The sequence below is a fragment of the Manacus vitellinus genome, unplaced genomic scaffold (genome assembly GCF_001715985.3).
Source record: "Manacus vitellinus isolate BGI_N305 unplaced genomic scaffold, ASM171598v3 scaffold_44_pilon, whole genome shotgun sequence".
NCBI lineage: Eukaryota > Metazoa > Chordata > Aves > Passeriformes > Pipridae > Manacus > Manacus vitellinus.
The window spans coordinates 5400688-5809052 of record NW_021940565.1 but is presented as its reverse complement, the minus strand read 5'-3'; the positions used below and the strand labels follow the sequence as shown (position 1 = coordinate 5809052).

Below are 408365 nucleotides of genomic sequence, written 5' to 3'. Positions count from 1 at the left end.
CGGGCACTGCGGGAACAGCGGGTACGGGAAGCGCCGCTCGCCCCTGGATAAACCGGGAGCGGGAGAAACACCCGCTCCGGCCTCTGAAGCCATGGACTGTTCCTTCTGCAGTGCGGCGGACAGCACTGGTTTCAGGCTTTGGCCCAGCCAGATTTGGAAACACAGCGTGTCAAACAACGTACTTGCTCATTTTGTACGTAAATTGAGATAATCTACAAGACATTCGGTATTAACTGACTGTACCGGCTGGAAGTGGCTCAAACTCCTTGCTATACTTGGAGAAATAAATGTTATGGGGGAAAAAAAGGCCAGACTCTTGATGAATCCTGTTCCACCATCTTCTACTTTTCACTGATGTTAGGTAGATCAAAAAATACTGATTTCGGGAATATTGCTGGTTTTCAGGTTCCTTGAATTTTAGCCTGCTGCAGGGCAAGGATAGGCAATTAACTTAACAAAGGAGAAGCTTTAAGAATCAGCCATAGGGAAAAAGTATGAAAGCTGGCCAGAATTTCCCCAGTAAGGTTAGGGATCATTGTGATCAAATGACTTCTTCCTCAGGTGTGAAAACCTTCTGAAATAGGCACTCCAATAATTTAAAACTCTCTTGAATCAGATGTACTTTCCAAACTTCAATTCGTATAAGGGTTTGGAGGTTTTGTTGGTTTTCTTTTCTTGTAACAGGTAAAGTAATACTTGATTTAAGTCTTGCAAAATAAATAGGAAATGGGACACTGTGTCTGGAAAAGGTCTATTCAGCTCCCTCTGTATAACATTATACTGTCTGCTTTTGAGGCAAACTTTTCAGCTTTGAGACATCTCCACTGTATTCAGTGATATAAAGTCTAAGGAAGTTTGAAAGGAAATTACTTTTATTGGCTCTCATTTCCCTGATGTTAACACATTTATTAATCTTTCTGCACATTTCCTCTTTATTAACATTGAGGCATTTGATGTCTCTGGCCAAATACAGTGACAAGGTGACCACTCAGTCTGTGGAATCAGACATACACTATAATCTTCCCCTTTGATGTGCATTTTGTATTTCTTTAAAGACAGTCCAAAAGAATGAATTGGAATGACGATTAAGAAAATAATTATTTTTTTAATGCATAAACTCTCTTGCAAATCCAGTTTCTTGAACAAGAATTCTCTGCATTGTTTTCTTGTAAAAAGTGCAATATGTCAGGTTTCCCCACATATCAAAGACTGAAAACTTGATAGGTCTGCCATATAATGTTAAGGAATTACTCATAAGAATTACAATCAGCGATTCCACTGACTGTTTTCCACCTCTAAAATTCTCTGTAGTCTCAACCAGAAACTGAGTTGTGCGAGACAGTCACCTATTTGCAAAACCTCTGATGGAAAAAGGAGAGATTGTTATTTGTTGTATAGCTGACCACAAAATACCAAGTCTTAATAGGTATCATTTTTTTTACAGGTAAATGCAGTTAGTACTATAATACCCAGACTCTCTTCTAGACTCTCCCAGATGGAAAATGAGCAGTTCACAACCTAAACCGAGGTGGCATTTGAAGCTTTTTCTACATTCATGCATTAAAAGAGAATAATCTGACTGTATTGGGCTTTTTTGTACTATTTTTATACTCACTGATTTTACTTTCATTCTTTTTCCTTGATTTTCTCCATGCTGTTATTTCACTGTACATTTCCATAATATTTTGACTTCTCTGTTTATTCACCTGAATCCAATGGCTACTTTAGCCTGACATTACCAATTTCTGCAGCATCTTCTCTTTCCTGTATTCCACCCTTACCCTTCTTAGAAGATGGTTGTTTTCATTTTCTTCTTGGAGATTGAGACTCAGAGAGCCTAAAATTGAAGAGGCTGCTTTAGGTAATTATTTCATCATCACAACCAGGCAAAACCCCTTTCATATAAATGTAGCTACACTGTGTCTATTAATTTTAAATTTGCAACATGACGAATCTTCCACATACCACAGAAGATTGTCTTCAGACCTGTGCTGTACAAACGTTTATTTGTAGAAGGATGTTTCCTTTTATTTTTGAATGCACATTTACAGTTAAATAAATTCATCTAGTATTCCCTGTAATGGAGATTTTATATTAGACAGAATCAGAAAGGCAGAAGAAGCTCCAGAAAATTCAGTAGCCTTAGGGATTGTTGAGGAGCAGGCTTATCTCTGGCAAATGCTTCTCTCAGAGGCCGGAGGGGACACTGCCTAACCAGCTAGCAAAGGATTAGAGAAAATGGACAAAGACATGCTGGAATTAGGGATCTGGGAGGTTCTAGGGATCTGTCTTGTTCCTTAAGTCTTGCCAACTCCTGAAGGTGTTGCCACAAATGTTTTACACCTGGAATCAAAGAGGTCAGAGACAGAAGGAACAAGGACCTCGCTGTTTGTCAGTCAGTGCTCCATTTCACTAGCCTTGCTATTATAAATCTATTTACATATCAACATCAATTTAAGAAAGCTCCACCGGTCTTTTTCTGATCATTGAAATCTGTATAATTGAAGTCTGTGAACATACATAAGCTATAAATATGGTCAGGGTTCAAGGATATCAAAAATATCAAAATATGGTGAAGGATATTATTTGGAATGGCAATGTTACACTTGGATTTTCACTGAAAACAGTGTCCTTTCTCAGGACTAAGCTGCTAGACTTAAAAGCATCTAGAGACTTAGGTAACAACATAAAAGTCAACTGGGAACTCAAACATTCAGCCCTACTCCCCAGATGATTCCTAGCTTGCTTACACTATTGTCCAGGGCTCTGTACAGCTTGACTCTTGAGATGTTCATTAACAGAATAAACTTAGGACTCAGGAAACATATAGATTTGAAAACCTTAAAACTTTGAGGCAGAAGAGCTCACTAGGACAGTGGAGGATGGGAATAGATGTCTTCAGGGTCACAGAGATAGGAATATAACGTAACAGCTCACTGGTTAACAATTCTTCAGGTTCTCCAAATCAATAAACTACAGGAAATTAATCAAAAGGAGCAACTGCTCTGCTGTAAGTCCTTGAAGCCTGAAAATTCAGGCTTCAAGTCTCCCTCTCTCCTGGTTCTTTGTTACTAACAGTAAAAAGGCTGGGATAGCTGCCTGTGACATGGATGGGGAAATGAGAATGGCTGTGAAGGCAGCAGTAAAGAGGCATCCATTATATCTGCCCTGGATAAATATTATGATAGGGCCTTATGCAGAACTTAAGCTTTTAGACAACATAAATCATTAAATGGAGCAATCCAATGGAGCTTGGAGAACTCCTGATTTAGACCAAGCAGGGTGCCAGACCTTCTTCAGAACTTCTGTATCAAAGAACCATTTCAAAATTTTGATCATAATATATTCAAATTCAAAACCCTTGTAGAAGTGAGAAGGCCAAATAAATTTACCATAGCAACAGGGAATGTTGAAAAGAGGCCTACACAAAAACAAGGAAGTCTGTTAAAAGTAAATTAGAAGGAAATTACTTATATTAGAGTTTTTGAGTATCTATCATCTATCAAAGCCAGCTAGAGGATCTCCAAAAGACTAGCAGAGCTCTACATGAAAATAAAGGATAATATTAAAAGGAACTTTTAAAAAAATTGTGTTAAGATGAGAAAAACAGAAAATAGCAAAACCTCTGGCAAGCTAAATGTAAAACTTTGAAAGGCAGGCCAAAAGCATTTGAAGGAAAATGTTGGTAATGATATAAAACTTTATTGTAAAACCTCTTCCAAACACATCAGAAGCAGGAAGCCTGCAGGATAGAAAAATTGTTTGCTTATGTGGATATTATGAGAGGTTCCTACAGGGAACCCCTTTATACCACAGAAAGCTATGAGAGTTTTTGGAAACGTACGTGGAAACAGTGAGCTTGGATGATATGAGATTCCTGTGTTTCAGTAAAACTTCTTGAAAAATCTTAACTAAAATTTCTTCAAGAAATTAAGCTGCATTAGAATAAAAGGAAAGGGTTAGTGCTGAGCTAATAACTGATGTCAGATAGGAAAAAGGTACAAATAAATAATCCACTTGCTCAATGGAGGGAGGTCTCTACTAGAATCTCATAGGGATGTGTGCTGGGCCCATTGCTGTTTACATACTCTTTTTAAATAATAAAGAAAGGAGATAATAAGATGAACAAGTTTTCCAGTGGTACAAAATTATGGAGGACAATAATTTTAAAAGAAACAAAAACTAGAAGACAGGAGGAATAAAAAGGAAAATTTAAGATAAGCAAAAACTTCTATAAGAGGAAAGATCAGCTTAAACGTAAATGACTAAATGAGTTGACTGAAGGGAGACAGAACATGGATATGTCAATTTCTGAAAGGCATAAAGAAGATAATTGTGATTGTTATTGTTTTATTGCTTAATACTGATAAAAGTATAGTTATTCCTTATCTCCCGTAGTGAAAGAATTAGGTTCCATAAAATTAAATTAGCAGGTAGACCAGGCCTGGCAGGAAGCCTAAAAGGTGCTGTTTGGACAGAAATTACTACAGTAAATAATTACGACTTAGAACTTTTGCGATTTGTGGATCTGCATTCAGGATTTGGCACAAGGGGAAGGGAAGTAGCACCTCGGAGCATTTGGTGGTTTCTGTTACAAATACACAGGCAGGTGAGTGCTCCACCACAGGGAAGGAGGTTTGTGTTCCTGCACACTGCCCTTCCAGTGGAACTTGCTGGCCTTGGATGGTCTCTTGCTGTGAGCCTGGGTGCTTCCCAAGGAGTCAAGGCTGGTCCTGCTTTATGGATTAGCTGGCACTGTTGCTGCAGCAGCAGCATGGGCAGTACACACTCCTGCCACAGTGCACATCGTGTAACTTGTGTGATGTGATTAGCAGCCTGAAAACACAGACCTGTTTCTAACCCTTAATGTTTTGGTTGGCAAGGCAATACTTAATACTACAACTAGCCTCTTAATTTTGTTCTTAAAAACTGTGATTGAAAAAAGCCCTCCGTGCAATACCTTTTCCTAAAATTTGATGCTATCTACAGAATCACAGCAAAATGCAGTTCTTTTTTCCAAAGTTTTTCTTTGCTCTAGCACACTGCTATTTCCATGTATTATCATAATACGTGTATTATTGCTTAACTGAAGGAAGAAAACATTTGTGTCTTTCCTATAGTTATCACAGTAAGCCAAACGTAGCTTGCTACTGGTAATAAAGAAAACTACATTTTGGTGCAGTTTAATTGACCACCTGCTGATCTCAGTGCAGGACAGGGTGTTCTGTCCATCCAGACTCCCACTCCACTGCAGCTAGATGAGCAGGCTTCAGGTTTTTTACACCCCAGTCCATCCACATCTTCCCTCAGCATGTCCTGTCATTCCCCATGTTCCTTGAGGGCATTCCCTCATTTTAGCAACTTCAGTAATAGACTACTCAGACAGCAAGTTTAAATGCAGTTTAGGGATAGTTCTGCCATCACACATGATGGCAATGACTGTTCAAGAACCAGAAAGAGACATACCTGTTTGTATTATATCTTACCTCAGTTGTTCCTATTTAACAAATATTTATCATAAACCCAAAACTGTTCCTCTCAAGATTTATTTTTTTTGACTAGAACATCTTTTCCATCTATCTAAAAGTCCAACCCATTTTGAATGTTACAAACTTAATGGTCTCAGTAACTATGTGACAATGACCTTCTAATTAGTCATTGGAAAGTATATCTTTTATATATTTATCTAATTTTCCACCTTGCAAGTTAATTGATTACCCTGCTCTGAATGCCAGATTCTGACTACTAGTACATTTTTCTCATGGTAGAAACTGTCTAACTTCTATCTGTCGATAGTCATTCATGCATGAGGTTCTTTCAAAGAAGAACAGGAACATATTCATATAAAAGAAACTCTTACAGAGTGGTAAGCCCTTCAGCTTCCAAATAATTGTTCTGTCTGTTTGTCCAAGGCGGTAGTGTTTACGATATGACACAGGATTAGAAACTGCCTTCAAGTCTATAAACATGTACTTGCCAATAAAACCTACAAACTGTATATCTGGTGTCACTGAAGTCCAGATTCTTACCTAGTGTGAGTTGGTGTAGCTGCTCTGACTTCAGTGGAGTCATGCTGATTTACACAGCTGAAGACCTGGGCCTTAGCTATTGGATCTGGGAATTTTAACAAAGCGAAAAAAAAAAAAAGGAGATAAAATGTAGTCAAGTTCATCCATAGCTGCCAGAAATTGTATTATGCTTGAGTCATTATTATTATTATAAAACTACAAAACAAAACTTCAGTAAATTATTAACAAAAATTCAAGGATGTTACATTTTAAGTCAAATAAAATAAATATGTTTATGGATCCATATGCTGAATCCCACTGGCTTCAGTGGTGCCCAGGAAATGAGCAAATGTTTAAAAAAATTGCTGAAACCTTCACCATAACTTTAATTTTGCTCTCCTACCTGACCTAATCCTTAGGTATCTCACACATCTGTGCCAATTGTACTGGCAAGTGTTGAATCCCTGGGGAATCTGTAGAAGCAACTTATTTTTACATAGTAGCATGGGTAAAATTTGGAAGTTTGTAAAGTATATTGGGATTTTTCAATGGAAAGTGATAGGTAAGATAAGCGCATGTCTTGTCTATTTAGCACACAAGTCAATAAAGCCACAGACCTCATAGAGGTGCGTATTCGAATGTATTATGGTATCCACTGTACCATTCCAGGTTATACAGCTGGACAGCTATTCTAAATGCACAATAAACTCTATAAAATGTACACTTTTTACAAAGGCAACCCAAGGTTCATGATTAATTAAACACCATTTAGTGTTTCTATTTAGTCCTGACACAAGACAAAAAGGTATATATACATTGCATGGAGGCACTTTGCCCAGAAACCTATATGTCTTTGACTAATATGTTCTCAATTTCAGTGTTAGTTGAAAAATTTAACTTAAATAGCTTTATTCAGTCATATAAGCTTGACCAAATTTCTTAACCTCTTGTTCCAGCCTTTCAGATAGAAACAAAACCAAGATAAACCAGCATTTGTTCTGCTGGCATCCTTTCTTTTAACCTGTGTCACAACTGGTTAGAGTGCAGTTCTTCCAAACAAGAATTGTCTCTCACCATGTCTTTGCACTTTGCCTGGTAGAAGGGAGCCTATGCCTCTGCTGCAGTGCAAATGAAAAAGAATTTATGATGATATTGGAAGGGTGCTGACAGAAATAGAACTAACAGCATTAGCAGGGAATAACTGCATTTATACTAAAAATAACTATTGTCAGTCAAAAAAGCAAACTTAATTTTCAGTGTTTAATCTTTATTAGCTGACACTCGCAGTAGAAAGAACATGACTTTTAGTTGCAATTTTGCTAGGATAAGGACTACAGGATTTTTCTACTGACTTCAGCAGACTTCAGAGCCAGCTTGAGAGAAGAAAAATCCACAGAACAAGTGAAATAAATATTGTTGGCATTTTACAATAAAATGGGGGTGCATTTTATAGGTGGCTAGCAGCTTGTAATTACCCTTAGTAAAACTAATCCTTTCCCTGTGCTTATTAAAATGTTTCATGTATCAGCAAGCCGTGAAAAGGACTCACTACCAATCTCTTAACTTGCACTAAACCCGAGAAATGTCCACTTGAGTCATAGTTCCCAGTGCCAGTCCTGTTTCTCTGCCTGCTATTAGAATTCAAAGCCTCTGAGGGAATTAAAACTAACACATTAGTTCCTAATTAAATCCAAAAGGGATGTTAAATGTAACCAAATAACTTTATAGTATTTCTTGGGAATATGATCTCAGGAGGATAAGGAAGGAGCAGTGGCTTTCAATTAATGATTTTCCCTCTTCTAACACACAGAAAATATCTGTAATGTTCTTTTGACCCCTTTTAATTTCTTCAAGGGGAGCATTTGACTCTTCAAGCTTCCTCCTGCAAATATATTTTTTAAAGTTGCTGCAGGTTTGTAATAATTTAGTAGGATAAAGAAGTACAGTCATTACTATTGCAGTCCTTTTTTCTTCAATTAGTATTTCTAATCACATTAGACATGTTTTCAGTATCCAGAGAGGATGCCTGATCCCTACAGCTATCGTGAACCATTAACTTTAATTAAAATTTACAAGTCTAATGTTGTTACATCTGCTAAAAGCATTAACTGCCATGTTAATTACCAAAATGTTAATGTTGCGTTAAAATATGAATGTTCCCTTTTGACAGTTCATCTGTGGTTTAATTATTTATTTTTGGTAGAATATCTCCTCAAAAAAGAAAAAGGCATAAAAGTATAAATGCTGACTGAAATAATGAGACATAATGAGAAAACTTTATCTAAGAAGAAAACTTAATACTTTAGAATAGCAGTTGTTAGCAGTAATTTGTTTGTATTATTTGCTGCATCTAAAATAAAACCATGGCACTTGTGTCATGTCTAAGATGTTATTTATAATTGCAGTACATTCTTTTGCTATTACTTTGTAGGGATATCGAATGTGCAGAACAAGTTCTTAAATCCCCATAGCTGAGCATTGTCCTTGTGTTGGCATTACAATAGAAACTTCCCAAAAAAAGATTTCAAGACTTCACAACAAAAACTTTGTTGAATTTCTGAAGGTTTCCCCTATGTAACTCATTTCAAAATAGATTTACCAAAGGAGATGTCTAGAACTCAATCCTGAAGTTACTGTACTCCCTATCCCAAGAGTACAAGATCAAAGTGTGAGATTTTTAAATCACTGCAATTAATAACAAGCATAGCATACAATTTGCAAGTAGCTCATGGAAAGTAAACAGAAATCTCTGGTTAAAGTAAAGCTGTCACTTGCTATATTTCATGGTAAGATACTCCTCTAAGATATTATTCTTAAAGGCATTGTCACTGAAATTAATAAGTGAGAAAGTTCTGACAAACCAATGTTAAATATAATTGTTATATGTTTCTCTCACTTTGAATAATTATCTTAATGGCTGAAGTTAACAGTCTGCCAAGTAATTTCTTAATGCAATTGTAAATAGGTGCTGTTAGATTTTATGCCATACTCTGTTTTTTAATTTTACATTAAGAAACCCTCATTTCACCCATAGATCTTCTATGCTACATGTCAGATGCACATTCCTCATGCTGTACTCTGTTGAATGTTACAAGTAGGCAGATGTTTAGTGGCAAGTGTATAAGTGGGGGGAAAATGTATTTTTAGAGATCAGATGTCAAATTCACAGATTTGGACGGTTTCTTAGGATAATAAAACTTTTTAAATCTACAAGTCAGACCACTGCATGCATAACACCTCTTGCTTCGCCACAGCCTGCCCTTTTCTAATGTCCAGATTTTGTCTCCGCTGTACAGTGGAATAAGGTAGTTCAACTCATAAAACAGGAGTTTTCATATAAGGTATTTAGAACTGCTCTTCTTAGAGGTAGGTATTGTACCACATTTACTGGAGTCTCCTGAAGAAAACTTGCAGTCAGTTGTCTTTTCAAGTTAACACTGTAGGAAAATACTGCAATAAAGCATTGTCTTCCACGGAGTTTGGAGAATTCATCTCCATATCTATTTGCAGGGCCTTTAATAAAAAAGGACCATCAAATGAACTGTCCTGAAGCAGAGAAAAGCTCTGCAGTCTTCCAGACCTTCAGAGCCAAGATTGGTCAGAGTTCACAGAGTCTATCCACACCCCATCCTGCCCCCCTTCCAAAAAACCACGAACAAACAAAAAAGCCTAACAACCTACACTTTCCAGCTCAGTCAGTGTAAAACCCAAGCTATGACTGGTTATGTTCTATGAGCCATATTGCAGTCACATTCAATAGAACTAGTGCTAAGATTTACTCAGTGTGCTCTGATCCCAAAGCTTTTTAAAATACTACTTCAAACAGAAAATATTTCCATTTAAAAATAATAGTTGTTATTATTTTGAAGTATGTAGCAAGTTGCTAAAGAAATGTTTTCTAATAGTCTGCCAGAAGGCAACCTCTCTCCTGGGTTTTGTTTGCTTGTATAGATCTCATTGCCTGCAGCAATACTTCCTAAAGTCAAGTTTACAGAAACTTTTGTCTCTCTGGAGGAGATGAATATATTTCAAAGCTCATTATTTATTTGGGAATATTCAAACACTCTAGAGAAGGCAAGGAAATAACTCAAATGATTCATTTGCAATTAATCTTATGTTAACTTTTGTGTTGCAGTGCTCTACCTTATGTAACTTCCTGAAAAGGTCTGTCTTGGTGCATGGAATTCGCCCCTCTCTTTTGCAGTCTTTTGCAGTCTTCCAGTTCTCCCAGCATGGGGAAACTACTTAACTCCTCCTTTCCCAAGGAAAAATAGAAACATATTTTTCATCTTCTTGCTTGTGGCTGCTTGCTTGACTGCGATTATAAAGCAGAAGGAGAGGGCTGTGCAGCCACTGAGACGCAGTCAAGTCAGAAGCTTCCCTGTCCATTTCAGCAACTATCAGAACTCTTTTTATTTTGTGAACCATAAATAAATAAAGTAACCCCACCGTACCATGCCCACAGAGTAGCTCCAGCAAAAATGTTGCCTTTTCTCAGTCATTCTGGTTAAGGAAATGCCAGATCTTATTCAAAGATGTAGCATTAAGAAAATGGAGTGCCTCTGTTCAACAGGTTCTGATTAGCCACAGAATGTCCATTTTAAAAAAAAATAATAATTTGTGTTTAAGAGCAATGCCTGCCTTAAAATTTGCATATCTTCCTTCTCTGCCTACTTTTTAATCCTTTTTTTCCCATAGTGCACATACTATTAAATGGGAACTTTAAAGTATTTCTCCTCTTCACCAAGCTTTTGGGTGGAGGATGCTCCTCTGAGTATACTGTAATAACTGGCAATCAGCCTAGCACACCATCCACTGAGAATCTGTTATTGAACTCTAAAACACTGCACTCTTATTATTAATAGTTAACTAAATGGCCAATGTATGGGTATTATTTTATGTTCTCTTTCAAGATGTGTTCCCTACAGTTTTTATCAGACAAAGCATCAGAAGGCAAGCTGCACAGTTTTGCTGTGCATAGCTTTTTGATAAGAGTGACAGACTCAGCTTCAGCAGTAAACCTTTTTTTGACCTTTCCTGAGGTCATACGTACATTCTTGAATGAACATAGAGAAAAGCACTGCATTCTCAAAATTACAGTGGAGTTCTGGATCTCTGCTGCAGAATCACTGTTGTTACAAATCCAGATTTACTTTACAGAGAGCAATATTGACCTCACATACCTGATTTTGTCCATAGACAGCTCCCATGTGTAGGCACATATGACCATACCTAGTGTCGAAACCCGATTTATATGGAACTACACTATTCATATGTTTAATCTGGGCACATGATTTCTGTACCTTCCAGAACAATACAGGTTTCTAGTTCATTATATGTACATATATGTGTATATATATACATATATACACATATATATGTATATGTGTACATATATGTGTATATACATGTATGTTTGTGTGTGTCATATACAGGTCTGTATATATATTTGTACAAAATATTATATGTATAATTGAAATTAAAACATCAGAAATAAATAATGTTCCTACATCTGCAGTGTTTTAGATAAACCTGCACATACAAACTTATGAGAAGTTGAATACTTATTTTACAGCATGCATACAAAAATATGAAGATATATACTTATTAAATATGCTAATTAAGTGTCTAGAAATGTACAACTTTTTATTCACCCTGTCAATGGACAAACACCCTTAAGACCCACTCCTAGTGCCTTATGTTTCTTTTTTCTAACAAATCTCCCCCATGTCTCTGATTTGGTTTTTTAATCCTACCTTATTCAATGAAAAATTGAAATCTGTAGTGGTGTTTTCTTTATAAGTGAAAAATGGAATATGTAGTTTTGTTCCAAATACTCAACAAACTACTGCTTCATCTGGCATGAAATTGAATTTGGAGGCTTCCTGGACTGCTTTCCCTAAAAAAAACTATATGTATGAATAGAAACTTTGTTCCAGAATATTCAATTCACTTTAAATCAGAGCAAACAAACAATGATTTTCCTACTCCTGATGTTGCTCGCTTTCCATTTTTTTTCCTCATAAAAGAGGCATTTCAATTACACACAAGCTGCTGAACAAAATCTCTACAGGTACACTGACTATCCCCTGCTGTTCACTAATGTTCAAAGCATGTTGTTGTTCTTTGTCTCTTTAGTCCATCTGATTTCCTAAAGGTTGACCATATCCAAAATATTTAGATCACCAGATGTAATTATTGTAGCCTTTTAAATTATTAAATGTGACTTAAAATCTATGGGCCAATCCTTAATTAAACAAACACCAAAAAACAGAATTCCAAAGAAATCAAACGGGGTACATTAATTTGCTCAGGAAAAGACTTTCCTATTGTCAATATTTCACACAATTGAGAACAAGAAGTCATAAATTCAGGAAAAAAAATTGCACATAAGACACTCAGTTTCCCAGTAGTACATTTTGCAAAAGTTAAGCTATGTAGGTAATGGGATAGCAACATTAAAAGGGTGGAGGAGCCATCCTTATGTTCAGCTTTTAGGTATTCTTCAAGAATAGCATGAAAGACGTGATTTTGGAATGAAAATCTGATCATCTTAAGTAGGTCCTGATTGTAAGTATAAAGGACTGTGTTCAGAGCCTTTAATAAAATAACACAGTTTTATAAAAGTGTGGGATACAGAAAATATTGGTTTTTCCCTCTAATGATCTTCTAGGTTTTCTTTTCATACAGACTTCTGTTGCTTCTTATACTCCTGAAAAGAACATGTGTTATAACTTGTTATTCTGTTGAAATTTTATACATGCTTAATAAAACAGGGAGAAACCTCAGCAGTGTTTAATGGAAGGTGATAAACCTCAGGAATAACAAAGTCTTTTGGTAAGAGCTGGAACTTTGTTCTTGGAAAAACCTGAGGAGGAGAAGGACATCCATCTTCTTTTTGACTACAGAATGACAGTGACCCAAGAAAATGTGATTTAATGTAAAGATATTTAAGGTAGTGATAAGATACATTGGGAGCTGTATATTCAGGGATTGCATTAGCTTTGTAAAATGTTATTGTTACAGTCTCAGGTGGAATATTTCAAGCAACATCTTCTCATTCCTTTTCAAGAAAGGTTCATTCATGTCGAACCAGATTAAGAGACAAGTTACTGACATTATTAGATGAGTATTATTTAATCAGAGTACCATTTTTATCTTAAGTTAAATAATAAAAAAACCCCAAACCACATCAGGGAAAATGGGGAAAAACTTCCCCAGTAACAGGCCAGCAACAGAACTAGAATTAAAAGCTATCTATTTGCACTCTATGCCTTAGAGTCAATGAAAATAGCTCTTCACATATTTGTAGGCTTTCCTTGGAACACAGGGCAGAATTCATAGAATTCACAAAAATACGCTGAATTGAGAGGATGATATGAAAGACAAAAAAATATTGAGAGTGTCTATAGTCAGAAGCAGTTATTAAATCAACTACTTCAACCTATAGGACAAAGCAAAACAGAACAATTTTCTTCCTTTTGGAATGCAGCTTCCAAAATCCCACTCCAATCCTCTTGAACCCTTGCCACTGTAATAAATTCCAGAGACCACTGGGAGCAAGGTTTGGAAACACTTCAGCAGATGAACCACTTTCTGAGAACCAAAACCTTTGTTTCAAAATACATTCAATACAAGTTGACTCACATGAGGCCAGAAGTTAGAGCCTCCTTCTCTTTTCTGGACTCAGTCCAAGGAGAGAAAACTTGGAGAGGGAAGAAGGTTGGTTTAGTGATCAGGATAGGAATAAACAAAACATATATGCAACATTGGTATGCATCTGCACAGATGCAAGAATAAAAAATTAGCATTCATTCAGAGCTGCTTCTGCTTTCTGACAGGTAATAATGATTGTTAATGGGACTGACATTTCCACTGTACAATCAAAACATATTCTTCAAAACCTATTGCATAATTAACATTACTTACACACAATTCACATCAAATAACATCAAATTAGAAAGACTTATGGGGCTAGTGAATAGCATCCTGAAAAACATCTTGTCCAGGTGTTGAGTGAGCCCTGATTACATACACAGGGCCAGGCTCAGTTGCTTCTCTCAGCCACACAAGTCCTCATTTTTTCTCTGCCATTGCTAATAGTAAGAGGTTGCCCACATGAATACAGGACTTGCAGGGATGCATTTCCTTTCTGCACATTTTACCAACAAGAACAGTAATTGATTAATAATACACTGCTGCACCTGGTAATACATATGAAATATATATAGCAGGAGAGGCAGGAGCAAGCTTCATGTCTTTTCTTACCTTATTAATGGGATGAGTTCCCCAAGTAGCCTAAGATTAGGCAAGACAATAAAGGAGTTCAAATTCTTAATTTCCTTTATATCCTTATTAAATCAGATACTTGATGCAAATTATATTCACCCTCTAAATAAATTTCTCACTCATTCTCTAGAACAGAGACTAATCTATTCACAGATGTTTTCAGAAGCACTGCACCTACCACATATCAACATTTCAGCCATGTCCTCATTGTAGACCAGAGGAAAGACTAATGTGGAGTTAATCACGTGGCTCCTTTGCGAAATTAGAGACATGGTGGTCTGTAGTGACCTCTCAGTGAAACAATAACAGGAAAAAGCCTAATTACTTTTAATGTGGTGCTCAATCATTGCAGGAACATCATTAGATGCTCTAGGGCCTGAATGATGACCTGGGAGCTACCTTCCAAATCTAAAGTTTGTATAGGTGGGAGGAACCTTGAAGACAACAACCCAACCCTTTACTGTTCTTTGCAAACTCTTAGAAGAAACTTGACATATGAAAATATGGGTTTGGAGAGGGAGAAAGAGGGGGAAAGGAGGTTGCTATCAAATACTTGTTAAAAACATGCTAAATAACAGGTCCAGATTAAAAAAAAAAAAAAAAAGAAAGAAAAAAAGAACTTTCTTCTGCAGACTTTGATGTTCCCAAACATTGATTCTGAATTGAACAAGAAAAAAAATAAAGCAAGCTGAAAATGTGCTGTCAGGATTTTTATAACACCAAGCTTTTTTATGATTTTTTAATGCTCTGATGACAGATATATGAAAATGAGTGCAAAATGAGTGCAAAATGCACAGAAGAAAGAAAATAAAACCTCACTGTAGAATTTGCATAGACAAAGAAAAAAGTATAATTTCCCAGCGCTGACGACAGCATAAGCACAGAGTAACTTTCAGGAGAATTATTTTTGCAAAACACCGGTATGTTTCACATGCTTCGGTTTCTAATATGTCATTGTTAAATCAAAGACTATTTCTATTTTTTTTTACCAGGCATGTAGAAGAGTCAAGAAATACGAAACAAATTGTAACACTACCAGTACAGCTTTTAAAAGAATAAAGCAACTTTTTTATATTATTCACCTAGGTCAAGCCAACAGCTAAAATAGCCTATGGATTTCCAGGACAGCACATGAGCCCGCACAAAATAAGGTAATTAAATCTTGCACGAAAGTTTATATAAAAGTGTAATTATATCTGACATTTCAGTTTATCACTTTCTGAGGATTTATGCAGGAGATAGGTGGAACACAAGTCATATGTTCCTACTGAATTCAAGCAGGACTAAATTTCACTCCATTTAGTCTTTGTTTCCTCTTTTCATTTTGTATATCAAACATTAAATAGCTCAGTTGCATACTTACGCTTTCATAGAGTTTGGATGTTATTCTAGTCTATTTATACTGTAATAATCCATGTGTGGATCACTCGAGTATAAAGACACATCATTTTGTGTTAGGAAATTATTTAGGATTTTGCTTATTTAAAACATTGCATTCATATCACATAGAAATGATCTGAAGATATGTTTTTATTTGGACTTCAAGAATTCACCTTCCCAAGAAAAAATATCCCATCCATCTCACCTCAAGCTGTCACTGGCAAAAACAAAGTAGGTCAGAAGCATGTTGCTAAACTCCATCTCCTGGATAGCAAGAATGAGAAGAAGGAATAGACAGACTACATCACAAGTATATTGGTCAAACATTTCTAAAATTAGAAGTAATTATATAATATGAATTATAGGAAAAAAATTCACAAGACAGAAACTGAGGGCAATTGAAAGAGCTTCACGTTACCATGAAGAGGAATAAATGAAACCAACTTTCCTCATAGTGGTTCCTAAGTTTTAAAGTGTCAAGGAAAAAAAAATTCCTGGAATCTGTGGCCCAAGCTCACCTTCCTCAAAACCATCATTTAGGATGTTATACCTAAAAGACCTTTCAAGACTTTAAGTAATTTTGATTTTTACTGCCTGTAAAATCCACCCTTAACATGTCTGTCAGCACTCCAGTCTACCTGAAAAACCTTGTTGTAACAGCCCAACCATAACAGTCACCTCATATCAGGACTGGGTATTTCGAAAGTGATTGAGGAGGCTAAAATGTAGCCTAAGCCGAGACTGAAGCTAGCACAATGACACCTCAGTTTTTTCCCACTTTCACTTGTGTTCTCTTGTATTTGCATTTTTAACATGAAAATAACTCCAAGGGGAAAATCCTGTATAATATAGTTGTTGGTTGCCAAGACTGTAATTCTGAGAATTCTGTGATGAAAAGGAAAGGGATATAAATTCCAGAAGCAGCTTCTTATGGCAACTTCCATAGGTTTCAGTGTAGTAAAAAAAAAAAGCTTGGTAGCACTTAAGATCCATTCTTTGATTATGTGCTGTATTGTTTTCTTCCATGATGTTTCTCCTGCTTTGGATTGCCGGGACGGATGGTCTGGTAGAAGTCCGTAATGGATCTCTCGGCCCATAGGAATTCCCTCACAGTAAAGGTTGTGGGGGGAAAAAGCTGTTCCCCAAGATTCCTACAAGTCTTTGTGATCAACAGCACTGTCCACACCCCTCACCACAAATTCAGTGAACAGTCATCTCTTTCTTGTCCTGTTCCATTCTTTGGGAAGGGAACTTTATATCACCCTGGGTCCAGATCAAGCTTTCCTTCCAGAAATCATTTTTCAAAACAGAGGCAACTCCCTACAGATTCCCAGAAGAAAGAATACAGGCAGGCTGGAATATAGTGCAGAGATATTCAAGCAAGGTTTAAGCAAGCTGGATCAGCACTGGCATCAGCAAAGTATTTCATGCAGGCTCATTTACCCGGTTTCTCAAAGGGTGCTGGAAAGATTTAGTAGTTAATTATGTGTCGAGGCAGCACGCCCAGGGCACTGTGTGGTGACAGGAGACAGAAGGACCCGTTCTGTGCTCTGTAGCTGATCTGCTTCATAACCACGAACCACTTTGCCTGTCTCTCCTCCCCTTGTGAATCTGTCTTGCTCATTAGGAGCATAAGGTTTTTTGTGTGGTGGGGAATGTTTTTTGTCAGAGGTGAAATCCTTTATGTGTTGCAGTCAACAGTAAAACTCCAAGCTCTAAGCACTCCAAGTTTTAATTCTATGCATTCATAGGCTGTTTAGCACAGTAAGGGCCCTACTTCAGTTTCTAGATGAAATAATGCAAACAAAGTATAGCTATAAAGTATCTGTTAAATTATGGGTTTAAAGCAAAGCAATGGAATCTTTCATAGCCAGGAGGGTGTGTGTATCTATCTATATATTTGATTAAATCCCAAGCCTTCCACAGAGAGGAAAGTAATTTTTTAACCATAAAAAAAAAAGACATGAAAAATAGGTATAACATTTACCCTTATCCCCTGACTAGGCAGACTTCAGATAGATTAACAGCACATACTGGGACCCAGACAGTGTGAGGTGTTTGGAAGAGGGAGGAGAGAGGTTAGGAAAAAGGAAGAAAGAAAAGCAGATCACAAGTTTGGACAACATTTGAATAGTTTGGAATTTCTTTGAATACACCACTCTGAGCTGTTGAGCTTTGACAAATTTAGCCTTTGTTTTAAACTGGCATAGTCTGCTGTTACTGAGAATGTTTTTAATATTTCAACTTAAAGATATCCTTTAGGGTGACATATTGCAAATGTGTTTTCTGTTTTGTTTTCAATTTTTCTTTGTTGTTGGAGTTGCAATGTAAATATGCACTGTATTTTTCTTTGCATATTCCTCATTATGTTCATTTTAAAGTCTTCTCTATGAAGTACCTCCCAGCACCAGAGCATACAAGAATATATTTTCTCTATTCTGAGTCTGACAATGAAAATATTCTCGGTAGTTTATCTACGCAAGGGCAGAAATTATCATGGTAGGTAATAGCAAATTAAATTCATTGGCAAACATCTCAGATAACTCCCTGAGCAGGCCACAGCAAAGTGGAATGAGCAAACGATCGGGCGGGGGGGGGGGGCAGAGGGGAAGAATTCTCATGTATGAAAAAGGCTAATAAAAAAATGCCATTTGTCAATACAAATCCTTTCTTCACCCTGATTCTGCTTCCTTCCATGCAAGTCTCTCCTTTTCCCCCTTTACTTAACATGAGAATTAAGAAACTCAGGATTCCTTTAACATATTGCTCCTTTTCACTCAGCTCTCGATTTCACCGGGTTCAGTACTATGGCACATGCTTCCAGGAAAGTCTTGCCTTCCTTATTTTTCCTTAATTTGCTCTTAATTCACACAGTCATCACCAACCTGTGCTGTCCTATTTAGAACCCAAGGATGAGCTCATGATTACTACATAGTGGCTGCCAGAAGCAAAAACCAGAAGAGTGCTCCCTAAGAAAAGAAACCTACATTATGTTGTTACGCCATGTTTTCTAAATCATATTTTTTAAACTGCAATATTCTTTGATATCTATTATATCACCATAGCAACTACAAGTACGTGCTGTGGCCCACTGTGCAAGGGTCTGTGCAGAACAGAAATGGTCCTCGCTGTAAATTCAAAAGAGTTCTAAGAGAGTCATACAGATGCTTGGACGAGAAAGGACGGATTTTTGATACACAAGATAGTTTGTGATACCATTGTGTCAGCAGTCTCAAAACTGGCATATTTATTGTAGATACCACGGTAAAGGAGTGGTTTGGGAAGGATGGAGCCTACAGGCACAAGAATGATTGTTTGAATGTTCTAGCTGGTGTCTGAACATGTGTGTCAGCTTCTCAGAAGGCAGCAGTTGCCACTTCTAGCAGTAAATGGGATTGATAGGATTTAATACTTTCTAAAATTGCTGGGTAATACTGAAAAATTTTGTGTTATTCCAGTTAAAATTTATCAACAGTTGAGGGTTTTTCTGTTTTACAAAACTTTGTATCATTATGACCAAAAAGAATATTAAAGAATTATTCTACCATACACCCTATAATTTCTACATTAGACATTACATTGACTTTAGGTGTTGAAATTAGGTGTGTTATTTTTGTACTAGAGCACTTGTCATTGCTTTCCTGAATTTAAATTTGACTGTAAAAAATCTGTCATTAAATTTTTAAACATGCTTAGATTATTAAATTTCAAAACAAAACAAGAAGTGAATTAAGTGCTAGAAAAAAAAAACCAAGCATTAACTCAGTCTGTCAGTTCAGAATTGTCAAATGCATCACTCTAAGCAGCAGTGGTTTTGCCATTTTCGTTTGCCTTTAATACCTTCTTTGAATAATGTTCAACTACATTTTTTGCTTTGTTTTTCTAAGAGAGCTAAACTCATCTTTTATCTTAAATTTATGGGCACAAATCAAACAAATCTCATTGCTCAGGCATGGTGTAGGCAGAGAGGGGTTCTCAGCATCCCACTGCTAAATTCAGCAAATGACAATATATCACTTTTCTCACGCTGAAATACAATTCATATATTTATTTCTGTATTTTCTGGTCCAATTCTACTGCAATGGAGAGAGTAACCACACTTTTAGTTTTCTAAAGGTTTCATTTGAATAACCACTTTAACACTTTGTGAATGCTCTTTTTAGTATCTGAGTTCTCGAAGGTAGATGAGATTTGAACTGGAGATCAGATCTGTTTTCGAATAAGGTTCTTGAGATACTCTTGTGTCTGATGAAGCTGACCGTTTTAATTTTTTTTGTGAAGATTAGGGAAGCTAATCACCCCCTTCTAGCAGGTAATTAATTTTTATTTATAAAGTCATTGGTTACATGCAGAATGTGGTAGCATTTTATGTTGTTGGTGGACTTGTTTGGATTTTTTTTTTTTCAAATATGCACACTTCAAGAATTGAAAGCATAAAGTTTTATCTAGATTTTGATTGTTGTCATATTTGAGCAACTGTTCAGCTGTGCCAGTCAGGCTTTTGGAGGAAAACTGGCCACATTCTCCTACAGTTGTTATGCATTTGTCATACTGACTCCAGCTAGAAAAATCATCAAGTTGAAACCACTCTTTTTGGAGCTGTGACCATCCTTTGTAGCACTGTCATTTGCATCAGAATGTCTGGTATTGTTTTCAGATGTGAATATTAATATTTCGAAAGGAACAAAAAAGGCAAAGCAGCCTTTTGTTGAAAGTTATGCCCGTTCCTGAGTGCAGTGAGGAACACACTGAGTCACAAAGTAGATCAGATGGGATTTTTATACTTCAGCAGCTTCCACATACCTTCCACCAAGTAATTGTGAATAGATACAGTCCTCACAAACTGGCTTACATTCTTTCAAATCACTAGCTAGCAAAAAGGCATAAATAGACATCTGTGATGAGGAATTAGAGTCCAGGACAGTTTCTACAGTCACCAATTCTTTTTTAAAGTAGCAAATACTGCTAAAAGTCTTTCCAATTCCCTTTCAAATTCTCATTCTCCCAATCAATGTCTATAGAAAACAGACAATTCTATAAGCTATTCATTCTTCCAGCACTTAAGGAAGGGTGGTTTTTTTCTAATAAGAAAAAGGATGAATTTTCAAAAGTTGAATAGATGACTTGACACAGGGATAAGATAAAAAGTAATTCTCTCAAACCAGAGGACATTTAAGAACTCTGCAACAAAATCTGCTTCTTGGCAAACTGCTTAAGCATATTTCTATGACAGTGATTTGTCTTTTTTCTTTCCGCTGGCGCTCCAAGACATGGATGGTAGATTTCTAGCATTTTTTAGTGTCTGGTTGTTGTGCTCCTTTATTGTCACAGTACACACACACTAAGAAGTGTGAAATACTGGCTTGTACTATTTTGCTTCCATTTCTTAAACTCAAACAGCTTTCCTCTGCAAGAAATTCTAATGATCTCTTCTCACACCTATTTTTTGATTGTCTCATCTACTCTACACATTATCCTACCCATCCTGTTTGAAGTCCTACAGGGCAGAAAAACACCCAGGTTTCCAAACACATGACTCTGAATAACAATCTACTAAAAATACAAGTATTTATATTTATTTATATGCAATATTAAGCTGTAATTGACAGGCTGGTTATTCATAGAAATTGATTTCAAATATTGACCAGTGATGGAACATGAAAATTATGGAAGTAGGCTGCATATGGTATAAGGAAAAAAAGGAAGTTAGATGAATTTAAAGAACTGAGTCGTGTGAACAATGGAATGAAAACCATTTAACAGCACATTGAGGAGACATAAACAGGCAGAACTGAAAGGGATATTGACACAATTGAGTATTTTAATTATACATTTTAGTTGTGTGAATGAATAGAAAAAGAGAAATCCCGATTAGTTATGAAAAATTATGCAAGATTTGACTACCACCTAAATGTGCAGATCACAAATAAATGATGATTACTGCATAAGTGACCAACAAAATTTAATTTTGTTCACACTTATTAAAAAGGAGGAAAGGAACAGCCTGATGAAAACACTAAAGATTTTAGCCACCTTACATATGAACTGAAATCCAAAGAACTGTAAGATCATGTCAGAATAGCTAAAGCTGTAGTTTGCATGAAGGAAAACAGGTGTGAAGATGAAAGAGTGAGAAGGTGGTTCTGCACGTCATCTGCACAGAAACAAGTCTTGAAAGACAGATTCGCTGGGTTATGGAAAGGGCTTAGAAAGCACAAAATCAAGGAGGCCAGACAAAATAAGATTTAAAGGAAGGACACCTACCACTTTCAGAAGGGTAACACCACCGGTCATGAGATTTCACTTGGATGAAGTAAAGGCTTTGGCAAAGGTTTTTTCAATTATGGTTAAGGCATAAAGCATATGGGAGAAGAACTAGGGTGAAATAGATGAGTTGTCACCATCTTTTCTAAAAAGAACAAACACTTCTTGGTATTCTTCTGCACGAAGTAATCATTCTTGCTGTCTATCTCTCAGTTTCCCTAATCCCACAGCATTATATTGGAAGTTTGAGAACCCAAGACTGATTTTTGTTCAATCATATGATTCTAGACTGCATTTATAATGAACAGTAAAGGCTGACTCTGAACTTGGCATTATTTTCAATGAGGTGTGACAGATCTGACTGTGTACTTATGTGACAAACTGAGCCCTAAACTTTTACTGCAGATTTTAATTTCTAATACCATTCATGTGCTCGTTTGCAGGTCTAGACCTATAATGCTTTGTTAGCTTGAACAGCTGTGTTTTTACGGCTGGAGTAGATTTGAATGAAAGTTTAAAAGCTTGTGTGTACTTATTGTATATGTCCAATTAATCTTCACTCTGCAAAAATGAGGTTTTTCCCTTCTTTTTGCTACATCACAGTTCCTATGCTTGCTTTGGACTGCAAACCTGGCTCACACTTGAAGTTAACAAGGCTGTGGTACTACCCTAATAATCCCTAACATGTTTAAACAGATGTTTATAGCTGCTGGTGTACTAAAGCTCTTGTTTTAATTCGTGAGGTTACTTGTTAAACCTGAGTATGACACAAGGTTTCTGGTGATAAAGTGTTATTTTTGCTATATTTGATTGATGGTGTATGAATGCCAACACCTGAAGCATCTCAAACTGTTCAAAAGAAATGTGGGGTTGAAATCTCATAGCAACACAGCAGAAGATTTTTATCTCAAATTGTAACAAAACATTTAAAGGAATATAATCTGATCAAGATTCACTATGTAACAAACTATTTTGTGAAAAATTTTGAGGGAGACATATTTAAAAATCCAGTTCTGGATTTATAAAATCCATATGAACCAGCTTATTCAAAAAGGGCCAACAGAAGAATTTTGTAACTCATTTAATTCATCAGATTGCTCTGCAGATGGCGTTAAAATTTATTTTCTTTTTAAAGAGCGTCTCGCCTCATCATAATCAAGGAAATATACTTTCCAACTTAACCAAAAACTTGGCAAGGAGAAAATGCTGCACTGGCACCAAGTAATCCCATACAAAAAGCCTGTCTCCCATCTTACTTGTTTTGCTGTGCCAGAAATATTTTTAAAAGACCACAAAGTAGGCCTTTCATATTTTACTGTGAAATATTCACACTCACTTTTAAACACACGTGCTCGCAAGACTCCAGCATATGGCTCAGCCTGGCCTGCACCACATGAAATGGATGTTTCCCTTCCCCACAAACAGGTCTGTGGGAAGTCAGAGCATCTCCAGGCTTTCCAGACTGGGACAGAGAAGCAGAGTTGGCTAATTACCCACTCACACCTTGTGTGGGAAATGTCCTGAGAGGAAACCAACAGAACAAACCCTCAGAACTTTGCAATACACCTGTTGAGTCACTTTTCCACAAAGGAGGGAAAGGGAAGAGCTTTCCTAGGAGACTGGGAAATCAGAGCTATCAGGTTAGGCATCAGAGAATCCAAGGCAAAGGATGGAAAGATTAAAGGGAAGGAAGACTGCATTTAGCTCCAAGACAAGCGCAGAGCCACTAGGACAAAGTACCCTCTTCCCAAAAGCAAGTGGTGGTGGACAGAAAATCTGAGACATTTCCCTGGAGCAGGCTGCAGACAGGAAAAAAGTCTGCATAAATGGCATTATCAGAAAGGTAAATTTTGTATCTTACTGCACTTCCACATTAAAACTTGACTGCCTTTTCCTGGAAGAAGCTCTGGAGAAAAAAACAGCCACAAGGAATATGCAGATGGCACCCAGGCTTTGAGAGTTTGCTTCTTAACTGTGTTATCAGTGCCGAGTTGTTTGCAAAGGTGTACTTTTCCTTCCTTGCACTTACAAGTTGTTCCTGTGACAGTGAATCCAGGACATTTATCATTCAAATATTGGAGTAAAGCTGCAAGTCTACTCAAGGCGTGTCATCATGTGGAGCCAAAGAGAACTACTACCACTCTTCGTGGAGCTCTCACTTTACAAAAGTGATTTATATACAAACATTTTCACAGTAAAAGTTAATGACAACTACACATGCCTTTGTGAGATTGAGAGTTTGCTACTAAGCTAAGAATCAAAACCTTGGAAGACTCTGAAGCATTTCTGATGACTCTCCAAAGGAATATTTAACTGTGTTAATTCATGTGTTCAGCAGTTCAGCTATATATTTTCCTAATCAGGTGGTTTTTTGGTTTTAAGTGGATAAAACCTCCTTCATTAAATGATAGAAAATATTTTAGAAATAATTTATCGAGTCATTCAAAAATACAGCTACAGGTATGATAAATATTTCCTTATCTCCAAAAGCGGTTTAAAGATATATTTATAACTGTAATATATACAGCAGAAAAATCTTTATAGTATAAAGTTTTCTAGCTCCAAACCTGCTGCTTGGAGTGAAACTCGAGATAGAATCAAGGCAGATCTCTGGGGATCTAATGGCAGGAGCATATATTGAACTGCTGGGAGCATGAATATGCATAGCTCAATAAGGGCAAATAACAAACAATGGCCTATTTTATGCAGCCGAAATGTGTGTATATGTTTGTTCTTTCTTCAAGGTGCAAAACAAGTTAACAAATAAATATTTACAGCCCTTTATTAAAGTAGGTTTCATGTTGAATTTTCATATTTAATGTAATTAGATTTGAGGAATCTTGTCAGGTTTCGTTACTGCAGCATGGTAGCATCTTCTATACTAATGGTATTTGGACTAATAGTTACAAAGAGAACATAAAGGTATATTTTAAATTACATTTACTAAGTTTTATTATGCAAGAGAAAGGAAGGAACCTGAGATTAGCACCATAGATCATATGCTACTTTGACATCTAATCGCTAAATAATTTTATAATGCACAAAATCTTAAGTTGAACACCAAGTAATTGTTTACCAGTACCTGGCACTTATTGTCAGGGCTTCTCTTATTCAGTAGCTAAACAAAATGCAAAATGATAACCCTTAAGACAAAACCAGGATTACAGATGAAACTACTCTTTTGTCAAAAGTCTGTATAATTTTAATTTTGCTTGGTTTAAAACATCTTGAGAGATATAGATGCTTATGCCTGAGGCAGCAAAGAATAACAAACCTAAAGACAAGTCCTTCCTGTAAGGGTACTGCTGCAATAAACCAGCCAGGCTTCAGTGGGATTGTTTATCATCAAATATACATGAAAGACCAAGACCCCTACTTGACTAGACATGACAATTTAACTTTGCCTCTTCCATTGCAGCGACATAATCATAAACATATTCTGAAGTCCTACAGTGTGATCAACAACAGATGTAAAATTACGAATTGACAGGTTTTAGCAGGTAGCTGCTACCTACCATATCAACTGACAAATTTAGTTTTTAATTTCCAAAAATCTTTCAGGCAACTCTCTTTTAAAGACTTCAGAAAGTACTCTTATTTTTCTTTTCTACTCTTGCTGTTAGTACCAGTGTTTGGAAAAATTAGAATTCGGGTGCTGTTTCTTTCAGGACAATCTGCCTTTCCTTTTTTTTGTTTGCCTTTATTTTATTTTTTTTTTTCAGAAAATAAATCCAGGAAACAGATTGCCTACATTTTCATTCACAAATCGAATGAAAACACACTGTGTGCTGTTGCAGCAAGGAAAGCCAGCAGGATTCTGGGTTGCATCAACAAGGGCATTGCCAGCAGAGATAAAGAAGGCATTATCCCACTCCACTTGTCAGGCCACAGATGGAATACTGTGTTCGGTTTTGGTCACCCCTATAAAAGAGGATGGGAGCAGGCTGGAGAGTCCTGAGAAGGGCCACAGAGATGATCCAAGGACCAGTAACCTGCCATAAGAGGAAAGGCTGAGGCACCGGGCCTTGTTCAGCCTTGAGAAGAGAAGGTTTAGGGAAGACTTTGTCACCATGTTCAAGTGCTTAAAGGGTGGCTACAAGGAGGTGGAGACTCCCTTTTTACAAGGATTCACATGGAAAAGAGGAGGAGTAATGGGTACAAGTTACTCCTGGGTCGATTCTGACTGGACACAAGAGAAAAATTTTTCACAGTGAGAAGAGTCAGCCATTGCAATGATGTCCCACAGGATGTGGTGAATTCCTGAACACTGGGCACTTTTAGGATTCAGACAGACAGTGTGTTGGGTCATCTTGTCTAGACCAGGCTTTTGCCAAAGAAGTTTGGATCAGACAACCTTCAGGTCTCTTCCACTGGGTCTTCTATGTTTCTATGGTAAGAATTTAACAATAAGCCATGGCAGGTAATGCACTTATTATCTGAGAGTTAACTCCCATGGCTTTGTAAAATATAAAGGACCAATGAATGTGTCTCTTCCCTTTTATGTAATTATATTTCAAAAGCCAGTTCCTGGAGTTGCTGGTGTAGATTCTCTTTGGATAAATGTGTTCTCTGTCTCCCATGAATTACACTGATATTTTTCTGTAACTGTATGCTATGATTGGCAAGTGTTGGTGTGAGGATTTAGTTGTGCTATGTCAAGTTCAAAGTTTAGTGCTCAAGTTGATAAGGTTTAACCATGACAGTATTATATTGAAACATGAACACCAATCTTCTAAAGCAAATTTGAGCCAAATCAGAAAAGTCATCTGCAGCATGGTGAAAATAAAAGAAAAGGGCAAAGAGAAAGGAGAAAGCTTACTCACAAATATTGGGAGTATTTAACTAAAACATTTTTAAGACCTAAAATAGAACAGAAAAGTGAAACGTAAACTATATTCCTGGATCATTTAAGTTAAAATGGATATTTACCTTTACAAATAAAATAAATATCTACTGTGGTTTAATGAAGTCACATTGCCTCTCAATTATACTTAACTTCTACATCATGGGATGGCCAAGGAGCAAGTAACAGAGCCTTGCTGACCACGTCTGGTCATGTGTCAGCCATTTGGACCCATGACAGGGTATGACTTTGGCTTTTAAGCATTTCATGCTTGCTCCTATTGCCCAAGTATCTTTATAGAGTCTTTTTTTTATCTTACTGCTCTAAATTGAAAAATTGTTTAGTGGGTTTTTTTGAATTGGGTTTCTTCATCTAAATGTTCTCTGTCTTTGAAATTTATATTTGCAATCTTCTGTGAGTCACTCCCCCTGTACAAACTTTTATAGATGTAATTTTTAAACATGAAAATATCTTGTGTTTAACTGCAGTTAACTGTGTATTTGTGAGATGGGCCATAAAGAGAGTTTATTGAATGTTTATGCTGTTTAAATTCAAAATTTTCAAATGCTTGAAAACACAATGCAATTTCTTCATAAGGAAAAATAATTATGGTGGTGCTATAAAGTACAGGTAGCGAAGTATTAAAGCAGATCAAAAGGTTATGAAATCAACCCTTATAAAAAGGCAGTGATAACTGTAGCAACTCGGAGAGAATATTGGAATGAAAAGGTGATAATCCAGTTTAAAAAGCTCAGAACAAAAACTGAGAATTGCGATTAATGAATAAAACAGAATTTAGGGGAAGGGGGAAGGGTTAGCCATAAAAATCACATAAAATGAGTTTGTCATTTCCTCTAGTGAGTGATGGGGACTCAGACAAAAAATGTTAGGTTTGATCTGTTTTGCTACACTTTTTCTTCTGAAAAACAAAAACAGAAATCCTGCTGACAGATTCAGGGCACACTTTGCAGCAGTTAAAAGTGGTGATTGCTCTACTACTATTCCTTCCCATTTTGTTCTATTCAGTTATGACTTCTATGACCTCTGTCTACACCTTCCAAAAAAGGATTCCAGGACACCTAACACAGAGGAACAGTCCTAACCAAACTTATATACAATTATTAATTAGCAGAGCCACTAAAACTACCTCAATTTTTTTTCTTGTTTTTCATGCACTGTTATGCTATATCAGTTTGCTCCTTCTTACTTCTTTTCCTTAAATCAACAATTCCTAGCTGCCACTTGTTTGTTACATGTTTCACTCATTTCTAACATCTGGCATGGTACCTCAATCATTCACTCTGGCATCAGTACTCCACAGCAGAAAGCTGCCAGTAAATACTCTACTATTCTGAGGGGTTTCACTTCTTATATTCTAAATTAAATCTTTTGTGCTTCTTCATTAATTTGAAAGATTTGATACAAGGGAAGTCCACCAACATATCCATGATACTTCTCTTTCTCTAACCAGAGCCCTGTAATTCACTTCCCCCCCACCAAATGAAAAAAAAAAAAAATCTAGTCTTCATTACTATGAAACTGATTTGCTCTAAAGAAGAACTTTTTTTTTTTCCACCTTTATTTGCCAGATGTTGACTGCTTCAAAACATTCAGTGTTCCTTAAATGACAAATTTGCCTGAGTTCACATTTCCTCCAAAGCACAGAACTCAGATATGCCCGTATTTGGTAGAAGAGTGTCACCAAATTGAGTGAATCATAGATGCAAATGAAGTCAACCAATTGAGTTACTATTTTATCCTTGATATGTTTACATTTTCCCAATTGTTAGGAGTTATGGAAAAGAATATACTGATCCCAGATCTCATGATCTGCCAACAGTTTTTATTTATAATTCTCGATCTCTATGCAGCATAAAGAAATAGTACATTTTGTAGCTCATCTGCAAATAAGTAGTTCTGTGCACTGAATCAGTGTTTGTGCAGATATCATCTTTCAAGAAGCTTGAATGCATTTACCTGAAAGTTTTTCTAAACTGTAGAAAGGCATTTGTATGATACTTTTACACAGATGAAGTTTTTGTCAAAATTTGCACAGAACAACCCTTCAAAACCTTTTGGAAAAATCTTTTGGAAAAATCTTTCCTTCTCAATACAATGCAATAGACACCTCATTTAAATGGCCAGTGTGGTTACACATTAGGGTATCAAAAAATCCCGCTCTCTTCAGAGTTGCTTTCTGGCATTACCCTGGTACACACTGTCACTTCCTTCTCCAGTGACAGACTTAGCTACCATGCACAGGTTTTGCTCCTTCCCCTGTTTGCCATGCCACAGACAGCAATGTTCTGCGACCCTTCATTCCTTTTCCTTCCCTCCCTCTCGCTCCTTATTACAGGTCTTGCTGCCTTCCTTGCATGAGACATATAAAGGTCAATGCATTTTGTGGAAAAACGGATCGGGCTATCATCATGTAAAGGCAAGAGTTACCCTTAGCTGTTTAGAAACTCCAAAGCTAAATAGAATAAAAAATAGTACCATATAGTACCATCTCTTGCTGTTACATCATCTGCCTGCCCCATCCTAGTAACTTTTGCATTCGTTACCCAGCAAAGAAATAGAGACTTTAGTCTTGTTAACGCTGTATAAACATTGTAAAAATAGTTTACAATGAGCAGTTACCCCTTTGGTAGGAAAGGCAGCCACAGCACATGAGCTGTGATTAGAAAGCTGTGCAATCCACCCAGGAAAAAACCCTCCAGTTTATACTTCATTGCACATCACAGGACAAATTCACATGAAACCAAATTCACTAGTTCTGCTCCTTGTTAAAATAATTGCAAGTTCAAGCTACCTGCTAATGTACCTTTAGAGAGACTAGAGTTTGAAAGTGCTGCACTACTTTTAGCTATTATCACCTTTTTTTATAAGCAATACAGTAAAAATCACACAGTGCAAGTAATATTAACATTTTATATTTCTTTAGGATTATGCCATAATCAATATTAAAACATCTGTAGTTAAATGCATAGAAGAAATAAGCACTGAATGTCTAAAAGAGAAGTTGGTTCCCAGTAACTGGCCTCAATGAGCATCTGTAGGTTGGTTGTTACTTTACCTGCCCCTAGAACTGCCTCTGGATACTGGATTTATGTTTCTCCCATTTATTAGTAAGTGAATTTCATGTGAAGATGAAGGTATTTAGAAGTAAATAGCCAATATTAATAGTTGGCAGTAGAATTCAGTTTTTTCTTTGCAATATCTGAGCCTGATTTCACCTGTAGATGGTGCATATATAGAAAGTTTCACAGAATCATCACAATATATGCACACAAAATGTTGATTTCGCTAATCAACAATGCTTTACCTGTAGATGGGAGTTAATTCTAAGATATGTGCATCACCAGTGTTTCTACTATGCCTGGGTGTCTGGTATTTACAGCCTGCTTATCCATTTTTCTAAATGTTTTCTCTCTTACCTTCATTCATATACAGTGAGAGTATAAGACTTCTCCAAATGCACCAGCAGTGTGTCCTTAGCAAACACCATTTCAGCCACAGTGTCCTAACAAGGCACAATCTGTTTCCAGTAACAACTCAGAAACACTCAGATAGTGTGGTTGTACTTTATAAAATCCATTCAATTCCAAATAACATAATAGGGTATGCAATATTTGATATATAATTTCAATTAGTTGTACCAACATTGCCGTGTTGCATGTGATTATGAACTTCAGTAACCTTGGTGCAGGTACCTTAGTGTTCCATATATTCTGTAATAATGGGCCTCATACACTAACAGACATCATGTGTCTAAGCTAGTATGACTTAGTCTGTACTGTGTAAATACTCTACCTACTTACACTGCAATGTCTTGCAACATATAAGGAATTTTAAGTTTGTTTTTTTCCCATCCAGAGCAAGTAAAAATAAGGCAATAAAACTTGACAGTCTGCAATGGTAACATTTTTCAAGTTTGAGTTCAGCTTGCACACTAGATGGTTCTATAAGTATAAAACCAGCTCATTCCATATATATGGATATTTGAAAAAAATAATTGAGACATTGTTTTGTCTTAGTCTACAATATAAAGGAGGTGCACTTTGAGCATTAAGTGTATTTTTTCTAGAAATTTCAGTCAATAGTTTGATGATTTTTTTTTTTAATTTAAAAATAATGCCTTTCCCACAAAAGCAGATAAATGTACCAGACTCATAGCAGGAAGGTTTCCCTCCAAGCAGCTTTCCTTCTACTAAACTATCTTATTTAAACCTTCCTTCTAGCTGGGAAAAGAAAGAGAGAATAGAACAAGAACAAAAAAAATTGTGTGTTGGGCTTTAATGTCATATGACAAAAAAACAAATGAGTAAAAGTGTATTTTAAACTTCCAGTTCATCATGTACAACCATGGTCAGAATTTGATCCATTGTCTTACCGTCTGTTTCCTTCTGGCACTTCCATAGGACCAAGTCTGACTAAAATTTTCAAATTAAGTTTGTATGACAGGCATGATCTTTGTGATGTTACAACATGATCCAAAAATATAAAGTGAAAACTAAGGTTCTGGAGTTCCTCCCCATCTTGTCTGTTTCTACTGTTTGCATTCTGCTGTCCCAGTCATTATCTTTTGCTTACTGAGATTTCTCTATCTCCTCTGATTCCTTAGACATTTCATAGCTGCTGGTTAGATGCTATTACCATGTGACATGTTCAACCTTTAAAACAAATAATTTACTGTGAAAGTTGAAAACTGTTAGAATGATGAATTTGAGTGTTTATCACAGAGTTCTTCAGGCCTAAAACTACTGTCAAACTCTAAAACAAACAAGTATAATAAAATTACCCTTCTTTTCAAGGTCTCAGAAGGTGGATGGTAGGGGTTTTTCTGGCTTTTTGCTTAGTGCTGTGCAGCCTGTCTAGAGGTGTTGTTCGCAAAATAGCATTTTCAGCTTTTATCTGACAACCACATTTGAAATTAGCAGCAGATAAGCACTGTGCTGCTACCTGCCATTCCCACTCATGTTTCTGTGGGAAAGAATGTCAGATTAGCTAAAGCTGGAGGCCAAGCCACACAGAGAGAAGAGAAGGAGCTCAGACAGGGTAAGCAAAGTTCCCCAAACCCCAGAGCAGTGAAGTGGCACCAAAGCAACAAGCACTTCTGTTGTAGAAGAGACTGAGGAACTACTCTGCACAGTGGAGGACATGGAGCAAAAGAAAATACTGTGCTTAAATGGTTGTTTTCTGTCTTAGCTAGCCAGCAAAAGTGCTACAAGGAAAGATATACACAGCTTTAATTTAGTTTCTAGTCTGAAGGAAGCCGCAAACAACACAGAAGCTTATGGTTTCCATCAACCATAGCAGAGTGAAAAGGTGAGCGTTCATAGTCAGGCCTGGGCTTGGGGAGACCTCCCGTGGTCTTAAAGCCCCTCCATCACCTGCCTGAGATAAGAAGGGTCCTGTCAGAGCAACACAACAGAACTGTTTGGGTAAGAGTCCCAAACGGTGAGCAGGGGGACAGGTAACATGAATACCCAGACTAGATCCTGGGAAGAGAACAAGTCATGCCTAAATTCTCTCTTGCTTGGGTCCTCCAGCTAACATGGACATTTCCTGTAGTTTTACTATTGTTCATCTATTTATCAAGTTAAACAGAACCAACCCTCCCCTAACACCATTTTCAGGTGTCATACAGACATGAGATTTTCAGCCTCTGGCATTTTGCTTTAAGGGAAAGACAGCAGCAATGCCTCAGAAACTGAAACAAGGACCAGGCTTTTTACCTCAAGTTTATTTCTTAAAATCAAACCCTGGCTCAACTGAGTTTCTGGTAACTGTACTTTAAGACTGATAGTGAGTGTGATTGAATTTAATAGGAAGTTTAGCCACTTAATTTGGCACTGGGTCTGGCTTGAAGCCTTAGAAACTAGTAGGTAGCTAACATCTACTGGTGTTTCTGTAATGGAAGGAGATAAAAGTTGGACAGATTTCCAGTTTTCTCAACTATAACAGCTATGTTCTACTGTCCAGAAAAAAATTGTTTGTGATGAATTCTTGCAAAGTGTTTAAATAGCTGCAAATCCTACAGAAATCATCAAGCAGAGAGATGCTAAAGATGATGCAGAATAAGGAACTGTGCTAAATATGTTAGTCTTGTAATAAAAATTTTTATTGTGCTTTCAGCACTTCATACTTTCTACGTGATATTCGGAATAGCAAAACAGTATTCTAGCTGATTGTTCTCTGCATTTTCATTTGTGCCTCCCAGTAAAGCTTTTGGACAAGCTTGAGGGTTATAATTATTTGACAGAGTCCAAAATATCTTCTTCTGAAGTGAAGAAAGCAACCATTGCCTCCAACTGTAAACGCTCTATTACTTCTATGGTATTTAGGACACTAAAAGAAAAGAGCCCATAGAAAAGGGCTAGGGATTTTTAATGTCAGCACAAGGGAATGTCATCATTTGTTTCCTTTCAGTTAAAATCCTCAAAAAAAATAAATAGCAAGTATTCATCGCTCTAATAACACCTCTTTTTTTAAAAAAAGGCAAACTCATTCTACAGCTTATCTTATGTGAATATTATACAAGAATCAAAAGTAAATCAACATAAACATCAGAGTTAATGTTAAATAGAAACTGATATGTTCTTAAACCCTATTTATTCCAACAAGGGTCAGTAAGGACTTGTTCTATGCTTTAAGTCTGCAGATAACAAAATCTGAGCTTGCAGACTGGAAATGAAAAGTTTTCAGGCCAGAAAATGTAAAATCCTACATGTAACTTCAAACACATTGATAAACACAAAAAACTTTCAACAAAATTCTGATCATTCTGTAGCGGAAAACTGTAACTTTCTAAACAAAGATTAATTCTGACCTTTTCTAACTAGACTAGAATCTCAAAATTTCACTTTAATTCTTGCTGCAATTGTCTTTCACATAAGTTGAATAAGTTACTAAAATCTCCCAGGCAACAGTATAGAATTGTTTATGATACTTGATATTTTCTTCTCTTTTGCCTCCTCTTCTACTACTTTTTTCCTTCTGACCCCATACATGCCCTTTGTAGTATTTTTACAAACTCAATATCAAAGTCTTTCTTCAGGAAAAAAGGAAAATTGAATTTGGACCTTCAGATTGCCAAAGCAGGAACAGAGTAACAAGGCAGCAGGCATTGTCAAAACATATTTAATGACAGAAATCTTCAGAGAGCTTTGCAAGATCAAAAAAGAAAGAAATTACTTGATGTTATAGTACCCTGTGGGACTTGATTTTTGTTTTAAATTGGGAAATATTGTTCCTGAAGAAGCAGCATATTGATTTGTTAAATCTCTGATTTAAGAGTAGCTTTTAAAAATTGAAATGTAGATGGCATATTTTCTTTGTGAGTTGGGGAAGCCTTCAGAGAAAATTATCTTCTCTGAGACTCCACAAGCATCAAAACATGACTTATTTGTAAAACGTTTAGTTAAGAAGCACTGAACATGTTAGTAGGAACTAGGGCTTTCTGCCAGGACTAGGTGCAGAAACATTCTAAACTACACAAAACAATTAATTTGCAGTTTTGAAAGATACACCAGGGCAGCTGCATCAGGCTGTCTGGTAGTAAAAAGAAAGAAATACTGGAAAAGTCAAAAAACTACAGGAAAGCAAATAAAATCTTCAGTACAGATATTACAGATCAAAAGCAAGCAGGAAGCTAGACCACTTTTCAGATTTTTTACTAAGAAGAAGGCATTTTAAGCCAGAAGTAGTTCTTTCTTGAAGCAGAACAGTTTGATTCAGTACTTGTATAAAGACTGGAACTTATTTTTGGAACTATGTCTCCCCAAGGCCCAGAAATCTATCATCTAGATAGTGAATTTTCTTCCACTGTTGTTAATTATCACAGACATTTCCCATATTTCTTTGGAGCTCTGGCTTTAAGCGTGTGAGTATGTGCTATGCCCACGACATGCATCTTTCTCTCCTAAATATGAATAACCAAGGTCCTGTCTGCACGTTAACTTGCATTTGCACCTTTATAGGAAAGACTTAAATGTTTGGTTTGTAGTTGTCTCACCCTCTAGTGGCAGAGAGGCCTTAGTTCTCAGGGATGAAAAAATGGGAGATAGAGTTTTTTCTTCTACTCAACTGTGCTGTGTTGCCTATTTACAGCAAGTTGATAAAGGACTGAAATTGTTTTATTTGTTTATGAAGCCGCAGATCGTTGTCTACAATATGCGTCCATCACTTCTAATGGAGCAATGCAAAATATGCTGACCTACAGGCACTGAAATAATTAAAAAGGTGCTAATGAAGGGTAGTAGTATGCTCAGATGTACCCCTTCAGTTATGTGAAATGATTGCTATTAAAGCCTTCCTGAGCCACCACAGCTAGTAGTAGTATGCTACTTCCTGAAGACTGAGATAGAAGCTGTATTTTCCTCAAAATTCAAGTTCCCTATTAAATTGTCATAAAAAAGCAGAAAATAGACACCAGATTATTTTTGTCCCCAAGAAAGACTTAAAATCACTGTGCAAAGTTTTCATAAAATAGAGTAGTGACCAGATATTGGACAATAATTAAAACATTTCCTCTCCTGCTTTTGGGGCAGGGGAGGAGGAAAACAGTATTGAGGAGCTTTGGCTATCTGGTATTTTACAGGATTAGACCTCTGGCAACAGAACTTGGATCATTTAAGTTTTGTTATTGTTATTTGGTATGTACAGTGGCATTGCCATTACTTACTCATAGGTAGCAATTAAGTGAATGGAGAACTCTGGAGATATTAATCAGCTATTAAGAAAGGCCTTTGGCCATATTTCAGAGGAGGATGTATAAAGTACAAAACCATGGGGAGCAATAGCTTATTTGCCAGTGCACCATCACACGTGTTAAAACAATTTTACCATTCTTAAAAAGTTTTTAAAAGCGTAATTCTTACTTGTAAATATGTTGTTGCCGATAATCAGGTACAGTTCTAACATGTCACATGGAGCTGTGATTTTTCGATTAAGAATAGATTATGGTGCATCATTCTAATTGCCTACATTCTCCACTTGCGCGCTGTGAAATATTTTTTACCTTCTGGCCAGACTTCGGGCAGTGGGACTTTTTTTTCACATGCCAGTACAAGATAAATATTTCTCAAAATTAGGGTACAGAAAGCTGCAGTGTTTTTGCTACTTCCAAAAATCCTACCGGCATTGTAAATGAGAATTAGAACTCCCCCTAATACAGCACAGAAAATTTGCATTTTACCATATTTGTAAGACCGTGAAGGATACATAAGAAGCACAAAGTGCTTTTAGCATTGCTCTAAACACCAATGTCACCAAACAGCTACGTAGGAACACGAGCAACACTAAGATTTACTATACCCAGAATGCCCAAATTGTAGAATTAGCATAAAAAATGGGTTTAGCAGTCCAAGCAGCATACCATGCCATCACTACTATTTTAGTACCAAGCATGCAGTTGCATTTTTGCAAAGATATGGCACACATTTGCAGTCATTTTGTAGATTTAGTGATCAACAGTGCCCTCAGAAAGACTTCTGGAGAAAGCAAATATTCAGAGAGAATAGCTGACAGTAACTGGGTGGAAGGTTTAGGCTCCAGAGTGAATCTGTCTTCTTTGGTTTAAAAGTCAAAGTTCAAGCTATTACCACACAGCTGGTTGCAGTCATTGCCAGATAAATCTGAAATTGTACATCCTCACTGTCACACCATAGGACATAGGGTGCAAATGCTTCCTTGGGTACAGCCAGCTCACTTAACCTACTGTCCTACATGTTTGATACTTTCTTCATTTTCTTATGTACTTTAAAAGTGTCTAATAAAGATGTTTTACTTAATGATTCCTTATATATAGATCTCAAAGCATAGATAATGGGAAACAGATGACATGAGCACACACAAGCAAGCTCATTTTATATATATATATATATATAAGAAGTAGCTTTCAGAAAAGAGATTGAATTCTTTTGAGTGGGATTGGTTTAATTACACCACAGACTTTGATCCTGTTCACAATTCCAGTGTGAATTCAGGCAAAACTTCACTGAAATGATACAATTAGAGACAAAAAGTGTTTCAAGACCCAGAGCTGCAGCAGAACATCTCTGAGCAAAGAAGATGCTATTAGACAGGTGGTCAGAGTACGTAGGTCAAACCTGTGTACCAGCCTACCACCCTTATTTAATGCAAAGTCCACACAGTGAGTATTCTGGTCATGCAAATAAATCCATTAGAAAACAATAGTGCAATATCAGTACACAGGGAACAAACCATAAAATAGTATAATTATAATTTTATGCATGCGTCAGATTTTTCATCATACTAAGCATTTTTAAGAAAGTTTGGATTCCTATTTCCTGGTACAGTACACTGGATTTCACTAATACTACATTAATGATAATACGTGTGCTGCAGCAGTGGCACAGAAATACTCACATCCCCCAGCCACCACTCCTTGCTCTTAAGACAATACAAAAACACCTGGTTAATGCCTCCTGCACTCCCTTGGACAGGCTGCTGCAAATTATGTTGATTAATTCTAATCACGTGCTCGATGTCTGTAACGGCAAATATTCACCTATGATCCTATTTCCCTTTCAAACAAGGTGCAGTGCAAAATCAGGATACAAGAATGAGGATCACAGGGACTGCAGTTTGGAGTAGCACTTCCTCCTGGAGAAGGCATAGATATACTTACCTGTTCAGACTACTTCTGCTGTTCTCCATGATGACCTTAAATAATAGGGGGTCAAAGTTCAGCTTGGATTAGGGACAGAGTAAGTCTGCAGAGGATTCGAATCAGGCATTCTGAATTTCATCTGTACACACCACAGAGCAATCAGAACGTTACAAAAGGATACTGTATACACCCGTGCCCATATTCTTTCTGACATTAGTAACTAGTCAGTTCTCCAAACAATGTTGCTCAGGAGGCAGAATAACAGCTTTCCGGAGGATGTGAAGAGACACCTCTCTGAACAGGACTGCCATTAGCACTACAGGTGAAGAACCACCCTAGGACACACTCCCCTATTAGCAGGAGAGGCACTGGCAGGCTCTGTTCTGACACATGTCAGCATCAGCACGGAGCAGGGGAGCAGTGATGCGGATACTGGCGTGTGTTCCCACCGCCGCGGTCGCTCGCACCGCGTTTTACAGCCCGAGTCAATTGACAGTCACCACACAATGGCATTTATGCTCTGAGCAAACTATTATCCTACTGAGGTGACCATGTGGAACTGCGTGCAGAGGATGGCACTGGGTTTTAAACAATTAACATGGTTGTGAAGGCATTGTTAGACTCTGCCCCCCTTTCCTCTTCAGGCTTTGGGTTGCCTGAACGTTTTTACCTAAAATGAGAGAGCAAGAAACCACTTTCACCTGTGAGCAAGGAAATCAGGATCAAAAAATCCCTAGAAATACTGGCTTGAGTTTGAAACACCTTTTTTTCTACAGCTTTCTAAAAGCTGCCCAGGCTGGTTCTTGCTTATCCTCTTTATGGTTCAGGCACGAACTGAAAATCCTAGTTGCTTCATATTTGTACATTGGCAGTAAAAACCAAAATCTGGGCATGCTTTATTGCTATCTCTGTCTCTCATATAGCTACTTTAAAGTTGTGCTGAATATTAAGTATTATAATTTGGAAGCATAAAAGAAATAACATCTGTTGTAACCTGAAATACCAAAAGTAGGCCTTTTCATTCTATGCCAGTGAGGAAACTAATAACATATGTGCAGAATGCATTTATATATGGCAGTGACATATTTGCAAAATATTCAAGTTATAGTTTCATCCTTTGTCCATTTGTACTCTTGACCATTTTTCCAATTTCTTCCATCCATAGTAATGCTAATTCATAAGTAAATGTAAAAAACTGACAGCAAACAAGGTAAAATTCAGAAGCTATCGGGATGTTTCACTAATTTTCTAACATATCTGAAAATCTTTAAAATCTGTTAGAACGAAACAGAGATGGTATAAATTATACACTAAACTCTGATTTTATTAATTTATGCCTCCAGTTAAGTCCAGCACTGCAAGTAACCTCATTTAAATATACCTCAGTGGTATCACACAGGATAAGGAAGTTAAAAACATTCATACATGTTTTCACCAGGATCATAGCACATGGATGCAAGTTGGAAGTAGAAAGAGGAGTTTAAATTAGTTTTTCCTGTCAGGATTCTGCTGCCCGTTACCCTTATAGTGAATTACACAGGATGATTTCATGAAGGCCAGGTTGGAAAGGGCTTTGAGCAACCTCAAAGTGGAAGGTGTCCCTGCCCACAGCAGGGCTGTTGGAAGGAACATTAAAATTCATCCCCTTCCAACCCAAACCATTCCATGATGCAAAAACCAGTCTCCAGTGTGGGAGATCTGGGTGCATCCATGAAGGAATGAGCCTGCAGACTGGGGGGAGCCGCCACCCCTTGCACGGGGGGCCAGGAGCTGGTGCCAGCTTTTATTTTCTAAGCAGCTTTAACAGGTGCCCTTATCTCTGTCCTGGGAGTGGAGGAGCCCCAGCTGCAAAATGGAGCCCTGAAGAAAAACAAAAATTACCAAATCATAAAGTATTCCTTTCTTACAAAAAGCCAGCCATTCCTGAAGATCCATGGGCAGTCTGGGATAGAGTCAGGCCATGCAGCATTCCCACTCGAAGCAGGACCAGAGGCACATGAGGCACGAGGCACAGAACAGCTGAAATGGGTGGGAGGGCTCAGGTGGAGCTGGTCAGGTGATGAGAGTGCCCTCAGCTCAGCAGGGCTCCTGCCACGAAGACCATGTAGGCCCAGGATTAATAAAAGGAATAAAAGTTGCTTGAAAAGAGCAGTCAGGAGTGCTCAGCCCTAGGATTGCTATCCACTGCAGAATCTCATATACAGTTCAGGCAGTGCTGATAAGGCTGCTGGAGTGATGCTGCTTGGACTGGCTTCACATGGGCAAAAATGGGACAGAGGAAACACAGGTGTTCAAAAACAGAGGGGTGGGGGGCAGGGGGGAAGTAAAAGAATTTGGAGGATTTAGCTCGCTCAAAGAAAGAAGTTTTCATAATGAAGTGTTACTTAATTTAATGGCAAAATTCTTCAGAGCTCAAGAGAGAGGCCTTTGAAAATGAGTTATTGGAGAGCCTGATTCCAAAAAATAGGTTTCCCTGTTACTTTTTTAAAGAAAAAAGAAAAAAAGCCCACACATATTAAAACACTTCTGAACTGAGTCTTAGTTATATAAAATGGGTTTTTTTTCACTGGTGTTATACATTACTTCATTTTTTAGTTTTTCTTAAGACCAGGAAGTCTAGTAGGCCATTATAAGATTTAGTTTCTGTTTCAGTAGGTCCAAGTAAGGAATCAAGAATATTTAATCAAAAAGCTCCAGATTTCACCAGAACTCAGCAGTCCATTCTAGAAATGCAATTAATTTAGACAGTTTGAATAGATGCGGAACACAAACATCCTTTTGAGCTCTCCAGTTTTGTTTGTGTTATAATACAAGGGGTTAAAAAAAATCTCAGAACCTGGATGTTATTTATAAAAGGTCTGAGCACTACAAGTCATATAGTCTTTCATGATACTGTTTTAGTGATAAATTGTGATTTAGAGAGCTTCTCGATTTTGATTCTCCTACAACACCAAAAGTGGTTAAAATTAGTGGTTTGAACCACAGATTACTATGTAGTCGCTGTCATGTTAGTGCTCTGTTACAGGCTAAATAGAGAAGAAATTGATTCATTCCAGTCAATTCTAACACTACTGTATGTGTAGAAAAGTTCTGGACAGATGAACTATTTCTAATAGGTCACAATGAACAGCAAAAGCTCTAACTTCTTAATTTACCTCAACCAGATTCACAAAAAACATATCTGTCCAAGGGTTAGATTTTTAAGAAATGGTTTGACAAAATGGGTTAGGAAATTACTTCAGCTGATGTAGTTACAGCTTGTCTATATAACCTCATATATAAGAAGCAAGGCATCTTTAAATAATAAAGCAGAAAGAAAGCTGTAATATCAGTCTGCAAGACTGATATTCAGAGCCTCAATGCAGCAGCATTTTATATCAGATGTGCTAGTGGGTACATAAAAGGCACATAATCTTAATGTACTTTTCAATGCCCATTTAATTTTCTTTTCCATAGCACAGTCTTTCTTATAAAGTAAAAAATATTCTTCTGGACAGCAAGAAAAGAAAATGAGAGGTTTTGTCTGACACTTGTGGCTGCAGCCTGAGCAGTAATAATGCAATTATGTTTGCAGGTAAAAATACTCACCTCCAAGCTGCCAAGTTTTTTACTTTCTAAACTGATCTTAACTGTCCCTACTGGCACTACATGCATGGCTCCCTATTGTGATGGGATATGTATTTGTTTGGGAAAGTTAATTATCCTCTATGAATTAAACAGAAATCATGAGCCTGCATATCTTTATGTCTAAGATATAATAGCAATTGGTGCTTTCAGCTTTCCTGATGTTGCATTTTATTTTACTGATTTTAGGATATTGGGCAACAATATTTTATTTTGCTAGATAATTATTCCTGAAAAATTCTTGTTACAAATTAGACTCTATTACACCTCAGTTCTGGGATCAAAGTGTGTGTAGCAAAGCAATCTACTTGATCATTTACTCTCCGGTAAGTCCAAATTCCTCAAAGGAAATGGTGAAATAAGAATTCATAGGATGTTAAATAAAAAACTACCACATCTCTCCCAGTGACTGCTTATATTTGCAATCTGCTAACCATTTCTTAGCTTGTTCTTTCCATTATTAATTATTTGCTATAAGCAGCAGTCTCAGAGATTCAAAATACTGTATATCTGTTCAGTCTCAAAAAGAGAAGTGTGAAACTGAAGTGCAAAAGGGAAGCATATATAACTTTTATTATCTTGCAGAAAAATAATTATTGACAGTATTTTTATCCTCTGTTAAAACCCAATTTGAAAAGAGAGCAAACTGGGAAATAACACTAATATTTGTGAAGCTAGATCTGGCCTTAAGTCTAGCTCTCTGTTCCTAGCACTAGCAACTACCAGAAATTTCAAAGGATAGTTGTTTGCAACCCCTTTTCCAAAAACAGAAGCATGCTTGAGCCAGAAATCAGTGCAGCTAAAAAAACCCTATAATTTCTAATATCAATCATATTAGATAAAAATAGAATTTTCTGTATTTGATATCATTTGTTATGGCAAAATCAGTCACAGAGGGGAACACCTTATAGTAACATGCAAACCAGGAATTAAATGATTGCAGTAAACTTGTTTTTCTAGATATTACAGGAAAAACTGACAAAATAATCTGTACACTTAAGTATATTAAGCACTACATTTTTTTTGGTCCAGAGCTATGGAAAAAAAAACAACAAAAAACCAACATACAAAAGTACAAACTTATAAAACCTACTCCAGAAAAATGTAAAGGAGTATCAGAACAAAAATTATGACAACTGCCTTTGCTAGAACGTGTAAGCACGGAGAGTTGCTTCCTGTAGGTTTGAATGACTTAAATAAATATGAAAGTACTGGTTATCTGAAGGCAAGACAAGGATATGTATATAGGTATGTGTCGAGATAAGTCTGTGTCAAGTGAGAAGCGCAAAAGAATTGTTCAACATTGCAGAATAACTGAATAAAGTCTCTGACACTGCAGTAGCTTCTGGAAATTCCAGTAGTATAATTTGTGTCCTGTATTTGGCTGAAGGAGGAAGAAATATTTTGAAGTCAATTTAATGCATGTGCCAGGTGCTTGGATTAGCAGCTCTGAAGAATGAAGTCCAAAGCACAGAGCAGCATTTCTGTCCTATATATTCTGTCTCATTCTGAAGGTTATGCTTTCTTTAGAGACAAGAGTGTAATTTCATCTCCATGTTCATTCAGCTCCTGGCTCAAAGCCCACAGAACCAGAGAGAGAATATTTCACCAATTTCAGTGGGCTGCAGTGTCAGCCTCCTGTCATTCGACCTGGTCCTGCAAGCCATTTCTCTGGTGAATCATTCTGAGTGAGATGTTCTAGGACTGCGCAATTTGACTTCTCTTTCAAGTCTAGGGGAGCAAAGAAATGCTGTGTCTAGACATGGATGTGTAACCACTAGAAAGACCCACAACACATTTCTCACTCACGACAACACTGAAAACCTACATTTGTGTTGCATTCTCTCAAGTTTTGCTTGAAATTACTCCTTTCTTTCTTTCTCAGATAATGCTATCTTTTCAACATGTTCACTTTCTTATTGCAGGAGACAGTTCTGCATCCTTGAAAAAATTTGGATTGTCTAATGATACTGGTCAGGTTAACCAGAGCACTGTGTGAAAGACTGTCTCCAAACAGCACGGTGTTGTTAAGAAAAATCAATCCTTTATGCCTCTAATCAGACACAGAGAAATAAATTTATCCTGGTTTTATTTTAATAAGTGATGATTTTGTCAGTATTTCACCAGGATTATTTAATTAATTTATTTTTCTAATTTAAATGAGGTGAAAAATGCAACATAAAGACAAGTATCTAGACTAGAAATATCTCTGTTAAATATTAAACCAAGAGGAGAAGAAATTCAACTTACTGAAGAATAGAGTGACTTATAAAAGAAAAATTATGGCACATAGGTTTTTTTCTTGGTCCTAATCACCACCAAGTTCTTTACTGATTGAAATAATTGAAATCTGTAATATTTTCCTGTGGACAACAGGGGGAAACCACATTGTGGCTGACATGAATAATTGCTTTCTTACATTTACTTACTTTCTACAGCAATAAATATTCATAAGGCTCAGTTTAAGAATTTCACAATATACTTAAATTTCTGATCAAGCTGATTTGAATTAAGTTCACTATGCTAACCTTTTCAATAGAACTTTACAACATACTATAAAACTGTTGTTTAAACAATTCTTCTCATAATTACCACCAATAAATGATACCTTTTTATTGCCATTAGAACACTCTTAGTTACCAGCTTCCAGAGACCGCTGCAGTAATCTGTACATAACTTTGTCTTATGTCGTTAAGAATTGTATGGTTTTCTTTTTAGAATTCTGAAACTGGAAAAGCTTAAGAAAACATGCAAAATGCTGAGGATACACGTAAGTGAAATATTTAATGTCCATCATTCATAAAAGTTACATTGTTTACATAGGGTTCATTAGTATATAATAAAAATGTCATCTTAATGAAAGATTTTCTAGCAAATCTTTTATATGTTAATTTGTTTAACATATGCTTTGGCTATACAGCTAAATAGGAATATATTTTAAAAAATCTTTCTGCAAATAGTTGCTTAACAGTTACAAAACCTCATTACTAAGACGTGGTTATTGTTACACTTGCCTGTTGGCTTGTAAAAATCATCTGTGATTTGGACTGGGAATCTTAGGACCAACTTTCTGTAGCATACTTGCTCATTGCATAGTGACCATGTAAACAGCTCAGGGATCCACAAATTATATCCTTGTACTCTAGACGTCATTGAGGATTTTACATATTGTACTGCTCGTGTTTTCTTATATTGATGAAGAATTTGGGGGTTGTTTTATTGTTGATGCTGATGGGAATTTATTTTTAAAACGTCAATTTTATACAGGAAGTTAAAAAATTAAAAAGTTAACACCAAAGGAAATAATTTTACACTGTGCAACAGTATTGCTACCTCATTCTTTTTGATTTTAGATATATATAGCATATTAGAACTGCACTGTACTGCTTCTTCTCAAAAGAAAAGTTTAAATTAGTTGGAACAATTGACTATGTGTTTACATAAAGTTAACTATGTTTGCATCAAATAAAATGTTTATTAATGAAAGCTATCATACAAGAAACATCAAAGAGAAATTCATTATACAGAAATGTACACTATATGTGACAGATGGAAAAGTGCATGCAGATTTGTCTCATTTAAAGAAAATTAATTCGGAAACAATAGTACTAAAGTTACTGGGTTTTGATTCCTATGATCTTGGATGAGTGAAAAGTTCTCTTTGAATTTACAAAAATCCATTTAACAGATATGACTAGTACACATTAGCAAGCAAGTGGAATGAATGCACTCGGATTTTATTTTACAAGTACTTGTGCTTGACAAATGTGATTTTTTTTTTTTTAAAGAAAAGGTTTCGTCGAATATGGGCTGGGTAGATTGCTGCCAGGTTGCTCTGGTTTTATACATAGTTTCTCTAAATTTGTTTTTGATACCGCACAATTTGTTGAAGCCTTCGGTTCTGTTAATTAGACACCATGAAATAACATATGTTTTGTTAACATTCAGGAAATGACATCAAGTCTTTTATTTTTATTTTTTGGCTCAATAGATTTTTAAATGTATGATTATCGTAACCTAATATTGTCTTTGTCTTCACTGCAGTGGATTTCCGATCAAACTTTTCCCCTTCTTTTAATACTTTAGGGAATTTTCAAACGTCGGGATGTTTGGCTGTAATGCCCCATGATTTGTTCTCCCTGAAAGAAATCATAGTGACAATTTATTAAACTACAGAGCAACCTGGCTTTTCGGGGTCTGCAATTCTATTTTGTGTTCAATATACCTAGCATTAAATCTTGATTCATTTCATCATACTATTTAGGTTATATTTGTCATGCAATTACTTTAGCTGCTAGTTTTCTGGCTCTTTTAGAAGTCTAAGACAGGGTTTCAATATCAAATCAGTGGGGCATTACTTTGCATGTTCAAAAAAGGAGCTTAAATGGCTAAAATCTAAATTGCACCAGCAGTAGCATATACATCGAATATGAAGAAATTGAAAACCTAAGAAGGAACCATATTTTAAAAAATTTAAAAGGCTGTGTTTCTGTGTTTAATACCAATTGTTCATAGGTACCATAAAAGTAAAGAGACGCATTGGTACACGTAGACTTTAAATTTTAAAAAAAAAAAAAAGGAAAAAAAAAAACAACAAAAAATTGATGGGAAATAAAACTCCTTAGATTCAAAATGGTTTATTCACACAAATTTAATAGGATATATCACAATTGTTTGGTCCATAAATATTTAGGGGAAATAGTTTCTATACAATGCATTTATCAATAAACAAAGAAACATGGACAATTTTGCTAGACCACTTACTGTACTATAAACACGAAGCTCAATATATAAGATTATTGGATTTATCAACTATATCTGAAAGAGTGCACAACTGCTTTCTATGACATGTTTGTCCCCTCTAACAGGATACACCATAAAAAGAGTTTCAGAAATAAGAGGTAAAACAGTACAAAACTAGTGAGGTGTCAAAAGGGCTTAAAACAGTTAATTTAACAAACAACACATATATCCTGATTTTTCACAAACTTACTCCCAAGGTATATCATAAGGCACATAGTAGAACTGAGTTTTAATTAGTCTACTTAATAAAGTAGATCTCTAGTACCATATATTGTTCTGTCAAAGAACAAAATTTATAAGTATCAATATTTTTACCTGTAAAAGTGTATTAATAAAGATCTCAGCCTTACCAAGGTCGTTTGGTCTGGTTAGTGGTAAATGCCCATAAGGTAATAGAAATAGGAAAAGTCAAGATTCAATATCCGTAGAAGATGATAACCATACTTGCTAAATATATAATGGCAAACACACCTTTCTTCTATTACAGTGTTAACATCTCTTCCGTCATCTTTTTTTAAAAATAAGCTACTTTTCTGTGCTAATTTTCTAAAAACCCTGAGCAAAAATTACAATAATGCACTTTAATGTGGGCAGTGAACTGTCAATATGTAACCACACATTTATACAGCCAAAAAGGACACCTTTAAAATATATTAAATAGCCACTTTGACCACCAAAAAGAGATTTGATGGTATTTAAAAAGTGGGGTATATGTGCAAAGTTATTCTTAACAATCCACTAAAAGCAAGACATAGATCTTGACTGGGTTTTGTTCGTTTTTGTTTCTGAGACTCTCCACAATCTAATTGGTGTTCAACTACAATAAAAGGATACAAATGAACATTCACCACTGCCCAGACCATTCAGACTTTTAGCTTAAATAAAACTAAAAAAGAAAGATCACTACTGTAAACTAAGAAATGTATTCAGATCAGCATCCACAAGGCTTCTGAGTTTATCGGCTTTAAAGTTATTCACTGCCAATTCCTGGTTTTGTACGATTTTTGCTAACAGTTTTTTCTTTTCTACAAAGTTTAAAAAGTTAAAGTATATGTTAGAGATATTAATAAACTAAAGATTTTTAAGTTCCTGTGTTAAACCAAGTGTCTGATACAATCTCAGGAAACATATAAGTAAATTCAAAATAGTAATGAATAAATTGTACTGAAATAATTTTCCTTAAACATCTTAATAAATTATATTTTGCTTATTTCCATTTTCCCTGGAAAAAAAAAAAGTAGGATTTACCAAAAATTCATTTTAATAGTACATGTGCATGCACCTTCCTGGAAATTATTTCTATGCTTACTAAAGTAGCTGGGCAACCTCTTGTGTGCTTTGATGGTACGGCATCAAAGCCATGTAGCAAACTGCAATTTTTATTCTTTTTAATTCCAAATCAGAGCTGCTTGACAGACAAAAATTAAAACCGCTCCCTATGCAATATTTCAGATCAGTAGGACTCCTCACCTGTATTGTTATTCTGTTATTATTAATTTACTAATATTCTTATAGGAGGGAGCTCATTCTGGAGGGTTTTTCCCAGATCTTGTCTTCTTAATGTACAGGACACAAATTTGGAGACCAGCAGCCTGATCCTGCCATCCTCACCCACATGCACTCTCATCACTGGGTCTCTCCAAGTCCTCCATCCAGGCATGGCTTTCAGTGGTGGCCAAGGACGTCCCAGCTGGGTGAAGAACTGGCAGAGGAGCGTTTAGCTATCCCAGTGAGATCCCCAGTGCTCAGGGAGGATCAGGCTTGTGACTTATGCATTAGAAAAGGGCACTGGCACTTCCAGTCTGACTGTTGCAATGATTAGTTTCGTTAATTTTGTATTTGATATTCAACATTTAAAAAAATAAATCATACAAAACTTTTGGATGCATTATAAAAATGAAATTAAATTTAGGGTTCTTAAATGCTGAAAGCGAACATACAATCCTGAAGCAGCATTCTTTTGATGCTGGCTTTTATCTGGTTATGGAGAAGGGAAAGAAACTTTTTTTGTTTGTTTTTGTGGTAACAATCAATTCTTTTCAAGGTTCTGGAAATAAGTAACATACAATTTTAAGAGGCACTTATGAGAATGATTCAAAACCTTCTCTTAGGTCATTTGATGAATTTAAAAAATTTGAGTACAATTTAACAACAGTAAATGTTCATTTATTATAGCAACATATGACTTCAAACTCATTCGCCAAGTGGCTGCAGATGCTACACATCAAGCTGTTTATTTTCCCAAATATTCTGTGGGTTTGTTTGTTGGTTTGTTGGTTTGTTGTTTTTTTTTAAAAAAAAAGGCTTGAAAATAATAATAATAATTATAATAATTATAATAATTATAATAATAATAATAATGAAGAGTAAGAATTAAAAAAAAAAAAACAAAAAAAAAAACCAAAAAAACTGAAATGTTAGAAAAGGTTTGTTAAGGTAGTTTGTGAGGGGCTCCCGGATTCGTGGCTGTCCAAGTTAGAGGTCACTGATGTCACTACAGTGATAGTGGGATTGGTCAGGTCTGTTAAAGTGGTCGCAGTGCCGGGTGGAGTGAGTGCGCCGCTGTCTGCTGAGGGCGGTGCCGGTAGTGAGGTGCCATCAGCTTTATCGACACCCCCATTCTCCTGCCGCAAAAGGTTCCTTCTGAATTTGGCTCTTGCGTTTTGAAACCAAACCTGCAAACCAATCCCAATTGATTTCTTTACCGATGCTTGTTTTTGTTTTGCTCATTTTTGTCTTTGTTCTTGCTCCTAAGTCATTTTTGATGTTTGTTTTTGTGTGTGGCCCATCACCTAAGTCATTCTACAGCCATTCTTGCTACTGGTGGTACCGCCTTTCTCACAGGCCCAGTGCTACAGATGCTCACTGGAATATCACAGCCCCACGTGCAGCCCTTTCAGAGCAGCCCTAAGAAAAATCTACTCATTCAATCCCCAAATGAAAGCAACTTTCTTGATGACCATGTAGTGTTCCTTGGGTTGGGTAGCTTTGGGGTCAAGACACATGATAAAGATTGAGGCAAAGGGTGAATGAGCAGATTTTTGCCAAGGCTGAAAGTTTGTCTTGATTATTTGAAAAGGCTGAAGAGGAAGGAGGGGTAATTACACCATCTCTATCATACAGACTGTTGATATGGGTCACCTAGTCTTTCTGTTCTGTAAGGTTCACTGAAAATCTTTTAGGTGACATGTAACACGGACAAGGAATTGCTGCTAATAAATTCTCCTACCTCAATCTCTGCCCTTCTTTGGCACTCTGCATATAATACACACCTCACTTTAACTTCACTGAGCTAACACACACCACATAGGGGGGGTTTAACATAATTTGCCAGGCTGTCCTTCATAGGGAAGTGACTTTTGACTATGTAGGCCCTTAATGATAACAGATGCCTAACAAGCATTGAGAGAGGGAGCCAGCTGGTCCTGGAGGATCATGTTGGTCAAAGCTTGTTGGTCATAGTGGGGGATCTCTTAGTGAGGGGCCATATTATCTACTTCTGGGGAGCCCAAAGGCTTCACCCGGTGTGCATAAAATTAGTATATTTGCTACTTCTACCCTTAGTGAGATCACCATGGAGAGACTACCAATCCCAGGATATCTGCTGGGTTGGTAGACTCTGAAGACAGTTTCCTCATGTTGAGGTTGCCACTAATTATAAACCACACTTTCATATTCGGCTGCCTTGGGGCAGTAAGGCATACATCCGACACTCCTGCCACGTAACACCATACCCCTCTGCACACCCACTAGGGACACACCTAGCAAAAGTATTTCTATGTATATTGCTCTTATTACACATAAGGGAAACGCTATTGACTAGCAGGGGTAGGGGGAAATGCTGTCAAGCCTGTGATGTGGCTTCTTACCTGCAGAACTCTCTTGGTCAGGCCTGTTTTCTGGGCAAGCTGCTTGAGGTCCTTGGCATCTGGGTTGTGGTTGATAGCAAAGTAGGACTTCATGGTACGAAGCTGGTGGTGTTTGAAGGAGGTGCGCATGCGCTTTGTCTTCTGGGACGGGGGATAAGGCTGCTGGTCTCTGTCCAGGTGATCTGCCTCATTCTCATTACAACCTGTCCAATAAACAAAGTGGAACAAGGAGTTAGTGGCCATGCATCACGTAGGATAAAGGAACCAAGGCAAAATCTTAAGTCACATGCAGTTTAGAAGGAAGCAAACAAGGGAGAAAGGAAGGAAGAAAGGGCTAAGATGCTACATGGATAAGTACAGATGTGATAATTGAATCAGACCCAAAAAGATCCAGAATATTATAATTTCCTATTCTTAAAACATGCTGTGTCCCCCAGGCCTGTACCTACTAAGGGCAGATTTAGAAAGTTTTCTCTCCTTTAGCATTTAGTCTTTTCCCTGTGGTGATGGTTTTGCTTTGGGCATTCAAAGAGTCATTTGGAATCTCATTCAGATTTTGAAATCTCACTCATTGAAACACTCTTAGTTTGAGAGAAGAATAAAGGTCAAACCAGCATTTTGAACATTCCTGAGCTTTTCCCCAAATCACAAGCAACTATAAAAGGAGATGTGCAGCAGGAAAGTTTCTTATGACAGTTCATCAAGAAAGTGTAAAATCTGGAGTGTTTTTGCTGATAAAATAAATGCTTTTGGACTCTGCATGAGAGTTTATATGAATTGCTCAAACACCTTAATCTGTAAAACATGTCTAGAAAGCAGTTGCATCAAGGCTTGATTCAGTCCCTCAATCCCAATCCCAATCAGCAGTAGCTCTTACTTGATACTGATTTAGGACATTTCTACAAGCAACCAGCTAGGGGCTGAAAACTTGAAGAGAGCTTCCCTGATTTCCCTGATTCCCCTGATTCAGGATTTTCAAAGTGTCTATGAAAGATAAGTTTGTTTCAGATTACACTTTTATGGGTGTGAATTATGTACAGGAGTTGCAGCTCTTTGGGAAAAGTGGCATCATTACTTCATATCGGGGAAAGAAATAACAGTATAGGCAAAAAAAAAAGTAAGAAATATATCTATATTTTTCTTTTCAGCTTAAACAGAAGGGTTAGCAATTTCTAGGATCTCATTTTATAAAGATAGCTTAGTCTCACAGAAGAAAATTAATGTGTCATCATAGCAGGGAATATTAATTAAAGAAGATCTAATTAAAAATGTTTCACAATGTCTGTAAATTAAACCAAGTTTCATTAGTTGTTCATTTGGACTTTTGAACTACCTTCCAATAGTTACTGGATTATTTACAAGGCCTAGCTGATCCCCACTCCTAATTTAAAAAGAGAGAGGGAGAAAGAGAGAGAAAGAGACAAAGCGCACAGTACAGACAGACTGATGTCAGCAGTGCTGAAAACAGAGACAAAGCAACTTGAAACCAGGAGAAAATAAAAAGTTTCTTGAAGATGTTTTCTCTTTTGAATTATAAGACAAGTCAACATGAACAGATGCTGGTAAGACAACACTTTGACAGAAAATCAGGTGAATATTTAATTATAGCTAGCTTTGCTTCTAGTCTTGGTAAGAAGTATATCTTCGCTTTCAAACAAAGTAAGCTGACACTTCTGAAAATATCAGGAGTTGAAAGTTGCCTTAAAAACAATATCAGGCCAGATTTGGATTGTATTTACTACTTGTTTTCACAAGCAATCACACTGCCTTCAGTCGAACTGCGTGGGCTGTAACTTATGAGCTGACATAAATCAGAGTACCAGAATTCAGCCCTCAGATTTTACTTCAGAGTTGCAAGCTGCTTGTTTGTGTTGTTTTTCCTAGGTTTACAGTAGCAACACAAACTTCCTCAGGCTCCTCTGTCCCGCTTACTGCTTTTGCTTCTGTACTCCTCTTTTTTTTTTTCTGTGATTTACTTTATTTCAGCTTTTATTTTCAAGAGAAAATGGGAAGAGAGCTCCAAGCATCCTTAGACAATCCTGCACAATGATTACAACTCACTCTCTGTTTTACATGGGTGAAAGAGTGTTATGTGGTTTGGCCACATCACAGAGCAGAGTTTTGCACTGTCTCCTGGAAAATTAAGGGGAAGAAAAAAATTAAGTAAGACATTATTGCTCATTCCTTTGCAGTGGGATTGGAGGGTTGTTTAATTTTGCTTTCAAAAGAGCTAGAATAGTTTGCCCCTTATTGCCAAGAATTCTTCAAGGGAATTCTTCATAGTTTTTCACACATACATACATATAATGAAACAAAGTAAACAGCTCTGAGTAACAGCTGTGTAAAATATTTTCCTAGGCAAATCTTCTTCACCATCTCATTTCTATATCCTGTGAGCTGTAAGTCAACACAGTTTCCCACAAAATACATATTAATTCCATGATATAAGAGGTAATATAGAGAAAGCCTTGAATGTTTTAAGTACTTTTGAATAGTTTCTTCCATTTTTCACATTAATTCCAGACAGCTCACAGGTATGAATGACTTTTACCTCATAACATTTTGAGTTATTTATTGTTGTGTCTCCACTTTACAACCGAGGAGTTGGGAAACAGAAACTAAGCTACCAAACAAAATACAGAAGAGAAAAATTGTTGTAGATCCGGCAGCAGGGTCGGATTTTCCATTCTGGCCCTGCACTCAGCTCCCCTGAAACATAATGTGGAGGCAAATCTGAGCCAGGGCCTGCAGGATGGCCTGTGAATACACACACTCTTATGCTCAGCTGGGGGAAGTTGTTACAGCTTCGTCGGAGTTTCATTTTTAAAGGTCGGGTTCGTGTCCCATAGTGTCTTGGCACATGAGTACGGACACCCGCGGGGGTGGCTGTTTCGGTAGGACACCGCCTTGGCTTGCCGGGGAAGTTAAAGCCGTGGAGCCCACTGAACACGGAGTGCCAAGAGGAAGCTTTGGCTGTCGGTGAGGAGCTGCCAGCACGGAGCGCTGTGTCTCGGCCCGGGAGCGCTTTAGCGCAGAGCCGAGTCCGGGGCAGGGCTGAGCCCGGGGCCCCTCGGCCCTCCCGTCCCGGGGGAACAGGGGCAGCACCACCGCAGCCATGGCCCGGGACCCGGCCCGCCTGGCCTGCCGGGTGGGCTGCGGGGTCCCGCTCCTGCCTTGGAAGCGCTAATAGTGTGTCCGACATTTAATTTTCTGTGCACCGCTTGCCCTTTGTAAATAATTACGTGCAAGAGCAGTTACCGAGTCACAAGGCAGGGACGAAAAGCGTGTATAGGGAAGTGGCTGCCAGTTAGTTAGAGATTTTTTTTTTTCTCTCAAGAAGAGATTTCATCGGCTGCAACTCATTTCGTAACTGTTACAGATTTGTTTTCCTCCCCCTGGATATGGAGCGCAGTGGCTCAGTGGTCTGGGGTCCTTTGCACCGGGTACACGGTTTGGCTGTAAACTGTACTTTCTCGAGACCATGTGTCAACCCTGGACATTATTAGATAATACTTATAAAAAAAAAATAAAATCACGGCCCTAACAGAACAGATTTCTCAGCTATCTAGCCTGAGTCCAAAGCATCAGATTCGAGCGTTTGTTGATTTGTTCTTGGGGTTTTTTATTCTCTCTGTCCGTTGCCCGGAGGATTCTGTGAGATCTCAATGCAGTGAGATGGATTTTCATAACGGGCAGTGCTTTTTAATCTCATTTGGAGTCAGTGGTACATCTTATATGACCCGTTGTTGTAAAGAAGGGGAGTTTTAAGACTAACACACAAAAGCTATGTCAGCTTTTGCAAATAATGTCTCTCTTGAGTCCTGAACTGAAGTTTAAGGGGTTTATCCTACCCACAACTCTTCATTCTTCTCTAATTTCTGGTCCTAGTTCTAACGCTAAATTATCTCTAGTAATATTTCCCTTTATGAATCTGGGGATTCGGGTGATAGTGTGTGGACCAGGGACAGCACAGAGAGGAGCGCGGGCGCACGGAAAATCCACCATTCGAAGCCTGGGCTGAATGAATCCTGGCTGCGCTACAGGTTCCCTTTTCTTTAGCAGCTTTCAGGATTGATTGGAAGCTGCTCCATAGCCAGGGATTCCAATGTCATCTTCAATTAACAAGGAACAATTAGCGCAGTGATTACCCTGGCTCCAAGGTCTACGCATCAGAGGAGATGAAATCGCCTTGCACAGCTCCCTGGTTCCGAGCTAAAGCCCGTTTCACGAGTGGCCCCAGAGGAGGTGCCGGGGGAGGGATGGGGAGGGCAGGGGGGCGGTGGAGGATTCCTTATGGATCTCAGTGAACTTGGTGGAGGGGAGAGAGCTCCGGGCCGATAGCAGTGCCCTGCTACCGACCGCGATTGTCAGAAGGGGAGCCCTTGACCCCTGTCCCGGTTGGGCCAGCGGTTCGCAGCCCTGAGGAAGGAGCCCCCGGCTCCCTATCCCGGCCGGGACGGCTGCCCGCTTCGTGGTGAAGCACCTTGCACCTCTCCTGCTTCCCACAGCTTTCTCTCCTCGTTACTGACCATCGGGAGCTTGAGTTTTGCTAAAATAATTTTGAAGTTAGGAGTTTGCTAGTTCGTATTTACCCTCACTGCTTTCGTCTTCCATCTAATGAAACTCTGCCTCAACTGCTTGACCTGAAACTCCTTTGCCTCTGGCCACTTGCACTGTCTGTTTATACACGGTTTGGGTACTTCAGCGACTGGAGTCAGGAAAGATATTTAATACAGGATAACACTTTTTTTTCTTTCCTACTGCTGAGAGAATAGAAACCGTTCTCCTTAATTACATTTGTTAGTGTTTAGTTACATGGAACAACATGCATTCATTGACCTCTTGTACAGTTTGATCGTTTATGTGCCAGTAAAACAGAATTATTCAGCCTGAAGAATTAATCACTATAAATTGAATATCTAAATCGAGTTATGTGCATAGTACATTGGCATAGGAGCCATATACTATACCTTTTATTCTATTTCTTCTGATTCATTTGGTTACTTCTAATTTGAGGTTTAAACGGTGAAATGCTTTTAGCTAAGCAAATATAAATAATGATAAACTATCTCTAAGATTCCTATAGAGAAAGAGCTATGTGGGGTTGGGTTGGGGTTTTTCCATTTTCCTTTTTTTTTTCTTTACCCTGGGAAGTGGCTAAGTTTGGGTGTTTGACATTAATAGGCAAAGACAGCCTTTGAGGAGGGCTGCTGTTAGCTTTCCTGCAAACGCTCCAACCCTCAGAGGGCTGTTTGTTTGATTTTCCAATGGTTAAGCAAGATTTGGCCTGGCTGAGTTACTCACGCACTGCCTAGCTGAGAGGAAGCCCAAGAACGCTCTGTTCGGGGGAACGGGAGGCAGGCTCGGCGTGTGTTTCCCACCTGAGTTGTAGCTGACGATGTCCACTCCCAAGGCAGGGCTCTTTCTTTTCCTGGGCCTCCCCTTCTGGACCGTGCCAGTGCCGTTAAAGTAAGGCAGGGCCAGCCCTCCGCTCTTGGCAGCCAGCTCGGTGTAGCTCAGCTGAGGGGGATATTCTCCTTGCAAAAGGGACTCGAAGTGGGCCCTGCAGTAAACCAGGTTGTCCTTCATGCCAAAGTGATCGCCCGTGGTCAGAGTCTTGTTGCAGGTCGTGCAGGTGAAGCAGCTCAGGTGATAAACCGACTCCCTGGCTCTCATGACCATTTCGGAGGCTGAGATCCCAAGGTGGCAGCGGGCACATCTCTGCACGGAGAACCTTCTGAAGGAAACGGAAAAGTGGGCATCAACTAGAACGGCAAAGACAGAGTTTGCCCCCCGTGCCGCTCGCCTTCTCTCCCTGCCACGGGAGGGAGCCTGGCCCTGACCCCGTCCCCAGGACGACCCATGTCACCGGCTGTGGCCCCTGGCCCTCCTGGTGTCGGGACACCCTCCGGGAGCCGGTGCTGGGGTCCCGGGGTAAGCAACTCTTGCCGCCGAGCTGACCTAATCTCTCAGGACTTGGGCGAAAGCCCTCCCGCTGCCCATGCGAACGGACGCGGGCAGGACGGGGTGGGGGAGATCGGTCCCTGCTCTCCTGGCATTCCTGTCAAGACCAGAAGTGCCGCGGGGAGCTGTAAGGCACGGATCAGGATCAGCAGTGCCCGCTCCCGGGGCCCGGGCACCCTCCATGGGGCTGAGCCGGGGCGGTGGGTCTCCGGACCGCGGGAAAACCGGCAAGCTGCGGGCAGAGGGAAATTTGTGTTGGGTCTTAAGCTGGTATTTACGGAGGGAAACCGCCGGGCAGCGGGAGAGCCTTCGCCTGTTTGTGTACCGCCACACATGCTCAGTCAGCGCGTCCCCTGACGGTCCGTCCGGTTTTTAAACGTGCGAGACTTTTCGGAGGGGACGCGTTTTCAGGATTAAGTAATCGCTGACTGCGAAAAGCTACCTTTGAAAGCCCATGTGGAGAAAAGAACGTTTCGGTTCATGATGTCTTTTGAGGGGATGTACTTTTGAACTCATAGGGACTTATTGCTGTACCTGTAGTAATCCTCCTTGCAGTAAATACTGCCGTCCTTGGCAAAGCAGGTGAGTTCTGACTCCAAAGCCAGTTTACATTCACAGCACTTAAGACACCTGAGGTGCCATTGTTTGTCAACAGCCAGCAGGTAATATCTGTCTGAGATCTTCCCTCCACAACCAGCACACAAAGCAGGCTTCTCGGGGCTCATGGGGGGCATATTCTGCAAAACAACCACACCACAAGGGATGAGACAGGGAGAGGAAGACAGGCAGGCAGGCTGGGCTGGGAACGGGTCCTGCGCAGGGCCCGGGGCTCGTACAAAGACGCTGCTCTCTGAGACCAAACTCTGTACCCGGCGGGAAGTTTAAGGGGGATCCGGGACCATCCCCGCTAGTAAAGTGTTACCGCGATTCAGCTTTCGTGTTTATACCAGTAAACCTCTCCTACTGATATAAGGTCATGTCAATATCTGAAGGCAACTGATCAGGCCGTAGTAAGAAAAGCAGAGCTCATTCTTTCCTAAGGTACTGAAGTTAAACTCTGAGGCTTCCCCATTACTTTAGAGTTTTAATCTTAGAGCACTTCACAGGAACAGCATTTTAAAGCAGGAAAATATCGTTTTCCTATTCCGAAAGTTTATGGCAGAGAGTTCAGGCTTGCACTCATTCTACGGTAAATCTTTACCTGTATTTAAACGAGCCGAAACCGCATCTCTAAAGAAAGTCAGGCCATTTAGAACAGGAATAAGAAAAAGAAGACAGGTGGATGGTGTAAAGAGCAGGGAACGTGAACGCTCACCAGCACTGCTAGGGACACGGGTAGAAAGGTGGCACAGGCTGGTTTCAGCTCAAACTAGCATCTTTTTGTCAGTAAACTTCTGCAAGTTCCCATTGATCTGCTCCCCACGAGGAGTGTCGCTCGGGACAAAGGGAGATGGAGGGACGGCGGAGACAAAAGCTCTGCCGTGAAACTTGGGGCAGCATTTGCTGATAAAGTAACAGGAGAAAAAAACCCCAAACATCTTGTTCTAAAGTTGCAACTGTTTTAAAGTGGCAACTCCGCATTCATTTTCCAATCCGAAGTTGTGTTCCTCGCCCCCCTTTTTTTTTTTTTGCAGCAATTGAAAAGGCGATTTAAATTTACATTGCAAATCCTCATATAACAAAGCGTGAGTTTATTTAAGAGGAGGGGGAAAGGACCCTGTGGCCCAAAGCCTTAAAGCAGTTTTTCAGGCCGTTACTTTGTGTGCAGAGCCTTGTGCGCGATCGGCGGAAGCCCTACAAGTTGGAGAAAGGGAGATCTCGCTTTGCACAAAGCCCAGCGTGACACTCGATTTCTCCGCCATCCTTTAGTACGTATCTGAAGACTTTGGTCCTTTTGACTAAGAGATGTTACTTCTAAGCAAAGTAGTCGGCCGGCATAACATTCAGAGAGAGCGGTGCCTCTTTGTATCAATCACACATTTTAGACCAAAAACAGTTACAAAAAGTAAGCATTAGCGGTCTGAGGTTTAATTTAGGAGGCTCCAGGAGTGTAGAAAAAAAGCAAAGCACACCTCGGGAGCTCCAGCCGCAGCCTTACTCGAAGGGGCAGAGCGGCCGCAGCCGGCCGAAGAGGGGCAAAAGGCTGCTCCACCGTAAGGGCTGAAAACCCGTCCCTGGTATGATTTAAAATAGTTTCCCCGTTGCTCCAGAGAGCACACGCAACAACATTGACTAGTCAAAGGTATAACCGAGCCTGGCCAGCATAGTACCCAAGGTTACGGGTGGATTTACAGGGAGCCTCGGAAGGGTTTAGACAAGCAAGGGGTGGCAGGGAAGGGGAAGGGGGAAGCGGCGCCTTTCTCTTCCCAGAGTCAAGGTCTGTCCCGGTGCCGGTCCATGCTTGCGGGGATTCCCTTGCAAAAAGTGCCAGCTCATTTCTTACCGTTTCTCGGCCGTTCATCTGTCCCCCTTTGGCCAGGCGGGACTCGGTTTTGGATCGCCTCTCCATCTCCTCCATGATTCCTTGGATGTGGCCTCCGGAGATCCCGTGGAAAAGCATGGCTGGGGGGCGGAAAGGACAAGTATTTTCTTCTGCTCTGCACCCCACTATTTCCATATACAGACCCCAGAGTCTTTAGATCATCCAAAATGTTTACACCGAGGCGCACAGCGCAGGGAGGGAGGTTGCAATAGGAGCTTCTCTTTGCACAAGCACCGAGGGCTTCCTGAAGATGTGCAGAAAACAAACAAGGGGGAGAAAATGTAATAATAATTAGTTCTAAAAATAAAATAGTAAAAGCGAGCTAAAGGATCTGTTACTGTTCTGGAGAGCTGGGGCTCCTGACTGGAGAAACTTGGACCTGGGGCAGTAGAATCGGTCGGGAAAGGATATAGTTTTGAATACAAAGAAAGCAAAAAGAAGTGCTATTTTCAGCAGTCCCTGGTTGCTTTAAAGTTCCCAGTGCCTGTAGGTTGGATTTGGGACTGCTGCTTTCCGGAGCTCTGTCCAATTTGTTAAGAGACTAAAGCCAGCCCATTTTTGATAATTTAGTAGGAGGAGTTCTCTCCCTTGAGCTGCCGCTGATTTTTATTCAGACAACAAAGACCTGTCATACTCCTCTCAACCCCTAGTGATGGGCAAGCAGTGACAAACATTACGGTCGGAGCTGTGGGTGGGGTGGGGTTTATTACCTCCCCCAAACACGGAGTCCCGGGAGTTGGCGGCGACGGCGCCTGGCGAGGGGCAGGGTGGCCCGGGGGCCTCGCTCCCCTCCCGGGGGCCCCGCTCCCCTCAAGGCGGCTCCGCGGGAACCTCCTCTCCGCGGTCGCCCGGGCCGGCCACCGCCGCTCCTGCCGCCGCCGCGGGAAGGCGAGAGGAAGAGAAGCGCCGTGGCGGGGCAGCCGAGGCGGGATGGAGCGGCCAGACCACTCCCCGGGCCCGGGGGGCCGCGGAGGAGTGCTGGGGGGGAGGGAACTTCGGAAGCAAGAGAGTTCCGGGCAGATGGAGCGCTTACCGGGGCGCTGCCCCGCGGAGCCCCCGCCCGCACCCTCAGCAGGATGCGGCCCCTCCGCGGGCAGCCTGCGGGGACAGCCCCGGCCGACGGGACTGCCTCCCTGCCTCCCCTCTCCCGCTCCCCGGCCGCGCAGTGCGAGTGATCACTGTGTGTAGGGGACTGGGCGATGCATTCCTTCCTGTCTAATCTCTCTGTCTGTTCCCCTTCCCCTTCTTTTCCCGTTTTCCTACTTACTTTTCACACCACTCTTCCTTGCCTTTCCCTGAAACAGCTGCCGGCTGTTTCCTGACACCTCGATCCCTACTGAAGGATCTTCCTGGCGGCAGTCCTGCGCTCCCTGCTCCCTGGGGGACACTCCACACCAAACCCGAGTGCGACTAGTGAAAGAAGTACCCCAGCCCCCACTTCCTTTCCAAAGCATCCCAGAGACATCCTCAGGGGCTCCTCGAGTCACCTCTTCCATGTAACCCAAGATTCCGGCAGCCAGTTTCCTCCCTTCTCTTTCCCCCTTAAGTAGCTAAAATTAATGTTATTTGCAGATTGAATGTTGCTACATTCCTCCGAGTGCCAGAATACAGCTCATAAAACACAATTTCACACAAAGATGAAGTCAATCAAGTGAAATAAGCCTGGATTTTTTTTCTCTGTTGGCACACTAGACCCTGGACAGCAGGGCTGCTATTTACTGTAAGTAATGTAATTAGCCCTTTTGGATGGAAATCAATGTGTTGTATATATGTGTGTGTTTTAATAAGAGAGTAATAGCTATAAAACCAACGAGACTCAAAGGGCTAAGGGAATCTCCCTCAAAAAGGGCAGATCCCTCCATAAGCCGTAGTCTCCTGCAGAGCACTCCCGGTCTGGAAAAAAAAAAAATCTGTGTGTTGGTAATAAGGAGGGAAAGATAGGCTTTCCTTGGAGAAAACAAGTCAATTAGCACAATAAGACATCAGGAAAAAATAAACAAGGTGATTCGATCCGGGATACGGGAGCTGTTCGCTCGGGATCCCCAAATCCATCCCCACCCCCTCCTTTCCGCCGCCCCTCCGCGACGCCCCGGCTGCTCCAGGAGACGGGCGAAGGTGCTTCCCTCTCGACCCCAGTCCCGCCGGGGAGCGGTTGCGGGGCCCGCGGCCTTTGTGGAGCGGCCTGGAGAGGGGGGAGAGAGGGGTGGCCGCGCCACGGGCGGGGGACGAACCCCTGTGCGCTCGGCAGGTACCGCCTGGCTTGGGGGATTGCAGCGATTTCTGTCGACAGAGGTCAAAAAATCTCACTTAGAGATGAGTTTATTTCTAATCGTTCCAATATAGTCTTTCCTCTCTACAGGCACGTTCAGGGTTTGTTTCGGCTTTTTTCCCTTTCGAACTGGATTTTCCTGTATTCCTGTCCAGCTATGCTGTCGGGGTAACTCACCCTGCCTCCGTTTCGTGTTGCGTCTGTTCTCCTGGAATGGTCTGCATTTCCCGTGGCGCCCGGGTTGCCAAAGACACCCCGGCGTGTGCCGGGCTCAGACCTCCGCCGCCTCCCGCCAGCCCGGGCCGCCCCCGCAGACCCTCCCGGAGGCTCCGCCGCCGCCGTCCCGCTGTGACCGTGTCCCTGCCGGGCTGAGCACCGCCAAACTCATCGCGTCCGCCGGCAGCGGGGAAAGAAGGGGGCTGGGGAAGCCCCTGGGCGACCGCGGAGCCCAGTTCCCTCCGAGGGCTAAAGTGGGGACACTGAGCCCCCCGAGCGTGCTGCGCCCCCGCCTCTGGCGCTCCGGGTGCGGGCACCGCTCCTCTCTCCCCTCTCCCCCTGCTTATCTCGCATTTGCTCTCTCGGGTTCACCGAAATGCTCTGCAGGTGCGGTGTCAAAGTATTGGTCCAAGGCAGAGACACCGAAAATATTGTTTGTTAAATTCTCGTCTCTACCTTAGCTCGATGGCGCCGTTAGGAGTAATTGGGCAGACTCATAACAAAACTCAGAAATGACTGAGCCTCCTCCGGTTGGGCACACTTAATTAATTAGAGGGTCCTTTCTTTCTGCTCCATCAGGTACAGTTAAGGATACGCTACTAGCTACTGCTGCTACAGTAAAGGAGGCCAGCGGTTTCCAAGGCGTTTTCTGATTAACATCCTAATGCTGGCAGACCACTTCTTACCTAAAGGGACACCAAAAGTTTGTTGCTAGCATCAAACGTGACTTATCCGTTTCCAAAAGGCCTGTAGGAGATCAAGGTAAATCTATTTCAATGTTCCTGAGATCTCATTCCTCGCTGCGAACTGATGCTCCACTGCTCTGAGGCAGGCTGGTAGCGAGAGGTTGCCATTATAGCACGAGGGGCTCCGTATAGTTTTGCTGGTTTGCTTGGGGAGGGGAGAGAAAAGCTCAAAAAGAACACGACAGGGAATCTAAAATCCAAATCTATGCGCCTGTCCCTCATGAATCCATCGGCATTAGCTGTTCCTCATTGTAGGGCGCTTTCATCTCCTTTCTCTGCAGCATTTGGGGAAGGATATCTGATGTGCAATATTCAGAATATTTTAGTAACATGACAGGCGCTCTCAGTTTTTTCCTTTTTGTAAGGCTCTACCCGGGCTCCCCAAGCTAATGGGGGGGGGGGGTAGGAGGGGGGTGTGTGTGGAACACATCGCTGTGGGGATTTTCACAAGTCCAGCGTTTGTCTGCCCACGCAGGGCTGGAGAGCTCCCACGAACATCCCGCCGCGCCCCGCTTGCAGCCCCTGCCCGCAAGCCCCTGCCCGGCAAGCCCCCTGCCCGGCAGGTCCCCGGGCGCTGCCTGGAGCCGCTTCCACCTTCGCAATTAGCGTGTGCCCTGGGCACATTTCAGCGTGCGGTCACTGGGATCCGCTCTGCCACGGAGCCCGCGTTCTCCCTGGCCACGGGCTACCGTCTAAAGCCTATCACAGCGTGAACGATCTTGTGTTTAGTTCGGAGGATTTAGGGCAAGGTCTACATGCAAATTAATAATTGACCAACAATAATTAGGAGAAAGGGGAGGGTGTCAGGCGGGCGGTTGGGGGGTGGGGAAGGCAGGGGGTGTTCTTTAAGCAGAAATGGTTTGGATTTCGCCTGCCCTATTTGAGGCCGTGGCGTGTCCCGGCTGCAGGCGTAGGGCACTGCCCGGGCCAGCCGCCTCCCGCCCCGTAGGGCACCAGGGCTTCACACCCTCTCCGTCAGCACCTGAACTTTTCAAGACACTTCCAGTTTAATCATTTCCAGAAATTTAAAGCGCGTAGTAAAAACAGCAACAGGATTACGATCCTGTTGCCTGCGAGTCGGGTGGTTAAAGCCAGATCTATTTTTAAATCCTAACACTATTTTCTGCTCTACGAGCTTATGGTGGAGTACAGTGCTATTAATGAACAACCTCATCTCTTTGTGAAGTCCGCGGGTACTACATGCAATCTAGACACAAAGAAGGAAAATCTGAATAGAGTTACATCTCTCGGCGGTGGTATCAAATGTAGCTAATGTCGTTTTCAGCATTCAAATAGGTTGCTTTTGGGAGGTTTGGTCTTGTTGGGTTTTTTGATTTTTTTTTTTTTTTTTTTTTTTTTTTAAGCCCGACATTATTTAAAAATCCGCTTCGGAGTCAGATACAACATATTTTACCACCACCATCATTCTCCTCTCTCGAGTCCTCTCGAGTGTACCGTGGACCAACTTTCGGATCACTGTGTTAGAGACATGTTAAAAGCCAGTGCATCGCAGGTAGATTCGGGCACCAACCCCTCTCCTCCCCAGCCAGGCTGTGAGGGGGCTGGCGGTGCGAGGGACACAAGCGCAGGGTATCTTTAACCATAAACGGCATCGGATTAAAAACCCCCAAAGCTCCAATGTGCTTGTACCTCCCGGTAATCTGAAAACATGTCAATTAAGACACGTATTCATTTGCTTAAGGAGATGATATTTAAATAATAAACAATTAGGTGCTTTGCATGGTAATCCCAAACACATATCTCCGTGGTCAAGCGCTGTGACTGACCACAAACAAGTGATCACACAGCCAGAAGAAAGCAGGAGAGGCAGATTATTGTCTAACATGAAACTGTTCACCGCCCAGGACCTCAGCACTGTCAGCTTCTTAGTTGTCTGATATTAACCGTAATCGGATTTGTACTCCGGTTGCAATTAAACCGCTGGAAATCATCATGTTTTGCTGCTTTTGAAAAGGACTCCCTCACAGACTAGATTCACAGACAGGTGAAAGGAGCCATTCCATTGGAAAAAAAAATAAAAGAAAGGCAAAGAACACGGGCTTTTTATTTTTTTCTTTTTAATTGAGCTGAATGGCTCAGCCTTCCCAGGCTGCTATTTTTCTAGATTAAAATATAGATACATGAAATGTTATTTGTGAATACACCTGGGAACATTACCATTCTGTGTTGTTAAAAAACCCCAAACAAACAAACAACAACACGCCAAAGAAACACCACGCAAATTACATCCGTGAGGTCCAAATAGCTGCAGTACTAGCAAAGACTCATGCAGGAGCTTACCTTGAGACCTTAGAAGCTTCTTCCAAAATTGTACCCTCCTTAATGAGTGATGAGGGATGGGTTTTGGATGGAGAAGAGACGCAATGATCTAGCCAGTAGATGGAGGTTGTTCCTTGTTCCTAGCAGAGGATCCCTATGTTAATTAAAATAAACAAGCTGCTTGGTGGAAAGATTTTTTTTTTCCTCCCTTCTCTCCCTCTCTCTTCCTCCCCCCCCCCCATAGCCTCTGATATAGAATTGACGTGAATTTCTAACCCCTGACCTCCTGCCAACACACAGATACCTGCCTTTTATTTTCTGTTTGTTTCGAGATATTTTCTAAAACTAAATAAATAAATAAATAAATAGGAAGAATGAATGAAGCAAAAAATAAATCCCACCTCTCGATTTTGGCTGGTTTGCTGGATTTTCTTGATTAGCTGTCTCAGCTCCTCAGTAATCAGGTGAGGTGTTAATGGGGAGCTGGTTGTAAATAAAACTAATAAAGCAAAGAACATATTAGGAAATTAAAAAAAGGCGAGGACTGAGAGGCTGTTAAAAATATTGTAGCGAGCTGAGCGTTTCCCCATCACGTCGCTTTTTTCGTTCTGTGCTTATTCACAGCTGAGCAGCAAACCCCGGGTTGTTGCCATCTCTCCACATTTTTTTTTTTCAAATCGCACTGAACCAGCCATGGACTGCATCAACCCTTCCCACTTTCATAAAAAGCCTCTCAAATGGAGTCGCTAAACAGCAAACTTCAGCCTGATCTGATGTGATATGATATACGGATTCATGGAGCAACCTCGCTTTGCCAAACCCGATGAAACTGTGAGTTGTCATGCAATACTACGCAGTCAAACCTGGGATAATTGTAAAAGTGAACCCAATTTAACCCATTAGAATAAAATCAGATGCCAAGATGAATCGGAATCATTGCTTCTTAGGTGACAGTACTGATGACAATTGATCCACCGGCTCAAAACAATAGAAAAATATAGGGTCGAGAGTCATTTCGCGTACTCTCCCTGCTCGGGGGAAGCGGGGAGCCGGCGGGGAGGCAGGAGTCGGCTCCCGGCCGGACTGCGGAGGGGCTGCGGCCGCCCTCCCGCCGGCCCTGGCGGAGCGGCTCTCGCGGGAAGGGGCTCACTGAGAGGACCCTGTGGCCGGGGAGCTGTTTCTGCAGCAGCCACACGAGATGACTTCTCGCTTCGGCTTTGTTTGTTTGCCCGTTTCTCTTAACTCCTGCGACAGTTTCAGTCCTTCTCCCCTGAGCCATGTGACCCTCAGGGCTACGTGGCCAGTTTAGTAATCTATCACAAAAAAAAAAAAAAAAAAAAGGGAAGCAAGGATGACTAATTGATCATTACCTTGGAGTTTGGTCAGCAGGAGGCCCCGGCGGCGTGCGGAGGAGGCAGGGCGGTCTCAGGACTTCACCGCGGGTGCGCAACCGGCGGGGGGTGTTCGGCACCGTGCGCCCGGGGCAGGGCGGCGGGTCTCCCCGAGAGTCTCGGCTCTGGCCGAAGGCGTGGCAGCTCGGCGCAGCACGGCCGGGTGATCACAGCGCGCGTGGCAGCCGGACAGCCTCTCTCTCCGCCGCCCCAGGGCTGCCTCCGGCCGCCGGGCGGGAGGCCCTTTGGCACCAAGCCCTCACTTAGGCCGTCAGGGTGGGTGGGGAGCGCGGGAGCGCCCGGGGCGTAATCGAAACGAGGCAAGGCGGGAGCAGCGGCATCGTGCCTGCTGTCCCCATGGACGCAGGCGGGCAGCAAAGGACACATCCCACCCGACAGCAGCAGCTCACCTGGAGAAACCGGCCAGGGAGGTGTCGGGCGGGTCTGTGTGTGTGTGTTGTGCGTATGTTAGTGTGGGTACTTCTGGAGGAGAAAGTAAAAGCCGGGTATGTCTCTGCAGGAGTAGTGGACTTAGGGCAGGGACCATGAGCTCTCATTACGCAGGGTTTGCTGCGCCGGCGCCGGGGCCATGCAAACCCATTTTGCTCCCAGAGCTCCCAAAGCTTTTTTCGTTAAATCCGCTGGTGACCAGGAAGTTTAAAGCCATCCCGGGCAAAAGTGGGAGCAGCCCCGGTGCAGGGGTAGCTGAACCCGTCGGTTTGTGCGTGCCGGGAAGCGGCTGAGCACGCAGGGAGAGAGGGGCCTTCATGGGACGTGCTGTCTCCTTAACCTCCCTGAGAGAGCAGCCGCCATCTGCGCCAAGGTACAACAATAAGAATTATTAGTATCATAATCACCACGGTGCTGTTGATGCGACTTTGAGGAAGAAGCCCAGCCCCACGGCCCCGCTCCGGCTCTGGCTCCGCTGGACGCCGCAGCCGCGGGCTCTTCCTCGTTCCTCCGCTTACTCTCTAAATCGCCTAAAATATTTTTTCCCCAATTACCGGCGCTCTAATGGGAGCAGGAGGCAGAGGAATATGCAAGGCTTATAATAAGCCACCTGCTGCGTCACGTCTAACTAATGTTATGCTTTATTTCATTACTGCTGCCGCGGCAGCAGCACCGGCTCGTGCGTTACAAATCCCCCACCCAGCATGACAGCCGGGAGAGGATCCCGGCGGGGGCCGGAGGCCGGTCAGCGACAGTGACCGATGCTCGGTTCCTGAGCACGGAACCAGGACCCACGGGCGGTACCTCGGCGCGGGACTGGGTCCCGGCCTCTGCTTTGGGGCGCACAATTCCCTGGGTCCGTTTAGAGCTGTCTTTTCCTGCAATGACCCCTCTCCCCCTCTGTTTGCATGGACACGCGAAGCTATATAAACAGCAGTAATAGCCTCATACATTAAATCAGTATTTGTTAGCAGAGTTATTCCGAGTCATTTCAGATATTTGGAATCAGTCTGTTCAGTGTAGCTCCAACCTATTGACTTGCCAGACGAGATGTTCATGTGGACCCACTTGCTAAAACGGTGAAAACAGACTTTAGCTCTAAACTGTGCTACTCTCCCATCTGACGGATGTTAACACACAAATAAAATCCATTTGGATGTTTTTTGTTACCAGAAGGCTGCGCTGACGTTCAAATGATCTAAATCTTAGCATCTGGAAGCCTGTACCAGCATCTTTTTGGAATAGGTTTCAAGACATTTCGTTCAACCCAAGCTGAGGAAGAATCAAAATGGGACACCAGGAAACTGACAATAGTTTCCCGTCTAAATGAAACTGGCTTTTCATTTGAAACCACTAAAATGAAGAAAGAAAAAAAAAACAACCCAGTAACCAAAAAAAAGCCTTTCTATTTACTACAGCCCCTCTGAAAACCCCAAACCCTCCCAGCCAAAGTCCATGACGGAGGTGCTGCGAGGCATCGGGATGTCCCGAAGGTCACTACCGCCTGCGAGTCCTCCCACTGGCAGAGCGCTCCACGGCGAGAGCAGACTGGCTTCATCTGAGGGACACTGGCTGGGCTCGGAATTCGTTTAGGATTTTCTGGGCGCAGCAATTATCGACACTATGATAAGACATGTTATGTGAGTGCCATTCAGCCTTAATGAAGATCTGTGGGAGAAGTCGAGAGAGACAATAAATACAGCTGTCCGGATGTCGGTGACTTTAGCAGGAAATAAAGGAGGGCTCCGTGTTAATGAAACAAAGATGCGGTAGCTCTTGGCAAGGGCCTCGAACGTCCAGGAGTGCTCAATACCTCCTGGGTGCTCATGAATATCTGTGGTGTGCGTTACACTTCATATTATGTTTGCAAACAGAATTCTTTTGTCTTTCAAAGGCTTTTACAAACTTGGACACCAAACAGACCGATGTTCAGTCAAATACAAAGAATTTAAATTATTCAGGAACCCAAGCCATTCCGTGGAGCCTTTCTTCCTACCATCCCCCATCTCAGTGCCGGGGATTTAATCCGGTAGCAAGTGTGTCAGGGAGCCGCCTCGGCCCTGCCCCAAGGCGGCAGGATCATCTCCTGGGGCTGGGGGGCCGGAGACCCGGCGCTGGCTTCCCCGGTCTCCCCTCGGGAGGGCTCCGGGGCCGGGCGCCGCGCTGGTGCTCAGGCATGGCCAAGCTCACTGTGCAGAGACGTCGGAGCATCCCCCGGAGCAGGCGAAGGGGATGGGCCTATCCCAAAGGGCGGATTTTCCCGGTACGCGGCGGGAGCGCTCCGCCGCCCCGGGCATCCGCCTCTGCCGGTGAGGAGCGACAGCCGGGCTCGGCGGTGCTCACACACACAACACAGCACACAGCACACACCACAGCGACACACAGAACAGCACACAACGCCGTCCCACCCTGCCCCTACCGCCCTCCCAACAGCCGAAACTCAGGGGTATCGACGACTCTTGGTCATCCCATTGCTTTACAAAAGTAACGTTAGATACACCCGTGGGATTTACTGATCGTATATGCTCCCTTTCTTAGTTTCTTTTAAATTGAAAATAATTGTGTTGCGGGATTGTAACCCATTACTCGTAGCGCAAAAGAAAGGGAAAGGAGGATCAATGATGCGCCGTCTAAAACACACGTTCACATATGGTTCAGTTTGTGTTTTATGACAATTAAAATACATTCACTGTGAGCCAGGATAAGGTACAGCAAATGCCAGTATTCCAGCAGTGGCAGCCATAAAGAGATGATGGGCTTCGGTTTCGCAGCCGCTCTCGCAGAATGCAATGTTAATACTCACACATTTTAAAAAAAAAAGAGTTGAAGCGCTTCTTTTTGGACTGGTCTTTCATGTTAACTTGCTCATATGGACACTGCAGAAGAAATAAAACAAGTCCTTATTGCATTACTCAGTAATCAGTATGGAAAAGCCCAACCATGCTTATGGTTAACAAGAATTGTTAATGATATATAAATCATTTGATCTATTGTGCCCTCCAGTCTTAAAGGAAAATAATGGCAACCCCAAGCAAATGGTCCTAATTAGTGTCCAAGAAACCACTTCCTAAAGTATCCTTCCAACTCATTCCAGTTTAACTGTCCAGAACAATCTTTTGTTCTTAAACCCCTGTATTTTGTGTGCAAAAATGCTCTGCATACCTTCGCTTTGAAAATAGCTCATCTCAGGGTACGGCCCAGCACCGGGAGCAGGAGAGAGAACGAGATGATCTCACACTCTGGCTGTTGCCTGTAAATAGGTCCCGATTATTTGAAACTATATTTCCCTAAAGCCTTGCCTTCTGACAAGCCTCCTTAGAGAAGTACCAAAGGGGATTTAATAAAAAAATCGAGTCTCTGCCGCCACTCGGACTGCAACACAAACTTCGAAAAGAAAAAGCTAAAACCGGACCCAGAACCAAGCTGTGCAAATTCGAGCTGTCTGTCACATGCTTTCACCCACTCTTCCCACCATTTTCAAGGGTGATCTGTAAGTTAAATGCATCGCGGGTACACCCACATATACCACACTTGATGTGGTACCCAGGTGATGTGTACCCAGATTCGGGCACACACTGGAGGAGTAACAGAGCTTGGCCAGTGGGTTATTGTGGCCTTGATCTTATCTCCACTGCAAACAACTCAACTCCCGCCGTTTGCTCCCACGGGAGGCCTCTTTCTCGGACGTACATAATACAAACTGCTATTTCTCATTAGCTGGAGTACCAAATCCTGTTGCTTCATGAAAATCGTCCACTCTTCCACTGAGTCCCGCATATTCTGTCACTTCTATACCACTACAAAGCATAATTCCTAAAGTTTTAAACACAGTGCTGAACTACCTTGGACACAAAACCGATCTTGGTCCTTGGTCCTATAATCTTGCTGTGCTTTGGTGTGGTGTTTTTTTGTGGTGGGTTTTGTTTTTTGGTTTTTTTTGGTGTTTTGGGTTTTTTTTTCCTTGTTTTTAATTAAAGCTGGCTGGAAACAGACTTTCTGGCATAGGTTCTCTTCCTAAACGTGACGGACTTGCCAAAGGAAATAGAACTTCTATAAAACGACAGTCAATTAAATAGCTGCTGTGTAGTGCTCTTCATGCTATTTCCAAGAGATAACGCTAACGGGAAATGCTGCAATCTTTTGACTAAGAAAATCCGTCAGCGACCTTCCCTGGACTTAAAACGTCCTTGACTCATTTAAAATCAGGGTAAAACACATAAGATGGGTTGCCAACTCTTACTACTCCAGCATAAATGGCTTTACTAAGTCACGGAGACAACACACAAGCTGATGCCGAAAGGCCAGGTTTCTTACTCACGTGTCTGCGCGCAGAGAGAGCCACAGCAGTTACCTCTCTGCAAGCGGGCAACTTCGGAGAGCACTACAGCCCCAGCAACTGGATCCACTGTGGTCTGCTGGCCAGCCTGAAAGCAAAAGCAACCAACCTCGGCTCTCTGGACCCTTCAGCTCTTTCAGGTTTCATATTGCAAGCGAGTTTGATATTGTCCTCTTGTAACTGCTTAAAATGAAACACGCTTGCTTGGTGATTCATGATTAAATGCGTTTATAAAGAAATTATAGTCCATTATTCACAGGGACTTGGCAAATCAATGGATGGGGACAGGTTATAGAAGCGATTGTGGCGGCTCTACAGCTAACATTTTAGTGCAACCACAGCCTCACCGTTCCCCGCCCGTTCCCTCGGGGCACCGTTGGCAGTGCCCCAGTCAGCTCGGGCCGTCGGTGCAGCGGGACCGTGACGGACCGTGAGCCCGGGGGCCACCCCCGCACCTCCCGGGGGGAGCGTGGCCGGGCGGGCTGGGGCTGCGGGATGTGAGGTGCGGGGCTGCGGGGTGCGGGGCTGGGCACAGCAGCGCCGGCTTCTGCCGGAGATCACGGAACATTCACACTCCTTTCACTTTGACACTATTTCCTCTTCCCTTTCCAAATTTCATCTCCTCGACTTGTAAAACATTTCAGGCAGTTATTAGAAAGAATTCCTCATATTTTATTGCATTTCAGAGCTCCTTGATCAAAAGCAACATTTATCCTTCCAAGCCTCCGAGCTCCAACGTGTCCCGCAGTTGGCACCCGGGGCCACTGAGCCACTGCTGCCCGCGGGGGAGCAGCGAAGGCGCCGGGGAGCGGGAGATGCCACCGGGTAGCGGGACCAGGAGCGGGACCGGAGTCACTTAGCACATCTGCGCGCCGCTGCCGGGCGATTATCAGGTCATTTCTTCCGTAATGCAAACCATGCGCTCACGTATTACATCAAACCGCTAATTGCGAGTGATACGTTGCGGTAACGGAGGTCAGCGGCTGCAGCGAGCTGGGGCTCAGGGGAGCGCTCCGGGCAAAGTTTGCTGTGCAGCCCCTTCCCCGAGCCGCGCCGGCGGCCTCGGGTAGCGGCCGGGAACTCTCGAAGGGAATATCGCCGCCCGGGCACGTGCCGGGGCGGTGGCAGCCCCTGTCTGTCCCGCCGGCGACAACCCCACCGGCGTCATCCCACGGCACCTCCCGCCCGCCGCCGCCGGCCCGGCTGCTGCTCCGGAGGGAAGCGGCGCCCTGAACGAAAGGAACGGAGCCCCAGCCTAGATCCGTCAGTGACTTCTCTGTGAGGGGCTGGTGGCCGTGTTTAGGCATCTGGGTACTTTTTAGGGATGGGGGTGTCTAACGCAGCTGGGCTTCCCTGGAATGCCAAATGCCACACATCTGGAGCCACTACTAGCAAGGACTCCCTAGTCGGGATATGCCTGAAATCAGTGTCAGTGAAACCTTAATTTGTGTTTTGGTATATTTTGATACCACTTTAAATGGCACAGTTGCACAGTTTCTCTTTCCCTATATGTACCTCCTTAACCCATTTCTTCTGTGAGTCCAGTGTTGCTTTTCAGTGCAATCTCAGGTTGCACATGGTGTCTCTCAGGAGACATAGTCTTACCTTTCAAACCTCCTTCTTGAGCCTTCAGCCTCAGTCCCATTCCCAACCATAATGCCTTTGATGAAGCATTTCTATTTTCCTTGTCCCAGACTTCTCGGTCTTGAGTTTCACCACAGTCAATTATCTCCAAAAGCCCAAAGCATGAACCGAGAGGCTCGGGCTCCTCGCTGGAATTGAAGCCTTGCTGCTGGACTGTTTGTCCCCAAACTTTTTGCTCAGACTTTTCTAGTCATCTACATGGATTTTGCCTTTTTCCAGAAGTTGTGGGCTCAAGGTGACTCACCTTCCTTTCTGATTCCTCTCCTGTTGCCTCTTCCAATGTAGTGATCACCTCCTCACTCCTTTATTATTTTGCCTTCGCAAACATGATGGTTCTCAGGGAACACAGCTGCTCATCAGATGTCCCTTTATTCCTCCTCCATGCTGAGTGTCAGTTTGTTGCCTCAGTTGAAGCCGACTCTCTGTTCTCTCCTACTAAAGTTCAACCCTTGCTGGTTCTGTGTGTAAATCAGAGGCTTTTCTCTCCCACAAGTTCTAAGGCCAGCAGGAAGTGCAGACAGCACCAGAGAAAAGGCTTCTTTCACTGATTCCAGACTGAGACAGTCTGGGAAAACCTGAGAAAAGTCCAGAAGAAAAATTGCAGATAAAGTTGCGCTTTACCCCGAATCTGGGCATTTCTACTGAAATGGAGTCATCAGAGAATTTAATTGCATGCATTCAGCAGGTATAGCAGGATATATGGGTACATGCAAGGCATGGTTTGTTACAGTTTATGACTTGGCCAAATTAGGATACATTTTCACTTATTTGGCAAAAGTCACATTCCCAACAGACAGAGCTCCTAGTACACCATCTCCCTGCCAAGTTCTTTGCTGCTCCAGAGCAGGGGACGCAAGCATTGCTAAAAGTCTTTGGAACTACTAAGATGAACACAACAACATACTTTTTTTTCATAGTGTTATATAAACTTATATATATATAAAGGCTAAATCTTTTTTTTGGCAAAATTTTGTAAAATATTTACCCTAAAGCAAATAAGAGTCTGGAAAATAGGAGCTTAATTTATTAAAAATGATAAAGTTCTAAGGAGCTGAAAACAAGTCAGCTTTATAGATAGTGAGATACTGACTGCACTTAAAAATTTATGAAAAGTATATTGTTCAGCAGCAGTGAATAACTCTAAATAATTCTCTTTATGATTGAGTGGCTGCATCAAATTGCTTTCAAGCATTTAAGTTTATTTATAAATTCATGTAGTGTTCTGTGTGGTGCCTTGCAGGATCCAGAAATGTGTACAAACATTGTGCCTAATCTGGAAGCTTATTTTCTTTCCTAGGACTGTCTTTACTTGTTTGATGTATGCATCATCAGTCTACTTAATAATTCATATAAATTATGAACCTTCTACCTGAGGTCACATTCCATAAATTTATTTCCTTAACAATGACCTTTAGAAAAATAATCAAGGAAATCAGCAGTTAACCCAATTATATAATCTTAATTCACCTTACATTAACATCTTGATTTATAACTGACTGTGCAGGTTCCTTTTAAGTACCCAGTGACCTCACTGGTGTAAATCCTGCACTGGAAGAAGTGACCCAACTCTCTGATGCTGCAGGCTCAGGATCCTCTGGAACTCCTGCACCTAACTTCAGTGTATACATCTAGTTCTCAACAGCCACAGAGCTCTCAACTAACTGAAAATCTATACCCTATATACCATATTATGGAATTTATTTGAAAAAAGTGGTATTCGGGATAGGTATTGCAGCTGAGTTTGGATGATGAAGAGAAGATTGAGAAGGCATCTGGTAGAAGGGGTGTTGATGGAGTGTTGAATGACAACTACTTATTTTGTCCTTACAGACTGAGTTGGTGGATTATGTTGTTTAGCAGTTCTGACCATAATAACAAATAATGATTTAAGAGAATCTATATATACTAAGATATCAAGCACTGAAGATACATTAGTTTCCCACCTAAGTAGCCTATTTTATAGGTGTGTGAGTTATATATTTCAGTTAACTGAATGCAATAAAACTAGGCTTGCTTTTGCAGATGTCAGTCCCACTTCCATAATCTTTGCAGGATTCAACTTCAGTAGCAGTTTGACAAATTCTCATTTTTTCAATTTTTAAAAAAATTATAAAAATGAGGACTTAGTTTAATTCATTTATTCCAAGACACCAAACCTCTACTTTTTGAGAGTTGAAAAGCATTAGCTGCTAAGGCCTGTACTGGTCCATTTGGCTATAAGTGTCTGGAGGTGTGAGCAAATTGTTTATTTTCAGAGAATAACTGGTAACTGTTCTTGATATATAGAGCAGGCTTTGACTGAGTGGTGCTGGCTTTTCTCATTGCAGACAGGAGGTCCCAAAGACGTGAAGGCAGAATGTTCTAGCACAGCCTTTATTTGGTCCTCTATAAAAATCAGTGCTTCGATAACAAGGATTTGAAATCAGTTTCAGTGGTGAAATTCAGAAAGAAGTGTCACCATAAAAACTTGAACCCTTTATTTCAGTGGAAAGATGCTGCTGAAATTTATTCTCATGTGGCCATATATTCCATTAAATTAGCATGGCTGCACATGATGAGATATTCTTTAGGGTACTGAAAAGAGGCCCATACAAAAGGTCATATAGCTGCTGTATGTCTGAAGACTACAGGATGGTAAATTTTCTGTTCCAGTCTACTGAGTCCCCTGAGATGATGGGAATTTTTCAGAAGATTGTATGGAATTAAATCTTCAAAAATGTTGAGCTTCATTAGATCTGTTGCAGAACGTGCTACCTTTACAGCACATTTTGGGAGCGGTGGGAATGAGTGTTGCCTGTCAAGAAGGGCACATTCATGGAAATATATCTTGCTTTGGCATTTGATACCTCCATATACAACCCAGAAAACTGGCATTTGTAAGAGCAGTAAGAAGTCCTGGGAAAGGTTTAGTAAATTCTTTGAGCAGGCAGCCCGGGATGCCGTTATTTCTCAGTGCCGATGGTCTGGGCTACTGGGGCACTCAGTGTGCAGTGTTTTGTTGTGGCTAGTGCTTGTTTATGGGCTTTCCATACATGTGACTTCTGAGCCAAAGCATTAAACATTTTTACCTACTTTTCTCATGGTTCAGTTGTTTCCCCCTTGTTTGGCAGCCCATCCAGTGCCCCACTCCCTAAATAAGGACATGTTGACATGTTGCACATCATTCAGCCCTCTTCTCTGGATGTTAGGAGAGATTCAACCCCGAGTAATAGGAACTCTTCCTACAGCTTTGCAATTTACTTAGTAGAGTCTGTTCCTTTCTAGTGGCTGGCAGTAATTTCCTTCTGTATTTTTCCCTGTGTTCCATGGAATATAAATCAGTATTTTTTCAAATCACAGTTACAGACAGAAAGCCATCTGTAACAGACATTTGGAGAACATACAATGTATCTTATTGAGCATCTTTTAATAGACTCTGCTTCTTGGTATGGAGTAACCTTCCTTTGAAAAGAATTCGAATTTTTTTGTGAAATGCTTTTTAGTGAACCTTCTCACATTCTCAGCTGTCTACACGAGATAATACAGTCAGCTATGAGCTTAGCAACTATGGGTATTTCTAAATCCAGAAAGGAAAATAGTCTTTCAATTTCCACATGCTGATATATTAAAAAACACATTATAATACTAAATGGAACATATCTATTTTTGGTAAAGAAGCTGGGTTAGTATGTATACTACTACATGGTGTGGTGCCACTGTGACATCTGAGCACAGTAACAAAAAAGTAATTAATCAGGATACAGTTGATGTGTACTTTAGCTTTGTTTAAGATTGATTATCTCTGCTACTATCTGATTCTGGTTTCTCTCTTGGTGTTCCTCTCATCACTCTTTGCCAGAGAAAAAACAGGCAGTTATGAGAACCTGATGCCTGCTAATGCTGCCTTAGTTTATGATGATGTAAGACAATCTTAGCTAAAATGAGAATTAAATCTTGAGTATCATCTCAGGCCCTCTGACTATATCAATGTAAATCCTCTGCACAGCTCTTCATGAAAGATAGACTGTCCTGTGCCCACAATGCATTTTGAGATCAAGAAAACTGGGAAAGGGGAGCAATCTGAAAAGCTCAGGGATTGTTGTAGTGTCAAATTCTCTTTAGCAGTTACAACCCCCGTGATTTTTACAGTGAGCAAGGAAGAAAAGAGCATAATAGGGAGCCTGCCATTACATACATGATTACTCACTGTGGCTTTTCCTTTGCCTTATTTTTTCTTGTGTTGTGTAAACTTACCTCCTTTCTCATTTAAATTAATGTATATTTATGGTACTTAACTGTTAATAGGAAACCATAATTTTTAGATCAAAGAGTAGCTAGTGAATCAGAAGCACTTGTTCAACAGTTGGTGATTGCAGTAATTTGCTATTATGTATTGCACGTGCGATCACCAACATACAAAATTAGAGTATCAATATTAGCTAATTGAAATGCTGTATATGGTAGCATTTAACGTGAAGGGCCTGCTTTGCTTTAGCCTGTGTTTTCCCCTATGATTCATTGCTTCTTCTCTAGCACATATGGAGAAAGTCCATTGCAAGAACTAACATTAGCATTTCAAGGACTTGGCAATTCTGTTTGTATAAGGCATGTAGGAATGTAAAGGGCTCCACTTGGGAAGAGAGACTCTGCAAGCTGGATGAAGATTATGCTCTCTCACAGAAAAAAAAATAAATCATAATTTTCTAAAACTATTTTTAATGATAATAAGTGAAAACACAAATTAAATATTTGTGAGTGCTTGTAGAAGACTTAGAGTTATCATGTGACTTTAGCTCCAGTAAGGAAAAGATACAACCCTTCCTATGTTTTTCTAGGTCCTTCCTAGAGCAAAAGGAGTTAAGCTAATAATGCAAACTAATAAAAAAGTTAAGCTAAAATAACCTAATTCAGTCTATTTCAAACTAGCATTAAATTTTTTGTATTCTTCATCTGTGACCTGAAGTAGCAGCCATCATAAAATGGGCAAATAAAACACACTTGTTTTTGTGATATAAGAGGATTCTGTCAGGACTGCTTTCTGTCGCTCTGGAAAGACCATTTAGTGGTGCATACAGTAGACACATAATCCATGGGATCTAGAATCTGTTGGTTGAAGCCACCCTATTGCTGCCTACAGAGACTGTATACATATTTGTGCACAGTTTCTTTTCATCCCTGTAGGCAGGAGGTGGGAGTATCCTATCACTCTTTTGGACTGAATGTTTTATTACATGTCTTCTACTGTGCCCTGTGGACATTGAAAAATATATTTTTATCAGTAGCACAGTTCAAGGGGTGGAAGCTCCAGTAAAAAAAAAAAAAAGGATTTCTACCATGTTGTTTCTGTCCCAAATCAATAACACAAACCTCCTCACACTACTATATGGCAGAAACTCCCAGTTATTTGGATGAAGGCACTTACTCAGAAAGATGGTGAAGACTACCGGAGAGAATATGAGTGGATTAAATAATTTCAATGGTAGAAATGAGCTGGAGAAAATGCTAAGGGGGATTATTCTGTGTGTGCATATATGGGACTTATATGCATCTTTCTCCTGCACCTAAATAAAGTAATACAAAATATATGTGGCAGCTAGAAGAAGTAATTGCCTGGTCCCTGAGGGTACCAACAAGCCCTCATGCTCTGAACAGCCTCACCTGGGCACCACCCCCCGCCCATGGGGCCCAGAGCTCTATTTAAGCCCAGCCCAGGCTGTCATTCTCTGTCTTAGCTGTGTGTGGGTGTGGTGGTCTTCGCAATACAACTGCTGTTCTCTTGCTTGGATGTGGATCCTGCCAATCCAAACACTGAGCGGTGTCCTGGCTTGACCTTGGACCTGGTCCATCACCAAGGCCCTGCCTGGCCACTGGCTCCAGCCCACCCTGCTGCTGTGCTGTGGTGCTGGAATGGGCTATGGATGTGTGACCCTGCACCCAGGAGAGGTTTCCTCACTCCCCAGGGGGCTGCTGGTGCTTTGCAGTGCCCTACCAGGTGTTGCCAGAAGGTGAGTCTGTTTTTGCTTCTCAAAGGTGGATCATCTGTTGAATACACCTGATGGAGAATTCTTGTCAGTAGGAAAGCAATGGAATTGATACTATCTGAAAGGAACCGCATCAAGGTTTCTGCTACTAAGGGTGTTGGTGACTATTGGACTTCCTTATTACCGAATTAATTTTTTTTTAAAACTTTGTTTGGAGGAGTGGAGTGTGTGTATTGGTGGCTTTCTTTCAGGAGAGAAGCATTTGGGAATGAAGTATTGTAAAGCAGTATTTTATTTTCATAAATAACTAGTTGAACAGAGAGGTGACTTCTCCTGCAACAGCCTCATAGCTGCTGGGGGACTTAGGCAAAAGAAGCTGGTAAATCCAGACAAAAGTCTTTATGATTGGTATTTAATCTCAGCAAAAACCTAAAACTTTTTCTCAGCTGCTGCCTCCAGAGGTAGGTTTTGATGGTGTAATTTATTTCTTCAACACTGTAAGCAACTTCTTGCATTGAACATGTGGGTACCTGACCAATGGCAAGATACTAGCTCTCTTTTAATGGAGTTTAACTTCCTCACAAGCCTGCTTTCCCCTTACTGCAACTCCAAAGCCTTTATTCAAGCTCTTAATCCCTCCTGACACTAGAAAAGAAAAAAAAGTAGTTTGGATGATGTTTGAAACAGGTTGATTGCTAAGTGTGAGCTGCTGCTGACTGTGGCTGGCGCAACTCTGAACCTGGGGTCTGAGGAGGTTGTGCCTCGCACAGATGAGCTATGGCATGTTGTTCCCATCACAACATTGGGATGCAGCTGCTGGTCCCCATTTAGGGCTGTATTTGCTCTTGAGTAATCGTTCCTCTAATATTTCTGTGTTTTATAATATTAGTAACTAAGAATGGTTGCCTTGAGGTAATTATCAGATATTTCTTCACAACACGGTGATGCTGACTTTTTTGTCTGGGTTTTTTTTTACATATCTCATTTTAGGGGGGACATCAATTTTGAAGCCTTAGAAACCAGGAAAATAAGCACAGAGCCTTTCTTGTAGTTCTCTTCACTCAGCTCTGTGCCAAACACCAGTTAAAATCTGTATGTGTACTTCAGGCTGTTGAATGCAGTTTCTTTTGAGTGCTTCTTTGTTATGACTTAGAAGAGCACTTTAAACAATCATCTTCATATGATCTAAAGTGATTAGTATTAACACTAAGACTTTTATGGCTTGTACCTGGGAATTATCTCATAAAGTGAAGTACTGCTCTTATTTTTTTTTTTAAATTTACTTAAACTGAAAGGAGAAATTGGAAGGTCTGTGTTACTCTGATCTTCAGAGAGCCAGAGCCACTGTTGGGGTGAAGAGCTTTGTTCATGTTCTACAGAGTCCTTTTACAATTTCTGTGGTGTTTCTATTAAAGTTTTTCCATTTGTTCCTGTATGTAGCTTGTGAGGTCTAGGATCTGACATTTGCCTCTTCCCTGAATTCTACCCATATGTGGCAAGAGCTTTAGAGAACTACTAAATAAGTAAATAAAGCTCTTAGCTTGGATAGTCACGTGTACCTTCTTTCTAACCTATTTAGCCTGTGTTCTGGATCCTTGTCTCTAGAGAGCTTTTCTCCCTTTCCTTGTTGCCTACAGGATGATAAGCCACCTGCCTGATTGGATCAGTGAAATTCACTTAGTTCTTGCTCAGAGGAATCAATATTTGCCAGTAGAGTATGGATTTCATGTGCATGCTGCCAGTTTGATACAGAAGCCTGTTTTTCCTTGAGGTAATGCTCCAGGGTAGTATGCATCATGAGCTCTCTTACTGTGTATATGGAAAAAAACCTGAGAAGCACAAGTTTTATCTTCCCCATTGCCTGTGCCTGTTGGTAGCTGTTTAACAGATCTCAGATTGTAGGGTAAGGTTTGATTAGTTATTAAGAAGCACTATCACATTTATAACTAATCTGCAGCCTTCATGTTTTTTCTTATATTATTAGAGAAAAGCAACAAAATCAACAAAATAGGAGTAAGCTACTGTATCTTCTATGCTGCAGCAAAAAACTCCGAACAACAAAACACCACCTCCCTCCCCACCCCATACATTAGGGTTAGGAAGATAAAAGCTCTTTGTTTTCCTAGTCAATTAAAAATAAAGCACTCCTAACCATTGTGAGGTCTGTAAAATTCCCTGTTTCAACCCTTCAAAGACATCACTCTCATTGCCTTTAGTGGGTTGAGTGTAGCCTTATGCGAGGAAGGACAATGCCAGGCACAGCAGCTTGCTAAGGCACTGAGGGTTTCAGAGATTTCATACGAAAACTTCAGATATCTTTTCTGTCTTCTGGACTCTGCCCCTTCAGCTGTATGACAGTGCCACTTTTTGCATGATACAGAGTTGCTAAAGAATCAAGTTTGGCAGTCCTTTAACTTTTCATCTTCAGTTTACTGTTTAGTTGCTAAGTACTGTTGTGAAGTTACATTGCTCATAGCACAATGTATGTCTCTTATTTCTCTATAGAAAATTAATTCATGTCTGATTGTAGTCTGATACACAGCACACCAAAGATGAGTTTGTAGTGACTCTGACTGCAAGTGGCTTAAAATGTGTAAGAGTGTGAACTCATAGAAATCTTGGATTATGCAAGTGTTTGTGTCCTTTGCGTAAGGGCTAAATAACTAACTCCTAAGTGGGAAGTTTGACTTGTGCTGTAGTTACGGTCTCATCTGTGACTAAAACAGATTAGTCCATGAACTGTATCATTGTCTTTCTTGATATTGTGACTGATCCCTGTTTGTGGAATGATGGATTATTTTGTGGTGTCTGTTTTGTGTTTTGCTAACTAAAGATATTTGATTAAAAGAAAAAACTAGTTCTCATTTATGCTGTGGAATGTGTTACTGTACTACACTGTTGAGAATGATGGGAAAAATAATTCAGAGTAGAAAAAAACACCTGATGTGTATGCAGTGCAGGAGAGTGAGGATCTGAGCTTGCTGACCCCCTGTCCTGTGGGGGCTCTGGCACTCTCCACAGCCAGGTGTGTCAGAAATGAGGCAGACTTCACATCTTAGGAGACTTTGGCAGTGAATGAAGCAAAAGCTTAATGGAACACTTCTAAAATCAGCTCCTTGAAGTCTTGAAATACATGAGCATTTTGAGAGCTGGAAGCTCTTAACTAGTTAAATTGCTCTTGTTGAAACCATGGGTCATCTCCAGTGCGGAATTTAGCCTTGTTATCTGGTGGGATGGGACCTGTGTGGGTGAGCAAAGAGCATCAGACTTCAGAGACACAAAAGCAAATCTACAGCAGAGCCAGCCAGCCTGCTGGGAACTAGAGAGAGCAGGGGCTTGACAGGCTTTGGTGCAACAAGATGGGAACACAGTTTAAAGAAGTCATCAGTATAATGCTTAGTCTGTCACAGAAGCAAACCTTTCATTTCAGATCTAAATTTCATACTGGTTTGGTTGAGGACTTGGTGCAACTGCTTATGTATCATAATTTGCCACAGCAATGCGTTCACAGAGGGATTGACTGAGGACTACACACCTCAACCTTGGGGTAGGCCTTCCAATACCTCTCTTAATCATCTTAAATTATTGCTTTTACACGTGGCAGATTGATATATACACAAAAAGATCTTTGCACGTGCTTTCGACCTGCGGCTGTCTCTGTAGTGAAACATGATTGTTTAAGCACCAAAACCACACCAGAATAATTAAAGTAGAATTTGGTCTCAGTTCAACTTGGACTGCATGAGGAGTTGCAAGGAAAAAACCAACTGACTGCTTTTCAGACGTGCTCAGCTCATGCTCTTTAGAATGCAAAAAAGTTTAATTGTCTTAAAATGTGAAGTGAACAAGGACAGGAGATACACAGCAAACCAAACCCAAGAATGGCAGTGATTCAGCTGGAAAGGGGTAACCATCTTAAGCAATCACCTATCTTTCCATGAAAAGGGAACTGTCAGGTAGATGGAGGTACTTGGAACAATGCAGTCAAAGTCTTCTGTCACCAAAGTTTAAGATGGAGTCAGTCATCAAGCTTTCTGACTGGATTTTAAATTTGTACCAGAAAGGTATATTAAAAATATGACAAGCTTTAGTAATCTAAAGGATCCGAACCATTAAACGAGCTTAAAAAAGGTTAAAAGAAGTGGGGACCTTCCTAAATGAAAAGTAATGATTAAAACTTCCTAGACTTTATTCAAAAACTCAGATGTGTGCTTTACATTCACTCAGCTCCAGGAAACAAACTTGGACAAGCTTGGAGTTTCTTTAGGACTGGGATTTAGAATACTTCTGTGTAGATTAACACTGGCAATTACACATGATAGACTGAACCATAAAGAAAGTGTTATTGCTCTCTGATGAAATAATCTAAAAATCCAGTCTTTGTTTTAAAGCTTTCAGAACTGGCAGCAAAACTGCTTCATGGGATAGAAACAGAATTGCTGCATTTTATCTGAGTTACAAGTAAAAATAGAGGTTTTTCTAGAAGACTGACATCTGGAAAAGAAACAGATCTGGTCTTCATGGCCATCTTGAGATGGCCATCCCTAATATTTAGGGACTGTGTTAACGAAGATGATTTTAAGTAAGACTTTGGTCAGGCAACTGGTTATGTTTAATATACATATTGTTCCCCTTGACTATGCTGTGTGGGGATTCCCTATCTAGACATTCCCTATTTAGACACCTCTGCTGTAGGTACCCATACCTCGGCTGCCAGTTACTCTGTAGTCAAGTTAATGTACTCATCTGAAGTACAATTAATCTCTCAAACATCTGTCCTTCAGTGAAGTTATTTATGCTTTTAAAGTGCTTATTTCTCCCCCATGGACTTCCTCCCACTTTGGGTGTGGGTTTTCTGAGATCTGCAGTTCAGGAAGATGTGATTCCACCCATCTTGTCCTTCCTATTGTATGCCAAGTATGCTGACAGCCTACTAATTTTGGTGTGCTGGATGTTTCAAAATACACTCTTCTGCTACTGTAATTACAGCTTACCCTGAAAACAAATGCCCTTGGTCCCTTGTGTTCCTAGGGAACTGTTTTGACAGCAATACTTCAGCTGGACATTGAGCCTTGAAAGGAACATGTATATTATCTCAAAATAAGCAACACCTCTTTAGCCAATGATATTTCCTGCATATAAGGTTCCTTGGTTATTAGGTGTTTATTGGTCTAACTTGATAATTAGTTTTTTTATGTATCTGTAGCAATGGAAGTTTCTGGAACATAGGTACAAAGCAGGAGTGCATGAACTGGATGGATGAGCTCAGGAGTGCCATTCACAAAGCGTGGGACTAGGAGCAATTTGTGGGAGAAACACAGTAATGAACATTCAAGGCTTGCATCCTGTTGCAAGAAGGAAAAAATAGGATAGGAAGGGAAGACTCATAATAGAAAAAGCAATATGCTAACCTGTCAAAGTTAGCTCATAAAGAGTGATTTTAAAATACATTGGCAAATACAACTGCTACAGAAAAGCAGGAGATTTCTCACTGTGTGGGAGGTTTCCATGCCATGTTGAAACACTATTTGAGCTGCATGGAATTATAATCTGGATACTCTGTGTGTGGAAGGGTTTCCCCAGGTTGTGTTGACGAGATTGATATGATATAGAGGATGTATGTACTGATTTAAATGTGTACTCATTTCTGGGAGTTGAAACCCAGCTTGTGAGCTGCATGACTAGACTTCAGAATGCCTTGATAATAATGAAAGAGAAAGATGAGCCATGATTCAGCTTTAATTTATGTTAGTTACACACTAGTAAGTCAATTGACAGCAGTGGAATTAGTCCTGAATTTTTGTGATATAAGATCAGAACTAAGAAGAGTTTGTGTGATTGGAATTTGGGCTTCCATACTCCATCAATTTGTATCACAAAGACTACATTATTCAGGCACGAGTTGTTTCATATTTAATATCATATTACATATGTCCCTTGATGAACAAAGGACTGTAATGTAATTGGGTTCAACCATCAGGTTAAACCCTCAAGAGAACAGAGTTCAAGCTGTTAATAAATTGCTGCAGAATCCTGACATAAAATTGAAGGTTGGGAATTCCATCTGTTGTTTTAATAGAGATAGAGAATGATTACTTAAATATTTTAGAAAGGCTTGGCTGAGTAATAACCTGAGAGATGAGGTAGGACAGTATTTACAAGTCTGAGCTACTGATTCGTTGTGATGGCTTTATAAGACAAACAACAGAAAACTACTAAAAAAACCTTCAATTTTTCTTTTCTCAGTCTCTCAAGCTTCCTCAAAAATTCTTTATCCTGGAATAAGACTTAGCATTAAAAAATTATGAAGTTGACATGGCCTTAACTTAATTTCTGGAGGCATTATTGCAATAATGTTGCAAAGTCTAATCTTAAGTGCTTCTAGTCTGAAACATCTTGCTCTGAAGCTGTCCAATACAGCTTTATTGCATGGTGTTGGAGTTGCTGGTGATGGAATGAAGAAAACAAATGATAACTGACTGATTTGAAGCTGAGTGATAGGAGCTGGATAGAGAAGGGAGGAATAACTGGGTGAGAAAACAGAAGAACTTGTGGTATAAGACGAAAATACTATTCATTAGAGGACATGTAATTTGGACATTTTCTTGTTCTCAGAAAGAGCTGAAGACTATATTTAGCTCTTAAAGAGTGTAGAACTGATTAGATATGCAATATGGAAGCTAGAGATGAAACATATAGAGTTGTAGATTGGGTGAAGGCTTGGAGGCAGATGATCTTTTCCCCAAGAGTTTTCTTTGTAGATGCTGTCACTGAAGTGATCAGAGTGCTCTGCTAAGATGGTGTTGAAGGCTGGCCTCCTTTACTCCTGTTAAGCTCCTCCTTTGGGTGACAGCATCAACTGCTCAGCAGTGTGGCCTGGAGACTGAAGGAATGTTGCTGTGTTGGTGAAAACCAGTTTACCTTTTTGGCTGTAACCAGAGTGCCATTGCTCACTGCTGGCCTGAAACTTGGGTAGGCAGCAATGGATATTGCCCATCAACACTTGGAATGCTTCATAATGAGGTATAGCCCTGTTTCCTAGGTAAGAGGGTGTCAAGATTTCTTTCAATTGAAATCAAGCTCATGTTTCTCTGTCAGAATGTACAACATTTTGCATAACAGAAGGCTTCTTTATTGAAGTATATTCAAAGATTTAACAGTGTGAGGTTTAAAAATACATCATATTGAATTTTTTAAAACCATTACATTTTTGTAACTAGGTCATCTATCCATTAATTCATATCCCTTATTGCTCAGATATTAATATAGATTTTTTTATTGCATTAATCTCCTGTAATATGAATATTTTTGCTTCTAAAATAAAACCCATTAAGCATTTGTTGGTTCATGCAAAAATACAATAATCTGATAGCCTGATTAGATGTTATTTAATTTGGTAATGGTGCACCAGTGACTAGAGGGAAACTGTTAAATAAACATGGAAGAATTGCTCTATTAAATAACAAATAAATTATCCTCTTGAATCTATCCTTAAACAGACCTCCCACTTCCTTGGCAGCATTTTTAGGAACAGATTAATGAAATCTGGGGGATAATTTGCATATGCAAATTATACATGTAGTTACTTTTTGTGGTCACAGCAGATGTAGGTGACAGTGCAACTGCCTTTGAGTTTTTTTGCCAAAATGTAAAGGTTTCCTATTGCATTTGGTGAGTTAATTGACACGTTTCCAGCTCCTCGTGTCCAGAGGGAATGAACAAGGACGGCAAAGGCATTCAGGACAGAGACAGTGTTGTGGAGGACTGGTCCCCACATGCAATCTGCCTGTGCCTTGGCTGGTCAGACTGGGAGCACAGGGCCCCTCTCCCTCCTGGGCATGTGGAGGTGCTGGTATGCCCTGACTCCGCTGGAGTCTCGGGAGGTGAAAACATTGAACAAAAACAAATGGAGAAAAACCTTGCTATCAGCCCTGCCTTTGCACTGGCTTAGGAAGAGGAAGGCTGGGGAAGAGGTAGGAAATGGAGCAGTGGGAGCTGTTGTGGTGCAGGGCTGGCACAGGTGTCACACACTGCAGGGGGATGTCCATCTGAGGCAGCAGCACAGACCATCTCAAGGAGAAGGCTTGCAGCTTTCTTTGTGGTGCTGGAGGAGTGATCCTAAAGCAGCAGCTCTGAGAGGTGTCAGGGCAATTTTTGGTTACTATTGTAACTTGCAGTCCTTGCAGAGAGAAGTTGCTGCTGTGGAGGAGTGAGTTGGGATTGGTATTTGTCACTGTGGGTGGTACCATTCCAGCAATAAAGGTGTTGGTGAATCTTTTCACATGGCTCCAGGGTTTGTACAGAAAACAGAACCTGGGTGTCTCTGTGCAGTGCCATGCCTTCGTGAGGCCCTGTAATGCCCAGAGCTGCAGTGTGTGCATCCTGTGATACCTCCACAGTAAATTGGATTTGCTTCAGTGGAGTTGCTCCAATTTATGCCTGAACAGAATTAGGCCTTCTACATGGTTTGGATTCAAATTATTGCTTGTCACAGCCACTGTGCAAAGTCATCTGATGTTAATTCACTGGAGTACTGTGGATTGTCTGTGCTCTCATCTTGTCTCTTACTGTCAAAGAAATATCCCAAACTGAAATGTATCCAGAGCTCATGCACAGCAGCTCCAGTCTCTTTCCTGCAACTCAGAGGAAACGAAAAATCTTTTGTGGTACATAGTGACCAGAAACTAGGTAGTAAGTCAGGTATAAACTGTAAGAACATTAAAATAATTCTGTGCCAAAGAAATAGCTTATAAATACTCCTTGTGAGGAGGATGCATGAAAGGAGTTAGCAGGAATTACTGGGGTTTTTGCAGCTGGAAAGCATTCGTATATATTAAATATTTTCTATTGATTAAGTGCAGCCTGTCTGTAAATCTCTTTTTAACTTGCTTGCTGCTGTGTTGCCACTTCTACAGCCATGGGCTGCTCTTGCTCTTTGTCTGACTCGATTTCCTTCCCGACCCCCCCCCCCCCCCCCCCCCCGTCACTTGTGAGTGACTCAAAGTCTTGAAAAATCATGATAGAATGTGATTTGTTTCACAAGTCTGGAAGAGCTCTCTATAGAAGGCAAGATGGGACCTGGAAAAGGGTCTTTGGGGACTGCAGATACTGTATATGAGCCCAGAATACATATGTGGATCTCATTCAGTATGATAAAAAATGTGATATTATGGTTAATTATTATGTACTTTAAATAACTTTTCTAAAAAGTGAAGAATAAACTGGAAAGACAGTTTTCATGCTTTGTCTTCATGTCAGACAGTTTAATATCAAATAGTTATATGCATATTTGCAGTTATAGGTTCACACTTTCAAAAGTTTTTTAAAAATTCAAGAGAATTTCAGACCTTGCTTCTGTTTGCATTATCATTCACATGCCCCTGGCATGCTTTAAGGGACAGTGGCTTGAATCCCATAAGAATAAAGTAATTTAAAATGGCAAAAGACATGTCAAAATATATATTTTCTTATTCCATAATGGAATAATTTGACTGATTTGTGCAGAAATGAAAAATGTATTTACTATAGTGCATTGCTAACTAATAGAAAAAACAATTTTTTAAATTATCTCAGTAAAAATGTTATTCTGTTATAAAAAAATTAGTATATTGGACATGGACAAGAAAAATTTCCTGTGCTCTTTCTGCCCTTTATTTCAGCAAAAGGGTCTTGTGGCTTGAGCAGGTAACGAAACTATGTCATAAATCTAGCCTAGACTACTGATGAATAGCATGGCCTGTGGCCACAAAATTTTAAAATAAGATAAATTTTGTCTCTGAAAACTATCCATATGCCTGGAATTGGAGCTTTGTGAAGGCTGATCAGTTTTTGTAAAGATCTTTCAAGTTCCTCTGTATAACACAGTGTAAAGATGCCTAGTATTCAGTAAACAGCTCACAAAATCCAGGGTGTGAGAATTTGGAAGTGGGGCTCTGAAAATGCTAACTTGAATTTTGTAGTTACACAAGATGTGGAGAAAATGCCAGTGGGATCATTCATGGGATGAACCTCTTTTTATCTACTGAATTTAAAACTGCTGGAAAAGATGTCTGGTAGATCCTGTATGTCTAGATAAAGTACCAGTGAATAGGATGCTTTATTTTGGGAGTTAATGCTTATTTACAGCTCATCTTAGTCCTCATCCCAAGCCATTCTGTCACTAATCTTTGGGATTTCAAAGAGCAGTGAGTCATCCAGAATGAACTGGCTCCAGTCTCCTCAAACTGAGGTAATGGTGCTGTGGTTGGATGTATCAGGTTTCTTGAATCCCCAGTAAAGTACATACAGAAGCATTGCCACTGTTGGAAAATGTGAATCAAGGAGCTAAGCTCCACTTTTTGCAGGTCTCTCTTTACTTTCTTCAGTAAACATTGAACTTTAAAGGACTGTAGTAACTATTTGAAATTATTGAATGTTTCATGACTTGGAATATTTTGGCTAGTGGAATTCTGGAGCTGTAGCTGGAGTTGAACTGTAGTCTCATCCCAGGAATCATCAAAGGTAAGGTAACTTTTGCTGCTGTAAAAAAACCCCCAGCAACAACAACAAAATAACAACTTGGCCTAGGTGATCTCCTCTCAAAGATGAAGGAAATAAGCACTCACACCTGTTTCTGTGCTTTCTAGAAGGGCTGAGCTGTATGTGTGGGCAACCAAGCACCTTGATAAACCAAATGCTAACATGCCTGTCTGTGCTTATATTCTCCATCTGCGCCATGAAAAAACAACCTAGTATTGTCAAATATCTAAAAGCTTACAAAATCTGCTCAGCAGGCCTGGAACCAATGAGTTCTTAAGCTTTTTGAAGCATCCAAACTAACTTTGAACTATCAGATGGAGGAAGGCTGTCCCTCAGGAGAGGAGAGGGAACAGGGAGCTATGCCTTCTGTGTGGATGTTATAGGGCTGTGGTGGCTCTGGGCAGCAGAAGTCAATAAGGTTCAGACACCAGTATTCATTTAAAAGGTGATGTTCCCATAGCATCTGGGATTAATACATGCTACAGAATGATTCATAAAACTGCACGGAAATGATGTATGTTTATCCAATACCTTTGGCACTCAGCACTATTCATAAAAATGTAAGTGTTCTGTTCCCTTTGAAATAAGGACTTGACAGTGTATAGGGTTCCCTGCTTCTTGTTAGCATCTCATCTAAGCTAGGAGTGGACAGGGAGCATTTTAATTTCTCCTGTGTCTCAGGGGAAGGGCAGATCAGTCTATTTCCCCATTATCCTGCCTACTAGTGGTCCTACCAATAAAGTTATAAATGGTAAATTTTCTGCTAAAACTGCTCTTGCACGAGTTCAAGGTCAACTATGCAAAAAAGTTTGGTAGTCACTATAGAAAAATGTAAAACACCAGCTCTAGAATTCTCTCTGGACTATTGTTAAACCCCTTAAAACTACAACAAATGTTACTGAAACAAGCAACCCCAAAACAAACCCCAGCATTTTAAGGCAAAACAAGCCCTGGACAAAACTAAGTAGAGCCTCAGAATTCATTAAACATTATGAGGTGCTTATTCCTATAGTTCCAGGTGATCTAGGTACTCCATAGTAACAACCTTGAAGCATTTTTATTAAACGTTTTATCATTAAAAAGCAATAGTTCAAACTATTGCTTCAAACACAACTTTAATACCTGACAGACTACTAGAATGTTGGAAACTGAACTTTATTTTTATAGCTACTCATATGACAAAGACTTTTAGCAGAAAACTTTGACTCTAAAAAAATCCATAAAATGACACTTCCCAAGTGAAGGAGTGGGATTTCTTAATGCTTTCTCACAAGAGCTCAATCCCAGATGGAACAGCTCCATTATACCACAGGCAGCTTTGAGCAGTAGAGGTGGGGGGAAATGGCTGCACAGCCTGTTGGTGTTCTCAGGCCTTGATTAGAAAATTGAATGAGAACCCAAAACTAGTCTGAATTAAGAATTTATATGGAAAGTTCTAAATAAAGTCAGCAATTCAGTGGCAGAGTATTTGGGAAAAATCTCATCTTACTGTCAAATTGAAAAAAAAAAAAAGAAGCCAACCAGTTTTTAGGACCAGTTATGTTTATAATGCAAAGTTTAGTGGTGTTGAACACCTTTTACCAATGGCCTCAGTAAAACAGAAGTGGAGGTTAGTCTAACACTTGCATTCAAGACCCAAAGACATGAAGTCACACACAGCCTGACATGACAGTTTTCTGTTACCTGGTGACAATCCAGAAACTGCCCTCAGGGTAGCTCTGTGATCCTGAGCTGTTTGGTCAGTCATCTGGGACATAGGAAACCGACTGCGACATTTCTGCAGTGGGAAAAAAAATAAATGGAGAAACCTCAAAACCTCTCATGAAATAGTTATTTTCTGCTTTGCTATGTTATCCGCTAAACTTGTCCTTCTTCATTTGGAAAGCATGGATTGCTCTGCAGCTGGGGATTGAACTGAACCTGGCATGGGTCCACAGTGGAAGAGCACTGTGTTCATCCTGGTAGCTGTGACAAGCACTATTCCTTGTGAATTAGTCTAGACTCAGGAGACTAATATGGAGCCTCGGCACGAGTAATCGCTCAAATGCAGAACAGCAAAGCTGTGGGCGGCTTGTTGCATTAGCACATGTTTGGCTTTAGTACATGTAAAGTGATGTTGAATCAAGTGAACATACCTCCAGGGCCAGAAATAAGATCTTGGCACTAGGCTGTAAGATGGCCTCAAGTAACACCGATGTTAGTGAGGGGAAGAACAGGGTTTTCCCCCCCCCCCCCTCAAGTTAGATGTTTGGGAGGCAACTGCTGGAGCCACATTGCTTCTGAAATAAAAGCTTGAAACCTCACTGGTGGTGGCCCTGGTCATGAGGGTTACTTCTGGCTTCCTCTGAAGAGAAGTGGCTCAGGTGATTGGAGAAAACTCTCATCTGGAGCTGTTTTGTGTGATGCGGGAAATGGGGCCACCTTCCTTTCAGACTTACCTTCTGCACTGTTCGCTTCAATTCACATCCTCTTTCAGCATTAGTGTGCTGGGCAGCTGGGAGAGAGGTGAGCACAGATTTTAAGTGTATTGAATATGTACAGAACAGAGCAGCAGCAGCTGCAATGAGCAGTGCCAGAGCCCAGACCACCAAGCAGCGACCCAGAGCATCTGCTCTGTGCCTCCCCTGAGCACCAGTGCTGTGCTGCTGCAGCACTGTGGTACTGGGAACAAATGGCCCTTTTCATTGGCCGAGAGGCTGATGCTTCCAGAAAGCCATGTGTGGCCTGGGGGAGACTGCAGTGACCCAGTAGAGGTCTGAAAGGGAATGTTTGTGCCAGTGTCTGATCCCTCTCCTCAGTGTGTGCCTGCTTGCTTGCAAGCAGATGCTCTCCCTGTGCTCGCATTTCCTGCTTGAGAAACTAATTCAGTGTCTGTGTGGTGAAAGCAAAGGTCTGAGAGCATTGAAATGAGAGTGGCTGTAGCACTTCCTCAGACTAAGCACACCAAATGGACTCCTAATCTCTAAAATGACTGTTTTAGTGGAATACAAAATGAAGTGCCCCTCAAACAGAAGTTCTACTGCTGCATCAGAGAAATTATAATTTAAATGTTTTATAAAAAACCTCTCTATCTACTGTGCCATTACTCTTGAGCCTGCACTTCTCAGTAGCTGAGTTATGGTCCCTTCTAGCTCCTCAGAGGTGGAGCTGCAGTAGTGTTTGGCCAGAGGTGATCCTGCTCCTCTGCCAGCTCTGGGAATTGCCTTACCATCTGTGGGGCTTGTTCAAACGACTGAACTGGCAGAAAACTACCCCAGGGTACTCTTTTAAGCCTCTTCCAAATAAGCATGTTCATTTACTGCTAGGAAAGGTGTAATTTCCCTGTTCCTTGGGCAGGTATTGCCTGACCAGTGTGTGGGTGCCAGCACAAAGGCAGCAGTGAATATGCCAGGACTCACCAAAATCATACTTTTTCCAAAACAAGATGGGACTCCTTATTGAAGCAAGTATATAAGGATGGTAGACAGTGATCTATGTGTTGATGTAATAATAATCCTTGAGAATGAAAGATGAAATCTGGCTATCTTTAAAATCAGTGGAAATATCTGCTAAATGCTGTTAAGGTGTTTCAGCATAAAAAACTAGAGGTGTCCATTAACCCATCAGGCCGCTCATACCTTGAGTCCATATGAATTAACAGCAATTTGCTAGTGCAAGTTTTTACTTTTTTATCTGGTAGCCTAGAGAAATATCAAATTCTGTATTGTAGGTAGGTGCATTTTTTTTTCTTTGAACTGATGACAAAGCAAATGTTGCACTCTGCTTTCCTTGGCCCGTAACAAAAGGAAGTGCTCTCTCAGCCAGGCATGCTTTATAGGAGAAAGTAGATCAAGACTTAGAAATACTAAGAGGATGTAGTTATCAAGTGATGCAGAAGTCAGCATCTCTGTCCTAATATTTATAAACCCCAGTGCTCTTGCAAGCCAACACTTCTTTTCCCCTCATTTTCCTTTTAGACTATGGGATAAGACATGCTTATCCCTGTAAAGTTTATATTTGCCAATATTGAAGCTTGATGCCATCTAGAAAATGTGGTCTTTTATTTTTTTTTTTTTTTTTTTAGCTTAAAATTCTAAAGTTGCGCTCTTTCATCTGCATGGGATGGCATGCTACAGAACCAAAGGCACTCTTGTCTCAGCTTCATGGAGCCTATGGTGACAATGCAAATGCAAAAACCTTTTGCAGGATTTGAAATGTAGATTATATTGGTATTATATAGGACATTAGGGACATAAGAGTCATTTGGCATTGACTTCATATTGGCATATTTATATCCACATTTTTCTATTTATGATTGTTTAGGAATAGGATCAGGAAATGGATATTGAAACATTACTTGCCAAAAGCAAAGATGACTGAAACAGATGACGTGATCTTTAGAGTAATTTTTTACAATTGGGGAAAGAGAGGAGTAAAGGAGAAAACCAGCTTACATGTCACTTCTGTGAGCTTCAGAATAGAAAGGCCAGAAACTACAGTGAGAAACAATCTGAAACAGTCAGCAGCATTGCTTTATTGTAAGAAATGATGATGATAAACTTGGCTACAAAGACAGTGAGAAATTTTGTGGTGTAAAAGATCACAGTGCAGAGTTACCAGGTTCACTGGACTGAAATCAGAACTGAAATTGGATGCCAGCAGAATCAGACACTTTGGCTCCACTGAAGAAAACTGGGCAAGAAAAAAGATTTTTTCATCCAAATGCCATGGCTCCAGTCCCTGACTCTGGGAAAAACATGCAGAAGAGCTTGGTTATTGTTTTCCCTGAAGATGTCTTGTACAACTTGATAAAGCACAATAAATCACATTTACTTATTAGGGTATTTAGAATAGGGCAAAGCACTAGGCTAAAGATAGGAGCACAGGCTCTAGGTTTGTAAAGTGACCTTTTCAGTCGCTGTTTTCTGCCCTGATCCAAGAAGCTACATTGTCATTATCCTGTCACAATTTACTTTCCTGAAAACAAACCTTATTTCCTCCTTAAATCTGCAGGGAGAGTACATTTTTAGCCCAGTTCCTTGAGCTGTTGGTATTATAACTTTGGCTAAAAACTTTTGGTAGTTTGGGAAACTGTGATCAGCCGCCCTCCCAGCCTTGCCTTTCCTAAGCTGGATGAACCACTTGCTTCTTTCTACCAGAAATATCTCACCTAGTGTGAGACACTTTTGTTTACCCTATTCTGTGTTGGCTTTACCAGTTTGTATCAGCTTCTGTGCATAATCCAAAACTGCTTTTGGAACTGGTTAGCATCTGGCTGCTTCTGAAGTCCTTTCCCTACAGTTTTCCTCACTTACCAGTTCCAAATAGTTTTAGCAAATTTTAAAGAAAGTTCCAGGACTCTTGTGTTAATATTCTTGATGACTTCAGGGAAGTTTTCTTCAGTTAGTTTCTCTTCCTTAAAATTTGCTCTTTAGAAATAAAAATCAGTTACAGACCAACATTTGTTTCTTTTTCCTTTCAACTAAACTGTAAGCAAGTTATGATAACTTAGTTCAAATTTATTTTGCATGTGCAGCTCTTCTATAACAAAATTTCTAAAAGTCTAAAATAGCCTTGTTTCTTGGTTTGATAATTACTTCATAAAGAAATCTGTCAGCTGCCATGTTCAGGAATAACTTTGTCAAATCATTAGTAGAAAACACTGGTTCACTTGAGCAAAATTAAAGTCGTTCATTATAGAATTCATGTTAGTGTTCAGCTTTCTAATATGAAAGTGGATTTTGAAGTGATTCAAAATTGTTATTGAAGTGATCTCTCAAACCCCTTCTCATGTTTGTTCCATATTTTGAAAAACTTTATATCTTCAACTATGCTGCCCTTGCTTATTTCATGATAGTTTATTACATAATTGATAAATACACAATTACATAATTGATAAATAATTCTACCTCCCTGTAATGTGTTTCTTAAACACCTTTTCTTTCTTAACATTAGCTGTAGGTACCTTTACTGAGGTTAGGGTGAGGTGTTCCTTTGGTTCGAGTATCTATATAATGTCTTCAGTCACACATTAGCAAGTTTCTCTTCTTTTTCCTGTTCAAGTTTCTTGTATTACAGAGGATAGCAAGGGCGGGAATCCATTTTCAGCTACACTGAAGCTTTATATAAAAACTGGGACATTTAATATCTATTGAGCAGTTAAACCTGACTGCCATGGATGCAGGACTTTTATCTGCTTGTGTGCATTTGCATGGTTTCAGCAAGTGCAAAGGGCTTATGCATGTGTAAGTGAAGTGGCTAGATCAGGCCTTCAGCTAGCACTATTAATTCTGTACTATGATCTGAGGTGCCCTTAGAATGAATAAATATTTATGTGTTAATTAACTAACCTATGATACTGACCTTGTGGAAAAGGCCAGTAAAAACTAAGAGAGCTGAAAATTAAGAAATCTGAAATACTGGGGCAGAAATGGCATTGCCATGGTCTGAGGTTGCTCAATGCTAGACAACGGATTTTTTAATCTCATAGTTTTCAGTTCTTTGCCCAGGAAATAGAGAATAACATTTAGCTTTCTCATAATGGTAGTTTGTGGGATTAGTTTCTGTAGGCTGCTGAATTCAGCAGATGAGGATCTTCATAAATCAGACAATCTAGATAAGAATTGCAATCTGGACTCCTCCTTTGGGACTCCTTTGGAAAGCAAGTACATTGAGACATTTTCTCTTGGTTTATTGTACAGCAAAACCACTATAGAAATATTAGCTAGTTGAATTTTTTTTAGCATTTTCAGTATGTCCGGTCTCTTACAGAGCCTATTATTTATGACAAGACGATCAGAAAGTTGGGGTTTGAAGTATGGACTGTTTGTTCCTCATCACAGTTGTTCAGGGCTCGTTCTGTTTGTTCACATGATTGTGTACCCAGAGACCAGCTGCAGTTTTGAAGTGGAGCTGCTGCGCAGTGGTAGAAATCTCTTGGAAAATAGATAATCTGATATATTAGTTTATATCAAACCATGAGGACTATTATTCCTGCTGTTCCTGGTCTTCATCATCATGGCTGTCAGCTTGATATCCTTTCTAATCAGCTGGGTAGACAGGGTTTAAAGCCTCGGGCATATATATGAAGTGGAGAAAGAAGCAGCGCTCCAAGGCTGACTGACAAAAGTAGCCTTCTCTGTCAGTGAGAGCAAAAGAGAGGATGGAGATCATGTTGAGTTCTTTTTATTTTGTTGGTTTTTTGTTTTGGTTTTTTTTTTTTTTGGGGGGGGGGAGAGAGGGAGGAAGGCAGTGGCATAGCCTTGTTCCATTTCGCTTAATAAAACTCTGCAAACCTTTAATGTACCTCTGCGTCCTAAACTGTAACAGCAAACTGAGATGGCCCTAAATTTGACCCTGTGAACTGTTTGTGTCTGACTGTTATCAACCAGGTCCATTTCTTAGAAAGAGTTTTAATAAGTGTGACTAATTGGAACCAATTTCTTGATGATCTTAGCTAGCAGATTCTTTTTAGCAAGTTTTGCTAACCACAAAATCTGCCAGCCACTCCAAAAGCATATGAAGTGTTTTGGAAGAAAAAATTTCAGCCAGATAATAAAGGTAAGATTTTAAATATCTAGCTATCTAGACAAACAGGAATACTGGAAATATTCCTGAAAATACTTATGTATATACTTAACCTTAAGCATACACATAATTCTATTAACTTCAGTGGGACTATATATATTTCTAAAGTGAACCACCTGTGTGTTTGAGAAGACCAAGCTATTAAGCTTCTCTGCATGCAGAATTTTATCCTGTGACTAAGTCTTTGTGTATCTTGCTGTAAATTTACCCTGAAGCTTGCCATAAAGTCAGTGCTTTTAAAGAGTATATTTGAAGAGCTCCAGTAGAGTCTCAAGGCAGTTATAATAGTGTGTATTTGATTTACTGCATACCATTGAATTAGAAGGGTATTTGAAAGGGGATTTATGGTAAAATAATGTAGACAGTGATTTAGAGCATGGATTGTGGCCATAAGTATGGGCAAAACAGAAGAGTTTATTGCAGCAAACAGCTTATTGCCTTCTGTGGAAAAAAAAAACAGAAGTAGAAAATTTGGAGATTGTCATCTTGGCTGAGTATATCTGTTAACTAAAAATACTGGTCAACACATGGCTTTTCAAAGTAAAGAGGACTTTCAACAACATTTTGTGTAACCAGCACTGGATAGAATCATCAATGAGCTGGAACAGTGATTTGGAAAGGATAACTATGGAATCAATAAACCAGCTGGGACAACGAGTCCAAGAAATACACATTTCTTGGAAAAGGACAAAGCATTCTGGCAATAAATGCTACAAATGAGAGTAAATCTGAGAATTTTGCCAAATTCTTCAACAATACTGTGATGGCTCCCGAATAGACACATGCCTTGACCTGATTAGTAAACATTTGGGTTTTATACAAAAATGTAGAAATGAAATCTTAAAATAATAATTCCAAATCTTTTTTTATAACTCTCTAGATCACTCTCAGTATTGTTTTCCTAATTTCTTATTGGAAGCTTAAAATGCAAGACCAAAACATCAGCTGGCATAAATTACCTGACTTTTGTGAAGATGGACTGATATTAATAATATGGGGCATAATCTGTCTCCTTCAAAATGCCTATTCTCTGCCTTTAATTACAGTCTGTTCTTGTGGATTTAAGTAGATTTTAAAAAACATGAGGCTGCTCTGAAAAATGAGAACACTGAATTTTACGAACAGATATAAAAAATGTTCATATATGTAAAGTGAAAACTATGAAAACCCCCCCCAAATATGAACTTGCATTGGGAGACAGATGAAGACCACAGTGACTCATTTGGTTACAAAGTGCATCTGACCGAGCACAAAACACGCTTCCTGTTGCTGCACAAAGGAGCACTTTGCTGTGCCGGAAGGCGCAAGAGGCGGAAACGGTGAGACTGTGTATAACTTTTTAGTTTGGGTTACTCCAAATAACTCTGTTACAAACAGCTGATTTGGGAGGTGCCAAACTTATCAGTTGACTTCTTAGGTTCTGCTTCTTTCTTTCTTTCTTTCTTTTTTTTTTTTTTTTTCCCCTCCATGCTAACACTTGGAAAAAGAACCAGTAATGATCCCCAATGTGAACTTGGGCTGCAATTCTCTGCTGACAGAATCTGACCAGACAGCTTCACCCCTGAAAAAGATCATGGATTCATTCTTACAGTCTGAAGTCCCAGTGCAAAACCTTCCTGGATTCACTGGGGCAGGCAGCACTGCTTTCTGTAACAGCAGCCTCACAAGTGAAGTTACTCGCTCCCCAGGACTGTAAGGATACAGTGGATAAAAACTGATATGGGACAAATGCTGAGGACAGAAAGGTCTATGCAGTGAAATGATGCATGAAATATTAAGAGGGCGGGTGTTTGGCAGCTTCATTAGGAGGTCAGGGGAAGCATTCTGCACACCAAGAAAGGATGAAGGCAACTGTGTCTTGGACACTTGACAAAGAGACCTTTGTGTTCTCCTCTCTTGTTTGGTTTAACATCGTCACACTCCTCTCCCTTCCCGGAAAATGCTCTCAGCCACAGCAGAGGACCCTGTGTTTCTATTTGGGTGGATGTGCAGTTCCCTCCATCCTCTACCCCTGACACACTAAATCAGTCTCCTGCTGGATCCACATGGATTCACACAAACTATGGGAGTGGACAGAGGGAGCTCTCCTGCTCTTGTTTCAGGCAGGCTGTAAATTCAGCCAGACATTTCAACATCAATTATTCTCAAATTTGAGTTTAAATACAAGCTAGTGAATGAAAGATTTTGAAAAACTGAATAATTTTTTTTTTTTAAATGGGGAAACAACTTTATCTAAGTGCTCAAGACTTTCTCTGACACGTGTACCTCAGTCCAACATGGAGAGAGTTGATGGCAGGAGCACAGATGACGGAGCTTGTAAATAAGGGGCAGTAGAGCTGCTCAGAATGTTGGAATTTGAAGAAAAGGAATTATCTGCAAAAAGAAGGAATTTGACAACACAGTAACGTGGAAGAAAAAAAACATGTCAAAGAAAATTATTTTGACAATATTTTGAAAAATATCATAACAGACATGGTGGAATTGAACGTATTCAGCTCAAGATTCCTTGTTTGAACATCAAGATTGCAAAAATGTTTAGTAATATAAACAACCCCAAAAATGATTGCAGAGAACATCAAGAAAATATTCTTTGCAAATGCCAATTAACATTGTCAAGGTAAATTATTAACAATACAGACAGAAAAAGCATTTAAAAATTGTAATCATTTCATAGACAGATGAATAGGCAGTAAAATCTAAAGAAAAGCTAAGGACAGAGAAAACCATTTTTAAGGTAAATTAATCATAATGCATTGAAGATATTTTTCTACTTCTGTTGAAACAGAAACAGTATTGCTGGTGCTTGTCACAGAAAAGTGCACTGTTTCACATGGAAACAAGAAAGTGCAACTTTTTATGTTAGAGAGCTTTAAGAGATTTTCCACCACTAGTACTTATCCTCTGAGTCTCTTTGCCTCTTTCCCAGGCACCTGTTAGCTCCTTAATGGTTCTGCTGAGGTAAATCCCCTGTGTTGGATGAAGACAGCAAAGGAAGCAAGGTGCACAGTGACCTTGCAGGTCACAGGTCAAACAGTGCTTGTCCCAGTTGTTTAGGATCCTATTTGCCTTGCAATCCAGCTGCAGGACAGATATTTTCAATATAGCTTCTTCTTAAGCTGTGAGAAAATTGTAGATTTTGAGCTTATGATATCAAGAAAGGTATTTTCATTTGGCAGACATTTTCATGGCCTCATTCTGTAAGCGCTTTCTCTTAGATGCATAGCTGTGAACAGTCACTAGGACACGGGGGTCCCTTGTCTGTCCCTGGTTAATTCACTTGGTTTTGGTGAGGGTGGTTACGTTAACTGCAGGATGATTTTAGCAAAACAGTAGCTACAGTAGCAAAGCCCTGTAGTAGTTATTCTGAGTTACACATATCTCACCTGTAGCTGGATACAGCAGATGGACTAGAGGGATGCTGATTTGTTGCTTCCATTACAGGTGGCTTGCACTGATTCTTCTGTTGCACGGAGTGAAAGCCTGCAAGTATTTGGTTTGAGAAGTGCAGTGAGGTTGCTCTCTTTGTTTTGAATGGGTCCAAAACAGCACAGGTTAGACAAATGACTCTACATTTACCGGCAGTGGATGACTCTGGTTCTCTGCCACATAACTGCGTGATGAAAGAAGATTTACTTCATGGATAATGCCCGGATCTGTTGAAAATACTAGTTGACTTCCTCAGCAGGTCAGAAAGCATCTTACAATTTCAGCATAAAAACACATTATTACTTTTCTGGGTTGCTGCTGTTACAAGTTGATGACTGCAGGATGAAAAATTTTCAGTGATAACATTTAACAGAGACAGTTTCAGGAAAACAGCAGAAGGAATTGCAAGCATTTGGATAAGTGCATGGACTATTAGACTATTTCAAGAACCTCTTACTGTGTCCATTATAAAAACAACTTCTATGATGTGAGAACACTGATAACACACTTTATACTGTACATAAATTTAATTCACTCTGCAGGTTACAAAACTGATAATAAGTTGCATCACATCAGCATCGCAGTATACCATGTCTCCAGGCTAAACTAGAAGACTATTAAAAGGTCCTATAGTCCAAAACAAGTTTTATTCACTTAACTAATACTTGGAAATACCCTATAGTTTTATGGTGGAAAGGAATTATTCCTTCTCTCTTTTTTTTTTTTTTTTTAATTAACTGTACTGAAGAATTGGTTAGGCCTAATTGTCATCCCAAGCTTATAAACTGAAGAGAGAAATTTCTTTTGCGAGATTCTGTAACACATTTGAGGAACTCTCATATGGATTACATCCTGCGAGTCTGCTGGTGGCTGACATATGTTCTGTGAAAAAGAAAAATGACGTATTGTTCTATAAAACTATTTCCTGTGTCTTCCCACTTGCCAAACTTACTATACATTATGTGAGGAAAAAAAATTTTGTCCAAAGGATTTTATGAGAAGTGGAAAAAACAATTGCAATTGACTGCATTGGTAATGGATATACTTGTGTTCAGTGTAAATGCTTGTACCAGGAATTCTTTTTAAGCTATCTGAAATGCTTTCACTTGGCATATTTCAGATTGACTGGTTTGTACTCTGTGTAACAGGCCCAATCTTGATTTTATATATATATAAATTGAATGTTAATAATCAACACCAGGTGAGATGAGCAAACCATGAATGATAGCAGCTTTCACAATGCTTTTTGAAATGCACATCAGTGAAGTCTGGATACAAAATACCATGTTTAACAGCTGACATCAAAGAAACTTAGGAGATAATAGAGTAGAAAGAGCATGTCCTTGAACTATTTTACAGAATGTGTAAGAGGTACTTGAATGAGGATTTTTTGATTTTTTTTTTTTTTTCCTTCTTTGTTTGCTTAGAAGATTGCAAGAGAAATAAGAAAGTTGATTCTTGGAGATGAGGATTTCGAGACTGTTGTATTTCAATATAGTCCATCAGATCTCATGTGTTGCTACTGATGGTATTTGTATAGAAACATGCAGAGATTAACTAACTTCAAGAAGTGGTGGTGGTAAGGATATAGTGACCTCTACTTCTTCAGGGTCAACACCAAATTCAGGACTTAGGATGATGACCTCTTGATCTACATTGTCCTGTTGACTGCAGTTGCACCACAGCTCTATCTGCATTTCCTACTCACTATAGTATGCATGATGAGGTTTCTCTCTGGTATCATGTAATGTGTTTGCAGGAATATTTGAAATCTAATCATGTTGTGTGCACAAAGCTGAATGTTTGTTTAGTTCTGTTTTAAGTGTTTCTTTAGCACAGGCCCTGGCATTCATAGAGAATTTCAAACACCCTGTCTGCTAGAATGGTAACAGAACTATACACAACCGATCCAGGAGGCTTCTGGAGTGTATTGAAGACATTTTGTTGAAGAAGGTGATGAATGAACTGATTACTAGACCCTTTACACAGAAAGAAGGAAAAAGTGGTTGAAAACATGAAGGTCAAGGGCAGTCTTGGCTGCAATGACCATGATACTGGCAAATTCCTATGGAAGACAGACTTGGAGGAATAAGGAACATAGGAGAACAAGGTAAATCAAGAGTAGCAGAGTGTGAGCATGGGTGAAGAGGGCGCTCCTGACTGAGGTCAGATGCAAAAAGGGAGCACACAGAAGGAGGAAGCAGTGATGGCTGCCCAGGAGGTATACAGAGACACTGCTTGAGTGTGCAGAGAAGGAATTACAAAATCCAAAGCTTAGCTGAGTTGAAATGAGCAAACGATGTAAAGGGTAAAATGGGGTTTCTTGTGCCTATATGTCTGGAAAGAGTGATCAGTGTCAGCCTGAGTCCAGTGACCACACAGCAAGTCTGTTTTGATGATGATGGTTCAAGGTCAAGCCAGGAAATCAGGCCAGGAGGTCAGGATCAGGGACATACGAGACTGGGCACAGACACAGCTGCAGCACAGCTGCAGTGTCGCTCAGGCAGAGGCCAAGCTCAAGCGCCTCAGCTTGGAAGCGGCTCCCAAGGGATGGAGAGGCAGGCAGGCCCTTGCTGAGGTTATCTCTAGCTTTCTTCCCAACAAACAGCTCATATCTGCAAGAAGGCTAACTTTGAACTCAGTCAGCTAAACTCCTGCACCAACTAAAATCCTGGCAGGGGAGTTGATTCAAGGCCCTGATACAATACATGCTGTGGATTTGCTGTCCAGAAATCAGTATTGCAGAACAAAACCTGGGGGACCTGGTGGGCAAGGAGCTGAAAGTGAGTCAGCAATATGTTCCTGCAGCAAAACGGAGGCTGCCAGCGCTCCAAGCCCTGTGAGCAAAAGAACAGCCAGCTGCTGAAGGGGAGTCATCAGCCCCTCTGCTTCTTTACTCTGCCTGCTTTTGGGCTCCCTATCACAAGAAACTCACACACTGAAGCATGTCTAGTGGCTGGAGTTTGTGATGAAGGAGGGGAGGCTCAAAGAGCTGTGCTTGTTCAGCTCTAAGGAGAGGTGGCTTCAGGGTGAACCCCCCTCCCATGTACGCAGCTACTGCGGGGAGGATGCGGAGGAGATGTAGCCTGATTCTTCCCAGAGGTGGACAGTGGGAGAGCAAGAGGCAGTAAAGATGTGCTGAAATAGGAGAAATTCTGAGTTGACACAGTAATTAATTTTTTGCTGTGAGAGTGGTCCAGCACCAGAGCAAGCAGGATTCCCAGGGAGGCTGCAGTATCCCCCACTCTTGGAGCTACTCAGAACCAACCCCGAGCAGCCTGCTCTGAGTGGGAAGCTGGGTGAGGGGACCTCTGGAGGTCCCTTCCCACAGGTGGGATTTCCTGTGACAGCAAGGTGCTTTGGTCAGTGTCACGATACAAGTACTAGGACAGAGGTTTGTACTTAGCGACTCTTCTAATTCTCAGCAACGCATACGCATTATTCTGCTCCAACATCTGTTAATAATAGAGTATGAAGCAACATGACTTTCTAATGGAACTATTGAGAAAAGCAACAGATGGAGAATTCTGTGCAAAATAAGTCATATCACTATGATTTAATTTTTGTGTTTGCCTGGGACTCTGAGAACAAAACAGCCTGATCCTGAGGCAGACTTACAGCAACATTTGAGAACTGCTGAGAGCCCCGTTCCTTTCCCCACCAGTGTAAAGTGAAGCCCTGAAATAAAACTGTGAGGTGACTCCACAGCCTAACTGTTGTCATCTTTCTGAACTCTCCCAGGCACATCCTCTCAAATACCAAGGAGTACGGTGTCCTACCATTCTTCTGCCCTCAAACTGCGCGTACAGCTCCAGTGGTTAGGGTAGGTAGCAGGACTAGTTCCAGTAAATAAGGCCATCAGCTGCATTAACACTGTCCCAAGGGTAGCCTGTTGGCCTTGCTTTTCTTGAGCTGTCACTTCCTTCTTCCAATCTCATTCTTGCCAGATATTAAAGTCAATAATTTCTTCAGTAAGCATAACTAATAAATATGGCAGTTCCCTGTATTAGTTAATTACTGGGATTACACTCACATCTGTTGTGCTTAGAACCTCTCCACTGGTTTTGTGTCTTCGGTATTGGATGCAGTGGTGAGCCAACAATACATATAGGGATCTAAAACCATCTGTCTGAACTATTTGTAGCTATTTAGCACAATGATAACTGGGTCAATTGTCCTAATATCTCTGAATGAAGAAACCTGCAGAAGATGTATTTGACATTTCAATGATTTACCTGTGATCCAATTGCATAACAAAGTGTTATAACAAAAAGCAGCTTAGCAAGTCTTCCTCAAAAAGCTTCCTCTATTCCTGTATGAATCCTACATTAGGATTCATACACTGCAAGGGATATAGTTTTTCCTTTATAGAAAAAAAACTAGTTTATGTTAGAAAGAATTTGCCTTTTCCAAAGAAGAAAGGTTATCATTAATGAATTATCTTACACAATTAATTACGAGCAAAGCACCACAATAAAGCATGAAGACAAATCACTGGCCAAAGAAGTTGGCACTGTGGGTTCCCTGTCATATCAGCTGCAATATTAGAACAGAGTTAGGGATATTGTGCAGGATATTCTGATAGGAGAAACTGTACAGTGCTTTTTCATCTTTTAATGTAAGTAAATATAAAAATACACTGTCTCTATTGGCTATTTGTATATTATATACTGTTTGTAAACCTGAAAAACTGGATTTTTATAACTAATTTCCATATAAAACATCTGTCATTTATATACTCTTTCATAATCATGCCAGTGCACACAGAGGGCCTTAATCCATGGCAAACAAACAGCTGGAAACTGTTCTTTTAATATTTAGTATTGCTTGATTTACTGCTTGGATTTTTTTTTTTTTTTTGCTAGACGCAGCAGACAGTTTCCAAAACAGCATATAGACTTTTAACACATCCTTTTTTTAATAAAGTTCAGTTCCTAATTTTACGGACATTTGGTGTCACCACAAGAAGTCCACATCCAGATGATTGCAACAGTATGACATTTTTATGTTTGATAGCAGAAATCAGTTTTGTACTGCTTTGAATAGAACTTTCTAAAAAATAACTTTCAAATATGGTAAAAAAGTCTTGCTCCATCGTAGTTTTAATGAGTACCATATACATCAGGCAACGTGCAACCTGAAGAATTTAAAATATACATTTGAGAAATATGAGGAATATATTCTTGCCTAAAGAGAAGAACTGAATTTATTCAGCAAGAAAGCGTTCAATCTGGTACAAAACTTTTACTTGCAAATGACTTGAATGAGTGATTTCCTTCTGCTCAATCCATGCATATTGAAAGATGCCACCTGACCCTGCTGCTTCACTAAAAAATTCTTCCTTAAGAAAACTGTCTGCTGGGCTGAAAAAAAATCTCCACAATAATCATTAACTGTGGGAAAGAATTGAGTATGTTCCCTTAACATTGCCATCAATGTTTCTTGAAACATTCTTGGAGGTTTTTTTTGGGGGGGGGGTTGTTTGGGTTTTTTTCTAGTTTTGGTTTGGTTTTGTTTTTTTTTTTTTTTTTTACTATGCAAAGAAGAGAACAGCTTCTTTCTTTCTTAAGTATTTAATGTCTTTGAAGTTCCTAACAGGGAGGCCAGTTGCAAGGTGTCTGACTCGCATCTAAACTGGAACTGGGCAAAGACCGCTGCTTGTTTTCAAACAGTCCTATGAATAATCAGCATCCACTGGAAAGCACTTGGTATTCGCCGGCTGAAGGCTGGATTTGGGCAGCAGAGCTGAAAGGTGGTTTATTCTACTGTTAGATTCTGCCAGCTGTCATGTCTGAATAAATTAGAAATCCACCCAAATTTTCTAAATTGACTATGAATTGAGGTTAATATGCATAGAAATATTACTAATCTTTAATTTCTAAATTAATTTACATATGAACCACTGATAAGACATCAAGACAGCATAGGTAAAGCAACTGTCTGGTTAAACTTTACAAAGGGTCGTAAGTATTTACTGGATTCATACTTCACATCTTCTGTAGATTATGGTGCAAATCTAACTAACAAAAGGTATTATTGGTCAGTCTGCAAGGATTTGCAAATACCACCACTAAACTAAATCCTGAACTAATACAGCCATATCGTAAACTTGAAAACTTTTGAGTGTCTTGGCTCTTAAAGCTCCATAGTTTGAAGTTATGTTCATAAAATTCCCCCATCTCCTTTGTTAAACTTGTAATTAAAGCTGACCTGGTTAAGAAGACCTGCTTTCTTAGTCTTGTTGGTAGGACACATTAATTAGAAAGCCAGGGAATCCTCATTTTTATACAAGCAGTGATCTCTGCCCAGGAGTTCACTGATTAATTAATGAGCATGTTTACCTGAGTGTGTGTGTTTGGGCAGATTAGCCTTTGCACAGAGCCTGGCTGCAAGCACAATGACAGCTAGTGGAATGCTGCATCCCTGACACTTAATGATAACACAGCACAAGCTTCACATTAAAGTCCTTACCCAGCCATGTCAAGGTGTCACCTTTGGTCATGTCTACCTTAAATCATCCCCTGTTCTTAAGCAGGAAAACTTAAGATTTTTATAGTGCTTTTTTGAATAAATAACACTGAAAGATGAAAAAAAAATGTTTGTATGGATCATGTAAGGAGTCAATAAAAATGTAGAATATTTATAGACATGTATTTACTATATAAATGTATTTAGTAAATAAACTTGACAAGCTTATTGAAACAGATCTATTTCAAATCAATTGCTATCTCTAAAGAAGCCGAATGATGAAATGACCTAATGTAGGTATGTGGTGTTTCTTAAACCTACAGTATTTTCTCTGTTACGTATTGTCTCATGGCAGTATTATGGCTAAGGAGTTTAATGGGGAAATTGATATTTGTGAATTTGGAGATTTGGAGAACTTTGCATAGGGGAGATTACATAGTCACTCATTTACAATTTGGGATGAGGACGGGTAAGATTCAAACAAGCTGACAAAAAAGCCCCCAAAAAACAAACCTCCAACCCCATTAAAATGAAGAGCAAACTCAGATTCTAAGAGATGCTTTCCAAGTCTATGAGTTCTGAGAAGGTGATTATATTGATAGGAGATGTACTGATAGCCACTGAGATAACACAAACCTACTGTGACTTATTTGATGGAAGGAGGATTAAAAGTGATCCCAGTACAGACAGACTCAGTGGTAAGTGAAGAAGTAATTCTTGGTATAAGGTATAAATTGCTGTTCACACCAAAGAGTTCTAAGAAATATTTTGCTATAACCATACAATAGGAAACTTTATCCTTTTTGATTTTGCCATTTTTGACAAACTCATAGGCATTCCCAGGGGAGAACATCTCTTTCAGTAAGCTCTGTTAACACTATACTGAAGGAAATCCCTTTATGGGTTTCAGCAGCATTTAAGAGGAAGACCACTTTTATTAGTAGTATGCTTTACTATTAAATAAAATGCACCTAGCTAGTGAGAACTTCTGAGATACTCAAGATTCCTTAACTGACAATATGTGTGCTCCAGCTTATGGTGATGATGAGACTTCTACCTCAGAACTGTGTAGCAAATAAAAGAAAGCCTTGCTGGAGTTAGTCGGGGTGGGAGATTTAGACCTGTACCGAGTTGGATTCAGTCAGTGATCGCTAAACCCTCTGTTATTTCATTGGGTGGCCTTTGCTTGTAGGCTAAATTCTGTTTCCTGTGCTCCCCATGAATGTCCCTGCACAAAGCAGGGGTGCTTGCAGTTTGCATTGGGAAGATTCAAATTCCCCCATGCTAAAAACTAAACAGAATAATTCTTGTCTTCAGAGGTTTTGTGCTTTTCCATTCCCTCTGTCCCTTTTATGTTTTCCCTGCCAAAAGAAAATCACTAAATGTGTGAATGTAATGATTTCAACTTAAAAAAAGTAATTGGATTCTCACAGAATTCCCCTTCTTTGCTCCACTGTTTCCAAGCGACAGGATACATGGCCATTTCCTGTCTGTTTCTCATCTCCCTTTTTGAGATCCCTGCACTGCACCACTTTTATAGACCCAAACCCACGTGGTTTTGATTTGGCAGAGAATGGCAGAAAGCCTATGGATGCTATATTTTGGGATTTTGTTTGGTGTTTTTCATCTACATCTCCTGTTGTTTCCATATTGAACTTTGTTGTTAACTAAAAAGTATGTTATGTGTTTTGTTATGCTTTTAACAAATCTCACGATGTTTGGGAATCTCATGAAGTTTAATAAGACCAAGTGCAAGGTGCTGCAACTGGGTTGGGGCAACCCCTGGTATCAGGACAAGGGGGAATGGCTTCAAACTGAAAGAGAAAAGGTTTAGACTAGATATTAGGAAAAAATTCTTTACTGTGAGGGTCATGAGGCACTGGAACAAACTGCCAGAGAAGCTGTGGATCTCTGGAAGTGTTCAAGGCCAGGCTGGATGGAGCTCTGAGCAATCTGGTCTACTGAAAGGTGTCCCTGCCTGTGGCAGGGGGAAAGGTGCCCCTGCCTGTGGCAGGGGGGTTGGAAGTAGATGATCTTTAAGGCCCATTTCAACCCAAACCATTCTATGATTCTATGATCCTTGAGATAAAGCTGCCCTGATGGCACTTCCATCCTCTTCTTATCTGATTCAGATGAAGTAGACTTTCAGGTATTTTTTCATCCAACCTCTTACTGCAAAGCATTAATGAATTTGGGAGAAAATTAAGGCTTGTAGGTCCAAGTCAATTTACATTGAGACCTCTTTTACTGGCAGCATGTTAGAGCTGAATAGTGTCTGTAATTATCTATATCAGTTCTAGAGATCCTTTATATTATTGGAGTGCAACAAAGATGACTAATGAGTATTCACCATGGGCTAATTACAACTGAAGATTGAGTAGGAATTTTTATCTCTAAGTTATCTGTCTTTCAGTTGCTCATATCTATGAAATAAATGTTCATCACCCCTACCTCCAGCAAATCCTCTTATATCAGTCCTTATGCTAATCTTTTAGAGATAATTTATGTAGAGTTCAGCCATTTTCACGTTATACAAAACATAAAGAAGAAGGCTGTTGTCTTCTGGATTACCTGGTAGAACAGTTGACTCTGAAAAGTCCAAATATCCTTTGCTTCATGGTTCTAATTTGGAAAGGAAAACCAAAGAGTAAAGAAAAGTAACCTAGACTCCCAGCTTCAGAATATACTAAACTAATCGATTCTCTGCATGTCTACTAGGCTTTTCTTTCAGCTTTTCCTTCTTCCTTAACCCTTTTCCAGGGAAAGGCTGAAACAAGGCAGCAGCAAGAGGTGGTTTTGAACACCAACACCTTTCCTAAAACACCATTATTCATTAAAAGCTGTCGTGGTTGCAAAACAGTCTTGAAAACATGAACTAAGTGTAACCTGGGCACAGATGTCTGCTTAAGCTTTCACAGAGTCTGAAATAATAGCTCTGAGAGATGTGAGCTTCACCTCAACAGGGTGTTCTGCCGTATGCCTTCTATTTTAAATGTGAACTTTCTCTACTCTTCCTGCTCTTCCAGGCAGGCAAGGTTTGGTCACTGCATGCAGTCAATTTACTCTAGTGACAAAGCATATATTTACTTTGGGAAAGAAACCCTACCTATTTTTTCTCCAATTACGATAAAATAAATTCCAAGGGACCCAATGGTTGTATCTGCCAAGACAGACCCCAGTCCAAGAGTGGCTGGAGTCGCACAGTGGATCAGCTTGACAGGCTGCCAGACTACTCTTCTGTCTGTAAAAGTGGCAAGCATCAGCAGCCTAAGAGAAGAGAGAAACAAATTCACAGTAGGCTTATAAAATATTTAGTGTAATTAAGAATACAGATTTAATGAAATCCTGAAACACAGGGTATTTTTTTTTTTTCCTTCACTTTCTGGTACATTTAAAATGGAAATTTTCCACAAATAAAATGTCTCAATATTTTGATAATCATCCAATCCAAATTCAATCTTGTTAAAGTATTGGCCATTTCATGCAGAAAAGACTTTCAAATTCTGTGTGCTTTACAGTAGGTATGGTGGTGAGATGGAGGGTAGACAGACAGACGTACAGACATGACTGTGATCGCGTCCCACGTCCCTCCCCACTTATGCTTTATCAGATTTATCAGATTTATCAGCTGCTGGAGCCCTTTGGGTTCTGTATCATCCCTGGGTGCCAGCCTCGGGGGCTGCATCTGGGCAGCTCTGGGTGGCTGCAGGAGGGTCTCTGCCTTGCTCTTCCATTGCCCTGCTAGAGCAGGGATGGGCATCAATGCCCTCTCTCCCAGCCCTTTAGTCCAGACTGATCCCACCAGAGAAGTTCAGTTTAACAGCGGGTCAGTTAACGCTGCCTGCTGCGAGGGCCTCTCATGGTATACAAAAATACACATTGGATGGTTTTATTCCATTTAAACCCCCTGAGCTATATGAAGTGCGTGGTTATGTGTTAAGGATACAAAGCCCCAAACAATTTCATTTACTTCGGTGGGAGCTGCAAATACTGGCTGCTAAAACACAGATGAGAATTACTGCAGAACAAGGACTGGGAAAGTAGGTACTTGAAATCCAAGAAAATCCCCAAGCTAAGGTTTCTGCTTCAATATTCAGTTCTTTCTGTTGTACATCTACACATTTTATTATTAGTTAATCTATATCCTGTGAGGTGTGTAGGATGTGCAAGGAAGCCAAAACGATATTGCTTTGGAAAAGTTAATATTTGTAATTTCCTGACTTTGAATATTTGATTTTTCAGTCCCAGTAATGCACTAATGCTGTTTTATGTGTTTAAAATATAATTGGCTTGGATTTTTTTCATCTTTTCAGCTGTTGATACGATGATTAGTTTCTGGAGGAAGAGTGAAAAGAATGACGTTTTTTCTTTGGCCCAGTACCACAAAATCTATTTTATGCACTTTTTCATTGCAGTGTTACTATGCTGGTGAGGGAAACTTGGTGTAGGTGGGAACTTGGCTGCTCAGTGCCTCTCAGATGAATGAGACTTGGAAGCCTCTCAAGGGCGGTGTTATTTTTATTTCCTTTCCAAACTCGCGGGAAGCACTCGAAGGTATAAAGCTTTTCATGTGTGTTTACAGGACGGTGCGTTTGCTCCAGCCGGCCCCCGCTGCAACACCTTCTTGAGCAGCTTAGGACACTGTTTGTTTAGCACCCGACAAAAATAAAGGCTAAACAGATTTAACCGCAGGTTAAATTAATATTTATGACTTTTACTAGGAAAGGCTCCACTTTCCTGCTGGGCGTAAAGGGCTGTTAGGATGTGTCAGTGGACGCACCATCCAAGGAGGTGATGTTGCAGCGGGTGAAGGTGCCCGTGAGGTGACACATGACGGTACCATGGTGCTGCCCTGCCCCACCTGCCGGGCCCCGGGCAGGGGCTGCAGCGCCGGGCCCGCGGCGCACCTGCGCGGAGGCACGGCCGCCCGCCCTCCCCGCCGGGCTCAAGGTGACACCGGCCCCGGCGCTCCCCCCCGGGCCGCGAGGAGCTTCCTGGTTCCAGAAGGTGCGGAGCGGCTGAACAGGACTGAGAGACGGGGGAAGGAGGCGGTGCCGCCGCTTCCGCCGCAGTCCGCGGCCCGAGCCGGGGGAGCGGAAGCGGAGCAGCCATGGCCGCCGCCCGCCGCGCTGAGACCGCCCCCGCCCGCCCAGCGCTTCGCGCCGGGCTGCCCCTCGCCCCGCCGGGCGGGCGCTTGTCCTGGGGGCGGCCGGGGCCGCCGCCGGGGCCCGCGATCGTGACCGCAATGGCCAGCAGGTTCCAAGTGAGTGCGGTGCGTGCGCGGACCGCTGCCGGGGCTGTCGCGAACGCGGCGGCCCCGAGCCGAGCCGAGCCGAGCCCCGCGGGCGGGCGGGCGGCGAGAAGGCCCCGCGGCCGCCCCGGCCCGGCGGGCCCGGCGTGCGGCGGGCGGGAGGGGAGCAAGGCGGATGGGCGATAAAGCACACCCGGCGGGACCGTGCGAGGGGCCGGGCGCGCCGCCGGGCCAGCTGAGTGAACAGCGGGAAGGGCGGGCGGGAGGCGGCGGGGCCGGAGCCGGGGCGAGGCGGGACCCCGCGGCGGCGGGGGAGCGCGGCGCCCCCGACCGCCGGCCCCGGGCAGGGGGGAGGAGGAGGAAGGATGGAGGAGGAGGCGGCCACAGCCCTGCCGGCCAGCTCCTCCGCCCCGCGCCGCCCCGCCCCGCGGCGGCCCCGGCAAATCGCCCCGCCCGCAGCGCGCGGGGGCCCGCGCTTGCAGCCGCCGGCCGTGGCGCGCAGGGCAGGGGCAGAGCTGGGGCAGCGGCAGCGGGCGCCGGTCGGGCCGTGCCGGGGAGCGGGCCGGGCGGCACTGGGAGCTCGGTGCCGAGGCCGCCGGGCCCAGCGCAGCTTCCCCGGGCCGGGCGGCAGCGCTGCCCGCAGTGACCCTGCCCGGAGCTGTGACAGGCGTCTCTTTAGGAGGTCACAGAATCACAGAATAGCTCGGGTTGGAAGGGAGCGCTGGAAATCATACAGGCCAACTCCGTGCCAAGGCAGGGTCTCCTGGAGCAGGTGACACAGGAACGCGTCCAGGTGGGTTTGGAATGTCTCCAGACAGGGAGACTCCACGACCTACCTGGGCAGCTGTTCCAGTGCTCTGCCACCCTCAACGTAAGCAAATTCCTCCTCGTGTTGAGGTGGAACTTCTTGTGTTTTGGTTTATGGCCATGGTGGTTACAGGGCACGTTTTTGCCACTGTGGTATGGCAGGTGCAGGGCAGGTTTTAGGTGTCCAGCCTGCCCACCGGGAGCGGCCACTTGCCCGTCCCCAGGTTGGAAAGTGACAGGGTATTTAACTCGGGTTTCGGAAATTGACGAACATCTCCGTGTCAATACCCGATGAATAAGCAGGCTGCCAGTGCGGAGCTGTGAAGGAAATGAGAGACGGTCTGACAATTTTCAGATTAGTTTGACACATTTTTGACACTTCTAAGTGTAGTGGGATGTGAAGAGTAAACTTAGAAGCATTTTTCTGCAAAAGCGGTTTCAGAGTAGTAAAGTGAAAGACGGAAGGCAGTGTTACTTCAAAGAGCTTTTTTTTCATGAGCATAATTCAGCTAAGAGTTGAATTAGAGGCACTCATTTGGTGTTTGCAACACTTGAACTGATCCAGATTAAAACTCCAACCTGAGGGTATAAACCCAATGCCTGAACTAGAGTAATGTCATGAGGAGATGTCATTTCTTTTAAATGCAGGATTTTTGTGGTTCACTTTTCTAGATGGCTCAACAAAGCACAGCCTTATCAGTTTCATTCTGAACCTGCTCACCAGTCAGAGGAACAATGGACAGAGTTTAATACCAGAGTAAATCTCCAATATACTGGATTTAGGCTGTTGTAACTCAGAGCAGAATTTGATCTCCTACACACAGGATCAGTAGATATAGGATTTTCCCAAAGAAATGCTTTAAAATGCAAGGAAAGATTGTGATATGGGCAGGTTATGTCTCCATAACCTGAATTAGACTATAATTGCGTATCTCAGTTGATGATGGTGCTGAGGTCAATGAAAGCATGTACTGAATCAATTAATTTGTGACAGCTGAAATTTTCCCCAGCTCAGCCTTTGGATTTCATTCAAAACTTTCTTTAAAGAAACAACTGTGTTAATTGCTGTATGCTTTATTTGAAGCATTCTAGAGACCTGGAACCAAGTCTACTTGCTTGAATCTCCAGCTGACTTTAGTGGGAGCATTATGCAAGAAGGGAGTTCATGTGTGAGCCTTTTATGTGGTTAAATAGATAATTGATATGGGTGCGGTTATACCGCTTGTTTTTAATATAAATAGCAGTGTGCTTGGTAGGCAGAGGGGGTCTAGTAGTAGTGGCATTTAAAAGTATTTTAATAAATATTCAGTGTGGGATTAGGTTGAGTGTTAATTGCTATTAGCATATGCAGTTTATTATTATCAGGTGTGTGTTTACTGGGGAGGTAAAAGGGGCGTTGGCCATCACGCAAAGCTGCCTGTGATGGCTGCTGCAGATAGGGAGGCTCTGTCTTCCTGGCCTGCTCAGGGTTGTGACCGTCCCTGGTAACTCCACTAATATTTTTTTCACTCAGTGAATTATACCTTTAAAGTCCCAGTTGATGATCAATGTCTTGTGAAAGAGGTAAGCTCAGTGATTCTCAGCTTTGTGGTGGTAATCATAAGCATTTAAAGGATAGTGGCTAAAGTTGTGGAATTAAAGTGGAAGTCAAATGATGGGCTGTTCCTATTAGGTAGAAATAAAATGTACATTTAGAAAAGGCTGTGTGTGACTCCATTAATACGTTTCAGATTGACTGATTGATAAGGATTGTAGTAGCTCTTTTTTTCTCAACTATTTAGTGGGGCATGGTGGAAGACTTGAAAGCTATTTGATTCATAAGGCAGTCACAGTATCACATAAATAAATCACACAGTTTAGCTTGTTTATCTTCCTTATTCCTTTCTAAAGGCTGTACAGTTAAATGTGACTTTTTGGTTCTTCCTTTGAACTAATCTGGGTTCTAATTTTGTTTTAATGATTCTTTAATTTTATTCCATACAAAGAGAGTGGAAAGGATATAACACAGTAGAAACATGATCTGAAACATGAGTATAATTAATTGGTTGTGTTTGCTTCTTCTAGGGAAAATCCAGAACGTACCTTTGATTTGGTACTGAAAGTAAAATGCCAAGCTTCTGAAAATGAAGGTAATATACTATGCCTATGATTTTTATTTATAGAAATGAGTGCTAGAAAAAAATATTTTGCATCTTGATATGGTGTTAGCTTATATTTTGAGTTGCTGTTGTATTGAGATTGTATTAGAAAGTGACTGGTTATTTTATTGCTTTTCAAAGTCTATTAATTTGTGCTTGTTGTGGTTTTCTACTGTTATATTTTTGTTTTGACTATTGTAAAAATATTTTTGTTCTGAGAGAAATATTTTTAAAGCTTGAACTTGAATTGTATCTGCTGCACTTTGGAAGTCTTACAATGTTGGTTTTGTCTAAAATTTCATTTTAGCAGAACAGTTGACTTCTATCAGTGGAATGTTAATTTTGATCAGTGTGATAGGGAGAAAATAACTTATTTTCTGAACAATAGGAAGAGACTTTCTTTGTAGCTCATGTTTGGCAGCTGCTTTGGCTTGATACACCATACAAACAGCAACAAGTGCTGACTTGAACTTATATTAGCCATCAGTTTCATGTCTCTATAAACACGTGGTAAAAGAGATGTAGTAGTGCAAGAGTTGTCTGAGAGAGGCTTTTTTCCTCTTGGGTAAAAAGAAGATGGGATTTGCAGTACTGAAATTAAAGTGACCTCTTCAGAGTCCACTGGGGGAACTCGGTTCATGTTCTCATCTGAGGTTGTTGGCCTTACAAAAGCCCAGGGAGAGGAGGAGTCTTGTTGGGGTTGTGTTGTAGTCATGTTAGTCTGTGACAGCTGTGTCTTAATCACAATTGTAAAAACTGCATCTTAAAATAGAGTGTATTTCTTATCCTACTGTGCTAATGGATGCTATTTCCGGAGTTTACTACTCTAATAAGAAGGCTGTAGAAGTTTATAGCCTCAAACTATTCTTTTTCTTTTTTTTTTTTTTTTAATTTCAGGCAGCATTTGTTAGTGGTGTCATGGGATCATGGCTAATATGTTTACAAAAACCATTTTTGTTGAAGCTTCAACAATGTGGAAGCTAAACCTAGTTCTTTAGGTCTTTTCCTGACAATCCTAACAGACTTTCTGTACCTGTTGTATTATATGTTATTCTGTACTGATAGCTCAAGTTTCTCCCTTTATTTTTCCTCTTCTCTTTGTAAGATTGTTCATTGAGTTGTGAAATGACATCTTGGACCTGGTGCAGTCCTTGGATACCTTCACTTTTTTTGTTACCAGCCAGAATCCCTCAGCCTGCTTTTGTGATTTGCTGTTGATACAGTCACAGTCTGGCAAATCAGATGGGTTTTCTGAACTCTGATCATTGTTGTGGTTTGTATCATGGCACATTTTTGCTTCTGTTCTCACCCTTTTGCACTTTTTACCTTAGTGATTTCATACGTGATGGCTGGGAACCCTGCTTAGCTACTTGACTTCTGATCTGTTCCTCCTTGCATTGTGCTTTTGGTCTCCTTCCTGAGGGCCTGTTCACATCTTGGCTTAGGCCCAGCTTCAACCTGCAAATTTTATTCCCTTTCTTCCTTTCCCTCCTGAGATCTGGAGTGTTAATCCTTTCAGGTTCTTCATCATCAAATTCAAAAAATGTGGGTTTTTCTCTTCTGTAATCAGAACATGGTTCTAAATCCTTTTAATTCCTTTTATCTCCTATTTGACTTCTGATTTTTGCACTTTTACTGCTATAAGAAACCACTTTTTGTTGCTTGCAGCTCTGTGAATGATCTACACCTGAATTTTGGTCGTAGGCACTTCCCCTGCCTCCCTCTGTAGGTATTTTTGCTGTTTATCAATTGTCTGTGGAGAGCAGCATCTTTAAGAAGTCTATGTATTTCCTTGCACTGTGACCTGAGTCAGTGTGGAAACTGTATCTGAGACTATATTGTGGTTGCATCCTGTGCTATTCCACTTCTTGTCACCATCCCTTCTGTGTCGGGTGGGCTCAGTTGCTGTTGGTCCACGGGGTGGCTGAAGGCAGGAAGGAGGTCTGATATCTGTAGTGTTGGAGTCTAGAGTGTGTGACAGGCAAGGGGTTTAGGTGTCCTTCAGCTGGCCTGGAGCTTGTGTTGATTCTTGCATGTGTCCACAGATCAGCACAAAAGTATAGTGCCCTTTTACCAATCAAACAGTGCTGGCTGTTACCATCCTGTTGTACTTGGTGACCTATCTGGGATTTGTTTTAATGTCTTTCATATCATATCATATCTAATTCAGATAACAAACTCACTCCAGTGAGGGCTTGACATCATATTTACATATGGTATTATGAGCACAGTGATGTATCAAATTAATATATCTGAATGTTAAAGTTATTTAAAGGAAATTCACAAGGGACAAAAGTGTATTGTTTCACTGCTACTTTAGAAATGGAGCACAAGGCTTGTCATGCTAAACAGGGAGCTTTCAAGGTTGGTTTATTATAAGGCCTAACAAATTTGACAGTTACCCTGTATTGTAGGTCTTGCCTTTAAATAGATTTTCATGCTAGGATAATCTTTTGAATATATCATACTTGAAAACATGATCCATTCACCTGTTTCTTTGCTCATGCCTCTTTCTTTCTTATAAAAGAGATTTGTGTTTAAATAGGGGCTTTTTCCCTCGCATCCCATCTGCTCCTTGTACTTGATCCTGAAGCTATGTCAGGGCTGAGTTTGTGACATCACTGTCACCAGTGTTGCCGTGGAAATATCACAGCCACAAAATTATGATCTCCCTGCATGAGTGAGCAGCAGGAGAAGCTGACTTAGAAGAGAGGAAGACCTTAATGTGACCTGTGTATCTTTAAGCTTTTTCTTCTCAAGCTTTGCCTTAGCATGCATTCTCCTGCATTTTAATTTCCCTGTGCCAGTGTATAACTGCTCCAACAAATAACATTTGAGGTAGCCCTACTGCACGTGTAACTCTTAATAGGATGTTTTTATGAGGATGCTGTGTGCCTGCAACAATGTGACATGACTTTAGAAAAGTATTTTTAGATGACTTCTTAATTACGACATAACTCCCAAGGAATGTTGGTTTTTCGGATATGACAGTGTCCTAGGATTCTTCCACCTACATACATACATACATGAAATGCAGCAGAGTTTATATGTATTACGACATTTGTTCTTAAATCATTTCACTAATTTTTAACATAGGTATTTACATTGAGTAGAAAACAAAGAGGTAGGTTAATATGAATTTATCACGTCATATATAGTAGGTAGCTCCTGAATTGGTTACAGGCTCAGTTGTGCTAACATGTGTTTATTTATAGCTAAATCAAAATTTTGTTTCCCATTGGATACCTTTTTTTTTGTGTGTGTGTGCATTATTTAAGAGTAGCTAGCATGCTTAAATATTAATTTATTAATACTGAGTAGGTCATCCTTTGGACTACTGTCTCCTTTCTCTCTGTTCTAAACTACAGGAGTGCACAGTAGCATTGCTAGAATAGTGATCTTCCAACCCTTTCCTCATTTTTGGGGCAGGAGAGAAAAAGGGGTATTCTCTACTTAAATGTTCTTATAACTCCCTCAACAGTTTAGAACATATTGCTTACTGTATTTTCAGAGTAAATCTCCAAAGAGGAGAGAAAAACCTTAAGACCAAAATAAGATTGTTGCCATGTCATAACTTCCAGTCCTTTGCAGAGGTGAAGATTGTAAGCATCAATTTATATATGTTGAAACATAGTAGCTAGTTTTTACTTATGAAAATTCATGACCTGATTCTTGCAAAACTTTGAGATGGAAATAATTGCTGTTCACTCGAGTTTGCTAAGTGAGTGGGAGATAAGTGCTAAGCTATTCTAACAGCCCAGTATTTGTTAATTTGTTAATTTGTCTTTGTGAGGAGTGTGTGTTTATCTATGTATCTATGCTTATGCAAGCATATACAGTTTGTGCACACACACATATAAGTGAGAACTTTGGATTTTGGTTAAATGTGCAAAGGTGAAGTTGGTAATTTAACCAAGTCTATAAACTTTGTATCCTATATATTGATTATGTTAAAACTGGGTTGCAGAGGCCAGATGCAAAAGGCAATGCAAATATAGCAGCAAACAGTAGTTGCAGTGTGCAACAACTTCTGTGAGCATGAAGTCTTCAGCATTTCTGTCCACAGTTTCCCAAGAAGATGATGACTCAGATTGGTTTCAATGTGTGTGGTGAAGCGAGTGCTGTTTGCTACACCCTCGTTTTCTTTGATTGTAGCACATACAAAAAACAACAAAAAGGCTCCATGGAGTATGCAGGTAGATCCAGAAAAGTCAGCCACTGAATGGTGTGGTTTGGGTCCAGGACTGCTGTAGTCCTGACTGTTGAAGTTTTACTTGAAAACCCCTTTAAAAGTAGCAGTTCATTTTCTGTTCAATCTAAGAATAATTGTTGGAACAACCCTTGAAATTTGATTGCTTTGTCTCTATTTCCTCTTTAAATGCTAAGAAGCTTTCTGTAGCTCTAGGACTAGATAATGTGATTTTCAGAGAAGGTGTTAAGTAGATTGTATTGAATTGCATAACTCCTGTAGTTTATCTTGCCTCTGCCAGAATGATAATAAATCTTAGTGATGTCTGATCTCTTAATTATTTTTCTAAAGGGTCTTATTTTCATTAAATTTTCAAGGAAGAGCCATGAAAACCAGTTTAATTGTGTATTGGTGGAGTTTAAAACTATATCAGTTAAGTCCAAGAATTAGTATAGAAATACAAAATTTTTTGTATAAGGTTTGACTGTGGTCTATAAGATAGTAATAACATCTGTAGTTCCTGGAAGGTCTAAATTCTGGAAAAAAAAAAAAAGTTTAGCACAGTTGGTAGTTTTGTCCACGGGGAACATGTTTAGCTTTGGTAAGATTTTGATTAAGAATCTTCCAAAGCTGCTCTCAGGATTGTGGACAGAGCAAACACTGGTTTTTCTTATTTTGTTTTTTCTTCACTATAGAGAGTTGTTTGTTAACCACACACTCTGAGCTGGTGGGTGTAACGTGCTGATCAAGACAACTTCTTTCCTCTGCTGTACATATTTTTTTTAGAGCATCACTTGAACCTGATGAAAAAGATAATTCTATCAGTGTAATACATGAAGAAGTCGGCACGATTTTTTTTTTTTTAACTTTTGATGTAGTCTTTATATGCTGCCAACCTTTATCACTGTTGGTTTTACCTGGAAAGATACTAAATAAGTACTGGCCCCCAGAAAATTAGGTTTCTTTAATTTTTTAAATGACTCTGTGTTTTTAAGGTGACTGTGTATAAAAAATTAAAACCTTCTATTCTTCTAAAGTTTCATTAAACTTAACATCCCCCTGTGCCCCAACTCATGAACTTATATGTTGTTATTTAGGTTACTGTTACTTCCCTGTAATGGTTTCTTGCTTTTCCTGTTGAAGTTTCCAAATGATGGTACTTAAAAAGCTTGGAAAAGGATATTTAATCTAGCCTGGTTTCTCTGTAGGGTTGATTGATTAGGAGAATAATATTTCACAGTCTTTTGTTGAGGATTGTGTAAAAGTTTTGAAGGCAAAAGTAGGAAGTGTATGAAAAGCAGGTAGTGCACCACTTTTGACAAAAATGAGGAATGTAAGCCAGAGTTTGGCTGAAGCTCTCTTGTGTATGAGCACCAAGCATACCTGTAAGTCCTTCATACCTGTAAGTCCTTCATAAATTACAATCTTTAAACCCTCTGGTTTTATCTAAATGAGTCTTTTCATTATATTCAAATCTCTTGCATTTAATTGGAAAGTCCCTTAGGGTATGAAAAAATGTCTTCTGTGTGTTTGCACTGTTGCTAGCAAAGAGTGGGTGTTGAAGAGTTACAAACTACAAAACCAATTAAGACAATAATGATTTTGCACCTAAGATAAAGATTGGCATTTCGATGCTTTTTACCTTTTCCTTTCGTTCACTAGAGACTGAGAAATGGAGTATAGTCTCTCCAGCTTTCAGCTTCTCCACAGATGCAAAATTCTGGAGGAAAACATTGCTGCTTTTCAGTGCCTTATTTCCTACAGATCTTTTTTTTTTCCACCAACCTACAGAGATTCTTGGATGTATGCGTAATTTGGAGGTGGGTGCAGATATGTGTGTGTAGGAGGGGAAGGGGTGAGAGCTGCTGAAGAAATAGGTCAAGGAAGCCCTTTCTCCTATCTCCCCTGCATTCTTTACCAGGGAGAAGAGACCTTGGTGGGGAGGGACGACCCTACTCCCCAGCAGGCAGAGGACAGTCCTGGGAGGAGTGGCAGGCTCTGCTGTACTCCAGAGATTCCAGCTGTAGTAATGTGGGGGCAGGTGCTGTGGTATCAGTGCTGGTAGAGATGAGTTATTCCCCTGCAGGCACTTGCCTGTCTGTGTCATTTTTTCATGTAATGCCATACGCCACTTTCAGCAGCGTGATTGGGTTTTGGGCAGTGAAATGAAAAGGGAATTAAGCAGTACAAATATTAACTTGCTATAAAGAGAATTTCGTGTAAAATTGAGTAGAATTAACATACTAGTATTAATAACTAAATAAAAGCTGAAACCAGCAACCTGTATTGTGTAGTGTAGTTAATCAGTATGAAAGCTGATGTTCCTGTGCTTTTTTCAAATTTAATTTTAGTTTCGTTTTAGTACTTAACTATTTGAGATGGCTGCCTGGGGGATTAGTTTGTGGGTTTTAAATTGCTTGCATTCAGAAGTGTTAAAAGTTTGCATATTTTCCTAAGCTAATGTCAGCATGCTTTGGCCCTCCCACACACTGAACAGCCTATCGTACACAGAGGTTTATCATTTTTTAATGGGACATGTTCCACTGCTCACTGTCTTCATATATAGTTTAATGGCTTTTTTTTTTTATATATGGAGGATTTAAAATCTGCTGAAAAAACTTTGAAAACTGGTTAAACTTCTAAGCCTTAAAATGCTTGTTTGCAAAGCCATAAGACACTTCTCTATCTACCACTAACTTGAAGAGGCTGAAGTGTAGGGTTTCCTGTCTGGTTCACAGAAATAATCTTTAATTCTTTCTCCTTTGCCACTGATGATGTTATCTGGGGAATGGCAGAGACATGTAGATGCGCATGCTCATCATCTAACTGTTGAAATAGATACTTCTGTTTTGAAATAAAATAAAACATGATCTCGGCTACAGAGGGAAGCGTTACATAAGTGTTCACAAAGGGCTTAAAAACCCCTGAAGCCAAGTGAAGTGTTACTTTTATTACTTAAAATAATTTTGTGTAGTAAGAGCAATTTGATTGTAGCACTGTTTTGCAACTAGTATGTTAAGAATCTGTATTTCTCATGGCAGGCTGACATGTGATAACTCCATGATATTTACAGACACATAGGATGGAAAATTCTACGTGACTGACAGATGAAATATTAAAATGCTGAAAACGTTAACTTCTATTCATCTTTAGGATTTTTCCATGTATCTTGGAGAACTGTAGGTTTTATATTTAGAACTGAGCAATTTGTGTGGAGGAAGACTTCTTATATTTTGTGAATCTGGTTTAGAAGAAAGGATTAAAACTTAACACTGAACTTTATATGGAAAAAAAAAGAGAAAAAGCAGAAGTAAAGAAAAAAGGCCTCAACAAGATTTTGGGTGTGGTATCTGTACTTCCTGAGATGGGAAAGCCAAGGCAGCAGTTTACAGTCATACTGTTTTTCTTTGCAGAATTCTCAATCCTTGTTTGGAAGGTGCTGTCCAAGTATTAAATCCTTAATTAGAAACAAGGCTTGAACAACGCCCTTAGATTATGTTTCCTGGGTCTGGTTTCTTTACACATTTGAATGGGTATTCAGATGTAGATTAAAACCTACCTAAAATTAAAAACTTGTGTCTGAAAAGAGCGTATTGGTTAGTGTTTCTGTGTTTTCTCTGGAACATATTTTACAAAGTTTTTAGTTAATGGCAAGTTTGATTATCATAGAGGCATAATTGCCATAACCAAGGTATTTTGCTATAAATGGCTTACCATTGCATTTTTCCTTAAGCTCAGAATGATAAAGAGCAACACAAATACTTCCTATTCATCTGACTTTAGAGGGAGTTTTATTTGTTGTGCCACTTGAACCTGTATTAGAACGCATACAAATGTTGTAAAGCTGTGGTGTCATTGTGTAGATGGAGTCAAGTGTTTGCTTTTGGGAGGAGGCAGTTCTTTTGCTCTGTTACAGGAAAAGCTGAATGCAAAAATCTGGTGTCTTAGTATTTAAATACTGGCTGCTAAATGTTGAATTGAATTGTGTTGAGATAGTTGCACTTGACACTGAGAGGCCATACTGATAGTGATTATAAGGCACGGCATCGTTTCCCTCAGAAGTTACAAAGAAAACCTTAACATTTTAAGGCAAGTGTTTCCAGGAATGGAGTTATTACAGAATGACGATAATTTTTATATCCTCAGGTTAAGATGCAGTATTCAAAAAAAATGTAAAAGACTGTTTTGTGCTACAGTGAATGTGTTTGTGTTCTGTTTAAATGCAAAATGAGAAAATGTAGCAACATAGACATAAAAGACGAGGACTGTGTGACGGCTGTAAACTTACCTGGAGGTCTGTCACTAGCTTGAAATAGTGGAGTGAAATCACTGTGCCTTTAGAGCGACAAGAGGGAAACGGTTATTGTAACTTAGTCTTGCTAGCAAGAGCTGATCGTTTATACATCCTCTTCCTAACTTTTGGAGGTCTTTTAGCTCCTAAGTTGTGTATGTTTGCTGTTTGTGTTTAGCTTCAAATAGCTGGCACTGCTAAAAGCATGTGAGGTAAGTGTCCTTCCCAGGCTTGCTCCATGGGCACACTCACCATTCAGCTGGTGGGGCTGCCTCTGGAGCTGACAGGAAAAGTTTGTTATGAAGGGCAGATAGGGAGAAACCAATAGGATTTTCATGCTATGCAATGTAGCATGGGCTGTTCTCATTTCTGAGTGTTAATTTCAAGTATTTTGGATTTGTTAAAATAAATGTATTGCCAGCTGAGGAAACTGGAGACAAGTAGGTATGACCTTACTCTGTCCTGCTGTCTGCTTGATGGCTTTGTGTTGGAATTGTTTTTGGGTCATGTTAAACTCTTATCTTATTTTTGAGGAAATGGTTCAACAACTTTGCTGGTGCCTTTCAATTTTCTGTTCACATGACAGAATTTAGCTCTTAATAAAAAAACCAAATACTTGAAGTTAAATCCCTGTCACCCATGGTCACTTTCAGGTATTGCAGATTTGGAGATAAAGTTTTCATTTTGTATAAATAAAATTCTGTCTAAAGACCACAATTATGCCAGATTGGTATCCTGCAGTAATTCATAGAACTGAAAATAGTTAATGATATTGTGACATGACATAGGAAGTTCTGATAGACTTTGTGTCCAGCAAACACTTTTGCTGGTGTTCATACTCTAGGTAACTCTTCCCTGCTAAGAATAATCCCAGATTAAAAAGAACTTTAGTTTTTTAGTGGCAGATGAATTTCTTGCCTCTTTAGCTGAAGCTAATGAACTTTTGCTGTTGCCTCAGAGGTGGCTGTGATGTCAGTGATTCTGTACCAGGACAAGTAAAGCTTTCTGGCACCAAAACTGAGTTAGGTGAGGTTCTGAGAATTCGGTTGCAGTTTCAATCAGGCACTTTTAATTGGTGAATCTGAGTAAACCCATTTTAGTTTCTGGGAATGGGCATGTCCTATGCAATGTAGGTATGTGTTGGCATCTGCATCAACTTGGGGTTGGAGCCTTCTAGCATCTTGCAAGTTCTAGTCTAAAAATGCTTATAAAAGTGTCAACCAGGGGAAAAAAAGTCAAAACTACCATATGTAATTAGTAAGTAAGCAATTTATAGGGAATTTTCTTTCTTAGTCTTGATATAAAAGGATGTATTTTACGATTTGAAATATATTCTTTTGCATTCTGGTTGTGACAAAAAAAAAAAGCTTGAGATGACTGCCTTTCAAGTGCCTGGCTGAAAACATTTTTCACTGTCCATAAAAACCATAATATATTAAAGCCTGCCTTAAATTCTCTGGTAGCTAGTGATGGTAGCTCTCTTCTTTTTAAATAAACAACTTTATGTGACGTTACTGGACACTGACAGATACAGCAAACTGTCATTGAGAATACTTGTCAGGTCTTGCAATCCTTGGAGGGAATTTGCATTGTGTTTTCAACAGTGAACAAAGCAGAATCCTTTGAGCTCCTGCTATTGGGGAAAATCATGAAGGACAGAGTAAACCAGATCAAACAAAAATAAAAATAAATTAAACTAAAAGTGAAATAGGATGAAGGTTGGAAATAAAAAGGTAGTGAATTGTGTTGACTGTGGTCAGCAGAGCTCTTGAAACCAGTAAATCCATGAGGATGGGGAAATTCCTGAGCACTTGCTCTCTAAGTACTGGGCAACGTGAACTTGATCTGCTCATATATGATCTGCTTTGTGCATTTTAAAGAAATGAGAAAGATCTGAAACTGCAATGTGCTTTAAGCTCTAAAAAGAGGAAAAATTACTTTGCTTTTAACCCTAAATTACTTCAGTCTGTAGGTTTGCCTGACTCTCCTAAAGTAGGACTAAATGTCTCTCAGCTCTGAAACACTGCTTTTCTCTGCATTTCCCAGAAAACTTGTTTTTTGCTCTCACAGAACCCATCTGTGTGGCTTCTCCTAACTGGTATTTTGGTTGGTGAGACTTTCTATGGTTGCTTGACTCTTGTGAACTGGAAAATATTCCGTGTGGTAATCTGTGTGAAAATGACAATACTTGTTATAAGATGTTCTCTGCACCCAGTAGAAATTTTAGCTTTCTGGTGAACAGTGGCTATACTTCATACACTGTCCAACTTTAAAAATATTCAGTAACCTAAAAGGAGTCAGAAGTATTGAGGATAAAAATTTGACTGTGTATGCAGTCACTTCAGTAAGTAGTGGTCTGAGATTGCCGAGTGATCTATACATTCACCAGTTAACATCATCATGAATGACTTTAATAAAAATCATGAATTAATGAAATCAATTAAACTTACAACAGTTGCAGAGGCCTCATTATAGTTGTATTGTAATATGGATTTAAAACCAATCTATGTAAAGTAAATGTATACCCTTAGTATATGCAGTTCTGGATTTGTGCTGAGAACATAACTGGGCTGTGTGTGGAGCTAAATCAGAATTGCTCACATTGTGTCTTACAAACAAAATGAGAGTTTGTAATCTGATAAAAGAACATTGTTCATTTTGCGTCTCATCATGTATGCTCCTTCTTTTATCCTAATATAACAGGGAAACTTGATTCTGACATATGCTACTGGAGTACTTCTGCTACTGGAGTTCTGCCTCTGTGTATTTTAACACTAGAAATTATTCATCTAAGCGTGACCAGTATGTTTTAATTGTCAGCACATCTTGAAATATTCATCTTTCAGTGAGCAAGACAAAAAGTCTTGCTAGGACAGAAAGTGCCAGAACAGCGTAAACAATAGTTGCAAACAAAGTGATGTTTCAAAGTGTTCTGTATGCAAAGAGATCAAAGTGGGTTTGGTGTTTTCTTTCTTTGTTTTGTTTTGGTTTTAGTTAATGTTGCTTTGGATATGTAGAACAGTATATATTATTTACCATAGTAGCTAATATAGTAGCTGTGTGCTTGTGGGTCAAACACAATGCAAAGCATGAAACAGATACAAATTGCCTAATCTGAGACAAATGTTGAAACAGTTAATTGTTACAGAAAATGCTTTTCTATTATTTGATGTTCCAGAACCCCAATTTTTTCTTTTTAAGTCTCACAGTATATATTCAATTATTCTATTTAATAGGAATATTAGATATGTAAACCAAAAAGTAATGGTAGCGTATGGCAATACTGATCAATTACAAGAAAATAGTATGTTTTAATAACTAAAGAAACCACATTTGAAATATAAATCAGTAGTTCTAAAGTTTAAATACTGCACCATGTTCATATGTGGTTCATCAACGTTTCTGTAGGTTTTTGTTTACAGGGTATCAACTAGATGTACTGGAATAATGTGAGTATTGCAAATATGCAGGGTGAGGCAGAGGCAGATCTGGGAGATCTACTTTGAACACCAATGGCTGAGAGATGAATTTGAAATCAGTGTTTTCGACTTCATTAGGTTATTTTTAAGAAAATGTTTACTATAGAGTGGCATTGGAAAATGGTGTTTTGTTGAGATATGCTAATTGACTGCTCTAATCTGAAATTCTTAGACATTCTAATATGATTTTTAATTGTCTTCAAATAAAATATGTGAGCAAGTGAAACAAGAATTCTCTTTCATGTGTAGCCGTGTTAGAAGTTACGGGCATTGATAGAATGCACAAATGTGTGGATAAAATCTGCTTTATGTACAATGAACTGCAAATCCTCCCCTCCAGAAATATCTATGCCCAGAAAACTGATCACATACACGAAAGATAAGGTGGTACAAAACACAGTGTCATACAGGATACCAACCAAGTCTGGTTTTGAATAGTGATAAGTCAACAAAGAAAAGCGTTTTTTAAACAATAGATGAAATATCTTCCTAACTTGTGGCTGGGTAGCTCAGTAGTTATTAACAGGATACAAAAATCTTTCAGCTTTGGAATATGTTTACAGAGCTAACTCTGGCATTTTTTCTTTTTTCTTTTGAGTGTCCTGTAATTGTCTGTGCTTCCTCCTTTACATGTGTGAGGTTTATGTTTTCATTTGAGTTAGCAGCACCAAGGGACAAGGATGAAGAAACTCCCACTCCCACATTGTAAGGGCCAGACATAATCCTTAAACCCTGTTGGATTTTGCTAATGTTGAGCTTCAGCCAGACTGGGGGAAAAAATGGTTCCAGGAAGGTATAACACTTATTCTGCATTAGTAGGAAGTGCAAGCACCAGTCACCCTTGAAGGGAAGTGACAAAAGCCTGGATTGTGTGGCTGAAAGCCTGAGTGCTGCATTGCTGTGGGCCACATCAATGAGCTTTACTGCTAATAGGTGTCCATTAGGCAAGTTCTGCAAAAAAAGCAGGTCTTTGAATAGCGTTTTCCAGGAAATAGATGCTTCAAGCTCGAAATGAATGACTAATGCTGAGCATGGTGCATTTCTTGGTAGTAGCCGTTTTGGTGGTAATGGTAAGTGTTGCTGTCCTCTGTTCTGCAACCTGTCTTTCCACAGGCAACTAGGAGAAAGCAAAAGCTCTCTCGGTTACTGCGTGGCTGCCCAGAAACTGTGTTGGTGTAACTGAAGTAGAAGTGAGGGGATGAGCTACCCTGAAACTGCCACAAAGAAGATGGTACCTAAAGTGCTGGTTCTCAGTGCTGGAAATCAGGATATAATTGCATTATAGAGAAATTACATCACTTTCGTAAGTGGTAGCTTTTCTTGTGCTTGAAATAAATATTCTTTTGAAAAATAATTTTTATAATATCAGAAAATGACCTATGTTTGATTGTTTACTGGTGACTAAACCTTAATCAGTAATGTATTTGGCTGTAGTTAAGGCATCTTGATGAACTCCAAGTAGGAGCCAGTGGGGATGAAGTCTATTGTTAAGCAGCACTTTCACCTCGAATAATCTGAGTTTGGTGGGTAAAACAGTGAAGGAGATTTGCTGTTATATAACATGGTAAATATATTTAAACTATAGAAAACCTTAAAAAAAAAGTCTCTTTATAAGCTATTTTATTATGAAATATGAGGGGACTGTGATTGTGTCCTCATGGAAGTGCTGTAATATCTGCTCTCGAAAAGATTAAACAAGAGTTTGTGTTGTTCTTACCTTTGCACTTCAGCAGCACTTCAGCTGCAAATCTATGTGAAAGTTAAAACTTCCTGCTGACCTGTAACTTCAAAAAGAAAATTGTTCTAGGCTTTATTCAAAAAGGAAGTTTATCAAAAATTTCACTAAAACATTGCAAGTGTTTCTTGATTCAACAGCACATTTGCAAGATGTTGTTTCAAGACACTCCTAATCCATGAAAATCAATAAAATAATAGTTTAAGAACTACATGCCGTTTTGCCCAGGGCTCATCAAACATATCCTTGGTTATTGCCTTGTCACCGTTCAGGGAATAGCTCTTGTGAGAATGGTACCCACTCTGCTTCCTGTATTTACTGGCAGGGGCTTGGATGCCTTGGGAGGGAGAAGTGTGATTTGTCACCTCTTTGTTTTGATGTCCTTCACAGCAGGAGATCCTGAAAGGACTCCTGACACCTCCTAAGACAGTGCCAGTGTTGCTTTGCTTCTCTAAACTCGTCCTGGGTGAGAAAGCAGGCCAAGCAAAGGTAGTGTGTGTCTGTGCCTGTTACTGGGTTCCCTGTGTCATGTGGAGAGCAACTAGGAAACATGGAAGGGAGGGAGCAGATTAGGATTGTGCTTCTGTGTTGCATCACTCTTCATGTCTTTGTTTTTAGAGGGGAGAATCTTGCTGAACTCCGTTCTCAGAGTTCAAGGTACCGCACAGATGTGTTACATTTAAGATAAGAGAGTTCATTTGGTTTCTTTCTTTTTGCTCAATAAAAGCAATATGCAGAGAGTAGTGAAGTAGACTATGAGTCTGCTTCAGTTCAGGCTGGAAATTTTGCCACATTCTTAAGGAGTTTTTAGCGTTCCAGGGCATCTGATTTTTGCTTCTGTTCATAGCAGATCAGTATTGCTTTCTATGGAAAACAGATTTGAAAATACATCAATATTTTGAAGAACTGTAAAAATGGATGTATTTGTTATGCTTCCTTTATGTTGCCAAGGCCTTTCTATATACTTAGCAAAGAAATAAGAAACAGTAAAGTTCATGTTTGTTTTTTTGTTTGTTTTGTTTTTTAAAAACTGCTGTAGAGTTTCATTCCAAAAGCAAAACAAATAGGTGGTATATTCACTTAGCATTTATTAGAACCTTTTTTGGGGAAAAATGAACAGTTTGTAGTCAGAATTCTCTTAAGTAGTTTTCAAGTGTTGCTGGAGGATTATAATCAGTAGCCTTTTTCTTAAACTTAGCTGCAGGGCTTTGTGGTACTTGAAATGACTCATACACTGTACCATGGCTTAAAAACTTTTGTATGTATAGAACTATAACTCCCCTCTTTTGAAGGAGTTTTAATAGCTGAATAAGTGAGATTAATATGACTGAAGATGGTAGACAAGTAATTGTTGGTGTATCTGTTGGTGCTAAGAGGGGAGTTAGATGTACACTTGTGTGTAGTTTATTTTTTTCATGTGCTGCTTCTAGAATGGTTCATATTGCGTAATTGTTAGATGTTCATTTGGTTACATCCTTGAAAGCCAAGAATGAGAAACAATTTAAATAATTTTGTCTCCAAGTGTAAGAAAGAACAAGATGGTAAACAATAGCATATAGATGAAGATGAGGACAAAGGTCAACGAAGTCATCTGTGCAGGGTGATTCTTAAATGTGTGTTTGGTGTGTTTGGTTTGTAACTGTCTATAAAAGCAATTTTTCTTGGCACATCAGAGATGAGATTTCAGTATCTTGCTGAGCAGCTTAATGGAGTATCCCCTTATCAAAGTGCATTTGGTTCCTTGTTTTGCTGTCGTCTTGTTTATTGGGTTTTATTTTGCGTGCAAGTGTATGTGGGAGGAAGTTGTGACTGAGGCCTTTTGTTAAGGAGATGCTCTGTAATTTGAAGAACAACAGAAATGTATTCTTAAATTAGACTTCTGTGTTTAAAAATTCATCTTACAGAAGTTCTGTACGAAAGCAAGATGTTGCTTCTCATCATGAGGACAGGTAAAAATTCTGGGATTTTACTTACTGCAGATGAGTTACCTGTGCATTTCTTGATGTTTTATGCATAAATGATCTCCCTATGAAGGTACATGTCCTCTTTCACATAACTGTTAAAACGTTGGCTAATAAAACCAGCCACGGCAGGTGTTGCAATTCAGTGCTTTGGTGATGCTGGCCAGCATGGCAGAAGCTGACTGAAGTATCCAGAAAATGTCTTCTGAGATCTGCTAAACTCTTCTTTCCAGATCTGACAGCTTAAAATAGGTCTGATGTTGCTGCAGGGAGCTCAGTGTGCAGTCTGTGAAAATAAGGCTGCCTGTGTGGAATAAAACACCTGAACCCCCCAGTCTAAAATACAAATCTTTTCCTGCACTATGTGCAGCTTCTTTCCTGCTTGGATCCAAAATTAAACTATTACCCATTTCTAGTGGTCTCCAAAAGCAACAGGCCTCCCTTTTGTGTGTGTGAAAACTGCTCTGTCCTTCCTCATTGTGTGTGAAAGGGGATTGGCCTGGCTAGGGGAAGGTTTGGAGGGCTGCCCTGGCACCTGCTCCCTGCAGTTGTGTCCTAATGAGACTCTATTCTTGTGTTTATAACTGAAAGAAAAATGGAGAATGTGTCAAAATTCAGATTCTAGCCTTCCAGACAGAGAAGAAAAACCGTGAGGAGGTTTTACAGGAATTCATTCCTCTACCTGTTTGCAGTAGCTGGTGGTGGTGGGCGCTGGTACAGTGTGCTGTGTGTCACTGCTGCCCAAAAACTGCCTTGCTGGATGTCAACATCCTTTCTCCAGCATGGGTACCCACGGTTTGCTTGGATTTGGAAGCTGGTGAAAACTGACATTTTTTTTCTCATAATGAAACACAGGCCCATGGTGTTCAAGCATGCTTGGTTTTGAGCAACCTTTATATCCTTGGCCTCTGCAGTGGCCTGGAGAGATCCTGTCTGTGGCTGTGGTACAGAGTTTGTGAGCAGAGTTTCCTTTTCTTTGTTCTAAACATGCTACTGTTGATTCATGTGGATTATAGGTTTTTTATTACAAGAAATAGGGATTATTTATTTCCTTTTCACCTTCACTTGTGCCACAGGTGATCTTTTATTCTCCCTGCTGCCCAGCTGCATCTCTCACCTGAATGTGTAATTTGTTGAACCTGCCCATGACTAGGTGCTTTTCCATACCTATGATATATTCTTTTATATTCTTCTCTCAGTCCTTTTTGGTTTTCCAGGAGAGAGTGGTCCAAGGTATTGTTGTGTTGTGGATTTCTGTAGAAGCTACAGGGAGAATTTCAAAGTGCTCTGATTTTTAAGTCTCCTGTGTTATTTTTGTTTCTTCTCAGTAACCTTTGGTAGAACTAAAAATTGTAATGAATCATAAGAAAATAAATCAATTTCTATTATCATGCTCTTGAGTTAATGCTCTGAATTTGTTCCTTCTCAGACATTTTGTCTATCTGAAATCAGTTTTTATATATCCTCTCAGACAGGTCTACATATGTGTGAAAACGTGCATCTTGTTGAATTGTTCTCAGTCAATAAGTAAGCAAGTTCTTTGGTACCATAAACAGGATTATAGTATTAGATCCTCTGTTGTTTTCCTTCTGTGGCAGCTGCATTGTTTTGGGGTGCTTGCTTAGGTTGCTGTGTAGCGCTGCTCAACTTCAGAATGTGCTGTCTCACACCAACAAGGCCTTTTCTGTGGAGAGGGTGGATTGCAGTGGACATGGAGCAGAAGCATATCTGATCAGTGGTGTAAAAAGCAATCATTTTCCTTTCCAATTTAAGTATGGTAAATGCCATTATTACTATTTTTTTTGTATCACTTCTGTAGAGTAGATAACTTGATGAGATTTAGATATGATAACTCCAAATAAAAAGTAGTTCAGTAAAAGCCTGAGGGTGTTTGTGCTCCTGTGGCAGTGCAGCAGGTGTTGCAGCCAGTGACTCCAGTGTGCAGTACATCTATCGCTCCTTGGGAAGCAGTCCAGGCAGTCTTGGGAAAGATCACAGAGCCTAAAACATCAGAGGTTGACTTAAGTACTTTCCTAGCTAAAGAGATTAATACCCAGCAGTCTCTAGGTTTGGCAGCTATCCTGTGTGGGCTTTTTTTTTTTTCCAAAGGGCATTACAATGAACGTTAAAATACTTCCTAACCATGACTGTTCTGTTCTGTGTGGCAGAGGGAGACGGTGGCATGTGCCTGATGTCTGAAATTCCATGAAGACAGAGGTTATCTCCTGATTTCTGTCTCCTTTGCAAATGCAACCTGTTGAGAAAATTGGGTTGATGTTGGGCCCATCTTGGGTTGTTGCAGTTACAGTTGTGTTTTTGTCCAGGTTCTGAAATCCTGTTGCTTTCTGCGTGCTGCTGCCATGAGCAGGCTCTGTAGGGCGGCTGGTAAGGAATAAACGTTGTTGTTTTGTTTTTCCTGTTATGACAAGGATGATTTCACACTTTCTTGTTTCAGCACAAAACACACTTTAAAAAAACCAAACAACCCCCCAAAAAAATCAAGCACACCCACTCATGTTCCCCCAATCAATCAACCTATGCCAGAGAGCAATTCGTTTGCCTCTTATTTTGAGACATTCTGGCTCTCTTTTCAAAACAGATTGGTGAAATTGATGAGAGAGATGCATTTCCTCAGCTGTGGCTTATTCTCCTAACAAAGCCCTGGGAATTCTTTCCAAATACACACTCAAAAGGGACCATAAGAATTCTGCAAAGAATGCAAACATCTATTTTTTTGGTTCTGTGGAGTTTTCCCCCCCCAGCCTACTTGTGGTTTTTTTTTTTTCCTCAAGATGAAAGAATAGATTTTTATTAATGTTAGTCCACTTCAGTAAACTTTCTTGCTATTTGCATGTATTATTTATGCTACAGCAATTCAAGTGTTTCAAAGAAACAAAATACAAGTCACTGCAATGTTTTTATGGTTTTGTTTTGTTAGGTTTTTTTTTTTTTCCCCTGGAAAATCTGATGATTTATTTGCTCTCTAACTTTTTAGATACCCTTTCTTGCCCAGTTTTTCTTTTTTGATGACAAGTGATGTTGAGCACTTACACTTGTTTTATATGGGAAGCCTTAAAACATTTCTGTTGCCATACTTTGTTATTTTAGTTGCTGAAGATAGCATCACTACTGCTCGCTGTTCCAGTTATGCTTTCAGTTAATTCTGAAAGATACACTTCTTTTTCTGTGTCTTGGGCTCTGCCTTAGTGTATCTGCAGTGAGTATAAAATTAGGCTGTGCAAATATCCAGAATGCTAGGTGCTTGAGTATAATTTAATAATCTGTGTATTATTTTAAAGACACACATAAGCAATTGCTGCTTGCTGATAAAATGCATTTACTGACCCATGAATGAATTGATCCCTATGACTATTTAAACCTCAGGGCTTTAAAAGTTTTTTCTCTTATCTTTATGTTAAACAATGGAAAGTTTTACCGTATGTTCAAATAACGTCTTCATCAGGTTCACAACAGGATACCATAGTTAATTTTCAGTTGAGTGCTTTACAGGATTTTCTTTTTGCTGGCTGGTTGGGTGAAAGTCTAGACACTGAGAGACGAGGCGTTAGAGGGGCCTCACAATATAGTTATTGTGAATGGTAAGTAGGAGCAGCTTCCTCTGATGTACAGACTCCATGCCCAAACCAGTGGTACAAAGGCATAGCTTTTGTTCAGGAGGATAGGGGCTAATCCGAATGCTGCACACTGTGAAAAACCTTTTATGGAAGGGGGGAAAAACTTGCCTTGAAGGTGAGAGGTCAGCAGTTTAACCTCTGACCACAAAACAAGAGACTAGCGAAGAATGGGACGAACAAGGGGGAAAAATACTTCAAGTACTCCATTCTTTGTTTATCAGAAATGGGTCAAGCAAATGAGTGTCAGGAATGGTTACTGGAGTTCTGATGGGCTGCAAGGGAGTCTGAAGATGTGCTCTGGCTTGGCTGTGCATTGCTACAGTGTTTGGAGCTTGCATAGTTCTTGGTTAAGTGCTTGATAAAGAGATCACCAAATGAAAATTTAATCTTTCAGCAACCCTTAAAAACACAGGTGGTCTCCTCTCTTCCTCCCCAGCCCATATCAGGTCCTTTTGCTATTACAGTGTTTTATTCCAACCTTCCTTTGCATTGATTAACATCATTTAGCATTTGGCTTTTAGCTGTTTCCACTGTTTCTGGGCTGGTTTTTTTAAGTTTGTAAGGAAGCATCACAGTAATAATGTCCTCACAATGGTTCAACAGGCAGTGAGATGCGTCTCTTAGCTAAAGCCACAAATCTTTGGGTGGTCAGTGTTATTGTACAACAGCAGGGGAGAGCTGTTTCCAATCTTTGTGCAAAGGGAATATGGAGGCTTTCCCCTCTGATCTCATTTCGGTATTATCAGTGCTGGGAATTTAGTCACAATCCAATTAGAAATGATGGAAGTTATGTTAACTAATAGTTAAGCCTCCCATATTCCCAGGTCCACCCATTTGGAGTGATTAATACACTTGGTGTGTTACAGCTCAGCTCCCTGCTTGGCATACAACCATTCCTTGTTGCTTCACTACATCCAGCCCATGAGAAGCACTACTCAGCTCCCTCCTGGTCTCTCCCAGCATGCAGAAAAGCAAAGAAGACATAATGCCTTGCTTGTGCACCTTTGGAAGTTTTATACTTCACTGGACATAGATGTGTTTTAGATATGAGGTAAATTCCTCTTCCTGCATCACACGAAGGGATTAAAGCTAGGCTTTGTTGTTGACTCTCTTCGCATGTGACACATCTTCAAACATTTGCTTATGACTCGGACATCTTTAGGCCTCTTGCATTAAGAGAAGTGATCATGAATCAGCAGTATTCCTCAGCCAACCAGTGGCAGGGCCTCTCAGGCTTGAGGACATGTATTCTGGTACATGCTTGATTTTATTTCTGCTTGGAAATAGCATAGCTTCCTCTAACCCTTGACTGAGCTTAATCCTTTGTTTCTCCATTTTGTAGACATCCACCTTTCTTATTTTTAAGTATTTTAGGGGTAAATTCCTCAGAAGGGTGGTACTGAGTGTACTTCCATGATCTGACACATCTTCTGGTGAGAGAAAAAAGGCTTAATTCTTCTTGCATTCCTTAGAAACTCTATTGGTTCACTGATTTCAAAATATGGTGTTTTTTAATGGAGAGCTTGTTAAACATGCAGAGTTGTTTATTAAATAAATTTTAAATTAAAGCCTTATAACTGTGGCTGTTGCTGGAATTACCTGAGCAGGTGATTTCTATAGCTATTAAGTGAAAGTAAGATGAAGAACCCATTATAGTCTCTTTGCCTTGCTGTTAATGGGTTAGTTTTACCATTTTTTAGTGGGCAGCTTACAGTATGAATTATCATCTTTTAGGCTTTTTAAATTTGATGGAGTAAAATGGTGTTCTCAAGCAAAATGACTGATGTTTTTGTCCTTGGGGGGAAGCACAGAAGTTAAAATGCTTAGGTATTTTAGAGTAGGCACCTTTCAGTATCTTGTATCTGAATCTGGAAAATAAGAGATACAGGTTTTTTCCCCATAATTATTTCTTCTGTAATCTTTAAAAGCAATCTAAACCCCTTCCATTCTTTGTGAAAGGTCAATGATGATGCCATTGTGGTCTGGAATAGCATTTCCAAATTTCAGGAAAAAAAAAATGACCTAAAAGTACTGCTGTATGACAGTATGTACTTTGTATCTCCTTGATAAGTTTGTGGGTTTTTTTTTTTTTGTTGTTATTGTTTTTTTGTTTTGTTTTGTGGGGTTTTTTTTAAATATTTTTTTTTGTGGGTTTTTCTTGGTTGGTTGGTTGGTTGTTTATGTTTTGTTTTTTACCTCCTCGGTTGCTACAATGGGAGAAAACTTTGTGGTAAAAAGTAGTCTGTGTGTCCAAAATGCCTGTCCAGACCCCTCTGCAGAGCCTTCTTACCCACCAGCAGATGGATACTCCTGCCCAAGACTCCTGCACAACTGGGTTTCCTCCACAGACTTACTGAGGGTACATGTAGTCCCCTCATCCAGATCATGATAAATATATTAAACAGAATTTGCCCTGAAGTTTTTAAGCAGAATGTTATTCTGTGGAATTTACTATCCTGAAAAGAAATCTTCTGTGGGCTTGATAGGAATGAAGAATTTAAGCAATAAAAAGTCACTTGGGATAACTTGTTAAAATTAAGATGTGGTATTTGCACATCCATCATTTTTCAAATCTATTTTTAGTGTTTTCAGAAATTAGTGGATTTTCCCTGCTCTGGAAAATTCAAGGATTTTGTTTATCAGAGTGATAGAAGACTCAAGATAAAAGAGGAATTTTCTGAGTCTTGCTTGAGAGAGAGTGTATGTGTTTTTACTTGAAAGGTGCAGCAGTGTTTTCATATCCTGTGTTTGTTTTTTTTACTATTCATAAAAACAATTAATTAAAAAGGTGCTATAAGGAGATACCTTATTTTATGTAGATATGATTTACAAATGCATTCTATCCCATTGATTATGAAATTGTCAGCATGGGTGATTATGATTAGTCTTCATTAATAAAAAAATAAAAGTAGTTTTCTTAAAGCAAAGCAACTTCTGCTTAATCTAGGTGCATATTGAACTGTTCTTGATGAGAAGTGCATGTGCATGGTTAGTGATTGGTTTCTTCTGCAGCATACTGTTATTTTAATGCAGGAATTTGCTTGTCTGAAAATGTTTTAATATTTCCTCCAGAAATTCTTTTGTATGTCTTAGGAAGATTGATTGGCACCTACAATTAATTCTTAGTGTTCTTAGCTTTTTGGTTTTCCTGGTAAATGACCAACAAGATAACTGTACTGTTTTCTTGGGCCCATCCACTCATGACTTTAATTTATTTAGATCAGAAATTATTAACCTGTAGCATTGATTCCAGCTGTACACTGTGCTTGCTTAGGTTTTACATACATCCACAGAGCTCAACTGTTTCTCCAGGAGGTGAATTTCTTTTGTTTTCAGAAACAAAACAAAGAATAAAGAGAAAAGCTCCATGTAGTTACCAAGTTGTTATCAAACTGTACTGATCATTCACATCATCCTTTTAAGCCTTCCTGTGGTGAACATGCAACCATGGCAGCAGCCCTGTCTTACTGGTTGAGATGGGGAACGTGCAGAAGGACAGAGCCATAGGTGTGAAATGACTAAAAGAGGTTAGTGATGTGGGGCTTACAGGAAATCTGAGGTTTGTTTAATGATCTGCATCAAGGAAGAAACTGAAGTAGATAGAAAATGGAAGCCAGAATAATATAGCCCTTCCAAGAGCATCCAACCCTTTCATGCAAACACTGAACAAGGAGAAATTATTAAGTGAGAGAAGGGCAGTGGTTGAGAGGAGAATTTTTTATGAAAACTTTCATACAGATTAATGTAATAGAATGCATAATATTTCATGCAGTGCCATATATTTTTAGCTCCTTGTACATCCTGTGTGTAGATGGCTGTTACTGTTGTGCAGGTTTAAAGGTGCATGCTGAAATATTAGCATCAGATTTATTTGGTAAATTAATGTTTTCAGATGAGACATAACCTTAATTTATGCTGTTGTTGATTTATTAGTAAGTCATTCCTTGTTCTTTCACACCAATAATACCATTTTTCACGTTGCTAATATTTTTGACTGCTGTGTGATGCATACACAGGCATTAGTCATGGTTTCCCTGCCCTCATCTCACTTCTCTCTGCTGTAGTGCTCTTTGGAAAGTAAAATTGTGACCCTCATTAGTTAAGAGGCAGAAATGCTCAGTTCAAACATATAGATGGCCCATCTTTCTGCAATACTCCCTTCCTGTACTCCTTATCTCCCCATCCCCTAGCACCCCACTGCTCTTCCAAGTGCGCACAGGTCTGTTTTCTCTCTCCTTCCTGCTCTGAGTGGTGGTACCACTCTCTGGGCTGCTGCTTTGCCTCCGTGACTGGAGAATAACCAGCTGGATCCACTGCCTGGCTGGTGTTGCCTGGTTTTCCAGTTGGCAAGGCAGCTGGCCTGGGTTGGGCTCCAACCCAGCAGCATAGCTGTGTACCTTGCAGGGTGCCTTTGTGAAGTAACTCCTTCTGACAAAAAAAGTTCTTGTACTTTTAGAACAGTTAGTTTGAGTGCAGGCTGCTGAAATGGGAGAAGGCAGCTTCTGACCTTGCCTTCTGGAAAGGCTCAATTTACAAAGGATGTGTTGAGTTCTGACCCCTCATGGGCCATGCGAGTGCAGTGTGTTGTTTTGAACTTTAGCTTTTTCTATTAGAGTGAAATATATTGTCTGCTATTATCACACTATTAAATTAATTTTCACTATTTTGTACATGATTTATTTGAGATTCCACTGGATGAAGCAGGCATGAGGTATTGAGGTTTCATAAGATAAAATAGTTTTGAACTCTAACCACATCAGAGTTACTCTGTAATGGGATGTAAATTGAAATCATGCGTGTATGTCACCCTTTTACTCTGCTGTTCTGAATAAATAATATTTTTTGAAATCAGCAGAGCACTGTAACTCTTCTGTTTTATCACTGAAGTATGTGATACCAAGAAATGTCTTGGAGAGTTTCCTAGTTACTGAATGTGCCTTGGGATTTGTAACTCAAGAGACTGGAACCCAGATCTCCTGCCTCCAGGGCTGCAAGACACAATACCATTCTGGTACAACCTCTTTCTGTATTTTGGGTTGCTGTTTACATTCCCGATTTTGCTGACCCTTCTCCAACACATAATAGGGAATTTTGACCTGAGTAACTGTAAACACCTGTGAGAATACCCTTTGACTTACTTTAACTTGTCTTACATATTTGTGTGGCCTGTGCTTTAAAATAACTAAATCTTGGCCTATGTGGAAATGTCCCTTTTTTATGCCTTTTCTTCTGAATCAAAAAAAATTCATTTTTCCAAGATCTCATGATGTTTGTTAACCTGAAATAACTGATTGCAGGTTGGTAACCTGCAGGACTGAAAAAACAGTGTGTGTCTTCTGATTGCTGATGTTCTGTGCTGTTGACTGGCTCTGTGTTCTACCTCTGTTGAAGCAGAGAGGGACCAATACTATTAATGCAGCTCAACAAAAAAGAACATACTTTTTTCTTCCTGCCCTTTCTAACTAGTTTGTGATCCTTCAGAGTTTTGAAGAAGTTGGAGAGAAAGGCACAGGCAGATACAGCTATGTCAGCTGTGTTTTACTAAAAGATCAGTATATTTTTCAGTTAGAAAATGGCCAAAGAAATAAATTGCATTAGCCTTCTGCCATGTGTGGTGTTCCCCTTTAAAAGGCTTAGTGAGGGAAAAGTGCCCAGTTTGAAAACATCTCTGGGAGGAGTGTGACATGGAGCCGCTTCTCCTGTCCTGGGAGATCCTTGGTGGGGATCAGAGTGGTCTCTCTTCCCTGGGGCATCAGGTGCCAAAGCCATGGTGCCTCCGCTGGGTGAGCCCCAGCCGTGGGATCTCTGTGTGTACATTGTGTGTGGTTGCTGGCTTTGAAATGTCTGGGAGACCCTTTCTTAATGTTTTGTTTGTCTTCTGTGGAAGAACTCCTATGTTGGGAGGTTCTGTGAGGGTTGTTTGGTGAGTGACTGGAATATCTTCATTAGCTGCACAGACTAATCCTAAAGGGGACTTGTGATATAAATGGTAGTGTGAAGGTTGTTTTCTGTACTCTTTTTTTTTTTACTGAACTTGGCTCTTGGATACTAAAGCATGACTGCTTCATGACAGAATCTCAGCTGTTGGAGTAACACTGATTTTCTGTAAGCAACCTCTTATAACCTGTGTTTTGTGTTTGTTCTTATCAAAAGTTTAGTGTTGACTTTTAAGGATTGGTATGTGAAAAATGTCAAAACATTGATTTTCAGCTGCATGCTGCCTACCGTAGACAAATCAGGGCTGAATATATGTGGGCTAGCCTCTAAAATTTTTTGTGCCTGAGTCTTGCTCACATGGAGGGCCCCTGGGACAGATGGCCCCTCGCTGTTGATGGTTCGATTACAGCGATCACCCACAGCTTCTGAAGAGTGCGAAGAAAAGAAATTGCTTTCTTTGTCAAGGTGTTTTCATTTCAATTCTCACCCATTAGCCCTGTTTGGTTAAGTTTTGAATTACTCCATCAGGTGACTGATGAGTTTATTTTTCCCCCGGATGATATTAAAATGTATTTGGGATAAGATGGAAAGCAAAGGCAAAAAAAGATTTCTGCTTATTGATCAGTACTCCTTTATCTTTGTTCTGGCTTAATGTGTCATGAACAATAAAGATAAAAATGAACACTGAATCAGAATATGTTAGAAAATATATATTTTTAACAACTATTTTAATTATTTTAAATCTGAACTGCTTACACATATAGCAAACTATACGTAGGTTAAGGCTAATCAATAGCCCTTGCTAGTTATGATTTTAGAACTTTATGTAACTAAGAATGTTTGTGATTGTTTAAATTTATGTGTATAAAATTATGAAATGTTGCTTTATATAATTATAGCTTTTGAAGTTAGATGTGTCTCAGTTGTGGTGCTGTAGATGCTCAGAGCAGTAGGAATCAGCTGGACCAGGTCCTTGTTGCCAGTACTGTTCTACTTCCATACCTTCCTATAACAGCCAGTAAGCAAAATGCTATTTGTGATTGGAGAATGAAAACAGGGCAGAGAATAGAGCATTTGAAACTATGCTTTTATAATGTACAATTACATTCATTCTCTTTCACGCTAAGTAGAGTATCACTACACAATCCCCAGTCTCATTTCACAGCAAAATCATAGAGGTGGGATGAATATATGATACAGTAGTGTATATATATAATTACATATATAGTATTAATTAATTTAAATGTCATAAATAATCTAGAATAAAACAGTGAACAGACAATCTAACCTCTTCTCTTGTAGGTTATAGTGAGGGTGTCAGTGGGATTGGCTTTTCCAATGTATTATGTATTTCACTACTGCTCTGGCCTTTAGTTTGTACCTGTAAGTTACTGAGTAATAGGTAGTTACCTACCTGTTACTTATTAAGTAATCACATTTTACTGCTTGCACTAGTCATTATTTTAGGCAAGGGGCATAATTTACAGGGAAATCCTGCCCTCAGGTATTAATAGTTGGGCTGTGCCCAGGATGTGGTTCTCACCAGCGGAAAGTGGAAGGAATGTTCCTGCACTGTTCAGGCCAGAAGAGTAAATAGGTAGTCATTATATCTTCTTTGGCCAAGAGGGAGTTCCCCTGCAACATCAGTTTTTTTTCCTGAAGTAGCAAAAAGAGTGGAATGACTTCTGCTCAGAGAAAAAACTTGCAGAAGCATTAAGTTTGTGGTTTAAATTTTTAATTGCTTTATTTTATTTTTTTTTAAGATATGCTAACTCTAATGTAAGATTTATTTTTGTATTATTTTTGAAAAATGTCTGTCAAAATGGCTTCAATATTATTCTGTGTATTCTGCAACCAATCAGTTTGCTTTACATGGTCACATATATCCCTGGTTTCATGCCCAAGCTGGTAACAAATTTGTATTTCTTGAAGTACTTAGGAAACAGTAACTTGGGTATCCATAATATACTGAGCCTTTGTCATGTGCCAAAAGCTTTTTGATTTTTCTATATGCAGTCTCTGTGTGTTCCACGAGGCAAATATAATGGTATATTCTGTGACATAAAATGTTTTTCTCTATCTCTGGTCAGAAGTCACTGACATGGGAAAGCCAAGTGATGATCCATCTCCTGTGTACTTGGCTGGGCAGGAGCTTTGCTTCTTCCTAATGTACTTAGTACATATTTCTTGGTAATAATGTACTTGAACTTTTCTAGATCTTTCTCAAAATCAATCTTGCAGCACTAATGTAGGAAAATTTCATATAGCCCACAGTATTTTTTGGCAACTTTAAGTCCCATATTTTCATTTAAAACAAACAAAACACTGCAAGAGAGTCTGGCGTGTTACTTTTTCATCCATACAGGGTAGGATGTAACACTTGTGTTTGGTTGCAAAGGGGAATGACCTACGTCTTATTGTTTTCAGTTATTGTTCATTTCATTAGATCACAACACAGCCTGTCTCATTGAAATTTCTTTGAACAAGAGACCCAGTGAAAGCAGAAGTATTTTGGTTTGTAAACCTTCCTTAAACATTAGCAATGACTTCAGACATATGTGGTGCTCACTTGCTTGTTCTTTTGCTACCTTAGTTCTTAGATCCTTGTTTTCATGATCTGTATTCACTCACGATTTAAAGTTAAAAATAGAAGAATTAAAAATTTTTCCAGTGTAGCTTCTGAAGGCATTCTGCAGTTGTTGCTGCATTTTATGAGGTCGTTCTCAAGATTTATCAGGTAAAAGAAGCTGCTTATCTTGTGAAGAGACCAAATAAAGGCTGAACATACTCATTTTATCTGTGCACTGTCTGTGCAATGAACTCTCACCCTGATTAAGGTTTTAGCCTGAAGCATGGCTAATAGCATTGCAGCCAAAAGGACCCTTTTCTTTCTGCCCCTAGTTAGCTGAAATGACTTACTGCTCTGTCCTTCAGTGGGACAAATTCTTGTGCAAAAAGGGATTGACCTGCAGCTCTTAAGGAGATGTCAAGTTGTGGCTAGAAGTTTTAACCATCTACCTGCCCATAAAAAGGGGAAGAAGTACATATTTCCTAGTTTGACTGCCTTTCCAACAGGGAATCGGAAGGATCAGAGGAACTGTCAGGTCTAAAACCTGACAAAGTTCCACTTCTCTATAACATGCTAAGCTGAACTTTGCATGTGATTAACTGGAGTTCAATGTTTGCACGCCGTTCTAATGTTTCTGGGTACTCTGAGGACGTGTTGTCACATAAATTTAAAAGTAGAAGTACTTGAAAATAATTGTGGTAAACTGTACAGTCAGTAAATCTATTGTGTGGCTTTACAGTGTGATGTCACACACATCATATTCTCATACTTCAGTACAGATTGTGAGCTCTTAATGCCTTGATGGGGCAGTAATGACTGGCATGGAAAAGCTGCAGGGTTGCCATGAAGTTGTGATGCTTCTGAACTGGAGGGGCTGACTGAACTGGACTCACTGACTTCAAATGCGAGTTGTTTTTGCATGGGGTAGAGAAGAATGTGGTGTGTGTGGTTTTTGTGTACAGACTGAGTGACTCTTACAGTTGTGGATTGTACCTTTGTTTTCCCAACAAAATTTCCCAAACAAAATTCTGGATTTCCACAAACATGGTGTGAACACTGGTATCCTGAAACCATTTACTAAGTTACATGTCTGTAATTCTGAGTTACTTGATAAGTCTGTGAGAAATTTGGGTTACTTGTGATTTGCAGCACCTTTTAAGCATATGTCCGACAGCAATTACTTTAGGTGTTATTACTGTTATTATTGTTATAATTGTTACTACTTTAACTGTTATTATTAAAGTTAAAAACAGTTTCTGTAGAATAGGCTGCCTCATGGAAGGATGAAGTTTTCATCTTGCCTGTGCAGTCGTTGTAATTATGTTTCTGAACCTGAGTGAAAAGTCACTGATACAAAAATCACATTTCTGATTGGCAAATGGGCAGTCAAGAAGACTTACAAACAACTGCTACTGTGACTCTGGGGCTACTGAACTGTTATTTTCCATTTTCCATTTCTCAAAGGGCGGTATTTAATGTGTGTTTGGTGATGCTGTCATCATGTAGTTCACACTTTACTTTCCATGAGAAAAGTTAGAAGGAAAAATGTCAGAAGTCACACATTCCAACTCTCTCTTTTGATGCCAGTGTGAGTTGGGTACCTTCACTGTCTAAAAAAATTTTCAAAATGAGGCATAAGCTTTGCAATCAGTTGAAGACAAGGCAGAGGGCACTGGTGTGGGGGAGAGAAAGGGGACAGGAGATTCTGGGCTCCTGTGCTGTGGCCACATTATGGCTTATTTTGAAAGGGGAGTCCATGTTCAGCACCTAGCTCAAATGTGCTGCTGGGGCTACTGTGTAGGCACCTACAGACCCAGAAAAATCTCAGTATACTAATATATGGCAGGAAATGGTGGCAAATATAATTCCTAAAACTCATTGACATTTTTCTATAACTGATGTGGTTGTCAAGTGTTCGTATTTGATTCTGAAAATTGTCACTGGTAAAGCACTCACTGTGACTGGTTTTTGGCTGTTCTAGGGGAACATACCTGTTTTGGTGCAGCCCTTTTTGCCTTGTATTCCTTTGCTATTTGGTGAAGTAGCAACTGTTTGAAATTATGGGGGCAATTTAGGAGGGTGCATTAGTGAATAGAGTGTGAGTAAAAAAAAGTTGAAGGTGCTGGATTGTTAAGATCTGATGTAGTTTTGTAAATATGTTTTCTTTTGCTTTTCTGAAAAGACTACATGTGTATGGTTGCGTTCTGCAATAAGCTTTCTATGGAATGAGTAGAATGAGAACACACTTCATAGTCTTGGAGAAATTTCAGCATTCCTTTAATGAGCAAAAAAAATAGGTGAACTACATGATTTGCATAAAAGTGTACTTTCAATTATTTTCTAGAGTGTGGCACCCTCATTTGCATATTGTTTCTAATCTGACAGGTTTTAAGTGCCAGAGAAGTTAGCGACTGTTCCTTACTTTTGCCTTTTTTTTAATCAAATTGCATCAATGTATTTTGTTCATGTTCTTTCTTTTGATTACTGATTCTTGGAAAATACTGTAAATCCCTTCTTCCCTTTTCCATGGCATCTTTCTCTTCTTCCTGCTGCTGGTGGGTGCTCCACTTTGATCCTCCAAATCCAGGAGCGGAAGACCACTGGTGCACCCAGATCTTCTGTCAGCAGGGCCTCCTGTTCTACTGCATCTCTGGCACTGCATGTATGAAACTGTTAACAAACGGATTTAAATATGATATACAGAAGTCTTTTTTTGCAATAAGTAGCTTTTATGGGAATGCTGGTTTTTTTCATCAGATGATTTCATCTGTAAAAACTCTTGGGTTACATGTTACGGTTCATCTCTTATTTTGTTTCTGAATCACTGTTGTAGTGATTTGGATGAATATTAAATACTATGTTGATACAAAAGCATCATTACAATTACTGTTGGGGGTTTCTGGAAAATTAGTCTAAATAAGTAACAGATTTTCGTTTTTGAACAATATTAATATTATAAACTTGGTTTGGAAAAGTAATTTTTTATTTCTGAAAACTGATTTAACAAAATCAATTCTGCTTATTGTTTAAATATGTGTTTATAAAGCTATTCCTTGAGATTAGATATAATTTCAGCTTTATTAATTAAATTCTCAGGTTTGTGTAAGAAAAACAATGTGGAACTTTTTGTTTTTTCAAGACAAGAAAGAAGAACTGTCTGCAATAAGCTTTGCTTTGCTGCCTTCTTTTTCCTCACTGTATTTCTTTCCCACCCTTTAACTCCTGGCCCCAGTCCCTTCTTTCCCTTCTGCACTGACAGCTTTTTTCCAATGAATATCTGTAAAGCATCAGAGAAAATATAGCTGGAGGGATACTGAGCAGTCATCTAGTCCATTCCTCTGTCCCAAGAGATGACCAACTCTGCTTGGCAGCCTTCTTGTCTGTCCTGCTCAGTAAAACCCAGAGGGATGAAGATTCCTCTTCTCCAGGCAGAACACTGGACTGCTTAATTAATCTGTTTCATTTTACCTTAGCTGTGTTTTCCTGTCTGAAATTATTCTCTGTTGCTATCAAGAGAATTACGTGAGATGAAGTTTCTCAGTATGTGTTTGTAATTTCTGTTCCATTACTAAATTGAATGTGTGCTAATTAGCTGATCCTGTTGTATTTTTGGGTGACATTTATAATCTGCAAGTTTGATTATGAAGAGTATTTTTAGAGTATGTTTAACTTTTTAATTTTTGGGGAAGTTACAACTCAGAAAGCTTTATCTTTTTTTTTCTCATAGGTTAGAATGCATTACTTCTATAATCTATTCTGTCATGAGAAATAGTACTTTCTTAGATCTGTTACAGAAGTTAAAATGTGTTAGAAGTTGTTTTCTTAAAAATACAGATGACATGCTTTATGATGTTGCTTCTTTGGGAATAGATTTTTGGAGAAAAATTACCTTGAGGATATGCATATGTTTTCCTCTGCTCTTAGTGTGTGTCATGCTTGCCTGCATTTGTCTTCTGGAGAAGTTCTAGGTTGGAACATCTTGCATACTTCTTTTTAAGAATTGCACACGAATCACTCTTCTCTTTGTATCAGTTGTACCATACTCTAAGTTTTGGTCCCTCAGCAAACCACTCCATGCTTGTCTCTCTACTGACTTGTAGCAAGGAATATGAACTTTCCAGTGCTATAGAATGTTTAGCAAAGAAGTTTTCAAGTGTTACTGGCACATGCTAAGATGTACGTCCTGGATGTGGTAGGCGTAGGAAGAAGTGATGTTGGTACGTGCATATATATATATATATATATTTATTTATACATGTAACACACAAACTGTTTTATGTATGCACTTTACAATTTCCTCCTGCTACGACATTTACTTAAAATTGGTATAAAACTTTGTCCCAAAAAGTCTGGTGGAAAATGAGGAGAAATTCTGTAGTTCCTCAGCTGGCTATAGCAACAGCTATTTCTGAGTGGTTCTCATCCTCTCACCCATAAAATCAGAATTAAATCGACCTAAGATAGCCAGATCAGATGGTGTATCTGGAAAGTAATCCTCAGGGAAAAAGAAAATTCAGTCTTTGTAAATATGAAGATAAAGTGCATAAAGTTGCAGAATAGGATTATACTTTCTCTTTTTATTTCTGAATCAGTACCCTTTTGTTTCTTCCTTTGCAGCACTTGTGAGAAGTTGCCACAAAGATATGTCAAATGCTGCCTGAGCCTAGCTCCAAAAGCAGAAACCAACATAATCTTTTGAATAAAAAAAACCCCAATCCCTGACTCGGATAATTATCATAAAATCCTGAGGCTTTTTATAAGTGTTAGGGTTTGGTTTCAGAGACTAAAGACATAAAAAGAGTATAGTAACTTTTCTTTTTGAAGCACGAGTCACATCAGATTTTCTTACTTAATAAATGTGTGGCAAGTACCTACTAAAATAACCAGTTAAAAGCCAGTAATAACAGCTGCAAAACCCGGCTCAAAACAGTTGGACAAATCTTGGAGGCATGTAATTTTTGCTGAGTGTAGCACTGAATGTTTTTCTTGGATTTAGTTAGGAATATTTTTTCAAATGTTGGTGCTTGTTTTCACGAAAGAGTAGTAAAAGCATTATTTTGCCTGTTTAGATCACTTGATTTTAATTATCCTGTCATGATATAAATATCCTTTCGTGATATGAACGTAAATGTTGTTATACCTATAGTTGAGTGAACTAGAATTTACTTAAATATGTTTTTACCATTTCAAGTGAGACTGGAGTAGTCCAAGAGACCCCTAATACAAAGAGAAGATGGCAAGCTGAGCAGGACACTGAATTAAGGTTGTAGGGTTTTTATCTGTTAGCATATCAGGGCACCAAAAGAATTTACTGAGGCTGTTGATCTTGTTGCTTGTAGGTAAAGGGTGTGGTCCTGTGAAATGCTTTCAACTCTATTGACATCACTGAGGTGTGAATTTTACTCATGTTTTGACCCTAATCCCAAGATACCTAGAGCCAAGTTTTGTTTAATTCTAAGATCGGACTTTGCTCCTGATTGTGACCTTTTAAAATAACACCTGGGGGTCTTGCTATTGCGATCTGCTTCCTTTTTTGAAGCCTGACAGTTACATCTGCACTAAGGACAATGAAAGAAAGCAATTACGTTTCTGTCCGATTTCGGAAACCCCAGTGATTTTGTTACTGTGTTGCTAAAGCATTCACTATACTAAATGTTTCTCATGTAACTGTACTTCACATCTGCCAAAGTCATCTGCTGGCTTCATTGCTGGGAAGGGGCGAGCCTGCCAAGCCCCTGCGTGCCGGTGCTCCGACAGCCTCGCTGCAGGGCGGTCCCTGCTCCTCCTCGCAGGCAACAGCGCTCGGGTTTTGCAATAGAAGCAACTATAAATGGCAGAGCAAACCTTGGGAAGTTGTGAACAAGAACTGGGTGATAAGAAACGGAACTAAGGGCAGCTGGTAACTGGCTTGTATTGCATGAGGTCTTAATGCTTACGGCTGGAGCGCTGCCGGGTGAAGCAGTCCCGCTTTCTTTTCACCGCAACTCTCCGTTCCCCAGTTTTTCTTCCTTTTTTTTTTTTCTGACACAAAACAAATGGTTTTGGGGAACTGATCTAGTTGACGCTGACCTGAGAAGTTTCAGACACTTGGTTTGATCTTGGTCGGTTCCCTCATCTGGTTCAGTGTAGCAGGGGAAGAGTCTGTACCAAGACAAGGCAGACAGTGCTACAGGATCACCAACAAGTACCTGGTAGTGGAGTGCAGTGGGATTGCTCATTTGCAGAGGAATTTATGCTTGAAATGTTTGTGGACGTATGGCATTAGGTTTACAAGCTCTGTTCAAGTAGCTTTTGGATTCTGCACAGTTTTTAGTGGTTTGTAGAAAGTAATTTATGAATTAGGTACCATTGAATATTTAATATCTCCTACCATACTTACTACTCCTTGGACTTATCAGGGATCACTGTTGATATGTAATTGCTTTGTTTTTCATGATACTAATTTGGAATAAAACTGAGCTCCATTATAGGATAGGCAGGCACTGAGATATTCAAACTCCTCTTGTACCTGGTCTTTACAGAGATGTGTTGTCTATTTAAATACACACAAAACAGATGGGGATGAAGAGTCTCTGTCGTAAGTAACTGTATTTATTTGATCTCATATTTTTATAAATGTGACATCTTATCTCTTGTTTTGTATCTGCCTCCAAAAGTTCTTGCTCTCCATAGTAAATGGAGAAAGATTCCTTGTGCAAACGACATATATTTTAATAAATAGTAACTGCAGAACCCTTCCTGGATGTTGTTAGGAGAAAAAATACACTTGTCCAATAAGAGGAGTCAAATGCCTCCATTTTTACCTCAAATGTCACTTAGATTTGAATTAGATGCAAATCAGGTCTAAATTGCATTGAGTTGATTGACAAGTTGAATTTTGCAGCACATTTGAAAGGTCTATTCCACTGTTAGTTTAACATCTGGCCTGGGGTGAAGGAGGAATGCTGACTTCAGTTTCCAGCTCCTGGTGTTTGGGCCAGCAGCAAACACATGGGTGCAGCAGCTCTGTATTGAATAGTAGCATTTGAAATCAGCAGCTGGGAATAAAAAATCCATCAGTGGCATTTCCCTCCCATTGAATCTCCAGTTTGCAGCAGAAAACATACATGGGACAATGAAGAAGAGTAGAAACCTCCATACTTTGCCAAAAGTGGAGAACCCTCTGGTTCTGACATAAAACCTAGTGATGAGAGGGAAGTTTCTGAGTTATCACACAGTGCTGGTGTTAAAGCCTGAAGTTGGAACTCTGAATGGTTCCTGGCTCCTTGGATGACAGGAATTGCAGCAGCTCTTGAGGTGGACAAGAGGTGGCAGTTCTCATCAGGTGATGTCCTCCGGCGCTTACTGGCGGGTTTCTCCATTAGATTTCCTGCCCTCTGGCACCCCAAGCTGTTGTCAGCCATGCCAGGCACTGGCAGGAGGATCTGCCTGATGGTGGCTGGGGCATGAGCAGAATTTGGAGGGCTCGTCTTCTGGTCCAGGCTTTGTCACTGACCTGGGTCTTCCTTGCAGGAGGACAGGTACTTTCCCTTTTAGCACAAGGACAATTGCTGGTGCTGAGCTGTTGTACAGAAGTGCTGTGAAGCTTCCTGGATATTTGTGATATGGTGTAAGAGTAGCACCTTAGGAAGGTTTTGTATTACAGGCTGAGGAACATAATTCTTGTTTCTGTTGAAAAGTTATGGTTCAGATTGTTGTATTATATGCCTTTAAAATAACATTAATTTTAGAGTGATATATAGCCAAAATAACAATGATTATTTTGATAATTAGCAGTTTATAAGAGGTTAATGAAAACTTCAAGCTGTTATTGAAATGTTGGTTTTAAATGACTCTGAACAGAAAATATTGAAATGTGGTAGCTCTTCTAAACTCTTCCTTGAGAATGCTGGTTACATTGCTACTATCTTTAAAATCACAAAGGATGTTTTCCTGCACTCTACAAAGATCTTTGTTTTCCCTTATAATTTTATCCTCTTTTTTCCTGGAGAGGAAAGAGGTTTTATATCACTTTATTTCTTAATTAAATTAAAATGTAAAAATTGAACATGTGCTTAAAAAATGAAGTATTCAAAGATGAAAGAGTTGAATATGAAAATAATTTGGTACATCATAACCTACTACCATATGTAAAACAATAAACATACAGTTTCATAAATATGAAATAAGTCTTTTTAATAATCCAGTATCTTCCTTGGTTTTTAGATACATTTTTGCACTTGCCTCAAAGCTTGACGCTAAGCTGACCCTCTCTTTAATATTAATGTACTCTGACTGTAATACTCTGTTCCTTTGCCTCTGATTAATGCTGTCTGTCAATTATTTACAGATCCAGTGGTACTGTGGAAGTTCCCGGAGGACTTTGGAGACCAGGTTGGAAACATGAGATTGAACTTTTTTTTTATGATAGAATAATAATAAAAATGCTCTCCTATTCAGCTGTGAAGAGGCAGATGCTAATGATAAGAGGGAGGAAGTCTTCACCCAACTGGTGGCTTGGTGATTAGATTGCCTTTGTGACAGGAATATGCAATAGCAGTTCTGGAGCGTGGAATGTCATGCTAATTCTCTGTATCACCTTATTTTTGATATGTAGTATTTTATCAGGTCATACTGTTGGATGTGTTGGGTTTTTATCTGTTGTGGTATTAAAAATGTGGAAAATGTATCAATAAAACTTTACCAAATGTTGATGTTATAAATTGTTGTCACAAAAACCACCAGAACAAAAAAGTTAGAGCTGCCCATGTATGCCCTTTTAATGTAATCCTGTAATCCTTTCCAATGCAAGATTTTAGATATTTATTTAATGATATTTTAGAGATACCCTTGTTATTTTCTTGGGAAAAAAATAAATCCTCAGACCCTTATCAGAGACTGATCTAAAGTTCCTGATTTTGAAAGCGTGAAAATCCAGTGTTCTATCTATAATTAATCCTCAAAGGAAAGTTTATATATACAGGACTGATGGATTTTTCTCACTGTTTTTAGTGACAACCAGCTATTAATTATTTTGTTAGGTTTTTTGCCCCATGACTATTTTATTAAAATTATTAATATTAAAAGTTAACGAAATTCAATTTTGTTATTTCAGCAACTTTGACAGGAGTTTCTTACATTGAAATATCTTTGTTTTCATAAAAGAAAATACAACCCCCCCACTAAATAGAGTAAATATCTCAGTCCCAATGTCTCTTTTTCCTCTTGTTTTTAGACTGATATGGACTCAAACATATTCTTCATTGGTAATATCACCACAACGAATGATCTGGCAGTGTTTTTGTACAGTAGATGTTGATAAATTGTTGATTTTTTTTTGTTGTTGTTTTTTTGAAATCAATAATATAAGATTCTATAAAGACAGCTATAAGGTGATTCATGATGAAAGGGATAAATATACAAAGATAGAAGGTAGGATGTCTGGTTAGGGAATAGCATCAGTCAGAAACAGGTGCAGCCTGTAAAACAGTGACAAATGAGCAAAGTGTGCTCTTGTATGTTCTTAGCTAGGCATTCAGCAAGTTTTCATAATTATCCTGGCTGCAGAATGATCGCCTTTATTGTCATTTAAATTCTTTTTTTTTAGTTTGTTTTGTTCTCTTTCTTTTTCCCCAAGAACGACTTGATCTTAAGAAAAAAAAAAAAAAGAAAAGAGAAATTATGTATGAAGAAAAATGGGAGCTTATTCAGCAAGTCGAAGGTTATTCAGAGAACAGCTGGTGTAGAAAAATGATTAGAAGATGAAGCCCACTAAAGACTGGAGGGGAATCATACAAAGATGCAATAGACATACCTAATCTATAAAAACCAGAGGCCTCAGGCGGCTCTCTGCCTTTGGGCTCTGAAAAACCTGTGCCTGCTCATTGTGCCTTGACTGTGTAGGGAATCTAGTGTTTCAGGTAAATTGCTTGTGCAAACAGTATGTTTTAATCCTTCTCCTTGCAAGGGAAATCTTCCTACCAGAATCAGTGGATTTGAACAGAATATCTAGCAGCTTCTATAGCAAACCCCTGAGCCAAGTCACTGAGTGAAACCAGCAGAAGCCTCCTGTGCGCATGTGTGTGTGCGTGTGCTGAACTTGGTAGGTTTGGATTGGAGACCTGAGTATCTGCCACGTCTAATTTTTACATTGTTAAAAACCAAGAACTCACTAAAACCATCAAGGCTAATTTCCATTAAAGTTTGTGGGGAGAATATTAAAAAAAAAAAAAAAGAAAAGAAAAAGAATATTCTCCATCCTATTTTTCAGTCATTTCTATTTTAAATGTAAAATGTGTGAGTTAGTTTTTGGATGTATCCCAAGGAATCATCTTTCCTAAAATTGAAGGGCTGTCTGTTTGCACAGTGATGTGATAACAGTGGGCAAAATATTTTCCTCTCTTCCTGAATTTTTCTACAGTTTATCATGTCACCTTTTTGTTGCTTTCATAATGCAAAGAAAACTTGTCTAAGCCATTTTGATATATTCCTCCTCTTTCTCAGATTTGTCCTCTAAGTATGATGAACTTTCTAGTGCTTACTCATCCCTAATCCTCTCTGTAATTCTTGTCCTCTCCATTTTCTTTTGTGTTAGTCAATATTCTTCTTTTGGTCTTTTTTTTTTTTTCTTAAATGTTGACTTTCCAAAATCATGTTTTGCAAAACATCCATCTGTTGTGGATGAGTTGTAAAAATTACAGTTGATCAGGAGGAAGACAAGATTGGGGATTTGTCATAATCTTTTGCTCACACACAGTCCCTCAAGTAAAGGAAACATTAAGGCGTGATTTTGGTACCACAAAAGAATTTGCAAGATTCATTGTTGGTTTTCTTATCTACCAAGGCTGCAGGGAAACCACTTATTTTATATCTGGTAATTCTTAGATGCCAGAATAGGAAGGAAAAGAGAAAAACACAGGGTGGGGAAAGAAAAAAGGTAAGGCTTCAAGGCAGGAAATGAAAAATATTTTTCTTTGCCAGGAGTATTTCAGAAAGTGGGTTTACCTTTTTTTTCTTTTAATTTTTTTCTTTATTTTTTGATGGTAGGAATAGTTCCAATTTTAGTAACTCTCAAAACTATGAATGAAAAAATGAGCTTGTGCTGGGTAGAATTCAAAGGACAAAAAATCAGACTACTGTTTCAAAGAAGATCTTTATTAAAAAGTACCCCAAAACCCAAAAGAACTAATCTATTTGAGACATCGCAGTTACAATTTAGTGTTATACTGGCATTAGTGGTATAAACATGAGTTTGACAGTGTTGGAAAAAGTTCTGAATAAACTCAGCACTATAGAAAATGAGTGAAGATTTCTGATTTGAGCATATATAGGTCTTCTGTGATTATCCTCACAAGCTTTAGATTTGGGTGAAGAATGAGTTGTAGCCATTCAATGGACTATTTTTTTTGTTTAAAATATATTTTGAATTTATATGCCTAGAGGCCCTGTCTTGCAGTATGTTCAGAAATCCCTTGTGCTTAACAAAATTCTCATGATAAAAGATGTGTGGTTTTTAATCTTGAAATTCCTATTTTGTTTATTCAGACTGGTAGAACTAGAGTTTAATTTCAGCCTTGCAAGCTCATTTTCAAACAGAAGTCTGTACAGAGAAAATATTAATGCTATGATACCTGGAAAAAAAATCTAGTTGTTTTTAAGAAGAAAGTATTTTTTAAGGGTTTTAGAAAAGCAGCCCAGATGAAAACAACACCTTGGCTTCCAAACTGAAATACTTCATTACCGTTGACAAAGAAAATATGTATTTCTGCAGAAATTAATGTTGCCTGGCAGAACTGTGATCTGCTGATGCTGGCTTGTCTCCTCATGGCAGTGGAGTCAGTAGCAAAGCCTTATTGATGTCAGATGTGTCCAGGTGCCTCCAGTGTGGCTCTATTAGTAGCTGTTCTGCAAATAAAAACACTGGCACTCCCAGTAACCTCATTGGGTTGAAACATTCCTGGGATAAGAGTAGTGTTGGCACAAGGAAGAAGGAGGGCACGGTGCCGATAGAAACAGCAGGAGTTAGTGGCTGTGCAAGAGGCAGTGCTGCTTTCTGTGTTGTCTTAACCTTTGAAGCATGTGAAGTCTAACATTTTTTATGAATTTAGTAATTACAGCTATATTGGATGTTATTTTTAGCTGTGTAAGAATTCAGTAGCTTTTCAATCTCACCACTCACGGGTCCAAAGTGACTTCTATTCTGGTAGTCCCAGAGTATATGGTATCCATTGACTAACTCTCATTCTTTACCCTTCTAATTGCTTAAAAATTTCTTTCTTTAGCCTTCCACTTCTCTGCTGGTGAAAAACATCTCACCAGGAAGATGATACAAGTAGTTAAAACGTCAGGAAACGGTTTTACCAGAATCCACTTTAGCGTAATACGACGTGTGACAAGGGGTTGTTCACTGAAGATGTGGGTTAACAAAGAATTGAGGCTACATTAGATTGTTAGTTGTGTTGCAGATTTCATCCTAGCTTCTCTCACTTTCTCCTTTCTAAGAGAAGCAGTCTGAATCTGCTTTTTCATGTCAGGCTTTTCCCAAACCCTGCAGATGGCATCTCATGTGAGGAATCTCTGCTGTCTTCTATGATGTTGCTGTAACACCCTTTATGTTATTATTTCGTATTTTATATAACATCTGCTTTCTATTTTTAATGTATCACATTATGCAGAAGTCACCATTGAACTGTAGTGACCCAGCTACTGAAGTCTGATACTATATGTGGAAATCTACTTGATTTTTGTGAAAATATTTGTATATAAATATTTGTATATAAAAATTTGTATATAAAAATATAGATATACATGGATGTGTGTGAAATCATTTTAAAGGAAAAATCCTCTGAAGTACTCATATGTCAGTCTTCCCCCAGCAAAGCACTAATTGCACACTTTACTTTCAATGTATGTATTAACTACTGAAAGTTTAGCCTGGCTTAAATAAACATCTGATTGGAGACAAAGCATTCAGTTTCCTTCAAGATGGAATATTTAATTGCATAGATCGTGGCAGCAATTACATGAATGAGGTCACAGTGGAAGAGATAATATTCTTTTTTAAAATATTTGAATAATAGCACCAGGTTGTTTTGTTTGTTTATTAAATATTCTCAAGAAGCAAGATAAAATCTGTTGTCTGGGTCAAAACGATGTGTGGAAGACAATAGTGAGACTTTGTGTTCCTCTGTCCTCTCCTAAGGGAACAGCAGGAGCCCAGGAGGTAGGAGACTGTTTACACTCCCTTCAAGGCTGCAGGCATGCTGTTAGGGGATGCATCTCACCGGCTTTCTGCATGTGTTGGCTTTGTTCTTGTATTCTGATGAGGCATTAAATGCATGTTTCATATGTTTATGCTAACTAGATAGGTGCTTGCTTTGGTGTTTTGGTTTTTTTTTTTTTTTTTAATCAGTATATCTTAAAAAGGGGAGTGGGATTTTGTTGCTTGTGTATTTAGAAGTACTATTAATATTTGGGTACATTGGTATGAGAAAGGAGGAGTCAGTCTAATGAGATGACTGATTTCAATAGCATTTTTGTCTAAATGTTACACATTATTATTTTGTTTAGGGATATTTTGAAACTTGAATTTCTGTGTAACTTTAAGGAAAGCAATTAACCCAGCAGAGAATGATGGCAGCTTGGTGCACTCCATATGAGCTTTATCTGGTTAAGATAGTTTTCTGACACTGTAATTTTCTGACGCTTTGTGTTTGAAAGACTGTGTTTTTATTGAAAAATACTGTGTGTGTGTGTAAGGCAGCAATGCTTTTTGTCTATGCAAATCACAGCTGATAGATGATCAACAGAAAAACAGAGGTGTATTTATAGTTACTAACTGCACTGTGGGAACAGAAAAGATCTGTCCTGTCCTGATAAATATTCTGTGAAACAACTGCCCATGTAGGCATGCTGGGAACACCCAGAATCACTGAGACCCTTACATCACTCACGATGTAAATAATATTCTCAATATTTTTCTTTTAATTCATCCTAACAGAGACAGAATAAATCTTTGAGATGTTTATTTTTAAAATTATAAAAGCCCAATACTGGAAACTTGGAACTTTCTTGAAATTTTGAGGACAGGTGGCAACATGAAGTATGCTTGTTCTCAGAATTGTGGGAGTTTTGTTTTATAGAGCTTTTAAGTTAAAAATGTTGAACTTGATCAGCATATGGTACTGGCTAGCCTCATCTCTACCAGCTCTTTTGTTATCTTGTTATTGTTACAGGTCTTAATGACAGTTGTAAGCCATAGTTCTGGATGCAGGGGTTAGTCCACCCTGGGGAGGAGAGGGAGAAACAGCAGTGTGGATTATGGAAATATGAATTGATCTAAAAAGCAGCTCTCTTGTAGCAGAATGGGACTCAAAGAAAGACTGGGGAGAAGCTGGTGAAAAGGCGATGGAATATGATGTGAAAATGATCATTTGAATGCTTTTCTTTTCATTCCCAGCTGCTGTGTTCTGGTGAAAAGGCACGCATTTGTATATCTTAAGGCTGGGTGAAAAAGGGCCAGATGAATGGAATTACGTGTTAGATATGTTTTCATTTTGAGTCAGATAAATTATGTGCATTTTAATAGACTGTATGCATATGTTAGCCATTTTTTTAAATCATACAGCTGTGATATTGGGGGACTGCATTTTGTAGAAATAGTCTCTTCTCTGTTTGCTCAAATAAGTACAGTATTAATATTTGACTGTCCTTCAGATATTCTGTATCAGCCTGTCGAAAATAACTGTTACTGATTTGGCTCATTTCAAAGCCAAATCAGATTCCAGACTTCAGTAATGTGCCAAACCAAAGAAGAAAAAATTAACTGATGGCTGAAATAGTGATGACAATCATTTGGAACGTCTTCCAGAAAGGCTGCCAAATTGTCATGTGTGATGTCGTTGTTGACTGACCTCAACTGCCCTCAGAATATTCCAGTCTAATGTCACCTAATTTCTTATTCTGTGATACCTTAGACTTCCTCATCTGCTTGCTAAGCACCCTCCATCCACTTGAGTCTTCGATTTGTTGCCTCTGTTTTACTTTCAGTGTTGCTTTTGTGCCTCAAGCTTACTGCTGCATTTTGATGAATATCCTAATTAGTGCAGCTTCTTTTTATGTTAAGTACTGGTTGTAGTATCCCTGAACTCTGGGTTTGGTTCTTGGATCTTCTTCTGCCTTTCTTGGTGATAGTTTTCTGTAGAACTGGGAGAGCATTTGAGGTACATTGGTTCACTGTTACTGCTACAGGTATTTGAAATGTCACTTCAAATAATTTGCTTATATTTTGTCAAATAAAATACTCTTCTGCATATTGCTTGTGTTAGGAAATGGTCTGGGATCAAATGGTATAAACCAAGTAAGATGAAATCAAGGAACCAGGCAAAGAGTAAGACTTGATGGGACTGAGATCAGGAACAGAAGCAGCAGAGGACTTTGGGAGCAGCAAGAGCAAGGCAAAGGTGGGCTGCAGCTGGAGGGATCCAGACTGCTTGGTTGGGGATCTTGGACCAGGAATAAGTGAAGGTGGAGAACTTCCAGGCAGGTGATCAGAAAGGGAAATACATTAATCCATCAGAATATAGCTATTTCTGGTACTAATTACTTCTGTATAAGTTTTCAAAGCATTGTGGATTACTTGGTTGGTAGACTGTATTTGCTTCTTCCCTAAGCAAAGGTGTCGAGTTCCTGGGTTTTGTGTGTCGGTTTCTGTCTGCAATCATTAATAAAAATCATTAATAAATCAGTAATAAAAAAATCCAGATAAGAGAAATAACCTGTCTCTGGGGTTACAGTGCATGCTTATCTCTGTCCTTTATCCTTCAGTAGGCACTAATGACCACTATTAGAGAAAACACACTGGGCCAGTGAAGACTCAGAGCACTGATTCTTGAATTTTAGACTAAAGCTGGGAAGAGGGATTTTAATTAATTTTTCATTGTGTTGTGAATACCTGGGTTGGGTTTATGAGTGTCTTCCCTGAGCATGGGTAGTTTAATTTTTTTTGGATCATAGCGAAGCAGCTGAAAACCTTGGCTTGTAGCTGCTTGTGACTTGTATTGCCTGGCTTGCTGGTGGAACCTGCCCCCCTCTCCTCTTAGCTGTTCAGAGTTGGCATATGGTCTATCTGAGGTTGAATCTAAGCTGATTGACTTAGTGCTGAAGTGGCTGACTGATGCTCACATGCAGAAACAGCAGCCAGAAATTGTTGCAGAGTAATCTCTAGCAATGAAGCCATCAGAAGCTTCAAGCAGGGGGCTGGGAGGTCTGGACAGGCTCAGCCGTAGGTGAAGTGAATGTACATTGTGTATCTTTTTGGGAAAAATAAACCCAACTGTATGTCCACTGCATTTTATTTTTGTGATAGTCATCTGTCTGCATTGGGTAACCCAATTTATATGTATGCTATATGTATGCATGTATTGGATAACATACACAAGAGGTATGTTAGCACTTTAAATTTAGGCTTCTTTGCTTGTTCCCTTTCCCTCTTTGGCCTTGGAGTTGTTTCATCTTCCTTCCGTTTTTCAACATGGTTGATAATATCTGAATTTAGCACCGAGAAACTATTACTGCAAGTTATTCTTGTTGAGCTACATTGAAGCTTAGAATTTGACCTGTGCTGAACTTAAAACAAGAAATAACTATTTCCTTTATAAAAATATCACAAATAAGATTTTATTTAAGAAATTATAATCCTAGGAGGTCCCTTAGGAGCTAATTTCCTTTCTCGATTCCTTTACTTTCATCTGTAGATTCTTCTAATCCAAGAAACTCAGCCCCCCCCCCAGTTGGTTTTGCTACTGTTTACAACATCATGGGGTTCCCGAATGTCCCCTGCTGCTGGCACAGCCATGGGAGCTGGCAGCTGTCTCATAGGGCTGCACATCTGGGGGTGGATGAGCCGAGGTGAGGGTTTAGCTTTTGGACTGTCTCTCCTTATTTATCTACATAAATCACTCTCTACTACAGACACTTTCTGTTCTTTAACTTATGTGTTACTTCATTTTTTAACTACTACTGAGTTTCTGAATTGCCAGTGAAATCAGCATTTTGTCATGGCATCTGCTGTACCATCATTTTGTGGAAGAGTCAGTTCTGATTCTGGAAGAGCATCCCCTGGTGTTACAAGACAGTTTCATTCTCCAGTCTGAGCAGGGCAATTCTTGCATACAAGCCATCTGCAGAGCTGGTGCTGACCTCTCTGAGTGCACCAGTACTGGGTGTATACTGGGCAGGCCAGTTGTTCAGTAGAAGCTTTGTAGGCAAGAAGTGACATCCTGCTTAGTTACAGACACTTCATTTCAAGACTTGTCTTTTAAGTAACTAATGCAGAACTTACGGAGGAAAAAAATACTTTGAATATATTTGGAACAAAATATGCTTGGAGTTGAAATGAATCTGAGATGTATCAAGTGGCATCAGGAGTAGAGTTTGTCATGCTTGAAATGTTATGATATTTTTCAGTATATTTCATTTTCATGGAAATGCGGGTATTCATTATTTGTAGTGTTCTTTTACAGTTGATTTTCCTTTTATGAAAATAATTTCTTGGTGACTGAAAAGAAAATCTTGCAAATAGGAGCCTTTTGACCTAAGTGTCAACTACACTCTGCTCATGATATTCTTTATTACTGTTTTGTAGACATTTCTGAGACTAAAAACTTCACTTTAAAGCAAGATATTCAATGGGTAGAGTTGGGTATGTTACAAATAGGCTCATTTCTGTCCCTTGCTATCAGAATATTCCAAAGTGGAATGAAAAATCTCACAGATATAAATATGAACCAGTTTTAATTTGAGCATTATTTTATGGTGGTTGTTTTTTCACCACTGGAGAACATCTGAACAGGATGTGCAGGAGGTTCTCAGCATTGGTACGAAAGATACATCTTAACTGCTGTTGTAAGCAGTGGGAAATCTGAAAAGTCTTGAGTGAAACAAATATTGCTGCTCCCTTAGGTATGCAGGATGACATATGGATTTTAACCTGACCTTCAGAGACTTACATATTTGGACTTTAAAAGTGATGTCTACCTTAACTCTAGTTAAGGCAACTTCACTGTTGAATTTCCAGATAATGTTAGAGATGCTGTCATTGAAAGTATTTATTAATAGAAAGCCATTTTTCCCCTACTGCATGGTGATAGAAAATGGAGTGTCATACACTGGTGCCTTTTTTTTTCTTTTTTTCTTTTTTTTTTTTTTTTTGGTACAAAATGTGGAGTGGAAGAGCATATTTCCTGTTTTTCCCAACTTTCTGATATTGCCTAGGGAGTAATGGTCTCCTTGACATGAGTCAGGCAAGTAAAGAGAAAACTATTTATTCCTGCATGGAATACAGAGATTTCATATGTGCCAGAGCTGTGTGGTGAAGTATTATTTATCTTGGTTTTGTTTGTCTTGCCAGTAAATGAGTAGATGGTAACATTTCAATCTACCCTTATTCCAATGAGAACTTCCTCTGGGAAGAAGACCGTTGTCAATTTTTGTGTTTTTATTATGAGTTCCGGGAAAGTTGAAGGATTTTTTCCTTAAGCAGGGAAATTTACCTATGTTGAACTTCATACTGTTTTAACTATTCTGTTCTTTGTAACTGAGCTTGTTATTTTATGGTGAACTTTGTTTCCATGTATGCTATGCTGGATACAACTGTGTCTGAAATAGGTTTTATTTTTATCTGGTTGTATGATGAGATTCAGGAACAATTAGACAGAGATCCCAACATTTTATAACTTAGTAAAATCTCTGAATTTTAAAACTTGCTTTGTGATTGTATAGGAAGTCTTATTTCTCAGTCTTGCAGGATAGTGAGATTAACCATGCCTTTTAAAGTACTCAGGGTTATGTTTTCTTCTTGCAAAGTACCTTTGAAAGATACTCTAAAAGCAGTAAAATCTCATGTGTACTGCGTGGGACACCAGCCTTAGCCTGCTGTACAGGGCAAGAGCATTCTGTAGCATGTCTCCAGTCAAAGTGTACCACACCCTGGTCATGTCACTGTTCTGGTCTTTAGTGATTTTATTTATTTATTTATTTTTCCGTTTATTTTTGTCTGTCTGTAGCATACTGTTGGTTCTAAGTGATGTCGCAACAGTTGTTTCTAAGGTCAGTAACAGGGACAGCTGATTGTCAGATCTCCACTGCCCCTCTACAGTAGCTACTTGTTTGTGGGATTTTGCTTCTCTAAGATCTCAGGATCATCCTGTTACCATGTTGTCTAGAATCTTTCTGTCCTGCTACCTCATCTGTCTGTGCCCTTAACTGTGCTCTTGTTGCTGTGTAGAGCACAAAGCAGCGAGACTAAGCTACCAGAATCTTCAACTGCCTGTCTGGCATCCTTCCCTGAGGCATGTAACTGAGTGGAGGAGATAGGGAGCAGAAACAAGAGAAATTAAATCTAATTAAATTCTGTAAGCGATCTCATCCTCATTTGCAGGTATTCAGCTCCTCATTCATTTTAGACAACAGATATTTTTCTGAATAAGCTTCAGAAAGATGAAAGCACCTTTTAGAGAGCAAGTCGTCAAAAAGGTTTGGTGCTTAAGCATTACGAGCAACCTGATTCTTCTGAATGTCAGTCATTGGGCTGTAGGGCCTTGCCAGTTGTAATTTACATGTGAGCCAACTAAATGAAGTTCAAAAATTGTTCTCAGTGGTGGAGTAGAATTTTGTGTTCTGTGGGTCAAAACAATCTACGATTGTAGAAATGTACACCTAGCTCAGTTTAGTGGAATTTTAATCTTACTTGAATCCATTAGTGACAACTTCTGCTACATGGTCCAGAATCTCCTTCCCCTTTGCATGTTTGTCAGTGGTGTTATGAACTGTTATGTGTCAGCTGTATTGGAATAGAAATATGTGTCAGAAAACACAGCACTATCCGCAACTGACTCTGAGAATCATTAGCTGAATAGAGCAGATCTATTTTTAGGGAGCTGTAATTGCACAAATATTCTTTTTTATCTTCTGAGAGTAGAAGTATTGCAACAGGTAGAGCTTAGAGGGCACATCTGTGGGTCTGTGTTTTGCCACCCACACAGCACTGAAACTCCTGTGTCACACAGTAGTGTTACACCCATCCTGTGGCATCATGCTGCAAATGAAATGGTGTGATGTGCACAGGATTTTCGTGGGACTACTCTATCAATATGGCTAGAAAGCCAATTAGTAATTGCTATTAAATATTAATTTTCTCTGAAACGGTTTCAGAGAATTGTTCATAATTCGTCTTTTAGATCTAGAGGAAAATCTGAAATATCCAAAGGCAAAAACACAGAAAGTTAATTTACTGCTTGTGTTTCTTTCCAGAGGACAAAGTGGAAGTCACTGATTAGTGTGGAAAAGTTTTTTGTTTCGAATGGTTTATAAAGGTTGGAGAAAGGTGTTGCTTGTGTTGCAGAGACCTTGTTAAGATCATATAGTTGTACACCTCTGCTTTTCAGCCTCTTCTTCACGAGTAGCTTTGAACACATGGAAATTCTATATTGTCCTTACACTTTATTTAGCAAATATTAGCTAAAATATTTAAAACTGGAGATTTCTAACTTTTGAAAAAAAAATCTAAAAAAAGAAGTAAGAAAAGCTATGAAATTCAGTGGTTCATTCTTGCAGTGATGAAGTTCTGTAACCTTAAGGTACCTTTTAAATTTATTTATTTGCTTCTTAAAAGAGCTTTGCATCTCCACCCTAAACCATTTACATTAAATTTCCATATTTTTCATTGCTTTAGGTGGTCAGAAGGCAGCTGATAGGATAGATATTTTTTTCTTCTCCTTCAGAACTACTAGATATCAGTGAACAATCCACTATAGAAAGAGACCTGTAGAAGTTAAAAATAGTTTTGGAGGCCTGATAATGACTTCCATGCTTTAGACCCTTTGCATTTACTTGAATGTAATCTAAGATTAAAATTTCTTATTATTCAAACCATTTGGACCTTTCTTTATTGTAGCTACAATCTTCTGATGAGTTTTTTAGCAGAGGTAAGAGTTAAGTCTTTGAAATATAACTACTCTTGCAGGCTTCATACTGCTGTGGTCGTGCATGGCTTCAGAGGAGGGAAAAGGAAAAGTCAGTGGCAAGGACAGAGCTTACCTTTTCATCAGCTGTTTTATGTGACAGCATTAGAACTTTACCTTTATTGAGCCACAATGATGAAGGGCTTAACTCTGCAAGATGCTAAGCAGCCTGGCTTTGATTTAAGAATGAACCTAAATCTGTTCTTAATTCTACGCGTTTAAATATTCCCACTGAAGTCACTGGCTTGAATCAGAAATACCATGACAGTCGTGACAGTCTTAAATCTCAAGTAGATTTCTTGTTTGTATGTTTGGACTGGCACTGGGTGACTGAAAATGATGGTAAACTATGTGCAAAGAGAGTCCCCTTTGAGGAAGATCGGAGAGCAAGGCGAGTTAAGAGTGAAGAAGAGAGGACACTGGAGTTGGAGATGGAGATTTGAGTAGGGAGAACTGGTAAGAAGAACCAAAAGAGAGGCCTGCAATCAAGTGCTTCAAGAGAAGGCATTTAAATGAGAGGTTAGCAGGAAGAGGAAGTTCTAGCAGGAAGAAAATAAGAGTTTTGAAGAAATTATATGAAATGCTAAAATAGAATAGAAAGTAACGTTACCAACAAGGTTTTAAAAAAAGGACACTGGTTAATAAAGAAGATATGACAAAGGTGAAAGACTGACAAAAAAAAAAGATTTTCCCCTTTCAGTGGAAAGGGGAAAAATATTGTTACTGAGGAAGAAAATTTTTTGAAGAAGTGAGGATAATGTGGTGGAGCACAAAAGTGTTTTGTGACCAAGTGGGTGATTATTTGTGCTCCTATAATTGATATTTCTTTGACTGATTTCTGCCTCAAAACCAAATGAAAAGATAAGAATAGATAGATATTTGAGCACTAGTTTATATGAATGATTTTGGTAACCTGGTCTGGGATCTGTAATTAGAGAATTCAGATTATCTTGGTTACTGTTTTACTTAGGCTGTTTCTTCCCAGGGTATCCTGACATGTCTGTGGAATGGACACAATCTGAGTGGGTTTCAGTGTAAGGCTGTCCCCTTCCTTCTCCAGAGATACCATCCTTGCAGGGCCAGGAGTTGGACTTCTATGATCCTTGTGGGTCTCTGCCAACTCAGGATATTCTGTCATTCTATATTCTATGCTCTTTCCATAAGTAGAATGAACCTGGGGGAGAACCCACCTTCTTGCTTGAGAAGCAGTCTTATGCTGCAAATAAACACAGAAATAGTTGGAATATATCAGGACTCTTTTAATAAACAGCAGTTTATCTAGTGTTTTAAAAAGTGATTCAGCATTCTGGATGTCTTAAAATATTCCTGTAAGGGAAGATTTTTCCATCCTTTCACATGGATGCCCTTGCAAAAAATCAGGTTCTTTTCCCTCCCCCTTGTGAACTACAGAATATGTTATAGTAAGAAAAAAATGCTGGGGGTGAACAGTTGCCTCATCCTTTTAACCTCAGAAACTAATCAGATTAAGCTTCAATACTTAAATATTTCAGTAGTATAATACTAAGTGATGAACCTTATTTCTGTCAACTCATCAAGTTATCAGCCCTAATCTACACAGAAAAAGGAAACTGGTTGAAATGCATAAGTTAAAATGCAAAAAACCCACTCATACCTGCGTAGAGATACATTAGTATGCTCATTCTGTAATATATAGCAAATCTGGTGCAATTTTCACATAGAAGCTCTCCCATAGAAGCTGTACCTTCTTCCAGCTGGAGTGAGATCATGTTATGTCTTGTTCAAGTGGAGAAGGAAGAAAGTATCCTCCTAAATGACTGTGCTCTACAATGGAGACTGAACAACCATGAAGGTTTCTTATGCTTGTATCAATTGACTGTGATATTCTAAGAAAAAAAAATTCTATCTTTTCTAGTTAATAAGGAATATGGTGTATATCTGGAATCTAACCAAAATGACTAACCAGTAGTTTCATTTAAGGGCAAGATTGTGAGTTACCAGGACCTTTTTTCCAGAAAGCTGGCATGTGTGAATTCAGAAGCATCTTCTACCACTGTTTGCATTGCTTTATAAAACAATGATACACAGAATTAGCTGCATGGGTATCAAAATAAGCAAGGAAAGCTAAATAGTTCTTACCTTTTAGCCATCTGTAATTTCATCTCAATGTAGAGCCAGTGAGCATGACCAGGTCAGGCTGAAGTTGTACAGTGCAGCTGATGAAAGTGAATTAATAAAACCAGTGCACCATGAGCCTGTGGGAATGCAAGTTTCTTCTGCTGTGATATAGGCATAAAGGAAAGATTTTTGTAAATATAATTTCCATTTTTGTTTAAGCTTTTTGTGGGGAAAACAGCATGCTGTAGTTCACATGATATTAATTTTATGATTTTATTTGTATAAGGAATGAAATAGTTATCCTTTAACTTAGCAATTAAACTCAATTGTGTATACCATTGTAGATGCTTCTTTGGTGTTTGAAAGCAAATAGACAATCCTTTCCTTGTGGTTTTGTTTTTTTACATCATTATAATTTTCCCCTTGTACACAATTTCTTTGTGACACAGTGAACATTTCTAAAAACACTAATACTGTGTGAACCAAAGGAGGAAATAATCATGGGACATGTGAATCCAGATATTTTGCTTTCTGAAGACTCGTTCAACCTTCTGTCTTCAGAAATAAGCAAATATTTTTATGAAGTTATGAATATAAAAGACAATAAAGATATTGTTCTTTTTCTGAGAGTGTGTATGTTGACTCAGGAGGAAGTCCTGACTGAGTTATGGAACCCTGAAAATGATGACCCATTAGGAGACAGAGCTCAGATTTTATTCAATAGAGAGGTTACTGCAAGTATCAACTGTAATTGTACACAAATAGTGACTGTGTATGTGAATATTTATCATTTGCATTTTAAATTTGTCTAGCAGCATCTTGAGGGCATCTTGTTTTCTTCCATTTTAAAAATCTGAATAGCACCTGTAATTAAGGAAGAAAACTGAGCCCTGGAAGCTAGGTAGGACTTCCATCTATTGATCTGTGTAAACCCAGCTTACGCTGTCAGGGGAGAAGCAGTCAACTGCTGAGCTGCTTTGTCACTGACATAAGCCGAGAGAGGATTTTTTTTTTTTGTCTATACTGTTTATACACCAGTCTATAGACCTGCTGGCTGGTTGAATTTTAAAGAGTGCGGAGGTTTAAAGACTTGTCCCCCGAGGGATGCTCCTGCCAGTTGGGAAGCGAGCTGAGGCTGCTCTGCAGAAGTTGAGTGCACGTGTGCTGGCAGGGGAGGGACGGGCGGCGCTGGGGGAGCGCCGGCCTGGGGAACGCTGCAAAACATACCCATAATTTTCAGGTTGTTTAGTCAAAATATTGAGCTAATACCTTTGGTTTTTTTGTTTTTGTTTTCTTCTTCTTGTGTGATAATTTATTCTGAGAGAGTACAATGGGGAACATAAATGAATACATTTCCATACCCAATTCTGAGTCAGTGCTAAGCTTACCAGGCAGCAATTAAAATCCTTGGTAGTGAGGAGAAAGTAATTTCCTATAGTGTGAGAATAGGTGCAGATTTAGAAAAAAAATGACATACTCCATTTCTCTGGAACAGGAAAAAACAAACCTTATAAGCCTGAAGAGAGAGACTATTTGGAAATGTTTAGGAAATTCCTGAGTTAAAAGTTTTGATTAGCCTGTTCTGTTTGTTTTCTGTCTTTAGAGTTTATTATTGCTATGACTGGAATCCTGTGTGCTTGTTCCTGACTGCAGAAATTCAAATGTTTACCTGCCCTGTTTGTATTTTGCTCCTTACCCTTCTGCAGTGGGCACTCACAGCAGGCAGGATGGTGCTTGAGCAGTTCTTTTTGGAGAGTATTATATGTACTGTTGTTGTTCAGGAGTTAATAACCTTTCCCAAACACAATTGTGGCTTTCATATCCTTTATCTTTGCTGACAAAGTAAAAGTTCTAAAGATTTCTTGAAGTCTCTTGTATGACTGGGAAATTATAAAAATGTTGACTTTTTCATTTTGTGCCACATGATATACCTTTGAAATTTTAAAGAGTGGGCACATCATACACCTTTGAAATATTGTAACTAGCACATGCATATTGTAGGCAGTCATCTTTTTCCTGAACTATTCATCCCTTGCTGATAAACTTGGATGGGGTCTTTATGTTTTACGCTATCCACTGAGCCAGGCAAATGTTTAAAGTAAATAGTAGTTGTAGTGTGTAGGAATTTAAATACATAATTTCCCCTAATAGGAGTTCAACATGCAGTAAACAGTGTTCAGGCTAGAGAGTGCTAACATCTTAGATCAGCTTCTTAAACACTCACATGCAGCTCTGGAAATTTGTAATCAATATGCGTTTTTCTGTATCCAGAAATACATGTCTGTTGGTCTGCTACAAAAAGGGAATTCTGTAGCTTTGACCGACTGCATTGATGTCTGCTGTTCTGCCTCTTCTTAGCTGAAGCGCTTCACAGGGGGTTTGTTTTCCCAGTTGGGAGCAAGGAAATAAAACCTGTTTTTCTAGGATCTTATAAAAGAATTTTGGGGGTATTTGCTGCTAACTGATCTGGTAATTCACTTTAAAAAAAAATAAAAAGGGAAGAAAAATGTTGACTAGTTTGAGAGCATTTTTATATTTTAATTAACACATTTTATGTGCCACTAAACAGCTTCTGAAATAAAATTGTGCAAGAAAGAGTGACATCATCCTTTTAGGCTATGGTACGAATGTAAATCTGGTGGATTTTGCTCCCCCTCCGCCCCCCCCCTTTATTAATAGGAAGGCTTGCTTGTGAAACCCAAAGGGTTAATCATATAAATTTCTACTTTGGACCAGCAGACGATTTCCATCATTTTCAGCGTTTGACTATGGAACATGTATAGAGTTGTTATACCTCTCTGTAATTCATTCTGCTGCCAACTTCATTCCCTTTTCTCTGCCTGCATTTTAATTGAAACAACATTTGTATTTTTGAGCCAGGATCTGTCAGAAGTCCCTGTGGCTAGTCTGTGGTACAAGTAGCAGCAGACGTGGCTTACCCATATGGTGTGGTGCTTCTTGTAAAATCCATATGGCCTTGTTGAAGGGAATCCCAGCGGGGATGTGAAGGGTGTTAATACCCTTCAGGCCAGGCCTTTCCCTCCTGGGGCTTCTGTGGCATTGTCTTTGCAATCTGCCAAAGCACAAACTTAATTCCTTTTTAATAATCAATTATTTCAGTCCAGGAACGTGTGCTGTATTTTTGCAATCGTATATTCCTTGAATTTATTATTTGTTATGAATATTTTTGGTCATTTTTAAAAAGCAAGCCTTTGAAAAGCCTTTTCAAAAACCCGTAACTTTATTTCTTTTACTTACATTTTCAGGAAGTGCTGAACAGCGTTCCAAAGTTCTGCTTTCCTTTTGACATTGAAAGGTATGTGCTACAGTTATCATTTATTTAAAAATTTTCAATAGAAAATTACATTTAACATAATTACAAGCAAGGATATAAAGAAAAGGAAAATGTAATGTACTCCCAAAGCTTGCACCTGCAGATGAGAAAACATGCCCTTTGTTGTTCAAGTAAGTATGAAGTCACCAGTAGGAAGCTATCACAGCAAAATGCAACCTTTACAGAATTTTGGGGATATCTCTGTAAAGTTAGAGCTACATTCTGACTCCCAGTTTTGTCCATTTTAATTGTAAACACCATCTGTGTTAGTCTAAGGATATAACATAGTTTCCTTCAAGCGGCAGGCTTCATAAAAATGTTACAGTGCACCAGGATATGAAAACTCACTGAGCAGTACTGCAAACATGTTGCTTTGAGTTCAAAGAAATTGAGACTTTAATTGCATGGAAGTAGCTGAATATGCAATTGATTTTTCTCAGAGAAGAATCAAGACCATTATTTATAATTAATTAGTCCTTACCTTTCTGGTATCAGTTATAGTCTGTAATTCCATGTAATGCTGCCAGTCATTTAAATTGTTCATATTAAATGTTTTTATTAATGAAAATATTTATTCGGGCTTGTGAAAATGATTAATGGTAATTAATTTAGTAGGTTGAACTCACTTAGTTTGGAAAACTAGTACTGTCCAAATTGGCAAAGATTAAATTAGAAACTTGATTTGCATGATTAATGAAAGATATATCCAGGTAGTGTGCAGGCTGAACCAGTTTCAGGACATGGGCATCAGTTGTAGATGGAGATTCAGAGACCAGAAGCATTTTTCAGATGCAAGAAGATTGTTCTTTCCTCTCTACACACACCATCTTTTACTCCACAGAGAGCAATCTTTGCAGGAAGGCACACTGGCAAAATAAAGATCTTTATAAACACAACTTCCTTGAAGTAAACTAGGTTCAGTCTTTTATAGATGAATTTAATTAAGTGGTTTGGGGTTTGAACTGGTTAAGCTCACTGTCCTTTAAGCTGTTTTAATGACTTAACTAATATGGTTGTCAGTGTTGACTTTAAAGCATTAAAGTCTTTAATGTGCTTAAGATATGTACAGAATTGTTTAAAATTGGTAATGAAGATGAATAATGGAAATAAAATTTGAGGATAACAGAAAAAGGTGAGGTTCTGTTGCTGCCATCCAGTGGCAAGAAGATAATCAGTGGCAGCAAATAATTATTTTCAAATAACTGGCCTTAACTATTCCTGTTGAACCATTCAGAAGGCACTTGGCTACTTGTATGAGATGGATGAACTTAATCAATAAACTGTGGGAATACATGAATTTATAGTATAGCTAAGCATGTATTTTAGCTGAGTGTCTGAAGGAGTAAAAACCAAAGAAAATAGAAAAAAAAGAAAATAAAAAGTTATGGGACGTTTGTTGCCTGTCCTTTAATACCCTCTGTGCCCCCCTCCCCAGACATGCTTTTTGACTGTTGGCCCCGTGCTTGACAGTAAGGCAGTGCTCTCAAAGGTACCAAATTTCTACAAATTTTGTAAAAACTGGTGGTTGGGCAGAAGGAGGAGAGGTTCTTGGGAGCTGAGATAAACCGATGAGGAGAATAAAGCCGACGTGTTCAGTCTGGCCCGCTGACGGCTCAGGGGCTCCGCGGTGTCTTTAAAACAAGGTGCCGCACTCGCTGCTTCCTGCGTAGCTGGGAGCTGAGTTGTAGGGATTTGTGGGAGAACCAAAGGCAATGCGGGATCACGAGAGTATAAAAGACCACAGACAAGGAGGAGGGGCAGAGCTGCTGTGGAGAAAAGGACAGAAATGCTGGAAGCTCATTCAGGAAAGCAGGAACTGTTTACTGGCAAGCCGTTTGTGTGAACAGCTTACTGGCTGCTTGGTGTATTTGCCATTTGCTTCTCAGTTCAAGCATTTTCTATAATGTGGACATTATTTTTTTTTTTTAAGAAAACCAGTTGCATTCTGCTTTCTCAGTTTAATTTTTTTTTTATTTTGAAATTTGAATGATAAAGAAAAGGATTGGGAAAAACACTGCTGTAGTTCCTTTTCATATGGCTTTTTTCAATGGACATTTAAGATGTGACTAGTTTTTTTTCTAGTCATATATGTGCTTTTCACTTGCCTGATGAAAATATATATATATATATATATTTTTTGTCTCATGCAGAGGATCATGGTAGATGATACACCTAATACCCCCAAGTATTTTACAGACAGATTTCAATGACAATTTCTCTACAGAAAGCTTTGATTGAACCGAAATAGAAAATATGTGTTTCATTGATTGAGCATATTGAACTCTAGAGAGCACAGTTTGTCAGCCTGTATTATGTGTATTATACATGTATAAACTACGTCAAGCAATATCTGAACCTATTAAGAGGTAGAAATTACCAGTGCTAAAGTGATAGATTCCACTGATTCTGCCAATCAAGATACTTAGATCAAAAAAATATGACTCTGTTCCATAGATTGCCTCTGGATTTCTACTATACAGCAGAGTTGTAGGGAATGGAGTATTATTTCTGTTATCTAGCTAAATAAAACTCATTAAAGTAGGCAACCAACATTCTTCAAATTATGGAAATAGGAAAGTTAAAGCACTATTAAAGCACAGTGGTAAAATCATCATCACCTGATTTCTTTCAGCTCACCTATATTAGTTACCAGATGAACTGAAAAATGAATAAAATGAGAATGTATATTTGATTTTCTTTTATTCACTGTACTACAGTGATCATAGGCAGAGATCCAGGTTTAGTTCTCACTATTTGATGCTGCTTGCATCCTCTCACCAGATGTACTTTATCTTTTATGCATATGTTATAAATAAATGTACACTACTTGTTCTTATTATTAAAAATACATCCTGTGAATGGTGATTAAAAATCTAGAGGTAACTCCCATTAAATTTAAGCTTAAAGTCAAGCCAATAGAGGCACAATGGTGTTAAAAAATTCTTTGACGATGACTTAAACTTTGAGTTTTATGTATAATTTTTTATTGAAAGCAAGCACATATTGTCATTACTGCTGGTTATGGCTTACATTTTATTTCTGAAGAGATTAAGAAATGAATTACATCATAGAAGTTCTTGAGCATTTGCTCCAAGAACCTATTTCTTTTTCTGAGAATAAATTATTTTATGTTTAGTAAATGATGCACTTGTATAACATTCTGACAGTTTCCTTATATATATTTACGAATAAGTTCCCTTTGGTACACAATTCCTTTGGTTTTTTTATATGGACTATGAAGATTTAACATTTGAGGACATAGAGATTTTAATTTCCTTTTAGTGTTTGCTAAAGTAATATTAATGCATCAGAGAAAAACACTTTGTCCTCTCTCTTGTTCTTTGAGTCCTTTATGTAAATTCTGCATGTTTTTCTTCCCTTTTCTTTCTCCAATAGTCTTCTTTATTTTCACTCTCAACCCAAAATTCAGGTGTAACTTTGCAGAGTCATACACCTTGATCTCTGCATCCATCTCTCAGTTATTTAGCTGGATGATGACTAATGAACAAGTGACTTCTCCTCTTGTTCCTTTTGGAACCATTTCAGATTCAGTCCGAAGTTGTGCTACGTCACTGCTTGACCCCTCGTTTTTATCTGTGCTTCGAATCTCCCCCATTTCTCTCTGCCATAGGTACCTCCCCTCACTTCTTTCATTCCTCAGTCTTTTCCTTTTCAGGATGAATTTCTCCTGCTGAATGTGTAACCCATATATATCTTTAGATAAGACACTCTGGGAACTGCCTGTAGGATCAGCATGGAGACAGTGATACATATCTCATTAACTCTTCCTACGATACTCACCCAATCACAGGGAAGCATTAGATTTTGGAGCATAAGCAGGGATGTTGCTGCTACAGTAGAGGATTTCTCTTTAGCAGCAGAATATCACTCAAGTATGGGAATTAATGTGAATATTATTTAACTCCTAATCTGTTAGGGTCGATGAGTAATAATAGCAGGAGTGACATCACTGGTCACTCTCCTGTTCTTGGCTAATGCTGTTTCTGTTATTTCTGGTGAAAGTCTGTGCAGAAACGAGACAAGTGCAAAACAATGGCTGTAGAGATCATTGGATTTGCAGATCTCGTGAAAGGCAGTTATATCTTACACGAAAATTTTGCCTTCAGAGTAAATAGTTGAGAATGAAAAGTAAATAATCAAGAAAGTATTTCAAGCTGGACAGGTGAAGATAAATAAACTAGCATTTCTTTTACACTTCAGTCATTGCAGTCAGTTTGCAAGATGGGTTACAAACTCAAACATGCGGCAGCAGTTCTATACAACTGATTTCTTTGTATCTTTTTGTCTCACTGTATTATGGTCAGTGTGTGCATAATATTGAACATATGCGTGAGAGAGAAATGTTGGTAGGGACAGGCTGCAGTGTGCACTGTGGAGTTTCCATGTGTGTGCAGAAGTGGACCTGTCTGAGAGGAAACCTGGGAGTGCCAAGGGAGCCACAGTGTGCTCCCATAGACCCTTGGCCAGGTATGATGATCAGGGCCCCTAAACAGAGAAGACTTCTGTTGCAACTTAAATACTCCCAGTGAGAGACTTTGCTAAGTAACTGTGGTTTCTTTTAATGCTTCCAGCATTTGTTGTTCTGAAAACATAACCCTATTTAGAAGATAAATATGCTTTCTATTCATGGGAAATGTCTTAGTTGATGGTGGCTTTGTCCATTTCTGTATCTTCTGCAGTTTTCTTCCTGTTCCTTTTTTTTTCTGAATTGTAAGGGGTTGGGGCTTCTGGGAAGCAGAGCTCAAATGGGATAACTCAGTTGGAACAGAGCAGCCCTCCACACAGGGAACCTTTGGAGTTGTTGGAGGGGGTCTGGAAATGGAGAAAATAATCCCTGAAGCTTAGATTTGAATATAGCGATTAGTTGAAGAAGACTGCCCAACCCTGAGTTACTGTCTATCTCTCTAGTCTCTCCATCAGCTTGTACCACTACCTTAACATCTGTTTTTCAAATTCCTACTTGAAACAGTTTCTAATATGTTCTTTGATTTGGGGAAAATTAGGGTGAATTTGCTTTTCACCATTTAGCTTGGGAGTTGAAATACCTGTGAAATTCTCAGGTTTAGGTAGCAGCTGCTAAAACTCCAATCTGAACTATGTACTTCAGTTACACTTGTCAAATACATGTACGTGCCATTTTATAATTAATGATACGAGTAACTTTATGACTTATTTTTGAAACCAAAAATCTGTATTCCCATGCATAAGGTCTTTAATTTTTTGGAACTCTTTAAAAATTCCTAAAATTCAAAGAAAAAATAATTTCAAACATCTACTCTATCCTAAACTAATTAATTTGGAAGAGGAGCAATTTTTGTTGAGAATAAGGAATACATTTAATGATTAGATATGCTGTTTTTTGTTTGAAGGAGAGTTTCAATTCCTGCCTTAATCAGCTCTCTTAAGGCTCTCTTAAAAATGAGACCTGAGTGATGGCTGTAATGTAAACAAAAAACTTTAAAATGACTCTTTACCTATTCCATGGGTACCAAGGAGCCTTTTCTGCATTGTGTAGGTACATTCTTAAAAAATTTTAAAACCTATTTTTATTTCTATAGTGAACTGTAATAACCTTGAAAGAGCTCATTGTAGTCTGCAGGCTTAATAAGTATTTACACACATTCTTCTAGTGATTTATTATTGCTGAACTAAGATTAAAAGTAAGCATGCAGGGCAAGAGTTGAAAGTGAGTCAAAAGCAAGGCAGAGGAATGAGTGAGGAGAAGGTCGGTGATGCTTGGGAGCAGTTTGTGCCTGCTCTCCCCTTGCAAGTGAGCAATTCATGCTCTCTTCAAATCTCCAACTAGACCAATGTTCTGCAGGAAGGTTTTGAAGCTTGGCTAGTTGATCCTGTGATCCAGTAAAAAGTCTAGATAACATTTTATTCAGGGAATTCTGGTACGTAATAATTGCATTTTAGCTGTGCTGATTTTCATGTGAAGAAAAACTTGAGAGGCATCAGTGTTGTGGTACAGTAGCAGTACCAGGAGCTGCTGCCTGCCTCTGGAGGTGAGATTTGATTTCTGAACAACTGAATGTGCCATGGTGCAACAGAGAGGCACCAAGTCACTTGGCCCAACATTTGTCTGCGTGATGGAACATGCTATATATATGTTAAAACTGTAGTGCTAGTGCTTCTGGAATGTTTTGTGTGTCTGGTTTATGCATTGTGGTTGTCTATTGATAGACAGAAATCCCCAATTGACATTTGTTTTTCTCTGTAAGGCTTGCATATAGTTAGTTTTAATTCTGCTGAAGAGGAGTGGAAAAACAGGCCTCCTTGCTGCCCCCACATCTTAAGTGGAGCTCTCAAATTAGAAACCTAGAATTAATTCAGTATTTTAAACTCTGATCAGAGAATGTCGTCCAGATGGATGGTCACTGGCTTCTGTTAGCTGTTCTTTTGAAGCAAATGGGACCAAATGCAAACTTTTGGGTTCTTGTGGATATTCAGTTTTAGTCTTGGAGTTTTTCTCATATTAAAAATCTAAAACTTGCTGCTTACATCTCTTTCTAAACTGTGTGGGAAGCAGTTTTCAAGCCGGGCAACTTTTACACTGACTGTCAAAACATGGAGCTGACTCTCTTAAAAAAGCAAAGATATTGATTTGGAGGTGGTGAGATGGCATTAGAATTGATTCTCACTGAACTCATAACTTGACTGGGCTATTTTTAATAGAAAATACCAGAATTTAAATCTCAATTTTAAGGTGGCTGTGTGTAGTGGCGTTTTGTTATGCTTTAATTGCAATACTGGTTATTTTCCCATATCATCTTCAGGTTTTGGGAAGGGAGGCTGCAAACAGCTGGAAGCAGGAGATCCTAATTGATGTCAGTTTTTGGGGCTAAGGAATTGAGTTCAAGAAGTAATGGTGTAGTCATTTGTCTAACATACATGTACACAGTACATCAAAAACAATGCCTGCATAGATGGCATGCTGGTTATGAGTTATGAGTGATCTCTTTAGGTTAAGATGATGGTGCACAGAGACCCCATCCTAACCATGCCGGGTGTTCTATGGTGTAAGGAGAAGCCAGTCAGGGCTGCTGGGAGCTCCAGGCCTAACAGTGGGATACAGCAGAACAAAAGAGTGGGAGCAGGAGGCAGCCGAGGTCACTGCACTGCATTGCCAGTGCTACTGACTGAGCAGCTACTGCTGAGTTACTGTGTGAGCCCCTGGCCACAGTGCACGCAGGGGCACTGAAACCACGCTGCAGGTTTCATGGCAGTCTGCTCTCAGGAATAAAGAGGAAAATGCAGAGATGTGAAATAGAAAATTGCTTGGTTGGCAGGGGAGTAATAATGCCCTATTATTGATGGCTCTCCGTGGTACCAGGCGCAGTGTACAGGCAGCATGACACAGAACCTGAGCAAGGAAGGGCTGAGCGAAAGCCACTGCGCATTTACCATTTAAAGAGCACACTAGGGTTGTTCCAGTCCGTTGAAGAGAGCTGAGGAAAGTGTTTGTTCTAATTATTTGAGTTTAATTACCTAACTAAAAAAAGTCCATCCATTGTCATGGGTTTCCAGTGGTTATATTGTACTTAATGTATCTTGTAGTGTTGTATGCACAGGCTTTTGTTTCAGCCCTGTCGCTGTATGTTCATGAGGGACTAAACTAAACTGAAAAGAATGGGAGACTGCAATCTGGGTAGTGGTACCACTTAACTAATCTTTAAGCTTTTGTCATACGTATGTTAAGCAATATAATGTGCCTGTGTCCTATGTAACTTCTCTTGCCCTTTGATCATCCACTTTCTTTTTCCCCAGGGGAAAATTTTCTATATTTTATTTCGGTGGAGTTTTAAAAAAACACAAAACAAGCAAACCAGCAAAAAACCAACCAAAACCACAACAAAAAAACCCCAACCCGTATTACAAGGGATAAATTAAAAAAATATTTTGTGGTCTTGGACTGATAGACTGAGGTTTGTGATGGTTTTCAGCTTCTCTGGGAATTCGTTTTCAGCTCGGTCATCTATGATTGACCCACAAATGACACATGTTGATCATAACACTTAACTAGCAGGTGCTTAGGTATTTTGCTGTAGAAGATCATGTAAGAATAGGAAAAGAACAGCAGACAATAGAATTACAGGCTGAACTGTTGCATTTTATGCTTTCAAATCTCCACGCACTCCCCATCTTAACTTTGTTTTCATTTGGTTTTAATGAAATCTTTAGTAGTCTCTTCTGGACAAAACCATTCTATGCCACACATCACCTCTTTTGGCTGAGAATGCCAAGTCTACCTAGGACTGATTTTGTTTGGGAGATTTTGGAAAAGTGAAATATGTATTTCTGTGAGTAAATTTCAGATACAGTTTGTTTGTCTTCTAAAATGCTTACATCAAATGCATTTTGCAATTTCTGTGAAGATCACTGAAGTTTGGTCACGCTGAGAGCGGGTCCATCCCACGGTCTCAGTTATATTCTGTCTGAAGCTGACAAACTGCACAAGAGAAAAACGTCCTGCTTGAGAGCCTAAAGGAGAATTAGAAACATCATGACAGTGAAGATGCCATTTGTTAAAAGGAAATTGAGAAAAGGCTCATACTGTCAAGCAGAAAGTGGGGGATCAGGACTGGAGGTTGGAACTAAGATCTGTGCAGTCAGAGGTGGCATGGGAGGGGTGGTAGAAACTCAGTACAAGTGCATTTTAGCCTGCACTGCTGAGGGAGTGCTGGCTGCACAGAGCTTGGGGATAAGAGGAGGTAAATTTGGTGTAAACTTGCTCTGTCTCAAGTGGGTGTGTATTTTGATACAGTCTTGAAGATATTGTTACTTATTTTTTTTAAATCTTGTGCTGTTAGTTCTTGATTATGTTCTAGCTTTTACATTTCCAGAACCAAAAAAATTTGCACTGGAAGATAAACTCAGCACAAATTCTTTTCTGGGCAATGTGTAGAGCAAAAAAAAAGGAGGAAAATCTGTGGAAGATGCATAGGGAGGCTACAGGCTTAACCAGTGAAGATTAGTCAAAAGGGACTGAAAAAAAACAAACTAGTTTTATAATAGCTGCTGTAAGCCAGACCCATGTTATGACATGTAATAAATTATTTGTAGAATTTTAAAACTTTGTTTGGGTTGCTGTTCTCCACAGCTGAGGTGTGCTCAAAGCCAATAAACTGTGGCAAGCTTGTACTGGCTCTGGCTTAAGTTTATTCTGTGCTTAAGAACAAACCTTATGAAATGCCCTGTACTTTCAGAGTAGGGGCCAGATGCAGTAGAGCACATCAGCAGGAGCACGGAGCTAGGGCAGCAACTGGGGGCACGAGTGAAGTAAGGACTGGGCTCTTCTGTGCCGAAGGGAAGGAGTGGGGTGCAAGAGACAGCCTGGATGGTGGGAAGGGAGAGAAGAGTAGCGAGGTTTGAGCATGGAAATACTTGAGACCAGTGACTTAAATGCTTGTGTTTTGTGTGATTTAGTGGTTTTATGCTCTGTATCTGGTTTTCCAGGGTGTCCCAAAACCAAGTAGGACAACATTTCACCTTTGTGCTCACCGACATTGAAAGTAAGCAAAGGTTTGGATTTTGCCGTTTGACGTCAGGAGGCAAGGTCTGCCTCTGTATTTTAAGGTAAGTTGGTATAAGAAAAATTAAGTCAAGGAGTCAATATAAAAAAAATACAAGAACAAAATTAGCTTTTGCAAATTCTCTGCTAATGTGTTTTACTTCTCTATCAGGGTATCATTTTTCTACAACAGTGATACTCTGAGTTAATCTTTTCTTCCTTCATCAAGCTAGAAACAAATTTTTTTGCTGTACTCCTAACATTGTCGGTCTGGCTTCTAATGCTGTAGTAACAATGTTTAATCAGTTACATGCACTCAAGTGTGCACATCTAAATACAGTATGGACTACTGCAGAGCAAAGGGTGTAAATTCTCAGCTGGTGTAAACCTGGGTATTTCTTTTAACATTTCCCTGTAGACATACATTAGCTAAAGATTAGTCAATGGTCCTGTTACTTGGTAGAAATAGCTAGGAAAATGAAAAGTGGCAAGCTGTAATTTTTCACTGAACCATAACCAAAGCATTGCCTTTATTGCTTATATTGTGACAATTTCAAATTTACAATGCACAGCTGAATGCATAACAGCACTAGCTTCAGACCACTGTACTTCTAGCTGGGGAGTCTGTTTGTCTTCTCTGTGTGTGTGTGTGAGAGTGTGTGCTGTGTTTAGCTCAGACAGAAAGAATGCATCAGTTTCCATCTGATATGTTCTGGTATCCAGTCTGGTTTTCGCTCTGAATCCAAGATCCATTAGAAGTGATGAAATGAAAGAGGACTCACTAAGCAGATTTCTTTTGGCATTTTATCTGTTTTCACCTTGCACATGATTATTGATCTTAAATTAACCAAAGGAAAAAAAATAAATTAACAAATGAATGCTGTCTTTATATATAAAGAGTGTGTGTGCATGTTCACTGTGGCTTTTGTCTATATATCAAAATAACATAAAATGATATTTGCTGTGTTTATATACACATGATGACTGATGTATGAGCAATTCAAACTACTTTTTCATTGCAGGTATTTGCACAATAGTCATAGACTTTTAAACACACAAGGGCAGGTGTACATAAATGCCATGTTGAATTACCATCTCCATATGCACATCCATGTATATTGCCTCAAACAAGAGGAATATATTAAGATTGCCGACCGAGGCTTTTACAAAGACATCTAGAGATAGTCCAATACAAAAAAGTTAACTAAATGAAGTCATCATAAATAACTGAAATATAAGCAAGAATCTCTGAAAAGAAGAGCAGAAACAAGCCAGTCAAAGTGATGAGAAGGAGATACCGTAGAGATTTAGATAGGCTGGTGAGTGGGTAACAGGACACAACTTTTCTGTTGTGCGTGTCTTTTGTCGATGGTACCAAACCATGTATTAAGCTACTAAAGACAGAGGATTTGAACTACTGAGTGGCATTCTTAACTGAAAGCTGAAGAAAAGGCTGCTTGTCCATCAGCAGTTTAAAGCGGTGTCTAAGATTAAGGTCATGTGGTTTATGAGACTTCTCTCTGTAATTAATTTTTTATCTGAAACACTAGCTAAAGGAAATTATCCCTGAATTTGCAGCCACATGATCCTGCTTTAAACTGGATAGTTTGAAACAGAAAATATACTTGTACATAGAAAATTCTTGTATAAGTTTTACGGGACTTTTTTTGTGTTCTGTATATACATGTATATGAATTGTGTAAACAGAATCTTCTCCCAATCAGAATGTATTGTTCAAGTTCTCTGTATGTTTATCAAGTGAAGAAAAAATCCTCCCAGGTAGCTTTCTCAGGCATTGTCAAAAATGAACATGCAGAGCTTTCCTGCAGTTGCCAAATTCAAAGTACCAGTAAGTGCTAAACCATAGTAAGGTGAGAAAATAAATCTTGGATTATTATCCAGAAAAGTTGTGCGATTCCTTTGCAAGTTTTATTTTAATTTTTTTTTTTTTAAACTGCATGGCTGCTTTTTGAAGCTCTCAGTGTGGATCCTGCTGTATCGCCTCCTCCCTCTCCACAAACTGTTGAACTAATGCAGCCCTGTAAGACAGCAATAGGCATATGTCACAATAGGCATATGTCACAATAGGCATATTGTAAAATACCTTGTTGTGCTCATATCCTGTACTGGATCTTTTCTCCTAGTTTTATTTTTTCTATTTTTAGGAAATGGTTTTGTTAGTTGAGGTTTGAAGTGGCACAATAGAAACTTCAGTGTTCACTTTTGAATAATGGGAGCCTCAGTTCTTCTGGCTGTTGTTTCTAAGTACCACTGCTGCTTGCAGTAGGAATAATACTTTCAGGGTTTACATGAAATTGTTTTTGTATTACTTGAACGGTTTTAGTGCAAAGTACAAATAATTTGTTAAAAATCCTGAAACTGTTGATGGACTCTGAGGTTGACCTTAGGTATGCCGAGGAACACAAAATGCATCATTAAAATGCTTAGTCCTAGATTTCATTAATTTTATGACTATAAAATTGTCACCTACGTTTCTAAATGAAATGCTCTAATAAGGAAGACAGGTTTATGTGATCAGGCTTTGTAGTTCTTCAGTTCAGACCACGCTTGAAACTTTTTCACTCTTCCTTTAGGCAAATCCCTTAGAAGCAGAATGTTTCAATTTTACACATTTTGTGTCAATTTTCCAGACAGAAAAGCAGCCCCTAGACATTAGACATTTAGCTACGGAAAGGCAGTTTCCTTAGTTTTATTTGATTACTAGAAGTTAGATTCCTGCTGATAGTTCAGGACTGTTAGTGGTTACCTGACTATTTGACAGAAAACATTTCCTCTCCTTTGTTTAACCTTTGACTCATGAATGTAAAAGTTTTATCAGAGCTATAGCAGAAGCACCAGTGAGGTGGAAGTCTACTTATGGCAACAAGGGTTATGTGTGACTTTGAATAAAAGTCTGAACTCCTGCCTTGTGGCTCATTTGGATTGAAAGAAAATGTTAAGTACGTTTTTAATTAACCATGAAATATCTTGGTCTCTTGCTTTTGTGGCAGACAGTGGCTGTACTTTTAAATAAAGACCCCTGAATTCTCAGTCAGGGAATATATATCTATTAAAACAATACTGTGTATGTTTTGATGTTTCTCTTTATTATGGAAGAAATATTTAGAAAAATTTTTGTATGTTGTTGGAGGTTGCCCTATGTTTGTCTTGTATGTTTGTTTCTCAAACAGCTGTTGATTATAACATGAGGAATGCAAAGACAATGTGTACAATTAAAGAAAAATAAATAGGAAACTAATAATGATTTCATAGCTTAAGAAATAAAATTATTTTTATTTGAAGTTTAGGTTTCTACATACATTAAAATTAAACATTAAAGCCCTGTTTTTTCTCTGCTTTATCTATTGTGAAGGGGCTTCATCGATAACCTTTTGACATTTTCATAAAACAGCTAATTAATTATAAAATGCACTCCTCATACATAATTTTATGAATACAAATGTGGTGGTAAGGTCTTTCTAGTAATGGACTTTAATTTTGATTTTTATCTGTTGTTAAGGTACATATTAGTGTGACAGTTTCGAGTTAGGAATAATATATTGCAGGTCTCTGTTAAATTCAGCCACTTCAAAACTATGTCCTTCACACAATGCATTTCTGTACTGACTTGAGAAAAAGTTGTTACCGAACATAATAAATGGTGATGGACACTTGAGTACTGGATGACTTTTCTGTACATAGACTAGTTCTTCTGTGCAAAACAAAGATTAAATAATTTTGCAAGATTTGCTAACAGGACAAGCTAAGAAGATTCTTTTACCTGTAATGCTTCTTGTTTTTAGCTATCACACACAAAAGTGCCATAAAAGGCAACAAGGCCGAGTGCCAGCTTTCTGCACATGGGTCCCAACAGCCCCAAGCAGTGCTGCAGGTTGGGGGAAGAGTGTCTGGAAAGCTGCAGAAAAGGACCTGGAGGTGCTGGTGCAGCTGAACATGAGCCAGTGTGTGCCCAGGTGGTCACAAAGACCAATGGCATTCTGGCCTGGATCAGAAATAGTGTGAGCAGCAGCACCAGGGCAGTGATTGTCCCTCTGTACTGGGCACTGGTGAGGGGTGTCTCAAATCCTGTGTCCAGTTCTCAATTCAGGAAACACATTGAGGTGCTGGAGCGAGTCCAGAGAAGGGCAACGGAGCTGGTGAAGGGTCTGGACCACACAAGTCATATAAATAGTGGCTGAGGGAGCTGGGGGTGTTTAGCCTGGAGAAAAGGAGGCTCAGGGGAGACCGTGTCGCTCTCTATTACTCCCTGAAAGGAGGTTGTAGCCAGGTGGGGTTCAGTCTCTTCTCCCGGGCAACCAGTGACAAGAGGAAATGGCCTCAGGTTGCACCAGCAGAGGTTTAAATTGGATATCAGGGAAAAATTTCTTCAAGGAAAGGATTGCCAAGTACTGGAACAGGCTGTCCAAGGAGGTGGTGGAATCACTGTCCCTGGAGGTATTTTAAAGATGTGTAGATGTGGTGCTTAGGGACACGGTTTAGTGGTAGATTTGGCAGTGCTGAGTTAAGGGTTGGACTTAATGATCTTGAAGGTCTTTTCAAACTTACCGGATTCTCTGATTTGATGTACAGTGCTTTATCCAATATGATGTACGGGATAAAGATGTAAAACATGGGCTTTAATAATCATGGCAATGTTTATCTATGAATAAATCTGTTTACTAGAGTAGTCCAAATGGACAATTAGGATTATTAACAAATGTGCCTTCCAAAATGGGCCTATGATATGTGGACAAAAGTGTTGGCTGACAGCCTTGAGGATGCTGCAAAATGTGAAGAGCTTATACTTGGTCTTTGAACTGAGAATCTAAAATACCACCTGAGAGTTGTCTTTATTATGAACACAGCTGTGTTTACTTTTGAATGCAGAGATGCATTCTATATGCACACACACACACAAATGCATTCTTTATTGTTTATGAAAATGACAAATATAACAATTCTTTATTATATTGAATTAATTATATTTAGCAAATATATAAAAGAAACATATAAAGTGAACTTTTTTTGCTTCCAATAGGTCTTTGTAATATTTTGTTGCAGTAAGAACATTATAATTAAAAATATTGACAAAAAGTTTTGCAATGAAACTGTTCTATTGAAGAACTGAAGATTATGTGGAAAACAAGCATAGGACAGGTTCTGGTGGCCTTTGGTTTCATGCCATATAATGTAATGGAGTACTTGTTTTGATTTCCTTAACTTTTCAGGTTTAAGAGGCACGTAGAATTTATATTAACCTCATGTCTGTGATTATAAGGCTTAAAGCAATTCTTTTTCCAACCTTTCAGCTCAAAGGAAACTGACTTTATTTTATAAACTATGTTGAAGTAGTGTGTTTTTACAATGTTTTTCTTTGTACTTTCGTTACACAAAGACATGGAAGTGTATCATGAGCCTGATTTTGCTAAGGGAATAAATTCTTGTTCAAGTGCTCTGGTCAGCATACCTCACTGTACGAAAGAAAAATTCTCCCGTGGCTTTTTGCTAGGGTTCATTAATTTCAAATAATGAATTTGACCTTTTTTGCACAGACTTAAAAATTGTATTTAATTTTTCTTTTCTCAGTAAGAGAGGAGTTGAGCTCATACATACAGGAAAGAAGTATGGTAATATTTTATTGAAGTAGGAGCATTTATTTTTGTAGAATGCTGTTCATAAATGTTCATTATGAAAAATAGATGATCAGATGATATTTTGGAGTATTCGACAGCAAAATATACTGGGGTCATGTATACTGCTAACACAGAGGTGATAGCAACAGACTGGAAAGCCTTTAGGTAGTCTCACCTGTTTGTGTGTCCAGTGTTATAAAAATACTTTGCAATTTATACCTACCTTGTGCCTTGACTTGGACAAAACACTAGGACAATGTTACAGTCCCTGCTGCAATTTGAGGCTGTAAAGCTGTTCAGTAGCTCTGACATTTGCAGGTACTCTGAACGCTGTGGTGAACAATTCTGTTTGCCCATCTAGGCTGTGGTTCAATGATGTGTAAAACCAGGTTAACATGATTTCAGGAGATAATAGAACAGGAGTCTTAGGTGAAAGAAAGCTCAAAGATCAGATGTTTTAGGTGCTATTATGATGGGTGTTTTACAAGGGCGTGCAGCATTCATGCCTGTAAGCAGTGAGTGACCTTACACAGGTGCACTGAAGTAAATTTTTATGATTATATAAGAATATATTGAATAGCAAATGCAATAAGGTCACACCTTAACCACTGTCAACAATACCAAGCATTAAAGGTGTCTGTGAGCATTAAGAGGTTGATGTAGTTTTGATTAATAGCCAGCACAGGGTATGGTAAAGCGTGATAAAGACATTAATAGAGTGGCTTTAGAGGAAATCATTAAATCATTGCCACTGTGTCTCTTTGGTTTGGCAAGAGTAAATTCATGATGGGTTTTTGTGGTTTGGTGGTTCGTTGTTTTTTTTTTTTTGGTTTGGGGTTGTTTGGTTGGTTGGTTGGGGTTTTTTTGGTATGTTTTGTTTTTTTTTTGAGAACCAGCAGTTAAGCATTTATAAGGATAGCAAAAAGTAAGATTGCTAGACAATGCATAGCTGTGTTCAGATTTCTGCTGGTTTTTTTTTTTTTTTTTTTTTTCCCTGAGAACTGGGATCTATTTCTACAGCTTTGCCAGCTAAGTACTGAGAACAGAGGTGTTAAAAAGAAAACATAACCCTTCACTGGAGTCACTGCACAAAACCCTCGCTTCTCTACCAGCTGGGCTTTCCCCTAGCAGCTTTCCTTTTCCTATCAGGGAAAACATTTAGGTTCTGCATGGTGGGCTTTTTCAGTGGCAGTTAGCACGTTTCCTGAAATATATAAATTTGAAATTTTAAGGTCTGTCCACAACGTGCCCTAAAGCCTTTAAGAAATTCACGTCTGTAGATTTACACTGCTCTGAATAACAAAGTCTGTAGTATTGCATATAAATAAATAAAGCATTTCAGGCTTTATTTCATTTCCAGCTCCCCCTTCTAATCTCAAACAGAGATGTCTAACAGACGTGAGAAGATGTGTAATTTGTAAATGGGGTGTAATTTATACTGGTACTATTTAGTTTATCAGATTTATTAGCTTAAATAAGGGCGATGGAAAGTTCTGTAGCATGTGGTCACTGATGATGTCACTGTTAAAGGTAACTCTTCTGTAAATAGGTGACAAAAAATGGAATTTATTCCATTATGTTTGAATTTCTTTCCTTGTGCTCTTCAGTTTTGTCTTATTTATCTTGCATTCTGTTTAACTCAGAGTATTGCACTCATACGGGCTGCAGATTAGTGTTAAAATTCTCTTAAGTATTCGTGTATTAATGTACTTCGTGTTTACAATATTGGTGAATGTTTTTATTTTTGAAAGTTAATTCTATCTATAAAAATGGCTTTATAGGGAGACCAAAATTCTTACCTATAATACAACGTCTATACTACTGTGTTGCGTTGCACCACTTGTCAAATATGGGGTACCTGGTCTGCCCAGGTAAAGTCGTTTTTGATTCTTTTGGGAAGCAGCAGTTCTGGCAGGACACTGGGTATAGGAGGATGTAGAATTTCAAAATTACAAATAACTACTGAAAGCTGTAACAATTAAAGATAGTGGGAAGGAGATTGGACAGTGTTTGAAATGGGTTTTTTGGTGCCTTTAAAATAATAAGTCTAAGTATTATGAGCTAATCTATGCCTAATGGAACTTCATAGAGGTGCCCAGCATATCTGTCTATCAGTGACATACCATTAAATGTGTGGGGAAAGTTTTATATGCTTTTCATTTATATGTAAAAATATTATAAAAATGAACAAGTCAGATCAATCATCATAGTATTTTATAAGCTCTGGAAAAATACATTGATATTTTATTCAACCCCTTTTTTCCTCCTCTTTTAGTTACTTACCATGGTTTGAGGTATACTACAAACTCCTAAATACCCTGGCAGATTATTTGGCTAAAGAACAGGTAATTTTAGATATTCTATTTCTTTGTGGAAAATATTTTCCTTGAAATAGTAGTCACCATTTGAAATGCTGAAAAGGGATTCTATACTTTTTAAAAGTGTAAAATTTTAGTAGGATTTAGTAGCAAGTGTATTCATCTTACCGAAATTCAAAGAATCTGAACATACAGCTGCCACAGTCACTTGAATCCCCCATTAGTCTTAAAAAGCTGCTGAAAATATACCTTTGTAAAGTGTCAGTCTCAGCATAGACAAGTCCTGGGTGAAGTGTGAGCAAAGTGTCACATCACTGGAGACTTGTGACGTATCAATTGTAAACTGTAGATCTCTGGAACTATCTGATTATCAGCTGCAAACGCTTTTTGTTCAGAACTGTATAAAATATGATGTACTATTTCACCCTTCATATTAACTAAAAACTACCTCTCATAATTCTGTCATCTCAGCTAGCAGGACAAAATTACTTGCAGCATTTGGTGAAGAATCATGATAGTTTACTTTGCATATTCATGAGCAATTAGATGTATTCCAGCATTACACAGCAAAGGAACCACTGGCATCTGTCTTTACTGGGAACATTAAAGCTATACGTTTCTGCTTTAACTGTATTTGTGTACTAGATTACAATTAAAAAAAAAGGCATCAGTATTTAGCCATATGCTCTTGACTGGAGAAGCTGACATTTCAAAAATACATGAAGTATAGAATAAGCAATAATTCTGCATTATAGTAAATGGACTATAGAGAATGATGATATTTTATGTAAAAAGGAAATGCAGTAGGAAAGTTTGGTGTTAGCTGTGTGTTTCAATAAAGTGTTAAATATATATGTCTTACAAACACTGTAATGAGAACTTGGTTTGGACCCCAATTTCACTGCTATAGAAAAAATTCTTATTAAGGTTCTATTTGCAGAAGGGGATGGGTGTTGTCTTGATCACCAGTGCTGGCATTGCAGCTATTACTTGAAGCAATTTAAGTAGTAGAGTTTTATGTTTGTTGTTTTATATGCTAAGAAAACTGCTTTGATGGGTCAGAAAGTTTTAGCAGTACTGAAGTATTTTGTTACAGTGCCTGGTGCCACACCTGTTGCTGAGGAGGCTGTTGGAGGCTGTTGCTCCCTCCTGGCCCCAGGCACTGTTCATCTGACCAAGAGCTAGACCCAAAGTCTTGTCAATTATCTTGTTTTATGTGTTCTGATGAAACATTTTCAGAGTGTACAATATAGATATGTAGCTGCATATTTAGTAAAACTTTGAATAGACATATATCCTGGCTAACAGTTTTAGGAAGATGATGTCCAGGATGCATGGACCAACTAGATATTTTTTCACAGTTTTCAGTTGCAAATGATGTGATTCATTTAAGGAGTATATGGGGAAACATAAGAGATTGCCTTAACTTGCAGATACCATCATTTTTTGAGATACAAAGCTGGCCTGAATTTTATACTTAATATTTAAATACTTCACTGTGAATTACAATTGGTTTTGTCCTTAAATATTTATACTCTTTGGTAACATATAGTTTGATGTGTAGTAAATAGTAATTATTTTTTATATGATAATTAACTACCTTTTAAAAATATTCCCTACAGGAAAATGACTCAAATGATTTGTTGAAATCATTGTATAGCCATCCTGTGCCAAAGGCAAATGCTTTAGTCAGTTTAAGTGTGGTAAGTATTTTTTCTTTTTTATTCCTACTCTGATTACTGATTATGAAATAGTAGGTAAAGTTGAAACAAAAAGAAACCTCAGCCCTTTGAAAGAGTAAATTTATGTTGCTTCCCATTATTAACTGGATTGGACAACCTTTTCTTTTTTTTTTTTCCTTTTTTTTTTTCTCTGTGCAGGGTAGAGTTTGTCTCATATTGTTTTCTGAAAGTCAGAGTCATAAAGAAGCAGAAATTTGAATTTTGTTCTATGGATGAGAAAGTAAACTGAAGTGGGATCTGACAGGGCTAGAACTACTTCTTTGTGCTTCCAGCTGTTTCATGTAGACAATTTTGGTTTCTCCTGCTGTGCATCAGGAGACACTAACTCAGTTTTATTGCCTCTTATGTCTGAATAGGTAGATTTGTAGGATTGGACAAAAGTCTGTGTAAGCTAGCTGCTTTCCCATCCTCCTTCCCCTTCTTCTAGTTTTGCTTAATCATGCAAAAATGCTGTAGGAAGAACAGTAGAAGTGCACTCTGTTATAGGAAGCTTGCAACACATCTAGGTGAAAGAATGTGCCCAGGCCTACCTTGCTTTTGTGCTCTGACTTTCTGGGATGTCAGACAGGGCACTGAATCTATGGCAAGATGATGTTATTGCAGAAACATCAAAAAGTGAACCTGTCATTGTTACAGTTCCTAAAGTTTTAAGCAGAAATAGCATATGTTTAAATACAGTTGTAGAGCTTGTGTGAAATATAAAGCCCATACAGAGCCTCTGCTGTCTCCAAGGCATTGTGCATGTTCAGAGCAGTACAGTTACTGCACTTGGCAGTGTGTAAATAGCTGTTTCTTGATTGAACCAGCACAGTTTTCAGGATGAAGAAAGAAGGGATTTTTGTAAAGGCTTCCCTTACACACACACTGTAAGATCATCAGATTATTTATCTTGACCTTATTTGTATCATTTCTTGTTAATTTCAAATCTTTTATTTTAGAACTGAAGCCAATACTTCCGTTAAAGTAAGCGCAGACTCTAGAAAAACCCTCTTATGAAGGCACAGACAAATGAAGAGTCTACCACTTTTGTTCCAGCAGTTTCTGACCCTTGCTGCTTAACATAATGCTACCTTTATTTTAATTTCTCATGTTTCAAATCCCTTGTTTTTCACTAGGCTACAGGGACCTAATATTTTCCCACCTCGAACAGTGCTAATCGACTGTAATTGGAAGTCCTTCCAGTCTTGTTTATTGTTTTTCACCAGAACAATACTGGGTTTTGAGGCTGCAGTTGGATTTTTTCCGTTGATAAGGTTTTTTTTCTTCTGTTGTCAGTGTAATGTTTCAGTTCCTAGTACCTTTGCCAAAAATACTTCTATATATCAAATAATATTTTTCTGCCATTAATTGCAGTATTAAAACCACTTATAATTTGGCAACTCCAAAATGCTTTATAAGATATCCTTCTAAAGTCCTGTGGTTCAGAAGGACATGTAGAAGTTTTAAGATTTCTTCCTTGCATTTCTTGCAAAGTGTTGCTCTCAGTGTTGCAGTTCATCTTGGATAGAACTTGCCCACCTCAAAATGAATGTGGTGGTGAATACAGCTGGCTATATTGGAACGACAAATTGCTTGCAGTGAAGTTGATACTTGTTAGTTTTTATTTCAATGTTGTATGGCTTTGGAATTGTTTTTTTTCTCAATTACGCCTTGTTCCTAGTAGCTTGTTACATCAAAGAGTATTGTAATCTTTCTAGCTGAACAACTATTGTCTAAATTCAAGGCTCTTGCCAGGGACAGTTGAGCAAATATTGTGGGTTCAGATGGGGCAGAGCAGGAAGGAATAGATTATCTGGACTCCTGGTGCTTGTTGGATCTACAGGCATCTTTGTTTTTGTAATGCTTAGTGCTGCAGGGAGCAGGGAAATGGTTATGGCCACTTTCAATTCTAACTCTGTGTGCCTGGTCTTTTGTATTGATGTTTCTTTCTTGGTCCTCATACATTGTAAATAAGCTGGACTGGAACCTTCAGTAATAATAGACTTAAAAAGAAATCATAGTCTGAAAAATAACTGTAGAAATGACATAATGAAGAGGCTTTTCTTTGTGCCAGGATCAGTGTAGTTCAAATTTCATGGTACAGAATTAGGAAGATGCCTCCCTCATTCACTCAGGTGTGCAGCAGGGTACATTGCAGCAGGGTTTGGATGGCAGCCCCCAGTGGTACGTAGGACTCTGTGTGTATTACTATGCATAAATAACATCCATTATCTGGATACATGGTGTTTTCTAGTAATCCTTGGTTAAGAGGACACCAAAATGCCTTGGTCCAGTTAGGGATCAAGTTCTCCTCTCACCTGTTGGTTGTAGTAACAAATAGTCTGCAGCTGAATAACAAAGAGTCTGCATTTATTCTAATGAAATCTGAGCTTAAATTTAAATAGGTCACTTTTCTTTTACCCATAGAGGGCTAGCAAAAGTGATTTTTTTGTTAGTTTGGTTTGGGTTTTTTTTTGTTTTGTTTTGTCAGAAAAGCTAACTAAGTCTGAATTCAAATATGGGAGAAATAAAAAGAAGAAAACTTATTTTCAGCCAGTATTTTAAACATGGAATTTTACAAGCATTAGAGCCAGCTTTGGCCTTTTTTGCTGAAAAACTAAAAAGTCAATTGTTCAATCTTTCTCTCGTCTTGCATAAGAACCAAGAGATGATTTTTACAAGTGAGCAAGTTTTGAAAAAACAGCCTTGTCTTGTATCGGTGAGTTTAAAAGGCACTGACTGTCTAAAGCCTATTGTAATTAAAGAAATAATTACTTGCTATCGAATATCTCTTGATTTCAGGCTTATTTGTACCTGTCCTTTGGGAGATTCTGCTCCTGCTTTAGCCTAAAAGAGCAGTCTGATATTAATGTGCCTTTTCTCTTTAAATCAAACTTCAGAGCTATGTGTGCATGCATCGTAATCCTTGAATTGATGAACAAAACTTGCATTTTCTAGTGTCCTTTTTAGAGAAAACTTTATGCAGGACAGCAACTATTAATTTAGTATCTCTTCCAAGGTCATATGTCTTCCTAAGGGAGTTCACAAAGATGTGCAAGGACTCCATACACATTATTTTTGCTGCTTTATGACTCTTAATGACTGCAGTAATGGCCTTTGCTTCTCATGGTTCTGGCTTCCTTTTCTGTTTAATGAATGAAATATTATTACTTTGTTAATTATAAATAATTACTTCTCTAAGTTATTAACTTCATTACTCAGAAATCTTTTGATAAATATTCTGTGACCTTATTACATATAGGAAATAATTTTCTATTTTCACTATACTTCTGAAGAATATAGGCATTCTGTCTGAATATTTCCCTGTTCTTGACTGGAGAAAAAAAAATCTCAGCTTTTTTTCTCTGTTGATGCAAAACAATAAGCAGTGATATTTATTGTGCAAGTGGTATGATGTTTATGGGATGCTGTTTTAAAGCCAGTTTTTTTCATTAAATTTTAACTACTGCCAAATGACCTAATTTGTGGGAAAAATTTTCTATTAAATGTATCAAACTGGTTTAATAAGTCTCCTACATAGACTTAATAGTATTATTATTTTTTTTTATTTCTTGAATGCAAGATACATTTAGTATCTTAATATCTTTGTTTTGGTCTATCTTTTTCAAGTTTGACTTGAAAACAAACTATGTCTTTGTGTTGTTGATTGTAATTTAAAAAATGTACTGTGAAAACAAAGTCTATTAAAAATGTCAAAATTTTATTAAAAACAAATAAAAGCCAAATAGTTAATAATTATCATCTTTACTTAGTATGCACTAAGTTTTTTTTTCTCCTTCAAGATTTAGAATAACATTCAAAATGCCTTAAAATTACTGAGCTAAATCCATGTCTGATAACTATTAAGAGCATTTGATTAATAAGAGTAATTTACATTACATCTGTTTTTAGTTTAATCCATTTTATATTTGCATCCTAGATGGCCTCAAACTAAGATGCATAAAATTGCTAATATATTTCATAAATGGTTGCAGAATCTCAAGCATTTCTATTAGCACATTTTTGATTCAAAGATGTTTGGAAAGAGAAGAGAATGTGTATATCTAGTAATAATATTTCTGTTCTATTCTGATTAATTTTCTCATGTGAATGATTTTTCTTTTCCATTCTAAATTTACATTCTGTCCTTTAACTTTTTTTTTTTTTCCAATTTTTAATTCAATGCTTAAGTTAATCAATGCTACTCTCAGGCTCGTGACAACACTTAAAGCTGGCTTAATTTTAGTGTTATTTCAAAACTGCAGCCCAACATTTTGTTCCCTTAGTTTGTGTGCTGTGTTGAACCAGAGCTTGTCATTTCATGTTGTGGTCTGCTTAAGTCTTTGTCTAGTAGTGGTAAGAATATTATTGGAAAAATGGCTATTTGCTTAAACAAAGATGGGGTTGGAAATCCTAAATGCTGGGTTTTTAAGAAGAGAATTTTTTTTTCCTGTGTGCATAAATTATCAATTATTTTTTTTCCATTGATTAGCACTCGTATTTCATTACTCCTGATTTAACTGGATTGCCAACAATCCCTGAAAGCGTAAGTATTCTGTTTTTATTTAACCTCATTCTGGGTTGGGCTGAACTTTTGCTTTTATCAAGAAGAGATTTTTTTTTTCCCCCAACTGTTTTTAGAAGATGATTGATGTCTATTATTACAGCCTTTAGCTAGTAGTTACTGTTGCATTCATTAACTCATTTTAAAGCATTAACGGGGCATTTTTGACCACTGCTATATCCACCCTTTGTTCATAATTACTTGGCTTCTTTGCATTTATTGGGATTATTTATATAAAATATATTCTATTTCTGCACCTTGTGTTATTTGAATACTTACCCTTTAAACACTCTATTGCTAAGCTGCAAATTCAGCTATCAAGATATGCGGTCATTTTTTTGTGCAGGAAGGCATTGTTTCAGGCTTTCTGAAAACATGCTGTACCTGCTTACACTTGGATCCTAACCAAGAGCCAGGAGCAGAGGGTTTTGGGAGTTTTTTTTTATTTATTTTGTTTTTATTTTCTTTTCTTTACGAAGATTTGTATTCTGTAGATGCTAAATTCTTGGTGGTGCTGTGGGTAGATTGCAAATGTGACATCTCATGCACATTCTCTATAACCTGTTCAGCTGGATAGCATCCAATAAAAGAGCTTCGAAGCTTTCTGGTTTCCACTCTTGCCTTTAAATCTGAAATTGAAATATGGATGTATAGATGTGCATTTATACACTTTGAAATAATGACCTTGGCTGGAGAGGAACGGGAGGGTGCTGGCAGCAGAGAGATCTGAGATCCCAGTGGTGGGAAGGTGTCTGAGGAGATGGCATGGCCCATGTTGCAGCCCAGAAAACTTGGGAAAGTTGCTGTATAGAGGGATGAAAGAGAGAACCCTTATTGTGTGGGCTCACTGGGAAGGACAGGGCTTAGTTTTTAAATGTATGTTTTCGTCTGTTTCACCTTTTGTGTTGAATTCCTCAAAGAGATCTCTTGTTTTAGCTTATTATTTGGGGTTCTAATGAAACATAATTTTGGAGGTTAGAGGGTGTGTTATGGGTTCAACTTGAAGAAAGGGTTGAGAAGCATCTGTGTGGGCCTCTGACTGATGGAGGATCTTGGGGTGGTGCCACTGTGAATTTATTTTTCTGATTCTGTGAAGGAAAGGTAAAATAATTTCAAGGTGCTTTTCTGTAATTATTTTTTACTCCATTAGTAAAAGTCTCATTCTTTCAGTATGAATCAAAATAATATGGAACTACTAGAGAGTTAGAACACGCAGGGAGTGAAGAGATTGGGTAATTGGAGTAAATTAGCAATAAAATTAATTTTTTTATTTCTTGTTGTAAGGTCCACGTATTTCAGGAACAGTAACTTTTCAGATGTTAACAGAAGGATAACTGTGACTGTATCCCAAAGATATATTGGTCTGTACAAGATTGCAAACTGTTTTTTTACTGCAGCTTTTGCAGCAGAGAATCAGCACACCGTTATCAACTGCAGTGTAAGAGGGTGTCCAAGGTACATTGGACTCAAATTCTCATGGTACATCTGCCTCTGACAATCACTTAAAAGTAGCATTTGAAAGACCAGAGTTTTTTTCTAAATGAAGTGTTTGTAGCCTTAAAGCTCTGGTTTTTCTCTCTTCCAAAATTCTATGCATCATGGACCAATAATAACTATAATACTCCATGTATTCAGATTAATAATGCATTTCTGAATTTACATGAAACTGGATTGTCTGTTGGATCTTTCTTTACCTTTTCAGTATCTTTTTTTAATTTGAGATTGCAATATGTCCAAAAAGGAAGTCACCCCACTCTGAAGGTTTTACTGTTTGTCTTGCCCTGGCTGTTTTTTGAGGTCTGCGTGACCTTGGTGCTGTGTGCTGACCACATCCAGAATAGACTGTTAGTCTGCAGTTCCACTGTTGATGTCTGTCCTTGGGCTGGGGCCTATCCTTGATAGACCTCCTACGTGAATGTTCAGTGATGTTGTTGCCCCTGAGAAGAGATGAATAATTGTTCTGGTAGCAGATATGATAATGAATATGTGAAATTAAATATTTTGCATATTTATTATACACTATTAGTGTATTTTCATACATGTTCTCTAGTGTTTACAAAAATATGCTGCTTTCCCAAGCATTTTTGCTGGTAGCTGTTTTAGCTTTAGCTTACTCAGAGCTTGTATGTCTCTGGCACTGTGCCCTGCAGAAATCCTGTTAAGTTCAGCTGGAACAGAGAGATCCCCCTCCAACTTTTTCTCTTTTTCTCCCCCTTTTCTGTTGTCTGAACTATAAATTGGAGGTGCTGGTGACTTTGCCTTTTATTAAACCCCACAGTGGGGTTCTTATCAGGGGTGAAAAGAGTGACTCCAGTACCTGCCACCAATTCTGGATGTTTGATGTCCTGGCACATACAGCTCAAGTAAAAGCTTGGTGTTTTTCAACAATCTGTTTTGGGGTGCTTGAAATGGAATAAAATGTGTTGGCTTTGGGAGAGGCTGGCAAAAGTAGCAATTTTATTAATGTAACTATGACAGAACAGTTAGCACAGTGGTAGAAGGTGTGTTCCTGGGTCAGAAGTAATGGTCACCTTAAAGCATATGGTGCTATTGATACAGTCCCAATTTAATATTTTTCCAAAGTTGAAAAAAACAAAAGGGCAAATCTAAGTCACAAGCGTAACGAAGTGAGCAAAATGTTAATAACTTACACCACAGTTAGTTTTTCATTGGCTTTAAAACCCAATTAGTTATTTTTAAAGCATAAAAATTTTAATGCAAGGGGATTTGTTTTAGCTTGTTTTTTTTCCCCCACCTACTAATTGAACAGAAATTTTCACAAGTAATATATAAAATGTTCCACTTAGCTACTACTGTTGCTATATTGTAAACATTTTATTTATTTGAACAGAGAAACCTCACTGAATATTTTGTTGCTGTGGATGTGAACAACATGCTGCAACTTTATGCCAGTATGTTGCATGAGAGAAGAATCATTATTACCTCAAGCAAACTAAGCACTGTAAGTACTTCACACATCTCCTTTCAAGTAGGATATATTGAACATTTCAAAAAATGACCTGCAGACCTTTGTGGTTTTAGATATGTTCCACTTATAAGACAATATCTACATACTCTTCTAATATATGGTTTTAGTCTGGCTCTTGAAGTACAAAAGTCTGATTTATATAAGACCTACTCAGATACATTAAGTCAGGTTAATTATTTTTCTTTTTAGGGGATGAGAGTTCTTTAACTCTCCTGAGTTCATTTCTGTGCCTTCTAACCTAAAAAGAATTCTTAAGGGCTATTATAAGATCTTTATTATTCACTTGTGGCTTATTCCATTGGAGCTACTTGAAAGAAATCAAGGGTCCATAATAATAGCTGCTATCCTAACCTGGTAATAGGTAGATTCATCTTTGTTACAGTGGTTTGGGAGTGCACATTGTAATATCTCTGATTTGAAGCAGCTCTTCGGACTGTCAATAACATACAACTCAAAATAGCAGTTTTTTAATTAAAGGTTTTAGTCTACTGCCCACATTAAATTTTTCTTTCTCTAATGCCTGCTTAAAATGCTTAATAAAAGAATGTTGTGTTTTGTTTTGTAAGTATACCTAAATAATCAGATGTAATTTTGTTTTACTCTTCACAGAATCTTATAGGCTTTTAAAATACCCTATTTTACATTTGTACAGGACTGTCACTTTATAACCAATGTTAATCATAGAGCATAATCCTTATGCAGAATCTTAAACCTATTAAGCTCAGTTACCTTAATTTTTTTTTTCAACAGCACTGCCTAAAACATCTTGTTTAATATGCTTTCTGTGGTGGAAAATACTCTTTATATTTCTGAACACTGCTATTTGTACTCCCAAAAAAATGAACATGAGGTTACAAGATTGGATACAGCACTAAAAGTTACTATTTTCAAAGACTTGCAGGTGCCAATTTCCAATATATACATATGCATGTAAGGAATGAGAATTTTTGGATTCTAAATAGAGGGTACAACTCCTTTAAATTTTTTTGAGTCTAAAGTAAATTGAAGATAAAGAAGATTCATAGAAGTCTGACAGGTTTTACAGTCCTTGTAGGTAGTAGCAGTTATCTAAATGCAAACGTTGGATCATACAAGTAGAGGCCACGTGAACAACTGAAAACAAGAAAAATAGATAGTAAATGAATTTAGGCAATCTTCAAATTAGTAGTCTGTGATATACTTTCTAACCACCAAAGATTTTACTTCATCTTGGGAAATATTCATATCGTATTACAGGGTTTTTCTCTTCTCCCCTTCCTGAAATGGCTAGGGGAAGAGCTGAGCATTACAACACAGTAATAAGACTGCCTGAATGGGCAGATAGAATTTGAAGAGAAAGCCCTTTTAAAGAACCTGTCTTAGTAGAAGCTCACATGATGTAGCAAAAGTGTGGAGTCAGATTTTTTTTTTTTCCCGGTGTGCCGGTCTGGAACACAGCTTGCCGTATTTAAGGGAAAAAAAAGGTAGAAAAAGAAAAGAAATATGCCATTAAAAAAGCTTATCTCCAATGATGCCCCAGTCAGGCCTCTTTTACTACTCCAGTAGAGAGGAGATAGGAATCATGATGGCAGCTCTGTGCCTGTGGAAGATTCATTTTGCAGGTGGGCACATGTCCGTCTGCTTAACACGATTTAGAATCGTGCTCTCAGCCTACACTTGGATCGATTTGAGACTTGTATTTTTTTAGACTGAACATCTCAGCTGGTCTCTATTGCTGGGATATGACAAGAGAAGATGAGGTATCAGAGTTAGTCTGCACTGATCTCTGCACCTTATTTATATGTTCAAATTCCAGGCTCTTTGGAAGTCACTACAGAACAACAAATATAATATCCTGGTTGTGAGAAACCTTCACTTTGTAAACAATTCAGCTGTTTATTCCAAAGCTTTTAGTGAATTAATAGTCATCTTGCTGGTGTCATCACTTGAAAATAATTTATATCACTTTCCAGACATTGGTAGTGGCATTTGGATGTCCTGGAGAGTGTCCCCAAGCTGTAAGTGTAAACAGATTGCAGATCAAACCAAAAAAGATTGCAGATCAAATTCAAAAACCCACTTTCTTCTGGTTATTTTTTCAGTCTACTAGCATTACTTAAGTCATAGCTAAACAAAATTACTGCCACATCATGTTGTATCCACTTCTGATATAGGATAGGGTTAATTTTCACTTGCACTAGTGAGTTATGATAAAACAAAATAAAAAAAAACGATTGGCTTTGATTCAGAGAACTGCTACCTGCTCATCTCTTTCATAAGCAGAACAGGGCTGATGTGTGGCTTGCCTCCTTACAGAGCAGTGTAGTTTAACACTTAGTTAAATGCTTTTCAGTTTCACCTATAGGAATTTAATCAAATTGCCAAGAATGATTAAATGTGGCTTGGCATAAGTTATTTCTTCTTTAAAATATGGATTACTTAATGTAAAACAATAAGCAAATGGAATATATCTGGACATTGGCCTTTACGAGCTTTGTGCTGTTTCATTATTCCATACAAAACACAGCAGACTGGTAGTTTGTGTTGCAAAGGTCATGTTTTAATATTCTGAAACTACAGCTTGATACTTGAAAAGATTGTTTGTTCAAGAATAGTGCTATCAAGTACAACTTTCTGTTAAGGGAGTTGTGCCTTATCTTTGGGGTTAAGTGAATATCAAGTGTTTATGTCAGTTCATGAAGACTGGGTTGTGATGTCACCTTCGAGTTATCAGCTCTGTTTCGGTTCACTATCTCAGGGCAGTGACTGATAACAAAAGGCATAATTCAAGGCCTTGCTCACTTTCTCCTTGCCCTTCTTGTGGGGGCCAGGAATGGAAAACTGCACTTACTTATGTACAGGAATTCTTTGTCTAGCATTTCTGCCCTATATACTTCCATTATACTCAAGTGAAGGATCAGTCTGCTTATGGAAGAAAGCGGGGGGAAATGATGGTATACTTAAAAATGTTTACTTTGGAGGAAAAAAAGGAAAGAGAAAAGACTGTTGCCTATTTTAAGCGGATGACTAGTGTTTTTTAATTAAAAAAAAGAAGTACTGCCTTATCTTGAGAGTGTGTTTCAGCTTATATTTTATTTCAACCAAGCAGGCTTTGTTTTTTGAGCATCATCAGATTTTTGCAGTTGCTGTGTATTCTTTGTGTCTTCCTTTAAATTGATTTTCTGTGGTTTTATCCCCTTGAAAACTCCTTTGGTGGAGATATTCGTCTGCTAGCCTTTCCAGTTACTACCAAGATATAAGTGGAAACTTCCCGCTACTCCTTTCTGTTATAGCTTCTGGGTCATTATTTGCCCTAACTGTTGATTCTTTTATTAGCTTGACTTTCCAACCACCTTAATAATGTGATTATCACCAACCTCACAGCTTGCTTCAGGCTTAGCGTTTAGAGTGAGATGGATTCAGCTAGCCTGAGGATTATGCTCTGTAAGATCTGTTTGTAGCAAAAATTACCATTTCTGTCTTTTGAATGGTAAACTATGAAAGAGAAACAAATTATATGGTTTTGGATTAAGTGAAAGGATGAATGAAACAAAGGGATTGATCTGTTCACAGAAGTGGTTGTTTTATTTCACTTTAGCAGTGAAAAAGGAAGACCTTACCGAAATGTCATGCTGTATGTTCTTGCACAGCACTGTTTTCTCACGTTACTGCATCTGCATGTATTCTTATTAGTTGCATGGAGCTGTATGAGTTTCAGTATAAATAATTTTTTAATTCAGTCTTTCTATAAATTATTAAAGTGCTGGGGTTGGCTTTTTACAGGAAGGCTGAACTACAGCATTGATTTTATGCATGCTGGAGGCAGGCTCTAGATGTTTCGGCCCCCAGTGCACCTGCTGTGGTAGTCTACCAGAACATCATACCACACTCTCATGTATTCAAAGCAAAGGAATAAATCATGATTTTACAACAGTGCATCAGTTGACTTATTGCTGTTTTGTGACCGGAGGTAGGAAGGATTGCTGTTTAAAGCCATGTCATCGGTTCTCAAGTCACTCAAGCATGAAAGCTTGTCATATGCCTCTGTAATTGTACCTCACCAGTCTCTCCCTAACTAGTCAGCTGGGGCTGTGTGTTTCGTCTCAAACACCCGGCTGGCCAGTGTCTGACAGGAGCTTTCTCATCATTCTGTCAGTAATATGCTAACTAGCTTGTATCTTCTGTGGCCTACACTGGCAGGTGGAAAGGATGCTACACTTTAAAGCAAATGTCTGAATGTTTTCTCCACTTTGACCAGTATTTGTTTCAGGTAATACAAACCTGATGTGTCTGAGAGCATGGTGGTTACAAGTTCTGCACTGCGCTGGCTGTAGGTTTCTTTAGCGAGCCCTACAAAAACAGTCAGATATGTCAAAAAAAGATACAGGGTTTGTTTTGGTTTGGTTTGGTTTTTTGTTGTTTTTGTGGTGAAGGAGCATTGAATGTAAAGTGACACACAAACATACATTTGTGGAATCACTTTTACTGTTGCTTACATGCAAAGAGAGCTTTCTGCAGTTGCCCTCAGTTGCCACAGTGAGTTGGACTGAGCAGTGGTTTTGTTTTCCTTGCCTCGTTAGTGTTGTTCAGGTCACACTGTCCATTGCTTCTCAGGCACTGGGTGGACACAGAGGCTCCTTGGAGAATGTAATACCAGCTACTAGAGAATGGAAAACACCTCTTACTCCAAACACATTGACTTTGTGAATCACCTCTCTCCTTCTGCATCTCAAATCACTGGGGTGTGGTGTTGGAGCTGTACACTAACAGTGTGTGTTAGTGTACAGCCTGGAAAGACAGAAAAGCTCCTCTTTTGTGTTTCTGAAATCAAAGCTAGCTATTATGGAGTGCAAACTAAGGATCCAAGACAGTGGAACAACTGGCCTCATACAGAACTTCCATGTTGGAGAAAATAGTGGCATTGGGAGCTGTCATACAACTTAGTGATGTCCTCACATTACCTTATGCTAGGGTGATGCTCCCAGTTCTGATTAAATGGACTATAGCATCTCATTTATTTTAATTGTGCATTGTAGTGCAGTCACCCTCTAGAAAAGCATTTGTGAAGTGTATGGCAGATCCACTGTAAATAGTACTGTTCCATTGTAAATAATACCATTCCAATAAATAAAAAACCTATAGATTTAAAATTTAATTTATATCTCAAATTCATGTGACTTGGAAATGTTCGAGAACTAAATTTAGTTCTTAGAAATCAAGAAATGGATGGGAATTTATCATTAACTTGCAAGGTGGAATGGATATTCTGATGAAACTGTGCTCCCAGAAGCATAATTAGAATTAATTTTGTAATATAACCTCAATTAGACCATTTAGTCTGGAAGTAAATGAAGAGTGGCATTTAATAATTTTGTATAGTTCAGGTGTAAGCATGCTAAGATGAACTGTGCAGAGGTGTGTGTCGTAGATGCAGTTAAGGTCCCATTGGGACACCCATGGGGAGCATATTTCCAACAAGGAAGTTGCAGGATGTCAGTATGGAGCAAAATGTCATTAGGATATACATCCAGATCTGGAAAGCTCTCTGTCTTAAAGTTTAGAGTAGTTTTCCCATTGCCCCAGCATATCAGAATAAATAACTGTTGAAAGAATTTGTGAAAAGAAGTTGAAATGTGTGGTTTAAAATTCTTTTTGCTTTAATGGGGGGAGAACCCAATAAAAAAATTGCAGATTGCTATTACCTGCCATCTATGTAAAACATGAAGAACTTTACCATGGGGTTTTAGAAAAAAAAAATAAAAATCCCAGACTCCAAACAGAACCCCAAAAATCCACACTGTAGAAGAAAAGCACATAGATAGAAAGACAGATATACAAATTTATTTCAAAATTTAACTTTTCACTTATTAGCATTTTCAGGAAAAAGAAAACTCCAAGATTGAGTTGTGTCTTTTTCCAGTTCATAGGACCTTTGGCAATTCAGAAGAAGCTGAATAAAATGCTGTGTAGAGGCAGGCGGGCCCTGCTGTGGGCACGTGCAATCTAAGAGAAGACTTTAAGTACTGAGTCCTTTGTGGTTGGGCTGTATGAGAACTGAAGGGGAAAGAGTCCATATTTTCTTGAGCAGAACTGTCTCACCCCCTACAAGAAGTACCACTGAAGTAATTTGGTGGTCATCTGAAGCAAAAGAAGTGAAGAGTTGCTGAAGGGTGTATGAGTGTAATATCAGCTCTCCTTCTGGTGTTGTTGGGATGGCAAAATTTGCCCTTTTTACAGTTGCTACTGCTTTATCACTCTTTTTTTTCCAAAATTCACCCGTGACAAGATGAACTGTAATATAGTCGGTAGTTATCTGTACTCCTGCTCTCACAGTAAGTTGTCTGTCACCTATTCGCAAGGAAGTTGTTCCATACTGCTTCCTAATTAGTGTATGGCAGAAGGACATGCAGTGGAGTTACTCTGGGGGAGGAAATGTTAATAAAAATTATTTTCCTGGGAAGTCTCGTTTCAGAGGTGAGAAATGTTTGCAGAACTCCAGTAGCTCTTCCTCAGTGGAGGTAGGTCATAAAATAAAGGACAAAGGAAAGGAGGCATGAGGAGACGGTCAGGTAAAGGGACACAAAGATGCATGTTTATGGTGCTCTGTGTTTTTGTGAGAGAGGAAGAGATAATGGAGTTAGGGAAGAAACGAGTGTCAAAATGAGAGTAAACAAATTACCAAGAATGTACAGAGATGAAATGAGGAAATATGAGGAAACTCCAATTATTGAACAGATGATACAAAGAAACAGTTAATTATAGGATACATGAATACCAGAAGAGACATATTAGTGAACCTAATCTATAATGTTTTGGGGATAAAAACTGATGATTAACTTCCAGAAGTTTTATTTTAAACCTATGAAAAATTGGTTTTCATACCATTGTGGTATGAAAATGTTGAGTAATTGAATGGGATTACATGGCTTTTCTGTGCACCCATACCTACTTTGTTATATACATAACTGATTATCTGTAAAAGTGCCTGTAGGTCCCTGGTGTAGGCACAGTATGCCAGAGGTATTCCTTGTTGAATGCTCACCTGTCTACTACCACTTCAGTTTTATTTTCTGCTCAGCTTCTGTTATCGGGAAACATGTCACTCCTGGAGCCATAGGCAAGGAACAAGCCGTGTCTGCAGTCCTTTCTTTTCCCTTCCAAACTAATGCACAAGAATGATGCCATAATGCTGCTTTGTGAATCAAGAATAGCAAAAAAGAATGAAGTTGATTGTACATGAAGTGCTGTCAAATTCATGAGTAACACTCATGTCTTCCCTTTCCTTCCCCCCGAAAGAACGATGAAAGGAAGTGAATAATACAAAAAACCCCCACAAACCCAAAAAACAGCAATTCCAGGAGAAAAAAAGTTTTTAGATGTGTTTTCTTTTACATCTTTAATTTTCATAGTGGAAAAAATTAAAGTTTTCATCTGTGAACTGGAAATACATTTCCCTTCCTCTCTCTCCCTTCTGTGAGAGAGGAGAGCTGGGGGTCTCATTTTGCCAACAGGAGGAAAATGCATTATGGCTCATTTAAGGCTCTCCCTCTTTATGTTCTTCAAGATTATGGGGATGGCAGATGGAAAACGATTAGCTAGGAGCAAAATTAAAGAAATGCATATAAGTGGCTTTGCATATCATGGCTTGGACAGTATATGCTGTTCTCTTTCGTTGCTAAATTTTTTTTCCTCAGTGATTTCTCACCAATGCCAGCAGAATGGACTAAATTTATTATTTGGTCCAACTGTTTAATCTTTCAAGCTGGGAAGAGATTATGCTTTGTTGTAAACAGGCAAAAGCAAGGGCTCCCTTCCCACTTTTACTACCTAGCAGTCTTCTCGAGAAATGGATGGGAAGGTAGGTCTCCACAAATGTTAAATATCTGTTATGGGTTTGGGACCTGATCTCATTCCCAATCAAACAGGATTTAGATGCAGTTGCCTCTCTAAAAAAGTTGATTGTCTTATAAGTTATAATGAGGTAGAGGAGAGGCTTCCTTTCACCTGTATAACTGTTTCCCTTTTAGGAAGCAGAAAGTGTTTTCTCAATAATTCCCATGACCTGGGAGTATTAGGGTAACAGGAATAAGTTGGTCCAGGCTGATGGTAAATACTGGAATTGTGGTAAAATGGTGACCCATCCCCTACGATATATTGCTATAGGTATTAATAAGTAGATGAGATAACTAAACAGAATCTTGGGCATCTTTCAACATATGTGTGGTCAAGGCAGTGGGAGGGAAGCAGTTCTTTGGCCCATTGGGACTGTGAGGGGGGAGGGAGAGAGCACACCAGTACCCATTTCTGGACATGGTGTTGACAGAGATTGACAGTGTTTGATGATTTTTCAGGAAATGGTTTTATCACAGTAGTTCTTTAGTTGCTTACAGTAGATTTTGAAAGGTTGTATGGAATCACAGGTTAATTTTACTTTAGCATTTGCTTAACTTCTGTTGCTGTTTTTGGCTTGCTGACAAGATTCTGCTAATCAGTTTCTGTCTTTCTAGTTTGTACATTGCAATGTGTGCAAATCTTACTACCTATGTTCTTCCTCTCTCTTTACCTTTGGTTATAGAAAAGGCTTTGAGGAAAATAATTTATATAGATAGAAAATAACTTCCAGGTAAGTTTTGTGCAGCATGTTTTCATGTTACTTATTGAAATGATGTGAATAATAGGTATCAAATAAGCATCATCTATAAGTCTGCAGAAAATCTTCCAGCTGAAGTAGTGTGGCTCTGGACATGTCACAGTGTTTTAACAGAAACTAAAATTAGAAAAAGAAAAAAAGAACAGAAAAAGGGACCAGTCCCTTTGAAATACAGAGTAGAAAGATTCATTGGTAGAAGTGAGCTTTGGGGTAACAGATACACACATTAGGATTACTGCATCCATGTGAAGGATGGGGAGGAGCTGCAGTCTTTATGTACCCAGGAGCTGGTAAAACTGCTTTGATCAAGTCTTGAACTAAAACTTCTCCTACTGTTCCTGTTCAACATTGCATAGATTTTGAACAACAGTCTTCCCAAGTGGCTGCTTATTGCCATAACTCCTCATTGTCTAGAATTTGTGCATTATTTGTGCATATTTACTGTCACTCAATAATGAATTTTGCTAACAAACTTTGTAATGAGGTCTCACACTATTTGGAGAGACTGTATAATCACCAGGCACATAGTTCCAGATTTTTTTTCCGGAGACAAAGATAAAATTATGGTACCAGAATCACTGTAATACTCTGGAGAAAACACCAGATACTTTTCTTGCAGGATGAGTGTTGATTCTGGCTGCAATGTCTTATCAGAAGAGATCAGAAACAGACTGAAACTTTCAGTTGTACTCAGTAATGTTAGTAAATTCAGTACTGATAGAATGGGACAGAAAGCTTCTTTTCATGTCCAGTGCAAACACTGGCGATTTCGAAATAGATTTCTTTATTAATTAGAGGGTTGAATGTTGAAATTTTTTGTTAAAAGTTGCTCTTAACTAATTCAAGTCAGTTGACTCATGCCGTTTATGTAGTTTAAAACCACATTATTTAAACCAATTTTAAAACCATAGTTAGATTTATTTTTGAAAACAAAAGTTTTTTAAACTAGGAGACATTATTTGAAATGGAGAAAACCAGTCTAAAATATCAAAATTGATGGAAGCAAAAATATAAAAGTTCTGTTCAATGTTGGCAAATGGGTTTCAGCCGACAAAAACTTTACTTAAAAACTGCCTGCCCATTTTATTACGGATAGAAACACAACTCCAGTAGGTCTTTTCCAGTGCAGTGAACTACAGGAGGATCAACATCATTTGTTTCCTTAAAACTCGTAATAAATTATCAGATTTGCAGAAACAAGGTTCTGCAGCACTCTTCTGCTATAGTTTAAGATTTTTTAGCAAACTGCAGAGCTGAGCAATGACATAGTAGTGTGCATACATAAACATATAGCAAATTTTGTTGGACAGAAGCTTTTGCCTTTACATAAAACTTACCTGTAAAAAGTATCACAGTTCACAGTTGATGTTATCTCCAGTTGTCACTGGCAAGATAGGTGGGGTAGTACACATTCCTGAAGGCAACTTCAAGATACTTTAGGATAATGTCTACCTCTCTATGAAAAGAGATTTTTCTGATTTGTGACATATATTTTCCTATAATTTCTTTTTAAAAAGAAGGTGAAACTTAAGTCCTTTTGGAATAGATGACAATTGACAGACTCCATACAGATGCCTTTGTCCCTAAATAGTGTAAAGATTTGTTTTCTGCAAAAATATCCTCACTTGGTCAAGACTCTCATCAGACTCTCGTTTCTTCACCTGGGAGTTTGTGCTGTGCACAACCTGCCTTACCACCTCCCCCTGCAGCCTTTGGTAGGGGGTCTGCTGGACTCTGCCTGGCTCTGATAGCAAGCACAGGTGCCACTGGACACCCCCAAATCCAGTGTTGCATTTATAGACCTCTGAATTCTGATTGAAGTGATCGGGCTCTACCTGGTCTCTGAATATTCCTTAAAACATGCAGTATTATTCCAAGATTTACAGCAGCTACCGTTGTATTCAGAGGAGTGGATGTGCCGATTAAAGAGATAGGTTATTTGAATAGGCTAATGCATTTGAGAAATGCAGTCACACTCAAAGCAGTAAAAAAAAAGGTAAAAAAGGGATTTTTCCAGAAAGTGTGCAAATTTTAATATGAAATCCATAATTATCAGTATTTACTTAAAGGCAGAATTTGCAGAATATTAAAATGTCACACAGTTTGAAGAGCAACAGAATCCCATAGCTGCTTGTATTACAGGGTGTATGCAACAGGAAACTATAAAACATATTCATGGTATACTGAAATGTTTGGAAACCTACTGCAGCAGCATAGATGGAAATGTTGAAATAAGATGTTACATGAGGATGTTATTAAATAGAAAAGCAAGGAACAGTACAACAAAAACTTGAGGTGCAAGTAATCAAATCTTTACCTTTCCTGCTAGAAATAAAAAACTTAGTAGATTTTAAAAATTGCAAATTGTAAATAGATGCTAATGTGAGAGCCACACTAAAACACAGATTATAAAACAAGTTGATAAAACTTCAAATATTTTTAAGGAATTAAGCTCTTCCTCTGTTAAGTGAGAATTAAAATATAACACTGACATATGTGTAAGATAAGGAAATTTCCTCATGCAAATAATATATCCATCTTAATTCATAATTTAAGAATGCCTATTAAGAGGAGGAGGAGACAACTGTATACACTGGGGATATCCTGTATAACTGTATGTTCAGCTGTGTTTCGGTCTGTGATTGAAATACATGAAATTCTAATTTTTATATAGGTAGTTATGGTTTTAAATTTCTATAGTATGTACAATAGTATGTGAACATACAAATTAGTAATTCCATATGCATTTGGAATAAACGAGAAAAAAACATGATGCTGAGCTTGACTGCACTATCAGTAGTGTTAGATAAACTACAGAGAGAGAGAATATGGAAATAAACCTTGTAAATCCCACTGTGTTGAAGAGGGATAAGATACTAATTTGTTTCTTCCCCCAAATCAATCTTAGTAGGTACACAGTAATTATTAAAATAGCCATTATTAGAAATATAAAATGAGACTAATTGTGGAGGTTTAATATAAGGCTAAGAAAGGAGATGTTAATCTGAAACGAAGAGTTTAAATACAGAATTATGATATACTTGGCTTTCTGTAGTGTAGCTGTCAAGCTCGGGCAGTTTGCTGGTCAATAGTGACATTCTGTGTGTCAGTGAACAGAGTCTCCTGATACCTTAACCTGCAGTTCACACATTACTGAAGCTCCAACTGTCGAACATTCAAGTCCCTTGGTACTACTGCAGCTTCCAGACTCTCCTGACTGGCTCATGTTTCATTCTTTGGCAATTTGCCCTAATGATATCCCTCAGGAGCTTTCAGACCCTCTTCTTTTCCATATTTAATCGTGTTATATTAATCTGAGCGCTGAGCAAACTATGCTGCACAAATTGTAATTGTCTCTGATTTCTGCTGCACTGGTCTTATAATTACTTTTTTTTCATTTTTACTGTAAAAATACATGTACAAAATTGCAGTATCATTTTTATTTACAAGTCTAAATGTCCAAGACAGCCAGAGTGTGAAAGCTTTAACTGCTGATCTGTTCCACAAAGAGGTGGGGTTTTTTTTCCCCCTCTAAAATCCATAATATTTTAGCACTTGCTGTATGGACAGGATTTACATTTTATTTTTAGCTCTTTGTTTTGTTACTGTGAAAGTACATGTCTAATAAACAGCGCTATTATCAAGTTAAACTCAGATAGTGATTTTATCGTGATACAAAACATCAGGACAGCCTTGTCTTTTTCCATAAGCTTGGTGTCCTCTATATGGGGCATTCTCTTTTAAATTTTTTTTTTCCTTTTCTTAATGAGGTTTGGAGTGTTTTATGTACTGGATATAGGCTTCCTTTTTTTTCAACAGTCTTGACGTTTTCTCACTGCTGTAGCTCTGTGCCTGAGATATATATAATAAAATATTAAAGTATTAATATTCAGTTATAATAAAATTGAATTTGAAAGACTCCTCCCTCATAGGAAGGTGAGTTTTGGTAGATGAAATCTGAATTCTTTATGTATTGCAGATTATTTTGTTCACTTGAGGAATGAACTTGGCCATGTTTCTAATGAATTCCATAGTTGGTTGTTGGTTTGTTTTGAGGGGAGGGTGGGGGTTGTGGTGGTTTTTTGTTTGTTTTAGAAAACCAAGAGATGTCCATTTTGAATGATAAGCAGATTGTTGCACCTCCTTACTTGGTCAAAGACTCCTTCGTTTTCCAGTGATGCTTATACCAGGCTTGGCATTTTCTGCTTTGGGAAGGGAGTTTTGGGAAATTGTAATAAAGTTGCTTTTCTGTCACAGGGGATATTAATTCCAGATTTTTTTTTTAAGGTAGTTTTTTAAGTTTGGAAATCAAGATAGTGACACAAATAGCTTTTAAGTTTAGTGCTATTCTGTAGTTTCATGCAGGTTCAGATCAATTCCAGTTGTTAAAAATAGCAGAAATGGAGACCAAAAAACTCTCTTGAGTCTTTCCCACTCGTTGGAGGTGAGTGCAGCTAGGAGGCACTCCAGTCCTGTGTGTCCATGGCAGTACTCACATTTGACCATGACTGCATCAAGTAATTCATGATTGTTTCCCTTTTTTCAAGGAAATAGCTTAGCAGGGAGGGCTAACTTGACTTGTTAGCCTGACTTCTTGCAGGTGTTGTACTTGTATGCATGCATACATCAGAGTTCTCCGTAGATGTGTTTCAGCAATAAAAAATAATATTAAAAATTAAATAATAAGTGGTTTGGAGAAGTTAAGATTCTTGCATGTGTAAAACTTAATTTAAGATTTTGTATTTTCTTTTTATTCATGGTTTTTTGTTGCCAATTCTGTGTGTGTATTTTTATTTTTAGTTAACTGCTTGTGTTCATGCGTCAGCTGCATTGTTATATCCAATGTATTGGCAACATATTTACATCCCAGTGCTTCCTCCACATCTTCTGGACTACTGCTGGTAAGACAGCTAACCTGTTATCCCCATTTCTGAGATTCTGACCTGTCTTGTAAACCTAACTGATGAAAACACTAACTAGTTATCTGACTGAATACACAGGACCCAGTTTATGAAAGCACTTAAGCCAATGCTTAAATGATGACTTGAACAGAGATTTTCCAGCATGCCTTGATGTGGTGTTTGAATTGGTACCATGAATTACAGTGCTGATTATTATTAATGCAACATTTAAAATCACATTTGTAAAACTGTTCCTGTTTTGTTGTTAGAGAATTCATTCAATAATTTAAATGTGTTAAAGTTTTCTCTATTTATTTATTTTGAGATAAATGATACTTACAGAAGCACTCAGGAAAAAACCCGATCAGGTTTTTTAGAATCAAATGTTAGTAGGCATCAGTGTTCACTTTTGGACTATACAATACAGTGATTTAGTATTTGTATTTTAGGCTCAGCCAGGCTCAGGCTTCTAGCCACCTTCCCAAAAGAGCTTAAAACTCCTTTTGGTACTTCCAAAATTTTCAGTATAAGAATTCTGTTCTCTTGGTTTCTGTTCACATGACAGACTTTGTGGTTTTGGCAAGTTTTTAAGCTGAACAAATCGCTTTTTGAGTCGCTTCTGGCCCTTCAAGAGGGTGATGTTTCCACATGCCTGTTTCACAATTGCAGGCTAAAAGATCTACTTTCTTTTATTCATAATAGTGGCAGAGATACCAAATGAGAGTTTCCATTAAAGAATCTGCAACAGGAACCCCTGGAGATGTTCACTTTAACTAAACCGTACGAATCTGTTATGGAAAAAATGAACCATTTCAAGCTATTTTAGAGATTGGGAATTATTATTAGATATAAAAACTGAGACCAACTCAGATGCTTACCAACATAAGTCTGTTTTCTTCACAGAAATAAATTATACGTTTGTTGGGCTTTATGTTGTTGATTTTGGTTTGTTTTTGTCCCCCCTTGGATCTATAAATATGTTGCTGTTCTAACTCCACCCTCTCTATTGAACTTTTGTTTTCAAACAAATTCTCTCTATGTTTCTTTAAGTCTCTTTGATAGTTTTCCCTCAAGTTTACAGTATTTGCCCACTGTATATATTTTTCTGTGGTAGTTATTACACTTCATGTGTATATTATTTATTGTTTTAGAAATCTATTCTTCTTCCACTCCTCCCTTTACTTCCAACTATAGCTAAGCCTTTCATCTTTAATGATAGTTTTCTTTTGAAGAAACTCTGTCCTAATTGTTTTTTCTTCCTGGCTTTGATAAAATGCACCAAGATGGAATAGAGCTTGGATGTATTTGTTTAGTTTTCGTATTATTTCAGCTTACTGACAGGAGCTTTGTAATTTTTCAGTATCATCCATAAATGCTGTTCTCAGAAGGTAGATCAACACCTTTATTCAAGCTGTACCCTGTAGAGTGCATCCTGAATACTAAAGATTTTTTTATTTCCCCTTCTAAGCACAGATAATGTTTCCAGAAATAATAACGTTAGATGCTGTACACAGCTCCTTGTGATGATGATAATAGTTGAGATTCTAGGTCATTGTGGCATGACCTAAGAATTTTTTTTACTCATTAAAAAGAAGCATGGAGTTTCTTAAACTTGTAAAATTCATTTATATCCCTTTTTATTTTTCACAGTAGTACAATAGAGCAGAGAAAAAAAGTTTCCCTTTTTTAGAGTTGTTCAAATAGAAACATAAAGTTCATGAAAGGAAATGCACAATTGATGAATTTACCACAGTAACTATAATTCAGACCTTTTAACTCAGATTTTTGTGCATTTACATTTCTCTTTCTGTTTGTGTCTGGTTTGAATGGTTCTTTTGTGAGATGGGTTGGAAAAGTGTAATAAAAACACATCAGTTACTTAGCTTTCCTCATGTTCTGGTGTATTAACAGTAAATAAATGTTCTCCTCATAGGTATATAATATATCAAGTTAAAAAACCTTGATGAATTCTTAAGGTCAAAGTTTATGATAGGCCAGACCTAATTTGCAGTCCAACGGGATCATGTCAATTTAAAATTAATAAAAGATTTTTGAAATTATTTTTTATTGGCCACTTTTTAAGTCATTTTGATAAACAAAGTTCTTTTTATAAAGGTGCTTTCTTTCCTTTTAGCTCAACATGCATTTTCATACCTAGAAACTACATTGTCAGTGCTTCATTTGGACACTGTTGGGGTGTCTCCCATGAACTCATTTTCTTAGTGTTTTTCTGACATGGTACTCAAATATATGAAGTAGGTGAATATCAGTTTGATAATTTTGCTCATTCCAAGGTAGTAAAGCTTTTTCTAAACACCAAAAAAATACATTTAAATCTACTAATTTAGATATAGGCCCTGATTCTGTAACTTTTTTTGCATGTTAATCATCCAGCATATTTGGAAAAAATCCACTTTTTTTGATATGAGTTGGACTGTGTATTTTCGAAATTTCATAACGATAAGGGATATGATTCTGTGGGGTTTAGAATCTGATAAATTACATGAACTCCCTAGCTGGTACATTTTGTGAGCACGAAAAAAGAAAAACGTATCTTTGAGTGAAACAGCTCTATATTAAAAATTATTTAAATTCTTCCACTTGCCTTTTTAATCAAAAAATCTGTTAGGTTCCATCGTGCTGCCTGATTTACAGGCTGGATTTAGACCTATTGTAACACGTTCCTGAAGTAGCCCAAACCCAGAGAGCAGAACATCAGTATGGACTGCAACACCCTCATGGTTGGCCAGGTTAGGAGTGCCTGTGGGGTCCAGTGTGTGAACACACTATCTATTTATTTACTTCAGAATAGTTTTTTACCTCCATGTAACTTATCTCAGCCTTGAATTCCATTATGAGAACTCCAAAGTGAGAATTGGAACAACCATCCAAAACAGGAGAGATAATAAATTTCTTTTTCTGAAAGACAGCAAAATATTAGGCTGTCAAAGTAATATTCATTGTAACTGTAGAGAAAAAAAAGCACAGCAGAGTTAATAAAAAAATTGAATTTTGTTATTTTTTATAAAGAATTGATTTCTAAGTTTAAGTAAAAAGAGACTGTTGCACTCAGCAGAGTGGGTGGCTAGCTTTCAAGAAAACTCTTAAATTAAGTTTGAACATTGATATAGTAATTATATTTGAATAAAATTAATTTTCGTAAAGGGGAAAGCTAATTTCATCAAATTTCTGTGTAATTTCTTGGCAAACTAAATCACTGATATTAGAATGTATGACAGTTTTGTCTGTGGATGATAAAGCATCTGTTATACTGAAGCTCTGTTAAGAATATAATGCAATTAGAAAACTCAAGTTACAATTGCAATATGTCTTCATGAGATTTGGTCTCTTCTGAATTGGGATATACATACGCCTGTTTTCATGAGAATGGGACAATTATTTTCCAATTAACTTGCATGTTTTGCATAACATTGTAATTATTTTAGGCAATGCTACTGGTAGATTATTGACATTTTTGGTAATAACATGCGTAAGTAAGAGAAAAACTATATAGCAGCTCCCAGTAGTATCATAGAAAGCACTTTCATGTACATGTTAAAGTCCTCTGCTGTTAAGACTTCAGAATCCAGCAGTAATAAAATTTATTTTTTGCTGAAAATGATCAAATTGACTTTCCATACCTGCAGTTTTTATTTCATGCATTTTCAAGATGTGCTTTGTACCTTTATTCTGTTAACTTCAAAATTGAAATGAGGTAGCTGTTGCTTTGTTCTATAGAAAGGAGCTACATGCTACCCTTTTTAATGACAGATTTATTAATGGAGCAAATCATCAGCAATTTTAAGTCAGTACAGGCCTGGTGAAGCTGCTAGAGCAGTATTGGTGTACAAGAAAACAAGTGTTTACAAAATCCATACATGATATAGCACTTTTTTGCACTGTATTTTCTCTAGTTCACATTATTTGTAACACTGATATTCTGATATGAGCAACCTGAGGATCTATTTTGCTCATATTCAGCAGCAGAATCCTCAGTTACATGTCAGTCATAGTAATTCTTATTGGCTTGGTTAAATAGTATAAAGCATTCTTAAAATTATAGAGTGTTTTAAAGCTGTTTAAATCCTCTCTGAATATAAATATGTGTCTGCTCTGGAGTGACACTCATTTACAACTCCATGTAATTTGGATTTAGTTCACAAAGGCATAAGGATTAGCCTGGATGAATTCATCAGGAGGTGCTGATATTTGTCAGTATTAGGCTAAGAAAAAGATGTGTAGGAGAATAGAGGTCTCTGCTTTTTGGAAGCCCCATTGCAAAGAAACCTTTAGCAGTTTCAGCAAACCTATATTTTGATAGCATAAACATGATGAAATCTTGTTTGGGTCTCAGTCAGCCTGGGTTTTTGTTTTTTTTGGTTTTGTTTGGTTTGTTTGGTTTGGTGGTTTTGTTCTGGGTTTTTGAGTTTTTTTTGGTTTGTTTTTTTTTTTTTTTTTGATTGCATTGATCCTCTCAGATGGGACATTGTTAATGAGAGCAATTGGCTAATCCATAGGGTGTACAGATTTTTCTAAAAAGGGCTGCAGTCGTAGGCAGGTGAGAATTGCTTCTTGGTTCCCAGAAGTGGAACCAAATGGATGAGACCACGTGAACTGATGCAGTGAAGCCTCTCCCCCATCCTCAGGAAGTCAGTTGCCAGTTGCTCAGATCTGGGATCAAATTAGTGCAATGAGAGAAATTACTATATGTGAGCTATCTGTGTAACTTAACTTACCTTCCATTTCTTTTTCAGAGATTCTTTTTATTTAGGTTTTTTTCTCTGTGGTCTGTTAATGATTCATTTCCTACTGAGTTCTTAAGCCATCTTGTCTATTGCTCACTTGTCTGGAGTGAATATTGTTAGTAATCTCACAGTGCCCAGAAGTGTGATGATGATTGTTGGATGATTTTTTCCTTCACTGGATATATTCTTGGTTAGATGTTGACAGAACATATGCACTAGAGGAAGAAACAGAAGATTATAGGAGACAATGATAAATGAGCCTGACTAATTTAGTTTCTTGCTTGCATACTGCAGGAGGTCTTAATTCACAGAGTTTGTGTGGATATTTTTTTTTGTTTGGATAATACAGTTCTTTGTCTTACACAAATTTGAAAGGAGAAGTTCATGATCTTGAGTTAAATAGGATATTAATACAGCTTCCAAACACCTACCAGGAAGGGTTTCAGAACCACATTCAGAGCCAAAACTGGTGTTAACAATGTTTGTGTTCCAGTGTGGTAATGTTAACTGGTACCATATTCTCCAGAGTGGTGTTTTAAAACGCATGTAGTTCTGGAGACAGGCCACTTTGGGATCATCTGCTGGGTTACCTCTGCCATACAGGATGGCCAGTTATTGAAACTAGGTCTGGCAAGGCAGATGGCAAGCTGTAGGGTCTCCTTGCTCATGCATCATAGTTTGGAGCAGCGTCCTTTATTTTGTGCGGAGTAAAGTAAATTTTCCTTGTCTAGTAAATGTTTCCGTAGTAACTGTGTTCATCTAATACTGACTTAAAGAGTGGATGTTTACTAGTGACTTAAATGCCAAGATTTAAAATATCTTTTTTGCTCCACAAATATTGGTACTTAAAAGTTGACCTTTTCCACTCTTTTTCTTCAGTGCTCCTATGCCTTATCTGATTGGCGTCCACTTAAGCTTAATAGAGGTAAGCTCTCTGTATGCTTCAGTGTACTGGTAAGCATGAGGTGTGTGTATCATAAATGATAATTTTGATGGAAAAGCTTCAGAAAAAGTCCCTCTATTTTAGCATACAGAATTACAAAATTCAAGCTTCAGATGTTTTTTACTAAGTAAAATATGTCTCTCTTTGAAATCTTACTTCTGAAGTGTTTTATGGAGGCATGTAAACTCTACATCATGATTTGTCTCTCTGTTAAAGCTCAGCAATAGCTATTTTCCTGCCTTTTTAGCAGTTCAACAACAGATTTGCCCAATAATGAGAAAACTTACAATTTATTTTGGGGTCACCATCAGTCAGATTTCAGCATTAGTGTGATTTCCCAGATAATTTATGTTCCTGACCCTCTGAACATTTGAGTCAAACCTCCATCCCATGACATTCATAACTATTAATTTAGAAATGAGTATTTTTTACCAAAAAACAAGTGGTAGCCTTTTCAGATTTGAACGTAGAGCTCACCTGATTGGTAAGTAATAGCTGGGTGATAAATAGTTTTGGCTTTTGCCATAACCATTTGATGACACCATCAAGCCTGCATGTGTCATCTGAATATCGTGCAGAGTAGGTAATGGATTGGGGAACATTATTTGATTTACACTTCTGCTAAAGCAGTTTCTAAGCATCAATTCACATTTGCTAACCTGATGAGGTGGGTTCTTCCCAGATCTGAACCACCAGCACTTTTGTGTTCCCAAAAAGGGCCTTCTATCATCTACACTTGTAACTCTAGTCACAGCCTTCCGTACTCTCACATCAGATTCATATGACCTGCATGCATTGATTGTAATATCTTGAATAGGATGTTTTTTTCTTATTCAATCAGAAAATAATGGAACAGAAAGACTAGCTCTGAAAAAGAAGTCACTCAATTCCTTCTGGAATTATTTCCTGGACTGCATTATTATGTATTATTGTAGGACCATATAGAAAAGAATTCTATACCTTTTTCCTGAAAGGAACAAATTGTTTAGTTCTTAGGTGGTAGCCAAGTACGCTGATGAAAGAGGGTTTCATTCATTTGTCTTTAATACTAGTAGACATCACATGCCTGGGACTTAGATAAATCTGCAAATAATTACTTCATTTTTTTCTAGTTTTCATTTGATCATACAATTAACATCCTATCTGATTTTCACAAAGATGAGAGAATGAAATGTTGTCATAAGATATGTATAGTTCCAATATATTTAACTGTGTTCTGTAAATTTTGGTTTTCCAGAATTCATTTTTTGAATATGTTTGTATTTCAGACATTATTAATATAACCTTAATGTTTGAAGAATAGGAAATGTTTTTAAAAGCTACTCTGAATGCTGCCTCTATTTCACAAATCCTACTTCTGAAGTTCCAACTGTTGTTTTTGCCATTATTGCCCTTTGTAAAATCATCATTTGTAATCTAGTACATTGTAATAAAATGTATTTCAGGAGGATGCCACAGTAAATTGCATTTCCACTATTTTTTTTCTTCTTAACAGAGAGTAAAAAGTAGATCACTGGAGGATGTGGTTTTGCTAAATGTTGACACAAACACTCTAGAAACCCCGTTTAATGACCTGAACAACCTACCTGGTGAAGTGGTGAGTCTTAGATATTTCATTCTTTCTTTCTTATATAGGCACTTGAATTACTAGTAGTTATTTTTGCCTCATTTTGCTAACTGCTATAAAAAGAATAAGGGGGTGAAATGCACCAAGTGTAGACCCCTACATTTGAGATTTTTACCTTTTTGACAGTTGCAGAGATGTTGAATGGAACATCATATTCCTTATTGTAGAAGTAGGATCATAATTATAAAGCCGGCTGCATTCATTAGGCATGGCTGCTTTAAACGCAAGAGCCTCTTCATCTCATCTTAATCATTATATTACAAAGTAGGCATTTCTGTCTGCCTAGTGGCATGTCTTGCAAAAGAACGAGAGAGTTTTTGAAGGCAAAAAGAAGAAGGGGGCCAATTATCGGCTTCTGCTTCTCTGCCACCTGCCAGCGCTTTCCTTTTAATTAATGATCTGATGGCACTGGTCAATATAATAAGAAATGCTTGTACAGTTGGGGTCAGAAAATTCAGGCTTTGATCTTCTTCAACTTTCTGAAACATTTATTTGTTTTCTCTAAATTATTTCAGTTTTATTTTAATCTCTTCTATCCTGCTGAGGGCTGCGTGAATGAAAACCTATACTGTTTGTCATTTGCTTTGGCAGAGCAAAGACTGCTTACTTAGAATTCTATTTGTAAATTAAACTGCAAACCCAGTTTGTCATAAAAGACATCTGATCCTTTTGAAATGACGAAAGCTGTCTTTTGTCTGTAAAGGATGATAAATTAAGTGCCAGTTCTTTCTGGACTTTGATCTTGCAGAGGGTGCCCCCCCTGCTTTTTTTTTTTTTTATTATTGCCTATAGGGGAACATACTCTGTATATCACTTTAAATAGCCACAAAATTCACTTATCTTGCTTTTCCCAATAGAACTCTAAAAGAATATAATTGTGAAACCACCGTTTTCATTATTTAGTCATAGATGCTCCAACTATCACAAATAGTTGCCAAGATAAAGAATTTTATATCAAAATGTGAAATCAGAGAGTTAAATTTTCTGAAATTTTAAATCATAAAAAAACCCCCATGTTCTAATCAGAATAAGGTGCTACAGTGACACACCGTGTCTTTTGTTATTGTTGGTAATTTGTATATATTTGGTACAGCAGAAATGAAACTCTTGATGATTATATTCATAACAGTTTCTTTTGATTTTAAGAATGTTAAAATCTAGACTTTTTGTAGATCATTGCAACAGTCTTTCTTTGGACTCAGTAAGAGACTATAAAAATTGTTGTGATGTGTTGTGATTTAAATTAGTGTATGGAAAAGTATATAAATGCACACCCCTATATACAATAATTTTTACTGTACTCTGTTGTTCAAGAGTATTACAAGTTAAGAAAAAAATGAGTCATTTTCTGGTGTGTCAGTAACTTTAACTGACCTTGCATTCAGTGAGTAAGGTTGAGGCTATAAGGCCATAAAGGTCCATACCTCTTCCCAAATAATAGCTAGATATGGAATTGAGAATTTGGCATCATATTCCATGAAATACTGGAGTTGTAGCTGGAGGTCCTTCAAAAAGTCAAAATGTATATTTGTGCAACGAGAGGCACTGCTCATGTATTTTACAGGTGCATATCAAAATGATCTCTAAATAAGTAGGCCAGCATGAAGAAAATAGGGATACAGATGTTCATACTTCTAGAAGTATATTCTCTCCCAGAATATGTGCATATTATTATTATAAATATTAATGTAGATTATACAAGTCTACAGACTATAAACTCAACATACTATAGAGTAAACTCAAAATACTTTGTTCCATATCTAATATAAAACAAAACAGAACAGCTATGTTCTTTGAAAAATATACTTGCAGAATTTGAGGATTTTATATTGAAGCTTTTAATTTGTATAATCCCATCTCTTACTCCACTTCAATCTGTAAAGCACTTTAATTAAAACAATTTAATGGAATCCATACAGAATTGTAGTTGGAAAACCTGGAAACAAAAAGCATAGACAAAAGACACAAGTCTGTGTTTGGCTCTTAAGATGACAAAATGCTTGTCTTTCTTCTGCATTCATGAGGGGCAGTGCAGCTGCTAATATCTTGGGTAAAAAGTGTAAGACACAGGAGTGTAGAGTCAAATTGGTAAGTTAGACTTAAAACATTAAAGCTAATGTCAAAGATATATATGTGAAGCATTTTAAGTTATATAGACAAACCTCATAAGCGTACATACAAAAGTAGTGAAACTTTTGGTGAAAAAGATATAATGAATACCTCTGAAGAACGTTAAATAGAATGAAGAACTGAAAATGTGATAGAAGCTGTAGTCTTACTATCCCTTTCAAAAATCGATTCCAGGTTACTTAACAGCCTAACAAAAGAAATGCAGTATTTTCAGAGTTTTCTAGAACTGTTTCTTGTGTTCAAAGGAAACAGAGTAATTATTTTCTGATCAATAAGCCTGATGATGTCCTCACAGCATAGCTATTTAATAGTTTAGCCACCTATAAGTAATATGTCTACTAAAATGCTCTGATTGTGAATTTTTTCATGATAAATTTAAGATTGAAAGAAACATTATTATATGGCATTGTCTAATAAACTATATAATAAATTAACTGAGATTTAAAGGCATTTTTAAATCATTCACTTAAGCATTTAAATTATAGTTACAGGCTAGATGACTTTCTATGCATGTGAACTCTATTATTCTGTCAGACTGACCAGTGGTCTTGACTGTGCAAAGGTCAGTGGTCACAGTTGTCCTGAATTACCAGTCCTTTTTTCATGAGGACCCTCTGCTGCGTTGCATGCTGTAATCTTCTTAATGGCTTCATTCCAATATTCACACATAATATTTTAGATTTATTGACTGTTAGAAATACTACCATGCCAGTAGCAGTTCCGCTACTCCTAAGGTATTTAAAATTGGAAGAATAAATCAGGGCAAGACTTTCAGGAATCCTTTGTTTTCTTAGAGGGGGGAAAACCCCTCTTTTTCCTCTCATCTGACAAGAACGCTTGTTTTTAAGTTTCATCATTTCGCTGTGAATTTGTCTATTATTTTTTAATTTAAAAAAAATGAAAATAAGTAGCTACTTCTGTGGGAGTAAATTTCCTAATACAAGAATGCTGAGATCACCACTTCAATAATTTGTTGGCAAAAGAACATTTGTTGCCATAGACTGAAATTTATAAACTTTGGGCTTGATCCTGCAATACCTGCTTGCAGTTAACTCTGACAAAAAGACTATTCCTTTGCTCAAATTTGAACACTTTCCAAAACAGCTTGGAGGACTGACAGCATTAGTTTTAGCAGCCAAGTCTTACTGTCTTAGAATCGTAGACTGAGCAGAACTTTTTTAAATATCATCTTCAGAAAACAATAGACTTCATAGGTTTTTAGCTGCTTCTGTGGTTGTTAAATGTTGTTAACTGTAAAAGCTACAGAGCTGTTGAAAGATGCACAGTCTTTGTGGTGCATGGTGCCTACACACTGCAATGATGCAGTGTGCAATACAGAATCTAAACTGGGGTTTAGACTTTTAAGTTTGAGATTCCTAAAGTTAGAGGATTTTAACACCATAAATTGGGCATATGAACATTACTGTTCTAAAAGTAGCATTTGAGAAATAGGCTGTATTTCATGTAGCAAACTGGTTACTTTATAAAGCAATTACTGGGAGTGCAAATTATTTCTGAAAATATGATGATTAATGGTATTATAAAGAAATTAGGGTCACTGTATAATAGTGCAACTAAAAAGATTTTTGGAAAAATGGAAATAGCATAATTTATGGTGTTACTTCCATCAAGAAAATAGCCAAAAATATTACCAATATATCTCAGAGGAGTCAACAGTGTTTGCAGTGTTATGAGGCAACTGTTTATTGTGAACAAATTGTTAGAGCTGCAATTCTGTTCAGCCTTGATATAACCTTAGAAGCTAGAATGTGAGATTGAAAAGTACAACTAGTATTGAAAACATTTGTATTTAAGTGGTTGTTTTCATCTAAATAAATGTGTGATTAAATGCTGGAGGGCTCTCTGAAATGCCTAAATCCTGTGTGTGTAGATAGTATCAAATATGTAGAAACCCTTTCAATTAGCAATACTGATTTAGATAATATCAGATTCTAGTTTGTTTTAAGATTTGTTTTGTTCTTCTTCTCTGCCATCTTCTCTCACTTTCTTGCTGTTGAGAGTGGGCTGACTTTTATAGTGGTGTCATCTCATGGGAAACATCAAAAAATAGTTTAAAACATAACAACTGTTGCTGACACCAGAAAAGTACCTGGATGTGTTTTTTTTTCAGAGACCTGGTGGTCTTTGGGAACCCTAGTGCATGGTTCTGTATTTCTCAGGCAACAAACATTTTTAATACTTCTGTATGTGCTTAAATTTATATGTGTGCTGAAGTTTTTGCAGGAACAAAGATTTTGATTAGTAGTTATGTGATATTATTAACCTTTTAATTTTATGTAATTCTTCTACTCATGTGGTTATTGAAGAGGTATTAGTCATGGTTTCTTTCTTTCTGAGATAGTTCTATTTTAGGAATCTTAGAAAGGACATATGGTGACCATTTAAATAAATGGTGCTTTTTGTTTTAATGACCAACACAAGATGTTTCTACATTTTAGATACACTTAATTACATATCAATCTCATTACTTTCTATATCTCTGAAAAGCTATTCTGTTGATTTAAACCTTCCTGAAACTCAGATTGCTCTTCATTGGCAGTGTTCAGTAGTCCAGTGAAGTCACCTTCCGATGAGAAGCTGTTGCTAGGAGAAGATAAAAACAGTTTGCTTCTATTGTAAATTAATAATACCTTTTCTGAAGCGGATCTCTAGTGTCTTCCAGAAATAAATTTTAACAGCATTCTAACCCCTGTGGTTTGTTTGTTTGCAGTTCTTTATTTTTAAACTTTGTGAAAGGCTATTTCTGCTTAAGACGTGCAAAGAAGGGGAGAAAAGAGTTTGGCATTCTTAATCATAGAGAGATAAATGGATTAAAATATATATGAGGAAAAGATTTTGATACAGATGCTGCTTGCTGTTTTTTTTGGCTTCGTGCCAGAATTCTGTGATTTCTTTTTTTTTTTTAATTTTAAGTGCTATTAATGATGTCACCAAAAGGGGTCTCACAATTCTTTGGTTTGAGGTGCGTGGATCTAAGCAGTCACAGTCCTGCTGTGCACCAAGTCCTCCAAGTAGTTCAGAGCACCCAGTCTCTTATCTATACCTGCTATATTTACTGTAATAACTACTTTGTCATTCTATCTTTGATTAAATGGAACTGGGAGAATTTGACATTAACCTGCCCAAATGCACAGCTCGGCTGATGGGTGGGATGAGCACTGAGGAAGCACTCTCTCTCTGCTTGTGTGTTGCTGACCTCAGCCTCAAGGAAACCAAGGCAGGTCCCAGGGGCACTTCAAACGTGCTGCAGCCAGGGTTCCGGTCAGAGCAACTGGGAAATCAGGGTTGTGGCTCACATTATCTCTGCAGGCTTTTTCTTAAGAGCACTGTGTTCCTGGTTTTTCTGCAGAATGATCTCATGGAGCTCTTCTTACCTTTAAGCATTGCCTCCTGAGAGAAGCAGGAATTGGAAGAGCTTTCTTTGAACTCCAGCATAGCCTTTCTGGGGCTTGAACTCCCTCCAGAACAGCAGCACAAAAGTGTGCATCTGCCTGGAGAACCCACCTCCAAGCTGCCAGCCTATTGGGATGTTCTTAATATTGCTAAATAATACCATACCAGTACGGCAGAGAAGCGGGAGATTTGTTCTTTCTATTGTTCTTTTTAACATGTTTTTGCCTAAAGCATCCTATTAATCGAACTGAAGGTAGGATGCATAGGGCTTGCCAGAACTGAGAAAATTAGACAATACCATTTTCCTTCACATTCTCCACTTTGTCATGTAATGCCTCTACTCTTCATCATCTTTACCTCCTTTCTTCTTTTACCCTCTCTTATCATCTACCATAATTTCTCTAAACTCACAGGGTATGATTTAGAAGAATGTAGATTTAAAAGAATGTAGAGAATTTTCTGCCTTTTCCCTCCTTTATATTTAGAAGATGCGTTGCTTGTCATAAGAGACAAAATTTTAACATTGACAGTTCTTTTTTTGACGTCTTGTTACTGCTTTTATTTTAGTCAAACTAAGCTAACATCAATGGGCAGATTTTCCTTTACCCAGGATGTATGCATTTATTTTCCCCAGAGCGAAATAAACCTTATTTTTAATAACTATAGAATAATCATACAGTACAGAACCAAAAAGAAAATACTCACAAAACCAAGACATGCATTTATTTCTTCAACCTTGAACTTCTTAACTGGTTTTTGTACTCAGACTTGTACTTTTTTTTTTTTTTCCTTTTGAGTTGTAAGGAAAAAACGTAAATGAGCCTTGGTGTGTGCTTTCCATGGGCTAAACGAATCAGGCTCTAAACTTTTATCTAGATCTGTGGAGCTTGGATATAAATTGAAAAGATCACAGCTATGGGGAAAAGACCTATACTGTAAAGGCCTTTCTGCATAGATTATGAACATCGTAACTCAATAATTTTTTTTTTTCAAAACTATAGTTATAATTGGACCCAATGGGGGACTCTCCCTTTGATCAGATCACAGTAACTGTGACTTTACACTGGAAAATGTCACTACTGTGAAGGTTTATCACCTGTAGAGCTGGTCTTTTCTCTGATGCCGTGTTCAGTTCTCATTAGCATTATTCAAAGTTTAGTTGTTAATTAGGTTGACACTTCAATTACAATCATCATCTACAAGAGCAGTCAGGACTGCTTGCATAAAGAAACAAAATGATACTCATTCTTTTGTATATTTCCAAAAGAATGAAAGCTGTTTTGGTGATAAGTTTGTATTTATAATGTTCTGTTTAAAGAGTAACTCTGAAGGTTACTTTGTTTAGGGACTTGTATAATGCTCTGTTGGGTATATTGTAATACAAACTTATATAGAAACATGTATTCTACATAATTGGAGTTGACTTAGATCACCAGGTCTCCCTCATGATGGAAATCAGGAGAGTATAGACTACATGTGGGTGTAATTCCACATATCTTTCAGGAATACTGCAACAATTCCAGAATTATGTGATTTTCCTCCAAAGTGTGTCCAAGTAAGGATGATCTAAATTAAAATGTCCCTTTTTTTCCTCTAGTTCTGTATAATCAGTGGTTGTCATTTGCCAATTAAAAAAAGACAGACCTTAAAAAAAAAGTGAACCACTATAATAAGAATGTTGGGGTTTTTTTTCCTTTTAAAGTAAATGCATCTTCTAATTATTGTTCTTATTTTTTTCCTTTTCATGTGTTTTATATTTGAGGACAATTCTAAAGGCATCATAGCACTGAATTTACACAAAATTTTCTCAACTGTTTGACAGGGGTAGCAGGTACTCCCATGGTGCATGAGAAATGATGTAAGATAGTAATTTGACTTAAGAGGTATGCCCTGAAACTGAGTAGTAAGGGAACATTAAGGGTCCTTAAAAATAAACCTTCATAGCATAAATAGAACATATCCAACTGTCTTCATTCAAACAAGTAAGTACATGTTTTGATCAAAAAAAATCTGCAGAAAAGTGGCTCACATGAATTTTACTGTAAAATAATTAAGCTTATTTATGTCAAGAGGCCTTGGAAAAAAAGAAAAAGAGAGCATAAACCAATTTACATTAGCACTCTACCGTCATCCCCTGCTTTCATTTCAATTAACAGACCAGCAGGTGCTCTTTGCAGTTAAAAAGATAAGCTATCAAGGAGGAGGATGAATTTTTGGCTGACCTGTAGACACCATGGTTTGCCTGCTGATTAGGTTCATACCTCGCTGTACCAATTTCTGAGGTGTTAATTTAACTGTTCCACTCTGTCGTGCAGGTCTCGGCCTTGAAAAATAAACTGAAAAAGCAGTCCACAGCTACGGGCGATGGAGTAGCCAAGGCTTTTCTTCGGGCACAGGCAGCACTGTTTGGATCCTACAGAGATGCACTAAGATACAGACCAGTAAGATGGCTTCATTATTACTTTTTCTCCTTAATTTGTAAGAGCGTGGTCTCTTTCTTTGCGAGGAAAATATGAAATGTTTTATCCCAGTCTGAAACAGCCTATTTTAAATCTTACTCTATGCTAAGGATACATTGACACTACCATTTCCTGACAGTGAGTTGTACTGAAGAATAAATAGTCATCCAAAGTCAGCTATTTTCTAATTTGTATTAGTTTTATAACTTATTTCGTATAAAATGAGATTGTATTCGTGAAACTGCTTACACACAGCTCACCTGATTTAATGTGGTGAAGAACTGAAGAGACTGTGCCTTTCAAACTCTATCATTTTTCACTGTACCAGTCCAGAGACTTTGCTGTGTTTGAGGCCAGAATCTTATTTCCTAGTAAACACCAGATATGAGTCAAACATGCATTTCTCATATTATAGATTTGTCTTGATTACTATTAGAATTTAGGAGAAATGAAAACTCATTTCATCCCATCAGAACTTTTTTCTGATGTTTTGCTGTTACTCAGTCAATTAATGTGTTATGGACTTCCATCATTTCTGGTTTATGAGGGTGGCACATATTGAACCTTTTGGAGATAAAATAATTTACCAGAAAAAAAATTTAGAGATTCATTTCGTCTATCACTCCAGATTGTTTTCCTATGATACTTGAAAACTGCTGATAGTAGTTCCATTTGATAAAATGCATTGAGATGACATTGGCTAAATTGGATTCCATGGATACAATGTTTGTTTATCTGATGAATTCAGGTAAATATGGAGATTTGATAGAAGAAAATTATCTCCACTTGAGAAGTCAAGTTTGTAAAGCTGGTGGATGTTTGTTTGGGGGTGAGGAGCACGATGCATTCTGTTGTTGGGTAAGGAACTATGTGGTTTTCCTTGATGGAAAAGGTCTCCAGATGAGCCTTTTACTGGAGGGAACATTAAAATACAGTATGGCACAGTCCTCCTTCTACCCAAGTGTTTCTCTTACAAGTGGTCTTTTTTGCCAAGAGCATTTTGCACACGAGGTGTCTGTGCCACTGATGGATGGCCTTTGTTACTGAGATGGAAAGTAACCCGTTCAGAAGTGAAGTGTGTTCAAGGGTTTAGTTCAGGTGTTTGTGTTTGGCAGTTTTCATATGATATGGAAAGCCAGTCTGCATAGCATATTGAAGTGGCTGCACCTGTTCTAAAAAATTGCTGGATTTCAACACTTTCTCTACTTGTTTCAGTAGAATAAATAATTTCAACAAATTAGATAGTGTGGCATTATGTGGCCTTGCTTCAGAAGGGGTTTTCTGATTTGTTCTCTAGTCTAAAGGTGAGGACACTAGTCCATGTTGGTTCACAGCAGCCTGCAGTAAGAGCTGTTAAAAAAATGTCTTAATCTACATTTGATACATGTGAACAGAATGATGTCAGCCTGGTTGATCTCCTTAACTCTGTTCTGACCAGGACTAAGCTTCAGTCAGTCCTTTGTTTTGGTAACTGTTGAACTGAATGTGCAAGTTCTTTAGCATCTCAGTTTGTATCTCTGTTGAAATGAACTCTCCTTTAACTGATTTCCATTTTATTTCAGTTTAGCAGTTGGCATATCTGAGATATCTACATTTGTGCTGCATTGGAAGTATTGCACTATGCCTCATTTGACTGGCAGACATTTGTCAAAGTGACCTTTGAAGTCTTTCTGCATTGTTTTCTTTTGCAGATTTTTCTTTTTTTGGCTCCACTGATTGCATGTAAGAGAAGATATTTATGAAACCATTGTGGCCTGATTATTTTTTTTAAAGACAAGTTATTTCAGAGTATCTTAGCAGGCAGAAGTCTGCTGGCAAATACTAGCTTATCCTGGATTGATATCAACTTGTCCAAAGACAAAGCATATTTAAAAACAAATAAGAAAAGTGTAATGTTTATTTTGTGCCGTGTTCACATTTTCTTAACTAATTTAGGATTTCACAGAATTTTTATTCTGAAAGAAAATTTGAAATAGTAGATTTGGATTAGTAGAAACTAAAAGGAGTTTTCTCGTGATTGTTCAGCTCATTCCACATTTGCCTTTTGCATTGTGGATTGGGAAGCTCAAAAATCAAATCACATCTGACTGTATTAGGACTATTTCAAGAGTCTCAAAACTCAAGTAGTATTCTTGGAGAAAATTTGTAGTGACAATACTTAAAATGAAAATATTTTCTATAGAAAATATTTTCTATATAGATTTGAAATCCTTTCGCTATAAATAAGCTTGTATTTTCAAAATCAAGAACTGAGAGGTTTTGGGGGGTAGCATTTTGAGGATTGCAAACATCCTGATGAAGAATAAAATAGCGTATTTGGATAGTTGTCGATCGCTGGAAAGGTGAAAAATATGTTCAAGTGAACTGTTTTCCTTGCAACTGTGTCCTGTATGATTTTTAACTCGAAACATGAAACAACTGTCATTAATATTCACTTTGAGTAAAGAACAGCTTTAATAGTGTCTGTACTCATCCAACACTTCTCTTCACTCCCAACGCTGTTCATCACACTGAACACTCATTCTGTGCAACTGTTTGTTTTCAGCACAGGACAGATTCTCCTCGGTGTAGCAATATGTCTTGAACAAACGTCTAGCAATTATTGAAAAAAATGATTGGTGAAAGGGAAAATGGGAATCTTCGGGGGTCTTGGAAGGAGTTCATGGGACTCTAAAAGACCATATGGAAAATCTGACTACTCTAATACAGACAGGAAATATGACATGTAATAGATAAAGGTGATAATATTTTTTGTGTGTATTAAATGATAATAAAAAACTTAATCCAGTAAAAGTTTCCAAGAAAAGTAGAAATTGTTGTTTTTTCTGATTTAATCATGATACTAAATTAATCTGTCAAACTGATATAACTGCCAAGAGTGTTTATTTAATATGTACACTTTACATTAGCAAATATTGCATAATAGGAGTGGATCTGCAGGGCAAAGCAGCCCAGTTAGTGGGCTATAGTGTGCACAGTGTGCATTTCTGGCTCTGTTGTGGTTCTCATTTTCGTCTGGTGTTGAATGCTGAATACCTGTGACTAGCTGGAGCTCTGCTTTAGTTTAATCCAGGAGGAATCCACTTCATGCATGGTAGGTGGGGATGACTGAAAAAATTGCTTCAGTGTCATTATGATCAAAAAATAATCCAGAAAAAAAAGTATTGTCAGCAGAATGGTAAATTATAATGGTTTTGTTTTATGTGGTCTCATTCACATAGAGAACTGCGATCAATTTGGAGACCTTGGGTGAAATGCTCTTACAGGGGAATGTGCATGGCCTGTTTGGGGGTGGATTTCCAGCAGTGGCAATGAGGCCATTGGAATTGTTTTGCCATAAGGAGCCCTGGAATACAGAAAGGCAAGCGGTCAGTGTGTTGTTATTCTCACCCAGCCAGCAGCTGCAGTGGGAGCCACTGTGCAACATCAGTGATCACAAACAGTTTTGATCACCAGAGTCTAACCCTGCTGAGGCATTGCAGTGAGCAGTGTTTTGGGATAAATGCTTTTTACATCATGTAAATTCATGTACAAATCCAAATTATGTTTGCTTTGGATGCTTACGGCTTGGTCTTGAACCTTTTGTTGCTCCTAATTTCTTTAGGTAGTTCAGCATTTGGGGATTTATCATGGATAATATTGCATATTTCATGTTTCAGAATTGCATGCATATGTAGGACATAGATACAAATATGGCAATTTGTGCAATTTGTGTAATGTTATCGTCAGAATATGTGTGACATTGGGTTTTTCCTACCTATTTTACTTTACATGTTCTTGCTTGCATGTACATGGGCAAACCTTGCTGATGAAAGCAAAGACTAGTAAATTTTTTTCCATTAGTCATATGCAGTATTGTCAGGTAATAAAACAATATATGATGTAAAGAATTCTTAAAAAGGCAATATTCACAATCTATGTCTAGAGAGGGAGAGGCAGACAATAGAATGAAGAAGTAGTTAAAAAATAGTGAACCTAAAAGTGTTCACCATGATAGAAATTAATTTTAACATCATCAGAAAAAATAAGCAGAAAAGTTGTATGATTCTAAGCAGCAAACATCTGGAGGAAATTCAGATGTGATATTTCATTTTTTATTAAAAAATGGCAAGAAGAATACACTTCAAATAAACAAAACCTATTACTTTATGACACTTGTATTAAAAGAAAATGAAAAGTAAGGAACATTAACTTATTTTCTGCCTTTGAAAAGTTGACTTTTTTTCAAGACTTATCTAACAAAAGATGAAATCACTGAAAAAGATCACCTCTTTTGGGGAAAAAGTCCTCAGAGCTGTAGATGTTAAAACAAAAGAAATAAACCCAGAATAGCTTTGTTTTAAGTTATGATGGTTGTAACATCACTCATCAGAAATTAAGAAATGAAGAGCAAAGGCTAATGGCTTGCTCTGAAATGCTCAGCAGTAGGAGTTCATGGTCTCATCATCACACCAGGGGGCCAAGCTAACTTCCGTGTTGAAGATAGCACAACCTGTCAGACCTCACTTTAATTGAATGCTAACTGGAGTGCTTTGGGCCAATATTGACACTGTTTTAAGTAGTGACATCAGCTGTCCAACAGATGCCAAGTATTGCATTCAATATGCAATAAATCAAAATAATACAATAAGATGTTATATTGGAAATAAAAATATTTTGAGATTCAGAATGCACCTGAATTATTTGAGAATGCATAAATAATGATTGATTGTAATTGAGTTTCAAAATGAAAACTTTTGAGGACAGGTGCCTCTTGAAATGACCATTGACTTGTTTACCTTTCTCCCAAGAGTGAAGTATAGAAAGTACAGCAGAGTACAGAAGCAAGAGTAATGAAATGCCAGAACATAGTTTGTGTATAAATCCAGAACCCCCCAGTGGAATGAAAAGCAGAGTTATGACTATTTGTTGTGACTTCCATAAGACTTCTATTTTACATGTTGAAAAACTTATTGTTTTATTTGTCTTAAGGACTGCAGTGGTCCTTTCTTGAATATAGATATTGTATTAATAGGAGTTGTTGTAGGGGATAATTGTGACTATAAGAAATATCAGCATATTTGAATTTTTTTTTTTTTTAGCAGATTACAAAAACTTTACAAATTTGGGAGAAATTGGTTTGTAAATGGTAACTTCCTGAGTAGAATCATAGTGCATGCTCATTTATCCCTTGGCCTTTATCTCTGAATGTCATGACAACAGATGAAATTTCAACTTTGTACTTCCTTGATTTTAAACAGAGAAATTTTAATATCTAAACCAAAATGGTGTTTAAAATTATGGTGTTTATAAAAAATAAATTATAAAAAAACCCAACGAAGCTATGGCCATACCTACCTGCCCTATATTCCTCATGTAATAAGTGAGAGCTGCCATATGAAATTATATTAATTGTTGCAATAGAACTAATAGTTGGCACGAGTCATCTCTTGCTAGAGCGATGCAACGTTGTCTGAAATAAAAAATTAAAATATTTGTACTTCTTGTTCAAGTTAAATATCACTAGATTTAGAAAGCACAAACATACTTTCTAATCTAGGTTATTTTTTCTTTTAAAATGATCACACTGGTTTAGCTCAGTTTTCGTGTTCCATTGAGGTCTGTATAAATAGCGTACTTAAAATGTGAATGTAGCTTAGAGCAAGAAATTCCTGCTGTGTGTGGCAAGCTATGAAAGGGAAAGAAAATTCTATAGCAACTGTTGTTAAAAGGACAGATATCATGTTTGGGCATAGATTGTTTGGTCTGAGTATTAGCTGTCTACTTTTCAGTACAGAGTCCCCACTGAGTTTTGATCGAACTTGTTTTGAAAGTACATTGTAGATCAATACGACAGGGGCCAGTTGATGGTCTGGTAGTTAAATAACAGTGAAGCATTCATCCAAACCTCAGTTTCTAAAGGTAGTCAGCTGTATTTACAGAAACAAGAATGTTACAAGCTTTACATATGAAAACATCTAGGGCTATTTTTGTTTATATCGATTCAATAATTTACTTGTTAAATAGTACTTCAAGAGGCTTTATGTTTACAGTAATAATCTTGAAGATTTGTAAAAGTTTTATTCAGAAAACGTTTTTGTTGATCAGAGCCTTGAACAAATAAATAACTCATCGAGTTGTGTTATTTAATTCAGTTTCATTAAAGTTAGCACAGATAGCCCAAGAAAACTTCTGTGTGGAAGTTGTTACAGGTTTCAATAGATTTTCTCATTTTCATATGCTGAATAGGTAGGAGCTTTATACCTACTCCAATTTTTAAAGCAATCTCACAGTCAGTGGGTTCAAATAACAAGGGTGGGGTTAGGATGTGAACTCTTTAGAGAACTAAATACATTTTCAGGAAAGAAATAGCTTTGGTTATTCTGTCTCTGAACTGTACTGATAAGGGAACAGATGCACCAATGCATGAGTGCTTACCAGGTATCTGAAGCATCCAGTGATTAAAGGAAAGTATTTGGGAAAACATTACACCCATGCACTAGAAATGTGTGTTGAACTACCATATCCGGGTGTTCTGTTAGATGACTTGGGCAGGAAAAATACCATCAGAAAGCTATCTGACTTCTCCCTCTTCCCTGGCTGATGTGAAAGGGAGAGCAAGCATGCCTGTTTTCTCTCCTGCTGGGAGACAACCTCTCCTTTTTACTCTTTCATCTTTCCCAGACAAGTGGGGAAGTGGCAGTGGGAAGCAGGAGCTTAGTTTTTATTTTCCTAAATGATATATTTTGAAAATATTTTCGCTCTTTAGTCCTAAATTTTATGTTTCTTACTATGTCATGAGCCATCATCTGGTCAGAGCTGCACTCCCACAAAACCTCTATATTTCCAGAAATCACTTCTTTGTGTAACAACACAATAAATAAATATATATATATATAATATATGTATATATAAGGAGTTGTTTTAATTTGCTGCCTTGAAATATTTTGGAAGAGCAATGGAACGGAGGAGAGAGTCTGCCCTCAGGAGCACTGTGTCTTATACCACCATGTCTCACTGGAGACTATTCCATTTGTTTTGATGCACTTTGATTTGCTAAGTAGCTTGGAGTCATCTTCTTAAGACAAGAGTCTTTAGGAGCTCAAGAATAGCTAATGCAAAGTGGGTCAGGAAGGCAGTGCTATTTAAAGTACCACGAACATTTCCAGCTATTTGGCAGATCCAACATGTCCTGCATGCGTACAGTGTTCACCAGTTATCTCAGGATAAGTAAGGGGAGTAACTTGGGTACTTCTCCTGGGATTTGACTGATACAGTGCTGCATATTGTACTGGGGTGGGTTTGTATCAGAGCACTCCAGCTACCCCGTGACAGGGCGAGGGTTGTGCTGGGTAAATTTAAGGCTTCTAGCTCTTCCAGGGAGAGATCTTTTATAAAGTCAGAGGTTCCATAAAGAAATAAGGATGTAAAACTTAAAAACAAGTTAAACATGAACTTAAGTACTTTGCTGAGTAGGACTGGATCTCTTAAAAGAGAGACTCAAAAAGAGGAAAGATTTTGATAGTATAAGAATAGGCTTTTAAAATGACATCACAGTGTTTCTACTGCAGCATTTCTTTAGGTCACACTTGAACCAATTAGAATCCAAGTGTAAGGTGTAAAGAACACTTGAAAATGATTTAGAGCTGCTCCACCAAACCCAGGTCACATGGAGAAAACACTTTGTGACATTCTGTAAGCACCAGAATGGTGGGGAAATGCGTGGAGTGACATGTGCCATCAGAGTTAAACAGGGTTAGGAGCACAAAGCTGTGGTGATCGTGGGCATGAATAAATTTGTCTTTAAAGTGGCTTGCCAGTCAGAGCTGTTGTAAAGATCAGGATAGTGGCTGTCTTTGATCTTTCTTTTTTTGAATGGCTGAGGTATCTCTTATTCTGCTGTGGAACTGCACTGTAGATGTATCTTTTGGGCAGTAAAATTTTCTGTGGTAGTTTTAGGTGTTGCATTTTGTTAATTCCAAGTTTTGTCTTTGAGACCCTTGGTAGTTTTTTCTAACCTGGTAATTTTGTTTTTGTAAATCTGGGTGAGAGGCTTTTTGGCTTTTTGGTGAAATCCATAACAAAATGAAGGGAATGCTCCTCAGGAATGTCCAGTGGTCTGTGCATAGTGAAGACAGCAAATGTTAAATGAAATTAGGGAATAACATTGGAGTGAGTTTGATTGTTTATAAATACTCTCATTAACATTTTTTATTTTTAAATGAGTGTTGTTTTCAGTAAACATTTTTTTCCAACAAGCACTGACTTTTCAATGAATACTTGTTTATCTTCTTTCCTCATCCAAGTGGTTTGGTGCAGGATTTTTGGTGACTATAGGCTGTGCACTTTTCCCATGTGGGAAAATACATTTTACTGTATTAAGTGTTAATGTTCAAACTTTTTTTATAACAATGTTTCAAAAAGTTTGTATCTTCTGTTTTGGGCTTTTTTTGTTGTCCTCTAGGTCTGTTTAGTTGCATGCACATTATCAAGACTTCTTGAAAGGGAATATTTGTATGTATCTATTAAGAAATAGATACAGTTGTGATGGAGAATTTTGTATTAATCAATATATATGTATACTCTACTTACCGTCTAACTTTTTCTGTTTCAATTTTTTAGGGAGAGCCTATAACTTTCTGTGAGAATAGTTTTGTGAAGCATCGTTCCAGTACAACTAAGCAGTTCTTGGAAACTGCTGTTAATCTTCAACTGTTTAAACAGGTATGAGAGGTTAAATGACCCATGTTTAATGATTTTCTCTTAAAACATATCTCTATTTAAATTCATTTTCCTTTCTGTCAGGTTATGGAGCTCTGGGATGAGATATAAGTACAGGCACTTTGTGTACAGTCATCACACTTTCGTTGTATTTTTAAATCTTCACTTATAGTTAAAAAGAGCAGTGATGAAGCTGAACAAAAAAATAACTCCAGGGTGCAAAGCCAGTGCAGCATTTCTTCAAAGCCAGTCAGAAACCCATCTAAACAGGAAAAACCATGGATCTCCCAGCTTGATGGTTGAACTTCATTTTCAACTCTCTTGGCTCACAACCAAAGAACTTAAACAACATAGTGCTTACTTAAATTGGACTTCAGTGGCATTTTATTTAAAAACTGAATTCATACTGCAGTTGCAGTTTTCTTTGCTAGGCACAGAGAATGTTACAAGCATTAGCCATAGGGGTGGCCTGAACATATTCTAGCTGATCTGTTAATGCAGATTTTGGTTAATAGGGAACAAGTTGTTGAATGTCTGGCGCAGCATAGTTATAGTTTGATTACAGACTTTAAAATTATTTTTGTTCTTTGATTTTATGCTGTAAGTCCTTTTTTCTCCCTTTTCATCAGGAGATTGCATGATCTTGCAATTGCATCAAAAGGGTGTTAAACTTACTACTAGATTTTTAGGAAAATCAAGGAAAATCTGAATGAAATCAGAAGATTCATAAAAGTACATATTTGCCTGCAAATACCTGAAATGATTGATACATAGGAGTTCATGTTTAAATAATCTGGAGGACTTTTTTGAAGATATACTACCATGATAGATAAGGGAAATTCATTCTATATAGAATCTTCTAATTTTAAAAAAAAATTTGGTGTTAATCAGAGGCTCATGTCTAAAGTAAAGATTTGTGTAGTGATGATGCTTTTTAGAAGTCCTGTGAAAATACGATCATAGAATGGGGCTCATTCAGTTTTAATGTGGTTTATGTTATACAATAAAAAATGTAAATTTAAAATAAGAAATAAGAAATCTGAAACCTTTTGAAGTATGACTGATTGGGCTGAAATGGAAAGAAGTCACAGACTGAAGTGTTGTTTACATTTTGTGTATCTTGGTGAGATAAGGTAGCATGAAACTTTCTTAATAGAAAGGTGCTTACAAACAATGTTTCTAAACTGTTGTCATATTACTAGTACTAAACCAAGATCTCTAGCTGTAAGAAATAGGTTTTATTCCACTTAAATGAATAGGCTTGTCAATGTGGCTCTGTACTTACCTATTACATTTTAAAGTGTTCAATTAAACAGAATAAGTTTACAGTTTGTTTATAGGTTGTTTTAATTTTATTTCCACTAAAGGAAATAATATACTTTAGAGGATTAGGAAATAGTAACAATTTTGATGATGTGTGTGGTTTAATAGTGGTAGTAGTAGTAGTAGAAAGGTTTTTCATTCCTGTAGTTCTTGTTGCAAAGGTTACTCCTACTTTTTCAGCTAATCCTCAGCCCAGCTGCATCTTCTCCAGTTTTTCCCACTGACAAATGAGCTGTTTTCAAAGTTGTTTGTGTTCAGAGATACCAGACTATATTTTATTCTGTTATGGAAGGTCTTTTAAGCAGGAAATAGTTCTTAGAGGCAGCCTTAAACCTAGACCAAGCAGAAAGTTGGTAGTTTAAATATACCCTTTTTGCCATAACTGACAAGTGAGCTCTGTTTGTGCCACTTTATAAAATCCTTCCTCTGTCCTTTTTTCTTTGTAGGTTTTTAATCATCTCTCTCCTACATTAAAACATGTTAATTCCTCTAATTTAATCACTCTTTCAAGTTTGAAAGTTGTAATGTATTTTCACCAAAGTACCAGGAAACCTCTGGCAGAATAAATGATGGGATTAATTAATTGTGTTACTCCCATTCAGATTATTTTCATCTTCAACATCATCTGTTTTTACTTTGTCTTGCATTTTGATGTGCTTTCTGTTTAGTGATATCCCCAAATGTATTAGCACATGCCAATCTTTTGTACCAAAATCATTACCTAACCTGTAAATGGGATCAGTCCCAGTGCTTACCTTTACCATGGCCACAGCTCATCTTGACAATTCTGTCATTACAAGCTCTTATCTCCTTCTTGGGCCAGTCCTCATCCAACCTAAAGTTCAAGTGTACTGTTCAGGTACTATGCTTTTATTTCCTCTAACTAGTATTTTGAAATGCAAGAGTCTTTTCTGTGGTATAGATGAATTGCATTTCCTTTATCTAGGAAATTAATTGTCAAAGAGCCTGTGAGAATCAGTGTTTTGATAACTCATATATTTTTCATTTACTCATTTAGCATTTTTCTCCCCCAAAATCTATTTGTAAGCCTCATTAAGTTGCTAAAGGCAAACTGACAGACCAGCACTTATAAAAATTTTTGGTTTTTAAGTAATGTTACTGTTATTCTGCAACTGTACTTCCTTTACCTTGATGGATTCATAAAATGAGATTAATTTCCAGATGTATGTGCTGGTTTTCTTAGCATCGTGTAGCAGATTTGAAACTAGGGGGTTTTTGACTTGAGTTTTATTCCTCGGGTGTTATAATGTTCATCTCTGTGTCTTATTTTCATTACCCATATTCAGCATCTTAGTCTTTACTGAGAATGGAGACAGTATATTTTTGGCAGGGGCAATGTCTGTATTATCTTTTAGCCTCCAGCCATTCTCTCAGACTTATAAATTAAAGAGTTAACTTTTACATCATGTTGATGACTTCACATGTTTTGGAAGTTGAAAGGGCTGTTTATATATCTCTGAAAGAGAGTAAACCAAACTGTTTATGGAAAACATACATTTTTCCAGGAATTTGTAGAAGTAATTAATGATAAATATGCTGAAATGGATCACAGCTATTAGGGGTGTGTGAGGTTCAATTTGCTACAATTCGCTGGCTTCAGATTTGTAAAGATGGCTTTTGCCCTGAATAGATTTAATGTTAAAACCCTGGTAATCATTATTCTTAAATTATTAGGATATTTAATTGTATATTTTTCTTAAAAAGAAAATAACTGTTATTTATGTATTAAATATTCTTATTTCCTGATTAAATATGCTGCATGTGACAATTTTTCCTGAAATGCCAGGCCCAGATTTTTCGAGAGTATGGATTTGAAAAATGGAAGGAGAAAGATATAAATTTTATGTGTAATTCCACATGCTATTCTTTTCATGTAGCAGTTTAAGGGCAACCATTAACAGTAAATTACTCAAAAGTAATAACTACTACTACCACCACTAATACTTATCATTTCCTTTAAATAATGTCTCCAATATCTTTTTGCTAACAGTTCTCTTTGTCAGTATTTACATTAAATACTCGAATTCAGTCAGTGTTTCAGTCTTCTGTTGATAGGATTTTACCAAATGATGAGTATGTCCATAAATCTTACATAAGTTTATAGTATGGAATGAATTCATAACTTTCCCCAAAGAGATAATGTGGTACAGTTCAAAGGCTGAGATGGTGAGGGGGTGTCATTGTTTGGTTTGTTTTTTTTTTTCCACAGCAGTAGCTAAAGGTGCTCTTATCTCTTTTTCTTACTGTGAAATAATCCAGTGATCCCACAGTGGTCTGACCATGAACCAACCTATTTGGAAAAAAAACAACTTGGAGTAAAATGAAAAAATAAGAAGGAATTTAGACAAGGAAGAGAAAGAAATTATCTTTGTGTTTGCCTTATTCTTGCTGCTGGAATTTTTGTGCTCTGAGAAATTAGTTTTTTCATGTCACTGGTCCATTCACTGACAAGCATCAGATTGACACTGACACTGTTTGGATAATCTGTGGTAAAAAATGATAGAGCCAAATAATTAATTCTGGTTGGTTCCTATGTACTGTTTAGTACCAGCACATAACTCATAATTCTTGCTAGGAGATGAACTGTGTATGATTCTATAAATGCTTTCTCACTTTATCTGTCAGACTTGATTTAGCCTTTTCAAAACAAAAAGGGAGGGGTTGCTTCTTGAAAGAATTTTAAACCTATAACAATGTGCTTGTTATACTTCCTTGAAGCCTGATAATTCTTGAAAAGAATGTATTCATCCCTTCTGAGAAGTTTAATAATTAATTGTCTAATTTTGACTTTTTCTGACACATTTGGATCATTTCAGTCTTTGTATGTAACTTGTGTGTAGATGCAAATCCATGTGGTCACGCAGCTGTAACCTCTGCATAAGGACAAGTGTCGCAACATGCATCTGTAGATGCACCTAAATAAGGGTTAGTGGTTAAAAAGACCCAAAAGAACAAAGAAGTGTATTAGAACTTAAAAATACAGGGTTGTCAGCACTGCACTGTGCTCAGGCAGGTGCAGAGGGTCTTAGGGGTCCGCCTTGGCATTAGGCCTTGCTTTGTTTTGGCACTTTGTGTTGCATTCCTGTAGAGTTAAGTGAAATTCACTTCAAGTCAACTCAAACTCTGCCCATCAAATCCATCCTGCTTCTGCCACCATCTCTGGAACCAAACCACTGCTTTCCTCTGCTGTTCACTGGACGGTCCTGCTACAATTTCCCCTCACTTACTGTCTCTATGGGGCCATTTTTCATGTGGAACACATGTGCTTGCCATAGACTTCAAGTGGACATCATAATCTGTTGTTTCTTTGAACTGGGTTTGGTGAAATATTTACAGTTTTTCTAAAGGGACTTTTTGTGTACAGCAAGTTCTATTTCGTATCTACTGTAGTCTACCCAGAAAGAGGTGCCACAGGGAGGTTTGTTTATATTTTTCTGATGAAGTAAACTTACAAATTCACAACAGAACGTCAGGGATTGTCTCAGTGACCTTTATGTGGGTATCATTACAAATCCAAAGTTACCATTTGTAGGGAAATAATTAATTTCTTTTCATGCCATTAGGAAAATATAGAAAATATAGATAATTTACTTGATCTATATAAAGTACTTTATATACCTACTGCATATAATTACAGCTCTTGCAAAGTCCATCTAACAGCCTTATTATCCTTAAGCCATATGTTTTCTTTAACATATATATTCCATTATAATGAACACATTTAAAACTATAACACTGTAAAGCAGTAGAAGAGAAAACAAAGTGTGACCCTTTTTTTTTTTCCCACCCCCAGTTTATTGATGGTCGACTATCAAAATTAAATGCAGGAAGAGGATTCTCTGATGTTTTTGAAGAAGAAATCACAGCAGGAGGCTTTTGTGGAGGTACAGAATTAATTTGTGTGTACTCATTGACACTTCTTCTTTGGGAACTGTTCAACATGATGTCCTCATGATGTCCTGTAAATTTTAGAAGTCATTAATCTTGTTACTGCTTCATTGTTTCCATTCATTCTTGGAAAGGTTTTAGGCATTAACAAATCACTACTGGGACACATACTATTATGTGTCTGGTTATGTCAGTATATTAAATGAAGATACGGTTGTTTAATCCAGTAAAATAATTCTTGTATTTCAGCAGAGGATGGGATATCACTCAAGTGTTCACGTTTATGTAATATGATATATTCTCTATAAACTATTTTTAACATATTTGATATTCGTGATACTTAACTTCTAGATAGTTATGTTTTCCATGAGCACTTCTTTTTTTCATATCTACTTACTTCTGCAGTGCAGAAATCAGACTGATTTCCTAAATCTTAAGAGAAATTTGCTTTCTCCAGCAAATGTGTTCCTCTAGAAAAGGGGAAGTTTTTGTAACTTTTATATATGATCCAAGAAGGGACATGAAAGTTTGCCTTCTCCATAAACAACAATATTATTCCTCATGTTGTTTGCCTCAGTTGTGTTCACTGACAGTTGTTACAGTGCTTTGCACATTGGGTAACCCATATGGAAGAGTACATGCTGAATCCAGTCCTGATTATTACAGGATTATTGAAAGGTTTCCTGTTAAACGTTTAGTACAAGTCTATTGTTATTTGAGGTATTGTCATGTTTTAACCCCAACTGGCGACTAAGCACCACACAGCTGTTCACTCTACCCCAGCCAAAACCAGCACAGGTATAAAAGATGGGATCAAAACATTGGATCAAAATATTCAAGACCAGCACAAGTACTGTTTTATGGTCAATCTTGAAAGTAGTGTAGAAGCTTCCTCAGTAAATGGAGGTTATGTGATATGAGCAAATCCAGAGAGTTGCATATGGCAGCTTCCTTTGCAAGACTGCTTTTGAATGGGCACCCACAGAGAAACTATCAAGTGGTGCAGAGCCATCTGTACCTCCTGCAAAACACCTTTTTTGTACTCAAAGTACATAATTGCTTTTGTTCAAGATTTTCACTGCCTTCTCCTGCCCTCTGTGTCTTGTGCCAGGATCTAGCACATAATTTGTGGGACTTTTTCATGATTAAAGTGTGGTTAGTTATACAGAGATTTACTTCTTTCCTGCCTTTTTAGGGTAACTTATGCTGCTCTGTAAACAGATTTGAGGCATCGAGCATCCATTATTCAGATAGGTGATGTCAGTATTCAGAGCTCGTTTGCTGGCTGCAGTTAGAGGTCAGGAGGCTGCAATAAAACTGCAATAGAAGTTAGATAAAGCTTGTTTCTTGGCTGGGCTCTGGCAGCCTGTGAACCATGTCTCACCTGGCTCTGCTCAGGAGGGACTGCTCAGCTCTGCTCTCAGTTCTCGGGTAGATTGCGCTGCGTGTGTACTTTTCACATCAGGCAAGCTGAATATTGCCAGGCTGTGGACAAATTGCTTAGGGCACATATTCAGTATTTACATAACTGCTGTCTCATTATTGTTATGAAGTGCAGGGCTAACAATATGTATGCAATGGAAGATGACATTTTGTGACGCTAATGGGGTAGAACTATGATCTCTTTGCAGAGTTAGCTCCCATCAACTTGATCAGGAAGCCCAAGGTTTTAAAAAAACAGGTGAAACTCAGATTTCAGAAAAGTCACAGAAAGTTAGTGTGAGCTACAAGCTGTTAAAGGACAGGTGAACACAGTCTTAGCTGTAGAAAGTATAATTTAAAAACTACTGAATCCAATTGAAAGTGATTCTTTAAGTAATCTCTTTTTAAATTGGCATTTTTCCCCATATGCAAGTGTAACTAAACCAGAAAAGACAATTAAACTAGAAATTGAAGATTAAAACTTAAATTTCATTTTTTTAATTATTTTTTTCAATAAAAGTGGTCAAAACTTATTTCTGTATGTCTACATCTGAAAATAAATTTGTCAGCCATCTTCATTACAGTTGCACTTTGTGCTTAAAATTTTGTTTTCTCTTACATATATTATTCAGTGGAAGTATTAGTTCTCAAGAGTTTTATGTAACTTTCAATACAAGAATATAGTGATGGATTCGCTTAGCACTTGGATCTCTTCTAGAATACATTAATTAAAGTAATTTGTAATCACATCAATTTTACTCCAGTCTTTTTCTTTTCCACTGGTCTAGTATCAGTGGTGGTAGAATAAGGAAAACTGAAAAAGTGAAAAACATTTGAAACTACAGCTCAGACATGGAAAAAGTCACTGTTAAGGACACCAGAATCCAGATGATATATGAATATTGTTGATAAGAATTGAAGTTATGAAATGTCATGTTAAAGAAAGTTCATGCAGTTTCTTTAACATAGTAGCAATTGTTGAATTTCACCCTGTAACATGTTATTTGCATGCTTCCTTCTGTGACAGATTTAGGGAGCCAGATCAAATAAGTGCAAAATGAGTTATTTTTGCTTATTTTGACATTCTTAGAGAGAGTCTGAGAGTCTGGCTTTCTCAACATTGCTTGTAAAAAGTTTAGTGGGATGTGTGAAAGTGCCTGATATGAGTATAAACAGCTTGTTTTTTTCACCTCATTGAGAAACTTTGGAATACCTTTTACACTGATCCAGTTAGTTCTCAGACCTGTTCTAGGAGACTGTGTTGGCCTTCCACTAGTCATTGCAATAATTCTACCCAGATCTTGGTTACTTGATTATTGCAAAGGTTAAGAAGTTTTGAAAACTCCTCTTAAAACTCTGCAACTTCAAAGATGTATTGGTATGATCCTTTCAAAATGGTCAAACTCTGAAACTTCAGCATTCTTATTGAAGTGAATGTCTTGTAAGGGGTCCATAGCAACTCATGGTACTGGATTATTCAAGTGACTGATATACTCTAAAACTTTCTCAGGGATCATGAACCTAATCTTTGGCGTTCAGCTGAAGCACTTTTAGGAAATAGTATTCATTTCTTCATCGAGTAGAATTTAACATTGTCCTTCATGGCCAGTTTAGTGGCACAGTAGTCTTTGGTGGTCCTACAGAAGCCAGTAGCTCTTACTTGCCTTTAGAGTGTCTTCTTTGTGAAAGAAAGTAGATATAGTTAAGAACTTAAAAGGATTTTTCCTGCACATGAATACGTAGTTGTACCATAACCCTTGGACTTTTCTCTCATTCTTTTTCCTTGGGATTGTACCTTCTGCACCCATGTCACTGTGGGGCATGAAAATTTGCCCAGAGGGATCTTTATGGTTGAATGCAATTAATGATATTGTATTCTTTCCTTTGAGTTAGTGTTTTTCTTTGTAGACTTTATAGCAGTATGATACCTTATCATAGTTTTAATTTCTCTTTCTACCTCAGTTGGAATTAAAAACCTTGTGTGTTGAAAAGATAAGCCTTTATGAAGGAAATAGAAAACATGAAATAAGAGATTCCTAGGTTTCTTTCTTAGTGTACGTGTATTCTTATCTTCACATTCCTTGTCTGTCTGGAAAGAATTAAATTAATAAATCATCCTCTAAGGGCATTTTTTTATGCATATAGTGAAGAAGGTTGAAACATTTCAAATGTTGAATGTATGTTTTATTGTGTTATATTTTACATTTCTATTTCAGGAAATTCAAGATCTTACCAACAGTGGATGCATACAGTGAAGGTATAAACTTGGTTAAGTAATTATGATGGCTGCCTTGTCCTTTAAGTCTTTATCCTTTTTCTTACATCTATATAATGGTAAAAGTTTGTTCGTTTGTGAGGAAAATGTGTGTTCTGTAATAAATAACATGTCTATGGTATATGCAATAATTTTGTGGGTTTTCTTCTTGGAGATTTAAAAAAACGCAAAAGTCCCATACAAAAAACAAATAGCAAAATGCATAAGGTTTTTCTCTCTGTATAGTTAAAGATTTCACTGCTTTCTGTATCATGTTACATTCCATAACTGTGAATTAGGTGTGACAGTACAATTTGATATGAAGTTTATCACTTCTAGTAAATAGCAATTCTATTAATATGGATTTGTGCGGTTTGGCTGGCAAAAGAACCTTGGTATAACCTTGTGATTCTGCAGGATTAGGAAAATATATTATTTTAGATTAAGAGAATTCTTGTGTGATTAAATGAGATAGTTCTCTCCGTGGGGTCAAAGTATTTTTCAGTCGCATAATAAATATGATAGGAACACATGAAAAATAACCTTAACTTCTGAATTGATTTTGAAATGGTAACAGTGAATGAAGAACGAGAATACATCATTCTGTTAGAATGCATTGATAAATGTGTCAGCCGTGGTCATGACGTACTGTAACCCTTGTGTGGCTGCAGACAGCAGGTTGGAGAGGAAACACAGCTGTGGTTGCTCTTACCCGTTTAAAAGGAAGATTGTTATTTCTTCACAGCACGCTGTTTATTTTTCCTTGCTGTTTTCTTAAGGTTTGACTTGTGTTAAAATGTTGCTAAAATACATTTTTTCTGCATTTCAGAAAGGCGGTGCGCTGATCAACACAGCAATGACCAAAGCCACTCCGGCTGTGAAAACAGCTTATAAATTTGTAAGATCATCTATTTCAAATAAATAATACATAAAAATACTGCAACTTCCTACAACCTCTCATTCTTCCTGAATGCTTAAAAACCTAAGCATTTTTTAAATGTATTGCAGAAAAGCACTTCAGCCTTTAGAAAGTGTCTAGCTTCACTTGTTTTCTCATCTAGCACTAGGATTTAGAGTTGATTCAGAGTCTTCCAGATAGCTTGTACATAAAAATAGACTTTTTCAAAGCATTAGTGCACTGGTTTTGTTTCAGTTTTAATACACACTAGAAGCTTATTTGAATATCATTTAGCTATTTGATACACATCTGCAATTTTGCTTTGGCACTAAGTGCTGCACTGTTGAAAAGATGTGGTAAAGCATCAGTAATGTGTGCAGCAAATCATCTGCTCTTTTAAAGATGGTATTGGAATACTCATGTTTAACTGGATTTAATGCTTATACTTTTGATGTTAAAAGATCTTGTTTTCGAAGGCTACCGAAGCAGTAAAACACTATATGGTATTGTGCAGTATGGTAAAACAGCAATAGTATAAAATGAAGTGGGAAGTATTTTAGGGTTGCTTTTTTAATATATGGAAGAGAGTTTTGGCTTCCTTTTTGCCTTTCTAATTGTTTCACTAGTTGGATGCATAATAAGTAGTCCTGAAATAAATCAGAAAATCAGTCTAAGCTAGTGTATTTTCAGTAAAGTTTTCAAACAGAATTTTTAATTTTACATCACTTGAAAAACACAGCAGTCATGGAGAGAAACAGGTAAATAAATTAAATATACTTCACATTCATGGACTCATTTATAATTTAAAAAGTGGTTCATTAACAGGTTATCTGAGAATTATTCGTCTTAATTTGCACTATCTTAGACGGTGGTTACATGATCTTCTCCCAGCCTTCAATTTTGATAATTATGTCTTTGATAGTAAAGGTTCTTCAAAGTGAACTTCTGTACATGCCAGGAAACACTAGTAAATTTTTGAGGATCCATGTGTGTATGGTATTCATATTTATACCCCATTTTATTTCTTTTGTTGTTGCCCTTTATGGGGCCTGCTACTAGAGAAATGAAATATGGATTTCTTAATTGTTAGATAACCGGTTGGTAGTTTTGAGTAATGTGCTTGGTACCATCCCTCAGAGTTAGAAGAAAGCACTCCAAAATTCATCTAAATGCTGTGAGCATGATCTGGAAAGTTTAAAGTGGCTTTCAGGTTAGCACAGGTTAGCATTTGCTACATGGCACCCCATTGTGCTGTTACTGAGCTTATGGATGTATGATTTAAGGATCAAAAAGACTCTCTGAGCTCTTGATTCAAGAAAATTATTTTCTTTTTCTGAATTGCCATGTACAGAAAACCATAGAAAAAATAGGTAGTTTATGGCCTTGAATATATTTTTTAAAGTCCTGTTTTCAAGACAACCTTGAAAACTTCTGTAGTTTTTACCTTTTCTACTATTAGGGTTAGAGTTTTTGATGTTGTGCCCCCCATCTTTTATTTTTTTTTCCTACTCCTCTCTTCTCTCTCTCAAATGTTTTTTAGCATAAGGACATGGTATTCGGTATTGAAGAATATTCTTGGCTGTTTTCTATGCAACTGTGATCCTTGTCTGCCTCTTTTAATGCATACAGAATTTTCCCCTAAATAGCAGCACTATGCTGTTCAGCAACACTGGGCAAAATCTCCATCTGCATATGAAATCACTTCATTTCTCTTAAGATTGATGTTGCCCTGCAAGTTGCCAGACTGGAACACTGTAGCAGTCATCTTAAAAATCTTAGCATTTTTTTCAGTGTGCTTTACTGCTAAAATGTCCTTTCAAATTTAAAGGAGCATTTCAGATAAAGGAGTGATGTATATGACCATACTTAGCCTGTCCCTAGTAATAATGGAAGATTTTTGAGTATGTATGTTTTCACAGCATTGGCATGCATGTACTGAAAAAAATCCTTAAATATACAGACAAAGCATGAATATAAAAAAATATAGTGACAGTGCATGTATGAAATTTGTCACAAAGGTTATTGCTGCTCTTTATATCACCAGGTGTTTAAAAAAGAAAAGGTGAAATAGGTATGGTATCATAAAGCATGTTCTGTGACTACAACCAGTGTCTTGCAGAGCTACTCAAGTCCTTTTCTTTCTCTAGGCAAAAAACCAGGCAAGGCAAGGAATAAAAGAAGTGAAGAGTAAGTTAAAACACAAGGTATGTGGTGCACTTTTTACTTTCTTACATTGCTTCCTGTATCAGTTTGAAGCTTATACGTTACAAATCACATGAGATTTGTGTTTTTAATGACTTTTGAAATATGCTTAGCCCTTTGTTCAACAATACATTTTTCATAACGAGCCCTCTGGCAACTATCTGTCATTCTATGCATCCACTGAATAATCTCTTTATTGTTTGCATATTTTATCATAGAACAACAGAGGTCTTCAAAGATACATTAAGAGGATGTATGTTTTCATAAAGTTGATTGCTTTGATATCACAATCCCAGCCTTTGCTTCAAGCTGAGAATTTGAGATGGGAGAGTCTTTCAGTACAATGTATTTCAGAAAGTGTAGTTGTCCAGTTTTAGTTTTGCAAGATTTTTGAACAATAGCAATGTTTAGAGATGAATGAATAGTTTCATTAGAAAAGATGTTTTAGGCATTTTGCAGCTGCTTTTCCCATTCAAAATTTTGTGTCCACGTAAGATTTTTCTGTATGGAGAAGGAACCATTTTTTGGACAACTTTTGTGCTATTTTAAGAAAAATTTCAAAAATATTTGAACAATTCATCTTTTAAATGACAGTGTGTGTAATCCAGTATCTTGAAAAGCTAAATTTGATTTTCTTACTACAGATGGTATTTTCATGACAGTAATAGATTGTGGCAAGATCATTTTGAATGCATTCTGCATGCATAATATGGAGGGTATGTTTGCAGATAGTGATTATAAATAAAGGAATTTAAATCTGTTTTGCTGCATAGGAGAGTGAGGAAGAGTATGGAACTTGCAGTGCTGGTGCAGTACAGACTGTTCCCATCTACACATCACATTATGAGAAAAGAACAAGCTCAGAAAAACGAAGACTGGCACAGGTAAGACACCTGAAACTTCTGTTCGTATTCACATGCATATGAGGAATTTGTTTTGCTACTTATAGTAGTGTTTTGGTGAATTTGTTTAAGATTATTTTACTGTCTGGGATGAGATAGTGTGATTAAAAGGCTGTGTTTGTAGAAATACTGCTATACTGCTTGTATGGAAAAAAATACTATTTCTATTTCATCCCCGTTGAGAGGGGAAAGAACGGGAGATTTATAAGTATGGATTTGGGATTTAGTTCTTAAATACTGTTTTTGATAGAGGCTTCTCACAAAAAATTAATTCTGGTCTATTCAGAGATCTCTATTAAGCTATCTTTTTTAGTTTCTTATGGTGAGACGCAATAATTTTGTGTTTCTAATAAATTGTTTTGGCAGCCATATGGCCTTTAACCTTGCTCAGATCATTATGATTTATTATTTTAATAATAAGTCAGCTAGTTAATACAGTGCCAACATCTTGGCTTTTTTTCTCTAATCCTTTCTATTCTAGATTTGAAGTAACAGGTGTAGTGTCTCAACTTTGGCAAGTGTTTTAATGTTTTTGGATTCAGTTTGACAGTTTTATTTCAAAGATAACAACAAAATAGGTTTTGTAACACATTTTCTGCAAATTATTACCGGCATACATACATATTTTTAATATACAGGTGTTTATTTTTACATTACATTGTTATTGCATGTTTTTAATATCTTATATGTGGATTTTTAATGCCTGTATCTTCCTCATATGAGAATTAAGTCTAGAAATTCAGTCCAGGTGATCTAACAACATTTATTTTTTTGCTCTAGATATTGCAGCAATAAAAATCTGGATTGTCTGTTTAATGAATTTGATTTTAAATTAATTTTTATCAGTAATAAATATAAAGTTTGTGAAATTTAACATAGAACTGATGTAGATTATTGCTAAATGATGGTGAAATTGTACATTAGCATTAAGTAATTTTTAGTGGGGTTATAAATAAAGCAAAGACTTTCTGCTTCATTGATCTGGTAGTGCTGCCCACTGTTATATACAGGAGTCTAGGGATACAAAGGAATATAATTTACCTTGGTACAATTAAACATTTCTTTTGAAGGCATGTGTTCACACAGAACAATTTAACTTCTGTATGTTTTTGTGGTCATACAGCTGTATAGTGCTAAATCCTGTAATCGTTGCTGTTCCTACAAGTTGTCTTTTAGCTTTGAAAACAAGGCAGGAGTGAATATCTGCCCGTAGCTTTTTGCACACATACACATGCATGTTAACATGTGTGCAGACACACATACATATCCATGTACTTAAATAGGGTTTATTCACTAGCAAAGCTTGTAATAACAGCCCCGTGGTTTTGCCCTGCTGCAAATGAAGGTCCCTTGTTTTCTCCCCAGCACCAAACGTCACGTGAACCCAGTGGGCAGGAAGGAGCACATGGGGATTGCTCTCCAAGAACTCCTTCACCCCTCACTCATGCCATTCCCTCTTTTTCCTCCCCCTCCAAAAGCAAACAAACAAAAAGATTTTTAAAAAATAATAGTTGCTACTCTTATTTTTATTTTTATTCTTTGTGTTTGAATAAGATAACATAAATACAAGTTCTTTATTAATAAGTGGTAATTTTAAACTTTGCATCCAAACAAAAATATATATTTGTGTTCACAATGCATGTGTATGAGAGACTGTTTGATCTAGTACCGAATCTGCTGTTTAAAAGAAGTGAATTTCAGTGCCATTGTTGTCAGATTTAATCCTTTTTCTCTTTATCCTGCAATAACTCTTTATCCTGCAAATGAGCCTCTCCACCCAGATTTCTAAAATGATGTCCATGAGTGTCTATATCAGTAAAAGGATAGTGCTAAAATAGGATTCATGCAATTTGATACATATTTAAAAGTAAGGACCAGATATTGATTAAGTTGTTATGTCAGTGTACTTGAATATCACCCCAAACCGTAAATAAACAATGAACAAAAGAGAGAGATTGCTTTTAATAGTCATCTTGCTTCCAAACAAGAGGCATCTCTGCACTTTATTACTATTTCTTCCATAGTGAAACATTTAGAAAATTGTAAATATAAAGAATTTGGTGTTACATTTTATGTCATATTAGATGCCTGTGTTGAGCTTTTTGTTCTCCACTTCTTGGAAACAGTTAAATACTAACAGTACCTGAGATGCTGTAAAACATATTTATTTTGAAAAGTTGTGTATGATATGAAAGTTTGCTTCACTGAGAAAGATTATTTTAAAAATTGGGTCATAACAGGATTTTTGGGATCTGAGAGGATGTTTCCTTTACAATAAAAAGTGAATCTTCTTTTACCCCAACAAACAGTAGTTTGTATATGGGTCTGCTAATTAGTACGGTTATTTCCTGTTTTGTTGATGAGACTTTAATAAATGTCAAGGGTACAGCCATGAAGATCTCCCAATTAGGCTTTGCGTTTGTAAAACCCAACCCCTTTGCTTTTGTGTGAAGATGACAGTTCCAACTGCAGCCTCAGCCTAACAGGGCTCAAGGGAAAGGATACTTCTCTGGTTTTATTGAAAACAAGGCCAGTTTGGCCCAGGGAGAATACCAGCACTGGTCACAGTGCAGAGCCATTTTTAACAATGAATATTTACTAAGCTTTATGACTGCTGTCATAGTGGCTTTATTTTTTTTTTTTAATAAAAAACTAGCAGTAAATAAAAAAAAAGTATAGCGTGTAAAATAGCTGTCAAAACCTAATCAGAGGATAAATAATTAAATGTGCTATTGCAAACTGTAGTGATCAGCTTGCCCTCCTATAATTTGCATTTTGTGAGTCTTCCCTAAAAAAAAAAAAAGGAACTGAGGGGAGTGTACTCCTACGTGCCCGTGTGCATGCGCGTGTGTGCACACAATTAATCTGTGCCTCAGATGAATCCTTCTATCTCTGTAATATTCATTTGAGCTTCCCCTTGCTTAGGTTCGCTGTTCTAGGCTTTTTATATGTGTGTGAAGCTTAACTATATTGCAAGTCAACATTAACAGATGGATTGCCCTAAGCAAGGGAAAACCACAACAACAAAATCTAGTGAAAGTGGAGGATTGAAGCTTTTTATTGTTAAGCCTTATTAAAACCTTGGCATGTGCACTGCTGTTAACTGTTTCATGCCTAGAGCTAATAATATGTCTCTGGTATGTTTTATCTCTTGCATTAATAAGGGATGTAGAAAGTATAAGAAATCACCAGCTAAAATTTTTGAAACAGAAATTAATGCAAGCATGAGATCGCTTCAACGCTGCAGTATCTTCCCAATGATGTTGCTGAGTTCCTTTAACTATTGATGAGAAGGGCACAGGAGGGCATGTATTAGACTGTGGTGCATTCAGTTTTTGCATAATCTGTTTTAGTTCTGTTTCATTATATGCTCCCAGGTTTCTGGGTACGCAGGGGCCTAAATGCAGTAGGAGCTCTGTAAAATTGTTCCAAATTAATCTATAATTAAAAAGAAAATGTGTTTATTATGATCCTGGTTAGAATGCCAGGAAGATTGGTTTGATTTCATGAATATGATCTTTGTAATTTTGGTGTTATATTAGGTGTTAGGGTAGCTTATTGAAAATGGTGCATTTCAGGATATCAGTAGTCCTAATGTATTTTGTGGCTAATAAAACACTCTTGAAGATTTGCAGAATACCGAATAAGAACTACCAGTTCACTTTGTAATTAGTAAGTTAGCAATGCCCCCTTGTCTCTAAGGAAATGTATGTAATAGTATGTGCCTAAAGGTACTACAGGTATCTTGCATCTGTAGTGGAAATCAGCATTTGGATTCTAAGTGTGGATTTACCAGGAATCCCTGTGTGTCAGCAATACTTAAAATGTTCCTATATTGAAGATACCAAGTGAACTATTCGCTGTGACTTTGCAGGATCCAAATACAGTGACTAAGAAGGTTTTAAAAACACTTTTGCGTAAGGTAATAAAATCCAACTTAGACTAAACTTTTTTCTTGGTATGTTCCCATAGAAGAGAACTACCAGTTTTTAGTGTTTTGTTTTTTTTTTTTTTAAAGCATATTGCAAATGGAGCCTTTTCACTTTTATTGAAGTATATCCTAGTAACTATACAATACAGAATTCAGCTTGCAGTAGGTATACTTGGCATCTGTTCAACAAAGATAGCAAGTGTCAAGCAGGAAGATGTGTTCAGAATAACCTTACCTTCAGGAGTGCCCCATTTATCAATATCCTTACAATGGCCAGTAAAATAAATGACATAATCATTAGCTACAAAGGACTTCTAGTAACTGATTACCCTCCTAACCTGAAAAAGGCTGTGAGACTTGGCTATTCTGAATACTTTTTTTTTTACCAGTAATGTAAGAGAGGAGATGACATGCTTGTGATAATGCAGGCTGAATATACTGAGTATTCTGTATAAGATGACTTTCTTTTGGAAAAAAAATCCACAAACAGCCCCACAATGGTTTCAGAAACATAAAAGCTCTGATTAAGGGCATTTACCTGTATTTGTATTCAGATAATGTGCTTGAGATCACATCTATGCCTACCATCCACAGATAACACTGATTATGTTACTGGAGGTCTCTTCTGCTCTCATTGTCTAAAATATTATAAATTGACAGATGTCATAAAGTAAGAGCTTTTTAAAATGTAAATCACATTTTGTAAATAAAAAGTAAAATACAGTGTTGAAGTAAGCTTTGGTTGATCAATAAATTGTGATTCTTAGCTAATGTGTAATTTGAAAATATTGTAGATATCATTAGCTTCCTTTAATTTGGAGAAAAATCTTTTGTCTTGGTGTGTCAAGTAAGATCTCTTCATTCTGCAAAACAGTCAGATTTCCTTTTAATTAAGAATGAGAAAGCTAGGCAGCCAAAATTCAAATTGTAGATTACGAGAGTGCCCTCTCGTGGTGCCGGTACCTTTTCGAAGAGGTGGAGGCACATGTATCCTCTACCTCGTGCAAGGCTTGCTTGTTACAATAGAAAACCTCTCAGAAATCAACTGGTACTTCCTTTATTTTTGTTAAGTGAAATAGTACCTGGGTTTTGTGCAAAGTAAGCATTTAGATGCTTTCATGTATGGTGCATAATATTATTTTCTGGAATAGGGAATAATAAGCTACCAAGGAGAGGCAGAATTACAACATTGCTCACTGCTCCCACCTGCCCTCTCTGCTAAACAGAGACAGTGACATTCTGCAGCAGAGTTCTGCTCTTCCTTCTGCACCCATAAACAAGTGTAAACCTTGTGGCTACTTGTCTCCCAGTTTTGCAGTAAAACATCATTTAAGAAACCTCTGCACAGATTACCATGCTTCCAGTTAAAAAAAAATAAAAAATAAAGAAATGGGAAGTTAGGATAATGGCCAGGAAATCACTCTGGAATTTTTTGTTACCCTGTGAGCATTTTTTGGAATGCTTGGTTTTTCAAGGTGAAGTCATCACCATATCTACGTCTGATCTTACTGAAAGAAAAATTTATTCAAGCAAAATCTTCACAGGTGCTTTTCCTGACTATTATTGACCCCTGCTTAAGTTTTTTAACAAATAGAAAGACAGCCTTTCTGAGGGTCTTTTCTTCTACAAACAAAGACACCACACTGGTATGTTTCCAGTGTTTGCTTTTTCTGAAGTATATAAAAGAAAAATGCTGTCTCACAAAGTACCTTCAAAACTGGATTAACCTCTCTGTCCTTAGTAGTTAATTGAAATAACCGGATTAAATTTTTTGTCAGGAGAATTTATTGACATCTTTATGTAACAGTGGTGTCTTCTGCTTTCGTTTGCTGTGTATCTTCTGTCTTCCACGGGTCACATTTTGGCTCCCTCAAAGCAGGGAGCCAGAAGAGCTGTCAGACAATGTTTGGGATCTGCATCCCAACTTCCATTTTTCTTTTGCCTTCTGACCTGAAACACCACTTTACATCTAAAACTTCAGCTCTAGTACTGTATGTTCCCTAACCTTTTCTTTCTTTCTATAATCCTGTACCTTAGAATTAAAAAAAAAAAAAAGGGGATAAAAAAGTTCAATTAAAGAAAAAAGTTTGGCTGGGGGCAAAAGGAGGGAGAATTAAAAGAGACAGGAAAAGCCTTTGCTACAGGGATCTCAGCATCTCTGAATGTGAGAGCTCAGATTCGACCCATCTAATTTTAGACACTTCTGAAATGCTGAAGTTATTAGCTGCAGTGCTGCCCTAGGCTGTTTCTGTAGTAAGTGGAGAGAGAGGGGCATGACCAAAGGGCAACTCAGCCCACCTAGAATCTAGACTGCATCCTGATGACACCTCTATCCTGCTGTTAATTTTCTAATTTTGGCCCTAAAATATCTAAAATTAGTGAGTAGCATCCAAATTCGAGTGCCAGCCATATTCACAGCACCTTGCAGAGAAAGACCTTCTTTGTTGAGCAGAAGACTCCTACTGATGCCAAACAGAAGGAGGGACTTCTCTTTTTTTAATTCTTCTGGTTGGGAGCCTTAAACAGTCTAGAGATGTGCTTGGGGTCAATATTTCTGTTTCTAAGGCAGAGTCTTTTTTTCCCTGCTACCGTGATTAGTTTGTCTGTTTTCAGGCTTCATACAGAGCTTCCCTCAAATAGGTCCGTAGGTCTGATGGACAGAGTTCAGTGTTTCTGAAGTCTAGAGGTATAGAACGTTTGTCTTTGTGATCACATCCACATTGTACATTTCAGCTTCAGTATTTTTGGTAAGTTTTCCTCTGAGAAAGTCACACACGATCAGCAAACAGTGCTCCCAGCAGTGATTTTACCATGCGATAGTTCTGCTGATGTCAGCATATGATGCCTATTTTAACTAAAGGATCGATTTATGTTCCAGCCAGGCAAACTGGGTTTACAGCTCTTAGATTCATTAAAGTCACACATGGTGTACCTGAGTTAATTCCAAGTCTCTCGACTTTCCTGTTACCTCAAACCCGTGTTCCCTTCCCTGCCTTTTTGCATATAAACATTTATGTGGCTTTGTGCATATGGACACCAGATTAGTTTTTCCTTTTCTGACACACGTTCTTCCTTATCTCCTTGCTCCTCTCCACTGTGACCCCCTCAGTGCTCCATTCTGTCATTTTCCTTCCATCACTGAGTGTACCGGGGACATTAATAACCATCAGAAGGGAAAATATGTGATATTTTTCTCAGTTTTTGTAACTGGAAATTCCACCTGGTTAATCTGATTCTTAGAATCATCCACAAAAAAAAAATGAGCTGCTGGCTTTAGTTGTTGCAAATGGCACTGCAAATCCCCACATCCTATTTTAAAGGACTAACACTTGTGCTTGTTGCCAATTAAAATGGAGCCAGGCTGCCTTCGGATGGTGCACTCTTTGCAGCTAGAATGATGTGTGGCATGGTGCCACAGTGCATCATCAGCTGAAAACAGGCACTTTAGCTAAGAATAGCCTCTGTGCCATTGAGAAGAACGAGCGGGATGTGGCTGCTCGGAGGTGATGCCTGACTGTGGGCAGTGGGGAGCCTCAGGCTGATTCAGGGGGCTCAGGCTTCCTGAGTCAAAAACGGCCTATGATTCTTCAGGGAAAGTGGAAGTTTACTTGTTGCTTTGGAGAAAAGCAGACTATTTTTGAAAAATAGTAATTATTAAAAATTAAAAGCAGTGTTACAAAATCCTCCAATGATACCTATGTTCAGGTATTTGTTCATTTTTTCAATTCAGAACATAAATAATTAGTATGCTATCCATGACTAAGTATCTCAACAGATTTATCACCCTTACTTATAATAAATCCCACCTCAGCACAGATATTAATGCTTCTTTACCTTTGCCATAGTCAGTGGAGGTCTCTGTGGTATTACAGCGTACTTGTCATTTCAAAGTACTGTGCCTGTATGCATATTTCTGGTTGTCTGTATCTCCAAACAGATTTTGGGGGATTTCCTGCTCTTGCAGACTCTTTATTGTCACAGAAAAGGATTTTTCTCTGTCATTGGGAAGCTACTTATTTTATCTCTGTTTCCCTATCATTTTAACAGGATCTCAGAATTGATGACATTTTCATGGCATACAGCCGTGCATGTGTCCAGTCGCTTTATGTTCTTTCAAATGCATCATCTATATCTGCATCTGTTAAAGCAGAGGTGGTCTCTTTCCTAGGAAGGATGAAGCTTCTTTTTATATATAACATTAATAGTTTTTAAATTTTACTGAGTCCTGTGTTATAATAATAATGTTCATATATAAAAAATATGGCATCTTAGATAATATATATCAGAGCATTATTGTTTAGAAATTGTACTTCTTTTTTATCTCTCCTTTCCTCTTCCTTTCATTAGTCTCAGCTCTTGTGGAGTGTAATGTGAAGTACCTTCCTGTGATTCATCACTTTAGGTCACAGTGTTTAACCGGAAAGGAAGGCGACAGGTTGTGCTTAACTAGAAAGTTTGATTGAGAGATCTTTTGCTTCCCTACTGGATGGAGCCCTAATTATATCTGTGATTTGGTTGTAGAGGAGGATGGGTAAAATGAAATACTGAATCATAAATAACAGCGGACTTGTATTTGTTTTGCTTTCTCATACTCTAAATTTGTAAGAAAAAGGAAACAGTACTTCATAGATTTAAAACATTGTATGTATTTTAATTTTCTTGAAACTTTATATGTGTTGATGTATTGAGTAGCCAGTAAATGTGAAATTGTATGTGTGCTGCCATTTATCAAAAGATTGTTTTTCACTTTGAGGACAATTAATAGCAGCAGCCTTGTTAAACTTCCTGCCTTAGTATCAATCAATAAGCACTCATTCCCAAAAGCTGGACTTCTGAAAGGTCTAGCATTATATAAAAAGCTGACATTTCGGAGATTGACTTTCATGCCCAATCAAGAATGTAACCATCTTACATTTAAATCCTTTTGCATTCATGTATTTTGGCATTTTTATGCCAAAGCAGTACATTTTGTGAGGCTACCAGCAAGCAGAAGAGAACAGTTTAAGGACTTATTCTCACTTTATTTGGTTCTTACCTGTATTTATACCATCAACTCCTTCCTTTCCTTATTTCAGTGATCAGCAATTGCTGACCTCTGTGTAGGTTGCAGACCACTTGCACAAGGAGATTTCAAAGTGGTGCAGAAACCAAAGAGGATGTATAATGTGTATACAGAAAGGATATATAACCTCATACCATCTGCAGTTGTTCCTTTGCTGCACTTTACAGGCTTGATGGTTCAGCAGTGGCTTGTGGAGAGTGTGAGCTTGTTGTCTTTAAGTGTGTTGAACTGTCTTACATTGTGAACAAGATGAGAGGTGGAATCTTGTGGTGCAGTGTACCTGAAGATGAGAAAACTTAAAACTAGCAAAAGTTGAATCCCTGTCCATGTTTTGGTATAAAGTAAATACATTAAATAATAGATTTATTATCTAAACAGAACAAGTTGGAAGAAGCAAAACAATTGAGTAGTTGAAAGAAGTTTTTTCCTTTATTTTATAGAAGAAAACATGACAGCAGTCTATTAAGACTTTATAAAGTTCTGGTGCAGCAAGAAAGGAGTGTTGCCATATCATTTCTTGTGGTAATAAATTTAAATGGTCTGGTTGTTATTAGAATGCTAATCAGGAAGGAAGCAGAAGTCTGTCCTTTTTTCATAAAGAGGTATAAAAAAGGTTACACACTTCAAAATGTAGAAAAGACAGAAATTAAAAGCTTAAATAACTGCAAACAGCAGGGTACGTCAGTAATGGAGGGACTTCTTAAATGACTCTGACAGCTTTTGCAGGTGCACGTACTCTGTCACTTTGCCTAGTGGAACATTGAAAAAGTTTTATGGCTTTCCTTTTGGAATTTATTAAGGGTTTCTTTCTTTCTTTTTCTTTCTTTGCAAAGTAGTCTGGACATACCCCTCCCTTGCAGTCGTTTTTATTACAGCTCCTAGAGGAAAGTCACCTATTCAAAAACATATGTTGCTTGTTGTCTCCGTGGCTAGCTCACAGAGTTGTAAATGCTGGAGAAGGTTGTTATTTACAGCCAAATATTTTCCTTTCCTTCTCCCCATTTTTTTTTTCTTCGTGTGTAAATCCCATTTTATTTGATTTAGTTTTTGAAAGTGTCCCTCTATAATTTTATAATGTAGCTCTGAACATTTAAATTGGTAACAAAAATATTTTTTCAAATACAGATTCTGACCATCAGGAACTAGAAGTTCTTGGTTTTTGGGGAGATTTTAGGTTTATCAACATACTCTGTTACATTCCTTTATATGATATTATTCTTGCTTTCATTAACACTCTTGCATAATACTGTCTGTAAGTGCTCTGAGGGGCCACTGCTATGCCTGTGGTGTTTGCTGAATCTAATGAATTTTATTCAGTTCCTGTTTCTCAGACACAACTTTTTTCCTTTTTTCCTTTTTTTTTTCTTTTTTCCCACTCTTTTCTTTTTTTCTTGAAGCTTATATCTATGCTCTTTGAAATATTATTTATTATTTCAACAAATCAGCAAGTGTCATATTGTAGGATTTTATTCCATTGACAGAGTTAATTCATGTACAGATGAAGTGTCGGTTTTCATTTTGTTTTCTGAAACTTCTCAGCATTTTTAAAGAACCTTCTTCCCTGCAAAATCTCTCATTTATGTTAGTAGAAGTAAATGTGATGGCATCATCTAATTTTGCTGCAAATTGAAGGGTTTTGCCTTCCAAGAGCTAGTTCCAGGTTAGAGCTTTAATTACAGTGAACGTCATGTCAGAATTTTCTTGGGGAAGTGGTTCATTTTCAGTGTTATAGAAACAAAGTATTTTAATTGTCCCAGTGAAGATAAATACTTAAAGCAGCAACTTATAAACTGAAAACAGTGACTGTAGTTGTGACAGTGATCAGTAAAATAGCTAATTAGGAGTATCAGTTAAGACAGAATGGTTAACCTCTCTTTAGTTACAAGCTGGAAAACGATAGATTGCAACAGTGATGGGAATGGCACAAAGAATTCACAAAACTGTGAAAGAGTTAGAAACAGTTTTTCTCTGCCTTCCATCCTATACCTTTTGCTCAGTATGAATCTTAGGGTTCTTTCATGGGCTTTAATATGCTAATAATTCTCTCATTTTCTATCAACTCTTACTTGGTTTAACACATTAAGAACCATATGTTTCCTCTTTGAGAGTGAAGAACTATGGAAAGTGTTATCAAAACTTGCTGCTTTAATTAAATCCTCTCTTGTTGAACAGGAACAAACGTCTCAGTCTATAAAGAGTGAACACTGAGACATTCCTGAAAATAATGCGGGGTGGGGGGGAGGGGGAGTTCCAGAGAGCGTCCTGGTCTATGTAGAACACTGACAACATCTGTAATAGGTAACGTCCTGAAATCCTCGCAGTACAAGGTTTTCAAGCTCCTTGTAGTCTGAAATTAAGACCATATTTCTTCCCCATCAGGGGCTTGTTGCAGGTTTAGGCATTTGGTGAGCTGCATGATGAGATGTGGGCAGTAGCACTTCTTGTTACTCTCTTGATTTTCCTCAAAGTTAGCTAGCACTGTTTTCCCTTTGCACAAATTCTATCCATATGTCTTTAAATTATGGGTGGCTATCCAAGGTTCAGAATCTCTTCAGTGGATTGATTGCCTGTATAGTTAATCTTTGCAGGTTTTTGATACTAAACAGGTAGAAGAGATGTATAGCCTTTAAGACAGTCATTTGTGAAGCCCAAGTGACTAAAATTCCTGATTTAAATGTTCTGGTCAAGAGAGAGAATTTTTCCCAATGATCATAGAATTCTTTAGCCTGATTTTATTTGCTAAATAATAATGGGATATAACAGGCTAGTGAGTAGTCCATAAGGTAGTGTGTGAATTTGCAACACACTAGCTAGTCCATGCAAAGTCTCCATGGGATGCTCTGAGTGTACACTGAGTTAGCTGTAATCTACAGTAAATTATCCTGCACAAAGGCATGTTTAGGGCAAAGTTTTTGAGCTGGCATATTACTTACTCTGCAATCCTGTATAACACCTTAACATAAACCTACCTATGTAAAGAGACTCCTGATTTCTCTTGTATTTGCTTCTTCAAAAGTCCATTTTTCTTCATGCTCAGTAGACCACATCAACCAGAGCTTGGCAAATGTTTCTATCAGAAAGTGCTAAACCACAGTGCTTTTTGTGATATACTTTCAAGAAAGGGTAGCTAATAGACCTGCGTGATGATTTTCCTCCAGTAGCCAGTTTTCTGCTAATCAATGCTTTGCATAAATAATAAGGCACGCCAGGCTTTGCATAAATAATGAGGCCCTCCACAGGCCACGAAGAAAAATAGTTCTCTTTAACTGCTGATGCTTGAGGACTTCACATCCCCTTTAACAATCTTTACAAGACTTGATCAATATGTGGTTTTACTCATCAAGTGCTCAGGAAGTCTTAACAAGTAAAGTGGCAGCTAGTCTCCAAATAAGTCATGCTGAAATAGAAAAAAAAACAAACAAAATTATAATGCTAATTTTTTGTCCTCCAGACTCGTTTCAACCAGCATCTCAGTAACCAGGATTTTGCCTTGGATGAAGATGATGATGATGAAATGGAGAGAACAAGCAAGTAAGAAGCCTGTTTAAATGTGTATGTATGTATAGGAGAGAGCGTAACTAGTATTATTCAGCAAAGTCAAGTTCAAGTGACACATTTTGCTCCTATCCAGGCTGCTAGTTTTATTCTTGATCTCAAGATGATGTCAAGTAGTTTAGGATTTAAATCTGCTTTAAAAACAGGGACAGGTTATTAATATATTTTCATTATTTCTAGTGTCTAGAAGAGCTTGTTGTAATCTGCAGTCTTCATAGACTCCAGATAAAAAGACTACATACACAAAAAACTAGTGAAATAATATTCCTAAACATGGTGGGCAGTAACCTCAGCTAATGTGTTCTTTAAGGCTTGTGTTGTGGTTATGACAATGAGAACTTTTTTGAAAGGTCTGAAAGAAAAATAATACCTTGTGAGTTTTATATCAAGCTCTTCCTATGTGAGAACTAGAAAAAAATCATAAATTGAAGCTTAGGCTGCACTGAGGCATTTTCTGAGTTCATGAGTTGATTTTTGGATAATGAACCAGATAGGTTTTGATATAAACAAGAAAGGATGCTGAAAGCAAAATCAAGCAGGTTGAGCTGTGATGTAGTAGGGAAGAGGGAACTACTGAAGTATTAAAAGGATATAATCAAAACAGTGAGCCATGGGAAATACCCCTTGTAGCAGTATTCTGGATAGACAGAGATAGGAAAAGACTGTGGTAGAATGGGGATCTGAGGTAAGGGTCTTGCAATGAGCAAGAGAGAATTTAAGAGACAAAAGCACCAATTCTCAGTGCAGATAAGCAGGACTCCAGTAAATCTGGTCATGTGATGGAAGAAGGGTTTCAGTATGAGAGTCTTTCCACTAGAACAAAGTGTGTGGTTAGGCCAGGAGACAGCTAATGGTGAGTGCATCTCCATTGATACCATACAGCTATGTTTAGCAAAATCCTTGAGTTGGAAGAAATTCCAGGTTATTGTTCCCTTTCAAAAGTCGTGAAATGCATTCTCCTTTCAGATGTGGCCATAATAAAATTACTTTTAGGTTCCTATCTGATGAAAAAGTTTTTGTTTTCAGGTTATCATCAGAAGACAGCGAAGAAGCTTCTGCTTACTTTTATGATAGTGATGGTTCTGGTGAAACAGGAATAATTCCTCAGCATCAAGGAGAAATGGACTTGCTTGGGGAGATCCTGGACACACTGAGCACACACAGTTCAGATCAAGGAAAACTCTCAGGAGCAAAGAGCCTGGATTTCTTTAGGTCAATGGATGACATTGATTACAAGACTGCGGTTAGTCTTCTGCTTTCATTTGAAAAATAACCCAAGTCCATTTATAGTGGAATACTGCACTTGTGGAATCAACAACATGGAGATCAGGCACAGCAGCATAGTCCTTAGAATTGCTAGTGTGTCTTAGGGCTACGTAACAGTACACTCCTGCTGGTCACTGCATGATGGTTTTTCAGCAGCCAAGAAATTGGTTACACCTTTGTCCAGTTTACTAGGTCATCTTGGAATGATGTACAGATGTACCAGTGAATTGTATAATAATTTACTTAAATAGTTTAGTATTACATTTACCTGTTCAATCTGATATGCCTGGAGAAGGATTTAGTCTTCTTTTTGTGCAGTTTAGAAGGTATTTCCATTTTCACTTCACAGCCTTTAACTAGGTGTAGTGATATAGTGATGTTTCCATCTTGATTTAAGTCATGGGATCTATCTGGCAATTGCACCCAAACCACTGCTAGAATAGCACTGCAGAGCTTTCTAAGAGGACTCCTTGTTGCTTTTTTGGGTAGGGTTGCATAGGTCCTTTAGTGTAAACAAACTGCTTGCCTACAATTTTAAAACCCTCACCAAGTCACTGCTGTGATATTAGCCAAAACAATATTAGTGTTTTTGAATTCCAGTGCATATCAGCTGTCCAACATTTACTTTTGCTGAAAGGGATCCTTTAGTAGAGGATTTGTTACTGGAGCAGCAAATACTGATGCAAATGCTTATAAAGCTTGTAAGATGTTATGAGTGTCACACAGGGGTTAGATTAATAAAATGCCCATTTTTGTTTGGCCAAAAAACTTTAATATTGAAAGTTGGTATAATTAATTACTGAAGCAAAGAGGAAATGCCATCTGGTTTTAGTTTTAGTCCCCCACCCTCTAATATTATGGCTACAAACCAGAAAAGTGTGTCTTTGTTCACTGTCAAAACTTCTTGTGCCAAGATGAAATAGACAGGGAGACAGAAATCCTTCCTCTGTACCAAAGGTGATCATTAGGATAAGAGACAATGTTCTGGTGAGGAAGTGTAAAAACACTTGTTCTCACATTGTGTCCGGGATTGTTGTTTTGTGACACTGAACCCCAAAGGAGATCCATGGTTTACGAACACATAATATCCCTTACAGTACTTTTGTTTCAGAAACACCGGCATAGAGATATTTTTTTGTCTCTACATTAACTATAAAAATGTTTTTCCTTTCAGAACAAGTCAAATGCACCTAGTGAGAGCAACCTTACCCTGCTCTGCAGCAGTGCTAATGATCAAGCAGAGTGGAACCTTGGCCAGGATGACAGTGTCCTCCATGGGAAGCAACTCCCTCCATCACCAAGGAAGCAAGTTTCTTCTGGTGGCCTGAGAGAATCTCTCACAAGGCTGGAAGAAGAAAAGAGTGACAAAACCCTTATTACTGACAGGATGGACACCGCTGGTATGACATCCCCATCTCCAGTACGACCAAGCGCTCAGTTTACTTCCCTAGAAAGTTTCAAAGCAGGCTATTCTTCCTGTAAGCATGCAAAGCAGAACGAAACACTAAGCAATACCTCAGAAGATCAGCTCCCAGGAAGTCTTGCTCAGCATCCATCCATTCTGGTCCCTTGGGAGAAAGATGGGAAGGAAGGAGATGAAAGTCCGGAAGAGGGTGGTCTTCTTCAAGAAGTGGTGTCGTTATGTAAACTGAGTTCTGCTTTTCACTATGGTTTAAATATTTCGAAGGATAGCTTATCCAGCAGTAGCAGTGGAAATAAAACGTAAGAAAACTATGAGAAGAGAAACTTGACTCCCATTAGAAGTTAAAGGGAGACTACTCAGGACTCCATATAACTCCATATAACATGATAACCAAAAGATGAAAAAGGAATAAGAGATCTAAGTTATGAAAATAATTCTCTTCAGTTGAGTATGCATTTTCTGCCATTGGGACATCTGCTTCTATGTTTACTCAGTTCATTTGTTGGCTGTAGTTAGGTCCAAAAAAATGAAACTAAATATATGAATGCACTCTTAAATCAGGTACTAGTTAGTTTCTGTGTTAAAAATACAGCAAGTGTATGGTGCTTCCTAGCATTTGCTTCCTCTAAGCAGCAGTAAAAGTGTCGCCTAACAGGTAACCAGGTCTTGAAGGTACTCTGTTAATCCCGGTAAGCATGAAATGAACCAAGCCATCTGATTTGTCTGAAATGTACAAATGTTAATATTTGTAATGAATAATAATTGCCTTAATCTTTTGAGAAGAGGTTTAACTATCTTAGAAGATGAATGCAAATCTACAAAACAGCAATAATGATTTTCCATGGCAGGAATTTGCTTCAGCAAAGGTGGGGGGGAAGGAGACTTTTTTTAGAATAAGGAATTTCTGGTGAATATAACTTGGAACTTACTCCAAACTAAAACTGTGGCTCTGTCTTCCAGACTTCAAAAAGGTAGCGCATGGTTTTCTCTCTTCTATAAAGTACATGAAACGCTGAATTATAATGTGACATTTATCAACTTCTGTTTACAACTAAGACACTTTAAAGACATATTATCTGGTTTCCCTAGGTAGACTATTTCACCTAAAAACTTCAGAAAGGAAAGTGTAAGTGGAACTGATAGATTTCTATTATATTTTATTTTCTACAGTTTAATAGTTGGAAAACTGATTTGTGCCTAATTTGTAACACTAGAAAACTAAAATTACAGATTCAGTTTGATTCTGCATATATCCAACTCTCATTTTAGCCAAGTTGAACAACCAAAAATCTCTTTCTAAATTAAGTGAAGGAGAATAAACGGACTTGATGTATATTGTATTTAGAACAAGAATTTTTGCTTCTTCTGGCAGTGTTCCTGGGGAATATTTGGATATTAAAAGTGAAAATTTTTGATTTTGTATGGAGCAGCTCTTTTATTTTTTTTCTTTTTTAGTTTTATTTCTCTTTTCTTTTTCCACCTCACCATACATACCTTGGCCTCCACATTGGCTCAGGATAGAGAAGCCATTAGATCAGCTTCAGCAGATTGGAATTGTCAGCCTTGAAGGATATTTGTGGTGCAGTTGTTAGAAGTAGCACACAGGTATAAAATGAACTCTGCCTGAGAAGAATGTTCTCCTGCTCTTCTAAGTTACGTTAGAAACCTTTTTTCTTTTGTTCCATCTTTGGCACGAGCGACTTGTCTTAATCTCAGCGTAGGCCTGAGTGAGCGTGTTCATGGGGTCAGTATTTGAATCAGATTGTGCTTTAGTACCTTCATAGTATTTTGTAGCAAAGTTTAATATCAGTTGCCTCATTGAGATTTATTAATTAGTTTTCCTTCAAGCTAGCACAAATGGAAAGGGTCTTTTGGCTGCTTTATTACAAGGCAGCTGACCTGAGGGAATTGCTGCGCATTGTTACAGAGTCAGCGTTTGAAACTCCACCAAAGATGCAGTAGAGTGAGACCTGGGAATTGTTAGTGCATAAGTTTCAGATTGTTCCAGAAAGAGAAGGTCTGGGCCAGTACTTACACTGAGGATGAGCCTCCAGAATTAATTTTTTTAATCAGTGCAACAAAGCTAAAAGGTTGTAAAAGTGCAAATCTTACAGAAATACCTGTTTCTGTTTAGAACATGAACATTCCAGAGAGCATTTGCAGTCTGCACTGCTGGAGAATCTCAGGATTCCAGAGTTAGAAGTTGTACATCCAGAGGTCTGTACTCCAAAGTATTTGTTTATACTTTGGTTTCCTCTTATGTATCAACATAGTATGTTGTGTATTTTTTTAATATCAACAAATGTTATTTGGCAAAATATTTTGCACTATTAAAAATTGAAAGTATCATAAAAAATAATTAAAATCTTCAAGCTTTCCAGGTGGGTCAGACCAGGTGTCTCCAGTGCTGTTCAGATGACAGGGCTGCAGAGCATCCTTGTTTAGAGCTGTTATTAATGACTTGGTAGAAGGCATTCTTCTCCTGTACTGGTACTAAATATTGCCCAAACATAGTGCTGCAGTTGGGTCTAAGAGGAGACAGGCAACACAAAGATTTTTGTTCTTTTAATGCTTCTCACTCGTTCTCATTCATGTCCTTGGTGTTTTGTAGATGAGAATTTCAAGATTTACCTTTTGTTCTCCTTTGCATCTGATACGATGTTTCTGTCCCTGGTTCCATCTAAGTTGTTTTATTTTCTTCATTTATTAAAGATAATAAACAGTATTAATCTCTTTAGGATGAAAATAGAGAAAAAAATCAGAAATTATGGCCATCATTACTTTCAAAACCATCAAACACCTAAGTCCAGGAATACTGCCAGAAAGTGGTTGTAAAAAATGACACTCTGGTAGAGGCATAAATCTTACTGACTTTCCATAGGGTTAGGCACTGAACAAATAATCACATAGATTGTCCTATTCTCAGATTTGTGGAATAAATATGGAAGCCATGTGAGGCTGCCAATACTCTTACAGTTGTTATAGAGATCATAAAATTGAAAGTTTGATAGTGGAATCTTTCAAAATTAGGGCATTGTAGCAGTAATTCACTGTTACATTGAGTGAAAATGCAGGCTGAAAAGAGGTAAACAGATGAAATAAAAGATGGAAGGTAAAATTCAACTTAGAATTATTTTTATTTCAGTCAAAATGGTTCTGTGCTTATGCTACATTGTTTCCTTACTATTTACAAAACCCATAGTGTGTTTACAATTGTTAAATAGTATGTCTTTTTTGGTTTTGAACCTTGGTATGGGTTCAGAAATAACTTAGTTTTATATGTATGTTGATTTTAACTGTAGGTACATTTTTTACTCTGTAAGATACAGAATCTTTTCCACTTACTATCAGTGATCTTTTAAAAAGGCTAATATTTGTGCCTTATTTAAATAGAATTACCAGTTACCAAATACATTAGAGTCCAAACTGATATTTCTGGTTCAACATTCTTGTTCTCTGTCCTTGTGATAATATAAGACTGTTTATTGGCTACATATACTGTATTTTTATTACCGCATTGGGTTCTATATTAAGATAAATTGTCCAGGTCCAGTACTTTTGGCAAGTTTTATACTTGTATGCTTTTTATTTGTGGAAATCCTTCTAGTGTCTTTGAAAGTCATCAACATTCAGCACCAGCTGCTGGTGAGAACTGAATTCTGCTCAGTCAGAGCTCCTGTGGTCTTCTTCAGAGGCATCTCTTTTCTTCAGGATCTCAAAAATCTTCCCATTCCTCCTGTTTCAGGGAGATACCAGGTCATTTGATAAGCTGTTACTTACACATAGGAACAAATTTCTGATGTAGAAAGTCAAACTAGGACTTGAAATGAATATTTTTGAGTTTGTTTTGCATAGATGTCTGCCTAAAATGAGCCGAATCACTCATCTGGTTTGGGAGGAAAAAGTAAGGGCAGTAGAAGGAGAAAGGGATTCCTGGGTTGTTCCAGTGGAGTGTGGTGAAGCAAAGCCTTGGGAGTCCACAGGAGGGATAGTAACTTTGAAGAAATCCAGATTTCAGTTCTAGCTCAGTTAGTGTGATTCCAGCCCAGACATATAGGCAAAAGTAATATTGCCTATGGAATTAATCCCCTGTGGGATTTGCAGGAGGATGGATAATGTGTTGTCACAGTCAAAGCCTTCCCATTCATGTGAATAGAGATGTGACGTGGAACACAGTACAGATATTCAGGGAAGGACAGCACTGTGGATGCAGAGGTGATCCCTACCCACCCTCTATGCATGCAGAGGGCAGCCTGTGTAGAATAGGCAGTGGTTTGCTCTTCCATCTCACATATTTGAGCATCACGTAGTTCTGAAAAATAGACTTGTTCTGAAGAAAAAATGTAGTTGTAGGAGTTGTCATAGAACTTGTTGACTGAAGCCTTCACTGTCATTTAGCATTTCAGTGGTGCTGCTGCTGTTGGGGTGGGATCATCAGGAACTCTCAGCACTGGCTGAAGTCCCCTCTCAGGCATTGTAACACAGACTTCAGGCAGAGTTTTAGACAAATGCTGGGTGCTTCTGAAAATCCCACCCAATCTATTAGAAGAGTGTTTTAGACCTCAAAAATCTGTTTTAGATGTCTTTTGAGGTTTTAGGGTGAGCTAGTTTACAACCTTGTGTTCTTGTAACCAATGTAAAGTCTAGGCAGAAGAACAGTTAAGCCAGGTTTTTAAAACAGCTTCTGTTTATCCACCTACAGTCAATCATATTCAGTCCTACAGAACAATCTTTTGTTGGTACAGCTGTCTAATGGAATTGCTAGGAGCATCTAAAGTTTTCTCTATGCATGTAAAGTAATTAAAGAAATATTTCATGCAATAATCCAAGTGCCAGCGTGAGGCCCTTTTGTAAATACCCCCCTGTGTAATGCTGACTGTACCCTGTCCTGCAGAAAGGAGCCCCTAACCATGGACCTCCTTGACTCTGCAGGGAGAAGTCAAGGGTGGTCTTTATTTCTCCCTTGTCAGCACCCTCACACCAGGTGCTGTGAGGCTCCAGACGATGTGTTCCCAACAGCCTGAAATTTCGAGCTAAACAAGCGTGGCTAAAAAAATAATGCCTGAGGCAAGCAGCTTCCTTATTGCAAAGCTCAGGATGGTGAGGGCTGTCTGTTCCCATGGTATTGCAGTAAATCTTTGGAGAATGAATGTAGAAATAAATGCACCAGCAAAACCAGTATGAATGGTGATGTGACTTGTCTTCAGTAACTTCTTTGCTGCTATTAGGTGTGTATGTTGTAGCCAATTGCTGTTTACTTGTTAGCAGAGCCTGAGCTGACTAGAACATGTCCTCATCTTCACCCCGAGAGTGTGGACCACAGCTGGCCTAGAATCCATGTTCTTCAGGGTGTTGAAAATAAAGGAATGGAAAGGGATGATTTGGTTTGTTTGTGCAAAACCTTCCTTGATTTGCTTTGTAATACCTGTTTCACAGTTTTAGCGAGTGGCCAGTTGAAAGTACTTGACAGGTCTTTGTGAAAGCTTCTAAGTAGAGTTGCCTGATGAATCCAAAGCCACCTCAGTCTAGAGGGCCATCCACCATCCATGAGGTTGGCAGGGCCATTGCCATTTTCTGCTGGGTTGGAGTATGAAGCACGTAACACAGTTGGAAGTTACTCCAAGGTTTACTGTAGTAAAGGGTACTCAAATAAAATTGTGCTATTACTTAGGTCAATACTAACAACACTTGTATTTACAATCCAATAACAGTATTAGCATTTGAAAAATAAGTTGAGTTCAAGTATGTTGACATTTATTATGATTCTATGTGAATTAACTTTCTGTTTCTGTTAAAAATAAGGGAGCTACTTGGTTGTGTGGGGGGAGGGGAGAAATGTGTTGACTTTCAAATCTTCAGTGAATTTTGTGCAATATTTCTCCTTATTTCAAAGTGATTTAATAGTGCACATCTGCTTTTAAGCAGATCCTTGAAATGGTATTTTTCAGAAATGTGTAAAATTACATGTAGCTTTGAAAAATGGTTGTATGATAAGAACATGAAGAAGTATATTCTAATAAGGCAAATGTATATTTCCAATGACTGGGAGTGATTATGGATGTCACATTCTGTAGAAATAATAAGACCTAAGCCAATGTTCACATACCATTAGTTCCAGGCAATTCTTAAAACTATAACCTGGTTAAATTGAAATGGGGTTAAATATCAGAATTTATGATGTTTAGTTTATCATTTGATTACTTGTTTATCACAGATAAAAAGTTGAGGAGTTAAGCATTGCTTTCCAGGACCAGCAATGAGGTGAGACTTCATGCTGATGACCACAAGAATTTGGTTTGTGACATCCCTAATTATCATAAGTCATTACTTAAAATATTTACTAATGTTGCCAGTATCCTTTTAATTTTTTGTAAATTAATTTCTTTGTATATTGATGTACATTTTCTTTTAGCCTCTGGTTTTTCCTTAAGAACTTCTTTAAATTAATATACTTGAATGAGGCAATAAAGCACTGTGGAAGAGCTTAGTCTTGGTGCAGCTTGCACACAAGCACATCACGTCTGTTATTTCATGATTTTTGAGGAGGAAGAGCAATTTAAAATGCTTACATGTTTGGCAAACTGACAATTTGTGTTAGTTACTTCTAAATCTGTGTCAGATATGATGAGAAATGCCTCAACATGGAACAAAGCAACATTATATATCCTGATAAGGTTTTCTTTTTCAGAACATTTATTTGGTGACCTTTGACAACCGTTCCTGACAATGCCCCTGTTGTGAGTCTTTAATACTTGTAGGAGAGGCATGAAGTACAGGACACATTGAAATTTTATTGATAGTTTTAATTTAGAGATTAAAAAAAAACCCACACACCAAACAACCAGCATTGTCCTAACAGTTTTAAAAATTTAGTTAGTTACTGACCTTTTTTACAAAATTAGAGCCAAATCTCAGAATTTACTCCATGCTTTTGCACCTTCTGGACTACTGTTCAAAGTCATCTCGAGAACTGTATTTCAGACCTTGACTACTGTTAGTAGTGCACTGTCTAGATGTAGTAAATGAGCTGTGATGTGTGGTGTGGTTTGTTTTTTCTTTTTCCTTCCAAAGTTTGTGATGTCGGTAGAAGTTTTTGGTGAACTCCACATTACCATAAAGTGCCCAACACTGTACTATAAAATAAAATTTAACAATATCAAAATTCCTTGGGTGATGCAGGTTCTTGTTTGATGGGTTTTCATGCTTATCAGGCATAAAGGTTAAAATGATACTGTATTATGGTGGAAGTTTTTCTCTGTCGAATGATTATTTCAGTTTCTCAAATATAGAGAAAGCAGAATGTGTTTTCTCGATTGCAATTGATTAATTAATTAGTGCAAAAGTTAAATGTTGATGTCCACTGAAATTCCAATGGTATTTTGCATCTTTTAAAATCCTTAGCTAAACCGTAGCTTTTTGTTTAACAACTTTTCTTGGTCTCTAGATCTTTAAGTTATTGCCAAAAATGTAGGTATATTATTTTGTTTAATAGATTAATAAATTGACATCTTAAGGAGAAATTACATGCAGACCTGCTTTTATCCCCCTCCTTCCTCCCGGTGGAGAGAGGCTGATGGAGAAAGCACCTCCTGGCTTTGTGGAGAACAGGAATACAATGGGGTTAGATTTTATTTGTAACTTAGGTGGGCTAAATAACACGTAAGTGGTGGGTTGACCCTGGCTGGTCTCTGCTGCTCCTTCCACCTCAGTGGGAGGACTCCTCACACTCTTCCCCTGCTCCAGCATGGGGTCTTCTGTGGGCTCCAGGTGGCTCTGTTTCCCCATGGACCCCCATGGGCTGTAGGGGCACGGCTGCCTCACTATGGTCTGCACCACGGGCTGCAGAGGAATCTGTGCCCTGGTGCCTGGAGCACCTCCTGCCCCTCCTTCTTTACAGACCTTGGTGTCTGCAGGGATGTTCCTCACATAGTCTCACTCCTCTGTCTTGGTTGCAATTGCACAGGGATTTTTCCCCTCTAAACTAGGTTATCCCAGAGGTGCTATGGCTGTCACTGCTGGGCTTGGCCTTGGCCAGCAGTGGATCTGTCTTGGAGCTGAATGGCATTGGCTCCGTCACATATGGAGGAAGCTTCTGATAGCTTCTCACAGGAGCCACCCCTGTGACCCCTCTGGGACCAAAACCTTGCCCCGAAAATGCACTACAACGCAACACAATAACACATCGTGAATATGTTATCAGATGTGGCTTAGCTTTTTAATGTAGTTGCTTCACTGATTTATTTTATGTGAGTGTATGACTGTAATTCAGCTAGAATTTTCCCTTAAATGTCAATGCAGTATAATCTGATCTGTTATTTGCTCTTCTAAATTAAAAGCTTTTTGATATCTTATGCAGACAAACCATAGAGACTGTGGTTTCAATATTTTTGTAGTCAGTCCACAACTGATGAAAAAATTACAAATTATCTTGATACAAAACAGTGTGGGTGTGATTTTAACAGTTGCCATTAGACTTGTGCTATCTTACTGCAGCCAGTAGAGTGATACCAACTGAAATGATCTTGCAGTCATTTCTTTGTTTTTCCAGTAGATATGTCCACATTTATTCAGCTATTGAAATGATAGCTGTGGAAGTGAACTTTTTTGTCATAGGTCCAGATTATGAGTCAGTGGAGAACATTATAAAAGCAATTTTTCAGAAGGAGCGACAAAGTATGAAGATGAAGTCTTTCAGGTAAAGTTTACCTACTTAGTTTTTTATCTCAGGGCACTGAGAGTGGTTGCAGCTTGCCTTCTGTGGATGTTTCAGTTCAGTAAGTTCTTTCAAATCTGGAATGAGAAAGGATTGAAGAAGAGGAGGTAATAAAAGAATATAGGCTAAGTTAAGTTGGCAAACTTTACACAGGTGATGCAGCAGCACTCTGTTCCTGCTGACACAGCAATACCAAGTGTTTGTTAAAAACTATTTCAGAGGAGTTTGGTGTACCAGCCATGTGGTAGCGCCCTGTGTATGAAAGCTGGCTCATGTATTAAGAGTTCTGCTGTTTCCCTCATTTGGGGGAAAAAGGCAGCTCAAAGCAGTGTCTTACTTGGGGACTTGTTTGGGGGGAGAAATCAGAAACACTCCTATTCATTAGTAACTTCTTGGTTGGTTGTGCTTCAATAGTGAGATGAGAATTGCTTTTGCAATACACTTTCACGCAGTGCAGCTGCAGCCGAACCTGAATGATGGACAAAACATTTAATTTTCTTTCCAGAACTCATTGTGTGTTAACCTCATGTTCACAAAATGAAAAGTAACTTTATCAAATTCATGGCTTTAGATTTTTATTTGATGTGACAAGCAATAACAACAACAAAAAAAATCTGAGCAATGCCTGCAGTGTTGTTGTGTGTTTGCTGGTATTCAGATAAAGCAGAGTCGAGTCGGTCTGCAGATTTTCATCAGTCAGAAAAAAATGCTAACAGCTTCTTGCACTTCAAAAGCCCAGAGGCTGTCAATCCTGTTAGAAATTCTGTGTGAAACATAAACAAGTACTAGTTCTAAAAGCAAAGTTTGGGAAGCACATTTGGAATATGCTATGGGCTGTATATCATTTCCTTCCTTTGGCTACCTGTTTCACACTCCTCCTGAAAGTCAAAGGGCTGGGCTCCTGATGGTGTACTGCTCCACTTGTTTTTTATTTTTGGGTCCACTGAAACTTGGGGAACAAAACAGCAACAAAACCCAACATACAATACTGAAAAAGAAAGGTGACCTACAACGAATCTAATAAACTTGGTTTCAAGCCTTTTCTTTTTAGGTCTGTGACCTGGTATTAATTGTTAAGTCCTGCAAAATACTCAGTTTTGTGAATGAGACACAGTAAAGGTGTACTCTGCCATGTAGAGTTTACACAATGCTTATTTGCCTACACAAGTTTGTTTTTCAAGTATATATAACTCTATGAATAACTCAACTAATATACTTTCAAGGTGGGTATTTTTTATCCTAGTACAAAATTAGTTCATTTGGTTTATCTTAAGATAGTTCCTAAATGGTGAGGAGGAGCATTTCTGTTGTGTTCAAGATGGGCAGAGGGTGCTTTTCACAGCCTGGACTGTTGAAAGGCCAAATATTAAGAACCATCTTGTGACTTTCAGGTTTTATCCTTGAGATGCTCATCTGGAGCAGGTCAGTTTCTGGAGCCCAGGTTTTTTTAGAGTGGTTTAGCATTGGTGACTTAAATTGTGGTAGATGAATTCTGAGGTTCTGCCTTGAAATGTGCTTTAGAAGTCGTAGATACAGCAGAAAGTTGGGGCTCCCTGCTCCCCCCGTCCTGCCTGCAGACCTCTGCTCAGTTCCACACTAGCGTTGGCTCCACTTTCAGTAATACCCCACTTCATAGTATCAGCTGTTTTCCGTTCACTGTTCCTTTTAAGAAAATAACCTGTTAATATAATACCACCTGTTTAGCAATGAGGAAGATTATGTACTAAAATGTTCAGCTGAATAATACATACAAACATCTGACATTTGGCCTGCTCTGAGAATAGGTGACATGCTTATTTAACGATTTGGAAAATGTTAAAATGGTGAGGTAGAAATTAAAATGTCATTTTAAAATATTTGTATTTAACTTATGTGATTCAGTCTTATTCTACATTTCCCCTTGGCATATTCGTACTGGGGGTCATGGTAGCAGTCTGACACTGCGGATACTTTGAACGATATACTGAACATTGTTGGCATTTCAGCCTAATTAATTGCATCCTATTTTGTGATTTGTCTTTGGTCCTTTGGGTTGCTGGCCTAGGATTTTTTTTTAACTTTTTTTTTATACTCGTCATTGTCTCATTTTAAATGTCAACAGACCAGTACTTGTGTAATTGGGTTTTTCCCCTTCTTTTCTCCCCAGTGTCAGAAAAATTGAGAAGTGATTTCTGTGTCTCAGGCAGGCTACACAAAAGAAGTATATCCCAGGACTGAGTGACAAACAGGCTAATCCAGTCTGTGCAGGTCTTGAGTGCAGGCACATGTTTTTCTGGCCAGTGGTCACTGTTAGCCATGGTTTTGAACTAGAATAATCTTCTCTGGGACTGGTTTAATCACTTGTGCCAGCACTGGGCCACCCCAAAAGGCAGATTTGCATCTTCTCAGTTGAAGTCATTTCTCATGCAAAAACCTGCTGGAGCCTCCTTGTCCCTGGAGTCAGGTTTAACACAGTTGTCTATGATCCTGCCACAGATCCCTCTAAAAGAAAATGCTTGGCACTGGGCTTGTTCAACTGGACATTGCAGTTTTATACACTTCAGAAGGGAAGTGTCACCCTGCTGATTTGCTTTAAACAACCCACACTTGACATATTGGTATGCCCAAGGGAATATTTAAATCTCTGGAAGAGCTGCAGCCACTGACACATGAGGAGGCATTGCCAGAGATGGAGGGAGAAGAGCAGAGCACCTGCATGGTCTTCTGGTTTGCTTTTTTTTTCCTGCTTTGTCACTGAGATCGAGGTTTCTCCTTTTGTGGATGTTTCTTGGTCATTGCAGCCAAAGCATGAAGCAGTGTTCCCACAGTGATGCTGCAGGCAGCTGGAGAGGAAAGCCTTGTGCTTTTTCCTCTGAAGTAATACCTGGGCTTCTGGCTGGTCCTGAAGTGGCTGCAGTGCAGGCAGGATGCCCCATCACTCTGGATGCCCACAGCTTGTTATGTGGGTATCCTCTCCCTGCTTGAAGAGACTGAGGAGGCAGCTGGAAGCAGCTAAAGCTGCATTTACTTCTTTAAACTGTTTTGCCCTCATAGGAAAAATACATGGAAACATTCCGCTCATCTTCCCTTCAGACTTACACTTTCCTAGTCTGCCTAAAGATTGTGAAATCACTTCAGGGTAACACCACCTGAAATTCTGTTAGCCTTGTGCTAGCTGCATGGAAGACATTTAGTTGTTTATTTTGTGGGACAGAAAGCAGCCACGTAACCTGAGGCTGCCTCGGACTGTGACTGCTTGGGCGTTGCAAACATGCTGCAGTGCAGGGGCTGCTCCTGCAGGTGACAAGGGCTGGCAGCCCGAGCGGTCACATCGAGTTAGGGTTGCTGGGCAGAGCCTGCTCTGCTGCTGTCGCTCCTCCTGAATTTCTGCTGCCAAGCAGGTTTAGCGCAGGTGCCAAGTGAAACTAAGTGGGTTTAAATTGGAAACACACATTTTTGTCAGCGCTGGTTATTACAATACATGCCAGTGGAAATTGCACTTTTGCTGGAACTACAGGTGAAATCCGAAAGGTCACACACAATATTGAGCTGAGGAAAATGGTGTGCTTCAAACAGTGCCATGAAGCGCATGGAACCAGATGAAGGCCAGCGTAGTTTTGCTCTGATCAAAAAAGATGATTTAAAGCCGTGGTTTGGACATGTCTGCCTTGCTGGTGTTTGACAATGTTAGGTGAATTGCTGGTGAATGTAATTGCTTTGTCAAATGATTTTGAGGAAAGAAAAATGATGGCCTGATAAAAACAGCAATTAAAAACAACTTCTGTGAAATAAAGTCAGAATACAATAAAGTTACTCTAATTGGCTGCAGTATAAAATCTCCAATACATTTTTGTATAATAAGTATCATTTGAAAGAACATAAACCCAGAAAAATCACCACTGAACTGAGAACTCCGCCTGGCCTTCAGGACTCCACCTGTGCCTTGATTCATAATTTATGCTCTGGCTTTTCACTGTGCAAGAGGTCTTCACACCTCATGACATGCATTATAGATGGAGGAGTTTAGGTTAAAACATGCTTTTACTGTGAGGCACAGGGTATCACCCGCTCTCCACATTAGATTCATGTGTGCAATTTAAACAAGACCTCACTCTGCTCCCAGTAAATGCACACCAGATGTATCTTTTATAAATGTTAGGTTTTGCTGCATCTTGACACATGCCAGTAGTTTGAAGCCTGTGCATGCTTCAGTGGGGCATGAAAGCCCCATCCATTCATTCAACTGTGACATTTTGCAATAGGCAAAATTCTAGTGTTGTCAGCTATTCGCTGTTCAACTTTATTGAGTTACAATGCCTAATCTGATGCTCTTTTTTTGAATTATTTTCAGAAGTGTCAGTTTTCTTTAGCTGAGAGGTGATTGAATAGCACAGGAAAAGGAACTTGGCCAAAGTCCTCTGATCTGTGATTCCTGATGTTATGTGACATTACACATGTAAGGGTTGTCCTTCAGTGAGACTTGGGGCTTATGTTAAATAAAACATAGTAGAGAAATTTTGGCCTGGGAAAAAGACTTTGCTGTCTCTTATCTGGACACAAGCTTTCTGCTGCAGGACTGCATGTATTATGGCCATTTAAAAAAGTTGTATTTACTATGTTTTTTATTTAATACTGTAATTTAGGTGATGTTTATTATTAATTAGCACCTGTTTGAACAATAGTCACTAGCCAGACTTACAGATGTAGACAATGGCTTAGCTTCTCATTGACCTGAAAGCTTGATGGGCTAGATGCTTTCTCACTTCCTCCAGGGCCAGGAGACATGAATTTTGGAGGCTTGGGAAGGGGAGTGTCTTCCTTGGAAGTGTCCTGGGCTGTGGTCATGGCAACCAGGCTGCAGAGGAGCTTGCAATGCAACTGCAAACACCAGAATAACTGAACTGGTCTGAGGGGACCCTTCCAGTGGCAACTACCTGATGCCTTTGGGGCAGTAGGACTCGTGGTGTCTGAGGTGGTTGATCTTTATTGAAAAGTGACAGAGAGACTTTTGAAGTGAGCAGAAAACCCCTCATAAAAATGGGGCATATTAAGTGGAGAAAATTGTTTCAGCTCCGCCATTTTTCTGCCTGCACTGTTTCCACAGTGTTGGAAAGACAGCAGTAATTTCAAAAACAGAGCATCTGCTTCTCAGCTTGTATAAATTAGTTCCATGAAGCTCTATTGATTTGTGCCACCTTAGTAGATGGTCAGTGTGGATGTAGACAGTGGATGGTGCACATTGCAGTTCTGAGGCTGGCAGCTCTGACCACGGCACAAAGCACATTCATCTCATTTCCAAGCATGGAAAATGTTTCTTGATCACTTGATCCCAAATGCAAATTTGACTTTTTAAACTGTAAATACTGTTCTGGCCTGGGAATAATTTCCTTTGTAATTGCATAATGAAATAATCCCACAAAGCAAAAAAAACCCAGGCTGCATGTGGCTCGATATAATCTTTATTTGTTGGTCATTTTGATCCTGTACATAGCAAAGTAGTAATACGAACACAGCATCTAAACTATAAAAATACTATATACATATAGAGAAGGGACAGTTAACTTTACATAAAATGGTGAAGGCACATAATGCAAGGTAATGCTCACTGTTTCACAGGCTGATTGCCACCTTTTTCCAAGGGAAAAGGGAGTGGACCATGAAAGGGAGATAAGTTTCATCCTTCCCCTGCTTCTGAGTATCTTGAGGGGTTTGGTGCAGAGCAGATTGTGTGCTCTAACATAGCACCCTGTCTTTCTTTGTAAGGCTATTAGACACGAAGAGAAAGTTTAAATGTGTAAAATTTGGGAGTATATTGAGCATTTTTTTCTTTAAGGGATAAGTTGCAAGTGATCATGAATGATTTATTTAACTTGAAGCTTTTGAGTCAAGTAGATTAAACAAATGTAATTTTGAAATATTTTAAATATTTTATATAGAGATACCTCCACATTATTGGAGATTATCAGTGCTTTTGGGGGAACCAGAAGCCAATTTCACTATTTTTTTCCTTATAGCAGCACAAATGCTCTCCACAACTCCTAGATTGCTCCTCCCTGAACGTCTGTGCTTCTATACACATTTTATTATACTCCTGGGCTAAGAAGCAGAAAATAGTTTGACATCTGCTATACTGGTTTTAATCTGTGGGTTGAATTTCATCAAAGATGGTATAAGACATTCTCTACAATGTATTCTCACCTGTTTTAACTGTTGTTCCCTGGCTGAGATATGGCCCGGAAGGGTCAGTCTTCCTAACCATGCATTTCATGGTTGCTATAGCATGTTCATGTGGCGACAGCTTTGGGACTTTTGTGCTTCTCAGGCTGCCATTGAGCATTTCCAGCTGCAGCATCTACCTCCCTGCTGCCTTTGGATGTTGCTTCATTAATTCAGCTTTTCAGAAAGTGTATTCGGAACTGACGTTTGTTGCCTTCTGGGCCTTTTCCTGTTTGTTTCATAGATAGAGTTTTGAATATTTCACATTTTAATCCCTATTTGAAGTAAAACATGCTCCCTCTAAGTAATCTTACACAGATCTGCTTCTCATTCTTAACTCACCATCATTCTCCCTCCCCTTCCTGTGGTCTCACTGCTGTGAAAGTCCAGCTTCACCTTTGCTGCAATCAGCAATTGCCTCCACCTCCCTCAAGTGCCATTCACTTTGATTTCCTTTTCTTCTCTCATTTTTCTATGAATTTCCACCACTCTTATTTTTATCACTTCCTCTCCACTGAGACTGACAGCAATCACAACTTACTCTAATCTTAGTTTAAAGGTTTTCCCCCTGCCTTCTGTCTCCTTGACTTACCTTCTACAAACCACACTCGTATTTCACTGTGAGATTTTTCCCTTTTTTTGTGCTTTTATGTGTGTCTTTTTAATTCTCTAGGATCACATTCCTCCAGAACTCTCTTTGGTCTGTATAAAAAGTCTTCAGGCTTTCATCTTCTCTGCCTTTTCCTTACTCTGTACACGCTCCTGGGTATCTTGCTCAGCCCTATAGATTCTATCTGCAGCAACACTTCCTGGAGTATTTTACTACCTCTGTACAGAGTGTTTTTCTACTGTCTCCAAAACTTCATCCAGAAAGTCAAACCATCGAGAAGAGCAGATTTACTCTCCATCTACTCCCTTATTCTTGCTCTATCTTTCCCTGTGAAGAATAATGCTTTCCTTCAAGTTCCATTCAGACTGCCTCCATCTTTAGCTGCTTTCTCTCTTTTGTCCTTTTCCTTTGAATCACATAATAATTTAACCTGGAAGGAACCTGCTGATGTCATCCAGTTCAAAGAAGGGCAAACTTCAAAGTCACATCTTTATTATAACCATTTTACTGCTATTTCAGATATTGCTTAATTTCTGGTTTTCTTTTTTCATCTCTGCTATTCCCTGAGATCTCTATCAATTTTATTTCTCCTTTAAGCTTATTGACCAAAATACCAAGAACATAAAGCAGGTGTGTGGAAGCATTGTCTTTGTATCCAATTTACTAGTTCAATGCTGCTTCTGCTGCTTGTGCCTAATTCTAGATTTGCCCTGATGTTCAGAGCTTGCTGTCCCCAAGCGCTCCCCATCTCCTCTTTACTCACCCACTGCTTCCCCTCAGGTTGTCACAGCTTCCTGTGTCTCTGCCCACTTGGCCACTTTCTAGGCAGAGTTGGCCTTGCCTTTGGGTCTCTCACAGCTTTTTTGTTTGAGGCAAAAGCCGTGTGTTTGAGTCCACAGTAATCACTCCTGCTTCGCTTGTGGTCTCTCATCCTCACACACTGTTCTTTGCTCTCTCTTTTAATTGGTGTCTTCTGCTTCAAACTCTTTGAGTTAATTTCATCCTTTTTTCCCAATGTTTATGTATCTTTCTAGAAAGGATCACACCTAACTAACTTTGTTATTCTTTATTATGCCTCAGTGTCTCATAGGGCAAAAGCTGGGTTAAATCAAAAGTTTCAATTAAATCTACTGCATCCATAATTACATGAAGCTATGTTTTGAAAAGATCTACCCTGAATTTCTGCTGTCTCTTATCATAATTTTAGTAACTTATTTTTCCATTCTTAGTTGTCATTTGAACTCTCTGAATTTAGACTGCAGCTGTACAACAACGATTGCATTTAATATAATAAGCTTCAGTAGTAAAGCTGTAAATTGGTCTGGAATAAAATCTGTTGTGCATTTTCGCTGTGACTACATTTTGTGCTTCTAACTCAGCTTGAATCCAACCATCTACTTACATTTTCTGTAGACCCTTGTTTTGAAAGATATTGGTGAGGACTGCAAAAAATCCTGAGTGTGCTTACTATCATAGTTACTGCTATTCATCTAATACAAAAATAAATGTGAGTGGCATTGATCTTCAGTAATCCCTTAAGGGGCTCATTCAAAATGAATTATGAATTGATCATTAATTAAAAAGATGAGTTAAATTCTTGGGTACTGAATGTGCATACTCTATTATGCAACTCCTGGAATAATCATCTGGGGTTTGATGTGTCTGTCTGGGATGTTTCACAACTGTGAGAACACATAAGCTGAAGTGCAGGAAGAAGGAAATGCCATCATGGACCTTCCACTCTGTCGCCTCTTTATTGTGGGTTCAGTTTGTGTGGAAACAATGTTTATACATTAATTTCTTGACTACATCTGAAAATAACCTGCACGAGTTATGGCTAAAATTTGTCCCTACATTCCAAAAACCCCTTTAACTTGGGTGTGGTTTTGGTACGTATTTTTGGTACAGTTTTTAAGGCTGGAAAACACTTCTAAGACCATTGAGTCCAACCATTAATCTACATTTTCAAATGTCTATTTCATGACAAGATTCCTTTGCACCAAATGTCTATTTCATTACATTTTGTGTCAATGTAATTTATATTACATCTATGTAAATGTCTATCCCATTACAAGCTTCTCCATTACGTTTTATGCATTTGTTTCTTTTTCAACAAAGCAACCCTTGTGCTGCTGAGGTTTATGAGGTAGTTAAATGGGATTATCTCTTTTAAAAGAGGAAAATTGAGACATAAAAATTTATTTTCCCATGATCATATGAGAAGTCTGAGCATCAGGAGAGGCACCAACTTTGTTGTAATTGTTTTCAAGCCAGTGTTTTACCTGTAGACCACTTCTGTCTCTTTCCTGCTCTTTTCCATGAGCTTTGGGAAATGTTTCTGAGCATGCTTTTTGGCAGTCAGTGTATGTTTGCAATGTGAGAAGCAATAATTTTCTAAAAGGGACCATCAGGTAATATTGTAATGGGAAAAAGGCAGTAATGTGGATGTCCACAATTTGTTTAGGATGTTTAGATTCCATGTTCCTAAGAGGTCGGGTTGTGCCCACTGGATTTTTTAGGATACAGTCATTTATACTCAGAGAAATATGTGCTTTTGTGGAAACTGGAATTCATTTCACCTTCATTTCGGTAGAAGGTGGAGGGATGGCAGATAAAGTGAAAGAACTGGAGGAAAGAAAATTAAATTTGAAGCATTTATTTTGGAGAGTTTTCACACAGCTTCCTTTTAATCCCTGATTAACAGATGAAAGTAGATATGCTGAGACACGACTCTAGTACTAAACCCTTTGATAACAGAATTACAGTGTCTTTATTGTACAGGCTTGGTTGATTTGTCTGCATCAGCTTCTGCAGCAGTGATTCCTAGGCAGTCAGAGAAGAGCACAAACGAGGAGCTGTTATCCGTGTTGTGTCCAAGACAGGCACTTACATGTATCCCAGGAGCCATTACTGTCTGTAATGCCTACTGCTGATTATCAAGGCTGGAGCTGCTAGTGCAAATAAAAATTGTCCTTGGACGGGTTGGTCCAAAGCAATGATAAATGTCATTGGTCACTTAAATGCTAAAAGAATTTTCGTGTGATTGAACTTAAAGGGAAAACACTGAAAGCCCAAAGTCATCGTAATATTTATAACGAACATTTCTGATATCAGAATGAAAATTAATGTATCTAACATATGTACACTGTCCCCTTTCAACCATCTTCCAGGATGGAGGAGCACTTTTACTGTCTTCTAAATCAGTCTTTCCATTGGCGGTGGCTGCACCATGTTCCACATCTCCACCCGGGATCCCTCCTTTTCCTGCCGGCTGGGGCTGTAGGTCCCTTGAGTCGCCCGTTTATTGGCAGCGATGACTGAAACCACAACTGCCAAGAAGAGGATCAATAACAAGGCCAGCGTTACTGAGCCAATGGAGGTGAATATGTTCGAGATCAAGTCAGTTGTCAACTGGAAGGATTGAAATAATTGCAATATAATTTCCGTCAAGAGAATACTGAGACACACTTGAGCTACCGTGGAAGGAAAAGAAAAAACACTCTATGGACAGGGCTCTGCACAGAGAAGCTACTGCTGAAGCAGTAGAGAAGTGCATTAACCCCACCAGATTTTGTTCTTTGGGCTCCAGAAAGATACACACGTGGTGCTGGATGTTTAGTATTCAAGGCAGAGCTGGATGAATTTCATGCAATGACCCATTTCTTTTGACAGCTTCCTTACCTTGAAAATAACTTTTAAGTTAATATGTCTGCAGACTATAGTAGTAATTCAGCAATTATTTGTTTATTCACTTAAATAATAATACATTATTCCTGTTTTGGTTGTGAACATGTTCTTGCTGGTCTTTGCTACTGCAAGTTAAACATGAGCTAATTTGACTGGATATATATTCAGCCACATTTGTATTTCTCATGCTGGAGGAGTCAATTTTATGTGAAAAAACCCCAAACATATATATATATATATATATATATATACACACACTTATATGTATAGATTATATATATTTATATATATAGATTATATGTAGAAAATTTGCTTTCATAAATATTTTTGTAAAATGTACTATTTCTACAGGCATTCCTGCCAGTAAACTTTTCTATCAGCTTGTTTGCATGATATATGTATAAAGGCTGCATGGGAGCACAGCTAAAATCTATTGCATGAGAAACTAATCAGTACATTTACACAAATATGTTTTAAAATATTCATCCAGCTCTTCTTCCACATACAGGCTTCATAGCTTCATCTACAGAAACACAAGCAGCACAATACAGGATGAATGTAAGGATGCTCTGATTTTTTTAAATTTTTTTTTTTGAGTTTTTACGTGGCAGTGGGAAAGGTAATAATGTCAGAAGGCACAGTGCACGTAAAGAAATCTATCAGTTGAAAAGCTTTAGACCAGAGAAACTTTATAGTTGGTATATGAATGTTTTATACACATCTATGTATATGCTTGCATGTGTAAAAAATGCTTATGGTGAGGTGAGCCAAAAAAGTGATGTGGTTAGTGTGGAAAAGTGGTCACTATGGACAGAATGACCCCAGCAGGAATTGAACTTCTGGGCAGATTCTGCCATCTGTCATCTTTTGATTTGTATTATGAGTGACAACTGAACTGCCCGAGATGAATGTGTGCTTCAGGCTGAACTTTCAAATCCCAAAATATCTAGAAATGGGAAACAGCAGGTCAAAGCCTGTTTCCCAGTTAGATGCTCCGTACTACAGGGTATTTTAGTGACCTGCTTACTCGTCATTTCTAAGGAAGGGCAGTTACAGTCCAGAGAACGACGACGATCCTGCATTCAGCGATGGGTGCACTGGAAAGTGGCTGCTGCTGGTGTGTGTACATCACTTGGACTCCTGCCTTTGCAGGAGATCAACAATGCCAGAGGGAAAACATTAAAACAATTCTTCATCTTTTTAACTCTCTCCAACTCCACACTGATGTAAAAGGTCCCACTATAATAGTAAAAGCAAGTTTGGCTCAGGGATTCTCTCTAGGGGATATATGATCGACTAGGATGTTTTCCTCTGTCCTTGATGGCTAAATATATGGTCTCTATTATTTAAAAAAAATTTTTCCCAATAGAAATAATTTAGTGCAGGTGGCAGACCACATGAATCCAACTGTAAAACAAGGTGGCATAAGACATGTTGGTCCATTAAGTAGTATTGGATTGGGAAGGTCATTTTGTCTTTGGATGGTGTTACAGATATATTTGAGATCATAGTTTTGCTCTGTACTCTGTTAAGCTATGACCCTTGTTCCTCTTCTCTCAGAGATGCTGCAAATTTTTAATGCAATTTTTTGTTCTCAGAAGCTGTCTTATATTTTCATTGTCTGGTCTGGGAAACTGAGGACTGAGATAGTCGAAGTTAACTCTATCCTAGGTTTGAACAGAACATTTGTGAAAGAAATTCAGTACCATAGGCAACTGGATGGTATTGCCTTGTCTGTGGTACGTGAAATGTCTGAACTTATTCTTGTTTTCCAGTCTATGCTCTTTCCATTCCTGTTAAGCATGTCTGTATCTATGGAGACATTTTCATTTATGATATCCTTCAAAATAATTTGATTTCTAAAAGAAAAGTTTTATGCAAAGAATTGGAGAGGGAAAAAAGCCTGTAACTTGTTAAAATGCAGTCACATATCTAAACCTCATTCTCAATTTAAAATCATCATAACAAGGCTTTTTTTCATTTTGCAATAATTATTCATAACAGAAACCTTACCCATCCTGAGCCACTATGTAAAAGAAGTTACTCCACTGATTGTTATCTAGACAACTGGGGTTTTTGCCATGAGCAAGGACATAAACTAACTTTATTTCTGTGTTTATGTTGCTCGTAATTTTTTAATATGAAAAAAGGACCCTTTCTTCATCTTTTTAGATAGATTGTATTGATCAAAACCTCTCCACCATGCAAGTGCTCTCCCCTGGTTTATCAGCCCACAGCTCACTGCTGAAGTTTACAATATAGGTGGCCCCCTTAGCAGTTGCACTGAACTGCTAACAAGAGTTGCCAGAAGGCTCTGCAGTCTGGTCCCATCAAAATCAACTGCTTCTTTAGTAATTAATGGCTGAACAGTTAAATTAATTTGGAAAATCAGCTGGCTGATCTGGAAAAAAAATCTGAAAAGCTCTGTCCCCCGTCATCTCAGAGTCTGTTCATTGCATATTTGTTGATGATGATAGACTAGATTTTAACAGGTGATCCCAAAAAGAAAAGGATTAAGCAGCATTTTTAGGAACATAGTGCTGCTGAGACAGTGGAAAAAGGGGTTTCTGTCCCTGACCCTACCATGTACTTTGAATAATGGTAGGGACCGGGCTTTAAAAATGCAGTTTGAAATTAAAGGTCCCATATCACTCTTTCAGGCTTTTCTGGTAAGTCCTTGCCTGTTGCTTCCCCCCTCGATAGATCACACAGGCTGCTATTCCCTTTCTGACATGAACTAGTTAAGATCTGGTTATTGAACTGACTGGTTGATACATGGCAAGGTACAATTTTTTGGTGTCTTTATCACAAAGCTGTGGCAGAGACCCACACCAGAGATATTCTGTGGCCTAGAGATACAAAAGCAGAAGGAGAAAGCCCAGGAAAGGAAAGAACAGAGCAAGACAAACTATTTTGTGTCAGCACAAAAAAAAAAAACCCAAACAAAAAAAACCCAAAACAAACAAACAAAAACCCCCAAAACAAAACAGAAACAAAAACCCGCAAGACTGCTGATAGCCTTTTAGAAAGAATTCTTGCTAATAAATACCACATGGTGATCACAGCTATTTCTGAATGTAACTTCAGCACTGCTTATGAATAATTAAATATATGTAGGGTAAATGAAGGAGGGTTAATTAACTCACTGGGCAATGCCTTAGAGATTGTCATTACATTTTGAGCAGGAGGCTGGACTGTGAGAACTCCTGAGAGCTCTTCCAACCTGATTTATCTTATGAGCCTGTTTAAAAGGTAATCGGTGACAGAGCAGTCGTGAAAGTTCCCCTGCCCCTGATATAGAGGAGCTGTCAGTAAAAGCTGTATCCTTAGTGGGTAATGGATGCTGATGGCAAGATGATGTCATGTCCCATGGTAATACCAGCAAAATAAAGTCTGCTGATACTAAAAGATCTATCTGCTTCACACTAAGTTATTTTATGTAGCATGTTCTGTTTATATGTCTTTGAATGTCAACGGGAGCAAGACAAATGTATTTTGGCAAAATTAAAAAAAAAAGAAAGAAAAAATATTACTGAATTTAGTTTTCATGTAGTGAACAGTTTCATCTGCAAAGACAGGAAGAAATGCAGGAAAAAATCTCTCTTTTTTAGAAGTCAAGTCTTTTGGCTTTTCAGTGGCAGTTTCATTTCAAAGTTGATTAATTTTTTAGGGTTATTCTAATTATTAAATTAAAATTATTTAAAATATTTAGATTAGAGAAAATAAATTCTTGGATAGAGTGAAACTCCATTGTAGGACTGGGTTTTGCTGTTCATTTGGTTATTGAAATAGATTTATTGTTCCACTTTGGTTCCTTGATTTGCTTTGTAGATGAACAGTTTGGATAAGGAAGGCCCAGTTCACAAGTCAAAGCTCAGAGGCATTTATCAATCTAGTATATGTATGCTTATCTTCAAATAAGCTGTCCCCAAAATGGTCATTTTATAAGAGGGAACATTAGGGATTTGCTATATATGAACGTTTCCATGTGTGCCAAGTGTCAAAGGCAAGTGGAATTGCACAGAGAGGAAGCCAGCCAAATGCACAGGGCCTCTTCCCCAGTGAGTTTTACCTCAGCATGACTTAGCTGATCTAATCCTCCCTTGTGTCGTTACAGGGATGAGAAGCAAGGCCAGAGACACCAAGGCTGAGCCAGATCAGGGAGAGAGAAGAGCGAGCTGTGGTGCTGGTGGAGAAATCCCTGCAGGTGTGAGAGAAGCAGGGTGTTCTTCTTTGGGACGCTGCTGCGTGGGCACGAGCTTTGCGTGGGAAAGTGTGGTTTGGATGTGTCTTTGGGATGTGAAAGGCACGACGTGCTCTGAAAGCAGCAGCATTCCTCTGTTGCTGGGCATTAAGAATTAGCCAGCTTTCATTTCAGCAGTCGCATAGGACTGTGCCTCATTCTGGATTCCTCGCCAGACAGAGACATCAACACAAGATTTAAAATACACGGATTGTCAAACCCTGGAGAATTCCCTTCTCTGCCACGTGCAGGGCTTTCTGGGAATTCTGCAGCTGCTCTTGAGCACCGGAGCTTTCGCTGGGAAAGTCTCAGCATCCTGAGTCCTGACACCACTCACAAGGTTATCACTTCATTCCCGATAAGAACATCTGATCCATGCCATCCAGATTTACTGCCCCCACATCAAAACCATTTGCTATAGTAATGAGGGCTGATTGGCTTGAATGGTCCTAATCCATGTCAGAATTTCTTTGAAAGGTTTGGGGGCGTATAGGGGTAATAGTGAGCAGCCAAAGAAAAACCATTTACTTGATTAAAAAGCCCATAGATGTGCTGAGTTTATTTCATAAAGGATTTACTGCCATTCTTATCAGAATTTTTTTCTGTTAAAGGCTGAATTCATATACGAATCTGGGTAGTTCAAGAAGAAATCTAGTCAGTCATATACAAATCTGCTATTATGAGATGCACTGATAACCCCAACCTGTGAGACAACAGTTTATTTTCAACAGCAGTAAAGTGGCCATAAATCTATAGATTGACTTTGTTCTAATAAAAATTGAGTGGCACATGAACTCCCTTTTTCTTTGATTTTCTTTTTTCATCTTCACAAGTCATCACCTGTTCCTCTCCCTCGCATCATTTATAAGAGGTAGCTGCTCTGCTTGTCCTAAACACTGGCCACTAGGTCCCAAGAGCTGTGTTGACCTGTATGTTGGGCTGTTGAGTTGAACTTATAATCCATTTTGGACTAATTTAAGGAGAACAGATTCATGTCCAGCTGATCTAAACACTGCACAGGCCACTGGAAATGGCAAACTGTTTTAAAGTTTTTATACACGTCACCTATTTCCTTTAACTGCTTTATCCTTTAATGGTTTACCCTGGTTTCCTACTTTGTGCTGTTGCCCATGTGGGCACTGTTCTTTGAGTGTGTCTATACACAGTTAATTTTCAGGTACTTGAATAGTTTACTGCTTTCTACCTGTGGCAACAAAGGAAGCAGCACTTAGTGCACCTTAGCTGATTTCCTACTGTTTGTCACCAGTGAGACCACCACTGCTTTTCCTTCTACACACCTCACAACTCTCCAGTTCATCTTGTGGGCTTCAAAAGTGGCAGTTGCGTTGCATAGAGACATTCTTCTTGTCCCCATGTGTGAAGAAAGTAATTTCTGAAAAGTGCAATATATGCTGTATTGCAAACCTGGTGCTTAACAAGTTTCAGGATTATCTGGTTAGAAAAGTGAATTCTCAGAAACTGATAAGCAGAAAGCAAGAGTTAAAAACAGACCTAGGAAGACTTCAGGTCCAGTTCAGGATGGCCTATAGTTGCCACATATTGGCTGTGGTGCCTTCTGCATGCAAAGTAACACCCCAAGGCAAGCATGACTGCTTTTTTCCTCCACATCTTAGGAACTTCTCCCTGACACCATGTTCACTAAGAGGAGGCTATCCTTCTTGTTCCTCACCTACCTCTGCAGTCCTCTGAAAAATCTCTCTATATGACATAAAGAGTTGTAGATCTTGAAATTCCATTATTACCATTGCTGTTTCTACCATCAACGTCTGAGTTGTTTTCCTGATATCTGCAGGAAAATACAATCCCATTGGTGGAGGGCCTGAATGAGACCCCAAGTCCTGTATGTACCCCTATGGATATTGCTGAAGAAAAAACTTCTGACGTATGCAGAATATCCACAGTATAACACATATAGGCAGTTCACCTTGAAGAAGAAAGATTGTAAGTAATTTATTTTTTTTATTTTTCCATTATCTGTTGGATTATTGTCTGAATATTTTCTTAAAATGTCTCTGAAGAAATTACATTCACAATGACCTCTGTGTGGTATATATATATATATATTTTATAAAATGTAGTTTGAATAGTTTGTCTTAGTTGACACATGACAGTTTTAATTGATTTCTTCCTGGAAAATGTCAACTTTTAGTTTTCTGACAGTTCTTGAAATCAAAGCAAAAGTGGAGAGAGAATTCATGTTCGCTGCTATAATGATAAATTGATCATCCAGCTTGACCAGTTATACATCAGAAAAATGCAATCTTTGCTATCAAGGAAGAATTACATCTCTGGTATTCTGTGAGAAAATGAAGATGGAGATGATTGAAGTGTAGGATTTAGCTGGGCTTGCAAGGAACGTACCTCATTAAGAAATTCTGACAGCCTCCCTCCTGGCACATGAAGCTGCTCTGTTGTGACACTACAGAAGTTAACGAGGAAGTTTGTTCTAATTATAGTGGAGCAAGAAACTGGAGATTGGAGACGGAGCTCTCTGAAGTGTTGCAACTAAATTGTAAAGTGGACTTTGGTTAAACATGGGGTTTGTTCACATTAGTCTTGATCTTCCAGTCAGATTGGCATACCCAGACCTCCTCCTCCCCACATTAGATTCCAAGACCATTACTAGATCACTTTAAATAGTGCTGTGTTTAAATCAAAACAATTGGCCCCTTCCTCAGTGCTAGTACATGCAGTGATGTTCAGCTTACGTGGCCTATTGACAATATTAGCCTTTTGGCCAAGTAGCTTTTCCAACTTGGAAGCTCACTTTTAGAAATTAACCTTTAAAGAACAGGCTACATACAGTAACTGTAATTTTTTTAACTACTTGTGGTATTGATGTCTGACTTGTATTAACTGTTTAATGAAAGTGGTCCAGCTATGAAAACAGTGGTGTTTAATATGTCTGGATGGTCTGTCTTGGGCAGATGGAATAATATTTCTGGTTTTGGCCACTGTACTGTACATGAGCCATGGACCCAAAAGAGGCAGAAGTACATAAGTAGGCCCTTAAAATCTCCATCAAATCTTTTGCTGGATTAGTATCTCACAGAACAAAGTATTAAATGCCTTTTCTCTTAGACAGCACTGTTGGTTACACAGAGAGAAGTGACTTGGGTGGCAGTTTGGGAGGCCAGCTCTCATTAACCTGTGGGCTTTGAGAAGACTCCTTGATAGCTTCTGCAGCAACTGCCAGTGCTATTTTTGTAAGGGTTCTCCAGCTCTTTTTAAGATCATCTCAGTGGTGCAGCACAGATTAAATGTGCAGCTCCAATGTGTTGTTATGAGATGCCTTTTAAAATTCTATCGACAGCCTCTGGTGTAGGAACTTCACCATCTGCTGCAATCTGAAAGGATAAAAGGGGGAATCTATAGCTGGTGCAAATCCAGGCAAACCATGCTGAGGAGGAGTTTGTCCCATAGTTGCTATAACACTGACTAGACAAATGTTTTAGTAAAGGTGTCAGTCTCTGGGGTGCAACATCCCTTTCCAGTTTGGGAAATGCTTTGGGGCATCATATAGAATTATTTTTGTACATGGCTGACAATGCCGTGCATCAGGTGGTGTTTCTGCACAGGGAATAACTGCTTTACAGCTTTGAGGCAGCAGATTCTATATGAGTAAATCTTGGTGGTGGATTAAATCCTTCTCAGGCAAGCGTCTGCAGGAAGGAATGGATGATATTTAAACTCAAGACTATCACTGAAAACAGTAACTTTCTGTCAGTAACCCTGCGTGTAGCTGGGTTGAGTTTACTGCATCCCTGTAGTCACCACTGCAGAAATGACTCCTGAACAGAGATTTGGGAGAACACACAGTAGTGGCCTTTTGAGGAAGTCCGATCCTGCTTCATGGAAGAGTGAAGTGGGTGTAAGGGGATCAGTAGATTAAATCCTAAAGCAGAAGAAGACTATAAAAAGATGCTACAGCCCTGAAGATGAGGGCAGGACAGTTCCTGAGGAAAAGAGGTGAAAAGCAGTTTAGTAGTCAGGGTGAAATAGTTAAAATAATGAGATAGAAGAATGGATTTCAAAACTGCTTTCTTCATTGACTCCATAGGTGCTGATCAGACCAGCATGTGGAGGATGATGTCTTGATACTCAAGATGGAGCTGATGTGAATGACAGCATTTGGATAAGAGGGGCAGGAAATGATAATGTAGGGTATCAACAGCTAAGTCAAGGGGGCAACTAAACCATTCCTACTGCAAACTTCTGCTTTCCTGAATTTTGCATGTATATTTTATCTCTCACTCTACATTCTGGGTTTTTTTCTGTTTAAGGAGGGAAAACTATAGAAATGTTGCTGAGGAATTTGCAATGTGGAAACCCAAAGTCCATCTGTGTGGACTATTGTTTCTCCTCACTGATGTATCCATGTGCATTTCTTTCACCATGATTCTCCTGTGTTCTGAATTAGTAATCTCAGTTAACTTTAACTGAGTTGCACAACCTGAGTTGTGCACAACCTGGAGCTGCTCAAAACTCCACTTTTCAGCACACAGCAGTTGGGATAAAAGATCTCTTTCTTAATTAGTGATGTTAGAGGTGGATTTTTTTAATTTTATTTCTGTAATCAGATCTTTGAGAACAGCACCAAGTACCCATCAAAGACCAGCACCACATACAAGTGCAGCCACCTTCTGTGGGCTGTGGTTCCTGACTGTGACAATGTGTAGCAGGGGCTGATCCTCTTGCCCCCAAGTTCTGGTTCTCTTGCATAGGTGCAACCTGTGCTGAAACTCAGCCCTGTCTCCTTCCACTTTCTGTGGGAATAAGAAACTGCTCTGTTTGTCCAGTGATGTGTACTAGGTGGGTCAGCAGTGCATGATATAGCAGAGATCATTTTGATTTCTGTCTGATTTTGTAACTGCCAGAGACTTTCCATCCCTACTTCTCTGCTAATAGGAGAAGCCTACAATCTCAAAACTGTTCCATGAAATTCTTCTCTGTATTTGGTGCTAATCTCCTGCAAAACAGCCATGTGTTGCTACCTAGCATTAATATTATGCTGTCAAGTGGTGATGAAGTAAGTAGCTATTTGACTGTTTCACACTGTCAGACAACAAGGTATCAAGTCAGCATCTAGCCTTTGCTGGGTGCAGCACTTCGATTGCAGCCATCTCGTGCTTCCAACTGTAAATATTCATGGTATAAGATAGACCTTTATTGGCTACATAATACTTGCCTTAGCACGCTATGTGACACTGTCACGTTACTTAGCTAATTATATTCCTCGATAAAAACTTTGAGTGTAGTTTCATCCTACTGGCTTTTTTTTTCTACCAGAAAGTTGAATAGAGACAACATCACTATGGTTTAGCTTCAGGACAGACTTTGCTGGAGATGCATACAGCAAAAGTGTAAATGAAAAAAATTATAAACTTCCATGTTAGTAATTATTCATTGAAACCTTGTTTAAACTTGATTTAGACTTCTCATTTGTTGGTGGATTATTTTTTCTTATGGCTTTTTTTTTTTTTTTTGGTTAGTGTACTTCCATCTTGTTGATAGAATCATATGGGTTTGTGTCTCTCTACCTGTGAACCTTACCACTGTCCTCAGGGACTCCTGGATCAAGTACTGCATACCTAATATAGTATCTAGTTATTGTGTTAATAGCACTGGCATTCAACAGGTTTGCATCTGACTGTGAACTGGATGAAGCCAACTGTAATAATTAATTTTTGGATATCTGCTGAAGATGCAAGTGTTTTAGAAAGTCCCTTTCTATGGTATAGCTAGCATAGTACGTGAGGAAAAGGTCTCTAAAACGTGGTAGAGATTTCTCTCAACTTTCTACTCCATGCTTTTACCTTACTGCCACCTAAAGATAACTAACAGAAAATACATTGTACTTCAGATTAGAGAGTTTTACTCTGATATGCTGGGAAAAAATGGCAGCCTTGTCAATGTCTTTCTTTTAAGAAGAATGCCTACACTTTCAGAAGATTTTCTTGAAGATCATACTGGGGATAGGAAAAAAAATCTGCTGACTCAGCTCACTGAATTTACCTCTGATCCTCCAAGAAAGGGCATATTGACCATGAAGCCAAATCACTCTGTTTCTAACTAGAGGATTAATTCTGATCTCCTCAACACAGGCTGAAAGTAGCATTTTCTACAGTGCATGGAGTCAGGTCAAAATCCATCCTGCAGGTGTAAGGTATTTCTGATCCAACCCCCCTTTGAGTCCACCTATGTCAGATACTGGAGTTCTGCACTGTTGAACAGGCAGCCTAAGCTGTTCTTCCTTCTCAGCTCCATCCTTGATGCCTTACTTCTTAAATAGCAGTTTTCAGTTTGGAGAACCCCTTTAAAGCAGGCCTTCTGTCAGAGAGGGAAACTGAAGCATCAAATAAAGACACAATTAGCTAATGATTAGTCACAGAACCCATGGTGGAAATGGTAATTTAATCTGTTTAATCTGTTCATCCTGCCTAAACACTGCCTGCACAGTACCCATGGTCTGTCACACCAGGGCAGTGCAGCCCTGCCCAGGCTCTAGCACTCCCTTTGCAATGAGAACTAGCAAGGTCTGGCTTAGGGTGTGCCCTCCAATCTCTACCTAGCTGGTGTTTGTACACTTGAGGCATGAAGCCCTGAGCAAGAAAACTTGAGCCTGACAGGTAGTCTTTCATGGAGCTGTTGCAATCAGACATTTTACTGTATGACATTTCTTTTTTGGAGTGAAGTATGGCATTCTCTGTTGTTTAAACCACAGGAATATTGCACTTGCACTGATAACAAAAAATCACTCATATGTACCTGCTACAGGCTTACTGTCTAAACTTAGTCTAAACTCACATTTCCACATGAACTGACCTGTTGTTATTTATTGCCTGAGCACCAAAACAGATGCTTTTTCCCAGGCTGACTGGTCAGTCAGTCCTCTTGGGCAAATGCCCTTGAGTGCACTCCTTACTCCTGTGTGCCCAAGGGCTCAGCTCCATGCTCTGTGGGACTATTACAGATTAAAGAGTGCTGAAGGGTCTTGCTTTGATTCTACATATTCTCAGATATTGAAAGGATCTGGCTCCATCAGTCTCCTTACCTGTAACTGCCTCAAGCCAACAATGACCCACAGTTTGTTAAAGTACCTGGCTGTGCTTATGTTGCACTGTTTGGAGATAGTTCATCCTCTGTCAAAATTCCACCGTGAAGTCTCACAGACCTGATGCTTTGCTTGTTGGCTATCTTTACTTTTTATACCACAAACAAGCCATTTAATTCAACTAATAATTTAATCAGGGATTTCCAAGATGCTTCTTTATTGACTACAAGTTATTCTTCTGAGTGATACTTACGTGCTTCCTTAAAATATTCCCAATCTCATATGTATTTCAATATCAGTAAGGTAACCATGAAATAAAGCCAGTTATATATAATTCTGGCAGAAGTGTCAAACATTAGTGTTTTCTCCTGGAAGAATACCCCTGCTTCCTCCATCTTCGGTAGTTTTGGGAGAGGATAGAAAAGCAGTGACCATGAGCTAGGAATTTTCAACTCAAAATTTTCTTGAGGTGAAATAAGTTGTTTCAGAGTTCTGAGTCCAGGCCAGTTGCACTCTGACCAGCCTGAGTGCTTCTCCAAGGGAGTACTGAATGGAAATATAGCTTCCCTGCCTACTTTATCTAGAGAATATCACTGTTTTGGAGACTGTTGTTTACCAGCAGGTTATACCAATAATGCTTTAGTTTTTTAAAATGTTATGACTAAAATATCATTGAGTAGATTGTGGTCTCTCTGTCCAGTTCCTGGTGAAGAACAAGGTAATAACACTTCTGTGCCTTACAGATGTGCCAAAAGCATTCATTTAAAATAGTGAAGTTATTCTTACTGTGATAAGATATAGCCCAGGTGTTCAGTACTGCCCCCATCTGTTTGATTTTTACAAATCCATTTTACTTACAATTTTCCTATTTGTGTAATTTCATTTCCCTGAGTATCACTTTATGCTTCCAGGATCTCCTTCAGAAGTACCTTTTTTGATAGTTTCCAGTAATGATAGGTAACACTGGCTGCACTGAGGGTTTTTTGGGACTAATCTCTGGCTTCCCCAAGATCCTCAGCACCAGTGAGGTTCCCTGACAATATTGCTTACTGGAAGGATGGGGAAAATTCTGGATGGGGATGATAACTTCCAAACCTGTAGAAAGTGACAGAACACACCACTTTTTACTAGAGAGTTTAGGTCTACTAGAAAGGATGTGTTACGTTTTCATACGTATAGAAACCAAACATTTTCTTTTGGCTTGAATGAGTTTTGTGTTTGATTAAAGGAAACAATAAAATAAGAAAGGACCAAATGGACTTTTCCGTGAGACACAGCACGGTGTCTTATCTGGCTCTCCTGTGCAACATGCTGATCAGTTCACCAAATGGTAAGCTTTGGGATAAAAAAGGTAACAGTTACATCACTGTGTAAACTCTGTGGAGGAGTTGGATGCCTACGCTGGCATTTCACTGAGAGATTAGGGTTAGCCAAGGTAAGAGGACTAAATGTTAGGCTTTGTGAACACAAACTGAAAGAAACCACGCAAAAGATGTGGTTTTGGGAGGTTGTTTTTGGTTTGTTTTTTGATTTAGGTTTTTTTGTGTTCCAGGATTAGCTGGTCCTAGGTGTCAGCCAGGCTGTGTTCAAACCATGCATCCCTTTCCTGGATAACTGGCAAAAAGTCAACAGGGGAGAAAAAGTCGTGTTACAGGATGAGGAGGGAAGCAACTACACCTTTAATTTCACCTGGAAATGATTACTACTTGGAGAAGAGGGAACAGAGGGTCCTGTCCCTTGGGGGATAAGAAGAGCACAGAGCGTAAGTGTTACCAGTGCTGCACCAGACAGAAAGAGAAATATTCCCATTTATTTCTGTAATGGATACATTAGACCTCAAACTATTAATGTACTTGAAATCACCAGAATCCCTACCCTAGCATTTCACAGGGACCACAAACAACCAAAGCTGCCTGCAGTGGTGCAGAATCTGTTCACTCTAAAAAATTGCAAAGATTTTTAAAGCTGCTGATTTTCTTGTCCTTAAATTACAGCATTATCACATTTTTTACTTCAGTGCTCTTATTCTTCTTGAAAAGTGAATAGTCTGTTCTACCAAATATTGTTTGAATAAATTTGAGGACTGTTGTATTTGCTGCACGGTTAGATTGGTAAAAAACTCAGATATTTGTATAACAAGCTCTGCCTCTCATTTAAATGACTCTGTATCAAAACACATAAACGTTCTTGATCTTTTGAAATCAGTATGTTTTTCAGATCCTCTGGAACAGGAATTATTTTATTTCTTTTTAGTGGAAAAAATATTCTATAAACCTAGCAAAGTGTTTATTTTTTTTCACACGTTATTAGGAATGGAGTCTCATATCAAGAAATGAAAAAGTCTGCAGAAGAATATACTCTACAAGCAGAGTTTATCAAGAGATACTTAGGCAGATTAACATGCCAGCTTGTTTTATCTGAAAGCATCATAATTTATGGACATTTGATAGTAATCTTAAGCACATGATTAGTTTCCAAGGCATCAGCACTATCCTATAAGAAATATTTGTAGGGTTTCAAATCAAGGACTGTGGTTCCCATCCAGACACGTGAATAATGGGTAGATTTTCTGAAGTGCTTAATCTGTCATACCTGGGAAATCTCCATAATTACCTTTTGTCTGGCATCCTACTAAGGTGAGGGTAATTTTTGTTCTTTCTAATGTAATGGTGGATAATGAGCTTCCTTTGAAACCACGTTGGTCCTAATCCAATGATAAATTCCCTGTAAAACTTCACACCTATGTTTCAGTTCTGTTGATTTTAGAGAAGAGGGCAAACATGGAATCCCAAGATACTGCTGCTACCACACACTCACTATAATTTACCTTTTCCATTTCATACTCCTTAACTTCTGCCCAGTTTCCTTTTCATGAGTATTCAAGTGAAAGCCCAGATTATATTTTTCAGCTTGAAAGGGAGGTTGAATTTGGTTTTCTTTAGAAACTTTTGGTCAATTTAGCTATTTGGAATTTATGGAATTAAAACAGATTTATGGTCTTGGTTCACTCAGTATCCATATTTTTTTATATATCCAGTTTTTTTAAATCCATGCTTTTTTAAAAAACAAGTTTTAAAAATTACTGCTGAACATAGTTTTGTTTCCATTTTCAGTGGAAAACAGACACCAAAATACAAAGGATTTTTTCAATGCTTGCAGCAAAATAATTTTCTTATCAACTGTATTTTAAGAAGCAAAGTAAATGGAAACATAAGATTTCAGCATTGGATCACAGCAATAGTCAGAAACACCAGAACTACCAAAGTGTTCATTCATGTTTAGATAGTCCTTAAAAAGAGATCAGAGTTACTGTTTATCTGCAGAGATAATCTACAGAGACAAAAGTATTTGTTCCTGCTTTAAAAAAAAAAAAGAAAAAAAGAGAAAAGTTGAGTATATTTTTTATATTTATAACAATTGTTCTAAAGCAATTTTCAGAGTATCTTCCCTCAGTGCTACATTATTTGAAGAGAGGGAAAAAAGATGAAAGAGAAGAGGACATTGTCCCATGAGTCATATGAGGAAAAAAAAAGGACATAAAATTTAGTATCTGAACAATGCATGCAGTGCATGAATGTGTTATAAAGTGAGCAATGACTGAAGTAAATGCCCATGTGATGTGAATGTGAGTCTACAGGGAAAACATCAGAAGGTGAGAAAAGGGAAGACAATGCCATTACAACAGAAAGGATGGTGTACAGACAAAATGTGTTAGTCTGAATAGTAAACATGTTATGTGAGTCCTGTACTTGAGCTGATTCCTCTACTGCAGAGTGTTATGCTGTCATATGTCATCTGGGCTCCCTTTTCTGCTTATATTTACCGTGCACATTAAATATTCAACTGCTTCTCACTGATGCATGCAGTAATCCTGGCCTTGTGAAGAGCTTTCTTGTCTTTCCCAGCTAAGACACATCAGATAACCTTATTGTCTTTGCATTCTAATGCTTTTGTACCTTATGTTGTGACACATATTAAATGTGTTCCTTGCAATATCCTTTTAGAAGTTTTAGTTAAATCCTATGTTTTGAATACAGACTAATAGAAAATAGCAGAGGGTATTGAGGCGTTGTTCTGCTCTGAGAAGCAACTGTAAAAATGGCATTGTGGCATTTCCAATGAGTTCCAGAGCAGAGCCGCTCATTTTACAAATCTAAAGATGTTTCTTCTTACCCCACATTTGACCTGGCACAGGAATAAAGCTGAGCTTTCCCTGGCTCCTACTGTCAGTGGTAACAATTCTGCCATGATGGGTGATCTACAACCACGTGAATGACGTGGAACCAAATAAATTCCAGCTTTTTCCCAGCTCAGTTACGCTGATCCTGCTAGGCTAATAAAAATAACAAAAAATTACTACAGATGATTGAATAATATTATTTAAATAGCCTATCATCACACTGTATTAAATTTATCTGTGCTGTACAGTCCTTTTCTCCAAACAGTTGCCATGATGAGGGTTTTCTCAAAGTAAGGTGCTACAGAGGGTAAATCAGAAGTACCAGGAAATACCCTTTATGCTTCCAGTAGCAGCCTCACAGGATGGAAGTTACAGGGCCCAGATTGTTTTTTTCCTTTCCCCAGTCTGCTCCCTGTCTAGGTCTTCAGAGTGTCAGGAAAGTTGATAGCAGAGCTATCAGAGAGAGCTTCTGCCCATTGATAGTTCTGCTATCCCAAGGCTTGCCTGGGGAGGAATGCCAGCAGGAATGTGTCATGGGCTGGCTGTGCTGACCATGGGTGCTGGAAGCTGAGGGCTTCAGTTTTGATCTGGGGTTCAGTCCTCTCTCCACTTTTGCTCAAGCACTGCTGGCTTCAGTATGATGTTAGAGCACACTCATGAGTGGTTTCAAATACCCCTGATTTCATGAGGTTGTATTATCACAAGGCAAGCACCTCAACCACAGTGGAAATAGCTACGCGGGACAGGGAATTTCAGAAAAATGGATTAATGCTGAAAATATTACACTGTACATACTGGTCTTTTTCAATAGGCTGCAAGAGCTCTGGAGAAGGCAAAAGACAGAAGATACAAATGAGCTCACTTACTAAGACATCAGTCTGATGCTCTCCAACAGCTTGACCTGATCTTGCTTCCTGGAGTCCTGGGTTGTTCGGCCGCCCTATACGAGGAGAAGCTGGAGCTGACCTCCACGCATGGTGAGACCCTCTGCTCACCTTCTGTGGGTTGTGACAGATGCAATAAGCTTGTCAGTGAGCTGGGGCACCCACAGCTCCTCAGCAGGTGCTGTGGAGGTGCAGTAGGTGAGTGGCTTGTCTGAAAATCAGGGTGGCAGTACAGCTTTACTTCTACATTTTCTCACACTCCTGAGGCTGGCAGCTGAATATTACTGTCTTAGTGTTGTCAACATTGAGCATTCAAGATTAGACTAAGAATAAAAAATATTGTATTGCCTTAAGATATATTTTAATATGAATTTTTTTTTAAATCTTCTGTTGTATTTTTTGTCCATATATAGCTCTTAAAGTCTTCTCTAAGACTGGAAGGTCTAGCAACTTCTTTGCTTACATGGAGGCTGAAATATGTATGTGAGCATAAATCTGGGGCAGAATTGTTCAATATGAAGTTGTTTCCAATATTGCTACCCTATTTTTTTAATATTGCTACCCTAATTTCACAAATTAACAAACTCTGAAGTATGAAAGTGTCTTAACCATCTGCAGTAGGAAAGAGCATAAATTCAGGACAAGACAAGAACAAATCTACTGATGACAAAGAGAACAGAGTGCTTTCAAATTTTTGCAATCTCAAGACAGAAATTGATGGGAATACTGGCTCAGAACTGGTGCAGTGTGGAAACTAACTTGCATGACTGTATTTGCCATAAGATTACTCTATAGGTCTTGAAAATAATGTACTGTTTATATTTCTGTGTATGAGGTACAAGATGTATATGTATACATATGTATACAAGATATATACAAGAGCAAGACATACAGGTGAAGCCATGGTGAGACTGGGGGAAAACAGTTTAGTTGTTACATTCCCGATGTCCACATCTTTTAGTTAAATGATAATTATCCATTAATAGCCTCATAAGTATGAATATGTAAATAGCTATTGAATGCATTATTCATGAATCACCAGGCATTAATTATTGTAATTAAGTATCATTTGCTACGCTCATATTACTAACCCTTCCAGTTAATGAATACATTAGCTAATCATTGTAGAGCAGATTCAATCAAAATTCCGTGTGTCTGTGCTATGGAAGCCTGAGAGAGTTTTACTGAATTTAGATTCAATATTGAACATACCTTACATGCTTATCAGTGTATTTTTAATGACATTAACTGTGAATCGTAACCTCCAGTGCATGATGCTTGTCCTTGTGCCCAGGAGGATGGATTGGTACCAGCTGGAAGTGTACATGAAAGCAACAGTGGTGCAGCTCTGTGAACTAAAGAGAACTTCAATTCTGAGACATGAAATCCAGCACCCCTTTTCAAGTATCACATAGATTCACACGTACAACAGGAGAGGGTGTGCTTTGTGAGGAAGTGCTGTCCCAAAGGTGCTGCTGATGACCATGTTCAAGAAACAATTTCAAACTACGGAGGGAGGTGCTCACCAAGTCTGTGCTTTTTTGCCAGCACCAGCAGAACACGGCGCTGCAGGGTGTGCTCCTGAGTCTAATGGGGCCTTGGGACACGCTTCAAACACAAAGTAAAATGAACAACCAAACCCTGGTTTTTGTTTTTACTCTCTGGAAATCTATTTAAAGTAATAGTAGTCTCAGTAACACAGAAAAAAAGATTTGTTGAAGGGTTTTTTTTCTTTGCCTTTTAAGGTTATATAGTTCTTAGGATCAGGCTTTGGGGTTCTTGAAGTAGAAATTTTGCATAATTTATTGCAAATGAAAGTTCCCTTCTTTTTAGGAGAATCACTAACTCAAGATTAAAATATGTAAGTTCAAGTGCTGAAGGTTAATAGATACAAATAAAGTGCCCTCTTGGCTGAACTTTTGGCTATCAGGCCAGGAAAAATATTTGCAACGAAAGAATGAAACTTTATTTCATCACTGCTAGTTCAAAGCAGATTTTTTCCCATTTTTAGGTTCACATGCACTGAGTAAAAGATTGGATCTAGTTTCTTCAGTAATCTGGGAGTAAGAGAATCTAAAAAAGTATACATCATCAAGGATATTTTCAAATGCACAAACGCATGGGCTCTTTCTAGTTAAAGCTGTGCTAAGATACTGCTGGCAGAGTTCAGATTGTGCCTGCAGAGGAGGGTCAGTCAGAGCCTGTTTTTGTAAGGGCCAGAAGTAGAAATGGTCAATAAAGCAAATCTACCATTCCCTGTATATACTTCCTCAGTGGAATACCTCTCGTGTGTTTGCCAAACACAGTAAAGAATATGCTTTCATTCATCCCACAGCTGATGCAAATCCCTTTGCTCTCCCTTCCATCACTGCTGTCTTTCCTTTCTTTTTAGAAATCTTAATTCTACCTCAAGCCCAAACACTGTTACTTATCATTACCCAGCTTTCTGAATGACAGTCACTGGCATCTGAAAAACAGTTTGAATTGTAGTATCATAAAGGGATCCATTAAAGATAATACCAGTACTGAGCATCACAAACCATACCTCTTGTGTCCCTCATCTAATTCTGAGTATATTAAGATGATGGTTTCCCAAGCTCTTCTCAATGCCCAAAGTGGTAGGAGTGTGTTTTTAATTTTTTCCTTTTTTTTTTTTTTGTTGAATAATGAGGTTTTCACAAAAGTATGAACTCAACATGGAGTTTATGTTCTAAATAAAAAAAAAAATCAGCCATCAAAAGATCTGCAGTACAATTGCAGCATTGGAGATGTATGAAGATTTTGCTGTTATAACTTAATTTTAAATATGAATAATGGCTTTTTAAAGCCCTTGAATTCAAAAAATCTTAGCAAATGGATGTGTTTACAAAAAGATTAGTGCTTAGAGTTAATATTCATCCAGCTATTTTTTAATGTTTGCTTCTAGACCTGTTTCCCTTTAGTTGTCTGACACCTGTATCTCTTGAAAAAATAGAGAAGAAAGGTATTTAAATTAACCTGGAATTTGTTTATTTTTTTAACTTTTAAAACTGAAAATATCAAGTGTGTTCTCCACTGGGTGTGTTGGAAGAGCTCTGAGTGTGACAGGTCCAGCCTATGGGCCACGATAGCTCAGTGAAAATGGATGACCTAACAAAAATTGGGCAGCAAAGACCTTGTGAAGCCCATCAGTTTTCTCAGTATTGGCTGTGCCTAAGGAGGAGCAAAGCCATAAGAGTCACTTTAAGCCGTGTGGATAAAATCTGCTCCTCTCTGAATTGTTGCTGTGGGGGCTTGTTAATTTAGTTGTGCTCTGTAGGGTACCAAGAGCTACCTGGCAGAAGTGATTGCCCTGAGGGGTAACACAGCACTGCAGCTGGGGTGGTTCAAGTGGCTGGAGAGCTTTTTTGGGAAGCACCTGCCTGGCCTTGCAGTGCCAGCCCTCCTGGAGAACACACTGGGATGAATTAGCCTCAGGTTTTGTGTGGTGTTCCTCTGAAGTGCAAGTGTTCAGAAACATGACACACTGAAAGCAAATGAACAGTCAACAGCAGAAAATGAGGAGCAGACATAAAGAGACAAAGGCAGAAGGTTTATTTTGTGTATAAAGGTAGGAAAGTTATGTACACGTGCACGATGTAGTTGAGGATACAGAAGTACAAAGAGGAAAGGAGCAACATTTCTGAGGTCAGGGAATGTTTCATGATGACAAGGCATTAGAGGAAGGAAAGAATTCATTTACAGGTGAGTGTATTCAATAAAAGAGTGAACTGTGCTAATATAGTCTAGATTAATAACTTGCATATTGCTGTAAATTCATATAAAACCTGTATTTAACATTGTATGTACACTCATATCAAGTTTCTAGTATTGAAAGAGTTTGAGAATCTCTATAAAAATGTGTTCTTTGTTTTTCACATTATGCTATATAGCTATATAGCTTTAGTGGGACAGATGCACTGTTGTTACATATATTATTTCTACCTTTCTTCACCATTAGTACTAGAATGAAATTCCTGCTTAATGTAGTGTGACCTGTGGTGTATATTCTATAAAGTACATAACAGTTCAATTTACTTATGTGGAAGCTTAATTAAGCCCAGTGAGAAAAAAAAAACAAAACCCCAAAACTTTATTGTGATTTTTCTTAATTTTAATTATTTTTTAAAAATTTGGTTTGGTTAGTGGCAGCAGTCTTTTTCATTTGAATTTTTAAAATTTCTTCTTTCTTTGCCTTTAGTTAGCATTCTGAAATATGATAGCTTTCATTTCAAGTTATTTGTGTTTAAATTTTTCATTTTTTATTTCAATAATACTGCACTGAGTAATGTTTTTAGCTATGATTAAATGAAAGCTACAGTTTGGAATAAAGTTCCCAGCATAATATGTTATTGTTTTAAATTTTTCCATATGAAAGAAAATGGATAAACTCTAAACAAGGTAAATGTTTTCATTTTGTTTTGTCATTGATATTTTGAACCCAAAGGCAAACATTTCACACATAAATATTGATTTCATTTAAAAAAAATAATGAAAAAAAAAGATAAAAGCAACCCAAAACATAAGTTTCACCCCATTATTTTATCTGGAGTAAAAAGCAATTTTCCAAAAATATATTTTCATTGGGAAAAAAAAAATCCAAAATGCAGTTTGATTTGTTTTTTTTCTCTTTGCTGGTGTTCTACAATTCTGAGTATTACATGTGATTCCCAGTAAGTAAGATAACTAAGCCCTACATCTGATAGAATATACATTTTTTTTCTGACCCCACTACATTAATTTCATCTTTGGTGCTGGAACATGCATTCCCATTATTGACTGCTTTCAAGGAGGAAAGGATTTTTTTGCTAGATTATTATTTTTATATATATTTTAGGGTTTTTTTTTTAATTAAGAAATTAACAAGAAAATTGCCCCAATCACTTTTCGGGTATGATAAAGACAGTAAAGAAATTATCCTTGAATACAATTATTATAAGTAAATATATTGTGCTTAATTTTTATACTAAGGCAGATGCTTGAAACAGGAATATGTGACAAAGCACAGGGATGAATCACATTTTTTCCCACAAATGTGTAGAAAAGTTTGTTCAGTTTTTTTCCTCCCCCTGAAAATAGGAGTAGGCTTTTTAATAGCACAGATGTTGCTGCAATTGTGCATTGAATGGTATTCAGAGAAATAACAGAAATTGGGACATTTATGAAAGTGGAAAATAAAAAAACAGAAGTCAGATCCACTTGCAGGGGCTTCTGCTGTATCCTTCACATCTCACTTATATACTCTCTTAATAATAAAACACCACCTTATACATGCTTATTCTTTTAATTCCTCATTCAAGGACACTATTCAAATGAGTAAGAGTACAGAATTTATGCAAATATGATAATGAGTGCCCAAAGAGATGGTTTCACCATTCATAAATGGGGGATTTTTGCCTTAAAGAATTGTTAGAAAACCAAAACTAAACCAAAATTTACTTTTTACTACCGTTTTGTTTTTAAAAATGTATTTCAGTTGTGTCTGCACTCTCAAAGGCAGCTACACAGATATTTTGCTATTTTTTGCTAAACCTCCTGTGTTTATAATTTTCAACCCCCTTATTTTCATTCTTTTAAGAATCCATGGACGACCAGTCAACTGAATTACCTTGCTTGCTTCCTAAGAAGGAAAAATCCCGTAATTTTTGTCTGATGACATCTATTATCAATAACACAGATTTACTTAAAGTTGTAGAAATCTTTAAACAAACAACAAATATATGATTTTCAAGTCCGAGGTACTTACTGGGCCTTTCTTGAAAAGGGAACAATGGTAAAGATTGAGATGGTTGTATTTTATCTCAGTATAATATATTGGAGGTGTACAGGCTACTGGAGCAGAGGATCAGAATTAGTGATATCAGTGCAGGATTGCCACTAATTCAAATAGATGTGGGAGCCTCCTCAGCAGGTTGTCAATTGCTAATCCAAACCATTATCTAATTATCCAAAAATATCCTACACAATTTCATAGGCATGAGACCTAACTGCCCAAGAAACAGCAATGAACGTGTTGTGTCACATAAAGGTAGCGACCATCTGTAAGATTTAATGTAAAATTAGCCTTATGGAAGGCAGTGGATCTTTGTCACTCTATTGTTGCAGTAGAGTTTGAATGCCACCATCAGTAAATCTGACAGTTCTTGTTAACATGAATTGCCTGCTGGTGTGTCCCAGTGTCACCCTGTGGCAGTGCCTATGCAGTGAAATGCTCCAGTGAAGGTGGGATGAAACACTTTTTAACGTTTACTAGGATTTATTCTAAAACTAAGTGATTAATAGAAAACCACTCAAAGAAATATAAAACAAGTTTCAAAAGTCTGATATTTGTATTGCTTTGCTAAGTTATTTGGTCAAGGCATCTTCTCCTGCAGTAAAAGACAAAACTTTAAAGACTGCTTAGTAGTCTTCCTGGTCACCCCACTCGACTGCTGGTTCATCATCCATTCGTAGAATAAGATAGGAGAGAAGCTGAAAGAGATTCTGCCACAACAATAAAGAGACAAAAAAGGAGAGGTCGCTTACATCTATCTCACAGCGTTCCCCAGCATAGTTCACGTCGCAGAGGCAGTGGAACTTGTTGAGTAGGTTCTGGCAGAGCCCCCCGTTCAGACATGGGTCAGAGCTGCACTCATCAATGTCCTTTTCACACCTAGAGGAAAGACTGCAAATTCTAAGCCTCCGAAATCACGAATCAAATGCGTCAGACAGACATATTTTTAATTCAAAAGCTTTTGGGGGAAGGGAGAGGAAGATGCTCTGGGGCATATTTCCACATGTGTTTATGATTTTATTAACTACCTGATTAGCCACACTCAAATCCTGAACTTCCTGTATTATTTTCAAACACAGATAGTTAAGCAGGCAATTTCATATCTGTAAAGCATTTCATGGTTAATGGTGCTTAGCAAGGTGTAATGAAAGCTTGTGTATGATTTTAGAGCTAACTCTGGCACAAGTCCTGCTGACAGCTTGCTTATCCTTTTCATTGTTCCAGGAAGCTGAGGGCACATTTTCCTTCTCAGTAATCTGGATATAAGTCAAACAAATGTGTGTTTTTCCCAGCTGAGTGCTCCTGGAAATATTCACCTGCCTGTTTTTTTTTTTCCTTTCATTTTTTTCCCCTCAATTTGGAGTATTAGTAGATTCCAGCACAACCTTCTACCCGGTCTCTCTGAGATGGGCCCCAAAAATGGTAAGAATGGTGTAGAACAGGCTTTTAAAAGCCTTAATATGTATCATCAAATGTTTTTGAGTTAATTCTGATGATAAAGGAGATTTGAGTTCTCATAATTTGTCGAGGTGACCAATGGAAGGATAATAAGGAATGTGTAAAATTATCTGAAAGCTTTTAATGATTTGGTGATTTTGTCCTCTGACAATGCTCCCTTTTAATTCCCTGCTCCCTTTCATTAAATAATGCTAACATTTAATCCTAATTTTTCCAGATAAAAATGCAGGTTTATTCTTGAAGAAGAATGTGAGAAACTCCCTCTGAGTAATAAGGAATTGCTTTGTTCAATCATATTCATAACCGTGGAATAGAATTTTAGTGTTACATCAGAGAAGGGCAGTTTTTTATATTAAACACTTTTACTTTATTAACCTCTAAACATTTTTCAATGGCCTCTTTAAATGGTAAATTATATTCATGTATTTCAAAGAACTAAAGTATTTATCCAATGTATAAAAATTGTATAGTTATGAACTTATGCAAATTAAAAAACCTCCAACAACCCCTCAAATCTTCCAGGGGACCAGGCACCTGAATCCAACTGATATTCAGAAACATTTAAAGGCCTGACTCCCTTTAGGTAATTTTGAATGTCCCAGCCTGAATTAAATGAAAAATTTGTTTTCAAGAACCAGCTATATCTCCTTTTATGAAGAGTAATATTTTCACATTTCCCTTTCTACCTGCTATTTAGTTTATTGGGCTTTTGTGTGTGTGATCCCGAGTCAATTGATTGGCATGGAAAGATGGTGTTTTCTCTATACACTGCATCAGTGGTTTTTTAAGGGATGAAATATTGTCTTAAAGGAAAATGCCTGCTTTATCAATCTAATACATAAATGTACAGAGGGGTTTGGTTTTAATTTTCTAATTAACGGATATATTTGAATTTGTTCTGAAAAAAAGAAGGGGTGAAATTTTCTAATTTGATATACTAAGACCTCCAACCACAGAAGTAACACTGGTTTATGGTTTGGCAGCCTGAAGGAAAAGAGGACAAACAGTCAACTTTATACATTGGAGAAGAAATGTCTGGCTGTGATAGCCAGTTAGCGTGTGCCTCGCTTGGTTCAATACGAGAATCGTGGGAACCGTAAAACAGAGATTATTGCCAGCCAGTGGGATGGATGGAAGGAACCCTCATTCCCAAAGCTATAGTTAGCAAGTTGCCTGGCAGGGGAAGGAAGAAGGAAAAAAATAATTTCCTTCTACCTTAAACTCCCAAGAAATATACACAGGGAAGAAGTATCTATGAATATGCTTTTACTTCTTAAAATTTCATTTTAGTTTATTTTTTTTCACTTCTACTGAATGTTGTGAGGTGGCACAAAAACAACCCTGCTGTTACCAGTGCAGTGCAGATGTGTCTGCCGACAACACTGTGCTTTGAGTGGGTGGGAATTTTCATTTCACCTATCTTTTATGCCTTAGTGTACTGTTTTCACAAAATCAGTGGGCTCGTAGGTTTTTGAGAGAACGAAAACCTTTTGTTGAAAACTTCTCTGTGTTATAGCTTGCTCCAGTTGCACTTCTGATATTATACTCGGATGTAACTCTAGTTTCACTAGGAGTATGTACGGTATTTCCTTTCTCACTATCTGAAAGCTGCCCTTACCTGTTCAGACCATAACAATGCCTTCCTATGTTTTTACAGCCCCTAATGCCCTGAGTCTGTCAGCCCTCCCTGCTCCAGAGCTGTTTGTAGACCATTATTAAATGGTAATTAAATTGCAAAACATACTACAAGATGATACAAATTTCACTGTGAGGAAGGCCCCTCTGTTTCAGGCTAAACAATAACATGTAAAAAGTTTTTCTTAACCTCTTCTAAAAATTCTGTTTTCCTACTTCAGCATTCAGTAAGAAAGTAGTGAGCTGCAAGACCACCTCATCCCATAGATTGTATATTCACAACACATACATGTGAAAATCAAACAGCTTTGTATATTCATGTGTCAGTGTATGTAGCTAATTTATACATATGAGCAGGGTATGTGTGTTTATGTGTCCCCACCTATAGAAAGATAACATTCTAGAGTGTCATACAAAAATTTGGCACAGAAGACAAAAAAAAAAGGCACAGAGAAGCAAGCATTCCGTGCTGTTTAAGAACTAATATCTTGCTCTGGAGTTCCTGGTGCTACATTGGACTGAATCTGGCTGTATTCATTTGTGATCTTTGTCTAAGTAAAACTGCTTTTCTTCAGAGCCTCAACGTCACTCAAGCAAAGAACTGCTACACTTAAACAGCTGCCTTGTCTGTATTTCTGCAGGAGGGCAAAACCCCTATGGCTGTTACCCTCAGGACTCTTTTGGAACAGCTTGTGGAAGAATTGCTCCTCAAAGATCTGCAGGGCAAAGCATCTCACCGTTCTCCAACAAATCCCGGCAGGCACGCACAGGTCAGCTCACCGCCCAGGTCGGTGCAGTTGCCATAGTTGAAACATGTGAGGTTTCTCTCTTCATTCCCACAAACTGTATATGGTAATCTTCTATATCTAAGTAAAGAAGAAGGCAATAGCAGTTATTTGCACTTTCCTTGTTTCTGGATGTCTTGTGCTCTCTCAGATGAAGCAGGGGAGCAATGCTGTTACTGACTGGGATATTGTCCAAAAGAGTGACAGCAGCAACTGAGATTTGAGACTCACAGAACATGTATTGCTGAACTTTTTTAATTTGATGAATTTACTATCATTCTAGTTACATTACTAATGTGGGTCTGTGAGATACTTGGATAGGATTTTGCCTTCTCTGAGATTAATGGGGCATGCTTAGAAGGGAGAAGTTTATGGTGTGCAGAGAAGGGCAATGAAAGGCAAGAGAGGCCAGGGAAGAGTCTGCAGCCTTTCCAGAGAAGAATCTGAGATGAATAAGAAACAGTCATGAGAGGAGTGTCAGAAGTGATGGAAAAAGTGGACTGTGTGGTGTTTGTAGCCACCAGGAAAGCTGGGCTGAGAGCAAGCTGAGAGGAAAAGACCAATTTAACAAAGATGCTGTGCGTGAGGAGAAAACTTCTTTGCCAGCCTTTCTATTGTTATTTTCTCTTACCCACCAACTCCAAATTTCTTTATTTATAGTTCTAGAGCTCTATTGCTCTAATAAAAATATAGTTTTAGGGATTTAAAAACCTTAAAATATTTTTCTAAAAAAAAAGTATTTTCAAGCTCCGGAACACTTGTAATCCTGTCATCAGAGAGCTCGAAGGACCAATGCTGGAAGCAGAACAACAGAGCTATGCCTTGTTCCCTCTGCCCTTGCTTCATCAGTCTCTGCCTGAGCTGCCAGCACTTCAATCTCAGTCCACATCTAATTGATCCATACAGCTTTCTGTATTGCAGAGTCCTTATACATTGACTCTGCAGCCATAACTAATATATAGTTACATGCATAACGTCTGTGTTTAAAATAGAGACATCAGTGATGTAATAACCCTTCAGAAGAGACTTGACAAAATCATATGGATCAGCTTTGTTTATAGTACCTGCAAAATCTTCCAGTGAAGTTAGCAGCACACAGGCAGGAGTATCCATTAATCCCATCGACGCAAGTGGCCCCGTTTGCACACTGGTGGCCAAGGCAGTTGTCTATGTCCTCTTCACAGTTTTCCCCTGTGTAACCAGGTTCACAGCTGCACTCATAAGAGGTGACCCTGTCGGTGCAGTTTCCATGAATGCAGGGGTTTGAGGAGCATTCATCAATGTTGACTTCACAATGACTGCCAGTGTATCCGTCAGGACACGTGCAACGGTAGGAAGTGTACAAGTCTTCACATGTCCCCTCGTGCATACAGGGATCTGAGCTGCAGACATCTACCTGCAAACAGCCAGTATGAGCAGCATTTGCAGATATTTTGAGAAATTGCTCCTCTTGAGGCTTTTTAGTAGGGATGTCAGCATTTTCAAAGTATGAGAGATAAATGCCACTGATGTCTATGGTGCTCATACATCCTCGCAGGCCATCCAGGCTGTCAAAAGCCTTGTCAGCCACATAGATGTCTGTCTCTTCTCTTAAAAAGTTGAGGGTTCCTGCAGCAGCTGTGCTAGTTGCAGTGTCTTTTTTGTTATCTATATCCATGTGCCATCTAGAGGACTGGGACAGGGGCTCTACCATAGAGACCATCACTTGATGCCATTTCCCGTCGCTCACAGGCACTGAACTAGCAAGGGTCAGCCTATAAAAGCTGTTGCCACTTTGTAATTGGAAAAGTAACTTGGAGTTGTGAATACTGATGATAACAAACTCTGGCTCCTTCTCCGCATACAGCAGGATCACATCAGTGTCCCTAGTTCGAAAGCCAAACACGATATTGGTGAGGTCTCTGCTGATTTTTCCGTTGCTTCTGTAAAATATCGCACTGCTCCGGCCACTAAACACTGCGTTAGCAAGACCTGTGCGAAGATAATAATTGAGAAACCAGGCCAACTTTAAACCAATACCTGTGGAACAATATCTCTCCATGGTCCCTGTCATGTAAGTCCTTTTGGGTTTGCTGAAAAACAATCAAATTCCACCAGTGTTTCAGTTATCCCTGTCTGCCTCTTATGACTATGGATATTACAGGGCAGTGCCAGCATCAGCTATACTGACATCAAAAGTGTGCTGCTTTGCATCATCTCGAGTCAACACTCTAATATACAATTCTACATTAGTGTCATCTCTGTATTTCAAAAGAAGACATACATTTGTCATTTTATGTTTCTTCCTTAAGTATAGGCATCTAGTTATTCCTCATGACAGATCTGGACCGGGTGAACGTTTCTTCTCAATTCTTTTTTTTCCCAGGTGTTTCTTAAGATGTTTTAGAAAGGATTTGATTGGATCCCAATTTACTCTCACTGATGCAAAAGGATTAATTTAATTGAAGTTAGTTGACAAATAGCCCCCTCGAAATCCATGTAAGAAGAACCATACCTGTCACATTTAAAGCCAGCTTCTCCTGCTGTGTAGGCTCTGCCACAGCCCTGCTGACAGCAGTGAGCCTGTGCTGGTGGGACTGGGAGGGCAGCAGCACTCAACTTGCACTGCTGTGAGTGAAAATTGATGGGCTACGTTGTGGCAGTTTTATGGACATCTTCACAAAGGTATTTGACATCATTCATTAGCATGGTTTCTACTAACTCACTGGGCTGTAAATTTACACATTCTGAGATTTATGAGAATTATAGACAGGGAGGACAGGCAGGAAGGAATGTCTTCTGTCTGTATTTCAGAAAAAATTAGCTTTGAAAGATCCTAGCACTGAGATAAGGTGGGTTTCTGAACTATCTGCGGGCTTAGTAAGTGTTGAGGAAAAGAACCCCTGGGAGTCCCAGTAGGAAGTTATTGACTGTATATCCTGATACTAAGGCAGCAGAGGTGTAACTAAATTTCCTGGTGCATCAAATGTAGTGTCTTTCTCATAGAAAAAGTTTCCTCAGAGGAAATCGTACTAAAAATCAGTCAGAATTTTTCCAAATTATTTCTGATTTTTTAAAAATGTCTTACAAAGCAGCTGAGTTTTTTTAAGCTCATAAAGCTAAATTACCCCTGTAGAACTCTTACAAAGTCCTGAGCACAGCAAGCTGCCTTGATGTGCTTTTACTCTCAGCTGTGCCACTGGGCATACAGTTTTGCTGTTACTTAATGTCCCCACATCGGCTTCTTGTAATGTTTTGTTCTCTTTTATGGAGTATCGTGTAATGTTTTGTTCTCTTTTATGGAGCGTATGCCTTCCAAAAGGGCTTGCTAATCGTAGCCATCTAGGTGGAACTGTGGCCACAGCCCCTGAAAAACAGCTTTTTTGCTGCCTTGGCTTAAAATTGTATCCAGAGCAGTAGACACCAGGCTGGCAGAGAACTCACTGGCCAGGAAAGCTTTTATTACCATCTGTTGAACAAGAAGTTTATCCTGTAGCTAAGAATACAATTAGTTTAAAATGCAGCTCTATACTACAGGAATTTTGGAATATCTATTACGGAAACTCTCTACTGTTGCCACGTAAACCAGCACAGAAATCTTAAAGTGATGACCTTGAGATATTGAAAGTGTAAATGACCTTGAGTATAGCAGAACGAAACAGTTCAGATACTTTTCCCTTTGCTGTATCTATGTTCATATTCTACCATAATATGCAAGAGTAAATTTTATGAGAGAACATATATTGATGTTATAATTAAAACCATCTATGAGAGAAGGTACAATTATTCTAATTTCAGTTATAAAGTTGAACAAGTCCTGCAATGCTGATTCTAACAATCTCCATAAAAATAGCATCATATTGGTCCGTCTGTGATAGAAGTCTTTTGTTGATCAACATTCTCATTCCTAAAACTGAGCCATTCTAACAGCTTCAATCAGATTGAGTGTGAATTTATCTTCCTTTACAGCTTCGTTAGGGCTTTCTTTGATAGCAAAAAGAAAAAATATTTCTTCAAGATCCTTACTTGCTTTTTTTAATTCCACTCCAGAGTGGGAAGGAGAAGGAAAGAGATATGCAGGGTGGCTAGTGATCTAAAGACAGCTAATGCTCATCAGTGCCCAAATAGACTGTTTGGTGTGCAGGTGCCTCTTATGAAGACACCAGTTGAGAAACTATTCTGCTGGTATTAAGGTGACTTTCTTCAAAGTTATTGAAGTTTATTGAAGAAAATCAAATGATGTAATGTATGTTATGTATCTTGTCTTTTCAGGAAGATCCTAAGGTTAATCCAGCACTGGATATCCTCTTATCTCTTTGCAGTGGTAATATGAGGGGTACACTTACACTCTGGCAATGTACTATTGTACAACAAGTTGTGCTGAATAAGTAAATATCAAAGGTCCTGTAAACATTAGTGTCTGCGTCAGTGTCTGTCTGACAATTTCTGGGCTTGGTAGGGCAGACTCTTCCCATTAACCTTACTTAAAATTGACATAGTCATTATTTTAATACAGAAATAACATTTGAATGAACTTGAGAGGCAGTGAATATTTAGTTTCAAGGCAATGCTGATGAAAATTTTGCTGATCTCCAAAGATGATTGGAAGAACTGAAATGTACCTACATTCAAATCCTTGGTGCACCAGCTGGCATTGTGCTTCATGAGGACAGGGCCCAAGCTCACACCACTTAACTTCCTCGCATGCCTTCCCCACTGTGTTGGGGGGGCACGTGCAAGTGAAGTCATCCCAGATTGAATAGCACACACCACCGTTGTGGCAAGGGTTGGACTATGGGGAAAGAGAAGAGATAACCTAAGTATGAATAAATTTTGGTGGCCTCCCAACTCTAGGGATGGGGGACTGTTTGGCAAAAAGGAGGTTTATTTCAGATGGAAGCTGATAAAGACGAGTACTATGACAGCACAGTGTGTTCAATAATTGGTGAAAAACAGTATTTCAGCCTTAAAATAGTTTAATTCTCCCCTATGCAAATACATTTTCCTGCTGATATTGATCATATGTAGCATAACTCAACAAAATCTGCTCCTTTTAGCGTTTTCACTTGTTTTCCTAGGATGTCATTATAATCAAATAATGTGTGGAAACACACAAAAAAATAAAATAAATTCCCCATTATAAATATGTGAAAATGCTCTCAAAAATGTCATTCTTACCTTGCAGAGGTTGTCACCAGTGCAGCCTTGGGTGACATTAATAAGGGTTCGGTTGATAAGAGAATTCAGTGGATTGGTGATGGGAAAGAATTCCAGCGGCTGGTTATTCACTCTTACATCTTGGATACAGCCTTTGAAATACCTGCCATTTCTATCAGTTTCTTTGTTGTCTGGTAGGCCTCCAATGTAAAGAATATCCTTACTTCGGATGGTTAGCAGTGGAGTAGATATAAAGCCTAGGTAGTGAGAGGACTGGAACAATTCCATCTTATTTGGTTCTATTTTTAATGTTATTAAGTGAAAGTTTCCATCGTTCACAAAGTGTTTTCCTAATAACTTAATGGAATTTAGAGCTGACATTGTGAGTTTCCCACCTTCCAAATAGACTCTTATGTAGAGGTAAGTACTGTTTCTCAAAGCCAGTAACAAGCCAGAAGACTTGCGTGTTCGGACAAACATTGATAGGATGAAGTTCTCATTCTGAGTGGCATCAATGGAAAAAGCAGCATAGCCTGAGGAGTCCTCAGATCCAAACCGGCCTGGAATGTACTCTTGAGGTTGGAGATACAGGAGGGAAAAAAAAAAGGAAGAAAAATAAAATAGTTAGGGCTAAGCAACAAGGGGGCCAATGCAACAATCAAATAACTACTTATAGTAATGTTTATGTATGGTAGTAAGATGTGCCTGTATTTATGGATGACTAAAGATTTGATCCAGCTGTAAATAGCTTCTATTTGAAAATTCCTGTTGGCCTCCATGGCCATAGCATTAAACCCCTGTGCAGGACCAGATGTTATATTACTGGGCATATTTTTCCCCTTTATCATGTGCTGTGTAATGCTGTGTTTTCAAGTGGTTAAACAAGGACAGATTTCGATAGTTTCATGGACTGGTCCTCAGAAAGATCATTTTGGAACGAACCTAGCTGCTTTGATCCTCTGATGACCATGGAAGTTACTGTAATTCTGGAATTTTGTGATATTTTTTGCACAGATTCCAACTGCAGAAAGCTGATCGTCAAACCCCTCCTGCATAAATAGGGCACCTACGTGGTGCTACACGGGCTCCCCAGTTCCCTGCCAGACTTTCTGTTCCTGGGGCTCAAGATATGCTCATATACATCAACTTGTATCCAGTTATGAATCCTGTAAAGTTCTGTGAGTGCCCATCGTGCTGTGGTGTCATGGTGGAAAAATGATCCTACATCAAGTAAGCTTTCTTTTTTTTTGTGCTTATCAATTAAAATGATTAAACCAAAACCATCTGTCTCTCTCCCTTACTCCTTATTTTCAGTAATGATTTTCAGACTTGTAAGGATACAAAATATGTAGCCAAAACTGTATTTTATTCTGATGAATCATCTCATTAAAAAACAACAAAGTGTTTCTATTTTTGCACTGTAAGTTTTGTGATCTTGTCCTCAATATTAGACTTCCTGCCTAAACAATTTCAAGAGCTATTTTTAATATATCAAATTCATAGAAAGAATAAACCAAGCTTTTGTTTTTAAATGCTCACATAGCTAAAAATTCAGTCCTCCATTGTGCAGTAAAACTCCTAGAGTGAGATCTCATAGGCCAACTTTCTGCCTGCAGCACTACTTTTTATTATGACTGCATTAAAAAACCCAATGAAAATAGGGACTGACTGTGAAGCCCCAACAGACCCTTAATGACCACACTGCACTAGTATGTGGTATGATCATATTATTTAGCAACAGGAATAAATCCTAACTTGTTCCTAAACAGACAATTTCATAATTAAATTTGAACTAGTTTTTTTCTATTAATAACATTTCCTATGTATCTACATCTACTTATTAAAACTCTTCTATGTAGAAATAAATACATGTTGAAATTGGTGTTTTGAGGCATTAAGTCAGTTTATATGTTCTCTGTAAGGGGGTACCAGAGACTGAAACATTTTTTCATGAGGGTAAAAACAAAATTTCTGCTGGAATGGGGATTCCACAACTGCAATATTAGAAAGAACCATTAATCTTCAAAAAGGCATTTCGTGTTTACAATGACTTTGTTACATTTCTCTCTATTTATAAATATACACATATATCATCAATCTGATCTGTTTGATGAGATGACTGGCATCACCTTGGTCAATATTAACCTCTTGGGTCACAACATCTGGATGCTGATCAAAATGAGTCAACATCTGTTTGTTATTTTGTATATGTAGAGAAAATATTGCCTCTTGTCAATTAAATACTTGGCAGCAACTTTTCTTCAGAAAGACACCAGCATTTCTTATGTTATCCTTTACCACAAGTCTCTCCCACTCTGCCTTTTAAGAAACCTGCCACAGTCTTTTAAATATGGCATATATCTAGAACCTATGTATCAAAATGGCACAGTGCCATGATTAGCAAGGAATATTGTGGTCAGCAGGAAAAAAAAAAAGCATTGCTTTCTAACCATTCTCAACAGTTCTAATGCCAGTATAAGCCGCTCCTGGCCCTGACTGGTTTTAATTTTGCTTCATATAAGGAGGCAAACATATTTACCAGATGTTGTCCTATACTCCAAAGTTGCCTTCCAAATCTTTGGATAAATTACAGCTAGACTTCAAAGAAGTCTGTTACAATTACCTCTCAGACTTTGTCATTTTGCAATAAAGCCAAAAAGAAAAACCATTGAAAGGTATTGATAAGTATTAGGTATAGCATACAAAATGAAATTGTATTTAAACATTTTGAAATGTATTTGGAGCCACAGCTTTCTGCAGCAATGCATTCAATAAGCCCCTGAGGCCAGTTGTTCAGCTGATGTAAATCAATGTAGCTTCCCTGGCGGCACTGCAGCCATACCAGTTTACACCAGTTTAGGATCTGTCCATTCCAATCTGACCATGGCACTGCTGTTGTGCTTAATTTTTTCCAGCCCACTTGGCAGATATATCTACGTAAATATACGTATGTATGTATACGTGTATGTATGTGTATGTATTTCCTGCTCCCTAAACACTGCCCTGTTGACCATGTGTGGATGGTTAGTAAGGGGACAGAGGGGAGCAGCAGCAAGGGCGCTGCATGGAAGAGTCCTGTGCAATTTTCTTAAACAAAACCGCTTGTTTGAAATTCCTAAAACTTTATCTGAGGAAGAATTGCAGAGTTCACCCCAAAATGTTCCTGAGAGTTGCTGTGTTTAGAGCTCCAGGGGGCTTCACCCACCAGATGTAGTATAGGTGAGAGTTGGGCAGGGACCTCCTGTTGTCCTTCCACTTTTCCTCAGCCTGCACTTGGAAAGATCATTTGTAGCAGGAAATGTGCTACAGGCATCTACAGCTTTTGTATTCCTACCCATCACTGCCACAGAGGCTGTTTGCTGAGATGTGCTCTTCTGTTCCCTCACACAGGGACACGTTTCCCTCTGGTCTCCATCCAGCTTCCTGGGAACTGCTGCCTGCACTAGTGATTGTCCAGCACTGTCTTAGGACAGCTGAGAGATGAATGGTCCCTGTCTCCAGCCACTGAAGCTCTGCCTGCTCCTTGGGCTAATCAGATTAAGCTAATAGTATAATCTCATTAATTTTTTAAAATTGGAATCTGTCTTTTTTTAACTTGCGGTACTTTTGCTTGCCTTTTATTGCCTTAAATGGGTCTCTTTATAAAAGCCTAGAGAGCTTAAGGATAAAATTTTCAAAGAATGCTTTGAAAATAAGTCTTAAACTCCAATTGACTTGGTTGCTTTCTAAATTTTACTCAGCATGGATAACCTCCAGTGAACTACAGTTTTTCAGAGTTTATGGAGTGCTAAGACCACTAGGAAGATTTTAAAACAAGATGAGTGGAATCCACCACTTTAGCCTGACTTTTTTTGTCAGGCTGAAAAGCAGCCTTCCCGGGGAAAGCAACTAGAGAATAGCAAAGGTGTGCTACTACTAACCTCTTGCACTTTCTTACCAGCTGACATTAAGCTCCGGAGATCCTAAGGGTCATGCCATTTCATCACCAGGTAAACAGTTTCAGCATCCACTTAAAACACAAATGCCAGCAGCACTCCCTTACCTGTTGCACAGTCTGGCCCTGTGTACGGCCTGTAGCAATCGCAGTGGTAGCTCAGCCACAGGTTGGTGCAGCGTCCCCTGTTTTGACAAGGGTGGGTGTCACACCAGTCCTTTTTAGCACATCCTATCCTGACATTTAAAGATGACTCAGATGATACGTTCTCTGGAGTAATAACGTTCAAGTCTATTTCAATATCCTGAAGACAGCCTACAAATGAAGGTGCAGAATGTATATTATAGGTGTTAAGCAGAGAGTTGCTGCTAACGTTCCCCACTGGTAAGCCGCCCAGAAACGTGCTCTGAAATGCAAGCATCACAGGATTGCTATCTATCTTAGCAGACGTTTTATTGAGACAGGATTCTACACAAGAGCTGTCAAGCAAATTTAGAATAACAGCTCTTGCCAAGGTTACCTCCACTGAATGCCATTCTCCATCACTGACATTATGTGGAATATGCAAAAGAGCCTGTGGCTGATTATTGACTTGCACGGATAAGTGTAAGTAGCCATTCAGTAATTCCAGCTTCGCAAACGTACTTTTCTCCCCTCGGTAAAACAGAAAAGCTGTGGGTTGCACAGTTTGAAACCTCAGGTTTATGTTATAGAAAAAATCCTTTTTATGGGTCAGGGGATTCTTCAACAAAAGGAAACTGTTTCCTTGAAAAGAAAATGTGGTTATGGTTTCACAGTGTATTCCAGTATACCCAGGTGAGCATATGCAGCTGAATCCGTGTTGACCATTTTTTAAATGTGGGATGCAGATTCCGTTGTTTTGGCATTGATGATCAGTACAGCCATGAAGAACTTCTGTACAGTTCCAGCCACCATAAAAAATCCCTTCTTTGTCTGCAGGTGGGCAATGGCAAGTGTAATTCCCAGGAAAATTCTCACAGATTCCACCATTTTGGCAAGGGTTCATGTAACATTCATTGATGTCTTCATCACAGTGAGTACCTGAAGAATAAACAAAGAATTAGGCATTCTGATTTGACTGAAGCCCAGAATAACTCTTTTAATAACATGTGTTTTATTAAATTATCTTTTATTAGAGGGGAATGACTTGACAAAATAGATGATTGTCTGACAAGTATAACATATGTTAAATATAAAATTACATTCATTTGTCATGGTTTCCTTGTGCAGAGTATTATATAAACACCTTATTGATAATCACACTTTGGAGAAAAGAACCAAATAAATGGACAGTTTTGATATGGATAATGTAATGAAATTAAGATAGACATCATCAGATGTGATCAAGAAATTGTTTCCCACGTTTCCTGAGGTAGAAATTTAGAATGCTTTGTGAGGAACTGAATTATTTATCACATACAAAAAGCCAAGAATTGTTGCTTAATTCCTATCCATTATATAGTATGCTGATGAGCTGGAGAATGATCTGCTGGTCTTTCCCTCTTTTTCATGTTCATTCAAACAGTATAGGAATTACAGACTAGTATTCCTGGTCCCATATGAAACATCTTGGAGCAACAATCTTCAAGTGAGAGTCACGGGACTTGCAAGTGGTATATGGTATGGTGGGTCAGACTGAAAAGTGGGTGAACATGCCTGTAGATGTATGTACAGCCAGCTGGCTGTCTGAAGAGCAAAATTCCCAGTGTGAGCAGGGAGATGCACAGTGTGTTAATAAGAAATCCAAAGTACTTAAACCTACTGATGGCCTGGCTAAGATGTAATGGGATGTACCCCACCCACACTGAGTGGGCAGGAGCCACATTTCAGGGTTAGGCAAGTATTGCAGTTGCTAACAAACGACCCACGGATCTCAGGTCTTCCAAATATAAGACAGCAGTCACTTCTGCTCTGTCAGCCATGCTCTTGCTTTGAGGAGAGTTCAATTGGGATGTGAGGATCTGAGAAAAGCTGTTAGAGGAGCTGGAACTTGTATGTCCAAGCAGAATATTCCTGGTACCATGTATCTGCAGTGGAACTTTTTAACCTCTCCTTTATATATAATATAAAGTAAGAAAAGATGAAAGGAATATTTTTTTCAAGTGTCTCAGGGTTTGATCGGTGATGAGAGCACTTCTGTAGAAGACTGGCAATAGAGACTCATATTTCTTCTTCCATATAATGTTTGGCTTCTGGTATATCTGGTAAAAGGAGAGCTCCTCATCTTAACTACTCTGTAATTTGATAGATTTGACCTAAGTAGGTCTGCTGGATCACATTTCACAAAGAAATACAAATCTGTTCCTCTTGTAAAACTAATCTGTTTACCTCTCTGCACTGTTGTTCATCAGTAAAGTGGTAATTACAGTAACTTCTCCCTTGAGCAATCAAGTGGCTGATATGCATGCAATGGATCAGGGAAAATCTGTTCCTTATCTCTCTTTGAAGCAGTCAAAATATCCAAATACTTTTTTGATAACTCATGCTAAGGGCAGCTCTTAGTATTTCCACTTCCCTTCCTAAAATAGTTATTTTAGAGAAAAAAGAAATACTTTGCAGTTAGTTTTAAAACTAGTATCATCAGCATAAAGTAAATAGATAAAATTTCATCCATCCCAACAGCAAAACTGGTGCCTGTAAAGCAGATAATGAGAAATGCTGAGACTCAGAGTTGCAGCTAGGTGTACCAGGCACCACACCTAGCTTTATGTACAAATTCACATCAAGCTTTGTCTTTACAGCAAAATACAGCCATTTTTCATGGAAAATTAGAGCAGCATTCAGCCACAATGAATCGCTTCTTATAGCAGTGGATAAGTGTAGTTACTTGGGCTAATTCCTTGCCTGTCCACTTTACTCAATCACAGTTGTAACTAGACCCATCTTGGAGAGTGGTAAGTTACAGGAGACAGAAGGGAACTGAGAATTGGGTGAGATTTGTTTAAAAGATTAGCCAGAGTGGAGTGGTCAGAGCATGTACATAAAAGCATGATCAGCTCACTTACCAGTCTTCAATTAGAAGACTTCCCACTTGAAGCTTCATATTATCAAACACAGCTAGTGCTATCTCCCTGGTCTGGCAGTGAGGTTTTACAGCAGCAGTCTCTCTCTGTTTGCCAGCCAGGCTCATCTTTATTCCAATGTGAGATGTCTATGTATACCTTAATGTGTAGTGGCATCTGGCAGAAATATGAGTCATTGGCTCTGACTTCCTCAAAGTGAAGTGCACTTCCCAAACCGTTCTGACTGGGGGCCAGAACAATGTCTGCTTTGTCCAGTTTGTGGCAATTTCAGTGTTAGCGACTTGTCCTGCTTTTGCTATTCTACTATATGAAAAGTGAAGTTACTGTGAGCAGTTTCCTGTTTTGGTCAGTGTTTTAGTACATCTCCTGCCTGATATTGCTCCCTTCTCTGCTTTGACATCGAGGACAATGTGTCCTCAGGTCTTTTATATGACTCAGTCTTAATATGATGGCTGTAAAAATGCAGGTTTCTTTAGGTTTTTGTGTCAGAGATAAAAAGTAGTCCAACCCACAAGCAGTCGGATCAGGGTTGTACTTAGCCTTGTCATAGAGCTTCGGAGTGGACAGACTGTGCTTAAGGATTTATAGACTGAGATGCCCTATTAAACCTTTCATAAAAAAATCAGCATAGCGAATTGCTGGGTCCTTAGCTGTTGCATTTTCAGTAATGTTTGATGACTCTCTGTGTATCAGTTTATTATCCCATGGCACCTGCCATACATCCCCTTTGCTTTGTAACTTGTGATCTGGGTCACACTTTGCAATAGTTACTTGCCTCTGGAAAGGATGATGCAGATGCATAAACTGAATCCAACTTTACAATAATGTTTTAGTGTCTGTATTTTTCTCTACTTCATCAGATTAGATATAAAATGAATGAATTTATTTCATTAGAGTGCTAAATTCTTTTGGAAATAATATATATTTCTATTTTTAATTTTAGATAACAAATTTGACCAAAAAAAAAATCAATGTCCAACAAAGAAATAAAATGGGCTTTATGAGGAGGTACACTTATTATTAGTGTATCCCTTGCCTATGCAAAATCAATATTATGAATGAATAATTAAATGCAAAGTGACTCACAGAACCACTTAAATGCATGTAATTTCAGAAGCATTTCAGTGCTTATTTTTTAAGAAGCATTTCAGTGCTTATTTTTTAAGTAATGATACTAAAACTATGTTGCAAAGTAGTTTTTTTATCAGGTTGTGTATATATATACACAAATGTATACACACATATATATAGGCTTACTATTTCATAATAATATTAGCACAAACACAAATATAGGTCACACCAAAAGACAAATAATAAGTGATTTTTTTCATATCAAAAATAAATAGATCAGCTGTTCTTTCAAGCAGGGTTGATATTGCTTGTTATCTGGCAATTGCTGTATGAGCAAAGACCACTGTCACTCAAGATAAAAGCACTCTAGATAAAAGGATTAGTCAATATTTATAGAACTGTATAAGCAGTTCAAATAGCTCAGGTTGGAAAAGTTAGCATGTAAAAAAAGTATTCTCAAAAGATGTAAGACATACCAAAAGTAAATGCAAGTAAATGTTTCTTTTCAGTGGTTACATGCATTAGCTCAGCTAAGCATATTTGTGTTTTTAAAGCAAAAAGTAAAGTAAAATCATTCAGCATTTTCTCTTCTAAATATATTACACACTGACCTAAAACTTTAGATAATGGGAATATTTTTGTCATATTTTTATAGATGGTTTCTTTTCCAGCCTGTGAAGTTTTATTCAAAACAGAGATGAAACAGTTCCTTTGACTCAGTTTTACAATATCACTCATGTGTCTCCTTTTTTCATTTACACATTATTACTATATGGTACCTATTTTCTAACTGTTAACCTCTTAATTAAACTCTCTGTTTCAAATTTAGCAGCAAAGGTTTCCTGCAGAAGCAAGATGACAAAAGCAATTATTCAAGAATAAGTCTGCTGAACACCACTAATTTTCATTTTGATTAAACAATTATAAAAATATTATCCAAATTACACTTTTAATACACACCTTTGGTTAGAAATCTTTTGCCTTTCCAGCTCCCTGACACTAAATAAATATCAAGCAAATACAGACATGCAACCTGGATAGATCCTACACATTCAATACAGTCTAAGTGCACTTACAATTTCACAAAAAATTCACAGAAAGTAAATATTTACCTGTAAACATTGTCATTAAAATGATGTAAACTTGTATCCTAGTGGCATCCATCTTTTTCCAAAGGAAAATTTCCGGAAGAAAAAGATTGTTTAGCACTTAAGGAGTCCACAGAGTAAGTTTCTGTAAAATTCACAACAGTTCTTAGTATAAAGGCTTCCTTTCCAGGATTAGCTTGCTCCACTTCTGTACTTGCTGATGTGGTCTGATGGTGTATTTTGCCCAAGCCAGATCAACAAGGCTTAAAGTAAGTCTCATTAAACTGCTTACACAATAGATATGTATCCTATTTAAATTCTTTTTCAGTATGTCCTCCAAGTGTGCTCACACCAAACTTTGCATCTCCTAGAAAGGCATATTTTTAGGATACATTTGAAACTGATTTGTCACTTTTTGTTGTTCTACAAGGTGTTGTTTTTTAAGACCTTTTTTCTTTCAAGGGGTTTGTTAATCCAGATCAACTCTGGTCACTGTCATTCAGAGAAACTGTACATCTCAATAAGCAGATTGAAAAGACCTAAAATTTGATCCTGTTTCTTTATTTTATAAAATATTTTTGTTCCATTTGCTCTCTTTACCTACCGGAAGTCTATGTCTCTAGATTTTTTTAGTGTGCTAAAGACAGGAAAAAAATAATTTACCAAAGCATTTTTTTTTCTTCAGATCTTGAGCAAGACATTTTAATTTGGACCAAATTTAATTAGAGGAAAATAAAGTTCTGGAGATTTAACTACTTATTTCTGTGAAAAATTTAGCAGCAGACATTATTTTTGGCACATGTGTTTATCAATTTCTTCTTTTCCCTTATCTCGTTTATTCATTAATTAGGAAGTTCCTCACCTTGTGTCAAATGTGTTCTTAGGTTGACCAGAAGACTCATACACAGAATACAATTTTGGATTCCTTTAATCTACAGTTCACAATTGCTTTAATGGAGATGCTCAGAAAATTGCTGCTTCTTCCAGCCTGGGACATAGGCATTTTTCCTATAATACTTTCAAATGCCATGGGATAAGGATGTCATCCAGACTCTTTGGAAGGTAAGTAAGGAATCTTTTAACAAAGTTCATACTGATAAGTTAATGTGTATGCACTTGATTAGTAGTGCTTATCAGATGTCTTGTGCTACAGCTTGACGTTTAATATGCATTTTATTTTGAATATAAGAAGAAAAATTTGGAGGCTCTCAGTAATTGTCAGTCCTTTTGCAATATGACCTTGATAATATGACTGAGGTAAGATTATGAACATACAAACAGTCAACAGGTGGGGATAGACATATGTTATTACAGCTTGGTGACAACGTGGGGCTGATGGCACTCTGAGACAGAGGAACTTCCTAGCAGGGAATTTAGCAAATGCCTGAAGCCGTGTCAGAACCACTGGTGGGTATTTTGAACAAACCTGTCAGGAACAGCCACTCTAATTACAGTAAGGGTTTGATGTATTCTTTAATGACATTTTCATTTACAAACCAAGGAGAAAAATCTATATGAAACCACCATAAAGTGGGTAAAAAACGTGTGTAATCCTGCCCAGAAAATAATTGTCAGAGGTTCCCTGTCAAAATGGAAGGCTCCATTGATTATAGTTTGGGATTGTCGAGGGTTTGCTCTGGTTGGTGTTTTCATGAAAGATGTGGATGTTGACATAGAAAGCTTGCTCATTGAGTTATCTGATAAAACAGGGTTAAGAGAAACTTTTGATTGTGTTAAGGACAAAATGACCTTTGTAGCTGAACATAAGAAATTGGAGAAATGGCCTGAAAAATATTGTATTCAATTTTGGAAGGGCTCACTCAGTTTCTGTAGTCTCAGGCCAGAATAACCAGCAATCAGGTGGAACAATAGTTTCAATCTACAAAGCCTCAGTCACACCGTGGTAGGAACACTGAGTTCATTTTTAGTTCTGCACTGCAAGGACAATTTGGATCAATTGGGAAGAGTTCAGGAATTATCACAAATCTTGAAAATATGGCTTCTGAGGAGAGGTTAAAAAAGTAGGGCTGTTCAGTCGAAGCACAAGCAGAGGAAATGGGACACGGTAACAGTTTTTCAGGGTAAAAAAGAGAGCACACTGTTCCCTGAGACCACAGTAAACAAATGAAAAAGTCACAGGTTTGGCCCTGCACAAAGAACATCCAGGTCACACTTTAGGATTTCTAATGGCAATGAGACAAAAAAGCCTTCACATAAGATGCCTGCTGGGAGCCATAAGGTCTATTTTGGATCCTTAAAAATTGGTTAGAGGCAAAAGTGCAATGAGACATGAGCCAGCAGATCCTATCTTAGGCACATAGATAGTCCAAATGATACCTGCATGTCAGTCCCTTCCAATTCTATTTTTTCCATGTTTCTATGCCTTCTTTGAATAAAATAATTCCCAGCAACTAAGCTGTAGATATGTCAAACTCTACTTCCACATATAGGTATCTATGCACATAAAGGTATCAAATGCAAGCAGGAGCAAACCTTGGAGAAACTCAGATTGTAGCATGCCCTTCAGAATATACTTTATGGAGGACAAAGAGTTTGCAATAATGCTCCCTCCACCTATATTTTACAGTTTTGGAAATATCTGTTACAAAATCCTACCCCAGGTGCAAACAACTCTTTTCAAGGGTCTCATAAATGCTGAGGCCAGGGGAAAGATCTGGCAGAGCACATATTCTTCAGGGCCCCAGGTCTTAGCAGACAGTCACAAAAATTCTAACTTTGCCACATCTGTGCAGATAATTGCAAAGAGATAATTACTCTTTGCTGGAAGGAGGAAGTGCATGCTCACGAGTGAGTAAGCGCAAGGAAATAAATTGACCATCTCTGTGTCATCATAATTAAAACCCATCCTTCTGGGCATAAATCAGTCACCATGGAGGTCAGGAAGGAGGTTTTACTCTTGTGTGTATCAGTGAGGGGTATTTAAATGGATTTTTTTTTCTCCTATTTTTATTCAGTAAAGAACTGGCTTACATTCAATACTGAACTTAATGTGACCAGTGATCTGATCTTGTATGGCAATTTCTGTTGCTGTCTTAGCAGAAAAGGCCTGTGTAAAATGAAGGACAGAATACAGGGCAGAGCTGGAGCACATGGAAAATGGGATACTTTTAAAAAGTGGGATAATAAGCATTTGTTAACATAGGGCTAATTGGCACATGATACTTTTCGCACAGAACTCTAATTCTGTGAAGCTGTAAGACCTTGCTAGTTATCCCTATCGCAGACAAATTCACTATTCTGCTATTTTTCCTCTTGCCATTTCAAATGTATGTATAAAGTTAATACTGGCTAGGAAAAAAAATTAAAATAGAAATAAAGTTGAGTGGCTTGGCTTAATCATTAAATATGTCATTCTAGTTGAGGTATATGGAATTCATAACGTGCTACATTCAGAATGGCATGCTGTAATTCAATCTTTTTAAATGTTGCTGGCCTGAAGCTTCATAGACTAGGTTGAATTTTCAGTAAAAATGGATTTTTTTAAAGTAGTAAAAAACCCCAGTCCCTTAATCTCTTCAATCATTAAAGATTTTCTGAGAGCAAAAGTACTTGGAAATGTTTTTCCACTTGTTTCACATGTTTTGTCACACCTAAAATAGTTTTCATTTGAGGGGGGAAAAAAAAAGAAGAAGAAAATCATGTACATGCTGTAGGTGATTAGTTGTTTAGTGAGATCTGGTGTGTTTATTTTATTTTATAAATATTGGAAACAGCCGGCTGAGTTCAGCTTGGCTTCAGCTCCGGAGTGGACGAGCCAGCCCCTTCCAGAGCCTGCTCCGTAGGCAAAGCTGCACGAGAGGTCAGGCACACACAGCCTGGCAATGGGGAGGGGCCGTGTCCTAGAAGGGCAGCACAGCAAAACTGCTGCTTGTAGCCTACACCTTCATCCCATATTTCAATTTACACTGCCAGCCATGTGGATCCAATTGTAGGATTAGGGTCTGAATCTGGAGTAAAGGAAAACCTCGTTGAAGAAATATGTCCCTGCATGGCGCTCATTTTCCTTTCATTTCCCTGCTCCTGGAGTCAGCTTTATGTACAGGTAAAATGCTGTTGCATTTGACTGATGGAGGTAGGGAAGAAAATTAAATGGTGGCAGCCCAGTTTTCCCAGGCAGTATCCGTCTTGAGTGGGTTTTCTGGCTGCACAAACGTGTTGTAGCTCTGGCCATCTTGTTGATATGAGACAGGAAGGGTAGAGGAGAGGAAGGAGAGCATAGTTACAGGGTGTGACAGGTTAAAGTGGAAAAGGATGATCTATGAAGGATACCATTAAGAAAGAAAAGAGTAGGTAAGATTTTGGAGACTAAACAGATGAAAAAGTAGAGGAAGATGTGAATGGGGAAAAGGAAATAAAAACATAGAAATCAATGGTACTCCCAAAGTACCAAAGGCATTTCAGACAGCATTCTTGTTAGACACATGGGCATTTATGGGTACTAAGAGGAGAGAGAGTGTATGGTTATGGCCATTAATCTATATAGGACATGTGAGGGATGCTAAGAAACACTGCACCTCATAGATAAGGTCTACACAGAGATCTGAGAGTGGAAAATGTACACCACTGCAGCAATTCCAAAGACAAAAGATTGGATAAAAATTAGAAAAAAAAGTCATAGATTTTTTTTTTTTAAAATTAAATAGTCATGTGCACTGGAGTAGAGAAGTCAATTCACAAAACAGAGAATTAAGACAGAATCATAGAAAAACTTAGGTTTAAAAGGACCTTCAAAGGTTATCATCTGGTCCAATGCTCCAGTCAAAGGGTCAGGACATCATCCAGAGAAGAAATTGTAATAGCAAGTTTAAGAGAACTTGTTATTTTATACCTGATTATGGACCAGATATTTAAAAGTCAAAGAAAGATATTTGGTGTTCTGCTTTCCGGTGTGTGTGTGTGTGTGTGTGTGTGTGCACGCGCTCTTTAAGTTGTAAAAAGAGTATATGTAATTCAGGAATTTTTCATGTTTTACCTTTTAGAAAGCTGTGGCAAGACTGTCAAATTCAAAGCATTAATGATCTGATTTGCATTTTTTGTAGATTTATGAGCTTGTACATACAGATGATGTGTGTGCATTTGAACTGAAGTATATCCAGAGGGATCTTAAAACAACTAATACCTTTGAGTTGCTTAATTAGATCATACAAGGTCATGTTTCATTGACTTGAAAATCTGTTTGGAGCATATGATTCACTTTGGAATTAGAAAACAAATTAATTTTCCATTCTAAAAACACTTAAGGGCTTTAAAAGAGTGGCTGTTGCTGATGAACACTTCCATTGAGAAATGTACACTGTGTCTAGTCTCCCCTAAAAGGGATTTTCTACCTTGTCTCTTGTTGCCTGTTTTCTATTTGTTTTAACTGAGTTAGGCAAGCACAGCCACTGTGCTGTCTAGTGTGAAACGGCTTCTGCCCTGGAAATGGTGCTTTGAAAAATTTCAGTCATTTGCAAGATTTTCTCATTTTGCTATAAGTAATGTGAATCTCCACAACACGCAAAAGTGACTGTATTTACATAACTTCATTGTCAGTCCTTATTGAAACAAACTGAAAAAGTCAGTAGGCCAGAAAATCATAGTTTTAATAGGGCCTATAGAGCTTAATTGAGAATGGAGACCTGACAATAGAAAAATATAAAACGTGAATGTGTGAATGCACATAATGTGTTTATGCTCTGTGTATTTTGAGCTGTGCATAGCATAACTGTATAAAAAGCATGGATATGATCTGTATCTATGCTATGTATAATGACACTTCTCTATTCCTACAGTATATATTTCTACATAATTTATTATCACTTAAATACAGGAAAAAACAAGCCTTTTGCAGTGAACTATGAACTCTTTTTTTTTTTTTCTTTTTAAGGCAATTACTCTACATGGTGTGTGTTTTCTTCTCTATGTAAATAGCTGTGACTTGCTGTAGAGCAGATGTAGATGCAGAAGACCCTGGACTTTGGACTGGGATCTTTCATTCCAGTTCCGTATGAATGGTAATGGCCAGAGATCATACCTGTTTTCACTTCAGCAGCAGGGTTCATTTCACTCAGTCCCTTCAGTGTTAGTCCTTTTGTAGTTTGAAAACTCATCTCAGTGGTGGCTTTGTTTATTCAGGGTTTCATATGCTTAACTCATCTTGAAGCTGGGAAGCTTGAGACACAAACTAACTTCATTTTTGCTAGGTCACCCAGCAGTCCCAGTGGAAATGGCACACCATGGACTTCAGCTAAGACTGTGTGTGCTTTCCATGGTCTGCTGCCTGTCTTTTGGGGGATTTCCTAGATGATAGTATAGGAATGTGATTTAGCTAGATTCAATCTAGTTTTTCTATATCTTTATGTGTTACAGTTAACTTCTGTACCTGTGCAGACGTATACACAGTACAGCGTTTAAATAATTTTCTTTATTTGGTATGATAGGTAGTGATTTACCATAATGTTTTGGCCTCACAAACAGGCCTAATAACAGATTCTGAACCCTCTTTGCTAAGACAAAATAGTGCCCACAGGACAAAGACTACAGCCATAATTGTATTGATCATTATGATTCTCTGTATTAGTGTCATGTTGTTAGCACAGCCAGACTCGAAGAGTTACAGCAGTGGGAGATCAATCTGAGTCAGATCTACCAAATCTACTTCTAGCAGTTAATTATCAGCATAAATTAGCTGTTCATTCTAGGGGTTTTTCTTCTCTCCAAGACTGCGTACTGAAAGTGCAAAGTTCATTGTCAGCCGGGGAAGGAGTGTGCCTTCCTTAATCTGGTTCTCCTTACCCAATCAGCAGAAGTCCTTTTTCTTAGTTAATTCAAATATTTTTAAAGGGATCAGCACCCGAGTCATCAGTAAAAGGTTAGCTTAACTTCTTTAAAATTCTCCTTGTACCTGAAAAAATTAGTCCAGGTACTAAACAGAAGCAGGTTTATTTCAAACAGTGCAAATGAGCAGATGTAAAAATACTAGACTTTATCAATTGTTCCTCCTATTAGCAAAGAATGAATAATTAAGAGCTAGATGCTACAGGGAACAATTAATGTAAGAACTTTTATGGAGTATATCACATAAAATTAGTTTTGGTGGTCACTTTATCAGCTTATTTTTATTACTCAAAACCCAGACATACTCTTTATGTCCTTGAGAAGACCTTAGACCTGGGACTCATCAAGGATAATTAATTGCCATCAGACTGTAAAACTCCTGAATCCAATCCAACAAAAGCAATAAAGTGATTCTTTTTTAATGTATTATCAATTAAAATGGGAATTGTATATATGTGTATACAAAATTAGGAAGAGTTCCTTATGCACCAGAGAGTTTGCACTGCCATTCAGAGGGACTGAGAGGCTGGAGAAACAGGCAGTCTTCAGGAACCTCATGAAATTCTGCAAAGGGATTCACCAAGTCCTGCACTTGGGCACAATTAAGTCCATTCACCAGTGCATGGTGGGGTCCAGCTGTCTGGAAAGCAGCTTTGCCATGCTCTGAACAGGCTGGGCATGAGGCAGCAGTGTGCCCTGACAGCAAGGAGGGCCAGCAGCCTCCTGGGCTGTGTTAGGAATTATGTTGCCAGCAAGCTGAGGGAGGTGACTCCTCACCTCTGCTCAGCACCAGTGAGACCACACCAAGTCCGAGTCTGGGCCACCCCGGTACAAGAAGGAAGCAGACACACTGGAGCAGGTCCAGAAAAAGGTTGTGAAGGTGATTTAAGAGATTGGAAAATCTGTCATGGGGAATTTGGGTTGTTCAGAACTTGAAATGAAAGCCAATTTTAAAGGCAGGAGATAGCCTTCAAGAAAAAGAGATATATAAACTTCTTCCCAATTCACCTGTTCCTTCACCTTGAAGAACTATGTATTGCCTGACCTTGCAAATGTGATTGCTCTCATGGATGGAATTCTTCTTAAGACATGTCACATAAGTGTGAGAGTCTCAGTTATATAGATGTCCTGCTTTTAAATTTAAAATGCTGAATGTTGTTAAATAATTCTTTTTAACAGCTACAGATGGGAAATATGACACATAATTGTATCGTAAAAGTTAAGAATATTTGGGTTCTTTACTCCATCCCCTCCTGTATATAGGCTTGGCAGCATTAATTCAGGAAGGTTTAGAAGATTATGTGTATATGACAGCCCGGAGGATTTCCATCATTGCGATTTTCCTTCCAACTCTTTTTTTTGAGGAGCATAATGACCTATGACAACTAAGCTTTATTCTCTGTGGAGTCTGACATTGCTTCTGTTTAATGGATCAGACAGTTTGTGATACATCAGTACTAGACACTTTCTTCCCCACGTCAACCTAGGGTACCTCTCCAATATTTCCCATCTGTGCTGACCTGTGTGATCAAGAGGTCATGTCCTGAAGTCAAACCCAGAATCGAAACACTCACTTCTACCACGGGCCAGACTATTAATGTAACCCATTTAATTTACATCAAGTTGGAACCTGACATTCAATTTCTCTCTCCAGAAGCAATTATTTTTAAAGGAACATGCCAACAATATTGCTTGGCTTAGAATAGCAAAAGTTCAAAAGGGTAAAAAACATTTCACACCATAAATAAAGAATTGATTATACTTGAAAACAAAGTTTGTAATTACTACTGACATTTCTGAGCCTAGATGAGGTGCCTTTTATGCTTTAAAAACTGATGTCACTTATGCCACCAGCATTATGGGAACCTTATGTAAGGGTCTGAAATAGTCCTGTGCTGGTATTTCAGGTACAAAGAGGAAAATATGAACATTTTGCATGATGTTTGGGTCAAATATCTACTTTTTGCCAAGAGACAGTGCAAAATTCATTGTGGGTGCCTCCTTTCACCCCAATAGCTCTGTCAGCAGGACCACTGACATAATAAGTAAATTTCTTAATTTGTTATTCTTCTTGTGTGAAAACTAAGGCTCCAAGGTGCTAACAAATCTTAACTAGAAATAGCCTGTCTGGGTCATCAAATTACTCTTTTTTACTTAAAACAGTGTCATTTTTTTCCATAGCTTTTACAACCCTGGGTGGACTTTGCATGACTGGCCGCAGACCAATATCCCTGAATTCCATGTGGAAGATCCTGCTAATCAAATTGTGTGGTGCAAAAGCTAAAAATTGACTCTAAGAATTTGGATTAGCAAACAGTGTTCATCACGAAGTCTTTGAGAAATAGCGTCTTCCAGATCAGGCTCTAATGACAGTGTTGAAATATCAGCTAAAGCTAGAATTTGCTAATGTCTAGCAGATGCTAGACACGGACAGTATTTTGTGCTCCCTCTACTGGCTCACAGGAACAGAGGGGATACAGGGAACTTGGTTCTCAGAACTCTCAGAGCTGTGTTGGTACCAAAATGCTGATAACAGTTCAAAAAAATTGCATATTTTCACATATTAGGGCAGTTTATACTTTTTTAGGAGACTAATGCAAATAGCATTTCGCCAAGTAAAGCACTTTACTAAGGGTAAACAGCAATGCCATCCCACTGCTATGGGTTATTTGGGGATGTTTATATGCGAGAAATGGTATTTCAAAGGCACGTAAAAATCTGCAAGTGTGAAAACAGAGTAGCTAAGCTACATAAAAACTGTAACCCCTACAACAATGAAGTGATGAATGGCATTGTGCCATTTATATTTGAATGCCTTAGCAATTTAATAGCAGCCTGCATTCTTTGAGCAAGTTTTCTCATACATCTTTATTTTTTATTTCAATGTAGGTCAATATTGCTTTCATAACAAATATATACAGGTTTGGCATGCAAACATCATGCATTTCCCACTGTTACAAGCCATGCAATTGAAATAATTATTTAGTAATGAAGACCAGCATAAACTCTGCTTATTAACCAGCACACTCATGGCGTGCTGCAAAGTTTGCAGTGAGGAATGAAGACAAATCTTTTATTCCTACCACAAATCAATCCAGACAGAAAACTGTGCCCTTCAAAAATAGAAAAGATGCAAGTTTTTAACTAAGGACCTTTTTAACTAAGGGTCACAGAAAGGTTTTCTATAAGCAGAGCAGAAAAGTACTCTGAAGTACTTACTACGTAAGTAGTAGCATGTATGTATTTATATGTGTATTAACACATATATGTGTAAACACACATTTATACATACATGCATATGGTTCAGAACTACTAGCCCATGTACTATTTCTGACTGAACTCCTCCAGCTTCTCCAATGTCACTTCTGAATTCCTCTGTTATGGGAAGGAGAGAGAAGTAATGCCTCTTAAATGTTTGGTTGTATAATTTACTGTATTTCCAATAAACTGGATTTTAATGGGGTTCATGATGGTGACATTATCAAGGCTGGTTTTGAAATCATCTGTTGAGAAAAACACTATACTATTAAATTGGGTCATTTTGTTTATCGCTTGACATTTGACCTTAAATATTCCATAAATTAGAATGTATTGAGAAAGTAAAATACATTAGTCCCATAGCACAGGTCCTCTGTTAGTGTCTACTTGTTAAGCACTTTCTCTAGAGTAGTGAAAGTTGTATGAAGTGTAGATTTAAAGAAAGTTCCTTTCTGTTTGGGGACAAGTTGTGCATCTGCCTGACTGCAATTTGACTGTAGTTCAACCAGACCAATGTAGGCTTACACAAACCAATGCTAAAAAGCATATGCTGTAAAGTAGCTCCTGAGATGGACAATCAAATTCTTTAGAAGACAAGCAAAGTTCTGCTGTTAGTTTTAGTATGCGCAATACCTTTGATTTTACCAGGGTTTGGGACCACACTTTAAAGGCTACTTTCATTAGTGGTTGTCTTTGCCATTGGATGTTGAGCATGGTGTTGGTCTGGGGCAAAACAAGCAAGAAATGAAAGGGCCAGAGAGATTCTTCAACAGAGAAAGATTGAACTGAGCAAATTCATAAGCTCAGTCAAGAGGAGTGTATAAATATCTGAGGTATACCAGTTAAAAAAGAAAAGTTTATTCACAGATTGAAGAAAGAAATCAAAAAGGTAAGTAGGCAGTGCCTGAAGAAGGCACCAGAAGGAAAATTCTTACTGGGTAGACTAGATTTAACAAGTAGTCAGTCATATGATGGAATGACCCACCAGGAATGAGTGAAAGAAAAATAATAGGTACTTGAAAAATATTATCCCGCTGCCAAACAATATACAACTGCCTTTTTTGTTTGTTTGTTTTTGAAAGCATTTTTTGCCAGGTACTGGCCATACAGATTTGTTAAATCTAAGGACATTTTCTGTCTGTATGTTGCAAGATCTGGGAGCTTATGGATTAAAAGCCATTCATCCCCTCCTCCTTCCCTTCAAGGAAAAAAGTTTTTCATGCTAAAAAGTGTTTATGTGCAACACTGTTTAACACAGAGAGATGTGCCAGATTCAAAATATCCACTGCTTGCAGGCTCTGTCAATCACATTGGACTACATAATACAACTTAACATATCAGAGCAACTAGAGAAAATAGATCTTAGTAATAATGGGTCAGCTGTCAAATTTTAAAGAATAAAACTCTGAACATATTCTGAAAATAATATTGGTAGATGTTTCCTAATGTTTTAATTTCATATATTTCTAACTCAAAAAAACCCCCAAAACATCTAATATTCATGCATTCTTTTGATGCTGAATAATGCACAAGTGAGGGCTGCAATCTCTTTGCATTTCCAGTTGCAACTTGCAACAAGAAGAGGAGAGAGATTTCTCATGTAATACATATTTATCATTAAACAATATACATAGGCATATTCTCAGTGTTGCAAACCAAGTTTGGGGGCTAATTCTGTAAAGAGTTATCATAAAAAGCTCGAGAGCTCATTTCCTAATGGTCATAGTTCAGCTTTTACAAAATTCTAACATAGATTGTCATTACTAATAAAAATATTCTGTCAGAAGGTTCCCTTGTACAATATGAATAATAGCAACAAGCTGAAATTTTCAGTAAAGCTGAATTTTATTACATTAAAAGGAGTCCTCTGCATAGTTAGTGCCCATGCCAAGTGCATATTTTGTTTCTAGAATCTAAAACTATTTCAGTCTCTACTTGGAGCACATTAAATAAGGTAACTGGATCTGATAATGATGTACAAATACATCCTCCATAGGCTATGAGACTCCACTGTTTGTTGAAGTAATGTCATTCCTTATGATCATATTGGACCTTATTCTATGTTTTCTGCATCAGGGATAATGCTTACACAAACATTCAGATTTTAGTGAGGCGAAACCCAAGCTGCAGAATATTGTAAATACAAAAATGTTATTAGGTGGTATCAATATCACTTAAAGACATATGCTACTCTTTCCTCAAGTGCCTCCCACTAAGTCAGAGTTCTATAACCAGTGATAAACACTAGGTAACCGTACAACTACAGTCAGTGCATTTAAGCAATCACTCTCACAGTCCACTGCCATGTAGGGGGCAAGGTAAGTCATAAGAAGATTAATTTTTGCAAAAAAAATAAAACAGCTATTAGGCTTTCATAAAGCATCTCAAGATATGGGCTGTTAAGGAAAGAGCTGTCATGAAAAACACAAGTTAGTCTTAGTTGCTGTGGTGATTTATATGGTGGAAGAATGTAAAAATTACACTTTCTTTCACTAAATGGTATTTCTTACAATTGTTCAAGAGAGCCACTACCTGCAGTAGAAATGAAATTGGAATGTTCCAATGGTTCTCCAATGGTAACTGATAAAAGAATGGCAAATTCATAAGTTCTTCTAGCTATAGCCTTATTTCAGTGCTGCCCACAATGTTCTGAGTTACACTGCCTTTGTATGGCCATTACTGTACAGAGTGCATGTATTGTGAACCCAACCTCAGACTTCCTTCTGGGGACTGTCCAGAGAAAGACTAATCAGACTAACCTAAACAGTGAGCTTGGTCTGGGAGTTAGGCATGTGAGAAATTTTTTGTGCTTATTGCAAAGAAAGCAGTTTGATCCTCAGTAAAGGAACAAACAAGAAACTAGTGAGAACGCTGTATTCCTGGGGTCTGAAAGCATTTGCCTCTCCCTGGAGTAGACCACAGACCAGGGCTAAAGGATACATTTTGTCTTTCAAAGAGAATATTCTGACCATTTCCAAAAGTTAAGAAAAAAGGGAAGAAGGAAGAACTCTGTGACGGAACTAGAGGAGGGGCAAACTGAGAAAGAACCAATTCTGACAGTGTGAACTTCTCCTTACCAGGATGCTACTGATAGAAGAGATGTTAAATGGTATTAGTGGATAGAATCATTAAAAGCTTGTCCAAATGTTCTTTCAAGATCAGAGGCTTTAGAAGAGATGGAAAAAGTACTTTAAAGTGCTAATTGTCTGTTTTGTGTAGGGTTTTTACAGGCAGTAAGTGCCAGCCAGGCCCAGAGGGCATCCTGTGTTGGTACAGCCTTTGACTAGGCTGGCCCTGTAATGCTGGAGCTTTGAGACTGACTGGGAGCAGTGAGAGGAGGTGGTCCTCCTCCTTCCCCTTGTGCTTTTGAACACAGGAATACATGGAGATCACAGTGGCTTGGACAGAGACAGGGCAGCACTGTAGAAATCTCTCTAGAAAGCAATAACTTCTTTCCCATGCTCAGAAAATAGCTGCACTTTTTCATGTTTTGCTGCACAACTGCCCGATACCACCGAGTTGATTTTGCAAGGGAACTTTTCACAGCAGTCTAACAGTGAGAAAGAGATCTTGTACTGACTGTGAATCGAATTTAAGCAGCAAAGATGTATGTTTGCATCCCAAATATAGCCTCTGTGAGGTTCCAGAGGGGTAAGAAGCCCAGAGGAAGAGATCTCTAGATCTAACTCATTTTTCAGCAATTTCATGTGTGTAGTGTTAGGAATTTCTCCTTAAACCAGCTAACTTTGAATGGGTACTTGATGGTAACATTTTCCTTCTTGAAACTTTGCTTATATGGGAATAATAATTAGCTAACAGTACTTCCAGACCTGTTAATTTTGAATTTGAATGCCTGTCTTGCTTGCAGAAGAAGCCTGAGTCTCACTGAAAAGAGGAGCTGTGCTCTTGAAAGCTTCTTAACTTGAAAATTGTATTTTCTCTGTGTGTCTTCTCCTTTTTTATCCTCATTCTTTCCTTGAACAGCCTTGTCTTATTCTAAAGTCTCAGAATGAAGAGAAAATAACCTTTTAAACTGTGATGACAGGTCATGAAATAAAATGAATTAACTTGGTTAATGAAGGAATGATTGACTACTGTGGTGTGAGCAGATGAAGGACAGACAAGGAAATAAAGGTAAAAATAAAATTTGGAGTTTGGAGATGAGATCTTTGCTATTCAACTCCTTGACTTCATTTTTGTAAGTCACATTGCTTTATATGTCTAAGGACAGCAGCTGTGTGATCATTGTAAGGAAGGAGATTAAAACTAAAGAAAATATATAATTATTTTTATAATTATAAAAATATATGTGTGTATTTTAGGCTTCCCAAGTTAGTGGTAATATGCCCACTATCCTATTCATTACTCATAAATAATATTTATGTCTGTACCATGGGGAGAGGAGGATGGCTGGCTGAGACAGTCTGCCCTGCCGTCTGCTGGGTGGTCTGCCCATAGCAGCACCTAAAGACATGCAGGGCAATGGAAGCCTGATGCCCTGTGTGCTTCTATGTTTCTGTCACCCTGGCTTCAGTGCAGAATGAGAGTCCAAATGGTTCAGTTTTTAGGTACTGGTCTCGTGATGCTCACAGTTCAGTGTCTGGGTGGAGATTTTCTTTACTTAGTTGAGTGCTGAGTACTCTCCCATACTGGCCATTTATCTGCCTCATCTTCTGGCTCTGGAAGACAGTTTCTTTCCCCCATGCATATGCCAGGAATTCAATACCCATACGACACCAGTCTGATCATATCATTTTCTCTTGCATTAGTCCAACAGACTGGGAAAAGGGCCAAGGAAATTTAAAAGAGAAAACCAGAAAACAAGACAAGTAAACGAAAAGGCCAAAACCCATTTAGGAATTCATGATGCCAAAGCAAGCAGCAGTGCTAGTGGCACAGCTGGCACACAGCAGATAACAAGACGCCAGCAGTGTTAAGGCACTGAGGAGCCAGCACTCGTCTGCAGACAGCAGGCACCCTGCTACAGTCAGGTCAGTGGGCTCTGCTCCTCTTACCCTTATTCTGCTGATGCAAAATGGATAAGCTTCACCCCTGCCAGCAGCACTGTCCTACCCACCTGGGGACCGGGCACAGGGAGCAGGACCTGCCTGCCTGGCACAGTCCCTGCTCCTTGGGCTCGGTTCCACACTGGATTGTGTCACTTGGTAGACCTTGCAAGTTCAGAAGCTCTTTAATTTTGACATGGTGTTAAGTTTATTACAACCTGGTGAAATGAGTCACTACCAAATCCATAGCTCTGCCTTCCTCCTTTCTCACATATTTTCATGAGCAAAGTGAAAAGTTTAACCTCTCAAATAACAGTCTTTTTAACAAATGTGCAGTGCTAGAGCAATACAATATATCCACAGTATGAAAGGACACAGTTCTAGGGTAACTATTGCCTTTAGCTAGCAGTAACAAATCACAAGACTTTAAATGAAAGCCCAATTTATTAAAAGTACTGTTGTGCTAGGGGCCAGCAGACCAAGGTAATATGAAAAAATCTAGGGCTTGCTACTGCAGAAGTACTTCGACCTCTTGAAATCTGAGTATCCCCAAACCCTTTGATTTAAAAGGGAGCTGCAGAAGTTTAACCCTTCACAGAACTCATACAGAAATTTTCTATTTCAGATCTGGATAAGGCATATAATTAATGTCCTCAATTCTATCTGGAATGAAGTTTCCAGACTGGGATTTTTATTTTTTATTTTGTAAGAACGAAATTGTGTAAATAATTTTATTTGCAGATTTGTTCATTTCAAGACTTTCAGCAGGACTACGGACTATTTTCAAGTCACCTGAACAATCACTATCTGTAACAAGATGCTGCCAGGTAATATCTATTCCTTTCTACCATCATGATGGGGAAATATATTATCCTGACATAGGCGTGTGTTTAGGCTCCACTATCTCCTGCCCTTAGGTCTAAAACTATAGTCGAAAAGGCAGATATTCTCAATTTTCAGTTCAATTACACTAATTTGTTTGCAATCTTATCCAGTAAGTTCAAAGACGCTGGTTTGTGCTTGTTACATATTGGCAATTATCCTCAGTTTAATTACACCTTTCCATTGATTTCAATGGCTTTTAGATCAGGCCATCACAATGCAGGGTATGTAGATTACTATTTCTGCATATTACCCCCATCAGTGAAGTATGATTATAATGTTATGTGAATGCTTTACTGAGGAAAGAGTCATAATAAAATGAATGTGATTTATTAAATAAAGTCTCTGTCCTGTTGCAATAGGAATCTGAGGGGTTATATCTAAAGCACGTACAACTACTCAGGTGTTAAGGCTGGAAAAACTCCTGCCCTACAGCTGCAGAAATTTAGGATTTTTTGTGTTAATGAAATTCCCAGATGAAATGATTTGACATATTTTCCAGGCGACTGTTAGTTCATCTACATTAGATAAGAACCCATATACTGAGTGGTCCTGATCAGGGACTGACCTGCTACCTTGAATCATGCTACTGCTATCAACTCTAATCTTAAATCTTCTTTAATTTTCATTAAAACTTGTGGTTTATTTACTATTTGGAGAAATAGCTTTTCCTGGTCAGAGGCAAACATTTCCAAGTTACCCGGGGGAAAGAGAAGTGCCAGAGAGAGATGTGCATTGTTACTGCTACCACAGTGCCCTGTTAAAGATTGTGGTCTTCCTGCCTCCACCTGTCTGGGCACACTGTTTGGTAAGAATAACTATTTTGGGGTTTCTTTCTAATGAAAGTTATATATCTAGCATCCAACAGGTGTGTGATTAACTAGACTTACTCAAGGTTTTTAAAAATGTAATTTAATTTGCATGTGAAGTCAGCAGAAATTTCAGGGTCTCCAATACTTTCAGTCATATTTTGAAGAGTCTTGCATTGTGATTGAGGAGCTTATGGATTGAAAAAAGTGATTCAAGATTAATAGATTTAAGTACATTCTTACACTCTTTTTCTCCAGACCAGTTAGAGCCTACCTATACTCCCTGGGGAGTAAGAGAACTCCATGTGAATGAAACCAGTAGAATCACGACCCAAATTAGGCAAACAAACAAACCAGGTGAAGGCAATTGATAAGGAAATAAGAGGATAAAGGATGATGATTAAACAAGGAAATACCTTTCAGGTTGTCTCACAGAGCTTAGAAATTTTTAAATTAGGACAAGACAGGAGGAAACGAAACTGGAAAGATGGACATCGCTGGAAGGAGGCCAAGAGAAAGAAGTGGCATGTGAAGAGGTAAGGGTGCTTAGGACAGCCTGGGAGATATCGAAAACCTTAGTAGAAGCCTCCTGTTATACTCTCTTAGGCAGAACAAAAGCTCAACAGCAACACTTAGTGACAGGATAGGGAAGGACAGTTTAGGGGAAGGGCTGGAACAAAAGCAAACAAGTCTCAATGCCCCTTGAAGAAAAATAAAGAGGTAACTTAAAGAGGTAACTTAAAGGGAAAGCTCTGGTCTCCATGTACTTTAGTACTTGCTATGTTGGAGACAGCAGTCATGCAACTCTCAGGAAAGTTTATAAGCTGCTTAGGAGATGAATAGAACGAGAAATTGACAGCTGGTTAAATGAATCTAGCTGTTAATTATTTTTTCTTTCAGAAGAAACAAGCGGATGGAGTTGACAATAAAATGCTGCAGGCCTAGAAGTGTACAGTCCAAACCCAACGGGTTGGTGGCTGTGCTAAACAGCGCAGGCTGGGGCAAAGGCAAGTCTGAACACATCCCTTTCATGATTATGGTCACTTGTAAATTCGACTGTTAGTTTGTTTGTTTGATTGTTTGTTCTTCCCTTAAGAGCAGAGCTACGCGCGCACGTGGAGGTTGTATTTGATTCGGGCTGCAGAACGCCCCGACGGCCCGCGCTGCCGGCAGAGGGACCCTGCGCCCCGCGGGACCCGCATCGCACCGACGGCACCGGGCCGGGGGCACCTTACCGGAGAAGCCCGGCGGGCAGCGGCAGATGTAGCCCTCGGCCCGGTCGTAGCTGAAGGCTGGCGGCAGCCCCGGGACGCGCCCGTAGAGCCCGGCCCAGGAGCGCTCCACGCAGTGTCCGCCGGAGAGGCAGGGGCTGCTGCGGCACTCGGCGATGTCCTCCTCGCAGCGGGACCCCGCGTACCCTGCGGAGAGCACCGCGACAGGGCGGTCAGTGGCGTGACACGGTGAGGTTCCGACCCGCCTGCCGTGAGCAGGGACACTTTCTGCTAGACCAGGCTGCTCAGAGCTCCATCCAACCTGGCCTTAAACACTTCCAGGGACGGGGCATCCACAGCTTCTCTGGGCAATTTGTGCCAGTGCCTTACCACCCTCACAGTAAAGAATTTCTTCCTAATATCTAATCTAAACCTATTCTCTTTCAGTTTGAGGCCATTTCCCCTTGTCACTACATACTCTTAAAAATAGCCCCTCTTAATCTTTCTTGTTAGGATCTCTTCAGGTAGTGGAAGGCTAGATGATCTTTAAGGTCCCTTCCAACCCAAACCATTCTATGATTCTGTGTGCTATTCATCCCTTTCAGACCCCAAAATATACACCAAATCTACACTGTGAATAGTAGCTGAAACGTGGTTTCAGGCTTTGTCATGTGCTAAAAGTTTTCCTCAGTTCCTTGAAGGTGCGAACGTTCCCTCGAGCTCCCTGCCAGGGCTTGGCAGCAGGACATTGCTCTGGCTATTTTGCATTGGGGAGCTGAGCTGTGCTAGGCAGAATTTGTCTGGGTCTTTTTTTGGCAATACGGTGAAGATCTGTGTGAGTAACAAGGCGCTGCATTGTGGTGTACACACACTCTCAGGCTGTAGAAAGGCAGAGGAGGGCAGGAAGTATAAATCGTTTAGTGTTTGTAAAGTGTTTCATCTGGAGTTTGAAGTGCTACGAGACTCCCCAAATTTTGGAAAATGTCAAGGGTTCTGCCTAATTTTTCCTTTTCTATTGCACCAAGAATCGTGTAGTCCAACAACACTGAGGCATTTACTTCCCACAGTGCTGTTTGTGCTCCTGCATCCTCAGTAAGGTCACGGGTGTTAAACTCCTACAGAGACTTCTTGTAGTTAGTCCATGTGCTGAAAGAGTTGTGTAGTCTCTCCAGAGAGCAGGGTCTGTATCCCCACTGTGGGTGTGGGGGCCAGTTTGCAAACAGCTGGATACACAAAGCCCTCTGGTAAAGAACACAGCCTTGTGGGTCTTACCCCTTGCTACCAGACAGAAGGGCTTGCACTGGTACCATGAAGGAGACCAGTTTCCCAGCATACCAATACACCTAGTTTAATTTTTGTTCATACATAGACAATGTTTTGCATTCACAAATGAGATTTTAGACTGGTTTAAAGGTTGTCTGAATGAAGACTAAAGAAAGGGTCAGCTGTAGCTGTGATGTATGTATCACACAGGCTGAAGGATTAAGTAACTGGGAGGTGGATCCCAGCTTTGACTGATGTCCTATCTTGACTCCACAATACTAGTGCTTTTGGTTTTGCCCAGTTCTGCTGTGAGAACTTGAAGCTTACCTGGCCAACAGTGGCACGTGTAATTGTCAGCATTGTCCTCACAAGTGGCGTTGTTGTAGCAAGGTTGTGACCAACATAAGGGAACGAGGGTCTCGCAGTGCAGCCCCATAAATCCAGTACCAGTACAGTTGCAGCTGTACCTGCAACACAGAATGCAGTGTTCCCTCAAGCTGGAAGTCAAGAGATCTCGGCTTTGTTCCCAAACCTGCACAGGCTTCTTGTGCAGCCTTTGCTAGCAGCTTACAGGGTTGAGTCCAGGCTCGAGACCACCATCTGGTGTTGTAGGAGAAACCACAGAAATTGGGAACCAACAATGAGCTGTTTCCTGAAGTATGTGATTTTGTCTGGGGACAAAGAACTGCTTGTGAATTCAAATTGGTTTTGACAGATCATTTCTTATAAGAAATATGGATCTTTCTTTTTTTCTTCCTTTTAAAAAAATGTTTTGGGGAAAATAGTTTGTATCTTTTAGAAATTATAACATTAACATTATTCACAAAATTAAAAGGGAGGAGGTAGTAAGTGTGTTAGTATCTCTTGCTCTTGGACTGGTACAAATTGAATTGGCAGGAAAAAAAGGGAATTTCTGTTCCTCAACTAAGTGATATTTTTTCTTTCATGAAAAACAGCCTTTTATTGTTAGGTTAGAAAAAAATGTCAATTTCTTGCTTAGTTCCAGTAATAACAATAATAGGAGTTCCCTTTTCATAGCAATGTTACTACAACAAAAGTAAACAAACTAGTATATATAGAAATTAACAACATGCAGGTAATCAGTAATGTCTGGGGGTTTTTGTTTGTGGTTTTTTTTTAGGTGAGCTGAGTATTATAGAATGTATCATTCTGTTCTTTGATGATCAGTGATGATCATCAAAGATGATCAACACGTGCATGTCATACGAGAAGACAGGCTTTTGCAAGGTAAATGTTAACTGTGCATGATCTTGGTCTAAAAATAACTATCAGAAACAAAAAATTATTCTTATATTTTCTTTTACATGATACGCTATTATTACACAATTGAAATCATGGGGAATCTTGCTGAATGAGAATTTCTCTGCTAAATATCTAAGTCTTAGTCTTGGACAGAAAGTGAAATTGTTGAACATAAAGTAACATCAGAGATCAACTGGCTCCTGCAACCTAATGGACCGAAAAGTGTAAACTTTTTACTACACTATTTAAGGGTGTACATGAGCAGAAACTTCTGGCAGGCCAGTTTATTACTAGTGTACGGATTATTCTTAAATCAAAATCAGAGATTACTTAGACCAGGTGGCATTTGAATTTAGGATATAAAAAGTAATGAGGAAGATGTGAATCAGAATTTTCATTCTGAGGTATGTTTTCAAACCAGAAGTCACTCTCTTTTGCTGTATTTTTTACACACTTCTTCCATGTACCTTCAGTTTGGTGCTGCTCAGATTTGTGATGAAAGGTCTTTTTCTGCCTGTGCTCATGCTACGTTTTCACTTTGGTTCAGAATCATGGAGCAGTGAAGTATACATCCACAACTCACTTTGTAATGTGCAGTAGAGTTTAAATAAGAAATGTGCACTTACACGAAAGTGTTTTTTTAAGAGATGAGTTCTACTTTGTTGCATTCATGAAACCTCACTGGAAGATCAGTCTGAAATTTGCGAGAGAATTTGGTTTGTTGTTTGTATTTACATCTTTTCATGCTAAATCCATTGCCTTGCACATTTCTGTGAGACCTGGTGGCAGACACAAAAGCCTCAGCTGTACTACAGATTACTCAGAAAAGGAAAAGTACTATTTAAAGACTAAAATTCTTCATTTACCCCAAAAACACAAAAAAGGAAGAAAATTGCTGAACACCTGTCTGTTTTGAACTGCTTTGTTGTCCATCCCTTTTCATCACAGAACAAATATGGCAAGAGCTCCAATCATTCTCCAGATACCCTGTGGTATTCCAAGCCAATTAAAATTGATTTTACATGTACCTCAGCTTTAAAAAGAGAAAAATGAACAGGATCAGATCTGGCCTGAACGAGCACCCCAGTTGCTCACCTCGTGTGTGTATCCTCAAAAGGCTTACAGGTTACACAGTGGGTCTGCTGTGAGCTACTCAGCTACAAGGTGACCTCCCTCTCCCTGCTGTCATGCTTTAGCTACACTGTGAAATAATAAATTGCTTTGTCCTGCTCAGAGCCATTCAGCACTGCTGAAAAGGAGCTCCACAAGGTTGGTGCCTTGTCACCACACTGTACAAAAGCTCATTCCCAGAATTCCCCCTTTATTCAAGGCAAGCATGCCTTCTGCTGATGTGACTTTTGGGCTGATTTGGGGGGCACTAAAATTTTCAAAACTGCTTTTTAAAAACTGGCAAATACACAACAAAGGACAAATCTTATTCTGGCGAGAGGAGCACCTGCATGAATACACCTGGGAACTTTGAGACTGGGCTTATATACATATGTGTTTTCAGTGTGGGCATATCATGCTGAGTCAGCAAAGCCAGTATTGGTGAGTGAATGCCAGAGCTCTGGCTGCCTGGGCTGCAGAGGGACCTCTGCAGAGGGCTAGTAACAGTGGGTGGAAAAGCTCCTTTTTCTATTTTCTGTTGCCTTGCATTCTCTCTTTTTTTTTTTTTCAATTATTTCTTTCTCTATACACTGCAAGTTATTTTCAACAATAGCTGTTGTCCTATATATGCCTGTAAAGTTCCTGACATATTTCCTAATGTTATCTATCACTATGGTTACTATTATTACAGTTTTTCTCTGCCTCTCTTTTCTAATGCTTCTGTCTATTGTATGTGTGCAGCTGCTGTTGGCAAATTCAGTTTTATACAATCTCACATATTTCTTGAAAACTAAAGTCTGATAAGCGTTAGAAACAGAATTCATCCCTAAATGACAATCCTCAGGGGCAGACAAACAGCATGTTGTGAATTTTTAAAGTACAAATATGAAAAATGTACTTTTTGGTCAGTCTTTGCCATAAATATTTTGTTGCCCTATTGGCTCTGGCAGCAGACTCGCATTCTTTAATCCTTTTCAAATTTAAAGTGAAATTAGCGCAGGATCAAGGAGCGAAATCCGCCATTTGAAGCGGAACAAGCGCCCTGGCAGGGCAGGCTCCCTCAGCATTCCCACCCACCAGCGCAGGAGCTGCCAGCACCTCACGTTGGTGTTACCCAGGGGTTGCAGACATACCCATCGGCACCATCAGTGCACTGTCCCCCGTGGAGGCAGGGCCGGCTGGCGCACTCGTCGATGTTGGTTTCGCAGAGCTCTCCCAGGAACCCCGGTGGGCAGGAGCAGGAGAAGCGCCCCAGGGAATCGTGGCAGGTCGCGCCGTTCAGGCATGGCTGTGGCGAGCACTCATCTATTTCCAGCTCACAGTTTGTACCTTCAAAAGCAAAGAAAATAAGCAAACCCCAGAGCTGGGAGAGAGTTTTGGAGATCTCAGCAAGGACTGCTTGAAGTACAGTAGTCACAGAATTTTTTTTCTTTCTGTTTTTTAAGCAATTATCTATTTTCAAAAGGGATTTCCTCCTCAGTGTGCTTTGAAAGACTGTTTTTTTCAAGGCTAAGGAGAATATACAAAAGATCAAGCCAGCTGTTATCACAAAAATCAGTAGAAACCCCACTTTTTATGGTAGCTTGAACACAGAAACAGGACGAGTTAATTTTCAGTTTATTCAAACCAGTATTGTTGCTGTTTACACAATATAGAGGTGACTAGTAATTTATTGATCTCATAAGAGTCCATTTAAAGCTGCACAGTTAATTGAATTCATTGGGAAGTGGCTTGTTTAGCTGTGGTTTATTGCTTTATCTCTTTTTTAAGATTTAGCAATGTGTAAATAAATGGGTCTGTGGTGCAATGTTTGCAACAGGTCAGAATCTTGGAGTTGCTCTTCAGAGGTAATTGATGTAACTAAGTCAGTTCTCATATGAGTTTATCTCTATTTTTGATATCTGACAGGTTAAATATATACTCCCTTTTTTTACCGCTACCACAGTCCACGAGACAATAGGAAAATTACATGATCACTGCCTTGCAGCTCCTGCTTTGACTATTTCAGGGGTTTGTATGCTTATGCACTTGTTTAGTGTTTTGAGCGATAGAGTAATATTTGTAAATAGCTGCTAAGTCAATTTGTTTTAGCAGCTACAATATCAGCCACAAAACAGATGCAAAGTGGCAAATTATAATGAAGAAATTGCTTTGAAGTGGACTTGCTTATTCGGCTTACAAAGTAGCATAGTACTGTAAATTGTAAAAATAGTTTGCAGGGGAATTTCCTACTTGAAAGAAAAATTGTAGCCCTGAGAATGGGTTCCTTTTTTTATTTTTTGGGATTTTTTGTGGTAAGGGTGAAGTTTTTAGTACAAGATGATGGGGTAGACTTTCAAAAGATGGGAACAGACATTTGATGATGGGTATTACCCTAGTAATTTATTTAGGAGCTCACCTCTAATTCTTTCTTTATGCTGTTTTTGCCAGCTCTCTGCTGGTGTAAAATCTGTACGATGTTACTCAGGGCATCTTTCTTATAACACTGAGATTGATAATATTGAGCACTGTTACTTCATTACTAATTTATTTTGATGGTTTTGAATGAAGAATATTTGTTTAAAGGGAAAAAAAAAATCTCTACAAATCTCTACAATGGATATGTACCTGGAAATATCTTAAAATGCCAAAGCAAAATTTTCTGATGTTGACTAACAAGTATTTTTCGTTGTATTTAAACATTAATGTGCAAGCTCATCTTTTCAGTAGTTAAGAAATACCACTGCTGTAATTTTAGAGAATATATTCTTTCAGTTCCTTGAGAACACTGGAAGGAGGGAAGTTACCAGTCCTGTGCCCCCAGTTTAAGGTTCACTGATCGTCCAACCACTACTTTCAGTGGGAGCCTGCCGCGAGACCGCAGCACAGGAACGCTCTCTTACGGCTTTATGGTAATGTACATTACATCCAGATATAGTAAGCAGTCCCTCTGTGGTCATTGCCCTGTGAATTCACTGTAATTATAAACAATGTGTTTGCAGAAGTGTGTCTAGTGACCGTAAATCTGCCAGAGCTTGTTAACAGCTTACTGCGAACACTAAAAATCATGTGACAAAACAAGCACTGTTCGACTGATCCTCAGCTCAGCCAAATTTAAAACTACAGGCCTGAGAACAGCCTGACAATTAACATGAGAACATAGCGTTGCTGTTTTGGTTCACGTCTTTAATCTATCAAGCCCAGTAACCTGCCTTCGGCAATGTTGCCTCAGAAGAAAACTTCTCTCTGTATAATGCATCCAGCCAATGCGATGTGCCATGCAAATGGGGGGGATTCCTTCCCAGCCTCTGCTGAATTGGCTGTCAGGCTTTCTTATATGTGTAGAAGAGAGATGAAAAGATTAGATCTGCATTTTCACCTCAGTCTAACGTTCTGTCATAAATATGCTGTATGCCAAATATCATATGCCAGAGAGGAAGGAGTGAGCCAGCGAGCCCTGCCACAGCTATTGCACAGGGCTGAACCATCATGAGCTAAGGCACCCCATCCTAGGGCAGGCAGAGCCTCTCAGCAGGTACTGAACCACAAAAGCAGTTTGAATTGAAAAACTGTGAAGGTTCTTAGGAGTCATATTCATAACTTTTTCGGTTTCTTTGAAGAACTAAGATTATTTCTTACACTGCTTTCTTTTCTAATGAGTCCTACTGTGTGTTTCTTTGTACAGCCCCAGTCAATAAAAAGTAAAAGCAGGTGGGGATGAAGGACTCACAGCCAATGTTTTCAAACTTTGATGCCTACAGATACAGTGTAAAAACACCTTCTGGTCAAAGATATGAGGGATTTGCAGGGTCAGTGTAGTTCCAGGAGGATCTGCACATTCTTATTATGGCTGGAAATTGATAAGCAGGTCACCCTTTCTGCTCTCCTGAACTGTAATATTGTGCTCGTGCACAGCATGCAGAGGGCTGTCCTCAAATTCCTCAGTCTGTATAAAGTTATCTTGCATGGCATCAACTGGATGGAGAGTGTCACATAACTATTTTTGAAGGGACAGGAAAAGAGTTACATCAAAAATTGGACAGGGGAAAGAAATTGGTTTCTGAGAGCAAGGCTTGTCCTTGCTTGCATGCAGGTCTGTGCTAAGGACCCACACCTGTGTGCATGCACAGGTGTAAATTGTTACAGGTTTTACACTGCACTACGCAGACAAAATTGGAGGAGAAGAGCAAGGCTAAATCCAGTGAAAGATTTTGGTCCTGTGACGTTATGAGCTGCAACAAGCATACCCTGGATGTGAGTGCCCACTGCTAATCTTTAGTTTGAAAGCCTTGGACATGTGGCAAATACCACTGGACTCCTCTCATGCCACAGCCTTATGCTTGAGAATCTCGGCAGAGCTGATAACCTGGGCTGAATCCTCTGCTCAGGCTGGCTGGGACACAAGGTGGGGAGTGCTGGTTTGAAAATGAAAAGCTGAGGAAGGAAACAGGCTTTTCACTTTGCTGGCAATTGCTGCTGGATAGACCACGTTGTTTGCTATTGATACCCACAACAATATGGACATGAGCTTGTTGGGAAGTGAGACCTGTACTTGAGGTACTTCATCCCATGGTAGAGACTGCTGTGCCCCTGCTTGCCTTTAAATACCTAAGACTTATTTATGATGCATCTATTCTTAATATTTGCATGGCATATACATTATTGATGAGAATACTGAATGAGAACTTAAGAGATCTGTCAGGAATAATTTCTTCATATTCTACAGACTTCATCCCAGAGGTGGTCACATCATAGCAAAAAGTATTGCCAAAAGAACAAATCTAGCTCATTGCACCTATTTTTGTCTGCCACCGAAATACTTTCTCCTGCTGCTATCTTAGGCTGAGACTCGGTTGTGAAGCAGCCATGCACTCCTGTTAGTTCACGCTGAAATGTTCACTGGCAATGGAGGATTGGCTTCAGGAAGGTAATTAATGCACCTAGCTGTGGGTAATAATAGGCTCTTATACTGTGCTCTGTTGGGGTGAATTAAAAGCAAGTGCAATTAGTGCAATGGGGGAAAAATGCAATTGATTAAGGTAGCCAGCAAAACTTCAACAAACCAATTGAGCTTCATTATTTAACAGCTGCGTGGCACATGTCTTGTAAATAATTTCACACATGCAGAACATTATCATAGAAACTGCAGATTTCATGCTAAATTTTCCAATCTTTGGCTCTCGGTGCGTTCTAACCTCTTCCATTTGTGTAAGAATTATGTGTGACATTTCTCAGCTATTTTAAGAAGTGCTGCAGCATACCAATCACACAAAATAGCAGTCGCAGGCCATGGAACTAGTAGCAATTGCAGCCAGTAACTCATGGATTTGGTTAACATTGATGCTATAGAATAACTGTATGTTCTCTACCTGCAAATCAAGAGATATAACCTTTTTTACATCTTAGAGAAATGAGATGAGGCTGGATGACTTCCCACAGTAATTCATGGTGTCAGGCCAGGATAATAATGGTTGGCAATATCCCCTGACAGAGTAAATGAGGGGTTTTATTACCAGTGGGGACGCGTTGGAGCTTTCATCCAGTAATCCCTCTGGCTTGTGCATTTAGCACAACTCACAGCAAGGTGCAAAAAAACAACAAAAAAGAATGCTTCTGATAAACCATTTTGTTAAGTACCTTTTAAAGTGGATATTTTACTGCTGGAGGAATGGTCTGCTACTCCTCTATAGAATTACCATGATTAATCTCTTTGCTACTGGAAATGTTGTTGAAGCTGTATGTCAAAAAACTGCAGCCTCTTCTGCTGTGCCTTTTAGACCTCTTCTCCTTCCTTGGTTCTCTACTCATTTCTTAACTCTGCTTGTGCAGTGTGTGGAGTGTTTGGTGACATTGCTTGATTTTTGGTGAGAGTGGAGAGCATTAGCCAGGGAAACAGCAGAATTTCATGATGAAAGTGGAGCGACTCCAGCAGAGTAACTTTCCTCCAGCAGTTTGTGTTGACCTAAATTTTCATTTCTGTTTGTTTGGGTTTTATTATTTCATTATGTTTTCTCTTTCTTTGTCTCTAAGGTGTATATTCTGCCTCTTTCAAACCGAGTTTCTGGACTATGGATCCAGGCCTGGACCCCACTAACAGCGCCAGTTAAACAAATACAGTTTCCTGAATACAACAGGAGGTCTGGGCTGAGTCTGATCATTGCAGAGTAACCATGCTGGTTGTTAATAGGTTTTTCCTTCCTTATGCTCTTCGGCTTTCCCCCAGTTGTGTAGTTTTCTCCTCAGCTGGCCCGGGCTCCGACACCCGCTGGCAGCAGCGGGGTGGCAGGAAGGTAACAAGCTTCCTTCAAATAACATTCTCCATGCTCATAAGGGATATTAACTGAGGGCTGGCTTCCAACGAGTGCTGTGTCAGACACAGGAAAGCTGCTTTTTACCTCTGACTTCCCCTCCTGCACAGGGATTTGGGGATGGAGCTGTAAACCACATCTCTTATTTCTTATTCATTTGAATCACTTGAAGCCATAGATGTTTTTTCGTCCTCTTTTTGCTGTATGACTTTTTTTTTTCTTTGCTTACCTGACTGGCAATCTATCACTAAAATGCCTCCCCTTTTCTCCTTTTAATGATTCAGTGTGCTACCTCTCACAGTCCTACCCCTGAATACAGCTTTGAAATCTGAAGGGAGCTGTCTTCTGACAAGAATTATATGCTTTCCAGTAGAGGAAGTAAGGAAGAAAAATCACACCACTACCTTAAAAACGGAGCTACATAAAATAGGATTATCAAAAAAATGGGCAGTTTGGGAACATAACACTTTCTTTTCTATGTAACTTACATAATATTCTAGTTGCAAATGAGTCCTTTGTTTCTGAGAAGGGCAGAGGAGAGGAAGTAAATGTGAAACATCTAGGTTTAAGAGCACAGTTTTTCTTATTAGATCTAATTTTTAACTCTGTCAAATATAGCTTTTGATCCCCAGACAAAAACTACATATAGCATTCTGAAGACCTGCATTTTGAGAATGTTTCTTTTAAAAGGAAAGTTTGTCTAGCCCTGTGACATAGCTTGATGTTCACAAAACTGATGTGTAGATGTTGGTAAATAATGAGATTTCTTTAATCCTTCCTTTTCTGATATCAGTAGTTCACAGTGATATAGTAATCCATAAGGGACCAACAGCCATTGGTGCTGAGGCTGAAGGCAAGGTGGTAATGCAGATATGGCTAAATAAATGTATGGTTGAGGGAGTTAAACTTGGAACACGAATTATAATGGTTCTGTACAATGAAAGGTAAAGTTGTTTTAATAGTGCTTACCCGTGAACCCAAGCAGACAGATGCAGTCATAGCGTCCTATCTGGTTAAGACACGTTGCCCCATTCAGGCACGGATCTGAGACACACTCATTCACTTCCAGGTCACAGTGCTTGCCTTGGTAGCCTGGGACACAGTAGCAGGAATATTCATCGACCCCATCCCTGCACACTGCTCCGTTGTGGCACGGTTCGGAAATGCATTCATCCAAATCCATCTCGCAGAGTGTTCCTGTGTATCCTGCACTACACAGGCAGGTGGGCCCAGTCAAACCATTTTGGCAGGTGCCTCCATGCTCACAAGGATTTGTGTCACATGCGCTGTCAGGGGTTTCACAGGGGCACTCGCAGGTAAAGCTGAGGTTTCCAGCAGAGCCTAAACAGGTCGCATTTTGGAGACAGGGGTTTGAGAAGCAAGGACTGGAGGTTTTGTTACAGAGTTCCTCCACACTGTCCACTGACGCTTCTGCACAACGGCAAGGGTCATCTTTCCGACCAGTAATGCACGTAGAGTTCTTTTGGCAAGAGTTTGACAGGCACCTGGAATCATTCCTCGTGCAAAGTGACTCTAGAAAGGAAAAGCAAAAAAACACTGGGAGTAACCAAGAGTGAAAGAAGTGTAGTTCTTAGCATAACTGTGCTTCAAAACTAGCAGCTCCAATTGTTGGCTGTTGAGATGCATTAGTGGACTAATAAATGTAAAATAAAAACAATTATGAAAATTGAGTAGGTTGTAATTTCCTGTTCTTGCCTCTTCCAACAGCCATGGTCTGGAGTGTCAGGATTTCTTAGCACTATGAGTATAGTTGCAACAATATTGGTAGTTGTCAACCGATATCCAACAATATGGAATGCATTTATACTTAAGACTTTTTTTTTTTTACTAGAGAAAGGAGTTGAACCCCTTTTTTCAGTTCCATACCACCTTGAATACTTTTGTGGTTGAAGTTCTTTTGTATTAGATTTCACAAAGCTAAATTACTCAGCTGCAGTTATAGCTCAAGCAGTTCAAACCATCATGTACTTTGATTCTGATTTCCTGATTCGAAATAGTAATTTGACAGCTGTGCAGCATTTCCACCACAAAGAATCTCCCAAATACCTGAGATGCAAGACCTCTGAGAGCCTTCCAGCCTCTGAGGCTGGAAGGACTCAGTGAACATGGTGTAAACATGTTCCTTACCCTCTGGGAATTGAGCTCCTGGCAGTAATTAAAGGCCACTTGGATTTTAGCATTGCTGCTGTAAAGGCTGACAATAGCAAAAGCTACTTCTCACTTCCCAGTCAAGGAGGGGTGAGCTGTTACCAGCATTGTTCAGAACCCACCACTGACATACACTGAAGCAGTTGTATCTTGGCCAAGACTCCATGAAATAAAGCTGAACGCTCCTTTCCGAGAGAAGACAGCAATTCAGAAGGGAAAGACTAGTGAGCTGGAGAATGAAAATTGCATTAAACAATCTATGTGATAGTCCTGTAAACATCCTTTTTTCTTTGTTCAGTTTATACTTTTATTCCAGAGTCTTGTTTGGATATATGAAGGGTATGTGTATTCTACAGCAGTTACTTGAAAACAAATGGCAAAGCAGTCTATATTTATGCAAACAGGGTGTTGTGGATGAGCTGAACTTCTTAGAGAAATTCAGACCCACTGATCATCAGTCTTTCAATTCTTCTTAGTTCTTGAACTGAGAGTCAGGAGAGTGGACACAAAAGAGATGGAGATGGGCCACTGAAAGAGAAGTGGTGAGTAGAGATGCTTATCAATAACTGGAGTTAGACCAGGGCTGATAAAGGCCTGGGACAGATCCCTGGCTGGAAAAGTGATAGACGTGGGTTGGTCACCTGAGGATAGCAAAAAAACAAACACTGAGGACTGTCAGAGAATACAAACTGACTGGGGAGGGTATGTTTTTATAATGTGTATTTTAATATTATATATATATATACATAAATATAATTTAATCTGTTTTTTTCTAGGAGGTGGGAGTGGAGAAGGAAAGTGTTAGAAGGCTTTACTAGCTGAGGAAAGACTGCTTATGTAGATAAGACACCAAGATAATAAATGGAAAGGTTGGAAAAGTTATCTGTGCATCACTGTTGTACTTTCTGACTTTAGATGTACACAGGAGCAACAGTGCCTCTGAGAATTAAAAGCAGCAGTCTGAATGAACTTGATGTTCGTGAATAGGTACATTTACCAAGTCAGATAACTAACTGATACTTCTTTGAACAAGCAGAATAAAGATTATGTAGTAACATTGATAGTAACAATGACACCAGGATTTAAAACAAGCAGTGGTCTTAAGGATTACATAGGAATAGTTTCTTGATTGTTTCTTTTGGGGTGTTGCATCTATAAGTAAAATGTGAGAAATATTTTTGTTTGAAACGTTTTGAGCTGTTGTCAAGTGCACATATACATCAGAGATGCAGAGGATGCATAGATGCAGATGAAGAGATGAACAGAAAAATTATGGTCTTTGCTTGGTAAAGATTGTCTTTATTTAATGCAGGCTATGATAGATCTGATTAAGAAAGGACGTTAACATTGACTTGCAGGAGGAGAACTGGAGCATTACCTAATGTTCTTCAAAGGAAAACAGGACAAAAATAGTACTTCTGATTTAGCCTGCTCTTAAAATGGCTGTTCCCAAGCCTGTTAACAATCAGTTTTACACTGGGAGCAGATATTCCATCCTAATGAGGTGTCAGTTGTATTTCCTCCAGGTTTGACTGAATGTAAAATTCAAGACACTGGTTATGATGTACTGACTTGCACCACAATCAGCAGTAACATGGTCTCTTCTCCTCCTCAGCACACCCTCATGCATGTTCTGATGTCCTGGTTTGCATAATTTTGTATATTACTCATGCATTTAGTTTTTTTTCTTTAGCCTGAATAATACAGAGCTTGCTGTAATCTATTAATTACAGTTAAAAGGAGCAAAACTGTGGTCCTTAGGAACTTCTGCACCTCACATTTTCCTTGGGATTACACAACTTTAGAGAACTTTCCTTTCAGTCTGTGTAGCTACTTAAAATTCATTAAAATATATGTTGGAGGAAAGATTGCAAATTTGAAGACATTAACTATGATTAAGTTATAATGTTGTCTAGTACTGTACTGTGTAAGCTACAAGAGGTGAGGTCAACCATTTGAGTGCTTCTTACGTAGGACCACTGTGACATGAGAAGCAATTTAGTTAATTATTACTGCTTTTCCAGAGATAATTTGCATGCAACAGCTCAGTTTGTTATAAAGACTGTGTGAGAGAGCATGAAGCATTTGCCAGTTTGCAGTTTTGATAGCAACATACTAGCTGTGAGCACTGGTTAAAAAGCTTCATAGCTCTGTGAGGCAGTAGTAGTGGATGGAAAATGAGAGAAGAGGGCAGACAGCCCTAAAAGCACTGTCTGTTTGTAGTGAAGGCAACCAATTTGTCTCCGAGGCGATATCACTATGGGAAAAAACATGAAACAGAAAACCTTTCCTGGTTTGTTTTTTTTTTTTAAACCAGTATCTTAATTTCAACTCCTTTGGCTTTTATAAAACAAATTTCTTATGCAGAAATTGCCAACAGACAATTCAATAAAGTATCCCTAGAGGATACTTTTATCTGATTTGTACTACAAGTTTACAGTGAAGCAATAATAATATTGGAGTTCTGTCTTCATTTTAAAGCACTGTGCATGGTTTTTATTATTTGTATAATTTTTGAGGAACACCACAGAAGTTATGACTTTTTTTTTTTTAAATTATATTACTAGATGATGTGAGTGCTTCAGATATCATTGGATCCTGGACTGCTAGTTAAAACCCCAGTTTCCCCCTCTTTCAGGTAAGCTATTTACTCTACCTCCCTTCCTGCCCTAGTTTTCCTGCTGCTCTGGAGTCATGTGGAAGAGTGGATTTGGGAACCTATTGAGCTACTGAGGGCTGTGTGGAAATGAGAGAAGAAGAAGAGTGTAGAAGGTGGAAGCTTTCACATGCTCTGTGATGCATTGTGATGATGCAAAGTCTGGCTTAGTTTAAGTGGAGGCCTAAAGAATATCCTCTACTCCATTTGCAGAAAGAGCTCCAAAGGGTCAGAAATGTTTCAGTGTTTTGGGGAGCTTAATTTTTGACAAGGTTGCAGCAGGATAACCAGGAAAGGCCTCATGCTCCACCTCGGATATGTAGAGGAGTTGTTTTTGTTCTTAAGCAATTAAGGTCACTTCAGCAGTGACTTGTTCTGACAGTCTTAAAACTTGTATGTAACATTAGAATAATGGAAACAAAATGCTGATCACTTTGAATTTACACTGACTGACACTTGAGGTAATTATCAGTCTCTTTATAAACATTGGTACATTAATCTAATTATGAGAGGATTTAGTGCCAAGCATTTTGCCCCATGGTTAAATCCTTGTGATGCAGATGAGATGGTTGGCAGTGAAATTCTTTGCAGTAAAGCTTGCCATCTACTGGCACATCACCCGTACTACCAGAAACAGGGCAATACCTGCAGCTTTTACAAGAGCTGGCACAAACGACTAAGTACAACAAATGCCAAAAAGAAGACAGCATTTTTTTTCCCTCTTGGAGAAGATTATTTAAATTCACTGATGTGATCTTATTAGTGTACGAATAATTGAGCTTATATGGCTAATCAGCACTAAAAATGCATGATTTTGACTGGCAAAGACTTCTGAATGGTCAGAAACCACTGCAGTAATACAAAACAACTTTTATGATGTTAGAAATGCATGAAAATGAGGATAGAAGGGAAAAATTAAATTAATGGGAAAGTTAACATAAATGGGGCAGGGGTTTTGAAATGGCAAAAGCATTTTGGCACAGATCACCTGAAGCTATTCTTCCTCAGTAAAGCAGGTAATTTTGAAGAGCTTGTCTGTATAGCTTTGCTGAAAACTTCAAGGGTTTCTTTTCCAGATCCTGTTTGAATCAGAGACTTACAGAATTCATGTCTACTTTTCAGAATATTCTTCTAACTTAATTAGATCAAATCTAAAGTGAATTGATAATCCCCAATTCTGAGAATTGGATTAGCAATCACAGCCACTCAAAGCCTCCAAACAAAACCTATCAAACTGTGTTGGGCTCTTTGTGTCACACATGTCTTTCAGCAAAGACTTATTCTTTAAGGACACGACTCTTCCTACGAGTTGGTGAAATATCATAATCAGCAGCAGCATTTAAAATTAAGTTTCAATCACTGCTAATCACATTGTTATGAACCAGAGTTCGCTTGGCTGTGGTCATGCCTGCACTTTGCTAATCATCTCATCGTGCCTGGAGGCTGCTTGTAATTTGCAATGCTGTTCTTTAAATGTGCCTTCTGCCCCTGAAGGAGGACTCTAAGCTTCGCAGAAGCTTTCAACACTAACAGCTTCAGAGAATCTTTTACATATGCTGCAGAGATTTTCTGACCACCTTAGCAGAGCCAGTCTATCTTCTAGGGGAAAAAAAATCTATGATAAGATAGATTTTATTGAGCTTTCACTGATGATTTTATTGGGCTTTGAGAACTTTTTTTTTCTTCAACAAAGAGTTATTACTTCGCACATTTGAATTAAAACTAGGAAGCTACACCTGCTAGCGCAGATAAAGCTGTTCAGAATAAAATCTGACTTTTTACTAACTCATACATTTTGGAAAGAAATGGATAGCATGAGTTGAGAAATTAAATTTTAAAAATACTCCTAAGGGAAAAAAAAATATTAAACTGCAATAGCAAGTTCTTTAAAAAAAATGAAACCAACCAATCAAAAAAAAACCACCCAGAAAAACAGCCCAGAAAAAGTATGTTATGTCTAGGGTTGGGGGTTTGTGTGTTTGTTTTTTAGGAGTTTTTTTTGTTTTAATTTGCTAGAATGGCTTATATAATTGGCGTCTCGGTTGTGCTCAGTCACTAGAAAGATTAAATTTCATTGTGATAAATGAAGCAACCGTTGCTTCTCTTAGTGCTATTACTTCAATCTGTATTCTGTTGAATCAAAACCAGCATACAGCATTTGTTCACAGCTGAAGGCTTACATTGTGATCAAATAAGCTCACTAAAAAAGTCACAGATAACATGACAGTAGCAAGGGTTTAGATAGCCCAGTGTCTGGAGTTAGAAACAAGAACCTTCAGTGCTTGTGTTCATTACTTGTTTGAAACTTGCCCTTGGGATTTTAAAACAAGTGTGCGAATCTGAGTCACTGAAATATCAAGCTCTGTGACTTTACTGAGATCTTGAAATAATTATCATTTAACTGGAAATATTAAAATATTGCCCAAGGCATTTAGTGCCACATTGAAGAGTGCATGGCTTTGGTGTAACTAAGCATCTCTCCATTTATCTGCACTGCACCATGACACAAAAAATACAGTTCATCACTATGACAATAATTTCCCTGCAAAGACAGCCTTAGAAAGTTGTGGGTGTGCAGATATGTACTTAATCTTGATGTATCTTGAAGAATTAGGGAAGAGACGAGCACAGATGCATAATCAACAGTGACGGAGATTGGGATCAGACACCTTCACTGTGGACTGAAAGGCAGAGATGCCACTCATGGATCAGCATTTGGTAGATGGGGAAGAAAAGGACAGGAAACCGTGCTGTTCTGGGAAAAACCAAGCCAGGTAAGGGGCTATTTTAGCCTTGAAAATAGCTTTTCCATGGAGATTCTCTGTTAATAGATCACTTCAGTTTTTGCACATAGTTTTGATTTCCAGACTAAAGTCTCAAACTTTCCAAATATTGCACTAACACTATTTTATCCCTTCCCATCTTTCATTACATTTGTATTATCATCTTAATTATCTAGTGTAATGAGTAGCTTGTAGTTGCTGTGGTGCCATTTCTCCTCTGAGAGCTTCACCTATGAGGAAAGCACCAGCCACAGGACCTGACCTGCTCTGTCCACAGCTGGAATTATTATTAGTCAATCTTCTCAATGGAAAAGCATGCCTTGGGAAGGGATGAACAAACTTTTGCCAAACAAGCCAACACTTGTTGTTGTGTCTACAAATAGTGTGGTCATAAAGAGTTAATCCTGAATCTTTAACTTCAATTGTGTGTCCAAAACATCCCAGCATGTTGTTATAGAAACCACTTTCAGGCTTTAAATCTTGAATCATGGTTATTACCATAGTAACCACCATTGCACACAGGCAGAAAAAAAAAAGGGTGGTTACACAAATACTCTATTTCTATCAAAAAAGCCAAATTTTTTTTTAAATACATTTATATCAGCAAAACCAAGGAAACTAAATTAACAACTTAATTTCTGAAGCAAAATATGGGGTATTAGTGTAATAATAACAACTCAGTAGCATTAAAATTTTAAATTGCTCTTTAGGCAACCCTTCAGTTTTAAAGTTATTTTTGTTTGAAATTACAAGAACTGGTTATTAAATCAATGTCTCCATTTCACGATTGCCCAAACCTTTCCACAAGCTCACAGTGATTTGGTGCTGCTCCCCCAGAATGGAGGCTGCTACTGCTGGCTGTCATTGTCCTTCAATCTCTTTTAACCTTTGTGCCATCCCAGACTTCTTACCCCACAAGCACTGCAGCAGCAGCAGCATCAGTCCTTACAGTGTCAGTCTTTACAGCTGCACCTACTGACTGCACTGAGCACTACAGCAATGGGACTGGCTGTCCCAAATACACAAAACAAACATCTCAAAAATGAGGTAAATGAGTTCTTTACTTCTAAAAGTAAATACCTTTTGGTTCTCACTTTATTTTGCATCATATCCTAGTGTCTGTGGTGGGAACAGGAGGAGAATCAGGCCAAGGAGTTCAACAGAGCTCCTACAGATTTAATTTTTGGAGGATTTTGGTTGGACATCAAGGTGCAGTGCTACTGGCAATGCAAATAGACTGGTTTCTAATGTGAGTGAAAGAGTTTTTGTGCTGCTTTTTACCTTTATGTTTAGCGCTACAGCACTCCAGTCTAAGTCAGTAGTGCATAGGGATCATTGTGCTTTTACTGTGCACAGATATTTTTGTTTGTATAAGATGCAGGACAGTGGCTGATCAGGCAGCTGATATCCATCGTGGTAAATGGTGTGCATACTGATGTAGAAACTGAACTGATTTCTGCTGCAGTTGGGGAGATACTGCCTGTATTCACTAAGGAGGAAGGCTAAAACAACACCTTGGAAGTAGATGCATGGTCTTCTTCTTTTCATCAGTGGGGGGTTTTCAGGAACACAGACAGTGTAATAGAGCATAAAACTGTCAGTTTGTGAGTTTTGGTGAAATCCAGTTGCTCCTGGTTCTGTGTGAATTCCAAATAGTGGAAAATAGGGAGCAAAGGATCTGTTTTCTCTTGGAGTGGCCAAATCTCACCTTGAGAGACTCAAGTTCTCCAACTTCTCTGGAGTCTGAAAAGAGTTTATGGCACTTTGCCTTTGTGTAAGACAGAGGCTTCCAACTCCCACTGAGTTCCTGGCTCCTGCTGAATTCAGCCTCAGCAAGGAGCTGAGCGTTTGGCTGAGTTGGGAGATGCTGTCTCATGCAGACCAGCTACTGCTGACTTGCAGCACTGAGATTTCATTTAGGTCAGAACATGCAGGCAGTTGTGCTACCACTGTGCTTAGCTACAAACATAGGAGAGAAAAAACAGTCAAAATGCTGCCAAATGCTGCTAAAAATCCCTGGAGTAGAGGGGCTAAAACTGAGTAGAAAACTGACTTCATGTCCAAATTCTCTCTGTCCACATGTTGTTTGCCTTTGAAAGCTACTAGAAGGCATCCTCTTCAGTCTCCTTTATCTGTGTTTCTCCTCTCCACTTCATTATTTCTTTCCTTTTCTTAATATAAAACCAGCATAAAGCAGTGATTCTGATAAACAGTGGCACATAAAGGTGATGTGATTTTAAAGCATAGCCTCAAATGTCTGTAACACTGACCCAGGTGCGATTTCTTTCTGTGAGTCAAAATTGGATAAGCCTAAAGCCCTAATAGTTAGAAATGCATTATACCAACCTGTAACATGGGGCAACTGTTTTAAAGTCACCGGGTGCAAAGTCATGTGCTGATGTATGCAGATGTTGAGGTTCTCAGTAACACAGCTTAGAACTAAATGTTGCTGAAGCCATCAAAAAGCAGCAGAACATCAAGATCAGCTCCAGCTTTAGATTAGGAACACGCTGATATGCATAGCCAGAGTGCATGCTGTCCCTCCAGGCTTGCTGAGTGCATAGTCCTTTCCTTACACAATTTCAGTTCATACTATATAACAGTACTCGCATATCAAAACCATGATGCTGCTTCTCCTGTCTCCCCAGACCTAAAAAAAGTAATCAGCCCTGTGGCAGATCAGCATTATGTTGCTGGAAATGCAGTGCACTGTGATTTAAATGCCACAGGACCCAGAAGAAAACTTCAGTGTGGCTACAATGTGCAGTAAATACAGAGGAAGCAAGACCATGCTTCTCCAGCATGACCTTTGTAAAAGAGTTCACATTCCAGCCCTTTCTGTTATGGGCTAAATTATTTTCAATAGAAATCACCTACAATTAGCTCTGCATGAACTAATTACCAATTGGGATTCAAAGACTGCTTGGGCAAAGTCGCAGCTCCTATGTTTTGGGACAGGCTGGAGTCTAGCAGGGAACTGGCGCAACCCAAGTTTCTGTCTGCTGTCCTGCTGAGCTCCTGTGCTGAGGGCAGCTCCAAACAGGGCCAGGATCATAACAGTGAGATTGGGGAAGAGCAGTGATGTCATCACAAGTTGCCCTCCCTGACTTCACAGAGATAAAAATCACTCACAGGCCCAACAGAAGGAGACTATAATGAGAACTTCTGCAGAGGGCCAGTCTTTGAACACTAGTTTCACTGAACCCTGAACAGTGAACATAGTCATGGCTCTGACACAAAGCCTGTGGTAGCTTTCCTGACCTGCAAACTGTATTGTAGCATCCTAAGAAATCTACCAACTTGTAACAGAGGAAGAATGAATCTAGTTCATGGTTTTACAACATTTTATTTTCAGAGTGAGCTCAGAAGCACACAAGAGGAGTGACTGACCCAAAGGAAGAGTAAGAGTAGGTATTGAAAACCCACTCTCTAATTAGGCATGCCTTTCTTTTAAACCTTTGTAAGATTTTTCATTGTAGAAGTAAAACAAAACCAGAATATTCACCAGCATCAGGGTATGCCCAGGACCCTTTTTGGGGGAACATGCTAAGAAATAAGCCTTTCATATTAGAGGAATATCACTAAAAGTCAATTGTTAAAACTTAATGTGATGGCACGTTTTATAACAAAAACACTAGGGCATTAAATATCTGCTATAAATAAAGAGGTATCCAGCAAGCCGTCATCAAAGTTAGATCAGTATGATCTAACTTTTACCAGTAAAATGATACAAAATTTAAAACCATGAATAAATAAAAACTAACCAGTAGCAATCAGTATAGAAATGCCATTTCTTGATATTTTTTTTTTAAATTTTATTTCCCCATTAATAGTCACCTTTATTTCCTCTGTTTATTTAATGTATGTAAGAGGTAGGTCTGACTCCTTGTCTCTCTTTTGCTTCCTAGCTCTCACTTCCCTGCTTTAGCTTTTTTTCCCTGTCTTCTCCTTTTCTTCCTCTGAGGCCTGATCCATAGCAGACTCGGATTTACAGGGCAGCGATGGGAAATTACAGTAACTTTTTGTGGCTGGTAAGTGAGCCTGCAGTAATTGTAGCCCCGGGACACAATGTCACTCATGCCACCAGCTCCACAGAGTAACACAGATGCCTCCGGAGCTGTGCTGAAGTGCTCACACTCCAGAGAATGATCCGGGGACAATAATGAGGTTCTGGCCTGCTATTCTCTTGGATAAAAGATTTATCCACCCCTGTTGCAGTGACAGTGGAGTTTTGTGTCACACAAATCTGCTCTTAAGGCACAGGGAGAGCTCGGAATGGTAGTGGTGTAGTGGTTGGGGAGTGGAAAATAAGATTAGAAAGCAGGAGGAGAGAACTAAAGCCTCCACAGCTTGACATTAGGATGCTTACTCTATCTGAAGAAACTTTGGTTCCATACAATGATGAAAAAACAGATGGAATACCCTTTTTTGGGGAAAGGGACCTTCCTCACAACACCAGTCCAGACTTATCAGTACAGAGTACATTACAGGGCAGCATCCTGCCCTGCTGCTAAATAAATAAATGAGATCTGTGTGACAGTGAAGGTCTGGCCAGGAAAAAAAAACTTGCAAAAGATTTTATGGCAGTAATGAATACATGATAAATATCTAGCGACTATCTTGCTGGGAGCAGTTTTTGCAGAGAGCTCTATGATGGGGCTTGTTTTATGATCCCAAAGGGCATCATACAACCTAGTGTGCTGAGAGACTGCAGAACAGATTGAGAAGCAGTTCTTAGTACTTAATACCTCAAAAGCCATGTTCTCTTAGGATTACATTTCCTTTGATCATTGGGATTATTAATTATAGATACCTTGAACAGAACAAGGCACCATTACTGTACTCCTCAAACAGCGTCTCATTTAAAAGGAACAAAATATCATACTTAATTAGATGTTCAGCTGTGGTGCCTTTTCAATACACCTTGGAATTGATTGGACCACGGAGGCCTACTGTAGCAAATATTATTCCATTAATAATAAAAGATGCTTGTAGACATAACAGTGCAGGAAGGAAGCACCAAAATATTTGTCATTCAGCTTGCCAGAGCAGTTGGAGTATCACCATCCAATACAGCATTTAGAATAAATGCTATAGTCTATAGTTTAAAAGTGGTTGCACTCATGTGGAGATCTCTGCTTTGTGCCATTTTTCTTAATAGTATCCAGCCCATGCTTCATCAAGTGAATTCAAGCAGAAGCTTTTAAAGCCTAATTTTCTCTGTGGATACATGGAAGCATATTGTTTTCCTAAAGAGTTTTGTAAACAGCACTTCAGTATGTCCATACTATCCCCAACAGTCAAAAAGTTGCTCAGAAGTTTAATTCAACCACAGAAATCGTTACCAAACTTACCCTACTTGTGCTGGGCTTTTTACCTGTTACCACACCACTTGCCATTTTTTAGACATTGCTAGAAAGCAATGCTTTCTTTCCAGGCTCCTCTCTTCTAAGTTGTGAGCTAACAAAACACAATTTTATTTTATTATTAGCAGAGGGATCTAAAGCTCCAGTAACCTGATTTCTTTTTTCTTTGTCTACCTTTCTTTCCTGGTTCCCTGCAAAAAGGACCCCAGTTTGAATGGCATCCTTAGGAGAAAGTGTAGCTGGAGAGTTCCAGCTGTCAGCATTTCGTAGTAATTCAGCATGTTCTGCTCGCCGGGAGATGGGCTGAAGTAGCTCTTGTGGTGTACCTGAACTCACAGCAGTAAGAGGGGTTTTCATTTAGGAACATCTGAATTTCAGGTAGAGAATCTGTAACTGTCAGCTGTCTTCTTTGAGATGGCTTTTACCAGCCTTGGCTGAAGGCTTTTATAAAGCAGTTTTTATTAAAAACTCACTAGGAATATGGTTTTGAAAAAGCAAGATCTTGTTTTCACTAGTCTGTAATTCTTCACAGTTCCTCAGCAATTTTCATAACACTTTTCCTTTTTGTTCTCCACATTGTCATGGCTGTTTGCTGCAGTGATTGAGTTTTCATAACTGTCAGAACAATGTCAAGACAATGTGAAGACAGTGTCAAGGCAAATATAGAAGGGTGACAGTGTGAAGGAGGGAAAGAGAAAAGAGCTGTCAGTACTCAGAGTGCTCTGTAGAGAAAATATTTCAATGATAAAACCATTGTCACCATGCACTGAGCAAGAGAGAGAGAATAAAGTGTAGGTAATTAAGTTACTCCACTATGAACATGTCCGGATGACAACTTGGAGTTAAAGAAGAACTTAAAAGAGCAATTTGCAAGGATGTATTTCGTTCCTAACTCTTGTCTCATATCTTCTCCTAGATAATGCTCCTGTCCTTAATACCACATTAACAGATCACCATTCTGATTTAAGCTTCTGGCATATTAAGTTGTAACAAGCACACTTTTTGAGAAAGTCAAGGAATAGGGATGAAAAAAAAAATTATCTCTTTCTAAACAGCATACCTTAGTATGGAAAGGTATCCTACTGCCCACCTACAGGAAGGTGAAGGGTTTTCCCACTTGATGTAATTCCAAGACACTTTATTAGGTGTCATGAGATAAGACCTCTGTTTGTGGCCCACTGATCACTGATGGTAGGATTGGTCTAAAGTGTGATCTAATGTTGTTCAGAGTTCAGCACTGCAAGGTGCTGAGTGTCCTGCTGCCAGGTCCTTGGAAAGGTGACAATTTGTCACTGGTGAAAAAAGGACAGATGCACAGCTTGTATGGGGGTAAATTCTGGCACCAGAGCCCTGTGGGCTTTCTCTATGTCATCTCTACTGAAGGCTCATGCAGGGTGAGGTGCTACTCACCTTTAGAATAATTTTTAGGTTTTAAAAGGAAGCACTGGTCTTGCAGCAAATCTACGAATTTGGTCTTTGTGTATGTGCTGTGCTTTTCTCCTCAGCCTTAGAGGTGGGGATAATGAAGGGGTTTCTTACTATTTCTGTCCTGTTTCTGAACATCAGGATAATCAGATATAAGATGGTCTAGATGGCGATTAGTCAATATAATTGCAGTTCTGGAAATAAATACCCTGTTTTCAATGATTTTTAAATGACTTTATGAATCCCACTGAAGAGGTTCAAGAAAAATGAACTCCTAAATAATTTCTGAGATTAACATACCATAAAATTCTAAAAATATTTCAGAGGCAGTATTTTCAGATATAAGAATTAAGTGTTGAAATTGAAAACTCTAAGTATTTTCTATGCATTGTATTTACATATTTATTATTTATTCTAAGGAAGTAGGTTGAATAGTTAACAGGTTTGCTTACTTGTTGCATATTAAATAACTGAATGTAAAAATGCTTCCTATTCTACCATTATCCTCTTCCTGCATTATACCTATTTGCAATTCATGACAGCGTTAAATACAAAAGCATCAAACCTGGGTGAATCTTCTAGATGAACCACAAATTTTATCCATATCTGGAGCACAGTGCTCGAAGGAAGCTGTTTAAACTGATTGTAGTCTAAGTTATGTATTGCTGAAGGTATTTTTAACCCTTATGCAGTTAAGTAATTTTAACCTGAAAATAGTCTGCCATTTTGAATCGAGCATCAGCTGGAGAAGAGTGAGTTTCTTGCCTGGGGCTCAGATGCCTCCTCCCATTACTGTTCACACCTCAGCCATCATGTGCCTCTAGTAATCTTTGAATTCACTAATCCTTACAAAGGAAAGTCTATAGGATGGCAAGTCAGTGACTTGATCCCTTCAAAAAAGGCAGCTAAGAGTTAGGAAATAAAAGAAGTGATATACAAAGGGAAATCCTTACAGTTAGCAATGGAAATCACACACACAAAAAGTGCCTACATTTGTTGTAAGAATGAAGAAACACTTAGTAATGTTATCTTTAAAAAAGAAATGTTTGCCGTGTTACAGATCTCTCAGGCTCAACAAAACTCTGGAAAAATGTATGTGTATCCTCCCCCTAATACATATATATATTTGTGTGTGTGTATAACATATGAAGTGAGAAACACAAGATCTAAATTTAGTGATTTGAAGAGGGAGATCACTTGGATTGTGTTCACAGCTCTCTTATTGCAAGCAAGGTATTCACCTTGCCCTTCTCAGCAGTATTCTCACCTATAAAACTGAAATGCTGCCTACTTGCAGACTCTGAGGCCCAATCTGCTTATGTGTTGTAAAACATGCAATATACCTCACGAGTAAAAAAGCTGACATTATTTTCATGGGAAAAATTTTCTCTGCACATTTGCAAGGAAGAGGAAGAATCTAAAAGAAGCTTGTTCCTCCATACATGCATGACTGCTGGCTTTGGGCACAATCACACCTTTAATAAGTCAGTAAATGTCTTTGAGAGAGTCTAAGCTGATGTCTAAATTCAAACTCAATGTACAAATGTTAGTGCTAGGAAGACAAATGAGTTTTACAAGATGAAATGCTGAACTGACCTTGAACATGAAATACTCCCTTAGTATTAGTGCAGAAAAATGTTAGATTCCGAGACTTTGCTTGAGAAGCAGAACTAATTAGAGAAGATTAACAGAAATGAAGCATGTAATAACTGGAATAGGGCATGACTGAGGTATGAAAGGCTGAATCTCATCGAGGTCAAGATCTTAAAAACACTACACCTTTTTTAAAGACAAGTGACAAGTTTTACAGATGTCCCTGTGGTAGCTGAACATTCATTATAACATTCAAGCTCTGTTCTGCACGTAGGAGTTTCCTCTGTGTTAAGACTGTTTTCATCCTGGATATCAGGATACATTTCTGAGCATAGGGTCTTATTCAGGGCCATGTTCACATTCCTACTACTCTTCAGGGAGTCCTACAAATATGCTCACCAAGTCTGCACTAGAGTGGTAACAGTGGCAACTTTTTTTCAGTGAATCTACTAACTGATTTTTTTGGTTTTTTTTTATTTTTTTTCAAATGGAGTCTGAAATATACATTGCAGTCTCTTTCCTCATACTTTCCAATTCTCAGTTTTTCCTGTCACTAACCAGCTGCCACTAACTCTAAAGACCTTTTATTACTGAATGGTAATAAATGGTCCAGAATTGTTGGGACAGCACTTCTGATACACACCCAGAAATGACTGCTTTACCAGCATTGTGGTAATGGGCTCAGCTAAAGTGAAAATTCTTCACATGGGATAGACAGGGCTGGAAAGGACTTCTGGTGATTGTCTAGTCCAGCCCACTGCATCAACCAGAGCAGAAAGCTCAGCACCTATTGTCTGTGATACGCCTACTTCTCAGAACTTTCCGTAATGATTTAATACAAATTTCTTATTTTTGGAAAACCAGGTTTACTGTAAGCATGTGTAACCACATAACTGTGGTTAATGGAAGAGCTGGTGCTCATAAGTGATTGCAGAAAAGAAGCAGTCATCCATGAAGACACAGAATTCTTCAGGCTGCTTCAGAGCTGTGGCATAAAAGATGTACAGGTTTAAAAGACAGGAACATCAGTCTCTTAGCTGTCTGGGTATTGTAGTTATGGTAATAAAAGTAAGGGAAGGGTTCCTCTGTCTGTACAAAAGTTGACACAGAATGTCTGAAACTGAAGCACAATTATGTAGTGTTGGAGGTCGTTGTGTGAGTTTCCTCCAGAACATGTTTCTATGTTAGCCCACAGAAGAAATGATGCAATTCAGGATGCAAATACATTTCTGATGCTGTTTATCTGATACACAAAAATCCCTGTAAAGTATAACAGTTTCTGTTTTCTTTTAGTAGTTATGGCAAATGCAGTTCCCTCAAAGTTTAGCTTAAGAGCTGGGATATAACAAGCAAAGTCGTCGTCAGCCAATCCAAGTCTTAATGTAAGATTCAAGAACATAGTGCTACTATATCTCAAAAGGCATAGTTCTCCATCTCCTTGGAAAGAAACCACTAGATTACAACCATTGACTTCCTGGTTTCATAAGCAAAGTCATGCTGGTCCTCGCTGGACAAAGCACAGTAACATCTTCACTGAAATGAGTGGACTTAGAAGGGAAACCAGAATAAATAAAACTGAAAAGAATTCCTCTCAGTGCTACTTGGGGAACAGTAGAGGTTCCTACAACATGTACATATCTTATTGCAGCAAAACCAATGCCGGCTCAGAGATGTTAGCTGGGGATAAGCAGGACCACTCTAAGATATTTTCCTTGGTCACTGGGCAGTCAGAATGCTTACAGAGATCTGTGGGAATAGAAGATGCCTGGATGAATCTATGAACTGGTGGGCAATTCCCTAAACAAAATGAAAGATCTGAAGAGAGTTTATGGCTTTAAGGCTGTAGTAGAAGTGATGTAGTAGAAGTAGATCTGGTTTTGTTCTGCTGTGAGCAGAGAACTGCATTTTCTTCCTTTCTTACTTCTTTCCATCACTTGTCAGATCATTTGGTTAGTCTGTTTGCTGGAAAGACTTTTATCCACATCCTTCAAAGGTGTTCAGTGCCAATCCTTCCTTCTCCCGTTCAATTCCATTAAAGTTTTGCTCCAAACACCTTTCAGTCTTGTCACTTCACTACCATGGAAAATGGTGGAAGTTCTGAGTTGCCTATTTGTTTCTCTAGAAATCCAATGTTCTATGGAAAGAGCCTTTTGAATGTGAAAATGGCAATTGATTTTAGTGCTTTTACTCTTCTTGCACTTTTCCATGAGCTCCAAAATGGGTAGATGTTAGACTAAATTGAATGAGACATTTAAGAAGTACTCAAGAGAAAACAGAACAGATAGTTCTTGTTACATCAAGCAGAGGGCATTTTTACATGGACTGAGGCTTGCAAAATGTTCAGTACCATTAGTAGTGAGTAAAGAATTACAAATGTCAGCTGTGTTCAGTGTGAGAAAAGGGATGGGTTTAGCCAGAAAGTCTGAATTGGCGAGTCCTACAGAATGTTGGCCAGATATTTTCTTTTTGCAGTTGCATTGCAGAGGCACCTATTTGCATTCTGCTGTCATGATACGTATTGTTCCAAATATATATACAGATAGTGATCAAAGAGGCTGGATTATCACTTCCACAAACACATTTTTCATATATTCCTACATTTTAAGGTAGGAATAAGTGGAGCTTGGCATTCAGAATTCTTTTAACTTCTGCTTTTAAGACTGAACAGGGAAAAGAAGAGCCTACAAGGGCCTTACAGATTTTCATGCCATTGAGTAGTTCTGATGTAATCTCTGATATATCAGTGTCATTCTCTGGCTTTTACTCTCACTGTCATTGTCTGTTTGCTTATCTTACTAGATTGGTCCCTTCTCTCTCTGCATCTTATTTATGAGGCTATCAAAGGAAGGTAAAGGGCTGCTGGAGAAGAGCAGGTACAGTTAGGATTTCTTTACACTGTGTCAGATTATAGTGTTTTTGCCATTCTTACAGCCCTTGGAGTCAGCAGACTCAAAGGTGAACTACATACCATGTGGCTATACCTTGCCCATTCCAATTCGATTGCATCTCATGTGGCCCACAATTAACATTTCCAGAATTCCGTATGCAATTCTCAGCTCCAGTTTACCCTTCCACCTCCCTAAAATGGGATCACCAGCAGATTGTTTGGTATGTTTTGCATTGCCTTTTTGCATTTAAGAGAGACACCCTAGAAAGATGCCTTTTTAACTAACAAGGTAAAGGTAAATGGGTGCAAGTAGAACTCCTCTTAGCATGCTTTGAACCAGCTCTAATCCAGGTGCCATTTAGCTGTATTAGCAGAGCACAGTGCCTGATCTAATGGGCTCTGCTCTCAGCATGAGCCTGGATTCAGCCTGGGGCTACACAGCTACACCCTTCCTTCGACAGAGGTGGCTGATGTCCAAGCAGCAGTTGTATACATGTCCAAGGTGACATGTATTACTTCAGACCCGCTTTTAGAGGCCCTCTCTCCAGCTGTCAGGAGATTGGTGAGTTATACTGCAGACTCTTCACTGATAACAGAGCCTGATCTCTTCTTTCAGCTGTGTGGACAATTCACAGTGTTCAGACCCATGGATGGTTTGCCATGCTGGGAGCCGTATCACAGCTGCTTTTTAAGTACCTACAAATTGCCACAAAGCTTAGCTAAACACGTCTGAACCTGCTGCTCTACACAGATGTCTTTTCAAGGCTAGATTATTACACTGGGAGTTTTGGATTCCCTGCTGTGAGTAATCTGTCAGTGCAGGTTACTTAAATTGCAGTTGCTTGGATCCTTGCAGACTGATGACTGTCTATCATAAAGTCCTGGCTTTGGCTTCCTGTCAAATTATGTTGCTTTCAAGGTCCTCTAGCTCACATTCAAAGAAAGAAAGAAATGTGTCACAGCCAAATTCAGAGCTAGGGCCCTCCTTGTGGAAGAAAGAGCTAATGAAGTCCTCTGTATCATCCCTGTTGGAAACCCCAACAAGGGAGAACAGGAACTGTCAAAGGAAGAGTGTGACCAATGTATGCTGCCTCTCGTGCTTCCTCTGTAGTTTCTCTGGCAGTCTCAATGCGAATTAGAGCATTTCTGGGCTCTACTTTAGAGGGCAGTCAGATTTTAGTAGTCCCAAAGCACAGGAACATAGTTACATCTCTCAGAAACTATCAGCAAAGGAAATTTCAGGCCATTGTGTCCATGGCTTAGGCAGGGGTAAAAAGGTTTGTTTACCCACAACCTTGATCTCAATCACTGTGATTGAGGGCACTTTGAAGGAATGCATCCTGTCTGCAAACTCCCTGACTAATGCAGTTAAAGATGCTTTGTCTGTCTCATTATTCAAGGAAAGGTTTAAGGGAACGGGATGCTCAGCCTTGGGCAGGCAAGCAAGAGCAATAAAAAGAACCAAGGAGTTTCTCCCCCTGCCCCTTGAGCATCCACCCAGGCCACAATTATTCAGGCACAGCACATCCCAGCACAGAAGGATGCACCAGGCAAGTGCCCTGATCCTTAGCTGCTGGAGTGGGGGCACTGCGTGTAATGGCTTAGCAGCCCATGCCCCTTTTCTACCCACAGAAATATTTAGCCCTTGAAAAATTCTGATCTCTGTCCCCGCTGATAAGATTCCAGGCAGGCAGAAGCTGCCCTAACCCTGAAGTTGCTGCAGCCTTGGTTTGTTGATGCCTGGAGAGGGGCACTTTGCTGGGCCTGGAGGAGCCCTGTAGAGCTCCAGTGGCAGCTGCGTGGTGCGTGTCACCGCCCGGCAGCCTGCCCGCCGAGGGGCCTTGTCAGCTGCAGTCTTTGTCAAAGGATGGAAGCAGTTTCCTGTTGACCCATTTTATGGGTGAGTAAAATATAATCAATACAAAGTAAACATAAGAATCTCACTGGGAAAAGGTTTCATCTGGGTTAGGGGTTTTATTTGCTGTTTGCTGGTGTGAGAGGGCTTTCATATGATACGATACTGGGAATGGCTGAGGAAACAAATGTACAGTGAGAATGATGAAACATGTCAGTCTCTAAAACCAGTGAATTAATCAGTAATACCAATCTAGAAAATAATGTGTAACATTTACCTCCTTGCTGCCTACTGCCTGTGACTCTAGCTGACTCAATTAGGTTTAAGGTTTCCCTTAGAAAATGTGAATATCAGGATCTTTTGTTCTTTTTGGGCCACCACAAAGAGCAAGGGGAATACTCAAGGTTGCCTAGAGATTGAGGCATTGTCTAAAAGATTTTCTTAATGCTGAGATGTGAATTATAGAAAAACCCCCAACAGTAGAAATAGAAGTATCCCTGAGAGGTCTTTGGCTGCAAACCCCTGCAGGTAGGATCAAAGACACTTAGGTTGCAATTTCTCTTATTTATTAGAGAGAATGCACTGTATGTCAGGATTTAAGGAACATGGATTAAGACAAATCCTTTTATTGCTTGGTATCTGGCTGGATATATATGTGTATTTTTTAACCTTGATGTTTTATAAACAAGTGAAAATGAAAAATAATTAAATGAAAATAAAATGTTAAACTTCTCTTAGATGAAGCAGAAGGAAGACTCCTAGCACAATGTTAATTTGTTGCACTGTATCCAGAAATGCCAGTTAAAACAGTTTCCTAGGAATCTACTGCTATCAGTTTTGGTGCAGTAATGGGTGCCTTCAATAGCTGAAGTGCTTATTTAAAGTCTACAATCAAGAGTAGGTACCTGATGTCTCAAAGAATGAGAGTAAACTATATTCTCATTGAAATTAAGGCAAGAATTTTGTGGCTAATGCAACACACAGGGCTGAGTTCAGGGCTGCCTTTGTTTTGAACAGCGGATAATCCCCAGTCGTGGTGCAGAAGGGAAGGGAACCATCTGCTCTCCCAGCCCAAGAGCTGTGCCTGAGGTGCCCTGGAGCCTCAGCGCCACCATGGCCCTTTGGGCAAGGAGGGACCTGTGCTTCTCTGGGGCTCTGTCACCTGAGGTCTTCTCAGATCGCCCCCAGGTGGTGCTGACTGCCCTTCATCTGTGTAACACCAGCCGGGAAACAGCAGTCTAGACAATCTCTGGCAGATATTTATCTAACCCATTCATTAAAACGTTCTGATATAGAGTCTTAATTATCCTTCAGTCAGGAAAGTTCACTCAAATTTTTCCTGATGCCTGTGGAATCTATTATTTTACGTAAACTGCCCATCCAGAGGTCACAGGGAGCCACTGATCTCATTGCCATCCTTGATTGCCATTTTCTTTTGTGTAGGTAAGACTGTAATCATGTCTTCCCTGAGGCTTCTTTTCCTGTGACCCTTTCTCATAGGGCACATCTTTTTAAATGTCTTCCTATTTTTGCTGTCCCTTTCCAGCTTTTCCCTAATTGCCTCTCTCTTGCTCACAGCAGCACTCAAAACTGGATATAGCCAGCACTGAATAGTAGGTTGATTACTCTCCTGTGTCTTACATGTCATTTTACTGTCAACACATAACAGCAAAGTATTTGCCTTTCCCTATAGCTTTTCAGTAGGGAAGTACCCAATTCGACCATAAAAATCTGAGCATTCTCTGAATAGCACTGGGGTTTTTTTTCTGAGCTTTCTCTCGCAGAAAGGAAAAGGTTTAGAGATTAGCACAGGGAAAGGACTCCCTAGGTGCTTTGGGTTTATCAAAAGTGACACAGGGAAAAAAGCTGTGGATAGGTAGATAGATATAGATGTAAACTTTGTGAGGAGACACCTTTGAAAGGTTTATGTATATAATAAAACATTAGGTTTATATCCTCTGCTTGTATGACATGCTTTAACATTCCAGCGTTGGTTTCTCCAATGTACTATCATGGACATTGCATAATATATCAGCGTTTCAAGATCTGTGTGAGGTCTGTGCTGCTGGTTGAGCATGAATGATAAAACATCCTTTTGCATAACCTCCTTTCTTTCCCATCAGACTCTTTCCTAATAGGTCATTAGTCACAAACAACACCTGTTTGCAGAGATTGATCAGTGTCCTTGTTACAGAATTCCCTTTCTGTGAATACATCATTCAGTGGTTTATCCTGTATTGTTAAAACCAATGTAATTTGAGGGCTAAATTTCCACAGATGCTGATTTCTTGCATTGCAATTTCTGAATCACTAAACAGCATGTGGGGAAATGTTTAACCTCCAGAGGTTCTCAATGCTTACAGTTCCCGTTGTATGGAGCACACAGCAGAGAGCTGGTCTGTAACCTGGTATTCTTACTCTGCTATTGGAATGGCAGGTGTAGCCCCCCAAGGATGCCTTGTAAGAATTTGAATTGAAAGGCTCAAATAGAGGTGTGGTTGGGATGTCCTTAATGTCACTTTCACACAAATGGATCCATCTTGCAGAAGTTACTTCCTTTTTTAAAAGTTACAGGGTTGCTGTTTTTAATTCTTAAGATTCCATTTCATTGCAGAGATGGAGATGTTATCCATAATATATTAAAAAAAAAGGAAAAAACCCCAACCATCCAGCACCCTTACAATTGGGTCTAGAAGCTGTTGCTTTTCAACTCACTGAAGATGATGGCAACATCTGAAAGATATTTCATTTTTGCTGTGCTACAGATGCAATATATGACAGCAGCAGAGAGAGAGAGCTGCAGGGCTCCTGGTGCCTGAGCTCAGACATTGTGGAGTGCAGCTCTGACAGGCTCCACAATGGGCTAATGAGGAGCTGCTGAAGTACTGGATGGGCTATGAACTCGTCAAACATGCATCCTAACAATACTTTGCTGGAAAGCTGCTTGCATCATCTGAGGGATGAGCAGTATGAGCAAAACCACAAATCTCTTTATAAGCAGAGCTTTATTCCTGACACAGTAATTAAGGAGTAATTAGAAGTTTCGTGAGTAATGGGAACAGTCGCGGGAAATTAAGAGTTCTTGTCTACAGGGAAAAGTTTTGTAGTGCCAGCATTTCAGAGGGGTGGAAAAAGGCTGCAAGCAAAGCTCAGATATGTTGCCCACACTAGCAGCAATCACAAATGAAATTCCATTCTTAATTTATGAAATGTTTGGAGAAACTAGTATGAAGTAAGTAATAATCTTTTTCAGCTCTGCTGAAAGGTCATGAAGTCACTGAAATGGAGAAAAACAGAATCACAGAATGGTTTGGGTTGGAAGGGACCTTAAAAATCATCTAGTTCCAATCCCCCTGCTGTGGGCAGAGACACCTTATGCTAGACCAGGCCTTGAACACTTCCAGGGGTAGGGAATCAACAACTTATCTGGGCAATTGTTTTAACCTTAAAATGTTATTTTACTGAATTTTTGCTAAAAGAAAGACAAATCTGCAGTAGTGATAGATAATCCATTGTAAGACTTGTTAAAAAATGAGAAAAAAAGAAAAAGAAAATTATCAGTAATTGAATGTTGAATTAAAAGATTGTGAACTTGACTTCAGACAATCACTTCCCAAACTGATGTGTAAATATTTATCATAATTTCTCTTCCTCTATTTCTCTGCCCACAGTTTCATGCTTGCAATCCCTATTAGACAATAGTATGGCAGCAATTAGTTATCAATGTTGTTCTGGATTTGGGACATGCTTCCTGCCAGCTCTTGTATGTAATGGTTCATGGTCCTTCCTCATAAAGACCTGACCATCTCTGGATGCTCCCAGATTAATTTTCTGTGAGTAGTTATTTTGCTATGATTTGTAGAAACAAATTATGTTTACAAAACACTGTATAAACCCAACTTGTATTGAATGCTTGCATACAATGCTCATGGCTTCTAAATACTATTTATTTTCCAAGTTATTTAGAATAAATTGTAATAAGGAAGGTCCTGCTTTTAACAGGACCTAAGATTAGAATCCTTTGGGGGAAGATAAGTCCAGCAAATTGATTTTAGAAATATAATGGCTGATACAACTTTTATAAATATCAGCAGTCACCTCTGTTCCATTTTATCCTCAGCTTTTCTGTCTTGGTCTTTCTCAGCATTAATTTTTAAGTAAGGAAGTAATTGTAGTCAATTTTTTCTGCTTCTATTTCTGTCTTATCCATTCACTGCTATGTTTTTATTAACACAAACTGTTGACAGTTTCAAATGGTGTACAAACTTTCTCGAGAGAAAGCTATCAAGATCATTAAATACACAGCACTGACAGATACAGATATGAGCCTGATTCTGGCTCCTGATGTGACTGCTCCAGCCTGATACATCAATTTGTATCACAACATTTTGCAACATGTTGAATGTTACCTGACAAAGAGAAACCCCCAAGACTGAAAAGCCTCTTGTTTGAGACTGGCCATATGGCCATAACCCAGAGAAAACTCATGCCACATCTGAGATGTCATCCCAGTTAACTGGGCTAAGGAAAAGGCATAAAATGACATACAATTTCTTTTCTCTCCTTTGGCATTTTGCATTGAGCAGAGCTCATCTGAGGTGAAACCCAAAACTTGTGTTTATCTTCTTTCTTTAAACTGATTCTTGGGGGCTTTTTTCTTGTTTACATTCTAGCAATGTTTTCTATATGCACGATGTTTTTAATGTTACCTTTTAAAATTTTTAAATGCTTAACTTTTCATTCCCTTTCCCAAAGCTTTTACACATTGTTCTAATTTGCCTGTGTCATGTAGAAATGAAATTTTCCTTACTAACATAATTTCTATTACTTTCTTTTACTTAGATAACAGACGCTGTCTTAGAGACTTCCTGGTTGTTCATCCTACAACATAGAGACTTTAAAAATTGCTTTTTGAAAGTGGAAGATCCTGTCTTTCTTTTTTTTTTTTTCCCCTCAGTATATGTCCTGTTGTGAGTTAATTTAGAAAGAGCACTTTGGCTTCCCTGATTTACCTTAGTACATCCCCAAAAAGAAAATTACTAGAATATAACAATCTTTCTATGATATTATGTATTTTTCCTATATCTTCAAGTATGGGATTTTTTTTTTAAAAATGCTAGTTGATTCAACTGCATCTGTTTGCTTTTTAGTCTTTAATTTATGTTGGGCTGTAAACTGTCCAAGTAACAATTTGAGTGATGCAGCAACAGAAGGTGACCCAGATTACACAACACTGCACGCTAATGCCAAGTCTTCTTGTTCAATGGCAGCTGCTCAAAGCTTTGTGTTATTGCTATTCACATTCAACAGACACAAATCAAAGAGCCTCCTCAGGCGCCCAGCCTGCCTATCTTCATTTTAAACATGTTCAAGAGCTACTGCTTTTCCTACACATATATCAGCCTCACCAGCTGAGGCCATCTAGCCTCCTTGGCTTGTATTTACTCTCAACCATCCGACACAATTATCAAGGAAACCCATTGTGACTCCCACTGTTTTGTACACTTCTGTTTATGTGGAAGTTTGCTGAGAACATTTTCTCTATAAAAATAGTTGGACTTTCATGCTCCCTCATAACGGAGATATTTAGAACACCAAATATATCACAGTTGTTTAATAACTGCTTTCTCTAGAGGCTGTAATTAAAAAAAGCATATATAATAAAGGAATAATACTAAAATACATGACATAAACAGCTTTAGAAAAGGATAAATTAGTCTCGATTTTAATCAGAAATGTTTAGATTTATTGCATGAGTGGTATCAAAAAGCAGACTTTAAAGTATAGGTACAGTTTTAGCAGAACAACTTATTGCTGTACATTCAATATTTGAAGCAACAAAATGCTTTCATTCCTGATTTAGAAAAAAAAATAGTTTAAGCATTGGGAAAGCTACAAAACGAGTTCATACAACTTAGTTTCACAGACCAAATCTTTTTGGCATCTCCATCAAATTTTTAAAGCCTTCTGACAACACAAGCTTCCTGCTAGAAGTGCATGTCTAACCATCTACCCAGAGGACATGTCAGAACAATAAGAAAAAGTGCAAATCTTACTTTTTAAATGGATGAGCAGCAAAAAACTGAGGTAGAAGATGAGTAGAGAGTTAATTCTTGAATGAGCCATATTCATCTTGATAGGACATTCTCCGCTGAGTTGCCTGTTGTCCAAAGGGCTGGTGCTTATCCTCACTGCTTTCTCGTCATCTCTGAAACTAAGGGCATACCCAAGGCACCCAGCCCCCTACAAGCCATCTTTTCCTGTGCCCCTCATCAGCCTGCGGACTGCAAACCTGCAGACTTTGATTCAAAAGGCAGTTGTGCTTGTTAAGGTTTTACTTCGGCCGGTCCGAGTGATTTTTCAAACCTGGTGCAGATTTATCTGCGAGCTGGACTGGAGTCTCTTCCCGGCTGTCTGCTGCGGAACTGTGTGGGGAATGGTGCACTCTGCCTGGCTGCCACCGCACCGCAGATATGGCACTGTGCGCTCTTAGCAGCTCAAAAGATATCGCTCATTACCTGCTAGTAACGCCCCACTACACGACACTCCTTCTAATTCATAGTGCAAACACTTGATGCTTTCTTGCACAGTCAGCTAACAAACACTCTGCTTTCTGAGTTTTTTCTGGATCTCACATCATTAACACATGAAGTGAAAAGATGAAACATCCCCATTTGCAATCTTTTTAGTAGTTAGGTGTTAGTCTGTTCTCTTCCATAGTATTTTCTGGTTTTGTTGTTGTTTGCACTGGATTCACTAAAAACCACAATAAGTGGGAGCTGGCACAGGACCTCTGAGCATCATCAGGTTATATTTTAATCTTTACCTGCTCATGGAGGAACCAGTCACTTACAGAATCAGGAGGTGACATATCAGGATTGATAAGAGAAGGGAAGGAGAGCAGGGGATGGCTGTTTTTAGCCAGAACTGGCCTTAAACAACTGTGACTGGTGCAAGTGTCACCAGTCTGCCTGTACTCGGGGGAGCCTTCCCCAGCTGCCCCGGCAGCACAGCGCGGTGCCTTCTCACCTTTTTTCTGCCCAAAGTTGTCTCAGTGTCCAATGCCTCATCCATCGATCACAACTTTGTTCACAGGTATTAAAGCCTCAGCCTGGTCTAGCAGAAGCGAAAGTGAGGGAGGACAGCAACAACTCCAGCAGCCGTAGTCAGTCGATGATCCAGTACAAATGCCGCCTTCCGGGACCTCACAAACCCAGTTTGTATGCTCACTATGGGTAAGCTGTACCACAGCAGTGATTGCTGTAGCACCATTCCAGCTCTGAGGCCAAGACAGAGATGATCTGCCCGTTTGGCAGTGAATCTACTCTTTCTACCACCTTCACCTCTACCATCTTCCTGGCTCTTGGCATTTGCCTTCCTTGGCTCAGTGAAGAAACCAGGCATTCTCAAGCCCAGGAACAGCCTGAAAAATCTGCTTGGCCATTGCTATGTTATGCTACTGTAAAACAGATAACACTCAATACATTGATATTGTCTTTCGTCCTCTCCACTTCAGTGAAATCTTAACCCCCAGTTCAGGAAGCCTTTGATAATGAGTTTAACTTTACATGTACACTTAGCTGAACTGAGCAGACTGAAAGACAAGCATATGCTGAGAGCCTCAGGTGAGCAGGGAGCAGACTGTTGATACCAACATAAATTCGTGAAAGCTGTTTATAATCGGTAGGTACTTTTACATCCACTCATTCAGCTCAGTGAACTGAATAATTTTAAAATTTCTCCTGCTGCAAGGTTCTTCCTTCTTTTCCATCTCATTCCTGTGCAGCTGCACTCATCCACTGATGGCCTTGTGGCACATCTTTCCAGACCCTCTTCCCCTTCTCCAGCAGCTCTACCACTTCTGCTTCCCAGGAAGCCTCCACACTCCCACTCCCCTGAGCCTCCTTGCTCCATCCGCCAGCTCTGGTCTCTCTGATGGCAACCCAGGCTGAATTTCCTGGCCAAATTTCATAGGCTAGGAACATTATGATCAGTGTTTCTAGTGGAAATTACTTAGATAACTATAAAGTTAAATATAATTAAATGGTGAATTGTAGTTTTCAGCTCTTTCACTTTTTGTAATCCCCTTTGTTTTCTGTTTACATTTATAGTTGTTTGGATATTTCCCTCTCCCTGTCATCTGTCTATTTAGTTTCTGTTTAAAATTATCTAGTAAAATACATAAGCATTCCAATGTGAGCATGAAAATACTACTCTGTCATCTGGGAATTCTTCTGTTGGGCTAAATTATACAGTTGAGTCAGTGCTGATTGCCTGCTTTAAGTGCATTAAGTATTTAAGTTTGCCACTATGCAAATTACTTAGAACAACAACATTTTCTGATACAATTTTGAACAATTTTAAAACTGTTTTTATTGAAATAATCTCTATCAACAGGACTTTGTTATGGCATCTTATTGTGCTTACAACTGCTGATTAAATTAATTTCGCCTTTACTAGAGAAACATTAGTGTACTAATCTAGAAGTTTAAGGAAGAAGGCATACATCCAACAGTTGGTAGAATATATTTGATCTGAAGACCTACAGATTCATATAACAATCAATTTAAAAAAAAAATCCTTTGAATATTCAGAAAGACAGACACAAAATTTAAGCAAATACGAAGCTTTCAATTCTGAGGAATATATGGTAAGTACTGCAATGAAACAGTCACATCTATTAAATCTGGATATTTTTCTGAAAATGTTACAAGTATATGTAAAATCTGTACTCTAAGCAAACTTAGCAGTTCTGAGACATGAAGATATGCCACTGCTCTGAGAACTTACCTGTCATGTGTTAACACATGTGTTGACATTGGAATTAAATAACCTGCCGTGTAACTCTGGTAATTACAAAACATACAGCAAGTGTATGAACACATCATAGGTCTTTTGAAAGTTATTACATTGTAATTGCTTTCAGGATAACCAAAAGAGCTGCTTTTTCAACCTCTTTGAAATTTAACTCTGCATTTCTCAATGCCTTTTTTCAACTGTTTCTTCTTCTTCATGAGCCATTCATATCCCAGAATTTAATGGGGAATAAACTAGATTAACTTATCACTGCCCTAATTTCTTGAAGTTGCCTACAGGATAAGGTTTGAATTTCTGCATTAATATCATTTGTACACAGTGAAACATAACATCTAAATCTAATTTCTATGCTTTCTCAGTACAGCTTAGCTTTGAAGAGATTCTGAAGTCATAAAAGTCAAAGGTTGTGCCATTTTCTCAGGGAAAAAGGGTTTGTGCTGCCATTTGCTTTCACTTAAGTGGTGCCTTTTTGGTTCTGTTTGCTTCTGTGCAATAATTACGGAGTGGTGTAGTATCAGACTGTACTAGTCAGTGTCATCTCTTCTGAAATATTTTACTCAACTCTCTCCTACAAGTTTCATTATCTAACATCTTTTGTTTCCTGACATAAGCACCGTTTTCAATTTTCAGATGACAGCAGTACTAATTAATCGTGTATCTTCTGCCTCTCACTGCTAAGCATGTTGTTTTCTGATTGTTCAATATCGTTCCAATTTAAAGTGCAATTTCTATTGACACCATCCTGTGCCTTCTAGGTCAAACATATTTATAGGTGATTTTCTTCAGTAATTGGTACTTCTTTTCCAGTCTGTAAAATGTTCTGGTAGTCTTAATCTAAACTACAAAATGAACAGAAATTAGAATAGTTAAATAATTCATATAAAATGCAAAATTCCCTCACAAGTGGAAGATGTAAGTTTACAAAATGCCTTATGATGACTAACCTGAAAATTTTATTGAATCTTTTTGTTCACTAGAAGCAAAGCACTGGTAATTACTCAGGAACAGGTGGGTGATTTCACGGAAGAGTGGAAGAGGGACTGAGCTAAAGATAACATTGCCTAGAGAGGTTTGGGATATGCAAAACTCAGCTGGACAAGGGTCCTTTGCAACTTGCTCAAACTAGACCTGCTCTGAGCAGGTGGTCCCTTCCCACCATATGATCCTGTGATCCTCTGAACATAGCATTAGATTTCCTGCACAAGCTCTAGCCTATATTAGCTCGCTCCCCAGTTTTGAATACCTGATGCAGAAAGCCTTTTTATAAAATGGTCCTTGTTTTTATCAAGGATCTTTGATTTTCTTACTAGCATTCAATGGCGCTTCCTGTGTACATCTTCTCTTAAGTTCTTGCTGAATTTCATCAGAGATGAAATTGGGATTCTGAATTTCACTGGAGATCTCCACTGGGAGAGCTTCATTCATGGAAAACTCTGGACTATTAGGGCATGAAGTCACTCTGGTCTGATATCATGGTTTGGGCATTAAAATACCTTCTGAAGTATTTGTTTAAAACTCAGGATGATGGGTTCTAGAACAATGGACCTGACCAGATCATCCAGATCATCTCCCTGTTTATGGTACTTGTACCCTTTTCATAAAATAGGTAACTTTTTTTATCTTTAGCTTGTAGCACTTTAGGTGATTATAAATGGACAAAGCAAGATAATAGACAAACCAATGTGATGAAGGGATGGCTATAAGGTCTTGTGGATAGAGAGTTGTGCTGTAACAGGAAGTTATCTCATATTCAAAACTGCTATAGATCTATTTGCATTTTAACTAGACCTCTTGCAACAAGGACAACTCTGTGCATTGATTTCCCACAACAAGTTCACTGTTCACAGGAGCATTGGCAAGAGACAGTTGGAAATTCCCTTGGCCCATACTTTTCCACAGATCAATATTTTCTGACTATATTTAACTTCTTATATTAGTCTACAAATAATTTGAGCCTCTTTTTTTCTTCTTATTAGGCTGTGTAAATATTTGGGGTTTTCCCTTTGAGCTCTTGCTTTGCTCTTTTTATTTCCTCCTTGGCCTGAGTAGCACCTCAAAACAGAACATTCTCTTCCAGAAGACCCAGCAGAACATAAGCTTCCAGTTCTGCCCATTTTCAGATTATAAATTTTTTAATAAAACTGAAGGGCTTTATCTGAAAATATAAAATTACTTAGCAGGATCTGCCAAGTATATTTCTTCCTTAAATGTAATACATTTTTTGAAATTATGACTACTTTTTTGCTTCTCTGCATAGCCACTTTCCTACTAAGTAATGAGGGGTTTCTACCTGCTAACCTAAAATATAAATTTAGCCAAAGATTGTCAAGTTAATTCACTCAAATATATATAATTTTGGATGTGATAGAAATGGTGGGAGCAATAACCCAGCCTTGACTGCCAAGTGTATTTTCAACCACACTCACTTCAAGCAGTGTTTGCTTGAAGTACTTCATATTGCTCATGGCCAGGAACTAGTTAAAGTGTATGCTGTTCAAATTATTGCATTTCTGGCAAGGGGTTTAAGTTGTTTGGTTGCGTTTTCATATGAAGTCTCTCCTGAGTATTTTACACTTAGGAAGACAAAACAAAGTGGCTGTGTAAGGTATGACAGGATTCCCAAGGGACCTGCATATCTCAACAGCGTGTGATTCACTTATTTTAATCTTTGATTAATTTTTGTGAAATAACACATTTTGTTGCATTTTGTGTGGCTGGGAAGCAGGGATCAGGAAGCAGGAAGCATCACCAGGGAAGCAATTCCACTGTCAGATGAATGCTAGGTCAGACCTTGTCAATGCAGATGAAAATTGGCAATTAGTATTCTGTACCTTGCTGCTAATGAACCGGATAATCAGGAAGTTTCTATCTGTACCAATAAGATTCCTGTGAGTGTCAAGGTTATAGGACTGCTTGAGAAAATGAGGCAAATAGTGTTTTTACAAAAGCACTGATATATTAAGATCTAAATGGGCTGTACATTTATTTTTCCCTCTATGCTTTTCACTTCAGAAGAGTAGACATGTTAACATTCTTACAGATCCTCTTCTAATTGTTCTTTAACTTCCTTTGGAGTGAGATACCACAAACCAGAAAGATCTAAACATGAATTAAATTGAAAAACCCATCTATTGCAGAGGAGATAGTTGTATAGTCACGCAACTATCAATACTAAGTGGTTTCAGAAGGAATTCAGACCCAACAATTCCATCAGGCAACAGTGTAGAGGAGGAGAAAGAGCAAGAGTCAGAAAGGCAGGATTAGTAACCAAATATGCTTGATTTTAACACACACTTTATATGTAAACATTTGACTTCTGGTAAATACTGTAACTGTCCTAGGGACAAGGCAGGATGCTAATTACAGTTATATGGAGAGGCTGGGAAGGAGGAGACGCTTCTGAAACTGTAGTTTGAATTTTGGTCTTCGCAAATAGAGAAACCTGACAACCCACTTGGTTTCACAGGACAAGCATTGGGCTGAGGGCCAAGAAACAATTTAGTTCCCTGGTTTTGCTTTGCCATGCTTGCAGTGACAAATCATTTTGAGGCAGTGAAATTTGCAATGGAAATGCAAACCACAGTAATCCTCAAAAAGTAATATTTGTAACAGGCAAATACAGAAGCTTCTTAATTTTTCATGATCACTAATATCCCTTTTTTTTGTTTTGTTTTTCTGTATTCAGTCATTGTATATTGACTGTTTGTGACAAGATTTTGAAAAGCACCTGATGATTTGGAGCTCTTTGATTTGCAGGTTTTCAGTCGAAGGATGTGACTTTCAGAAAGTGCAAAGCAAAATTTCCTTGTAGGCATCTCTGAAGTGTCTCAGTGTGAGTCCTGGCAAGCACTAAATTCCTCTTGGGAGTCTTGGCCTCTGTGTTAAAGTATTAGATAATATTATGGGAACAATAAGTAACAGTAAGTGCCCCAAAGGGATTTCAAGTTTCTGCCAAGTATTGGTTAAGACAGCATTCATCTTAATGCCAATGCATTTCTCAAAGGCTTCAGTTTTGTAACAAACTAAATCCTGAAAGTTTGTCAGTTTGAATTACATTGTTCACAAGGTAAAATGAAATATTCTGGCTTCCACACTTGTGTTGATTCAGATTATCTCACACTTATTTTAATCAGGGGTGGTGATACTGACTCAGTGATGATAACGTATGTGATGTCACCATGTTCCCCTGCCAGTGAAAGGAAATCACCCCCTGGATGGAGGTGGCACAATTTGATCTCTAAGCATCATGTTGGATGCAGGAGGGGGAAAGAGCAGATGTTACTACTGTAACTGACTTAGATTCTGCCAGGATCCAGAGAGCCCCTTAAATCACCAGGTGGTTTGTCACTGAACTGCATCTTAATTTTTGTGTGTGGGCAGGATGAGATCTTTGCATATGCTGAATTTCACACAGTGCTTTCCATTTTCCTAGGTATCAAGACTTCTTCACTTTTTTTTTATTTTGAGTAATATATGGCATTTTTGTAGTAACTTCTTCCAATACAGTGGAAGCCTGGGTCATTATGATTTTTGTGCACAGGCAGCTGCTGAGAGGTCTTGCCTTAGCACCCAGATTTGACTTTAGCACCAACATTCACCAAACATAGTTTTGTGGGACTGAAACTTCTAAATCTGAGACTCTGAGTTTCTGGAATACAGGAATTTCTGAGCTAGAACTTCTAATGTAATTACCATTACCAGAGAAATACTATTTTGCTGTCAGAATGTGCAACTTCAGTACCTTGGCTATAAGCAAGTTGTTTAAAAAAGACGTGTTCACAGTAGGAAACAAGGAGTTCTCACAGCAGCATGTCCTGTATGTGTTGCAGCAGCTCCTCATCCTGGCAGGGTAAGGTTTCCTCTTAGCTTTCAGCTGCACTCAGAATTGAGGATGTTAAGCACTGTGACAGAGGAAGGAGAAACTCCACACCCCACAGGACTTTTGAAAAACTTTTATCCCTCAGCTAAACCTATAGGGATAACTCACATGCCTGAAGAATAGCAAATGCTGAGCTCTTTCAAAACTGTAGCCTTGTAAGTTGCTAAATGAACTGTAGTCTAAAGACAGAGTTAACTCTTTTTACAGCTAACTCTTTTTACATAAATAAGATTAATTGGAGTGAATTAAATAGTCTCTGGCAGCATCTGACTACTGAAGAATGGATAAACATGAGCCATGTTAACCTTCATGCCCTCTACTCCTGCAGCACCAAAGTCAGGCTTCAGTATCAACTTGATGAAGTAGATTAATATAACATGTCCTTGTAAAACACTGTATTTAAATAAGATAGGAACCAATAACCTACATGAATGATGTCAAATTTTGTTATGACATGGCAATCACAATCAGCTAATTGTTCAAGAAATGAAATTAACTTTCCAAAGGCTGGGAATGCAGAACATACTGTATTTGCTCTTCTCTACATTATAAGCTATGGAAATAACTAGTCTAGCAGACTGCACTATTTGTGGTCATTCAGTGTGACTCTCTAACAGTCTGGCATTTCTTTAGGACCATATCCCTCTACGTGTCAGAAGCAATGCTGATTCTGAAAATAGGTGTTATACTTGTAATTCAAGATAGGAAGAAAAAAATGGCCAAACAATACAAATTGCAAATTTGATATGTTCTCTATCCATAATATGTGACAAATTTCTCCATTCACATTTATCATGAGAAAAAGTGAGCACAATTGTTTTTTACCGTATGCCACTGTAAATGTGAGAGATATTTTCCAAAAACTGGGCAGAAATTCAAAGTTAGATGGTGGTCTCCCTTAACCACCTAGTCTTTGAAGTGGAGCTGGCCAGAAATTTTTGGAGCCTTTCAGAAGGAAGAGGATAGGGGTTTGTAATTTATTTTGTGTGTATGTTTTGTTGTGGGGGGGTTTAACCATCTTTTATTTGAAAATTGCTAATAAAAAAAGTTCTGGCAATTTTAAAAGGTGTAACCTTCTTGCTATTTTTTTCCTTCGTACAGATAAAATAATTTTAAAGTGTTTTCAAAAGTTTGAAACATTAAGATTCCTCCAACCAAACCTTTAAGCTAATCCAAGTCACTTCTGATATCACACATTTTTAAGGTAATAAACAAATATTAAAGATTCCAATCTGTGGTTTAGTTCAGGAAAAGAAAAATATTTTCAGAGGAGAGGAAAGCATTCTCACTCCCAGATTTACTTTGAAGTCTCTTCTCCCTATCTTGATTCAAATAAAATGCACTAGTGTAAGCAGAATTTAAAAAACACTAAGAAGAGGAAAAGCAATAGCAAATCTTTAGCACATAAAGGCGCCCAAGTTTCTGTCAGCCCTTTCACCACTGAACCCAATAGGTCTCAAAGCACCCAGGTTGTTGTGGCTGAGGTTGGCAAAGCTGCTCCACTGTTAGCAAACAGATGGGTGGCATAAAATTCAACTATAGAAAAGGATATGAGCAATCATATCTCCTCCAGAAGGAAAGCAACTAGCCTTTTGAAGAGTTACAGTACTCTATCAATTTAGGCTAATAAAGGAAAATTAATAACTGGTTCTCCCCCTCAGCTGTTTTTACTGGAAATGCATGTTTCTTTCTAGATGGAATAACAACCAGCTACACCAAAAGAGATGTACAACCAACCACAGTGTTCTGAAATTCACTGAAATGGGTTTAGCTCCAGTGACACCCCAGGCAGCAAGTTGGTTTGGTTCATTTTTTCATTTGGGAAGGTCATTGTTGCAAGGTGATTGTCATAGGATTATTTCATGGTGTTATACTTACTTTGGAATGACTGTTCTTTAAAAACAACTTTTCTGTAACAATTTCTCATACAAGCTTTTTGTACAGTCTGGCTGTTTATGTGTATTGGATTGCTAACAAAGCAGAATTAATTCTGCATTCCTTTTTTTTTTTTTAGTTAAAACATTTGTCTTTGTGCTGTGTGCTTGCAGAGTGCATATTCTAACTACTGCTTTTTTGACTGGAAGCAAATTTGTCTTGCTTCAGGTTTTTAATAGTGGCCTCAAAGCCTAATTAATTTACTTACGGTCTGCCTCTTGATATCAGAATCTAATTATATTTTCTTAGGAAAATGTTGTAATTAAATAATTCAAATGTAATTAAGAAAGCAGATATTGAATGTCACCTAAATAAAAGAGGGTCCTGAAATTCTCACCTACACTATAATGATTGTTCAGAAACAGATGTAATGCTTTCATTATGTAACGATTGTTTCTTACAGTGAGCAGAGTTACACAAGACATAAGCTTCGTACCTGCAGCCTTTCATCCTGACTGTGAGTAAACAGGCAATGCATCATAGAATATGTAAATTTAGCTCAGACAAATAAACAATGGCAGTTAAAATACTCATCTAACCCTAAAACATCCTTAAATTTCTGCAGTTGTGTGTATTTGGTGGAAAATGTATTGTAGATTATACATATCTTTAACTTTATAATTCAAAACCAATAGCATCTACAAATTACACGGATAGTGATTCAGGAGAATGCAGAATAGCATCTTAATCTCCTCCTACACCTCGAAGCACCGTGCCTCTCTAGCAGAGAGATGGATTTTGATTGCCTGACAACTGTAACCATGTCCAGGTTCATCACAAAGGGAAGGAGAAAAGCTCTGGGAAGCCTTGATAAACACTGAGCTGATTAGCCTATAGGGCTGTTTCTAGCTGTCCTTAAAATTACATAGCAGGTGTTATCCAAAGACACAGAAGCTTAAAAGCTGCTGGTAATTTATCAGCTTCACGTGCTAGCCTTCCAAGAAATTACCATTGTCAGCCTCCTAATTTTTTATCCCATTCAGAAACTTCTATGCATTATACCCTATTTTTGAAAAGTCTTCAATAGCAAATGGGTTTTTTTCTCTTAAATACAAATCACTGAGCACATTGTACACACACGTTTTTACATACATATAGTTGTAGCTTAACCTGTGCACCAAATTCTGCTTTCTACTGGGCAATGGAAGTGTTCTGCAAGTGCTTGACTGTGTAGCTCAAATGCAGTGGCATCCACCACATCCAGCACAAACATATATAAGTTGGCTCTGGTAGCATGAACAGAGATGCTGCAAGCACAGCAGAGATCTTTTCTGACTTGGCAAAGGAATTGCAGGTCAATAGGATGGACAGGTATGTGACAGAACTGCATTTTGGGAAGACACAGGAGCTGGTTTTCCCTGGGAACACAGTTCTGTTTCATATGGATTTCAATAAGGTGTTTATGCCCAGGCATAAATAGTCTGGTTGCATTGTGCTGTACCCTAAATGAGCTAGGCTGGATAACAGATACAGGGCATTTAGCTCATCTGGAATTTGGTGTCAACATAGCTGCACTGCTTATAATATTAAAGAAGCATTTAAACTTGGTAGTTAAAATGAACTAGTTAGTTCAGGACCTCTTCCTTGTGTCATTGCAAGCAATGCTTTCCTTAAGACCTTGGTGGGCCACAATTAAGTGGTAACCTGAACAAGAATGGACTTTGACATCTTAGTGCCTCATTTCTTCAGCTCCAAACAATCCATACAGTTGGAGGCAACCCCTCAGTAAATCAGCCTAATACTATGTCAAACATGCTCTTAAGTTTCGAAGTAGTATGAGCTGAAAAATTTCTATATCCTTGCAAGAGTACTAGATAAAAAACCTGGGATCTTAAGTATAAATCATTACACAGCCATCACCTGAGGCCTTCTATGGCAAAACTCCTAACTTCACATTATCTATAAACTTGAAGAGATAGAAGGATCTTCAGGTTCATAATATGATAGAGAATATATATTAAAAGATTATTATTTTTTATGTAAAATGTAACTACTTTTCTTAGGGATTAAAAATAGATTAATGTTTGTGGAAAGGATGGACAGAGAGAGAGAGAGAGAGAGACAGACAGACAGACAGATAGACAGACTAGAATGGCTCTTACTTGTATTCTGTGGCCCAACAGACAGCACCAGGTCTGACTGTAATAAAGCCCCAATTACCCAACTCTAGGGGAGGATAGCTGGCATTTCCCTCTGCCTGATGATTTAATTGGGCCTGTCAGCCAGGGATAATTGGTTTCTGGTTGACTGAAAAAAGTGACAGTGACATCAGCTCTCTGCTACCCTCCATTACTGGAATTCTGGTTGTCTCATAACAGGGCCTCAGCACACAGGGTGCTCCGGCAGCTTTACAGGTCTCTCGTTGCGCAGTGCAATGGAAACGTAGCAATGTAAGACAGAGAAACCCTTTCAAGCTCTTTACCCTCTACATTTCCATAGTACCTTTTGGGGAACCAGTATTGTATATGTACAGGAAAGTCTGGTTTTGCTTGTTTTACTGAAAATTTGATAATATTGTTGCTGTCATGGTGGTTTGAGGCTATAAACAAGGCAGGATTTATTGGGAGAGACAATAGGGAGTACCTTTTCCTAACCAGCTGATATGTCTGGAAAAATAAAGATGATTTGGGACACATGAAGCCTTCTCAAGGTTGTGTGCCCAAAGCTGGGGCACTGTTTTTATTTCCAACAGTGACATAAACCATCTGAACTAATAAAAGATATTACATTTCTCCCTAATTCTTGCCTTGCTTAAAGAAAAACACCTCTTGATGCTAGTGGTGTATTATTGCAAAAGGTTTAATGTACTCTGTCGAAAGGATCACTCAAAACAACAACAAAAAAGGTGCTAAGTCCTTGTTTATTCTTTACACAGCTTCAGGCAGGGAGTACAGCTTTAATTTACAATAATTTTGTTACACTGCTTAAGACTTACATCAGTAGAGGGCAGACAGATATTTCCTCCAATGTTATTCTCTTTTGTTCAGCTTTCCTCTCCCTCCTTTCCCCTGGATTGCCAAGCACTAGTGGATTGTGTGGAGCAGGCACGGATGGCAGGAAAGTACATGGGCAAGGATTTCCCCAGTGGCTATATTTTTTAAAGTGTGAAAGCAATGCATTGCACCTATGAATCTACTTGTAGAGCTAGCCTAGGACTGAGTTCACACTTAACAGATTTAGCACATCTGCAGTATTGTGACAGCACTACGTGTCTTGTTCCTAGCCCCTGCTAATTTCACCTCAGGGCTGCACTGGATTAGCATCCCAGGAGGAAATTTGCTCTGTGGAGTCTGTGACCATACAGCTCTCTGCAACTTCCACACTGCATTAATCCCCCAGAAAGACATGGGAATGGCCAAGATCATTGTTATTCAACCCATGACTGCCTACAGAACGCTCCAGAGAACAAAACCCAAGCAGAAGCACAGTGTCCACCCTTCCTTGCACCAAACTTCCCAGGCAGAGTGAGGCAGGCTGATACAGTCAGAGTGGATCTGACCTCCTTCTCTCCACATTTCACTTGCTGCACTTTAGAGAGAGAGACAACGGGAGAAGCCTGATCAACATGACTCACATGTCAAACATCCATAATAGTACAACCAGCCTCCAGCTGATTAGTGCCCCAGAGAGTCCTGAATTGAGAGACCTGGGTGGTCTTTTCATGGCCTATGTGAAAGAATTTCTTGGCAATGGTTCCAGCAATGGACTTTATTCAGCACTGTTGGCTAGAAAACTTGTTGGAGTCTCTAGACAGTCTTATAACCCTTTCACTTCACAGCCTAATTTGAAACATTTGTGTGTATGTGGTGATTGGCAGTAAAATACAGAAAAATCTCAGACTGGAGGAAGTATAGGCTTTGTGGGTTCCTCCCTAGGTCCCACCCATCACTGACACATCTGGGATACAAAAAGGAAGAATGACAGAATGGGTCATGTTTCAGCAGTGTGAACCCATGGCAAATTAGCTACAAAATTCCTAGAGAGACATTTACCTTAGCAAAAATGTCGTGGCCAAAGTAAAGGTGACTGGAAGAGGATGTGATTGTTTGTGCTACTAGATTTACAACTGGACACTTACAGTGATCATCTGTTAAAGGATATATTGGGAATAAACGGAAATTACTCAGTCATGTCTTAAAACCTGCATGGTATTTTTATGTAATTTTATTTCTGTTTGGTTGGCAGCTAAGTGCTTAACTTCAGAGTTGATTTCCTATCTGTCTTGTGATTAAAATATCTGTCATTTCTAGTTTCACTATATCTCAGGATTGAAGATTTTGAGCTGTAGAACAAGTATTTCAAGATGAAACTGTCTCCTCCAACACCAAACCCTCTTGCACAAAGCTACTTCTTAATTTCCAACAATTCAAGACTATTTATTGGATAAATATGTTGTTTTCTTGGACAAATCTACGCAGCTGCATTTGCAAATTCTGTAGTCTCACAGAGGTGAGTGCTTATTCTTTGATTGATGCTGTCTCTAGTTAATATAAAAGTCAGCTTTTTAATTTATGTGGGATATTCTATTAACTGGCAAGAAAATTTAGTAATAAGCATAGGAACAAAAAGGATTAATATAGTTGCATTTTGCCTGTACCACTTTAACTGTAAAAAACTTAATGCTGAAAGAACCATAATGACCTGATGGTTCAAGGACATTTTGTTTCCAGAGTGTAATTATTGCAGCAATGCCAGGCATGGTAATGGATCACTTAGCACTGTATGACTTTTCTTTGAACTAAGTCCTTCATGTATCATAAAACAGCGAAAGAAAAAAAGTGTTACCTAGGCTTGTCCTAAGTCAAAATGCCTGCTGAACTTGTACAATTTGGCAAGTAGACATAGATGCTTTGTAGACTGCCAAGAAACCACATTGGACTCAACACGGAGTAAATAATATCAGCAACAAATAAAGGAAAAGAATCAGGTTGCTATCTAAAGAAAAAAAAAACCAAACCAAAACCAGGCAAAACCTCCTCCCCATGCCCCCCAACAACACAGAAGAAACTAAGCAAGTCTCAGGGCTATTCCATGGAACACTTTCCTAGCTTGGTTACTCTTGCTGGCAAAATAGTTCTCATCAAGGCTGCATTTTGCTTATGCACTTCATTCATGAAAACTGATGAAGCACATAGTTTTATACATTCCAAATGATGCTATTTGCTATGGAAACTGTAAGACCCAGGAAGCCAATACCCACTAATGATGTCTTTATGAGCCTGCTATTCAGATTAAAGTGAAAGTTAAAGCTCAGCTTAAAATTTACAGCGCCTTGCTCTCAGAACTTGATTTTTCCATGCAAAATCAAAATGGAGAAACTTATTAAATAGAGAAACATTGTTAGGTTTATGTACAGTTTAACTAGGACTCTACAGAAATTACAGTTGGGCAAGCACAGGCATATATTTGTCTTCAGTGCAAGAAAACCATAGTAATATTGATTGTTCTATTTATAATGATGCCGTTGTTTCGCTTAAGAATAATAACTAAATGAAAGAACTGATGCTACTTAAAATATTATTTGAAATAGTTTAATATTAAAATATATTGTATTTGTAATATACTAATACAAATTAAAAAACCTCTGAAGTGAAATAATAGTAGACTTTAATGAAAATGCAGTGTTGCAAGTGCAGGCAGCACAGCAACACTCAGGACATGAAAAATGCTTTGAGAATTTTCAGTATTTTTATGGAAAAATGCAACACCTGCAAGTCACACTGTGTTTGTTAAGCTAGGTGACAACCACTATCAATTTACAGGTCATAAATACAGAGTACATGCAGTGGAATAAAGTTTAATCCTTCTTTAAAGCTGTCAGGAAAATAAACCCATTTTCGGTGTCACATTGTCACTAGCAATTGGTTATCTCAGGAAGGATGGAGACAGAACAGAAGGCTGAGTGCCTTCCATATGCTGATGAACTGCACCCTGAGTAGATCTCCCCAAGCCAGGGGCACTCCTGGGGCTGCTCTTTTTGCCACCCGGGAAGCAGAAAAACAGAATTTCACAAGAACTTCTGTGAAGTGCTTTAAAACTCTCAAGGAGAAGACAAATTAAAAGCAGTAATATTCAATATTTTCTCGGTCATGGAAAGCAAAGATCAGAATTTTTGGATTGTCCCACTGATCCAGGGTGCTGCTCATTTTTCTATGTGTATTAAATTGTTGTCTTTGTGGTGCTAAACAGTTTCAATAAATGATTTTAGCGCATTATTTGAAAAATCTGCAAACACTATCTTTATTTCTCTTACTCTGCTCTGGATTCTGGTTGTTAGCAAGGGGTGTAAAAGCACAGCTACTGTGCAGAAATAAATGGCTTGTGAGTGTTTAGGTTTGTAATGGCATGTTTTGGTTTTGCACACAGTGAAGTCCTTTTCTCTTTGCACTTTCATAACTCAGAATCCTAGTTCTGTGCTCAAAAATTACATGAGAAACATGCACTAAAGCAAGTGATATAAAGTATTTCTTTCTAAGCTTGTATTACAGTAGACAATTGACTTGTATGTTATGTTTATGAGCTACGGAAAGCACGACAACTGGGAACTTGGCAAGTCCTTGTGCTTCAAAACACTCAAGCAGAAAGCAAATTCAAAGCAGTGCTGTGGAGCAGTACTCGGCCATCCCGAGTCACCAGCGCTGGCCGGCTGTTTGAGCGAGCGCTGCTGGCTTTTACACGCTATTTTTACCCGCCGGGCCGCACCTCGGCGCGGGGCCTTGTGCTCTCTGCCCTGCGCCCGCTGCCCGTCCCGCGCCGCCCGGCCTGAGGCGGCCGCGCCCGCCCGCGCAGCCGCGCTGCAGTTCCCGCTCCGGGGCTCGAAGCGCCGCCGTGACCCGCTGACGGCGGCGGCGGGGCCCGGAAGCGGCGGCGCGGTGCGGGACCGGGGGCAGCGGCGTTGGCGCCGAGCGCCCCGGGGGGCCGAGCCCGCAGTGCTGAGAGGAGGTCGCGGGCAGCGCCGGGGGGGACGGACGGGGGGCGGGCGCGCCATTTTCAGCGCCGCGGCGCGGGCGCGCCTCTGCGCCCCCGGTCGGTTGCGCCCCCCGTCCGCCCGGCCCTGCCTGGGCCGGGGAAAAAGCGGGCGGCCCCGGGACGCGGCGGCCGGGGACTCGGCGGGGACAAGGGCCCCGCCGCCCCGCAGGCGCCGGGCGGGTCCGGGCCGGCCCGAGGAGCAGCTGGGGCGGCTTTGCCCTGTCGGGGTTAAGCGGAAAGCGAGTGCGCCTCGGTGTAATAATAACAACAGTGCACGCCCGCCCCGGAGAGTTGCAGGGGCTAAATGCGTCTGGGAGCCGAGCGAAGCCAGCCCCAGCCGCCGCCTTAGAGCTAATAATAGGCAGTGTCGGCTCGCTGGCTGCGAGTAGGTTATGCCATGGTCTGGGACGCAAAGAGAATACATCTTAGTGATTTAACAAAAGCCTAATTTATGCAGGATAGATAAAACTAAGACTGAAATACAGAAAGCATTAATAAGGAAGAAATGCTTGAGTGCTAATTTTTATCATGATTCTTTTGCAGAGTATGAAATTACTGTTGCATGTTTTCTTAAGGTGCGGAGCAGAACCAAGTCTTCACGGGAATTCTTTGGTGATCACCTATGAAGCTCCTGATCTTGAAGCTGCACTTTTGCAATGAAGAAAAGGAGACGGCTCGCTGCAAGTCTAAACGAAAAAGTTCATCTTGGCCATGAGAAAGATACTTCAGAGCAGATTCTTGTAGTGGACTGCGCGCAAGAAATTGTCTCAAAGTCTGCAGAAATAGCTCCTGCAGATCAGATTGAATCTTCCCAAGAACTTTCACCGTCGCCAGAGCAAAGGAAGCTCCTGAGTTCATTGCAGTATAACAAAAATCTACTGAAATACTTAAATGATGATAGACAGAAACATCCATCATTTTGTGATTTACTCATAATTGTAGAAGGAAAAGAATTTAGCGCTCACAAAGTTGTTGTGGCTGTTGGGAGTAGTTATTTTCATGCTTGTTTGAGCAAAAATCCAAGCACTGATGTCGTCACGTTAGATCATGTAACTCATTCTGTGTTTCAGCATTTGCTTGAGTTTCTCTACACCTCTGAGTTTTTTGTGTATAAAAATGAAATTCCATTAGTGCTGGAAGCAGCAAAATTTTTAGATATCATAGACGCAGTGAAGTTACTAAATAACGAAAGTGTTTCCAATGTACAGACTGACGTGGTAACTGATGCACCTACACCAGTAGAAACACTCAGTGAACTGACAGGTAAACTATTAAATAGCCATCAGTGCACTTTTTGTGGTCGAAGTTTCTGTTATAAGAAGTCCTTAGAAAACCATTTGGCTAAAGCCCACCGATCCCTTTCACTGGAAAGAAAACATGGGTTAAAAATGGTTGAGAAGGCCAACTTTTCCAATAGACGCTCTATGAGAAGCCGTAAATGTCCAGCTAAATTTGATATCAGTGACAATGAAAGTGCTGATGCCTCTGACAGCAATTTGGAAAAAGTCAGTTCTGACAAGGAGACATCTGAGAGAAGTGAATTTGAAGACAGTGAAAGTGAGTGCAATGTGGATGAAGAGGGACAGGAAGAGGAAATGTCAGCTGAAGATTCGGAATTTGAAGAACAAAGTGAAAAGGAACAGAATGATACTGAAGAGGGTTCTGAGGCAGTTGATTCAGTGGGGAATATTCCTGAAGGCTTAGCTCCAGTCATCATTCAGAGCAGTAGCAAAAAACTACTGCAGTGTCCCAAGTGTGACAAAAAGTTTGATCGAATAGGTAAGAGCAAGTTAGGTTGATCTCGTTCCTGTTTACCATATGGTGGTGCTGTGTGTGTGGGAAATAAACCAAGCTTTTTCTTGGTCCTAGAGAATGAAGATCAGAATTTCTGAATCGTCCCACTGATCCAGTGTGCTGCTGATCTTGCTGTGTGTATTAAGTTGTTGTTTGTGGTGCTAAACAGTTTCAATAAATTATCCGAGTGCATTATTTGAAAAATCTGCAAACACTATATTTATTTCTCTTACTCTGCTCTGGATTCTGGTTGTTAGCAAGGAGTGTAAAAGCACAGCTACTGTGCAGAAATAAATGGCTTGTGAGTGTTTAGTTTTGAAATGGCATGTTTTGGTTTTGCACACAGTGGAAGTCCTTTTCTCTTTGCACTTTCATAACTCAGAATCCTAGTTCTGTGTTCAAAGATTACATGAGAACATGCATTAAAAGAAGTGATACATAGAGTTTTTCTTTCTAAGCTTGTATTACAGTAGACAATTGACTTGTATGTTACATTTATGAGCTACAGAAGCTCATAAATTTATAGTAATATGCTAAAGAATACATGGATGTTCTGCAGAGATAAAAATAAAATCTAGTACAAAGCAGAGAGCCTACTGCTTGACTTGAGGTAGGTGGATCTGCAGTGTAGGACAGAATTCTGTCCTTGGGAAAAAAAAACAGCAAACAGAAGAGGGAATACAAATGGTGTGAAAGAAATGAGAGAGTAGTATTTTTTTTTATGGTAGTATGTTGGGTCCCAAATACAGGTAATGTGCAAGGGTGTGTATCATTCATTCAGTATTTTGCTATTTGAAAGTACCTTAGAAGTACCAGCTTGTTACAGGGTTGTTTCCCATTCTGCAAAGGTACTTCACCATCAATGTAATGGAAGAATAGTAGTATAACTTCCAGTACTTCAGAACAGACTGTGCTGTGGGGTTGAACAAGAGTGACTCGTAACCCTCACACAGATTTAACACTGCGGTCGAAGTGTATGGAAGAACCTTGGATCAAATACAGTTTTCCTACTGGTGAAAACCAGTAGGAATCTTTAGATGCCTGTGGAGGGTACTTAGAGCTTTACTGCATTTGAGAGAGAGATTATTGAACAAACCCCAAACGTGTATATGGTAGGTGATACCTGTTACAGTTCATGCTCACAGATTTTTTTTGTTGTTGTACAGGCAAATACGAGAGCCATACACGTGTGCACACGGGGGAGAAGCCTTTTGAATGTGATATATGTCACCAGCGCTACTCAACCAAGTCCAACCTGACAGTGCACAGGAAGAAACACTCCAGTGATACCGACTTTCATAAGAAGGAACACAAATGTCCCTACTGCAATAAGCTGCATGCAAGCAAAAAGACTTTAGCAAAGCACGTGAGGAGGCAAGTATGAGCAGATGTGTCTGACATTTCATTTTAGAAGTGGAGATAAATGTATGTACACACACAGTATATTCTGCATTGTTTTTATAAGCAATTTTTTCAAATATGTGTCTTTTCAGAGAGCATGGAGATTAGCAGTATCACCTAACCTGCCCTAAGTTTTTGTGGAGAGTTCTGCTATAGGTTTTTTATTATAAATTTTAGAATCTTTCAGATTAGTTAGCACAGTCAGAACACATCAGTCTTAATAATTGCCTATACTGCTTTTAATTTGGAGGCAGAATAAAAATCTTCTTTGGTTTTAAATGTGAATATTTTACTGTTGATTGATAATAGGGGGCTAAACCGTTTCCATGCAGATTCTTTTAGGTGAATAATTCGTTTATGAGAGGCCTAATTTTAAGGTATTATTTACATACTGTTTTTTTATTTCTGTCTTTATAAATATACATAAGGCATTATAAGTGAAACTGTCTTGTCAAGAGTCATATGAGATTCTACAGGAGTCCATAGTAAACACTGCACTAGAATTGCTTCAATGTCAGTATTCTGTTCTGCAGGTGTGGTAATAAACTGTCATGATATATGAAGTTTAGAAATAGATATTTAGTATTTGTGTGATCTTCATCTTGGAAAGCTACCTTCAGCTTCTGTCTTTTTCCTAGGTTTCATCCAGAGAATGTACAAGAATTTCTTTCTATCAAGAAGACAAAGAGTGAAGGTTGGAAATGTGATGTAAGTAATCTTCAGTACTTTTGTTGGTTTCACCTAGGGTCTGTGTTTTGTGAACTTAAGCGAAAATGTGATATGTGTCTCTGTGAAATCTCAGAAGGCTTTGCAAGTGATGATATGAATTTCTTCTCTGTGCTGATTTAAGGACTGGGCTTTATCTGCATATGCAGCCTCTGGTCAGGTAGATAAATTTGAATTCTAAAATAGTTAGAGGCAGTATTTTTTAATGTGTTCAGTTATTACTGTTATTCAGATATATCAGTTTGCAAATGATTAGATTTGAGTGTTATGAATACTTTTAAAACACAGTAGTTTCTCTCCTGTTAATTATGTGCATCAAGCACTGAGTATAAAGGATACTGTTCTAGGAAGGCTCTGTCAGTAGTGAGGAAAATATGAAACACTTTCTCATTTGGCTACATATGCATGTCAACAGAGTTGTAAATTTGTACTAAATTTATGTCTAGTTGTAAAATCATAGAATACTGCACTTGATTTTCCCCTGGAGAGGTTTATATGTGTGAAACTACATCTAGTCTAAAAAGGAGTTTGTAGAATTTCCATTCTCTATATATATGCTGCCAAGGAATGTTTTAAAGTTTCAAATGTGGGTTTTGTTGTTTGGAGTTTTTTTTTAAGGGAATTGATTTACTTTTTGTTTTTCAGGGCAGCTGTTTTGTTTGTGCAAGCTGCTGTGTGCCGCTGTATGTCTGTAATATTAGATGCCCTAATGTAATTACTAACCTTGCTTTGTTTGGGAACTTGCACTTACAAACATATAGTAGAAGGTTGGGAGATGCCAACTATAGGAATTTGTAGCGTTCAGTCTCTTGATGGTGGGACTGTGGTTGGAGGTATTGCATGGTTGACCAACTTTCAGATGAAGTTGTATTGTGCAAACATGTTACAGATTGTGTTTGTTACTAGATGAGAAACATTGTAATAGTGGGAATCAATCATGTGACATTTTTGATGTTCCTTCTGGGAAAGAATGCTTCCCAGATGAGTGATTTGATAAACTCCACTTCATGGTTTGTGGGTTTATTTTTTTTCCTGACAGTCGTAAGTAGAAATTAAAAAAATGAGCTGCTGCTCTTGTAGAGCTCATGTCCTTTGAAAATGCACTTGAATTAAAAGCAGGGTTAGAATTTTAGCTTTGATAGCAGTTGGAGATTGAACAGAACCCTTAGGTGCAGTGCTGTGACTTTGTTTTCAGGTTGTGTGGTATGTTCTGAGAGCTGAGGTGCCACAGGTGTAAGCTGCAGGATTCATTCAGGTTGTTGGTTTATGCTGTCGTCCGTGTGTGAACACCAGGATTTGATGACCATACTTTAATCCTTGAGGAATATGAGCAAATTAACAGAAACAATAGATTATTAATAGTAAAGAAAAGTAAGAAGGCTATTATACTTTCTCCAGGTATGGGATTTTCTTACACCTATACTTTACATTAATGAGTTTTAAACAAATAAAGCTGTTGCCTTTGATTTCCTTATTCAGGTGTCCTCTGAGAAAGTGATTGCAGGATTTAATGGATGGGACTTGGGTAGTACTAAATTCAGCTCTTATAAACAATGTCAAGGGTTTCACAGTGAAGTTAGTGAGTGCTGTGTTGATTTATGTTGAAGCGTAGGACCCTGATGATAAATTGTAATACCTGGTTTAAATGCCTAAATTTGAGCTGTGGCTTCAAATCTGTAATTGTTCTGCATACTTACTTCAATCACTACTAATAATTCTAGTATATTTGGGTTTTGGTTAATCTGAAAACAGTACTGAGAAGCTTACATAATTTTAGCCCTGTGGAGGTTCTGTAGTTCTAAAATATAATTTGAGTTATACTTCTTTGTTGGTATTGGCATTTTCTCTTTAATACCTGCTATCAGAGAATTTCCCAGAGGAAATAAAGGAACAGGTATGGTTCTAGTTCTACAGTAGCTTATACTACAACAGTTTTTACCACAGTCCAACTGAGCCATTTCAGCATCCAAAAACAAGTCACGGCTATTTGCCTTTTTTTTTCATTGGGTTATTTTCTGCTGAGCTGTATTTAAACACCCTAGGAAAAGAGTCTGTTAAGTGCTGGAGTCAGTAGAAAGAAGGAGGGGAGAGGAACATGTAACTGCATGCAGGAGTTGGCAGTAGTTTGATTTAGGCTCCCATAGATCTGCATCCTAATTTATATAGTACAGTCCACTATGGGTTATGTAGAACACAGATTGCTCCAGATGTTCACTGCAAGGCTTTACAAGTAAGATTTTGAAGAATACATATTTAATCTTTCATTGGTGCAGAGAGCAGATGAAGTCAACTGCTAAGAGTTTATGAATGGTAAAAAAATCTGGTTATAATTGATGTATCTTTGACAAAGTGTGTTATCATTTTAGATTTGTAAGAAATCTTTCACTCGAAGACCTCACTTAGAAGAGCATATGATCCTTCACTCTCAGGATAAACCCTTCAAGTGTACCTATTGTGAAGAGCATTTTAAATCCCGGTTCGCAAGACTGAAACATCAAGAAAAATTCCATCTCGGTATAGAAACCTCCTTCTGACATGTAAACAATAGATTTAAAGTAAAACCTTCCCCCATTATTGTATGTTCTGATCAGTCTGATTTTCATCCCATCTCCTTTTCCAGTTCTCTCTTCCAGTTTTGTGGCAGAGTTGTTTGGGTTTTTTTTTGTTGATTGGCTTTTACTTTTCTGTTCAGTGGTCTTTCTGAATCATTCTGTTGTACCTAAAAAAGTCAAAATTTTGAGGAGGAAGAAGACTTAAGGTTACTTTGGTTTTAAAATTGTTTTGTTCTTAGCTATGGAGTCAGATTCTTTCTGAAGTTTTCAAAAGACCTTTTCCTTTCCTCCTGAAGTATTCTGAAGACTTTTTTATTACTAAGAATTATTTCTGCTGGGTAGGAACTAGATTGCTGATAGTAATGGGAATTTGTTTTTTCAAGCAATCTAAGTGGGCTTAATTACTTTTGGCTATTAATTCTAAATTTTTGCTTTACAGTAATGAAATTTGTCAAAATACCAGGTATTAGAAATAACTTGTCTGAGCAGAAAATGCACAAAGTTTAATTAAAGTATGCTGACTGTACTAAACTTTAATAATTTGTTAGACGAAATTTTTGTTTGTTAAGTTTTCAGGGTTTTCACAAGTAACCAGACTGTGCATCTTATTTAGTTTAGCTGGCAGTTAATACTGCTGTGTGTGTCTGTCTACTTCTAGGGCCTTTTCCCTGTGACATTTGTGGCCGACAGTTTAATGATACAGGAAATCTGAAACGCCATATAGAATGTACTCATGGGGGAAAGAGGAAATGGACATGTTTCATCTGTGGAAAATCTGTCAGGGAACGGTAAGGAGTTGAGTGACTACTTGAACCTCAGCAGAACGGAGTAATATTTAGCATACTTTGATTTTGAATATGTTTTAACTTTGAGTTTTTGACATAAATGGGACCATTTCGGAGGGATAGTGTGTTAAAAGGTGGTGTCAGAGCCAAAGGTAGCCTGTGATTTTCTGATCATCTCTAAAACTGAGGGTGACAACTGTAGGTGATTAGTTAGGAGGTGCAATTATATTAAGAAAATCTTACCTCTCGTTCACTTCACTTAAAATTCCTGTGTTGTGCAAAAACATCTTGCATTTTTTGGGGAAAGATGTTGGAGGGACATTGCCTGAAATTAAATTTGACTGCCTAAATTTTACTGTTAAACAGAACAACTTTGAAAGAACATCTGAGAATTCACAGTGGAGAGAAGCCTCATCTTTGCAGTATTTGTGGGCAGAGTTTTCGTCATGGAAGCTCTTACAGGTACAGATTTTTATTAAACAAGCTGTGAAGCTGTTTTGCTTATTTGCTGATATGTATGCATTCATGTTATCAATAAAATTTTTTATACTGTATGTGTTTTGGTGCATTCGAACTCTGAGAGCATTAGTAAACATTAAAATATTGAAATACTTAAATATTGAAAATATATTAATAAGCTGTAAGAAGTAATTTAATTTTTAATACATTACTGGCTTAAACACAGACAGTCTCCTACAAATCTTGTGTCAAACTTGAGTTTCTTGCACAGCTTAAACTTTTGCATCTTTCTTACTCAAAGAGAAAGTAAGCAGAGGACTAAAATATTCTGCTAAATTAATGACACATCTGAGAGTTCAGCTCTGTTCTCTCTTGCTTTTTAAGAGCAGTTTAAGTGTCCTCATCTGAAAGTTATTTCCTGATACTTATGTGAAGCTTTTTCTGGTATTTTGCACTACATTAGCAGTACAGATTATGTTAACAAAATTGCATTTTTTTGGTTATGTTTATGACTATAAATATGCAGACTTCATTTAAGAGTCCACCATGATGACAAGAGATATGAATGTGAAGAATGTGGGAAAACATTTATTCGGCATGACCATTTGACAAAACACAAAAAAATTCATTCAGGTAGGTGTTTTCTTTGAAAATTATCTTCAAAATTACTATTTTGAAATAAAACCAAATAAAAATTAATTATGGATTTTGTTTTCAGTACTTGCATTGGTTTAGGCCTTATGAAAGTTCCTCTCACTATTTTTAAGGACAACTAAGTAGGGTTAATCTTACATGTTTTCAAGGTTTAAAAGCCAAGTATTTCCTCCATGTTAACATAGAAAGCCGAGGGACAGTCAAAAACATGTAACAGTGAATTGCTTTAAAAATAATAAATAAAAAAGCAATAGTGAAAAAGGAGGATTTTTTTATGAGTTCAGATTTCTTTTTTTTAATAGCAATCATGTGAAACATTGTTACCACAATATAGAAGAAGCTGTCACAGTCTCTGTCAAAGTTTGTACGCTGATCACTTTAATGTAAGAACATCAAAGAGGTGTTTCTAAGTCTCTGTTATGGGACAGAGGGAAGGAAGGAAGACTGAGGAAATCAGCCCTGAGAACAGCCAGATGGGGATGATCAGGAGAAATAAAAAAAAAAAAAAATCTGTTGCACTGAGAGCAGAAAGGTTATCAAATGTATAGGAAGAGCAAAGATTCATCCGTGACTTTTTCAGAACAGGATCCAGAGGGAATATGGCCTTCTAGGAGGCAAAATACTATGAGGCAGCATGAAAATATGAAAGTGATCAGAGTTTAAACTTCCCAAGCCTTTTTTTTGAAGGACAGCTTCTATTTTGGTATTTGAAATCGTGTCTGCTATCAAATAAAGAAATCTTTGAAAACTCCAAGTACCAAAAAAAAAAAAATCCTCTTTTCTGCTCTATTTGCTTTTCCCCCTCTAGAAAGTTACATTATTTGACTGTCCACACTCCTTCTACTTACATGAGAAGAAATATTCTGCCACTTTGTAGAAGATCTCAAGATGACTCAAAAGAATCAGGATACTTTTAAACAGCAGCATAAAAGGAAAAGGTAACTATGTAAATCAGGATAATTAAAAAGATAAATACTGTGGTGTAATTTTAAGTTCCAAAAATTAGTAGCTGAAAATCACTGGTATGTTTCAATAAGCTTCTCTTTTAAAACAGCTGAATTATTGAAGTTATCACATTTCAGGTCATAACGAAGGGAGTGCATTCCTAGTCATTCACTTGTACCTCTCATGTAGTGGCTGCCTGGGGAAGTGTCTCTTGACTTGAACATGAATTTCTTTTTAGGAATGACAAATGGTCATATATGATATGTATTAGTCATATATAACAAGTGGTAAAAATCCTTACCCTGTTAGAACCAATATACTTCCTGAATTTTGTTTTATGATGACAGAGAATCCTTCTCCAGGTAAGCTATGGAAGAGCTTGATTGGCTGAACTTTGGGAACATAAATCTTTTGTATATTTTATAATTAAAGCTCTTAGACATTCAATGAATTCCAAAAGATTAAACCAAAATTTATTGAATTTTGCCCTTGTAGGTGAAAAAGCACATCAGTGTGAGGAATGTGGAAAATGTTTTGGCCGTAGAGATCACCTTACCGTTCATTATAAAAGTGTTCATCTAGGAGAAAAAGTTTGGCAGAAGTAAGTATGGGTTTTTTACAACTGCATAAATACTTCTCTACTGTAAGTGATTTTGTTGAGATGTTTGAGCAGAATTCTAGTAGTCTGTGTGTTTGTCATACCTGTTACCTTAGTCGTGGTAGAGATATCATTATTACAGTTTGAAGTGGATATTGGAAAATTACCTTCACAATTTAAGCAAGATATTTTCTTTGTAGCATAATAAACTAAATAAAAGTATTAAAAAGGATCAAGTTTTTATCTGTCAATTATCTGTCTCAGTGTTGTTCTGAATTGATGGTTTGCTGTAATATTGTCACTGCAGCCTAGTTAAAACTGAATTATTAGTCATCGTGTAAGCTCTGTGAGAATTATGCTACACTTAAGGTATTTTAGAAGCTGGCAACAGATTGGTGGCTCTGAAAGTAGGTAAAAATTTTGAAACCTGAGTTGTGACTGTAAAATGAAAATGCAATAGGGTTTTAAAGTTCTTGAGCTCTCAATATAAGCCTTTCAGAGATTAGAAACAAACAGACCTAATTGTTTTTCAAATTATGTTTTAACTGTTACTATTCATTAGTGTTGTGGAGAAGCCATTGTAGATGTGTCTGTATAAAAGTATAACACATTGTCTGTTTGTTCTCTTCTTTTTTTTCCTCAGTAGCCTACCTAGAAATTCTGCCATTCCTAGAACCTTATTTATGGCCTATCCTACCAAAGTAAAAGCTTCTTGTGGATGTTGAGCAAAAATGGTACTTAAGGGTATTTTTGGAGTCAGAAAAAAAGTTCTAGTGGCTTTTGCTCTTTGAATACTGAAGTGCCATCCTAGAGAATAAGATTTAATATTAAAAGATACCTAATTGACCTTGTTGGTATGTAGATGCCAAGAAATAGAAACATAAGTGAGGAAATTTTGAAACTTTGATATTTAGCTATTTTGCAGTTAAAGATTTCAGAAAGGACTGTGCACAAGCTTTATTGTTAGTTGATTACAGAAAAAAGCATCTAACATGAAATGTCTTTTCTTCTTTAAAGATATAAAGCAACATTTCACCAGTGTGAAGTCTGTAAGAAAGTTTTTAAAGGGAAATCAAGTTTGGAAATGCATTTTAGGACACATTCAGGTAAAAATAAAACAAACTCCAACTAAACCAGAAAACATGTAGGAATGTATTTTTATGCATCAGTGTTGATTCAGTTATTTAATTCATTGTGGTTGTTGAGCATTCAGAACAAGAGTAGGAGGAAGCACCAAGACTTTATTCATTCTCTTATGTTGGTCATTCCTGAATTCTACTCTCTGAATATATCAGCTGAAATACTGATAATCCTCACCACAGGTTTGTAGTACACTCTCTACACCTTCTCCTTTATTTTTCTGGTGTGTGTTCTTGCACAATTTACCCAGATCTTCTAAATGTTTCTGTGGTCCAGAGATTACTACGTTTCAAGTGGTAATCTAAACAAGGATTTGAAATCCCTTTGGAAAGCTTTATGTCCTTTCTGTTTTACTTTGTTTTTCCTGCCTTGTGTTTAGGAAAATCATTGTCCTTTTGAAATATATAGAAATACAAACTGAGATCATTTAATACCAGTATCATAACAGTTTAAAGACTGTTCTTTTTTCTTTAGTTTATATTCTAACATAAATCCAAAGTATTGAGACAACTGTATGTAAGGAGAAGAGTATGTCAATGTAACTTGTAAACAAACTTCTGATGGCTCCCTTGATTCCAAAACTGATGCTAAACATACACTCTTTGTTTTCAGTAAAATTGTTTTATACTAGGTCTCTATACCATAATCCATGTAGGTATTTGCATATTTATGTGTGATTTGGTGTTACTCAGAATAACTAATTTTTACTTCTCTGTCTTTTCAGGTGAGAAACCCTACAAATGTCAAATCTGTAATCAGTCTTTTAGAATTAAGAAGACATTAACGAAACACATGGTTATTCATTCAGATGCTCGACCTTTTAATTGCCAACACTGCAATGCAACATTTAAACGAAAAGACAAGCTGAAATATCATATTGATCATGTTCATGGATCAAAGGCTGCAGAAGAGGCATTGGCATCTTCTCCAGAGGAAAAGCTGGTCTCCTTACCAGTGCAGTACACCTCTGATGACAAAGTGTACCAAACTGAGGCTAAACAATTTGTGGAGCAGTCCAAAGCATATCAATCTGAAGCCAAAACTTTACTACAGAATGTATCCACGGAAGTGTGTGTGCCTGTGACTCTGGTACCAGTTCCGATGTCTGACCCACAAGCAGACCTGGTGCAGCATCCTGCTCAGTCACACAGCATCCTGCCTCCACAGCCTGAGCAGGCAGAGTATCAACGAGCCACAGATCTGGCATTTCTAGAGAAATACACTCTTACTCCACAACCTGCAAATATTGTTCATCCTGTAAGGCCTGAGCAAATGTTGGATCCCAGAGACCAGTCCTATCTTGGAACTTTACTGGGGCTAGATACAACTCCTACTGTACAGAATATTTCAAACAATGAACATTCGTGATCAGACCATAACATTCCACCTAATTTACTAGGTCATTAGCCACCAGAAGGCTGATATGGCAATGAAGATTTATATTTTATATTTTATTTGGACTCATAAGTCTTCTGCATAGTTTTGGAGAAACAATTTGTTTACATAATATTTGAACATTTAGGCACATTTTAATGCATACTGAAAGAGTGTTTCTTGTGATTTTAAGAGTTTTTAAGAATCTTATAGATGGTCTTTTAAAAATAATGCTCTTAAATATCTTTTAAGGATAGTGGCTGAAAAATGTCATTACATATCTGGCTATTAATTTAAAAAAATTGCCTTTCTGCATCTCACTTTAAGTTAATGTTTTAAGTGTAATAGAAAGTATTCTGAAAGAATAAGGACTATATCAAATTCATTAAAATTTGTAAGGGCAGACAGGGCTATAAAACAGAAACTTTGAATTATGTTTCACACAGAAATTAATATATAATTTTACTTGAACCCTCAGGCATTTTTGGAGGGTTTTAAAGTCATGTGGACTCTGAAGCCTAGCCAGTGAACACAGGCACTAGGTTCTTCTGAAAAGGGATTCTGTGATATTTTATGAAGACACTAAACAGGGTGTTTGATGACCCCCTGAGTACAGTTAGGCTGCCTAAATTTGGCCTCTTGGTTCTTCCTTGATCTCTAATATTGAGTAATGTGGGAAGATCTAGACAATGGTATTGTCTAATTTTCTACACTTAGTTCTATATAATTTTATATGCATTTTTTCTTGCTTTTTCAATCTTGTTTGTCTTATAAAGTGTACCCCACACTCTGACTTTGAAAGGAAAGGAAGTATTTGCAAGGTCATTTTAATCTATGAACAGTCATGAAGAGTTGACATGGTTCATCCTTGTTAGAGCATAAGTCATAACCAGAGTCCCACATTAACATACCCATTTTCAGGTTATCTGATAGAGGAGAAATTTAAAAACTGTTCCAAAACAGTACTCAATTTCTATTTAAGAAAAAACAATTAATCAGTAATTATAAATATCTTGTGAGTTGCTAATTAAATTGTTTTGTTTCTCACTTTCTTGTACTGTGTTTATAAAACCAAAGTCAAACTCTTGAGAGTATTTTATATCTAATTATTTTTAGCTTTTTATTTACTAAACATAAGGGTTTTTTTCCAAAAGAACCGTTTTGAACTACAAGTTTGGTGTTACCATGAAATCTAGTATAATTTAACCTCATCAAACTTTCTATTTTAAGCCTTCTTTAAAAATAATTGTTCTGCGTTTTTTTTGGTGAATATGATGCCAAAGAAAGTATCTGAAGTAATTTCATAATTACTCGCAAGAATTACATCGAATTCTCATTAAGATGAGAATTAAGATTCAAATTTCCCCCCAGCTTTCCCTAGTCATAAATTATTATCTCAAATAACCTTTAAAATGGGAAACTGGACTTATATGTATAATTGTAACTGTTAAATTTATTCAATGACCTGAACATAAGTGAGCTGTGGTGAAGAGCTCTCTTGTCATCACAGTTCTACAAACTCTCAAGTGGTGTGGATCATTTTCAATCATATTCAGATACTTTGGTGTTAAATTCTGTTAATCCTCATCTACTTCAGTATGGAGCAGTTTGCAGGAGAGGGGCCAGAACTGCCTGAATGTTCTTTTTTTGAAGCTTGTACCCTAATGGATTCTTAACCTAAACACACCAAAGATTTCTGTTAGCTGTTAAATAGTGGCAGAGTTATAGAATTGTAAGTGTTATCAATATTTAAATAGGACTTAGCCAAAGAAGCACAATAGAAGTCCTAAACTTTAAAAGTTTAGTTTCTAAAACAGGACTACATATGTTTAACTGTTCTGTCTTTGTATCTCTAAAGCAAAATTTAGAGCTGTGCTCTGGGAATGTTCAGACTGACATGCTGTAAATATATCTGGTAAGAAGCTGACGACTAGCAAATACACAGCAATAACAAGGCCATTGAATGCCACCTTCTGAAAGGACGCTATCAAGTACTACCCTTCCTGCTTTCTAACTCCACCTTCATCTTCTTTCAAAATAAAACTGTTTCTGTCTTTACACTCCATGGCTTGAAAATGGCTGTTTTATGTGAAGTTTTCAAGTCGACGTGTGTGTATCGTATTCATATTATCGCATGTGCACATGGAACATGGTTTCTAATGCATTCGTAGTTGTACTGTTAAAAATAACCCAACGTCAATGCTGTCAGTGCAGTGCTCAGACTAAAAAGTCTAACTCTTTGTTATTTCTTGTCTTTTCTGTCCTACAGTAGAAAAAAGTATTGTAGGATTTTGACAAAACAGTGGCTTAAGAATAGTCGGTAACTGATTGTTTCTTTTAAAGTCCAGTCTGTTTGGAAGGCACTCCAGGAAAATCTGAAAATGGAAATTGGGTCGTGTTTACTTGATAATGTCCTTTTAAAAATTCTTTCATATTTGTGCCTTTTATATATATTCTGAATAATGGCTTTTTCTCTAGTTCAGTTGTTTATTCATAAAACATTAAGGTCAATAACTTCCAAAGGGCTTCATGTTCTTGGGTGCCCAATAAGAACCAGACTATAAAAGGACTCGTTTTTCAGAAAAACGAGCACTCTCTTTGTTTGGGTGACCAGAATTACTAGTCATTCCTGGAAAAAATGACCTACTAGTTCTTTGGTGTTCTTTTGTTTGCAGATAACCCTAGTAGTTAGTGTTTTTACCTGCTGGTCAGGCTGGATCATTGCCAGTTGACAGTGAAAGAAAATAGGAAAGCTTATGTGTTAGATACATAGTTTTTATTTTTATTTAATATCATGAGCTATAATTCTTATGGCTTTACATCTATTTAAAATTCATATATAAGCAAAGTAAATTTTCATGGACTGGTACTTCATTTGGTAGGTGGAAGTATCTTGTTTCAGCTTGATGGAGGATAGTTCTTAAGAGGACTGAGTTGAAGGGCAGAGATCTGCACCTTGCACCTGCCTGGGTCAAAACTCCTTAATGTCTGACACCTCCATTTTAATATGTCTGTGTACTCATGGGAGAATGCATGTCCTGTTGATCTGGAGGATGCATTTACAACAAAGGCTATGTTTTATCTGGCAGTCATTGGCTCAGTTGAGCATTTATTGCCAAAGAAGGAAGGAGGTGTCTCTTAAAAATATTTCTAAAGGATGATTAGTGGCACATTGCAAAAAGTTGGTCTTTACCACATGCTGATCTTTGGAAAGAAGAGTGAGTCCATGTTGGTACTCCAAACTGTGTGTGGTTCTGAGAACTTGTTGCACTCATTCTGTTTAAACATTGAATTCTGTATTTTTTGCTATACAAATTTCTGGGTTACTGCCTTTAATTCTTTTAGTGAATTTTATGTTCAGTTTATTTATTTGAGCACTGACACTTTTCTTAAAAAGGTATGTCTCTCATGGATTCTTTTCACACTGAACATCAGTCATTGTAATGGTGATGATATATCTTGTGTAAGGCTGTGGTTTCCTTAAAACTATAGTGCTACTTTAGTCTGGACTATAATTTGGGTAGTTGTTTTTAAAGATGGGTTGTGCCAGACCATAATGACAAAAGATTTATTTGGTATCATCAAAGAGCTAAGCTCCTTTCCCTAGTAATGAATGTCAAAGAGTATCCAGAACTGAAGAATGCTTCCAAGGAGTCGCCTCACAGTGTGCTTGATTGAACATGAAATGTGTTATGGACTGCTAAGGAATAAATGAAATAAGTAACCCTCAAGTTTTTAAATTTAAAATAATTCCTGTGTAGGAGTTCATGAATGTAGAATTATGAATGAATTGTGAGAAGGCTGTTGTAGATGAATATGGGTTTTTTTCCTGAGAATATAAAAGATGTGAAATATTGAACATAACATGCCTACCTGATGCAGAGTGTGTTCCCCATATGCCTGAAGCTAAACGGAAATAGAGTGCATTTATCTGTAGGTCCTTGTGACTGCTGTCACGTGGGATCTTTCTCTACAATATGGTCTCAGTGATTTGGTTGTTTCATCGTGTGCATTGAAGAATGTCACTGGCAGAATGTAATGCGGGGCAGTCATTTTGCTTAAGCCCATATACGGTCTTTTCCATGGTTCATAAGAAATGTTTTGGTTTAAAATTATTTGATGGATTAAAGGTAAAAATGGCAAAATTTTTTTGAACCCCCATAACCATTTTGATCATGTTTAAATGTTGGTCCTTTTATATGAAAGAATAAGGTGAAAAGAACTCAATATTTTGTCACTGGTATATGAGATAATGTGTTTTAAATGTGATCTGTACAGGTTGGTATTTTAGATGGGAGTCTTTAAAGTTGTCTTTTTAGGGGAAATCCTTTGCTGTAAGGAAAAGCTAGGAAGTGTACTGTAAATGTAGAAGTACTCAGTCCTACGTGTAATTTTGTTTGCTATGGAAAAGTAAAGTTCTTTTGTCTTAACATTGTGTGCTTCACAGGATTTACTACAGGGCTGCTTGCGATAAGTTTTGATTTTTGCCCACCCTTTTTCTCTTTTTAAACAGCATGGAAACACAGTACTCTGTATGCCTCTCAATTTTAAAGCTCATGAAAGAGAAACAGACGAGGCGATGTTTTGATCAAATTTGTGCGTCTCATTCTGCTTTTGATTTTAAAATATTTTGTAAATTAAATTTATTTAGGAAAAAAAAAGCCGACAACTTGGTTTTGCTTGATTTATTAGTTGGTGGTTGGTTTTTTTTTTAATGTGAAGAGATTTCCGGGACATGGAGCTTCGCCAAAGCCCGTTGTTTGTTATTTCATCTCGCAGCCCAACCGAGCCCTCACGGGCCGTGCGCCCCGAGCTCGGGCGTTTAAATGAAGCGCCGGG

The 408365-nt window shown here is 38.5% G+C and overlaps 5 protein-coding genes across 12 annotated transcripts in view; 3 read left to right on the top strand and 2 right to left on the bottom strand.

Annotated features, from left to right (window-relative positions):
- Window positions 1-43809: 43809 nt before the first annotated feature.
- Window positions 43810-64499, bottom strand: LHX9 (LIM homeobox 9). Of its 8 annotated transcripts, none has more exons than XM_018079132.1 (7): window positions 64075-64499; window positions 63695-63827; window positions 58124-58242; window positions 56215-56417; window positions 55098-55453; window positions 49717-49919; window positions 48133-48522 (listed from the first exon to the last, which is right to left on the bottom strand). In XM_018079132.1, exons 3-7 carry the CDS (start codon window positions 58238-58240, stop codon window positions 48265-48267), a joined length of 1137 nt encoding a protein of 378 aa, XP_017934621.1. In that variant the 5' UTR covers window positions 58241-58242; window positions 63695-63827; window positions 64075-64499; the 3' UTR covers window positions 48133-48264. The 8 variants fall into 8 exon arrangements, with proteins under 8 accessions (XP_017934622.1, XP_017934623.1, XP_017934621.1 ...); XM_018079128.1 differs by having other exon boundaries at window positions 48265-48522; window positions 58124-58406; XM_018079129.1 differs by lacking the exons at window positions 63695-63827; window positions 64075-64499 and adding an exon at window positions 60609-60670 and having other exon boundaries at window positions 48265-48522; window positions 58124-58406.
- Window positions 64500-110858: 46359 nt separating this feature from the next.
- On the top strand, window positions 110859-267471 carry DENND1B (DENN domain containing 1B). The gene is made up of 24 exons (XM_029962239.1): window positions 110859-111325; window positions 111465-111476; window positions 113555-113619; window positions 149754-149797; window positions 167787-167836; window positions 177335-177454; window positions 185298-185367; window positions 186963-187043; window positions 189721-189780; window positions 191554-191607; window positions 194477-194587; window positions 208044-208144; window positions 213769-213814; window positions 215328-215429; window positions 223319-223444; window positions 232064-232165; window positions 237300-237390; window positions 241033-241073; window positions 241900-241968; window positions 244116-244172; window positions 244944-245054; window positions 257517-257596; window positions 258647-258863; window positions 260061-267471. The coding sequence occupies exons 1-24, from the start codon at window positions 110859-110861 to the stop codon at window positions 260610-260612; spliced, it is 2829 nt and encodes a 942-aa protein (XP_029818099.1). The 3' UTR covers window positions 260613-267471.
- A 10511-nt stretch (window positions 267472-277982) lies between these two features.
- On the bottom strand, window positions 277983-349892 carry CRB1 (crumbs cell polarity complex component 1). The gene is made up of 12 exons (XM_018078980.3): window positions 349832-349892; window positions 348734-349321; window positions 342611-342806; window positions 339432-339571; window positions 337866-338048; window positions 314744-315697; window positions 310723-311273; window positions 310171-310336; window positions 306630-307536; window positions 305518-305646; window positions 302440-302566; window positions 277983-279238 (listed from the first exon to the last, which is right to left on the bottom strand). Exons 1-12 carry the CDS (start codon window positions 349890-349892, stop codon window positions 279023-279025), a joined length of 4218 nt encoding a protein of 1405 aa, XP_017934469.2. The 3' UTR covers window positions 277983-279022.
- A 41771-nt stretch (window positions 349893-391663) lies between these two features.
- On the top strand, window positions 391664-407956 carry ZBTB41 (zinc finger and BTB domain containing 41). The gene is made up of 10 exons (XM_029962256.1): window positions 391664-392877; window positions 394059-394266; window positions 394932-395001; window positions 397386-397533; window positions 398230-398359; window positions 398723-398818; window positions 399342-399448; window positions 400910-401015; window positions 402030-402118; window positions 402877-407956. Exons 1-10 carry the CDS (start codon window positions 391755-391757, stop codon window positions 403518-403520), a joined length of 2721 nt encoding a protein of 906 aa, XP_029818116.1. The 5' UTR covers window positions 391664-391754; the 3' UTR covers window positions 403521-407956.
- A 305-nt stretch (window positions 407957-408261) lies between these two features.
- The window catches only part of ASPM (abnormal spindle microtubule assembly), a 27608-nt gene continuing 27504 nt past the window's right edge, over window positions 408262-408365 (top strand). Inside the window, exon 1 of the mRNA XM_029962238.1 lies at window positions 408262-408327. Within this exon, the coding sequence (XP_029818098.1) occupies window positions 408262-408327 (66 nt within the window). The remainder of the gene's footprint in view (window positions 408328-408365) is intronic.

What these genes read in the sequence shown, in the direction of transcription:
- LHX9 (XM_018079128.1), bottom strand. Translation starts at nt 58,297, where the DNA reads ATGGAAATAGTGGGGTGCAGAGCAGAAGAAAATACTTGTCCTTTCCGC. An exon ending in TGCAAGGAGGATTACTACAG is followed by an intron (nt 55,454 to 56,214) that starts GTACAGCAATAA and finishes CGTTTCCTTCAG; the next exon opens with AAGGTTCTCCGTGCAGAGAT. An exon ending in CATCGTCAGCTACAACTCAG is followed by an intron (nt 49,920 to 55,097) that starts GTGGGAAACACA and finishes TTTATTGGACAG; the next exon opens with GTTGTAATGAGAATGAGGCA.
- DENND1B (XM_029962239.1), top strand. Translation starts at nt 110,859, where the DNA reads ATGGGCGATAAAGCACACCCGGCGGGACCGTGCGAGGGGCCGGGCGCG. An exon ending in ATGCACTAAGATACAGACCA is followed by an intron (nt 223,445 to 232,063) that starts GTAAGATGGCTT and finishes TCAATTTTTTAG; the next exon opens with GGAGAGCCTATAACTTTCTG. An exon ending in GAAATGGAGAGAACAAGCAA is followed by an intron (nt 257,597 to 258,646) that starts GTAAGAAGCCTG and finishes TTTTGTTTTCAG; the next exon opens with GTTATCATCAGAAGACAGCG.
- CRB1 (XM_018078980.3), bottom strand. Translation starts at nt 349,892, where the DNA reads ATGTTCACTGAGTCCTTCCAGCCTCAGAGGCTGGAAGGCTCTCAGAGG. An exon ending in CTGTCTGCTTGGGTTCACGG is followed by an intron (nt 342,807 to 348,733) that starts GTAAGCACTATT and finishes TTGCTTTTGAAG; the next exon opens with GTACAAACTGTGAGCTGGAA. An exon ending in CCGGGATTTGTTGGAGAACG is followed by an intron (nt 302,567 to 305,517) that starts GTGAGATGCTTT and finishes TCTTTCCTCTAG; the next exon opens with GTGTGAAAAGGACATTGATG.
- ZBTB41 (XM_029962256.1), top strand. Translation starts at nt 391,755, where the DNA reads ATGAAGAAAAGGAGACGGCTCGCTGCAAGTCTAAACGAAAAAGTTCAT. An exon ending in TTAGCAAAGCACGTGAGGAG is followed by an intron (nt 394,267 to 394,931) that starts GCAAGTATGAGC and finishes TCTTTTTCCTAG; the next exon opens with GTTTCATCCAGAGAATGTAC. An exon ending in GGAGAAAAAGTTTGGCAGAA is followed by an intron (nt 401,016 to 402,029) that starts GTAAGTATGGGT and finishes TCTTCTTTAAAG; the next exon opens with ATATAAAGCAACATTTCACC.